The 455499-nt window shown below is 47.5% G+C and overlaps 21 protein-coding genes, 1 long non-coding RNA gene and 1 other non-coding gene across 32 annotated transcripts; 12 read left to right on the top strand and 11 right to left on the bottom strand.

The window, feature by feature from the left end:
- The first annotated feature begins 11983 nt into the window (after positions 1 to 11983).
- On the top strand, positions 11984 to 16789 carry LOC111858339 (uncharacterized). The gene is made up of 3 exons (XR_002841566.1): positions 11984 to 12136; positions 15853 to 15925; positions 16704 to 16789. It is a non-coding gene; the product is annotated as an uncharacterized lncRNA (long non-coding RNA).
- A 22971-nt stretch (positions 16790 to 39760) lies between these two features.
- LOC111858398 (UPF0524 protein C3orf70 homolog A) lies at positions 39761 to 52817 on the bottom strand. 2 transcript variants are annotated; one of them, XM_023840151.2, is made up of 3 exons: positions 52140 to 52817; positions 51643 to 51937; positions 39761 to 42029 (listed from the first exon to the last, which is right to left on the bottom strand). In XM_023840151.2, exons 2-3 carry the CDS (start codon positions 51824 to 51826, stop codon positions 41431 to 41433), a joined length of 783 nt encoding a protein of 260 aa, XP_023695919.1. In that variant the 5' UTR covers positions 51827 to 51937; positions 52140 to 52817; the 3' UTR covers positions 39761 to 41430. The 2 variants fall into 2 exon arrangements, with proteins under 2 accessions (XP_023695919.1, XP_023695918.1); XM_023840150.2 differs by having other exon boundaries at positions 51643 to 51890; positions 52140 to 52816.
- Positions 52818 to 66436: 13619 nt separating this feature from the next.
- tmem41aa (transmembrane protein 41aa) lies at positions 66437 to 76471 on the top strand. The gene is made up of 5 exons (XM_023840089.2): positions 66437 to 66706; positions 71516 to 71666; positions 72466 to 72627; positions 72979 to 73117; positions 74130 to 76471. The coding sequence occupies exons 1-5, from the start codon at positions 66546 to 66548 to the stop codon at positions 74348 to 74350; spliced, it is 834 nt and encodes a 277-aa protein (XP_023695857.1). The 5' UTR covers positions 66437 to 66545; the 3' UTR covers positions 74351 to 76471.
- A 4729-nt stretch (positions 76472 to 81200) lies between these two features.
- On the bottom strand, positions 81201 to 113864 carry igf2bp2a (insulin-like growth factor 2 mRNA binding protein 2a). The gene is given in 17 exon segments (XM_023840130.2): positions 81201 to 82672; positions 84157 to 84270; positions 84376 to 84507; positions 84615 to 84689; positions 85280 to 85396; positions 85689 to 85757; positions 85941 to 86075; positions 86609 to 86744; positions 87589 to 87711; positions 87809 to 87943; positions 88418 to 88541; positions 88544 to 88722; positions 88954 to 89017; positions 89851 to 89902; positions 90628 to 90676; positions 111928 to 111988; positions 113184 to 113864. Coding segments are annotated over 17 exon segments (1836 nt in total). The 5' UTR covers positions 113359 to 113864; the 3' UTR covers positions 81201 to 82576.
- Positions 113865 to 117672: 3808 nt separating this feature from the next.
- On the bottom strand, positions 117673 to 124370 carry tra2b (transformer 2 beta homolog). Its single transcript, XM_023840093.2, has 8 exons — positions 124208 to 124370; positions 121811 to 121956; positions 121182 to 121347; positions 119413 to 119601; positions 118779 to 118894; positions 118557 to 118670; positions 118236 to 118309; positions 117673 to 118094 (listed from the first exon to the last, which is right to left on the bottom strand). The coding sequence occupies exons 1-8, from the start codon at positions 124238 to 124240 to the stop codon at positions 118084 to 118086; spliced, it is 849 nt and encodes a 282-aa protein (XP_023695861.1). The 5' UTR covers positions 124241 to 124370; the 3' UTR covers positions 117673 to 118083.
- A 1964-nt stretch (positions 124371 to 126334) lies between these two features.
- On the bottom strand, positions 126335 to 134321 carry senp2 (SUMO specific peptidase 2). Of its 2 annotated transcripts, none has more exons than XM_023840154.2 (18): positions 134002 to 134321; positions 133667 to 133722; positions 133224 to 133336; positions 132823 to 132907; positions 132649 to 132706; positions 132369 to 132534; positions 132073 to 132179; positions 131788 to 131873; positions 131570 to 131621; positions 131438 to 131480; positions 131201 to 131314; positions 129700 to 129846; positions 129405 to 129536; positions 128159 to 128362; positions 127975 to 128054; positions 127783 to 127867; positions 127586 to 127681; positions 126335 to 127475 (listed from the first exon to the last, which is right to left on the bottom strand). In XM_023840154.2, exons 1-18 carry the CDS (start codon positions 134166 to 134168, stop codon positions 127413 to 127415), a joined length of 1854 nt encoding a protein of 617 aa, XP_023695922.2. In that variant the 5' UTR covers positions 134169 to 134321; the 3' UTR covers positions 126335 to 127412. The 2 variants fall into 2 exon arrangements, with proteins under 2 accessions (XP_023695922.2, XP_023695921.2); XM_023840153.2 differs by having other exon boundaries at positions 129700 to 129849.
- Positions 134322 to 139611: 5290 nt separating this feature from the next.
- c16h21orf58 (chromosome 16 C21orf58 homolog) lies at positions 139612 to 143369 on the bottom strand. The gene is made up of 8 exons (XM_072700503.1): positions 143313 to 143369; positions 142952 to 143009; positions 142433 to 142506; positions 141826 to 141999; positions 141366 to 141480; positions 140921 to 141072; positions 140159 to 140254; positions 139612 to 139656 (listed from the first exon to the last, which is right to left on the bottom strand). Exons 1-8 carry the CDS (start codon positions 143367 to 143369, stop codon positions 139612 to 139614), a joined length of 771 nt encoding a protein of 256 aa, XP_072556604.1.
- Positions 143370 to 150228: 6859 nt separating this feature from the next.
- On the bottom strand, positions 150229 to 155305 carry LOC111858391 (hatching enzyme 1.2-like). The gene is made up of 9 exons (XM_023840141.2): positions 153593 to 155305; positions 153443 to 153494; positions 153260 to 153325; positions 152987 to 153127; positions 152730 to 152847; positions 152371 to 152549; positions 150943 to 151024; positions 150689 to 150813; positions 150229 to 150358 (listed from the first exon to the last, which is right to left on the bottom strand). Exons 1-9 carry the CDS (start codon positions 153656 to 153658, stop codon positions 150351 to 150353), a joined length of 837 nt encoding a protein of 278 aa, XP_023695909.1. The 5' UTR covers positions 153659 to 155305; the 3' UTR covers positions 150229 to 150350.
- trnak-uuu (transfer RNA lysine (anticodon UUU)) lies at positions 154295 to 154367 on the bottom strand. The gene has a single exon. It is a non-coding gene; the product is annotated as a tRNA-Lys (tRNA).
- Positions 155306 to 156995: 1690 nt separating the features above from the next.
- Positions 156996 to 167651, bottom strand: atg9a (ATG9 autophagy related 9 homolog A (S. cerevisiae)). 2 transcript variants are annotated; one of them, XM_072700464.1, is made up of 15 exons: positions 167535 to 167651; positions 166258 to 166438; positions 165675 to 165722; positions 165412 to 165472; positions 165046 to 165195; positions 164810 to 164951; positions 163718 to 164466; positions 162301 to 162454; positions 161830 to 162009; positions 161311 to 161541; positions 160850 to 161091; positions 160427 to 160544; positions 160112 to 160316; positions 159486 to 159622; positions 156996 to 159120 (listed from the first exon to the last, which is right to left on the bottom strand). In XM_072700464.1, exons 2-15 carry the CDS (start codon positions 166358 to 166360, stop codon positions 159112 to 159114), a joined length of 2529 nt encoding a protein of 842 aa, XP_072556565.1. In that variant the 5' UTR covers positions 166361 to 166438; positions 167535 to 167651; the 3' UTR covers positions 156996 to 159111. The 2 variants fall into 2 exon arrangements, with proteins under 2 accessions (XP_072556565.1, XP_023695913.2); XM_023840145.2 differs by lacking the exons at positions 165412 to 165472; positions 165675 to 165722; positions 167535 to 167651 and having other exon boundaries at positions 166258 to 166396.
- Positions 167652 to 168309: 658 nt separating this feature from the next.
- ankzf1 (ankyrin repeat and zinc finger peptidyl tRNA hydrolase 1) lies at positions 168310 to 177574 on the top strand. 2 transcript variants are annotated; one of them, XM_023839929.2, is made up of 16 exons: positions 168310 to 168389; positions 170061 to 170210; positions 170373 to 170470; positions 170801 to 170903; positions 171029 to 171240; positions 171515 to 171627; positions 171703 to 171856; positions 172075 to 172297; positions 173684 to 173782; positions 173993 to 174160; positions 174579 to 174713; positions 175122 to 175434; positions 176024 to 176135; positions 176212 to 176379; positions 176470 to 176540; positions 176850 to 177574. In XM_023839929.2, the coding sequence occupies exons 1-16, from the start codon at positions 168344 to 168346 to the stop codon at positions 176974 to 176976; spliced, it is 2292 nt and encodes a 763-aa protein (XP_023695697.2). In that variant the 5' UTR covers positions 168310 to 168343; the 3' UTR covers positions 176977 to 177574. The 2 variants fall into 2 exon arrangements, with proteins under 2 accessions (XP_023695697.2, XP_023695698.2); XM_023839930.2 differs by having other exon boundaries at positions 170376 to 170470.
- Positions 177575 to 189753: 12179 nt separating this feature from the next.
- LOC111858366 (unconventional myosin-X-like) lies at positions 189754 to 264694 on the top strand. Of its 2 annotated transcripts, XM_023840108.2 has the most exons (41): positions 189754 to 190148; positions 208658 to 208756; positions 224127 to 224285; positions 226286 to 226473; positions 227562 to 227696; positions 227796 to 227920; positions 228125 to 228138; positions 228416 to 228500; positions 229268 to 229371; positions 229842 to 229971; positions 230329 to 230447; positions 232579 to 232725; positions 233507 to 233607; positions 234285 to 234351; positions 234541 to 234633; positions 235675 to 235743; positions 238545 to 238627; positions 238728 to 238836; positions 239536 to 239616; positions 241607 to 241731; positions 241886 to 241997; positions 247508 to 247614; positions 249267 to 249548; positions 249930 to 249963; positions 250134 to 250961; positions 252909 to 253032; positions 253786 to 254029; positions 254623 to 254718; positions 254981 to 255074; positions 255182 to 255237; positions 255353 to 255495; positions 256044 to 256238; positions 256747 to 256904; positions 257449 to 257572; positions 258605 to 258902; positions 259317 to 259524; positions 259636 to 259772; positions 260011 to 260134; positions 260655 to 261152; positions 262295 to 262486; positions 262622 to 264694. In XM_023840108.2, the coding sequence occupies exons 1-41, from the start codon at positions 190128 to 190130 to the stop codon at positions 262724 to 262726; spliced, it is 6213 nt and encodes a 2070-aa protein (XP_023695876.2). In that variant the 5' UTR covers positions 189754 to 190127; the 3' UTR covers positions 262727 to 264694. The 2 variants fall into 2 exon arrangements, with proteins under 2 accessions (XP_023695876.2, XP_072556330.1); XM_072700229.1 differs by lacking the exons at positions 189754 to 190148; positions 208658 to 208756; positions 224127 to 224285; ... (3 more) ...; positions 228125 to 228138; positions 228416 to 228500 and adding an exon at positions 228936 to 228952.
- Positions 264695 to 268009: 3315 nt separating this feature from the next.
- LOC111858367 (pituitary tumor-transforming gene 1 protein-interacting protein-like) lies at positions 268010 to 273851 on the top strand. 2 transcript variants are annotated; one of them, XM_023840111.2, is made up of 8 exons: positions 268010 to 268411; positions 269404 to 269453; positions 269701 to 269809; positions 270254 to 270359; positions 271019 to 271084; positions 272418 to 272464; positions 273102 to 273146; positions 273542 to 273851. In XM_023840111.2, the coding sequence occupies exons 1-7, from the start codon at positions 268336 to 268338 to the stop codon at positions 273143 to 273145; spliced, it is 498 nt and encodes a 165-aa protein (XP_023695879.2). In that variant the 5' UTR covers positions 268010 to 268335; the 3' UTR covers position 273146; positions 273542 to 273851. The 2 variants fall into 2 exon arrangements, with proteins under 2 accessions (XP_023695879.2, XP_023695878.2); XM_023840110.2 differs by having other exon boundaries at positions 268012 to 268411; positions 273504 to 273851.
- Positions 273852 to 274910: 1059 nt separating this feature from the next.
- LOC111858369 (small ubiquitin-related modifier 3-like) lies at positions 274911 to 277567 on the top strand. Its single transcript, XM_023840113.2, has 4 exons — positions 274911 to 275068; positions 276061 to 276189; positions 276541 to 276612; positions 276971 to 277567. Exons 1-4 carry the CDS (start codon positions 275048 to 275050, stop codon positions 277031 to 277033), a joined length of 285 nt encoding a protein of 94 aa, XP_023695881.1. The 5' UTR covers positions 274911 to 275047; the 3' UTR covers positions 277034 to 277567.
- A 411-nt stretch (positions 277568 to 277978) lies between these two features.
- Positions 277979 to 285481, top strand: ube2g2 (ubiquitin-conjugating enzyme E2G 2 (UBC7 homolog, yeast)). Its single transcript, XM_023840112.2, has 6 exons — positions 277979 to 278202; positions 278780 to 278815; positions 279782 to 279827; positions 282583 to 282701; positions 283864 to 284004; positions 284601 to 285481. Exons 1-6 carry the CDS (start codon positions 278160 to 278162, stop codon positions 284711 to 284713), a joined length of 498 nt encoding a protein of 165 aa, XP_023695880.1. The 5' UTR covers positions 277979 to 278159; the 3' UTR covers positions 284714 to 285481.
- Positions 285482 to 287234: 1753 nt separating this feature from the next.
- LOC111858365 (thrombospondin-type laminin G domain and EAR repeat-containing protein-like) lies at positions 287235 to 300561 on the top strand. The gene is made up of 13 exons (XM_023840106.2): positions 287235 to 287726; positions 289421 to 289647; positions 290596 to 290822; positions 291265 to 291355; positions 291425 to 291581; positions 293514 to 293645; positions 294369 to 294601; positions 295263 to 295452; positions 295683 to 295915; positions 296308 to 296377; positions 299658 to 299766; positions 299922 to 300023; positions 300240 to 300561. Exons 1-13 carry the CDS (start codon positions 287645 to 287647, stop codon positions 300391 to 300393), a joined length of 2007 nt encoding a protein of 668 aa, XP_023695874.2. The 5' UTR covers positions 287235 to 287644; the 3' UTR covers positions 300394 to 300561.
- A 576-nt stretch (positions 300562 to 301137) lies between these two features.
- usp40 (ubiquitin specific peptidase 40) lies at positions 301138 to 314483 on the top strand. Of its 2 annotated transcripts, XM_072700461.1 has the most exons (31): positions 301138 to 301817; positions 302053 to 302120; positions 302583 to 302696; positions 303011 to 303175; positions 303292 to 303438; positions 304521 to 304664; positions 305306 to 305434; positions 305544 to 305648; positions 305744 to 305851; positions 305978 to 306254; positions 306614 to 306695; positions 307038 to 307206; positions 307286 to 307370; positions 307444 to 307514; positions 307607 to 307953; positions 308447 to 308609; positions 308690 to 308750; positions 308835 to 308888; positions 308991 to 309079; positions 309190 to 309276; positions 309539 to 309575; positions 309679 to 309743; positions 309839 to 309913; positions 309999 to 310107; positions 310179 to 310258; positions 310503 to 310621; positions 310856 to 310921; positions 311179 to 311389; positions 311629 to 311724; positions 311811 to 311905; positions 313023 to 314483. In XM_072700461.1, the coding sequence occupies exons 1-31, from the start codon at positions 301622 to 301624 to the stop codon at positions 313135 to 313137; spliced, it is 3729 nt and encodes a 1242-aa protein (XP_072556562.1). In that variant the 5' UTR covers positions 301138 to 301621; the 3' UTR covers positions 313138 to 314483. The 2 variants fall into 2 exon arrangements, with proteins under 2 accessions (XP_072556562.1, XP_072556563.1); XM_072700462.1 differs by lacking the exons at positions 311179 to 311389; positions 311629 to 311724; positions 311811 to 311905; positions 313023 to 314483 and having other exon boundaries at positions 310766 to 310879.
- A 2540-nt stretch (positions 314484 to 317023) lies between these two features.
- Positions 317024 to 354127, top strand: LOC111858338 (bone morphogenetic protein receptor type-2). Its single transcript, XM_023840009.2, has 13 exons — positions 317024 to 317779; positions 337539 to 337721; positions 339013 to 339192; positions 345003 to 345110; positions 345196 to 345287; positions 345424 to 345654; positions 346483 to 346597; positions 348301 to 348461; positions 348551 to 348698; positions 348797 to 348933; positions 349035 to 349231; positions 350383 to 351737; positions 352655 to 354127. Exons 1-13 carry the CDS (start codon positions 317431 to 317433, stop codon positions 352954 to 352956), a joined length of 3558 nt encoding a protein of 1185 aa, XP_023695777.2. The 5' UTR covers positions 317024 to 317430; the 3' UTR covers positions 352957 to 354127.
- Positions 354128 to 357782: 3655 nt separating this feature from the next.
- LOC111858382 (protein FAM117B) lies at positions 357783 to 383605 on the top strand. The gene is made up of 8 exons (XM_023840129.2): positions 357783 to 358821; positions 364783 to 364952; positions 371506 to 371598; positions 372969 to 373082; positions 380001 to 380144; positions 380238 to 380490; positions 381113 to 381233; positions 381322 to 383605. Exons 1-8 carry the CDS (start codon positions 358035 to 358037, stop codon positions 381593 to 381595), a joined length of 1956 nt encoding a protein of 651 aa, XP_023695897.2. The 5' UTR covers positions 357783 to 358034; the 3' UTR covers positions 381596 to 383605.
- An 11689-nt stretch (positions 383606 to 395294) lies between these two features.
- wdr12 (WD repeat domain 12) lies at positions 395295 to 400847 on the bottom strand. The gene is made up of 13 exons (XM_023840171.2): positions 400386 to 400847; positions 399839 to 399933; positions 399631 to 399725; positions 399235 to 399341; positions 398143 to 398258; positions 397867 to 398021; positions 397468 to 397513; positions 397245 to 397330; positions 396667 to 396807; positions 396322 to 396427; positions 396073 to 396205; positions 395830 to 395902; positions 395295 to 395534 (listed from the first exon to the last, which is right to left on the bottom strand). The coding sequence occupies exons 1-13, from the start codon at positions 400424 to 400426 to the stop codon at positions 395457 to 395459; spliced, it is 1272 nt and encodes a 423-aa protein (XP_023695939.2). The 5' UTR covers positions 400427 to 400847; the 3' UTR covers positions 395295 to 395456.
- A 1669-nt stretch (positions 400848 to 402516) lies between these two features.
- On the bottom strand, positions 402517 to 406462 carry LOC111858410 (nucleolar protein 58-like). 2 transcript variants are annotated; one of them, XM_072700539.1, is made up of 8 exons: positions 406376 to 406462; positions 405463 to 405603; positions 405004 to 405134; positions 404770 to 404807; positions 404283 to 404400; positions 403888 to 403943; positions 403422 to 403504; positions 402517 to 402917 (listed from the first exon to the last, which is right to left on the bottom strand). In XM_072700539.1, the coding sequence occupies exons 2-8, from the start codon at positions 405520 to 405522 to the stop codon at positions 402897 to 402899; spliced, it is 507 nt and encodes a 168-aa protein (XP_072556640.1). In that variant the 5' UTR covers positions 405523 to 405603; positions 406376 to 406462; the 3' UTR covers positions 402517 to 402896. The 2 variants fall into 2 exon arrangements, with proteins under 2 accessions (XP_072556640.1, XP_023695940.2); XM_023840172.2 differs by lacking the exons at positions 403888 to 403943; positions 404283 to 404400.
- Positions 406463 to 406586: 124 nt separating this feature from the next.
- LOC111858299 (small ubiquitin-related modifier 1-like) lies at positions 406587 to 410043 on the top strand. 2 transcript variants are annotated; one of them, XM_023839951.2, is made up of 6 exons: positions 406587 to 406734; positions 407441 to 407658; positions 408164 to 408238; positions 408393 to 408470; positions 408559 to 408630; positions 408759 to 410043. In XM_023839951.2, the coding sequence occupies exons 2-6, from the start codon at positions 407572 to 407574 to the stop codon at positions 408825 to 408827; spliced, it is 381 nt and encodes a 126-aa protein (XP_023695719.2). In that variant the 5' UTR covers positions 406587 to 406734; positions 407441 to 407571; the 3' UTR covers positions 408828 to 410043. The 2 variants fall into 2 exon arrangements, with proteins under 2 accessions (XP_023695719.2, XP_023695720.1); XM_023839952.2 differs by lacking the exon at positions 407441 to 407658.
- Positions 410044 to 424580: 14537 nt separating this feature from the next.
- fzd7b (frizzled class receptor 7b) lies at positions 424581 to 428226 on the bottom strand. The gene has a single exon (XM_023839915.2). The coding sequence runs from the start codon at positions 427340 to 427342 to the stop codon at positions 425666 to 425668; it is 1677 nt and encodes a 558-aa protein (XP_023695683.1). The 5' UTR covers positions 427343 to 428226; the 3' UTR covers positions 424581 to 425665.
- Positions 428227 to 455499: the final 27273 nt, after the last annotated feature.

The following is a 455499-nucleotide window of genomic DNA, read 5'->3' on the forward strand; positions in this document are numbered from 1 at the left end:
TGGGCTTCAGGATGTGTGTCTGTCTTGCATACAAATTCTCAGACATCTTCACTGCTCTGTGATTGATTTTTCCCCCCTAACAGATTTTCTCAATGTTTCCGTCTCCTGGGTGGCCTTGGCATTTTGGGAAATCCAAAGCGGACAGCAAGCTACCCTCAGCTTCTCATGCTAGCAAAGATGCTATTTAAGGCATGGTGTTAACGGCGGTTCCTGTATATTACTGGGTGAATTTGGCGCCGCCCTACTGTTGTGACTGGGTATAGGCTCAAGGTGGCTGTTACATTCTTGACTTTTCAGACATAGAGGCTGGGTGGATTTACTTCCCGTCATGAGCGTGTGTCCGTGTGAAAACATGCACACCGCTATGCCTCTGTATAAACCAAGATATATTAGACCTTGTTGGATGGCCGCTGTCATTGTTTCCATGGACCAACAGGGTGCTTGCAGCCTCTAATGAGGCCATTATCAGGTGTATCTGGAGGTGGTCATGGGAGTGTCAAATGGGGGGGGGGGGGTTAACCAGCTGTGGGTCACCTAAGTGGTGTCTGCACTCTCAGGAGATTTTTGTTTGAACATTGTTGCCATGACAGGAATAAATTATTCAGGGGTTTCTGAGTCGATCCGTCCCAGTCCTCCGGCATAAGGGTCAGAGGGAGGCCTTGACGGGTCTTGATTTGACAGCTAATTCTGACCTGTCCAGGGGCATGAAGTGAGGGACTGGGCCCAGTGATGCAGCTCTGCGCTTAGCACATGCCAGCACTTGGTGACAAATACGGTGACGGGGGCGCCCCAGTAGACAGCCCCCGGAAGAGTACACCGGGCATGGATGGACGGTGCGGCCGAAGGAGCAGATCAGGAGACTCCTGACCTGGGGTCTGTGGTGGCCCACCGTTTGTCTTCTTGTCGATTCTGCAAGCCGTCTACAAGCTCAGTGCAGCACACGGTGCAAACATGCGAATGGCGAGGAACTAGGGCAGCCCTTGTTATGAGGCGCGTGCGGGCAGAGGGCCGCAACCCCAGCGTGTGGCCAAAAGCTTTCAGGATGGCCCCTCTGAGCTGCCTTCAGGCGAAATCAGCCGGCGTGAAGCCGGATAGCGGCCCTGGGCTTTCTGAGCCTGCGGAGCGGCCCACTTGGCCATCCAGCCACAGTGTGTCAGTATGCCTGTTGGCAGGACAGGCCTCTCCGAAGAGGGAAGCACCTCATACGCGAGACGTGCCCGTGCCGCTTTCCACTGGGACCCGTTACAACCTTGGCCGATAATGTCTTTTTAATTTCATTTCTCAGGGAAGGAATTTTCTGCCTGGGGGGGGGGGGCATAACATCCGGCAGCGTCTGTCCTCCAGTCCTCCATATGGAGTTGCGTTCTGTGTGCGACAGCTTGAGCTCTCCAAAGACCAGCGCCTCCGACACGTTTGTGCCCCGCCAGGCCATGCAGGCTTTGAGCCGGGCCGCCTGATCGAGCTGGGAGTCCCGCTCTCCTCGCCCACCTCCTGTGTGCCAGCAGAGGCCCAGATGTGACAGTCTTCCTCTCACCAATTCTCTCTCTCCCTCCCTTCCCATCAGTGTCCATCTCCCACTCCCTCTCTACGCAGTTTATTATGAATTTTTGTTTTTTACAGATGGTGGGCAATTGTGCCCCCCCTACCTCTCTCTCCCTCTCCCTCTCCCCTTCTCTCTCTCTCTCTCCCTCCCTCGCTATCTGTCCGTCTCCCCTTCTCGCTCTCCCTCTTTCTCTGTCTCCCTCTCGCTCCCCCTCTCTCTTTTCCTCTTACTCCCTCCGTCTCTCTTCTTCCTCTCTCCCTCTTATTCCTTCCATTTCTCCCTCTCTCTCTGTCCTTCCTCTCTCCCTCTCATTCCTTCCATTTCTCCCTCTCTCTCTCTCCTTCCTCTCTCCCTCTCATTCCTTCCATCTCTCCCTCTCTCCTCTCTCTCCTTCTTATTCCTTCCATCTCTCCCTGTCTCTCTCTCTCTCTCTCTCTTTCCCTCTCTCTCCCTCTGTATTGTGCCCTTAGCTCTCCTCCTGCACCCCTCCCCACCTCTAAGTGCGATAAGCATTACAGCCAGGGTTGGCTGGGGCCCCCATGCCGTTTCGGTGAGTGTGTCTGACCGGAAAATTGGCTGTTAGCAGAGCTCTGTGGGTTCGGCTGGGCTCTGACGGGGGGAGATCAATCGCGCGCGGAGATTCATGCAGATGCTCATGGCGATGCACACACACCGAAACACGCTCTCTAAGGCGTGAAACAGAGACACAAAAGCACACCTGCATAAACACACACTGCCACTCAGTTTAGATAGTAGCATAACATTCATTTTTCTTTTCATTTTTCATGTCACAATCGAGTGCTGGTCGAATGGAAGCCTCTTTTGGCCGCTGCAGTTTTCAGGTCACCAAACACAACATATGTGGTGGAGCTCGCTGACCTGCGGCGAATTTAGCCGTGGCAGAAAGCTGATTGGTTCCCGGCGCTGGGGCTCACAGGTCATTAATCTCGGCTAATCCGACCCCTTTACCAGAAGGTTTTGGGTCGGTTTCCCTGCAGGTCACACCTGTTACTCTTTGGATCTTGAAACCCTGATCGACAGAGACAATCCCAAGAGACGTATGGCACCTATGCTGGAGGTACACCGAGAACATCAGAAGGGATGAATCTGTCCTTTCCACTGAATGCGAAGCTTAAGGGAAATGGTGATGACCAAACCAACCATTACATGGACTCCGGGTTCCAATTGGCAGACGAACAACAATAATCATGGTGGGGCAGCTCTCAACACGGTGCACTTTGTGTCTGGCATCACCTACAGGACTGCCTTTCATTCCAGCTCCAGCGAAAGGTCGTTTGGAGGACAGCAGGACTATCTACAGGACGTCCAGCAGTGGCAGCACCGGAGAAGCTTGGAATGTTGAAAGGAACCGCCTGGGTTATTTGCTAAAAAATAGCTAAATTCAGGAACATATGCTACGTCCGTCTGTTCCTGATCAGGCATCGAAGGGCCTACTTGGTGTCACAACTGCTTCCACTACTGCTTAAAGTACATGGAGAACTCAACACTAGATTAGACATATTCGATAAACATGGCAGCACAGCCTCTCAGTGGATGGCACTGTCATCTCCCACCTCCAGGGTCGGGGGTTCGAATACTGCCCCCTGCTGTGTGTTTGTGGAGAATGCAAGTTCTCTCTGTGTAAAGCACCTTTTCAGAGTATGATGCCAAAGAATATTGAGCTACCTCACCGTTCCCCCAGTCTTCGCCAGGGGATGTACGTCTCAGTCATCTGCATTTTCACTACCCTGGCTAACAAAAATAATTCTTTTACAATTATTTAACATTTCAGTTTAGTTCCTCAGATGCCACCGATATGCTCTTGATCTATATTTTCCTGGGCGAATAAAGCCTAAGCACCTTCCTTTTGGGTGCGATAGTGGGGTCACCCCTGGGAGCCTTTAACTGCCATGCCACCTGCTGTACACATTAAGCATTTCATCAGAATGGCCCCAGTACAGTATAAATGGGCTCAGTTAGCAGCACTGATCCAGTGGCCTAAATTAGCATGCTACCCAGGGAATATGCCCCACAATGCTTCACTCCCCTTTTTGCTGCTTGGGATGTGGTTCTGAGTCAGCAAACTGTCACTAAAATCGTCAGGTACGTGGCATTCGTCGTTCCCCTGGTTCATTTTGTCCTGCCGGCCATATTTACACCCCAAACGCCCCGCATCTACAGCACCGGCCGCAAGTCTTCCCGTCCGGGCACCATTGCTACTGTGCTGCCAGATACAGCGGATGTTAATCTCAGTCATAAATGAATTTGGGCAAAATTGGCTTCCTTCCTTGGAGACGTCGAAATTTATCTGGAATTGCTAAAAGTCAGTAAATACGTAACGCTCTCCGGGAAGATTCTCCCCGTAATTGCTTTTTCGGATGGAAAATGCGGCACCGATTGGATGTGGCGCTAATTGAGACAGAGCCCCGCACCCTTCCTGCGCTCGAAAAACCATTGTGACTTGAGTCCAATTAAAACGAATTACACTGTGCATTACTGGGGAGAATGGGCGGCGGCAGGATTAGCCAGATCGCTGCCTTCCGTTAATGGCGTGGAGTCTTTGGGGCAGCCTCTCGTCGGACTCGTTTATCCTCTGTCAGCTCTGACACATCTCCTCCGGGGATGAGGTGGCGGATATCGGGGAGCCAGAGTGACGGTGAGTGACAGTAAGTGGCACCTTTCCTGAGAGAGGCAGCAAGGACACTGGGGGTTCCAGTTAAACGCAGTGGGGCATAATTTATGCTGTGCTGCGGGTGTGCGAGGCGGACTCATAAACCGCAGTGGGGTGTAATCTGTGCTGTGTCGTGGGTGTGCGAGGCGGACTCATAAACCGCAGTGGGGCGTAATCTGTGCTGTGTCGTGGGTGTGCGAGGCGGACTCATAAACCGCAGTGGGGCGTAATCTGTGCTGTGCTGCGGGTGTGCAAGACGGACTCATAAACCGCAGTAGGGCGTAATCTGTGCTGTGTCGTGGGTGTGCGAGGCGAACTCATAAACCGCAGTGGGGCGTAATCTGTGCTGTGTCGCGGGTGTGCGAGGCGGACTCATAAACCGCAGTGGGGCGTAATCTGTGCTGTGCTGCGGGTGTGCGAGGCGGACTCATAAACCGCAGTGGGGCGTAATCTGTGCTGTGTCGCGGGTGTGCGAGGCGGACTCATAAACCGCAGTGGGGCGTAATCTGTGCTGTGCTGCGGGTGTGCGAGGCGGACTCATAAACCGCAGTGGGGCGTAATCTGTGCTGTGCTGCGGGTGTGCGAGGCGGACTCATAAACCGCAGTGGGGCGTAATCTGTGCTGTGCTGCGGGTGTGCGAGGCGGACTCATAAACCGCAGTGGGGCGTAATCTGTGCTGTGCTGCGGGTGTGCGAGGCGGACTCATAAACCGCAGTGGGGCGTAATCTGTGCTGTGCTGCGGGTGTGCGAGGCGGACTCATAAACCGCAGTGGGGCGTAATCTGTGCTGTGCTGCGGGTGTGCAAGACGGACTCATAAACTGCAGTAGGGCGTAATCTGTGCTGTGTCGTGGGTGTGCGAGGCGGACTCATAAACCGCAGTGGGGCGTAATCTGTGCTGTGTCGTGGGTGTGCGAGGCAGACTCATAAACCGCAGTGGGGCGTAATCTGTGCTGTGCTGCGGGTGTGCAAGGCAGACTAATGAATCACAGTGGGGCGTAATCTGTGCTGTGCTGCGGGTGTGCAAGGCAGACTAATGAATCACAGTGGGGCGTAATCTGTGCTGTGCTGCGGGTGTGCAAGGCGGACTAATGATCCACAGTGGGGCGTAATCTGTGCTGTGCTGCGGGTGTGCAAGGCAGACTAATGAATCACAGTGGGGCGTAATCTGTGCTGTGCTGCGGGTGTGCGAGGCGGACTCATGAAATGCAGTGGGGCGTGATCTGTGTTGTGGGTGTGCGAGGCGGACTCATGAACCGCAGTGGGGCGTGATCTGTGCTGTGCTGCGGGTGTGCGAGGCGGACTCATGAACCGCAGTGGGGCATGATCTGCGCTGTGGATGTGCGAGGCGGACTCATGAATCGCAGTGGGGTGTGATCTGTGCTGTGCTGCGGGTGTATGAGGCAGACTCATGAAATGCAGTGGACTCATGACCCTCATTCGCCCTGCCTGTGGCACCCTGCAGCTCAGTTACACTTCACTTTTCATTTATCTTTTGGGGGTTGGGGGGGGGGGCTGCTCAGGATAGGTCATGTCACGGTATGTCACTGGAACACGGGAAAATAAAATGAACCAATCATGAGGAGAAACACAGCCTTCTGATTTTGAAGCAGATTTTACCCAAAAACTGGGAGATACCTGGCAAACGCACCCCCCCCCCCCCCCCAGCATAACCATCATTATTTTCTGGAAGCGCAGTAGCGCTGGCAATATTTTGTTTCATTGGCTCACACACACAGAAATAATCTCAGTATTCAGTCTAGGCAGAATCCCCAAGAACACATCATCGACCGCTAATGCGATCAAGTGCCCAGTGTTTACCTGTTTTTTAAAAGTTTCTGTGTGAGGTACCCATCACACACACACACACACGCACACACACACACACACACGCACTCCATCTCTGTGCCCTCATTCCTCTACATCCTCCCCCCCTCCCGAAGCTTCTCTGCAATTCTCATTATCTCACCACTGGCGCTTACCAGAATCCCAGGCAAGCTCCACATCCCCCCTCCCCCCCCCCCATTAATTATGTGGGGGGGGGCATCCTGACCCCCACCAAGGTCGCCCAGTTCAACTTTTGACACTGCATTTTTGAAGACCTGTGGGCATCGCAGGGAAAAGTTGTGGACGTGTCAAAAAAAAAAAAAACAATTTTCTGTATGCAGGCCCACTGTTTCCGGCGCTCTCATGGAATACTAACCCCCAGCCCTGAACACTGTAGCCTAAGCGTGAAGTGAATGAGGATCAGTCACCATGGAAGCCTGGAGACTGAGTAATGCTGAGATCAGTCGGAGGCACCTTCACTACCCAAATATGAATCCCAATTATCGATTCCGCAGATAGTGAGACAAAAACAGCCTTTTCCTCGACCAAAAGAACATCAGTGGGATGATGCACCTGACGCTCCTGAAACTTTCAAAGGAGACAAACCTGAGGTTAAAGCAGCCGTACGGGATTACATCATTACGGGAAGAGTTCCTTCATTATTCATCTCAGGGCCTAGAGTTACCTAGGAGGGGGATCACACATCTCAAATAAGGGGCAGTATCTTTCAGAGACTGAGAAAGGAACCTTAAGCAACTGCATGAAAAACTACAATTGAAAGTTAAACTGGAATGGATGAAAAAAGTGGATATTGGGAGGGGCTAAAAGCAGAGCCCCATAGCAGGACGGGAGCCGGACAACATCAGGGTTATTTACATTCTCGACGGGGGCTTCGCACCTGCGTACTTCTGCAGAGGCGGCTGTTTCTAAGCCAAATGGATCACGAGCCAGGCTGCGGCATCACGCTGCCAGCATGGCACCAGCGTTACGCGTTCACGTCGGCTCCTGCAGGCAATGCCAGGTCCCCGTGCCCCCTGCCAGCCTGACGGGGGGGCAGCCATCGCCAAGCGTGACATCGCATCTGCCGTGAGCGGGACACGTTTTTGCTTCTCCCTCCAAGTTCCCTCCGGCAGCACCTCGCATTGCTATGTCAGATAAACGATCTGGCACCTGTGACATTAATCCCCTCGCTGCTCCCATTCGGGCCATGGGGTTACCCGTACCCACACACATACACGCAGATACAGACAAACATGCCCATGTATCTACCTAGTCTGTTATTCCACCCTCTGTATGCCATGAATCATGTAGGACAGATAGCACCAGTGTGAAAAGCAATCAATCTCACCTCAGGCAACTGACAAGCCACAGTTGCCTTATATAGTCATGGGCGGGGCTTATGAAGTGACCAACAAGGACATCCCTGGCTATGTTAAGCCCCACCCACCTCCTACAATTGGAGATTACAGTTACTATTAAGCATTAAGTATTAAATAATTCATATTCATTTTACCAGTAACATCCCACAACAAACTGGAGTTATATTAAAGTTTTACAAAGAAACAACTAAAATTATTAAACTAATTGTTGTGTATAGCTTTCATTAAGAAGAGGGTTTTGTACCATAGTTTCCTGGGTATAATATTAGAGAATTATGTAGAAAACAATGACCTGATATCAGAATGAATATTTAGGTGTCAGTGGAAGTGCACAACCTCACAAGCGCAGAAGTAAATATAAGCCATAGCTGTGATGGGTGATGGCAGAGGGGCCGTGAGCACAGAGAAAGGGTGTGTGTGTGTGTGTGTGTGTGTGTGTGTGTGCGCGCGGGGGAAAGAGTGTATGACTGCCTAAGCACAAATGCATGTGTAGACGAATGTTGCCTGTCAGAAAATAGACCACAGAGCTGGGGGGGGGGGGGTTATATGCTTGCCTACATGCTCTGCTCTCTTTTTTTGGTTATTTTTCAGAATATGTTCCCACAGACACACTATGGCCTTCTAAGAGATAAACAGTACGGAAGATGGATGGATGGAGTCTGAAGATCGAAGCCCTCCTTGTTAAGTTCATCTGATATTTTTTTTAAAAGCAGAGGCTCGTTAGCCTGTTTGCGTATGTGCGTATGGACGTCCGCGCGTGTGTCTTCCTGCACCCATCTCCCAGCTCACATGACATGCCCAGTGCTGACCGAGCAGCCCTTTGCAGTGCAGAGCCCAGTGTGACAATGTCAGTGCCAGACAGTCAGAGACAGTGTGACCGGTGGGTGGCGAGGAAACACTGCGAAAAGCTTCTTTAAGGGAGGCAAAACCTGCAGCTCATTACCCTGACGAAACAGCTGCACATACACTGCACATCTAAAATAGCCTCCAGCACTGAGGAGACCCATTCACACACACACACATCCTACCCGGCACCTCCTGGGTTAAACTCCATCACACACACTTAACAATGGCTGAAATGACCTATTTACGGAAACTCATAGCGTCACTCTCTCATGAGCGCCATGACATCTAATGAAAAAGGAGTAAAGCACAGAAGAGCGGTCAGAGCATCCAGGCTGAGAAACGCCTCAGATTCTGCATTATTTCCAGCGGCGTCGCTTAAATAATGCATCTCGCATCTGGCTTTCAGTGGCAGGCGGCAGACTTTACTTCTCAGAGAGGAGTGACTGGACCCTAAGAGCACTGAGGATTTTGCCTGCCATCCGCTGCTGCCGGACCGGGCCCCCGACTGCAGGAAATCCCAGGATTGGGCGGCCCAAGGTGACTCGTGAAAAATAGCACCTGGTCCCCGAGCAAGTTAGCCTTGCCTCATGCTTCGTCGGATGACATTAAGTCTCCCAAAGCCGTGACAAACAGGGAATCGGGAGACACTGTGCGCCCTGATGCGTGTGATGAGCTGAATTAGCCAGAAGGGGGCACTTTGCCTGCTGGAGGAGGTATAACAGTGGTGAAGAGTAAAGTAAGGAGGTAGATCAGTATAACTCTTCATTCCTCATGTATATGTCTTTAATAGACCCCCTTGTGCTTACCAGCTACCAGCTGAAACATTAAGGCTGCCCATGGTCAGTTCCCTAGGGGCTCTGCTGTTGTACCTTCACTCCACATCCTAAACATGACTTGCTTCAATAAACATCCACCTGTTATTGCTGCAGGTTGCCCTGGAAGTGTGGATGAGCAGATATGGAACGTGAGATGGGATGTTGGCAGGGTGTTCTGCAAACCAAATCTGTGGCTAGGCTCCGTTTCAGAGCCACACACAAGACGCAAGAAAAGTACACAGGCACAGATGCTAATGATCTTGAAACTTCATGTAACTATTATACAGTCAAACACGTCCAGCTAACCTTGCTTACTGCCGCTGAGGTGCGAGTCGTGAATGTCAAGGTGTGACAGTTAGCGGTAGAAGATGGGAATGACGAGAGGATGGGTTAGGGGATTAAGAGATGATGTAGGAAGCTCACTCTTTGGCCACATTACCCTGACCGAAGGTTTACTGCAAGTCCCACAATGTACTATTCACAGTCAATCTATGCACGTTATTGGTTGACTGCTTGCATTTTTTACAAAATGGTGGGTAGGCACATGCACACAACTCAGGAAGCGTGTGGTTCTGATCCCGCTCAGCAGGCCTGGCTCTCCACACCATCTTCCCTGCCCCATCTTCCTCAGAAACATTCCACTGATGACTGTGGGGGGGGGGGGGGGGGGGCACTCGTTCTGGTCTTTTTTTCCTGTGCATGAATTAACAGTATTTTCCCGCAGGACAACAACATTTGAAAGCAGGAGCCCTATGTTCAAAAACAAGTACAAGAAGCCAGACCCCCCCCCACAAACACAGCTATTTAATTACTACTTTGCTTTGAGGTCGAATCTGATCATTGGCCCGGTACCTAATCTCAAATGACAACCTCAAAGCCAACAGCAGGTCCCAAAAATAACCAGAAAAAACACATGGATGGTCTTCAAAAATCATACTTCCCTCAAGAGCTGAGGATCTGATCTGTAGCATTATTAGCTGTGGTTTGTTTCTCTGTGTGTGTGGGTCATGTATATGTTATATTGGGGGACCAAATGTCCCCACAATGTAATAAAAACCAGTTATTTTGACGTTGCAGGGACTTTTTGTGTGTGTGTGTGTGTGTGTGTGTGGATTAGGTTTATATTACATTTTTCAGGTCCTGAAAAAGATCTTTGAATGCAATCAAAAACTAAAAATGCCAAGTCTCGTATTTAGTTTGGTTACTTATGGTTAGGGTTATGGCTGGGTAGGGGTTACGGCCATCATGTTGGGATTAGTTTTCCTTGTAGAAATGAATGAAGAGTCTCTACAAAGATATAATTACAAACCTCTGTGTGGAGGGGCGGGTAATGCAGGAGATGGGATGATGGCCATATAACATACAATCTTTCCACACAAGACATTTCCAAGGCATACCTGTGACGTATCTGGTGGGCGGGACTATGAGCTGTGGTGTGCGGTGAGACATTAATTCCACCCTTTTGTTTCATCCTCCCTATTTTCCGTGTCAGTTGGTCCGTTCCTAGAGCCAAAATGGCCGCTCTAGCGGCTTTGCCTATCCAGCCTGTTACATTGGAATAGTCTTAATGAATTCCCCTTTTCCATCTGCTCAGTCCCCTGGCGCTGCAGGTCTGCTCATGATCCCAGCAGATGACTGCCATATCTGGACCTGAGGCCCACACATATGGGCTCTTCACTGTGCATCTGCAGGATGCAGGGGGGGCGTTATGGAGGCAGAGGAAGCGCCTGAACGCTCCTAATCACAGCGTCCTCTGCAGGAAGGAGGAGAAACCAGACCCCATGGTGCTTGACAGCAGCTCAGCAGCCAGGGGACCATCTCACAGGATCCAGCAGCCTGCGAGGACACGCAGAGTCACCACGCGCTTAGTGATGCGTTTCGGGGGTCGTCACGGTGGGACTGACCCCATAGATATTAGCCTGCACCACGCGCTGAGATATGAGACGTCTGCGTTACATTACGAGGTGGGGGGGCCCCCAGCGGTTGGCATGATGCAGTGACGGTCCCTCATTTCATTTATGAGGTTTTCATTACCTGGAAAAACGATGCTGTTGATAAGCTGTGGTCCGAACTCTCCTTAGTCTGCTAAAAAAAAACAAAGTAATCCATGTCAATATATAAATATAAATAATAATAATAAATATAAATATAAATCCATGTCATAAAATTATCATATTATTACATTGTGGGCATATTTATTGCAAGGAATTTTTGTTCATTGTAGTCCTCTGTCATATTTCAGTTATGGGGGGGTATGTACAGGATGGTGGCTCACACATCTTGGGCTGGGGTTCAAATTATCTGTGTGGGGTCAGGTTCATCATCCCGTGTCTTGCAGTTTCCGTCTGTGGTCCAAAAACCCAGCCACAGTCTGCGAGAATGTGCCCTGTGATGGACTGGCGTCCCAGAGTTTGATTGGCTCCCGGCTCCCTACAGTAGTGTTTCAGTGTTTCCCAACCCGGGCCCTGGGGACCCACAGACGGTCCACATTTTTGCTCCCAGCCAGACATTCCACATTTTTGCTCCCGGTAGGAGCTGGGAAGAAACAAAATCATGGACCGTCTGTTCGTCCCGGAGGACCGGGTTGGGAAACACTGCCTTAACTGGTTGTACCGCACACTGAGAGCAAGGCAAAAATCTGCCAGCAGAGCAGCAAACATTTTATGCTGCCTGTTAGCCTGAAGGCCTGTCTGAAATGTTGTGCACAGTATGAGCCAATAGGTTGCGTGCGCTGTCAATCGATCAAGGGAAAACATCGAACAATCGACACAAATAATTAAAACAAAAGAAGGAACTAGGAAGCAGGAAAATAAACAAGCTGGTGGAAATGAGATTAGTGGGGAAATGGACACTGCCTGTGCGACAGCCTTGAAGAGAAGCCGCTGGAGCAGGATTCCTGTTAAATAATAGCTGTAATTGTACAGCTCTGATTATAATTGTAAAGGACTAGCGGTGCTACATGGAAAGGCTTTGTGCCTCCGTGGTAAAACGAAGCCCATGGGAGACCGTGGCCAAGAGCTTCTCCCAGGATTCTGTAGGACTCAGCCAGGCTTCAAGGTGAGAGAACGTGTCCAGAGTGGCTCTGAATCTGGCAGACAGTCAGAGGAGGGAAGGTGAGATACAGGAGGAAGACGGTGACGTGTTTGGGTTGGAGTCACCGTCAGCGGGACGCTGTGCTGTTTGGAGAGGCTCCAGGGAGCAGGTCGACAGCTGAGTGATACGGGAACCTAAAGGGGAGACGAGTAGCACACAGAGCAGAGCCTCCGCATTCAGCCAAGCGAACAGCACCAGCTCAGCTTCTGTAAGCAAGGAGCACCTCACCTGTAATGCCGGCATTAAATGGCAGATCCCCGTCAACAATACTTTATTTCAGCATCAGAACTACTGTAACTAGTTCTGTGATGTACTGGAATTGTAGGCCAGGGTGTCTCCTGTCTCATGCCCTATGCTTCTGTGGAGGAGCTGGATGGATGGATGGATGGATGGATGGATTACATACAGCCTCTCCTCAGGTTACGATGGGGTTACGTTCTGAGAAACCTATTATAAGGCAAAAATGCATTTTAAGCAGGACACCTAACCTAACAAACATCGTAGCCTAGCCTAGCCGACCTTAAACATGCTTAGAACACTTACATTAGCCTACAGTTGCGCAAAAGCATTAACACAAAGCCTATTTTATAATAAAGTGTTGAATATCTTGTGTAATTTATTTAATAATGTACTGAAAGTGAAAAACATTTCCCCATTGTAAAGTCAAAATATCGTAATAGGCACCATCGTAACCTGAAGAGCGCCTGTACTGGGATCACTATAACGTGAATTCCTGTGCAGTATAATATTTTGTTGATTCGTTGTCAATTTTGCAACTTTACTCAAGTAAAAAATATATATTGTTGTTTTTCCACCCAGAATGGATTGTCTGAGCATCTCCGAGGACTGGACTGAGAAACACTGGTTTAAGCTATAGATGTTGAATTTTTAAGGAGACCTTTGCTATTTCCAAAATACGTTAAGTGCTTTTTCTTTCCACATCTTCCAGAGGTTTGCTTTATGCCTGAGTTTCGCTCATTATAAGAACAGGCGTGGTGAAAAATCGATCGAATTTTACCACCGAGGGCCAGGAAATCCATCAAGTCGGTTGACTGTTTCAGCCGCAGGAAGAAGTGTGGGAGTATGTTTAGAGAGTCTGCGAGCTGGTGGCAGGAGCCGCGTGTCCGAAGCGGTAATGTTTCGACAAGATAGGATTATTAGGGGGGACAGAAACATCAATAAAGTGTAGGCCTTAATACATTTCGGACAAAACGGAGATCAGGATGCGATTTCAGTAGCACTATGCCGGGCCGTCGTCCCACACCTGACCTTAATCTCACACCTGCTCTCTGCTGTGTCACACCAGCCCTTTGAAGATGAAGGTGAAAAGGCTTTTAGAGCACTTAAACTGAGCAATGCAACGTCATATCACCCCCTCCCCAGGGGTTAAGCTGTACTGGACCTTGAAACACTCTTTCTCTGTTATTTTCCCTGCTTTGATGGATAGTTTCCCAAATGCTGTCCTTCTTCAAAAGCCTGCGCTGAATCAGTGCCCATCCTGCCATAATGGGCAGAGAGCAGAGCCTGTCCTCCATGTTGTCTCGCCTGCCATAGTGTCTTAAGAAATACAGCTCTAGGAAAAATTAAGAGACCACTCCACATTTTTTTTAAAATTCTGCATTTTTAAATCTTGGTTTAATCCTGGTTCTGCCGGCAGAAGGCTACACTGTGAGGCAGAGGCTACACTGCGAGGCAGAGGCTACACTGCGAGGCAGAGGCTACACTGCGAGGCAGAGGCTACAATGTGAGGCAGGCTGCTTCCAGGCTCAAAGGTTCTGAAACAGCAGTGGACAAGAACAAGGTGAAGCAGGAAACCTGCCAGGCAGAGGGCAGCAGCAACTTTCTAACGCCGGAGATGACTGTCAGCTTATACAACAGTGCCTCATAAATCGGAGGATGACCTCAAATGGGAAACATTGATTGGTGTGAAGTGCACTGCTGGGACAATTCATAACAGTCTCCTAGAAGCAGGACTGAAATGCCAATGGTGGCTATATCCTGGACAGCTGGATACACAGTAAAAATCCAGACTCACCCTATTCAGTCACATTTTGGCCACGGCCTCAGGACGGGAAGATAAATTGCATAAATTGCCCCCCTTATGTATATGATACCATAATTCCTTAACTACAAGCCATTTTCAGTTTCTGGTCTGAGTTCTAGCTGCATGTTTTCAGGTTTTTGCTAATTCAGCTTTTTATTAATGAAATGTGTGCATTGAAGTGCTTTCATGTTCAAACACATTATTTCAAACGTGCTTTTCAGTTCATGCTCACTTTAAAATGAACTTATTTTACTCTATTTGGGAATGAATTCTGTATTATTTTTATTTTATGTCACAATCTCCTCCATCATATTCAGATCTCGACCGTATGCTTCAGATCATCTCCAGCTTCCGGTTTGTCTAATCAGTCTGTGCTCTTTGCATCCAGAAGGAGAAAAAAATGTCGCTAACGTTCCTCCGGCTTGTTTGTATTGCGATGTTTCCATGACCGAAAGGGCAAAAATCCAACAAATTCACCGGTACCAAGGGTCCATAATCCAGGAGAGTTTTTCTGTAGACATTGTGTCAGCTTGCAGCTGTCTACACCAGCCCGGCAATCAGCAGAGGTACACACAAACACGCCAATTACCCGCTATGGGGTAAGGCGTTTCCACAGCGACGCTGCAGAAACAGCCAGACCCCCCTCCCCCCCCCAACCGGGGCCCGTCCTGAGTGACTGCGACTCTGATGCCACAGGCAGAACACGCCAGCTACATCTATTAAGCCAAATATTTTGCTTTTTAATTAGCTGGGGTCTTATTAAAATTACAGACAAGATCACTTTTTTGTAGGAATACCAATCCACCCCCCAAAACCCCATCAAAGGACAGGGATGAGACTCCGTCTTGTGTCAATCTGCAGTAGATTCCTGAAATTGCGGCCCCCGAACACTCGTGCTCCCAGAGAGCCCTCCTATTTTACAAACGTACCTTAGCACGCGCTGAACGGCGCCCCTAGTGACCACAGTGCAGCCGTGCGCTCCCATGTGCAAAGGCCTCTACAACAAGCCTAATTACGTGATTTAAGTGCTGCACAAAATAACTTATCTGCCTCCGCAGCTCTATCAGTGCGGGGCCAGTGGAAAAACCCTGATACACGATCTGCAGGCCTTTCTCGTACTTTTATACTTTTAGGGAGAATTAAAAATGCTGAATTATGCTCTGGTTTTTTTTTATCTGTGATTCTTAGTTATAGCCAGAGTTGTGCTGAATCATCCCTATTCCACAATAGGTGGTAAATCTATTAGTTCTTTATTTGCTTGCACACAGAGGCTCTTGGGGGGCAAACATTTAAGATAATCCACTTTTGTAGAAGAAATAGTAATTATACTATGCCAGCCTGATACACCAGCCGCAGGTCTCCCCTTGATCTCAAGGTCCCCGCGCCTAACCGACCCCCCCCCCCCCCCCCGTGTCCTTTTTGCTCGTGTGCCCAGGCTTCAGACATGGGCTGATCCAGTGTGTCTAACTGCCCCCTATTGGTTGAGCAGTTGGCCTTCTGGGTGATGGAATGAACCGCTAAGCGAATCACGCGTCGAGATTCCGTCCAAATTGCCAGAGGGAGGGGAGGGCGGGGCACAATAATCTGTAAATGCATTCGCACTAAGTTTCTAATGAAGAGCCTCTCCACACATCAGCCCCCAGATCTCCTGGAAACGCAGACCGCACGTCTGAAGATAGCACGAGGATTCCTCCCAGCTCCATCCCAAGGTGAACCCAATATCACGCCGGTTCATGTAAACAACTCCACAGGACACAAGTCAGTGCAGGGGATCTCATTACATCATTACCATCAAAATATATGCAGAATGTTGGTGAAATTCACCTGTCGTTATTATGCAACCCTCAGCTCATCCATCCATCATTAGTCTTTATCACGCTGGTTTTGCTTGTGGAAGCACAGGGACACATTACAGACGTATATTGCAGCGGGAAGCCTGTTTGTCATCATTAAAATGCCTTATCATTGCTATAGTTACAGTTATTATGATAGTAATTGCCCTACAGTGGGCTGGCATCCCATCCAGAGTGTTTTCTGCCTTGTTCCCAGTGCTGCCTAGGATAGACCCCAGGCCACTCCTAAAGTCCTGTACTGGAGAAGTGGCTGGAAGATGGATTAATGGATGGATGGATGGATGGATGGATGGATGGACGGATGGGTGGATGGACAATAATTATTTCAGTAATTGTTTTAGATATTCTGTTATGAAATGCAGTTTTTTTGGTGGGGGTCACTGCTTGGGGATTATATTACAATATGAGAGGCAGATGGAGATGCTCGGTTTAACTGCCCTGTTTGAAATCACTCATGGAAATAGGCACTGTGTATTTAATTTATGGATGTTGCCACAAGAGCCCCACTGTTTTACACCACAGGGACACCAGCTGTCTTTCTGGGAGAGTCAAGCATGATTTAGCATCCAACTCCCTCAAAGTTAGGCCTTAAATTGTGAATTTTTAATTTGACGTCTGTTTGTTTGGCCTGCAGGTTTCGCAAACAAACCATCTCCGATCTCACCTGATGCTGGATACCTCAGTAACATGGCTGTGCAGAATCTCAGCTTCAGCTGCACGGACGTTTTTCATTGGCCAAGCACTGGCTTCCTTTGCTGGTGTCCAGCTCCTCTTCCCGTCGGTTTCCTTCATCTTCTCCATCTCTGGCAGCAGCGTCCTTCTGCTGGCATGTTGATTCAAGCATGATAAGAATTTTACAATTAAAGCGAAGCACAGAAACTATCCAGTGGTTTAAAGACATATGTTTTCAGAGACTTATCGTACTAAAAAATGATGCGAGGGAAATGACAGCCTTGTCAGACAGCGCTCAGTACAGCTTCTAGAAGGAGTCGGGTTATTGCTAAAGTACACAGTAATTTTTACTAAAACCGCAACACTCCCTGCCACTTTGCAGTTCACATCTGGGACATTTCACTGCACTACAATTATATTTTCCAAGATGGCTGAACGATGACCTGCAAAAGGGTCTGGTGAACAATAAACTATCTGGATTCTGCACCTGTTTGGGATTTAAAGGCTGTCCAGCTGAGCTAATGAGCTTTTTGCCCAAACTGACGCACGACGGGGGGGGGGGGCGCGTCTTGCCATTACAGCCCCTGAACACCATCACCCTCTTTTCAACACACAAAATCATTTTAAGAGCCGTAATTCCCAGCAATTAGCAGCTGAGCCATTACTAATGAGGAACTAATAACCATTATTGCCCCGTTGCCAAAGAAAGCCTTTTGGGCAGAACATTCACTCTGAGAGGGCTTTGGATGACATACCGCTGATGTCACTGATCATGTGACACTTTCACTTCTTTACATCACACATGTTATACAGTGATGACTTCTCACCGTGGTTGCCACGGGTTTCATTCACATGGATGGCACACTGACAATTCCAAACACGATTTCAAGAGACCGGGCTCCCATGTTTACCTTTTTACTGGTTACATCCCAAAACAAGTACCCTCTGCAAATCCTCTACGTGAAAAAGGATTCACTCCCTCCGCATAATGTCTTTTGGGCATTTGAGCCAATTTTTTGTGTTGCTAACCCTTTTCCAGTAGTGTGTGTGTGTGTGTGTGTGTGTGTGTGTGTGTCTTGAACTGCCATTTGAGAGCAGCCCTAGCAGGAATCACTGAACGTTGTGTACCAGACAGGGTCTCAGCAACTTTCCACATCCTTAAAGGTACAAAAAAATGGCTTTTCTCTCTGGGCATCCCTCTTACAGCCTCCCCCTGCAGATGGGGACCGGAGCACCTCCGTGTTTCTTAAACGGCAGGTTTTTTCTTCTGAGTTACTTTACTGCCGCCCTGAAGATGAATTATAGCGTGGAGTCTCAGTGAGTAACACAATTTACAGCTTCTGGCAGTAATTACTGCCATACAATAGGTCTGCTGTATACTACGGCTGAAATTCAAAACAGAAATAGCACATAAGCTTATGAGCTTATAAGTGTATAAGTGACAAATGGCTCGCCTGATTTTATTTCTGTTGCTCCTTAAAACTGGGCATTATCTCGTTAAATACAAGTCCAGCTGTTACTGCTGCTGTCTGCCATTTTAGCAGCTGTTTTCTCTGATACGTTCCGGTCCCTGTGAAACCAAAAACCAGAGTCATCCGGTGCTGATGTGGGAAACGAAATAATTGATGCTTGCCACAAATGCAGGGATGGCTCTTGGGAGTTTTACTTACACACAAAATGTTCCGAGGGCAGAAGGAAAAATGATTGGTTCAGAGAGATAACCAATGAAATTGTAGAGGAGGTGGGTCCAAGCAACTAAAGGAGGCAGGACCAAGACATCTGATTGGACCCACCTCCTCTACTATCTGATAGGTTATCTCTCTGAACCAATTATTTTTCCATATTCCCTCAGAACACGTTTGTGTAAGTAAAACTCCCATGAGTGATGGGATGTGGGCTTTGAAACACAGTGGGCGGGGCCGTCACAAGCTACCGACAAAATAGCCAACAGAAAATGGACTAAGCTATTCTGTTACTGACAGCCTACAATAACATCGCCCATTGTGCTGATCAAAACCATTTGCAATAGCTGCACACAGCAATCAATCTCTCACCCTTACAACACCCATAAAGTACTCTTCTAAGGTGCTACACCAGGTTATGCAAATTTTCAGTGAAGCTTGGCATTTTTCATGAAAGAAACGCTGAATCTTAATAAACCTGGGAAAATCATTAAATACGAGTGTCAGACTTTTACTAAAGAGACATAGCTGGACACGTTTCTCCATCCATCACCAAAGTTTCGAGTCTAAGAAAACCACAGCTAATGCGTTAGCCGCCTGTCAAAATGGCATGTAATTGGTTTATTTAAATCAGCCACCGAATAAATAAACGCATGAATTAATAAAGCTGCCTGTCCTTCTTTACCGAATTAACCCAGCACTCTGTGGTTCTGAAATGTTAATGGTTAGGGGCCGGGGGCATCGAAACCTGCCAGTCGATGTTTTGACAGCATTAATTTTCCCGCTGCTTTATGGGCGGTGAAATTACCGTGTTCATTTTTATACAATGGGAAAATAGGAGGAAAAAAAGCACGGGTGAAAGCACTGACCTCACAGTACCGCAGAAGTACATTAATGAGTCTTGTGGGTATACTCTTTGTGTTTTTGCCTGTTGGAAGTTCTTCACGCAGAATCGGCTAACTTTGTATGGATGTTGCGATGGACCCTAGAGTTAGGAGTGAAATGCAAGACTGGGAGCCTAAATAAATCTGAGAGGGAGCATTTTCTGACAGCCCTGAATCTTAGGAGGCACCCTTGATGGTTAGGGAAGTCACACAAGTCCCCAAGCACACGCCACCACGTTACGTCACCATAATGTAGATCGGCAACAGCCCTCCTGCACCCGAGAACTGTGTCCCCGGCGCGAAGCCCCCCCCCCCCGTGCCATGCTGAAGCTCTTGCCAGGTATGGGTGATCCATCACTCGGCTGTTGCTGCCAAGATTAACGACAAACAGCGGCCCCTGTCACTCCCACCTGCTGTCCCTAGGGGGCGCCCCTGATTGTTCATTAGGGCCAGCTGGGCACAGGTGCAGCAGACTGGAACGACTATTAAAAATGGATCCACTCAGCGGGGAGGGAGGCGGGAGACGGGAGGCGGTTAGCTGAAAAGGTGCTTTGATGCTTATTTGCCTCTGCTTCCAGGATTGCAGTCATTGAAACACCATATAAAAGTCTCAAAAAACAAGCAGCACCCCGATTCAGAGTGCCTGAGCCGACACGACTTGACACCACGGTCCCACAGCACATCAGTCACCCTCGGGAAGAATCGATAACGGATGACCTCATCAGGCCGAGTTCGGTTCAGCCTGGACAAACCACTGCCAGTGTAGCTGAGATGCCATCAAATTCTGAAGCCTAGGGCCACGTCACGCTCCTCTGCCCCGCGACAGCGGCCTCTGCGTGTCACGGAGGCTGCCGAACTTTGAGCAGACAGACCCTGCCCCCTGCGTGCAGAAAATGAAGGGTTTTGGGGTCCCACGGTCCGATGGTAGGAGAGTTAGAGAGACAGGCACATGGGCAGAGAGGCGAAGCCCACAATCAGTGCTGTGCAAAGCCGCACGCTGAGCCAGTCATCCAGCGTCACCCGCTCGCTGCCCTTCTATGCCTAATTACAGGGCTGCGGTTGGCATTAAGTTACAGTCAGTCAAACATGTGTTCACAATGTTGGCAGCATCACAGCCTAAGTCAGCAAGATCACAGAACCGATATCGAAGTATGAATTAGCCCGCGTTTATTCTTGCGCTGTAGTCGGCCATCTTGGCAGCCATTTTGCCTGGCCTGTATGTAGGCCACGACAGCTTTGCTTTGTTCTTCCTGCTCATCCCTAGCCAGCTCCCCCGTACATCCAGGAGAGCCATGTCTGCGACAAGATTAGTCACGCAACCATAGTTCCCCCACCCCTCCGGGGTAATGTGCTGCAGCCCCAGTGCTGGGCTCTACTGGCTCAAACCACTGTGACCGGAGCTGCCTGACCTGGGGGGTTTCAGATCTTCTCTTTAATGCTTTTACATTCTACTCCCCCTGAGAAACAACACAGATTATGTACTTAACTTTTTCCCTTTCTTGCACCAGCGTTAAAAATGCATCCACTGTGTGTGGCATTAAAAGCATATTGCATAAGCTGCTAAATATACCTCACCTGGGCACTGACTGTTCCCGTTCCAGCTTCTCACACGAGCTGCCACCGTCCTCGCCTCATCGCCCGGGTTACGCACACAGCAGTCCGCAATCGCACCGCCGCCATGTGGTGGCCTTTGTAAGGAGGCGCTGTGGGACACCATGATGACAGGCAGGATGATGAGAGATTAAATGAATAATAGATCAAATAAATTAATGGATCGATGAATGACTTATTGATTGTTTGACTGGTTGGTCAATTATTTGGTTGGTAGGTTGATTGATTGATTGGTCAGTTAGTTGGTAGGTTGGTTGATTGATTGATTGATTGGTCAGTTAGTAGATTGGTAGGTTGATTGGTTGATTGACTGATTGATTGATTGGTTAATACAGCATCTTCTGCTTCTCTCATCACAAAGATTGTTTCAGCATCTCACTTGTACCTCGCCATCATGTCGCATGCCTTTATTTCCGAAAAGTAAAAGCACTCTCCAGCAAATCCCTAAAATACCTCGTTCAGTGGTGCTGGTCGCCCCCTCACTTCTCACGCCCCATTGTCTTGGCTTTCAGTGGTATCTTATGGATACAGTGGCATGGGGTGCAGATTAAACAGAACCAAAGTGGGCACAACGTTTTTTTTAATCTACGTTTGGAGAATTAACCACAAGAGGGTGAAGGGCATGCTGTTGTGTGTGTGTGTGTGTGTGTGTGTGGTTGTGTGCTCACCCCCCTCCCAGCCCAACCATTAGTTAAGACTCCATAGACTATGGACCCCCCCCACAGAAGACTCCTGTTGGGTTGAAACATCTCTGAACAGCTGGTCCATTGTTTTCTACTCTGATTCAGTGGCCATTTTAATGAGCGCCAGCCTGCTTTGCTTTCATCTTCAGCCTGAAAATTGTCTGCTGGCATCCAGGAGTCAGGTACTAAAGCTCGATGAAAGAAAAGCTTCAGTGAACAGGAGGAGGATGGACCTACATTATGGGTCTCGTGGACCGTGAACAGATTCCACATGGGGCAGCACAGAAGTACAGACCACGGATGCTGGGAGGACTTCCTATAGGGGGCAGTAGAGAAAGTGGTGCCACAGAGTGGCACCATTGGTGAAAGAGAGACAGCACACACAGAGTGCAGGGTGCAAATAACAGGAAGTCCTTAAGGTGGAATTGCAGAGAACGAGGACCGGAAGCTCCATCAGTGCTACAAAGACCAGGAAGTGAAATGGGAAATGTAGGAGTACTAGTACATGTTTAGGTGGAAATACCCACCATTGACAGGAACTGGTCAGGGGCTTCCTCAGCCTGTGTCAGGAAAACACCTGCTTTAACTCTGGGGGCTGTTGTGTCATTTATAACCATCATTAGTTCCTGGGTCCTGCATCCATGCGACTGGTGTTTATATTGAAATGGCTGCTAGCTTTACATCCTTTGGCCTGTTTGGACATGTGTGTCAGTCTTTAACTTGATATTTTCATATCAGGATTTAAGTCAACAGCTTTCAATCAGGCACTTTCCTGATTCTTCATCTTTTATTTTCTGCTGTTTTTCACATTTTTCTGCATCACACACATAAATCAATGCTAGTCAAGCATTACTGCAATTATGCATTTTATATCTTGGCACCTTGTTGCTTAATTGGATCCATCAGTTAAATAAATGTAATTTTAAAATTAAACATCGCCTTCCCTGGTGGGAGGGCACCGAAATTAGCCCAAATCAGAAATGACCAGGTCCTATTATAACAACTTATCAAAAAGGTCATTGAGTGGTTCTAACTCACTGAAAGACCATTAGGCAATTGAATAAATTAACCTTAAATTAACGACTCATTAATTATCAGCTCGATAGTTCTTGAACTGCTGAGGTATAGGCTTATAAATCTGCAGTGAGCGACGGCAGCAGACTGTCACGGAGCTCTGTGGCTGGGCGATGATGAGGTAGGTCAGCTCTCTGACACCGAAATGTCAGGAAAATGCAAATTTTCAGCATGATTACAGCAGGTGGTTAAAAAAAAAGTCACAACAACAGGCTTGCGGCTCCTGCAGTCTCTTCTCTGAGACGTAGGGGGCACCGCAGAGGACACGGAAGTGGGACCGTGGACGACCCACCAAAGTGCTCGGCGCTATCTACGCGTCTGCTCACCCAACGGCTCCCTCAGCTCATCTCCCTGTGCCCTCATTGCCGAATCAGCTGCTTAGCTCATCTAAGCTCCTTCCCATAATGACTTACCAGCTCACACTTTTCAAAATGACCCATTTTTCCTGCTATGTTCTTATTCTCAAGGATTGAGCACCTTGGTTACAGTTCTAGTGCCTTAATTACTGTGCGGTAGGCCGCCCCAGCTGAGAGTCTGCTTTTTCAGAAGGTCCCACTGCTGTCACCCGTGGCACGTCACCGCTGGGTGACTGCGCTGAGCACAGGGGGAAAGGTGCTGTCTGGGTTAACAGGAGCAGGAACATTAACAGAGACTTACTCTTAGACTGTGGATCAGCCTAATTTTTCTGTTGAAAGAGGACCGTGTTGCCAGTAAAGGATAACTTTTCTATACAGGAGACATGCTTTTGCGCATTTCCCTGCCTCTCAGCCAGCTGGGATGAGAGGTCGTGAGTATTGTGGAATGCAAGATGGCTGCCAGAGAAGAAGGGGGGCGGGGTTTAAAGCACCCAGCCAATCACATGGTGCCCAGGCTCCAGACAGTGGGGAGGATTCAGCACACGCTCTCACTCTACAACGGGGGCACGGGTGGGTCAGCGGCAAAGGCAGGGAGCCGCTCTGTAAAGCAGCACGTGGAATGCTTTCATGCCCCCCCCCCCCCCCAAACATCCACCTACATAAATTCATTATACTTTGCAAGCCTTTTACAGAATATTTCAAAATCTTTCGGGCACATGGGCCAGTTCGGCAGCATTGAATGCTGGGCCTGTGTCTTCCCAGTGGGCCTCATTTGCGTGTGAGGAGATTGAAAAACACAGGAAGAAAGCGAGCGGAGCCGGAGGAGCCACTGCCTTCCGCGTCTTATGTCCGACGCCAGGGAAAACAGAGCCTCCCGCACACATCTTTCGGCACTTTCCTCTCGCTTCCACGCTAACAGGCGGCCGCATTGACTTTCGTGGCTGTGGAATAACGTGCTTCGGCAGCCGCGTGTCTCATTTAGCCCTTCCTGGGACGGCCGCACACAATAACGTAGCGTGTCACACGGAAAGGGGGAAACGGGAAGTGAGATCTCTGGCTTTAGGACAGCGCTTACTCGTTCCTTAGTTTAATTTCTCTCCTTCATATGCTTATAAAAGAGGGCTTGAGGACCAAAATTCAGGCAACGCAGCTACTGTAGGATTAGGAAGAAAACTGAATCGCATCCTTAAATATCCATGTTTTTAAGAAGTTTTAAAAAGCCAGAGAACCAGCCATTTCAATGAAGTTGGGAGGGGGCGACCCTGCCCTCCGCAGTATAAATAAGTATGTAAATCTTTGCAGTCAAAATGGGATGGGAGGAGTTATAGCCCCTCTAATACTAGCTACTCGTCTTAGAAACTGTTATCAGAACAGACTTTTATTTACAAATGAGGTATGAAACGCAGGTGGTGTGGGGCCCGGTCCCTTGGCATCTCGAGCCGTCAGGTGTCACAGAGCCGTGTTTCGGAGCCCCAGCTGGCGGGGGGGGGGGGCTGTTTCCTGAGCTGCGGGGATGCAATCCCCCCCCCCCCCCCTCCACCAACACACAATGCAGGGAGGAAGTGTAGGGGGTAGAGAGTGTGAGAGAGGAAATGAAGGTGGGGGGTGAGTCTCAGGAGGGCGAGTGGGGGGGTTTGGGGTGTTCATTACAGCCACCTGTCTCTCGTCCCCTGCTGTGCGAACAAACCGGCGTTTTCTGCATTTCTGGGCACTCGTTAGCCAGACGGAATCTCAAAGTCGTGACCCAAATCACCACACAAGTGTAACGATTTTCCTGCTAGATGGTCCTGTTGTATTTTTTCCCTACATTTCAGTCACACCTGAATAGGACACATCCCCCCCCCCCCCCCACTAAGCTGTTTCCTGCCCAGACTTGAATCACGGTTCATGTCACCATCTTGACAGTTTCTGAGCCACATTAAGGTACGTTTAAGTCCTGCTAAAACATCTCAGACACCATTGTAATTATGAGTAACCAGAGCTGTTGTATGAAGTATGGTTTAGGATAGTAATATTTTTAATGAGAGCTGAATAATAAAGTTGATAAATGATAATTGCCACTTTGCTGGAGTGTATTTGACCTTGAAGGTGCTGACTTTCGACAAATGCTGACCTTTAGACAAATGTAACGACCCTGTGACATGAGGCCATATGCCAGCCGCGAGGCGCTAAGCTCAGTATCCCGCCCCCAAGATGGCCGCCGTCAGTGGTGCTGTCGCTGTGATCTGTGAGCACAGTCTGCCAGCCCCGGCACTGGACCTCGTCGCTCTCCACAGGAAGTCAAACTTGAGCGGCGGACAGCTGCGCCCGGCGGACAGTTCACACGGGCTTCCTGCCGCGGAGGAGTCGCCAGGATGACGAACGAGCTCTGCTGCCGGCCTCGCTTCCAGGGGGCGACCCTGCCCTCCGCCAGCCAGAGCCGCTCCATCACCGCGTCAGGAAAACCGCTACCAAAATAGCCACGATCCGGCAGCCCCGGGGGGGACTCGGGTCAATAAGACCCGCCCACAGCAGCCTCACAGGCCCTCCCAAATGACGGCAGCTCTCACTGGTGACATGGCTCGTGATTCACAGAGCTCACCCCAAAAATAGGAAATCCAAAGAGACACCTTCCGTGGACATGGTGGGGGGAGTGGAAAAAAAACACAGGAGAATGGGATTATGGGATATCACTCACCTTAATGTTTCTCCCAAAAGCGGTAATAAATTAAATCAAATATGAGTGAGTGCGTAATAAGTCCCCAGAAGAGTCTGGCAGCCTGTCTGCCAGTGGCGGCCAGACGGAAGGAAAAATGAGCTGATGTGCAAATAAATTGAGAGCGTAGATCTACTGCTGAGAGCTGAGCTAGATCTGCCCTGTTTGTTCTCCAGGCTACATTACGGCAGAACACATGTTTTTTTTTTTCCTTAATCCTAGGAGACTTGTCCTTTTAGGTCCTTTCAGGCCACCGTTGACAGTTCTGTGCTTTTCTGCTTTTTTAATGAGGATAATCTGCCCGCCAAAATTATGGCACGTGCAAATGCTTAGGGATGGATGAGAGAGACAAACCGCTTCAGCCCAAGACATATAGAGCACCATGAAGCCGGCAGAGGCCGGCTTAATCTTTGCTGCAGGATGGACATAGGTGGAGGGGTAGTGTGTTGAGGGCAGGGATTTAATAAGGTTCATAGGGCACGAGCGAAGCAGCTGAACCAGCCAATCCCGTTGGGTCTCCCTCAGTTAATTAACATGTTGTAATGTTAGGAAAACGGGGGGTTTGGCCACCATCTTTATTAATTAAAATGTAACTGGACGCTGACAGAAAGGAGGAGGGGGCTGGGAACCAGCGGGCTGCCGACACAGGGAGCCGCTTCCACGCAAGCCGCCCTGCATCCCTGCCCAATGGCGGGGAGGGGGGGGGGCTGCTGCATTGAGCTCAGCTGGCACACCATTCACATCTTGGAGGGAGGGGGAAAGAGGAGCAGTTTTGTCTTTATTAGGGTTACAGGCCGGGGGCCATTTTCTGTCAATATAAGCTGTTTGGCTTTCTGGCGATAACCTGTGGAGATCAGGTGGGGAGGGGGGGTAATGTGTCGAGGAGGGGAAGGATGGGTTGCAGAAGAGGAGATGTTGGGGGGGAGACTCTGGGATTTGAGTAACTAGTTTTTGTAGCGATCTCAAAGGTGCCTCCACTGTCCCCAGCAAGATCAGCACCACCCAGCCACCAAGGGTCTGTGAGATCGAGGCGCCCAGAACCAGCTGCTCAACTTCCAGCTGGACCGCCGGCAAACCCCCCCCCCCCCCCCAGAGAAGGGGCCATCTGCAGGAGCAGAGCGGAGGAGGCGGAGACAGGGATTGGGAAAAAGGTGGCCAGGGAGAAACCCTCATATTCTGGGCTTATCAGTGCCCGAGTGAACGTGTGAGGATGGGGGAGCAGAGGAACGGGGGAGGGGGGGCACTGACTTCACAAAGAGGCGCCTTCCTCCTGTTCAGACTGCCTCAGGCAGGAGATAGCTAGCCGTGCATGGGAGGCCAGCGGCCATAGCAGGCACCCCTGAAGACATCACCATGAGGACCAGCGGGCTGAGGCAGGAGCCACCCCACCAAGATGGCCTGTTTTCCGTGAGGGGGGTGGGTTTGTCCGCATGGCGGGGGTGAAATTTATTAATGTGAGATTTTCATTTGCATTAATAAGTGAGCAATTAATTTGGTGACATCGTGTGATTTGAAGCAGGCTGTTTTAAAAATATTGTTGGAAAAGAACAGGATGTGTGTCAGAAGACAAGAAGGTCGAAGAGGCTGTTTGGACAAAAGGAGGTCAGAAGCGTGTAGACGGGCTTGTAAAAGACTATGGCTCTGTACAAGCACGAGGTCCCCCTCCTGTGCCGACTGGGGAGCCCCCCCTGCAAGAAGAAGGTGCCTTATAAAATTATTCAGGGTTGCCAAAGCTCATGCATATGGCGTGACACTCCCGCTTTCAGACCCTGAGTAATTTGTCTGTCCAAAATCTAACTTCTACACTGCCCCCCCCACCCCAAAGAGTGAGGGAGCTACCCCACATCCCTCCATCCATCACCATAACCACTGCGCCACTGCACCGCCCGCTACCCCACAATATTTTGCAAATAGGGCCCTGTTGCACCTCCAAGTCAGCACTGTGTGTAGGGAGAGTCTTTCTCCCATCCTGCCTATTGCTCCATTCCTCTTTTCATCCCTTTTTTTCTGAGCCAAGCCAACATAGCACGATGTCAGCTTGGATCCACACATGTGTCACCCCAGGGCTGGAAACGAGGTGGAGGGAAGCTTGGTGGCCTTTTTCTCTTCTGAAGTCCGATTCCTCCACGAGTCGCTTAATCTGACATGTCGAGCTCATGGCCAGGAGATTGTCCCACCGCAACAGGAGAGCACCACCTCTTCCCTCTTCTGCCGGACCTGGAACTAGACCTGGACCTAGACCTGGACCTGGACCTGGACCTGGACTTGCACGAAACCATGAACCAGGAGCCTCACCAACACGTCTGGTTCAGCACCAATAGAAGCCTTGTTCCTCGGTTGTCTCCTTTGAAGTGAGAGCTTCTGTTCCCGTTGACATAGGAACTGAAATATTTATATCTGGCACACAAATGAATGAGCATAAAGATTAAAGGATGATTCAATAAATTCAGTTCAGTAAGTTCATTTTTCCTAATATTAACCTTGGCGATACTCTGTGGCTGATACGGAGAAGCCTTTGTGTTTGACATCCAGTTGCCAGTTTCAGAACATCCACGAAATCTGTTGTTTTAAGCAATACGTGTTTATAGGAAATTGAACATCATAGCTCCGAAATCTGACTGACAGAAGACTGACAATTTGCACGGCGTATAGTATAAACTGACATTTGGCATCATAGTGCACTGATTAGCCTGTAAACCTCATGCCTACAGGGCCGTGAATCCAGTTCCAGCCCCTCGACTGTATGTGTTGAGTTTACTCATTACCCCTGTGTTTCAGTGGGTTTTGGCTGGATTCTGGATGTCCAAACATATGTGGTTAACAGAATGAGGTTCCACATTGTCCCTAGTGTGTGTGATTGTATGTGTGAATCCCATCCAGGATGCCGCCCCTTGCTTACTGGGATACGGTCCAGGCTGACCAAGACTCCTAAAGGGATTCAGGGCTACAGATGATGGATGGCTGGATAAAATTTACTTAAAGTAGAACTGGAGAAGTCCCTGGTGAAGTCCCTGGTGAAGTCCCTGGTGAAGTCACAAGGTAAACACAGCACCGGTTTTCTGTAAGCTGTGTATTTAACACATTTTACTGTAGACATTTAATTCACTGGCAATAAACAAAACACACTTTAAATAAATTTTAAAATGAAATCCTCCCCACCCTGGGATTAAAGAATTAAAGAGGGACCTTCCTCTGCTTCTCCTCTTTGTGGTCGTCTTTGATGAAACCATCTAGCAAAAGGGAAGACAAACGTTTAAAAAACGGGAAGTGAAAGAGACTGAAAGACAAAGCGAGACATTGGCAGCTGTGGGTTGCGGGTGGCGTGCAGGCAGCGAGAGATGGAAGGAGGAATGGCTTCAATTTAAAGACGAAGACAATGACTGAGAGGAAGGGGTGAGGAAAGACACTATCTCAAAAACACCCATTATTCTTTAAACTAGTGTATCTGTTAAAGGAAATGATAGAGGAAATTTGATATATAGGGGCATATTTGGCGTAAGAGTCTGAAAGAGGTCAACAGCACCCTCGCTGGGGCTTGAGTACAAGTCCTGTGTCCCAGGAGATGGAGAGAAGGCCGTTCGGCCCTGAAACAGTCACTCTGACGCTGGTAGTACGCCCCCCCACTCCCCACACCCCCTCCAAATGAAGTCCGTCACGCTTCCTGTAATGTGGCTGAAACCAGCATGTCAATCAAAGATACAACCTGAGTTTGACAGCAACAGCTTTGTCCTTCTTCTTTATCGATGTGCGTTACATGGCAGAAAATAAACGTGGAAAGGTTTCTCTGGCCATGTAATGTTTTGGGGGGGGGGGGGGGGAGGTAAAATTTAATTAGTTTTTTTGTGCTCTTGGCTGTGTTGCATTGACAGAAAGGAGAAGCACCGTTAGCCATTTTCATGGAGAGAGTGCAAATGAAGGGAGAGCAGCAGGCTTTTTGCTAACTGCTCAGACAATGCTGGGGGGCTCGGAGGGGGGGGGGGGGGGGGAATCTTGTGCATGATATTACATGACAATAGGTGCAGAGAAGAGACACGGCGGATAAACACATGGCCGCTTGTTACAGGCCATGAGAGACACCGCTGATGCCCCAAACACAGCGCTTAAGCCGGACTGCCCCAGCGATTTAACCAACTGTGTAAATCTGTAGGTTTCTTTAGACAAAAGCATCCGGCAGGCATCCAAAAATGTAAATGGAGACAGATTTACTGCGCAGTCATGTTGTCTTGGAGCTGCTAGTTTTTGGGCCGTCGATCGTGCCTCACTGGCTTTAAGATATTTCAGTCATAAGACGTCCTCTCCTGTCTCGCGGTAAATAAAAATGAACTCTGGTTTCTCTATCGATCATCGATCTGAATGCCGGCTTCCAGAGTAATGCTAACAAAAGATTCACTTCTTGCTGTACAGAGTAACTGAAGCTGAAGAAATCATGCCGCGCTGCCACTGGGCAGCCGCAGGGGACGGTGGCCCGAGACTCTTATTTTGGCAGGAGAGCGTACATGATTTCAAGTGTTAACTAGTGCCATGTGTCAAAATGTTGTTGAGGATGATGCCGCCAAGGATAGCGATTGGTGAATATGAGCAGCAGAATGGAGTAGATCAGGGGTATTCTAACCGGGTCCTCGGGGACCCCCAGACAGTACACGTACACCTTCTTGAGGAAAGGGGGGGGGGGATAATATCCAGAATAATCTTCCCTTTGGATTAGATCCAAATTTATTGTCATTGTGCTGAGTACAGGTACCGAGCCAATTAAATGTTTTCAGCATTTAACTAGGTGCAAATAAAACATATACAAACACAATGTATATACAATAAATACATTATATTTTTATATACATAAATTACAATTAATTATTTCTGCATGGTTCTGTGCAGAAAATCTTATGGTGCAGACAGGAAGTACAGAGGGAATGCTGGGAAATATGACAAGATGCAATGATACAAGAGCTTTGCACATCCTTCTGGCGTCATACACAATTTAAGAGCATCCACACCCCTACCTACAGTGCTGAACGCACAGCTGATGGCAGCGTATGCTGGCTCATTACCATTCCTGACCAGCTCTCCCAACACAAGGCTGTCCTGTTCCCCGTGATAACGGGAGTGCTGTAAGGGAGAGCTGGGACTGCCTCACCCTTGTACACAACCCCCCCCCACCCCGCCCCGCTACCTCGCTCTGTCTCCCTCCCTGAATACTCTGAAACCAACACCCAGCCCCCACAGAACTCAATTCCATGCATTTTCCAGGCCTTGTGAGGGAAGGGGGAGGGGCCACAATGAAGCAGCAATGTTTTAACCAGTCTTTGTTTCCTGTTCTGGTCTGGGGTATTGTTCTCTCTGTAAATGGACAATTAGGTAGGGGAGCACAGGCTGCTGGGATGCCCTTCCTCCCAACAATGGCCCTTCAGTCGTCGATTTGTGCAGGACGGTCACGGCGTTACCATGCGCGTCCAGAGGGTCTCCGTTTGGCGAACCGCAAACTGGACGGTGGGAGACCAGATGGGCGCAGGCCCACGTTTTCGAAATTGCTGGCGACGGAACACTGGCGGCGGTCTTCCAGCGAGTCGTGGAGCCGTTAGGGGGGGGGGCTCCCCTGACCCCATTGCGGGCAGATTCGGCCACATTAAACGCAAGGACGACACAAACAGGGAGAATGTCAAACTGTGAATCCACGCTGTGCCACGAGGAATTCCTAGTCAGCTAGCGGACGGCTTTCTCCAAAAACAGCTTGCTCCCCCCCCCCCCCCCTTTTTTTAACACATATCGCTCTTTTGCACAGCGGTATATTTTCAATAGAGCTAATCAAGTGTCTTCCCAAATGCTACAGCAGCAGGACCCATATTAATCCACTGTGCTACCAGCTGTTGCTGTTTTGGAAAATATTACCCACACAGAGAGCTGTTACCTCGCGAGTTGCTAAACTTTGCCTCCACTGTGTCTTGCAAATTGCACATCACCCTATTAGCTCTCCGGCTCCCCTTGGCTGCTCCACACACAGCAATGAGACGGATACGTGGACTTTGCCGACATTCTTCTGGGCTCACATCAGAGGTGAGGTTCCCCAGGGTGCTGTGCTGAAGCTCCCATGTCATGCAGGAAGCTAAGGAACCAGGATCTCTTCGTAGTGGAGTCCACCACATCCCGGCCCACCACCCAGCCTGGCCATGAAGGCTATGGATGTTTTCAGTGATTTCATGCTCATGTCTGTTTGCTCAGCTCGTTTTTGGGTCTTGTTTAGATAGTCGGCTATGTCTGCCAGTCCTGCATCTACACACTGTGATGATTAGATGATTGCTCTAGCATGCGCTCTAAATGTGACACCGTGAAGCTTTTTATATAAGTGTGAGGCGGTGGGAGGTAGAGCGGTGGTACAGGGCTGGGTTTGGGGTGAGTTTGCGTTTCCATGGCAATTGATCACCAGCCCTGTGCCCATAGACTCATTAGTGTATGTAACCCAGATGGTGCGAATTAATCAGAACAACCTGTTGAGCATGAGTAGGGTTAGCAGAGTGGTGGCGGGGAGGATCTGGGTAGCTTAAGGCAATGTTCCCGTTGACATGGTAATGTTTGCCATGGAAGAGTTTGGCAAAAACTTTGTGTAAGCTGATCCGGCTGAATGGCTGAAATGAGTTGATGATATTTTGGTGACGTTGGTGAGATCGTACTGCCGCACCATTACTTCTCTGCCCATTTTTTCCACTCGAGTCATCACGCCCCTTGGCTTTTTTGCCCATTTGATTTCAGATCAGTAAATTGAAGCAGCCAGCACAGGGTGTGGGGGAGAGGACTTTCCATTACCGTGACCCTTGGAAACCTTCTAAAGAAGAACTCCAGTTTCATCTTTATTACTGGAGGGGCAGCATTAAGGGGCTTTTCTGTTTCAGATGCTTCTGAGATGCTGGGCGGTCACTACCCATCGGTGGGGGTCAAAGGGCCATCATTGGACATCCCAAACTCTGCAGTCCACTGTTCTCACATTGTTTTGAAGGGCAACTTGGCTACACCTGATCCCAAATCAGTCCCTCTAAAATATCCCAACTTGGGCAAATCGTCTTTTTTATTCAAAGCTGGACCTAAATACCTGCAAGTGTGACAGCTTTTAACACTGGAGGGACCACTAAACCGACTTTGTTATCTATACCAGGGATGGGTGACTTTAGTTAACTCTCATGTGCAAATGATCCCAAACCTGCAACAGCAAATGAGGCACAAAGGTTTGAGTAAACAATTGGCTCTTATTTAGAGTTACAAAGGGGACCAGAAGACAACTGATCATGTGACCTCAAGGCCCAGGATTGTCTCCATAAGAGCATTTGAGATCTGAGCGATGTTTTGGAGTTATAAGGGAAATGCTTATTGTGCATTAGAAAGCCTGGGGCAGCTACTGAAGCCACTTGCGGTGTTTTGCTCTCGTAAAATGAGATATTTCATGCCTACGCAGTGGCCTTGGAACTGGATTGAATTTAAGTCTGTCAGCTTTTATTTTTTTTTGGTGATTGATGTGGCACTTACCGATTTATCAGTATATATGCCTGTAAGTTTTGCTCCACGAGACAGAGTGAATGGAATGGGGACGTTATTGGGGGGGGGGTTAGGGGAGGTTTCAGTTAAGGAGGTTTCAGCAAAACAGCAGGGGAGAGCAAAAGACCACCGTTTAACAACAAACAACAGGGGTGTGATATTTAGGAATCGGGGCGTGTGTTCTAGGGGACCCGGGGGGGAAAACAGGAGCTAATTTAGTATCATCTACAATCTGGCACAGGTACGGCAAGTGAACATTCTGACTTTTACTTGCCCCTCATTACACCTCAAACTGAATATGTTTTATCATACATAAATATGACCAGTGTTGTACGGCTGCAATCATTTACTGTTCAATAGCTAAGCTAATGCTAGCCAATTCAAACTGTAAAACAGAATAATCAAATGTTCCAAAATTTAATGAAATAGAATATGTTGAGTACAGAATAGAAATATGGCACATAAATAGCAATGTGCCTCTGCTTTTTTTACAGGGCAGAATCACTGCTTTGCAAATTACCTTTCATGGGCCTTCAAGCAGTGGAAGAAATAGGCAAGTCTACTGTGGCATTTCAGACCAAACACAATCGATTTTCCTTGCCGGTGCAGGACACATTTAAACATCGCCTCTCGCTGTTTTCATTTGGGCGTGAGACAGCTGCAGGCCACAAAAGACGCCCATCCTAAGGACCGTGGACGGCCTCAAAAGTCAGTGTGTTTGGTACAGAACGGCACTTGGAAACATTCTGGAAAATGCATTTTCCCTCAGTCTAAATGTTCAAATTTGTGTTTTTATAATTCTTGACTGGTTCCAAAGCACTGAATGGATGAACACTTTCCACTGGTGGCAATGCCCGTAACAAGGTATTTTATAAGTACTCTATTTGAGAGAGCTTCCTGTAGTGTCACCTGCCTGTGATTGAAGCGCTAGAGCTTTCCAGATGGATTCAGCAGTTGTGAGAGGAGGAAATTTAAATGGATTCATTAATGGATTAATTAAGTGTTGTCAAAATCGGGCCCTGGAGCACTTAAGTCCCCGTTGGCCTTTTTGTCAAAGTCTTCATCTTCACGATGAACATCAAGCTATCAATAACCCTGATAATTTTGCCCTTATTAACGCCGATGGAGGTCCCTGCATTCCTCCGTTGATGACCTGTGTTTCGGGTCTCTTGAGTTTGGGCGATTTTGGACAGATTCCGGAATTCCCAGGCACAAGCCGCATGGTTCCTTGTGAGAATTCTAAGCCTCACGGCAACAGTGATGTTTCAACACAGCCAATAACTGCCTAAAATGAGTCTCAACTCAGAAATCAATTCCGCATTCAGGAAAAAATCCATCTTCTAAAGTTTATTTCGCATCATTTATTTTTGAAGGATCATTAGTATATGTCAATATATTAAAATGAGTATTACACAACAGTCGATAACTATTTTGCCCAAAGGCCTTTGTGGAATCCGTTAATTCTTTACCGTTTTTGTAAAACAGCTGACTTGCCTGAGGGAGGGTTATGATAAATCCCCCACAGACAAACTATTCAAATTTAATTAATAACTGCTTGTTGTTCGGAACTGCAAACCGATGTTACCCTCTTTAGGGGCAACCCTGGTGCCCTGCATTCGGCCTGCACTCATCTCCAGATTTGTGCAGTGCTTGTTCGTAGATGATTTCACATAATAGACCGGCAAGTTCTTCTGTAGAAGCTTATAAACATCTTTTGAGAAATTCCACCAAAGGCAAAGGACAAAAGAATCCTTGAGCCAGAAGTGTTGCGGTCTTCATTTCCAGGAGACCACCTGATAACTCATTTTTTTTCTATTTTATGATGAAAACAATTTTACTTTTTACAGGTGAAAGGTTTTCTTTTGAAGGGTAAGTAGGACGAGAGTGTTAAAATGATCAGAGCAGGTCTTTTCACTGAATGTTTTGATACAGAGTCAGAAGGAGGGGTGATGGTCTTCTGCCCTCAGTCCACGTAGGTGATGGTCTTCTGCCCTCAGTCCACGTAGGTGATGGTCTTCTGCCCTCAGTCCACGTAGGTGATGGTCTTCTGCCCTCAGTCCACGTAGGTGATGGTCTTCTGCCCTCAGTCCACGTAGGTGATGGTCTTCTGCCCTCAGTCCATGTAGGTGATGGTCTTCTGCCCTCAGTCCACGTAGGTGATGGTCTTCTGCCCTCAGTCCACGTAGGTGATTGTGCCGCATGGTGGTGGTGAAACAGCGTCAAACTGACAGAGAATGACGACGAATGCCGCTTATCCCAGATGCTAAGTGCTAACCGATATCAACGACTGCCGCCCGGCCATAAGTACCGCTCTCGAATAATTACTTTCAGATAACTCCAATAACCTCCTATAATTACTAGCCTCAAATACCAGCCAAATACTACTCCTCGATAAATACTGCTTTCTGCTTTAAGGATGTGGGATTTGTGTGACAGCTATTAAAAAAACCACGACCTCCCCACACACTCGAATCCACAGTGACTTCATAATTTTAATTTATTTGTTTATTTTTTGACGGCACTGTTGGCATGACTCAAAGTGCAGGGGGCCTGTCCATCATGTTATCAGTCCTGTGTGTTTCTTTAAAAACGACTGTGACAAATGGACCCTCTCTACCCTCCTCCTCCCTATCGCTGTCCTCCCACGTTATGAGTTATTCAGCTCAGACGGCCAAGCGGGCATGGGGTTCGCACCAGAGCGTATGGTTACCAAACAAAACAATAAGCTGTCAGCGCCCAGGCCACATGGACGTGACAGCTTCCTGTGCGAGAGGAAGTACGCGCGGAATATGTGGCTCCACGCTCCCCCACTATCGCTGGTCGCTAAATTGGGAAAAATACAAGGTTTGAATAATTTCCTTCCAAGCTAGTTATTCTCTGCATATATTCCCACCAAGGACGACCCAGCGGCGATCCAGGAAAATCTCTCACCGGCCACAAACCGTAGACCTGATTCCAGCAGCTGATCAAACGCTTAATGCTGATTCCCCCTCCCCGCCCGCCACAACCTCATTGTGATGATCCCACGCAGACTTCCTGTCCTTACCTGCGGTAGGCGGGTCGTTACACGTCCCGAAGCTGCGAGTGAATGATTTTTTCACAGAGGCCAGTGACAGTGGCGCCTGCGCAGACCCTGTAGCCAAAACTGCCTTTGGAAGGACACAGCTCTCTCACAGAGAAGCGGCAGGTTGGAAAAGAAAAAGCAATGAATATTTGACTGGGGGGTGGCGGGATGCTCACAGAGGCTGTGGTGCGTTTCAGCCTTATTAAAAACACACCCTCTGTACCCCCTCCTCTCACGCAGACACATTCCAGCTGCTTGAGCATCAGTCTGTGTTTTTTCCCTCTTTTTTTTTGTTTAATCACTTACTTATAGCTGATTTTCAGCCCCTGTCCCCTGGGCTCCGTGGTACAGCCGTGACAAAACAGGAAAATAAGTGTCGGCAATCCACCGTGAAGGTCTGTGCCGGCGGAATGGCTGTCAGGTCTGATGTGACATGTGACCCCCCCCCCCCCCACACACACTGCCCCCCAGTCTGTAAATATCCTGGTACACACAAAAAATAAGATACCATCCAGGCAGCTGAGCAGTCTGGGACCCTGAGGGACAAAATGGACTCTGTTAATCCTGCCTGTTTCCCTAATAAACTCTCGCTCTGATATGAGTAAATGTTGCCTCTTCTGAAGTCTGGTGTTGATTGCTGCAAAGCTGGTCCACACACCATCTTAAGTCCCAGTCCTCTCTCCAGTACTTCAGGCCTCCTTTGTGTTAAATATTTTAAAAAGGGGGGGGGGGGCTTTTATGTTTATAGTGTACCAATGGGCAAAAATTCCCGACTCAGGGGCAGATTAAATTAAAACCCTAACCTCGAGCTGTTATCTGTTTCCACACATTGGATTCCCCCCCCCCCCAAGACCCCCAACCCTACATCGCATTTATTGCTAAATAGATTTCAATTCCAGAATCTCCTATTAATGCTGCGTTAATCACATCAGCTTTTACATCTACAGAAAATAAGAATAATCCGCCTTTTATTCAAGAGTCTCAGCAATTAGTCGACATCAGAACATGTAAACAGAATAATAAAGTCTTACGGTGGCTGGTTACACTAAGCGTGGAGACGCACCTGCTCCAGTCCGCACGTTATGCCTGATATTATGCTTCATTTTTATCAATCTAAAAGAACAGCCTCATCAGGAAAAAAAAAAAACGTAATTAAACATCAGAGGCCTTTCCGGAAGCCCCTGTGTGAAACGCGCTTTATTTGCCTTTTATCAGAATGGATAAAAGCTAAATGGAACAGAACTGGGTCGCCTTTCTTTCATGTCGTGGGCTCCACCCTCCTGCAAGGTTACAGCCAGCAGCGTCCACCTGTAAAGTGCATTTATAGGTCACGTTTTGCAGGGATGTCTTCCCTCCTCAGTTTGAAGGTCATTAATTTATAAGGACATTCACCTGTCTGGTTTATTAGCTACTATCGCATCCCATAATACACACGATCCCAGTCTGTAATATCGTAAAATACTAGATATATAACCTAATGGGTCATTCGGTGACTGGTGTCAAACAGACATAGAAATTCACACACTTTCGTCACTATATCATTGTGCTTGATTAAAATCCTTTCCATGGACAAAAATTATGCCCATTCCATCCATCCATCTTTTTATAATTACTTACCAAGGAAGCACAGGGTACAAAAAATATATATTTATGAGATTGTAGGGATACTTGGTCCCCACAATGTAATATACATGTGACCACACACATAATCATCAGCAATTAAGAGAGGCCAATGTTTTAAGGTAAGATAAACAAGATATCCTCAAGGAACCCACACAGAGTGACCCCAGCAATTTCAGTATGTCCATCTGTAGATTAATCGCTTGGTTTTTATAATTCAGCTGAGATGAACCCAGGCCTAGACCAGACCATTTCAGACATTTTAACCGCTCCATTTAACATTTTCACCCTCTTGAGCAATCTTTTCACTGTCTGAGATTCTCTCTTCGTAACTCTGACTTCACATGTCAGTGATGTGAATCCCGGTCACACAGATTCCTGCTAATATTCGCCAGAAATATTCCGAGGCTTAAATGGCATTTTCCGTCACTCACCATGTTCCATCTCCAAATTCTTCTGCTCCCCGCTCACCTTGAAGCCAGGGCAGCAGCCCAAAGCAGGGGCTTAAATCCACCGGAAACAGCTCAGCATGTTTGCAAGTAAATTTGTTTTGCCTGGGGGAGGCCCAAATTAAATGTGAAACTGACAAAATCATTTCATTTTTGAAACCTGACTGACTCCGTGAAAACATTGCAGCACTCATTGAGAAATGTCATTTAAATTAAACTGGCGACCCTTGTCACCAGAGAACATGACTGATTAGTGAGTTTCTGTATTCTAACAGCAACTTCATGACTAAAACCATTAGAGCAGAGAGTATTAAACTGACACTTTTATTATTTATAATAATAATAATAATAATAATAATAATAATAATAATAATAATAAAAGGCTTCATTTATTTTTTCAGTCATGGGAATCATGGAACAGTACCGCAATACCGCAGAATATCTATTAGTGTCAGCAGTGTCTGCATATAAATGAATCGGGAAGCTACAGTTGATCTAGAATTCATTTTGACATCTTTTGAGTCTTTATATATGGAAAACCACAAGGAAGACAAGATGCTCAGAAGATTACAGCTGAGCCCCACAGCAAAGGCGCTTTATGATCTAGAGTGGATGTTTGTGTATGTTTCCATGTGTGAGATATTAGCAAGGGCTTCTGTGCTTCAAGGGTGTCAAGGTCACAGTGTCTGTTCAGTGTCTGCCCAGTGTCTGTCCAGTGTCTGCGCAGTGTCTGCACAGTAGCTGCCCAGTGGCTGACATACACTAAAGGCTCTCCAAGCCTCAGTTCCTGCCATCCAAAATTCCTCTGACTTGAAGGGTCCTTCAATCTGACAAACACGTTGTCTGCCTGTTAGATGGCTCCTACCTCCGACCTGACTCGCCTTCTACCTGGGTGGTCTCTGGTCGTCATGGCTACTCTCGTTTCACGGTACAGGTGGAGACTCTCCATGGAGTCTTTAGCGTGAGTGTGTACAGCACTGAGGAGCGCAAGGGATCGATGGTGAGCTTGCTGGGCAGGGAAGAGGCAGAAGGAAATTGATCCCCCTCCCGGTCCCCCAAAGGTGAGGTTCCTCTTGAAGTAAAGATCAAAGGGGGGGCTGTTTGCAGAGAGCCGAGGTTTTGGTGGAGGCGGGGCACATGGGTCCTCGGTCCGCACCTGAACGTGAGGCTGCTTCATGCCTCACCGCCTCCACCTCAGCAACAAATTCAGCGACAAACCGTGTAAAGCTGGGACTTGATTTAGTCTGGTTGCTCTTTCTGCCGTAATCGAGGACCACAGCTGGGGTCATGTTGGACATCTCACCAATGTGGCTGCCCCCCCCCCCCCCCCCAAGAAAGTTACCGTCAGACACACGGCATTGCCATTTGGAGCGCATAACCTTCATTCTACATCCACCGTACAAATTTTATTTACCTGATTAGATGTATCACAGATTAAGGGGATTTCACCTTGGCAGAATGCGTACTTCGCCGTAGCGCTACAATGCAATTTGGCATCAAACGTAATGTTACAACAGTTTAACGGGAGCAGTTATTAGTCTTATTATAATGCCAGATAATTAATTTGGTGGAAAGGCTGAGTCGTACATTGATAATGAATTAGCATGGTATCATATAGGATCTGCAGACTAAAAGGTTCATTAAAAGTACACAGCCTGCCAGTGTTTTCATGAGGACGGAAGCAGCAGAACATTTTCACACACGTACACCAGACAGTGAACTTCTGTAATATATTTCTTTATAAGAAAATAAGAGTACGAACAATAAGGATCATAAGAAAACTGGCTTTAGTAAAACCAATGCTGAGATGTGATGTATGTGTGCGTCTGTTAGCTTTGTATTTCTTTATATTATCCTGGAAAATGTTGTCCTCCTCTTTGTCCCACCAAGCAGGACAAGGAGATTGAGCTGAATGTGTTCCCCGGTCTCCTGCGGTCGGAGTTCTCAGTGTTCCTAGAGATCGGCCGTTCCAGAACACCCCTGAAGCTTTCTAGAACTCTGGGGACCAAGGTGCAAGTTGTGTGCTTGTGGATGTGAGGGTTTTGTGCTAAAACAGTAAGAAGAGACACTTCTCGGCCTCAATGGGCAGCGCTGGAGTAAACAGATTGCTTGCCTAAGAGCCTCACTGGGTTCCTTTCAACAGCCTCCTTCTTTGAATGACTCAGTCTTTTCAAAGAGGCTGCAGATGTTCCGGCTAGGATCCGGTAATGGCCACAAGGTGTGGAAGAACAACACAGCCCTCAAGCTGAAAAGACAGCACTGTGCTCGCACCACAGTGGTATAGAGTGTGCTTAAACAGGAAGGCATGTTCGCCGGCCTCGTGCCTGTGCTTGCGCTTGCGCTGTGCACTGGGCATTGACCTAGCCAGCGCTGAGATTGACCTGCAAAGGCGGGTGTTCTTAGGCTTCATTATTCTTTGATTGTCAAAAAAAAGGAATTCTTTTGTTCATCATTAAAAAGCTAATTTTGTCCAGATAATTATAAGTAAAGCAGGAATGATGTGCAGGTCACATCCAGATGAATTCAGATGTGAGTCTTTTGCAGGGATGTGGACGTCACACACTTCCGTTTTCTTGGTTCATCCAAAGAGCTCCCAGCTAGCGTACCATATACTGAAGGCAGGCTACTGAGGGGCTCACGGACTGTATGCTGGGCCCGTGTGCGCATGCGTGCGCGAGTGTGCATGCGTGCATGAGGGCGCTCTCTGTCAAGCGTAAAGCCCAACCACTGCTTGGGATGTGAGACCATGCTACAGGGTCTCTGTCGGAGAACCATGCTGGGGACTTTGGGTGGAGGGGCCAGGGGACACAGTGAAGCCCTCGGGTGGATGCCATGAGGCATTATTATGTAATACGGTGGGTGGAGGGACGGCCTACCAAAGCCAAGAGGTGCTGCTTCAATGCCAACGTGTAGTAATTATTTGTGCTCAGATTCTGCAGTCTCAGTCCCAAAACTATTGGTTCCAATAAATGAAAAGCGAAACCACAGTCAGACACGAGCCAGAGGGACACGGACCGTGACTGAGTTTCGGGGGGCAGGGGCGGGGTCTGTCACACAGTTGTTTCGATCTTTTCGATGATCTCCACCATGGACTTGGAAGGAGACAGCAGACTGCACTGGTCTTGGTCCCACAGGCTGCCGGGGTAGGAGTCTCCATCAGTGCTCAGCTCATCTTCCTCCTCTTCCTCCTCCTCTTCTGTGTCGTCGTCACACGACTCCATGTAGTGCAGGCCAAGCGCATTGATGCCAGAGTCCTCTGAGCTGGAAGGGGAAGAACAGTGGTCCATTTTGGGCCCGCTGACCTCGTCACCAGGGGCGGGCTTGGGTTCTCTAGCGGCTCGCTCTGGGGGTTGCTGGGGGGGCTCCTGTGGTGGGGGAGGGGCCGGTGTCGGAGGCGGGGGGCGCTGCACGTAACACATCTTGCCGTTGATGCGTTTGACCACATAGTCATCGATGAAGAGGTCAGCGATGATGCAGTACTTGGGTGACTCGGGGCAAGGCGGGACAGGGAAGAAGGGAGCGGTCCTGAGGAAGCGCTCGGCCAGGGAGACGGAGAGATTGATGGTGTCAGTGTAGTCAGAGGGAGTCGGGGGCACCGCCGTACTGGGCAGCTGGCACACACTGGTCATAGGCTGGTACACATATTTACCTGTAGGAGTAGAGAGAATTTACCATGCAGAATTCTGGCTGTATGCTACACAGTAATGATAAAACACAGCATAATGCTACACTGTATGTTTCTGTTTACAAAGATTCCTTTGTTCAGCCATCAGGATTTCAACCCTACAGCTATGCATCTGGACGCTTCCCCAAAAACGCGGAATCGATGGAACGTGACGAGAAACTTTTGGGCTTTGTGCCCATTAACCCAAAATCTCTGGGATTTTCCAGGAATCCCTGACATACCTGCAAGCCCCAACACTGTTGCAGTAGTACCCATGTTTTTGGAGGTACGCATTTTTGCAAGCGGATGTACATTTATCTCTGCTTTGGAAACTGATTGAGAGATCTGGGAGAACTGAAAACAAGGCCTGGATTTGGAATGGAGGTCCAGATTTTAGGAGCCTTTCTTTATTGCAATGTCACAATCAGAAAAGGACGGGATGTGAACAGGGCAAAACGGGACGCCATGAAAATTAGACACAAGACTGCAAGGGTTTGTGGGGCTGCTTATGTTTCCAGAATGAACTGTTTAGCCTGGTTTGACTGGTTGTGGTCTGACTGGTTCATTCACTCTGTGGTCTTTAAAGGAGATCTACAGGAGGTCGGATTTACCATATTTCCAATATGAACCACCTGTCTTTTCCACATTCTTCAAAAAAAATCCTATAAACCACATTGCTAGTTGAATTACAACTGCAGTATTTGTGTTTAATGGAGTCATGGCATGTTCCCATGTTGTGCCAGTGTGGTGACACAGGCCTTGCAGAAAACAAAAGATGGCTGCTGGACATGAGCTTGGCTACGTTTATCCTTCACCTGGACTCTGTGGGGGGGGGGGGGCACAGCTGGTCATCAGGAAGGGACGCTGACCCTCTTCCTCATCTGGCCCTCGCAGATGTGGAGGGCTGCCGGAACAGCTGCCACTCCGAGTGAGAACAGAGCCCGCGTTAGTCAATAAAAGCTTATTTGGCATCGCCGTTGCCAAAACCCTCCCCACCTGATTTTTAAACCTGTAAATAATCTTCCAGTCGATTTTCCAGGACAGGGTCGCGGGCAAAAACCCAAAAATATCTTACAGTGCCAGTGGGTCCATTTCTGTTTAGTTTTCTGAAGCAGAAAACTAAACTTTAGGAATGTGTGGCACAGGGGGTCTCTGGGTAACCCTGTCCCCTCCTCCTCTGGGCTTTGAATCGCACTCCTCTTCTCTGCGTGGGGCTTGCATGTATTGTCCATATCATGTGGGTTTTGGCCAACAATTCACAGATAAGTTAACTGGTGTCTCTAAATCAGCTGGAGTGTGTGTGTGTGCCCTGGACTGGCATCCTCTGCTGGCCGTGCCCCTGCCTTCGCCCTGTGCTGCCCACAACAGGCACCAGGGCTCTGACTCACGACCCCCAACTATTAGGTGACATGAATGAGGGTGCCAATCCTCCCAGGGTTCCTCAGGACACAACCACGGGTCATTTTCTGTTTCCTGTCCCTTTCCTTATTTAACAAATCCACGTAAATCACGCACGCACGCACCGTGAAGCGTCCTGCTACCGGCATCCCTGGTCGGCTGATGCCAGTCAGACTTTGAAAGCCCAGAAGGGGGCGCCGTGGCAGCGGGGAGGCGGCGAATCCGGCGGTGCAGCAAAGCCAGTGGCCGTCATGTGATCGTGAGTCTCTGTGGCACAGCCAATTAGCTCGGCGCGGCCGGAAGGACTGTGATAATTGCCGCCGTGCAGCTGCATGTGCATCTCATTAGTGCCTGAATTTCACATATAAATGTATGTATAAACAGCCCTTCACAATCCTGCAAGGTTAAGGCAAATGAACACGGTCGCCGGGCAGCTCATCGGCAAAAAGCCCTACCGCACAATGGCATCATTTTTTAAATGACCCAGTAACTACGGTGATGCCCTTCTCACAAACGACTTCTAATAATTAAAACAGACCACATGACTCGAACACAGACCGGGTGCCCTATTTGACAAGCAGATGCCAAAAGACTGACTGGGTTTGCTTGAGATGAAACAGCAGATATCCCAAGATCTGAATGGTATTCCTCTTTACGAAATACTTTCAGAATAGTCCATCCATACATCCATCATCTAAGCACTTAGGCTGAGCCGGGTCATGGTATCCTGAGTAGATTGTGCTTTTTAAATGGTTAATCCTCAGAATAACAATTAAATTAAATCCAGCAAACAATTAAATCCTGCAAAGACTTAAAATTTGTTACTTACTTCTTAAAATTTGTTACGCTGGCGATTATTTCCGACTGCTTATTTAATATTTAATAATAAAGCATAATATTCATTCATCATTACATGTTATGAAAGCATTAAAATTTAAATTCTCCATTATTATTTTTGTAAACAGTTGCGAAAAGAGTATTCAAAGGAAGTGATTTTTAAGACGCGTAAGATTTTTAAGATTGTGTCTAATTTTAGATTTTGCAGTTTTATTTTGCAATTATCTGGGTAGGTGTCAGTGGGTTTGTGGGTGTGTGACTTTGTGATTTAGCTTGGAAAAAAGGGACAGCTATTGCTGGGAGACACTTAACGCAGGGCTGGATGAGAGACCATCTCGGGGACAGCTATCACTGGGAGACACTTAACGCAGGGCTGGATGAGAGACCATCTCGGGGACAGCTATCACTGGGAGACACTTAACGTGGGGCTGGATGAGAGACCATCTTGGGGACAGCTATCACTGGGAGACACTTAACGTGGGGCTGGATGAGAGACCATCTCGGGGACAGCTATCACTGGGAGACACTTAACATGGGGCTGGATGAGAGACCATCTCAGGGACAGCTATCACTGGGAGACACTTAACGTGGGGCTGGATGAGAGACCATCTTGGGGACAGCTATCACTGGGAGACACTTAATGCGTGGCTGGATGAGAGACCATCTCGGGGACAGCTATCACTGGGAGACACTTAACGCAGGGCTGGATGAGAGACCATCTCAGGGACAGCTATTGCTGGGAGACACTTAACGCAGGGCTGGATGAGAGACCATCTCAGGGACAGCTATTGCTGGGAGACACTTAACGCGTGGCTGGATGAGAGACCATCTCGGGGATAGTTGCACTGGCTTCCAGCAGCCACTCAGAATGCAGTGACCTTCTCTGAGGTACGATGTGCAATTCATTCAGTCAATGGAAGCAGCACAACTGAAATTCTTTAAAAAATCAAACTACAGACCCCTGTGCTTTTTAGCAAAAAGGTTTTTCCTTGGTGCTCCAGCCAACTTGTCAAGTTGTAGCAGTAAAAGCCAGTGATAATGGAATCTGATTTTTAAAATATTACAGTGATTTCAAGCACCATAAGGTGAGACCATAAATTCAGGGCTTGTTTTGTTTATATGAGTCCAAATGTCCTGTAGCTGCTGCGACATCATGTTATAAACGTCTGTACTTTCAGTTCCACCGACAGCTTAAATGCTAGAGTTTTTCCCGATGATGCTACAACATTCGGATCTCTGCCAAATGATAGCTTAGCCATCTGAGTTCTACCCAATGATAGCCTAGAAGTCTGATTGCTTCCCAATGACAGCTTATAAGTAAAAGTCCTTAGCCAAAAGCATCATGGGAGATTTAGCAAAGAGCCTGAGAACCCTCCGCTCTGCCATTAGGAATCATTACTTGCTATTTCTCCATTTAATTACTTAATGAGAAGCAGCATGTTCCAACCCTCTGGACTCCACTGAGTTGCTGTATGTGAACATTGGCTAAACTTCTCCCCGAAAAGAGCACCAATTGGGCCACCAATTCCTGCCACCTGTGAGGAGCGGGGAAGAACAGAAGTCTTCGTTCAGGGCCACACACATCTCTAGAGTCAACGCCAAGTCAATGTCTGAAGGTCATGGATTCAAGTCTCATAAGATGTACAGGTGTTGTACCCTAGAGTGACGTGTATATCTTGGCTACTCCCTGAAATGAAAAAATAAAGCTGCAGGTTGCTTTAGAGAACGTTTCCTTGTGAAATGGTACGTGCTAAGATCTGATCCCTCATGCCACACATTTCAGGCAGTACCTTCTGAAGCAGCCAGTTCACTGCAAAGAAGGACAAATAAAGAAAGAGCCAGGTGTGATTATTCATTGGCCCGGTGCATTCTGGGGCCTTGAGGAGGCATAGGCCTTGCTCGTGAACATCCATGTCCACGACCATCTCGCCCTTTGCTCATTGGCCCTTCGGCGGGAGGTGCCATGCTGCAGCTCTCTCCCCTCTTCACTTACTTATCGGCGACCAAAAGAAACCGCGAGCATCCCAAACAGGTGGACACCCACTGACGCCACAGGACGAGCCTGTCACCAGACACGGCATATTGCCGGTGGCATTAAACACAGCTAATTATCTGTAACGAGCAGCTCTGGCTCGTCTCTCTCACCAGCTGTGCACGAGGGCACTAAATAAATCTCCCGTTTTTTCAGTTTCAATTCCTCCCTGCTCCCTACAATCCTCGGGGACCCTGAACAAAACAGGCACGACTTCACAGTGCCCCCCTCCCTCACCTCCCGAACACAGCTGTGGTCTAATCCACACTGCTGGCCTCTAATCGCCCCCCCACCCCTTATGATTTAAAGATGGCATCGCTCCAGTGCTCCCGGAAAGCAAACATGGCAGCCTTTGTTAGTGTGCACTGCACACAGCCTCATGCCCCCCTGACAACCTCCTAGACATGTCTCAAAAAAGCACAGAATTCAGATACTTCTTGCCCATTAAACTGAAGGCTGTTCCAATCCTATACAGATTAATTGGAAAACAAAGACATTTCTACTTGATGAGAATCTACTGAGAATCTTTCACAAGCGTGCTTGCTGCCTGGCAGAAGCCTGAGGGATCGGCTTTGCTGGGATGTAAAACCACATTGTTTGCAGTTGATTAACACAGACAGTGTTCTTTGGTGAATTACGACTTTCCGATCCGTTCATTCCGTCTCGGTCCTGGACAGGATTGGCGTGTAGGGGAACTGTGGGATTATACGCAGGGCTGCGACTCAGCCAGGGCATGAACTGCGAAACCCAGTGCTGTGAAACGTCTTCACCGAAATGCCGATGGAACCGAGAGACTAAAATCAAACAACCTTTACACATCTGACGGTTTCTGACTCTGACATAAACACATTCAGACTTAAAGCGACAGCACATGCAAATTTCACTGCTCCACGTCCATCCCCTGTACCTATGCCTGTATTTCAATGTCGATGGAGAAAAGGTGTACTGATGTCAATCTTTCAGAGCTCAGGACAGACTCTGGCCCCGCAGTGGTTCCACAGCTAGACCAGAAGAGACTGCACCAGGCCCGACTGGAAGCTGCTGTAAGTTCCTAGGGTTGTTGGGCCAGTCTTAGTGAGCTCAATGCCAATTTAATCATTTATATCCCACAATGCATCAGTTGACTTCAGGAGCCTGGCATGTGAAGCTTGCACTACTTCAAATTAACAGTAGTCTGAGGAAGTGAGATACACAAAAATACACACATATGCAAATCGAATCAGATTCCTGCCTGCATTGACTAATTCACCAGTGCATTTCCTGTTCCCCTTTAAAAGTTTTGAACACGATCCCTCCATTTTCCTGTGTCTGATGCAAACTGATTGTCTTCAAGCCGAGCTATAGCCAATTCCTTTTCGCGACGAGAAAGTGAATGTATTTACAATCCAAGGTAAACCGGCAAAAAAAACAGGACGGTTTGTCAATATCCAAATGGCTTGTGTCCAAACCATTTCCAACACTCATTCAGTGGGAAGGGACCTCATTCCAGGCATGAAGAAACTCTCCCCACTGATGTCAACATGCAGACGCTTGAGACAGAATAAATAACAGCATAATTAGCCTTGTGCCCCTGATTTGCATATGTCATGCTGAGTGTATTAATTATCTTCTAGAGTGGAACATTTCCACGGGTGGGGGCAATATTACCCAGCATTCCCAGCCCGGCATGTCCTACTGGTGACTGTTGGTCCAGGATTCACATTGTCTACCTCACCAGATTATCAGACACTGTAAATTTTAGAATGCCTGTTGTTACTCTCTCACTCTGCACGGCGGTGAAGGAGATGGAAGGGGTGAGGTCAGGGTAGGGGCGAAGGTGAGTGAGGGGACAGCTTTGTGAATGAGCCAGACATGGGCAATAAGATTCTCAGCTCCTGTTCGCAGAAAACTGAATTCCACCCATGACCCCTTGTGTTCAGAAGGGGACCCCATCCCAGCGACAGTAACCAGCACCTAAACGGCAGGGAGTGACGATGCATAATTTTATGATGGTCATTTTCAGAGTTTCCCCAACAATCATCAGGCAGTAATAACACTGAATCAACCACTTTGCCACAGAGTGATCTAAGCTGACCGCGATTTCATTTCAGAACTCGGTGAAACCCTAAAAATACACCAGCAGTGATTGATCATAAAACTTTAATACTTTGACTGAAAATACCAAGATTATACAGACAGTCAAGGTTATACAGCTTCTCTGCTGCCTGGCAGACAGTGCTCGAGAGCACCAAAGCCGCAAAGAGGATTTTTACGTCGTCACCCAGAGCATTAGCACATGAATATCAGCCAAATCTCAGCCGAGTCTGTCTCGTCAGACAGAGGCAGCGCTTTATGCGTGCTGCTTTCTAACACTCTGCCGTTCCGAAAGCCCAACGTCGGCTGAGCCGTGTCAAAGCTGCGTGTGGGGGGCGGCACACAGGATCGACAGGGTAATCACGCCAAGTGCTGCAGGGCCTGATTGGTTTAGCGCGAGAGGCTGAGATTAAGCTTGATGTGCTCTCATTGTGGGAGGCTGCACATCCTGCCCGTTCCAGTGGAAGTGAAAGCGTCGTCTGCATCTGCACGGAAATCACCAGCCCATGGAACGCTAACTTAACCGCCGGTTCCCCGTGACCGCCACACACACAGTCACGTGCCGTCAGATTTACCACAGGGGTCAAAAGGTGGTCTGTCACAGAATTAAAAAGCTCCAGACCCCCTTTGGTGACGCGTCCGACGATAACACGCATTTGACCTTTTCGGCCGTCACTACGGCGATCCAATCAGGCGCGCCAGCTGCGTCCGGCGGCTTCACGCGATTCGGTCCGCGTGACACGGCGTGACAGCGACTGTATAATCCGCTGTGATTCCACCCGTGTTTATGTGCTGCCTACACAGCACGGAATATTTCACCCTAACAATCACAGATACCTCCAGTTTGAGAGACCAAATACGAAGTTTTGGGCAAAGGCGCCAATATCCATCTCATAGCACCAGGGACTTTCATGTCAGGAGGCTATATCGGATTAATTCTGGGTGCTCTCCCTGAGCCCCCAGCTTCCTTGTTTTAAATTATGCTTCCCCAGTTGCATAATCACGCTTTCATGCCTTGTCTTGCAAAACACCCCCCCCCACCCCACAATCCCCTTGTGATCATGTGACCACAGCACAAGCCGCTATGGTGACTATGGATTTTGCATTGCAGAGCCCAGAGACGAGATGTGGAAGCCAGACCTGATAGATCAATACGATGTGAAGGACAGCTGGACAAGGGCAGGCGAGCATGTAACCTAGCAGGCCAAAAAAGCTGTGGGTTCGAATCAGTAGAGAAGATCCACCAACTTAAGTGAACCCTTGAGTCACTCTACCTTAATATCATCCTTAAATGTATAAGGAAAAAATGCTTAAGATTCTACAAAATGTTATTATCTTCTAATGATGTTCTGCTCAGTTATCAGCAAAAGTTTCAGCTTGCATCAGGCAGCAGGTGAACCTGAAATCAAGCACGTTCCCCCCCGGATGTGAAGCGAAAGTCGACGCGCGATGCGAGGCTCACGCCGCAGCCGCCCCCGAGAGTCATGCACACCTTTGCCATCTCCTCAGGAGCGGCACATGACTAAAGGCTCATGTTCTACAAAGAGATAGTCTCCCACTTTTGCGTCTGAGCTGATGCTCAAAACCAGCCCATTAATACGACTTAAACATTCAGCTTCGGCGAAGACGACCGAAGGGGGTGTCAAGCCCCCGTCAGAATGTTGAAGCACAGCAGGGCAAATTCCTGCCAACATTCCTAAACCTGTTCTATGCAGACCTTTGCAGTTCTTCTTTATAAAGCCAAGAGTGACGTATATATATATTACAGACCTCTCTGTTTCACCCCTCCCCCACTTCACAGGACACATAGCATATGAGACTGGACACTCGGGCAGAGAAAAAGACAGCTCACCCTGAACGGAGTCCTGCTTCTTGTTAAAGGTCTCCTATGCAGGAAATGACTGGGCATATCAGTTACAGACCCTCATGTGAAAGGCATGTCAGTCTGCAAAAAGCATCAGTTTCCCCAGCACTGAAATGCTGCTCACAGATGTCACACACACACAGCTCACGGCTCACGTGAGCAGGCCTAACGGCATGTATGATAAAGAATGAAATGGGGCTATGGGGAAAAAAAAAACATACGCCCTCTAGTGGTCCAAAGGGGGATTAAGTACTACATCCAAAATCACACACTGTCAAAAACACTAGAGCAAGCCTGTACCAGGGCTATCAACAAATACTGTATAGGTTGATAAATACGTGAAACTGAACCACTCTTTCGCAAGTATAATAAATGCTCGTTTTTCCTTCTGGGCTAGAACAACTAGTCTAGTAGCAAAAGTAAATGGTGCATAGAATACTCTGATAAGTATAGTCCGATCAAAGCGGATTCAGATTTGCTCGATTTTCCCAGATCGTCTGAAATTACTTAGAAATGCAGTACACAAGATAGATGATATTTAATTATTAGATAGACGAAATACTTATTAGAAGTCAGCATTACAATAAGCGGGAAAGAATGGCGTGAATATTGGGCAATTAAACTGAGTCGAATAAACTACTTTTCAGAGAAATTTCAGGCATTTTACGTTCCAGACAATGTCCTGTTCAAATTACACAGGACATAGCGGCCATCGCCATATCTAATATCGTCAGTAAGTTAATAGAGTTGTGTTTTGGAAAAGAAGATGTCAGGGCCTGAAAAGATGCACCCCCACCTCCATGCAATGCCGATCACTTCTGCTTTTACGGGAAGAGAGTCCGACGCCGGTAAAGTCCAGACACATGGGAATTTACCGTGGTATTTTTGTCCATGTATTATATCATTAGTCGATAATGCATACATACATAACTTTATAAGCGGACACAACACAAACAAAAATAAACCACCTATCTGCTCATAACCTGAGCTCACATTCCAACCAAAATGACCAATAAAGCCGGATTTAGCTATGCACGTTTTAGTAATGCTTCTGTAAATTATTATTCTCTCTCGTGGTGATGTGTAGCGATGCTGTTACTTTATCTATTATTATAATAATTGCTATAGTTGTTGTTATTGTTGTTGTTCCGTTGTTGATGGTAGAACTTCTTAAGATATATGTTTATATTTATAAGTAACATAAATACAGTCTAAAGCCAGTGTCCCCTTGATATCTGCATGTAATTCAGTTAGTTTAACGCCCCAATTCCTCGCTCGTTCGTGCTTTTATGAAAACAGCCAAGCTAAAGCGTATAACAATCCCGAATGACAGGTTACATTGGAGTGTTTCTTAGAAATCCGAGATTAGGAGCAGCTCGGTTAGCGGCACTTACAGTGGCACCAGCCCAAGTGGCAGCACCAGTGCAGCTTGAAGCACTTTCCGTGGCTGTGCGTGGCGCAGATAGACAGCCCGTCGCACGGCAGAAAGTCTGGTCTGCCGGCGCAGTTCTTGGCCAGCGCCTGCGCCTCGTCCAACTTATCGCTCTTTGGTGCCTTCGGTCCCCCAGACGCGGCCATCGCATGTAAATGCCGAAGAAGAAACCGCTCCAGAAGAGCGCATCCGCAAGTGGCCGGCGATCGCCTGGATGACGGACAACGAAAGGAATGCAGGCGTCAGCTCTGATGTCTCTGTGCATAACAAGACAGACGGGTTTTATGGTGAAAAGATCCCCAAGCAACTGCTGTTATGCCAAGAACGAAATATTTAACGTTCATATAAAACATGCAATCGACGCCAAATCATAAATATATGCTATACACACCATATACTAGCGCAAATTAAACATCTAACGTGCACCCTGTGAACTTTAAACATTTGATTATAATTCACCCTTTCCACGACGATGTCCTTTCTGATGTTGTCGATGCTTTTGTCTGTCGCTGCCCTTTCCGATCAACTTTATTATAACTCAGAGGAAGTCCCCGTGTCCGGTTACTCTGGAGGTCCTGCCCAGTCGCATAGGCGTGTGTCCATCAAGTAAATCGCAGCGATGCCCAGGCGCATATAGCGATGCTGGCGAGACGGACCGCACTCTTCTTCGCAAAAGTGTTTCCGCGCAAGAAATAATCGTCCGGCCTTAGAAACCTCGGGAAAAAATGGGATGGAGGGCTGGAGACAAAAGAGGAAAAACGTTCTGTTGCAATTCCAAGACGCCGAACGGCGAGGTTTTAGAAAACCGTGGAATCGCAGGAATTAAACACCAAAGAATCTGGATGAGATTTCAGATGTTTTGTAGTTACAGTACCGGCCACACCGTCTCCTTCACTTTCTGCTCCCCGTCTCTGGCTCGCGGAGAGATATACAGTCAGGGGTACTATTGCAGATGACGTTTTAAGTGTCTACAAGTTCACCGCCCCCCCCTCTCCCTTTGTCAGGCGCCGAGGGTTATTTACTAACGCCGCTGCAATGAGTGCATCTGCTCTTTCGGTCGATCGGTGAAATTGCAAAGCTGATGCAATATTAACGATCATCTGTTGGCACAAAGCAATATAACAGCTGTAATGACCCTCGGCTCCTCCGTGAGATGGAGGTTGCATGCACTCGCCCACTGAGGGCGTTGTTTTTACAGCAAAGCCTCTTCACCTTCCTGGATTTCAGGTTGGCATCCACCAAGTTGATGTAGATTATTATATTGGTCACATTTCGCGCGATTGGTGCGATCGTATTAGGTAGTGATTTTAAAGATGACTATGCTTAAAATAAAAGGGATTGCTGGAATATCTTGGCTACTGTAATTCTTGAGTTTATGAATAAACATCGTTTATAAACTGGAAATTTTGTTCAAAAGACATCAAAGTATTGAATATTTATTAACGGTGCCTAGAATAAAAATGACAGAAAATACCCTTTTTCTAAGCAGAAAAACAGTGGCTCCAAAACAATTCACCACTAAATTAACGTTGTATGTTAACGCCGACTTAATGAAATTTCCCATTTGTGACGGGAAAAGTAAGGGTGATTTCTAATCTGGAAGTGACTGCACCGGCTTCGTATCAGAAGGGACCCATATTTGGGAAACTTTTATTTAAAAAAATCTTTAATGACTAATCGTGAAAATAACCGTCAGCGTGTAAAGTGCACCGTTATGAATGGTAATCACAGGCCAAACAGTTCTGAGTAATATCCGGAACATCCCTATTGTCACTGATAACGAGCAGGCCATTCACAGGAAAACGGTTTAATCCTCAATAAAAATAATAATAACATGCACACTTTATGCAGATTATAGTGCAGAAATAATAGTGGTACACAGATAATTCTACTAATTATGTTCAGTCTTAAGGATTTTTATTGTAGTTATTTTTAGTTTTAATTTAACTGAAGTGTAGTTATCCTGGTCTTACGGTAGGCTTAGTCTAGCCCTGTAAACAACATTTTTAATCGTTTCACTTGTAATTAAGTTTGCGAAAGGAAAATGAGCCAGGCCTAGATAAATACGCAGCTCATTTGGTACTGAAGGTATCCGGAAAAAAAATCGAGGGTGATTAATGATTATCAGGAGAAATCATGGGTAGAATAATGATACGTTTGCTTCCATTAATTTAGCAGATGGCTATGTCCAAATCAACTTATACTGTTTAGGAGTACACATATAAAAATGCATTGAAACAAATTGATGTTCACTTAAACTATAACTCCTGGCAAGTTACACACAAACATATTGTGTCACGTGTTTTGCAGATTTCTGCTGTTTTCCTGATTCCATTTGTTTCTTCCCCTGGGCAAGAGATGGAGGCAAATGTCACAAGCACCGGAGCCGGGGTCTTCACTGAAGGTGACAATCTCCCTCAGCCAACACAGGCTGCCGACCTGTCTAGCCGGTGCCCTCTCGCTGTCCTGCATCGGGATGAAGCGCCGTCCGATCTCAAGGTCAGAACCTCCATCCCCTCGTTACACGTCCTGATGCTGAACTGACGCAACCGCGAGCCACGTCGGCTTTAGTCAAAGCACGGAGATACGTCACCTGAAGTGGGATGAGAACCGAAACGGGAAAGATGGTTATGTTATACGGATTGAATGCGACCAATTTGTCACAGTTGACATTTTACTGCCACTACGTCAGTATTTCAGGTCAAATAGAATAAAATCTATTGCATAAAATTTAATAGTAACACTTTACTCGAGGGGCCACAAGTCACCTAGTAACTCAGGGACTACTACTTCATGGCGAACGAACATGGAATCAGCATGTAACATTTAGTTTCTGGTTAATTAATACATTAAGTAAGAGTGTACTACTACATTATTTGTGCCTCGAAGTGTTGCTGAATTTATTAATTTTCACCAGGTATAGGCCTATGTGTTTTCAGGCATGTTTACCTTGTGTTGGATTGGAGTAACATCTTCCTCCAAGGTACTACATATTTATATATATATATATGTGTGTGTGTGTGTGTGTGTGTGTGTCTGTGTATCAATCCATTTTATGAAACCGCCTGTCCTATTCAGCATTGCAGGGGGGGACGGAACCTATCCCAGAGGCTACGGGTACCAACCCATCGCAGGGCACACTCACACACCATACACTCACACACCACACACTCACACACCACACACTCACACACCATACACTCCATACACTCACACACCACACACTCACACACCACACACTCACACACCATACACTCACACACCACACACTCACACACCATACACTCCATACACTCACACACCACACACTCACACACCACACACTCACACACCATACACTCACACACCACACACTCCATACACTCACACACCACACACTCACACACCACACACTCACACACCACACACTCACACACCATACACTCCATACACTCACACACCACACACTCACACACCACACACTCACACACCATACACTCACACACCACACACTCACACACCATACACTCCATACACTCACACACCACACACTCACACACCACACACTCACACACCATACACTCACACACCACACACTCCATACACTCACACACCACACACTCACACACCACACACTCACACACCACACACTCACACACCATACACTCCATACACTCACACACCACACACTCACACACCACACACTCACACACCACACACTCACACACTATACACTCACACATAATAAATAAAGCAGTGGTTCTCAACTCCAGTCCTGGGGACCTTCTGTTATTGGCTGATTGAGAGGCCATCCCAAAAACCTGCCCTCCATGGATCAGGTTCCCCATCCCTGACCTAGACTGTGGGAGGACACCCCATGATGGCACGGGGAGAGCATGTGAACGTCACACACATGGAACCGTGGTGAAGACTCGAACCTTATATATACACACACTGTATTATATAATATACAGTTGCCTTGCCATCCTATGCAGGGTGTTTTCATACCTTCTGCCCTGCGCATGTACACTATATGGACTAAAGTATTGCACCACCTGGTCATTACACTTACAGGAACCATTAATGAGGTCAGGCACTGATTTTGGATATAAAGGCCTGGCTTACAATCTCTGTTCTAGTTCATCCCAAAGGTGCTCCATGGGGTGGAGGTCATGGTCTGTGTGGGCCAGTCAAGTTTTTCTACACCAGACTCACCCAAGCATGTCTTTATGGACTTTGCTTTGTGTACTGGGGCACAGTCATGCTGGAACAGAAAAGGCCTGCCCTCAAATTGTTCCCACAAAGTTCTTCACTAGAACTAAGGGGTCTAACCCAACCCCTGACAAACAACCCCATACCCTTATCCATCCTCCACCAAATTTTAGTCGGCACAATGCAGTCAGGGAAGCATAATTTGTCACCCTACAGAACACATTTGCACTGCTCCAGAGTCCAGTGGCAGTGTGCTTTAGATCACTCCATCTGATGCTTGGCATTGTGCTTGGTGATGTGAGGCTTGCATGCAGCTGCTCAGCCATGGATGCCCATTCCATGAAGCTCCCGGCTCACGGTTTCGGCGACTTTTACGCTTTATGCGCCTCAGCACTCGGTGACCCCCGCTCCGTTACTTTCCGTGGTCTGTCACTTCGTGGCTGAGTTTCTGTTGTTCCTAAATGGTCCACTTTGCAATAATATCACTTACAGTTGACTGTGGAATATCTAGCAGGAAAGAAATATCACTAACTGTTTGTAAACTTGACTGCATGGCTGGGTGCTTGATTTTATACACCTGTGGCAGTGGGTCTGAATGGAACACCTGAATTCCATGGTAAGTGCATCACAGTGGCACATCCAGTAGCACTGTTGGTACACACCCTTAGGATTGTGGGTTTGAAGCCCCTCCCTTTCTGAGTGTCTTCAGAATTTCTGCAGGCGAATGATGAATGCATTATAGTGGCACAACCAGTAACACTGTTGGTACACACCCTGAGGGTTGTGGGTTCGATTCCCCTCCCTTTGTAAGTGTTTTCACTTACCCATTTTCGTGTGGAATTATCCTGGGTGCTTTTGGTGTCCTTCAGGGGAAATTCTAGGATTCGACCCATTCAATCTGAAGTAATACAGGATGCCACCCCAAATACTTGATGAGCAGGGGTGGGGGGGTCCCTTAGTACTTAGTATTCTTCAGGGGCACTGAGATAAAAAATAGGCTAGTTAAAGCCCCCATAAATAGGGTCTAGAACCACCTACGGTTTCTTTCCATAGTCCAAAGACAGCAGTTCAGGTTAAGTGGCGTCCCCCCTAGTGACTGCGAGTGCGCTCTGTGTCATAATGGTGCCCCGTCCAGCGTGTTGCCCGCCTTTCGTCCAGTCCTCCTCAGCAGGAGCTTCAAGCTCAGTAAAACCCTGCACCAGATAATCTGCTATGGAAGATAGATGGATGCATATAGATTATTGAAGCTATTAATTTAATAATGAATGTCCCCAAATTATTAAAATAATTAATAAAGCAGAAGATTAATTAATTTAGTGGGTTGGGCATATTTATTACAGCGATGCACTTTGCTGAATGATGGCGCGTATGAATGAGGCGTGGATTACAGAGACGGCTGTTTCCTGTACCGTAAAGGTGGGTGTTAAATTTAAAAGGCCTTTAATATTCTTGGACAAAGTCCCACAGAGCGCCTCCTAAAGCATGCCATTTCCCCAGAGACTGAGCAGCGATTGTTACGTCAGACACCATCTGGCCACCTGGTCAAAGTTTAAATGTTAAACGTAAGGGATGTCGAGAGACTACAGCACCCTAGGTGAGTGACTACCCATGGTGAGGATACTAACCCCCCGCTGAGCGCCACTGTTACTTGGGGGAGGGGTTAACGACAGCCCTCGGAGTCTGTCGCAAACACAGCTGCAGCTCTGCAGGGATTTATGCATTAAATGCATTGCTGTTCCCTGTAAATGAAAGAAGAAAACATCTGTCTGCTTATCCCCGTATTTAACAGCTTCTCTCACTATTTGTTGTTCGAGTTGCAAGTCATCACGAAATATTTATATTCATCACCTTTTTCTTTTTATTACAGGACTATGCTACCCATGGAGCGTTCAAGGATGTCAGCGACACACTCGCGGGACTCAATGGGCCTTTATTTCAGCCTCTGATTCTTTATACCGGTGCTGACAAAATACAATCCGGCCGAGCGGCCGTTCGGCTTTAACAGCGCTTCATTAAATCGCCGACATCAATAAGAGCGGCACAGCCTAGGATAAAGGCCGTGCCTCGTAACAGCCGTGCACAAATTTCAGGCCATAAAATGCAGTCGTCCGGGCACATGTGTCTAATGCATCATCCCAACAAGAAAATAAGGTTTGAGAGTGATGGTAGCCCTGATGCCAGAATAGTTAGGCCTCCTGTAAGAGCGAGATCTCAGGGTTTTTTCCAGGAATGGCCGGAAAATCCCACAATCCCCTGCTCAGGACAACAGTGGCAGAATCTCACACCGCGATGCTTCCTCTCATGGAACGACACGGACCTCATGCCTGAATGGATGGCAAAACCTCCGCCCTCGTTTGAGGGGCTTGTGTAATTGACCGTTTGTGATTACCGCTCGCCTGTGAGGAGCGAGGACCTGTGGCTGCCCCCTCATCTCTTCCCTGCTGGTTAGTATCGTATCAAAGCTATACATGAACAACAACATTATGTTTTCTCACTTAAAACATACAGATTTTGGCACAGGCCTGATTTTGTTTCCCACAAAAATGACTTGGAGAAACCTTGGGCACTCTCCCTCAGTATTTTTCATGAGGTATCTTTCAAACAGGAGTCTCGAAAACAGGGGTTCTAGATTTCAGTTACCCGGGAAACTCATGTCCTCCATCGCTTGAGTTGTCAAGGTAACGCACCCTGCATGGTGGCCCCAGCAGGAATCTGCCCCCCCCCCCCCCCCCCGTGCGCAGTAAATACGCCCTGCGTCAGGAGCGCATGCAGGTGGAGTGTGACAGAGTGTCCCCCTAGATGAACGACCTGCGTGGAGAACAGCCAGCCAAAAAAGTCGACCTTGTGCTTTGTCTGTGGATGGAGACGCTGCATGAGTCACCCTGATTGCTGTCCAGGTCACCTGCCGCTGGCCGACTCCTCCCTGCTTCACCTACTTCAGCCAAACTGTGGGAAACGCTGCAGGACAGACGAGTGAGGCAGCGACAAGGACGGCAGAGACGGCATCACCTTACGACGTGGACCAAAACCAGTTATAATCAATAATATAGAGCAGGGGTGTGAGTCCTAATCCAGGCAGGACAGAGAACAGGATCAAGCGGCACCAAGATGGGAGGAAGAGAAGAGGATTTTATGCAGGGTATAAAAAAATGGTGGAGAGGAATAAAATGAAAGACAGCCGTCTGCACGAAAGAAACACACAGGTGTGGGAAGGATTTCAGCTGGGTGAGCGCTTCACGCACTCCAGCCAGGCCGATTCCAGTCAAATAGCAAAATACTGCAAGGTCATTTTCCATGTGGGGTCGAAGAACCTTGTAATAACATTTACTGGACATGTTCCACTGGACCTGCTCTACAGAACACATTCACTGGACAGGTTCCACTGCACCTGCTCTACAGAGCACATTCACTGGACAGATTTCACTTGGCCTGCTCTATGGAGTACATTCACTGGACAGGTTCCGCTGGATCTACTCTACAGAGCGCATTCACTGGACATATTCCACTGGACCTGATCTGCAGAGCACATTCACTGGACATGTTCCACTGGACCTGCTCTGCAGAACACATTCACTGGATACGTTCCACTGGACCTGCTCTACAAAGCACATTCACTAGACACGATTCACTGCACCTACTCTAGAGAGCACATTCACTGGATATGTTCCACTGGACCTGCTCTACAAAGCACATTCACATTCCCCGGGTGCACCAGAACCATCCCTACCCCATCCCGTGTTCATGAACACAATAGTGCTGTGTAAAATTAAACATGTCCGTATTTGCTTTTAAACTTAATTATTAAATTACTCACTTGGCAAATTCCCCCAAACCTATTTATTTTGCATTATTCAGACCAAATTATTCAAACATTTTTATTCTGAAAAAGAAAATAACTTAGAATTCACCCAACATTATTGAAAGACTTTGCTTATGTCTTTTCCCTGTTTGACAGTGGGGCATATAGCAGCTGGTTTTACACCAGCCCTGTACAACCCAGGGTACACTGCCCCCTGTTGGTTTTGGGGTGAGAGCACTTCTAATTAATATAGCAGACAGGCCTATAAGAATATATAAGCCTATACAAACAATTTCATTAGTGTTAGCATGGTGTTACCATACATTTTATTACCATCCCCACGCGAATATTGAAAAGATCAGCTCCATTCCCACTTTTACCATGTGAATATTTTTTTTTTTTCCCCCATTCCCACAGATCTCGCGCAATCCTCTACTATAGAGCCCATTCACTGGACAGGTTCCACTGCACCTACTCTACAGAGTACATTCACTGAATACGTTCTACCAGACCTGTTCTAAAGAGCACACTGTATTAGAATCCAGCTCGTTCCGCCAAGCACACTCAACCGGTCGTGCTTTACTGTGATGATACTTCATCTGGACACGGTATGTTGGGCTTACCCCCAGGTCTGCTGCACAAAACATGTTTAACTGTTCATGTCACTTATGCTCAGCTGAACAAGATGCATTCTGGGATTTCTACCTTAGGCATTCCTTTCTGAGCCTACCCCCTGGATGTACCAATCGAATATTCATCCTCTGAGCATGGCGCACTGAGTTTGCACTGCTGAGGTTCTTCCCATAGCTGTTCCCTTCAGGAGATGTATGGGCAAGCCTGGGCAAAGAGGGGGCGCTTGTTAAACTCTCTCCCATTGGGCCTAAAGCAGATGGACACCATCACCCCTGAGAGAGCTGGGGGTCTGGATGGGGACAGATATCTTAATGTGGAGGAAATGGGACTTTGATGCTTGTGGTGGTCAAGGGAGAAGGGTAATTACGCCCACTGCAGGTCTCCGGCACTTATTTCTTCGGTCATTAGTGAAAACATTCAGATGCTCCTGCAGGATCAGATGACATCAGTGTCACAGAGCCCAGGTGGGTGGGGGGGAGGGTCCAGGCAGGTTTCAGCCAGTAACGCAGGTGGAGGTCCAATGAAACACTGAGGTGATGCTGGCAGTAAGGACCTCCACAGCTCTGCTGTTTTATTCATACAGGGTGAATCACGAGGCTGCACTCAATCACAAATGCAAATTGGCCAGCGTCCAGCGCAGAATGTGTTTACTGAAAACAATATGGACATCTAGACATCGATATTTCACGATGTTAAAATGTTGCTTGAAGATCCATCAGGTCCAGCTTTAGCTGTTTGATGTGAGCTCTCTTTCTGGAGTGATTCTTTTTTCCTGTTTAGGGTCTCTCCTCTTCAGGGGGCTCCTTGTGAGCCTTGTTTTCCTGGAAAAGTCCTCATTTCAGCTCATGTCCTCTATCTGAAAGGACAGGTCTTTTCAGATTCCATCCGGGGGTTTCCCTGGGTTATTCTCGGACTGCTTTTCTGGAGAATGGAAATCTCTGTTAGGCAGATTAATGGCCAGAGTTGTCTGGTTCATCACCAGTGGGCAGACACAGGTATGTGACACAAAGTGACATTTTTCCAAGATGAGGGATGCTTGTGTTGAAAACTGGTCAGTCTCCTTGATGCATTAACCATTCTGAACCCTCTGGGAAACATACCCAAGTCTCAGTTTCAAGTGTCAGTGTACAGCACTTCATCCTTTATGACTTAATAGCCTCTTAAAGCCGCAAAAACCAATTTCATGCAGTGGGATATTTTCACTGATGAACTTTGGGTGAACTCTCTTACAAGCACAACAGCGTTAGCAGAAACCGATGTCTCTCACCTGCTGTGTTTTTATGCACATTCAGTGGGTCCTTCTATTAAATATCTTCCAAGGACCCTGGAATCAGAATAACAGAAGAGGTAACCCAGGCTTGATTGGACTGGGGCTGTGGTGTTTTGGTTATGCAGAACTTGGAGTCACACACAAGGGTGACTGGATAGATGTCTCCGTAAACCTGTTCTAAAGTCCCTAATTTGACTCGCTGTCCGCCACTGACAAGATTACGGGGGACATCACTGACAGGCCGCTGCAGCCTTATGGAATTAGATCCATCGCTTAGCCTTGGGGACACAAAATTGGGTCATGGAGATGAGTCTTAAGGGGCCGTCGTCGTCAAAGGACGTTTTTTCAGTGATGTTGCCGCATTATTCTGTGCACGCGACCTCTTGCTGCAGCATGTCAGCTTCAGCCTATCGATGTCCAGGAGCTACAGCCTTCTCTCAGATACACTGACATCCAGCAGAGTCAGCCAGATTTAGATCGAAGGCGTCAAGCGGCCACATTAATTTCCCAAAGCCAGAGTGACTGATGTGCTGTAAACCCGGAAAGGATGGTTCTGGACCTGACACATGTGTTCCAGATATTGTGGCCCCTGGAAGAGAAAATAAATCTTAGATGGGACAAACGTGCTGTGCGTGTGTGTGTGTGTGTGTGTGTGTGTGCGTGTGTGTGTGTGTGTGTGTGTGGAGGCATGTACATGTGTATCTGGCTACGCGTTTGTGTGCCTCACCTATAAGGACCTGATAGGAAGATGCTATAGTCTTGGCCTCATTTTTGACATCAGGTCTACTTCAGCCATGTGGACAAGGACATATCAGAGCATGTCACAGGCTCTTTTTCTCCTATAAGGCCACTGCACCCATCAGATGTGCTACAATCAAGCAGCTCCATAAAAGGGGGATATACTTCCTGTCTCCTTGGGGATGCAGGCTTTTGCTTTGCTCGGTACACACTCCCACTTGTCATGTTCGGGCAGACCCATTTTTGTACAACAACATCCTTTGGGGGGAGGGGGAGGTCCTCCATCTTCCCAGGAGACCAATTACTTCATGTTTATCACGTAGGATGAACAGGCAGCCATCTCCCAACATCAGTGAAGGACGTGGTCCAGTGTTAGTGGTGGACTACAACTGGGACAAGCGACAACATAAATGAACCACACAAAGGAGATGCACAAATGAACACAGCGTAGTCCGTACCTCTCCACACACCCCCCCCCCTCACCCCCCCCACGCCTGGCACGGCAATGGGGGAGAGGTTTCTGCAAATCTCTCCGGCTCCTCACAGCTCGGATGTAGCCCTCGGAGTGCATTAGTTTTTTTATCCAGCCAGAAATCTCCCCCACCACCCCCTCCTCGTTGTCGCCTCTGCCGATGAGCCCTTATCTCTCATGTGAACGCTTTCATCACCCAGAATTCCACGGTGCAGCCGCCTTCAGGAGTATCACGTTGTTTATTGTAGCTTATGCTCTCTCTCTCTCTCTCTCTCTCTCTGTTTTGTTTCCCCTCCTTCCTTCACCTGAGATCAGCAGCTAAACTGCTAATGATGGAAGAACAAGAGCTGCTGGTGAAGAACAGCTGGGATTTCACTCTTAATTTGTATCGTATTACCAAGAATTTGAGACGTCTTCATTCTAGTTGATGCGCCAACAAGTAAACATGTAGCAAACTGGCACACTGGCTGCCTTTTTATTTCAGTCAAGTAACAGCTTACACGTTAACAGCGGACTATGTGGTGTGCACCCTTCGGAATATGCCACAGGCGCATTAGCGTTGACACATAAAGATGTTGACAGTGAGCGCTGTGGTAGGGTTTGACGTAAGGGCTCCTGGAAGCCCAAGAAGAAAATAATTCTGGCGGTAGCTGGGTAGAATCTTTTTCCACTGACGAAATGTACATCCGTTTATTTTTATTTTTGTGTCTGCCGTAACGACGGAGACACAGCTGCTTAAATGTGCGGAGAGGGTCCCATGAGATCTGTTGGTGTGTTGAGCTCAGCAGGGAGTGACATGAAGGACAGGGACAGGAACCGTGGGTGGGGCTGTATGTGTCCCCACCTTTCCCATCCCACACATCTCAAATTTCATTATTTCAGGGTGGAGGTGGTTGAAAGAGCAGAAAGGAGTATTCCAGCTTGTATGCATCATACACCCACTACCACCCAGTACCTCAGTACCAGCATCCCATCCTAAGTCAACATACTCTTCTTTGAGGGCCTTTGAGGGTGTATTTTCCAAAGAGATGCACTGCAAGGTCAGGAATCATGAGCATAGTATGGGATCACATAAGCTGTAGGCTAAGCTACTCTCCCAATCTGGCCAGACATGGTGCATTCCTTTAACAACCGCTGGACACCACCTGGTTAGTGAGAAATAACGGAAAGACCAATTGAGCCGTAGCGGCACATCCCCCTCCGCAGCACGGGCTTCTGCGGGGAGCTGGCGGCAGCCTCTTGATGAATCCCCATCTTTGATGATGAAGTGCGCTCTCGCTCTGCACTCTTCCTCATTAAAGATTAAACCCACAACCAGGAGGGAACAGCTTGTGCCCTTAAATGCTCCGAGATAATGAGCATCTCCAGGACGATCAGAGTCCAGTGCGCAGATGCCGTCTGCGGGTTCAAGGGAGGACTCGAGGTCTGTGCTGAGCGCGCTCGGGGAAAGGTCGACTGCAACAAAGGTGCAACCATAATTTTGCATCCCCTTCTATCTGTGAGGTCAGGCATCAGTCCTATTATACACGAACGACTAAACCAAGAACACAAACACTTCCTGTCAGATAAAAGCAGACGGGAAGCTGCCTCATTCTCCCAACATCCCGCTGGGTATATGAATGGCCCAATTAATACCGCCCCTTCACCACGCAGTACCATATACCACAGATTCAAGGAATCTAACGCTTACAGCGATTATAGTCTAAAGGAGGAGTTGCGTCATACGTAAGAACATCTCTGTCCCTATTCATGCTTTTAAATGCACTCAAAGTGATACAGTAGGAATGATGTTGACGGCAGCCTTGCACTTCTCCATACCAACGCCTCCCCGTCAATCAGGAAGCAGCACTTATCGTTATCATCTTTTTTCCCCATGCTTCCAGCTCAGAGCCGTCTTACTTCACTTCCCCACCTTCAGCCCCACCATTTTCCTTGTCTTCCCCCCACCTCTCTCTCCTCTTTATCCTCCCTTCCACCACCAGCTCCACTCCCTCCATACCCTCTCTGCCATCAGCTCTCCTGCATCCTTGATTTCTCCACCATCTACTTCACCTATAACTACTTCATTCCCTTACCATCCGCTCCCCTACCCTACTTCTTGTGACTTGACCACCACAACGATTTTCTCAATCATCTTACACGTGACGCTCAGTTTAACCACCATCGCTCATACTAATTGTTCAGGTTAGGGAGGGAAGGACTATTCATTTTTAGCAAGATCATGTATAATATATGTCACGTAAACCCCCCCCCCCCCCAATATATACTGTTCAATTTATTTTTAAATAATTGTTAAAACAACCACAAAAGCATTATGTATGTGTATGTGTATACCGAGAAGTCTTTAATGTGCAGGTCGTTTTTTTTTATTATTTTTATTTTACTTGCCAGATACGTATTTGTTTCAAGTGATGCAATGCGGACCCCTGGTGGTAAGATGTGGAAATTAAACTTTTTTTTAAAGTACTAACCACCAATGGCATTTGCAATCAGGAAACATGCGCGTGAAGTCTCACGTTTTACCCGTAAGATTCATGGTTTTCTGTCATTGCTGGGATCTTGCCGTATCGAGAAATCAAAACTAGTCGAAAGTTACGCGTTTTGTAAGGTGTGTCGGCGAGTCTGTTTACCTGAACGCGTTATTTTATAGTAGTAGTAATAATAACAAAAGTAATTGATGTGCACATAAGGAGTCTTTTGGTGACTTAGTTTTCACCGAAATGTGCGAGTTTCCGCCACCCAATTCCCCGTTTTCACTGCAATTAAGATGACATGTATGCAGGGTTGTCAACTTAAGTCAGCTGGCTGGCGTGAGATTTTCAATTCGAGAGAAGTCTGCACACACATTTCATGTATGTTTGAGTTATATTACCTTATAAATAGTCTGTAGGGTTTGCAAACTACCCCAATACTTTTGATGTAGCTAGTTTTATGTTTATAATGGAATAATATAGATTTGTCCTAAGATTTCTTTCGTGAGAGTGACAGTCTGAACGCGTGAGTTGGCAACCCCGTGTATAGAACCTTCTGGTACTCCGATTTGCTCTCACAGTCCAAAGACATGCAGTAGATTAGCTGGCGTCACAAAATTGCCCGCAACGTGCGTGCATCCTGTGACTAGTATGCCGTCCCTTAAAAAAGCCAAGTTTCTTAAAGGATAATGGCATAACCATGACAGAAACAATTCTGCCACATTATGATAACGTATAGTGAAATAAACATGAAATGTAATTTAGTATCTGATGCATTACTTTAGTTTCTAAATGTCTGGCTCCTGAGATTTTTTTTACTAGCTGTTGTATAATATCTTCTGATTTGTTTTTCTCCCACTGCTGTATTTCTCTTTATCTTCAAACTGTTGTAGCAAGTAAATTTCACCGGTGTGTGATCAATATGGTCTTATCGTATTTCAATCCGGAAAATTTAATCCAGTTTCTAAAACAAATAAAATGTTTTGCCGGTATAAATGTACAAATACTGTTTATATCTGTAAAGCATTAACAAACTCCCTATTAGCCCCTCCCAAAAAATGAATGCAAACGATAAAATATAAACCTTACAAACTTAAGCGTAACATTATTAGAAGGAGATACTGCAGATGCGCTTGGCGTGAAACCAGTTGGCCGGTTTCAGTCCAGCACTTATTTCTGTCCGCTCGCTCTGCGTCCTTGTTACATTAGTTCCGCCCGCACACCAACGAAATAACGACAGTGTTTTGGCCACCGGGCGCCAGCCCCCCGTTTGCATTTGGGAACGGGGACCATGCGCTCCGTTTTTGGTTTAGTTGCTGTGGTCGCGGCGGCTACTTTTTATCTTTATCTCCTGTCTAAGTTTCTTCCACCGGCACCAAGACACCTTCCAGGGGCAAATGAGGCAGAAGTGCCCGGGCAAACGGAGAAAGACGTAGAACCCGAAGAATACAGGTAGATACAGGCAATTATATATGAATTTCTGAGTGACGAATCCCACCTGACTAGCTTCTATTTGGTGTATAGTTAGATTATTTCAAACTGAGTGTGTAACTATGTATATACCTGCGTGTATAATGTATTGTAGATGCATTGGTCAACTTGGTATTACGTAAATATGTGTAGTTCATATTTTTTTTACTAAGTAATTTTATGAAACTGATATTGTTGCCCAAAAACATTAAGCAAATACTAGTCGCGTCCTTATTGGCTAATGTACCATGTGCGTTGGTACATTTTTTGTTAAGGTACGTGTCACAGTACTTAAGACCTCCGGCTGTGAGAAGGAAACGGAAGAATGGCGAATGGGCGTGGCTTGTGAAGAGCGTGAGCTAAGGGGCGGTGCTCTGGGGAGTGTGCTCTAGGAGGGCGTGGTTTGGGAAGAGCATCCTTAAGACGTCATCCATTGGAGTGGCGTTTTCGCCGATGACCCTAACAGGCGCCAGCTTAAAGCATTACTGTCCTCCTAATATCGACAGGAGGCAGTATGGTGTTATTTTACAATCGATCTGATATGACTCAAGACGTTTAGTCAGAATATTAATCTAGTTAATGATTGTTTTAAACTTTTTTCTTACACATTTCTAATTAAAATTATCTAGAAAGTATTTAAATATGAGTTGAGCTTATCTGTTTTTGTGTGGGGCCGTCATTAAATGCAGACGCAAACTTTGCCCTAATGAATCCATCCTGATGTTTGCTTTCGTATCTTAGCGTTGCTTTTATTTTAAAATGGTAGATTGTTGCCAACTCCTTCCCTGAGTGAATTCAGCCAGCTGCCCTTTGGGACAGGTCAAGGTTCATAGTGATGTGGCAGTGCGGTTATCTCCTGCCAGAGTGTTCCACATAAGGGCGTTCCACATGTTTCTGATTGGCACTTGGTGTATTAAGTGTGAATTGTATGCAGATATTTTATTTCTCTCTCTCTCTTTCTGGTATTTGAATCTACCCCAAATGCAAACAAATAGAATTAGAATTTAGTGATCAGTGGTCATTGTCAACACACCACAGCACACAGTGCGCAACAACGAAATGTGTCCTCTGCATTTGACCCATATGTGACTTTCGTGACATAGCAGGGGGCAGCTAATTCAGCACCCGGGGAGCAGTGCTTGGGGACGGTACCTTGCTCAGGGTACCTCAGTGGTGACTTGCTGGTGGGGGATTCGAACCTGCAATCTTTCAATTACAAGTGCGCTACCCTAACCATCAAGCCACCACTGCCCTTAATAACTGTCCTTAATGATACACTATATGGACAAACATATTGGGACACTTGGCCATTACACCTACAGGAACTTCTATGACATCCGATCCTAAATCCATAGGCATCAGTATGGAGTTGGTCCCCCTTTGCAGCTATAACAGCTGCCACTCTTCTGGGGAGGCTTCCCACAAGATTTTGGAGTGTGTCTGTGGGGAATATTTGCCCATTCATCCAGAAAAGCATTTATGAGGTCAGGCACTGATACTGGACCTAAAGGCCTTGCTTGGAATCTCTATTATAGTTCTTCCAAAGATGTTTGATGGGGTTGAGATCTGGGCTCTGTGCAGGCCAGTCAAGTTCTTCCACACCAAACTCACCCTACTATGTAATTATGGACCTTGCTTTGTGCACTGGGGCGCAGTCATGCTGGAACAGAAAGGGCCTTCCCCAAACTCTTTCTACAAAGTTGGAAGCATACAGTTGTCCAAAATGTCTTTATGCACGTCCCAATAATTTTGTCCATATAGTGTATATTAATTTCTATGATTTATTTTCCGTGGGCGGTGTGCAGCTCATTAATTTGGAGATCTGTACCTATGCCCAGATGGTCATGGCTGCCAGATGTCTCTGTTGGGGTCAGACCCATTATAGTAAGGCTTTTTGGGTGCTGGGTCGTCTGATGTGTGTATATAACACACACACACATACAGGTGCCCGTCGACTTGCGTGCTATTGCATAACATCCTATTGCATTTACGTCCGACATCCGTAGTAAATAATATACACTGAGGCCTGAAAGCAGACATAGTAGGACGAATTGGGTGTGTCGCTTAGTGAAACAGATGCAGGAGAGTGGGCAGCATCATCAGCCGTGTAACGACCCACTGTCGATATCTAACTAGTTAATGCACTATGCATATGGTAATGTATATATGAGGGATAGCTACAGTTGTGATCTAGCATCTAGCAGATATGCGACATACTGTACAATAAAATATTTCGGTGCAGCTTCAGGTTCCGTCTTCTTTCTCAGCTCCCATTGTTTGCTTCTGTCTGCGATTTTCGATCTCGTAGTGCAACATATATAGCATGCTCCAAGGATTGGCATTGCAACAATAAACATTTGACAGTGAGCTTGCACAGTAAAACAAAGTAATGTCTGACTTTCTTGTTTTTGCAAACATATATCCTGTTAAGGTTTAGTTATGACAGCCAGCATGGTTGACAGCCTGCATGTTTCCTGCATAACAGTTATGTGTGTTTATGATGCCATTCTTTTGTTTTGGGGCAGCTATGATGGGGAGGGAGCTATATAATATACATTTCCTTTTGTAAGTCAGTCCCCCACCAGTGCCAAAAGAAGAAATATATGCTTAGTATAGCAGGAAGCAGCGAAGGGATACTTTGAGATGTTCTGGGGCTGCAGCCAAATGCTCTCTGTTTACAGACGCGGGGAGGCTTCCAAGAAATAATTTATATAGACACGATTATATTCCCCATCACGGATCTTGTCATATTGCAGAAAGTGTAGCAGATCAGTGTACAATTTTCCTGCCTCGTGGTTGTGTGGCCTCTTGTTATCATTTCGGAGGGATGGATTGCAGGATCGGCACTGGTGCGAGGTCCCCAGGAGCAGGGCACCAAACATGGAGGTCAGGAAACGCAGCTCTACTGGAATCGAACGCCTGATGTTTATGTTGCATTGGGTCTGTGTATGTGTGACACACTTTAGGTTTCACCTGAATGCACAGCACTTGTTTTTTTTTTTTATTTTATTTTCTCTGCAGTTTCCTGTTAAGTGGCACTTTTCAGGAGACAGGTTAGCCTGGCCTTTTGCAGGGCCTCCTGGAGTATTTACTTTTATGACTGAACGGGAGTGTTTTCCCTGGTGTCGTCATCGCCGGCCCGAGAGCTGGGCTTTTTAGAATGTGACGTTTATCGGATTACAGTTTAACGAGGAGCCGCGAGTCGACATCTTCTCCAGCAAGAGAGCAGAAAATCCGGAGCCCAGCTAAGAAGCTGTGGTGTATGGCTCTCTCTCTCTCTCTCTCTCCTCTCTCTCCTCTCTCTCTCTCTCTCTCTCTCGCACACACAGCCTTTGTTGTTCCTGTGAGCCTGACTAAGGCGCAGAGTGACTGTCAATTTCACTGCTGTCTCGACACACAAAAAAAAAAATCCATGCTGAATAAAAATGCCACCAAATGAAATACGTTTTTCCCTCTGAGGGCTTTTGGAAAACCTCTCCACGCCTTGGATTCCTCTGTAATAAAGCAGTAAAATTCAAGCTAAATGAAAGTTATGGTTCTGTAATATTTATTTACTAGCTTAAGGGTTATGGTCTAGATCCGTGTGCTTTGCTTGCTTAGCTTCTGCGTGTCAGACCACATGGAGCAATTCAGCCTCGTGGGGAGAGGCTGAAGCTTTGTAGCCTTATCCCTGCTACTGGGTATTAGGGTTCCGTCCTGCTAATGAGGAAGTGGTGCGGTTACTTCCCAGCATGCCCTTCTTCCTGTCATCCCCAAACCAAGCTCAAGTGGGCCACCTCGGCGACGGGTGTCTGTTCAAACTGCCCAAATGAAAACGTTGCAAGCTTGTTGCTTTTTTGGGTTGGGTTTACTGTGCATACGAGGAACAGTTTCGGGAAATTAGATTGTTGGAGTTATCCTGAAGGATTATATTGTGATGGACCTCACTGACCATCTCGGGGGCGCGGGGTGCTCTGTCGCTCTGCTTTGTAGGTGAGGGAGAAGGACACTCTGTAGGACACAGCATGGGTAGGGGTTGTGTTGATTGACTGAAGTCATGTATAGTTTAGTCACTGCTGTTGTTGAAACTCTGGGTGTCTGGAATTTCCAAATTGCAGCCTGGATCCAGGAGAAACTCAACTGTACCGATTTATTTTATTTATTTTTTTCCCTGGTTGAATTGACCATGACAATTTGCCATCTCTCACTACCTGGCTTTGACATTCTTTCCACCAAATTCCCTAGTTCCCTCCCCGGGATTAAACTGTGCTGTGATTGACGCTTCATGTTAACCGTGAAGCAGCCCTGAAGTTAGCCTGCCATCTGCTGGACAGGAGTAGAATCACATAGAGTGAGATCCCATAATCGTACTCGCCTGCCCTGCCAGGTTTAGGAACATTGCTCCCGTCTGTCTGCTTTTAATGGGGAGACTGAATCTAATCAGGTTAAAACCATAAATTCAGCTTGTAATTTCTTACAATAATTATTCTCACACATATTAAGCAGCAGCATCACCTAAAATCTTTTTGAGAAAGTGATTCAAAATCATTAAGAACATAAGAATTAAATATTTTTCTTGTGGCTTTTTACACATTTATTTTGAATCTGCTGCAGCTGTGCAAAGCAGAAATATACCCATCTTAATGCCAGCTTTCCATCTGTACTTTGACACCAATTATATGACTAGAAATTTCTTTTGTTGCTTAGCAACTTACATCCCTACACCTTTTATGCAATTTAACACTGTTGCATAGTGACTAACGCCGGCCTCGCTCCCCCTCCCCGACCCTGCCCCACCCCGCATTCCCACAGCCTGCGGTTCCCCTCAGACTTGGATGAGCTGCGGGTGCAGGCAGGCCTCCTACGGTTCTACCGGACGGAGCACGCCGGCTATGTGTGGCTGCTCTTCTGCAGCGCCTACCTCTACAAGCAGGCCTTCGCCATCCCCGGCTCCTCCTTCCTGGTGAGTGTCTGTGGTGCCCCGCACCCCCTGGAGTGCCCAGCAGGCGGCCTACTGGCTAAGGAGCACAAAATGTTTCTAAACCTCAGACTTCGTTTTCCTCCAGTATCTAGGGGTGTGTGCCCATCCTGATATAAATACACAGCCTGCGTCGCCAGGAGATAAAGATTCCACTGTGGTCTTATTACGTTTTAACTGTGAACCGTCAGACTGATGTACAGAAACATCACGATGTGCTCTGCGGTGCGTTCTCAATTAACCTGAGTATGAAATGTTGATTTTAAAGTAGCACCACATATCCTCAGGTATAAAAAAAACATTGCACAAAAATTAACACAAATCACTTAGATGTGCTGTTATATGCATATACAGCATCTCCCCAGGTTACGATGGGGTTAGGTTCCGATAAACCTGTCATAAGGTGAAAATGCATTATAATACAGGACACCTAACCTAACCTAACATCATAGCCTAGCCTAGCCGACCTTAAACATGCTTGGAACACTTACATTATCCTACAATTGGGGAAAAGCATTAACACAAAGCCTATTTTCTAATAAAGCTGTTGAATATTTTGTGTAATTTATTGAATAATGTACTAAAAGTGAAAAAGCATTTATCTATCGTAACATGGAGCATCGTAACCCAGGGAGTGTCTTTATATATATTTTTTAATCGAGCGGCAGTTGTTTAGAATATACTACATTTGAAATGTGTGTAAACCGCAGAGGGTCATTGCTTTAGTGTGATTGGTGTGAGTGCTCAGGAGCATCCGTCGTCATGGTAACCATGCTGCCCCCAGAATATCCTGGCGGGGGCTCTGTTCGGACCATGGGAGGGCCTCCTCCTGGCGTGTGTGCTCACCACCTTCGGCTCCGCACTCTGCTTCCTCCTGTCCCGTGTCTTTGGGAGGCGTCACGTCGTACGGCTGTTCCCGGACAAGGTGGCCCTACTGCAGGCCAAGGTTGGTCAGAGCACAGTGCTCTCAGTGTCTGCTGGGTGCAGTGTGTTTATGTACCTTTCCGTTTTCAGTTTAATAGTTGTTTGGACTTGGAACTGCTGTACCAGGTTTGCCCACTGGGCGGCAGTATTGCAGCAGCTTAGTGTCTCATGTATCCTTAATTCTTTCCTGTGAAATATTTATGAATGACGTTGTAGGGCTTAGGATAATGAACCCCTGGGTGAGGTGTCTATCTGAATGAACTGAAGATAGAAAAGTCCCTGTAAATGGAACAGCTGTAAAATATATTTTAAGGTTTTTTTTTTTTAAATGGAATTATAATTCATGATGTAAATACGTCGTTTCTGTTTCGAGGTGGAGGAGAACCGGAGCAGCTTGCTCTTTTTCCTGCTTTTCCTAAGGTTTTTCCCCATGACTCCCAATTGGTTCCTCAATATGGCATCCCCGGTCCTCAACATTCCTATTGGCTTGTTCATTCTCTCCGTCTTCATCGGTGAGTGTAGCATCCCGGTCCTCAACATTCCTATTGGCTTGTTCATTCTCTCCATCTTCATTGGTGAGTGTAGCATGACGACACAGACGGGTCACAGGAGCCTTTCCCCGATTTGTCTCCTTCTCACCCTAATGAACCCCAAGCACATTCGCCCTTTGCTGGAACCTCTATGACGGAGCAGGATTACTTGCTTAGTCGGATAACTCGTCAGATTTAAGGTACACAACTGGTCAAACATTTGTGAACACCGCAAGTTTTTATCACTTTTCCGTTTATTTCAGAAACTGCAGATTTTTTTTCTTGTTAAGCATTGGAAAGTTGAGAAAACAACTTTAAATGAAAAGATAAGTCAAATAAAACAAGTGTGCTTTGTAACATGGAAAGGTTATGTAACTGCATGTCTGACATCCTATTAACTGGTTGTGTGGTGATGGCAGAGTCATCTTGTTTCATCCCATGAAATAGAGCAGTATTTAATGTCCCCAAAAGAATGCCTTGAATTTTCTCTGCTGTTATAACAGATTACTTTGATAAATCAAAGGTATGACATTTTCTTGCTAATAAAGATACTCAAATGGTAAACATACTGCAAATTAATTTTTAGCAAAGAATATTGAGTGTATTTTTAGTAAATGCCAAGTGAGCAAATGTAGAAAATCTCAGTGTGTGGAAAAACGTTTGGTAGTGTAGTCTGGGCTAAGTGAACAAAGATAAAGTCCATTTAAACTGGGGTACCGTAAATCTGTCAAGTTATCCAGTTAAGCAAGAAATCCTGCTTCCTGATACAGCCCCCTGGTGCTATGTTTTGATTTTTAATGTGTTTTGATGAATATTGATGTCTTTGGTCAGAGATCAATCCCAGTTTTCTTCTGGATCTGGTTTGCTATGCCCTCCAGCCAGCAGAGGGCAGTGTATGCACTGCAATGACTTGATGACTTATCCATATGCTCTAAAGCAGCCTTTTGGTCCTGTGTAGAGTCCCTCAACTTATACCCCCTCCTGCCCCCCACAGGTCTTCTCCCCTACAACTTCATCTGTGTACGCACAGGTTCTATCCTCTCCGAGATCTCCTCTCTGGACCACATCTTCACCTGGACCACGGCGCTGCAGCTGCTCGCTCTGGCCTGTGTGGCTCTGCTCCCGGGCGCCCTGCTCCGCCGCTGGGGCCCCCGCCGCCTGGCACTCGAGGGCCTTGAACGCAACGGCACGGGCACCCGCCAGAAGAGCGAGTGACCGGCGTGTTTCCAGCGGTCGCGCATGGCACTGGCCGGCTACGGTTTGCATCCCTCCCGGAACAGTCGGGCCCAAAGATGTATGTGCATGCAGACTGCTGGCATTTCACGAACAGCTGCGAGGGAGTGGATTTGTGTTTTTGTCCTGACTTGTTAATTTTATCATCTTTTTATTGGTCAGTAGGGGGGGAGGTATTCTTGATGGGGGTGCTGGCTGCATCCCATTCTCAGGAGGGGGAGGGTGGTGTCCCTGGGGGACCATGGAGATGAGGGATTAAGAAGAGCTGTGGTGACTGCAAGGCTGGAATGGGCCTGAGGCATTAAGTCCCAGCGGGGGACATGCTGTTATACCCTTGGTGGATTTGGTACATGTCGTGCTTGATTAAGGTCCTGCTTCTCACAGCTTCACTGAGCAAAGATGCACTAGAGCTGTTGTATACCAAAGGAGAGTCACTGTGCATGACGGGGATGAACCGTGTGTGTGTGTGTGCGTGTGTGTGTGCGCGTGCGTGCGTGCGTGCGCGTGCGTGCGTGCGTGCGTGTGTGTGTGTGTGTGTGTGTGTGTGCGTGTGTGCGTGCATGCAGTTTTTGGGGGGGGGGGGTCAGTTACACAGTCTAAATCCAGATTCAGTCCAGATTCCCAGTCACTTCCTGTCTACTGAAAGCGCTGTCAGAATCCATCGTTTTTTTAAAGAGCATTTTTGTGTTTGGTGTTAAATCCCTCACATGGTCAACGTTTGGCCCCCAGTTTAAGGCCTGCAATACTGCTTTTTTAGAAAGTATGTGAGGATGTCGAGAGCAAACCTCAACAGGTCCCATGTCTGTAGTTTTCAGTCTGCTGGCCTTTGCACAGCTAGGTTCAGGACCAGTGTGTAAGACCATGTGTGTCGTGGGCACCAACGCAAAGCAGGGCATTTCGTGTGTCGTGTGTGTTTGCTTGTGCTGTACAGGGGTTTGAGGAATTTCCTATATCTGGACACTTCCTGTGTTGGATATTTGCTGTGGTTCCCCATGACTTTCCAGTAGCGGCCCATGTTTTCCGGATTGTTCTGAAGGCCAGTGATGAAGTGCCTTAATAATCTTCCTGGCTTCTCCAGCCACCCCCCCCCCAAAGACAGGCAATATTCCATCATTATAAATAAAAGCCTTTTGTTTGAGTGGATTGGAGGTTTATTGCTGGTCAGAGGATGTGGCCTCCTGCCCGCCCCACCCTCTGTGGGTTGGTGGTGCTGTCCGTCAGTCAAACTATGGTAATGGTTCTGGTACCATGTGACCAGCTGCAGTACTTGAGCCCATGCCTGCTCTGCTGCCAGTGGCAAACTGGGCCAAACTTGGACCTGCAGCACCTGGAATGCTTCCAGCTACATTTCTGGACCAGGCCGTCTCCCAGCACCACATCCCATCCAGCTGCATTTCTGGACCAGGCCGCCTCCTGGCACCACATCCCATCACACGCTTACTGGTCCGCATTCCGGAACCAATGAACTATCCAATCAGGGTGCAGAACTGCCGGCGTGTTCAGATCACTGGCTCAGATGCGACGGCATCCCGTGAGGGTGCCCCCGCTCGCTGCAGAGGTCTTCTTGTGTGGACGGATGGGGAGGAGCCTGATCTTCAGATTTATCACAGAGAGATTTATCACACATGGGTGTTCATTACAATTCATGTAGCCCTGAGTGGTGGGGGCTCTATGGAGGGGGCTCTTGTTACCTATTCCCTATCCACTTCTCATAAGCGCTGATGGAGGCCACAGGTGTTTGCTAATAGCAACGTGGAGCAGAAGGACTGTGGGGTAACGAGGCCGCTTCTCACACACCTTCGCCCCCAAATGCGTCTTCGTCAGCTTCTGGCCAGGAACACTGATCATTAGTCTTCCTGTGTCACTCGTAACTCTGGACGTAATTCTGGGTAAATTGTGGGCTGGAGCGGTTTATTGGTTATTTAAGCAGCGACACAGGTGCCATTCGCTTGTAAACTGGCCCTTTTGTGGGGAGTTATCATTTAGCAGTTTGTCCAACGTGAATCATCAGACAGGCCTTTTGCTGTTCAAGCTGTCTTACTGGGATTGTTTTTGGCTGAGAATGGTTCTTTTTTTTCCAGAAAGATTAAAAATGAAACAGTTTGGGTGCATTTTCTTGCTTTTTTTGAACTAACCAAAACTGTGAAATCAATATAAAGGAGAATAGTACTTACTTTAATCAACTCCACCTAAAATACACTGTTACATTATGAATGTCACCTGGTCAGACACCCCTATCACCAGGTGAAACACTTATTTACACTTTAGCGTTGTCACAGCTGCCACTGAGCTGGGTCACATGATCACGGTCACATGATCACGGCCCCTCTCAGCGGCTGCGTTTGAGGGCAGCGCCGCACTCGTGACTAATCAAAGAAGAGTGTTTCTCCATCATCCACCAGGCCTGAACCGAGGGGTGGCGGGTAACATACTTAGTGACCACACACCCCACCCCCAACCCACGTTATTCTGGCTCAAACTGTGCCGTTTACTTTGTGTATTATAATTAAGGAGAGAACCTGATTCAAAATTCATGTGGGGAAAATCAGGGAAAGAAATTCCAAATTTTTTTAATACAGAAACAAGAGGCATGGTGGTGTGGTTAGTACTGTGGCCTCACACCTCTGGGACCAGGGTTCGAGTCTCTGCTATGACCCTGTATGCCCCCCCCCCCCCGTCCAAAAACATGCGGAGGTTAATTGATGTTACCCAATTGCCCATAGGTGTGAGAGTGTGCCCTGCTTTGGGTTGGTGCCCCAGCCGGGGTTGTTCCCTGCCTTGCGCCCGTCTTCTCTGGGATCGGCTCTGGACCCTGGTGACTGTGAAATAGGATAAGTGGTTTTAGGAAATGATGGATGAAAATCACACCAGCAAGGAAAAACTCAGCAGGTCACACAAATGAATCTTTTTGAAGACTTTCTTTATTGCTCATGTCCAGGTTGGTCGGCAGTACAGTTCACCCAGTTTAAAAAAAAAAAAAAAAAAAAGTGTGACTTGTCATGGATCAACTGTCAATACAGCACTAACTCATCTAATTTTAGCCCAGGCGGCACTTAAAAGTGGTAAACTGGGAGATTCTGATTTTTAAAGATTAATGAAATAAAACCGAACGAACGACTAAAACCCCAGTGGTGAAATCGCCCCTTGGCAGATGAAGCGGCCTAATCTAGGGTGATGCGTGTGGAAGGAGATACGTCATTTACAACCGGACACTTCATGCAGCTTCAATTCTCCTCACTTCATTTTCATAGTAAAACAGGGGAAAACATGATTGGGCGGCCTCATGCTTGGACAGTCGGGGGAGGTAACCTCCAGCCCCAATTACCGCCCCCCCCCCAGTAAGAACATGTCTACACTTGGCCCCCATGCTTAACAGCCACAGCCCTCCACGACACCAAACGAACACAGGACAGCTTCCCATCACAGCGACCGGGACACGCTCAGGTCAGCTCAGGCCCCATGGCCGCATCATGGCTACTGGTGTCTGAGGGGGGAGGGGGGGGGCTGACATACAAGAATTCGTGCATTTTCAGGACCCAACCCCCACTTTTGTCTGTGGTGAAGTGACTGACCAAGAAACCTCTAAGCGGTCAGTAACGAGGTGTGGGTGTTGGTCACATGCATATGGGGCGGGGGGGGGGGGGGGGGGGTCTTCAGTGTACAGGCTCTTACACAAGGAAGGAAGATCAAATGCATACGGCCACCTGACCTCAAATCTTCCTTGACCATGTGCCTCTTGTTCTGACAAGTCATCTCAGTCTCAACTCCAACTCCAATCCACACACACACCCGTTACCCACGGGCACACTCGCATTAGAGACTCTATCTGCTACGACTTTCAAACACTGCAAATCCACCCCCTCTCCCCACAGCCTGGACACTTCTTCAGGTGTTCAAATGAAATACTTTGGGGAAATAAAAACAGAGAGAGAGAACTGCTACTTTCCCTTCATGCTACAATATATGAGTACCAAAGACATAAATGATTTTGCTTAACCAGGAACCCAACACACTACCCAAAGGGTTCCACATGTATCCAAGATGGCATCTCAGATACTCTTGGTGGAAAGCCTGTACTGAGAAAAAAAATATTTATTTTAAACAATAATCAGAAACTGTGGAAAGGGTTAAAAAAATCACAAGAGAAAAGTCAATCGCAATGCTTGTTCATAGTGTCGACAATTTTGTCTTAAAAGGACAAATCGCCCCGGTACGATTTCTCAGGAGTGCCACGTTGAACCACGAGCCCTCTTACTCACACTGGAATGAGCCCCAAAACAGCTACGCAACTGTCTGCAAGAAGTCAGACATCTTCAGCCGATGTCGGCCCATGGGGGCACGTGACACTCTGCTCCGAGTCTCACGATGAAACAGCACCAACTCCCCTCTCCGAACGCCGCTGGAGGAGGTCACTGGCCCCGAGGCTGCCCCTCCATGCTATCTGGTTTTAGAACCAGCAGGGAAAACTGTACAGAATTTCTGTAACCAAAGGAGAGGAGCCACAGCGACCCGGAAATGTTGGCATCAGAAGGTTGAGCCTGCTGGAGCCCCCCCCCCCCCTCCAGCCAGGTGGCCTTGATACACAAAAGCAGCTTTAACAGAGTTTTTGTCCCCAAAACTCTGACATTTCTAGAGGTGGGAGAGTCTTACAGCCAATGTGTCCAATTCAGGGTCAAAAGACACTAATGTTAAGTGCTCACGTCCATCTGAAAGGAGAGCAGCATCAGGGTTGTGGTAAGAGACAAACGATGCCCTGTCCTTTGGTGCACCGTGGTTCACCCCTGCTTTGGGATGATGGTCTTCAGAGATCCTCCCCAATCATCCCTGATCGTCCCTGACCTCCCCCCCCCCCAACCCCGAACATTTTGAATGGAAAACCAGAACTAACGAGAAAGCTTGCATAGCCAATGAGGTTTCTCGTATGAAACCGAAATGCTAAATCGGCGAGGAGTGATTGATCAGAAGTGAGAGCCTTTATTCACCATGTCTCCTCCCCCCACCCCCCCCCCCCCCCCCGTTCGAAATGCTTCTTCTTAAAAAGCAGAGGGACCCGAGATTTAGAGAAGGCAGATTCTGACTCAGGATGGAGGCAAATCCCCACCATTGCAGACAACTGACCAGAGCATCACTTGGTTTACCTATTTACAACAGAGTGGACTCCACAGAGTGGGACACCAGGAAAATCAGATCCCACCTCCTTCTTTTCTAAACTTGGCATTTCGCCCTACAATTGGTTAAGTCACTTAAGTAAAGCCAGCTGTGGATTCTGAGAGGTTGGTGGAACAGTGTGGGAGGTCGAGAGTGACACCTGTGTCAGAGGTCCAGAAATCAACATCTCCGGCACAGAAGAGGGTCACTGGAAAGATCCCGGTCACTGGAAAGATCCCACTCTCTCTCCCCAGAAAGCTGGCACAAAACAGCAGTAGCTGGGCTACAGACAAAACAGATCGACGCGTTAGTGAGTCTATTGTACAAGTTTACAGAGATAAAGGTCATTTCCTCATACACATTGACAGCCAACGGATCAGCCGAAAAAGAAACTAAAAATGCAATGAAGGCAAGAGCATCACACTGTTTAGGGTCCTACCTGTGTGCTTAGGTACCGTTTTCATACATTAATCCTATCATAAGTACATAGCATCTGAAACGTAACTAGGAAGAGCAGGATGGCTCTTGCTCACACTGGTTTGCACCTACGTTTAGCACTGCTTGCAGGAAAGGCCAGGTGTTTGCAGTCTAGTGGTACAAATGCATGTTATACATGGTTCTTAAAGCAGAGTTTCCTGGGATTATGACATCGGCGCAGTCTTTTAGAACCACTTCTGGCGGGTATGTACCCTTCAATCCCAATTATTCCAGTCTACAAGCGTCTTTCTTTGATGACAACTGTAACGGATGTACGAGTAAGACGGGGTGGGGCCGCCGGGGAGAATCACACGTTCAATCCAACCCCCCCCCCCCCCCAACTGTGGAATTAGATTTGAAAGTTTTAGACTTTTTTTTTTCCCCCCAACGTTCTTTGTTTATTTAGAAAAATAAAAAATGCTTAAAATTATCAGCATTCAAAGGCATACAAATTCTGGTGGGGGGGGGGGGGGGGGGATCATAGAATGGGCTGAGGTACCAGGTGCCTGAGGTAGATCACAAATACTGACGTGCGAACGATCCACATACTGCTTTAGAAGAACCCCGCCACTCGCTTGAGGCTACCCTTGTTCTCAATTCATTGCTTACTTTAGCATTTTTCATAGTTTTCAGGAAAAAACAAAACAAAATAAAAACAACGTCCCTTCAATATAATATGGCAGTGTTCTACCACACATCATAAAAAAAAATTACTTGTTCTCTTCTCAAACTTCGAAAAAATAGATTCATAAATATCTCTCTCTCTCTCTTATATATATGTATGTATATACATATACATATACACACACACAGAGGCCAGAGGGCCTGCGCGATCTGGGGAGACTGAAGCTTCAGTGATGAAGGAGATGAGCAAAGTTCCCCAGGACAGGTTTACAATTAAGGCCGCAGGGTTACCAGACATCAGCGAGAGCACAAAAAGAAAAATTAAAAGTATAATCCATTAACCTGGGTGTCCAGCAAGACACCGAGCCAGCTGATTGGGCAAAACGAAGCTAAGAGCAAGAGCGCCGCCCCCCCCCCCCCCCCCCCCGCTGGCCAATCAGATCACCGGACATGGCAGGCAGGGACCGCTCCGAAAAGGCTGCATATTATACATTCACAGCTGTCACACCCTCACCCCAACCCCGATTTTAAAGCCGGACGCCTTCACTTGCGCCCCAACCATTTCCCCACCCCACCCCCCTCCCCCCCCCCACGTACATGGCGCTCCAACGCTGAATCACACTACGCAGCAAAGGCAGTAAGGTGGAAGATGTGGCACAATCAGTTCAGGACTATCTTTTGAGACAAAGGTTCAGCGAACAAATTGAAATGTATAACTTTCAGGGGTGAGGGGGTCGGTACGATTACATTCCGTCCCCTTCAGGGAGCCAGTCTGGAATCTACTTCCAACAAACTGCTTTCACTGGACAACAAATATAATGATATATACGTACATATATACATACATATATATATAAATATGTGTGTGTGTGTGTGTATATACACACATACAAGCATAACATTACATATTATATATACGTACATACATATACATATATATGTGTGACTGGTACCGTCTAATTTTTTAAAAGATCTTTTTGAAATTCTAATAATTCTCACGGAATTAGTCGAACTGATTGCTTTTGAAATCATTAAGCTTGTCTGAGAACAAAACAGCGACACTAAAGGAGCAAGCAGGGTGACTGGGGCACAGCGTCCATGCACTGGTTTGAGTGTTTGTTAGGGATGCTGTCCCCTGTGTTGGCACACACGTGCACACACACACACACACACGCACACGCACACGCGCACAGACACGCGCACGGACACGCACACGCAGGCTGAGTCACATACTCCGGACGACCCGCTGTGACGTCCCGCTTCACCTGCTAGTCGATTTCGTTCTTCCTCCTCTTCCTCCTCCGACAGACGGACAGCCCATCGAGTGCCCCCGTTCACGCAAACAAGCTGCACGTCGAGTCTACACAGCCGAACTCCAGCTACTCAAAGGTAACTCCTGTTATCCTCATAGCTCACATTTTATTGTGACTAATACACTAGTAATACTGCTAAGGATACGGACACTTGCGATCTCAATGCCGAAACTGCAGAAATGTGCTCCTTAACCACGACCCAACTCCGCCCGTGCCACAAAACGACAGCCTCGGCCACTACATGTCAATGTACGTGTTCATTAATACCGCTTCTTCGCTAGGTTTACTGTATGTTAGTCCAACTACAGGGATGCCGTTACTACAGGGCAACTATTTTTTTCATATTTAACCAGAAAGACTGATGGTGCCCTTGACTCTGCCATAAAAAAAATTAAAAACCTCTCTCTTCCCTATGTGTTTTAGAAATGCAATATTCAGTTTAACATGTTCGTCATAGTATCCTAGTATCCGCTCCGCTCTGTGCTGGATTTGCTTTGGGTTACATTTCCCCCAGTGAAGTTCTTTGGTTTGGTTCCCCATGCTGCTGGTCTGCCTCATCCGTCCCCATCTGCCTCGCCTCCTCTGTCTCTCTCAGGTTGGAAGGGCTACATTCGTTGGCTGATGCTCGCTGGCGCCGCCCTGGTGGTCACTTGGAGGGGTTCGGTGTGGGCGCTCCCTGCTGGTGCTTTTGCTCCTGTTGTTTCACCTGCTGTATAATCTCCCTGATCTTTCGCTGTGCAGTCTGGGGACGAGAGGCAAGGGTGTGAGACCAGGAACTCGCATAGGGATAGCCAAGTCCCCAACCACTCCATTAAGTAGCACCACAATTTTCCCTTTGACTGGAATAACTACTCTAATTACTTAAGAATGGATTTTTGCAGAAGACTTCATTTAAGAACATCTAAGGTTCTCCTGACACCTATGCTGGAAAAATTCATGCTGATAAATACTATTAAAATCCTGTTCAGTCACCACATCATTTCAAATATACAGCTCTGGAAAAAATTAAGACACCAAGAGGTAGCAAACTGCTGCTCAGTGTAGCCTTCTGCCAGCAGAACCAGAATTAAACCAGGATTTAAACATGCAGATTAAAAAAAAAAATCCAGAGCTGTATATTATACACGGTAATAGAGTAATGATGAATCACTATGATAATTAAAAAACTAATAATAATTTTAGCAACTCACTTCTGAAATGAATGAAGACGACAGAAATGTGTATATGTTTAGGATTGTGGGGTCCTGTGGCCTGTACTACGAAGCGGGGTTACTGGCTTATCGGGGTAACTTGTCGGATTTAAGGTACCACGGTTTAAATGGACTTCATATTCGTTCACTTACATTTTGCCCAGACTACCTTAAATCTGACAACTTACCCTGATAAGCCAGTAACCCCGCTTTGTAGTACAGGCCACTGGTGTTATTCTTAATCAATTTCCACCAAGATAATAAAAATATTCTGATTCTGATATGCAGTTATACAAACAAAAATACATATTTTCTTTGTCATCACCATACCTGCACCAAGACCTGTCATAAATAGATTCAGACATAAAAAAACACCTGTATCACACCCCCATGAGCGAAGCTCGACAGTATCTTCCAGCCAACATCAGAATAGACATTCTGACTGAAAACATTATCAACAGATGATCACTGTTCCTGTTTTCCGCAGAAGAGCAGAACCCGATGAGGCAGTACAAACCATCTACATGCACGCATCTAACCATAATCAAATAAAACGTGCTCGTATGTGAACTCTCCCAAAATGCACAAAATGTTGGCAATGGGATCCTGCTGAGATGAGAGATTTGGCGTATGGAGTCACATAATCCGTTCACTAGCATGATAAGTCAGACAGCCCCAAAACAACAACAAAAACAAAAGCAGAGGCAGGCTTGGGTCTACTCCATAGCATCCTGAGCTTCAGAAGTAAGCAGTAATCTTGTCACATTTTACACAGCAAATGTCTGATGTTTCTACGACCAGAGGGCATTTTTAAATGTGAAATGTGTCTGTGTTGTCATGGGAGATGAAAGCAAAAACAGGAGAGATTGCAGACTTTCTGTAACCAGGTCTTCCTCTGGCTTTGCATCTATTGGACACTTGAGTATCAGGTGAGCTAAGCTACACTACTAGCTTGTCACCATCATTTACAACTTGAGATCCGATAAAAGCGGACTGACAAGGTCAGATCTGATCGTCGAGGCTGAGTGCGGCATACCTGGCTGGCAAAGAAGTGCCCAATAATTTTCACGAAGACCTCATCGTTCTCATCAGGAGTTTGGTCCCGTGGCACTATGACCTCGGCGCTCGTGAGATTCTGTAGCTCGTTGACCTGTAAGGGGCGACAGAGAGCACTCAAAAGGCTGCCGGCACATACTGGACAGAGAGGCCGGCGCCCCAGCGGGCCCTGTGGCCGTACTGGGTCTTTCTAACACACCGTTTTGCCACCCTTGCCGATGACCCGTCCTGCAGCGGATGAGGGAACCTTAATATGAGTCTCCAGTTTGACCTCTTCTTTCGCCGTGAAGAAGTTTTCCTCCTTCAGTTTCCCGAATATCCTACCTTGAGCCTGCGGATGAAGAAATCAAAAAACAAGATCAGGACACCCTGACAGTCCGCCAAGACACCCTGAGTCTGGAAACATGCAAACGCTGAGGCGAGAGGGACGGGCTTCACCTTGAACTGAGCTTCAGGCGGCCCAGTTATGATGACCATTCGCTCCGTGACATCAGGACTCTCTGCTGGCGCAATCTGGAAGGAGAGATCCACGACATCAACCAAAGTCTGATCATGGGCCGTGGATGCGCTGACAGGCTACCATACTGCAAACCCGCCCCCCGGGCCTCGAAGGGACAGTTTGGTGATGGGGATGCCAACTGGATTCCTGGACTCTTAGTCACTTGTCAACAGAGAAGGTTCACGAGGCTCCCGTTGAAATGGCTGACTGTGAGTCGATGACGGCCCTAGACTACGGTCACAGATGTCCTTGTGACTCAGCGTTGGTCACGCCACTGGACGGTCTGGAAACTACCCATGAGCCACGGAGCACAATTCAGCTGAGAGGGGGGTAAATTGATTCTTTGAACCAGAGTGGCATGAGCAGGTGCCACCGCGAGGCCACGGGGCGCCCAGTTCCAACACCACGCTCACGGCTAAACATCCGTAATGGCATCAGCACAGAAAGTCCCCGACAGAACGATGATGTAAGACCTCAGAACGACGCAGGCTGGCCAGAACCATCTGAGGCGCAGACACCATCTGTGCGGCGGAACTGGCAATAGGGCCAGGGGCCTCCACCCCCCGGACAGGAACGGGCAGAGGGGCCGGCGGGGGCTGTTCACCTTGATGGAGGCACCGGCAAAGCGCGCCAGCTGCTTGATGTGCTGGCCTTTCTTGCCGATGAGTGCGCCGACGGCCTGAGTTGGAATAAAGAGGTAGACCACCTCCTGTTCAGGAGCCTGTGGGGAGAAGGGGCAGTTGGTCAAGGGTCACAAGGGCAGAGGTCAACCAATCAAGGCAGACTGTCGCAGGCACATGACTAATATGGGCCAATCACTGGGAAGATGTTCATAAATATGAACATGTAGGTAAACCTGGGACAAAGAAGTCCATTTTTGGCTTGTGTTGCTGAACCTATTTATTAAAAGTGAAAAAAACAAACTTATAATAAAAAGGGCTGCTGAGGGGATTGCTTAGAAGTCGCTTGGGAGGTGTATGAACCTGGCCGGCCCTGACCGCGCTTAAACTTACTAAGTGCTGGTGGGATATGGTGCTGCCAGGAGGGACCCCATATAGACCACCCAGGTGTGACGAGTGACTCTGCAGGCACAGAGAGCACATGGTCAGGTGGGAGACCGGCCAGCCTCCCGGCGAATCACAGCTCAGCTTTCCAGCAAGGGGGGGGGGGGCAGCAAGTAGGTAAAGAACAAAGTGTGAAGTGCACCCAGTCCAGGTGCAGGGGCCCTATGGCGCAGCCACCTGCAGCATGCAGACGGTACTCACTAAAAAGGGGCTGTAGCCAGTAGGGGGCAGCGGCGCCGCTCCACGAGGGCTGGCCGCCGACGGGAGCACCGACAGGCCTGAGGAGAAGATGCCCAAGGCGTTCAGGTTGAGCCCGGGGATCAGGCTGGCTTGTTGCTGCGGCGGAAGGAGAAGAGCCACTTATCTATGGAGGCCTGCCTACCCATCACTGTTGACTTCACAACATGGGCAGATCCAACCTCTTTCGTTGTCTTTGACGGTCATTCCGGGATCATGTAACACCCCATCCCGACCACTAGGGGGCGACATCTGCTCGTTTAACTGTCCAAGGTAAAAGGACGAGACACTCTACCCCCCCCATCCCCCCATCCCAAAATAATTTAGCTCGACTGAAATGTCAACAGATTTGACAGGTCCTTAACTTCACTCCCTGAAACAACTTTACGAAACAGGTGCTTCATAGAAGAGTGATTCAGGTTGTTCGGGGGTGGGGTTATTCAACGCAATGAGGACTCGAATGCAGGCTATCGGAGGACCGGGCGAGACGAGTCACCACATTCCTACCGACTCATTCACAGCATTTCACGGCAATACAAAGTGGGAAGAGGAATGTTACAGACTCGGCAAAGCAGGTCGCCGTGAACGTTCACTGCAGCGCGCGGGCCACAGGAAATGGAAGCGGGACGTACGTTTACAGCAGCAATGTCGTTGTCATAGGCCTCCCTCAGCTTCTTCATGATGTCCGCCTCGGCCTTGCAGCACGCCTCTATGTCACCCTTCACCGTAATGGTCCGCTCTGGGTTGTAGATGGTCAGATCCTGTAAACTGCGAGGCGGGAGTCCATTAGCGGCAAAGACTGGACCTCAAGAGCCAATGGTCCTGAGGAAGAAGGCCATTCGAAGAAGGTGAATAACTGATTATGAGCGTGAGAACATGGGATGGTGTCACGCTCACAAAGGGACCCAGATGTAGTACATGTTTAAGTCCCATCTGATAAAAACATGGATGACTAAACATGAGCGTAAAACTAGATTCACAGAGATAAAGAGCCGCTTTCCGAGTCCATCAGCACCTACCCACTGGACCCCAACTGGAACATCCTAATTCCCAGCTGCCTCAAAATAAACGAGGAACATGACTCACAGGACACCGGAAACAAACGCGGGCCTTGAAAGAACAAACACCCCCCCCTCCCCAATTTAGCAGAAAACTGAGTCACTGTGGGAATGGAGCAGCATCACGTTACGGGGGCGGGGGCAGGAAGAGGGGGGAGGTCGTTAGTCACAGGAGTCCCGTTAAACAGACATCGCGGAGAAGCGCGAGTAAACACAAGGGGGCTGACGGAGGGGGCAGTCGAATGGCATGTGTGTCACAAGTAACACAGCTAATGAGAGCGAGACCTACCGGCTGCAATAGTACCGCGTGAGAAATTAATCCAGCGTGGGGGGGTTGAGTTAAAAGGGACTGAATGTCGCTGAAAATTTAAATACTCCAAGACCCATTACTATAAAATATAGCTGCCTGTTAATGAAGCAATGCAAGCTGTCATTACAGGGCTTATAACGGTCAAACCCCTAGCGTACACGACTACCTGGGGAGGGGCACGCAATGCTCCTAGCGGCCACACGGAGGCAGGCTTCTGCGAGAGGCGCCCAGCCGGGACACTTACGAGGAGATGGTGATTTTGGTCCCTGTCTCCTGCTCGATCTTCTTCAGATGCCGGCCCTCTTTGCCAATCAGCCTCCCCACCAGGCTGTTGTGGGCCAGGATCTTCAGAGGGATCTCTTCAGCTCTGTTGAGGGACACAATATTTAAGCGCACGAAAGCAGGAGCGACCAGGAGCGTGTGCAGCGCCGTGTGTGTGGTGGAGGCGGGGCTCCGACACTCACGCCTTGGTTTCATTGGCTTCTTTCTGCATGATGTCCAGGATCATTTGGCAGGCGGAGGAACAGCCTTCTGGGGTCGAGTGTATGGTAATGGGCTTCTCTGCAGCCCCAGCATTCTCCTTCCGGTGGATGTCCACCCTGTTGTGGGGAGGCGGGGGTGACACTCAGTCAAAACTGCCGGCCCCAGGGCCCCGAGAACAGGTGGCTCTGTTTCATTGCTGCGGCTCCCAGAGGTTCAGCGAGGTCCCTAATGGCCTAAGGACTAATGACAGTCCTCCACATCATCGCACCTAGTGGGAGTTTTGAGAGCAGGACGAAAAATGATTGGTTCAGAGAGATAACCAATCAGATTGTAGAGGAGGCGGGACATCGGAATGGTTCTGCCTCCTCTAGTTGCTTGGACCCACCTCCTCCACAATCTGAGTGGTTATCCCTGAGCCAATCATTATTTGTTCTGCCCTCAGAACATTTGTGTGAAAGTAAAATTCCCATAAGCAACACTGCACTACATGTGTGTGGGGAGATGGCTGGAGCTGCCCACTCATTCAGGAGGCGGGATTATCAAGGAGCCAGCCAATGGGAACGCGAGACCTGGAGGCCACACCCACTCACTTGGACTGCGTCTGCTTGGTGACGTTCTTAATGGTGAGGCCCTCCTTGCCAATGATGGCGCCAACGTACTGCGTGGGCACCAGAATGCGAAGTGGAAAGTCATGCTGCTTGAGCCGGGCCCCCCGGATCCGCCCGACGGGCTCGGCTGCTGGGCATTCTGGTCCCGCGACGAGCGGCCGCCACTGCGTGTGCGCGAGCCTCGGGGGGCCGCCGCTGGCGGGGGGGGCACCGCATCCGCGTCCAGGATATACGACACCCGGAAGGAGTAGTCCTCAAACTGGTGGCCCGTCAGCTTCTCGATAGCCCTGATGACACACACACACACACACACACACACACACACACATACACAGGGCAGGTCACACGCACAGGGCAGGTCACACGCATGGCGACACATACAGACAAAAACCCAAACGCAAAACCTCGACCAATAGAACGGGTGAATCTGTCACATGATGTGAGAAACACATCTGCAGGAAGGACCCAGATGGGGGCGTCCCTGGTCCCAAGCAGCCAGCAGGTGGCGGGTGACTTACGCCTTGGCCTCGTCCCTGGTGGAGTAGGTGACGTTCACAACGGCGGTCTCCGTGTCAGTGTTAACTGAGAGGAGGGTTTAAAGAACAGGAAGAACACGGGTCAGTCCCCCACCCTCAGGGACGCGGCGGGCGGGTTTCCGACGGGACCGCAGGCGGGCAGACAGGCAGTCCCACAAAAAAGGCAGACTCTTGTGGGGGGGGGGGGGGGGGGGGGGGGGACACACTTACGGGAATCCAGACAGAACAGACAACAGCTTTCCACAGATCACTGCGTGGCTTGGGACAGGGGGTGGAAGCTGATGGATGTGCATCATTCATTCACGGTAAGCCCCCCCCCCCCCCTTCATCCAAGGATGAGCTAAAATGATTTTCTTACCTATACTTTTCCTAAAACATGCAATAATGCCGAAAGCACTAAAATCAGAGACTCAGCTGTCAGCGAAGAACAGTGAAGCAGCATGATGCATGTCACAGACGGACAGACCTCACACACAGACCTCACGCGCACACAGGGAGGTGTCTTCTCAGACATCTGCATTCTCCCTTTAATTACCCCCCCAACCCCCCAGAAATAACGTGCCACATTTTTCTGGAAGGTGGCCACCCACCCCCCCACCCCACTTCAATCCCCCCCGTCTCCCTACATGGGCTCCCAGGATGCAGGCTGCCGCACCCTCCCGCTTCCGAGGTTGAGGATGACAGCACTCTCCTACAGACGGAAGGCCTTCCCTCAATCATCCCCCCCACCCCACCCACACACATACACACACACACACACAGGCTGATACGGCAAGCAGGAAATCATTAAGGGCCATCAGGCAAACATTAAGACCACACGCAGACACACACACACACACACACACACACCGGGTTAGAGTCACAGGGTTCACACATTACCTTGTTCCACGTTCTCCACTGATCCGTACTGCGCTAACAGGCTGTCCAAGACCTGCAGAGCGGAGAGAGCACGAGTCAACACACACAAACACACACACACGTACACGTACACGTACACATACACGTACACATACACGTACACGTGCTTCCTGTTCACACGACAGTGATCCCAAAATCCCCTTTTCTGCACGTTCCATATTTCACGGAGAAGATAAGCTGACTACCCCCCCCCACCCCACCCTGGCGTTTAAAAGTCTCGAGAGCGTGTTTACATCTATTAAGAGCTCCGGTTACTACAAAACTCTTAACCTTGTGTTCTGAAAAATAACAACAACAACGATAACAAAAGAGCAGTTAGCGCAGCAGTGAGCCTTCCGGGAAAAGGAGCCGCGGTGCGGGCGGCAAGCTCTGCCAGCAATGCCACAACTGCATCCTGGGAAGGGGGGCCACAATCACCTCCAGGGTTGCTTGGTAGCCCCCCCCCCAGCAAACTCCATTTTGAGCCATTTAAATAGCACTTCGTGGACCAGCGAGCCTCAGCTTATGCCACAGCATGAGGACTAGAAGCTACACATCTGGAGGAGCTAAGTGTTAGGCTCTTTGCTTCTTGTACCCCCCCCAACCCCCCCGCCCCCCCCCCCCCCAGGATGGTCATGGGCTGAATCCTGCAGGCACACACTTCCAAACTCCAGGGCGTAACTTGCAGCACGCTCCGCTAACAAGACACACAGAAGCCAACACGCAAGCATTCAGCCCGACAGCCGCTCAAACACCTACCTCCCACTGCAGGTGAGGGGGAATGTTCCGGATCTGGATCTTCCGGCTCCTGTAAAGTCGAGAAAGGCGGTGAGCGTTAACCAAGCTTTTCCCTGTGTGATCCCCAAAAGATCGAGAGGAAAAAAAAAATACAGATAAAAAAAATCGGTGCTGTAAAAATCAGCTTTAACAAGAGTGGAGCACAAGGTCATATTCACTCTCGTGATCGGTACCTGTCATTATAACATTACCTACAAGGTAACCATCCCTCAAACATGGTCAACAGCATCTACAGAAACACCTACAGCACTGTCAGTGAGGTTTGTCTCTGAAACATTAGCCTCACTCTCCCCACAACAATGTCCCTCCCATCCATGGTGGTCAGTGTTTGGACCAGGTGAGGAGATGAAGGCAACATGCTCTGCTGTTCTTCTAACCACTGTCCAACGGGGGCGCCGTCTAGCCAATAGACGGGAGCTTTGAAATGATAATCCCTATTATTTGTGAAGACGACCCAGCTATTGTGCCCAGTGTGTATGTGTGTGTGTGTATGTGTGTGCGCGCGTGCGAGCAAATGATCGTTTGTTTGGTTAAGCCTCTTTGAGACACTGGGAAGGCCCCGGCTGTTCCCCAGCCAATCAGGACACTCAGCAAGCAAAGGGGCGGGGCTGGCACGTGCGTGCCCCTTCTTCACCGGACCGGCTCCCAGGACGCTGTTATCAGGACATGGGACTGCTAGCACCTTAGAGTTGTGTCACCGTGAGCGACGGTGGGTGTTACTGGGGATGCTAACTGCTAAACTCATTTTAGTGCCGATATGGGGGGGGGGGGGGGGGGGCACGCCACACACTCATCCGCAGTCTCTACCCCACGTCAGACGCATCGGTTCACCACCTGAGGAAGAAGCGTCTGCGGCTGCCGCTTTAATCCCCTAATCAGCCGGTCCCTCCACACGCGGCGCCGTCTGGTCACGCTTGTTATACAGTAGTTACAGCAACACTAAATTTCCATGTAAACAATTTCACACACAGGAACTTGCCAGGCAGAACATTTCGGAACAAATATATATATATATATATATATATATATATATATATATATATATATATATATATATATATATATATATATATATATATATATATATAAATCAACCCACAAAAAACACGGCTCCACCTCAGACAACGCAACACCTTTTGCGAGGTGAGTATCAGTAGAGTCCCCCCCCCCCCGCTGTCATAATTCCTGGCAGGAGATGCACTGATTGCAAACACTGTATGGTAACACCCTTATTTGAATAACCCAAACCCTCAATCCCTCAAACGATGTGACATTGCCTCCATTATTTCCCTAGTTCCACCACCCTTAAGGACAAAGCCTGTAATCCCCCCCCACCAGTCACCCTGGGGCATTCCGCCTCCCCCACCCTGCTTCCTACGGGCCATTCATACGCAATGTTTTCCCTAAAATTCAGCAAGAGCCTCCACTCTCCTATCACGCTAAAAAACGTCATGTCATGCTTCATTCTGTAAGGCCTGACCTCCCTCCCTGCACACAGACTCAGTATAGTGCGCTAAGTGAGTAACTGTAATCGGCGTCGGACTACCAAATCAGATCACTGCATGCTCTATGCTCACTGTCACACTGGGCATTTTGGCGTAGCTGCGTTGGGCGAGGTCGCCGGCCCCCACCCCAGCGGACATCAGACGGGTCGGACGGCATCCGGGAATAAATAAGCAATATTCAGGCCGCTCGTTTTCGACAACGACCCCTTAAGCTCTTTGTGTGTTGACCACTATGGTCATTAGCACCAGTAGGACTAGGGTGTGAGTCTCAGTGGCCAGGTGACCTTGGCTTGGGTCTTACGGCCCTGGACCAGCGTATGATACCAGAAGCACACAGACGCACTCAGACTCCATCAATGTGTGTCGGAAGTGTGTAAAAAATCAAGCTGGTTCTGTGTTTGTGTGTGTGTGTGTCTGCATAACCAGTGTTACACACTTACAAACTATCCTGCCTCATTTTCACCAACACAGCAGCACACCACGAGATTCCACAGTGACATCACCTGGAAGGCCATCTGAGGGGCCTTTGGGAAGACAGACGCACCGTACAGCGGGGAGACTCGTGCTGGCGGGATGCGTTAAGCTCCGGGGGCAGCGCAGGATAAAATCCGAAAATTTTTGACCGATTCGAATCTGGCACCGGAGCCTGGAGGTGCAATTAAAAGCCAATCAGACAAAGCAGTACGAAGCAGTAGGCCTCTGGAAGAGCCTCCCACATCCCGCGCAGCAGAGGCCTGCTGAGCTGAAGGCCTGATTCGTTACAAAGCGCTGAACCTGACACTTTAAACGCAAAAAAGATCGCAGCAATCAGGGCCCTGCCTGCGTCCCGTTTTGTCTGACTGAGTCTTGAGAGAAACCCGGTTCTTCGAGTGGTTGAACGCCAAGCCACAAGCAACGATTCTGTCAGTGACAGGTAATCTGGGACCAAACCCGCCCGCCCAGGATTAGCGACACCCTTCGGCATGTTGACATTCTCATACTGCAGCCATGACACATGTTTTCTAGAAGCATCTATGGATTCACACAAGAGTGACAATACTAACCCCAACCGTCTGGGATTGCTGTACAGGTAACACCGGCTCGGCCACATCGAATCGATCGGGCCTCAGTTTTGGGCCGAACCAGCAATACATCTAAGCTATAGAGTGAGTCCATCAACCCCTCCAGGGGAATAAAAGGGAGGATCCATTTCAGGGGTGTGTGCAGAGACACACAGGGGGTGTCTGCAAAAAAAGCACATGTGTAGGGAGTATCAGTGCCAAAAAAGGATACTTTAGCACCTGAGAAGACCCCAATAGAAATTGAAATTCAACTAGGGCACCTCCCTGAGCCTTTGTACAAACGGCTCCACCGGCCTCTGCCCGTTTCACAAAAGGCGGGGGGCCGAGGCGGCAGCGGGGGCCGAGGCGGCAGCGGGGACCGAGGCGGCAGCGGGGACCGAGGCGGCAGCGGGGACCGAGGCGGCAGCGGGGCCAGAACCTACCCATCTACCCCCAAACAGGACACAAGGACACCGCTCAGCTAACCTTCAACAGAGGATCCTGCAATCTGTAATGCATATAGGTAGTAGAACTTCTTTACTAATGCTGGGCTGCAGAATTTCTTTAAGTACCGAAGGGCCATAAAAAAAGGACACCTAAGCTTTGCATGTGACAAATGAAACGCGGGGTAAAACCCGCTGTAGTTACAATGGCAGGAAGACAAAAACACGGGGACAACTGGAGAGGTGACGGTGTCAGCGAAGCTCATTCCCACATTCGTGACGTAAAAGGACACAGGGACAGGCACAAGGATAGAGAAAAGCAGGGATGTGAAACACAGCAATATGCCACCTGACTCTATGATGGCGAGAATGGAGACCGACCAGTAGGAAGCGTGACTGGCAGCGACGCTCGTGCCATCACCCGCGCCGAGTCAGTCAGGGCCGGTCCGAACTGGCAGGGCGCGCTATGCTCGAGGGTGGAGATGCCAGGGGCATCGGTAATCTGAATTTACCCTGATCCTCGCTAAGCCCTTAAGCCCCATGAGATCTCCAGGAGAGAGAGAGCCCCACACAGCACACAGGGAGCCGCGCCGGGTGCCGACTGGGAAGGACACGTCGTGCCCACATGCGAGACTCGACCCGTCAAGGGGATACCATCCAGGATAAGCAGAAGATGGATGGATTTTCAAGATCTCCAGCTCTCCAAATACCCATGCGGGTCTCTCTCATACACACACACACCTCACACCACTGCTCCCCCTTTTGGCCAGGAGTGCTCATCTCCCTCAGTGTAACCATATGAATTTAACTAGCGGGGAGAATCAGGCACCTCATTGGCTAAGAGTCCCGCCCATGATGCACATCCCATTAATTCTGAATGAGAGCCTTCCCGGCCTGCTGAGATTTATTTATTTAAACCGGGCACAATTAAAAGCTACAAAATGGTGCCTGTGCCTCGGACGAGGGAGTACGCATCCAGAGATCGTGCCGCAACTTGTATTCAGGTCCTCGGGGGGGAGGTTTAAGCGTTACCTATTTATCAGCTAAACCAATGTCCTGCGGAGACCGCCTGTGAGGCACCGGCCTCATCTCAGCATCTCCCTGCGCTGACTTCACTAACCACTGCCAGCTCCGAGCTGCCATTTCTGTGGGTCATGCTTCACTCCTGGAGGTCTTTCTTCCATGGGAAGCGTGTCAGACTGCAGGGGGTCCCCACCCAAAAGTAAGCCCCCCTTCTGTAAGGTGTATCGAGGCTGCCCTCAGCGCCTGGCCTCCCCATCTCCGCTCGGGTAGGGGGGAATTTCAAAGGCAGCAGCAGTGTTCCAGAGAAGGGGCGAGAGAGGCGAGGGGCTGAACAGTCAGGAGCGTGAGGCTGCAGTACAGTTTGCTGTCACCTGGAGGCGCTGTGGATTTATAGCGCGCAGTCAGGACGCGAGCTCTGTCACAATAAAAAAAGGGGATTTTCCTGGCTCGCTCCTGACCCGGCTAAAGGGCGGGGCAGGGTGCGTACCGATCAGCGCAGACCCGCCCTAGGGACCCGGCTCAAACCGCAGCGATCGCAAAACCCAAACATGCCACACACAGCACCCTCCACGGGGAAGCAGCAGCCCAGCTCTGGGGGAATCCCTTGTGTAGATGGGGACACCCTTTTTGGGTGGGGGGGGGGGACAGAAGAAAAACAAAGCGACATGCAACACAGCACTGACGTGTGTTTCATACCATATAACAGGGTCAAGGGAGTACACTCGTATACAAACAGAAAATCCGATAGACGACCGCTGCCTGCAAGACTGACATCAGCAGCCCCCGCCAATCCTTCCTTAATAAAAAGTATGAATGAACCGTCCCCCGCTTGTCCAGGTCAGGAGGTGGGGGCCAGAGAAGGTTCCACATAAAAACCCAAACAATCTCCCGCTACTGGAATCCCCAGCTGGGCTGCGAGAGTGACGCGGGGACACCCCCCCCCCTCCCCGTGGCACGGGATGAGGAGGTGGAGGTGGAGGCCGACCCGCGTGTCACACACTCTCCGGCCAGGTAGAGCAGCTCCCCTCGAACGAGGCACAAGCCAGCCACCGGCGGAGGTAGCGCACAACACAGGGCGAGGCAGCCAGCCGAAAAGCCCCAGCCGTCGATTCACCTCGGCAAAAAACCAAGCGGGAGGGACTTCGGGGAGCACGCGGACGCTGGGACCGTCCCCTAACAAGCGGGCGACCACCCACTAGCCGCTAAACCCCGAATGGGGAACCCGCGCCGAGCGCCAGAGTCTGAGCCGCCGCCTGAGAGCGGCACTGCGCTGGCAGTGCTCAAACACCAGCACTGCACTGGCACTGCTCCTCCCCTCAGCTGACCCAGCCAATCACAGCCCAGCTGTGTCGCAGCCAATGGGAAAGAACTAAAGTTGTGCGTTATAGGCACAAAACATAATCTCATGTCGATGAACACAGAGGGGAAATAAACAGCTGTTTTAGCTATTATTATATGAAGCCCAATGTGAGACAAAACAAGCTTTGTACTGTCTAGTAAATTGACCTGTGTATTCTGTAATTAGACAATCAAGAAAATAAATCTGTTAATAATAAGAATAATAGGAGACTCAGTAAAAGCTTAATTACTGCTGCATTAAGGCATGATTAGCAACAGTAAGGCAGACAGGCTGAAATGGTCAGGAGTGAGGATGTGGACTGGAACCATCTACTCCAGCTGACACACAACCAGCAACCGCAAAGACAATTGGAGACATCAGATACTCGACAGGTATTAACTGTACTCACTCACTGGAATGACTTAAAGGAAGCAAAGAAGCAGCCAATGGAAGAGAGCTAAACCTGACTGACAGGTGAGAAAGACCGCCCCCCCCCCACGGGGTTCAGACCCATCACTGTCCACCATTGAACCTCCTCTGCAGAGAGTTCTTTGGAAAGACATGACGAGCTTTCTGAACTGGTAAAAAAAAATAAAAAACAGAACAGGAACCGAAACCTTATCATAGATGTGAAATGCTAACTGCGTCACCAATTCAGGGTGATGTTGAGGCGCAGGCACCCTGCTAACAACGGCCCCTCACCCCCCCGCAGCCCCGACAGGAACGCAGGGCTCTGGACCCCCCAGGAAAGGGCGGCAGGCCGCAGTGACACGACCTTATCCAGCTTCTGGGCAAAAGCTCCTACGCCTTTAAGTGTGTTTCCAAGCCCCTTAGCTCAGGACTACATGCGAGTGCAACGGAAAGGCACAAGTGTGCTGCTAATCTGGTGCCGCACGCATGCTCATGACGCCCTCGTGGACCCGCCGGGGCTGGATATGAATGGATATGATGATATAAGCACATGACAGGGGGGCTAGCAGGGGCAGGGGGATTCTTAGCTTACCGCCGTGCCGACAGCAGGCGGGGTAGGGGGAGCAGGGTCACCCATACACCCCCACCCACCTCAATTTGTGTACAAAAAGTCCAGTATTCAGCAACACGACCCGAAAGGGGCTAATCACTTTACTGAGAAGATTAGGCCAATAAGAGAGCCCCGCCCCCAAAAATCCCAGCATCCCTTTGTCCACGTGACGCCCATGCAGCTGAGGCGGCTTTATCTCTAGCAGGACTTTGTCCTCGGCCCGACGGCGTAAATCCCTCCCCCCGCAGCTGGAAGGGAAGCCGTGCCTTGGGCTCCAAGGAAGACACCCAGGCCTCCGCAAGCACACGCACACAGCAACCAGGCGAGACACCCCCTTCCTGAGCGTGCTCAGTGTGGGACGTGCGGTAAAGGGCATGGCAGCACACACACGAGATAAACACAGAGGGTCGCAATGGGACAGAGGGGACTGGGGCGCCCCCATGTGGCAGCACATGGAAGAGCAATGGCCCACCCACCCACTGGCTAACACTGACAGGTCCGCCGTCTGCAACCAAAGCATTATTTCCACGTCACAAAAAAATAAAAAATTCGGCCAATCGGGGAGACAGAGAGGCCTGAAAACACTCCCTGGCTCAGTACCTCCCACACAGTAACCTCTGCACCACTACCACGTCTACTTACACGATAGCAACCGTGGCAACAGTAATAATGAGCCAGCAGGCCGAGAGTGGCGCGATAGCGTGACTGAGCCGCGGCCCCGACCCCAGGTGCGAGTGGGAGACGCCGCCTTTGTTTCCAGGGGCCTTGAGTCCCGTCTCCTCAGAACAAAAGCCGCAAGCCGAGTGGTGACGATTCACCGAGAGAGGCAGCACACGGAGCCTCACGGCGCGTCCGGAAAACCTCGCCTGCGAGGGTCACGGGACATTCCAGCCGTGGACACATCAGTGGCACTGACCACACACTGATGGGGGGGGGGGGGGGGAATGAGGCTTTACACATCTAACGAATGTGCAAAGGGGTCCAGGCATTCTGTCAGCAGCGCACATGTGTCACAGAGCATGACAGTGAGTGAGCGCGCCGTTGAGGTGTCCAGTTTCATTGCCCCGCCCCCCCCCGCCCCCACACTGCATCGCAGGCAGGGCGGCAGGGCCTAACCTCCAACTGGCGACCCATAACACTAGTCTCAGTGTCGAGTGACTACAGGGGGCGCCACTGATGGACACGGTGACGGGTGACACGCATACTCACATATATGCACACAGATGTGGGGGGGGGGGGGGCACAGGGCTGAGGATCTCCAAAATAGTGTGACGGATTGGACACCATAGAACAGGAAAGCCCAAGATAGACAGAACGGAGAAGGAGAGGAGGGAAGAGAAGGGGAGTCAGAAGAGAGGGAATGAGAGAGTCATGAGGCAGCAGAGTGGCACGGGATCCCATGCTGGCGCCGTGGCCAGACCTTGGCAGCGCCACTGCTTGGCACAGGACTGGCACTGGTGTCCTTTGGCTGAGCGTGCCCCCCCCCCCGACAGCGACGCTGCCGCCAGCTGTGCGCTGCAGGTGTGTTTGTTGTGTGTGTGGGGGGGGGGGGGGTGGCAAAACGCCACCCATGGTGCACAGCTACCGTGCCAAACCCTAGTGAACACCCGATGCCTCAAGATCGTTCAGATACAGACAGCTAATCTCCCCCCCCCAGCCATCCACCCGGAGCCGTGGCCCTGCCCTGCTATGCCGTGAGAGGCACCCCGTGCCCCAGAGCAGGCCGGGCTCACTGTGCTTCCCGTCATTCCAGTTCTGACATCCCGCTGATGTCACCAGCACCGCCGTCAGTCCTCTACGCTCCTGTGACAACTCAAGGCTCTTCCAGAAAGGCAGGGCCCCAGCCACCCGGCAGAGGCTCCCCCAGCCAACTCCACAGCTGCCCCACCCCCAGCCAGGGCGCCGCACGGCCGCCATCAAATATTTAAGATGCGGAAAGGAGTGGGAGAGAGGGGCGGAGGCTGAGCCAGCCCGCCACGTCACATGACACCGCCAACGGCCATTTGCAGCACTGCGTTCCACTGTGGTAACCAGGCACGCTCTGTCACTGTAGCGATGCGGCCAGATGCCTGTTCACACGACACGCCTGTACAAATACCTGTTCTTCTATGCTGTAAAAACATAGCATTTTTTTGTGAATAAAGAGACTTGCTTTTAATTCTTCTGGCTGCAGACACTTCCAGTGTAAGTCTCTTACAGACCTGTGAGAAGAATGTAACAGTTGCAGAGGTCAAAAGGCCATCGCCCCAATCCCCACTCATTCAAAAGGCCTTCCCACCTGTCCATCACCCAAAAAGACCTCCCGCCAACACCTAATTGGCCCTCCCCCAAAACAACCTCCCTCCAATCACCTAATAGGCCCTACCCCAGTCACCCAAAAGACCCTCCCTCCCACCCATCAACCAGAAGGCCCTCCCTCCCCCACAACCATCCGAAAGACCCTCCCGTCCTTGGTGTCTGCGGGACTTCAACATTAAAAAGAAAGAAAAACAAAACAAAAAAATGGAATAACAGGTATCCTAGCAACACTCCTGAAGCACCAGTGCGTCTCAGGACCGGGCGAGAGGCTCACCAAGGCGGACGGGTATGCAGGGACCACGCAGAGGCTCACCAAGGCGGACGGGTATGCAGGGACCACGCAGAGGCTCACCAAGGCGGACGGGTATGCAGGGACCACGCAGAGGCTCACCAAGGCGGACAGGTATGCAGGGACCACGCAGAGGTCAGAGCGCAAGGAGTAAACGCAGGGAAGCCCGAGGCAGCGAACACAGGGCTCACAGACAGAACCCTGGCTTGCAAACCCGACAATCCTCCCCCCAGGTCCACGGGGCACCATGGCAACCTCTATTACCCGAAAACGGCGCTTAATCACATAGGTCCGGCATGAAGAAGAGCGGTTTGCTGCTTAGGGGCCCCCGACAGATTAACCTCACGAGTCAGCATATGCCGACACGAGGGCACCTCACAAACAAATAACCGTCAACATAAACAAGAAACAGTCAGAACCACAGTGAAACGCAAAGGAAACATAAACGGCTGCATTCTGCCTGCACATCTCCTATGCCGCCTTACTGTAAGACACGTGACTTAAAGGGAAATTTAAAAAAATGAAAGAAAAAAAACAGGCGGGTCAGGGCGATGCTATCGCGGCACATACTCGTCAGCCGGGTTTCCTCTTTTTGGGTTTGTGAGGCGTTTGTGTGTAGGGGCGGGGGGAGGGGGGTGACTTCCACCTTCCACACATTTCTAAATGCCTAAAATGGCTATGAATGAACCCCCCCTCGCGCCACACACAGAGTGACTCAGTGACGACACAGCGGACGTCTGACGTGTGTGTCAGCATTTGCACGCTGCCCAGCCCTTGTGTCGCCACCAGCCTTGGTGAAAACAGACAGTGTTTGCAGCTCCTGCTACTTCATACCATGTTACGTTTCATATTTCACCAAAATGCCATAATTTACCCCTAATCTGTCGTCTTCATTAAACAGTTATAATCTTACTGGCCCAAATCTGAGTTATCACAGAAATTAGCGGACTGTGATCAGCAATACAATTGGGCCAGTGTTCCCCAATCAGATCTGTGGGTCCGCAATTAATGGGAGTGGCCCCCACCTCCCCGCATCGCCTCCTGCCATTTTATCTTTTTATTTTCCCCGCTTTCCGGGCTGGGCAGGTTGCGTTGAAGAAAGGAGATGTTTAGCTGAAGCCCATCGTTTTCTGAAGGCACCGATTGGCCGGCCCTCATAACGTGAGCAGTGAGGCCTGCATGGGGGGGGGGGAGGGCAGGGGGCCTAGCCGTGTGAAAGACGCGCCCGGAGATCGGCTCCAGCGCCCTCGCTTTTCAGCCCCAACAATGAACAATTGGCGGGTGGGAACCAATGTTTGTGAGCAATGGGAGCAGGGGGGAAGGCACTGGAGGATGAACGGACTTCCTGCCGGAGGCCGCACAGCTTGCAGTGTCCCCGCCCTCCAAATGCAGGCTGCAGGTGACCTCCCCCAACCCATGTAAGACACAAATAGGATTAATTAGAGTGGATCCCTCCCTCAGCCCGTCACTAAAGCTTTATTTTCCCCAGTTAGTGACTTCGGAGACACGAGGCTGCATAGATGACACCGGCATCTCTGCATTCAGGCCGCTCTCTCCCAGAAACAGAGCCGTCATTATGGAAGGAGCGTCAACCCTACTCATGAATCAAATCGCATCCATTTACTTAAAGAGAATACACCCCCAAGTCCCTCAAACGGACAAAATCAGTATTTTTCTGTTTCCAACACACAAAATGAGGATTTTTGTTTCAAACATACAAAAAATTAGAATTTTTCTGTTGAACACTTTCACTTACTCTGCTGTACCTTACAGACTGTAGCAGCAATCCAGCAAATTCACCAAAGGCTTGGAACAAACCACTGAAAATTACTTTAGGGGGGTACATTTTTGTCATAGATGTAGGCTCCCTCACGCTTCTGGGAATACTTCAGATTTACTCATTGGTATTAAAAGCCACAAGTTCTCCAGCCAAAACAAGGCAGCCCCTCTACTCCCATGTGAGTGTCAGAAACTGCAAGCCCAAGACCCACTGCGGCAAACATATCCATCTGCATGGAAATGGAACATCGCACCGCTGAGCTTGTTGCAGTGTGTGGGGGTGTGCTGGAGAGGCACCTCTGGGCTTCAAGGTACAGAACCAAATTGAACCACACTGGACCTGAGCAGAACCTGGAAGAAGATGGGAGCAGCCACACCTGAAATTCACTATGCTACCCATGCATTTATGCTGTCGACACATTCACACTACGCGTCTTTTATTCCTGCACTAAATAAAGACACAATCGTTTAATGAAGACAGCGATACACAAAGAAGGACAAAAGCCAAACAAAGACCACCGCTTTTAAAAAGCGAGACCGCTGACAGCATGAGTGGACAGTTCGGCCGACGAAGAGTAGACCAGCGACGAGCAGTGACTGGCATCGCCGCTGCTTATCCTGCAGCATCACGGCGACGGGAAACCACAGGCAGCCCTTAGCTGTGACAGCGTGGCGGAGAACGGCCACTCCTCGTGAAATATTCACGCCTTTGATAAGTGTCACGGGCACGAGGCGCGGCGTGCGAGCGTGACACAGTGAATGTCAACACGGCCTAATGATAATGAGAGCCGGGGAGACGGAGTAAGCAGCAGAGGATCTCGCTCGACGCTGAACACGGGGGAGGGGGGACTCAGTCAACAACACGAGTCAAAAGGGAAGTGAAACTCTGTGCCCCCCCCCCTCCGTCTTCACATGGGAATCCCGCCGTGCCCGTGTGGCCCCTCCCACTGCCTGTGGCATGTGGCGACTCGTCACGGCAGTGTCACCGACGGCCATTAAGCCTGAAACACCGGTTCTGTGACGCTGACGCCGTTCACACCCTAACCTCGTGCAGCGTTACGATTCGGACGTTTTTCGGCTCTTTCAGAGGCAGCTGTACGAGGCGCTGAGGCCCAAGCATCATGCAAACATGCTGCTTTTTTATTCTTTGCCTTAAAAATAATGGTTTGAGTGTCAGCACAGGTCTGACCCCCCAGGCTCACTCCCCTCTGTGACGGGGCCTAGCTCCCCGGCGTCTACGGCTCCCCGTTTCACCGGGAGCACATGATGTTCCCGCACTATTCACTCCCCCCCCCCCGCTCCACCCAAAGGCTTCGGTGGGGTTGCCACAGCAACCGGTCAAATCCCTAACTTGAGCGATGGAGAGCGATGAAAAGCCTCTCTACCTGGTCACCGGGTAGCGGAAGGGTGGGGGGGGGGCTCTTTCGGCAGCCCAGCAGGAATCAGATCCAGGGACGTGTCTGAATCTAATGGAGCTCAGGCATGTTAGCCCCGGGGGGGGGGAGGGGGGTGGGGGTCTGTCCTGGAGATGGTACTGCTAGGGGTTACACATCTCACACGTACCCTATAAACGACAGGCAGGTTGCAGGGAAAGCGAAACTGGGATTGACCTGGAAGGGTGACAGATTCCTCACGCTCTGGAGTGCTCTTGGGGGGGGGGGGCATATATGACCATGGAAGAAGCAGTACCGCCAAGCCCCCCAGCGATGACAGGAACACCCACTTGTACCCGGTTTCCGCAGCAATGTCTGAGATGTAATTACGACACACGCAAACAAGCACAAACACATGCGTCGGTGTGCGGATGCACTGCAGCCACCTAGCAACCAAACAGCAGACACATGGGTGAGCCAGACGCCCGGAGCCGCTGGCCCGTGCGTCCCTCGCATACTTCTAACGTTATGCACGTGTGGCCCCAGGACACCCCGCCTCCAGCTCCTCACGCCGGCACGGGGTGGGGATGTGACCACGGCGAGCCCCGGCGCAGGGCTGCTGCGCTGAACCGCCACCACGATGGAACGGACGACCCTGCTCTGAAAGACCGAACGATCCCACATCCCGCACGCCCAAAAGATCACGTCACTTCCTAAAGTCAACAGCTAGGAAAAGTATTTAACAGGACAAACACGCTGCACCTGACTCACCGACGCAAACAAAAACACTGTTTTGTACAGACACACGCAAAGAAAATAAAAAATTAAGTTACACAATGTCATGGCCCGAAACAATCTGATGGGAGGCAACATGTACAAACAAAGGAAAATCTGCTTTACCGCCTTATTACCTGAGAAACAAACAGGAGGGGATGAGAAGGTGAGAAGGATTCGTCCTCAGGACGTCTGAGAGGGCGGGATTTACCCTTCCAGCAGATCGGAGCGTGGATTTCAGGTGGGCTTTGAGCAGGGACACCCTCACTGTGGGCTCATGCCTTGGAGTGTCCCAAAGCAGTGGTTCGATACCCCCGCCCCCCTCAACAGCCCCACCCCTCAAGCCAGCTCACCGTCGCCAACAAAACCAAACTAAGGCACCTAACAGCCATAGACTCCAGGTCGCCGGATTACACCACCCTCGCCGTTAATCTCCACGGCGACCACGTACACCCGCGCCACAGAACGGCCCTGTTAAACGGAACCGGGCCCAACGGCGGCAAGAACCAGGAAGACAGGTTTCATGCATCAAGCAGCGTGCGGCAAAAACCACACACATCCCTCCCATGCAACTCAAACCCAGGGTCCTTCAGGTCAAGAGGCAACATGCCTCTCGTCTTTATGGCAGGAGGGGGCCCCCTGCTGGGCCCCCCCCCACAGGTGAATACTGACATACAGCAAAGAACAGCCTCACTCACACACAAATATAGAGAAGTGTGGCCAGAGTGAGGGAGCAGCAGACCGCTGATACAGTAACCTGCAGAGCTGTGGTCCATACAGGCCCCTGCGGTCCTTCAGGGGGTCCGCCCCCCCACACCAGGGACACACAGTAACTCCACTACAATATCTATACTAATATAAAGGCTACTGGCTTCACAAGCTAAAATAAAGGCAGAATAGCCGAGCCAAGCCAATCCTCCTAACAGCAGCAATACGGACATGTCCTTTGTCATGTTAACTAGACAAAGGGACACGGCGAAATAAACATTTTCTTAAAAAGCTTGGGGTTTTGGTGTTCGGAAGGTCAGCCATTCACGCGCCACGTCACTGTTAAATGCAGCTAGTATTCGTTTAGGAATTTCAACAATCGCAGATCGTGCCCCACACATGGCAGGTGATGACGGCCGGTCTGCCCTGTTGCCAGAGCTCTCCTTACTGGTCAGCGATCAACCAGCAAGCTTTAGCATCCACACAAGAACGTCCGCCCCATAAGGCAGCACTGGGGAGAGCCTCGATTTGTCGCCCACGGCGGTGGGGGGGCCGGGGGGGCACAGGCCATTGGAATCCTCCCGGAACGGCTCCTGAATCTCTTACATGCCTTGCATTTCTAGGCGCGTGCAGTCGCCGTTTACCCAAGCTGCACGCCTGACGTGAGGGGAGCGGCTCGCATTCCGAGTGCGGCGGTGTCACTTCCGTCACCACGACGCAGCTCGGTGTAGCTCTGACATCATCCTGACGTCTCAATGCCACGTAGAACAGAAAAGATCAAAATCGACAGCCTGGGCCAACTTTAAAGACCCGCGGCTTCGGCCTCAGAGCTCGATCAGCATGGGGGGGGGGGGTCACGGCAGACTGGGACTCCACGTGGATGTCGGAGAGCAGGCGGGTCACACTGCGCTCACCGGGGGGGGGGGGGAACAAGAGGCCCAGAACCTGATGGGATCCTTCTGCCATGGAACAGACAGCTCATCTGTGATCAAGCTCCAGTGTAAAAAAAAAAATAATAATTTAAAAAAAGCTCATGTCATAGGACTGTTTTTTAAAAGGACAGTTAATGAGCAAAAACTAGAATAATCATTAAAGCTAACTCAGATAGGCCCACCAGACTCTGAGCGGGCTCCGATTTAAAGGGACCCCCACGTTCGCCGTGCCGACTCGCCTCCTGCTGGAGGACAGAGACCCTGCAGCTCTGCAGATCACTTCCTGGCCGCCAAGCCATCGCAACTCCAGCAGAACCGAGCTCCATGTCCAACATCCACCGTCAGCCGTGCCGTGCCGCGCCAGAGGCCGCGGCAAGGCTCACAGCGCCCATGCCGGCAAGGGCCCGGGTACAAATCATTCAAAAATGAAACTACATGCAGTTACTGCTCAGGGGCCCCGGCTGTGTCAGGAACAGCAGTAGGACGCTGCATTCAGACTAGTGTCTTACGGCGTTACTGCTACAGACCGGCATTGATGGATGCTATGCTGCACAGGTCTATATGAGTGTCCACGATCGGATAAGGACCCCCCCCCGCCATCAACACGACTCAAACAGAGATCGTCTGGTATTCTGCTCCCCCCTCCACCCAGCTGCATTCTGGGAAAGGGGGAGGGAACGGAAGAAGATTCCCCATTTCCTAAAGTCAAAGTTTTCACTTTCATTGTTCCAATCACCTTGAGGTCTCCTTCCCAAACACAGAACACCTCCGCCAGTCTCCGTGTCCCTCACAATGCCTGCATTTCCCACCTCCTTTTCCTAATCAAATACAGGATATTCTTAAATCCTCGTCAAATATTAAAAAACTAAATACCTGACACTAACAAGGACTGAATCCCCATGGCTTCAAATTTAAAATGATAAAAAGGAAAGCTCACTTGAAGAAAATGCAAACATTAAATCAACGTCTGACAAATCATTAGGGTATCCGCATTTAAAAGAAATCAATTATGGCTTAGGAAACTGACAAAAACCAAGCTTCAAGCAAAAGAATATGGATTTTACATCTCGACAAGAGAATAAAAAAAAAATCAAACAAGTGGTGCCACAAAGAAACATCACAACAGCGACTCAGCAAACTTCATCTGATGAATCTCCTCTGGTTTAATCACCCCAAAAGTAAGTCTTTCTGGAAGCAGAAAAATTTGTTAAGCTAAATTCCAGAAATGCAAATAGCATTATGGACACTAGCAGGTATTTCTGAGATGGAAAATGTTAGTTTAATTCAACTGTTAATCAAATAACAGACTGATGTTTCATATATTTTCAAAAAAATGGCACTGATGATCAATCTTTTGCCTTCAGAATCTACCTTTGATGAAACGGCTCCATTTAAGTTTTCAGAAACACCAATGGAAGCGTTTCCACGCCACAAATAACATTTCCACAGAATAACTGTACGAGTGAAGGGTTTCAAAACAAAGAGAGAAATAAATCAATTTAAGAGATTTAATCTACAATTAGGATCATAACATTTGTTTCTCTTTAAACCTGCATTTAAGCTGACAGCAATTAAATTATGTAATTTAATCACAAATCTATAAAAACCAAACTCAAATGTGGTGACTGAGGAGTGACACATGGTAAACTCTTATCAGAACTTATTACACTAGTTCAGAGCAAAAAACCACTATCTATTTCGCATTTCTCCTGCAAAATAATATTTTAAACTAAATATTCACATACATTCATTGTTCAGAACATTATTTGCAGCATACTAATGATCTAAAGTTTCACAAAGCATTTATTTTTTGTAATAGCAGATGTTTGTAAATGATCACTTGTTTCAAGTAAATGATTAAAGGTAAAAAGTAATTATAAATATTTAAAATGTCACAAGTCATATTTAAACACGAACTTTCCATACATACGATCTTGTAGGTTTATTTTGTAAACTTTTAATAGTAATTATTCAAGCATGCTATTAAACAAAATAATAAACTAATGTACTAATAAACAAAAAAGCGACACTGTATGAACCAGTCCACTACAATTTTACTACACACATCTATTCATATTTTAATACTCCAACATTCTGGAAAAGTAAATAAATTTGTTTGTACACAGTTTTTTTAATTTTTTTATGGTCAAAGAAATCGAAAATGACACTGCTTTATAAAATTAAAAATTGTGCTACTAAAAAAAATGTGAAAATAAATAAAAATCTCAGACAATGAAAATGGGGGGGGGGCTGAAATGGTGTGCCCCACCACTGCTGGCAGCTTTAGTGTTTTTCCCCCCCCCCCACTAATCCAGTGTCAGCTCTTTCACCAAATGTCACTATTAACAGTCTCAGAATATAAAAACAACCACAAAATGATAATATGCAACAATTTTTATCTGAGAAAATTGTAAAAATAAACCACATCAGACCCAGTAATAAGCTCACAATTAACAGGCATGTCATGACGAAACTATCACAGGAGTTAAAAATAAACTAAAGAACCTTCCTTAGGACCTTTTAAGGCTAATTCACCAGCTTTTACAGAAATCTCTCTTGTTTAACAAATTAATTTTGCATTTCCAGATACTTTTCTGACATGCAAAGCACTATGCAACAGAAAACATCTCCTTTTCCAAAAACCCTAATGGGCAATTTTACATGATTTCACTCCTGTTAGACTCCTGTCACAGTCATACACAAAACATGGTGAAAAAGTAACAATGAAAACTACAATTAAACACACAGAGATGTAAAAGCAGGGGAAAGCCGAGCATTTCTGACGTTTTCATGATGCTTAATCCTGGATGAATCTTGTACCTCCACCAAACCAACCACCACCCTCGAGATACTTCACTCCATTAGCCTTTTCTATTCTAGTCTTTACTCCGGTCTTGAAAGTACTTCATTCAGCGCTAAATCTAGCTAGTCATTATTTTTTGACTCAGACCCCCCTGTTGTAAACACTCAGGAGAGCATCACAAAGACACGGGACCACAACACAGTTCTGCTTATCTGCAACCCCCCCCCCCCCCCCCCCCCGCCCCAACCATCTCCTCAAACAATCCAAGTTGAGCAGTAGGCTACACATCCAAATAAATCAGAGGAGGTTGTTTTCCTAACTAGAGCAGCAAAACATTAAAACCAAAGTGCATCATGGCTGCAGTTTTAATAACAAAACATCTTTTGGTCAGAATAAGACTAAACACTTTATAAAACATTTTTTAAGTACTTTAAAGGGACATCACACATTAAGTACATATGCAGTACAACTTTTTCAAAGCTATAAACTGCACCTATGTCTACGTTCTGCGTCATGTTTCCAAACTTTTATTAAACTTAATCCTTCATGTGTGTGCAAATAGCACCTCAAGGCACACAAGGTATATTGGGTAGGTCACCTTGCTAATTTATATGAAAGGTGTGTTATTAAAATCTACCTAATTACCACAAGACAACATACATGTTATTTTGCCTTCTTAAATCATGCAAAGCAAACACAACTGTCATGATTACAGTGTCACACACAGTCACTTCAAGAAGAGCAATAATTACTAAAAAATTATGGCAACATTACAGTATTCCATCGTATCTTCCTTCTTCAAACAATTTACCTTATTTTTAGTAGTAATATTTTTATACAATATTTTAAAACTCATTTACAACAATGCAGCTAACATTATGCAATTTATTTAAAATTTCATATTGTTCCATATGTGCAACCTGGCCACTGCCATACTAAAATCTGAAATATCTTCACTAGAGGAACACATAACAGAAATAACCTGGATTGCTGAATTAGTGGTGTTTCTCGGCTGATTCTAAGAACATTTTGTTCACAAGAAGCTAAAACTCTAATATGTTTCTAAATAGGGGAAAATATTTTACTTTCAGGGTGGAACATTATGGAATCTTCCTAAAAGGTAGCAAACAAACACTTCAATAATTCCTCCAACTCAAAAAATATACTAAGAATCCATAAAATCAAATATATATATAAACAAAAAGTGAATTATTTTCTACATCTTCCACTGAAGTGTCTTAAGATGCAAGTGCATTAAAAGGCACATTAATAAATGTGGACACCCAAACATTTCAGAATACCTGGATTAAATGTATAAATTATGTTTAATCAAACAATATAATTTGTGTAAAACACCTCAGCATTCAAAAGAAACACTCCCAATTTCATTATGAAAAGTAAATAACCAATTCTATAACCAGGGGACCACATCTGCACAATTTAACTGAATACCTGTGAATTTGCAGACACTTTATAACTGTCCTTTAAAAGCTTCATACCCTGAACTTAAATGGATTACAGATGACTGGTTTAAAACATGTTTAACTATATGTAAATTTACTGCAAACAGTTCAGGACAATGCAAACGTCTTTTCAGGAAAGTTACTGCGAGAGAAGAATGGAAAAAGAACCACATTTTGTAATAAACAGCACAAATTACACAAGCAGTTTTACCTAATCAAGGTACACAAATAAATGTCAATGAACTGCACACAACTGACACCTGCATACCTCTATATAGAAATACAGAAATTAATTTCATATAATTATATTAAATATTTTATATTACACAGTATTTTATAAAACATAGATAAATGTTTAAGTATACCTTAAAATATCTAAATTACTACCTAACTGCCATCACAAAAACGTTCACTGATCATTACTGCCACGATCATGACGCAGTGTCCTGCTAATTAATAATTGCCCATGTTTTTTTTTAACCTAACAGTAAATTTGGAAATTTAACACGCGTCCACTCTTTAAACGTCGTGACGCTGAATTTAAAATATTTCTAAAGGAATTCGTTATATGCTGCTTTTGCTCGACAAAAAAAAATGTGTAATCAAGGGGAGCAATTTTATTCAGTTAGTTAACTTTCTGGAATTCTTTTTTTGTCAATCATCAAAATTGCCAATTGCCAGAAGACTCGTTTGCTCTTTCGCGCCCGTTGCCATTGTAACTTGAATTTTTTTGGGAGGTGTATGAAACGGAATTCCATGCACGCCAGTGAATGTACATACGACAGCTTCCTTGTTCCAAACGTAATGTAGACCACCTCCTTAAGCTGTATGGACCACGCATCACCAATGAGAGAGCCCCACGCACACGTTCTGCATGCTTACTGCGGAGGTCCGTCTCCATGTCAGGGGGCGACTGTACTACTACGGCTGCCATGCTTTATTTGAAATCTGGGCTCTGCCCATTTCAAAAAGCATTACGATACACACACCGAATATATACAATCAGACAATCACTGTTAATCGGGAATCGAATCTTTTATAATAGCAATATCCCGAATATCTTTGTTGGCTGCTCGTTTCGCATTAATGCAGAATGCTTTCCTGTGAAGTATTCCGCCATTCGGTTTCATTTTAAAGGGTCGTGTGGATGAGGCCTAGTTTTGCAGCGCTCTCTCAGCGTTCCCATTAAACGCTCGGTATTTCTTTATGTGACATTATAGATTGCGGAAGCGTGGCTAGTTGACGGAATTGGGCGACGTGGAGCCCCCGCACCGCCGACCCTCCCCTCGTACTACTCGAACGTGGCTGAAACACATGTAGACTATATAGCGGCGGTCACGTGCTCGCAGGCCCCGCATTTTCACTGCGGGGTCACGCAGCCTTAAGCTTAAAGCGGATATCCTTCTTCCCCGCGTGCCCGCCTTTTTGTAATGGACAAAACAACTGCAATGCTTATACTTGGAAACAATGTGGATGTTCACGGTGGGAATTAAAATCGTATTTAAACACTTACATATTTTCAACCATCTACTATTTTACCGTCAACAGACAGCTCGAACAACGCCTATTCTGCAGTGCAATCCCATAATCCTTTATCAGCAAAGCTACTAATATGGTAAACATCTCGTATTTCAATCCTTTACATTTCTTACATTGTAACTCCTAATCATTCAGGCACACACGTATTTGCGTTCCGCGAGCCATTCTAACGGTTAATGCATTTTCTTGTCTGTTAACCTAGTTAATGCAGAACTATAAATTAGGCCTTCTCACGCAAAGGGCCTACAATCGTTGGAAAAGCTATCTAAAAATAATAATATGGGAAATAGAGGGTACAAACAGTTTATAAAGGAAGGTCATGGTGATTGTAGCGGAATCAAATTTCTATACGTATACCAATATAGCCTGCACGTTAAACTAAGTCAAGCACTTTACAGTGTGCTTTATTATTGTAGATGCATTCGTCATGAGTAATCTTTAGATCTCCCAAATTAAAGAGACATATTAATGAGTTTCTTACACCACAAACGGACAAAAAAATAAGGAAGTAACTTAGAACAAACGAGTCACACTCCCTTTGTATTCCAAAACATATTCTCTATTAGTAAAATAACAGTAACAATTATGTAAATATGCACGAGACGTTAAAGCAGGAAGTATTTGTTTTAGTTTGGACTCATTCTAAAATGTAATTGTTTACCATAGCATAAATGTACATAAACATGTAGAACGTTAAAAACAGTCAAGTCTGTTTTAATAGCGACAATTTTCGACATTGTAGATAAATAAAGGTGAGAAAACCGTGGGCTTTGTACACCACACGTTGCTGTTTTAAAATGATAGCATTATTCACAAAACCACAAAAACGTGCCCATCACAACAGCGTGCCCCCCGTCTTCCATCGCCATTGAGTTTTGGGGCATACGTAGAGTGACATGATATAGATATTTTAAAACGAAATACAGAATTACCTTTGTTTTTTCGGAACAGAGTAGTCTACCTCAATCACCTTGCCGTGTAATTCAACTTTTCCTGTGAAGAGGAAAAATAAATATGTGATTACCTAGCCAAGAATATCAATATTACAACTCAGCGTGGGAACGCTATAAAACGATGTGCCCGTAAGATATTTTAATATTATTATTTACATTTCTATTGACACGTTTTAATCAATCTGTTTAAGAACACTGGACAATTTAAAGAGATTTTCTGGAACATTTTAAAATTTAAAAATAACCATAAACGAGTTTCCGGGTTTTTAATGGCCATGGAAGAACAATGGATTGCCCTCAATTAATGGACACGTTTATGTTATTTCTTTTATTAATTACACTTTAGAAAATCGGCGCCAAAAGAGCTTGATGAGCTCATATTTAAAAACTCACAATGATGAAGAGGCAGCCATGCTCTCCACTCCCACAAACCACTTAGCGAGCTGAGGGGACAGTATTATTTTAACACTAAATATTGTGAGGAAGACCTAAGGTAAGACTTCCTAAAAAGGATATGCTTTTATTTATCTCGGAGGTACGGCTTCCCCGCCTGTTGATAAGGCTGAGCTTTAATTGAACAGCGTGCGAGAGGCTACACTGCATTTTGCCTTTACGCTGCGATTGAGTTGAAGTGGCCTGGTGCAGCTCGGAACTGGAGTATCACCTCGTTCCCCCTGCTACCTGTTTATCAGCACTTTCCTCCGGACCCCCATCACCTACCCTCAGGACACCTCGTAAAAACCTACCCGGGCATCTTAGGAACATGGATTTGACACATTCTTTACGGTTACTTTCGTCGGCTCTTTTCAATAAAATCAAAACAAAAAATAACTGAAAAATAATTATGTCTACCCGGGCATCAGACCATCCCATAAATGTCTACGGGTGATTGCGAAGTAGACCTTTCAGCAGATACAAATAGCATTATACCTCCGGGTTTTGACCGTTAAATGCATTGCATGCGCTCTTCTTGTCCGTTGTATTACCGAAGAGTATTCTGGTGAGTGGATGTGATCTTTAATTTGCTCCATTTTAGATGACCGTATGGGAGTTACTATCTCAACTCGGGCACTGATGTAACACTGCGCGCTCGGCGTCCCAAGCGAAATCCTGCGAAGATCTCCACACTGTTACTTGAATTTCCTTTTCAAAGAAATGTTTTGATGATTTCATCTTTTGATACCATGTGCTACGTACCAAGACTGAGTGATCTCTGAAGTGTACAGTACACTTACCTGACAAAGTCTCGATGGCTTTAATGGCCCAGTTTTGGTCGGGGAAATCAACGAAGGCATAGCCGGATTTTAGCAGAACCTGGTCGGCTAAGGGAAGCTTTCTTTCACCAAAGAGCTGCTTCAAGTCCTCAACGGTGACCGAAGGGCTCAGATTCCCGATGTATAGTTTGTTCATGATCCAAAAGGGAATCCCGATATGAAATAAGACGGGAAGAAAAATCTAGAGGACGAAATAGAAAAAAAAATACAAAATAAAAGAAAAAAATAAAAGAGGAAAAACCCTGCAAAAAGCAGTTATCACCCCCCAAGTCCAGTCCACCCCCGGTTCCAACTCTGCTCCTGGTCAAACACTTTTGACTGGGGTAGAAAAAAAGTGTCGTTACGACGCTACCCTGAAGCCAGCAAGCACCGCCTCTAAATAAAATCTGCCTTTAAAATATCAGAAATTTTGTTTGTAGCCTGGATGTGCTGTGCACGACAGCATCTGTGCTCCGAACGAACTGGCGTGTAGGTGCCAAGTGGCACCAAGATCACCCTCCGGGTAAATTAATCAAAGAGAGGGGGGGTTGTCGGAGTCAGCGAGGTCGTTCATTCAGCCCCCTTAAATAGTACCAGTAGTGTTGTGTTATTGGTAAGCTGCGTTAAAGCGCACGGTGGTCATAATATTTAGTAAATGAAAACAAACCATAATGACACCTCTCTCCCCTCCCACGAAAGACGTGCTTTCAATATTGCCTACATAGAAGCAGGTCATTTGTTGAGGGAGGGGGGTTGGGTGGGGGGCGTGGAATTATAGCCTTTAATCCAAAATTTATTTTACTCAACGATTGCAGGTACTCGTGAATGACAACCTGAATCTCGTACTCGTCTAAGAAAGCGCAGGCGTTTCATTTCAGTAATTGATACAGCGGGACCCAAAAACGACAAACGCGCACCGGGGTCGCGCTACACCGGCGATGGCCTCTCGTTTGTTATCGCTGCGTCTATCTCGCTTTCTCAGTAGTTTGGAAGGCTGGATTGATTGAAGGGTAAAGAGGTTGGATTTCCCGTATGACTGAGTCTTCGGACATCCACTCCCAGAAGCCGAATACGGCCGAATTTACCCGAAAGGGGGGCGGGAACACGCCCCCACACATGGCAGTAGACCTGGCAAGCGGCAGGAGGAACTTCAACGCTTGCGAAGAGTCCATTTAGAGTGTGTAACAAAATGGACAAGGATCTGATCATGGTAAACATGGGAACTGCCTAACCCCAACATTTGTCCTTCATTTATTTGCTCTAAATTAAATTTTCGAAATTACAGACCGCATTTAGGTATATATGGGATTTATTTTCTTATAAAACAAAAAAGTAAGCTTTTAACGTCGACGGCGCAGCAAATGGCACGTAACATCAATTGTTTAGGTTATAAACGTTGCATTATTCTAAGAAAATCCTACATATAAATATTATAGAGGGGTTACACCCAGGCACACAATACTGCCCTTAATCGAAGTTATTGCGTAAGCGATTTGCCAGCAGTTGTTCGTCTACCTGCACGATAAATATAAAGATTTAATTTCAAGCAGCGCTTAAAGTAAACAGTTCGCGCTCACGTTTATTTCTCAAGGAAGAAGTATGATGCAGCTGAATATCATGTTCCGCAAAACCACCAGCGTAATACAAAAACACGCGTCGTGGGCCTACACTGCGAATTCCTTTGTTAGGCACTAAGCAGCCGTCGGACATGGTATCAACTTAACAGCGTTGCCCTCGACGCAACCATTACAGGAAGCGATCGTCGGCGTGACGGGGTTTTACGAAGCCCTGTTTTAAACATGGTAGTGAAACCAGGTTTAATTTGCCGCCACATTACAGTTCATATGACAGACCTTGTTATTCTAGTCCGATCTACACTTACCGATGGAATGTCTAAACTTTACAGACTGAAGGCATTTAATTTCTCGGGGAGATTTCGGGATAAACTGAATTAATTGAATTATGTAAATTGTTAAAGTGTAGCTGCGACCTTGTACGTAGAAAAGCTAAACAATTTCTCGTCGAGAGCCCAAATTTACTATTGCGTACGTAGATAGGTTAATACATGTTTTGAAAACCCTGCACCGCTGACAAACGTGTTATTGTCTACGTTTTCAGCGGACATAAAAACATAAAACACAATACCATATGAAATCTAAAATAGGTATGAAACACTGCTTCATGGACCCTTACTTAGACCTGCCCTTGCTCCTTACACAAATCAACAACAAACGCACAGTTGCAACAACGCCATGTTCAGAATACAGTCGTCACACTGCATATCAGTTTCCACTTTTAAAATCTCACCGCTCGCTCACATTTTGAACAAAACGTGTTTGTTCAAGGAGAACCTTGTATTCAAGTAACAATTTTCAAATATTGAACCACAATTAATTTGCATTAAGACATGAAGAGCTGGTCATATGGTCACGGGACATTATATAAGTAAGATACAATGTAATTTGTACATAATATTTTTTAATTAAAAAATGAACCTAAAATAATGCCACATAATTTATCAAGTCAGCATTACGTTAAATGTAAAAGTGGAAAATTAAATAGATGAGAAAAAATGATTGAAAATTTAAAAATCAAATATTGTCAAGTATATGTGGTCTTGTTTCGCCACGATCTGCTTAGCATCAGAACGCGGTAGACATTACCTGTATGTTTTCAATAATAACGTTCTGGTGCCGAGGGATATTTGCCGTCTAAATAGAGCGAAATCGTAAAACCTCTATATTCTTTGTTTCGTCGCTTGTAAACTTAATTTTTCATTTGTGTTATGGACATCTTCCCATTGTGATGTGCCGCACAGAAGAGAAAGAATATTAACAAAAGTATCACTTTTTAATTAAAAGTTTAATTTTGTCAATTAAGTTCTGTTTCTGCGAGTTTTGAATTGTAAACACCATCTCACAAAAGGGTTGATATACAGACCTTCTAAAAATGAAATATCTAACTATATTGTCATGCACATTACCAATCTATAGTAATTATATTTTAGCAGGGTGGAATATAAGATGGGGAATATCCTGATATCCACAATGAACTCTCGGAACCTCGAGTATCTCCCGAGCATATTTGAAAATAGATTGCAGTATAAAGGAACGAACTGTGCTGGAGTGAAAACTTAAAAAGTGCGACACCTGCTGTTGATCAGGAGCTACAACACCGTTTTAAATCAAAGCCGAGTGATAATCTTTTGACTTGTATGTGATAATGCCTTGGTAATGTTTCACAAACGATCTTACGAAATGCAACGAGTAAGAAGGGGACAAAAACTCCCATAGTGTTATTTGTCCTTGGCTGTTTTCATAAACCATCTCATGTTTTAGTGCGGTGGCGCAGATTAGGAGACATAAAAACGGCCCCACCCAACAGGCTTCCACGCGCCTAACAATTGAAATTGTTGCGCGCTGCCGAGTCCATGAACTGCGGACCATTTTTGGTGATAGCTAAACTTCACTACCTTGTAAAACTAAAGCATTTTAGCCCGGAAGAATAAAAACCAAAATCTAAAAATAAAAATACCAATGAGTTGTCATTTAGTAATTTGGTGGCGCCATGTCCCGATGCATGTGGTTTTACAATTGCATTAGTGCGAGGAAAAGAAAAAAAAAAAAAAAGTGAAACAGCTTACGACAATAAAATAAACTTGATTTAACAACTAAACTGTAAACATCTTCGGGAGGGAAGGTTACACCCCTCCCCTCAGTACAGTTAACACACTTAAACGTTTAATTTATCGTTTTATGCTCATAACATTTGATTCTACCGTCTACCGCATTTAGCGCTCTTCAACTAGATTACGGTTTTCTCCGCTTCTTTCCCTTTCAGAAAACGGAACACAAAATGCACCAATGGTTTGTGCCAGGTTTGTACAGCGAAGTATGTAGCAGTTGTCAGGCAAACGGTTTGCTCGCTTTGCAACCGCCACTCGGCCACCGAACTAACCTCGACACACGCCACCAATGAAGACGTAGAGATGGCAGAGCAGGGTGTGCGTATTCCCACACAACAGTGTTGCCTTTTATGGTCGGAAGACTTCCTCACCTAGCTGATTCTTACACCCAGAGCTTACAGCAAAGCAGGACTTTGATGGGACTCAACATTTCAAAATGGTGGCCGTAACAGTTGCCTCTGCTCAATAGGTTGCATACATCATACTTCAGTCAAGGTGATGTTACTTTCCAGCTTCAGGTCCCAGTTGAACCAGGGCAACAAAACGGTGATCTGACATGGCTGCTTGCGACAAACCCTTAACTGTTAAATGATCAGACTTACATTGAGGAGAGAATATTGGGCATTTAGAATCTTCCAGCAAGTTCATCCCCAGCGTGCACAAAAGAAAACTGCCTTGTGAGCTGTGCAGGTAAGCCATAACAAACGTACACCACACAGCATTCACCAGAATGACAGGCAAAGCTGGGGGTGAGGGGGGGTGGAGAGACCGATCAAGGACAAGGCATTGTGTGAATAGGCAGTTTATTGCTCGAATACTGCCGAATTAAAAGCAGAACACACAGTACAGAATCAGAGCTGTGGAAATGTACCCCAGCCCAAAGGAACCACTTCCTATATACAAACCTGGTTTGTGTACATCTACAAATAAATGAGAAAGAAAAAAAAAAACAAACATGGAAGCAGTCAACACGACGCGTTCAAAATGCACAAAGGGGAAAAAAAAAAGCACGCACACACACACACACACACACACAACACAATCTCATCTACAATTTGGGGCATCAGTGGCAGCCAGAACTTCTGATAGGGACAAACAGACTATGACAAAACGTATAGCCCCCCCTCCCCTTCCCAAACCAAAACGTCTGTGACCGCTGTCAGGACAAACAAGGGCTGCTTGTGATGTGAACTCTTTTCAGTAATGACCTGTGGAAAGAAAGAAAGCTATGAGGACTGCGACACAGGCTGACGTCCACACAGTCAACACTTCACGAGCAGAACCTCAACATCTTATTCGCATTCAGTATTGGCATATGGTGGCAATCTGGGGTGTTAGGAGGCACTTACGGGGCGAGTAGGAGCGCGACCTCGACCGGGACCTGTACGCCCCACGACTGTAGTATGGAGACGGGGACCTGCGTCTGAAAAGAGACTAAGCTTCAGGTCTTGGCTTACTAAATAGCATAAACAGGCATGTTTAAGCAGATTAGCCCCTGTACCACAACAGCTGAACAGCAAAGGCCGCTTTAAATGGAAAGGCAATGCTAATACACAAAATACTACAAAAAGTAAACAGTAGTCCCAAGTAAAAAGTCATTAGCATCGCACTGCCTACAGGACAAATCAGATTCGAAACACAACTGGATAGGATAGGTCATGGGCACACACCTGTACGACCTGTAGTAGTCCCGGTCCTCGTAGCGATCATAGCCCCGTTCGTACCCTCTGTCATAGTAATCACGTGAAGAACGACGGAAGCTGGGTCCGCCTCCAGCCCCACCACTACAGAGAGCACAACCACGTCAAAGCGATGGGGGTGACACAAGAGGTCAGCGTGCCAAGAATCCCGTACGCTGCAGAAGCACTATTTTAGAGTCCGGGATCACTCACTAGGTTGGCCGTCCCATGTAGATCCCAGGGGTTGGAGTGTGAGGCCTCTTTGTAATGGAGTAGTCGACTCTGATCCGACGGCCATCCAGCTCCATTCCGTTTGCACGCTCCTTGGCCTGACGGCACACAGACCATAAGAAACTCATCCCCAGAAACCCTCAGCTAAACAGCAGCCTGAAGAATCAGCCTCGTAAAACCAAGAAACGTATGTGGCAGGGGAACAGCATGTTGCACAAAGTGATCCTAAGCCTATGGGGACTTGGGTCTTGAAATGTTTGCCAGCCATGGAAAGAGAGACAACATTCTAATCAGTGAGCTAGAGAAGCAGGAAGTACTTCTACGGAGAGCTATTTCGAGATTGTCTGGTGTTGTTCCCCAGACAGACAAGCATGAATCAGGGAAACTTGCCCTGTATCCTGAACACAGACTTAACCACACTGTTTGTAAACAAAACATATTCAGAATGCTGACATTAACAACTTAGGCTTTTTTTTTATTTTATTAAATGACCAAGTCACTAAAACATTTTACATGCACAATTTATCTCCAGGTTGTAGTCCTCATATGTTCCAGAGTAGACAAAGTGTCCGCAGCAGACTACAATACCCAAGCACCCTTCCAGCTGAGCTCTTACCTCTTTGGAGTCGTCCTTGTTTTCAAAGTAAACGAAGGCGAAGCCCCTGGAGCGGCGAGACTGCTGATCATACACGATGCTGACGCTGGCCAGGGGGCCGTACTTGGAGAACACCTCCCTCAGGTCTCGCTCGGTGGTGTACAGGCTGAGACCAAACACACCCAAGCAGCAGTTCGGGTCCGGATTGGCCTGAAGACAGAGCAGAACAAGGCCCAATTCCTTCAGCATGGACACAGCCACAGGGCGGAACAGAAAAGCTCCAAACGCTGACCAACTACCTCCCATAGACCAAAAATTGGCTGCTTCTACCTTGTCCGCCATTCAAACAAAAGCAGCCATATCACAGGGGGAGCCCCGTCAAACATTTGACCCCACAAATCTGTCATGCTGACGAAACCACAGACACTCTTAGGTCACTCTGCACACTAAGAGCCTTTTCCAGCAACATCAACCATGAGGGGTGTTTGCTCAGTGTAAGTCGGTACAGTCTAAACACACTGTTCACAACAATCAAACAAATCCATCACAGTAGATACTAATAATGTGTTTTAAGTCATTCTAACAGCACTGACTGGCTGCTCAGTGAAGAGGCCAAAAAAAAATCCAGAGCAGATAAAGGACTAGGGACAGGTGTGGGAAATTATTCCAACTAAGACTTCAGGTTCGCAACACAGCCCAGCAGAATAATCATACAGTAATGCTTGTTTTGTAACCATGGCTATAGAACAAACAACAGATTGTTAGACATTTGGGTCAGCGCAATGCCACCATTTTCTTGCAACAGCAAATGAGATTAAGGATTTGGTTTCTCCCCATTTTGAATTAATAAATTTTTGCAATTTTAAATTTTAAAAACATATTAATAAAATCTAGATAGTTGCCTTCTGGGTTTGTAGGCAAGATCTGAGTACTTTACATCTCACAGCATAATGACAAACTCCCCTCACTTGTTACATAATACTATGCATCATGCTGCTGGTAATGTGCAACGCCAATAAAGCCAGCAGCGCAGTAAAAGCTAAGCGACGTTTCCATTACCAAAGCTATATCCCGATGTCATCAGCCCTCATTAACCCAGAGATGCACTCTGATGCTGCTCGCTAATGGGGATGAGCCCCTTTGACCTCCACTCCTGTACTTCCTAAAAACATCAGGGTGAAGACCAGCTTTGCCTCTCAAAGTTCACGACTCACGGCCAAGCCTAAGCTTCCAGCCGTGGCCCCCTGTGAATTCGGAATCAAGAATTACGGCGTTAACGGTGAGGTTTTTAGTATAGGAAGTTCTGCATACCACTTCCTACAGTGTTAAGCACCAGGTCAGAGACCACAGAAATCTGAAGATCATCCACACCAAGAATACAGCAGGGAGAAAAAATAATTCAAAGGCACTGCACAACCATAACTTTGCATAGATCTGAAACAGCCTTAGAGAAATAGATGAAACGGATTTCTCCCTGGAATCAATAAAGTTTCTCATAACACGGGACTGGTGCATAAACTGACAGGTGGAAACTCTGGAGGATTTTAATCAAGAATCATAGATTTTCAGTCATGTATCTTTATTCAAACTTATCTCCTGGTGAAAGCCAGCAATTGGAGTTAAACTTCAACAGTATATAATATTTAGTGTAAAAAAAAAAATAACCTAAGTTTACACAAAGTGTACAGCAGCCATATTTAGCTCCCCAGTAAGACCAAGCAGAGTGCAACTCCCACTCTTAGCCAGAGCACCCCACAGCAGAACTCGCACCCAAGGCGTCGGGGCCCTACCCTATTGCCAATGTGCCGCCGGCGGTTGGACATGGGCGAGCGGCTGTGGCTTCGGCGCCGGCGGTAGTCGCCGCTGCGGGAGCGGCTCCTTGAGCGGTGCCGGCGGGAACGCGAGCGGGACCGGGAGTGCGTATAATGCCTGCGGGAGCTCCGGTAAGAGCGGGACCTGCGGCAGGCGAGAGAGAGCGAGGTCTCACTATAGAGAGAATGAGTAAACACCACAGACCTGAGAACTATCATGCTCTATTAACATTACAGATGCAAATTCAAGCAGATCTAGAATTTCATCCACTTACCAAGCTGACCATGGCAGGTAAGTACCGTGCACATTCCCAAAATCAAGGAGAACATCCCCCCATTTCAGCATGGCTAAGAGATAAGCCCCTAAGACAGTGTGCCTGTAAGTGATCACTGCAAGTAGCCAGGAAATAATTATCCTCCCATCCCCCGCCATCCTAACTAATAAGACAGCAAATACCCAATTTTAGGCATTAAACCCTGTGCCTGGCCGCTTGTATAGACACCCGGATCTTTAGAACAATCCCAAAACAGTTACATCCCAAATATACATTAATCCAAATTAAGGTCTTGGACGAAAAAAAAAGGGGGGGGGGGGGGGGGGCACGCACCTGGATTTGGACCTGGAGCGGGAACGGGACTTGGACCTGGAGTGATGGGAGCCCTCTTTGGACGGTGCCGGAGACTGGGCGGGAGACCGACTGGCCGACTTACCCGACCCACGTGGACTTGCACTCCGAGAAGCCGAGCGAGATTCCTAGATCAATCACAGCCAGGTTATCATGGCGGGAAGAGACTGGATCGAGCAAGGCTAGCTGCAAAGTAAAACTACTTCAACACATCGCTGTCGATCTGATTCAGGTTTATCCCAAACAGCTAATAAAAAAAACCAACCAAGTACATGTGGTTTTCAAATAAAAAATATATGCAATTAAAGAAGATATACTCTGGGTAAAAAGATTATCTCTTCAAAAAAAAAACACCATGAGAATCTATGTAGAAAAAAAAGTTCAATTTAAAAAGGTAGATTAATTTACAAGTGGGATTCACTCAACCACTAGCTTAGTACAGAGCAATCCTCCATAAAAAAAAATCTGGACAATACAGATAAATGCATGCACGCTTATGAATGGAAATCATACTATGACATAAACAGACTAGTAGTTACTTAGCGCAGTGATCTTATCCCCGATTACTTCTGATCTTAACTTCATAACTTCATAACTTCATAACACATCTCTTCTTCTTTCTTCAGTTTCAAATTTCTGACTTCTTTCCTCTTCCCCCATCTCACACTGCCAATACACTCTACATGTGGAGACTTCTTTGCTCCTCAATTAGCATGCATTCTTAAAATTCAGCTTCACACATCTGAGCTCCAAATTATTCTTATTAAACTTGACATTTGACTTCTTCCGCATTTTCCTTCTTCCAACCTTAACCTTAACAAAAAAGAAAAGGATGAAGAATATATAAAAACTACAGTCAGAAAACAAAACAAGAGGCAGTTGTCCTTAAACCCCTGTACATCCTTGAATTAAAAAGTAGAACTAGAAAATTGGCAGATGTGATATTATGCAAATCCCATATAACACTGCAATAAGCTAGAGGTTTTATGTCAAACTTTGAAGCGTGATGTAGTCTTGCATCTAAATGTGAGCCATTTGTGTCATGCCAAAATCGACAGTATTAGTCCAGAAGTTTAAACATACCGACATATTCCCTAGCATGACGCTACTAAATGCTGGACCAAGGCACTGCTATAGTCAGTTAAGGAAAGTTGAAAGGGAATATCTGAGATCTATGAAAGATCGACTGAGGATGGAGAGGCCATGAAGCAAAGTACAGGCCTTCATCTACGTTGGGTTATCAGGACTTTCTGGTCTGCCAGCTTCCAGATGACGTTACAGTAAGCGAACAGCGTTAATGGGGTGGTGGGGGGATCAGGGGAATGTCTAAGGTATTTGTGGGCGTCGCCTACATCAAAAAAAAAGCAAACCGACCTAAATGGTGCTCATGCATTGATGCAGCTGTTTGCAGAGTTCTACCGGACCAGTGAGATTGATTTTAGCTGAAACAGCAGATTTAAGCCTTAAATCTGAGCGGCTTCAATGAAAGCACCAAGTGCTGAATACACTGGGAATCCATCGGATCATTAATAACCCAGAAGATCCGGCAGAGGCGGTGGCACTCAGCATGGTGGTGCAGTACCTCGCTGAAGGACTCCACGGTGGCCATTACACAGTTCCTTGCTCCCGCTCGCAAACCTCCACCTCAAGACCGCATAACTACGCCCCAAGATTTCAAGATGCAAGATTATTTAAGAATGTGTTTACATCTGCAGCCACCTACGCAAACTAGACGTAGAAGGATGTTACCTATGAAGCCATTCGGACTAGTAGTTATAATGGGTCGCCTTACCGCTTCTACCTACTGCTTGTTTGGAACTTCGGCCTATACACCTTCAGATTGATTGTCGTTATTTACATAGCATGGTCCTTCAGCTAGTTCATTTCAGTGATTTATATCACTTAAATCAAATGCTATGATTACGCCTCAAAACAGATAACCAACACATACGATACTTGAATTGTAAAAACGTTCGACTTGCACGGTTTAAGGCAAAAACTGTGCCACTAGCGCAGCCCCCCGCAATGCTAACAGTTAGCTTTCTTTCATTACCGACATGAGGCAGAAAACGTGATCGCTTCTGCAAAGCGGATCGCTAAAAGTGGAGCAAAAACATAGATAAACACATCAAAAATTATCATGACCTATCTATTTGCCGCAAACTACCAATACAAATCTGAGATACAAACGACACCCAAACAAACGGCGTTTTAGCAAAGCGGCTTCGCTTCGGAGACGCTGGTGTTGAACGAGACCGACATGGCAGCCGAAAAGACGACGGCCAAAGGAAAAAAAATCTCACGCACTGGTCACATTCCTCACAGACATCCTCCATAAATATAGTGCTTAAGAGCAGTTAAATATTTCGCCTTACGTACTCGTTCGACAAAATCCTTCTCGTTGTCGCTCATGTCTTCGGTTGCCGTTAATTTCTTAACTACCTAGTAAAATAAAAGCAGACGAGTGCGGCTAAACGCGTCTCCTCGCCTTTTTCCCTACCACTGGCGGCAAACGGAGACGGAAATGACGTGTATGAATTGGTCGGATACAGCGATTGAGAGCGGGCCTTCGTGCTGTTTGTACGGTGCCGTTATGTCTTGCACCTCTTAATTGTTCAGTACGGTATATTAAAATGCTTATAGAGGGTGCATCACCTCTGAAACATTATCAGCAAAAGCAAATAAACGAGTGCGATATTCACTATATCCAGTTCAATTAGTACAGCCTGCATTTGCTCCATGGTAAAGAAAGAGTTTAGCTTTAACAAATGAAAACGCATTTTCATTTACACGTGACAAGAATGAGAAGTACAACAAATGTAACTAAATATAGCTTTTGAATGTTATATTTGAATAAACCGATGACACTTATTTTGCCGTTATTGAAATCATTCCGTCGCCAATCCGATACCCTTTTTTTCTAAACGAAATAACTGGAAATTGATGCAGTAATTACAGGGAAAATAGAGTGGAATAGAAGTGGAAAGACAGAACGAAGTACAACAATAAAATATAATACGTCTACAACCATTTCTTTTTTATTATGTCAATAATAGTAATCCAGCAGCTGTACCACCTGCAGTTCAGAGAGGGTAATCCACCTGAAGCTAACTAGCTTTGGATCTTGCGTGTACTTGGATGGGAGACCAGCTATAAAAACAGGGTTGCTGCTGGATGAGGTGTGGAAATGGCCAACAGGCTAGCCCATCCTGTGGCCATTGTGGATCCCAATGCCCCAGTTCAGTGATGGGGACACTGTGCTGTGAAAAGGGTGTCATCCTTCATATGAGATGTAAAAGTCCTGACTCTCTGATGTCATAAAAGATCCATGGGCATCTTTTGAAAGAGTAGGGGTGGTACCCCGATGCCCCAGCTAAAGCTACCCCCTGTGGCCATTTCAGATCTGGCCTCCTAATTATCCCCTATATCTAACTGAATTATATCTAGTCCCTTAACCACCTTAGCTACTGTGTGGTGAGTGTATTGGTGCAGAATGGCTGCTGTTGCATCATCCAGCTGGGTATTACATAGTGGTGGTAGTTGAAGTGGCTCCCCATTGGTTCTGTAATGCACTTTGGGTGTTTGAAAAAGTGCTATATAATTGTAACTTTCATTCATTCAATCAACTGATATGTTCAAGATAACAATTCAAGTGATCACAATCCTTATTTATAACATACGACTATGCTGTAGTCGTCAAATCGTTGCATTTGGTGTTTTGGCTGGAGAGCCGATAATCACCTTACACAAGCCTAGGAGTACTGGTCAGGATAAGAAGTGCCATCAGTTTTACTATAGCCTTTAAAGTCAATTTATGCTAAGGGGAACAACTGATCATGAAGCAGACATATCTATTTCGGAGGCTGAACTGTTGGGTGCCAATGCGTGCAGGCTACAATCTGTACAATCTTTCTGTCAACCTTTATGCAAGGCCAAGCCAAATTTTCCCACTGCAGAAAACAATCCCCATGTGCTTCAAACTCTTTTTGGTTCTCTTTCAGCATATGGCTTATTGCAGATTAACAAATCCCTCTTTCCTGGTCAGGACACCATCAGCATGTGAGATTATTGTGCAAAGCCCTTTCCTGTTTATTTATTTTTTCTACAGTTGCATTTAACATAGTCTGTGCTGAATACCCCTGCTGGAGCCATAATTATGAATAATGAAAGGTACTCAGTGGTGCTTTTACATTGCTAGATGCACTCTGACTCCAGACGGCTGCAGCTCTGGATCTGTGCCATTTAACTGAAGGACTAGCCATCCCTCTACCCAATCAAGACCTAAACATTTATAATTAATTTGTGCAGTATAAATATACTATATCATGGAAGAGTCTCATAAATTTAAAACGTTTGTTTTTGCCTGTCTCAACTGTACACATTGTATGTGAAATTTGAACTCCCAATAACACATAAAATTAAACTTAAAATAAAAATTAAAAGTATCATTAAGAACAAAAAAATTCACAAACTACCATCCACACACAAATCCCCCTAGAATTCAACTGCTGATTGCTTCGTGGCATTTATTGCAATTTCTCAGTCAAATCAAAATACAGCAGAGGTGGACAAATGCAAAATTTATGTAACAAAGTATGAATGTATTTGTATAAAAATAACTTAGTTTAATGATATTCTTGCACAAATCCATAGGTTGCTGACAACATAACGGCAGGCTGAACTGCTCAGTGTTAGGTGAAAGGAAATTAAATGGAAAACACAATATTCAAAAAATATAAAATAAATAATTTACTACCTCTAAGGAAAAAAATATCAAATGTCAACTAATTGTTGACTGCTGTTAACTGCACATAATCAAGAGCTCCAGAGAGATGATGGCGAATACTGAGCCCTACTGACATGCAGCCATGACAACGGGCAAAAAGGGCAGTTTGAACACATAGGTTGGTAATCAAGAGGCATTTATATCCACATTGAGTCAAATACAAAAAGTGTTTCATTTCAAAGTAATAACTACAACTACACAGTACTGAAAAATAAACTATATACATGTAGTACATGTGGATATCTATGTGCAGTTAAGTTAAGGCACATTAACCCAAGAAGGGGACAAAGCACAAAGATTCATTTCTACTGCCCAATGGCTTAACCAAAAGCATTTCCAAATTTCCAGCGCTGTTGAGTGCATTTGTCCTAGTATGTCAGGTACCATTATACAGCACAGTGCCATTAACTCATTTCACATTTGGGAACTTTGATGGGGGAAAAACTAAAACTGTGCAAAGACTTCAAGCTGTTGGCCGACAAGGGCATACAATCCCAATGTCCAGTGTAGGAGACAGACTAGAAAATCATAGGCTCCATCTGTTTTATACATCTTTGCAAGATTCCTGTCACCTCCAGAAGAACCCAAACTGTATAATGGTGACTAAATTTATTAAAACTTGCAACAAACTTAACCTCCCAAAATAAATGATAGCTTATGTACTGCCAAATGTTCACAAAGTTCATGTGCAATTTTAAAGAGGACACTAAGCAAGCAGCCAGTCTGGCGAGCTTTGGTCACTTTAAACGGTGTCACAACTGACACTTAGCCAGAAGCAGTTTCCATGGAGACAGCTCTTCACAACAGCCTCTTGTTCAGGATCTCCCAGATCATCTTCCTTCGGAAGTATGGCATGTGACTCTGAAGGACATTTAGAAGAGATTAACTCAAGTCGGAAGGGGAAAAAAAAAAAGTACATTCACCAAAACAAAGGTGCTGAATAAACATTAAAATGGGGCACAAAATAATACCTGAGTAAAAGTTAAAGGCCTGCCCTGAGCAATATAATCAGCATATTTACAGGCAAAGACTCCACAGTCACTACCATTGTTCTGCTGAGGAATCTCCTGCAGACAAAATAGGAACATGTGAGCACCACAGAAGACAATCAGCAAAGACAGCCAAAACAAAGGCAATCACCTGTCTCACGTTAAAGCACCACACTAACCTTGGCTTTTAAGCTGGCTACCACCCATCTGGGGACGTCAAGGTCTTTGTTCTTCCTGGTTTTATATTCCTCCTTCAAATAAAGTCTAAGGAAGAAAACCAGACCCACTGATTACTGAGCAAAGCGACAGGACAGCAAACTGAGTCTACGTTTAACTCATCACCCGTTTCACCAAAAACATTGTACACTTACAGCAAAAGGTTACAGATGTCATCATGTCTCTGGCCCATAGAGTCATAATATTTCACAGACCTTGCTTTGAGGTCCATCACCTAGATATTGCAGACAAAAACCCCAAAACAGACAATGGCTTCTCTCAATTTGTAACTGTGCTATGAACATTTTTCCTCATTTATGTAAAGCAACATTCACTCACGGCAAGAGACCAGTGGACTCCCAGGTGCAATGGCACAATTATGACCTCATACTGGAAGAGGTCCACAGCCTTGGTCCATCGGTGCACTGCAGCATGACCCCCTCCGTGTAGTTTTTGAAAGAAGAACGTGCTGAAGGCATAAACTTTCCTACAATTTCCCTGCTCATTGCGGCACATCAACAGGTTCATGTAGAAGTTGATTATCTGGAAGAAATATATTCAGTTTGGTTCAAAGCAGCAAATGACTTGTTGAGGAATGATACCATAGGTTGCAGTTGATTTTGGGGAAAGTATAACCTTCTGAAATAACTTACTCGTTTTTTAAGCATGCCAGCAAGGTAGTGGACATTAAAAACAAACATTAAGTAATATACAGATTTATACAGTTACAGAAAAGAAAAAAAATTAGGATGTACGAGATGACTTGGCTGCATTTTTTGCTAGGCTTCAGGTTGACTGTGCTTTCATATTACCTTTATAATGCATACGTAGAACATTAAGTGCATCTTACATCTATAAGCGGCTTGGAAGCATACTTTACCATAACATACCTTAACATTAATAACAAACATTACATGAAAACAACAAACATAATGGCTCAATGTTGGGTATTAATGTTGAGCTCCATCGGCACTACATGCTGAGACTGAAATGCCAGTCCCAAGAAGAGACCATATTATGATCGTGCTGCAGTATAATGTCTTCTGATGGTATTTTTCAGATGTAATGCTAATCGGGTAAAGTTTACAATACAATTTGCCAGCTGGGGGGGGGGTTGGTCCTTCATGAGATATTTGAGATATATAATGACATTTTTGTTGCTAAGATTTCAAAATACTGCAGTGTACCAAATTACGGTAATTTCGCCACATCACAATATTAAGTTCTGCAAAGACCAATAAGACCCGAGTTCTTGGGGCAAGTTTTCGTATTTATGAAAATCGTAGAAAATATTAAAAGTCAGGTAAATACAACAATAACTACAAAATCAGAAACAAGGTCAATAATAGATTTATTAATTCCTGATCAACCACCAGAAACCAGTCTTGGGGCAATCCGCATCTGAGCAAGACAGCATCTCTTTGGGAAATAAAGTCCCAATGATCAAGGTATTACGGTATTTAACTTCATTCTAATTAGCCAAAGATTAAAATAATTAACATGAGAGAGTTAGAGAGAGAGAGAGGAGAGATAGAGAGGAGAGAGAGAGAAAGAGAGAGAGGAGAGAGAGAGAGAGAGACTTTACCTCGTCATTAAGCCAACTGCCTTCCTGCAGAGTGGCCAGGTCCCTCTGAGTGATTCTGAGTTTAAAAGCACTGCTAAGAACCAAATTGGGGTCACGCTGCTCCAGAGCCCAACTCACGTCCTGTTGCATTTCCTGGTCAGTAAGACAGAGCTCCATAATTAATCACTTACACAAATTTCTGAAGGCACTGAAATTCCTGTTTGGAACACAGGCATAGAATTTATGTCTGACAGTTCACTACACCAACAGGTAATGCTTTAGAGGACCTGGACTGTCTGAAGACCCCAGAACACACCTTGGTCAGCCTAGGGAACTCCTCCTGCCCACAACAGCTGTCGTGAGCTGGCTGCACGGCCTTGATGGCCGAACATGTGGGAGCTACAGACTCTACAATGTTCAGCCGAGCCGCAACCTCATCGGACAGGTCCACATCCACTGGCTTCTTCTGACAAGAAAACGCAGCAGTGTGAAACAGTACCCACATACAGCAACACCATGACCAAAATTTTAATTTAAATATTTGGATTTTAAGATATATGCTGATGGTTTTTCAAGTCCAGAGAAATGAAACAGTAATTGAACTGATTACCACATGCAGCTAAGGATGAGCTACCTATAAGCAATATTATTAGGAAAGAACAGTTCTCAACGTGTTGTGCAGATATATTCTCACAAACTGGTTGGTAATTAGTCTAATTCTTCTGCTGGAATCACAATGTGACGCCACAGGATTGGTTGTTTGGACCAGCCATGATATGCAAGTTTACCCCCATTCTTTCGGCCTCACCAACAACCTCAGCACCATGACACAAGATTAAACTGGTTTATTCAACAAAATAATTAGTGCAGCTTATTAGACAAATCAAGTTATGGGTCACTTCAGTTTGTCAGTATCGGCAAAAATCTAATTTTACCATCTAGAGGTAAACCTAGATCATCTGTTTATCCAAATGGACAGTACACAATGCAACAGTTCATAAATCTGAGAAGTTTAAAATAAACACTGCACAGTAACTTAGACTAAAGTTCAAACAGTGCAGGTGGGTGTCCTTTATACCACGGTGCAATGTGTTTGAACGGGAAAAACACTTATAGTTCTGAATGACGTTTTTGAAACCCACAGCCAACTGGGAAACCTTTCTTGACATCACCACTATTAACTAGGACACCTTTTGCCATCCAGCAGAGGTGAGGTAATGAAGTGATTTTGCATGCACTGGTATGCAAGTTACAGCTGAGCCAGTTAGTGACGTGGGCAGTAGTTAGGCAAACCATTTTCAGATTTGGCACATACCAGCTATGAGATCTTTTTTTAATCCATTACCTCATGACTGATAAGAAGATAGCAGCAGAAATGAAATCAACAATAAAACTGGTCTGAAACTAATGCATGTACATTGCTGCAATACAAGACATTTTACAGTAGTTGGGATTGACCTGCCACCAGCTTCATCGGGGGATCAGTTGGCTGGACAGACATTCTAAATACAGCCATCTGGGTGAATTATCTTCAGTAAAAGGACATTTCTTTGAGGTTAATGTACTGCAGCTTCTGCAAATCCCTTATGCATCCATTTCCATGACTAGCGACACATGAAGCACAATAACATAATAAAACCTTATTTTGCTACTTGAACAACATTAAACGTGAAATATGTTGAATACCAAATGTTCTTTGGGGTACTAGAATCCACATGTCTGCTTTCATAGTTATTAGTCCATGATGCCAAGCTCCCTGAGAATCGGCCTTCACGCTAGCCAGCAAGCACAGCTTGTGTGGACTGGGACGTGCTTACCGCTTCCTGCTTTACTGCTGTTGTGAGCACGGATGGAGCGCCGAACGGCTTCTCACGCTGCCTGAGTATCGTATCTTCAGCTTGCACACGGATTGGGATGTGGCTGCCTTTGCTCTGCGGTGGGGAACAAAAAACAGGCAGGAGAAAACCCACCACATGACAATAATACTGGATATGTATCTTGGCAAACAAAACCTGTATAGAACCCCTTAATAAGGACTCCTATGAATTCCTTACCATCTCTTTCATGGGCTGGGGTTCTGTGATCCTATTTTCCTTTCTGGAAGCACAAAAACTTTTGTGAGCAACTTACACACTGAAGGGAAAATGTTGCATTGGTGGAGTCCAAATGAAGAAAAAGTGAATTACGCATTTGGTCCTGTGGAGTGGGCATCTCTCCATATTGATATATTAGTGTTCACTGTAAGTAAAAAAAAAAAAAAAAAAAAAGTATCAATTTTCCTACAGTTTTGAGATTTTGCAATCTTTATTACTGAACAATGGTAAAATGATCTGTGTTTGACGTAGATAACTATTACAGCCATTTCCGTTAACCGGCATTAAAGCTGTATAATGGCTTAATTTACCTCTCATTGAGCCAGGCCTGGAAGGAATGGTGTCACGGGTCTTGCTGAAAACAGCTGGTTTGTGAGTCTCTTTTAAGAAAGGTTTTCTGACGACCAAACAAAATTATGAAAACTTAACTAGAGACAGCAAATTCATTCATTTCTCAGTAAAGGGCACTAACTGTCTGTTCTATGGTGTATTGCACAAGGCTGCCCCAACATTAAAACTTAAATGGGCATGCACATCCAGCAGACTTGGGTACTGTAGGAATTATGCAGAAAAACACTGCATTAGCCTATACTCACACTGGTGGTCTCATTCGTGCAAAGGGCAGGGGTTTATTCCATGCATTTTCCTCTGAAGCCATCTCCACAAGAAGTCTGTAGTGCTCTTTGTCACTTGCTTTCCAAGACTGAAAAGAAAAACAAAGACAGATTACAGGGAAGGATATATTTGAACAAATACTTCCATTAATGGTTTTCCCAGTGTGACTTTATCACTGAGAAAAACTGAAAACACGATTTTAAAAAAGCCTCTTAAGATCATTATAAAAAAAGCACAAAAGTTGCCACTTCAGACACAATAAGACACCCAACCCCACCTCCTCTACAGTAAGACAATGCCTGTGGTTATGACTTTGTGGGACAGTGGCAGGAACATTCAAGTTTGATGATGTCATGCTGCTGTGGACCGGCCGGGGGGGCAGGAGCTGAAGAGACCGCTGGCGGTCTTTGTCTTTGATCCTCTCTGAATGTAGCCCAGTCCCACTGCAGAAAGAGATGTTATTATCTTAAGCTAGAAAAAAATTGTATAAAAGTGTATAAGCTTGTACTAAAGTATTAGTAGTACCAAAATGGTTCAGCACACTCGTAAAATCTTACTTGTGTTTCCTGACCAAAGGTGGAGGGAGGCCACTGTATCCCACTTCACTGGGTTTCTCTGGGTAAAAATACAGCATTTTAAGAGACAATTTAAAACCATAATATTTATTTATGCTAGAATAACATAAGCAATGGCTGATCAAATCAAACACGAGGCACTGATGTATTCTTTACCCATATCAATCTCCATATAGCTTATCCATGTGCCCAAACTGTGGCTTTGGATTTCATCGACTCCCAAAGGCTCATCAGGAGGAACCTGCGAAATATGAAATCTCGCATTTCACATGGTTTTCGCCAAAAGACTTTCCCTAAATAATATGTTGACACAAAGATTTTCTGGTAACAAAATAAGAAAACCAGCAAAAAGAGGTCTGTTAGAAAGTGCATCTATTCCCTAGTCTTAGGATGACAATCACACTTTTCTAATCTTACAGACAACCTTAATGCCCACAAACCTGCTTTGGAATTCTTATTCAAAAAAGCATAATCCACAACAAAATAACCTCGGATATACTGACTTATCCGTGAACACATGCAGAACAAAAATTAGAAAGTCAGCCAACCAAACATGCCTGGTCTCCAGCATAGGCAGTAGTGTTCTCACGGGGAATCATAAATGGGTTTTGCAACCGCATTAGTCCAGCAACTCCTGAGATGGTCTTCTTCACAATGCTGACCACTACATCTGAAGCAAGACAGAAAGGACAGTTTAATGCAATCCACAGTTCCATCTCTCTTTCACAGAATAAAAAACCTCCGATGGGATTTCCCTCGCACCAGCCTGAAATCCTTTTACCAACCAAATGATCAATAAGTAATTTAAAAACTCGGCATGCAACGTAGTTCCAACATGAATTAAACTAACAGATATACCAACATTCCACAGGAGTGCCTACAAGCCACACCGTAGAAGCAGAAAGTATTTCCCCTACCCAACGTGCTGTAAAAAGTGACAGAACTATAGCTGAACACTGAATTAGCCAAGTTATTAAACAGAGACAAGCCTTCTGAATACCTCGTCTCGCCCTTTTTATCTCGCCGTACTCGGTTCTGGCATCAGCTGAGTGCACACTGCAAATAAAAAAAGAGATGGCAAATGAATAAAAAATTAACGTAGCCTTAACAGGTTGCATTTACGTCGCCTGGACAGTAAGCAAAAGAAAGAGCCTAAACGTAAACGCGCAATAAATACTTCCATCAATCCCCCATTAAAGTATATATATTTCGTAACTTTTCATAGACGGGTGAATATTTGAAGCAGCCAGCGAACTTCAGAAACAAACGTCACAACTATCAACAACGTTAGCTAACTACACAGCAGCGTTTCGGCGAAGGCGGCGGCACACCGACCTCTGGTAGTTCCGCTTAGCCGGTCTTATGTGCTTCCCCGGGCGTCGGGAGTCAGGAGTGTCCGCCGCCGACAGCTGCGAGCTGCCGTTCCTAGGCCAGCCGGCGGACTTCTGCCCAGTACGCGGCACAAACAGCGACGATATGCCGTCAACTATCCATTCGTACATCCCAGACAGCCAGGAGAAAAGAGGTGCCGGTTGGTATGTCAGGGCCAGCTCTGTGTGACGTTCCGACAGAGAAGCTTCGCGACGGACGTACAGAAAAAGCAACGGACGACAACACCAGAGCTCGAGGGCGTACGTCACGTATGCAAATGAGCCGTGCGGCCTCCGTACAGCCGCCGTAGGTGGCGGGCCGCGCATGTCTGTTGTTGCACAACAACAATAACCCGAACGGAACGTCATGGGAACGTGTTAAAAGAACCCTTATAAAACCAAACTTGAAATGCGTTCACAGAACACGACAGTTAAACAGTTAGGTTAAGTTACACACATTAATGAAACCAAGCACGAGAAACTGTCAGGGAACCTTCCAAGAAATTTAAGCGCACTTTAAAAGTACTTTTGCATATTTTTAAAATGGTACATTATGTTTGAAAATGTTTAGTGTGCTTAAGCATACTTGAACTAATTAGTATACTTGTTTGCAAGTACAGTGTGGTATGTTTTGTATACAGTGGACCCTCGAGTTACAATCGGCCTGACATACAAACAAGTTAGGTTACGACCAAAAGTTTAGTTTCAACCAAAGTCTTGAGTTACGACCCGAATGCCGGTCAAGGCCAAAAGGTGTATCCGCTTGTGCAGTTATAAACACAGAGCCAAGATGCCCGAGAGGCGTCTATAAGCGACCGACTTGAGTTACAACCAGCCCTCATGAATGAATTGAGTTCATAAGTCAAGGGTCCACTGTACTTAAAAAAAAAACACATTAAATGTAAATATGGTTTAGTGTACTTAATCATACTCAAACTGAACTATAATTGTTTGCAAGTACAACTTGGTGTATTTTTTTCAAAAGTACATTTTAAACAAACTTTATTTTGAATGTACACTATATTGCCAAAAGTACTGGGACACCCCTCCAAATCATTGGATTCAGGTGTTCCAATCACTTCCATAGGCACATGTGTGTAAAATCGTGCACCTAGGCATGCAGACTGCTTCTACAAAAAAGAATGGGTCACTTTCAGGAACTCAGTGAATTCAAACATGGTACCATGATATGATGCCACCTGTGCAATAAGTCCATTTGTGAAATTTCCTCGTTACTAAATATTCCACAGTCATCTGTTAGTGGTATTATAACAAATTGGGAACAACAGTGACTCAGCCACGAAGTGGTAGGCCACGTAAAATCACAGAGCAGGGACAACGCAGGCTGAGTCGCACAGTGTGAAGAAGTCGCCAAGTGTCTGCAGAGTCAATATTTACAGACTTCCAGACTTCATGTGACCTTCAGATTAGCTCAAGAACTGTGCATAGAAAACTTCATGGAATGGGTTTCCATGGCCAAGCAGTTGCATCCAAGCCTTACATCACCAAGTGCAATGCAAAGCGTCAGATGCAGTGGTGTAAAGCACAGCGCCACTGGACTCTAGAGCAGTGGAGATGTGTTCTCTGAAGTGAAGAATCACGCTTCTCTGTCTGGCAGTCCGATGGACGAGTCTGGGTTTGCCGGTTGCCAGGCGAATGGTACCTGTCTGACTGCATTGTGCCAAGTGTAAAGTTTGGTGGAGGGGAATTATGGTGTGGGGTCGTTTTTCAGGGGTTGGGCTTGGCCCCATAGTACCAGTGAAAGGAACTCTTAATGCTGCAGCACTCAAAGCCATTTTGGACAGTTTCATTCTCCCAACTTTGTGGGAACAGTTGGGGATGGTCCCTTCCTGTTCTAACATGACTGCGCACCAGTGTACAAAGCAAGGTCCATAAGGACATGGATGAGCGAGTCTGGTGTGGAGGAACTTGACTGGTCTGCACAGAGCCCTGACCTCAACCTAATCAAACACCTTTGGGATGAATTAGAGCAGAGACTGCGAGCCAGGCCTTCCTGTCCAATATCAGTGCCTGACCTCACAAATGCTCTCCTGGAAGAATGGTCAAAAATTCCCATAAACACACTCCTAAACCTTGTGGACAACCTTCCCAGAAGAGTTGAAGCTGCTATAGCTGCAATGGGTGGATCAATTCCATATTAAAGTCTATGTATAAAGAATGGGATGTCATTAAAGTTTATGTGTGTGTAACGACAGGTGTCCCGATACTTTTGGCAATATAGTGTATTAAATGTTTACGGCACGAAGAACATGGGTCTGTTACTCCAGCAGTATTTTGGTTTAAACATAACATTTTATGGGTTTTTTATTGTTGATGATGATGTAAATGATTGGCCTAATGGAGTTAAGTTTGGAGTATGTAGAAACAATATTCTTACAAAGTGGTGTTATTGTTGTCTTACAAACAATTTCACATCTGCGCACTGCTCCCAGCAACAGTGAAATGTAAATATGTTGGGGGGGAAGGGGGGTATGGTGACCAAGAAAGCCAAATGCATTTTCAAATAAAGAAATGCACATCTAATTAAAAAACTTACTGCAAAACAGCAAAGGATATTATTCAGGATCATAAAGCATGTGCATAAAATATAACTTATCGTAGTTTTGCTACTGCATCTTGGTGGCTCGTTTTTTGGCAGTTTATCATAAGCTTTGATAAATCTATATTTGTCATTGAGAGAAAATGACTTTCCTTTTCCCGCCATGTTTTCTGTGAACGCAGCATTAGCCTCTGGTAGCAGATGGGCTACAGCAAGGCAAAGTATGGCGATCAAAGTAAAGTAAAAAAAATACTGTAGTTTTAATTTTTCCCATATGTTGTCATGTTTAAAAAGACCCAAAATGAATACTATAAGCAGGCTACTTGATTACTTTAAGCGAATTATTGAAAAAGCATTTGTACAGGAATGATTCTGTCCCAAGCTTTTTGATCCATATTAGCGGTTGATCATATAACCGGTTTCCACTGTAACTTTACTTTTCACCTGTAAGTTATCGCCATTGGCTCCATTGAAAAGTACGTCTGAAAAAGTGTCCTCCGGAAACACTTCCTTTGTGTTGTGGTATTTGTAGTGTGTTTGCAGGTTCGTTATGAACTTGAATAATATGCTTTGTTGCTTCGCAGCGCATTTTCCTGTTAGACGTGCCTTTCTTAATTTTGAATTGCATTGGGCTTTCTTGCCCCCGCAGTGGGGTGGGGGCACGACATGGACTCGACAAAAAAAAATTGTCTCTTTAATTGACATGCTCTTTAAAGAAAATGAGGCCAGGACAAATGACTCTGTCAGGATCAGCACCCATCCAACCCTGACCTTCACGTCTCCTCCCTGTTTGGCCAGCAGGTGTCGCTGGTCATCCTGTTCTCCACCCTGTCTCTTGCCCTCCAACCCCAGTGTGCTCTCCTGATTCCCTGGCCCACTGCAATGGGTCAATGGGTTGAGGGTGTGGATTTGGGACTGCAATCCCCCAGTTGTGGGTTTAATGTTGGCTAATGATCAGCCTTATCTCTTTCTTTGTATTTGAGTTTCTGTTCCCCTGTGTTTTGTTTCCCTTGGAGTTTCCTGTTCTAGGTTTGCCCTCCTTGTGTTCTGTTCCGGTTTTATGTTGTACTTTGTTTTCTTGTCTATTTTCCTAGTGTAGTATTTCCCTTTGTTTCCTTAGTTTCAGGTCTCTAGTTCCCAGAGATGGGCATAAATACATAGAAATGTATTTAAAATAAAAATACAAAATACTGAGTGGAAAAATGTATTTAAATACAAATACAAAATACTGTGTAAAAAAATGTATTTAAATACAAATACAGTATTTTGTATTTTTAAAGTACACAAAATACATGTGAAATTGGCCATCAAGTGCAGGCATCCCTATTTAGGCTGAAATATATCTGGACATATTCTGAAACAAAAACATTTAGATGTGTACTACCGATTTACAGAATTATATAACGAGGCACATTGTCGGCATTCCTATGGAAGCCCGTTTCCGCCACCGGAGAAAAAAATTATATAAAATTAAAGTCGAAATTTCGACTTAGTTATCTCGTTATTTCGAGTGTTACGCTTCTCGTTACTCCGGTGGCGGAAACGGGCTTCCATACATTCCACTCTGTCACGGAGTGTGCGCACAAAAAAAAAAAAACTTTACCTGGCAACGTGCAAGTGTAAATATGAATCTCCTTTCGCGCTTCAAACAGCAAAGTACAACTGAACCAAGTACATCACACTATATTATTCATTCATTCATGCTTCTTCATCCACCCCAACGTTCCAATAATTCCTGCTGCCCCACTAAACACTGCAAGGATTTATTTGCTCTAAATGACCTAGGCCTATGTAAACGATTTTGAAAAGTTTAATCAATTCACACTTTATATCATCGCTGCCTAAGATATATAAAGTTCTGTCATATCACCCAGCCCTAACATGCAGTAATGTTTTAAACACATTTCACTAGCTAGTTGATAGATTTTTTTAAAAAAAACTATCAAAACTGATTGGCTAACAGGCAGCTAACGCTATTTTCCTCCTACACGTGTCGGTGCTTTTTTATTCTTCCATGTTTACTGAAGGCAAATCTGAATGATGCACCATTTTAACTTTAATCAACACGGAATTGATCAGGATGACACCCTAACCTTATGCAGAATACTGAGTAAAGTCGCTGATCCAATGCTGACTCTGCTGCAGGCAGCTCACGTGCATGAGTGTTAAGGTTGGGGGAGGGGTGTGTCTGAACTAAATCAGCACCCAGATAAAGAGGTTGATTGGCACAAAGTATTTTATGTATTTTGAAAGTACAAAATGCTCATCTTAAATGTATTTAAATACAAATTACATTAGATTTTTCCCAAAGGCTTTACAATACAAAATACAAAATAGTATTTTGTATTTCAAATACGTATTTTAAATACATTTATCTAAAATACTGCCCATCCCTGCTAGTTCCTTAGTTCTGTGTTCATTAGTGTTAGTCTTGAGCCGCTAGGTGGATCGTCACCTTTTCCCGTGTCTGTGGTAAGACAACTTTCATGCAGAGAGTAAATTAAAAGCAGTATGTTTGTGATAAAATGGGAGGGGGGAGGCAATATGAATAATTTAGTGCCGCTAAACCTGCTCCACACATGAGAAATGAAATTATATTGTGGGCTAAGTCTGAATCTGATTAAAATCTCACCCTGTTATTATCTTAGTGGTTATTTCGCAGATAAACCTAGTAACCCCGCCCCCTAAGAGAAGACGGATAAAGAACGACGGCTGTATGAATGGAATGGAGCCCCAGGATGCAGCTCCCTGCAAGCCTTTATTCCCATCACTAACTTAAATAACTTTCAATGATTATGAATAAAGTCAAACAGTAAAAATACTGAGTGCGAAAGCCCCAAAAAATACCGCGGTATAACATCTGGATGGTAAGACAGTATTCAAAGTCGGATACTGCCCAAGTGGATGGTGCTGCAGCGGAAAAACTCCTTCATGGTCAATTTTACTGCAGCCGAATAGCGGAACAACAGATTTCCGGGACATTATGCATCATTTGCGGGTGTCAGGGGGCTGCTGTCAATTTGTGGGAGACTCAGGAAACTTCCAGAAGTGGTGGGACGTCTGCATCCACAGTCACAGATCCAGACACATGTGAGTGACATTTGCTGAGTGGTCGGTGTCTATTTTCTGTCGTCTTCGTCTCACTTTTCACATCAGAGGCCCAGAGGGAATGTGTGATGTTAACTGTGCACACCTGCGCTTAAAAAGAAACGCACAAAAGGAGAAACATGTAACATTCTGCAGTTTGTGAAGTGTGTGTGTTTTAGCAGTCAGATAATGCACAGTTACTGTTCTTCTTGTTAGCAACTAAAAGAGATGTTGGCTTATATATCGATATAGTGTTAAGGTACAAAGACAGTAGTCTGAATGGAAAAACCAACTCCAATCGCCAACTCACCAACACATAACAAATAACCAGACACTACTCTTTGGGTTATAGTTAACAAAATTTTTCCAACCAGTACTACGGGGACTTACGTATTTAGAGGTGACAGCATGAAGGACCAGTCATGTGATGCAATGTTGGATGAAAGGTCCCTCCCTGTCCTGCCGGTGACATCACTGGAGAGGCCAGGGGACAGCCAATGGGAGGTAACGGTACTGCAGGAATGCTGTAGTGATGGTGGTGATGAACTGAATCTCCTCTGGGCTTCTCTGTCTTTACAATGACAGAGGACCTCAAGCTATTATATAAATTTGTGTAGTGGGGCATTTGGCACGATGTTACCATTTCTTACTTACCAAGGGCAGTCATTGTGTAATTCAGTGGTTTATAATCTAACAAAGACAGCTTGCCTCTCCCAAGAAATGCAGAACTTTGTCAGAAATGGGTACTGACTCCCTGAATGCTTAGAAATCATCTAGTGAAACAGCAGGCACTCAGACACTACCAGCCACGCTGAAGAAGCTGAAAATTTCATGAACATGTTGCAAGTGCTTTTAAGTAAACTCAGTCTGAAGCTCAGTTCTCAGCCAGCAAATACCTGGATACCATATAACTCAATGCATGATTTCAGAATGCAGTTGAGGAGGTTGATGATTATTATTTAATATCATCAAGTCGGTGTTGACTACTAGTGACCATATACTCAGAATATATCCGGAATGTTCTGTCTTCTTCGAAGTCCACCAGGCTTCCAAATGGCATTTTGATTTCGTGATGTGATGAATGTTACCATTACTAAAATGCACGTCACTGTCTTTTAAAAGAAAATATTCTTTTTGCATATTAAACATTTCTTTATTGGGAAAAGAGTCATATCACCGTGCTTTTTAAATAGACACCAGTTCCGAGTTTACCCAAAAAAAAACAGGATTTACTGACCTGGCCCGGATGAGTGAGGTGTTGGCGAGCTGGCGCTTGACCAGCGCCCCCTGGAGGTGGGAGTGCTCCAAGAGGGATGGCCTTCAGCATCATGTTGTGCATAATGATCTGGTGCATCTGTGCATTCTGCATGAGCATCAGCTCCATCATGTCTGAAAGAGACGGCGCACTTTCAAATCACTCGTACACCCAAAACGCCATCCATCACCTCTGACAGGTATGTGGAAAAAAAACACATAAAGTTTGAATTCAGCATATTAAAAACATAATATAGGTATTTATAATATAAGTATTATACAGTTTGGAGCATCGATGCAAAAATATAGGGGAAAAAGAGGGGGAAAGGGGTAGGTCCAGAATGAACGGAAGGCAGTGTAGAAATTTGAGTATATCTGCTATAGAAGTGCTATAGAAGTTGCTACTCTGGATATAGAGCCAGAATTACCTTCTTTGATGCTTCCTGACTTGCTGGATGAAAATGGCAGCGGGGGTGGCACTTGTGCGATGATAGGCTGCTGTTGTGGGAGCTGCTGAATTATGGTTGTCGGCTGCTGTGGAATCTGTAAGAGGGACCAGGGAGCCTAAAAGGTTATTTACAGATATTACTGGTGTCTTCAGAATGCTGTAATTAATGCCACAGTATGATGGAGAAGCAGCAGGTGGTTAAACAGACCATTCAAGGTGGGCAGAACCCATTAATTATGGGTTACTCAGAATCTATGGAGGTGATGAATGATTTGGATGACATTTTTCTGAATGAATAATGGTTAATGTGTGTGCTTTGCTACTTTCAAGCATCTATAGCTTTCAGAAGAATCAATAGTTCACTCTGATTTGTGTTGATTTCCATAAATAAAGCCAAACAAGGTCACGCTTCCCTAATAAGCATGCCAATCGCTCGCTACCTGCTGAAGGACCCGGGGCAGCTGAGCAGTATGGGATGGTTGCGTGACTGCGGCTGGCGGGGGGAGACACACGTGGCTGTGTGGCGGCAGGGGGGGCAGGGCATTCTGCCTGGACCACCCACGTGTCCCGCCCCAGGTGTGGGGGCGCCGCAGGTCTTCTGATATGTGCTCCTCCTGCCGGACACGTGCACAGGCGCACAAGAAGAGTCACACGCAAAGAAAAACCCACAAGCACATGTCGAGGTTTCAACAGCCAGTCGGGGTTAATTCATGAGATACTGCGACACACAAAAAGTAAACGTGATGCTTGAAATAGTTCAGAAGGCAAACAGGACTTGTTTCTAATCAGTGTCTTTTGTTCGATTGTTTGATTGCTTAACGTATTTTGTATACATGTATTCTCTTTGTCAAGCTAAAGTTTAATTCGTGTAAAAAAAAATAAAGAAGAATGCAATAACGTTGTTGTGGCATGTTGCTTAGCAATGTCTGTCAGGAAAGCCTTTTCTTCTGCGGGCATGTGACTCAGGTGCCATAAAGACATTGAGTGTAAAATAACAAAAGCTCTTCCGTCTGGAGTGACTTCATCTTGCGGTGTCTATTAGAGTACCCTCATCCTCTGCAGTAAGTTCCTCTTTCTCTTTAATGCCCTGTGCAGTGCGAGATCCTGATCCTCACAGCTCCCTGTGCCAAAACGAGAAAGTGCTCGCATTTAGATAGGCTTCGAAGTATTCTGATATCATCTGTATTCATCTCTGCATTCAACCATGTTTAGAAAAACACCCTGTCATTCATCAAGAGCTATTCCAATTCAGGAGGGATATGAAAGGTGACTCAGCATTGGCTCACAGATCAATGAGGTCAGTTCTGTCCAGCTAAAGTTACAACCAGAGGTTCACTTTCAATAATGGGTTGGAATATTTCCACATTGACTGGACATTGAATGTATACGTATGTCTAGAAAAGCTGTTTACAAAGGTTCAACTCACTGCACTTAATTTGCACAAAACATACCGTGGCTGTAAAAGGACAATGTAGTATATAAAAAATGTATTTATGAGACCAAACATGAATAAATATACTTCCAAATAATGTCGACTTAGAGGTTTGAAACTCTGCAATCTCTTACGTGTGGAGAGGGGTGACTCTGCTCTTCTATCAATATGGTTCCTTTCATTTTGCAGCTTCTGTGAAAGACAACGGACTAGGGGCTGAAAATGTCAAAGCATTACAAAGAATTACGAGGAATCTGTTTTTAAAAAGAGGCTCAGTAACCGTAGCAACCCAGGCAAAATTGATAATTTTATATTTCTCTGTAGCCCAGAACCACATCAATATTGGGACACTTATCTACGTTTTTTTTACTAGAAAGTGGACAATTTTCTTAAAATCAATTTAATCTATTTTATTTTGCTTTTCTTATTTTTACAGATATGACTTAACATCCTGACCACTATGCATCTTGTCCTCTGTCTCAGAGACACACTCACTCTCTCCATGAGTCTCAGTCTTAGCTTGGTCATCTGATCCAGCATGGGGTCGTCCATGGCGCTGGTCAAGATGGAATCAGGCTGCAGTCCCAGTGTGGTTTGAAACCAAGTAGACTTTGGTCCAAATCCTTCTGGAGCGTTGGGTCACCTGTGACACATCTGCTGGCTTTTTCCTTTACCTGTAACGTGTGTGAGAGTGGAGCACAGGGGCTGGGACCATAGTCCAGAGCCACCCGTTGCTCTCTGTCTGATTTGGTGTCACTCTGCTTGTGTTTCAATCATTGTTTCCAGGCCAAGCCTAGTCATGCCACGCCCACTCGTTACTATAGCCACGAGGCCCACAAACAACCAATCTCTGAGCAAGACAAAGTTACCAGTGAATACCTGTTGTACTTAGGCAAGCTCAAAGTAAGATTTATTCCTCTTTACATAATTGCGCTTGAGTTTTTTAGGCTCCACAAACATAGATACATATCGTGGCCTACAGAGGGCGCTAAAGCCCAGTTTAATGGACAGCAGCTGCTTAGGGAATTTTAGCTGTTCAGGTGCCATACAGAACTACTGCCCCTTATTGGATGCAAGGTTATAGGGAATGCATGGCCGGATGGTTTTATACAATAATAGTAAATTTACATATATTTCTATATAGTCCATAATCCAGTATTTCAAAATGTCCATTGGTATGGTCAATATTTTGCCGCATTTTAACACATATTGCACAGCTTTGCAACCTTGTTCAGTTGTACAGCATCAAGCTCCCTCTTATAAACCTTCATGTCCATGTCTTTAACCACCACACTCTCTAAACGTGACATAATCATTGTTTAAGATAGCCTACCCTTATTAAATCTCAAACTTTTTATATAGAATATCAGTCACAATGCATCACCGTATAATAGGTGAATATGTGTAGAAACCATGTTATTAACATCACTGCTATTGTAATTAATTGTATTGTATTTATTTGGAGAAAATCTGCATTTTACTTTGTACAGATTTTTTTTTAACCGTGATTCTGTATACAGAGATCGAGACAGAGCAGTAACAAAGCCTATTAACCTTAGGTGGTTTCATTGATTTTTATTAACAATATTTGTTACCATCTCCATTTAACGCCCCTAAAATCTGCATCAAGTGAAAACACAAACACAGTTGCATTGTGCACATGCAAGGGAAATTATTAGGTAAGTTATTTCTGGTCATTGCTCGCTAGAGGTTCCCTTCATTTTTTCCCATTTAACTTGTATGAAAGAGGAGAAAATAACAACCGCCTTGATGAATAGTCACTATGACAACGTCTCTCTGAGAGTGGAGGGTCTCTGGTCCAGCCCAAGATATGTAGCAGTTGAAGCTTGGCTGCATGTTGGTTTCACTTGACTGGCGAACGCAAACCCTGAACCTTTCTCCTCGGGCTGCAAGTGCTTGACTCCTGGCTGTCTTTTTGTAACATGGGTGGGGAGTATTAGTATGCACTTGCCTGTCTGTCTGTGGGAATGGGAATCCCAGAGAGGGCCAAAGATTCACCCACGGAGGCGGCTTTCAAGAGAGATGCGTATAACGGGCTGTGCTGCAAACCTACTAATCTGCTTCTGAGAAGTGATACCTAGGAAGCGGAATTAAACATGGCCGCCAACCGTACCGTAAGTCCTGGACTACAAGACACCAGAAAAGTGCCTGGCGACCTCAGCTCTCATGCCCTTGGACCCTGGGAAGAAGCCCTCAAAAGATGTGCACCCGAAAGCCGCTGAGGATGGTGGGAAATTGTAGCAGCAACAACAAGTGATGACTGGCTAGGAGAAGGAGAAGTTTTGGATATAGTCCTTGTGGAGAATCTTTTGAGAATATTAGGGATGATAACTTTATTGTGTTTAGGGAAAAGTCTGCGCTACAGTTTATGCTGGGCTGGGATTCCTTCTGCGTCATAAAAACCTTAATTATCAGCTGTGGATTTTGTTGGGATGCATTGTGGTTCCACACTCTTCTCCTTATAGATTGTACACATGGTACCTGTAAATTTTTAACGTCTTGGGAGTATTGTTTTCCTGATACTCTTTCAGGTATCCTATGAGCCTTTGTCCCCTCCCTCCTTCACGCACCCTGGGTGACATGCTGCTTCTCTGGGCTTGCTATTTGTTCCTGTTGTATCTTTCCCTCTACCTCTCCTTCAGCTTTCTGTTCTGCTTGCTGACGTTAGACAGCGAAAGGCAGAAAGTGACAGCGAGAATCCGCCGGAAAAGACGGCGCAGGGGAAGAACACGGCTCTCCATGCGAATGACCTTCCAGCACAAGAGCGCCAGCTAGAGGTCTAGGTGTATCTAGAATATGTAGCTTTTTTTTTAAGAGCAGAGCATTCACAAAGGTACTTTTTAGTATTTTTTTTAGCATTTTTTTTAGTAATGTATCATTCATTTTATTTTTATGCAATGACTGTTTTCAGTCCATTGAAGGGAATTCTGTTTTCTGTCTGTTTTTCTGACATTTTACATATACAGCACAAACAGTCAAGTCTTTATTATTGGTCTGGTTAGCATACTATTGATTAAGTTCAGGTTTCTTCAGATTGCTCCCTGTGTGGCTGAATGTTCTATTATCCAAATATTGATTTTAAAATCATGCTGTCAAATCACTCCAGCAAAGGAGAAATTGCAATTTGAAATACAATCATGTATGACATCTTCTCTAACGGTTACTGTTTTTAACCTGGTCTGCTTGTATTTTATGGTGAACCGAAAGCTGGATCAGTGACTCAGTCCTCTAGAACACTGTGTGTACGGTGAATTATAGAGAATGATAGTTTAGCTGTTTGGCAAAATTCAAACCTTTTGAACTATTATTTCCATCCGTAGGAGCAGATGAATGTGACTGTGACCCTTTTATTTTAATTGGGTAATGTCACTAATTTCAAGGCACTTAAAAATCCAGACGCTTGAGTCTAAGTGCTTGTATTAAAAGGCAACAACTTTACATTATTCTTACCATGAAAGCAGTGTGAGATTGCTGACTTCTGTAGATCTGGAGTCCAGTGATCCTTTCAGAGGATCTCTGAAGAATATCAGCCTGGTAAACATCCCTGAGTGTGATCAGTAGTGGAGTGTGTCAGATGCTGTGGAGCGTGTTTAAAAGGCTGAAGCTATCAGTCTCAGTTAAATTCAGTCTAGATAAATCATGTTTTGTTTTAGATAGTACCAGCTCATACTTTAGTGTGTGGACACTGTTCTGTGGTCCAACATGCAAGCTGAACGTTAGGAGCACCAGCTGCTTCTGCTCAGGATGCCTTCAAACTTAGCAAACTGTCGCCGCCATGGCGATATGCCCAGAAGCTGATCTTTTTATATTACCTAAAAGATACAGGTTTACAGGCATAAATGTTAACCATAGTTACAATAAAGAAGAAAAGCAAATCACTATACACACAAGTACGTAGTGTCACCAGAAAAAGGGAAGAAAATAAAGGTTGCTGTTTTTACTCAAGATCAATCCAGATACTCTTCCTGAAAAGAAGAGATGGTCTTCACAGCATTATTGTTGGATTTCAGCCTTAATAATGAATCATATACAAATTTTAAATCAATGTAGAGCAGCCTAAAATTGGGCCTGGTTGACATGATCTTTGATTTATGCATATGGAATTTTGCTAAAAGAGTTTGTACCTTAAGGACATTTAGTGAAGAAGAACCAGTATTCCAAGCCAGGACTAATATTGTTACATCAGTAAAACTCACAAATTTATGATATGTCATAAGTATTAGCAGAGCTTTCCATACATAATTCCCTTGAATGCAAAATGAATGAGTAATTGTTTCTGGTTCCAGATTACAAAAAGAACACTTCACAGAAATATCACATTTAAATTTATTAAGCATGGTGTTGCAAGGGTAGTATTCATGTACGATTTTAAGATGGATTTCTGTTATAATCCAATTCCAGTGTCTGAAACTGCTTTTCCTGTTCAGGGTTGGGGGGGTCCAGAGCCTATCCCAGAGCCTATGGGTGAAAGGTGGGGAACGACCCAGGATGGGGCGCTAACCCATCTCACGGCACACTCACACACCATTCACTCACACCTATGGGCAATTTGGTAACTCCAATAAAGCTCAGCATGTTTTTGGACATGGGGGGGAACCAGAATACCCCGAGGAAACCCCATGACGGCACTATTAAGTCCAGAATAAACATTATGCTTAGATGCCAATTTCCAGGCTTCCATTGCAAGCTCGACAGGTAGTTTGCTGAATTTAAAATCACAAGAATGTACAAATTTTAACCCTCCATATATTTCAAATATAAGACGTGGGATATAAAACCATATAATATTTTCTCCAGGTAAACAATGCTTTATCCAGTTGGACCTTTGATTATATCATGTCCTGCCTAATCCCTGGCCTGGCTTTAACTAGCCATGCCTGGTGCTCATTTAGTCTTGTGTATGGTTCCTGCCAGGTGCCTCCTCTTTGTTCCCTCATTAGTCCTGTATTTAAGTCCAGTCTTCCCCAGGTCTGTCATTGATGTTCCCCTGCTTCCCCCCCCTCCCCCCCACGCAGTCCTGTTTATTTTCTGTTATTGTTACTTTTGTTAGAATAAATCCCTTTTATTTTCAATCTCGTTTGCTCATGCCTCCTCTGTTCCCTTCAATATGACAGATTAAAGTCTAATGCATTGAAGTGTCCCTCTGATTTACCTCTATGATCTCTCTCTTGACATATTCTGCTTTGTTTTTCCTTATAAATTTGAATAAAAGAGAGTCAATTGTTGGACATGTCTTGGAATCAACATAGAGAAACAATGCTGGATACACCAGTATGGATACGCCCTCAGTCTTGGAAAGCCGAATGCAGCCTTCTATTGTTAGGGCTCTTTGAAGTCAACAATGAAATATATTCCTAAATGGTTTTTTTTTTTTTGTGAAAAGTTTTCCACTTCCCATGACCCTGAAAAGGATAAGCAGTTTCAGAAATTGGATGGATGGATGGATGGAAGTTTTCCACTGTTCTATCAGAGCATGTCTTACTTGTCAAAGTGCCGAGGTATCGAGCTGTCTGTTTAACCCTTATTCCACATGTTTGGGAAACATCCAAGTCATGTACAGTCATAATCTCACTCTAAGCCTGATAGACTGAAAGTGCAGATGCGGCCGAAAATGTAAAACTTTCACTAGAATGGGAACCTGCTCAATATTTTTAAAAACAGTCATCGGCTAACTAATGATGATGGAACACTCTGTTATTTGCATCCCACTAGTATTAGACCAGATACACAACCTAAAGATTAAGAACCTCAGCTGCTAATAAAAACAAATGGGGAAAGAGGACAGCCTTGTCTAATGGGGAAAGAGGACAGCCTTGTCTAATGGGGAAAGAGGACAGCCTTGTCTTATGCATGTTAATTACAAATCTTAGAGAAGTACCCTTGTACAAGCCTACATTACTATTTGTACTCTTATAAAAAAGCCTGCATAATATTTAAGAAATTATATAAAAAACCATGAACTCGTGTTCTGTGTCAAAGGCTTTAAAAATCTAAAAATAATATAATAGCCACTTTGTTGACCAGTTCTGGGAAATCTGAAATATCTAATATAAGACGTATGATATTACAGGTATTTCTCCCTTTCATAAACCCAGACTGAGAACAGGAATGGAAGCTGATTGTCTGTGTGTTTCCAGCCAATCGCCTTATTTCTCTTTCTCTTTTGGTGTGTAATTGGTTTTTAGTCATGTACTGTAGTCTATAGGTTTTGTCTATAGGTCTTGTATAGTCCAATAATTAACCTTAGTTTTCTAACGAAACCCTTGCTCTCTTCATTAGACAGTTCCAGAAATGGGTCATGCTAACATGTCATTGCATGTTGGACTTGCATAACTGTGTACATAAGAAATAAAATCTTCCATCAAGAGAGTCATAGATACAGGGAAAAAGATCATTCTTCTAATCCTTCCACTGAGCAATGCTTTTCTTTTACTGATATTATTTTGGTTCATTTTTATATTTAAATATCAAGTTTAATGTAATTTATGTTTTGATTTATCCTTCAATTTGTTAATCACTGGATCCTTCACACCAAGGCAAAAGAATGACACGTTTCCCTGAAGGCTCTGATGCTTTCGGTCTTCCAACGCTGCCCCTTGAATTTGCACATAGACAAAGTCCATTTAAACTGCAGGACCTTACATCTGACTAAGTTATCCGGCTAAGCAAGAACCCCTGCTTCATGATACAGGCCCCAGACCATGAAGACGTCACAAAACAGTACAGAACATACACACACAAGTATCTATTCACCAACATGATGGATGACAGCCTTCGCTTGGTGTGGATGCTACAGTTTGATGTCATCTACGACCCTCCTTTTCTTGGTTGGGGGGGGGCGTGGCATTTGTTAGTTTGACAGCCCAGTCATTTCAGTATTATGGCTATTGCATGTCCCTTGTTTTAGCAAGTCTCAATACCAACAGACAGGTTACTGCGTTGTGGGGCAGCGAAATGTCATTCATGACTGCCCTGCTCACCTCTCATTGGTTGATACAATGCTTGTGTGTTCTTCTGGTGTGACCTTCTGGTTTGTTACATCAAGAAGAGCAGGAAAAGAATTTATAAATGGGTATGGTAGGTTGTGACAGGGGATTTAAAGCAGAGTCCCAATACCACCTATCCATCCATCAAATTTATTTATGATTATTTGTCATTGTTGACACACCACAGCACACAGTGCACAACAACGAAATGTGTCCTCTGCATTTAACCCATATGTGACTTTCGTGACATAGCAGGGGGCATTATTTTTTTAAATAATCTTGGTAGTTTTAGGTAGTTCTTGGTCTTCACTTTTTAAGTGGGTTACTTTTAGCCAGAATGAAACTGAATGAAATGTAAATGTTGTTTTGTAACAGAACAGACAGGAACAAGAAGGGAAGGGTAATGGAGGGTTTTATTGACTGACACCATGTCTTAACATTGCTCTACATCTAATGATTGGAACCTCAGCTTTGACCCTCACTCTCCATGGTCACCATGACCTAGGATGCCTTCTGAACCCCCTGCTCACAAATCTGTAGGGAAACAGAGAGAAATTGCAAACTAGTGAAAACCTTACAAATGACTCATTCTCAGACTTAATGGCTGGAGTTGCAGGATGGAACACCGAATGCCTTGTGATCTCCCAAGAATCATAAATTCTTCTAGACATTTTCCACCTAAATCTGAGCCTATAATAATCATACATGGATTTTTTTATTAATGACCTGACAATAGAATTTTCCAAAATAAAATAAAACATAATCAACAGCAAGTTTGATCTTGGCTTGATTTTTCAGGGAACATGCCGGAACGATGAAGACACATTGTCACTGATCCATGTCTACGTGACACACAACACTCACCGCATTTGTAGAGTTTGTTGATCTTGAACTTGTCCAGTTCGCTGGGGGCGAACCTTTGGCCGAGCTGGGCACCTAGGTTGCCCTTTGCAATGATGGTGGGGTCTCCATCCTCAGAGTAGGCATACCTTCATCAACAGATAACCTTCATCAAAATTCTGCTCCAATTAATGCATCCAAAAAGCACCAATAGATTATAATCCATTTTACAATAGGCATTCCATTCCCTTAACCCAAAAACCTACATCTCTACTTACTTTCCAAAGTGCATGATGGAAGCATAGTCATATGGGGTGTCCAGATTGTTCGTTTTGTACTTCTCAAATTTCTGCACATGCTCTGTTGGAAATTCACGAGATAGGTGCTTGAAAGTACTGTATGAGTACATAAGAACATAAGAACATAAGAACTATACAAACGAGAGGAGGCCATTCGGCCCATCGAGCTCGCTTGGGGAGAACTTAACTAATAGCTCAGAGTTGTTAAAATCTTATCTAGCTCTGATTTAAAGGAACCCAAGGATTCAGCTTGCACTACGTTATCAGGAAGACTATTCCATACTCTGACTACACGCTGTGTAAAGAAGTGCTTCCTTAAATCCAATTTGAAATGTTCTCCCGCTAATTTCCACCTATGGCCACGAGTTCTTGTATTTGAACTAATGCTGAAGTAACTATTCGGTTGAACAGCATCCAAACCTGTTAGAATCTTATAGACCTGGATCATGTCCCCCCTCAGTCTCCTTTGCTTGAGGCTGAACAGATTTAGCTCAAATAACCTTTCCTCGTATGACATTCCTCTAAGACCAGGAATCATTCTTGTGGCCCTACGCTGCACCTTTTCTAAGGCCGCTATGTCCTTTTTAAGATATGGTGACCAAACCTGCACACAATATTCAAGGTGAGGTCTCACCAAGGAATTGTATAATCTTAGCATTACCTCCCTTGACTTTAACTCCACACACCTGGAGATATACCCCAACATCCTATTAGCCTTTTTTATTGCTTCCCCGTACTGGCGAGAATGAGACATGGAAGCATCAACATACACACCAAGGTCTTTCTCATAATCAGCTACCTTTATTTCATTAGGTCCCAAAAAATACTTATACTTATTATTTCTGCTCCCTTCATGGAGTACCTTACATTTGTCTATGTTAAATTTCATCTGCCAGGTGTCAGCCCAGTCACTAATTAAATTAAGATCCCGCTGTAGCTGCTGAGCCGCTAGTTCAGTATCTGCTACGCCACCCACCTTGGTGTCATCTGCAAATTTCACCAGTTTACTGTATATATTGGTGTCTATATCATTTATGTAAATTAGGAACAATAGTGGTCCTAAAATTGAACCCTGCGGTACCCCACTATGAACGCAGGCCCACTGTGACATTGAGCCTCTTATAACTACTCGCTGCTTCCTATCCGTTAACCAGTTATCAATCCAGGTCACTACAGTTCCTAAAATACCTGTCGCTTTGAGTTTAAGTGAGAGCCTCTTGTGGGGGACAACATCAAAAGCCTTTTGGAAATCTAAGTAGATGACATCATAGGCCTTCTTATCATCAACTTCCTGAGTAGCTTCCTCAAAAAACTCCAACAGATTTGTTAAACAGGATCTACCTCTCCTAAATCCATGCTGGATTAATCAGATGTAGGTCTGTGAATGGTGATTGTTTTCTTCCTTACCTTTCCAGATGTTACCCCACAGGATAGTGACGTACTTGTCACGGTCGGCGCGTGACTGCTCGTGCACAAAGCCCAGGGCGTGCATGAGCTCGTGACTCGTCACCCCCGTTGTAACACATTCCGGGGCCTGTAAGGAGACAATCTGTGGCCCACCGTGAAATCCCAGGTACGACCAGCATCTGTAACACACAACACACACACATGCACAGTCAAGGCATATTGGGTATAGTTCACCATTGCACATGAAACTTTTTGAAGGTTCTTGAATTTCTTTCTTTGAAAAAACAGCCACAATTATCCTCGGAGGAAAATATTGGCATCTCAGTTCCAGAATGCAATAGCATTATTTGGTAACTGACCCTGACTTGGGCTGGATATCCAGATAGTCGTTCTGGTGTGTCTGGGGCACAAAGCGAATACAGGTGCCATTCTCAATGGCCTCCATTCCTTCCTGGATTGTCATAAGGTCCAGGTCATCTGTGGTGAGGGGATGGAGGAACATGGAAGATTAAGGAACTAAACATTCACATTTCACTATGTGAATTTCTGCACAAAGACCCAAGGAGAACCAGAAGACACTGCTGATTCCAGTTGGAAAGCTGGCAGTGACACTCACTGTACTCTGGGGACAGTGTGTAAGCGATGTACACGTTCCCGTCCACTGACTTGGGCCACAAGCAGCTCCGGGCAAAGCAGCTCCTGGAGCCTCTCTTGTTGGACACAGCAATGTCACCCTCCCTGAAGCCACTGCCCTCTGCTGGGGTGGATGTGCGGTGCAGGACAGGGGACACACATTAATATACTGAGATGCTACCTGCCTGAGTTAAATTTATAAGGAACATCTCATTTTAGGTGTAGATGTAATGCAAGACATTCAAACTGTTCTTACCTTGATATTCATTTGCCCTCATGATTTTGTCCATCGCTGTCATCTCATTTTGAGGCATGAACTCTTCTATAAAAGTAAAAACAATTAATTTCACACACACACACGCCCATATATTCATATAATGCTTGAACGTGGTGACCTTATTCATATGAAATGTGCATTGATTGCACACATTTGACAAACCTGACAGTTCCCGTTGGAACCTCTTCTTGCTGCTGTTTGTCCCCGGAATATTCTTTAAGGATAAGGAAACAAACCATGCATATAACATAGTGCCACAAACATACATATTTAAGGTGAAGTGTAAGCTAGTTAAGCACTGATCAGACTTACCTGAAGAGGAACGGCCCAGGTGTGAGCCACCACACACAGGATAAGGACGATCAATGTCGGGGTCATTTCGGATCTCCAGCCAGGTATCTGTCTCACCCTGCTGCAGTTCTCCCATCCCTTTTATTCTCTACCCAGCACTCCATGTAAACGGTCATCAATAGTCAAATGGGTAGGTAGAAATGGCCAACCCAGTACTTGACAGCATCCAACACTTTGCCAGATTAGCTATTGCTGCAAATGACGTTGACCAGTGTAGAAAGCAGCGCCCTCAGCTATCCTCTGCACCATGCTAACAGACTGTGACAACAAGCTGCAGCGGTGGCCGTAGGGTACACTACAATCTATGGCTTATGTTGGTACCTTCAATGTCACAACCTGGTTTTATGGTACTCTAATGGTCATAGCGCTGCACTCCAGGATCTCTGCTTTTTTTCCTCTAATAATGGTTGTGTCCAGTTCGAATAATATTTGTTTTCACATTGTATATATTTTCAATAAATCGTAAGTGAGGTTCACCATGGCAAATACAAACAAATTCTGTGCACATCAACTGTAATTAGGGAATTTGACGCTTTAAAGGTAATACTAGAGTCTAGTGTCTCATTCAGGCAATTGACGCTGTGTTATTACATATTTTTCTATAATTTCGTCAGTTGGGAAGAAAAAAAAATCGGTGATACATGCAAAGCGGAAAACGAGAACCGCCCGAACAGGGACTTGAACCCTGGACCCTCAGATTAAAAGTCTGATGCTCTACCGACTGAGCTATCCGGGCTCTGACACAAGCGTTGGATTTCCTTCTTATCAAACTAATTTATATATATAAAAACAACATAATTTTTATTGTATAACTATAATACTTCATTCAGAAATCATTATTTGTCATAACATAACACAATTCTAATAACAATGGTAGTAATACTGTAACGATTACTTAGCTTTATAAACCACGCGAATTTGTGTATTTTTACAATAGCTTTAATTATTTGCAAGCCGTTGAAGACTTATATTCAGAAACGTATTATTTGATGACGACATTGTTAATTTATGTTGCCCGCACTGAGGAGTAGCTCGCTAATTTAGTAACCGATAATCATTCGTATGCATCGTGTTCAGGGGTCAACATCACGGCAAATTCTGGCGGACATTGTCATCAAAATGCTTTTTTTATACCATGGCCATCGTATTTAAAAACGTACCCTACATAGCTTTTCTCTAACCTTTTTTTGTCTTGCCATGGGCACATTTTTCCGTGTACAAATAGGTTGACCATCCATGATCATTTTCCTAAAGCACATTTTAGCTATTTGCTGATAAATATGCGACATTCTCTACGCCAGAGCTAAGCATCATCGAGCAGCACCGCAAATGCAGCTTGAACTACAGTAGCGTAACCAATTCATTCCATACGAATCTGTCAAATAAAATATGTAATTATATATTCCATTATACATATTCTATATAACAAAACTGTCTCGCACTTTTGGATACAGACTCTTTCATACATGTCTGCCTATCTGCATTATACACAATGACGTTGGTGGAAAAAGCTGGTAATGAAAACAACGAGCCATCAAAAGAGTTGGGGTCTCCTAAAACTTGCCGAGCGGGGACTGGGGATCGAGTCCTTTGAAATAAATGATGCCGACAGAATACAGAACGGCACATCGTCATGAGGTTTCAGGGCATGCCATTCCGAGAAACTGTGACGTGACACCTATATACTACTTTCAACATGCGTATAAAGGAGAGCCCCCCCCCCACCCCCACCCCGAATTAAAATAAAGTTTCTAATTAAAAAAGTAACGCAGATCCCGTCGTCCCAGAGTAGGATTGTTGTTTATTATTTTTATTTTTTATGTATGTATTTTTTATTTTAACTAGGAATACAAGTACACGACACTAAGCATAATCATATAAGAGTAGGATTGTTAATTCTATACGAAGCGTGAACGCGCAAAATAATGACGTTCGTGTAACAACTCATTCTTAAATGTAATTCAAAGTATGCGCGTTTATATTTCACTTTAAAATATATAGATTGTTAACAGAAGCTTTATTCTGCCTTATGTCTAATGAATGTGTAGTTGAAATTATGTTGTTGTTTCAGGGACGGATTACTGACCGGGCCAGCGGGGCCGCTGCCCAGGGGCCCTTGGGGTGCAGGGGGCCCGTGGGGTCCCCAGCCCAAAACAATTTGCAACTCTTATCAACAATGTATTTTCGTTTGTCTATTTTAGAGGGCCTACATTCTTTGATCCTCTGCCTACAAGGGCCCCTGACCCTATAGGGCCTCTGGTGGAAACATGGAGGGAGGGCGTTTGGCTGCCAAGGGCCCTTGAATTGTGGTGGTTGTGGTGCTGGTGGTGGTGGTTGGGGGCCTCGCGAACGTTTTGCCTAGGGGTCCACACAACCCATAATCCGTCCCTGGTTGTTTACACTTTGTAGAAGAAAAATAAAAATAGAAACACACCACAGTGAATATCGACATGACCGTTTCCTTCGTCGCCAGTCCCTGCTTGGATGACGTAGAGATAATTAAATACTTTGCATTATTACATCGTAACTGCTCCCGTCTTATGTAGGGTACGGGACCTAGAAGACTCAGCTGCCGAGGATGGAGGAGATCGGAAGTGAAGCACTGCGTGAGCACTAAGGAGGGGCTCCAGGGCCAAATGCCCAGCAATCACAGGGGACGCCTGGAAGTACATCCGACAAAACAGCACAGGATGAGGCCATGCGAGTCACCTTCTCACCCGAACCCGCCGTACAGACAAGGAAGCCAGGAAGCAAGTGGTACGAAAGATGTTTCCGGTCATCCTGGGCGCATGAGGCCAGCAAAGAAAAGTAAAACTCATTTCAAAAAAGGAAAATATAGTACTATGAAATATATAAAGTATTTTGCTGTCAAGTTAATAAAAATATAAATATTCAGCCATCCATCATAATTCTGGAGCCTAGCACCAGTTAGAAGTCCGTTGTAGGGAAATAAAGGTAGCAGTAAATATTTATTATAGAAATATGTATTCATGGCAACACTAACACTATATAATATTAATTTGTATTAAATAGGATGTCATCATCTGACTGAGGGTCACCCTGGACACAAGGGCCAGTCTTTAGCTTGGAGGGGGGGGGGCAGATGCCCAGTCCAGGGGTTTCCCAAAACAGGTGCAAGATATAATCCATACAGTGTTCCTGGTCTGGGCCTATTTGAAAGTTACCCAGGAGTAACCAGACTACTCTGCCTGGAACAAGTGTACTGGGACTCACGGAACCCAGCTGGGCGCAAAATGGCTACATGTCGCCATCTTCTGGACTTAAGGTAGAGGTCAAGTGCATAGCCATTTAGGGTAATGCGCAGACACGTCACACTTTAATAAAGACAAAGTAATTAAAAGGGTCTGCTTAGTAAACTTACAATTTATTAATGGATTTACAGCTGTACAAAACGAGTAATATAAATAATTCAAATCTATAAAAAAACAACAAATGCATATATGCGCAGTTCTGTTGGAACTGACATTTGATGCCTTAAAAGCGTATTTGAATCAGGCTGATGGGAATCACTAACTGCCAAGGTTGCAGCCGCGCGTTTCATCTGGAAAATAAATGGGTTTCGCCACAACGGGAACCTTAAAAAGCGGGGGTTTTCACAGAAAGGCCTTTGAACACTCATTTTAAGCAGTTTAGGAAAAGCATGAAAAAACACAAACCTAAGAGTAGTCCAGATAGTCGTAAGCCTACAAGACGACAGTATTTTTCGAACAGTTCCCATATACACAACTCATGAAATTATTTAATTGTTCCCATTTTCCCATAATTCCTTGTAACTTTGTAGAATATTTATTACTTTGTGTGCTTATGCTTCTCGTTGTATTTGCTCGGTTCTCTCCACACAATAGCTATACCACAGAACTTCTTTAGGTATTTTAAATGTCCTAATTAAATACCCCAGATATCATGACAAGTAGGCTGGGCTTAATGTGCCGCACAACAGCTTCTTGTTATCTATCTAAATTACATGAAGTACATTTTTATTGAAATGTGGCAAACAGAAAATATAAAGTCTGTTTTTAGGGATGACCTTATGCACTTTTTTACCACGATGCATTATGATCATATGGTTTGATTGCAACAATTATGGCTAATCTGGGTTTGCCAGTTTTTGTTTTATATGTGAAAATGTGTTGGGGTGGATTCATACAATTCAGTTTAGCTCAGTGACTTGAGTTTGCAGTGAGCATTTTGTATTTTTGTGTTTGTTTCTCTGGAATATATTTTTGTTACTTGTATAAATACTTGCACACCCTCTATAAATGTTGTTTCTTACAATGAAAAACCTGAAAGATATTTAGAGAAAAATGAGCGAATGTGCATTCTGCTAGCAACATGTGTCTCCATAAAACACCATGACCTGCCTGACAGTCTTAGTATTTTAAATAGAGATGCAAACAAAGCTATCAATATGAAACAACTTTAAGTTGAATAAATAACTGTAGTGGTTTTCAAATCAGCACTATCTTTAAAATTTGGAGAAATAATGACACAGGCCCACAAACAACAGCAAAATCAGTCTAAGATCAGCGGACTAATATGAACAGTACATGCTGAATTCACAAGGTTTTTTATGAACATTATATATTTTTACAATTATTTGCCATTGGCAAAGTTTGTCTTCATGTCATTCCTGACCTTCCCTGCTGTCCTTTTTTGAAAATAAAAATCTTTCCAGAGATATTTCATCAAAGTGCAAAAAAGCGGGACAAACACACCAGTCAGTGAGAATAACTAGTAGTAAGGAGTTTCGTCAGTGTGACAGAGCGCCAGCTGGTAAAATGCACACACGCACACACACGTGCACACACGCAAACACAGACACGCACACACACACGGACACGCGCACACAGACACACACACAAACGCACACACACACACACACACAGACACACACACACATACCTCCACATAAACCTCCCCTGCACCTGACTCTCCATCATGTCAAAGGTAAAGGTCCCATCCTACATTACTGACAGTATTTAAATCCTACATTCACCAGAATCTGCAGTCTACTGTGCTGTTTCTTTAAATATTTATGTTATATGTTTTTTTTGTAATGTTTTCAGGACATCCGGTCAAAGCTCCTTCACTAAAGAGGGCAGCATTAAAAATTGCACAGCCGTTCGTGTGGGAGAAGTTTCTGGGTTGCAGGTTAACAGATCTCATTGCGCTCTCCTCTGACCCTTTCCAAGGTCTTAAAAAAAATGGTCAGTTTCCTCTTCCTCTTGGCTAAAACGGCCGGGCATTAATCCAGGTAGGTGTGGTACTGGCCTTCTGCTTCTCCACAGGATGTTTTATTATGATGTAAAGTCTGTCTCATGAGGCTAGAGAATGTCGCACACAGAGAGGCACTGCGACATCCTTGGTTCAGTGCAAGCGTTTGTCTCAGGTGAAGCTCCATGTGTCAGTTCTGGGGAAGGGCGCAGAACCCATGAGCAACAATCAGTGATGTATATGGGTTATGTCACCTGTAATGACAGAGGGACAACCAAGGCTTACAAAACCGAGCTTAAATTAACGTTATTTTGGTATTTACCTGTCCTTGTGGTAAATAGTCCAGTATAAAAGTCACAGATATAAAATTCAGAAGCTCACGATGGGTGGTGTTGGGTTTAACTGCCTGGTTTAAGCTATTGTCAATCAATAAGGTAACCAATAGGAACTAGTTTAATGCACATGGTGATGACGAAGCTCAATAACCCCACCCACTGAAGCGTTCCCATTCTGTAAGCATATTCCATGGTTTGAACTAGAACTGGTGACCATTGCTAGATCTGATTTAAGTGTCACCTTGGGCCCATTTTCCCAGTCCCCCCCCCCCTGCGGCACAGACCTTCTGGATGTGTGGTGGCAGCTCATCCTCCTCCGGTACCGGGTCGTGGTGCCGGCCTGCTTGGGCCTCCTCGGCCCAGCCGCCCATGGGTATCCGGGGAAGCCTCGGCGCCGACCGGAGGCCCCCGCTCACAGACTCTGAGGGACGAGACAGCAGGGCTATCGCACTTCTGAGGCAAGATTCCTCTCCAAGGATCCAAAATGCAATCAATTCCCTTTGAAACATCTACTGTCTACAGCCCCTGGCCCCAAATACCTGCTTGGTTCACTGATTTTAATAACAGCTGTTAATTAATTAGGCTTCAGCAAGCTTTTGGATGGTTCTGGATGCCACCACCACAATGAACTGTCTAAGCAGTTGTACTTGTGGGAAAAGCATCCAAACTCCACACACAGAGCCGGTCATGATGATGCCACTAAACGAAAGTGACGCCCAAACACTTTTTTAAAAGAGCCATGAAAAAGTAAGAACTAATTAATGAGGAAGCGGGAATGACAACTAGCATAACTTGCATGGCTGAGGACTGCTATCCTGGAGTCGTTTCAAGATAGGTGATTGCCAGATCAATTAATTATATCACTATTCGCTGCCTTTTATCTACAAGAAGGGGAAGGAGGGGGCCATACCAGTGGTTCCACCATAGCGGCGCTGACCGGTGTTGTGCAGCATCGCCCCCTCTTGGTGGGGTGTGGTAGCACAAGGGAAGGTGTTGGACCGGGGAAAGTTGCGCAGTCCTTCATTGTCGTCGGGAGCACCCTCGCTGCTCTCGTCGCTGTCCCGCCTGTGCCACGTGTGACGGGACAGCTGCCCCCGTGACTGCTGCTTGTGGAGCTGCGTGTCACAGCAGAGGGAACGTACATACGTGGCACAGCTTCAGGTACGGTTCGTCTGGGCGATCGGTGCAGCTCTTGAGCAAAGCAGTGCATTGTGGGAGTCCATACCTCATGGATGTAGAGGGCGTGGATGCTCATTTCAGTGGATGCATATTCTGATAGGACCATGCTGTTCAGCTGGCCCTCCCAGGCGCTGCTGCCAGAGCTTGCAGTGCGGGCATCAGCTCTGTGCAACCAAGAGAAGATGAGAGAAATCAAAATGGGAAACAAAATAATTCCTCTACTGGGGCACAAAGTAATTAAGTATCTGCAGTGATAACTAAAAACTCCATACTGACAACTATTGTACTGGCTAAAGCTTTCTGTCTTTCCCTGCCCCACAGATCAAGGTAGATGGTTAAAAGATGCAGGGATGGATGGATAGATGTATGGATGGATGTCTTTGATAGAAATAGAGGAAAAGTCCCTAAACTCATAGCATTAAAATCAAATGAGACATTTTGCTGTGTGTCAGGAATGCAAAGCTCTCACCCGGACCCGGCCATGGCCCTGCCCCCCACCAGGCCGGCGCCGTCACCACGGGGCAGGCGGGTGGAGGCGAAGCTGCCTCGCAGGTGCTGGCTGCCACTGAGAGGAGAGAAAGAGCGCAGGGCGGAGGTCCCCTCCATGAGGCCCACGTCCACCGCGTGGTTGCTCACCGAAGCGTCCCGGCCCAGATGGAGAGACCCCAGAGGGGGGGGGCCGGCGAGGAGGTTGGCGATCAGGCTGTGGGGCTGAAGCAAGATGTAAGAGGCGTGGTTACCATCAGGGAGAGCCTGACAGCTTATTGCAGGAATAGCTGCGACAGAGCTTGTGTTTAAACAGAGGGTGGATACTACTATATATATGGCATAACAGTGACCAATAGCCTAAAGCGGGAGGCATCATCAGCCAATCAAGAGACAGCAGCGACCTCCACCCGCCACCCCCCAAAAGCACCCCACCCTCCGCACCTCCGACTCAGACTGCGTGGAGGTGAGGATGTGGTTCTCGTGGAGGACGCCCTGCTGGCCACAGGCAGCCTCCCGCTGCACCTTCTCCTTCAGCTGGCTGATGAAGGTCGTGCTCTCGCGGGGCGGCTGCCAGCGAGGGTTGGTGATGGCAAAGTGCATGAGCGACAGCTCGGTCTTGCCGTCCTCTGCCTGCTGGTAGATGGAGGCCTCCGTTCTCCCCGCCGACATCCACTGCCAGGCGGAATGAGACTCTCTCAATAGGGTAACCATGGCAACCAGCAAAAATAGACACTTTGATTGTACCTTAATGGATCTGAACTATTAGGTCGATGTTGAGCACCCAATTTAAGTGCATTCTGAAGACTGTAAAAAAAATACACCTCTTAGGAAGTGATTATTAATTACAGTACAGCATAAGTCAAGTGCTGAAAGTAGTGCAGCAGAGCTGTGTAAGGAAACGTAGTTTATAGTTCATAATTTACAGCTGAGTCTGAGTAAAGCGTGCCGCCGTGGCCTCACCGCGGGGTGCCCATGTTGACGGACGTCCATCTGGGCGAAGGAGCACGTGTCGCCCACGCCCACCACCTCCACGGTGAAGTTGCGGAAGAAGTCGATGATCTCCAGGGACTTGCGGCGGAGGCAGAAGATGAGGATGAAGGGTGTGATCACAGGACTTAGAAGCTCCTCCAGGATGAACACCTGCATGGGCGAAAGTGCTAAGTGCCAAACTCTAGACGCTAAATTCAGAGAAAATGATAATTCCAGCGCTAACAATCTCATATGAATGTGAGATCACATCCATAAGTAACAAATAAGGAGTGGCCTGAACCTGCTTTAATATTTTTTTTTCTTTGCTTTAATCAGATGGTAATTCCAGAATTGTGACTTTATAAAACATCTCTGATATCTCCAGGAGGGCTGTGGACCTCAGGTTAAAAACTCCTGCTCAAATTGTTGGAATTTTCTTGGCATATTGAATGAGTGACTCACAGCCTTGTACTGGAAGAGCTGGGCAAACTCATCCCTGGTCTCATAGCGGTGGGCGTTGCCTTGCCAGTGGTCCGGCATGTAGTGGATGTGTGCCAGAATGACTTTGAGCAGCTGCTCTGGGCAGAAGACCAGATGTTTGTCTGGGATGAAGGAGCTACAGAGGAGGGCGAGAGGCTGGACATGAAACAAAGGGCTCCCACACACCTGAACATCTCAGCAGATCAAGAACAACACAGAGCAGGAAAGAAAATAAGCATTTATGAAGGCACCTATTGTGACGCTTGGCCACACCTATAGTACCAGTCAAAAGTCTGGACACACCTACCCATAGAAAGGTTTATTTGTACTATTGTCTACATTTTAGAATAATTATAAAGACATAAAAACTATAGAATAACATATATGGAATTATGCATTAACCAACAAAAGTGTTAAAAAAATGTTGGGGGGGGGGGCTCTGTGGGTTCGGATTCAGAAGGTTGTTGGTTCAAATCCCGGAGTCGGCAGAGTGATCCCAGCATTGGGCCCCTGAGCAAGGCCCTTAACCCCAATTGCTCCAGACTGGCTGACCCTACTATCTCCTCTACACCAGTTCCATGAGGTGGCCTCCTGGGATGCTTTTCCAGCTGTCCTGAAGGAGGTCCCACATATACTGATGCTTTCTTGGTCAGAAATTTCAACTGGAACGCCCCCTGAAGTCGGAGGATTCTACACAACCCTGACCTCAGAATTCAAGATGGTTGCGCCCTTCATCAACAGAAGCTAAAGCTGTAGTTATATACTGTTTATTAATGCTTAAGTCTTATATGTGGCTCATTAAATCGGTCGTACACACAGTACTGTCCAGCCTCTATCTGTGGACATGTTGCTACAGTGTTTTTATGAGTGAAATACCGCACAATGTGTTGTTATCAGCTGATATTGCTACCAATGGCTAATGGCTAGAACTGGAGCAGGTTTCAGAAAACAGGATTTCTTGCTTAGCCAGATAATTTAAGGTAGTTTGGGCTAAACGGAAGTGAATAAAGATAAATGCCATTTATACTGGGGTACCTTAAATCTGACAAGTTATCCGGCTCAGCAAGAAATCCTGTTTTTCGAAACAGGTCCCTGGTATTGCTAAATGGCTTTCCGAATTGCTGTACTGGAACGTGGTTAACTCATATGTGTGACATCATTCCCAGTTCCAACTTCCGACCTCCAAGAATAATGGAACAACAGCACAAGCACTCACTGGCCGCTTTTCCTTCACCCTCTGGTCAAACTCCTCCAAAACCATTTATACTCTGCTTAGGTCAGGTGGTCTGGTCATATCATGTGACACTATCACTCTCCTTTATAGGTAACTTGGCATGTCCAAACTTTTGACTGGCATCGTACATTTCCTAAACCACTTTTGGCCAGTTGCGGTCCTCACCGGCAGACAGTGATGCAGACCCCCAGGAGGGTGATGCTGGTGAGGACGTGCTCTACAGCCAGAACGTCCTCGTCGTAGATGGTGAGGGCGATGAGCACCGCCAGGATGGAGCCGGCGAAGAAGACGACGTTCTTGGCGACCACCGTGAGCAGCGGCGACATGAAGCAGTTCATGTACTTGGAAGAGGCCTTGTAGCCCTTGCTGAGGCGGGACATGAGCTCGTGGTCCAGCTCGTTGAAGTGCCGCAAGTAGAAGCGGCCGTAGAGCGACCAGCAGCGGGCTCCCAGGCTGCCCGGCTCTCGCTTGATCACCTCCGTGTAGCTGAAGAAGGCGTAGAGGATCTGCCAGATGAGGATTACGGGGCACAGCAGCAGGTTGGCGATGCCGATCCACAGGATGCGTGAGCTCAGTCTGTCGGCCAGCTCCAGCCGGCTGCCGCCCCGCTTGTACTCCGTCTTCAGGCTCCACTCGTTCTCGAAAAGCGAGCTGGGGCCCCAAAAGAAGATCAGCTCAAAGTTGTACTTGAGCCCACGTGTGTAAAAGACGACGTCACCTAGGAAGGGCAGGCGGGAGCGGATGGGCAGCAGGGACTTGTTGATCATGGCCACCATGTAGTTCTTGAACCGCAGTATGCGATGGTAGATGTCCAACTCCGTTAGCTCCTTCTTGTGGATGCAGATCTGGTGCTCCTTCTGGATCTCCACGATGCGTGCCTGCACCTCCTGCCATGTAAAGTACGGGAGGTCGGCCTGTGGTGGGAGAGTAAATCAGATCATTCATGTCCCAGTAGTTCATGTTTTGTTGCTCATTGTTGACAAAAACTTTGCCAACGGTAAGAACATCTGAGAATGACCACATGGGTAATTTGCGGGGACGTATGTGTGTACGGCCCTTTTTCCTCTTGTATGAGATGCTGAGTCCTTTTCGATCCCCCCACCCGCCTACAATTCGCAAATTTAACCAAGGGGGATCACCCCCCAAGTCGAACGTCTGCCCTTCTCTGCAAGTCCTTGGTTATTTGAAACAAAATGAAAGGTGGGAGAAAAAAATGTGACATGGGACGCCGGAGAGGCGAAGAGAGACATCTCTCACCATAGACAACTTCAGAGCGTTGATGTAGAAGGAGCGGATCTCCCAATAGCAGCAGATGTTGTATATGAATTTGACAAGTCGGTGGAGCCAGAAGACTCCGGAGATGACGAGGATGAAGATGACAAACACGTTGTCGCGAATCCTGGGAGAGCGAAATTTAAATATATGAGGAGTTTGAGGTATAAAAAGAAAGAACAAAGATAGGAGAGACTTTCTCTGGGATTGCGTGAGCTCACCTGGCACTACAGACGTCCACAGGCAGAAAAGCATCTGGAAGTGTCACCTTCGCCGAGTCAGTGTGGTTCACCAATTTGTTGGCAAACAAGATGTCGTAGTCCACGCAATTTGCCAAAAACACAGTGAAAGCAACGACAAATACCAATTGCCTGCAGAATGAGAATAAAAAGGCCCAAATTTAGGGTTATTACTTCCTCCCAGAGAGGTTGTAAAGTCACACTAACATTCTACAAGAAGAAAACAAAGGACCCCAAAATGGAAGTCAGCGTTCTATATTTACACAGAAAAAGGACTGGATCACTTCCACAGAGCATTACCATCTTCTTCATGAGCTGGACTTAGCGTCAAATATCTGCCATACTTACACAAGCTCAAATATTTCCCCCAGCAGCATACATGTGAAGCCATTTTTCTGATGCAAATTATATATGTGAGGAAGGTTAAGTCAAGAACACTTGTCAGCCAGTTACAGTCATCGCGACATAACTAGCTACTCCCTTTCACTGATATAGTCTGAGCCAAAAATGTATACTGCAGTTTCATATCTACCAAACAGACATGCAGACAACCTTAATAATTAATTAGTAAAAAAATGTTTTGGATAAGACGGTCTTTGACAACTGAAAGGATATTCTCTGGAAGAAAAGGTCCAGATTCTCTATATGATGCCACTGGGCTGAAGAATTGAAACACAGGATAAAAGCAGAAGTTAGCAGAGGAGAGGCATTATACAAAATGTGGAAAAAATACGTTAATTATATTCTAGTGCTTTAATTGGGAAAAACAGGTGCTGGTACCCCCTTGTTATTCAGTACCAGCAGATACTAAGAGGTGCCAGCGCTCTGAGGAGAAAAGCAATGAGGTGCTGGCACCGCATACCGCTGAGTACTGGCCCACTTCAAGCACTGTAATAATCTAATTAATTACAGTATTTGAACGTACTACGCCTAGATAACGTCGAAGTCCCAAACAGCACCACCTACCGTCAGAAGCTGAGTAAAGCATAACTTAGGAAAGAAAATTACGGCGATGTAGCCGCGACCTGGACGGGAAAAGCGGGTATGGAAAATGGATGGATGGATGGAAAAGCCAAACCACTATGCACTGTTGTAGCTCTTTCCAGCGAAACTGGGTAACTTTACAAAAATAGGAAAACCACAGGAGGTTAAGATGGGGGTGAATGGGGGGTGCGGTTAAAAAAGGAGTCTCACATTTAGATCCCTCTGGCACATGTACCAGCAGGTTCTCCTCTCCGGGCGGGGAGTCATTGTAGGAGGCCTCCAGACGTTGGTATTCTGTGTCAAAGTGAGCCATGCCGTAGCACCCTCCAGCATCCTCCGTCACACGATCCCGGCAGATGACCGCACAAATCAGACGGCAGTGAAGGATGAGCTTTGGAAACGGAAACAAGTGGGCGGAGGGTCGCTTTCCAAACACCGGTGAGGCATGCCCAGAAAGCAAAAGCAAAAAACTCCAACTTCCAATAATAAGTCTGCGCTGTCAGCTTTCATCGCCTATTGCCTTTAATCAGCGAAGAATATTAGTAAGGCCTTACAAATCCGTGCAGAAGTAAGCACGTACACGCGATCATCAAAAGTCAGACATTTAGTCCAGCAGATCAGCAATAAGATCTCTTGTGTGGAGAATGTGGTTTCCTTTCTTAGCAGCTTATGCGAGCACTGTTTACGCTGTATACAGATGCGTACATTTTGAATGGGGTCAAAGAGGAGACTCGTCGTTTTACCTGCTCGCGTTTCTTTACATGCAAAAGTGGCGCAACGTATAGGCTGATAACGAGCAGCATAAACCGCAGCGGGTCGACTACCAAGCACTACGCTGCATTCACGTGAAATATATATAAAATTCATGGCTATGAGAACTACCTGTTTTGCGCAGCAAGTTCTTGCGTAATGCTTGGGACAGCGGATTTGTATTAATATGTCATATTCCTATAAGCCAAGGGTTCACACTGAAGATAAAATGACGTACAGAAACCTTTTACAAATTTTAAAGGAACACGGCCTCCAACAGATATATACTCACACCGAATAAAGATGGAATTCAAAGACTTATTTCTCGTTCATCGCTTACAAAGATTATTTTAAGGCTCATACTACATCTTACTCTCCTCTGTTAGCTATTTCGATCGCAAATCTTACCTATATATGTGCAAATCTTACACATACAACTACTGTCCGTCTATACACATGAAAACTGCGTCGACGTTAAAATATAGCTAATTTGCTGTATCAATTGTTATATTTAACGCCTGAATCTAATGCATTAAAGTGTATTTGGGACATTCAGGCGTATGCTTTGGAAGACATTCACAGCGCTTGAAACTTACGCGGGGTAATGCGTTTAGTTTTGCAAATCCATTGTAAATAGTATGGTGCAGCGATCATTTCCCTCAACATAAATCAAATACTTTGATACAATATTCGGCGTTATAAGAAAATGTGAACTGGCTCAACCATAATGTTCTTACCTTGGCGATCACTGCAAATGGAGATAATTCAGATATGGTAAGTTAACTAGCTTGTTTTGCTTTTGTCACCCATCTTGGAGTCTCGTTTTGCTTTCATTTCTGTACATTCACTAGACTGTCATCGGTGTAAATGACATCTCATTTGGCCAATCATAAGCGGCCCGATTTACAAAAAAATATGTGGACGACCAATCAGAAAGGGACGTTGGTTCTGTTTTTATAGCTGTCAGTAGCACAGCGCAAAACGCATTTACTGTCAAAATTTCTAACCCTTTGTCTTCGGACGTCACCATTATTATTAACGATGTCATAATGCATAAAATGTATATGTTGCATGAAAAAATGTGTGTTTACATGTGTGGGCCTCAAACCTTGGAAGTTTGTTTGTCTATCCAAGAACTCTTAAAGTCAGGGGAATATGATTCATAACAGATACCATACAGCAAATAGCAAAATATATAACTATTAAATAAAACTACAGATATAATTAGTATGAGAAGAAGCTCTTTTAAAAGAAGTAAATTAGATATATATCACAAAATACATAAATAATTGTAGATATAAAATAATCGATTTAAAATAATTTATTTTACAAAGGGCTGATGGCACAAGAATAGGAATGAATAAATGTGTTATGCCGATTTTATATTTATGTCAAGAAGACATCAAATTATAACAATTTATAATAGTTCTGATAGGAGACTAGTCGGAAGATGTGTTTAAAAATAGATTTTTTTGTATATGATTTTGCGCCAAATACTGCAACGCTTTATGAGTACTGCAGGCTTCCGTAGCGGATCAGCGTTCTCATGCTCATTTTTCTGAAGGCGAAGAATTTACTTCAACTGGAACACAGTAAGTGCAATATGGCAGGGTTGTGCTTACTGTTCTTTGACAAAACGTTTTAAAAGCTATACTTATTTTGGCTTTGTCGTGCTAGGCAGCAACATAGTAAATTCATCTGATTGCCATGATTATGGGTATAGTGGTGTTGAAGCATGGGTTTGACTATTTCCGATACGTTCTTTTGAGTTTAATTTGATAGCAAACAGTCATTATTGTTGACAATGTAACTACATCACAACAAAAATATAGACGGCTTTATCCTTGAGAAGCTATCTTAGCTAACTAGGTGGCATACACGTGGCATTAATTTATGCTGATTAGAGCACTTTGGAATCCATACTTTCAGTCATGCTCTTTGTAGTTGTTATAAGACAATAATGAAAGTTTTAAGCCTAACTGCATAACCCGTTGATCGCGATCGACTGGTCGATCTCGAGATGGTTAATGGATAATTCAGTATTTCATTGGTGGCCAGCCGGTCGATCGCGATCGGCAAAATGTTCCAAGGGGACCTCCGCCCCCTCTGTCGGGGCAAAATACAGCTTTGGAAAAGATTAAGAGACCACTCCATATTTTTAAGAATCTGCATTGTTAAATCCTGATTTAATCCTGGTTCTGCTGACAGAACGCTACACTGGGCAGCAGGTTCCTTCCAGGCTCAAAGTTTCTATGACATCAGTACGCATGAACAAAACGAAGCAGGAGACACTGGGAACGACCAGAAACCAGCCAGGTAGAGGGTAGAGATGACTGTCAGCCAGAGATGACTGTCCATCCATCCATCCATTATCTACCGCTTGTCCGGGGTTCGGGTCGCGGGGGTAGCAGCTTCAGGAGAGACACCCAGACCTCCCTCTCCCCAGCTACCTCTACCAGCTCCTCGGGGAGGACACCGAGGCGTTCCCAGGCTAGCCGAGAGATATAATCCCTCCAGCGAGTCCTGGGTCTGCCCCGGGGCCTCCTCCCTGTAGGACATGCACGGAAAACCTCTCCGGGTAGCCGCCCAGGAGGCATCCGCACCAGATGTCCAAACGACCTCAACTGGCTCCTTTCGACGTGAAGAAGCAGCGGTTCTACTCTGAGGCCCTCCCGGATATCCGAACTTCTCACCCTATCTCTAAGGGAGAGCCCAGACACCCTGCGGAGAAACCTCATTTCGGCCGCTTGTATTCGTGATCTCGTTCTTTCGGTCATTACCCATAGCTGATGACCATAGGTGAGGGTATGACTGTCAGCTTATCCAATTGTGCCTCATTAATTGGAGGATGACCTCAAGTGACCTTCAAAAAGAATGAGAAACATTAAGTGGTGTTAAGTGCACTGCTAGGACAGTTCATAACAGGCTTCTAGAAGCGGGACTGAAGACCCATAAGGCAAGGAAGAAGACCTGTATCAGTAAGAGGAGTTTACAAAAAAAATCTATATTTTACCCAGAAGCATACCTATAAATTGTGAAATTGAAAAAAAATTCTGTGGTCTCTTAATTTTTTCCAGAGCTGAATATCGTCACCATTCTGTAGCTCGTTGGGGAATTTTCTATGTAAAAGTAGCTCTCACTTTAAAAAAAAGGTTGTGTACCCCTGGTCTAATTGCTGAAAATCACAGTAACGGCAGCACGCCGAGGCGAAAAGCGATGCCGTAATATCCAGCCTTGTGGTTTGTATTTTTCTGTTTTCTAAGGTGCGTCGATCTACACAATGACGGCACTTCCAGAGCACCGCTCTGTGTTTGACTGCTTTCAGGACACGACTCTCCTTCAGGGTTTGGAGGAGGTGACGACAGTTCAGGTCGTTACCCCTCTGCCCACCGGAACGGGGTCTCACCGGCAAGGTGCGAGTTGGGCTACTTGGAGCTGATCCCAATCGCCGCTTTCTTTTACGCCTTTTCACATTTCCGCTCCTGCTGTGCCATGGGAAATGTTAGATGTCTCTTGAAGCAGGACTCCATTAGCAGCGGTCACAGTAACCTGTTTATAAATTTTGTCTCACTCAGCAGGGGTAAGCTCCTTAGACAGAAGCCCTCATGGAGAGGTGTCCGACAAAATGTTCTGCTCTGCTTGTCAGTGTCCCTTTGACAGTCGGGAGGAACAGGTGAGGGTCTGCACCGGGATGGCTTACGGCAAGCCGCAAAATATCCAGAAGCAATATTGTTATATATTTATATGTTCTCAAATCTTTGTGCAAAGTGATAGTTGCAGTTGTACTCTGTGTATGAAGCAGGATATTTTGACGGAAGCTGTTCAGTTGAGTACCTGCCTTGTTTGAAGGGTGCATTTGTTTTTATTAAGTTGTTTCCTACTTTGTGATTATTTGTGATAAAATATTAGGTAATGCATTCCACTGCATAGCTGTAGTTGCTTTTTTGACGAAGGTACTACGGAGATTGTGTTTCACTGTGAAGGTTTGTGTTCTGATTGGCAGACGGAGCACTATAAGCTGGACTGGCACCGTTTTAACCTGAGACAGAGACTGGCGGGCCGCAGCCCCGTCACAGTGGAGGACTTTGAGAGGAAGACGGGGACAGGTGAGGGACAGGACGGGGGGGGCCCATGAGGGGCAGTATAGTTACGCAGTAGCTCTATCTGGGACGGCCACCCCATTGGCTGCTGGCAGGCGGCTTCCCAGTGTCTACCTCTGCTGTCCCCACAGGCGATGTGTCCAGCATCTCTGGCTCAGACTCTGAGGAAGATGCTTCTGACAGTGACTGGGGTCTCCGTGGCGACGAGGACTCAGCCCCGGCGGAGGCAGAGAGCCCATCCGAGACTGAGGCCCGCTGTGGCCGCCTGGCCTGCAAGGCGCTTTTCCGGAACTTGCACGGACAGTATCTGTCGGTGTTTCGCTGCGTGCTGTGCAGCAAAAAGGTGCGTTTCCAGTGGGTCCTGGGGGGCTTCGATTAGGGCAGGGGTGGCCAATCTTATCCGCAAAGGGCCGGTGTGTATGAGGGTTTTCGCTGCAACTCCATAATCAAATTACTAATTAGAGGACTGATTGGCTGAAGAGTCCTCACACCTGGGTTTGAACAGCTGACCTACAGGTTATCCCAAAAACCTGCCTATACACCGGCCCTTTGCGGGTAAGATTGGCCACCCCTGGTTTAGGGCATATGGAGGGTCAGCTCTGGCCTTTGTGTTCCAGACGGACTCGAGCGAGGTAGACCTCACAGCCTCCCTTCTGAACATCAGCTGCAAGTCAGTCTGGGTCATTCTCATGACGGGAGGGGGGCACTTTGCTGGGGCCGTTTTTCAAGGGTGAGTTAAGCCTGTCGGTGTTCATCTTCCCTTATCTCGTGTGCGAGCCCTCACGCTTGCTATCCTCTGGTAAAGGAAGGAGATCCTGCAGCACAAGACCTTCCACCGGTACACGGTTCGAGCCAAGCGGGGCACGGCCCAGGGGCTGCGGGATTCTCAGAACCACAGCCACGCGCCCAGGTCGGCTGGCGCGGCTCTGCGGCGGTACAATGAGGCTGCGCTCGTGAAGGTAGAAATAATCTTGGAACTGTCCCACACAGACCACTGTCCATGCAGTTCAGGAGATGTTGAACTATCCACTGGTCAAGTCCTATTGCTTGAGAGAGAGCAGCCAGCCATCTTATTATGGGAAAATGTTAGTTTCATTTGACTGCATGATGTTAGCACTGGGCTTTCATGACAGGATGTCCCGTTTAACCTTTGACCTTTGTGACCTCCGCTTCCCAGGATGTGCAGGACCTACTAGAGGGCTGGTCCGAGCATCTCCGCGAGGCCAGTGTCATCTTCCTGCGCGTTCCCAGCTACAGCAGGACGATGTTCTTTGGAGGTCGTCAGGCCCCCCTGGACAAGAGCGACCCTCGTGTCCGCACGGTTCCGTTTGCTACCCGTCGGGCCACCTTCTGCGAGATCAGGCGGGTGCATGACTGCCTTTCCACGCTGCACATCTACGGTAAGGCTGCATGCTCCTCTGGCCCAACGGTCTTAAGGTAGAGACGAACGATGATCTTGGGCAGCACTGATGACCAATATTTAAACTTGGCAACTATACTAAGAAGAGATCTATACTATACTATACTATACTATACTAAGAAGAGATCTCAAATATTGGCCCTTGAGACGGTTTTAATTAATTTTTTTTTATTAATTTAAAAGCTTCTCCCCTGGAAGAGTTTAGCTGGTTATCAATTTCAATGTTATGAAAAAATATTTCCAATATTTGTATCAAAATTTCCATGTTGGTGTCACTGCTCTGCTCTCGTACATGAGAGGCGTTACTGAGACATGCCACTAAACCAAGCGCTCACCTCTAACCTTTTGGTTATTGTATTAATAATTATTAAGAATTAATTTTTACATTTTTATGTGTAATAACTGCAACATTAGGAGCGGTAGATGTGGTCTCTCACTGCTGCTAAACAGCGATGTAGCAAACATCATGATAATCTCCCATTTCAAACACTCTAGCAATTTACAAACCTGGCACCCAGCCAAGCTGCCGCCTGTATTCCTAGATTGTGGTCTGATTTTAAAGTTCTGTCATAAGGCTCAAGAAGCTGTTCCACACAAGCCATCTTTCCCATTCTATGCTGTTGTGTCACTTCGGCTCACCTCACATGCAGCTGTTCTCTCATTGGCTGCGCATCAGAGAGGTCGGCGGCTGAATCTGGTGCAGTGGTGTGTGTTACGTCAAACTTTGAGTGTGGTGTCAAAATGGAAAGTCTGAGTGGAATATGTCGCTCAGTGTAGCGTGACGCGAGGTTACATGTCAACACTCAGCTCCCTATAGAGCAGTGTTTCCCAATTTGGCCCTCGGGGACCCCCAGACAGTCCACATTTTTGCTCCCTCCCAGCTCCCTGCCAGACAGTCCACATTTTTGCTCCCTCCCAGCTCCCTGCCAGACAGTCCACATTTTTGCTCCCTCCCAGCTCCCTGCCAGACAGTCCACATTTTTGCTCCCTCCCAGCTCCCTGCCAGACAGTCCACATTTTTGCTCCCTCCCAGCTCACTGCCAGACAGTCCACATTTTTGCTCCCTCCCAGCTCCCTGCCAGACAGTCCACATTTTTGCTCCCTCCCAGCTCCCTGCCAGACAGTCCACATTTTTGCTCCCTCCCAGCTCTCAGCTGCCACTAGGAGGCAGTTTAGCTTAGCTCCGTGGTTCTCAAACTAGGGCATGCGGAGGGATCTCCTTGCTTGATTGTTTATTTCAGTTGTGCTGGGAGCAGACGGTCTGGGGGTCCCCGAGGACTGGGTCGCAAAATTCTGCCATAGACAATAACGGAACTTGGCGAGCCACTTGAAGCCCTCTCTTATGACATGTTGTTTTCTGACACAGGGAAAGACACTAAAGTCTCCACCATATTCAGTCCTCAGAAGAAGGTGAAGAAGACCCCCAGACCAGTCCCTCAGACAGATCTGGAGATACAGGTCGCAGGTCAGCCCCCCAGGCATCTTGGTGCTGGTTTCACATGCTCTGCACTCTGTGAATTCCTATATGTTTCCCAGGATTGCATAACACTCTCGGCACAATTCTGTACATTTTTTCTGGAAGTGTGCAGAATGTGAATATTGATCGCTGTATTTACACACCGGTCTCTCACTCTACCAGAATTACTCGCCTTGTAACGCCCCGGGTGTCTTACAGCGCCCCCAGTGACGGACGAGGAGGACACCTCGGGAGAGGGGAGCTCTGAGGTGGCTCTAGAGATGGTGGAGGAGACCCTGGGGACCCTGGACCTCAGGGAGAGCGAGATGTACCCCTGCAGGAGGCGTCGGAGGAGGAAAAAGGAGACTCACAAACCCCAGGGGCTAGGTGACTGAGCTGGGGCACAGCAGGGCGCCCCCTTCTGTCGGCTTTAATTCGAGATCAGTTTTATTTAACTTTTCAGCGTTTTACATCCAACGAGCTTCTTAAGCATAAACCAATTTGTGCATTTTTATACATTTCAGTGGCACACTAAAGAGATTTTAAAAAGTCTTAAGAAGTATTAAGAAATATAATTGATTTTCTTTATCTAGATCATTGTCTCCTAATCCTGTCCTCGGGAACCACCAGACAGTCCATGATTTTGCTCCCTCCCAGCTCCCTGCCAGACAGTATACATTTTTGCTCCCTTCCAGCTCCTGGTAGGAGCAAAAACATTGCCTGTCCTGGGGTCCCCTAGGACCAGATTGGGAAGCACTGATCTAGGGCATTGAATGTCCTGCCCAATGAATGATTCTGTGTCCAGATTTGGGGAGCGGGGAGCCTGAGGGGCAGCGTGAGGATTGTGTTCAGGACCACGCTGACAGCCAGGAGGCGGGCGAGGTGGAGGCGTGCAGGAGGAGGCCCAGGAGGACCAAGAAGGCACAGCCCGTAGAGGAAGGTGAGCCATTAGCCTGTCTGCTAATAGGTGGCCAGTAGGTAATGCATGCATTTTTCAACAGATTGTCAGGTTAACCGGACATCCCCTCTGTGACCTGGGGGCATGTTTACAGGCCATTAGCCTGCTTCCACAAGGACAAAACATCCACTGACACATGCACCAAGGGCAACTTATACATGGGTCCAAAAAGATGTTCAAATATCTGGAGGAAACCCAGAGATTATGGACAGAATGAACAGGTTTGGATTTGAATCTGCAACCTTGGAGTTGTGAGCCAGAGATGCTCCCTGCCAATTGGGAGAGAGCAAAAACGTGGACCGTCTGGTGGTCCCCGAGGACTGGGTTGAGAAACCTTGATCTAAAGTTTGGATTAATGGCTGTGCCCTTGCTCTCTGTTGCCCACCGTAGACGCACGAGGTGGGCTGCAGGGGAGCTGGGAATACAGCCTGAGGGACACCCTCTTCACGGCCTGTAAGGTGGGGGACCTGGACACCCTGCGGCGCCTCCTGCAGCCCACACGTGGGAGCGGCCAGGAGCAGGATGACCGCTGGCTGCCGAAAGGCTTGTCTCCAGTAGGGGGTGCTCTCATCCCAGTCCAGCCCGCATTCCTCAACATGGAGATTGACGACACTGGGTTCACGCTGCTGCACGTGGCCTCTGCGGCCGGCCAGAGGGGGGCGATCAAGCTGCTGATGGATGCCGGCAGTGACCCAGCGTGCAGGTACCCCCCCTCCTCCCGATAGAGAAATATAAAGGTAATTTTTATAGCTGTAAAGCTTGCTAGGGACTTTTGGCAGCCACCTGGCTTCCCCAGCTAATGGTAGGAGATATACGGCTCTGAAAGTCACTGTGCGATTAGCACGCCATGTCAGCGGCCATCTGCTTCAGCTCCCGGGAAACGGAACGCCGGATGGTTGGCGGGTCGAGGCCGACAGCGGATCTGTAAGACCATCCTGTGGGCTCGAGTCAGGGTCGCCCCCCCCTCCCATCTATCTTCTGACTTCATCTGTACTCGGACAACGTGAATCACTGTCGGCGATCTCTGACGTTACCGAGGTCATGCTGATCTGGGATCGTGTCCCTGGATGATTTTTTTTTTTTAGGTCTGCAGTGCTTAGGAATAACGCCTCACACGTTCAGGGTTGCTGGTTTGAATCCCAGTCCTGGGTGTGTTGTGTGGTACTCTGGTTTCCTTCCTCAGTCAAAGAGACATGCAGCTATGCTGATGCACGTATGTGTGTGTGTGTGCGCGTGTGCGCGTGCGTGCGTGTGCCCTACATCCTGTCCTTTACTGTCTCCTTTTCACACAGAGACATAAAGGGACGGACACCATACAATGTGGCACCTGAGAAGGACACCCGAAACGCGTTTCGCAAGTACATGGCGGAGAACCCCGACAAGTACGACTACGACAAGGCGCAGGTAGGCCGTCGCTGGGGTCACGCCGGAAGCACACGTGGCCGATAGCGGATGCGATTGGCGTGTGCGTCTATCCAAGATCCCAGGGCCGCTGACGGCGGAGATCGAGACGAAGAAGGCTGAGAAGAAGCGGGCGCAGAAGGCAGCGAGGAAGCAACGCGAGAAGGACCAGAAGGAGGAGAAGAGGAGGGAGGAGGCAGAGCAGGAGGAGAAGAGGAGGTTTGCGGCGCTGAGTGACCGGGAGAAGGTAGCGTTACGGGGGAACCGGCCGTGCCTGGGTGGGCCAGCTAGTGCCCTCCCCCCAGCCTGACCTTTGACCTCTCTCTCCATGATGCAGAGGGCCCTCGCGGCAGAGAAGAGGCTGCAGCAGCAGATGGCCACGATGGGGAGCAGTTTCTCCACTATCCGGTAAGGCGGCCCCGAATCCTGCTCCTTCTTTCTTCATTCGTCTTCCTTTTTTTTAAAAAAAAATCTATCTTCATTTTCATCCTCATCTCATTATTCAGCTTCATCTCTCCTTTTCCCGGAGTGGTTTCCAGCGCCTCCCCCGGCTTATCTGACTGGTCCCTCCCTGCTTGCTCTCTACTTTCTAGCCGGTTTCTTTTCATCTTTCTCGCTCCCCGTTCCCTGAATGGTTTCTCCCACCTCCCCCTGCTTTATGATTGGTCTCTCCCTGCTCCCTCTCCGCCCTCTGACGGTGCTTTTCCTATGCGGCAGGCGCTGCTGGCAGTGTGGTGAATCTCTGATGGGGAAGGTCCCTTTCCAGTACCTGGATTTCTCCTTCTGCACTCCTCGCTGCGTCCAAGAACACCGGAAGGCCCAGGCGTTAAACCCCAAGCCTTAACCTCTGACCTTTATCCACTCAGCTGTCAGCTCATCACACCTTCCTCAGTGGCTACTCCACCAGAGAGAACCGCTTGACCAGCAGGTGGCGCCATATTTTATGGTCTTGGAAATATGCTGCTCATGGAGATAATTTATAGATGATTGGATCTGATTATTACACAGACATGAACAGAGCTGTGATTAGCTGCCATGTTTCAGTGGCTTATTTTAATCCCTGTTCATTGAATTGGAATAAACTTCTTGAGAGATCTGTCTTAATTATGTCAGCCCAGAGATGTCCATGAAGTGTCTATATTTGCATTTGAAATTTAAAAAAAATCCTTCTAACCTTGTGTATTAATATAATATTCAGACCTGGAATCACTGAATCTCAAAAAAACAAAGGAGTCGTAACTGGCTCAGTGGCTCCACCTTGAGGTGGATGCGGAACTACAATGAGGAATCAGTCATTACATAACCACTCTTGGATTTTCACACCAGTCCATATGACCTTAGGGATCATGTGAAGTCTGTGCCAGATATATCTGTGTATCTGTGATTTTTTTTGTGACGGTTTTCATTCTTTGTTGCACTGCTGATTAAAACGTTCCATGGTACGTACTGTGTGATCGCATGAAGTGTGCATGGAGCCTCGCTTCCCGTTCTGACACGCTGAAGGGTCTGAATGATGTGCAGGTTCAAAGCCGCCTTTCTGTCATTAGCAGCCGCAGTGTGACACGCTGTAATAATCATGCTAAGTGCTTTCTGCTTTTATGCAGTGTTTCCTGGAAATGCCACATTTAAATACTTATGCATAGAATACACTGGTCCTGGTGGTACAGATGACAAAGGTCATAGGTCAAAAGTCCCTCTTCACTCACTTCTGCTTCTTTTGCAGAAATGCTACCTTGATTCTCATCCAGAAATCACACTTTTAATTCCCTATTAAGGACAGCCTTGTAGTTTGAGGTTAGGCATGGAAAAAAAGCTTGTTTACCACTGACTTACTTCCATGTCTGAACTCGGATGTTTTGTTCTGTTTAAAAAGTAGTTTGTCAGTAATTGATGAGAGTAGATAACACTCCAAGAAAAAGTCGTAGGAGGTTATTGAAATGCAGTTGGACAGGCTCTCTAGTGGTGAACTGGTAAAAAAAATAATTATTAAGTTTTAACTACAATAGTGTGTAGCATCACATTTTAGAGGCTACAAGTCAATACAAAATAATCTGGATTCAGGCTGTATTCATGTGGGGAAATTCTCTGCCTTTTGGTGAGATTGTTGCCAGGGATACAGGGGAGTCTGCGATTGATTAGATATTCCTGTCATGTAGACAGAAAACTTAAGAAAGATAAACAAATGTACTGGAAAGTGGAATATCAGATGAGTCTTCCAATGTGTCTTTTAGGTTTGGGGTGGGGCTCGCTTGCTACTGATTGGCTTTCACACCTACACATGTCCCACAACGATTTTTCATGTCCTTCAGCAAATGGCAGCTGGGAGCTGTGGAGGCAGTGATCAGATGGTTGGAGTCAGGACATGGAGCATGCATTTTTAGTCTTTGTTTTTAATATTTAATTATCAATATTTTAAATATGAGTATGACTCGGTGTGTGCATATGTTTGCCCTAAAATGAACTGGCATCCTTTCCAGATTAATCCCGAATGTGTACACAGTGCTGCCAAAGACAATTGTTTGGAAGATGGTTGGATATACTAGAGGAAATTTTTAATCTCTTAATGTGGTTTTAAATGAATTCACTTCTATCATAACCAAGAGCCTCCATGTTTAGAATATTGATGAACCAAATCTGACGTTGTGAAATCAAAGGCTGGGGTTGGTCCTTTCCCGGTATTGATCTGCAGAAATAATACTTGCTGTTGAGATAACCTGCAAGGAATGCGACCATTGAGGGGATTGCTTCACCTAGTGGAATAATGGGGAATTACAACATGTAGACCTGTCAGAACTCAGAACCTTTTTTCACTAGAAACCGCATCTTTTCCGGTACCCTGTGCAGATGTTTAAACACACGGGTCTCTCGCACTTTGTTCCACTGAGGTCTTCTACACAGATTATCCAAGCTCAGTTCTATCTCTTGGACAGCATACTTTCCCAAAGTGCACTGTTTTCTAGATCCATGTCCTCCTGCTGTCCATAATGTGTGACATTTGGTATCCTGCACTTGGGGGCCTCCATGATGTAACTTGCCTTCTGAATACAGACCAACGTCAGTCTAATTCTAGGAACCATAAATAAAGATGGACGCTTGGCTTGATACCGTATATCCTCAAATACTCTCAATAGAAATGCACAAGCTACCACCTTGTGGCGAGTGGTGGTATTGCATGACTCAAACATGTTAAGCCACTTCAGTATTTATAGTCATTTGCTTCGAATACTTAGTCAAAATGCATAAAAAATACAAACAATATATTTTTAAAAATTCAGAGATCTTGAATATTCAGAGAAGCTGGTCTTTACCAAAAGCTTTTATCCAAATCATCCTTAAATGCAATAAGTTAAAATGTATGCATTTTACCCTGTAGAATATATTTTTGCTCCAGGGATTTGAGCATCCATCCATCCATCCATCTTCCAAAGTCTCTAATCCAAATCCAAATCTGTATCTTGGTGCGCTTCTTTATATCATATATCAATACAACTGATGAAAAGTGTACACAGTTTTATATTTAGAGTCCCATTGTGCAGACAGGCAGTTTTCCTACCATCAAAGTTCTAACAGACTAAAAGGAGTTCATGTGATCTCCCTATAATGCCCAAAATCACCCCCCTACCAGAGCTCACCCCGAGCCCTGGGCTGGAGATTAGCACTTGATCAGAATCCAGAGCCATGCAGGAGATTATTAATCAGCATTCTCTACTGGAAAACTGGCTTCTTTTTTTCTGGTGCTGCTTCACCATAAGACACTAACCGTGTAAAGTGAGCCACTTAGGAATACCCATACAGTCTACAATCTTACAGAGCTCCGGTGTTCAGAATGCGTAAAGTTTGATGAGTAAAGTATAAATAAGCTTACAGATGAAACGGTGTGTTCTGGAAAACAGATATAGCAAATGATGTGTAGTTTGGAAAGGATTTATGCAGAACTACAGATTTCTTTGATACAATACTGAACAAATTGAACATCAAAGAAATCACAGCATCCCGTACTGGTTATCGCTGTTTTCATGGATTAGTGGATTTCATGGATTATCTGTTTAGACCTGAGCGAGTCGGCGGTACAGTCAGCGGCACATTTCAGCGCCAAGTCGGGCGTTTTGGTGACATTGTGGTGACAGTAACGGAACTACTACCAGCAAGCATGTAATGGCGACGATGATGTCACAGCAATCAAGGACACGGGGCTGATTGCCCAGGGTCGCGATGAGTGGACAGATTGTGATAATCCCATGCTGAAAAAATGGCCGTTGAGATCCGACTGAGGCGAGAGCCGCGTGACGGTAAATCGGTTCACCGGATTCTGTGAGCAAGCCGGCTACTGGAAACGAGAATTTGGGTTCGTTCGGCTTAATCGGCTAATAAATATCAGCAGAAATGAGGTATGCTAATTACACAATTTCGCAGATCTTATTTGCGGGATGAAAGGCACACTTAGTCCTTTTTCTCAAAAGTATGAAAAGTACAACTCTGTGCATAATTCATAATAAAAAGAGACCACTTTCAAATACAGATTAAGCCATATTATGAGCAACAACAGTTGATTGATTCAACAGGGATTCCAGAAAGTTCTGGCACCCATTGGTGGCTGGTTTAGCTGCCAGCAGTCAATCATGTCAGGTTGCTACCATGGCAGCTATACACTGTCTAGAGATCTGTCATCTCCATGACGGGGAGGAGGGCACAGGCGAATCAAGTCCTCCCCCCTGAGTGTCTAATTAAATTGGCAGCCCTCTGCCCCTGCTGCCCCCCTAGGGCTTCCCTTGAGCTCCCCCCCACCCCCTAATATTTTAGCCTCTGGAATGAGATCAAAAGCACCACAGAATCTGGAGTTCCGTCTGTAACTGGAGGAGCTGAGCTACCGGTGCCTGGGCGACATGGGGCCGATCGGCGGCCACAGGTGCGAGTCTCGGGTGCATCCCATCATGCAGCAGGATCCATACATGAGTTCCCAGCTGTGAGGAACATGCCGGCCTCTTCCACACACACGCTATCCAAACCACAACTGTAGAACATATCAGGCTTTGAGCTTCTGTTCGCTTCTCAGATACTCTCTTATCACAAAGGGAGGGCTCCAGATCTGTGTCAGCGCATGATACTAACTCATTAATCCCCATTGATGTGTGACTAATTAGATTCCAGCAGAACAATATGGTGTCGCAGGGTCTAGGTGAACTTTAGCCAGAGCCGTGAGAGGAGTCTCAGGTGCTCAGGAGCTCAGTGTCAGCTGCTATGTGTTGTTGCCATTGTTGTGGGGGGAGCTGCTTTCCCTCCCCAGTCAGTCCCCCAACCCCTTACTCCAGCCTGCAACCCCCCCCCCCCACCCACCCGCCTTCTCTGAGGGTCTCCTGCCAGGAAGAGGCTCCCTCACTCGTAAATAATTAATAGAACCCAAGTTTACCACACAATTACCTCTCTCCCATTGGTGTGTTTTTATCTAGCAGACGTAATTAAGACACCCTCCAGATAAGGCTGCTTACTTACAGGCCCTTTTGTCTTTTCGTTCCTTCTTCTCAAATTCACTTTATAGTGCCACAGAGCACATTTTTAATACACTATTCTCTTTAATCGTGATAAAAGCACCTTTGTCATTCCTTTCTTTCTGATTCTGATGGTGAATTTTGCATTCCAGGAGCAGAAATCTATAGTTCTTCCATTTCATTTCTTATAGTTACCCTTGTGTCTAATTTCATGAAATAGTCAGGAAGGCTCTCATCCTGATTTGAAAGGGAATATGTGTAAAATAATTGGGTCTGTGTGGGTGTGTCTTTCTATCAGGCTCTTTTAGTCTGAGAAAGGTTTCTTTTCTTATTCATTACGGTAGGATTACAAGTCCTACAGACCACACAGGTGAGGTTCTATACCAGTCAGGACTCAGCAAACCCCTCTTGAATACCCAACATTCCCAATTTGTCTCAGCAACAACAACTAAGTTAATATTCACAAGGTTTGTGAAGCTGGTGTCACTTGTCTTTCATGTCATGAACAAACAGAAGCGTCGTTCTCTGGACACGCTAACTGTGGATTTTGGTCCCAACTCATTAACAGTCACTCTGCTCTAAGTTGCTTACAATGTACTTCAATAAATGAAATTTGATTACTAGATAAATGACGATCCACTCGTTTTTCATAACCGCGCATCCAGTGCAAGGTCACAGTTAGCTTGGACCCCACCCAAGAAGTGCAGGATGGGAGCGAGGATGTACCTTGGAAAAGATGCCAAGCCTTTGCAGGGCAAATGTTATTATTAGCATTGTGTTTAATGGCATGGAGTTAGCAAAAAAGCTTTTGGAGTTCGCAGACTAGACACAAAACCTGCCAAATGTAGAGAAAACAGACACGCACTCTGACAATGCAGGCTGAAACACAAACGCCTTTACATGCTTTGTTGTTGCAGTTATTGTGGAAAATACATTTCCTGTAGTGCCATGTCATTTCATATGGTAAGGGTGGCTACATAAGAGCAGGCCTCAATGAACTCAGCATCCGTTCCTCTTTCCCCTAAAAAAAATCCTGCGCGACTCACAAAGGAGACCCAAGTCAGGACGAAAACAGATCAAAAGTAAACAGATTGCAAACGAACTTCTCCTGGAAGGTTTTCCTGTGACACCCTTAAAGGGAAATTCCTCACTGCATTGTTTGTTTTTTCAATAAACAACCATGGAAAAGAAAATGATGTGGAACGAGGGGAAGAACGACATGCTGAGGAATGTACAAAGCTGCTTGGGGTCCATCAAACTCCAACTTCCATCCAATAGCTGCCTGCCACATGTGGGTAGACTGTGGCACCTGTTTTCTTCTCTGCATGCCCATTCAGACCCCCCCCCCAGCACCACCCTCAAGCATCAGGGCTGAAAATGTCCACAAACACTGGCCAACAGGTCGTGCACCTTAAATGGCTGTTAGTGATGGCTATTTCGGTCGAGGATGGAAAATTGTTCAAATGATATAAATGTGTACAGGAAATCCAGATTTTTCTTGGTGGCCACAGTCTGCCCGTGGAGCTGGTGGCACAATTAATATCAAGTAAAGTTAAATCAATCAGAATTTATTTACAGAGCACATTTAACACAACAGAGGTAGACCAAAGTGGTGCATGAAATCGGACAAATCTAAGACAAATAGGAATTAAGAACAAAAACACAATAAAAGCTGAAAAAAGTTCATGAAGCATGAGAAATCGATCAGTAAGAATAAGATACAAAAAAATTCCAGGAATGTTATTAGGAATGTGCTTCTCCCCCGATTAGGCTGACAGGATGATGGATGGCGTTTTGGACAAAGCACCTGTACCACAAGAATAAGCAAATACACAGGCTGACGGGACAGTCGAAGATCTTTGTTTTCTCAGGAGGTGAGTGTGCTCTGGCAGCCCCAGGGGATGTGGATGCACGAGGGTCTTAAGGTGAAATAAAGTCTTTGCTCCGAACTAAAATTAATATATTATTGCTGAATGCTTATGACTGCCGAAATGAAATGTACATTTGTTTTTATGCAGCGTTAATTTCAACCAGTATAACAGAAGGGTGTCCTTTCGTTCTTATATGCTTTAAACTGATGTTAATGAGTTCACAGATAGATCTGAGCTTAAGTCCCGTCAGCTGCACACTCGGACACTTGTGCGTTCATCCCATCAGACAGAAAGATGGAGCTCAGAACTCAGGTAAACATCGATGCAGCTCACGAAGAACCTTCCGCAATCTCCCCCGGCTCCCCGGTCCCAAAAGAGGCCATCCCGCATGGGTATCCCATTCAGGTTGCCATGCTGAGAGGTGATATAGTATTTGGCTGAGTGCATATTGTGTATATCACCACCACTGCTTTGATTATTACATTTCATGTCAAGCTCTGCAAAGATAAGGATTTATGACAGCTTATTGAATAGGGTCTGGCAGTGTGGCCTGTTCAGGGAGTGAGGTAATCCCCCTGGTTTGTGCATCAGCAGCTGGGGGGCAGGTGATGAGCGTTTTTCATGCCTTTGGGGTACTGTATGCTAGTGATGAGGGAGAATGACGTTTCAAACGCCATGTGTACCTTCACTCGCCGCCTGGTTTAACAATGGCTCCAACAAAGCCATGGGGAGTGGATTACTGACGGACAGCTTGCAATAGTCTCACCTAACTTTTACCATGACCACCCCAACATTTGAATGGCCCTAACGATCATTAGCATGGCATTATGTGAAGACGGGCCTGGTTCGGTCTCGTTCTCCTCTTTGACTGAATGCGTGTACTTAAAACAGCAGAGACATAGAGGCCTGACTGATTGGTTGGTCTCGACACCTTGCCACTCAAAATATGTGCGTCCTTGACAGCAAAGCCAGCTCTGACGACTAATGAGTCCTGGGCGCTTTGTCTCCCAGTCTCCCGAGTCTCCTGAAAGGGAGAATTTTGCCTGATATTCCGCTGACCCTAAATTTAATTGCTGTCTCATTGCCAAGAGCATGAGACGACACGTCTACCAGCCATGAACAAAGTGTGTCGCGTTATCTGCGTTGCTATGCTGACAAATAGTGGAGATATACTGGGGTTCAGCTGCGGCCACCCGGCACCCTCTCTGTCACTGATTACCCAGAGGCACTAGCTTTTCCAGTGCTTGTCGCGTTCCTTTGTTCCTGTAGGGTGAGAGAGCTGAGGGCTGGGACTGATACGTGTGAATGGGGATCCGTCATTGAAACAGGCATATTAAACGGCCTATCGAGAAATCAGATCTTCGACAACACTTTTGTTCCTCTAGCACAATCTGAAGGAAGACACTGCCCCAGGACCCACCACCTGCATTAATACCATCCAGGGTCAGCTACTGGTTTACCTTTTTATTTAATTAGCTGATGCTATTTCCAAAGCAAGTATGGGTTAAGGGTCTGGCTCAAAGGCCCAGCAGTGATATGATCCCCCAGCTGATTAGGGGTCTCAATCCGCTGATCTTTCGGTCACTGGCACAGAGTTCGAATCCGCTGAGCTGCACACCAACCACACAAAGGAGGGCTGTGTTGATTGTGTGAGGCAACATATGACCAAGATAGGGCGCTCAAACCGCAATGCTAAAATATCTCTAACCAGAGTCGCACAATGAACTTCTGAGCTGCAGTATCTCTACGCCGCACTGAGCCCAAAGGCCACCAGCTACTGGAAACATAGCATCCTTAAAAAACTCACTCACCTGCTCTTTAACATCTTCATCAAGCCATCAAGGATCAGCTGGTTATTCAACTCAGAGCAGAGGTGGAAAGTTCAGGTCTGCAATGTATAAATCCAGACCAAGATTTAGTTTTCTCTTTGGATTTGCTGGTTGTCCGTTAGCATGTTAGGGATGAGAGACTGCATCCCTTACAGGGGACAAGAAAACCATAGATTTCAGTCTTCTAACTTTAAAGCTTATATTACATTTCCTAAAATATTCAGATGGTGAAAAAGGCGAAAAGCAGTTTGTCATTATTCAGGGCACTTAACAATCAATAAACATCTCGGATAAACCATCTGCAAGCACCTGGTCCTCAGAAAGGAAAGTATATTGATGGTGGGGGGGGGGGGGGGGGTCAATGATCCAACATGGATTATGGTCCATAGAGATATGAACCAAGTAGGTTGCAGGTTTCAGATTATGGGATGTTTTTTGAGGACTTTTATTGTTTTAACTAAAAAAGGTGATGCAATTATGTCACTATCTGTCAAAATGAAAAGAATATGTAACATTTACAAATGTATTTATCTGTTTGCTTACGATAGAGGATGAGTAGGTCCTAATGAGCAACTCGGTGTAGAACAGTGGGTTTTTTTTGGTGTGAAGGATATTTTCATTGTGTTCTGTAAAGGTTTCCTTCAAACGTACTGTGGTTTTTAAATATTCTCTCTAAATTGCCCTGTGATCCTGTCCAGTGTGTCCACTGCGTGGCTTCATAGATGTTGAAGATGGATGGATTATTTGTACACTGATCTCTGTGGATCCCCACTTCATTGATTTATTGGGGCTTTCCAGTGAACAGAGAATCGGTAGTTTTGTTGTTTGATTCTGGAGGCCTCTCTGATGGACGTTGAGTTTCTGATGGTCTTGAGTGTGGGGAGGTCTGGCCACCTGCTGGCTGTGGCGGGTCGGCACAGAGCTGCCGGTCTCTGGGCACTGGGGAGAGGAGGTTCGCCTTCTCCACACGCTTGTGCATTCAGGGCCAGCCCCCGTGCTGCTGTGCAGAGAAGAGGGCAGAGTCTCTAAGCGCTCATTACCGCCTCCTCAGTCGCAGGCGCATTTATCTTATTTCTGCTGTCTTATCTATTGTGGTCGGGATTAAAAATCTAATCTTGGCTGCTGAATTGTCCTCTGTGGTACTGATGACGTCGTCTGCAGGCCAGCCGGCGCCGGGATGCTTCGGGATGCTTCTGATGCCCATGTCAGGGTATTGCACTTTTCTGCCGCGTTTTCCTGTTCATGAATGTTTGTCAGATGCAGGATTACACTGACGTTTGGGAAATCCCCCAGTTATGAATATGAGAATGCCCAGAGGCCTCCCGCGAATCCTGTTTCACCGCAGACAGAACAACTGGTCTTTTAATCCCTGGTGGATACTTGAGGAGTATGAGGAGATTGAGAGTTTATCCCAAATACTTGACCATCCTTGTTAGTAGAGTGTCAGTTTCTAAAGCTTTTCCTGGAAAATAACCCGAGCAAATTTATTATCGAGCCAAAGTGACAAATAATATAAAAATTAAGCAATTAAGATGATGCACCTGAAAAAAAATATTAGGAGTTCCAGAAGAACGCTCCAATCATTTTTATGCTGGTCCAGAGCCTATACTGAGATGTACAGGGTGCCACACCACGCCAATTTGTCTCTCTCATGCATTCAGTATTGCTGCATTAACAGGAATCACCTACTGAAGGCTGATGTGGTGATATCTATTGCCCACCTAGTAAAGTAGCTTATTTGCAGCAATGGATAGGCTGGTTGCAGAATGTAAAAATCCAAACCAAGATTTTGTTCCAACCAACCACTTGAGTACTCTGAGACAGTGACTCTTTATACTCAACTGGATGGTTGAAACTAAATCTTGGTCTGGATTTTTACTTTCTGGACCTGAACTATCCACCTCTGTCCATTTACCACCTATTAACCACTTTAGCATTTACAGTCATGGTAATCCAGAACAAATTCTCATCCCATCCTTGATGAAGGTCACCTAAGAGTGGTTAGGAATTCTACTGCATGTGTCAGGGCACCTCTTCCTAAAGACCTACTGAAGCCTTTTGTACAGGTTTTTCTTGGGAACATGTCCTGAGCACTATGACCAACTGTGGGATACAGAGGACCAGGGAAACGGAATCATGGGTACATCACCTCAGTGACAGCACCACATAAATCATCCCGTTATTAGATTTGCATCCTCCGGAGTGAATCGTACCATTGATCCAGAGGACTCAGAAGCCTCTAATGTCTCCTAATGGGATGGCCTGGGGTCTGGGGACAGATTAAATGGTGTATTGTGTGTTTAAGCCACAACGAAATTTGAAATTCATGGGGGGGTGGGGTTGTTCTTTATTCATGTTAATTTTGTTTTTTTGGAATTTATTATTTTTAGTATCAATTTTATTACACTCTTGTATACTTCAGATTCATTAGATATCTAGTATAATATATTCCCTATCTAAACAGCACTGTCTCTGCTATACTCGTGGGCATCGTTATCCCTGAGTATTTTAATCCGAGCCCCGAGTATTTTTGCCCAGATGCTAATCTCCTTGAAAAAAAAAAAGTCAAGCCTCAGGTAAACTTGACTTAGCCTCTGATCTTTTCAATGGCTAGAAAGATTCCCTTTGGGGGGGTTAGGGCTGAAGGTGCCTGGGTGGCCCCCCCTTTCGCCCGAACGATTGAAACTGCCCCCGTTTTGAGGTTCTGGGTGCCTCAGCATCTGCTGACCATCTCAGCATCTGCTGGCAGTCCAAGCCTGTTTTTATAACACCTGCTGTCCCAACGCAGACAGAAGTTACTGGGGGGGGCAAGAAGATAATTGCTGACGTATCCAAGGTATTTTTGGTGGATTAAATCAAATATATAAATTGCTTTAAACCTGATATTCCAGGGATTTAAATCCTTTTCCCTGTGACTTTGGACCTTCCAACGCAGTTATATTGGGATCCTACCTTTAATCTCTCAAGAGCCAGGGCCTTCAGAAAGATTGAAAGTAACTGGGTCAAAGTCTGCCACTGCCTGAGGTGGAGGGTGTCCAAGAACGGGAATGATGGGTAATTCTGTCACATCCTGCCGGTTCAGTGAGACAGCCCCCGGCACGTGTTCCATTGTTACCCTGCCTCAGATTTTGCTCCCTGCTGACCAGCCTTCACTTGCCATTGCTGTCCTACCCCTCCCACATCAGCTCTCTCGCTTCAGAAACCTCTGCGTCTGCCCCCTCCATTCCTGCACAGATGATCTACTGATATTCACCATGTGCCCTGTAATGGACTGGCATCCCCTCCATGGTGAAGCCCAGCCTACTTCCCTAGACTGCGTAAGATAGGCTCCAGCCCCCCTGCAGCCCTGACCAGGATACTGTAAGTGGTTAGAATAGGAGTAGGGAACCTGATCCATGGGAAGCCGGTGCGGGTTTTTGGTATGACCTCTCAATCAGCCAGTAACAGTGGGTCCCCAGGACTTGAGAACCACTGCTTTATTATTGGCTGATTGAGAGGTCATCCCAAAAACCCACACCCACAGCTGGCCCTCCATGGATCAGGCCCGCCACCATTGGGTTAGGAGATGGATGGATGGATGGATGTACTTAATTTATTGGGGGCATAATGCACTTAGCCTCTTCACTTTCCCTTAAATTACATCAAGTCTTCAAATCAAACAAAATTCTTCACTGTTTTTTATTGTGGTTATTTTCTGACCTGATGGGGAACATAAAAATATGAATAATCCGAATCATTAGTGAGCAGTGAGTGTTTATGCTGAGCCACTACCAATAAGACACCCTGTCCTGGAAGTGAGGTGGCTGTCTGTCTGTTTCTTTTTGACACATGGGTACGATCGTTTTTTTTTCTTAATAGAATAAGGCAGTCCCTCCGTCACGCTTACCTTATTTTTCCTTGCTAAAGTGCCTTCTACACGCAAATGTGGGCTGATTGCCTACTCCATCCATTTATCGTTTTTTCATGTCCTTCAGGAGTGACATTTCTGCTGCCATGGAAACGCCGTTGGAGTCTTACGCCTTTTCTCAAACCGAGCAAGTGAGCCGCAGAACTGAATATTTCCTTATATAACACTTTTCTCTAATGCTGGAGCGTGAAATCCGACTGAATTATATTCGGCGTTGAAAACAAAGTCGATACTGTTGCGGAAGATATTTGAAATGATTGATGTAGTGCATTTTAAGTAAATTATTCTCTAAATTGTCTTAACATACCTGGAAACTCTTCTATTAGCCTACTTGTAGGGACTAGTGTGCTAAGAACGAAACATGAACGTCATAGCTATAAAAAAAAAACAGCATTACTAAAATGTTGCTAAAATTGTGTAAAGAAATATACATAATCCTGTCATAAGATGATGTTAATGTTGCGTGGGGGGCGGTGGGAGCGGCCGGGGCGGGGTTTTTACGTGAATCTCCGCCCTTTTATACTAAACCTTCAGTGAACCGGTTCTAAGTAATACACGCTGGATCTACAGTGGTGCACTGTTAATGAAAAGGTGCGGGAAAGGAGGTTTGCTGTGGACTAACGAATGTGTTCATTTTTCTTCGGTCGCCACAGGGATAAGAAGACAGCGGTCACGCAAATTGCGGTTGTCCTCTTATAAAGTGCAGCGTTCTGCAACTCGCCCTATTTCTTAGGCTGCCGATCCAACTGAAGGGAATGCGGATGGCAAGCCGTCTGTGTTAGGGTCGTGAATGGAAAGCGCCTGCAAGCTGCACTGTAATATCACCATTCAGCGCAAAAACCTTGGTATTGTTACCGTGTGATTACCGGAGCGACAGCCCTTTGGAAGCGGAACAGCTGGGAATGGATGCCTTCTTTGCTGAGGTACAGTATGGTTTATATTTTATATAATTTATTTATTCCGTGTACAGCAAACCGTGACAATCGTGCATTCAAATCAAGAAGCACAAACTCAGTTCTAACACAAGTGGTTAACGATTTGCAGCTGGTTAACGTGTGTTCCGAAAACGTGGGGCTAAAAATTTAAGTATTGATTGGTTTCTATCACACGCATTTTCGTGCTACCTTCCGTTTTTAAGAAGTGAGAATGTGAAGTCACACCTTGGGCGACAGTTGTCGTCTGTGTCTAACGGTCACCGGATCAGCTGGATCGGATAAACGCGTGTATATGAAAACGCACCCGGCTTGCTTATAGAAATATGCGCTAGATCTGTCGTTTTGGGTGACTGGGATTGGGGGGTATCGGCGGTCCCATCCGTGCGCTATCGCTCCAGTAGCCCCCTGTAAGGCGTACGTTATGCATCTTGGCGTGGCCAGGTGATCTGGATTGTCCGCATAGTTGGTAGCATGCAGGAGCATGCGGATCTCTGGGTGACAGGCTGTGGGATGCCAGCATCCGTGATCGAGGATCTGCAAACATGTATCATGCGTGTGCCCGCTTAGCGATGGATGAGCAGCACGCGCCTTACGGAAAGGACGCGGCTGTTTTCCTCCCAGCAAAATGCATGCAATCGTGTCTTATAATAAAAAATCAGCAGAGCACACATAGCCGCCCAAGGTGACTTTTTCTTGGCGCCAAGTTTATAACATTTATGGTTTAGAATAGCCAGCAGCGATTAATATTTGCATTAGATTATAGCAAAAGCTGACAGCATTTCTTTACTCGCAAATTCAATATTTTTCCCGTATCAGCCGAGAATTTTGATGACACTGGTATGGGCCGTTTATTCCCCTGAGGAAAGGAGAGAAAACAAAGCCACACGTAGCGCCAGGTCGTCATTTTACTGATTCTGCACACACGGGATTGGGCCTCACCAGACATCACACCAACATTATTTTGATCATTAACATGATTTTAAAAATGGCACACCTTGTTTGCCACTATCCATGCAAGGGAACTTCATGATTCTGGCTGGTAAGGGCGGGTCCTGTCATGATGTCAGATGAAGGTGCACCTAAACGTTTTGAGGCTCAAGTTCAAGATGGTTGTTCACTTGAATGCAGTCCAGTCTCCAACCCCCCCCCCCCCCCCCCCCCCCCCCGCCAGGGCACTGATGGGTCCCTATTTAATCACCTCCCTTAGACACCCTCCTTTGCCTGGAGGGCTCTCTGCCACTTTCTGGGGAGGGCTGAGGAGTTGGTTAGGGTCAGTCTTCGTACTACTCACAAAATTAAACCCTCTAACTGGGGTAGCTTACACTGAACCATGTGTGATGTAAGATGTTTGGCAGTAATAATTTATGTTAGGGGCTCTAATCCATTCACGTATAGCGAGTCGGTGAATTAATTTATTTGGGTGACAGTTAATCCACGCTGCTTGCAGAGAGCAGTGTGTAACTGTCAGTTCCTTGACTGGTCTGTGATCAGTGATATGTTTCCTCAGTTTTTATTAACGTCCTCCTTGACAGAGTACCTGTTTGTCCAGCTCCCGCCCCTGGACACGGTGGGAATTCTGGGGTCCGCATTATGGCCATTGCTATGCTATGGTCGTTTCATGCCAGCATTGGTTTCCTGCCAGTACTGGTTTCCTGCCGTCGCTCCCCCGACACCTCCACGACCCACCTTGGTGACGGAGGTGCAGGGATTTGTGTCTTGGCTGAGCTCACACACCCTAAAAAAAACACCCCGTCTGCGCGATTGCGGAATGTCAGCCTCGAGGACAGCCTGCAGGTTTCCCCGTTCACCTGGGTCCTAGTGTCCACCAATGTGAACTTACTGCGTACGGATCCACTGGCCACCAGTGCCAGACGGGGCGTAGACGTTGAGGTGGCAATCGATCAATATGTTTTATTATCACTTTCACTCGCGGCAGTGCTATGCATTTCATTACGCTTCTTCTTTAATCAAGTGCAAGGTATCTTAAGCAGAAAGAAAGGCATCTACAAAGCTAATAGGCTTCCTGGGAGAATCTTTAGAAGCTTTACCTTTTAGTGCCTGTGCAGCAGACTTAATGAGGATTAAATTATATAATCTAAGTGACTGATGTTTTGGGGGCATATGTAAGCAGGTGGTGAGTTCACAGCTCTAGTGAATATTCAGACGTTATAATTCAGATGCAACTTCCAGTAAAAGTGAAGCGACAGTAAGATTGGATGCTCTGAGGAGGCAGTGAAACTCGGAGGCAGGGTCACTGCTTGTGGAAACGAAAAGGAGTTTGTATCTTTCTGGTTTTGCAGCTTTTTTTTTTAGTTTTGCCTCTGAAGAGGCAGCCAGGCCCATTGTCCCGTGAGGACATCTGTGGTCGGGGAGGAACAGGGGGGCTTCAGTCTGTGACCCTGGCAGGCGTGTGGTCTGGCAGCACAGGTCCAAAGCTGCATGGTGCTGAACAGAGAGAGGATGGCCGTTACTTTGGACCCTGCCTCCCCAAACCCGCCCAGCCTTCTTCAGAGGCGAGGAGGCACAGCCTGCACTTTGTGTGGATGCCCGGAGTTGGAGAGACGGCGGGGGGACAGTTATGAGTTGGTGGGGACTGGGGGGGGGGTGGGGAAGTGGCCGAGTGGATGTTTAGCTTTAGGTCTCTGACTGTCTTAATCCTACCTAAACAGTCTCGCCGTGTGGCCTTTGAAAGGCAGGTGTGAAATGATGTGAAACCACTGGAAAGCCACACCCACCTCTTGAAAGCCACGCCCACCCCATGGAAAGCCACGCCCACCCAAACTCATCCGTTCATTGGGACATGGATGCCTATGATATCATCCTCTGATCAAGAGTCCCCTCCCCTAATCATGCTAGAAGGCTTGAAAACATATGCTGGGTGGGACTACTACATGCTGCCAATGACCAACATCTTAAACCAACGGCAACCAATAAAGTTCAAGTTCAAAGGTTAATTCCACCCTCCATGGGTTTCAAATCCTTGTTTTATTTTTTCAGACCTTGGCTCCATTTTCTGATCATTTGGGGGGAGCAGACTGCTGGCATAGAAGAAGGTACCCAAAGCCATGTGTCCACACTGACTGATCTGCTCCTGCCCGTCTGGGCATTTTTCTGTCACTAGAGGGCAGCAGGCAGTTTAGGGCAAGGTCATAAGTTATGTTCACTCCAGCTGGTTGCCTGTTGCCTCTCCCCATCAGGGACACTGCTATTTTATGCTTGGGCAGGCCGATTACACGGTGAAATCCAATTAAACCTTCCACATTGGGCTGTTTCACAGCTGTGGGGTAGATTTAGGGTAGATTGTGGTCTCTCTATTGACCTCTATTATGCTTTATGCTACATACTGTGTTAGACGCTATTACACAAGCTATACTTTTGGAGTTCCCAGTCACAGGTTGGTAGTCGGTTTGATTCACTGCTTTGGCTTTTTACACCAGTCTTCCTTCTTGGGGGTACATTCTTTGCCGTTTAATTAAAAATAGCTTAATTTGGCTGGAATGTGTGTGGGTGGTGCAGTGTCCTGCCCTCCAGTTGTCCTTTTGACGTTGGGTAGTGTATGTGGCTTCCACCCAAGGTGCAAATGAATAAACCGAATGTAAAACCAAGCAAACGAAAGGCCATTGTAGTACCTCTTTACTCTCACCTTGAACTCCATCTTTCCTCAAAACTGGAATTGAAAAAGTTAGCCAAATATAGCCACTATTTGCTTCCCCTGCTTCCAGGGATCCCTATTCTGGTACTTAGCATAGTAGTATGACTTTTTATCACTTCTAGGAGCAAAGCGCTTTTAATGTCCTCTGCTCGCTGGAATGATGTCAGGAAGAAAGAGCCTCTTTAGGTCTGTCAGCAGGTAACTGGGATTAAGAAAATGCCGGAAAGGGAAGAGAGGATGTGCGAGTTGGACGTAAAGCTCACCCTCTCTGATGTGCAGTGCCAGTCAACGTGTTAGATGACACAGGCAACTGCCTAGAACACCAATTTCTGAGGGGGCGCTGACTTAGCAATGGTCCCTCTATGCCCTGCAACTGGAAGGTTGCTTGTTCAAGCCTCAACCTTAGCAGAATAGTTACATCTCCTTTGGACCCTTGAGCAAGGCCTTTAATCTGCCCGTAATGCTCTAGGGTGCCGGGTAAATGAGCTGACCCTTGCACTTGGACCCCAAGCTGTATGTGTCAAAGGAGAGCATGCTGGGATATATGCAAAGAAGCACTCCAATGTTCTTGTGCAAATGGTAAATGGTAAATAAAGCATCATTTAATGTCAGGTGTGTAGACTTCAGTGTGTCTGGGGCTTCGCTCTATTGTCTGTGCTGACTTGCTGGGTGAATCAGCTCAGTGCTGGTCTCTGAGGACCTGCTTTCCCTTCCAAAGGTTGCTTGCCTCAGCTGGATTAAAGTAGCCCTTGGATGGCAGAGTGCTGCTTGCACCCTGGTCAGCAGGCTGTGACCCCCCCCCCAGGAGAACAATGCAGCACCGTCATAATTATGCTGCAGAGAGAAATGCAGCAATGTTTGCCCCCCCTGTGTCCAAGCTGCTTCTTCCTGCAGTCCGAACGTGCAATTTTGGCACCTGCAAGATCGCCTGTTTTGAGTAAATGCACTATGCTGGCTGGAGTAAATGATTTTTATCCAAAGTGATACACAAACCATATGGATTCAATCGTCTTTAAGTTTAAATGCTTTTGTCACAACAGAAACCTGGATCTTACCTTAACCACTATTCCACCTGCTGCTCTATATCCCGATCGCATGCCTTCTGGGACTTTTCCAGCTAATCCATCCAGAATAGCTGTTATTGTGTCCTGCTCTGCCGGCTCGGGGATTGATGGGTTCCTGGCTGAAGAGAGTGGGCTTGCACAGTGAAGAGTGAAGATAATCCTCTTCTCCACAGCACTCTGTCAGTGAGTTATTGAGGGACCCAAAAAAAACACCCGAATCCCATGTTACCACTTTGCAATATATGTGGTTCGGTCATTTGCTGAGAAATGGCTTTTATTTCCATAGTGTCGAGTTTAAACATCACCCTGACAACTCTGCCATTTCCCACCATTTCTGATGGTCAATATTCTTTGTTTAATTCAGAATCAGCACAGGAGGCCCGTCTTTGTGCACCTGCATTTGTAGCTGATATTTGAGGTTTTATTTACCTCTTTACCTGCCCAACACTAGAAAAACCGTGACTGACCGTATTTGCAGCTGAGAATTGACTTCCACTCCTCATGCTTTCTGGGGTAAAATAGGACCCCCCCCCCCACTGGAGTTTTCTGGAATGTGATATGAAGTTTATGGCTTTCGAAAAACAATATGGAAGGTCGGGCTAGGCAATTCATCAAATTTTTATTTCAATTACGATCTTGGTTTCCAGTGGTTATCAAAATTAATCGAGAGAAGACAATTATTGTGCCGCATTTTGTCTCGCACTGATGCTTGATTATAAGTCCAGCGCATAAATCCATCCACTTTTTATTTGTTTCTCAGCTGAATTATTTTTAGAGTCCAAGTACATCCACTGTTTAAAACTCAAGATTTTTTTTAAGTTAATTAAATGCATGATATTTCCAAAGTCCATGAGTAATCGTGTTTTATCACTGTGATCGCAATATTGACCAAAATAGTCATGATTTTGTTTTTTGCCATAATAGAGCAGCCCTAATGGAAGGTGCACAGACTAAACCATCATTCATAACTGCATTTCTAAAGTGTGGTTGGTGTGAATGCAAAGCATATGCCTGGAAGCCCAAAGAATTTGTCTAGTACAGGGCACTCACACATGGGCAGTTTGGAGTTGTGAGCCCTCCTACGTCACAGGTCTTTGGACTGCAGGACTCATAGGAGAAATATACACATAAATTATAAACCTGGAGGAAGAGACAATAGCTTTATTCACTGAGCCACCAATCAAACTTGAAAGCCCTTTTCAAAGTACAGACATCGGTCCCTTGACTTGTTGACTTTCGCTAATAAGATTGCAGACAACTGACTTGCTTTGTATGCATCACCATCCCTCCAAACAGCCTCAATACTTTTTCAGAGGCGCAATTCCTCAGTTCCTGGTCAAAGGTAGGGCAGATGTCTACTCACAAATGGACTGCAGGCCATTCGTCACCTAGGAGTGTCCCCCAGCCTCTTACACAGTGAAAGATGGATCACCCGTACTGGCCTATTATTGAAGGCAGTGCAGTCACGTTTATTCCTTTCTGTGAGATGCCAAAAAATCCTGCTTGTCTCATCAAGATTTAGGTTCGCCTGGCTGCTTTAGGGAGGGACGATTTATCATCTTGCGCTGTGTTAATGAGCTGGTGCCCAACAGGAATCCTGGATTACTGCAAAGGGCTATGACCGCTGAATGTTTTCAGGAGGAGCCTTTGTACCATCAGGGGTTAGTTTCATGGACCACAACCATAGGGAGTGCATGGCTGTTTCAGACATGGCTGATTATGCTTGGCACAGGCCATTGTTTTTCTTGGGATAATAGACGAATCGCCAGTAAATCACAGCTGAACCTAGCATTAGCTTAGCGGATGTCCAGAGTTTGTGCTGTTGTAGTTTATCAAGGGCGTAGCACTAAAAGGGCGACGTTTGCGAATCCCACTAATTAGAGGAAAGGGACAGACCTCTCAGAGTGAACAATGGGAGGTGTCAGGCAGTCAGTGTCCATATTTTCTTTTATATCTTTGGGTTGAAATGACAGCAACATGTTAGCACGCGCTCAACAGGAAGTGGGACTGAAAGATGCCTGTTTGTCAGGCTAAAATGCTGTTGATGGAACCTCAAAAGGTTTTTTTACACAGACGGGGAGAGCTCACCTTGGGTCCTCTTTTATTTGACCTACTTAGCACACAACTTCTTTTGTGTGTGAATAATTGATTTGAACAAATCACATCAGGGAGGTTTGTACTCTGAAGGAACTCAGTCCGGATGTTTTACCCGATGCTTCTTCAAGTCGACTTTTTTTTTTCTTTCTAAAACAGATGAGCACAATTATTTTGTGCTTATCCTTCCAGTAAAGAGTGAAACTCTCTGGGAACCTCCTTGGTACCATTTCTAGTTATTTTATGTGAGAAACTGTCCCTGTTGGCCAACTCTGTGGGGCCATCTGTAGCTAGTTGGATGAGCGCCTGATCTACGAGTCGGAGAGTTGGCTTTGAAAACGGCATCGGAACTGTTTGGGAAGGTGATGAGCGGAAGAAAAGATCTTAGTGAGCCCGCAACACAAAGCAGGTGACAGAACTGGGTTATGGGAGACATTTTGAGGTACGATTGTTCTGGGGTTGGTGGCAGAGTAGGTAGTACTGATGCTGGGAGATATTTAAGTCTTGAAGATATGAAAGGCAGTGACATAAAAAGCATGAACTAGCAGAAAGTTCCTCTGCTCTTACTGCGCAACTGCAAGGTGAGGGAAGAAGGTTTTTTTTTCTAGAGAATTCTTGCTATGTTGCTGAGCACTGCTGGGGTGTCCTGGTTCCGGAGGTTTCTAACTGAATTGGAGCAAGAGCTCATATACAAAGCTGGGCTGGAGGTTCTATGTTTAAATTACTGGAGGCAAATTTGTGTGAAAGACTGGAGGCATGAAAATCTGGTAAAACTCTTAGTGCATAATGCTTAGGTCAGCGATTGTCAAGCTCCTCAGGGAGAGGAATGGGGATTTTTGACAGTTAGGTAGATTGGATCCGGTGATGTAAATCTTCAGTGGAGCCATAACATGGTTCTGTGAATTTAGGGACGCGTGCTTTATTCCTGAAGCTGACGGGGTTTTTTTCAAAGGAGCATGATTCATATTTCACTGCATAGTAAGTCTGTGGTTTAAAGGCATTCAAGGGGTTGTCATAAAGAGTTTTGAGATCGTATGAGTGGTTTGAGAGTGATGCCCTGATGAGGAAATTTCGGCTGATATATTTGTGGCTAATATTACAGATAGCGATATTCGGCAGCAGTGAAGCTCACCGATCGGGATCGGGCGGCTTTGCCTGCAGTGAAACATGCTGATGTTGCTGGTGCTGATTACTGGAATGTTGATACATTGTTTTTTATCCCCAGTGGAAAATGAAAGATCGATCTGCAGGCCAGATTTCAGAATGAAATAAAAACGTGTCACGTGCCCTGTGAAGCCATCTTGTGGGCCGTATCTAGCTGGCAGGCCAGTACTTTGAGACCTTTGAGACCTCGTCTAAGTGGTGAACGACCCGACAAAATCCCTCGTTCTCCGCTATGGAAAATACCTACAGAGATTATTTGCTGCAGAGGGGGGTCAGAGTGTATCATTGTCAAAAATACTGACCAGTACAGTCATTTTGAGAGTTTTGCAGAGGTGTCAGAATCACTGGCTTTCCATACCTCTCAGTAACAATGATCTCATCCTCATGATTCACCAGCTCCTGTGTGTGTCTGGACCCTTCTGTGTAATGAGGAGGTACAGGATGGTGTAGCCCTGTGACCCTCATCGGATGGGCCCTTTGTTGGAGTTAGATGGTGCTGAAAACACAAATTGCGGCCTGTAGCGACATTAAAAATAAACACCTGCATGCACGCATTGCAAGAGTGGGAGCTGCAGTGGCGCATGCCTTCTATTCATGGCGATAAATGGTCTAATTACAAGTTACTCTAATGACATGTTTGAAAGAAACAACATAAAGTTGCCTTTGTGCGTCATAGCAATGAGATTCATCCTAAAAAATACATGTGCTCATTACAATTGTGGCCCCTGGATAATCTGTCAGTTTCATTAAGATCTCATTTGCTCTGAATACCTGTGATTTTTCACATGCTTTCCTGTTTCCATGGTAGCAACAGCAACAGACCCATTTATCTGGTGGTGTCACTGATGGATTATGGTTGGTTCCCTGGTTCTGAAGCCTCTTTTTTCCCTTATATTTACTGTGGTAACTACAGTTCCTCAGCCAAATACACAGAGCATTAAAATATCATCTGCTCTGTTTATGTCCTGGTGCTGGTCCTTACTTTCCATCCCCGCATCCATTCATCTCCTAACCGCTTCTCCTGGTCATGGGGGGGTCTGGAGACTGTGTGACATCGGGCACAGGGCTGGGGTACCTGGACTCATTTTTGTCTCAGTATGGATCTTTCACTCTTTAAGCAGAATAAAAAGGTGTTATTCACCCTGCCGTTTATTCAATTCAGTAACACAAATGATAATAATTATTTCATTTTTGTGGTTAATGCACATAGTGCTTATGTGATTCATTTTCTGGCATTCATTTAAGGGCTTTGAGCAACCCACCCCACCCCCCCACTCCCTCTCCCCCAGGAGCACTAGATAAATGGTTGACCTTGCACTCGCACCACAAGCTTCACTCTCACCTGAACATCTCAAAGTAGAGAAGATGGGATATGCAAGAACACAAGCTTTTCCAGTGTACAAATGGTGTGTAAAGTTACATTCCTTGACATGAATCGGAATTCATGGAAAACTGCTGAGTTAAAGATTTTAATTTAAATATCTCAATGTACTAATGTTGGTGTGAAACGTGGGGGAGGCATGGTGGTGCATTGGCTAGCATTCTTGCCTTATTCCTCTGGGACATGGGTTCAGGTCTCTGCCAGGGATCTGTGGAGTTTGCATGTTCTCCCCATGGGTTGTTCCCTGTCTTGTGCCTGTAGCTTCCTGGATAGGCTGTGGACCTCCTGTGACCCTGAATGAGGCAAGCGGTTTCAGAAGATGGATGGTATTAAAAGCAGAACATGCTAATTACTAGAGGATATTGGGTGATTAGAAAAACCTCATTGTAAACATCACTTGATGGACAAGTGAAGTCTTTTAGAAAAACCAGTGGGGGCATGTCCCTGTATTCCAGTTGATAAATATTGTGTATGCAATTAAGTGCAGATTGAAACGGGCACCATTTTGGGGTGGAACTCCAAGGCATCTTCTCGACATTCCACCTCTCCCCTGGCTCTGTTCGGTCCGCCTGATCCTGCAGAGGTGGCAGTAAATCCCAGAGGTTTAGTCACAGGTTTAGTGGGTGTTTGCTGATTTAACTTGGGTGCTGCTCCTTCAGCTGTGCTGCCCTCCTTGAGTCTCTTCAGACCCCTAATGACAGCCTGCAATGCACACGGCTGTCAATTATGGGTCAACAAAGTGTGTAGAGCAGTGTCTCCCAATCTGGTCCTCGGGGACCCGCAGACAGTCCATGTTTTTGCTCCCTCCCAGCTCCCTGCCAGATAGTATCTATTTTTGCTTCCTATCTCGTTCCTCCCACAAATTCCTGAATGAGTTCCCATCTCCAAAGGATGACACAAGGAACCAAACCAAAGCCAACTCCTTCAGGATGGCAGGAAAAAAATCTGGAAGTAGAACTGGCTGGAATCAGCCTTAGTTTCATTATCTCGTTTGTTCCTTAGATAACTATGCAAACCGTGAATGCATGTGTGCCACATGGGACCTTCTGAGATCCTCCAAGACCATGATCAGGAAGCATGGGAGGATGGGTTAAAGACCACAAGATGGGAGAGGGCAGCCTGCCCTGTTGACCTTTCCCTCCCAGGATTCCCGAACTTAGCGACACCAACGCATCCTCATTGATACTTTGGCTGGTCCTTTGATGCCTGGGAGTTAGTCTGGTACTGTAACATAACACTGGGACAGTGTTCTTAGCCTTTGGCTGCCTGCGATATTATGGCTGATTGTACCTGTTTCTGATTGTTTAATTGTGTTAGAGAGATGCTGGCATTGAGCAGTAAATGAGTCCAATCCTGGGGGATTTTTTCTTCTAAATTTCACTGCCAGCCATGGAGTTCAGTGTAATTCCAGTGCCACTGGGCTGGGCTCTTCCCCTGGGATCTGCAGTGTGGAATGATTAGCAGTCATTCCATTTTGTGGGAAAAAAAATGTATTATTTAGTGAGGTTTTTGAAGTTGGGATTGTGAGTGTTGATTGCTTCCCAGATGCTCAAAGTGTCTCTGTGTTTCAGGAACTGTGTGTCCATCTGCATTTAGCTCGTGTCATTTAACAGGCACTTACCCATAGTAACTCTACGTATTCGTACAGATGGACATTTTATTGCCTGCAGTTCGGCTTTAGTCTCAGGCTGCAGCACCAGATCCCTCTCGTGCAACTTGAACCGAAATCATTTTTGGTTCCAGCTGCTGAAGCTGTTATCCCGAGCAGCTTGCATGACCATGAGCATCAGGAAATGTGAGTGCATTTTAGTTTCAACTGACACCTCCCCGCCCCCCATCCGCCCCTGCCCCCCATCCGCCCCCCCCTGCCCCCGCGAGGTCGGTCTTTACTGCTGGATGGTGTATATCTCCTTCCAAGGCTTGCTAGCCCTTATTCCGCTGAGGTTCGCTTGCAGAGTTTAGCCCGCTTGCCAGATAATTTCCGCAGCTAGGCTTTGTTGATGGCCATCTGCTAGCCACTCTGAAGAAAAGGTCACAGGAACCAGGAGCTGAGATGGGGAGCTGTGAGTTATGGCCTCACTGGCTGTGGGACTCTGTGTGATTCTGTCTGACCCTCAGTTTAATTTGCACATTCAGATGCGTGGCTCTGATGTGATTGACCTCTGTGGAGATTAAGAAACCTGCTAGTCACAATATATCCAGGCAGTGGGAATTTATTTAATGAATGCTGGTGTGTGTGTGTGTGTGTGTGTGTGTGTGTGTGTGTGTGAGTTATGTATACATAACACTGTGGGGAAAAAATGTCCCCACAATGTGATAAACCAATTGTGACTGCAATCAAAAAACTAAAAATGAAAAAAAGACTTGTTTTGTTTGGTTACCTATGGTTAAGGTTAGGGCTGGGTGGGGGTTAAGGTTGTCATTACCAGGATTAGAGTTTTTTCCCATAGAAATGAATGGATGGTGTGTGTGTGTGTGTGTGTGTGCGAGCGGGTTTACCTATCCTTATGGAGACATAATGTCCCCATAACGTGATAAATATCCGTTTTTTTCCCCTTATGGGGACCGGTTTCCTGGTCCCCATAAGGGAAAACTCTATTTTATAAAAATCGGTGACTGCTATGAAAAAACTAAAAATGCAAAAACTCTTGTATTTTGTTAGGTTACTTATGGTTATGGTTAGGGCAGGGTAGGGGTTAAGGTTGTCATAGTTAGCGTTAGCATTTTTCCCATTGAAATGAATGAGCGGTCCCCATAAGGATATGTTTACCCTACATGTGCGTGTGTGTGTGTGTGTGAATAGGCAGAATGGGCCCCATGGAGAGACAGCTCGCAGTCCACGTGCCAACATCGCTGAGCCCCCCCCTGCACGCTTACCCCCCCAACCCCGCACGCTGACCCCCCCCCCCACTCTGACCCCTCCCCCCCCGTGCAGGCTGACCCCCACCGCAGGCTGAGAGGTGGGCTAATGCACCATCCTCCTTCTTGTTTTTGTTTTTTTTTTGCGCCTAGGATTTTTTATTTCCCCCCTGGGACTGCCATCCATTAGCTAATTTCTCATCATGGCTTCTCCATCACTAATTCATCCATGTATCCACCAAAATGTCCCAGCAATCATGTGACATGATGACTCCACCTAACAACGGACATGCACGCCGTGGGGGGTGTATCACCACCGCGCTGCCGCTCTGTCCAGTAGCTAATATGCTAAAATCATGGACATTTCATAGCTGCATTCAGTCAGCTGCAGAGCCGCCCCAGTCACCCTGTCCTGGGTGGGATTTGTGGGATGGAGGGACAGTCCGGGGCTTTTGGGTTACTGCATTCTCAGGAAATGAGTGAGCAGTGGGATGTTCTCGGTGCCGCACAGAGCGCAGTTAACTGGCGACAGGGGAAATGACTTTACTGAGGGCTTGTTATGGGGGCCCTGATCTGGCGTAGAGGTGAACTGACCTCCAAGGCATAAAATATTCAACAACCCAAAGGGAACAGGGAAGTTTATTTGAAAAGAAGGAGAAAAAAATGAAATCTGGACTGACAGGCCTTTCTGCTGAATCACACTCACCTGTATTTAAACAAATCATTTAAACAGGTACACTCTCTAGGCATTCAAAAACCAACAATCTGACAACGAGAAATGACATTAATGAGAGGTTGACATGCTTTATGTGCCATTTGCACAAGTACATTGGAATGCTTCTTTTTTGAAACCCTATCGTGCTCTGCTTTGACACACACAGACACACACACAGACACACACACACACATAGAGACACACACACACACGCACGCACACACACACATATACAGAGTAGGGTCAGGCCACTTATCCATCACCTGGAGAATTTCAGAGGATTTGTTTCATGCTTAAGGGCCCAACAGGGATGCGAACCAGCAACCTTCTGATCAGAGGCACAGAGGAGTTACCAACCTTCCCAAGTCACACACTCTACGTTTAGCCAGTATGGGTGGCAGTTTGTTTGACCTCATACCACTAGTGCTTGGTTTGGAGTAACATAAGATAACAGCCGATTGCTCAGACGTCGCCTCTGGTGAAAACAGTACCGGAGGACTTTGTCGCATAGAATGACGGCCATCAGAGGAATGGCATGCCGTCGGGTGAAATTTCGTGTTGTAGAGCTGTATATGGGGATTGGATTTCAAAGCTGATGGTCTTTGTGGGTCAGACACAAGGGGACCAGCCCACACCTGGACGGCACTGAGATGGGGGTCACTGTGGTCACGGCCCAGCCTCAGCTACGCTACACCACAGCAGGTCCGCCTGGCCTTACCTCCCTCACCACGCTGCCTTCTGGTGTCGTAAGCCAAGCCGAGAGATGGGATCACAGGGGCTTTGATCTGCAGCCTCTCTATCAACATGACTCGACTGCTCCCCTCCCCTCCAAGGTCTCTCCAGATGTTTTCAGAAGACTCAGGATTAGTTGTGATACCTCCCACACCCTGCATGAATGGTAATCTGTGGTGTCCTGGGTCCAGGGGTCAACAACCTTTTTCACAGTGAGGGCTACTTCTACAAAAAAATACCCTGGGCAACTACCAGTGGGGGGGGGGGGGGGGGGGGGGGCTGGGAACAGTAAAATTAATTATTCTTTCATGGCCACTGTACAGCACATATAGAAATACATGTTTGTACTCAACATACAAAAACATGAAATACACCAGATTCCTGGTAAGTGGGTTACTAACCATTGTCAGACATTCTGCATCAGGCGTATTCATTTCAGAGAGGAAGATAACAGACAGCCGGGATGGGCTGGGATGCTGGCTAGGCTTGGGTGGTATGGTGGTATTATGGTATTACCGCGGTATTTTTATTCAGTTCATCCCCCCCCCCCACCTGGACTGTGTTATAATGTCTGGAAGGTGGTTTACCGCCACTGAATACCGCTGACAATTTCAGACCCCCAGAAATTTTGGGAGGGACGATATATCTGTAATTTTTATCAGTGTCGAATGTAATCCAAGCAAAAAAACAAAAAAATAACGCAACTCATACTGACGCAACGTCCGTGTGCTAAGATAGCTAGTGACTTGAGAACGCAGAGTGAAGCGTGCAGAGTGAAGCGTGCAGAGTGAAGCGTGCAGAGTGAAGGGGACGGTCTGACTGGCTGGCGGCCACTGCTGCAGTCCTGGGAGACATCCCTCTGTTTGTAATCGCGTGGGAGAACTCGGGATGGGGGGGCTTCTGTTCGTCGGTGGGTGTGGCCTGATGTGAGCAGGGGTGCGTGGGAATGATGTCATCGTGGTAACTATGGAGAATATTCCCATACAGCATAATGCTGAGACTGGTGTGTAATGCACGTGGTAAATAATCCTTGCTGGGGGGGGGGGGGTTAGCATTTTCACAAAGCTGAAAATAAGAATAAATGAATAAAATAGCTGCCAGTCACATAAGCTTGTAAGCAAAATTGTTGTTGGTCATAGGATAGGAGATAGATACCTCAACCCAAATGCTTGTCCAGCATAAGAAGTCTTCAACATGTTATTGTTGGGGTTGAATCAGAAGGGTGGTTCTTTAGTAACACCTCTACTCCTGGAGGGGTGACATTGGTGATCACCTGTGTTTGAGTTCTTTGCGTGGTCATTGTAATGTGATTAGCCGTGGGTGCCTTAGCCGCAGACAGAGTTCAGGAAACGAGTTTCTGTGAAAACGGAGCAGGGAAAGTTGACGGCACAGCAATCCAGGACTCTGCCCCCTCACGTTGGACAACCCCGGGTCCGTCCTTCGGCTGCTGCTGGTCGGTCTTTCCAGCGTTGTGCCCCGAAGCCCGAGAGCGTGGAGATGGGTCACCAGTCTAATTGGATCAAGTAATGCGATGACAGACTCTGTCGATTAGCTTCCGCTTGTTCAGGGCATTTCGAAGGCTCAAGTGGCCCGGGGACATAGAGGGCAGTGCGGAAAAGACACCTGAATATTTAGGAGAGGCATTTTTTAGCAAGGTGATGGTAATTCAAGACAGCTTCTCCAGCTTTCTGGGTGTGCCACATAGTGTCAGTGGCCAGGAAACGCTCTTCAGATACCCTCAGTCCTTTTATTTCACGCAAGGTCCTTTCTGAAGGGATCACCTTCAGCCGGCTTTGACAGCGACTCCCCCGAAGCGGGCGTGCTCGTGGCAGCCATTATTACCAGCGTAGCCCCTGCTCTCCCTCCCCCAGAACACAGGGGACAGGGACAAGGAGCTGTTCCCTTGGGGCAGAACAGCGCTGGTCAGATGTCACATTTAGTGACAGGGAGCCCTGGAGGTGCCAGCTCAAGGCGCTTTTTCAGCAATGGAGATGGGGGTGATTTTAACGTGGTTATCTCTTTGTAGCATGGCAGCGTTGGATCTGCTTGAGGGTTTAAGGGGGTCGGGGTGAAGTCATGAGTGAGGGCTTTCATCTCCCAGCAGGTCTCAGCATTTTCCTTCCCACAATCCCCTGCAGCCACTGGCTTCTACTTACGGGCCTGTGTCGTACTTCACAGTCACAAGTTCAAAAAATCCCACAGAAAAAGGGTGCAAATACGCTGTTAAAATTAGTTTCCTGAACCCCCCCCCCCCACTCCACTGCCTACGTGTTCCACTTCCTTATTCCACACAGCTTCAGACACTGGCTGTGTGGGTCTTGGTTCCCCGTCTGTTATTCTTTGCATGGAATTTTGGGCAGAGATCTCTCCAATGGGCCATGTGAGACGGACATGCAGGGTCTGCAAATCGCAGCTAACCCATGTGTCCATGTGTAGAGGTGAAGGCCACATCTTTAAAAGCAAGGGGCTCTGGGTAAGATTTACCTTTTTTTTAGCTGATGCCTTATAGTCATTTTACTGGCGAAGGAATTGAAACTCAAGAGTACAAAACCCTTATAATACAAGTCTGTGTCCTTAATTACTAGGCTACCTGCCATTCCGTTCTGTGAAATGCTCACCTTTAATTTAGGTCACCTCAAATCCAAAACCAGAGGATCTGCCGCTGTCTTGTTACAGGAACTGAGACTGGACAAGTACAAGTTTGAGGCTAATTTTAATTAACCACCAAACCCGCAAACACCCAAAACTCCCTCTTGGGGAAGCATCCCAGATGTTCTGCCCTGAGTACATCTGAGGATCTCAAGAAGAGCACGTGGTGCTGTAGAAAGCTATGCCAGCACATGAGAAGATAAAAGGCAAAGTCCCTTGTTCAAACAGAGGGATTTGAACCTGCAACCTTCTGGTCACAATGGTTTTTAACCTTCACAGAGTCCCACATAGACAATTGTCACATTTTCATCTGCTTTTTCATGACTAAACAGCTTACCGGTTTAGTCATTCAAAATCTCCTCCACGAAATTCCTTCCTTGTGTCAATCAGCTGTATAACTGATAATGCAATTGTGAGTCTCAAGTTAGCTCGACAGCGGCAGCAACCGATTGCATTAATAAAATACGTTTCTAAATACTGCTGGAATGTGGATCTTTTCAGGGAAGCCCTGCATTTCCTTATTTGAACTGTTTCTTCGGTAGATTCTGGCCCAACTTAACACACTGTGGTAACATCAGTTTGTCGTCTAGTATGAAGTCAGAAACACTTCAACAGAAGCTGGACTGAAATGGTAACTTCCTTCCTGGGTCAGGCCAACTCGGGAAGTCTAAGCAGAATGTGCCTGAACCTGAAAGACCACTTTGTTACTGTTTCTGACCAAAAGCCTAAGCCTAATGGATTTGTTGTACGTCCTTTCACATGATGTCCACAGTCAATATTCCTTCATCAACACTCAGTTCTGATGCTGCAGAATGACTTCAACGGGACAGAGAATTCTGTGAGTTGAGTATTTATGCTTTTCTGGCAGCAGCTGAGGTCCCTGGATCCATGAAGGGCAAATTCAGAATTATGATTACTGTGCTCGCTGTCTACTTGCATTACAATAACATACGGGTATGGCCCTCATTTCAGTTCATTTTTGCGCAGGTGTTTAAATTTGTGCGAGTGGGTGTCCTTACTCTGTTGTGCCTTGAGTTGGCAAGGAGTGGGAAACCTTGTGTTTTCACTAAGAGGGGCAGAAGGATGGAGCAGACCTGACCCTGATCTCACCCTCATGTTTAAATCGCTGCTTTTCCTCGCCGTCTTTCCATTCCACTGCAGCCTGATTAACCCACGAGAAGCAGCCACTGGCTGCAGCGGCTCACGGGGGTGGATTACACTTCAAAGTGAGCCCTCTTAAAGAAATGAAGGCACTGGGTTTTGCCCCCACTACAGCTCTGAAGCACTGCCCATCCCACTACTGTAAAGCTAGAAAAATATTCGACCCCCACGACCATTTGTCCAAGCCTGCAATAGAGAAACCCTTCGGCGAGAATGATGGATAAGATATCATTTGATTGTCTGGCTTCTCATCATTACTGATGTGTTAAGCGAACTACAGAATATAGCTTGTAGTGTTTGCCATACCCCTCCCCGTGGCCCCCCCCCGTGCCGTTTAATAATGAGGATCGTTCTCCATGAGCTCTGACCTTGCATTGGGTTTCCTCATCATATTGATCCCCCCATTCTAATGTTCTGAGTGGGTGAAAAATTTGGGCAACATTTTCGCTTTCCTGCTATGGGGGATGGGAGGTTGCCAAATGTAGCGGATGGCCCAAGTCATGCCTCACTCGTGGCAGCTAGGTGGCATCGGCGAGCCCCATTAAGAATCAGCCACTGATTTCTGTTGTTCTATAGCGGTGCAGCTGGGCAGTTTGTTGTCATGCAGTCACACAGCATTTATAATACCAGACAGCAACAGGACAGGGAACGGGAACCACAGCGGTAGTTACAAGCAGCGGCAGATTAACGAGTTCAGGGGCAATCAGGCTCATAACTCGGCAATCGGGCTAGTAAAATCGTATATATATAGGAAATAGTCTGCGCATACGCATACCAAAAAATACACAATGGTATAAAATCCCGCAAAAACAGGTGCATGTGGGATTGGTCTCCCCATTCAGTTTTAACCAATCACCAACTCCAAACAAATAAACAACCAATAAAGGATCACTTAAATAAATAAATATATAATAACAATAATAAAAACAAAACTAGATGACCAATGTGCCCCCCCCTGATCACTCTGACCCCATGGCTGCTGAAGCCTATTCATTAATCATTGGTTCCTCTGCCTCTTTGCTGCAGGGAGCTCGCGTCTGGGTGCGGGACAAGGATCAGCTCCTGGCCTCCACGGTCAATTCCTGCGACGATGGCTCGCTCGTCCTCACCACGGACTACGGGGAGGTAAGATCTTGCGTCTTCCTTGCTCTCCACAGCTGTCAGATATTTCCTGTCGATTGTTGACAGCCAAGGGTTTCCATATGATACGCAAATGAGTTCTTCAGTAAGGAGTCAATCTGACATAATAGCATGAGACTGGATGGTCAGCGGATAGCATGAGGCTGGATGGTCAGCGGATAGCATGAGACGGATGGTCAGCGGATAGCATGAGACGGATGGTCAGCGGATAGCATGAGACTGGATGGTCAGCGGATAGCATGAGGCTGGATGGTCAGCGGATAGCATGAGACTGGATGGTCAGCGGATAGCATGAGACGGATGGTCAGCGGATAGCATGAGACTGGATGGTCAGCGGATAGCATGAGACTGGATGGTCAGCGGATAGCATGAGGCTGGATGGTCAGCGGATAGCATGAGGCTGGATGGTCAGCGGATAGCATGAGACGGATGGTCAGCGGATAGCATGAGGCTGGATGGTCAGCGGATAGCATGAGACTGGATGGTCAGCGGATAGCATGAGGCTGGATGGTCAGCGGATAGCATGAGGCTGGATGGTCAGCGGATAGCATGAGACGGATGGTCAGCGGATAGCATGAGGCTGGATGGTCAGCGGATAGCATGAGACTGGATGGTCAGCGGATAGCATGAGACGGATGGTCAGCGGATAGCATGAGACGGATGGTCAGCGGATAGCATGAGGCTGGATGGTCAGCGGATAGCATGAGGCTGGATGGTCAGCGGATAGCATGAGACGGATGGTCAGCGGATAGCATGAGGCTGGATGGTCAGCGGATAGCATGAGGCTGGATGGTCAGCGGATAGCATGAGGCTGGATGGTCAGCGGATAGCATGAGACTGGATGGTCAGCGGATAGCATGAGGCTGGATGGTCAGCGGATAGCATGAGACGGATGGTCAGCGGATAGCATGAGGCTGGATGGTCAGCGGATAGCATGAGGCTGGATGGTCAGCGGATAGCATGAGGCTGGATGGTCAGCGGATAGCATGAGACTGGATGGTCAGCAGATAGCATGAGACGGATGGTCAGCGGATAGCATGAGACGGATGGTCAGCGGATAGCATGAGGCTGGATGGTCAGCGGATAGCATGAGGCTGGATGGTCAGCGGATAGCATGAGACGGATGGTCAGCGGATAGCATGAGACGGATGGTCAGCGGATAGCATGAGGCTGGATGGTCAGCGGATAGCATGAGGCTGGATGGTCAGCGGATAGCATGAGACGGATGGTCAGCGGATAGCATGAGGCTGGATGGTCAGCGGATAGCATGAGGCTGGATGGTCAGCGGATAGCATGAGGCTGGATGGTCAGCGGATAGCATGAGGCTGGATGGTCAGCGGATAGCATGAGGCTGGATGGTCAGCGGATAGCATGAGGCTGGATGGTCAGCGGATAGCATGAGACTGGATGGTCAGCGGATAGCATGAGGCTGGATGGTCAGCGGATAGCATGAGGCTGGATGGTCAGCGGATAGCATGAGACTGGATGGTCAGCGGATAGCATGAGGCTGGATGGTCAGCGTGGCCGGTGAGGGGTACGTGTGGCATTAGTAGTTGGGTTTGTACAGTAACTGTGTGTCTGTGGGGGTGAATACAGTCTCCTCTTTCTTCTACCCTCCCTTGCCGCCTGGGACATACAGGCCCCATGAGAAGCACAGAACCAGGGTGTTGAATGAGCCAAATGCTGTGGCCTTGCTTATCTCTCTGACATTGAGCAAGACCTTTGTGTCTGGAGGAAATCCCGAGCCAAGCACACAGGCGGGGGACAAAGATGGCCATGGGAGAGAGGAAACAGAGAGACATAGAGTGAGGAAGAAAGGGAGGGAAATAGAAGGAAAGAGACTGAGCGATAAAGGGAGGGAGAAGAGGACATAGGAGCCAGGAAGGAGAGAAAGACGGGACAGATTTTTAATTGTGTAAATCGATCAATAGAGCAACAAAAGAAAGCATCTCGCTCAGAGATGACTGTCGCATTGCCAAATAATTTTTAAAAACGGAAGCGGTCGGAAATGACTTTCTTGTCAAGATTTGCTTTGATTTTTCAAACTGCAGGGAGTCTAACTGTAACTCGATTCAAAGGACTGTCTTTGGAAATTGATGCTCAGTACTGACAGATTTTCGCCAGTTACTTTTATTTCCATTTTGATCACTATCTCACTTGCATCAGTCTAATGACTTACTGCTAATGATGAGAGTGCTGTCTTACATGATGAGTGATCGGGGAGAGGGCTTCAGAGAGCTTTATGTAGCTATTTTGTATGTTCATCTGCCCAGTTGACGCTTTTTAAACCCTTAATAAACATTACCAAAGGATTCTTCATACATCGGGTTATCAGTTGCCATGGAAACACATAAAATCATTAAAACTAAACTGCCCATCATTTCCTGGTGTTTCTTCTTGCTCTTGCATTGATCACAGCAATGCATTCCTGCATCTCTCTCTCGCTGTCTGTCAAATGCCGTTATGTCTGTAGTGTGCGCAGGTGTTTAAACCGTGTGATCTGAGCCCCATACACATTTGTAGAGCTTTCTGTGGAATTACCCCCCGCCTCCATGTCTGTTCACGGACATTTATTGGAGATATATGGCTCCTAGACCTTTAAACCATGGCTTTGAACTTGGTGCAGGGCCATATCTTACACAAGACAACTGCGTACCGCACCTGCCCCCTGTTGTGTCTGGGCCGTTTGGCCTAAAACTCCTCCATCCCATCTCGCTTTCTCACACTCAGTTGGTTGTTCTGCTTCTGCAGAGTGCTTTCTTTCTCTGCCAGATTCTTCTTCTGTCCTCTGATTCAACTGTGGATCGTGGACTTATCATGTCATTTCCAGGGCAGCGTGGGTTGTGGAAAACAAACCTCTGCCACAGATGGGGCTGGATACTTTAACCCTCAATGGGTCCTTGTCAGAAAGTTACGTTCCAGGTCCTTGGGGTTCAAGTTGCACCCCTATCCATTGGCATATATAATTCAATGGTACCAAGCTCAAATTCAATTAACTAAAGTTAAGATACATTTATTAGTTAACTGCATGATGCTTGCACAGCTTACGCAGTGAGATAGTGCAGTTAAAGGGGTTGCGGCAGTGTGGGGGGGGGGGGGGGCAGCAGAGGGGACTGGTCATATAATGCACATTCCGACTGTATCCTCTTGCAGAATGTGTCGAAGAGCTTCAGCTGTGGAATACCTAGCCATGGTGTTATATCTTTTCTAACAGTTGAAATGCAAACAAAACAAAATGGCTGACTTTTTTTTATATCCGAAAATGTTCTAGAATATAATAACATAAAAAATTATAGTAGCAATTATCACTAATTAACTGAATTTGTCGATCATATCAATGTCATAAATTAACCCTAAAAAGGGTTATGTAATAGCAACTGGACTTTGTTTTTCATAGAAGACGTTTTGCACTCCATCCAGAGTGCTTTCTCAATTCTGACTGACTGGCATAGCAGGTTGATGAACCCTGTGGAATCCTCAAGTTGTTAGCACTAGATGGTCACTTGTGGGTTGTTGTTGTTCCTCCTGGCTTTCATGTGTTTCACTGATACCACCTGAGGCCGAGCGTGAACGACTTTGGAAGCGTCTTGGCAAAGTTGAAAGAACTGCATTGTAGGTGGACCGGGAGGACAACTGCTTCAAATGAACGACCGTCGTTGAACAGAGGAGGTGGCCTAAGACGTCTATCACCTACCTACAATGCAGTTCTTTCAACTTTGCCCAGACGCTTCCACAGTCGTTCACGCTCAGCCTCAGGTGGTATCAGTGAAACACATGAAAGCCAGGGGGAACAACAACAACCCACAGGTGACCATCTAGTGCTAACGACTTGAGGATTCTACAGGGTTCATCAACCTGCTATGCCAACCAGTCAGTCAGAATTGAGAAAGCACTCTGGATGGAGTGCAACACTTCTTCTATGAAAAACAAAGTCCAGTTGCTATTGCATAACCCTTTTTTAGGATAACCATGACCTGGATAACTGAGAATCTCCACAGACATCTGTCATAAATTAAGTTTTTTTTGGGGTGCATTTTGCACCCCCGAAGAAAGTATGCCAGCGATAATTGACGTCAACACTTTTTCTATCATTTTCTGCATGACGGTATGTAAAACTGGTGCACTTACAATGTCCTAGAGGATAACTGCTGTAATTTTAATAACAACATGGTAGTAGCCATAGAAATGGGCAGGGGGTGCAGAACGCACCCCAAGGAACCATTGAGGGTTAAGCCTCAGGCTAATATTAGTTTCCCTGATGTGCTTCACTGTCATGGGCAAGGACCTGCTGCACCCATTTCAGTGTATTGTGATGTAGCCGCCACACTCAGGAAACTCCCAGGTTCGATTTCCTGATGAAGGCCTGAAGGTGGTACAGGGGCAGGTTTGTGCCTTTGTGTTTCAGTGGCAGGGCGACCAAGCACCTGAATCCCTAATACTGGCACTGTGAGTCATGTGACCCCTGTCACCATAGCTCATGTGTCATCATCAGCATCATTGTCATCATCATTATCATTGCCATCTTTACAATGACTTAGATATAATATTTACCAAGAACACACCTCGGTGTACATATCTGTTTAGTGCTTTTCATGTTTTGATGGAAATTGCTTTGAATTATGACTAAATAAAACTTTTGATGATAGGGAAGCCTGCCGACATCCTGCTATTTTGATATAAATCTTTGTCTCTATGTTTTGCTTATTTACCAGATTCTTTAGCCAAAGGGACATGCAGGGTCCAACAGTCCCTGGAGCAATTGGGGATTACAGGCCTTGCTCTGAGGCCCGATGGTGAAATCACACTGCCAAGTCTGGGATTTGATCCAGCGACCTTCTGATCACTGACAGAGCATCCTACCCTGCTCAGCCGCACGTTTGCAAGCTGCAATGCCTTTGGGGTAGAATGGATGTATTCCACCACTGTTTCTTCCCCAGTGTTTGCAGTTTGAGGTGTGACACATTCACTGTATGGTCACATGTTGTGCCTTGGCATCTGTTTGATATTCAGCTCCTACTGGATAGGCTTGTTATGAAGGATGGGAGTTACGATGGTGCTCTTGCTTCTGTCTTGCTGTCTGCTCTCCGCTGGCCCTCTGGTCACGGCCAGCCTCCTTTGCCGCTAGACTGTGCCACCCCTCAGCCCTGCTACGAGCTAGTGTGGTGCGGTGTTGCCATGGAAACGGCTGCGGTGTTGCCGCAGCAGCGGAGACAAGTGTCTCTCATTAATCCACAGCCGCATGGACGTGTGAGCAGCGTATGGCCGGCTGCTAGCGCGCCAGCCTGGAATCTGCCTCCTCTAGGTGCAGTGGTGCACCGCGGAAGCATGGGGGGGGGGTGCCAAAGAAGGAGGATTTGGGATGGCTTTCCAGACTGGCAGGTTTGCAAAGGGATGTCTGCTGGGGGCACGATGGGTGTGGATGTTCGGGGCCCACAGGTGTGGCTCTAACTGAGCTCTAATCAAGCACGCAGCCGGTGTGTGGGGTGGTGCTGAGTCATGTGACAAGAGCAGCATTGACATCTCGCGACCCCTTTGACCCTGAGCACGATATGTGATCACCACATTGATTATTCTGAGGTCTAATTAGAGACGAGGAGAACAATCACGGCTGGGTTGACACTGTATCTATCATGAGAATGAATTCATTTTGGTCCCAAAGGTCAGGACCATATAAAATATCCATAGCATGTAGCTATAAATGATAGGGCACCAGTTAAAGTGCCTCAGACGTGGCCTGGAGCTTATTGTCCTCCAGCGAAAGCCTCAGCCTGTGACCTGCACACTTGCTCTGTGGCTCCTGAGGCGATTTACAGTCTCATGTTACAAAATGGTGGCGAAGAAGCCATGACATCTTGCTATATCCTTCAGAACACTCTCAGCTATGCATTCCTCTGTCTCTCTCTCTCTCTCGTTCTTTTGTTGTGCAGAGAGTGAGGCTGCACTGGAAATATAGGGAATGATGGAAGCAAACTCTGCACCCCAGCCGGTTGATATAGAGATGGCTTTTGGTGGGAACGGGTTGCCTTCATGGAATCCTACTGCCACACATGAAGAGGCTAATTAGCAATTTTCCCAGAAACCTTGGGGAGTCAACAAGTGGCTCTAGGCTGGGTGGCGGCCTTTGGCCCAGGAGTGGAATTCTGCAAGTCTTCAGCGTGCCCTTGGTGCTCAGAGGCAGTGGTCACACGGGAGGTCACATGATATGAGAATTGTGGATGTAGCCCCGGGGCCTTGGGCACTGCAGCAGGAGAAACCGGGGGGAGATCTGAGAGCCTTGGCAGTGTGAGGCAGCACTGATGGAGCTCTCATGGAGGAGCTTCTGCAGCAGGAGAAACCTGGGGGAGATCTGAGAGCCTTGGCAGTGTGAGGCAGCACTGATGGAGCTCTCATGGAGGAGCTTCTGCGTGCATCTGTGCTGAAGGAGGGTACAAGTCAGTTCACCGTCCCCCTAAACCAGTGTTTCCCAATCCCAATGGGGGGGGGGCAATCTTATGCAAAAAGGGCCACTGCATATGTGGGTTTACATCACTAATTAGAGGACTGATTGGCTGAAGAGTCCTCACACCTGGCTTTGAACAGCTGGTCTACAGGTGATCCCAAAAACCTGCACACACACCAGCCCTTTGCAGATAAGATTGCCCCCCACCCCTGATTTACCAGCTTACATAGAGACCTTTACAGCAGTATTTCTGGGCATTTCATACTGAGGTTATCTAGACTGAGCTTCCATTGAACGCCCAGGTACCATTGTAAGCAGTATAGGAGCAGGAGATGCACAATAACTTCTAATAAAGCAAGAACCTAAAAAGACTATTCAAGGACTATATGTGCAACATACTGTAAGAACATTTAAGACATCCATCCCATCCATCCATCCACCTATCCATCCATACATCCACCCATCTATCCATCCATCTCCCATCCATCCCATCCATCCACCCATCCATTCGCCCATCTATCCATCCATCTCCCATCCATCCATCCATCTGCCTATCCATCCATACATCCATCTATCCGCCATCCATCTATCCATCCATCCGCCATCCATCCATCCATCTTTCAATCATTTATCCTGCTTAGGTTCGTGGGCGTCCTAAAGCTTATCCAATTCTGCATAGGGCTCAAGACCAGGCTACAGCCTGGACAGGATTCTGATGTGGTCACTACCAGAAAATAGAGAAATAGGGAACTGGTTTCCACAGGATTCCCAAACATATTTACACATGTACATATATTCAGTGAACAGCTGCTGATACTGGTGTGAACATTTAGGTGATATTCTCTGCTGGTTCTGTGTACTTAGGGGTATGAGTCACCAAGACTCCTCCCCTTTACCATGCTTTTGGTGAATCTCCATATCTCGGCTGCTCCTGTCTCTGTTTTCATATTCACTAATGTGACATCAGCTGCTCCAGTTCAGTGTCTTCAGTAAACCTTGAGATGTGAGCCAGGAGATGCCCGGACCCCTTATGCTGGCCTAACACCAAACGGCCCAAGACATTTCACCAGTGTCTACAATTTCCCAGTGTCAGAAGAAAATCATGAAATTTTTGCTAGAGTTGTGGCACTCTCCTGTCTTCTTGATTGCTCGGTGTAAGGTGGTCGGGAAAGTTGTCATTTTCACGTCTTGAAGTTTGGATAAAATCAATCATATTTAATATTATCATAGGTTTTCGCTTTTGGCTCATGCAAATAGTGACGTGGACATTGTCAACATCCAGACAGGAAGCAGGAAAGTGGGAAGAGGATGTCAGGTAGGGTAGACAGACACGGAGGATAGACAGACTTTGCTGTCCTTGCTCATGCAACAAGGGTTGTGTCCACATTCTATGGTGTCTCCTCTTTTTACTGTTTTATCACAGCAAACCACTGCTCACACGAACAGCTGTGGCCAAGCGTTGGTTCTGTTTCTACTCCATTCTTCTGCGGTTTTTCTCTTCCTGTAAATTTCCACCAGAAGCATGATGGGAAATAATCTCAAATGGAATCTAGCTGCAAATAGTAACCCTGCAAGATCCTCAAAATCATAATCCGTGACAAAAAAACTCTGTGACTAATGACGCATTGTCTTTAGAAGTAAGAGGTTGTCAGACTTTGACAAGTCATTTCAGAGTCTTTTCAAAGTCTTGTAGTGTATTGTTAGCATTAGCAGAGAGATCAGTGACTAATTTATATGGGAGCACAAATCCCAGTTGCATTGCCTCCCATCCTGGAAATTGATTCTTCATGGAAGGGTTTCTGAAATCCCCCTACAAGATTGAATTTGCCGTACATGATGATGTCTCCAGTGAAATGTTCAAAGAATGTACTCTCTTTTGATTTAAATTATGCTGAGTGACTTCCTACATCAAAGGTCTGATTTCTGATAGTAATTATCTGGTTGTGTGCATCTGCATTTGCATGTGTGGGTGTGCACATATGCATACATCTGGATACACAATGGCATCACACAGGCCCAGACCGTTATGACTTATACACTAGAATCCATAAGTATATTACCTGCAAAATACCAGTTTATTGGTTTGCAGGTTCAGGCTCTAGGAAGACTTCAGCATGTTTTTATATTATTCTGTATCTACGCTCCCCCAGTATTTATAGTTTGGTATTTGTTGTTTCTCTACTGTTCCTTGTGTGCCGCTCCATGACAGTGAGGCGGCAATAAAGTGACTCGACTTTACTCGGTCCATCGACTCATCTCCAGTCTTCAGTTTCTTCATTATTAAAATATTATGCCATGTTTCTTATGCTTGGCTATTATCCAAAGCAAATTGTGCAACCAGATGTTCTTGCCAAAGCATTCTATATTATACTGATGGTTATAAACAAAGCCCCTGAGATTTCTACCCACAGCATTTCATCTAAAAGTCCTTAATCCCTTTGCTGCTATTGTCACACATTTGTGCTCATCACTGTTTATGAGACCACTTAAAGGACCTCGTTTTGGGGTGACTGATGGTCATGCTCTGCCTGCAGAATGAGATAATTGCATGAAACTAGCCGTTACTTTGTACTCGGTCTTCTTACTGTGAGCTATGCGTCTTGTACAAATCAAATGAAGCTTTCTGCTTCATTTGATTTTGCTTTGAGGAAATGTCATTTACCTAAATTGACCTTTAGTGCGTCAGTGACCTTTGTGATTCAGAAAACACTGGCATATTTCGAGGAGCTTTTTAATGATGATTTGAAGTAGATTGTCTGAAAGTGTGTGCGATTATTTGAGCGTTAGTTCACAAACACTGTTAGAACTTTGCAACTCTTGTGGAATTTAATTGGTGATTGTGAGGAGACACAAAAGATAGACGCTGGTGCAGATCAGTAAGGAAAGCATGATCTTTACTTCCAAAAGTTTCACACAGCCGGTATCACAGTTGCCGAAGCTTTCAAAAGAGGGCGAAGGTGATACATGGTGATTGGGGTAGAGGCGGCAATTGTGATCCGTGATCCATACAAAAGGTGGGTGATCGGCATCGGTCAGCAGCGGGCAGAGGCAGTAATCGAAATCCAGGGTGCAGGCACAAGTTGGGCAAACGGCGTCGGTCGGAGGTGATGGGCTAGGCATAGCTCGGGGGCTATGGAACGAAACCGAGGTCAGTACACGAGGAGACAGGCGCGGGTATGAATGCTCAAACTCAGGTAGAACCATGAAGATCTGGCAATGGTGAGTCAGACCTCACAGAAGATAGCGGACAGCTGGGAGAGGCGTGGCTCTGAGAAGGAGCCACTGGGCCGATCGTGGAAAAGAGCGAGTCCTGACGATGGGACGTCCTCGAAGGGGAGTGAGGAAGGCGAGGAACGTCTGGGGTGATCTGTGACAGGTGATGACTAAAGTGAACAGAACAGAGTGTGAAATGTAAAAGATTTGGGAGATGAGGTGTGGTTCTGAGATACAGTACCAAATCCAAAGGTTTATTCCAAGAATATATTCCATATTGTTTGTGAACATATCATGAAATTATCTGACTTTATTATCTGACTATATATTTATCTACTTAACTGAAGTATTAATTCTACAACTAAATTTGTTCTTGATATGAATCAGAGCAGGAAAAGTCAGTCACTGTATTTTTGATAGAATGTAGAAGAAAGAATGCAGAGTTTGGAACACAAAATTTGAAATGTAGATTTTGGCATGTAGAGAATGAAACAGAAGATTGAATCAAATATGATGGATATAATACAGGAATGTAAGGAAAGGGGAGAGAGAGGAGCATTATGAGTGAGCGATTTAAGATGTATGGCTTTCATTTGAGGCCGGGTGCATGTGTGGGCTGGACAATGCTGGGCCTTTTTGCAAATCTCCACGCACAGTCAACTGGTATTGGGTGGGAAGACCACAACCTCCGTTTGTTCAGTGCAGTATTGATTCTTGTGCTTAATTGCCAGAGAATCAATGTAACGATGGATGTCCGCTGATAAATTTGCATGTCCTGGTGTAAGGGAATGTGTTGGGGAATGTCCTGGAAGTTAATGTGAATGTCAGGGACTGATGGAATGATCTCGATGTAATAAGTGTATTTGTATTTTAGTATCGATTCGTTCCTGGCTATTCTGTGTGGTTGACAATCTTATGATTGAGTATAGACCTCCCCTAATTCACTTTTTGGTGACATTACTACAGTAAACAGCGACTTCTCATTGTGCAGTCTTTTTGATCTGTGAGGGTGTAATGGCTGATTTCATTATCATCAGTTAGCAAAAATGTTAGTAGAAGATTGAAGAGGAACTTGGACTAGAACCACATGACCCAAGCATTCCTGTCTGTGTCCCTCACATTCAGATGAAGATGAAGATGGCCCATCACTTAGCAACCAGGGGTGGCAGCACAATTGTTTAGCTCAACACCAGACTGTTTTGAGATTAATGGTTCGGAAGGGGTTATGTTTTCATGTGACTGAGACATGCTTCTCAAACCTGATTAATTCTGGGAGAATCCAGCAGTTAATTCATTTGACATTTAACACAATGTTAGGTGCACTTGATTAAGTTATTTTATTACATTTAAGTTCCTTCAAAGCACAATGTGTTACTTGTCAGTGTAGTATCTTGGTGTACATTGTTATTATGTTGCTTTTATGGATATAATTTTTCCTTTGGCAACTCCAAGAGGCCTTTTCAGAAGCTTTTTCAAGTTTTGCACATGACAAAATATCATAATGGCTGGAAAAAGATAGGGAATGAAATCACTGTTAGAAGAGGTAGCATGGAATAAGTAAGTTCTAAATCGAAGTCCAGTGCTGACCTACATGTGGAAAATGAGGCCTGTATTTATTCCTGGGGTCTTGAAATTGGGACACTCTTTTCGGTTCCAAGTTGAGATCTGCTCTAAACTTGGAGAGACTCCACAGACTTATGGATACATGTAAACATTTTATATTTCCCACTTACCTCCCTAACAGATTTTTCCAGAGCTTTTGCATAGCTGTAAAGGTATCGGAGTTTGGCTGTAGGATCTTAGTTGAAGAGTATGAACTCAATCCCTCTTCTCGCTTTAAAAGCAGGGGAGGGAGCATCATGCCACGTGTGTGACTTGAAAGTATTGTGCTGATACACAAAGGTAAATAATATTTAATTATACGAAAAATTTTGCGGAAATGTAGAGGAATTGTACAATTGCTTGCAATTCCCAGTGTGAGCTCTGGTTGAGGATGTCAGCTGGGCTTCATTAATTACAACTGCTGTCACTGAGGTATCTATAAAAAGAAACGACACGTGTAATGAATGCAGAGCCTAGTGCCTTCACAGGAAGAAAAAGTGTTTTTTTAGATTGTTCTTCTCTGATCTTAACCACACAGTGCACCAGTTACCTCCGTCATAGTTGCATGCTTTGTGCCAGAAAAAAACCGTTGAAGAAGGATCAAGGTTTTTTATCATCAAATGTACATAACCCATAAATAACTCTATCGTAAACAAACACTCAGCATATACATGTGCAAGAGGAGAATCTGGACAATAAAGTTTCAGTTGAGGTGTATGGTGTTAACCACACAGTGTACTAGTTACCTAGATCACAATTACAGTTTAATGAATGCACAGCCTAGTACAGTACATCAGTAGAATAAATGGTGTGTTGTAGAATGTTCTCCTCTGGTCTTCCCTGCGGTGCCCTTTTTATCTCCATCATGGTCACAAACGATGAAGTGCTGCAGGGTGAGGTGAAGGAGCTGTCTCATATAATCTGGCAGCTGGAGAAGAACCGCAATGGCCAGTATGAAATCTCACATGCTCATCATCTCAGCGTCCGTCTTATGGTGTGAAGAGCCCTTTGATTCCACTGAATTTGCCGCCTTTTTTTGTGACCCCGTTAAGTCAGGTGTAACTTATTGGGGTGTCATGAGTGGGGCCCTGACCACTACAGAGGTGGGTCTCACTGTGTGGTGTCCCAAGCAGCTCTCACGCAAACACACTATCACACACAGACACTGACAGGAATGCGTAATATACATGATCGTTAGCTGTAAATGAGCGCACAAGCCAAAAAAAGCCAGCACAAAGCCACTAGATGCACAACTGCACAAATAAAAGTGAGCTTACAGACACAACCAGGGAATGCAAACACGCGCAGAAGCTCAGAAAGCGATAGACATACAGTATGCACACACAAACGCGAATGAATGTATGCACATGGGCGTGTACATATAACAGCCAGATGGGACTGGTGGTAAATTCATTGCATGGAATCATTTAAAAACCTGTTACTGGAGCTAGACATTCTGGGGCCAGTAGTGGGCTGTTTATCTGTCTCTCTGTAATGGGTCCACTCGCAGTGTAATGGGGAAAATCAATGTTCTGGCATCCCTCTGCATCCCAGCCGAAAACCTCTGGGTCCTAGTGCCCCCATGTGCACGGGTTAACTGACACCTACTCTTCACGCATGCTGCATCCAACCTAGACAGGTCACCATTCATGCACCCCGTCCAACATGCAACCCTTCCTGGAGGCCTTCATGCACACACAAAAGCAGAGAATGGTCTTTGGATATATTCACCTGGAGACTAGGGAGCTGCTCAGTGACTGGCATGAGTCACGATCCCCATGTTTGGCGTGTTGGGGGGGGGGGGGTGCAGAGACATGCACTGGCGTATAATGGGAGGAAAGCTGCGGGGGGGGGGGGGGATGGGCTACTGTCTCACGCCTTCATCTCAGCGGCTTTAAGTCTGAGAGGCAGCACTGGAAGCACTGGAAGGCAGTTGGCAGGTGCCTTAGGTGAGAGCTCCCCCAGCAGGGCAAATAAGCAACTCCCCCAGGGAAAAGAACCTTTTAGCTTGACGACCACACATGGCCTGTAGACATAACATACTTATCCTCTTGCTGCCTTTCACTTTGGCGGCATGGGAATGGAGTTACTGGCCAGGCGTGAGGGTCTCGTCTTCACTGCATTTGTTTGAACCTACTTCCCAGTAAATCTGTGGCCTGACGGTCTGTTTCGCACATAACACTGCAGCACAGGGGTCTGACGTATGTGGACGGCAGCTTTTGACATTTGTAGGCGGCACATTCTTACAGGTATTTCCAGGGAACATGGGCTGTACATGTGTTTAAGTCAAACCGAGGGCAAAGGAGCGTGTTCTGTTTCCAGATGGTAAACAAACATATGCTACCTGGCCCCCTGGGGAACCGGCAAATCAGTGCCTTGATACTACAGGGCCAACATGGGTTAGGGGATACACAGACCCACTGACCGACGTCCCACTGAAATCCCCAGCTCCTGTTGTCTTTCTGACAGCACCAAAAACGCTCAGGAACATGAATCGTTAGCTCACGTGAATTTGACATCTGCACCATTGCAGCCTTGCAACTGAAAGGGGACTGGATGGCATCGCGGCTAACAGAGAACTTGTCGCTAACATAGTAGCAGCTTAGCGGCTAACTTTAGCCGTCCTCTCAGATCTTTAGAAGGCCTGCTGTTCTAACATAGTAGCAGCGTAACGGCAAACCGGAGCTCGTACTCCATCTCATCGGAAGTGGACTGCCGTTAAAGTCGAAGTAGCATTGAGGTTAATGGCTGCTGTCACTTCAGGTCCTTAGAAGGGATCTGCTGTTAATGCAGTTATAACGTATACAACAACCATCCTTGTACTTCAGTGGATTAAAACCAGCTTCCTGATAAGACAAGCTAGGTGAATGACTGCATAAAGGAATCAACTAAGGAAGTAAATAATCAAATAAAATGCAGTGAGAGACTCATGCCCAGTACTGGCTGTCCTGTGTGCTCCTCTTTGTTTTTTGTGTGTTCTTGTGTGTTCCCCTTTCGTGTGAATGTGTTTAGCTATCTTCTGTGGACAGTACAGACATTGGGGACCTTTCTCACAAGACAAACACTTAGCTTTTTAGTTTAAAAAGCAAAATTATGTGTTTCAGTGGTAATAATAATAATTGATACTTTATTAATCCCCTTGTTGTCTGTATGCCACCCTCAGCTTGCTCTTTGTAGAGTGAGTTGTCTGTAAGGGGCAACCACCCGTAGCGGTGCCCAGGGAGCTGGGGGTTACGGGCCTTGCTGAAGGACCCGCAGACATGCTGAGGCTGGATTTGAATCAGTGACTTTGTGATTACAGACATGCTGGCTTAGCCCACTGAGCCACACGCTGTCCCCAGAGTTTGGGAATTTGGGAATTTGAGTTTGCAAAAGCTAATGTACAGCATTATGTTGGCTATGCGTGTGCCGGTAGCATTCATTGGTCCGTCCCACAGCAATATGTCGGCTATGCGTGTGCCGGTAGCATTCATTGGTCCGTCCCACAGCAATATGTCGGCTATGCGTGTGCCGGTAGCATTCATTGGTCCGTCCCACTTATGTTTGTATAGTCATGGACATTCTGATTTTGCTGAGTTCGACGCGTCCCTTGGTCAACAAGGGAGGGGCCTGTGTTTCACTTCTTTACCCAATCACAGTTTTCATCGTATGACATCACTGCATTAATTAAAACCAGTGTTTTCTGTGAGGTGGGAAGGTGCAGAGATTTCTAAAGTACTTGTTTTATGGTGCATGCCTTTTGTTAAGGGGCATGTCATGGATCAATGTAGACAAAACATGGGAATATGCTCGCCTGCATGGGCTGTATGGAGCAGTGTAAGGGTATGAACTTATTTAATAATGATGATAGGGTCAATAACAATATTAATAATAATAATAATAGTAGCAAGAGTTGAACCCGCAACCCTGTGATCACAAGCACAGAGGTCTACCCTGCTGAGCCATACCCTACCACAGGCCTGATAGTTGAACGGCTGTAAGCCTTGCATTTGAAAATGAAAAAGAAAATGACCAGTGTAGTGATGTCATACAGTGAAGACTGTGATTGGCCATGCTGGCTCTCCACACCACTGAGTCATGGTCCTCCTCTGTGCATCCCAGGTGCTCTACCTGCCGCTGGGGGAGGTCAGCAGGGAGAAGGTCTACCCCATGCACCAGAGCAGCGTAGACGGGGTGGAGGACATGTCCGCCTTGGCGGAGCTGCACGAGGCCGCCATCATGCACAACCTCCATCTGCGCTACCGCAAGGACTGCATCTACGTAAGGTCCCGCCCCCTCCGCCCTGCCCCCACCCACACCAACACCAATACTGACTGAATGAATGTTACATTTGTATAGCGCTTTTCGAAATGCCCAAAGCGCTTTACAGAACCAATGGGGAGCGACTTCAGCCACCACCACTGTGTAGCTCCCACCTGGATGATGAGACGGCAGCCGTTCTGCACCAGTACACTGACCACACAGTAGCTAAGGTGGTGGAGGGGCAGGAGAGAATCCATCAGTTAGCAGGGGATGATTAGGAGGCCACATCTGTAAGGGCCACAGTGGGCAATTTAGGCAGGGCATCAGGGTGCCACCCCTACTCTTTCAAAGGATGCCCAAGGATCTTTTATGACCTCAGAGAGTCAAAGGATGGTGCTATTTATGCAGCACTGTTTCCCCGTCACTGCACTGGGGCTTTGGGCTCCCCTAGTTGGCCACAGCAACACCTCATCCAGCAGGTTATATTCCTGGGGGGGTTTATTTAGGAGTCAGTCGTAGGAAATATTCCACACAAACTCCATGTGTACAGTCCCTGACTGTAGAGAGTGTGTCCTGAATGAATGCGGGGGGGGGGGGGGGAGCGAGGGCAGGAGCCTAAAACTGGCCCAAACTTTAATCCGAATGCTGCTCAATGGGGGGCTACTGACTCAGTTCCACCTCAGCATGTGTGGAGTTTAACACCCCCTCAAATATATTTATGTGCACGAATACACCCTTGGATCAGCAGAGACCAGCTACAACAATACCAGTTGTCTTCTGGAACCTTCTATAGCGACCTACCGGTAACCTCTTTATGTGCGCCTTCCTCTTCTATGTTAACAGTGAAGCTCTCCCGTTAGTGGGCATTTAAGAGCTTGAAAGAAGGCTCTAGAATGAATAACGTGCATATTCATGATACAGACATTGTTCATTCTGAAAGCTTGTGCGTTACATGTGTGTGACATCGCTAACCGCTAACAGGCTGCTATCCTGTTGTTATTTCCACATGAATGCCCACACCCAGATCGAGCCGTGTGTCGTGTCATTGGGGTGGGGCTATAAACTGTGACTCTGCCTTTCAGGGTGTCTGTCAGTGTAATACATTCTGACATCAGCCGCTTACACCTGCACCGTTGATTGGTTTTTACTGCAGGAGCCGCCGCTGAATAGGTGCTGCTCTGTCTGCGTAATGAACCACAATACCTGCTAATTTCATTCCATGGTAAAACATCTGAGCTACACATTAGTGGTTACCGGAGATTCGAATGAATGTATCAGTTGCAGCCGAACACTGAGCAGAGTTCAACATGCGGCTACATAGTGGCTCTACTGCCCTCCTGTGGCTAAATGTAAAACTACAGTATTTGGTCCATCCCAGAGGACTGCAGTAGCTAAGAGGTCTATGTGAAAGCGTTTGCGAACACAGACTGACAGAAGTACCACTCATTTTCCTTGGAGTCTATACGCTCCTCCAGACATTATAGGATCAGGTTTCTTCACAGTCATGTGATTGTATAACACAATCCCCAGAAACATAAACCAGCCCACTGTCTAGGAGATGAGCGAGAGGCAACAGAGATGTTGCATAGGGAAAATAATTAAGAAATGAAGTATTCAAAGTGACAGAAAGGGGTAAAAAAAAATGATGTGTTATCAGTTGGTGGTGATGATTTTAAATACGGTCTGATTGATGTGCGTGCATGTAGAGTCTCTGATTGGTTAATGTAGATAATATATGTATGAGTCATGTTTACAAACCACATGCACGTGCAGGTTTCTAGTTAAGGCTGTCAGTTCTTTGTGCCAGTCTGTTATACCTTTAGAGACAGTATTTCCTCAATTTTCCATTAAAACAGCATTTTTACCTTATCAACAAAACAATGAATTCAGGAGTCCAAAAGCTTTTAATTTGACTTTTTCATGGGTCCAAGAACTGGTCCTGGTCTTTCACTTCACACCCTTGAGGTTACAGTCATAAAAATGAAACAAACTGTCTCCTATTCCTGCCCTGACCCCAGACCAACATCGGCTCCATCCTGGCAGCAGTGAACCCCTACAAGCAGATCAGCGGGCTGTATGCCCCAGCCGCCGTGGACCTTTACAGCCGGCACCACTTGGGGGAGCTCCCGCCTCACATCTTCGCCGTGGCCAATGAGTGCTACCGCTGCTTGTGGAAGAGGCACGACAGCCAATGTGTGCTCATCAGGTGAGCCGGCCACTAGGCGGCCACACCTTTTATGGACGTCCCATGTCCATAGAGCAGAGCTATTCAAATCACAGCCCTCACGGTGCGAGCACTGCCTTCCTTTACATGTGACCCAGGTGTAAAGCCTCTGTAGCCAATCAGAATCAGTCATCATAAGGCCTGGATTTGTAATCAAGGTCCAGATTTCTAGAGCCCTGCCACAGAGGGTCTGTTGCATATGAAGGATGATGAAGGAGGTGGAGCTTATTGAACCACATGGGGTCAGATCTTCCAGGTTCTTTTGACAGACATATTTTGTTCATGTGTTTTAAATACAGGAAGATCGCTGGGATCGCGAAACTGGAGGTCTTGATGTCCCCGCGGAGGAGGGGACTGTTGTTATGTCTTATATGGCTTCTGTGGAATAACCACACCTATAAAGAAAACAGAGAAAAAGAGCCACAAAGGCAATTAATAATGTGAAGTTTTGCCAGGTGGAGTGTTGGATCCATATTCCCCGCTCGTACCCATGTGCCTGAACCTAGCAGGCCTACCTGTCCACCTCACTGCGGTTTCCGTCAGCTCTCTCTCGCCGGTCAGTCTGAAGGACGTTTGAGGGGCGCTCCTTGGGTGTGGGTGCCCGCCCCTGTCTGTCATGCTGACAGATGCCTGGCGAGTGCTTGATTGGACAAGATGCCCCGGTGCCTGGGCAGCCCGCCAAACCAGCTCCCTCCAAGAGTAAACTTGCAACTATTTAATATTTCCCAAATGATAAATGAGTAATAAAACTGCCCAGGGTGCCTTTGGTCCGGAGCTGGAGGAGCGAGAAGGTCTGTGAGAGCAGCTGGTAAGGTGTTGGTGAAGGACATGCAATTATCCGAAATGTTGCAAGGCTCTGGAGGCTTCTGCTGATGTAACATTGTTAATATTATAATAACAACATTGTTATAAGAATATTCTACTGTATGTGAGACAAGTTAAGGTGGTTTTGGAAAAAGTATCATCTAAGCAAACAGTAGTAAACCAATGTAGCGTCAGTGCTGGGAGTGTGTTTTGAATGCTTGTGGGGGTGTCGTCCTTCACCCCTGTACCCCCCCCCCCCCCCCCAGCGGAGAGAGCGGCGCTGGCAAGACCGAGAGCACCAAACTCATCCTGCAGTTCCTGTCCGTCATGAGCCAGAACTCGACCGGGACGCCGGACTCCGAGAGGTCCACCCGCGTGGAAGAGGCCATCGTGCAGAGCAGGTGGGCGTCTGCAAACACACACACACACACACACACACACACACACACACACACACACACCACATCTCCGGTTACCATCTGCCTCATGTTTACCCGCAGCCCCATCATGGAGGCCTTCGGCAACGCCAAGACCGTCTACAACAATAACTCCAGCCGCTTCGGCAAGTTCATACAGCTGCACTTTGGGCAGAGCGGGGACATCCAGGGCGGCAGCATCGTGGACTGTATCCTAAGGAGCCCCTTTGCTTTGAGCCTGTCTGCATCGGAGGCGCTGGTCCCTCCGTGGATGTCGGCGTAGCCCCTGCTCCTCCTTGGGACTCCCTCATTACCAGCACCTCCCCGGTACCTGCCAGGCGGTGTTCTAAGATGTAGGGTGGCTTTCTGTGACCTCCTCCTTTTCTAGTGTTTCCTTGACTTCCTTCTTACAGATTTGCTTGAAAAGGTAACCTTGCCTGCTCCCCCCGTCCCCAGTTGCTTTTTTAACTCATCTACCTTGAGTTTGTCCCATCGTTCCTGTGATGTTGAAAATGACTGTGCTGAAAATGGCCCGGCACACTAAGAGCTATGACATGCTGCTGGTCCAGCACACACACAGACACACACAGACACTCACACACAGACACTCACGCACACAGAGACACACACAGAGACACACACACAGACACCAGGAGACCAGCAGGCTCTGTGTTGTTCTGGTAACCGTTTGATGTAAATCGTAGAACCGCGTGGTGCGGCAGAACCCCGGGGAGAGGAACTATCATATCTTCTATGCCCTGCTTGCCGGCACTAACAAGAATCAGAGGGGTGAGTGATAGGCACAGTGCCCTCTGCTGGAATATATTTTTAATTAATCAGATTGTTCATAGGGTTCAAGTCCTTTCAGAATGTTGTCAGAATGTTTGCCACATACTGAATAATAAACCATCTATCTGTCATATGAATATGAATCATATGAGTGCATACAGACAAAATTCTTTCATCATTCATTCAAAGATGCAAGCTAAGATGTTTTATTGGCCATTTGTAACAAGCGCATTGGAACAATGAAACATAAATCAATACCGAATAAACAAATGGTCTTGGTATAGTTATATATGTGCATGGGAATGCAGAGTAATTACAGCGAGCACCCAGCCTGTAGAGTTTAAACCAGAAGCACAGGTGTCTATCATCTGTGTCTTCTCCATCCAGAGGACACCATACCTCCTCCTGGCATTCTGATGATGACAGATGCTTTTGAGGCTGCCAGGAAGCAGGTATAAATGTGGAGAGGGTGGCAATGTATTGCTCATGGGAGTCTTGCTTATACAATAATGTTCTGAGGGCAGAACAGAAAATGATTGGTTCAGAGAGATAATCAATCAGATGTAACCAATCAGATGTAAGCAATCAGATATCTTGGTCCCACCTCCTCTGCAATCTGATTTGTTATCTCTCTGAACTAATCATTTTTCATTCTGCCCTCAGAACATTTTTGTGTAAGTAAAACTCCCACAAGCCAACATACTGCCCCTCTGTTAACCAAGCCCTGCGGTGACCCACGTCTCTACTTGTGTGTTTCCCTCGACCAGAACTGTACTTCCTGGAGGATCCTGAGTGCTACTACTACCTAAGCCAGGCGGGATGCCTGAAGGACAAGAGCCTGGACGATAAGCAGCTGTTCGACAGCGTCATGGTGAGGGTGGCACTCGGGAGCCAAAATGGTGCCCATCTGTGGCCCGTGCTCTCAATGCGAGGGTCATATATTCACGCCCACTGTGGTTCCTTTCCCCCATTGGTTGTAGAAAGGACCAAGGAAGACACATCTCTTTTTTTCTATGTGCCGGGCACCACTGTGTTCCTCCACCAGAGGGCGTCGCTTAATGAAGGACAAAATGTTGCTTCATGAATCATTCATGAGTCATATTTTTGACCCCACTAGATGAAGCTCTCTGCTTAGAAAAGGGGACAAAGCATGCCCCAAAGCAAGCGAAGAGCACCATCTAGTGGGGTCAGAAAATATAGCAAATGGTTCTTGAGGTGTCATTTTGTCCATCACTAGTGTCGGTAGCTGATGATAGTCAGAAGTTGATATACGAAATAACAGAGGTGAAGCTAACAGGAAGATGTGTTTGGGCTGTGTGGTCCCTCACTGTGCCGCTGTAGGAGGCCTTGAAGGTTATGGAATTCACGGAGGAGGAGATACGGGATGTCTTCAAACTGCTGTCGGGCGTGCTGCAGATGGGAAACATAGAGTTCATGACAGCAGGAGGGGCTCAGATCACGACCATGGGAGGTAAGGAGCCTGCTGGTTCTTCACTGACCCAAGTGCTCTTACTCAGGGACGTCCAGATGTCCAGAGATCTCTGCACTCAGACCATGTCCATCTCTGTCATTTTACAGTCATTTCTAATGATGGCCATTATGTATTTTCTGATCCCCCCTGGTTGGTTGTCTCTGTTCAAAGAAGGGCTCAAGATATGCCCCCCAAAACAAACCAAGGGCACCATCTCTTGAGGTCTAAAGATACAGCAAATGCTTCATGAAGCTTTGTTTGGCCATCACTACTCATATCTACAGATGTACTGTATTTTGCCGTGTATTTGACTCTACAGCAAGCGTTCCAATGCCTCGCATTTCCATTTGTCCCCAGTGATCGACATCGTGAGTGACCTGCTGGGTCTGGACTCTTTCCAGCTGTCGGAGGTCCTGACCCAACGCTCCATAATCCTGCGCGGGGAGGAGATCTGCTCGCCCCTGACCATAGAGCAGGTACAGGCCACCATCGACAGCGTGTCAAGTCCCAGCAGAGCCTCATATTCTCCGGCCTTGGCGTTTCCCAAATGCTTTTTTCATTTTCTCATGCCAAACAGAACAGAGAACAGAGTACCTGATATTTCTGTGCATGACTATGCACTGTTTCCATTTTCTGTTATCTCATCTTTCTGTGGTAATGAATTACAGCAATAATGGTGGTCACCTATGGGGGAACTGTAAAGAATGTTCACTGTTCACCACTAGAGGGAGTCTAACACTGAAAATCAGACAGATGGCGATCTTGTTCTGTTTTTATAAAACCTCACAGTCTATTCACAGTAATTTTCCTGGGGTGAATCATCATCCTTCGTCTTACCTTTGTCTCATTCACAAGGGCAGCGTGAAAAGATTTGGTGTCATGCTGACACTAAACCATCCACCTACAGAATTTTGATATTCTGCCCCTTCATTGTGTAAATTACTGGAAGAGCGCAGAACTCACCCCAAGAACGTTTGCATCACACACGCGCACACACACGCGCACACACACACACATTTGAATTCATATCTTTGTGTCGACCATCCATTCATTTCTATAGGAAAAACCATAATCCCAACAATGACAACCTTAACCCCCACCCAGCCCTAACCTTAACCATAAGTAGCCAAACTAAATACAAGACTTTTGCAATCAAAAAACTAAACATGCCACAGATTTTTCTAAAATTGAGATTTATATTGTGGAGACCTGAAAAATGTCCCCACAAACTAAAAAGTAACATTACATTTGGTTGCCACAATGCGGTAAATACACTCCCCGCCACAGACACACAAACCCATACACATACACACACACACACATGGTAATAAGAACACCCTCTCTGGCCAGCTCTCCCTTAACAGAGTACATTATTCCAGTCGGGCTCCCTCGTAAAGCAGCCCCAGGCCGCTCTGACTCAGCCTGGGGACAGGCAGGCATCCCCCCCAGCCTCTCCTCAAGCTCCTGAGGCCACGCAAACCCAGCACACAATGCCCTGTGCTCTGACTCAGCCTGGGGACAGGCAGGCATCCCCCCCAGCCTCTCCTCAGGCGCCTAAGGCCACGCAAACCCAGCACACAATGCCCTGTGCTCTGACTCAGCCTGGGGACAGGCAGGCATCCCCCCCAGCCTCTCCTCAGGCGCCTAAGGCCACGCAAACCCAGCACACAATGCCCTGTGCTCTGACTCAGCCTGGGGACAGGCAGGCATCCCCCCCAGCCTCTCCTCAAGCTCCTGAGGCCACGCAAACCCAGCACACAATGCCCTGTGCTCTGACTCAGCCTGGGGACAGGCAGGCATCCCCCCCAGCCTCTCCTCAAGCTCCTGAGGCCACGCAAACCCAGCACACAATGCCCTGTGCTCTGACTCAGCCTGGGGACAGGCAGGCATCCCCCCCCAGCCTCTCCTCAAGCTCCTGAGGCCACGCAAATCCAGCACACAATGCCCTGTGCTCTGACTCAGCCTGGGGACAGGCAGGCATCCCCCCCAGCCTCTCCTCAAGCTCCTGAGGCCACGCAAACCCAGCACACAATGCCCTGTGCTCTGACTCAGCCTGGGGACAGGCAGGCATCCCCCCCAGCCTCTCCTCAGGCGCCTAAGGCCACGCAAACCCAGCACACAATGCCCTATGCTCTGACTCAGCCTGGGGACAGGCAGGCATCCCCCCCAGCCTCTCCTCAGGCGCCTAAGGCCACGCAAACCCAGCACACAATGCCCTGTGCTCTGAATGACTCTGCAGCTTTATTCTACTTCCTCCTTCCCAGTAACAATGGCCTGAATCTCTCGAGTCCGACGGCCATTTCCTGTCACCATAAATGCATTTTTAACTAATCTGTATTTTATCTTTGCAAAGTTACAATCAGGCTGTCGTCCTTGACAAAGCGCTGAAGGTTGACTCCTGTCCATTGCATCTCCCAGCCTCTCCTCCTGTTCTAAAACATCCCTCTCATAGCGGCACAATCTTACAGCACCCAGAGCGACGGGCGGGTGGGACACTGATACCGTACACTAAGTAAACATCAGAGGGTGCAGCGAGGGGGGGGGTCATGGTACAGGCACACACCTGGTTTATCTGCCTAATTCCAGCCACACTCTTGTGATTGGCAGGCTGTGGACTCACGCGACTCTGTCGCCATGGCGCTATACTCCCAATGCTTCTCCTGGATCATCATGAAGATCAATCAGAAGATCAGGGGGAAGGACAACTTCAAGTCCATTGGAATCCTGGACATCTTTGGCTTTGAGAACTTCAAGGTGTGGATCTTCATCTGGGAACAAAGTTATGAACTGAGAAGATATTACAGCTGATGAGCTTTGAAATAAGCTTAAAATGATTTGTTTTGGTGGTCTTCTGGGAAACCATCTACTGAGACCGTAGATAATGTAAAGATTTACAGATTTACAATGCTCATAAACAGTCTTGGGACATTGGCTTAACTCAATAAAAATATTGCCAATATATTGGTTTTATAACAAAATCATTACTTTATTTGTTTAAAAAAAAATACAGAAACAATCAGTAGTTTTAAGTAAAACTTTCATTTCAAGTACTAATGCATCAATATCCAAGTAATAGTTCTTAAAGAGCTGTTCTGAGTTAAAAAGTTCATGGACACGCAGCGTCATTGCCTGCATTTTAATTAGTAACGCCTTCGCAATAATGTTTAATGTCCCTTTGGGAGTCAGTGACTACAGCTGCAATTAATGGCAAAATGGCAAGAACAGAACTGAATGAGTCAGTCAAAAAAATTACGACAATAAAAAGAAAATGTCTGTGCGGAATATATGTGCAGATATGTTAAACATTACTTGTCAGTGGAGTGCAATAAATATGTAACATTTTTACAGAATTAAGCAAGCGCCCCAAGACTTTCTGTGAGCCCTGTAGAGTATAGAAATAAGCAGTACTCTATACTGTAGAGTATAGAAATAAGCAGTACTCTATACTGTAGAGTATAGAAATAAGCAGTACTCTATACTGTAGAGTATAGAAAACCAGCACCTGTAAGGTCCCGAATCTGCTACCCCATTGTAGGTGAACCGCTTTGAGCAATTCAACATCAACTATGCCAATGAGAAGTTGCAGGAGTACTTCAACAAGCACATCTTCTCCTTGGAGCAACTGGAATACAACAGGTAGGCCCACGGCCACCATATCGGGAGTGAATTTTACTTCCTGTTTTTACATCGGTTAGACCTGCATTTTCGATGTGACTGGAGTTTCCTTGTATTGAACAAGAAAACGAAAAGCCTGCTGTTTTGTACTGTTTGCGCTGTGACATTTTCTGAAGTCCACTGAAGGACTAGATATGTGACGGTCTGAACTGAAGCGTTCCTGCGGTGTGTCCGCACGGGTCAGGGCGTGACCCCCAGGGCTCTAATGCACTGGGGGGTGAGGAGATGGGAGCCCCCCCCTCCCCGGGGGTTTGCCCCGGAGCATGGAGCCTCAGCCTGAATGGGACATTTCTTTTCCAGACAGTTGTTTTCTTGTCTTTTGAGTCTGCTTGCTTGAACCCCTAGCAAGCTGGTCACGGCTCATTTAGTCACATGAATTGCGAAACAAGACCGGCCTTGTGAACCTTCCCCATTGTCTGTGCGTCTGTGCATGTGTGTGTCGGTAGCGGGGGCGCCGTGGGTGCGTGTGCGTGCGAGTGCGTGCGGTGATTATGTTTTGGGCATGACCCTGTATGTGGTTGCGTGTGTAATTGCACTCTTGCGTGTGCAACTGTGCAGTGTGTGTTGGCATGTGCATCTTGTGCATATGTGCGCGTCACCTCATCTAAGCAAAGGACTCTCATACTTCCCCGAAACAGGGAGGGGATCCATTGGGATGCCATAGACTGGATGGACAATGCAGAGTGTCTGGACCTCATAGAGAAGGTAATAGTCTGGGCATCTTGAACCAGCTCTGACTGTAGCACCAACCATAGTACTAACATGGAGATGCAGACAGGAATTCACAAGAGATCAGATGAATGACAGGCGACCTTGGATGACCTGCATGTCGCTCTGCTCTGTTTATGTGGCTGGTGGTGATCCAGGCTCCTGTATCTCTGCTTTGGCCTTCAGAAACTGGGCATGCTGGCTCTGATCAACGAGGAGAGTCGCTTCCCCAAAGGAACCGACTACACGCTGTTGGAGAAGCTGCATAGCCGGCATGCTGTAAGTCTGTGTGAACGCGGCACACAGTGCGGGCAGCGAAACCCAGGGGCCGACGCACATATCATGGACACGCCATAAAGCAGGACACACACGTCATGGACACGCCATAAAGCAGGACACACACGTCATGGACACGCCATAAAGCAGGACACACACGTCATGGACACGCCATAAAGCAGGACACACACGTCATGAACACGCCATAAAGCAGGACACACACGTCATGAACACGCCATAAAGCAGGACACACACATCATGAACACGTCACAAATTATGTTAGGTTTAGTCTCAGGTGGGTTTTTTCCTCATGAGCCCCTGAGTGAATCTCTTGCGCCACACGGAGCAGCTGTTTGGTGCCCAGCCTACGCCCCCCGCCCCCCCCGCTGCTGGCACACAGATACACCATGAGACACCCTATGCTCCTTCCCCTCTGTTCAAGAGCAGTGTCCATGCAACACCTACAGAGAGATGAAGGCACCAAGTTGACATATGTGACCTTTAGCCTGAGCTTTAGCATGATCATTAGCGTAGCTGTTAGCGTGAGCTTTGGGTTGCCCGTTAGCGTGAGCCTTAGCATGACCATTAGTATAACTGTTAGTGTGAGCCTTAGCATGACCATTAGCTGTTAGCGTGAGCTTTGGGTTGCCCGTTAGCGTGAGCCTTAGCCTTAGTGTGAGCCTTAGTATTTTTCTTAGCATGACCCTTACCGTGAGCCTTAGCCTGGATAGCAGTTAAGGCTTCTGCCCTGAGCTGTTTTTGTAATCATTTCTTTTCTTTCGCACCATCCCCAATTCAGTCAGTTACCACCTCCCCCTTTTTGCAAATTGTACCATGATTGCAAAGGTGGGGGGCACAGGAGATACGTTAGATATAAAGGGCCGGGCTGATACATGAGGTGCGTGATGTAAACAGGCCGTGACCCAGCCTGCAGTGCTGTCAGCAGTGAGGCCGCACTGCACCGTACCTCTGAGCATCCCAGCACAAAATGGCGGCAGTCTGTATGTACTTCTGTGTGAGGCAGTGTGTTCGATGTCTTTGCAGACTAACCCCTACTATGTCAAGCCCAGAGTGACGGATCACCAGTTTGGCATCAAACACTACGCTGGAGAGGTAAGTGTGTTTAACTGTATTCTGGTCTTCCACTCAGTACCTGTTAATCTCAGTGTATTAGTCTATAAATATCTAATACTTTTATTACATTATCACAAATGACGCGGTTGAAGCTGTATTATTTTGGGCATATTATGAGACGACCCAGTTGGCCACAATTAGGTGGATGGACTCGATTACAATGAAGAAGCCATCAGGAAACCTGAAGACAGAATGTTCTGGAGAAATGCTGTGCATGGACACCAGGAATCAGCATTATTTGCACCTAAACATTATTTAGCACCAAATCGTAATAACAAAAGATACAGATGATGTTGCCTTTTCTTTGATGGCTTAGCCTAGCGTGCTGTGTGGTGCTCATCCTGAAGGACTGGAAAGCTGCCTTTGCTTGGTAACGTGACCCTCCATCCTATCAGTGCAGCAAGGCCCTCGGTGGGGAGTCGCAGACACAGCTCAGAATGAAATTTTAGCTCGGCAGACGTCCAGACAGAGTAGGAGGGGAGATTTGATACGACCTGGTCACATCGGCCGGGATGAGGAACGGGGGGCAGTGACCAGAGGGCAGCTGCAGACAGCAGGGGTGGGAGTGCGGGGCCACAGACAGGGCTGAGTCACTGCTCTGTTATGTGGATGGTCCCTCGAACCCGTTAATGGTGGTGAGTCACTGACACGCACACAGGCATTGGTTTCCTGAGCATTGTTCCCACGTCGGTGATAGGAGAGCACCTGTAACTGATCCCTGCTCTCGCCCACTGCTGGGAAGGGGGGCAGGTGGAGCTCCTGTGGGGTCACTAGGCCTCAGGGTCACTTCAGAGGGCGGGGAGCAGGGGCCCGGAAACAGGGGCAGGGAGCAGGGGCCCGGAAACAGGGGCAGGGAGCTGGGGCCTGGGAGCAGGAGCGGGGAGCAGGGGCCCGGAAACAGGGGCAGGGAGCAGGAGCAGGGAGCAGGGGCCCGGAAACAGGGGCAGGGAGCAGGAGCAGGGAGCAGGGGCCCGGAAACAGGGGCAGGGAGCTGGGGCCTGGGAGCAGGAGTGGGGAGCAGGGGCCCGGAAACAGGGGCAGGGGCTTGGGAGCTGGAATGGGGAGCAGGGGCCCGGAAACAGGGGCAGGGAGCAGGAGCGGGGAGCAGGGGCCCGGAAACAGGGGCAGGGGCTTGGGAGCAGGAATGGGGAGCAGGGGCCCGGAAACAGGGGCAGGGAGCAGGAGCGGGGAGCAGGGGCCCGGAAACAGGGGCAGGGAGCTGGGGCCTGGGAGCAGGAGCGGGGAGCAGGGGCCCGGAAACAGGGATGGGGCACTTGACACCACCTGGAGCATCGCCCACTCACCTGCTACGTAAAGGAGACAAGAAATTAAAGGTCAGCAGAGGACAAGACGTCTGCGGTGTGATGAAATGCCTCATTCACCTCTTCAGGGGTCCCTGAAGCTGCCAGGAATGTCCTTATTCGTGAAGATCTGTGTTCTGTGTTCTGAAGGTGACCCTGTGTGACCTCCAGTCTCATGCTCACAGTCTTTAAGCTGGATGAGCTCAGCGACATAGAGTGGATCTATGTGTGTGCGATGGACCCTGAGGGCCAAGGCTCCCCCAGCCAGTGTGAACTGAATACAATGAGAACATACTGAGTACTGTCAGAATATACTGAGTACTGTCAGAACATACTGATACTGTTAGAGTATACTGAGTACTGTTAGAATATACTGATACTGTTAGAACATACTGATACTGTTAGAGTATACTGAGTACTGTTAGAATATACTGAGTACTGTCAGAACATACTGAGTACTGTCAGAACATACTGAGTACTGTCAGAATATACTGAGTACTGTTAGAATATACTGAGTACTGTTAGAATATAGCCAGTACACCTGCGATTAACCTTGTCAGGGTATAAATGTCACTGTCCCCTACACCCCACAGCCAGTGACCCCAGCGCTAGATTAACAAGCTCTTTGTCTCACTGGACACTTCCTTGTTCCAGCTGGTGCCGGATCAGTCATTCCACGCACGGCGGGCCACAGCCGACCGTGCTTTTAATTAGCAGCAGCGAGCTTTAGAAGTCGGTGGGGGTCGTTAATGATTGCTTTCATCTGCAGCCGAGTAGCTTGGTGTTCTCCCACACGCAGAAACACCTACTGTATATCACATCTGCCCTCCACTCTCCTCCTGGCCACAGAGTTACAGTTAACAGGCCAGTCATCCAGTTGATTCTTCACAGTCCAGTAAACCGGTCTTGACCCACAGAGGCCTCTGCGAAGTCCCCCACAGGGTTGACCCTGGAGAACACTAGGAGAGCTAGAGCTGAAAAGTATGAGTCTGAAAGCCTGCATCGCAGTAACCAGAGGGTCAGGGTCAGAAAGTATAAATCCAGACCAAGATTTTATTTCAACCAATCGGTTGAGAATAAAGAGTCACAGTCACAGGGTACTCAACTGGTTGGTTGAAACAAAACTTTGGTCTGGATTTGTACTTTCCGGACCTGAACTTCCCACCTCTGGCAGTAATAATGGAGTTGATCTTACCCTGTGAAAGCTGTGTGCCAGAGTCTGTGATGAGACAGCTGATGTCATGGTGACGTCTCAGAAGGTTCAGCTGCTTCCATTGCTGAATTCAAGCCAGCTGAAAACACGCAGCATGAAGAACCTTTGCCCGTGTCCAGGGAGCCCATACTGTAGCATAGAGCTGATCTCCACCTGACACTGAGCTGGTTTGGCTCAGGGAAGGACTGAGTCAGTGCAACATTTGCTGTGCTGGTGAGTGGCGATGATAAACTAGCCCCCCCCCCCCCCCCCCATCCCCTGGACAGGTCCTGTATGATGCGCGTGGGATCCTGGAGAAGAACAGGGACACCTTCAGGGATGACATCTTAACTATGCTGAAGGACAGTAGGTGAGTCCCTCTGTCCTCTCTGAACCCCCCCCCCCCCCACCATCACGTAAAACATGCACGTGTGTGCGTGTTCTTGTGAACCTGCACTTGTGTCTTTCAGGCTGGACTTTATCTATGACCTCTTTGAGCGAGTTGGCAGCCGAAACGCCGATGAGACTCTGAAGATGGGAACCGCCAGGCGCAAGCCAACCGTCAGCTCCCAGTTCAGGGTGAGTGCTGCAGAGGATTGTGGGAAGGCATGCCCCGGTACACTTCGCGGGATTGAAACCCGTAATGGGTGGGATGTACCATGTGCAGTCAATCGCTGTCGGGTTAAACCTAAATGGAAGTAATTAAGTACACAGATGTGGGCTGAACCTGCCTGAGAGTCCCAGGCGGCACATGGTTGAAAGCCTAATTTCTACGTTCCTCTGCCGGGAAAAATATTCAGCTTTGCCTTGATACCGAGAAACAGCCTGAATGCTGCAGCCTTCGCAGCAGTTGGAGCTTAACTGGTCTCTGCTAGATCAGCCGAATCGTTCGTTTGGACTTCAGAGGCTGTCGTGGATCAGAGAGCGATTGATTACACGGTGGGGGTGGGACAGTGCACTCCAAGCTATCCTCCTCGTGTGCCTGCCTGCTTTCTGGGGGCTGCATCTCTCTCGCTGCCGTGTGAAGGACTCGGCTCAACACCCCGTCCTGCTTCCCATAATCCCCCGGAGCTGCCCCCAGGGCCAGGCGTACCAGGATAAAGGGAGCTGGTGACAGGCGGTCTGGGGCTGAGTGTCAGGCCGCTACACCCCCCCCCCCCCCCCGCCCTCTAGCTGCCTCGGGAGGGTGGGGGGCGGCATCCAGCTCTCCAAATGTAAAGCTCGTACCCTGACTCTGCGTGCCGCCAGCGACACTTGACTCTGTTGTTTGTTTCCCAGGATTCCCTGCACTCCCTGATGGGGACCCTCAGTGCCTCCAACCCCTTCTTTGTCCGCTGCATCAAACCCAACATGGAGAAGGTGGGTGTAATCAGTCAATAAGAGGCCCTCAAGCATCTCTGGCTGCTTGGACCATTTTAATGAAATACAAATTGGGCATGTGAGGCGGCACGGTGATCTCACACATGCAGGGTTGGTGGTTCCTCTCTCACCTCGGATCTCTGGAGTTTGTATGATCTCCCCGTCTTGTGGAGGCAATGTACCAAAAACGTGCAATTAGGTGAACTGGCGTCACTAATTTACTCATAGTGTGTGATTGTTTATGTGTGAGTGCATGTGCCCTGCGATGGACTGGCGTCCTGTCCAGTGAGTTTAATTTTTAAAGATGAGGCCCCCCGGTGATGCTCCCCCGATCTCTGAAGCACTGCCTTTGTGAAGAGAAAGGATTGTGGCCCAGGGCGCAGAGAAACATCGAGAGGCTGTATTTTATCCCATTTCCAAAAAGGCCGCAATAATGCTGGGAAGGACAGAATGTTCCAGATTCCGTGAAAGGAACCTCTTTGTGCCCCCGCTCCCCTCCACCCCCGTGCGGCCTGATTTCCACCACATTCCTGCCGCCTGCACTGCAGTTCGGAGGTCATGGCTGCCCGCTGCTGCCGCAGAAAAGCCAGCGTTTTGCCCTCAGAGCTGCGGGGGGGGAATGTTAAGATAACACACAAGCGACACGGACACAGTCTCATAAGCCCCTCCCGCAACCCTCTGGCCCGGCGCTGATGTCCGTCGCCGTCTTTTGTGCACGTCGTCCCATTCTGTGACACATTCATGCGGCTCAGAGTTTGCGTGGGCGACAGGACGTTAACAAAATTACGGTATTTCTCTCAGGCTGGGACTCCACTTTGCATGCCGAGTGCATTTGTCCAGAGCGAACCGAACTCTTATGTGAAGTAGACAGCATTTGTCATTTGTGAAAAGTTTGGCAAATGTGCGCAGGACTGCCTTAAAAACACACCAGCATCCAGGCTTGCGGCTTTAAGGCAGACTGTGGCTTGACTAGGTAGAGATTCCTGGTCTGGGTTCCTTTCACACACACACAAACACACACACACACAGGCATTAACAGTTAAACAATGACTGCAGTGTAGTTGGGACTTTACTGCTCCATTCTACAGACTGAATCACTGGACCTACCAAACACTAATTAAACAAATCCAATTAAAGGAAACAATGAGGCTCATTAGCTCAGTGCTGCCTGTGTAACAGCCCCCTCACACGTTGTCTCTCAGCATGGTGCTCCAGCGCTGGGTGTTTGGGTCCTGGACCTCGACCTTAAATGGGGGGCTCCGGTTTCTGCCGTCACCCGCAGACCTTCGGCACGCCAGACTGGCGTTAATCCCTGGGAATGAGACTCATCCTTCTGTGTCGCTACCCAGCTGTGCTGCCCAGCCACCCCCCCGTCATCACCCCCATCACCACCCCCCCGTCACCACCCCCCGTCCCGCCGACCCCCACGGAGCTGAGAATAGCCTCATCTGAAATGTTACCCACCTCAGGGCACTGTGGTATCAGACACTGGGACATTTGGTACCTGGACCACAGAGACACACACACACACACACCCACTCACACACACACAAACGCACACACACCGGGTGATTAATTCTGATGGGATGGGCTTTCAGCCACACTTGTGATCTTTGGAAGTAGCACAGTCAGAGACTTTGGCCCCCAGGAAAGCATCATATTGGGCTCCCAACCCAGACCAATGCTCTAAATTGTTTAGGGCCCCTGTCACTGAGGGGCCCTTGGAATCGTCTTAATGCCCCCTTTACTATGCCTTTTCACTGATCTGATCTGATGCGACCTCTTTGTAGGATGTTAAAGTCTCTCTTCATGATACAGCAGTTCACCCAAACAAAAAGGCTCTTTAACATGGAGTCCTGCACCCATTTGGTTGAACCTCCATTAAGCCTTAATAATGCAGTGCGTCTCTTGCAGTACATGTGCTAATCGTACAGATATCTGTTGGATTTTTCTAGTCAATTTGTGTAAAATTATCTGGTTTCCGCTTTAGAACCCAAATAAATTTGACCCGGAAGTGGTTCTGAATCAGCTGCGGTATTCTGGGATGTTGGAAACGGTGAAGATCCGTCGCGCTGGATTCCCGGTGCGCCGCACCTTTAAGGATTTCTTCGGCAGGTGAGAGACTGTGGCGTTTCCCCCAAAACCACCACACGGTCACTGGTTCGTTATTTATGCATGTGGACAGCTACACTGAACATCGAAGCTGCCTGCTTCGTGCTTCATGTGGGAATGCCAAATTGTCTGTGCTGCCCCCCCCCCCCCCCACCAGGTATAAGATCATCTGGATGAAGCCAGCGACGGGCGACAACAAAAAGAAGTGCACAGATCTGCTGATGTCACATGACAGCGCCAAGAAGGAGTGGCAGCTGGGGAAGACGAAGGTGAGGCTTCGTATGGATCACCTGCCCATCCACCTCCTTTTTATCCAATGGAACACAGAGCACTTACTCTAAAGGTACTATGATGCCTTCAGCGAGTTACCCTCAGCTGCGGTTCGGTTTTGGAAAGGATCTCTTTGACAGGGAAAGTACAATTTGGAACATCTGATATCCTTCCGATGTCATGTTCAAGCTAGTATAGTGTTGGAATAATGTTATCGGAATTGTATGGATCTCTTCCAGATCATTTTGGTATATAAGCACATTTAAAGCTGTGTTATCCTGTGACAGCTTAGTGGAAAAAGGCTCCACGAAACATCGCCTCTTTTGCTTTGGACTCCTTCCTTTTTCCTAATACAATGTGGTTTTGTGACATTAAAACAATAATTATGATTCATTTTTGGCCCCCCAAGACCGACCGGAAGGGGAAATTAATGACTCTGGAAATTAGATTTCTGAGAGGCCTTCTGACAAGTTCAGAGCCTCGTGGTCTTGGTCTTACTGTTTACTTCGCTCTGGCTAAGAGCAGCAGAATCCTGGGTGCTGGGTAACATATCGACACTACAGCGAATGTCAGGAAACTTTCGGCATTCGTTATATTGAAACCACAACTTGTTCTGACTATTTACCTTCTTAAATCCTTGGAGTAACCTCATGCCCTTGCAAAGGGACTCTCCAAAATTGGGGTCTCCATGACCCTTCCTTGGATTCAGACCTAACTCCACACTGGGAATGTCTTAGAGATGCACCCGTTGCTCAGGAGCGGCATCAAACCAGACCCGCCCTGCCGGACAGACGCAGGACTCATGTCGGTAAGACGTGAGGGGGCGGTTTTGGCGAGACACAGCGCTGCAACACTCCCTGAGTTGTTAGGGGCCTAACGAGGTTCAGCTGCAGACGGTGGGTCAGCGGCATCAATGGGCTGTAAGCCTCTGGCCTGTGGCCCTGGGAGCCGCTGGCTGACACACATCCGCTCGTTCGCCCCCCCCCCCCCCCGTTTCCAGTGCATTGTCTTCATGCCGTTTCGTGTTTTTTTTTTTTTTTCTTAGTGCTGCAGGCATTGATCAAGCCTCGTAACAATTTAATAGGGGTCATGGCGGTGAGTAAGACTGGCAGTGAAATTTCTCCTGGTCCATTCAGCACGCATCTCACCATGTGTCAGCGAGGAGCCGGAGCTGAGGCACTGAGGGCCTTTTGTGTGGGATTGGCTGGGGGGGGGGGGCTCTCTCCATGGCAGCCAGGGGAGGAACCTGTTTGCCCCATTCCTGTTCGTTTCTTTGCCTTTCTCCCTGCGGTGTCCTTCTCACGCGACATGCTGTCCAATGTGCCTCCAGGAGAGGGGAAGTGTTGCTGGGAGGGGGGTCACAGAACCATCCTATTTTACAGCCGCTCTCTGTCCTCGGTGACCGACCCCCCTGTTTAAAAAGAACGCTCAGAAATCATTCGTCGTCTTGGAGACGGCAATGTGGAAATAAAGCGTAAATGACTAACCGCGGACACGCCCCCTCTGTGGCACACCGCGTTACAGATTAGCTGGTGGCCTTCAGGGGATCAGCTCTGCAAACGGCCAGCTCAAGGCCGTAAGGTGGCTCAACACTCCAGACGAAATTGACGCCGTTTTAGCAATACGAGATTATATGAGCGCTAATCACCACGGTGATCGCCGTTTCGACTCAGGATCACCAAGGCAAACTTTTTCGTTTGTCCTGCTCACAGCCGCTGTCCACGATCGCCTGGTATAAATGTGATGCCATGGGGCTGGTCAGCAGGACTAATCAAGCAGCTCCCAGCATGCTTTGCACTGCACTGCACTTTAAAGGGTGTAAAATAATGTGCGTTTTCATGTATTTCTGTTAATAGTAAATTTCGTGCACTACTAGTCATGTTTTTGCATGCACTGAGATTTTCTACATTTGCATGCTACTCACTTAATATTACTAAAAATGCACTCAATATTCTTTGTTAACAAATTTGTAGTATGTTCACCATTTGAGTACCTTTGTTAGTAAGAAAATGTCATAACTTTGATTAATCAAAGTAACCTCCTCTAGTAGTTAACAGCAGAGAAGAGTCCAGTGATTGTTTCTACAAGGAACATTAATTACTGCTCTGCAACTAGTATATTTATAGATACTTTTTATCAATTGTCTTTTACACCTCCCTCATCTTCCTCTTTGTAGATGAAGCCGTCTGTGAAGGGCAGCTATGTACTCCAGCACCCCAGGAGCTGGGGGTTAAGGGCCTTACTCAAGGACCCGCAAACGTGCTGAGGCTGGGTTTAAACCGGTGACCTTCTGATTACAGACACACAGGCTTAGCCCACTGAGCCACACGTTGCCCCTTTAATAATCCTGTAATCCAGCACAGCCTAGAATTTGACTCTGCCATCACCACACAACCAGTGAATAGGATGTCAGACATGCACTGCTACATACTCTTTCTGTGTTATAAGGGATTTTTTTTTTTACTTACATTTTCATTGATAGTTGTTCACTCAACTTTCCAGTGCTTAACAGGAATAAAAAATCTGCAGTTTATGAAATGGAATGGAAAAGTCTTAAGTGGCGTGCAAAAACTTCTGACTGGTATTGTAACCATGTAAAATTTGCCATGGAATGCATGTGTTTCATTAGATTGTAACCGTGATTAGTTTGTTGGCTTCCTGGTCTGTGTCGCTGCTAGTATTAAACCAAAAATGGCTGTAAATAAGGAGAGCAGCTTCCAATTTAAACGAGCTGCCTGTTCCTTTATTAAAACGACTCGCCACAGTACGTTTATTTGCACTCCGTTTGCGGGTCGGCTCCCCCCTCTAGAGTTGTGGCGTGACACGGAGGGAAGTTGCTGGTGGTGTCGTTTTATGTATGCGACAGATCGTTCTCACCGATGTGTTCCATTTCGTTTTGTGCAGATGTCATTTGAGGTATACGGGCACATTTAAGGTCTGCAAACGAGGCCGTGTCTCCTGTCTCTAGGTCCTGGGAGCTAGATGAGCCCAGACGTCCTGTATTCGGTGAGCAGCTTCTAGACATGGTTGTTGGGAGTGCCCCCAAGCGTACCCCACCCCCCTAAGATTACCCCAACCGTGTGCCCGTTAAACAGTGGTGATGGATAAAGGGTGATGGATGGGTGGATGAACAGCTGATTAGGTCCTTTAAAAGCTGCTCAACAATGTAATAATCTACTGGTAATAAAAAAGATGAAACCTCAGCCAACAGTAGACATAAGCAGGAATGGTTAACCAAACGCATGCGCACATACAGGCATGGCTAAGCAGGTAAACACCGGCAGTCCCTAAGCCTAACCCTAACCCTAACCCTAAGCCTAACCCTAACCCACATATGAAAGAAAACTCAGACCCACAGGCGCAGAACGTCTCACAAATCTGCGAAACTGCATCAAAGACACAAACGCAAACCTCTAGTGTGTTCATAGACAGGTGTGAGTCAAAACAAAAAGGCAGATTCACAAATCACACAAAAGCAAACACTCACACATACACTGTCGCACATTGACTAGGTCACACGCGGGCGCACAAACACTCACACACACACAGATTTGTAATTATATATTTGTGGGGAATCCCCGTTCGTTTCTATGGGGAAAACTCTAATCCCAACATGACGAGCTTAACCCCTACCCAGCCCTAACCTTAACCATGATTGCATTCACAGGTCTTTGTGGGGACCTGAAAAATGGTCCCTACAACGTCAAAATAACATGTTTTTATTACATTGTGGGGGACATTTGGTCCCCACAATGTAATATAAACATAATCCACACACACCCACGCACACACACGGACGCTCACTCCCAGTGCAGATCATGCTCTGCCGATATCTCAGCAGTAAAATAGCCCCATTGTTCTGCTCTGGGGTCAGTGCCCCATGGCCGTCCTTTGTTTCCAGCCCCCGGCAGCTCGCAGGGAAGCACAAGGTCAGCAGATTTAACCCTTTTGCCGACAGGGTGGACGCTGGACCGCCGGTCATGCCCCCCCCCCCCCCCTCACATGACCCGCTGCCAGAGGGCAGCTCCGCATTATTAAAGAGCAAGTCGTCACGGTCACACCTGCAGTGGAACCAGCTGTATTGCTGTCCTCCCGTCTAATTGCTCTACTTCCTCTTCCTATGTTCCCACTTCCTGTTCCTATGTTCCCACTTCCTGTCGGAACCCGAACACCCCGAACATCCGAGTCTCAAACTCCATGGCGCTAGTCAAGAAGCAGCCGCTAAGAACCAGAAGCTCCTGGTTTCTCTCGAAATGGAAGAACCGACCCCCTTTGATACTGAGGGAGTTCCATTATTTATTTTCTGGAATTTGCTTGTGGATTGCGATAAAAAGCTGAGAAACGTTAATTATGTGGACATTTTGGCCGCAAGGCTCACGGAGGAACTGATATGAACTTTTTTGTTTATCTAGGACGGGTTCCACGCTCGGTTTGATTTGAAATAGTATCGTTTATCCTGCTGGACCCCCTCATGACGCAGGAGTGACCTCATGGTGTGACCGTGGACCTCTGTCAGGATGTAATGTGACGTTAAGGTGATCTCAGAATGTCACCCCCTCCCCCCCCATGAGTGTCCTGCCTGTGTCTCTGCACGTATGTGTGACTGATTAAGTGGGACATGCAGAACTGAGGAAGGGAGGTAGGGTTGAGGTGTGTGTTGTGGGGGGTGGGGGGATGTTATCCTTTTGTCGAAGCAGTCTGTATGTAATTATATCCACAGCGATTGTGTACAGAGGAAGCACAGTCCCAGGACGGGGAGGTGGGGTCGCGTGGGATGGGGGCCCTGCAGTGGATGGGGGGGGGGGGTACACGTCAGCGCTTACGGGAACATCTGGGCCGGCTGTGGGGGGGGGGGGATTGGGCAGCCCAGACGATAAGTGGCCCTGAAAGCATTACCCCGGCGAGAGAGAGCAGCTGGATGGGGACGTGGCGGCGAGGCGCTGTCGCTGAGGGCCGGGTTCTTGTCGCGGTGCGTGCAGTCTGCCCCGTGAGGGGCGTGTCTGTCTTTACAGCACCTCGTCGCACTTTCAGAGATCCCTGCGGATCCCAGTCCACAGGGATTGTGCTGGAGAGTCAGGCAGGTCAGAGTTAATGAGGAAGCCTGTGTGTGCATGTGTGTGTGTGTGTGTGCGTGTGTGTGTGTGTGTGTGTGCGTGTGAGAGCCCGCGAGAGAGTGTGGATCCGCTCTGGCACTCCCATCTCCCTGAGAGCGAGGGGGGGGCGTGGCCTGCCATTTGGACTGAGGCCAGCCCTGCCCCCTCCCGCCCAGCCCGCTGCATGTGTCTCCTGGCCCAGCCTCACCCCCAGCGCTCAGAGAGGCAGCGCCGCAGCGGCACCAGAGGTGGTCAGACGAGGCTGTAGCGCCATGACGCTGGGCGGCCGCGCTCTCACCTGCGCGCCCCCAAGTGTCGGGGAGGAAACGGCCAGCGACGCTGACCCCCCTTCCACTGTCGCCCCCCACCCCTCTCCCCGACCCCCTCCCCTCCCGGCACGGACTGGTGTGCTGCAGGTGTTCCTGAAGGAGGTGCTGGAGCAGAGGCTGGAGAAGGAGCGGGAGGAGGTACGGCGGAGAGCGGGCATGGTGATCCGAGCCCACATACTCAGCTATGTGGCGAGGTGAGTGCGGCAATGTGTGTGTGTGTGTGTGTGTGTGTGTCTGCATGGCTCAGAATCTGCATGTCTCTGTGTGTTTAGATATGTGTGTGTATGTACGTGTATAAGTGTGTGTGCATGTGTGTATTTCTGTCCACATTTCGGTCAGTAGACCTCTTTAGTGTGTTCAGGTGCCTTCATGGCTGTTTGTGTTCCTGAGCGAGCGCATGTGAACCCATACTCTCAGGTGTGTGTTTGTGTTGTGTGTGTCCCTGTATGTGACCGTCAGTGTGCTTTCGAGCTCTGGGTGCATTAGACTTTTCCCAAGTGGGCGTTTCGTAGCGCGTGTCTGTGAGCGTGTTACGTATCTCTTGTGAGCATGTGCAGAAGTGTCAGTGTATCTTTGTGACCTGTGAGCGTTTCTGCGCGTGTGTGGTTAATGAGGTCATCTCGTGAGCCATCATCGTGTGCCTGTGCCAGAGTGCCGCTTGAGAGCATTCATGGCTCCTAGGGGGGGGGGGGGGGGCTTTCACAAATACCTGTTAGTCCTGTTGGGCTTCCCAGATGGCCGTCCTGAGTGTTGCCTGCACAGCTCTGTGGGTCAGATGGGTCGCAGCACATGGGGGGGGGGGCAACACTGCCAATGGCTCAAGCGCCGAGTGATAATGGTTACCCCTGGTTGGGGGTGGGGGGGGGGTGTTATGTGTGGAGACCCTTGAATTTTACACTGGGACAGTGTTCTTTTTCTGTTTACTTTGTTACTTATTTTGTTTCAAAATTTCTGCCTGCAATACCAATATTAATGTAAAAAAAATTAGTATCATATTGCAGCCAAATAATTCTTAAGCACTTTGAGGATGCCTTGTTTGGAAAAACTTTACGCAGAAAGCATTTAGATTGCATGAAATGACATTAGAGGCATGAACTGCCGGGGGGGGGGGGTGCTGCTGGAAGTTCACCCCTCATCAGCGAGGGAATGGTCAGCACACATGGCCCCCCCAGATCTGCTTTATTCTCGGGCAGCCGGGTTCCAGTCAGAGACAGGGCATCTAGCACAGTTACTTCCCCAAGAGGCTACGCACCATCACTGGGCGGGGTCCTCTGGAGGTGGGAGGGCAGAGGGGCGGGGTCATGTGTGAATGTTAATGAGGTGCCGGCCAATCAGGAGCGACAAATTCTGATTTCGAGCCCAATGAGGCGGGGCCTACAGCGCTGCAGGGGTTGCATGTTTTTTTTTCTTAAACCAGAAAAAGGGAAATAAATGCCATATCAGATCAGAGATTACAACATTTGTTAAGAAGACGTGGCCTCCAGGTGGCCTTCATAACCTTAGCTTAGCTGGAGTGGGAGCTGGTCCCGCTTCCACCGCCCGGGTTTGACCTCTGGACCTTTATCTGTAATGTAACAAAATCCTTATCTTAATGTAAAAAATTATTAAACAGCAATTAAAAAGCAAAGCTGACTTATGATGCCCATAATCCTGGATACTGGAGTTTGCTTGAAGTTGAGGGTCATAATGCGATATTTTAAGCCCTTCTCCAAGTTTCAGTAGTGCCAATGGGTGAAATTATATGCCGTTCTGGATAAAAATGGCCTAATCAACGGCGAACAATGATAAATTAATAATAGAAATGTTATGACTCTCCCAGTTACCTTAACCAATGCACCCTCTGCAGGAAGCACTACAGGAAGGTCCTGTCCAGCATCGTCACCATCCAGAAGAACTACCGTGCGCACTTCTGGCAGCGCGTCTTCCTGCGGCTGCGTTGGGCTGCGCTCGTCTTCCAGAAGCACCGGCGAGGGCAGCTGGCCCGGGGGCTGTGCCGTCGCCTGCGCCAGGAAAAGGAGGAGGCGGAGAGGAGGAGGCGCGCAGAGGCGGAGAAGCTGCAGCAGGAGGAGCAGGCCCTGAAAAGGGCGCAGGAGGCCAGCCAGGGGCTCCAGAGTGCCGGAGACAGCGGGTGGGCTGGAGGCTTCACTGAATACTGCATGTCTGCATTGTCTTATTCCCCACGTGACGGGTAGCATTAAACCCCATGGAGAACCTCTCCGAGCTGGAAGTTTGTGAGAAGTCGCGATTAACTTTGCTTTGATTAACGTGGCTGTGAGTTTAACTTTCACTTCAGTTTAACCTTCGCCATCAACTGAAAAATTGATTCCACCTGGTCAATCCCGCTGTTCTGGGTCTTGTAACGGCCATCCTATTCCGCTCCCGGCTGGCGGTCCACCCTCCCACTCCAAGTTTTTCCACAGCCTTGCGATTTTCCTTCAGAGAGTCTGTGACACCTTTCCGCTCGCGTCCCGTCTTCTGAAAGTGTTTTTTTTTTTTTTTTCCCTCTCAGCCCTGAAGCGGACAAAGGCCCCCTCTGTCCCCAGGTAACGTCACTGTGCCTTTTCATGTTTAGTCAGCTGAATTATCACACCGAGCTGGCTGGCCTCACCAGTCACCTGCCCACACGCCCCTGACAGACTGCTGTGGATGGGTTAGGATACACTGTGATTCTAACCAGTTTGATCTGGGTTTCCTCCCCTCCCCACACCCGCAGGTGGAGGTGCGCTCATTCTATAGCCGGATCCCCTCCGGCACCTCTGACGAGGAGCGCCGCCAGATGGAGGAGATCCTCGACCTGGAGCGAGAGATCGCGCGGCTGCAGAGGCAGCGGGAGGACGGCATGTCGCAGCTGTGCGCCACCTCCCGGGCCGAGCTGGAACAGCGACGGGACGCAGAGCTGCGCCGGCTGCGCAGGGAGGCCTCACGGGCTGCCACCCAGTTCCTAGAGATGCTGGACTTCGGAAGCCTGGGTCTGGCCGCCTGCAGTGAGGAGGACCACACATCTGGTCCGATCCCTGGAGCAAAGACGGACGAGGCTCCCAATGCCGGGGATGTGCGTGTCTCTCTTCCCGATTTACCGGCCCCCATCGACAGCCTCGTGGATCAGGACATGTTGTTCAACTTGCCCCCTCCCCCACCCGACTTTGCAGAGGGACTCGTACCCGTTCCTCCTGCTGCCCCCTCGGAACTCCCCGACATTGCCCCCGGCCCTGCAGGTGCCTCGGACTTCCCGCCTCCCCCAGCCCCGCCCTTGCCTCCCCCAGCCCCGCCCTTGCCTCCCCCAGTGTCCAGTGAGTCCCCCAAGGAGGAAGACGACGGGGGTGACTACGAGACCATCGACCAGGCCTCAACAGAGGAACCGATCTACCACAACCCACCAGACGCGGAGTCCGACTATGACCACGATGAGTTTGAGGAGGCCCAGGGCAGCTCCGGGGATGCTGGCAGCACCAACGACGGTCACCTGACGGACGAGGAAGTGCTTCGCAAGTCCACCTGCACCAACCACAGCCAGGACTCCTATCGCGGCAGCTCGGACTCTGTGAGTTCAACCGCTGTTTGATTAGCAGCCAGTAATGCGGGTTGTGCATTTTGAGCAAAGCATGACTACCTGGTGAGATTTCACTGTAACGTGAGAGACCGTGTGCCCGAGTGACCCGGGTGACAGGCGTCTCCACTGTAATCCTCCTGCCTCAAGCTGCCAGTTATTCTTTCTGTTCACCTCACTGCCTGACACACTGGTTTGGTCTGGCATACCATTTCTCCTCCCCCCCCCAAAAAAAGCCCAATATGTTATAACTTTGGGCATGTCCAGAACACTCAGTCTTCTAGAAGCAGGAACCACTGTCGTTGTTAATGCCATCATCTGTAGCCACTGGGTCTGTCGGCACGTCGGCCCGTCAGAATGGTGCCAGTATGTAGGCAGTGAGAGTGTGGGGGAGTCTTCTGGGTCTCTGTCTGTCACTCTGTGACAGGGATTAGGAGAAAAATTGTTGATTTAGCACAAAATGATAGATGCTGAGACAATGGTACGCCCCCCCATTCTATCTCCACCCACTTAAAACCCCCCCCAACGAAAGAATCCGGTTCACTCACCGCCCCTCTCAGAGAATGTGTGCCCCTTCCCGAATGCCTGGAATGCCTGTTGCTGCGAGGGGCACAGAGGCAGCCAAGGTGGGTGGGTCAGGCTGTTACTGACATTCTGGGCGCAGTGCAGGGAGGCCTGCAGTGCAGGGAGGCCTGCAGTGCAGGGAGTGCAGACACAGCCAAAGTAGACTACTGCCCCTCATCCCTGACCACAGAGTGACCAGGGGCCAGCTGGGCTGTATAGTATAGGGGGGAGGTGGGCTGTGTAGTATATGGGCCGGCTGGGCTGTGTAGTATAGGGGCAGGCTGGGCTGTGTAGTATAGGGGGGAGGTGGGCTGTGTAGTATAGGGGCCGGCTGGGCTGTGTAGTATAGGGGGGAGGTGGGCTGTGTAGTATAGGGGCCGGCTGGGCTGTGTAGTATAGGGGCAGGCTGGGCTGTGTAGTATAGGGGGGAGGTGGGCTGTGTAGTATAGGGGCCGGCTGGGCTGTGTAGTATAGGGGCCGGCTGGGCTGTGTAGTATAGGGGCAGGCTGGGCTGTGTAGTATAGGGGCCGGCTGGGCTGTGTAGTATAGGGGCAGGCTGGGCTGTGTAGTATATGGGTTGGCTGGGCTGTGTAGTATATGGGCCGGCTGGGCTGTATAGTATATGGGCCGGCTGGGCTGTATAGTATATGGGCCGGCTGGGCTGTGTAGTATAGGGGCCGGCTGGGCTGTGTAGTATAGGGGCAGGCTGGGCTGTGTAGTATAGGGGCCGGCTGGGCTGTGTAGTATAGGGGCCGGCTGGGCTGTGTAGTATAGGGGCCGGCTGGGCTGTGTAGTATAGGGGCAGGCTGGGCTGTGTAGTATATGGGTCGGCTGGGCTGTGTAGTATATGGGCCGGCTGGGCTGTGTAGTATATGGGCCGGCTGGGCTGTGTAGTATATGGGTCGGCTGGGCTGTGTAGTATATGGGCTGGCTGGGCTGTATAGTATATGGTTCACCAGCACTTTGCAGCAACAATGAACAGCAGCTGACCTGTTGTTTTTTTCACGTTCATTTGTTAATTTAATTAATTAACTTGTTGCTGTTCCTCTGTTGAAATAGTTACTTCCTTTAAAGTTCCTTTCAGTATTTAAAGAATATTTTAACTCTATACTGCTTAACAGGCAGAGAATCCTTATTTATACAGATTGAATGTATTTGCTGAAGCATCCATTTTCCCGCTCATTGCTGTGTTTCTATGTGATCCAGTATCTGAGATCGGCAGATTTATGTTGGACACAGACATGAATGTTCGGAGCAGGCAATTCAACATGTGGAACCAGCCACTGTGTCGTGTGCATTTCAGACCTCAGGGTTTCTTCGTGGCCCTCAGAGCCACCTGCTGGGGTTTAATATCATCATCTATTGCTTTATTGACAGTTTATTGACAGCGACGATGACAATGACGGGGGTGTGGACACGGACGAGGAGGTGTCCAACGGGAGGGTGAACCTGCTGAACGGAAACGGGCCCCCGTACTTCCACAGCTACCTGTACATGAAGGGTGAGAATGGTCGGCCCCCTCAAACGCCCGGACCTCCTTCGTTACCATGGAAACGAGGGAGTCACATTCCAGGCTTACAGGCATTGCAGAATCACACATAGTAACACATATCATTTTAACTGCATTGCAATCTCAGGTACGTTAGAAACAGTCTATAATTGGTGTTCAGTATATATGTATTTAAATAGCAATTTATGTTTCAGACTATCTGTTATCAAATAATATTAATATTGTAATATTGTTGTTCCTACCCGCATGACCTTGCTGGGTTATCACAGTCGTTCTATTTAGAAGGCGGCTATTTTGATGGAGAGAGGCCTGTGTCTGTGCTGTCTGTGCCACGCTGTGCCCCCCCCCCCCCCCAGGAATTCTTCCAAAGTGTTAAAAAAAAAAGCCAGTGAATGTTGTCAGTAGCAGGTTTGGTATCAGCACTGTTGTCCATTAACTCATTATGTCAACAGTGAGAGACTGAACCCCATGACTGGATGGATTGCTAAAGGAAGGTTAGGCACAGTCACATACAGAGTCATAGTCATACACTGCCATACGGAGTCATATACAGAGTCATGCATGTCCCAGCTTATGTGACGTACAGCTACACAAGCGACATACAAGCAGTGACCGGGAACAGCCACTAGACCATGTGTCACTCAGCCAGGTTTGTTGAGAGCTCTCTCCAGCCTGACCACATGACGCATGGCCACGATTCGTCAGCCGCAGGTGGGTCTGACCAACGCAACATCCCCTCCTCAGGCGGCCTGATGAACCCATGGAGACGCCGCTGGTGCGTGCTGAAGGACGAGACGTTCATGTGGTTCCGAGCCAAGCAGGAGTCCCTCAAGTCCGGCTGGCTGTATAAGAAGGGCGGCGGCCTGTCCACCTTGTCTCGGCGCAACTGGAAGATGCGCTGGTTCGTGCTGCGAGAGTCCAAGCTCATGTACTTCGAGAACGACAGCGAAGAGAAGCTGAAGGGGACCATTGATGTCCGCACAGCCAAGTAGGAACTGGCCGTGTGTGTGTGTGTGTGTGTGTGGGGGGGGGGGGGGTTCCCATCTCGTGGAACAGCTCTATTGTATTAAAAGAAAGAGACATTGTGGGGACATCGTCACAGGGCAACTTCTTTTTAGCCAAATGTCTACTTGTTGTGTCTGGCCTGTGACTGGGAATCCCCCAGAAACACAACTATAAACTGCATTCATTGTGTGTGTGTGTGTGTGTGTATTATGTATAGTTATATTACATTGTGGGGACCAAATGTACCCCCCAATGTGATAACCTGTTTTTTGACATTGTGGGGGACCATTTTTCAGGTCCCCACAAAGATCTGTGAATGCAATAAAAAAACTAAAAATGCCAACAGTCTCATATTTTGTTTGGTTACTTATGGTTAGGGCTGGGTAGGGGTTAAGGTCGTCATGTTGGGATTAAAGTTTTCATCATAGAAATGGATGGAGAGTCCCCACAGATATATAATTACAAAACTGTGTGTGTGTGTGTGTGTGTGTGTGTGTGTGCAAATGTCCACTTATGCTGCATACATGAGGCAATGTTTTGTCGGGGGCTGTGGCCTGACCCTGAGGGCCTTTGCAGGGAAATTGTGGATAACCACGAAAAGGAGAATGCTCTGAATATCGTGACGGAGGAGAGAACTTACCAAGTGTTCGCCGAGTCTCCGGAGGACGCCAGGTGGGTCCTCACTGCTACGTCTCTTATGTCTTATGTTTACCAACCAATCACTGTGCGCTTTATTTTTGAGAAAGATTGGCTAGTTGGGGTCATGACATTGAATGAATTCGGGGATGAAAAAAAAGGTTTTACTAAAAAGTAGATGTTTGCGCCACCTGGTGGAAGATTCTGATAATACACAGTACAGCCAATAAATAAGAGAAGCATATTTATCACAGACATGTTGGATTTACTTTGCTTGCTCCTGTTACACACAACACAGTGGCTGGTTCCACATGCTGAGTCGGGTCCGCAGCGCAACGCCGGAGCAACTTCTGGAGATGCAGCACGAACAGGCCAACCCCAAAAACGCTGTGGTCAGTGTCGCTTCCCACTCAGTCCGTCATGGCTGCCCAGTAAGCAGTAGCGCTGTCACTCTGTCTGGCACAACCTTGAATCATTCTTCTCCCTCATCTGTCTCCAGGGAACACTGGATGTTGGGCTGATAGATTCAGTCTGTGCCTCAGACAACCCTGACAGGTAAAAGTGCCTCTAGTGGTGAATTAGGCGAACTGCATGTCTAGTTGTTTTGCGGTATAGTGAGTGCTGTTTCTCTATGGTTTAGCTGTATTCCCTGAGACCAATGTGCCTGCAGGCCCAACTCCTTCGTGATCATCACAGCCAACCGGGTCATCCATTGCAACACGGACACACCGGAGGAGATGCACCACTGGATCAGCCTGCTGCAGAAGCCCAAGGGAGACTCCAAGGTCGACGGGCAGGAGTTCCTGGTCAGAGGTGAGAGTTTGGGTCAGCACCACAAGATGATGGGGGTGGGGATGGTTGGTGTGGCTCACACGCATGGAAAGCTAACAATAGAGAAGCTCTAGGTACCTACAAGACCCTCCCACATATTACAGGCTTTTTACTGTTTCCTGATGTGGACCTTTTTATTCACAGATGCGCTCACCTACTTACAACCCATCCTGACTTGCTTCTTAATGGCAATTCATTGCACTGATAGCAATTCAAGGCCCTCTTGCTCTGCTCCAAACTCTGCAAGAGGTTCTTACTAAACATGTCACTGTTTTTGCGTTACTGTACTTGCATTACTGTGTACAAACCAGATATCTTAAAGTCACATGCATTTGCCTGCGATTAGAGATGTAGGTCTGGATGAATTTCGGAGATAATAACATATTTCAAGGTTTGCTGGCTTTACCTTCCTAATAAACGTCTTAGACTTTGTGGACAAGATCTACTATAAGGCAAGGAGCTTTAAAGGTGATCCCTTTGGATGTGAGAGTCTCCTTCACAAAGATCTCTCTGGGATTTGATGTTCTCAGGTTGGCTGCACAAGGAGATGAAGTCTGGGGGCAAGAGCACCTCCCTCAAGCTGAAGAAGCGCTGGTTCGTGCTGAACAACAACTCCCTGGATTACTACAAGTCCTCTGAGAAGAGTGCCTCCAAGCTGGGCACACTGGTGCTGAACAGCCTCTGCTCCGTGGTGCAGCCAGAGGAGAAGGTCTTCAAGGAGACTGGTGAGCGCTCACTCGCGGAAGTTCTCAAGGAGGACCATGGACCTTCAGTGTGCAGAGGCTGCAAAGCTTCTGCATCTGTTTCAGAGGCAGTTTCTCAATAACTGCAATAATGGTGGTTATCCCTGGCCGACTAAAGTCATCATCCTGTGGGTTTTATAAAACCCTTTTAAAGTGCACTAAACATTTTCTTCCATTACATATTTTTTTAAGTTAAGGATTGACTGATTATCACCCAGTAGATCACTTGCTATAGGATGACTTTGATGCCTTTAGGGCAGTGTTTCCCAAACCAGTCCTCGGGGATCCACAGATAGCCGATGTTTTTGCTCCCATTCAGCAGCTGGGAGCGAGCAAAAATGTGTACTGTCTGACAGGGAGCTCAAACAGAGTGTTAACATGGACTGACTGTGAGTCCCCGAGGACCAAATTGGGAAACACTGCTTTAGAGGCTTCTAGAGTCCATCTAGAACCTGGTGTGGAATCTGACCATCCCCACTGTTTGTTCCAGGTTACTGGAATATTATTGTCCACGGGCGCAAGCACTCCTACCGTCTGTACAACAAGATGCTAAACGAAGCCATGAGGTGGGCTTCAGCCATACAGGGCGTCATTGACAGCAAGGTCCCCATCGAGACCCCCACGCAGCAGCTCATCCGGGACATCAAGGTACGGGTGGCCTCCTACCCAAGGCATCTTCTCGTTGCCATGCGAAATGACCAAATGTGGGAAAAATGTGACCTCTGCTCATGCGCTACGCGTCTCTGTTTCAGCCATGGAGGGACGTACCGCTGCATACACTGTTCTTGGATAGGGACACGTACGGTAGTTAAGTGAGGTATCCCAGAGTACACCTGGCCTACACTTGTTGTTTCTGGCCTGTGAAAGTGAACCCACATGTGCTCCTGCATAATTCAAGACTCGGGCTGCCTTATGCTCCGCCCACATCTCGCATCTGAGTGGCTGTCGAAGGATTCAGTTTTACTACAGCGCTGCGTCTTGTCGTGGATCAGTGGTGCCATGACTCAAGGCTACACAGCTGCCACAGTCATATCACTGATTTCCTGGGATTTTACTTACCTTTCCGCCTTTGAATCTTAAAACTGTTTCTGTCTAGGTTAAGTGTTGTGCGTTGTGTGTGTGTGAAGACCTCAGTGGTTCACCTGAAATGACATATGAAAACTCAGCCTTGCTTCCACATTCCCTCCCCCAGGAGACCAGCCTGAACCCGGAGGTGGTGGAGCAGACGTACAGGAGGAACCCAATCCTGAGATACACCCAGCACCCCCTGCACTCGCCACTGCTACCCCTGCCCTACGGGGAGGTCAACGTCACCCGTGAGTCTCCTCTCCTCTGTTCTCTGGGTGACAGGGTTCCTCAGCACCCCTGCAGAACTGACCCAGTGCTGTAGGAACCCTACACTGTCTATCAACAGCATGCCTCTGTAACACAACCCTGATCTGTAACGCCAAGCTCTACAGTCAGTCCTCCTACAACACAACTAATACGTTGCTGAAAAACCTCAATAAAATTGGGTACTTAAAATGCACACATCCAATGGGAAAAATAGTTATGGGACTGCAAGTGCAAATCTCTGGAACTTCCACCAAACAAAATGAATTAGTGATACCAGAGGCCAATAATGTAATTATATGCATTTTAAATAAGAAACGATAACAATAATTTAATAATTTATATCATATGGGTCTTATGAGTCTCGCAAGAATTTCTTAGTAATCACTCCAACCGAACATGTCAAACTCACTAAACTTGTTGTTTGCCACGAGTCAGTGATGCTACTGTATGTGATTGCAAAAAAGACACTTCATGAACCTTTTGCTGTATTTTTTGCCCCCACTAGATGGTGCTGTCTGTTCTAAAATGAGCGCAAAATATGCCCCCAAGCAAGTCAAGAGCGCCATCTAGTGGGGTCAAAAAATACCACAAATGGTGTCGTATTGGCCATCATTAGCTAGGAGTAGTGAGCCGCAGCCGGCTTGCGGCGGGACATGCACACAGCAGCAGCATAATGGATTACATATACAGTTGTTTTTGTGTGCTGTGTGTCTCAGTAAGACCATGTCACATTGTAGTTTGCAAAGTGCTTTTTTCTCCAACTGAAAATCACACAACTACAAATATTCCTCATTGTGCTGGACTTGGGTACAAATATATCAATCGCGTTAGAACAGATTCACAGCATGATACGCATTGCAGCAGTGCTGACTATGTATGTTTACAAAGTGTTTCTACAAGACAAATAACCATTTTTACAATTTGAATTTTTCAGTGGTTTAGCTTTTCAATAAACTCTCTCACCCTATCAATTAGTTATTCATACATACAATTTTTCCTTCTTCGTCTCCCAGTCCACAAGTCAAAGGGCTATGCCAGTCTACAGGACGAGGCCGTGAAGATCTTCAATTCCCTGCAGGAAATGGAGATCATGTCTGACCCCGTGCCCATCATCCAGGGTATCCTGCAGACCTGCCAGGACCTGCGAGAACTGCGTGACGAGGTCTACTGTCAGCTGATCAAACAGACCAATCACGTCCCCCAGCCCAACAGCCCCGGAAACCGTGCCCACTGGCACCTGCTCACGTGCATGAGCTGCACGTTCCTGCCCAACCGCGCCATCCTGCGCTACCTCAAGTTCCACCTGAAGAGGTAGGCGCCCATTCCCACTCACCGCCTCTGTCTGATAGGGCATTTTCCTCAGTTTGGAGTTCCTCTGTCTACATCTATGCCTTGGATCAGCAGTTCTCTTTTGAGGAATTCCAGACATCTCATGCCTTGCGTGATACACTGGGAACAGAAACCAGCCTGGGAAATGACATCTTCAGAATTATTTTTTTCTCTGGGGGGGAAGGGTATAAGGGTCACCATGAATCATTGCCTGATATATTGAGTCTACAAATTATCCAGCCCTTCATTAGTTAAATCAGATATTCTGTGGTAGTGGAATTCGTGGAATGAATGAGGATCCCCAAGGAGTGGTTTGGGAAGATCTGTTTTTTGGACTACCTTCCTCATCCACAGTAGGTGATCACAGTGTCTACATCCATGTGTGTTATTTCACAGGATCAGGGAACAGTTCCCAGGGACTGAGATTGAGAAGTACGCCCACTTTACTGGAGAGTCGCTGAAGAAGACCAAGTCCAGAGAATATGTGCCCTCTCAGGAGGAGGTCAGTGCACTGCAGACGCGGCAGGAGATGACCACCACGGTGTACTGCCACGGGGGAGGGTCCTGCAAGATCTCCATCAACTCCCACACCACTGCTGGAGAGGTGCTACTTCATCTCACACTAACACGCTTTCATCACATTTTTATTTGTTTGTTTGTTTATTGACATAAATTATTTATCATCATCCTGACGTCGCTCCTTCGGCGCCTCCAGGTGGTGGAGAAGCTCATCCGTGGTCTTGCCATGGAAGACAGCAGGAACATGTTCGCCCTGTTCGAGCACAGCAGCGTCACCGATAGGGCCGTGGAGAGTCGCGTCATAGTGGCTGACGTGCTGGCCAAGTTCGAGAGGTAGAGGGGCTGCACTTGGGGTGTTTCTACAGAGCCCTCGACGGCGACACTGAATCTGAACCAGCTCAAACAGTCCATTTGCATGTTCTGGACACACAGTTTCCATAAGGCAGTATGCAGCTCACAGCCTGCAGTCTGTCTGCTTATAAAAGTTGATATTTACCACGTTTTAAACCAGCAGTGGAAGCTGATCCTTCTGTCAACTGGTTGTAATCGGCTGAATCTGTGTTTCCTCAAGGCTGGCAGGGAGTGAGGAGGGGGAAGAGGTAGGCCAGTGCCGCCTTTATTTCAAACTCTACTGCTTCCTGGATGTGGAGAGCATGCCCAAGGAGGGAGTGGAGTTTGCCTTCATGTTTGAGCAGGTGAGCCCCCCCCCCCCCAGTCGTGTCTGATGGCAGCTAGTAGGCTGCTACACCAGCCCAGCAATGGGACAATAAGTATTTATTAATTACTATGGTTATCAAATATATATATATATGTTGTGTCTCTCTGTCATCACATTTGCGTTGTGAAACTCTTTCTTTTTTCTTTCTCTCTCTCTCTATCCCTCTCTGCCCTCCCTTTGGCCCCATCACCTTCTTCCTGTCTTTCTTTGTCCCTCTCTTTGTCCCCTATCTCTCTCTGCCCTCCTGTCCCTCTCCCCTCCTCATCCCCCATCTCTCTCCTCCTCCCTGATTCTCTGTCCCCCCTCCTTGTCTCCCCCTTTCTCTCTCTCTATCTCTCTTCCCTCTTGTCCCCCCTCCCTCCCTGATTCTCTGTCCCCCCTCCTTGACCCCATACCTCTTGACCCCCTCATTGTTCCCCATCTCTCTCTCCCCCTCCCTGTTTCTCTGTCCCCCCTCCTTGACACCTGTCCCTCTGCACTCCTCTTCCTCTGTCTAGGCCCATGAGAGCCTGATCAGTGGCCATTTCCCTGCGTCAGAGGAGACCCTGCAGCACCTGGCCGCCCTGCGCCTGCAGTACCTTCACGGCGACGTGGGTCGCGGCGGCTGGAGCCTGGAAACCATCTACCCCGTGGGGCGCCTGCGGGCCCGCATCCTGCAGTCAACCAAGGCGGGTGCGGGCAGCGGGGCGGCCGGGGCGGGGGCGGGAGCGCCCGGCGCGGCGGGGGCAGGCAGCCACACACTGGAGCGGCGGCGCACCAGCTTCCTGGATGGTACCCTGCGACGCAGCTTCAAGACGGGCTCGCTGCGTAAGCAGCGCATGGAGGACGAGCAGATGCTGGAGATGTGGGTGCGCGAGGAGACATCGGCCACGCGCGCCAGCATCGTGGAGAAGTGGGGGCGCCTGCAGGGGCTCCCCCAGCACCAGGCCATGCTGAAGTACATGGCCGTCGTCAAGGAGTGGCCCGGCTACGGCTCCACGCTCTTCGACGTGGAGGTGAGGGGCATGCAGCCAGTGATGGGGAGCAGCTAACTAAAATTAGCCACGCTACTAACTTAGCTACTTCTTTCAGTAGCTTATCAGTAGCACAGCTACTATTAAAACGCAATACCTTTTCTAGTACCTTAATAGCAATATAGCGTTGTTTAAAAATAAATAAATAAATAGATCACGACCTATGCGACTTATGACTGCTCGACTTAGCGACCGATACGAGGCTACAGATATGTGGCACCGTTTGCACCATGTCTGGTTGTGCGAGAGCTGCCCTGTGTGAGCGTATGACAGCTTCCACCACGACTGCCGGCAGCACGAGTGTCTCCGCGTGACACTCATTCATTCATCTCGTGCTCAGGATACTGTTCGCAGCGCTCACAGAACAGAATTCATTCATATCTGTTTGTGTAACAATAATGAACTAAGAAAATCATGATAGAAAGACTAAAAAACACCGAATACAGTGTGTGACTCAGTGGGCTAAGCCTGTGTGTCTGTAATCCAAAGGTCGGTGGTTCAAATCCCACTTCAGCATGTCTTTGGGTCCTTGAGCAAGGCTCTTAACCCCTAGCTCCCTGGGCGCAGCTATGGGTGGCTGCCCTTTGCAGACAACTCACTCTGCAACAAGCAAGTTGAGGGAGACATAAAAAGAGATTTTCCCCACAGGGATCAATGAAGTATAAATTATTATTATGACTTGAAGATAATATAGTTTTATTATGCAGTATTCTGTACCTATGATAATTTTTGCATATAAAATTAAGGGCAGTTGTCAAGTACTGTTGGTTTACACCAAACACAGAAGCTGTTTTTTTGAAGTCGTATGGTGATCTGACATTACATTGTTAAAAAATATAGATTTTCATTTCAACTTTTAACATCATGTTTCACATTTTTTTAATTAATTTATTCTAAGAGTATCCAACAGCACAAATATCAAGTATTACTCGATGATAACGCTTCGATGTAGTTAACTACTTTTTCTCTGTAGCTTGTAGTGTAGCCAACTACTATATTAAAACAGTAGCTTGGCTGTATCTTAGCTAATTTAATCATAATTAGCCTGTAGCTTGAAAAGCCACCGTTTACAAGTAGCTTCCCCAGCACTGATCAGTACCTGTTCTTGTGTGAAATTCCCCCAGTGTAAAGAAGGAGGATTCCCCCACGACCTGTGGCTGGGCGTGAGTGCAGAGAACGTGTCCGTGTACAAACGGGGGGAGCCCAAGCCTCTGGAGACGTTCCAGTACGAGCACATAGTTTTCTTCGGGGCACCGCAGCCCAGCACCTACAAGATCACTGTGGACGAGAGGGAGATGTTCTTCGAAACGCCACAGGTGAGGACCGGGTGTCACGTTCCCATTCCTGATCTTACACATTTTAGATACCCGTGCCGCAAGCGGCGTGTCAGGCATAGAAACGGAAGCCTAACTTTGTTTTTCCGGTGACACTCTTCTTTTGGGCCACGGCAGGTCGGAGAAATCGCCAAGATAATGAAGGCCTACATCAACATGATCGTGAAGAAGCGCTGCAGCGTCAGGTCCGTGACGAGCTGCGGCAGCACCTGGATCAGGTGATCCGTCAGGCCCAATCGGCGTCCGGCGTCCTCGCGGCGTGAGAACCCATGTACCAGCGGCTGGTGGGTCCAGGATGCTGACGTGTGTAAGCTGATGGGGAAGCTGACCCAAATACATAGAAGAGCCATTTCGTCTACTGTGAGCAAAACCCTATGGGGGAGCCGTGCTAGCCGTGTTAGCCGTGTTAGCCGTGCCACAGCGCACAGACTGCGGCAGGCCGTGAGCACTGTCCCTCATACAGATCGCTGTTGCTGTTTTTCAAAGTGAGCAAACTGAAATATCAAACAAATGGAGCACAAAAGCTTAACTAGTACACTCATTACCCAACTACTGCCAAAACTCAACGATGAGATACTGAAGCCATCTGCTCCTACTGGTCACCTGCACATTAATCAAGATGCCTCACTTGCCAGCCAGTCTTGGAAGCACAGTCATGTTTACAGTTGTACAGACTGAGCCCTGACTGTGACCCAACGGCCTTCGGTTCCCAGGGACAGCCCCAGGTTCCCCTTCCCGTGCTGCATGATCACATGTCCTTCCAGGGTTCTGGTATCAGGAGCTCACGTCCACTTGTGTCAATATATGCATCACCACTGCTGAGCCTCCATACGAATTTGTTTCGGGTTCAGCGCAGCGTGTGGCTGTTTCGTTAATGTTGACTTAAGTACAATTCCCACAGAACAGATCAAATAGGTTCAGCTGTACCTGCTTGTGTCGTGTGAAGAACGTGGTGTTTTTAGACTGTTACTTCTGCAAGGATATAATTGTACGTCAATGTCATAAGGAAAAAATGATGCGAGTCCGTTTCTCAGCTGTTACAAATACAACGAGCTTCTTTATGAGCGGGATGTGCGTGGTGGAGAAGCCCGATACCCTGTATGTGAAAAGCTGGAGTCAGCATCCCTGAAATCTCGATGCCTTAAACAGTCGTACTGTTTATCTCCCGTAAGTGACATTCCCTCAATGGGTTTGTTACTGCTTTAGTGAGCACAGAACACACGACCATGACAAGCAAGGCCCCAGACTTGTCCCTACCAATATTGTGGGTGTCCTGTGTGTTTTTATTGGGACGGGGGGTTTGGGCCTGATTAGGTCCCTACCAATGCTGAAACCAAACCTACACCCTTGGTGAAAAGCACATCTTGCCAGACAACTAATCTACAGTGACCATGCAGTAGGAACAGTTGTCCCTCCTCATTTCACTCTTCCTGGGCTATTCCACGCTGGCAAAGTGGCAGCCAACCTTTGCCACTTTGAACAAATTTGAGTAAAGACATTATAATCATACAGTATTGTTGCATTGCATAATTCACGATACGTATTTTAAAAAAAAAAACAAAAAAAAAAAAAACAAATATGTTTATAAAACATTTAAATATCTGCCATCTGATGAGTAGCGTATGCTTTCCTGTTAAGAAGTTTAAATTGTTCTGTTAGTGTGATGCAAGTTTTGTTTGGGAATTGGAAAAAAAATGGGGGGAAATGTGTTGTTAAAAGTCAAACAGACATAATGAGGATGTTTAAAATGTGTTTTAGAGTGTCTGGTGGTTTAGGGAAGATTGATTGGATGTAATGATGGGGATGGATATTTATTCTATATCTAAAGTGAATTGTATAAAGAAAGAAATGAGGGGGGGGGGGGGGTAAAATGGGCAGAGCATCCACCCTCACAGTAAAGATGGAGATTTTAGTGGGATCAGGAGCACCCCCTTGTGGCTCGTAGTGCCATTACCTGAGGATCCGGAGAAAGGTGCCCGGACCTGATGGACAGCACCTGCAGTCCTGCATCTTACTGCTGTTACACTACGGGCACCAGGCAGCTGCTGGCAGCCACGCCTGGACTGGAATGTATGCATTTACTATTGTTATTATCACCAATAATGTGCTTGTTAAAAAAAGAGAGCGAGAGAGTACGTAATTTTTTTGTAACTGGCTTTACAAAATGCTTTAATAAATTATTGGATTTAATCACCTTTCTGTCATCTGTGCTCATATTGTGTGAGAGAGTGTGTCGACCTAAGATGGCCTGGAATCCTATTCAGAGTTCATGATTGCTGAGAAAAGCTCAACCCAGTACGGTATCCTCCCCTCTCCATGGGTGACACGTTCCAAGACCTTCCGCAGACAGCTGAAATTACGGATAATAGCAACCCACCCACGCACCCTGTATGTACAGTGATTTTCCTGTACTTATATAGGGTAATTACGCAAAGCATCACCAACATTAAACACAGCAATAATAAAGTACATTGTACACTATTATATAGTACTAAACAGCATTGTATTCTCTTTGGAATGACAGATTATGGTGTTTTAGCCTAATTCTCAAGAGATGCAATGGAAAAATATCATGTATCTAGGGATGAAGGAACAATGAAAAAACATACTGTTACACATTTTACTATTTTTTTTTGGACCGCGAGGAACCATGGCTAACTGAAATCGTAGTTACTAAAACTGCGGATTGGGGGGGCGGGGGGGGGTATTAATGTATAGGAAGGTGTACCCAGTTGTGGAATATAGATAGATGGATAGATTGTTGTGGGCCTATATATTGTAACAACTTGAGTTAAGTTTGTAGTTGATGTTCAATTCTTATTATTGAGTAGGGTTACCATACATCCAGGTTTCCTCAGACACGTCCTCCATTTGGGCTCCTGTCCAGGCGTCTGGGCGGTTTTTCAAAAATCTGTGGTTTGTCTGGGTTTAGCGCTGCAACCCACACGAGCCAGTGTTGCAAGTTACAGTGGCGTACCAAACGAAGGAAAATGCGCTGATTTCCAGTATAAGGCAGCCACTCAGTATCATCACACAGTATTTGCAAGGCTCTACGTGTCACGCTGCTCACCAGTGACATCAACTTAATCATTGTCACTTGGACACTTTATTGTTTTCATGTGAAAAGTGAATCGCGTCATTTGCTTGAAATTTAACAAACTTTAGCTTTAGTTTTGTAACTTTTGTTGAAAAAGACTTTTATGCATGTATATTGTGTCAGTTGTCTGTAGATTGTAAAATGAGAGTTAACTGTAAGGTTAGCATACACCTGGGTTTCCCTGGATGTGAATTTTCTGTTTTACAGGGTGGTTAAGGAAAACTCATTAATATTCATGAGAAGTGCTACCTGATTGATCTTGATCCCCAAACACATCCTCTTTTCCTTCTCACCAAATGTGGAACTGTTATTGGGCATTTGGTTTAATGTAAATGGTGAATGGGGTTGTTTGCTGTTGCACTGTGGTGGGGCCCGAGTGGAGGTTTTAAAAAGAGGATGTACCATGGGTAAGGTGTGAGTTGAGTTGGAGTAGTGTGGTTTGTGGCCCTAACAGCAGCCCTTACGCAGTTAAATAAAGAATCCGGTGTTATAACCTCTGGTGTTGGCGGTTATCTTGACTGCGGGTCTTTACACTGCCGTCAGAAGCCTGCTTTTCGAGCCAACACAGTGCAAAACCCTGACGGAGGTCACGGCGAACTTTGCGATGGACGGAGACAGGCAGACATCTGCACGGAGGTGAAGCAGGAGTCTCCTGACTGTGTAATTGGCATGCCGGAGGCGTTTTGTGCTGTTCGCATGACAGGTACCCGTTGTACGTCATCTTCCTTTGACGAAGACCAGTTCCTATACTGAAAAAAGTATAGAGGACGGTAATAAATCCCCGGGTGTCGTTCTTGCCCCGCCCCAAATATCATGGATATATCAGTTATATCCTCGCCATACAGGACCAATCCCATGATTCATTGCGCCCCAAGTTTTTTCTTAGGAGGCAAGTTAGCAAGACCGCTCTTGCCAAGACCACAAGTATGATCCCTGTGTTGTTGGTATTGAGGAACACCCTCAAACGCATCGGCATCAGCGTCATGTCACTGCCCAAGTGGAGGTAAACAAAGATGGCAGCACCCAGTGCTTAGAATCGCTGGGCATTAAGGCAAGGGTAGCTGAGAGGCATAACTGGCTCAATTTGACATTTTAGCTTCTGCAGTTCATTGTTTGGAGGCAACAGAAGCTTTACAGCTGGCTCTTTCACTGATCGAGGGTGCGTTAGCATGCTTGCTGCCACTGAACCTGGACGAGAGGAGTGACTCCAGGACTCCGTTTGGTGCTTTACAGAGGCACTTCAGAGAATTTAATCGGAGAGACTCCATACACATTGAGTTTAAACATCACGCCAAGCAGGCAGGTCACTCCCTCTGCATCCTGGCTGACGAGATGGTGCCGACCCCATGACTTTGGGTGAGATGATGGAGTTGGCCATAGACAGCTGTATGTGTTACTTCTCCCTGGGTGCTGCAACAAGTAGTAGCCATTTCAGCCAGGTGTCCAACAAGAGCAAGCGGTGCTTCTGTGTGACCAGGGGCGAGCTGCCTGTTGTGGCGGCTGCTTCAGGTGATACTAGTGCTTGGACTTCAGGACCGAACATGCAGCCCTGCAGTAGCTGACGTCATTCCGAGAGCCAGAGCAGCAGGTGGTCCGGTGGCTAGAAGAGCTGCAAGCATTCAACTTTACTGCGGTTAATAAAACTGTTACATACATGTAAATGCGTGTGCAGGTTTGTCTCAAATTGAAAATCTCACTCCAGTCAATGAGACCGAAGTTGACAACCAGTAAACATTCAGGGGGCATGTTGTCAAATGTGTAATGCTTTTCCATTGTTCCTACGTCCTTTGAGGAGTATAAAAAGCATGATTTTCATTGCTCCGTCTTCCCTTTTTACATTTTTTTTTCGTTGCTCCGTCGTCTCTTGAGAAAAAGGCTAAAACGTAAGGATCCCTTTCATTCCAGAGTACAGTACTGTCCTGTAAAACATTATAAAATGTGCTTTATTATTACTGAATTTAATGTTGGTAATGTCTTACTGTGCGTAGAATATGAATTATCACATGTAAGCACATGAAAATCACGTTATATGTGGAGGCCGCGGATGGGTCGCCTATACCGTCCGCGATGAGACGTATGAAACGTATCACCCGATAAGACTTATATTCGCATATAATGTGTATTTATTTATCTGTTGGATAATTATTCTTTGCAAACTCATGTCTCATAGGGTATACGTGCCTCGGCTGAAGTGTAAGATATAAGCTCTGACCTTTAGCAACGTCACACTTACAAAGCCGAATGCTGTAATTTGTGTATACCGGGATTAATTTATATGATCCTTATATGTTACATACCATATAGTTTTCACATATTTCTGTTACTACTATTACTCCGTATAATGCACATGCATTTGGAATGCCTTATAAGTTTTGCGTTTTATGAATTTTTATAACGTTTCAAAAAGTATCTGGTAACTGATCGAGAGCAGCATCAAACTGCTCTGAGGGACGTGATTTTCCTTGCTTTTGCTTGACACGCCCTTGCTTGCAACACTGGCGTTTTATCCCACATTTTCAGTATATTACATATGCAATATTGCATGAGGTCACATGTTAAAATGCAGAAAGGCTGCATCCGTTTGGGCGCAGCTCAGCAGAAGTAGGGAAACGAGACTAGTTACAGTAACCGCTTGCAAACTGTACCGTCGAAGGAAAATCAGCCAAAGGTAGTGCAGAAAGTACTGCCATCTGATCCCCAACTGAACTATAAAAAGCCGGCTGTTTGTATAAACATGGTGGAGTTACGTATATTCGTCCCATTTGCGATTATGATTTTCTCTATGGTGATTTCACAGACATCAGCGAAATGTGAGTAATTTTCCTCCTTTTTTCAGTTTTTTTTCCATGATCCACGAAACGACCAAAATAAATAATTGAAACTGTTCCAGTTTGTCCCTTTGATTAACGAGTTCAACAAAACGGATACCGATTTCTTTCTTGTTGGCGATATACGTGTATGGCGTCGCCAGTGTTTTTCTTAATTTCATTATACCACGGCTAGGGCTTTTTTGCAGTTATCGTTTTTCTGGTGGAGCTGAATCGAGTTCCTGTTATGCTCCGATGTTACAGCTAATGCTTTCTGCCTTTAAGAAAAAGTTGATCAGTGCAAACTTCAACGCATCAGAACCGGCAATGCCGTGTTGTTGTTTTCGAATAAGAGATTATTAAAGGCCACACCTAGGTTTGGTTTTATTGAAACCCCATTGTGTAGTGACATTAGAATTGAAAGCACTTTATATGGTGTATAAACATAGCCAAGCGTGTTGATCGAATGTACGGAAGACGGAAAATAAGGATTGTACTGCTAAGACGGTACTATTTTCAGATAGGATTGATTAATGTTTTTTTGTTAATGAGCTTTGTGTAGCAGTCCATATGTCCATGTGTATATTAAATGTACCGTGACCTTGGCAACTAGCAGTCCTGGGAGCTTCCCTGATCTCACAGAAGGAACATGGATGGATCCGCTTATTCCCAAGTTATTTAACTCCTTCTACCCAGTTTCTTTTCGTTGGTAGGAAAGGAGACCATGTCAAGAACAAACATCTCATACATTACTAGTTCCTCTAATGTTGATGCGCATGTATTACAGTGGTTACCTGCTTAAAAAAACCCCACAGATTTTAATAGATACATCCATGACTCTTGGGATAATTTCCACGTGGTATAGTTATTCTTTTTTTTGTCATGTTTTTGAATGTGGTGTATATAGTATAATTGCATAATAAACCGGTATAAATGTAGTGTTATCCGAGATTGCCACATCGCCGACCTCCTAACGGCTCGCTTTTTGTTGTCAGCCTGTGAAATGTCCAACTCAACCTGTGAGGATTGTCTGAGGAATGTATCGGTGAGTGAGGAACATCAGCCGTCTTCATTGCTCCTGATCCACAGCAGAATCCACAAAGTTAAGGCGTCTCCCAGGACAACGGCACTGGATAGTCATGTGACCATTTCTGTTGTCGTTCATAAGGGACCAGAACGCTAATAAGCTGTTCCTCAGCTGTAAATATTTACATGATATTAAGAAAGTTCAGCGTAGAAACGCTGACGTATTCAGAAGTTGTTGAATGTTCAGGGCGTGTGTTTTGTTGTAGTGCCTTTGGTGCAGAACGACCATGACATGTGTCGTCTACCCAGTGAGGAGTGTCCTTCCACCTTCTAGCCTGTGTCCCCTGGCTCAGGCCCGATGGGGGCGCTGCTGGGGTAATGTATTTAAATGCTGCTCACCGGATTCACATGTGGGGTGGGTGCAAACTGACAGAGCGGTAGAATGATTAGCTCTTCCCTGAAATGTCACACACAAAACTCACTAGGAAGTTCAGCTGATTCTCTTTCCCTGGCAAATAATAAGTTATCAGAGACTGTTCTCACCATCTCCTGCAGCCATTCTGTGGTTCACATTTTTTTGTTTGTTTCTGTGTTACTATCAATCACTCTGAAAGTGTGTTTCGAATAGTGTACTGTATTTTAAAGCATGTACCTAATTTTGCAGGGAAATCCCCAAATAAATATAGATTATGCCGATTTTCACTTAGGGTGTGTGTAAAATTTGAGCACTACGCCCACACTGTTGTGAATTTGTGACTTTAATCAATGTATGACAGTATGTATGAAAGCCTTTCTGTTTTCCGCTTTCTTTCATTTTAGTCAACTTCCAAGCGCTGATCATCACTCTATCTGTGTTTGGTGGAATCATCCTGATTGGCATATTCGTCTGCTGCTGCTGCTGCTACTGCCGGTGTAAGAAGAGCAGGTGAGTATTAAACTCGACAGAGAGGAGAAGGGGACCTGAATCCCCCTAACTTGCCATCATGTGGGATCATGGCTAGAGGCGGTCAGGTGTGTTTTTGATTTTTTATTTTTTTCCCCTTCAGCATTTTTGGAGCATAGCTGTTGTTTCACATTTCATTTATTAGAGAGCTTTATTCAAAGTTTGCTATGCAAGGTATGGTTCTCATTGTCAGCTTGGATACACTTTCTATTAAACCCCATTACGAATTATAGAAGGAACTCATCATACCCGTATCCCATATCAGTGGTAGAATTCTCACCTGCTATGCAGGAGGCTCAGGTTCGATTCCCGGCCAATGCAATGAGGGGGACAGCATGGGGCTCAGAGGGCTGTGCCTGTAATCAGAAGGTCGCTGGTTCAAACCCAGCCTCGGCACGTCTGCAGGTCCTTGAGCGAGGCCCTTAACCCCCAGCTCCCTGGGTGCTGCTACGGGTGGCTGCCCTTTGCGGACAGCTTACTCTACGGAGAGCAAATTGAGGGAGGCGTAAAGACCATTACCCCACGGGGATCGATAAAGTATCTATTATTAATATCCTGTAACCAAGACCTCACTGGGTACTACAAGACCCCAAAGCTAGACCTTCCCCTGCTGATGTTCGGGCCTTTTTGGGTTCCTTCAGAACAATGGAGCCAGACCCTAAGGAGCAGCAGGAGGAGGAAAGGCGGAAGGCACGTCACGAGGAGAGGTGAGCCTCCTCTGGTCGCCATGGTAACTCAGAGATCTCCGGCCTCATACATGAGGATTATAAAACTTGCTGACCTTGAGTAGGTTTATCTTGGCAGATGTCCAGCTGACAGCCATTTTGTTCTGGAATTGAATGTGCTGCCAGTAATACCAGCAACTCTCATGGAAATCTGAATATGGGCGTATATTCAAACAATGTCTAGACAAAACAAAAACAAACATGTCGGCGAGAACAATGTCGCATACCTAGAACGACGCCGCCACTCTGTTCATTATGTGTAATACCACAAACGCAGAGCGCAGGATGTTTTTGATGCAGCAGGCACACATGCAAAGCGCAGATAAATGTATTGTGCCGAGTGCATGAGCCAAATTACTCTATTGGTTTAATACTAGCAGCAGCACAGACAGGGAAGCCAACAACTTACACGACATATTTGCAGTTTCAGTAACTGTGGATAGGAAAAAAAAATTGTAAGATGTGTAACAATGTGTTTTTTCATTGTTCATTTTCATTGCTCGATCATTCCTTGATGCATGATGTTTTTTCATTGCATCTGTTGAGAATTAGGCTAAAACACCAGAATGCCTTTATTTCGAGACAGCACTGTGCTGTATAATTTACAATGTACTTTATTATTACTTGTATTTAATGTTGGTAATGTCTTACTATGCATGACGTATCAATTACTATATGTAAATACATAAAAATCACGTTATATATGGGGTCTGCAGATGGTTTGCTTTTATCCATGGTTTCGGCTATCTGTGGTCGGTTTCGGAACGCATCACCGGACACTATTTAAAGTGTGTTGCGGTGCAAAGCATGCTGGTAGCTGCATAATTAGTCCTGCAGCATCACATTATATCAGCCAATCATGGACAGTGGGTGGCATCGGAATAAATGATAAGGTTCTCCTCAGGGCCTCTGCACAGGTGGTATGCCGAAACGGTGATCTCCACAGCGATCACTGCTCGTATGAAGTCATATTGTTAAAACGACATCGATTTCATCTGACGTCTACAGCTACACATACCTTTAGGCTGCAGAGCACTGATTGCATTTGAAACCCTCAAAGAAGAGTGGGGGTAGTCTGTTTTTTTTTTTAGGGATCTGTTTCACGTAACCATACAGATTTACAGTCCCCCAAATTACACAGCACAAAATATGAGATGCATCGCCGCTGGCGATTTAACCACCACTGCGACAGGGGAGTCCATCCATGCACTGATAATCCAGAACAAACACTGTAACAAACCAATAAGAGAAAAATGTTTGTGTAACAGATTAAGATTTCACTTGAGATTCTGACCAGTTGATTGTGTGACTGCAGGAAGGCGGAAATGAAGATGAGGCACGATGAGATCAGGATGAAATATGGTGAGTGGGATATTCTCCCCTTTTTAAGAACAAGGCCTCTATGTATCCCTATGTTTGAGGCACACCCTTCCTGTGCCACTGTCCTGTGTGTTTTCAGACCAACTTCGCCATGTTTACTGTATTACTAAACACCCGTAATGAATGGCTATAATACTGAATATGATAGGCTGATATCACCGTTATTGTGCATTCTGTATCTGAATTCACCAGGAAATATGACCGCTGCAGTACCTCCAGCTGTTTAGGATCCCAGTTTTCCAGAAAATATAAAATATAGTGATATTTCAAGCAGTTTTTATTTTCTTTTCATAATTCTCACACAATGCAAATTTGCTATCATTTAGACTGCTTCACATCTCCATAGCACTGAGGTTTCATGGAAAAAATATTATAAATTAAAAACTGTTTAAGGGGTACTGTTTTAATATATAGATATCAGAACATGGGAATGCCATAATTTAAACAAACTAATGGACAGTGTTCAACTGGGAAGTGAGCAGTTAGCCTTTAAGTTGGAAATCTCTTCAGAAAACTACAGTATATTCACAATAGATAGACCTGCAGATAGTCTGTTTAATGTGTATAATTGATATACCAACCAATCCATTGTGTTCAAAATATTTTTTATTTCTTTCAGGTCTGACGAAGGAAAACCCATATGCCCGGTTTGAGGACAATTAAGGTGCGTTGTATCTGTATCTGGCAGTGTGATTAAAAAGGCCTTGCATTTCCCTGACATCTGAATGTTGTTCCGGGTCTTTCACAGCCATTGAAGGAGCAGGAAAAAGATTGTGGCAGATTAAACATGTGTAACATCAGAATAATGCTGTTATCGAGAGAGAGAGAGAGAGAGAGATAGTTAGTTAGTTAGTTAGTTAGTTAGTTAGTTAGTAAATTACTTAGTAAATTACTTTAAGTACAGACAAAACAACTTTCCCAGAAATTTAGTTACAGCTGTAAAAATACCACCCTACTTTCTCAGAATTCCATGTATGATCTTTTTGTGAAAAACATAGATTTCATCATCTCTTTGAATTAGTTTTTTCAAACGGACACTCCACTGTGATGAATGTACAGAGTACTTTCTGGAAGAAGTGCTGACTAGTCTCCTGCCTCCACACTTCTGGTGAAGTGCCTCAAACCTACGATGACATCATTTTACGTCTGCCGCCACAAGTGCTGAATTTCTGCGGGATATGAATGTAAAGTGTAACTCATCATCAATTCCAGTCGTCGTATGGCTGATTCACAGGACTGGAAAATGGAAACAGAATGCTAAAGTGAAAAGCACAAATTCTGTCTCAGATGATTCTTTTTGCAGTTGTATATTTACACCAAGTAGTACAAGCAGATTTTTTTGTCACATTAATTACAGATTTAAACTATACTTCCTACTTCCTATCGTTATTATTCCCCAAATGATCAATGTGTCTGCCACCCCCAGTGGACATTGTAAGTTTATGTACTTTAGTTAATTGTTCGTTAATTTACTGTTTATTGTAATGAGGAAGTCATAACGCCAGGTCATAACTGTATCCTTACCAAGAACTCTTCATTGTTTACAAGAATTGTCAAAGCTGGGTGGTGTGGTGGTGAAGTGGTTCGCAGTTTAGTCTCTGGAGTTGGGGGGGGTGTTGTGTGTGTGTGTGTGTGTGTGTGTGTGTGTATGTATATATATATTCTGCCCCCAAAATCCACATAAACAAATTCTTCCTTTGTAACCACAAGTTTGTTTCAAATAGTTTGAACTATTTTAGAAACGTCTATATTTTAAAGGCTTTGTAATAAATTATATGATTTTAGAAGTAAATTGTATGTGTAAAAATGTATCAATGTCTTAATTTCCTTTCTTCGGATATTAGTATTCGTAATGTAGTAAATGTAGTATAATCCTCAAAACAAACTACATGTCTTAAGTATATATTTTTTCTTGTAATATGTTTTTTGCTTATAATAAGTATAATAGTGGCATTTGTTTCACATATACAGTCATCCTCTATAATTCATAAGACCTGACTGTCTTAATGTCAACATATATGTTTGTACTAATTTGCAGGGATCTAATAGCCGAACTGGTTTGTTTGTCTTTTGGTCTTACAGTTTACACATTGTCACAACTGAACGAAAAATTATATAAATAACGTATAATATTTTAAATAAATTATTTTATCTGTACACCCGGTGATATATGGATTATGTAACGCTCCATGTTTAGAGAACCAGAAAACTAAAACACGACGTATCGACTAAAACAAAGTTTGATACGATGTCAAATCATTAACAGTAATTTGTAGTAGTTATATCCTGCGCTTCCAAAATTCCGGGTGTACCATTCTCCTATTCACAACGCCATTTACCTGTTTTCAAGACGCTTGGATTCCGATTCCGCGCGACCAATTTATTGTGCGCGTTCACAAATCCACGCTCCCGAGAAAAACATACCACCTGACCCCGTAAAGGCCAATCAAATTGTGGGGAGCAGGCGCGTTCCCGATAGCTGCGAAGGAGACTAGGAGAGGTGGAAAGGTGCTTATCTTTATAAATTTGTTGCCTTCTCGCATCTAAATATCGTCACTCAGCGACATGTCTGAGGAGAAGCCAAAGGTAAGATATAAGTTTGCGTAAGGAGCGTGGGTAGTATTTTATTAGGTGAATTACATAACTGCCCGCAAGGGACTATATGTGCAAGCGCGGTGTTCGGCGATGGTCGTATTCCGCATTTGAGCGGCTGGAAGGAGAAGCGAAAGGTTCATCGGAATGCGAGTCTGCCGGCCGCTGACGGCGACGGCTGCGCCTTTTTAAACGCCGGATGAATGTTTCTAGCATCCCCTACGAGCGTGGGCGGATGAAGACTCCCGCGGAAACTGCGCCATTGTTTCTTTTTCCCGACGCGCCGTTTCCCCGGGATGCCGTTCGGCCGCCACCGTTGTGGGGCTTCTCTTTGTGGGCAGCGCGGCCCGCGCGCGCCGCCCGCGTCGACCGTACGCCGCGAGCGTAGCGAGCAGCCGCGCGGGAGGGGGGCCGCTGGGGCTGCCGCCATTTGGAAGGGAGGTGCGGAGCTGTCCCGATCGGTGGACATGGTGCACATAAACCGGCTGCTGATGTGTGGTGGAGCATTTACCTGTGCGTCGTGCTGGACGCGCCGATTTCCCCGGGCCATTAACCCTCACCCTGCTGTGATCTGTCAAACTCGGGGCTTGGCTGCCGCTTGTTGCCGCTACTGCGAGTATAGTGGCAATATGTTGCTTTCCCTTCGGGCTTAATTATTCCAAAACGGAACCGTTAGTTCAGTAAGAAATGGGTGCAGATTGCAAGCATCGAGCATCCAGTTAGTTTTCGTACAATTACGCATACAGGCGACGTTTTTTTTTATTTAAAATATAAAAGGAATATTAGTCTAGGTGGTGGCCAGTGATCTTCCGTTCACACTGCCTGCTGACATGACAGGTATACAGAAAGCAAATAAGTTACGTAACAGTTGGGTTACTGAACCAAAAATAATCCTCAAAAACGAAACAGCAATTTGGTTTCAGTTTCGTAAGCATCGTACCTCGTGTTGTCTACAGAAATACTGAATTTGCACGGTCTTTTTTTAGGAGGGTGTGAAGACTGAGAATGACCACATCAATCTGAAGGTGGCTGGCCAAGATGGATCAGTGGTCCAGTTCAAAATTAAACGGCACACCCCCCTCAGCAAACTAATGAAAGCTTACTGCGAAAGGCAGGTGAGTCCTCTACTGATATTTCGAGTCACACTACAGGTGTCCTGTATTGAATTCAGTGGCATGTAAGTGCTACCCAGGGGCTGTCATCTTTTAGGAATTTAAAGCCACAGAGAGGTGAAATTTTAACCTATAATGTGTTTCAGACTGACCCTTGTTGATCTTGTTTTGAAATCTGTCATCAAAGCTTACTGTTGCTGAATGTGATCCTTGAACACGGTTACATCATTAATATGGCCATTTTCAAATGGTATTTGTAATTATTATAACGGTGAATGTATGTAGATGCCTTCCTGCATTCTGAATTGTGCATTTTAATTGGTGAGTTTCATGTTTTTGTGTTTTTTTTTTCAGGGTTTGTCAATTAGGCAGATTAGGTTTAGGTTTGACGGGCAGCCAATCAATGAGACGGACACACCTGCACAGGTTAGTATGTGGTAAATGTTGATCACCAAAAAGTTGCTTTTTTTTAAAGATTTGGTATCAGATCAATGTTAACAAACACTAGTTTCAAATTTCTCTAAAACTAGTTTAATCAGTATAAATGTCATTTTTACAAATTGTAGTTGTGCTGTCGCTCCTTGTGTTTAAACACCTCTTTACAAAGATTAATTTTTAAAAATTTAATACTTGTGATACTGAAAAACTAATCAGCTTGATAACATTTTAACTAGGTTTAACTAGGTTTGTTTGGTAAATGTTTGCCCCAGCACTAAGGGAGAAGTAGTCTCTTTTTTTCTCTTTGTACCTCCTGTGTTTGACCTCAATGTGTGCTTGTTTTCAGCTGGAAATGGAGGACGAGGACACTATTGATGTATTTCAACAACAGACTGGGGGCTTCTGCTAAAAGCAAGGCTGCCATCCAGGAGAGCATCCACTCAGCTTTTATTTTATTATTATTGTTATTATTGTTATTATATATTTCCCCTTCAAATCCTGGGATTGTGTCCGGACCAAATATGAATCAGGCAGTATTCTTGATTATCGCAAGAGTAGAGCTTACTTCTGTTTTTAAATGTCTTCATGAAGAAAGGCTTATGCTTCCCTTGTTTTCCTGAACACAGGCGAGGATGATCTCAAATGTTTAAATACAAAACAATTTCTTGTGTGTTAATTTTTCAAATCAGCCTCTTGAAGGGCGGGAAAGGGGCAGTGAGGTGAATCCCTGACTGCAAAAATAGAGAATTCCCCCCTCCCCCCCCCCCTTGTTTTCTTTCTCAAATCAGAGGAGCTGTATTTCTGATCTGCATCACGTGTCTCTTTTCTGCTTTTTTCCTTTGGGGGGGGAAACCCGCCCATTGATCTTGTCATGTTTCTCTACTGATTTGTACATTGTTGTCATTTACTACTGTATACAATAAATATAGTTTGGTATGCAGGTTTTATGTTTCGGCCAATGACTTTTTGTTCAATGTTAAGCATGAAAGTGAGCTGGTAATAAATATGCTGAGTACCTCTGACCATGGGGAAAAAGCACTGTTACGTTTATAATTAAAAATAAATATTTATCATTACTTATAAAAAGCTCATGCAGTCTTGGTTTTGGTAATATGGTCATAGGACTGTGCTATTTTTAGCACGGAAAAGACTATTATTTATAAATGTCACGCTCTAACGTCGTAAGAAAGAATACATCACATAGAGGACGGATTTTTCTTGCCAAATGGATGGGTTTTAATGACAAACTATGCAAAATGAATGCAGGTTATGTTTTAAACAGCGAGAAAAGTACCCTGTCAGCCGCTGGCGGTGAAGTGACACGAAGTGCCTGCAGGTGGCGCGCTCGCTTTTCGCTACAGGTTTTATATAACCGGAAGAGGATCTTCCACCACGTTTGTGTTGTTAAACATTCGGATCTTTAGGTAGCTGGTTCTGGGAAGCCCTACCTACTCGTTAACCTGGGTTAAACTACTCAAGCGCATAGATAGTCTTTTATTTCGTTTCAGCCTCTCGTAGTTTTACGTTCATCACAGATGGCAGGTACAGCGTTAAAAAGACTGATGGCGGAATACAAGCGTGAGTGTTGCACCGCTGGCTGATCTCCCTGCCGTCCACCTGGGTCTGCTGGCTGCACAGGGCTGGCTTCCCGTCTGCTCTGCATGCTTATGAAACCCTTCGTATGCGACGCGTCGCAGCCTTAATCTCCCATGGACTCCCGTTATTTCTGAGTGTTTTAAGAGCTCCGTTTATTACAAGCAGGAGACTCGTTTTCGTAGGTTAATTTAAAAGCAGGGCGACACAAGTGGGAGCTGGTTTAGCTAACAGGTAGCTGCGTGGCCGTCTCTACTTACCTGCCTTATGAAGCATCTGGCTTACTTTACGTGACCATTCACACTGTAAAGCTGAAAATTCTGCCTCTGAATATTAAGAGCATGTAGCTCTTACATAAATCCTGTCCGCCAGGTCATCTTACCCCACGCCATTAGACTTAGTACCCTAGTTTTTGCCCAGCGAACCCACTTCACTGCCTGCTGTCCCCATGAAAGTGTTTTTTTTTTTTGTACGTTTAAGTGGTTCGTAGTGAAATGTGCTTTAATATACAATTTATGTAAGTAATATACAGTTATTTTAACAGTACTTCTCTCACACACAGAGCTGACCCTAAACCCACCCGAGGGCATTGTGGCAGGTAAGAAATTTAACATACTGTCACACCTTTGTCAGCAACCAGATTACTGACCATTTGAGTTGGTTGCCATAAGCGCTTTGAATGATATTTGAACATGAGGCCTTTCAAAAGTTAATAAGTTATAAATACACACACGTACAAGTTGTCCGACCTAATCATTGTAAGGGAAGAAATAGTTCAACTTGAATACACTTTACAGGGTAAATATGACTTGGGGTTTATACACAATGATGTATCCAGCCAATCACTATGCAGTGTCCCTCTGAAGCACAGTTCCCAGCCATCATAGTCCCCTCTGTCTTAATGTTTTAACCAAGCTCATATGTAACTTCTGTTGTGCAGGGGGGGTTAGATGAATTTCACAATGTTCAGTGAAATTTGTGTTGATAGAAGCAAACAAAACAATCTGCATTTAATTGTATCTAATCAGTCATTGTTTAATCCAATTCAGGTTGTTTGGGTGTTTTTTTTTTTTTTTAGATAATTTCTCCTTTCATGTTACAATTTATGAAACAAAAGAACTCAGTATCTAACTTGTTAGCCATTTAGTCTTTTTGTTTCAGTGCGAGATTTAAGCAAGAATGAAAATATTAGGGGCTCTTCAACTGACGTGCAGAGGAAAAAGCTGCTTGAACCATCATTTGTGCCAAGGATTATCAGTAATTGATGTTTAGCTGCTTTTTATAAACCCACAATACCCTTTTATGAATAAATAAGTGCACCTTACTTTGATTAAAAAAAGAAAAAAAAACATCTTTGGTTGACTAGTAATATTTTGATTTGAGGGGTATATTAGCCATATGCTAATTAGAAATATACTCGCGTATCTCTGTCAGGATTTTATGAGAGCTTTTGTTAGTTTGTTTACTGAAATATTTCAAATCTCCAAAGACGTGACCGTCATTTGGGTGGCTGCCTTCAGCCTGTTTAATCTGATGTGGCCTGTTCCCCCCCCCCCCCCCCCAGGGCCCATCAATGAAGAGAATTTCTTTGAATGGGAGGCTTTGATCATGTGAGTCCTGCTGATTTCTTTTCCTGGCTGAATACATGTTTTTTTTTTTTTTTTTTTTTTTAAACATTTGTTGTGATTTCCATCAAAGCTGGGTGTAACTCGCTGATCGGAGCTGGGTGTAACTCGCTGATCGGAGCTGGGTGTAACTCGCTGATCGGAGCTGGGTGTAACTCGCTGTCTCAGCTGACCTGTGCTGTGTGCTGTTGCCTTGTGGTCCTGTGGAAAAATTATGGCCACTCATTCAGTCGGTGCCTGCTCTGATGTGAGTGAGGGGAGCAGCTGGCATGCAATATGAGTGTGTTAGAGAAACATACAAGGAGGCCACGCCCATGACCTTGCAGAAGTCTTGCTGGGCGTTTCACATAGAAACAAAAAATATCAAAGTTGGATGGTATGGAGGACATTAACTCAGAGTATCCTTATGCTTAGTTGCACTGTAAAATGTGCCACTACACCACTGTTGTCTTTTACCTTGTTTAACCACAATATCTCCTCTTTCAAAATAATGTTGTGGTTGCTGAGCTGTCCCTGTCTTCACCGCCACTTCAGTCTTCATGGCTTCCGTTAACCAAATCTAATACACATAAGGATTTGCCAAATGTATACAGATTACCAACTTTTGAGTGTCACAGTACGTCTGTCATTAATACTTTAGGCATAGTACTAATCTGCTTATCAAATTGTGGGCGGAAGTAAAGATCCATACTGTACAGTGTGAAAAGATGGCATTCAGAGAGATTGGCATGTCTGTTATCTAAAGCCATTTGGTGGTAAGGCATGCCGGAGGGTAACTACTGTTTTGCATATTTCATTGTTTAAAAAAAAAAACAAAAACTGATACATGATGAACATATGGGGGGCTAGATGTAAAACGAAGTATCAGACAAAGTTACAGAAGGTAAATGTAACAGAAAAATAGCCTCAGGTCTTGTGGAATTAGTTTCTTCTGCTTATCAGTGTTTGCATTGTGCAGTTTGGATGCTGGTTTTTGCTTGTACATTTCGTTATTAATTGGGCCTTATTATCATCTGAATGAAACTAGCTGTGGTTTTACGTTGTTGGGCGCTATGATCAAAAATGATTATTTTTAAAAATTTCTTGTTTTATGGTATATCAGTTTTTTTTTTTTTGTTTAGTTCACCCTTTCCGTGGCAACCAGTGTTTACGTCAATGAAATATGTTTATGAATGTTTTAAAAAAGGTGTGCTTTTATTAATAAAAAGATACATTTAGCCTGATGGTGTAATTGATATGTTTTAGTAGATTATTAATGTATATTCTGCTCTATAGCAACATGTTTTGATTTATGCCTGTGTACTCATCTCTGTAAGAATTGTGACTAACATATTTTATTTGATTAATAATGTACATTTAGCTAAATAGTGACATGTTTTATTGATTATAACCGTATATTTAGCTTGGTAACAACATGTTTGCTTATCCAGTGCGATTTTAATAATTATTACCATAATAAATCGATATTAAGGATTTTGCTTTGCCGATATGCATTTCATTGCAGAGCTAATTATATTATACATAACCCAAATTTTCATGGACAGACTGAAGCAGTAGCTATTTATAGTATCAAGTATGAATGGTTATATATGGAGAATTGCTATTATACATTTATAGCTGTTACCTCTGCTTACCCTTCTTACTGTTGGGTGTTCAGTACACTCTGCACTGCGATCCCTAGTGCTTCTAGCAGCGAAGACTATTTTTTAATTTGCTGCTTATTGAAGCGTTATTGCCGATGTTAGACTTTGTGTTACGGCATGGCGGAATGTGAGAAATTCATACTGTACGGGTGATTAAACTCGGTATACCGGATGAATCGGGATGCTACCCAGGGGTAGCTCTACATTTCGGTATTTCTGAAACCCTTCAGAATGTATGAGAAAGGTGTGTTTCTCTTTTTAATTCCCATGAATGCTGCTTTCCGGCTTGTTACTGCCCTTGCCGTCTTGCTCGTTAGAAATAGAGGGTGTCATCGGGTCCTTGTGGTTGACTTGTCTTTTGGATGTGATGCACAGTCAGCTGACTGCTACAGTGCTCCCATTGCATAGCCTGAAATCTGCAGTATGAGGGGTCGGGTTGCCCGGGAAACAGTCTCCATGTCGGGATGATGTCATATGTCCAGCCGGAATCCTGCATCGTTGGGTTAACCCTTATGTAGCTGCGACCTGCTTCTTCCTCTTACACGTCCCCAGACTCTCTGCATTTCCTGTTGGTGCAGACTGGACCCCAGATGGCATAGTAGTGAAGATACTTCATTGGGTCCATTTTTAAACCTTATAAACAACCAACTACAGGGTATATTTGTGTCTGGTGGCAACAATTGATTACAGAGTAAATGACTGTAATAATAATTTTGTAATTAACCTCGTTGACAGAGTACAGATTAACGTTTGGGTGTCTGTTGGTAATCAGTAAGATGAGTATGTCTCTGTATGCACACATCTGCTCAGTGTTAATAATATTAAATGATGTCTTGTCCTCCTCCTCCTCAGCCCTGCCCTCATTCTGCGTTCTAGTTCATCGCTGCTGTGTTCTGTTGGGGGTGACTGAGGCCCAGAGCCTGATACCGAGCTTATTTTCTGTAAATTCGCTTCCTGGACGGACATGCTGTTTTCCTGCAGTATAGCAGGCTGATTTTGAGCACGGCTTCTGTCGTTGCATTCTCTGATGGTGTCTGTGACTCACGCCTAAGACACATCAAACTGACGTGGGCCCTGTCCTCCCTCCCCTCTGCCAGGGGCCCCGAGGACACATGCTTCGAGGGGGGGGTGTTCCCAGCCGTCCTCAGTTTCCCGTCGGATTACCCGCTGAGCCCCCCCAAGATGAGGTTCACCTGTGAGATGTTTCACCCCAATAGTGAGTACCCCCCCCCCCCCCCCAGGTCTCTCCCGGACTGCAGCTCTTGGTGCGGCACGCCTCTGGGTCTGTCCGTTCCACTTCACCAGCATGCCGATCTGAACCACACCCTGGTACTGTGAAAGAGGCACAATGTCATCAAGCTTCCCGCCGTCCCCCCCCCCCCCCCCCAGTGTCCTGCCGCCTCATTGGCTAATGAAGCGTCCAGGTTTCCTGTAAGCCTCCTAGCTCAGAATCCCGCGAAGACTCGACCATGGTTAGATTTAGAGATGTCGGGGGTGGGCTCCTTAATGTTTAGTGGCCCTTCTCCAGGCTCTGTATAGCTCCCCCTCCCCCCATGTTTTGTGCACTGACTGGGGCCTTAAATGGAATATGAGTGTTGGCTGCCAGCCCCCGGGGGCGCCTGTTTGTTTCTCTGTCGAATAGAGGCCGCCGTGTTCCCTGCCTTTCTCTCTGTCCTCGTACGGTGTCCTGGGGTTGCCTTGTTTGTCCCCGTTTCCCCCTCACTGGTTGGACAGGATTCCAATGCCTCAGTACCCCTGCCCACCCCTCCCCCAGCAGAGTAAAGGCCGCCATAGTAATAATGTGCATCACCAAGGTATTTGTGAATGAGGACAAAAGGGTGACTGGTTATTTTTTGTCAATTGAGGTGCACTGCTACCGGTCCCTTAAGAGGCTACATGTTCAGGCCGCACAGATATAGAGCATATCCTGTACGGAATGTTCTGGGCTTACACAGGTGAACTGTTATTGGTTCAGAGGTCTCATGCTTACCCCTGTGCTAAAAGAGACACCTTCCACCACAGCCGATGACGGAAGGCAGTCGGATGCCCCCTGCTGGTGGACCCCTGTCATTAATAGCATCTGTATGTATTGTGCACGGTGCATTGATTCTGCTGCTTTGATTATTTAAACAAGGAAAATCAATATTTCAAGGTGCAGCAACATATATACATGCAAAGTAGTGGGATTTTACAGCAGCTGATACCAGGACACAGATGCATCGTGGGTAATCCTGTCTCAGTCTTATAAACCCATAAACTTAAAGAAAAAGAAAATGTGGTGTTTTATTCTAGTCTAGAGGTTTTTTTGTGACGCTTAGACTTTAAGGTGTGTTGTGATCAGTGTTTCTAAGCCAGTCTGGCCTCACCCCCCCCCCCAGTCTACCCAGATGGCCGTGTGTGCATCTCCATCCTTCACGCCCCCGGAGATGACCCCATGGGCTACGAGAGCAGCGCCGAGCGCTGGAGCCCCGTGCAGAGCGTGGAGAAGATCCTGCTGTCTGTGGTCAGCATGCTGGCCGGTGAGTGGCTCTCGCTCCTGGCTGCCGCGTACAAACCAGGCCACGTGGTGTCAAGGGATCACGGCTGTCCAGACAGCTGCCCGTATCTCAACCTGACGTCCACCTAAAGGTCCTATTGCTGTATTGAACTTACCAGAAAATTATCATTCTGTTTAAATCCTGTCCACGTTTTCCTTCATTCGCAGCTCCCTGCCAGACAGTCCACATTTTTGCTCCCTTTCACCTTCAAGCAAAAACATGTACTGTCTGCGGGTCCTCGAGGACCAGATCGGGAAACACTGGTCTAGATAATTGTTTATTGGCTTTGATTTAAGGTGACATTTAAAATGATTTAAACACTTGGATTTTTTAGCAGAGCACTTCAGGTTCCGTGTACAGCAGCAGTGCCCCCTGGTGACTTGAACCATAACTGCCATTAATTAATATTATCCATACTTCATAAATACTGCCAGACTGTATTGGTTCATTAGATTCCTTTATCCAGAGTTGGTTATATGGGTGACCTCCTAACCCTCAGGTTATTATGAAGGGGGCATCTTTCCAGGGCTCGTTCACAGGCTGATCTGCTCTGCTTTGGGGTTCCACTCTGCTTTTAGAGCCCAACGACGAGAGCGGGGCCAACGTGGACGCTTCCAAGATGTGGCGTGAGGACCGAGCCCAGTTCTATGTCCTTGCCCAGCAAATCGTCCGCAAGTCCCTGGGCCTCTAACTGACCAAGCACCGTCTGCGTGGCTGTCATCTGTGGTCCTGGAGAGAAGGAAAGGAGAGAAGCCTGCAGAGATCCACCCCATTTCAGCAAAGCCCTCTCGTCTCTCATAGTCCTAATTCAGTGCTGGTCGTTGACCACCCGGGCGTGTTCCTGCAGCTCGTCGAAAATATAGATATACTGCCTTGCGTGTGTTCGCGTGACGTTTTGCCTCAAGCGTTTCGTTTTGGATGTTCTTCAACGTCTCTTTTCCTCTTCGTCGCCCTTTGAAGCACTTTAATTTCTCCAAAGGATGATTCGTAGCAATACCGGTGTCCAGAAAAGTCCTCAAGTACCAGCCGATTCCTGTCTCCGTTGCCCACTTGTCAGTTTTGAAGTTAGAGCGTTTGACAGGTAGACCCTCGTGTGTGTGTGTGTGTGTGTGTGTGTGTGTGTGTGTGTGTGTGTGTGTGTGTGTGTGTGTGTGTGTGTGTGTGTGTGTGTGTGTGTGTGTGTGTGTGTGTGTGTGTGTGTGTGGAAAGCGGACTCTGCTCCGCAGTTTGCTGTTCCTTCTGTCTGTTGCCTATCGGCACTGATGAGGTTCTTCCTCTCCTGGAAGCTGGGACTCCATAGTATACTCACCATACTCTTCTGTCCAAGTTGCTATGTTTTGGTGGGGAACAATTGATATATATATTTTTGTTTTAAAGATGAGAAAATATAGCTGATAAGATCTACTTCTATGTATTGTATATGGAAATGTGAAATAAAACTGTTACTTTTTAAAGACAAGGTATTCATTTTTGTCCCCTTCTAAATGGTCAGATATCTATGGCATAAAGTTCATTTAGCACCTCATGTCTAGATTGCAGTTTGCGTGGCATCAGGACCATAAGAGCTGCCCCCTCACCCACATGCTGGCTGCCTTCTTTACACACCAACTCCCTGTTAGAGCCTGTAATTATGGTACCGCTGCGTCTCTCTTCTGTGATGAAGGGGATCTGATTGGAATTTAACAGTAGGGATAATTTTGCAATGTTAATCCCATGAATCGCTGTGTGGGAGAATCACTGTCTTATTTGAATGAATTTCACATTTACTTGTAGAATTACCCTGTGTTTTGATTGCTTAAGCCCAAGACACTTTGATAGCACTTTTTTGTGGTTTGTGTGGCTCGAGGCTTCGTCACACAGTTGGGCTTTTGTCAGGCGTACAAACAGAAGCAACAAGAGATCCTCTGTGCTCCTTTGACGGTGCAAACTCACGGTCTTTATCCGTGCTGAACATCTTAAAAATTCATATTTGGGGCACAAGGCAGGAGCTGGTGAGCTGTGATGTTCAGGCAGACCACTGTACAAACACGCATATCTGCAACCTGAGCCATTTTAGGCAGGTGTGCCTGGGGGGGTGACAGAGGTATCTATAGGATCACAATGATAGTGGTGTACGTCAGCCTGGTAGGCAAAGCGTTATCGTTTATGAAAAGGCTGTTCCATTTCCCTCAAAATAAGTGGAGGTAGAGTAGAACATGAGATTAATCCGCTCGCATTTCAAGCCCTCTGGAATTTTGGGGTGTTTCTTGTTAAGGGGGGAAGGTATGTCCATCAAGCTTGTAGACATGAAGGGCTGGAGCTATGGACTGTGCTCCAGGCTTCGTCTTCTCGAGCTCCACAGCCCCATATCTGATTCCATGCTCCCTGGATGTCTCCATTTGCCGTCTCCTCTATGAGGTTCACATGACCCTTAGGGATGGATCATTTGTACATTTCTCTGGATTGGCCAGTTTTATTTCAGGTTTGGACCCTGAATGAGGAGACTGGGAGAGGTGGCATGGACTTGCTTGTGCTCACGTACACTCTGGTGATGGGTCCTAGGGAAGGTCTGAACTGAGGGGCTGGCAGTGAGGGCCGTCCAGGTCTTGCCTGACTAAAATGTGGTAGAGACGATTGATTCTGCGTTGTCCATCTTTCTCCATAATCTGCCCAGTGTTCAGTAAATGGTCACTTGTTGGGGTTTGAGCCCACCTGCTACCTGATACAGCGGCAGCATCTCTACTGTGTCACACCCCTGCGGTTACGTCATTAAGTGTGTCAACTATGCACCCTCAGCCAGTGATTTTCACCATTTTTGCACACTAATGATCAAATTACATACTGCCAAAAAAAAAGATAGTTTGTTCACAGTGCGAGAGACTCATGTAAGCTACACCTGTAAAGGTGGGTGCCAAAACACGGATCAGAGGAATTGCAGAGGAGTATTGGATTTGATAGTGAGGCACCCATTTCTGGCACGGCTTCAAAGTGAAGTGCACTACATTTTCCCAGCCTATAAGGAATAAAACTTCCTCATGAAGTTCATTTATCTCTCTCTCTCTCTCTCTCTCTCTCTTTCTTACTTGGGTTCAACTCCTCCTCCCCACAGCCAACTTGATCCCATTTAAATCTCATGGCGCCACTGCCTTTACAATACTTTGGGGGGAGACATCACAGGGACACTCACACTCAGACTCTGGAAGGGGGGGGGGGGGGTGCAGTGACCACAGGGCTACTGCAGGCCCCCGGCAGGACACAGCATTGGATTGTGGGATTGAAATTGAGCCAGGTGTTCCACCTTATCTGACAGAAGAAGAGGGTTATTCTTTGGAAAAAAGAGGCAAGGCAAACTGAACTCCATCTGATTTAGATTTATGCTTCACAGGTAGTTTAGATAATGAGTGTTGAAGGTCTGTCTGAATGAGAAACCTTGAGGAGTGAAGATGACCGCGGTCTCCTTGCTGCATCCCGTCTGTGGATGACACGGCCGCCAGTGTAAGTGTGACCTCTATTTTTCCTGCCTTCTGAGACTTTTTCATCTGTAGAAGGTTTCTGAAGGCGTGATGGTGACTTTGAGAGATGTTGCGCAACCTGTGGACGGTTTGAGGTTCCTGTGAACGGGGCAGCCTGAGAGGGATCTCTGATGTCGACTTCCCTGCTGGTCGCGCTGCTGCTCCTGGTGGGGATCGCCGAGGGCCGGGACGGGCCCCGGAGCCCATGTACAGGTACACCTGTCTCCCGTCGTGTCGTTCACCCGTGTCCGACGTGCACACCCGTCGTTACACACCTGCTCAGCTCTGATTGCCACACACGTACATGCAAGACGAAAGGCAGCATTCCAAACTGTCTCAGTGACTTTTACAAAACCATCCAGCAATATAAGAACAGCCAACAAAATTTAAAATAACGCTGTATAAAGCACATTATTTTACAGACAAGTCACAACCTGCAGGATTTGCTTTAACTGTTCACAAGTTACGATTAGGGCAGTTTGTTGGCACAGTAGTTATCACTGTTGCCTCACACTGGTTCTACGTCCCCGGCTGCCTGGGATAGGCTCCTGTCTCCCGGTCTCCCCGCTTAGGGTGCATGAAAGCGGGGCAAGACTTTCTTTGAAACTGCATTTGCTAACAAGCCAGACGAATCGAATTATGCGGAAGCTTCACCCCCACAAGAAATCTGGATCTCGGTGCTGTTTGTTTTTTTCAGACATCATTAGTCAGCAAAACAACAGGATATGGGGGGGGGGGGGGGGTAGCTAAACCTGCATTTCAGACTGGCAGCAGCTCCGTGCTCTAGAAGGATTCCAGGGGTGCAACCATTATCATCCATCAATCTGCTTTGTGACTGCCTCTCCTGGACAGGATCTCAGACACCTCAAGACCCGCGCCGATGAATGAATGCAGACAGGGCAGGTCCGCGGAGCCCCGAGACTCAGAGCTCAGCCATGGCGAACGCGGGTTTTAGTGACGAGAGCATCAGGCCCAGGATGAGGGTGACCACATCTCGGTGGACAAGAGCTCATGCCGACAGGCAATCTCTGCGGATGTCCTTTAATCTTTTTATTCCAGCCACTTTACATGAAAATGTATTTGCAGTGCATTTGCATTTTCAGAATAGATACTGTATCATTCCAGCATCAAAAACAGATGAATGAGACCCTCTATCTGAGGATCGCTTACTTTTCGCTTTGATGTTGCTTTCAGGTTCAAGGCATATAGGGAGCTTATTAATCTTTCCTCACTGACCTCATTAGACATCCATCCATCCATCCATCCATCTTCCAACCATTTACCTTAGTCAGAGCCTGGAATCTGTCGCGGTCAGCATAGGATACTGGCAGGGGTCCCTGCTGGACATGTACACGCGCCAGATGCCGATCCGTGGGAGCAAACGCACGCGACACAGAGAGAACATGCAAACCCCCAACCCTGTCACCATATTGCCCTGGTTAGCAGTCTGAAATGTCTCCCATAGCATCACATTTTAAAACTGAGCCTTGAATCATACTGCTGATGATGTATCTGCAAACCTGTGCTTTAATGCATTGAAATCTGAATTAATTGTGTTTGTTCATTGTGTTCGTTTACTTTATCTGGGAGACCGTACTGGCCACAACAGTATGACAGATGCATGGGTGGATCAATGTTCATTTTTATTTATTAGTTTAGACTGGTTTTGAAATAGGTAATTACTTTTGGTAAAGTGATACTTTAATTTTTCAGTTCATTACCTTCTCATTAAAAAAGTGGCATATTAATTTTTTATAGCATAAATCAAATCACATAATGTGCAATTAATCATACAAATCATTACATTAAATGATGTACAGAACTTTCTTCATTTGTCCAGTTTCGCTGTGCTTCCAGACTTTGCTAACCTGTGATTCCCTTCTGACACTGGGGCTGCACCCCTGAAGATCTGCTGCCTCTCGACTTGCTGTCCCGGGCCCTTCCTACTGCGGGTGGGGCCCTCCAGGGACTGTGCATCGTCCAGGATCAAGGGACCCGGGGCCTCCGGCTGCTGGCTCCGGCAGGTCACCGAGCCCTGAGCTTTCCTGCCTCACAGCTCTTCGTGAACTGTGACCTCTTCCCAGCAGAGTTCTCCATCGTGGTCACACTCAAGGTCTCCCATCCAGCTGCTCAGGTGAGACCTTAGAGCAGATGCAGGCCCTCACACCTTTTTCTGAGACACCAGATGTCCTTATGAAACATATTGAATTAAGCAGATGAACAGGTGTATTTCTGCTTTAAAAGTTCATATAATATGATGTTGAGGAGCAGATTGGATACAATCCTGCCTTCACACCAATAGGCAGTTTGAAAGGTCCAATTAACGTTAGCATTTTAGTACTTTTGAGGGGAAATCCCACAATGACATGAGTAGATTGTGCGTTCAGTAAAACACTGTACTTTTACTAAGTAACACATTCACATATAATTATTGTAGGAGCCTTTTTTCCTTGTGAGTCACTGGTCTTTTGTCATGTTATCGCACTGTTGGTCTCATAATCGCACTGTTGGCTTCGTAATTGCGCTGTTGGTCTTATATTCATGCTGTTGATCTCGTAATTAAGCTGTTGGCCTCGTAACCTCTTTTTTTTGGTCTCATAATCGCACTGTTGGTCTCGTAATCGCACTGTTGGTCTCGGAATCTCACTGTTGGTCTCATAATTGCACTGTTGGCTTCGTTATTCGGCTGTTGGCCTCGTAACCTCTCTTTTGGTTTCGTAATTGCTCTGTTGGTCTCGTAATCACACTGTTGGTCTTGTAATCGCACTCTTGGTCTCGGAATCGCACTCTTGTCTCGGAATCGCACTGTTGGTGTCATAATTGCACTGTTGGCTTCGTAATTGTGCTGTTAGTCTTGTATTCATGCTGTTGGCCTCATAACCTCTCTTTTGGTTTCGTAATTGCAGTGTTGGTTTCGTAATCACACTGTTGGTCTCGGAATCGCACTGTTGGATGTATGTTGTTTCCATTGTTTGCATCTTAATTATCCCATGGATGCTGATAGCATATGCCTGTCTGCATACCTATAAGCATTCAAAGACAACGTGGCCCAGGGCTGTCTGCATCTTGCGTTTGCTTCCAGAGAGGCGAGTACATCTTCTCACTGGTGGAGGAGGAGCTGGACCTGCTGCTGCTGGGTTTGCAAGTTGGGCAGGAGAAGCTCCAGTTGCTGGTCCAGGACGGTTCGGGCCAGCGTCGGATCACCGTGAGGGGTGTGCCGCTGGCGGACGGCCGCTGGCACACGCTCGTGCTGTCCGTGACAGGCCGCCATGCCACCGTCACCATGGATTGTGACACCCTCTTTGAGACGTGGGTGACTGCAGATGCACCAAAGTGGGGGTGGCGGGGGAGGTGGTGCAATACTGGGTCAATTTACTTTGAATTGATGTATGACGTCCTGCAGCATCAATGATGAGATCAGCAGCAGAGATTAGACAGGAGGCTGATATTTAGCGTGAAGATGCTGAGTGCTTTGAATACATCAGTAGCAGTGAGAGCTGGAGAGGACTGATGGGTGCGATGGCAGATCCCACAGAAAGAATGTCAGCTGTACCTTGGAAGTAGGTAGCTGGGCCAGTCGAGCACTTGGGCTAAAAATCCTCATAGTGTCTCTTTACTGGTGCCCTGGGATAAGCTTCTGATTCTGCAAGACCCAATGCTGGAGAAGCAGTTATGAAAGTGGATGGATGGATGGATGGATGAGTGTATATGAATACTGAATACATTTCTCTCTTCTTTTCATCACCCCCAGGTCTTACGACAGGCCGTTTCCCGTTGCTCTACGTACCACGGGTTCCATGTTCTACATTGGCAGCCGCAGAGCTCAGAGAGGGCTCTTCTCGGTAAGGCTCCGCTCTCCTGCCCCAGTCAGGGTGTCCAGGCTTGCTGGCTCACTCCCCACCCCCCCTCAGGGATTATTGCGCCAGCTGGTCCTGCTGCCCGGGTTGGATGCCGCGTCCCGGATATGCCCCGCGTCAGACCCCAGGCTGGCCGTCCTCTCAGTCCCACCCGCCCTGCTGGAGATCCCCGGTATTCCTCTAGGCGACGAAGCCTTGACGCATCCACATGGTAAGAAGGGGTCTGGACACAAAACTCCTCTCATAATATTAATGTAAAATCCTCTCAACCTTAAAGCCTCCTGTGCTGAGTTTAGCAGTTTCTTTTGAGCCGGACACAGTTGGGTTTGACATTTGGGCCGCTGATGTGCAGCGGTAATGATGCTTCTCTTTTGGGTGTCGTGTTTGAGCAGAAAGCATGCAGTGGTCTGGAGGGTGGGCCAGCATGACTCGGGGTCCTGTGGGGGGTGTACCTGTTAAAGTGCGGCCTCACCTAACTGCAGATTTAATGAATGAATTAGAACATAAAACATAAATGATTTGTCTGCCTGTTTGGGCAGCAGGTGACCTGCAGGTTAAAGCTCAGGGTGATATGCACCTGTGTTCTGGTTCATCCCTTTGAATGCTGGTTTTTATATCTTAACTTTTGCAGTCTATGAAGGCATATATATTGGAATAAAAGAATTATGCATGAGTAAAAAAATATAAACACAAGCTTAACTTTTTTTCTGTGAAATAAATTGATTTGTATATCAGTGTCAGATTATAATACTGAGACTGTATGACAGGAAAGAAACAGGAAACAGGAAATGGGCCAACTGCCCACATCCACTGGAGGAACTGGCACAGCTTGGGTGAGCTGCTTGCTGAGCAGCACAGTCAGGCGTAAACATCCCGGATAGGAGAACCTATTCTGGGGCTGGGCTGCTAAGATATTGCTGCTATGGAAATGTGGAGGTAGCTATAGCACTGTTTCCCAGTCCGGTCCTTGGGGACCTGAAGACGGTGCACGTTTTCTCTACTGTCTGGCTGGGAGGGAGCAAAAACGTGGACCGTCTGTGGGTCCCCAAGGACCGGATTGGGAAACACTGAGCTAGAGCAAACAGCTGGTGGGCAGTATGATCGCAGCTGACTGCTCTGCCAGCATGGCTTGGCTCAGGTCTCCCAGCCTGTTCACATTCGATTCACACTCATTCACATTCACTGAGCTTTTAGTTTTGGGGTTCATTACATAATCAGTAGCAAAGGTACAGATCGCTAACCTAAGTACCATGAGATATTAGCTAAGCAGAGCAGAAAAAAATAGCTTGTTTCAGTGATCTTGTATGTTTAAAGCCTTTAAAACCAAGTAACAAACAATTATTATATGTTATTGACTAAGTGAAACGAACAATTATTTGTTTTATTATGTTTCATCCGAATGTTCCCTTATCTGGCAGCAGGGTATCTGTGTATGCTGGTATTTGATCACAGATGTGCCTTGCAGATACGTGCACATCACAGACCTGCCTTACAGATACGTGCACATCACAGACCTGCCTTACAGACACATGCACATCACAGACCTGCCTTACAGACACATGCACATCACAGACGTGCCTTACAGACACATCACAGACGTGCCTTACAGACACATGCACATCACAGATGTGCCTTGCAGATATCTGCACTTATTTGCTTATCATTCAAAGCAGCTTATATATCTTACAGTTTGATATGTCCTGATAGGAGACAGAGCAGAAGTGAAGCTCATTTCAGGTGACTAGTTGGCTGTGTGCAGACCTCATCTGTAAAAAAAATACTGTTGTAGAAGATCCAGATGGAATACAGGGTATTCTGATGCATCGCCACCTGCTGGCACTTAATAAGAATAACGTGCTGTCATGCTGAGATTGTTTTTTTAGTTTTGTAATCCCCAGTTTCCCATAATTCCCTGGTGCTTTGAAAAGGTACCCTGTGAGAAGGCAGTTCAGATGATGATGATGAAACGTACAGAGGGAATTGTCTAAAACTGGCAGTGGTCCTAATTCAGTTATTATGAAATTATTATTCAGTTAAATTACTAAGTTCATTCCTCTAAATGTTTAAGTACCTTTATCAGGAGTGAGGAGCAGATGGGAGAAATTTCTGTCCATTCTCCACTATCCATTCTGCCCTTTCTCAGGTGCAGGAGCCCGTCTGACCCAGGGGTCGCGCCCCCCCTGCGCTGAATCAAAGCAGGCTCAGCTGTGGTTTGACACGGTGGATAACGGTCTCTTCCTGTGCGACGGACTAACCTGGGTGGACATGCTGCAGAGTGAGCAATCGTTACCTCAGTTCCCAGGCCCTAGGGCTCCGCCCACTGTCTGGATCCAATGAGCAGTTGTTACCTCTCTTCTGTGGCTGTACAGCTCTGTGCACCAGCAGAGTTGGATAGTTTAGGTCCAGATTGTAAAAATCCAGGCCAAGATGTTGTTTCAACCGACCACATGAGTATAAAGAGTCACAGTCACAGAGTACTCAACTCAACTGGTCTGGATTTTCACTTTTTGAACCTGAACTCTCCGCCCCTGCCCACCATCGTGCACCATCACAATGCACCCCAATTTGACTCTGTTGACTGTGTGCACCTCCATTCCTATTCCAATACCTACTATCCTAAACTAAAACAGTCCAATGACATACCATGATTTGTATGACTCTGCCACATGGTCCAGTGATTCCCTTTTCTCGCGGTCTTTCTCTGTATGGTCACCATTGGTTTTTTCATAATATTGGCCTGTTGATAAGAATTAAATGTCTTCTGGACTTCATCTGCTATTGATGGACCACTAGGCCCCTTGCTTTGAAGTTCTCGTCTAGACTCCATATCAGTAGCACATTACCACACGCCACACGAACACTGCAGCGTGACATAGGAGCTGCAGAAGAAAATCAGCAAGGCAGAATTCAATAAACAGCCAGAAAAAAAACACAATTCTGTAAGAAAACAAACATCAAACTCATTTGCTTGAGACTTCACTTTGTGTTTTGTGCTCAGAAAGGGAAAAGCTGGACTACCTGGAGGATCACCAGGACCTGCACACGCTCTCCGAGACGCTGGACATCGAGCTGTTCCACGTCCCCTCCCTGGGGCTTTTTGCTGCCATGGCTAACTGGGAGTCCAGCTTCGGCTCCCGTATATACAAGTGGACGGACGGGAAATTCCAGCTGTACCAGAACATCAGCACCTCAGAAGCACTGGCCTGGAAATTCTTCACCGTGGATGACAAGGTGAGACACTTTGGGGACATTTGTATGAAAAGTCCCTAAAAGGCTGGGATAAACCTAGAACACGAACACGACATCCCTCTGCTGTTAGAAAGCAGGGACACTCCAAGGCTTTGAGACGCAGCGGTGCAATGGGGCTTAATAACTGCAGAAGATATAAAAATTGTTCACTTGGATTGGAACATCCGGTTCAATACTTGGACCCTTGGGTTATATGATTTTTCAGTCTTTCTGTTGGCACCTATATTGCCTCTCTAACAAATGAAACATCCCTGCGGCTCCATTGTCACCAAGAGGCCTCTAAAAGCACTAGGCATTCCTGATTGAATTACGCAGGAAGCTCTGCAAAAATACTTACCCGAGAAGAATTCATTTTGCCAGGGAGGGCTAGCAGACACGAACCTGCTTATGGACACAGGTACCAAAGCTAGAGGCTGCTGCCTCAAGACTTGGTAGAGCTACCACACGAGGACTTTGAGGCGAGGCTAATTAGTCTAATAAATATCTGCTACCTTGGATACAACTGTCAGCTAAGTCACTACCGATGTAAGGAATTCACACATGCAGGATTACACTGGAAGATATCTGAGCCCTGAGCTCGTTGTCAAGTGAGGCACGCACATATGAATTTCCATTTAAAGAGGCTGACTCATTCCTGCCTCAGATGTTCCTGGCAGCGGCCATTTCCAAAGAACGGGACCAGGGGGGGCGAGAGCTCTCTGTCATCTACAAGTGGAGCCCACAGAGGCTCCAGTTTCTGCTGTACCAGTCCCTGGAGACACACAGCGCCCGCGACTGGGAGGCCTTCCACATCGGGGGAGAGGTCTTCCTCGCGGTGGCCAATCTCAGACAAGGTACAGATGCACAGACAACATTTGAAAAAGTGAACTTCCTTCCAGGCCATTAAGAGATGATCTTTTAACAGTCTGGTGTGTTCATACCTTTAAAATGTATGCCAGAGCTATTCAGAATGATATTGTGTGACCAAAAAGTAATCATGCTTTCAAATATATTCTCCCTGCCCACAGGGATCAATTATTATTATTATTATTATTTATTATTCATTATTATCATTTTTTTTCAGGGAACAACAACCACAACATTGACAGCGTGATCTACAAGTGGAACCCGAGTACAGAGGCGTTTGAGGTCAACCAGACCATCCAGACTTCCGGGGCCTATGACTGGGAATTCTTCACTGTAGGACCCTACCACTTCCTGGTGGTGGCCAACACCTTCAATGGTGTGTCTACACACATTGAGTCCATGATCTACATCTGGCTGGGCGGCATCTTTCAACCCTTTCAGGCCATTACGGTGAGATCTATCACATGACCCATGTTTTTGCTACCAGGAAGCTGAAGTACTGGAAAAAGAGAAATTCAAAGAATGCAAAGACCATTATGGTGTCATTATAGTCCTTATCCAGGTTCCATCACATAGGTGAACATAATAGGTTGTGCAAGTAATGAGGAACAAGCATATCTGTCCAAGAATTGTGAACCATGCCATGTAGAACATTATGGGGTTTCCCAATAAATTTGGGGCTACACTGATTGCTTGGTGTTACATATGAACAATTCTCAGTTTGTTTTTGTCTAGATTTGAGTTACAGAAATATAATTTTTACTCATGCCTACAATGTGCATGGAACTTATATGTTATGTCATGGAAGTAAATTCAACCACATGTCCTGACCTTTTGTGCAGACTCTGGGCGCAACAGACTGGGAGATGTTCCGGATTGGAAGCCGGGTCTTCCTGGCAGTGGCCAACAGTCAGAAACTGTGTCACTTATAACATTGAGAAAAACAAATACTTAGAATATCTTCAACTTAAATCAATAATACACAATAGATGGTGCCGTAAGCAATTAGATCTGGAGCTTTCACCTAAAATAGCAAACTTCTTAATAACTCCAACTAAAAAACTACTGTCTAGGATTTACGTGCATCTAGCAGAATCTGATACAACGCTCTCACTCCCTACCCACAAATGGGAAAGGGATTTACTTATCAATCAAGACACTAACTTCTGGAGGCAAATTTGCTTGAATACCTTTCGAATGAATCGGAACTCCAACCTGCAGCTTTTACAATACAAAATTTTACACAGAACACACTACACAGGGCAGAGGATGTTCCAGATGGGTATCAGAGATACTGACATATGCCTAACTTGTAAGACGGATGCACCAGATAATTACCTGCATGCTTTCTGGTATTGCACACCGGTCAACGAATTCTGGCAAAGGATTTGTGAAGACTTATCGACACACCTAGGGCATCCCATCCCACCCTCCCCCTCACTCTGCCTGCTTGGGGACCTCACTGACACTAATATGGACATGAATAAATCTTGCATGCTTCTCACAGTACTAACCATTGCTAAGAAAACAATCCTTCTGAACTGGAAGTCAAAAGAGAATTTAAACATAAATCTGTTCAAAAATCTACTCTGGGATTATGTTTCCATGGAGAGGATGTCTGCCTGTAAGAAAAATCAATGGATCGATTTTGAAGACAGTTGGACTCCAATAATGAATTTTTTAACGTAATGTCGTCAGGGGTGGTGGGGCCTTGCCGTCACCGTCCCGGGTTGGGGGCTGGGGGTGGGGGGGCTGGGTTGTTGGGGTCCTCTGGTGTTTCTCTTGGCTGAGGGCGCGTGGTCAGTGTCTCTGGGTGGCCGCTGGCCTGGCCTGGTGGGGGCGGTGCGGGGGGTGGGGGGGTTCTGCCCCCGCGGGGTGGGTGGCGCGCTGGGGGGGGATCGGGGGGTGGGGCCTCTTGGTTCCGCCTGGGCCGCTGCGCTGGGGTGCGTGGGTTTGGGGGCGTGGGCTCTATCTGCTGGGGCCGCTGCTCCGGCTCCCGGGCGGGTGGTCGCCCGCATGCTGGGGGGCCTGGTCTGCCCGGGCCCGTTGCCTGGTGGGGACGGGTCGTTGTCTGCCGTTGGCGATTCCGGCGCGGGGCCCTCGGGCGCTGTGGGGTGGTTTGGGGGGGGCGGTGGGGGGAGCCTCTGCCTCGCCTGGGGGGGGGCCTGGGGTGGCCGGGGGGCGGGGGTCACCCCGCCTGGCTGGTCCGGCTCCCCGTTTGCCGGGGGGGTCTGGGGTTGTCCCGTCCTTGGCCGCTAGCTGGGGTCTCATCGGGCGTGGTGGGGTGGGTCTCTCCCGGTCTGCGCCTGGGGGGGGGGGGGGCGTTCCCTGCTGCTGGGCTGCCTGTGCCGCCCCTGAACACCTCGGTTGGCCGTCCCTGCCGGCTGTGCGGGGTCAGGGATGGGGACTAATCGGGGCCAGTCGGGGATCTGGCCCCGGTGCCGGGGGGGGCCCACTCCTGGCACGCCCTTATTGCTCCCCTGGGTCCAACACCACATTTCACACAACACTAGGGCCTGGAGGGGCGGTGGGGAGGTGCGCCGAGACACTGCCCCTCAATTTTTACTTACATGTTAGACACCACATGACACTAGGGCTGAGGAGGTGGGTTGAGGCAGGTGGGGCTCTGCCGTCTGCCAGCGGTGGGGTGCCCATGCCTCAACTGCTCGCCCACTTTTTGCACCTTAGTCATATACGCAGTCCATATTACATTAGGGCCTTGGGGGTGCGGGGAGGGGGATGGGGGACTCTGCCATCTGCCAGTGGTGGGGCCCTCATACCCGAACTGCACCCACTAATTTTAATGCATAGTAGACATAAACACACAACTCTCTCACACATGTACATGCACACTTCACACCAACATGGGTCAGGGAGGGGATGGGGGCTGAGGGGCCCCCCCTAACTCTCTGTCTCTGGCCTTGTGCTGGTGGGGTGGCCCGCCGGGGGGAAGACCCATCATGGGGGGGTTCGGGTGGCCCTGGCGGGTATGGGAGGCCTCCTCTCTTGGGCCGCAGGCCGGGTGGTGCTTGGCTCTGCTGCGCCGTGGTGGGGCCCTGGCGGGCGGTCCGGGGAATCTTGGGACGCTCTGGGCCCTGCTAGGCGGATTGGGGGGTTCGGTCTGGGCTGGGCGTGGTGTCTGCCGCTCCCCGGTCGCCGCGGGTCCGCTCCCGGGTCGGGGGGGGGCTCTTTGTATGGGCCCCCCTTGGATCATCCTGCAGTGTTGGGGGGGGGGCGTGCCGGGTCGCTGCGGTGGGCGGCGGCCCGTCCTCCCGGGGGACGGGCTGGGGGGGCTGGGGCTCCCCCGGTGTGTGCGGGGCCGTCCGCCGGGGGGTGGGGGGGGTGGTCCCGGTGGGTGGGGCCCTTCGGCCCTGGACCCGCCTGCCCCGGTGGGTTGGTTGCGGGTGGGGCTGGGGGGCTCGCCGCCCGTCCTCCCTCTGCGGGCCTCCCTGTGCGGGGGTTGGCGCCCCCTTAGTCCCTCGCGGGCTCCCTCTCGGGTTGGGCGGGTGGTTGTCTCTGGGATGCGTGGCTGTGGGCCCTTGTGCCGGGGGGGCAGTAGGGTGGCTTCGGTTGCCTGGTTCTCCTGCCTTCGCCTTGGGCCTGGGGGGGGGGGGGGTGCTGCCGCCTCCCCTGACGGCATTAAATGCCAGCACATCCAATGACAAATCAGGTCACACCTACACTTGCACATGCATACAAGACTGGTTGAGCGTATGTTTTTTAGGGTATGTTATAGATTTAGGAATTGAAATATACATATATAACGGTACGATTACGTGTGTGTATGCTACATATATATAATACCGATTTGTATTAATTATTATTAGTATCACTGATGTTGTTATAATTCTTGTTGTTTGATGAGTGTTATGTTTCTTATGGTTGTTTGTATTCTGTATTCCCCTATACTTCATCTTTTTTCCATCCCGCCTACATTATTAGTGTTATTATTTCTGTATACCTTTTTTTTTTTTTTTTTTCTTTTCTCTCTCCCCCTCTCCCCATGGTGATTGATGTCTGTTATTGTTACGCTGTTGTTTTTGTACCCCCCCTGTTTTTCTCCTTTTCCACGGTACTGGTGAGTTCGGAGCGGCCACAATCTTTACTCTTGAATGTAATGTAAAATAAAGTTGTCCTCCGAAGAGGGGGGGTGGTGGTGGGCAATAAAAAAAAAAAAAAAAAAAAAAAAAAAAGAAACTGTGTCAGGAAGGTCCAAGTGTGTATGCCCTCAACTCCACCATCTATGAGCTTGACATGACCATGAAAATGTTCCTCAGGTTTCAGGACATAGGAACCTACAGGTGAGCTACCAGAGGAAATGGAAATCTATTTTCACCTGTTAAAACATGTGGCTGCTATTAAACCATTAGCAGGTCCAGTATTCTTTGAAACTGCACTATATTTGTTTTGAGAAATATGTTTTAACACCCAAATGCCCCGGGTTGCCGCACATTAGTGCAGTGGACTGGGAATTCTTTACAGTGGGAGATGAAAAATTCTTAGTTGTGGCCAATTCCTTCAATGGACAATTCCATTCCCTGAACAGTGTAATATACAGGTAGGGGCCATGGTTAATTTTTCTATTAAAAATACAGTATTTGATATTCAACCATCCATCTTTTGTAAGCACACATTCGGTATAACATGGTAGTGAGCCTGGAACCTATCCCAGGAAGCTTTGGGCACCAGGCAGAAGGCACTCTGGAAAAATGGCAGTCTATTATTTGATATCGAAGAAGTTTTTTTTTTGTGGGATAATATATTATGTTGGCAGGTGGCAAGGTTATGAGGGCTTTGTTCCCGTTCACCGACTTCCAACCATCGGCTGCAAGGACTGGGAATTCTTCAAGTCCACAGAGGACTCCTATCTCATCTACTCCAGCGCCACGGAGCCCCTCTCCAAGGTCCTCAGGCTGAAGACCTTCTGATAGCCCGTGCCGCCAGGGAGTCCTGATCACGAAATTAAACCGAATGTAGGATACGTCTGATTTCTGGGCCTCTTATTATATAATTACCTTAAAAAATGTTTATTGTGGTAATAAAAAACATATACTGTATACAGTGATTTCAATCAAATAAAAGAATCGTACCTATTACACCATGCCTTCATGTGCCTCTTTCTCTTTATAAAACCAGGTATGCTTAGTCCTAGCTTTCAGAGGTTCACGCTAAGCTAACCTATTGGCAGATATTGTGTGTACAAGAAGTGACAACTAATAAAAATTGGTTACAACTCGATAATCTTAAATTATGCCATCACAGGCAAAGATACAAAACTGCGATTAAAACATCGATTAAACGTCACTCGACATTTCTGCCTGCGCTCCAACTAAACACGCCACCCTCTGGCGAGAATATGTAACTGACAATGCCAAGCGAATGGAAGTTGAATTGATGACATTTATTTTGTTTTCCTTTATTCTGGATGCCTGGTGCAGACTATGAATATGATATATTATACATTGTAGCTACTGGCGTAGTAACATGTTGTAGTACAGTTTATACATCGTGCCTTTTATACAGACAGGCTTTTAAGAACTACCAGTACCGTCATACACGAAGTAGTGCGACGTCATGTGGTAAATGTAGTTTTTATATACGATCCGGATGGCGAAACATACATGAAGCTGTGGAAAGTAAACTTCACGTACCACAATGCACCAGGCATCGACATGACTTGTAAAAACATGGCCACCTACTGTACAGCGTTGTTAAGTCTATTTATGTTTCGTATTTAGATAGCTAACGACTGCTGTGACAGAAACGAAAGTATAAAGTACGCTCGGTTGAAATAAAAGTTGCATGCCAGACGATGATAAGGTAGCAAACTACATTTATTTTGGGTTGGGTGGCATTAGATTGATAATTACTTGGCCACCTGGTTAGATGGCAATCTGTATTTTGTTTTATAGTGACGTGGTAGACAACTTACAGTAGTTTTATTTTAAAAACCTGGCCAGCACTAAAGATGCTTTCTCCCATTAAACCAATATATTCAGGGTTGAGCCAGAGGGCTACGAACCGAGAGCTGGGGAAGACAAAGATGAGATAGCAAGAGGAAAAGGTTCACTTCCTATTCGTCAGTTGTATTTCAGTTAGTGGCTTCCACTTCATATTTCTCCGCGAAAAGAAGAACCGCGATTAAAGCGAGACAGCATGTTTGGAAATCTTTTTGAAGAAGACGAGGAAGGTTTTAGTCCTGTCACTGTCGATAAGAGGGTTGACAAAGGGAAAGACGCCGAGCCCCCACCGGCCAGAGGGACCGTAAATCTCAGCGGTATCAGGAACCAGGGTGGTACCTGTTATCTTAACTCTTTGCTGCAGACTCTCCTTTTCACTCCGGAGTTCAGAGGTGAGGATACGGCCATATGTGCTGAGCAGGTCTGACAATGGTGAAAATCAGCCCGATTGTTGTCGGTTTTTTTATTTTTATTTTATTTTTTTAAAAGAAAATTTCACTAAGACATTTAAAGAAGAACTGACAGTTTAATTGTAAGAAAACATCGCAGAAAGCCATTGCATTTAATTCATTTAAATATTAACAAATCCTTGGATTTATTTTGTAATTTGTATGTTAATATCTTTAGAGGAGCTGTTCAGATTGGGACCAGATGAACTAGGCTGCCTGGAGGATAAGGACAAACCAGAAGCCAAGGTAGGGTCCGAACCCGAAGGAAGGTTATGATACACGGGGCAAATTTTTGACCAGTGTTGCTGACCAGTGTTGCTTGGGGACTGTCCCATTGTGCAACAAATTTTTATTTGAAAAACTTGGCAGTTAAAATAAATTGGCAGTGGGCAACTTTTTGCGATCATCAAGGGGTGAGTTTCTTGAAACCTTCTTAACACTACGTCTTTCGTACGTTCTATCTTTTAATATCTATCTTTTTAATTTAAGAAGGCTTCGGGAAACTCACCCCAGATCCAGATGATCGAGTTGCACTTCGTCACACCTGGCTGGCAATTGCCCAGCAACATTGCTCAAAAATGTGCCCTGTGAATCATCACCTGGACAGTTGTTCCCATCCCACACTGCGCGGTGGGAGTTTGCATAGAATGTGAACAATAAAACGTGAAGCTGTCTGTGGTGGCATTAGGTGGGTACGTCTGTCCCTAGGTGCGGGTCATTCCGCTGGAGCTGCAGAGGTTGTTTGCTGAGCTGCTGCTATTGGACCAGCAGACGGCCTCCACGGCCCAGCTGACCGATAGCTTCGGATGGACCAGTAGAGAGGTACTGGACCGCTGCGCTGTGCCCGCTAACGAGATGCGCCTTTGCAGGCCACTGTGGGTGGGATTTACCAACATGCTCAAAGACTGCCATGTTTAGCACAGTGATCACTGGAAGGGAAGTCAGTTAATTCTATCAGCAGCTGTTAGCGTGCAGTAATTCCACCCCTGCCTGTGGGTGGCTTGAAAGCGGTCAGGGCAGTCATCGGCTGAGTGATTAGGGACCTGGCAGTGATACGGTGTGATAAAGAGCAACCATGGGACTAGGAAACCAGATCATGTGACATACCAGAGACCCCACAACATTCCCCTCCCCAGGAGAGCAGTCAGCACGATGTGCAGGAGCTCAACCGCATCCTGTTCAGTGCCCTGGAGAGCTCCCTGGTGGGAACGTCTGGGAGCGACCTCATTCACCGTCTGTACCACGGCGTTGTGGTCAACCAGATTGTGTGCAAGGAATGTGGCAACGTCAGTGAGAGAGAGGTATGTGCACGTGTGGCACGAGGGGTACGGCAAGTGTGACGTCTCTCATACTTTGCTTTGGAAAAAAGCATCTGATGGGGCCAGATAAATAACTCTAAATGAAAATGTTTTGTTAGGAGGACTATCTGGACCTGACAGTGTCAGTTTCGGGGCTGGGTGGCCTGGAGGAGGCGCTGTGGAGCATGTTTGTCGAAGAGGAGGTCTTTGATGGAAACAACCTGTACCGTTGCAGTCGCTGCAATGTCCTGGTCAAGGCTACCAAGGTTAGTCATCTCAGAAGCTCTTTTGATGTGCTGCTCAGGGTGTAGGTACCACTGGAGTATACTTTCAGCCGCTGACCTGGTGACAGGAAGACGTATTTAACCTGGACTCTTCAGTTATGTAACAGGATTAATTAAGAACACAGTTAACAGCGCTTTTCCACTGGAATACCGGAACCGAGCCGCACCCGAGCCGCACCGCAAAGAGAGACTAGCTACAGCGCGGTTCCAGCTCACTTTGGTTTTCCACTGCAGAAGGGCCCGGCTCGGTAAAGGCGTCGCCGGGTTTGGAGAGTGACAGAGACGCTTATTTACTGTTCGCACGGTGTACGTCATGATTTACTGTGCGCTGATTTCCTAATTTTCTACCACATCTATGAGAATCGCTGTGTTATGTTAGCATCAAACGCTAGCAGAATTACCAATCGCTTGCATGAATTTGCATTACAAATCCATTCCAATCAGCTATTCTATAACTACTTTTTTAATTAGGAGTCGGGAAATTTTCAAGTTTTGAGTTTTTGCGAATGCCTTGCGATGTGTGATATTACTAACAAAGAATAATATACAGTATAGAGCAGGGCTCTTCAAATCTGGACCTCAATTCCAAATCCAGGCCTTGTTTTCAGTTCTCCCAGGTAGTTAGTTTAATAATTACTGATTCTGATTGGTCAGAGGCTTCACACCTGGCTCACAGGTAAAAGAAAGCTGGAAAACCAGCAGTGCTCGGACGTCGAGGACCGTGATTTGAATAATAGGGGTATAGAATATACCCTTTTTTCCTTTAGACAATCCACACGTAGAACACTGGTATCTTGGTGCATTTCAACCAATCAGGTGGTGGTGACGCAAATGGCTTGGTTTGGTCACTCTTTCTAGCAGGGCCGTGTTAGCTTGGGTACGGCTCGGGTACGGCCCGGTTACGGCTCTGGGTATGGCTCAGTTCTTGGTGGCAGTGGAAAAGCGCCAATAGTGAACTATTGAAGCTGTAGGTTGCAGGCTAACGCTGTGCCAGTGGTTCAGGCCTCTAGCTAAGCAGGATGTTCTACAAGCCCGATCCCCACCTCAGCCCTGTCCGTCCGCAGTCCGCCAAGCTACGGAAGCTGCCCCCTTTCCTGACCGTGTCCCTGCTGAGGTTCAGCTTCGACTTCGCCAAGTGCGAGCGCTTCAAGGAGACCGGCCGCTACACCTTTCCCCTCAGCGCCAACCTGAAGCCCTTCTGTGAACAGGTGCCCGTCTCGACCTCCCAGTGAGCCCCCTGCACTTCCCACGCCAGCCTGGCCGTGCACAGGGTGCCCTCATGTACCGCTGAAATGGGCCACTGGATTAAACAGCATTTCCCATATGGTTGATGTCATCACTAATGCAGCTATGATATTGTTTTTGTGTCAGTCGTCCCCCTGATAAAGGGAATGACAGAGCAAGGTTTTCAACTGTGGACACCTGGCTGGTGTGAGATTTTCAGTTCGAGACAAGTCTGCTCACACATGCACTTACATTCATATGTATGTAGCAGTTTTATGATCCCTGTAAATATTCTGTAGAGTTTGCAAACTACCCCCCAACACTTTTGATGTAGCTAATTTTAGGTTTATAATGGAATAATATCGATTTGCCGTAAGGCCTCTTGCATGAGCGTGAGAGTCGGAGAGCGTGAGTGTGAGCTGGCGAATCTGCACGTGTCGCACGTAACCGGCCAGCAAGGAGTGCGACTCACCTTCGATTTTGAGGCTCTGTCGTTCTTGCCGATGCTTAAAAGATTATTATCAGTAAACGCCATGAGCTGTTTCATGAGGTAGATGTGATTTGACCCCAGGGAGGGCTGTTGCTGTTGCAGTGGGTAAAGCGTCATTCTGGTCTCCTCACACAGGCAGAGCAGCCAGACTCTGAATACACATACGAGCTCTTCTCCGTGATCATACACAAGGGCGGCTGCCATGGGGGTCACTACCACGTCTACATCAAGGACATCGACGAGCTGGGCCACTGGGAGATGCCGGTGAGGCTCTGCGCGGTGGGAAGGGGAACGCTTCCCCAGGGATTTCTGGGATGGCGTCCTTTTAATAGTTTATAATTCCTTGCTTGTATGTGAACCCCATGGGATTTAGGAGGAGGAGCCCAAACCCAAGTTTCCAAAGGCTCAGGCGAAGGTGTCAGAACCGGTGCTGGTCCACGAGGACCCCTTATCAGTCCTTACCACTATACTGTCTCAGGTAGGACCAGAGTGTGCCCACGCCACTTCTGTCTGCAGGTCAACACCAACATCGCCGTGCTTGTTGAGATTTACAGAAACATCCTTTCTGGACAGGAAGCATCCCGGACTGTCCTTGTGGACCAGCTAGGCCAGAAACTTCTGGACAAAATCGGGATTTCTTGGAACAAGAAGTTCCGCAAACAGCATGGTCCCATTGGGAAGGTCAGTGGGAGGACTGGTGTATTTTTTTTCCAGAAAATTCCCTATGCATCTTTTGTTTTTTTTACATTAATTCTTCCTTCCCAGATACCCCAGCTCTCTCCCAGTGCTGTGCTTTCTCTCTCCCAGTTTCTGCAGAGCCAGTCGGATGTGTTCTTACTGGTCTCTAATGGCACACGGGTTACCCTCAAAGCCACCACCCCCACCGTGGCAGGGGGGGACGCAGCCCCAGAGAGCCAGGCTGCGGAGGAAGGGCCTGGGGCCAGCGATGGCCCCCACTGGTTTGACCTGAATGACTCCACTGTGACACCCATCCATGAGAGGGACATCCAGAAGCAGTTCCAGGGCAAAGAGAGTGCCTATATGCTGTTTTACCGGAAGGCGGGGCTTCTGCGGCCTCAGGAAGGTGTGGGGGGTTTGTGTGACTGTGACTGTCAGTCCTACACTGTGATGTGGCTCCTTGCTTATAACGGGATGTAAATTATGTTATGGTACAGAATCATTATGAAATCTGTTAGCCCAGTATTTTTCTCAGTACTTATCCACGGTCGTCACCGATATTGTCCCCATGTAGGTAAACCCTTCCTTTCCAGTTGATAAAAAAAAAGTCCCAGTTTTGTTTCCAGCACCTCCCTGTCACTGCTTTGTGTCTTAAACCGTAAATCCGACCGGCTTCCTGTCACATTCGGCGTGTCTGAAACGTGGCCTGAGGGCATCGGGATGTGGCTGTTTGATTTGCGGGTCGTTTCTCTCGTTGCCGAGCAGCCAAGCAGAACCGTGGTTACACGGTGCCCCCCCACCTGCTCCAGATGGCCCAGGAGGAGAACGTCACGCTGCAGCAGCGGCGGTGGGTCTGTGCGGCTGCCGTATACGCTGACGAGGATGCGTGCGTACACCTGAGAGACGAGCTTAGAGGAAGAATCGTCTTCATTATGATAAAAAATGGACGTATCTGCTTTGGTCTTTTCGTAAGATAATAGACAATATCTTTGGATAAAATGGTATTGCAGCTTTTTTAGTGAGTATAAAAAAGCTACTTTAATGGCAAAATGTGAAATCGAAATGCATCAGATTGAGAATCTGTGTCCCTGGGTGGGTCCTGCTTTTAGGGGACACTCACAGATGTGCGTTTCTCCTTCCCATCATTAAACTTACACGGCTGCTGCCCCCCCCCCGTCCTTTCCCTCAGGGAGGAGTACGACGCCTCCGCCAATACCGTCCAGGTGCGGCTACACCTGGCGCCACAATACCGTTTGGAGAACGGGGCCCTGCAGCCCAAAGCAGCGGCCGAGGACACGGTCACCCTCAGCTTCGACCGCCGCCGGACCGTGGGCGACTTCCGGCTGGCTGTCTACCAGGTGAGGCACGACCCGTCCGGCCGCTGCCGGCTTCAGCCGGGCCGCCGCGTTTCTGACGCACGACCCGCATGATGTTCAGATGCAGGACCTCTGGGAGGGGGACATGGCCCTGACTGTGGCCCGGAAGCTTCCAGCCGGCCTGCACCTCTACAACACCCTCACAGGTAGGCCGAGGTTTCCGGAGCGTTCCAGCTGTGTGGTCTTTGTCTCCCAGTGAGGATGTTACCTGCCTTGCAGATGACGCTCAGTCTCTGTACGCTGTGGGCGTGTCCGATGGCTCCGACCTCTTCGTCTGGAACGGCAGGGAGGTGAGCGGCTCTCACATTTCTGTGCCGTCAATGGCGTCGTCCGGTGTCACGTGGGGGGGCGGGTCCTAATGTGATGGGCGTGGCTTCCCCAGGTGAGCGGCGCGCCCCTGCGGATGGGCTGCGAGTGGGAGCCCGTGCTGCTCACTCTGCTGCGCGCCTGCGACGAGGCAGCCGGAGACGGGGGGGTCGCCGGCAGCTCGGCGCTGATGCCAGAGCCGCGGGGCTTTCCCGGCGGGGCCACGCTGGGGGCACTTCGCCAAGCCGTGGGGCCCGAGGACACCCTGCTGTGCAGGGAGGAGAGCCGGCCAGGCTGCGAGGGCGGGGGAGGGAGTGGCTGGAGAGTGTTCCCCCCCGCCGACATGCAGCGGACGCTGAAGGAGCTGGCGCTGAAGGATGGGGACTCGCTGCTGGTGCTGGAGCCACAGGTGTTTGACACGAGGTAATGGGGGGGGGCTGGTCTGCCTGATTCAGGGACTTATACAAGAACCACACTGGAGGCAGGATGATGGACTACTGTCAATCACTGATTGGTTTAACCCAGGAAAGTTAACCAATAGGACGCATGTCAAGTCACTTCTTTTCATGAAAATGTTCATTCAGCTCTAAATAAAGAGTGTTATGTAACACTGTGTCTCGCTGAGGTTTCCCTTAATCCCAGGTTCTGAATGACTCAATATTTTATCGTATGTAACAGCTCTCCTGCTTTTTAACATTTTAATGGTCTCTGACGCGACTTTTTGATGTCGCTATTAGGTCAGTGGTAGATGGGCTCAAAAACATGTAAATGCTTGACTACATGTATTTTTTGTCTGGAAGGCAGACATTAGTGAATATCAGGGACTCCTGAAGGCTGCTCTAAGCTGTGTGTGTGTGTGTGTGTGTGTGTCTGTCTGTCCTTCTCTGTGTGTCTGTGTGACCCCGCCCTTCTACAGCCTCTTCAGCCTCACTGGTGACACTGTAACCGTGACGACCCCCTCGGACTGCCGCTGGCTGCAGGTGGAGTCCCATCTTTGTGCGGCGAGGGGGGCGCAGGGCGAGGGCGGCGAGGATGAGGGGGCGAGGAAGCAGGCGAAGATCTCAGCCTCTGGAAGCACGGTGAGTCCTGGGGACACCTGGCCGGGCTCGGGGGGGCGCCACTGCATCGCGATGCCATCTGCCGCTCTCGTTGCCCCCAGCTCCTGTCAGAAGTCAAGCTGAGTGCCATCGAGGAGCTGAAGCTGCAGGATCAGTTTAAAGGTGAGACCACCCCCTCCCCGTGTGCTGTGACGTGACGTGACGCTTCTGTTAACCCTGTGCCTGAGCCCGTGTGCCTCCCCCCAGGAGTGCCGTGCTGCCTACGACAGGCAGACCGAACTGGGAAACTGCTGCCCCCAGGTACAGTCGCATGCCAGCATGCTGTTTCTGTCATGTGATACGTGCCCCCCCCCCCATGCTCTGCCCCGCTGGCATGTCACACGCTGATCTCTCCCCCCGCAGTGCGGGAGGACATGACCGTGCGTGAGGCCGGCATCAAGCTCATGACCTCGCTGGTCCTCTGCCCCGGAGCCGCGCCGGGACCCCACCAGGTCAGCGGTGCTGCTCTGGCGCGGGTGTGGGGGACCGTCTCCGGCCGGCAGTCTGCTCTGTGGATTTCAGCCGAACCCCTCCCCCATTCCTATCTCTCTCTGTTTTTCAGCTGTTCCTTTATTTCACCGTCAGTCCTCCCGTCGGCACCGAGGCTGAGATGGAGATTATTGTGGAAGAAACGATCACCGTGAAGGAGGTCAGCAGGGCTTGTGTGTGCGCACGTGTGTGAGTGTGTGTGTGTGCGTGCACGTGTGTGCGTGTCTGCATGCATGTGTGTGAGTGTCTGTGTGTGTGCATGCACGTGTGTGCATGTCTGTGTGTGTGCATGCACGTGTGAGCTAGTCTGTGTGTGCGTGCATGTGTCTGTGTGTCTGCATGCACTTTTGGTTTGAAAGCGGTTGATATTACATTGCTTAAACGTTGAGACGGACACTAAAGGGCTTCTTCTCTGGTTGCAGTGCCTGAGGCTGATGTTGAACGCTGCTGGTCTGGAAGGTGAAGGTCATTTTGTTTTAAAGCCAATTGCTCACAGCACTTTAGTGGCGCCCTCTTGTGGCCGGTACCCCCCCCCCGCTGACCACTCTGGCCCTCTGCCCAGGCGAATGCTGGCACCTGAGGAAGATGGACTGGTGCGAGGAGCTGGGGGATGCGCTCACGGACGAGGTGAGGCGGCGCACCGGTTCTGGACCTTTCCTGCTTCCTGTCATGTTCGGCGCCATCTGCTCACCTCCCCTCTGAACTGTTCTCTCTCCTCTTAGGACTCCTCTCTCGGCGAACTCAGCGTCGCTGGCGGCGACACCCTAGTGGTGACAGAGGGCCGGTTGCCGCCCAAGGTAAACGACACACGGATGCTGAATTTTCCAGGTCATTGTACCTATAGTTTTTAAAGGGGTCTGATCTTGCTGGTGTCTCACACAGGGGTTTCTGAAGATGCCAGTATGGTTACTGATGGAGCAGGGCGACCAGGGCAACCACATAGGCAACGATCTGGACAACCACCAGGGGGAGCCCTCCACCACCGGTGAAGGTAGGGGAGGGGGGGAGCGGGAGGGGGGTCCCGCCAGCAACGGCGTTGACCGGCACCTGTGTGTCTGTTAGGTGGTTGTGGAGCTGCCATGCAGTTTGTGGGCCACGTAGAAATTTCGGTGGAAGCAGCTCTGGACGACTTGAAGATCCAGGTAGGGAGACTAACCAGCAGCTACGTGGAATGTGTACGTCTGCTTAACCGCCGGTTTGGCAGTTAAGTACAGGGATAAAGTCCCAAGAAGGACTCTGCTCTTCCGGCGGAATCTCCATCCTGAGCTGCTCTGTAAAGACGTAGCGTTTGGGCCGTACGCTGGGAACCGTCCTGCGCTGGCTTGGCGCTTTAGCGCCGTTTGGGTTAGCTTAGCCATGGAGCTAATCTCTCCTGGCCCGCGGCAGGTGCTGACCCTCCCCCCCCTGCACGACCTGTGCGTGCCCAGCCCCGCCTTCCTGCGCGTCTGGCTGCTGGAAAGCCGGAGACCCGGCAGGATCCTCAGGGGGAACCTGCAGCCCCTACAGTGAGTGAGCCAGCAGGACTGAAACCCCACAGCCTGCATGTTAACCCTCCATTCTGTTTCCACTTTGTTCTATACAAGATTTTTATTGCTTCAATATTTACATGGCATAGAATTTTCACTCTTTTTCTTTTTCCCCCCCTGTAGATAAATTTGTCTTTTGGTAAATTTTGGCAAATGTTCTACACACCGACTCGGATGTGAGCAAAACCTCATTTCAGATAAATGTTGCCACAGGAAGTTGAAACTGGCCAGCGGGACGGAGCTCTGTGTACAGCGTCTGCAGAAGGAGGAGAATCTTGGGTAAGAGGAGCTCTGATTGGCTGCCTTCTAGTGGAGCTGCGGTGGTGAGCCCTCTCCTCCTCAGAGTGGCTGTTGTAGTGTGCTGTTAGATCGGGCTCCAGTGACGTAACCAGATCACATGACCTGTGCTGTGATTGGATGATTGGACAGACCTGTACTGTGATTGGTCAGATCTTGGATGGTGGGGGAATGAGCGTATTATGTGCATTTTCCCTTCCTCTGTACACCTCCTCCCCCTGCCCCCCCCCCTCCCCAAGGCCAAAGGAGCTGCTGCTGAACGTGCAGATCGGAATCCCCGGAGAACGGAGCTACTACCCGTCCCAGGAGGTGGTGTGGGACACCGGGCGGGACGGCTCTGCCCGCGGCCTTCGCCAGGCCATTGCCGCCCACTGCAGCCTGTGCCCAGACAGCCTGATCATAGCCAAATATTGTCCTGAGAAGTATTCCTGGATGGTCATCTCCAGCTGGGTGAGGTGCCTGCCGGAATATTGAGGGTGGGGGTACGGCCCCCAGGTTCTGTGGATAGGGGGCAAAAAGCAGTAGGGATTGTCCTGGACTGACTACGTCCAGTGTGAACGGAGGCAGGAGGGATTCCGGGCTTCATGCTACGCGTATGAATGATGGTAACGGTAGCCATCTTCAGTTTGGTGTGTGACAAGTCTTTTGCGGCTTGTGTCGTTTTTGAAGATGGATTTTTGTCATCACAGACCCAGCAGGTGTCAAAGCGCAAGAAGAAGAAAAAGACGGAGAGCCTGCTGGGGGCGCCGTTTCACCTGAGGGACGGCGACGTTATCGGCGGCAAGGTAACCATGCGGGCAATCTGTAGAGACGGTTGGGTTTCTGGGGCTGTCACTTCACGGTGCCACTCTCTGCGCCCCCCCCCCCTCAGAACCTGCTGATTGACAGCAACCGGGAGTTCAGCACCCCTGAGGACGAGCTGGGCCAGCAGAGACTGCAAGAGGAGGCTGGGACTTGGGCCAAAGGGTACGCATGTCCCTCTCCCAGACGTGGTGGGCGGGATTACCTATGCACTGTCAATCACTGGCTTAACTCACTCCTCATTGGTTGATTTGGCTTCCTTTGGGTTACTCTGACAGAGCGCTATATTCCCACCTGACCAGTGTTTACTGGTTTATGGTTTGCATGTCCCTTTGAGTTCCGATCTGCTAAGTCTTCATGCACATAAGCTCCCGAAGTTTATGTGCTCTGCTGCTAATTGCCATTAGCACAAATATGGCGTAAAGCAGATTGCGGTGACGTTCACATTTAACTGCTGACCTGACACTTTATCTAAAACAGTGTCGTCTTGGACACAAGGGCTGAGCAATTCTGCACTGCCAGAAAGAGTGCCAGTTTGTACCTTTGCTTGTCACTGGGGCTGTACCCTCAAGGGTCTGCCAATTGTACCATTAGCTATAGGTAATTATACCTTTTAAGGTACAGAAATGGACTCTGTGGAACATTTCTGTACCATTCATGGTACATTAATGCTGTTTATACCTTGGGGATGATCCTCAGAGTCCATTTCTGTACCTAAAAACAGGGGTGTCAAACTGCAGTCCTGGGGGGCCGGAACCCTGCACAGTTTTTGATTTACCCTCGTTTAACACACCTGATTCAACTCCTTGTGCTAATTACCACACAGCTCTTGAGCTGAATCATTTGTGGTGGAACAGGGAAAGAACTAAGCTACACAGGGCTCCGGCCCCCCAGGACTGCAGTTTGACACCCCTGCCTTGAAAGGTACATTTACCTTCAGCTATAGGGTACAATTGGCCTTTGAGGGACCCATGAGAGTCACTACATGTTGTACTTGTGTTGTTTATGTGACAAATAAAGAATTTTTAGGGTATAGCCCCAGTGACAAGCAAAGGTACAAATTGGCACTCTTCTTTTTTTCTGACATTTTCATACATTCTGCGAAGAATGCCACCTGTTATGCAGTACAATTTGATAGCTGGGATACAACAACAGAGAACTAATGGTATTTCAAGCAAAACAAGTCAGTTCTTTTTAAACTGTAGCAAGACTCCATTGTAATTCCATTGCCATAAAACTAGCCTGCTACACTATAACCTGTTTTTCTGTTTGTGTCCACCAGGGGGCAAAGTGGGATCGTCGGGCCCCACCTAGAGGTGGCCCTGGAGTGTAAGGGGTCAAGGAAGAACAGGAAACCAGAAGTGGCCTTGTCCATCAACGTGGGGATGTTCAGATAGCACAGGACACGCGTGTATGTGCAGACACACTTTATGTAGTATGCCAAGCATAAATGCCTACTCATGTACTGTCAGCAGACCGGCTCATTGTCTCAGGTCAAGTCACCAGGAAACAGGTGCCCAGTGTTTCATGTGGTCTGGAGCAAGGGGGGGGGCAGCAATTTTGTCTTTTTATTTAAAATTGATGTAAAGCACAGGTGAAATGAGGGATATGAAAACAGCTGTTTGTACCTTTACCTTTGAGCTGGCTATAGCCCTCCCTCACTAAAACCGTATGTCTCCTTTTCATTTTGTAACTATGCAAACAGCCCCTCCCTCCGATTCCTTCCCAAATCTGTGGAGGTAGGACACTAACGCTGACCATAACTGCTGCTGTTTGGGTGGCAGTGGGGCGTTTTGGACGCCGCTGCTCTGTCGGTGGTCTGCTGTCGGTGGTCTGCTGTCGGTGGACTGCTGTCGGTGGACTGCTGTCGGTGGACTGCTGTCGGTGGTCTATCTTTCTCCACATGCCCTCGCTGGAACTGGCAGCGGGTTCTGCTTAAGTCCTCGGCCTTCTATTAGGAACAGAAACCTCTAGAAGCACTTCTCCCGCTGCCCTTTTCTCCTGCAACTAAGTTGCAAACTTTTATTGGGTAAAGAGAAGTAAATAGAATGGTTAATAATGTGCAGTTTCAAATGTAATGAGCTGATCCAGATATACTTCTGGGGAAGTTCGGGTATCACTGTATGGATCAAACAAAGACGCTGCAGATACGGCTTGGAAGCTGACGGCAACTGCTCACCGGAAGAAAATCACTTCAGGATAATTGTTAATCTGACTGTTTGGTTGTTAATCCTAAAACTGATTTATACTGCTTGTGACTAAGTAATCATATAATTTGATTTTTGTTTATGCTTAATATATTTTTGTTGATGGCTTAAAATTAATGTACGCCATGAAATTGTCAGGGCGATGTTTTGAAACTGAATCGCCTCATTACACAACACGAGAGAAGAATATAGATTCTGCCTTAAGCACAGAGGCCTGCATTTAGCTGCTTAGACTTCAGAGTCTCACTTCCTCCATCTGTTTCCATAGAATCTGATCTTTCTTCAAGGACATTCAGAAAGAGGAAGGGGGACCGTTGTAAAGCCACGTGCATGGACAAAAAAAAAATCCAATTACCCGCTGCATTCTAAGTGGGCTTTAACCCCTTTGACATTTCTTTATAAATCTGGGAAAACATAAGGTTGTCAAAGACTCTGTCGACAAATTCTTGCTGCCGCACTCCTCCCCATTGTGTCTCTTTCCAGTGACTTGTTTTTTTAATGAATCTTTTCATAAATATGATGTAAATCATGGGAAATTTGTATGTTAATTGATTCTGACTACCGGAGTAATAGACCTCTTACTATTTATTTGTGCTGGGTGAGTTATCACAGTAATGAATTGCACAGTGCAGGGGTGGGGGCGTGGTCTGTACCCATATATAATATATATTTATTTTCTTTTTAGAAAACAAACTGCTTCCTGATTGTAGTCACTGGCCGGTATAGGTGACAAACGTTCAGAGGATGTGTGTGACATTGTCATAGGATGAGAGCTACATAAGGACAGAAGATGAGCCAAGTTTCCATTTCTGTTGACTCGGGTTCGCAGTGCTCACAGATAAACATCGTAAATTCTTAATGGCCGCTCTGCTCTTGCCAGAATGAGTGCCCCCACCTGGCACAACCCGCCTGAATTCACCAGTGATGACTTATGAAATATGACCATATCACTGTTACCCCTCACTTCTGAGAAAAGGCGGCAGATTGAAAACCACTCCACTTATGATATCTCCTTCCACTTCCTGCGGATTACTGGTACCTCCTCTGTCCAGTACCACGGCATCTGACATCACACGGATGGTAAAGATTATCTCGTCTCACGATCGAAGCAGGCGGCGGGGCCTGCGCGATCTGGGAGGAATCTACCCGGCGCCATTAACAAAATGGCACGCGGGAGTATTTCCTGACATCTACATCAAATATTGATTATATTGCTGTGCAGGGGGAAAATCAATCCAGATTAGTCTCACATGTGTTGAGCCTGAGAAGAGATGGCCACCGATTTGGGAACATGACGTTATGGAAGAACAGAAGGGAAAAAATATCGCCGTCTGTCTGGCCCCTTGACTTCCAACTGACATAAAAGATCACAGCATTCAATACTTTTCAGTCCACGCTAAACGTGTTTTTAGTTTTGTAGACATTTTGGAGGAGGTAGAGTCTTCTGGTTGTGGAATTTGCATATCTCCATGGTAACAAAAGCTGCAAGCTCACTTCAGCACCCTCCTGAAAAGTGTCCTTTAAGCCATCTGCTGAACAAGTCCATAGTCCTTTTGCACAGTGACAATTTAAGGTCGTGCTGGTCACAATGGTAATGCCCAAGTGTATCTGCAGTGGAGCTAGACCCTGACAAGAGGAGACGGCGGCAGTGGGTAACTCAGGGATATGTATTGCGACCTAAAAATGTGCCACTCAAGAGATGGGGGGAGATGTGGGTGTAAGGTACGTAGGTCTGATGAAAGGGAAAAGGAACTTAACATAAATCCCAGCAGTGAAAATATCCATCTGCAAATTGCTGTGGCGTGTCTAAATTAGAACCTTCCATTCATTTATGTGGGCAAATCCTAATCTCAATCAAGACACCCTTATCCCCTACCCAGCCCTAACCTTAGACTTTTGGCATTTTTACTTTTTTGATTGCATTCATAGATTTTTAGGTTATCCAAATGGGGACCTGAAAAAGTGCATACAGAGCTGGGTGCTGGAAAATGCAAGGCTACAGTGATAAGCTATGAGCCACTGTCTCGCTCCGTGTTCGTTCATTTGAGCACGTGCTTTCCATAACCACTAATCCAGTGCTCTGTAGTAGTGAGTAGGAAAGGCGCATACACTCACGTTACAAGTAATTTGGGGACACCTACACAGCATGCCTTTCGGGAGAAACCGGAATAACCATTCTCCTGACACATCACTTAAGTTCGGGATTCGAACCGTGAAGCCCCGCAGGTGCGAGACCACCTCGCTTTACTGCGCCGGCGCGCCGCCCTCGTTTCGAACAGCGTTCGCGAGACATGCGGGGACGCAACCGCGAGCAGCAGGCGCATGTGGGTGTGTGACACTAGAGGGCGCTGCCTTCGTTTCCCCTGCTGACAAAGCGCGAGGAGAGCAGCGTTTTCCCTTTTATGTGAGCGCCGGCGTCCCGGAGACAGTGTAAGGTCGGGCGAGGCGTTTCCAGTCGTCCCGTCTGTCTCTCTGGCGCGGCTGCCGCTGCCAAATCTCTGCGCTAAACAGGAACGGCGGAAGAGGAGCTTATCTCAGCCCTCCTCTTCCAAAAGCCGTTCTCCGGTCCCCCCCCCATCTAGTGCTAGATACGCAGGTTAAACTGACGATGGGCAATCTCGCTTGTTATCTACGAAGCATTTTCTGTAGACTTCGAGTTTTTTTTTGTTAGCCAGCTACATTAGCTAAACATTTTAACCATATTTAATTTCGTCCTGCACTTAGTCGCCTGTTTTTTTCTCCTTCAAGATCTTAAGTCCGTCGCTTCGGAATTTCGAAACGCGTCTTGTGGACAGAAAAACCGACGCGTGTTTTGTAGGATATTAGAAATCACTAAAAAAAAAAAACCTTCCACGGAGCCCTTGGAAGAGACGATCGGCAGTAGTTTCGGTGCAGACGGGAGCAAAAAAAGGAAAAGGAGAGAGCGAGAGAAAGGGGGATAATATGCCTCCTAGTTATTAGGTACGGGAGCGAAGTTCCCGAGTCGGTAGGCAGCAAACGGTGCCGTTTAAAGGGAACCGGGAGCATCTGCGCTTCTCCGTAGGACCCCATTAGAGCTCGGCTGAAGCAAGATGAATAATTAATAATCTACATTTTATATCCGGAGGCCTTTCCTTGGATTGAAGTCAAATATACGTTTTCCAGACTGACCCAGTGTCGCTGACTGCGCTGCTCACAGATTGATCGGCGTTTCCATATCCATGTGGATGTACTTTATTTTAATTTTTTTTAAGTACTGATTCGAGTAACCTGCTCGGTAGCACTTCTCTTGGCGAAGCGCTGTTTGATTTTTCCAGCTGCTCCAAAATACTCTGCGCGCCTAAGCGGACTTGCTGTGCCAGACGGTCCATCATGGTGACCAGTCAGAGCTTATTTGTGTTATTGGGACATTAAAACACCCGACATGGACTGTTGGGCATTTTGGAAAATGTAGGCGTATAGTTACTTTTTTCTCGACTGCCGACTTGACTTAGTAATAATGTAATGAGAGAGGGGAGGGCGAAGAGAGCTGCCGATAAACAGAAGGATTTGAGTAATACTGCAGTTTGCTGGGGATTCACACGGATACGCGGATTACAGCGTTTCTCCGCGGAGGCCGATCGCCTAGCTCTGCCATGCGCTTACATGGGGCTCGTTTCTCCGCCCGGAGCTCGGCTGGACGTTACGGCGTCAGTGAATGATCTCGGATCGCCCGGCTTGAGCGAGGGGCGACTGGGGAAAGCGAGAACTTCACGGGGAAGCCGCACGTCGCCGCGGAGCCGGAGCGCGGCCATGGCCACGGCGGTGCTGGCGCTGGGGATCTGCGCCGTCCTGCTGCTCAGCCCCGTCGCGGGTAAGTCGAGCTGCTCGGCCGCGTCTTTTTGCTTTTGTGAGATAAAGGGCTGTCAGCTTAGTGCCATTTAGCGGCAGAGCCGAGAAACGGGCGTGTGTCAGGCTGTCTGTTCCTAAATACCCGTTTCCACAAGACGGGCCGTCAAGACTGCCCCGAAATCAGCATATTAAAGGCGGAAAAACCGCTCGTCCGGCAGGTGTCCAGTAAGTTGTCGCGCCTGATTTAGCCGTGCGATGAGCTGGGGGCCGTCGGGCTCGCCGTGTGTGGTTCGGATGCGGGAACGCGCGTCGGGGACGCAGGCGGACACGCGCACAGCGGTCTGCCCGGACGGGCTGTCTTAACCCTAATGGGCTCTGGTAATGAAGAATTGTGCAATATCAGATGTATAAGGTTCACATCAATACTCCCTGTCCAGGTTCATTGTTCTACCTAAGGGGTAATTCCGCTGCCAAGAGAAGAATGTAATAAAACGTGTTTTATGTATCCTGTCTGGAGAGTTACGATGTAGCTGGAACGAGCCTGGAAAGAAGAAACAGTCCGTTTTCTTTGAAATAATCAGTCTGATCGAGCTTATTTTATGTATTTTAGTGCATTGTCTTGCTATATAGTTGTGTTTAATGTATCATTGGAAAGTGACTTTTATCTTGGTGGTTTCCGCGATGCACCGCGTCTTATTTTTTGAGTAAAGAAAATGGTGCAATGTTACGCCTGGTCCTCTGCGTTTTCCGAATTATTCAAACAATGTCGTCATGTGGCGTCTGCCCGCGACTGTGTGCACAAAATCTCCAGGATTCGTGCAGTAAATGGCCATCATTTTGCCAAAAGTGATTTGTGTGCCGATTGCATTTGCTAACCCATACACCCAGCATGCACGCTTTCATATTGACTATGAACCATTGGATTGGGATGTAATTCACGCACTAAAGTTATGCTTTTGCATTTTACATTAAGCTGCCGTTTTGCGCAAGAAATGTAGCTCGCTAATGAATCTTTCGTCGTATTAGAGAAAAAATGTTATATTTACATGGCTGGCCGGTGTTAACGCTGTTTTTTTTGTCTGTACTGTAACACTAACCAAAATAAATGTTTTGTTGCAACTGTTTACGTTTCCTAGGCACTCGTGGTTATTTTAAGGCTTTGCCTACTATAGTATGGTTGGAGTACTATTGTGGCTCTGCGGAGTTCTACACAGTGGTTCTCACACTAGATCATGAGAACTGGTTCATAGAATTGAAAATAGTGTCCTTAATGGTGGCTTGGTGATGGTTTGGGTGGTTGTTGATAATTTGTGTACTGGTTAGCCAGACTCTTGACTCGTGTTACTAATGTACTTCGGCAGTGGGAGAAATAATGATTTTAATGCCTTGGTGGGTGGGGTCATTGCATGCTGTCCGCCACTGCTTGCTGCATCTCAATCCCCATTACTTTACAGGTATGGATTGGGTTAAACCAGTCAGTGATTAAGCGAACCTTCTGACTTTAACAGTCTTCACACTCTGTGATGGTGTTCATTTAGGGCTGGTCATTTTAGGAAGCCTAGCAAACAGCACATCTTTGTAGAAAATGTTGAGAGGGGCTCAGGCAGCAAGGTGGCAGGGGATGTGGATGGGGAGGAGGAGGAGGGGGGGTCTGTAAAACACACACGAGGTCATGCTGTGAGCTTTGGGCCTGGAGGCTCAACATGACTTCTGTTCAGCCTTGAGGAAGATAAGATATTCGCGCTCGAAGGGGCCGACGGTGCGTGAGAGGTGAGGATGCCGATAGAAAGTTGAGGACTGAAATGTAAGGGGTGAGAAGACGATGATATGAAGAGCCGTTCTTTGTGCGTGGACACGCTGGCTGGACCGCGGGAGGGACGACGGCTGGGGCGTTTTTCTGCTCATAATAAACTAGGCGAGAACAGATGTCTGGGAACAGCTTCTCCCCACGGAGTCTAGCTGAACAAAGATACGTCGCTGCTTTTCTCCTGAAGATATGTATCATATGTGTGACCTGAAATTTACTGCCCCCCCCCCCCCCCATACTGGGCACTTATCAGCTGCTAAGTGTTTGAAAACAAACCTTGCCACAATCTTCTACAACCGGTAACAGAAATTCTTGAGTTTTGACTCACGGTCGCTGATTGGAGCCAGCACTGGGCCTGGCCCTGGAGCTGCTGCTTGTGTATGCAGAACCCCTCCTCTGAGTTCTGCTTCAGGTGGGTTAGCCCATTACAGCATTTTGACGTGTGGTTCTGATGAATTGTGGTGAGCTGCATTCCGATGACCTTTCTGGCAAGAGGGCGTCGCAGGCCCCCCCACGCACTGGTGCAGCTGAGGAACCACACGCACAGCCTGCAGAAATCCACCCGACGGTGCCATCGACCTGCTCCCACCTCCGGCGCTTAACCTCAGAGCACGATGGCTGATTTCTGCTAGCAAAGCAGGCGAATGCTTGTGTAAGATGTAAAATGCTGCAGGCATCTTCTGTCTATGAGAAAATAGATGCATGTAATTTGTTTATTTAAACAATTAAGTGCCTTTAGGTTAAATTGTGTTCATTTGATGTTTCTTTTATTGTATGCTTGTGGTATGAAATTCTGGCCATTCTTGTTTGAAATGTACCCAATTAGTAGTGCATCACCCAGCTTGAGTATGTGTGTTAAATAATTGTAATTTTTAGAGCGATGCTTTTTTTTTTCTCTCCCTTTTTTTTACGGTCCCTGATTAAAAATCTGACGCAAGATGTTTCCCCGTTTTTTTGAGGACGGTGCAGTCTATCTTCCACACGTGACATGTAATTCCCAGGAAGGGAGCTTGGCCCTGCTCCCTCTACAACCACCCATGTGAAACTTCATCAAAAGGGGTTTTGTTGATAGAATCCGTCATGTTGTGGGCCGTGCATCATTCACCTGCACCCGAAAAACAGAAGCAGCCCCTCATTGGCTAGACTCTCCAGTTAAACAAATAAAAGGGAGAATATTATTGGTACTAAAACTATTGCAACATTTTGTGATGTGTCACTTTTGGAAAGGGTCACTGTATCACTTTTACCTACAAGAGACACCCGAGAGTCTATCTAGACATCTGAGAGTCTGAGCAGTTGTAATTCTGGACTTGGGCTTGTGAACATGGGCTCCAGCCTGTTGACATTAGACTTATGCAGTCTACAATTTAAGGAGAATAGTGGGTGGTCTGGCTTTTACCTGCAGGCAGTGAGTGTTATGGGGCTATGCTTATTTTGTTTTTAACATTGTTTTCAAACCACAGCACCATATTGCTTGTCTCGTACGTAACCAGTGAGTCACTGCCATTTGCTAGTGACCTGTGTGTGCAGTTGTTTTGCTTGTTAGCTTAAGTGTTTTGCGTTATTAAAAATTATGATTGGCCGTTAAGCTTACACGTATGTCAGCCATTTTATTTTTCTGAAGTCTGTTGTTGTCATTTTCGTTGCGCGTTTGTTTTGTTCTCGTGAGGGATAGTGTGTCCTGCCCAGGAAATGAAATGGATTTTCAGTTTTCAGTAGAACCGTCAGAGAGGGAAAGGATGGACAGCTGTGTGCAGACACACCCTATATGTCCGCTGCACATATGCGCATGACTTGCGCGCATACCATACGCAGCCTGACGGCATGCTTTCTCAGAGTGCTGAATCTTAGCCGGCCGGCTGTTGACGTGGCTTCAGAGATCCATGTGTAAAATTGGACCCTGGCTCATTCAGGATTGAAAGTGCATGATTGCTCAAAACGCCTTGCTATCGCGCTTGGCTTTCAGCATAAGAGATGCTTGGCTGAGATGGGTCTGGATCAGCCAGGTAAATCATTTGCACGCGGCTTTTTATTTAAAAGTAGTGTTATATCTGCAGACCGGGTCCCTGTCAGGGAAAGGTGCATTGAAAACGCTCAGAAGAATCTCTCTCGTGTATCTAGGCTTATCTTCGAGTTGCTGGTGTCATACTCCTGTAGGATTGGTAAAGTGAGTTTATTAGGATGACGATCATGAAGCCTCACTGGCGTAATCCAAACCAGTCCGTGTATGGGGGGGGGGGGACAGGCCAGTTGTTTTCCTGCACTCGGGCAGCTGTGCTGCTGGGACAGGTCCCCAGGTACCGGATGGATGATGTCAGATTTTTTTTTTTTTGGCTTCCTGAACGGACAGGAGTAGCAGCTTGAGAGGGAAGTCAGACGCAGTGAAGCTGATGTGCTTCTCTGTCAGCTGTGTCCTCTCCTTTCTGTGGGATTGGGGATCGCAGTGTAGAGTTCGTTCTGCTCCGACTGCAAATTAACACACTATCCAGTTTGCAAATGTCCTTCCTCAAAAACAAAACAATCCATCTATTATCCAACCACTTACCCAGATCAGGGTCACGGAGGCCCTGCCATGTACCCGGGACCCTGTTTTGATTTTCAATTTCATGTGTTCGCATGCTTTTGGGAGTTATGTTGCTCCCAAGTGGATGTGTGGATTTTATTGGGATTGAACTCTGGGTTAGTTTACCAGTTTTTTTCATTGCAGGTTAAAGTTAATTTAACACGCATTCGTTCTGGGAGCTGCTTTTTTTGCGGATAACTTTTTCATTCCATTCTGCTAAATTGAAGCCCCTGTGGTAATCGCCCATTTAAGGTGTACGTGATGATTGTCCCAGCGAGGGAGGCAGACCGTTTAATGTCTCCCCAGTGGAGTTTTACTGCAGGTTCGTCGTCATTCCCGTGCTCTTACTCGAGCTGCCGGTACCTACGGCTGATCGCTGGCTCGCTTTTAAGCAGACGGTGTAAAGGGAGGAGAATAGATCAGTGTGGCAGGTTATTAAAGACATGAAATTGTTACATGGAATTGAAGGAGGAAACCCATTGAGAGTGTGTGCGTGTGCATGTCTGCATTTATTAATGAAAAGCTGTATGGTGTGAGGTTAATGGGTGTTGGGGCAGTATCCTCCTCTTCCTCGCTGCCCTCTGTCCCTGTCCCCTCTTCTCTCCCGTGCCCGTCCTTTTGGGACAGAAGGACAATCTGTAGCAGGCTTTAGACTAAACAATAAGCCTCTTCCTGGCTTCACAGGCCTGGAAGGGGGGAGTGGGGGTTTGTGTCTGCAAGGGAAGAGACATTCCCTAGCGGTGACGCCCGGCCACCCCTCTCCCCTCCTCCATCTCTTCTGAGCCCCTCCCCATCCTTTTTCCCTTCCCTTTCCAGCCACTGATGGACCCCCCCCCCCAAAAACATCTCACACACAAATTGAAAAATTGTTTCACCAAGGGAATGTGGCCGTCTGCGAGTGTTCTGGAGAGAAGCCCCCCACCCCCGCACCCCCCCCCCTCCCCCCCCACCACCTTCTGCCCGGCCGTTCCTCACCAGCAGTCCACTGGGGACGTGGCTGCACACTTCCCTGCATTCCGTTTCCTGATTTTACATTTCAGCTGCCCCCTGCTAGTTTTGCTCTTACCCCTGAATTTTCTTTTTTTTTTTTGGTAGAAATTCAGTTGAAATGCTTGAGTGGGTACAGCCACACTGCCCACGTCTTCCAGGATTTAAAGATTACATCTCATTGGTCCCTGGCTTTAATCACTGGCCTGATCACAGCCTTTCTTAATGTCTATTTTTCTTCCTCCTCCCATGTCCTGTAAATTGGTTAGTATGGTAAAGCACATGTCTTTTTTTCGCTAAAAGGTTACTCAGCATCTTCAGAAGGTAGTTTCCATTGTACTGTTGGGTGGATTGTGTAGGGGAAATGATCAATAATGTTTTTGTCGTGCCCTTCTGTGGAAGTCCCTTGAATGATGAAACTGGTTTTCCCATCTGCACTCCACCTAGTGTTCCTCTCTGCCCCCCCCCCCCCCCCCCCCTCCATCACGGAAGCAGACTGATGAATAAAACATGATCTCACTGGTCTTAGCGCCTGATAATGGGGAACATGGCATAACCCTTCGTTCTTATGGATGCTCCTGTTAGTCTTTATAGGGGTCAGGGTGATGTTTTTTTTTTTTTTGGGAGGGGTGGTGGCTTCTAAAGGAGACTGGATATTCAACATGGGGGAGGAGGTGCATTAGACAGGATCTGCTTATGTGGCAGCTTGAGCCAAACAGACAGCAGCCTGAAAAAAAAAACAACGTCCATTTTACCTCTGGGAGTAGACACTGTGCCATGGCAACACCGCGAGAGAGAGCCGGGAACACGGTGTCTGCTCTCTGGTGGGCCGTGATTCCTGAGAATATGCTGGTCATGGCTCGTGTGCCGGGAAGGATGTGATGCCTGGAACAAGGGCAGTCGACACCGCTTTGGCAAACGTGCAGCTGCGTCTGGGTGGCAGGAGAGCAAGCGGTGCTGCAGAATTAAGGATGTGTGTCTCAGAAGGCAAGCAGGAGGCTCTGTGGATATAGGATCGTTTGGCCGGTGGAGGGGGGATGAGGTCGGCCGGCCACCCAGCAAGTATTTCCCACATATTCCAGTGGAGCTGGATGTTGGGCCTGCCCCCGGAGCGCCTTCGCGGGTGGACCAGTCAATTGACTGTTTCTTTTTAAAATACCAGTTAACAGCTGGAAATCTAGAAATACCATCTCTGCTGCAGCTGAAGAACATGCCCTGTTTTACTGGCCGTCATGGGTGACACTCTAGCCTTCGCTTACAGTTAAGTTTTCATTGTGACCTGCCCTATGATGGTCAGCCATAACCAGTAACCCATAGCGCGTGGTCTTGCCTGATTAGCGTAGCATCTCAGAGTGCAGTTTTCGGTGTTTGTCAAGGCCTGTCTTAAAATGAACATGACCTGAGCACTTCTGTCATAGCCCAGTAATACACATTTAAAACTGCATAACTCTATGCCCTGAATGGGTTTATGCACATTTCACTGATAATGTTAAAACTATTATAGACTTTTGCTGTTAGTTCAATTCATAAATAGGCCTGTTCATTTCAATGCAAGATTTGATTTGGTAGAGTCAAAATTTAGTTTGACTCTTCCACGTGTTCATGCTTTCCCTTGCACACTGCTGCTGAATTGGGGGTGTCTAGCACTATGGGGATGGAATAATCATCTGTTTAATAATAAACTGACACTAAGAACATAACTTGCATGAAAGAGGAGCAAATGGGGAACGAAAGGGGTGAAAGTGATGGTTGTTCTGCTAAAATGAAATTCCTGGTGAAAATGATTTATGAGGGAACCTGAGTTTCCACTGAAAATGAGGACGTCTGTGGTGGGAAAAACCAGCTTGTCTGGTGAGTCTGAATCCATTGAAACATTCAGAGCCAGAGCCGTCTTCTGGTTAGGGTGAGGGAGGGTTCAGAGCCAGAGCCGTCTTCTGGTTAGGGTGAGGGAGGGTTCAGAGCCAGAGCCGTCTTCTGGTTAGGGTGAGGGAGGGTTCAGAGCCAAAATATCAAACCTAGATGCAGATCAGTGGTCTGCAGCCTTTTTTTGTAATGAAAGCTACTTTTGCAAAGAGAACAATCTGGGGAACTACTGAGTCGTGACAGTATGTTTTCCTGTTTGGGGGGGGGGTCGACTATAAATATCTTAAAGATCGACCTGTTGATCGTGATCGACCACTTGGTGACTACTGATGTGAGATTGTTCTGAAATGGAAAGGTGGACAAAGTCTGCCTGGATGCTCGGACTTATGGGTAATGTAGGCAGATTAGGCAGAAGTGTGTGTCATTAGGCAAGGTTGAGGGTGCTGGTGTATGAATGGGCTCTAAGCTGGCTCTTGTTTTGAGCTTAATTATTTTTTATTTTTTTACCAACCTGAATGTTGCGACACCTGAGTGTGTTGCGGCCATAACAGGCACTTGCTCAGTGACAGTGTTTTTACTTCCACGGTGTGAATGGGTGCCGTAACACCAGCAACCCTTCACAGGTTACCATAGCGATGATAAACAAGCCCGTAAGTGGTGCTGGGGAGGGTGTATCCGGTAATGAGCCTGTTGTTGATTGCTGATCCAAAGTCTGCACACCCCTCACCCCTCACCCCTCCGAATATCCGTAATCTCGGGCTTCTGACCCCTGGGACCATACGGTAGAAATAAACAAGTCTGAAAACCGCTAATCTGGGCCCGCTGGGTGGGTCATGGGAGATCTGCGAGGCCATCTGGCTGGGCGCAGTGCCGAGCCGCCCATCTGACTGGTCAGGATGAATCCAGGCCTGAAGCACGGCCAGCTGGGCCGCATCCCCACAACCTCGCTCGGGTCTCTGGGTCCGGTTCTGTTCCCGTTCCGGCCTGGTTCCCCCAAACTCTGCGTGGAATCTCCCTTGTGTAATGTGCTCCAGAGCTCCCTCTTCTCAAAGCTTCCTTTCATTCCCGCATGCAGTTTGGCCCAAACCCTACAATCGAGTCAAATTTGAGCAAGCAAAATGGTCACTTATACAGATTTTAAACACCTTGTCTACTTCAGATATCAATGCCCAGAGTACGGAAGAGCGAGTCGTGTACATCGTTTACATACTTTAACAGGCATGATATGACATGCATTCAGACAGGAGTCTGAGGGATAAGCGCTTTAGATGTGATAAAATGAAAGGCTTCATGTGTGGCAATTCTCTTTGGGTGGGTCATGCGGGTAGCGTGAGTACGGTGACAGAAACTGTAAGCGGCTTTACGTTCTACGGAAAATTGAATAGTCTGATTTGTGATTTCAGAATAAACCGAGATGGCAGTCAGATTCAGTCTCACTCCCCAGAACCCACGTTTATTGCATCTGAGCTTTGGGGGTTATTTTCATTAAGACGTTAATTGAATAAGGCTCTGGATTTACTGCGTCTCAGTCGCTGTTCCGTGGTGGATCTTTCTTGGAGGAAGTGAGGTGACACGTTTGTGGCAATAAAAAGGTAACTAACCGTTGCTTTAAGTTTCTCCTGCAACAGTGTGTCACTTGATGTGTGACAGAGTTTCAACAACATGCAAGTTACGTGATCTACTAGTTTTTCAAGCTTTATATTTACTGATCATGATGGACGGACGAGCAAAATCCATTTTGAAATGTTTGCCTGTCACTTATGCTGATCCTCTTTTGTTAGATTGGCTGTTGGATCCACACCACCATCAGATTTCTTCAGATGACTGTCATTTCAGATCCAGCCAGTATAGGAGATGTAAAAAAAAATATCTGGGAGGCAACTTTTGGCAGCACTGTCTAAAAATGGGGGCATTTACAAAATTTTGGGGGCACATTTTAAAAATAGCTATTAATCCATAATGTTTTGTTCTTAATGTGAAATTAGCCCAGATTAACATGCATACAGTAATCAACACCTTGTGCCAATATGAGTGAAATAAAAAAACATACTAATGCTGATTCAAAGAGAAGTGTATGTACAGAATACCGTCTGTATGTGAGAGAAAGCAGGAGACATTTCAAAGCTTTTATTTTGCTCTTAATCGCCTTTCTCTGTGTGTGTGTGTGTGTGTGTGTATATTATATAATATAATGTGTGTGTGTGTGTGATGCGTTAGTTTATAGATAAAGTGAGAACTTCATCACAGTCTTTCAAATGAACTAATTTACATCATTTTTTAACATCTTCTTTAGAAACTGTTGAAGGTCTTAAATATTTGGGAAAACCAAAGTGCGTAAATGCTGTAGCTTAGTCCCTTCAACAAAATAAAACAAATATTGCAAATTACTATATTTTGAACCTGTAAGCCGTTCGGCCATGTTTTAAAATAAAATGAAACCAAGTACCAATTATTCTTTGCCTTTATCAAAAACCCGGTGAGACGCTTACTGAACGTTTTGATTTTAGCTGTGAATTCTGGGAGTTTATGCAATGTCACGACCGAAGCTTTTGCGTCATGCAACCGGGAAGGATATAAAAATCCCTCATTTCAACACACAGTAAAAGCATATCAGTATAAACAGCATTGTATTATCCTATATCTCATTATTAAAATATATTGATATATTGCAAAAAGTCGATATCCTGCCCAGCCCAGGGCGACTGTAATAGTTGTTGATGGGGGTGTGGCCACACCCCTAACAGAGATCGGTTTGTTTTTTGGATGAGCGCCTTTAATTAAAAAATATAATTGACCTCTGCCGTATATTATAACAGCACTACATAGTAGTGTGTAGTTACAGCTGTATGAAGTTACATGTAGGTAGTGTGAACAGCAGCGATGTTTGTATGAGTGCATGTTCAAGCTGGAAATGGAAATTAAATTAAATCAATAAAAAGACAATAATGGCTTAATGTGGGATTAAGATATTGGCCTAAACTGGTAAACTATTCTTTTTTTGAGGCAATTTTTGACCCCTCGATCACGGTTTTTAGATTTCTTGGGGCATTTTTACCTTTTGCCCCCCCCCCCCTTAGTTTCTGATGCTGGGTCCAGCATCAACTAGCAAAAAAGCACTGGATCCAGTTCTTGCTTAAGCCAGTTCTGAGCAAGGAGTGATGATATAGCGCTGGTTCAGGAAGGAAGACAGCAGCTTGACCATGCATGGTCTTCATGCTGGGTCTCTACAGATGTGCGCAGTGCACCATCTCCATGGTTACACCCAATAACCAGTGCTGCTTTCAAGAGGTACACCATATTTGCTGTTGGAGTTCAGCACCCGAGGGGCGGTGCTGCAGGGTTGTGTATTGAAGAGGATTCTGTTTGTCCTCTTTGTGCTTTGAGGCCTTGGGCCTCAGCTGTTACCTTAGAGACAACTGTGCTGTCAATTCAGCCTGTATTTCCATCAAAATGCAAGTTTATGTAACTCAGTTGTATGGACTATGTACAGCTTGGTGGCCTGTCTGTGCCAGAAAGGTTTGTGTAGTAGAGATTTTGCTGGGGGTGGGCAGGGGTATGAACATGTGCCATTGAACAACTATTTTACCCTCTTGGATGTCCGTGTGCCTCCACCCCCCCACCCCCCCCCCTCCCCCCCTCCCCGTCGTCTGGCTGTTGGCCTCTCCCCTGAGCTGTCGGCCTGTGGGATGACAGCGAGCCCCCCCACAGTGCCCTCTGCTCCCCCACTGATGCTGCGTGCGCCTCTTAGCTTGTCGTCTGGCTGTCGGCTGTCACGGCATCTGCTTGCCCCACGGGTGACTGCACACCCTGCATCCCTAACCCCCCACCCCCCCCCCTAGCCCCTAGTGGCCTTCTTGGTCAGACTGTGCTGCTAATTGTTTAATTGGATGCTGGATTGTAGCACCCACCCCCTCGTGAATTCGTATCTGCTCATGAAACGTTTGTCAGATGCGTCTCCCTGGATTCAGCTCCCCCGCAGATGTTGATCGGGCCGCGGTTTCTGCTCCGTCTTAAGCATCGTTTAATCACCGCACGGCTTCTCCTCGCCCTGTCGCCGCCATCTGCTCCACGCCCTGGCCCTCCGGCCTGCCCACAGCCAGCGTTAGTGTCGGCGACGATGCTAACGACGGAAACGCGCGGGAAGCCCGGGGGGTGGGGCGCTTGGAAGTGGCACGGCGGTTTGAGGAGCGGAGGGTCTCCATGGGAACGAGTGGGCCGACCACGCTGCCAGGCGGGCACCAGGAGGCAGGGAGCTCTGATGCATCGCAACGCCAGGAAGCATCGATCGTGTGCCAGGGCCGATCTCGGGTTCCTTCCAGAGAGTATAACCCCGTCCCCTCAGACCCTGCTCTGCATCACGGATACACGTCAGGCTGGCTCAACTTTTTTGTTTTGTTCTGTCCGACCCTTTTGTTGACTGTCGAGACGCGTGGTAAACGGTAGCGTTATGGCTAACTACGCCTGCTCGTTAGGGGCGAAATGCAGCAGCGAGAGTCACGCAGCGAGCGAGTCATGCCTCTGTGAGAGCTCCCCGGGAGCCAGGCTGCCGTCTGTCTGCGGCGCCTTCAGGCTGAGTAGCTTTTGTGGCGTCGCCTCAGATGTTCTCGGGTTTTATTTTGGTTCCGCGCAGGACCGGCCGCGAGCGTGGTGCCTGTCAGCCGCATGGTAGGCGCAGGCCGGCTGCCGCGGCTCCACATCCCCCTCCCCCGGCTCCGCATCCCCCTCCCCGCCCGCCGTCACTTGGGGAGGGGAGCCTCTGAAAGCTCATTACCGCATTTCTGAAGTCTGGGCCACTGTTGGCAGACACTCTCCCCCCCCCGAATAATCCATCCAGCCGGAATGGTGGGAGGAGGGGCACAGAGAAAGGACTTTGCTGAAAGCTATTTCTCAGTGCCGAATGTGAGCATGTATGGGTGGGGGGGTGACAGCCCTCTGACCCTCTTCATCCTTGTTCTTGGAGGATTCGGGTGGCAGAGCTGCGCCGCATCGCTGCCTGAGCACCGGGTGTCTCTCCCTGAACCCGCTGATTCTCCTTCATCTTGGCGTAGGTGGGGAGACGCAGCCCATCCATTCACCCCACCCTGTATCTCAGCTTCATGTTCCTGCGATGCTGCTGCTGTGGGGAAGACCCCGGCTGAAGGCGGCTCAGGGGCAGTGACGCACCCGAGCAAGGCTCGCCGACGCCTTTTGCTGGCCCTCGCTCTGTCACGTCCTGCCTCTCACCTTCATCGTCTTGTTGGGATCCCAGCCTTCCTGCAGTGTTTAGTGGGTTGCACTTGCAGGAAGCTCACTTGTAGGCCCTGACCATTTTGACTTGGACTCTGAGTAGGATACTCAGAAATATACATGAAATTGGCAGCAGATGGCAAAATGGCGGGATTAGTGCCCCCTGCAGGCTAGTGGGAGCAGCGCAGTGCCCCGCTGACTAGATTTGGCTCTTCCCTCTGTGCCACCCATGCCATGCGGCTCTCCTGGTGGCTGGGCTATGGACACATGCCACAATCATGAGGTTTCAGAACCACCTGGAACCTGGGCTTCATTTGGGGGGCTTGGGGAGCGTTTGCGGGGAGATGGGTCTGGGATGGGCAGACGGAGCAGCAGGCTATTCAGCCAGACACCTGACCGCTCAGAGCCTGAGCCTGTGGCTGCAGAGTTTTACCAGCAGGTGGCACAGCAGCTAAGGCACTGGTACGTGTTCACTTGCGCTGCTTAACCAGAAGTGTGAAGCTGCGGAGAGTACAAATTAGAAAAACTGTGGGCTCAGGAGCTTGGTTTGAATGGAAAATGAATGCAAAATAACCCCCCACACACACTGTCCGGGTGGAAGTGGGAAGGCGTATCTGGAGAGGAAGCTCACAGCCACCTTGTCACAATTTAGGTGGCTTGTTTGCAGAATTTCGGTATCTTCTGTGGTTACCTCTATCTTCTACTTTCTGCAAAACTGCTGGTGAATTTGGTTCTTTAGCGTCAGCCCCCCTCCCACCCTCCGTTACTGTCAGTGTGTGACTTGTACAGGCAAGCCTGTTTACTCACACGCGCTGTATCAGCGACGTCGTGTCTCTCCTTTTGTGGTCGCCTCCCTTAAGTCTCATGTCCCAAAAACGTGCTACAGCCCAACGTGTGAGACGCCCCTAGATAGTCTTTGATTCTTGCGGAATGTTGACGTGGATGGTTGGGCCAGCGGCCGGCAGGTGGGCGACCGTGCCCACGCCCTCCCGGAGAAGCCGGTGGGGTGACTCCTGGGCCCGGGTGTCGTCACGGTGACTCGGTGCAGGGCGTGCCGGCAGCAGATGGTGTCTCGTCCTGCCTGCCCCTGATTCAGCGGCTCCCCGGGAGACGATACGGGAATGTTAATTGGGGAGACGAAGCAGCTGTTCAGGTGGACTGGTGACCACGTCGCTTGAGGCGACGGGGCCGTCAGCCGTGGTTTAGTCCCTCCGAGGCGTGGAAGAGGTTTGGGGGGGAGGGGTAGGTGGGCGGCTGGTCTCGTCTTGAGCGCCCCTTTCGTGGTTCTCGCTGGTCTGGCGCTTTGAAGATAACGTTGAACTTCCTCTCTATTCCTCTGGTCTTCGCATGTGTCTGAGTTAATTTAAGCCCATCAAGCTGTTTATGGCTGGCTGGCTCAGACTAGGCTTGAGCAACGTCTAAATTTTCATACTGTCGTACTCTCCAGACCAGTGCCGGCCTGATTTGGGGGTGCAAATGAGCGCGGGGGAACAAGTCAGAAGAAATACCTCTGTGTGCATTCTCTGTCCTAGTAATCTACAGTAGTTTTAATATTTTGCTTTATTTTTTAATATAAATGAACTGATTCCCAGTTCCGCCATGTAGCCTGGGCAGACCTCCTCAGATCACAACCTGCCTGCTATGATGCCTGTAATCATGTGACAGCCAGGGAGACCCCCCCCATCCTCTTTCTGTCAGTCACATGTTTTCACAGGCATATCAAGCATGTTGCCTGTTGACCGTCGTACAGCGTAGGAACTGCCCCCCCATGATTGTGCAGGGAAGTTCTGCTGCTTTTCCTGAACTGATGTCCGTCCCCAGGGCCACCCCAAGGCAGTCAGTGACTGGCTGCCCCCTCGTCTCACGCTGTATGTTTAACCTGTCGGGTAACGGAATATCGCCCCGCGCCTCAGTCCTCTGCCCAGGTTAATCCGGTGTCACGATGGCGCTGTTACCGGGCTGTCAGGGTGATCAGCAGCCTGGGGGAAATCGATGAAGACTGCAAAAAAAAAAAACCTTCCATACAGACCAGAGATGTCTGCCATATCCGCTGTATAAGGCATTTAAATGACTGATATGTGGCAGACCGTAATTCTGGGTACATGTTTTTTGATTAACACGAGAGGCATGACCTTCAGCTCCTGGAAACGCGGGTTGAAGTTCGGCCCTGGTTAACGAGTGACTGGCGCGCGGAGCGTGTAGCGCGGAGCGTGTAACTCCAGACCCCGTGTAAGCAGCCTCTCTGATCCTCAGTCCAGCTCCGTCAATAGTGTGAGTGCTGGCTCCTTTGTGTTCCTAATCTCCGTGCTTCTGGCAGCTTTCCGCAGACGTGCCAAACAAGCTGTGGACATTTTGCAATTGATTTTTTTTTTCTTCTTTTTTTCTTGGTGAGGTGGATGTAGAAAATGTCTTAGTTCTGGGGGTGGGGGCAGCTTCTGGTAGAGCCCTCTGACACACCCCCTCCGTCCTGGCCTGAGGGCTGTCTGGAGTCCCCTGTCTGTGTTGAGGTGTGCTGGGGGAGGGGCAAGTCTGTTCCCAGTATGGCAGGCGACGTATGCGTCCTGCGGAGGGCCGGCGTTGGGCATGCGCGCGTCTGCACGTTTACCCCGCGCTGCAGCCGGTGCAGACGGATACACTTGGCCCTCAGGACACCGGGGCTCACCCATCTGCCAGGGAGATGGGGGCCGCTGGCCCAGTCACATTCATGAGGGGGGGGGTTCACAGTGTGCTGCCAAGCTCTCTGCGTGGCCCAGAGCCCTCTAAGAGCTCAGCTGAATCTGAATTCTCTGAGAAGTGGGCTGGATATGGACACCATACCAGTGAGGTGTGGGTTTCCTAAGCTGCTCCAGCATGTGCTTGGACTGAGTCGGATGGGGTTACACATCGACCTCATAAATGTCGCAGAAAGACATCGGGGGGGCATTTCCGCTTGGTGCCTGTGTTTATGAGAGAGAACCCAGAGGTGTGTGTGGGCCTCTGCTTTATCCAAGTGTTTGTAAAGTACAAATAAAAATTGGTGTTTGGGTTCTTGGCAAAGTGCTTCCTGATGGCAAATCGAGAGCAGTTGGGGCTCTACCTGACAGCGCCGCGGGCCTGAGTGGCAAGACCCGAAATGGCTTTCCTTCTGTCCGGTGCACCGGTGGTCCCTCACAGCGCGGCCGTCCCCGGTCTCTCAGTGACCCCTGATTGGTGAAGAGCGTAAAGCCTCCCTTTTGATTCCCTTCCTTTGTCCCCGCTGTGTCTGTGTGCTTCCGCTCGCGCTCACTCTGATAACTCCTGATGTCAGTGGCCCAGTAGCTGGCATGTCTTTGAGGTCACCGAGAAGCGGCACGTTCACCGCGGCTCATCTCAAGGACATAACAGCGGCGTAGCACGGTGCATCCGCGCTAATCGGCCCTTTAAAAACATCTGCTGCCTGTTTTGTTTTTCGCTTAATCTTTCTGTCCTGCCTCATGCTGTCCAAGGTTGCTCCAGCTGAACTGTGTACTCTTTTCGAGGGTCCCAAACGGCCCAAACCCTCATCAGCCCAGGAACAAGAGCACGGGGCATGCGGACTTTTACACAATCTCTCCCCAAATGGGAGTGCCTCACTGATTGTTTGCTTTATCACTCTCTGCCCACCCCGGTCACTCAGTCTCTGGTGCAAACACTGTGGTGTGACTTGGAAGGCTGCCGCTGGGGGTGTGGCAGAAGCCTGCAGGCGTGTCTGTGTTGCAGCTTGACCAATAGCCGGACGGGGGGGGGCAGTTATTTTCTCAGGATGGTCCAGTTCACTGCTGGGAGACTGAGCAGGTTGGTTTCAGTCCGGTGAAATACTTAACACTTTGCACAGTGACCAGAAATTTGTAAACTTTGTGCTAGTTTAGGGAGCTGGATGTTTTTGCAGTGCACTGTCCATAAAACAGGCACTGGAAATCTGGGAGGGCCGGTGGGTGGCCTGGCTGATTGAGCTCAAGGCCCACGGTAGGGCTGAGCCGAGCCTTTATCAGTGCATGTGCTGACGAGCCTCCAAGTGACAACGCTGCTGAGACTTCCTGACCTTGAGCGTGCTCACAGTGCATGACTGGCTGTAATGGCCATGTGGCAGCGCCCCCTTGTGGCAGTGACCATGTCATCTGTTTTGCTGTCTATGGACTTTGGCTAAGAGGGAGTCACCCGGCTGGCGGTGGGGTGGGGGGCAGTTTATTAGGATTAAAGGCTGCTGTAAAAGCTGTCTGGCTCCGCCTGTCCAAAACACTGCGAAACGTGATCAACGCGGGCAGTGGAGTCGCCGTGATGGCAGGGGGAGGATCGGGAGTGCAGCTCAGCACTGGCCGTCGTTTGACCCCGCGACTCGCACGAAGCGCTCCTCACGTTTTCGCTTGGGTCAGCCTTCTGCCTCAAGCTGGTGGTCCTTCAGCTGGATTATTTAGCCACCCCCCCCCCCCCCCGTCACCGTACTCGGCTCTTCGTCGTAGCTGCCCTGGGCGGGACAGCTCAGTGCCCCTCACCAGGAACATGCTGGCGTTTCAGCGTCGGGAGGCTGCATTGTCGTTGGAGTCCGGTTTTGCCTGACTGGAGCTCTGTGCTTTGCTCGCTGTTGGAGAGACTTGTTCCCCCCCCCCACCCTCCCATGCCTGAGGCGTTTGGTTTGCCCCAGTCAGACGTCTGTGTTTTGCTTCCAAATTACAGGAAACCGTAGCAACTAATGATCCTCCTCTGCTTTCGCCAAATGAGATCTACGCGGTACATGCATGCGCTGCTACAATCCGAGCACGAGCAGAGCAGTGCAAAGCAGAGCAGTGCAAAGCAGAGCAGTGCAAAGCAGGGCAGGGCAGAGCAGTGCAAAGCAGAGCAGTGCAAAGCAGGGCAGAGCAGTGCAAAGCAGAGCAGTGCAAAGCAGAGCAGTGCAAAGCAGAGCAGTGCAAAGCAGGGCAGTGCAGAGCAGAGCAGTACACTGCCGCACACACACTGACTCGCACTGCTCTAACCCTGTGAGATGATGGGTCTCAGGTTCACCGTGTTGTATTCAGATGCAGTGGCATGTTCTGAGTGTCTGTCCACATAGAGGTCTAAATACCGACAGCAGTCATCTGAGCCCAGGTGAAAGCAGCAGTTATTATGTCGTTTGGAGCACCTTATTCTGGCAGGTGTGTGTGTGTGAGAGTGCCATAAGGATATGTTTACCCTACATGTGAGCGTGTGTGTGCTTGCATGTGTGTGAGCGTGTGTGTGTGCTTGCATGTGTGTGCGTGTGTGTGTGCTTGCATGTGTGTGAGCGTGTGTGTGTGCTTGCATGTGTGTGCGTGTGTGTGTGCTTGCATGTGTGTGCGTGTGTGTGTGCTTGCATGTGTCTGCATGTGTGTGTGCTTGCATGTGTCTGCATGTGTGTGTGCTTGCATGTGTGTGCGTGTGTGCATACACATGAGAGTTATAGCCTCTGTCGCTGGAATTTAGCCCAGGCTGGTTTTGTCACAAACAGCAGTATGGACCTCTGTGCCTTGATGCACTGTCTGCCTCTTGCCAACTGCATCCTTCAGACTGCATGCTTTATCCCACCTTTAATGTACAACAACACTCTCCCCATGTACCCGAATAAGGAGGCGGTGCACTGACCCCCCCCCCCCCCGCTCACCCCTGACATTGCACCAGGCCTCCGCTCTCGGCTCCCCGGACCGTGGCTGTTAAACAAACTGGTGAGGGTTTGGGTCCGAGTGGGAGGCCGCCAGTGCCAGGCTGTCTGCCCTGACATGAAAGGGATGAGGACAGGGCCCCCTCCGGAGGTGCAGTGACCATGGCGAGGCAAGAGTCCCAGAGAGAGACGGAAAGACTTGGGGCATGGAGGAGCACAGATGGGATGGGGGGAGAGCCGATGGCTGGTGGCCATATCGTGAGGGAGAGGTGTCAGCTGACCTAGCGGACTGTCATGTGCTGACAGGCTGGGCGGGGGGCCAGTCACCGGGTCACTCAGGCGGGGGGGAGAATTAGTTATGGCTGTGCTTTTGTGTGTGTGTGTGTGTGTGTGTGTGTGTGTGTGCAGTGAGGCAGGTGTCTGATCTTCTGTAGTGGTCTGTGTGTGTGTGTGTGCAGTGAGGCAGGTGTCTGATCTTCTGTACTGGTCTGTGTGTGTGTGTGTGTGTGCAGTGAGGCAGGTGTCTGATCTTCTGTACTGGTCTGTGTGTGTGTGTGTGCAGTGAGGCAGGTGTCTGATCTTCTGTACTGGTCTGTGTGTGTGTGTGTGTGTGTGTGTGTGTGTGTGCAGTGAGGCAGGTGTCTGATCTTCTGTACTGGTCTGTGTGTGTGTGTGTGTGTGTGTGCGTGTGTGCAGTGAGGCAGGTGTCTGATCTTCTGTACTGGTCTGTGTGTGCGTGTGTGTGTGTGTGTGTGTGTGTGCAGTGAGGCAGGTGTCTGATCTTCTGTACTGGTCTGTGTGTGTGTGTGTGTGTGTGTGTGTGCAGTGAGGCAGGTGTCTGATCTTCTGTACTGGTCTGTGTGTGTGTGTGTGTGTGTGTGTGTCCACCTGCTGGTGAGACGTGTGCAGTCAGCTCACAGAGAGTACGTGACCGGTCCTTTACGGCACTGTGGGCTGTGCTTTGCTCACTGCCCCTCTCTCATGCCCCTCTCTCATGCCCCTCTCTCATGCCCCTCTCTCATGCCCCTCTCTCTTGCCCCTCTCTCATGCCCCTCTCTCACTGCCCCTCTCTCGTGCCCCTCTCTCGTGCCCCTCTCTCGTGCCCCTCTGTCTTGCCCCTCTCTCATGCCCCTCTCTCATGCCCCTCTCTCATGCCCCTCTGTCTTGCCCCTCTCTCATGCCCCTCTCTCATGCCCCTCTCTCATGCCCCTCTCTCTTGCCCCTCTCTCATGCCCCTCTCTCATGCCCCTCTCTCATGCCCCTCTCTCATGCCCCTCTGTCTTGCCCCTCTCTCATGCCCCTCTCTCATGCCCCTCTCTCATGCCCCTCTCTCTTGCCCCTCTCTCATGCCCCTCTCTCATGCCCCTCTCTCTTGCCCCTCTCTCATGCCCCTCTCTCATGCCCCTCTCTCGTGCCCCTCTCTCGTGCCCCTCTCTCATGCCCCTCTCTCATGCCCCTCTCTCGTGCCCCTCTCTCGTGCCCCTCTCTCGTGCCCCTCTCTCGTGCCCCTCTCTCATGCCCCTCTCTCTTGCCCCTCTCTCATGCCCCTCTCTCATGCCCCTCTCTCATGCCCCTCTCTCACTGCCCCTCTCTCATGCCCCTCTCTCGTGCCCCTCTCTCGTGCCCCTCTCTCATGCCCCTCTCTCCTGCCCCTCTCTCATGCCCTCTCTCTTGCCCCTCTCTCATGCCCCTCTCTCTTGCCCCTCTCTCATGCCCCATCCCAGCCGCTCAGAGTGAAGAGCGCGAGTGTGCCTACTACGACCCGCAGCAGCAGCTGGACGAGCAGCACGTTGGCGGGGACATCCAGGCCTGGAGGGAGAACACCACGGTGCGCTGTGCCAAGGGCAGCCACTGCTACGGCCTCTGGGGGAAGGCCCGCGATGGAGACATTCGATTGGTCAAGCAAGGTAGGCGGCGGCCTCCAGGAGCCATCTGATTGGGGGGCTGTGGTGACATCGCTGTCTCTGTGACGACGTGAACTGTGAACACCACCATTGGGGATCCCATGAAGCCGCGCTATTGTATTTTAAGAAATTACAAATACCAGAACACAAATCACTGTGATCTCAGTTTGTTTTATCTGGGCTGGGGTAGGAATTGACAAATAAGGCCTTGTCCACACTTACACGGGTATTATTAACAAAACGGAGCTTTTGTAAAACCCCATCCAGGGTGAAGATCTTCAGAAACTCCGTCTTCAGTGTTGACATGTAGACAGTTTTTGACGTCAAATTGTGTGCCGTTGTCCGCTCTGTTTGACGTCATAGTGTGCGGCGTTCGCCGTTTACTAGGGGTGTAACGATATACTCAGCCCCCGAGATGAGACACCATAATGGGTTCACGAGAACGAGACGATATTTTAACAATATTTTAAAGGAAACTTCAAAGAGGAAATATATTTCTGGAAAGCAGCCTTTTATTTGATTAATTTGAAAGACAAAAAATGCTAAATATTGAACACGCAGCTTCTCTGTGAAATGTTTCAAATAATCACCATCATCATATGCAGTAAAGAACAGAACAAATATCTAGCACCATAAAATATTTCACCACAAACTCAAATGACTCCTGTTTGACTTCTCAATTGAACATAAAATAGAATATAAATAAAACAATATAAATAACAAACATAAAACTTATTTTTAATGTTTTCTTCACCGGTGCAGTGGATTTAAGTAAAGAGCGATGATGGTTCTGCAAATGGCTTTGCATAGCATTAGCATTAGCATTAGCCGCTGTGTACGGCATTATTTTCCTACAATGCTTACAGATGCTTCGTGTTTTGTCTGTCACCCTTTCGCCGTTTATATTTTCCGCCGGGTCCCCAAAATGCTGCCACACAAAAGATATAAAAGTGTCTGGGGCGTCTGCTATGGTCATTTCGTCAGACACCGACATGCTTACAACAGCCAAGTTGCAGCGCCTTCGCGAGAAATTTCGTCATGTTGTGATATCGCGTTACACCCCTACTGTTTACGTTAGCCGTTTTTAGCCTAGCAGACCTGGTAATAAGGCTTCTGATTGGCCAACAGGCCTAAGTAAAAGGAGTGTGGGATAGAAATGCAGTTTTGCTTGTGTGTCGGCGGAGGGGATCGCGGGGCAGATACAGAGCATCCACGTGTCTGACAGGCCAGGACCCGATCCCAGGCCCCCCCCCCCCCCCCCCCCTCCTGCTCACCCCCACACTGTGGTCCGCAGGCTGCTGGACCCACATCGGCGACCAGCGGGAATGCCACAACCACCGCTGTGTGGTGACAGCCACGCCCCCCGCCATGCAGAACGGCACCTACCGCTTCTGCTGCTGCAGTGGAAACATGTGCAACATCAACTTCACGGAGAACTTCCCTCTGCCCAGCCCGACCAGCGCCCAGCCGCTCTGTGAGTGCCGTCCCGTCAGGCGCTGCTGCTTGATCATTGTGGTTTCTGCTCATGTGTTGTGATGTTTGGTCACATTGCGGGAAAGGACACAGGCTGTCCCGGCTCTGGCTGCGCTGCGCTTGGAGACCTGACTGTTCTCGCCCCCCCCCCGGAGGAGTGTGATCTTCCTCTGGGGGGGGGGGGGGGAAATGGGCCAGATGGATGTCTTACACCCCCGGAATGATGCTTCTCTGTCCTGGCTGCCGCTGTCCTGTGCAGCCTCACCGATTCATCTGTCCCCATCAAAGGGAGTGAGGCATGGAGGAGCTGCAGGAGGAGGCTGAAAAATCACTCGCCTGGAGACAAAACACACTCTGCTACCCACCTCCTTCACTCCTCCATCCCTCCCTCCCTCTCCCCCTCCCTCCCTCCCTCCCTCCCTCTCCTCTCTCCTTTTTCTCCCGTTATGTGGTTCGCTGGCTCTGAAACACTTCGCTTCAGTCGCAGGGGAAAATAGCATCAGGCAGGCAGCAAAGAAAAAAAATGGAGGGAATAATGAAGGGGTGGGACTTGCCTAAAGGGGTGTGGCCTGCTGGCTGATAGGCTCAGAGTGGATTGTCTCTCTGTGATTGAGACCTTATCACCAGTAAACAACCACGTATTGATTTTGACGTGTCGGGGGTAGACATCGATTGTTTAGAAGTCGAGTGGGCAGCGTGGATTATGGGTAACTCCCCTGAAATGGATTTTTGATTAAATAATGTGTGAACATGTTCGTGTGAGACAGCCCCTCTGCTCTGGGGCAGTGTGCAGGATGCGGGGATCCACTGCATCAGTGGGGTCAGGCAGTATGTACACACACATAGTATACGGGCGAGTGAGTGGATATGGGCTTTCACAGAGGCATGCTCTCACTGCCGCTCAGACAATGGGCTCCCCCCACCCCCAGAGGCAGGTTCGAGCCGCCCCCCCCCCCCCTTCCTGAAGATAAACAGCTCATTAACCGCTTTGTCTTCCTCCCCCGCCGTCGAGCAGGAATGGCAGCCTCCAGATGTGATGAGGTCTAATGCTGGGCATGTTCTTGCTGGAGGGAATGGAGTCGGGCCTGGAATTAGGAGGCGTCTCGGTGGGGTGCTGGGCACCCTCTGCACTGGAATGTATCCAGTGTGGGGCTGGGCTGTGATTTATAGGCAGTTTATGTTGGAAGGGTAATCCATCATGGGGCAGTTGGTGCACGGTGTGTGTGTGTCTGTGTGTGTCTGTCTGTGTGTCTGTCTGTGTGTGTGTCTGTCTGTCCATGTGTGTCTGTCTGTCCATGTGTGTCTGTCCGTCCGTCCGTGTTTGTGTCTGTCTGTCTGTCTGTGTCTGTCCGTGTGTGCGTGTGTCTGTCTGTCTGTTTGTGTGTGTGTGTGTGTGTGGATAGTACCTACCAGAACCTGCACAGTCCTCCTCAACACCCATCATTACACCTAGCAGCTCAGCGGGGTTACAGGCAGGTCGCTGACTGATACACTAACTTTGAACCTCACCCTGTTAAGCAGGGTCTGTCCTTTGCTTGAAATGTAGGGGGCAGCATTGGAGCCTCTTACTCACGTCCTTCCAGGCTCTGCACATGAATCCATTTTAGATGAGGCAGTAAATAAGGATGGGGTCCTTTGCTCTGGTTTTGTCTGACTGCCACCCCCAAAGTTGATTTTTATACTGTAGCCTTAACAGTAGTCTGGGGGGGGGAGGGGGGGAATCTTGTGTGTAATGTTAAATTACGAAAGCTGGGTGTTGTTCATGGGAGAAAGAGGTACACAGCCTGGTATAATGTCCCCGCCCCCCCGCAGTTACGCTGTCGTTTGTTTTGCTCACAGAGGTGTTGACCGCGTGGGCAGGGCTGCGAGTTACAGCATCACAGCCGCCCGCTCTGCTGCTGCCCCCCCCCCCCCCCCCCCCTTCTGGCTGGCTGCCTCCCCGCTGGCAGTCGACCAGCGAGACGTGCAGTGAACACGCACGCGAATGCCATGGCCACCTTAAACGCCCGTTTACGCTCACGTGTACACGCTGCTCCAGCTCTGTGGATGGTCTCTAATGCCTCTCCGCAGGTGGAGGGGGCGGTCTGCTGGTGAAGGAGGCAGGGCTACAGAACAGTGCTCCATTCATTCGCAGAAGCAGGTCATGGCTGCATGCCTTCCTGGAAAAGCAGCCTCTCGTGCGCCGTCACCTGAGTCGCCGTGCGAGGCAGCGAGCCACCCACCGGGGCTAAGGTGTCCCGGCCTGCGTCTGGAGCCTGCCCGCACCCCCACAGCCTCGCACTCTAGGGGGCGCCGCTGTCTCCAAGGCGTGGCGGGGCGTGTGCAGACGAACACCCCCGCACGCACACGCCTCCCAGACGAGACGGGATAGCCCGCCCCCGCGTCTCCTGCCGCTGATCGAGATGAGCGTGTGACAGAGCCACGGCGCCTCCCAGAGGGCGTCAGAGCGAGAAGCTGGGCTCCGGGATGTGGGCTGCTTCTGCAGTAACCCATATACCCTTATTACCCGCTTCTGCAGTAACCCATATACCCTTATTACCCGCTTCTGCAGTAACCCATATACCCTTATTACCCGCTTCTGCAGTAACCCATATACCCTTATTACCCGCTTCTGCAGTAACCCATATACCCTTATTACCCACTTCTGCTTCTGCAGTAACCCATATACCCTTATTACTTGCTTCTGCAGTAACCCATATACCCTTATTACCCGCTTCTGCAGTAACCCATATACCCTTATTACCCGCTTCTGCAGTAACCCATATACCCTTATTACCCGCTTCTGCAGTAACCCATATACCCTTATTACCCACTTCTGCTTCTGCAGTAACCCATATACCCTTATTACCCGCTTCTGCAGTAACCCATATACCCTTATTACCCACTTCTGCTTCTGCAGTAACCCATATACCCTTATTACTTGCTTCTGCTTCTGCAGTAACCCATATACCCTTATTACTTGCTTCTGCTTCTGCAGTAACCCATATACCCTTATTACCCGCTTCTGCAGTAACCCATATACCCTTATTACCCGCTTCTGCAGTAACCCATATACCCTTATTACCCGCTTCTGCAGTAACCCATATACCCTTATTACCCGCTTCTGCAGTAACCCATATACCCTTATTACCCGCTTCTGCAGTAACCCATATACCCTTATTACCCGCTTCTGCAGTAACCCATATACCCTTATTACCCGCTTCTGCTTCTGCTAGGCAGACAGTTACTTAAACTTTTAATCTCTTCCCTGACTGGCATGAGGAAACGCTGTGCAGCAGTTGACTCCGGCACGGGTGTCTGTGCGAAATGGAGCTATTTAAGCGTATAGGCAGGCGTGCAGCCCTGCTAACGCTAATCCAGCCGGCGCCTTATTTTAGCCTCCCAACTGCACCAGCCCCTTGATGCATCGGCTCAGGCTGACCCTCCGCTCAACCCAAATGAGAGGAGTGGCTGCGGTTTGTGAACGCGGCCTGGAGGGGGTAGGGATCCACAGCGGGGACAGACGCCGCAGAGGTGCATGTGTCACATGGCAGGGGGGGGGGGGGGATGTCAAGGTGGCCCCTGGGGATACTGATGGTAGGTGGCTCTCTGGCAGAGTGACAGTGACATGCCTTGGGGGGGTCGAGGTGCAGACACACACTGACACATCGTGGGAGGGGGGCAGCTGCTGAGGCGTTTCTCTCAGTATGCAGCCCTGCCCCTCCCCTCATCTGTCTCCATCTGCCCCTGCCCCACCCTGCGCTGTAGCAATCGGGGGGTCCCGTCCCCCCCGCCCACCGCAGCCATGTTCTGGGGCACTGTGGGGGCTCTCGCTGCCCGCCGCCAAACGCCACGCCCTCTGTAGGAAGCGCTCGGCCGGAAGACGCTGCGTAATGAAGTGAGCTGTGCAGAAATGGCTACCGCTCCAGTTACAGCATAATTCATTTCAAACCACAAAACAGCGGAACTAATGGGAAATTAATAATGCTGCTGCGAGAGCCGTAGATCATGCCTAACTCCTGACGGACGTCTCTGACGCACTCGCGATGCCTCCGCGGGCGTCGCGGTCCCGCTGGGCCGGCGTGGGCGTCCGTCAGGCATAGGCAGCGCGGCGCGACCTTGACACGGCGCTCTAACTCTGACCCGCTTAGAGCCCCGTCTGCTGGGTGTGACTGCGGCTCAGGTAGCGGGGCGCGGCGCTCTCCTGCCGCTCTCCTGCCGGCCTCCCGTCGATAGCGGCCGCCTCAGGCACAGGGCTCCGGTTGCCGTCTGGTGTCGGATGCTGCCTCCGGCCCTCTACGGTTTCTTCCTGGCAGCCGGTGGTCTGGTTCTTCCTGGTCATCTATTCTGGGGGAGGAGGGGGCCACAGGGGAGGTGGAAACATTGAGTTATTTATTAAAATACTCCCTGGTGATTGAAAAACAAAAAACAGAGTGTAATATACATATTAATCACGTTGCGTGAAAGAAATTATGCCCTAGAGTAAAACCGTTTACAGGTCAGCCGGACAACAGCAGCAGCCTTCAGCAGGTGATGAACGGTCAGCTGGAGTGCTGTACCTTAGGGGTGGGGGGGGGGGGGTGCAGAGCCCCACCCAGAGTGCCCAGTGTCCCCCATCGCCCTCTCCTTACCTCTGCACATCATCTCTCATGGGCAGGGTTAGCGCTGCTGCTCATGGAGGCTGCTAAAGTGTTGCCATTGGTAACAGAGGCTGCTGTGGGTAATAACCACCACTGGCACCGATGGCTCCTCCCACCGTGGTCATTGCTCCGCCTGAAGGGGGCGGAGATCTGTCCTTATGACTTAAGATTGGCCAATCGGGGGCATTCCAGAGTTACTGGAATATGGAAAATGTTTGTTAGATACGGTCGTTAGGCTTCTTCAGTGAGTGAAAATATGGGAGGTGGGGTGCAGATGACGGGAGGGAATATAAAGTCCAGGGCCTGGGGAGGGGGGGGGGGGAGATGTAATGTGACAGACGATGCGAAGGTGTGTGTGTGTGTTTGTGTGTTAGAGAGAGTGAGTTTGAGTCTAATATGGAGGAAAAATCTATAATGAACTGCAGTGGAGGTCATGGTCTGTTTATCATCAAAGTTCTGCTGGCGCTGGGTTATTTGTGGTGCTCTCAGTGGATTGTGGGAGTTTTCTGTAATTATGAAGTATGCTGCTGAGGTTGGGGAGCTTATCTTTTATCCGAGAGAGCTTCCATCTCCTCTTCTGTAGTCATGGTGTCAGTTTGTACACGGAGCTGCCATCAGGGGCTTTAAAATGGCAGCAGGGCGTGTAAAAGGTTGTAGCTCTGCTGATGTGGAACTGCAATCCTGAAGCTTATTCTGCTGATGTTCCACAGTGAGAATCTTTGCTCATGTCACCGCAAGATGAACTGGGTAAAAGGGGCAGCAGTAAAATGTTTATATAAAAAGTGGCGTTTTGTAAGTTTATGTTACAAGCTCCTCTTTATAGGACCCGTAGGACAGGCCACTGCGTAAATACTGCTCCCCCTGCTGACTACTACAGGAATAATGTAGCCCCACTGAAGCCATTCCACACATGTGGCACACTAGGCAAGCTTTACCACGCCCCCCTCCTCCGCCATTAACAGATGGCCGATTTAAAAAAAAAAAAAAAAAAAGATGAGATGGTGGCGAATGCAGAAGTTATCATCTGGGGGCCCCCTTCAGAAGATGCCGTCCTGCGCAGTTGCCCATGTTGCCCTTGCAGGGATCTAGGGCAGACGTGGAGCTTTCTGGCTGTGAGACCAGCCTGAGTCCCTGGCTCTGGAACACGGCAGGAGCTTTGCTGAGTGACCTTCTTCCCTCTCCGCCCCCGCAGACCCTAAGCCGCTGTACCGGGAGGAGGCCATCGTCATCGCCCTGGCGTGCGTCTCCGTCGTGGCGGTCCTCATCGTGGCGCTCTTCTTCGGGTATCGCATGCTGACAGGCAGGTTTCTCTGTTCCTCTCTGGACACGGGCCCCCTTTCCGAGCGCCTGTCACCTGACCGTCACCTGTGTGTGTTTGTGTCCAGGAGACCGGAAACAGGGTCTGCACAACATGGATGAGATGGAGGCAGCCGCATCAGAGCCCTCGTTGGACCTGGACAGCCTGAAGCTTCTTGAGGCAAGCTCTGGGCGACTGAGGGGCCGTGCGTTTCCTATCCGCTTATTGGATGTTTCGACCCCCCGCTTTGGTTCCTGCATTTCTGTTTATTTCCTGCTTCCTCTGCTTAATCTCTCCTTTTTCTGTTTCCCTGCAGCTGATTGGCCGAGGCCGGTATGGCTCGGTCTACAAGGGCTCTCTGGACGAGCACCCCGTGGCAGTCAAAGTGTTTACCTACGCCAATCGGCAGAACTTTGTCAATGAGCGCACCATATACCGGCTCCCCCTGATGGAGCAAGACAATATTGCACGCTTCATTGTGGCTGACGAGCGGCTGACCACGGATGGGCGGATGGAGTACCTGCTGGTGATGGAGTATTATCCCCATGTGAGTACTTCTCCCCAAGATAATATTCAGTATTTCCGCCACATGATTAATGATGGAGTCCTACCCTTTGTGAGTACTGGAGTACTTCTGTCCATGTTAATATTCAGTACTGCCATCATGTAAGTAGTGATGGAGTCCTACCCTTTGAGAGTACTGGAGTACTTTTTCCAGAACACTTTCCCTTGGTTGCCGCTCGACATTCTAGCCAAATGAAAGTAGCCGTGATCTCCGGGCCTGCCCCCCCCCCGGTTCAGCAGGCATATGCTTGCAGGCTGTGTCCGAAAGGCTCCCCCTGGCATACGGAGCTGGACGCCCGGCCCTCTGCTCTCGGTGCCCCGGCTGGCTTTCAATGGCAGGGGGGTCTGCAGGCCTTGTGGAGTTAAAGCTGGAGAGCTTTAGTAATAGTAGCTGGTGGGCTGAGAGGGAGGCATTAGTGCCAAAGGCTGATAAGGCGGCCGGAGGTGGCTGGCAGGACCCGCAGAGCGCTGTGGGAAACGTGGAGAGCAAGGTTACACCGGCATGCCGCTCCAGTGGAATGTGCTGCTGGTGGCGGGGATGGGGGGGCTCGCTGATAAGCCTGGCCCACATCTTCTGCTCCCGTCCTCTTCATGCCTGCCTGCCCCCACTGGCTGCCTGCCCCCACTGGCCGTTGCTGCTGTTTAAATTGAATCTGTTATGTTTTTATTTCACTCAACCTTTACCTTTCCCGTACACTAAGTCAGTTTCCACTCGACTGCTGGATCAGCTGACCCCTGTCTTTCTTTCACTCTCTTCTCTCCTACGCCCCCGCCCCCATCTATCACTATACTCTCGGCACTCCTCCCCCAGGGCTCTCTGTGCCGATACCTGAGTCTGCAGACAGGGGACTGGGTGAGCTGCTGCCGCGTGGCCCACTCAGTGACGCGGGGTCTGGCCTACCTGCACACGGAGCTGCTGCGCACAGGTGAGCCTCAGCCCACAGTGCCCCCTACTGACAATAACAATGAATTGTCAAACATTCAGATCATGCACTCTGACACCGTTATAACATGTAGAACTTTGGTAACACTTTACATTAACGACACCTTCATAATGCATTCATAGAACATTCATAAGCAGCATGTAAGTATTCCTTAACATAACGTAACAGCTATAAAATACATTAATAACAAACATATGATAACAACAAACATTATAATTGTTTAATGTTTGCTATTAATGTCCATTAAAGCTGTTTAAGTATGTCAGGATGTTAAGGTATACTTATGAATGTTCTATGAATGCATTATGAAGGTGCAGTTAATGTAAAGTGTTACCAAATCTTCCGTCACTAGAGGAGAACAGTGCTTCCTTGATCAGAAACGGTCAGTCCTGAGGATGCCACAGTTTGTTCAAATACATGCCAGCAGTTGTACGATGGCTGCCAGGCCATGTGCTCCACCAAACCACACGCTGTCCTTCCTGCCTCCATGACTCGTAACCAAAGCCAAGCCGTCACTTAATTCCCCTTCTGTGTGTCACTCGCGTGTCGTCGCTACGAAACGGCCGCGGAGAAGGCATGGAGCCAGATGAACTGCCTGGTTAATGTCTGTGGTCAGTATTTACCTGCGCGATGGCTCGCTCGGCACGCAGTGACACCCAAAAGCCGTGGCGTCGCGAGCCGCGGCGGAAAGGTCTGGAACTCGGCCCGGCCGACTTCCGAGGGCCTCGGTGGTGATCTGTGAAGGCGGCGATCAGACGTAAAACCGGGTAGAGTAATGCATGCAAGCAAGAGTCTACGACTGCAGGAAATTCCTTTGTGGATACTTTTTAGTATCCGGTGAACAATCCCCTCCGTCACTGACTCAGCCCCTATTTATTTTTCTCAGTTTTTGTTTATTTTACAGCCCCCCCCCCCTTAAGTGAGGCTGGCCACCAGCTGACTAGAGAGGATGTAGCCTTGACCTTCACCGACGTGTGTGCGAGCGCTGTCTTGGGGGTGATGTCGGGAGTGGGGGGGGAGGGGGGGTGTCCGGGGGAGTCCAAATAAGGCTTCATAATAGCATCTATCCTTTTTTTTCCCCCCATGCATTTGTATTTTAGTTGCCATGGTAACAATCCTCACCCGAAGGCTCTGGCTCCTGTGTGCTCAGCGTGATGCACGCGTGTTTATGCGGCACAGCAGTCGGCATAAGAGTGAGAGATCCACACGGGGGGGGGGGGCACTGAGGGAACCTCGGGGAAGAGAGACAGACGGAGGCCGGTGTGGAGGCCTCTCGCTCCGAAACCGCATCTCGCCCAGGCAGTCTGTTTGCCGTGCCTCATGGGGGGGCACGATGAATAAGCTTGAACTTTACATTCTGAAGCAGAAGGGTGGTGGGGAGAGAGGGGGTGCCCCACGGTTGTAGATGCATTGTTCTTACATGGCGACCCCTAGTGGATGTTTGCTGGTGGCAGGAATTCTGAGCTCTCGGGCTTTTCAGGTATTAGGATAAGAGTTTCTGCTGCTGGAAGCCAAAACAGCTTCTGTGAAATAATACACTTCAAAAATGGGTAAAAATAATTTAGCTGTCTTAACAACATACAACAGAGTAACCATTTCTTAGCCCTGGGCTGAGTGAGTCTGCCGGCCTCCAGGGGACTCCTGGGGTGTTGATGGCTCTGCTGTCCGTGTCTCTGACTCGTCAGACCTGTACAAGCCGGCGGTGTCCCACCGTGACCTCAACAGCAGGAACGTCCTGGTGAAGAGCGACGGCACATGCGTCATCAGCGACTTCGGCCTGTCCATGAAGCTGACGGGGAACCGGCTGGTGCGTCCCGGCGAGGAGGAGAACGCCGCCATCAGCGAGGTGAGCGCTCGGTTCTGGGGAGAGCCCAAACCCCGCCCCGCCATCGCCAGCTGCACCTCGCTCCCTCTGACGTCCGGCCTCCTCCCCAGGTGGGCACCATCCGCTACATGGCCCCCGAGGTCCTGGAGGGAGCGGTGAACCTGCGCGACTGCGAGTCAGCCCTCAAGCAGGTGGACATGTACGCCCTCGGCCTTATTTACTGGGAGACCTTCATGCGCTGCACCGACCTCTTCCCCGGTGAGCCCCCCCAACCCGCAGCCCCCCCCACCTGGGTGTGCCCTGGCCCCCGCGTGCGTGTCCGCGCGTGACCCCGTCGTTCTCCCCCCCGCATGCAGGTGAGGCGGTCCCGGAGTACCAGATGGCCTTTCAGGCCGAGGCAGGAAACCACCCGTCCTTTGAGGACATGCAGGTGCTGGTGTCCCGCGAGAAGCAGCGGCCGAAGTTCCCTGAGGCCTGGAAGGAGAACAGCCTGGTGAGGCAGCACATACAGGCCGGCTCCAAGACTCCACGTCTCCCCCTAGTGGTTCAGGGCTGGGCGGACTGTCCTCACCCCTCACCCTTTTGCTCCCGCAGGCGGTGCGCTCCCTGAAGGAGACGATGGAGGACTGCTGGGACCAGGACGCGGAGGCGCGTCTCACGGCCCAGTGCGCCGAGGAGCGCATGGCGGAGCTGCTGCTCATCTGGGACCGGAACAAGTCCGTCAGCCCCACCGTGAACCCCGCGGTCAATCCGGCAGTGAACCCCACCAGCACGGCGCTGCAGAATGAGAGGTGAGTGTCCGGGGAAGCTAGTTTCTCTGCAGTCCTCAGTGCAGATGGTCTGCAATGACTCAGGTTACCAGCAGAGTCTGGGATACATTTACATTTAACCCAGACTACCTTAAATCTCCCAAGTTACCTGGCAAAGCAAGAAATCCTGCTTTCTTAAAAAGGCTGCAGTCCTAGTCCGGTTAATTGTTAACCATTGTTAGCAATATCCAACAACACATTTCGCTGTATTTTGCAGCAATAAGTCCACAGATAGAGGCTGGACAGAACTGTGTGTACGACCAATTTAATGAGCCACAAATAAGACTAATAACCAGTACGTAACTGCAGCTTGAGCCTCTGTACCATCTTGAATTCTGAGGTCAGGGTTGTGTAGATTCCTCCGACTTTCCGGGTCGGAGCGACGTCACGAGGGGACGTTCCAGTTGAAATTTCCGACTAAGAACTCGGAATTTCCGAGTTACGAGTTCAAACGGAATGCAGCATTAATCCTGGGCGGCCCTGCCGCTTGGCTTCCCGTGTGTGGAGGGGCAGCTCGTCGATGTGGGGACCTAGACCAGGGCTCCAGATGCCGACTAAAATACCCACCAGCGGGACTACACTTTTTTATTTAGCGACTAGTTTTTTATTTTTCAAATAAAAAGTTAAGACAAATAAAGTGGCGACTTTTAATTATGTGCAGACATTTACTCCGGCAAAGTGGGAGGAACTTCTGCGAGATTTTGCAATACTTTCCCATCATTATTAATAACTGGATTGTATTCGTTTAAGGTATAAAAGATAGAATTTATTTATAGATTAATAAGTATACACGTGTCCAGTTAGATGTGTTTTTATACCTATTTATTAACACAGTTCTGTGTCCGTTTCATTTATTTTTCTTTTGTATAAGACAATGCAGAAGACGATAGCAGGCAGGTCAGATAGCTCAGATAGGAGAAATTAGGGGCAGTGTGAGGTAGACTGGAGACAAAATGTGTCATGTAAGTATTTTTTATTTATTTTACATTTAACATGTGATTATGGCTCCTAAAAAGCAATTGGCTCTTAAATATTTTGGGTTTAGGAGCCAGTGGCTCCCAAAGTTTTTTTTTTTGTTGTTTTTTTGTCTGCGCTAACTGTCCTGTCCGGGCCTGCTCTCTGTCGACTTGCAGGAACTTGTCTCACAGCCGGCGGGCACCCAAGATGGGGCCCTACCCCGAATACTCATCCTCCTCCTACATCGAGGACCACGAGGGCGGCGTGGTGAAGACCCTCCCAGGCGAGGGGTCCACTGTGGGCAGCGGCTCCGTCGGTGGCTCGGCCGGCCTGCCGGGTGGCGGCGAGAAGAACCGCAACTCCATCAATTACGAGCGGCAGCAGGCACAGGCCCGGCTGCCCAGCCCCGAGACCAGCGGTACCAGCCTGTCCAACGCGACGGGCAGCAGCACCACAGCGATGGGGCTCACACCCAGTACCGTCATGACGACCATCTCGGAATCGGGGTACCCTGAAGAGGGGTCAGCCGCGATGACAGGGACGACTGTGGTCCCTGTGTGCCTGCAGCTTACAGAGGAAGACCTGAAGACCACCAAGCTGGACCCAAAGGAGGTGGACAAGAACCTGAAGGAGAGTTCGGATGAGAACCTGATGGAGCACTCGCTGAAGCAGTTCTGTGCCCCCGACCCGCTCAGCTCGGGGAGTTCCAGCCTCCTGTACCCTCTCATCAAGCTGGCTGCCGAGGTCACCGGGGGTGCGGGGTCGGGGGCCATGGGACAGGCGGAGTTTGGGATGGGAGTGGGTGAAGCTCAGCCCCCCGTGTTCCCCCTGCCCAAGCAGCAGAACCTCCCCAAGAGGCCCAGCAGCCTGCCTCTGGGCTCCAAAACCCCCAGCAAGGAGCCGTCCTCACTGCGGCTGAAGTTCGGCAAGCACAGCAAGTCCAACCTGAAGCAGGTGGAAACGGGAGTGGCCAAGATGAACGCCGTCACTGCCGGAGAGCCCCACCTGGCAACCGTCGCCATCAACGGGCCGGCTTCCCGCGTGGGCGGCATGGCCGACGGGTACACAGGCCCGGCCTCATCGCCTGTCGGTGGCTCCTACGGGAACGCCAGCCTGGCTGGGCCCAAGATGGACGGCCAGGTGCCGCTGCTGCAGACCCAGCTGAGCGGAGAAGATGGCCGCCTGAACTCTAGCCCGGACGAGCACGAGCCCCTGCTCCGGAGGGAGCAGCCAGCCGCTCGGGAGCAACGCATCCTGGACCGGCTTGCGGACCACCACCATCTGGCGGGCCGCACCAACTCCAACAACAACAACAGCAACAACAACACCCACAACGGTGACGGAAACGGCAACAGGACCGTCGCTGCGGCCTGTCCCCCCGCCGAGCTGCCCGCGGTACCGCAGGTTTCCGCCCCTGCAGCCCCAGGGCCCCCGGAGCAGGCCCCGTTACGCCCGGAGCGGCCCAGGAGAGCCGAGCGGCCCAACTCCCTAGACCTGTCTGCCTCCCCCCTCGAGTGCTACTCCCTGACAGGTGAGTCCAGTAGGTGGACTCTCTCTGAACCCGACCGGAGCCCCTCGGGTCGCCCCAGTCTTCCTGGCCCAGGAAGTCGAGCGCACTTCCCGCCCGGCGCCGTTACACCATGCTGGCTGCCTCGCCAATGGTTTTTGTGCTTAGAACTTTAGCGCTTTGTGGGAGAGAACATTCCAGAATGCTGATAAGAGTCCCTAGGACGCTGTGCTTGGGTGCAAGCCAGAGGGGAGATGGCCAGATACCCAGGGATAGGAGGCTCTGCATCGCTTCTGACGGACCCGCATTAGGAATGCGAACACATAGCTATGGGGTCTTGTTGGAAAGCAAACAATGCATTCGTTTGACTTTTTGATGCCTCGCAATGAATAGTGATAAATTTAGCAATAGATTAAATTTAGTTTATATGATGGATATAGAGAGCAGAGGTGGGAGGGGATGCAGGATTTCCTGTCTCTTAGATGCTCTCTGTAATTTCCCTTGCAGAAGGCTGGGTTTATCACCCTGAACAGTTTGCTATTCTCTTCTTTAGCCGATGCTTTTATTTATAACAACGTTTGTTTTTTACGTAAATCAAGATCAAGTGCTTACAAAACATCGATAACGTCTCTCCCGCCACTCCAGCTGGCTTTTGTCAGCCCATGTCCTTACACTACGCTACCTACTGCTTGGGTAAAACGTGAACTTTCAGTATTTCCACACATGTTATAGTACTATTGCATTAGTCATTGTAACATAAATAGAGCCTCACTATTTGTGTCCTCGGACCAGGTAGCAATACTGATTATAGCCAGTAGAGGGACCTTTAGAATGATTTATGAGACCCTGCACAATCTGCAGATGCACGGACTGGATAAAGCGTTCTTTTTGAAGAGGTTTACACTTTCCCAATCTGTTTGCATCTCACCCAACCCTTCCAGGCGACGGGGTGCCACAGGACGGGAGAGCTGGATCAGGAGAGAAGATTAAGAGACGCGTGAAGACACCTTACTCGCTGAAAAGCTGGCGGCCGTCCAGCTGGGCGGTCTCCAGCAGCACCCTGGACGGGGAGGTCAACACCAACGGTGGAAGCGTGCAGTGCGACCACATCCAGCAGCAGAATAGGAGCCGGCCCGGCACCGGCCGGTCTAAATCGAGCACCGCTGTTTTCCTTGTAGGTGGGGGCACTGCCACCTCCACTGCGGCCCTGGCCTCCGACCCAACCAGCATGACCTGCCTGTGAACTATGGCCGACCGGGGGTGGGGCTCAAGGAGCTGGGGCTCGTTGAAGAAGATTCGTCCTTTTCCCCAAAACCGACGTGGTTCAATTTGTGTTTCGAAAAGTTGTTTATTGAAAAGAAGAACAGACTTAAAAGCAGCAGACAAGCGCTTCATTTCGTATTTTCCCTTCTCGTCGTTCTCCAACTGCTTTAAACAGAACCAAGCTATGCAGCAGAGTTGGCGTCAGAGGCTGTTCCTTGTATACGTCATTTCACGTCCATCTTTCTGTGTCTGTGTACGTCTGAAAAATGTATTTTTGTTGCACTTTTCTGAAAGTTCTTAATCGCACGGTTAAATCTGTCTCTCCTTTCACCACACAAAAAAGTGGTCTTAAAAAAAAATATTGGGGGGGGGGGGGGGAGTACAATCGTAACCATGTGTTGATTTTACAATCAGTCAGCCACCCATTTTAATCGCAGTTCATGTGTGAAACAATCTAACAGGAAGAGTGGTGGACTATAAGACAGGGTTGCCTGCTATGACTTACCCCCACTGATTTGTTAATTTTATGCAAAGTAGATTTATTTGTATGTTTTAATATACGTTTACTTGTCCCGTTTAATGTCTCTGTATCCATTTTGTATATTTTATGATGTGCAATAGGCTTTAGCTTTGAGCTACAGTTTTATTTTAAATGCTTTTTTTAAATATTTGCAGCTTTTTTGATATCGTAAGCGGTGCACTTGTAGCCAGCACTTGGCCTGCGTTTAGTCATATCCGCGTTCTATTCTTTTGAGAGACAATCGTCCATCTCCTCAGTCGGCTCGCAGCTGGAAGGAACGGAAACAAAATGGTCTCTGTGATGGAGGGAGCCGCTTCTCTGTTACGTTTCACCTCCTAGACTGAAGCGGAAGGTGAACGGCAAGAGGTGAAGCCAACGACCACAGTGGAGACGAAATGCTTGAGGTTGTGGGAAAAACTGGATCTTTGTCATGGAAAAAGTACGACACCAGAACCTTGTTACTTCAGTCAAACTTGTATAGCACTTTTATTTTATTTTTTAATGTTTTCCTGAGAGAATGTCTGGACACAGCTCCACCACGTGATTTGCCCTGCAGCTCCTCCTGTCTCCTTTCTGTGCAGCTTGTACCCTTGAACCCTGGGCTCTGTCTGTGCTGGGGTGGGGGGGGGGGGGTACAATAGAATGAGGCTCCATGGGGAGTGATGAGAAGTGGGTCACACTGGGTGATGATTTCCTAGTGACCCTTTCACAGAACCCTGAACACTATGTGTATTGAATTGAATTTACACTGTGGTCATGCACACTTACATATAAGATTTGTTAGCGCATATATATATATATATATGTATATTTATATATATATGTATGTGTATATATATATATATGTATGTGTATATATATATATATATATATATATGTATGTGTATATATATATATATGTATGTATGTATATATATATATACAGTATATATGTATGTGTATATATATATATATATATATGTGTGTGTGTGTATATATATATATATATATATATATACATATATATATATGTATGTATATATATATGTGTGTGTGTGTGTATATATATATGCGTACAGTATACATATACAGCCTGACCGTTCATTTTGTGATTATCCGAAATACAGCTCTTTCTTGGAACAACAAGAGCTTGGTACTATGTGAAGAAAATATGCATTTTCTCCATCAGATTTAAGCAGCTATATTTCCTTTAGCTACTGGGAAGGAATTCAGCCCTCATAACTGTTCTGTGTAGCACATGTGAGTCTACAGAGAGACGGTTTGGAAATGACTAGGGGGTGAAGCCAGGGCCAAAATGTATGATGTCATTATTGCTATAGTCTCTTTTTTTTTTTTTTTGCTGGTTATCGATTTCAGTTTTCCAAATGAACTTTTTAAGTGAATGCTGTCTTCGGTGAATGGTGTTCCATGTAACCTGTATATTTTATTACAGTGTAATGTTATGCTGTCATTTTGTCTTTTCATTTTTGAAGTTCTCGAATGCGTTACTTGGACCTGGAAGCTATAGGTTTCCATGTGGCAGATTTGAGAGACCTTACTTTTATTTTAATACTGAAGTTGACATTGCAGAGATTTCTGCTGTTCTCCATCAGAATTTCTCAGTTACGTCCCTTTGGTGTCTCACAGAGGTAATCGGGACACGGTTTGTGTTGTTCCGCGATCAAGGATAGCACTTTTGCGCACCTGCAGTTTTCACTGGAGAGGCGTGATTGCTGTTGGGTGTGGCCGCACTCGGTGTGACGTGCCCGGTTGGTCCCCGACGCGTTGAGAAGTTGCGAGGAGTGTTACCAAACTATGGCACAGCCAGAGGTGGAAAGTTCAGGTCCAGAAAGTACAAAACCCAGCCCTGATTTAGTTTCAACCAACCCTTTGTGTATGAAGAGTCAGTCACAGACTGCTCAACTGGTTGGCGAATGCGAAGCCTTGGTCTGGATTTGTACTTGCTGGAAATGAACTTTCCGCTCATGGGCACAGTGGAAACCCTACTGTACTAATACCAGTGCTAGTCACAAGCCTGAGGAACTGCCAGAAGCTGCCTCGCTTTACCTGTCCGCACGTTTTATCGTAACCATTTCTGTAGGATGTAGTATATTTAATTAATTGAAAGACGAAAAAGTTGAATTCGACAAGCTTCTAAAGATGTAGCTTTGCACAAGTTAACTTTGCTAGTTAAAGCTTGTGTTCACCCCGCTCCTAAAAGGTACACACTCTTTCATCTCTGTACGTATGTAAAATACATTCACCTTCTTTATGTAAATATTGTTTGTACATAACTTTTTCCATATATGCATATATAGATGAACAATCCTTCAGCTATATATTCGGCATGAAATTACTGATGAGGTACTGATATGGGGCCACTAAGGACGTCGGTACCGTGACATTTGACTTGAGATTAGAATCATACAGTGGTGCAGTTCAGTAAGGACATATTCATTTGCCAGTTTTTGCTGTCAAAAGTATAAGCTAAGAAGAAATTGTAGATATCCTGTCATTTGTGAATGGTCGGGCTGGAAATGAACTAAAACATAGTGTCCTGTTACAAGCTGAAGCGAGGGCCTTAACCTGACAAAAAGGACCAGTTCTTTCTGCTACCCATACCGAAACCATGCTGTTCATTTGTAACGAAAATTGACCTATTTTTACAACTACAACTGTGTTACACTTCAGGAGGGTGGGTTTATGTTACAATGGAAAGCTTTGTTCAAGTTCCAATCGTAAATCTACTCATAAATCTCGGATCTTTTATTTTTACATGCAATACATGCATATAAAAATTCAATAACTATTTGCTATTACTTGTCAATAGATCACAACTCGCTCTTAAAATTTAACATCGGCACACAACGTATTAGAGGTCCGCTAAGACCACGTGATGATACTCTAAAACTTAAAAAAAAAAAAACAATAACAATCAGATTAGGTTAATTGCGTTTTTTTTTTTTATTAAATAAAAGCACACGATGCCGTACGTGTATTTCTGTGTGGAGAGTGTGAAAAACCCAGCTGCAGTTACTTTGCAATTCTTGTTGAAACTTGAAGGTGACATGTGACATCTGGCGCTACATCGGAGTTGCTCAAAACAGAAATGCCACTGAAATGTTTTTTTTTTTCTTCATTATTATTAAAGCTTGTATGAAATAAGACGAGGATGAACAAATGACGACATGCGATTATTCTGCTCAGAAGTATACTTGTTTAAAATGACATTTACATGAGACTGCTTGCTGTAAACCCATGTGCATTAATCAGTTGATTAAAGATACTGCTGGAAAAAAAAACTTTACGTTTGCGTCTGTTAATCCTGGAAGTTTTCCTTTGATTTGTATATGGGTCACAAAACTGCTGACGATTAACTGGGCGGCCACAGGAGGGTGATATTACGCACAAATAAAATCACAGTTCGATACACGTGTCTCCGATAACAAAGCGGATAATAAGCTGACGCCTTATGCTATCAAACGTGTCGGAGAGAAATATATATTTCAGTGTAATAAATTCCAACTGTGATTGGCTGTAACCCAACTTGAGCATTACATCAAGATTTCTTTTTAAATTGAAGTGAAGCACAATTTTGGAACCTGGTCCAGCAAAATGGTTTGAGTTCATATGCCAGTTGTGAGCTTGAAAAGAGATTAATTAAAGGAAATATGCAGAAAATTGATAAGTTTCATCGTACATGTACAACGATAACGGAGATATTCTATTCCATGATCTATTGTCAACAATATATACCTGCATTAAACCGTGCGAGATAAAGTTTCACGGCTACAATTTAAACATGCAAGTTAGCAAGTATGAAAAAGTAGTATGGTTTTCTAAAACGAGTATTTAAACCTCATTTGATACAGAAACGCAACAGATAATGTACATGAAGTAACAGAGACTTCTGAAACTGTAATCATTGGGGAATGACATGTCAAGAATATGTTCACACGATTAATGGTATCGACAAAACGAAAAGCTCTAGCTACCTCCTAACTGTAATAATCTAGGAAATGCTGTTTTTGGTGTTGTCTAAAATTATCTGCTATGTGTCCATTTCTTGAAGTTCAGTTTTTAATATATAAATAACCGGACATATTTCGGATCGGATATCTAAATGAAAAATGTATCATGTATGGCTTCCGTGATTTTGATACAACAAAAATCTTTTTACTTGTTTTTCATTGTAACGGGACGTGGTACCTTTAAGAAAAAAAAAGTTGGACATATTTGACTGTCCAATTAAAAGTTTCCATAAGTATGGATGTAGCCAATGAGAAGCGGGAGAGCTCTGTGTCTGGGGTTGGCACGGGCTCGCGGTGTGTGTCTAGGGACTGACTCGTTTTAGTATAGTGTCGCACAGTGTGTGTACTAGGAACAGTGCAACGTTGAGGAAAGTGGAGGCAAGACGTTAAATGGAGTCTACAGAAAATGGACCAAAGTAAACTCGATAGCCAAGTCATCATGAAGTCAGTTTAAGTAGTTAAGTGGGGAAAGTTTATATTGTTGTTTTTCTTTTTGGCTATATGACGCTGCTGGATTAAAACATAAAAATGTCTCAAAGAGTTCGAAGAAACGAGTCACCGACTTCCAACACTGGCACTGCAGGCAGTGCAACCGGTGGAGGTTCCGGCGGCGGTGGTGGTGGAGCAGGAGGTGCGGGAGTGGGTAACTCAAGCATGAGTCTGATAAGTCGCCTGCTGCCCATGAAGGCTACCGTTCCGTTTCAGCTAAGAGCTCAGGTTCAGTCACAGCCCCCCCTGCAGGCGAGGTCGTCGCATGGCGCCGACGGCGGATGCGGCGCAGCCACGCGCAGCGACGGCTGTAATGGCAAAGGAGGCGAAGCCGGCGCGCGAGCGCCTGCCTCGCTCAGCCGGAGCCCGACACGGGCCGCCGCCTCTACCAGCGCCGCGGCGCCGGTCTTTCCATCAGTTCCACCCCATTCCTCTCCGCCGTCCTCCACGGGCACCCAGATAGGGCCGTCCGCCGCGCCACAGCTGAAGGCTAGCCCCATTATTACGCCAGGCGCCGCCGGCAGACCCCCCCAGCCGACATCGTCGTTTTCGGGTGCAGCCTCCCAGCAGCTCGCTTTACCCCCGACGAACGGCAGAGTCCCCGGCTACGGCGGCTCCCCGTGTCCCTCCCCCACGCAGCAGCAGCCCTGGCTTGCCGAATGCTCTCCGCCGACACCTCCCCTGCAGGCACCGCCGCCGCCTTCCGAGTTACCATCGTCGGCTGGCCACCGGGGCAGACTGCAGCAGTCCCCGGCCCAGCGCCGGTCCCCGGAACATGGCAGACAGTCCCCGGAGAGGAGGAGTCCCAGCTCGCCTCTCTCCAAAGGTATGTGGCTTCGGTAACGAGACGCTGGTGGCCGGCCGAGAGGTCAGGTCAGCTGACCGGGTAACTGCTGCGGTAAGTCGGAGAGGGAGCCGGACACTTCGGGAGAAAGCCCCAGCATGATTTACAGGCAGTGGAAGCGGCAGATGAAAAACACCCTGAACTTATTATTATTATTATGTATTTATTTACCTCTTTTCTGAAGCTGACAGTTCACCTGAGCGCAAAGGCTCCTGTTTGCTTTTTATGAAGTGGTTCACCGGCTGTTTTTGAAGCGCCTTCTCCAGCTAAGGACCTTAGCGCTTAGCAGCTGATTGGACGCCAGGTGTCTAGGATGGCAGTTTTCTCAAGTCGTGTTAATTTTCGAAAAGGTGCCCCACTAAAACCCAGAAGTCCTTCATCCGATTACTGGCCATCTCCCCTGTCATTGTTGCTTGAGCCCGATACTGGTATTGCACCCATACTGCGGTGTGGGGAGGCCCCTGAGTGCACAAAGCCTATTAGCCACAGGCCTACCATGTGCTGTGCAGTACAGGAAACTTTCCTTGAGAGGATGGGGATCGAGCCCAAAAGCACCTGCATCTTTTAGAGTTGGGGGTTCCTGGGCCTTATCATCGACAGGAACCAGCTGTGTTTACTATAGAGCAAAGTGCTGAATCCATGACTTTAGACATTAGACATTTTACATATTGGCGTTGGTTGATCCAACCATTGATTTCCAATCACTTGGCCAACTCATGGTTGTAGATGTGGGCTGGAATCTATCCCAGTTAGTATAGTGAATAGGGCAGGGGTACACCCTGAAAGGGATGCCAGTGTACTGGAGTTCATTTATACAACTATTATCTGTCTACATCTGAGGATTCCCGTGTGGAGAACAGTATGCCGTCCAGGGTTGGGATGTGTGACCTTGCAGTGACATGTTGTTTTACACTGTAGGAATGCACACTGCAGTTATGTAGACCCTCCTCCATTACTACAGTGGTTTCATGGCAAATCTTTCATTGATATTGCTGTAAATTGGCTGTAGCTACAGATGTTAAGGCTCTGAGTCTGGATGACTTTCTCTCCAGTTGTAGTGGAGGAACTGCCATCTGTGTGGTCCTTCTTTGACTGATCCTCTTTAATGAATGTTTTTGTGTGCTTTATATGTGAAACAGAAGCAGAAACAGAAGCAGCTTTCACATTAAAAAAACATAAATATGGAAGAATTAACAAATAGTGCAGGTGACAGGGAGCGTGTATGGTCTGTCCTAGTAGTGTATGGAAATCATATTTACTGTGGATGGAGATGAGGTGTTCTCCCAGGGAAAAGTTTGCCCAGTGATCATAGCTTAAGCTCTGGTGGTTGACTCCCACAAGAAAACCACAGAAGTACTGTACCCCCGCCCCCCCCCAGCTTGCATGCACATTAGATGCAGTGTTTTTATAGTTTAACAATGACCATTTAGCCTGGATCGTGAGTCTGGACAGCAGGAGTATTGGTAGTAAATCATGCTTGTTTCCTTGGGTCTGAAATTTCAGTGGTGCATCAAGCAAATGTCGAATTTTGCTAATTTTTAGAATAGTACTTTTTGTTTGCAACTAAGAGGAGGCCATGGGGTAAACTCCTAAGCCAAACTTTTTGGTGGGTGGGGAGGAGTCGGCCCCAAACATCCAAGGCTGTCCTTTCGCCCCCTGAGAAATCGGCTACCCTGTATGCCCTGTGTTGATGAGAGCAGTTGGGACACCCTTCACTTTGGCTGAGATTGCCCTGCCAGTCACTCGGCCAGCAAGATCCCAGAGAAGAGAAAACAAACCATGGCATAGTCTGAATTTTCTGCCTTCCCTGTTCAGGCATGTCCCTCCCCCTCCTTTCCATTGTGAGCCAGTGGTTTTATTCATATCCTCGGAAAATACTGTTATTTTCCAGATGAGCATGCATCCCTTGAATACTGAGGGGAGGGAGGGAGAAGAGGGCATAGACAAGCAGGGAAAGGGTGGCGGAGCTATGGGAACCTGCAGGGAAGGGAGGAATCAAAGGGGGGGGGGGGGGTGCCAAAGGACACAGGCGTCCGCCACAAACAACATAATGGACCTGACCCAGTGATAAATGTCAGTTTTCCGGATTATGGGACTTGTGGGCGTGTTCCTTTATTTTTGCCTGAATTGAATCACTTTAGTGGTTTTGAACGCTTCCGTTCATTGAAATATTTCATCGATGAAAACACGTTTGTTGAGATTTTGTTTTTATCTTTTGAAATGGCCACCTCACTCTCCCTAAACTGCTCTCTTCCTCCTCCTGCCGCCCTGAGAATGGGGGTAGGCACCCAAAACCGAGTACTGCACACACTGTACCTCTTAGCCAGGTATTTATCCCAAATTCCTCCAGGCTCTAGCTGCTCAAGTCAAACGGTAAATTATAGTTGTTTTATGTGAAATACTGCAAGTGATTAAGTCTGTGAACAATAACTGGTGTGGTGAAATCATAGGAAGTAAGACAGTTCTGTGGTGGGGTAGTGACGGGATGGATCAGGGCAGGGCACGCTGGGGGCAGGGTGAGACCAGAGTCAGGCTTCCTGCCCCGTTGGCTTCTGAGTGAAAGCACAGTTCCTGCCAGCGATGTGCTCCGGGACCCGTCCAGCCAGCCTCTCAGGAGAGTGGAGGTGGCTGCTGTTTGCTGCTGTGTCTCCACATTGGCAAAGTACCGATGATGTACTAAACGTGCAGAGTCATTGGCGGGCATGTGGGCCACGCTGACTGTTTCCTTTGAACAGGCTGTCAGTTCCCTGTCTCTTAACAGGCAGTCTTGATGACATCATAACATAATGGACCCATTCAGATGAGATTTGGTTTGTTGTTCTGGGAATGCTTGTTTTTGTAATATTGTGGGTTTAAACTTGTTTATTCACTTTCATGTTTTTCAGTATTGATGTGGAATTAGTAATTACCTCTCAGTTGGATGTAATATGCGTAATATGAAGCACCCACAGTGCCAGACAAACAGGTTGTGTATGTGAGAGGGGGAGAGAGAGAGCACGGTGTCTTCTCTTGTTCTATCAGGTTTGCTGTCCCCCACTGTGGTCTACTCAACCCCCTTTTAAACCCATTTGGATTTTGCTTGTGGTTCCGCCTTGTTTAATTTCGGAAATAAAAATAATCTGTTGACAATAACTCTCCACATAAAGTGATTCATAGGTTCTTTTCCCAGCTTTCTTGATTAGGTCTTTAACAATGTAAACCTTATTCCAGTAATGTTTACTTCTGGGTATTTGAATGGTTAAGCACCATTTTGTGCTTGACTCTAGAATTCCATGCTGGGATATTCTTAACCACTGTCCCACATGCTTCTCCAAAACACAACATATATGTATATATCTCAAAAGACCAGATCAGAATTGGCTTTTATTAATATTGAAAGGATCAGATTGGGCTACCAAAAATGTGGATCGGGACATCCCTAGGAAAAAACACGAATCACAAATATTATTAAATATTACTATATTACCCAATTCTTTGAGAGTTCTTTCAAACTCTGCCCGCCTCTGTTGCTGTACTGTGAAATAGCTTTCTCCATTCCTCCTATACTCTTCTGTTATTGCCATAGTAAATAATAGTATTTTCTTTATAACTGCTGACTACACACGAATGCGGTGTGGGTTTAAAAATGTCATTTATTTCTGTGGTTAGAACATTAAACAGAAGAAACATGAGCATAACATTGACACTTGGGGAAATAAGAATCAGTTTGAGTAATACTTTGTATTTTATTTCAACCTTTACCTTTGAAATGAGAGAGAGAACTGGAGTGTAAAGCACAGGACTGTAGACCAAACAGTCTCCGCCGTGGGAGAAGTAGAGCAGATAAAACAGCTCTTGTCATAAAAGTGCTTAAGCTGGTCTGTGATCAGCAGACTGTTGCTCCTAGGTCCCATGTGTTGTTTTTCACGGATACGTTTCGAAGGGACTGTGTTCTGTTTGTAGCGTGGTCCTCTGAATTGTCTCAAGTATCTATTTCTTTTCCCTTCATTGATTTGTAGAAGTTGTTGGCACCAGATCAAAATCAGCACTGTGCCAGAACATGTTAACACTTCAAATGGACAGAGATGCTATGTATTGATAAGTCTGGCAAAATTATGCAGTCCTGAGATAAAGAATGTACACGATCCCCTATGAAGGCAAGACTTCGTCAGTTTCAGCAATGCAATATTGAAAGTTGAACTTTTATATGATTTAGATTTTATAGTGCTTTATACAATTTATGCTAGTTAGTGCCATTTATTTAGTTGAAAGAGATGTCCCAGCAGTGTGACTACATCTGACCTCATGTAATGCGTTTTCTGTTAGTAAGCCATGAGCGCTGCTTTATTCTCTGGTATTATGTAGCAGGAACCAAGGACGTCCTCAGATCAGCGTGGGCCGTTAAATAACGAACACCTGTTACCTCTGGGTGAGGCCACCCCCTTTTATTCTGTGAAATGTTTGCACATGGAAGTGATTGCTCTGCTAAGTTTTACACCAGGCAAAACTGAAGTGTTTAATTAGTAAACGGCCTAGAGGAAAAGCAGGGATTCCTGTGGCGTTAATTACACACGGCGGATTATATAGTGTACATGCTATCAGTGGTTGCGCTATCATCATGGGCGTTGAGCGTGGCAGCTTGGCAGGAGTGGACCCTGTCACATGGTCCCGTACCGCTGCCTTGTGGTGAATGTCCTGGGAGGGTCTGGGTTAACTCGCATGCCCGTGTGATGAAGGTCACAGCCGCCATCACCTTCCCGCCTGCGCTTCCTGAGCTCAGGTGTACCCAGCTGTGAAGGGGAATCTGCTTGAGTAACCTGCTTGTTCAGCAAGTGCCCCGTTACCCCAGCCTGGGAGAAGGCGCAAGACCCTCCCCACATGCCACAGGACTCAGCCATGCTGTAAACCTGTTCTGCAGAGAGGCATGATTTAGTCCCATAAATGCCTCCTCAGAACAGGCAGTCCTGCTATACTTTCACAGTGGTGGTGTTTTTGGGGCATTTTTCCTTCCTAAACCCACTCACGGAAACTTGAGTTTGGAGGACTTGTTGGTCCTCCTGCCACCCATGGTGTGTGTACAGTATGCTTCATCTGCGCAGATTTGTTTAGCTTCTCTTCCGCTTGCAGACATTCCTGATTCCCAGATGGTCCATCTAAAAGTGGTGTGATCTCTGTGTCTGTGTTCGCTGTGCAGTCAGCTAATGGAAAAAAAAAAAAAAAAGTCGGGGGTGGAGGTCTGGAAGGAAGCTGATGGGCAGCGGGCCGGTTGGGAGGTGCAGTGTTGTCTTTGTGCACGGAGCGAGCCACGGAGTTACTGTGCTGTTTCTGCACGTCTGTCAGTGGGCCACCAGGGTGACGAATAAAATAGCAGGGTTTGTGGTTTTCCTTCGGAGGGAAGGCTTTAAGTGGAGCATGTGATAGAAACGGAGAAGAGGAGCTTGGTGGACTTGTGGAACCAATGGGACAGGAATAGGGGGGAGGTGTGGGAAGATGAGGGGGGAATAGGGAGGGGTGATGGGGGTAATTACCCTTGGAGTTTAAAAAAAAAATGTAGGTCACGACGAGCGAGTTTCTCCCTGAAAGCCCGGCCCGGCCCCTGCTGATCTTTAAATGTGGGCGGTTGGCATGTTATACTACAGGCCCAAGACCAGACCTGCCGACTGCGCCTTTCTGAATGGGTAACGGTAACTGAGCAGATTAGGCTCCGATTGAGCGCTTTAATCCCGAGCGGTTGACGTCAGGAGAGATGTTATATGAGTCATACACCCAAGGATACAATAGCAGGGCCCTTCTTGCGTCTAGAGCCAGCAGACGCTCCTGCAGTAGTATGGTAGGGCTCTGAATATATTTCAATGTTACAAATTCTGCAAGATACAAATTCTGCACATACAACTGTGTGAATTCTAATAAAATGCTCTCCTTCTCTTGCTCTCCTCTCTTTCATGCCATCCCCTCCACGTGCAGAGAAGGCACGGATCCTGCCAGCATCTCCTCTGTACAGCTCCTGCTGCTCCTCCAGCATCCGACGAACCTCCTCCCTGGACACGCTCACGGGGCCCTACCTGTCAGGACATTGGCCTCGGGATGGGAGTCACGCCCAGTGTGCACCCTGCATGGTGGACCAGACCACTCAGGTGAGCCTGAGCCTGCCGACCCACACGTGCTGGGATGAGGAAGCGTCTGGCAGTAATGCAAAGGGTGTGGGCCGCCGTTACCATGCTGTCTGAGCGGCCATCTCAGGGTCCGTCTGTCATTGTTTACAGTGTTTTAGTGAGTGACCCAAAGGGCTGGTAGAATCTGTTAGACTCTGCAACATAAAAACTGTGAAACTTAACAGACGCAATCAGGCTTAGTGGGTATGTATACTCAGCCGACGGGCTACCTGTTTGACTCCTAAACCCCGTGGAAAACAAACATTTCCAAACTCGGAGTGTTCCTCTTGTCAGGGAGATTTAATATACTTGTGGTGTTTACATCAGAGTTCCTCAACCCAGTCCTCGGGGAGCCTCAGACGGTGCATGTTTTTGCTCCCTCCCAGCTCCCTGCCAGAACTAAAACGTGGACTGTCCGCGGGTCCCCAAGGACCGGGCTGAGAAACACTGGATCTACGTGTATGAAATGTACAACAGCAAGAGAGAGAGAGAGAGAGAGAGACCAGTGTGCACTCCGCTAGGGACGCTCTTTGGAGGTTATGGACCCCCGAGAGGTGTTCAGAGTATGGGACTGAAAGAGAGATGGACAGAAATGAAACATGAGAGAGGCTCTGGACAGATGGAAAGGAAGGGTGGAGGAGGCCCAGTGCGCTGAGAGACGGACGGATGTCGGGGCGTTTTTCTGGCAAGGCTGGTCCTGAGCCAGACTGATAGCTACATTCTTTCCCAGAGCGTTTTCCCTCTGTCCCCTTTTGGTCAAAGCGAAGGCGTACCCCCACCGCCCCCAAACCATTGCCTAAAGCATTGTTAAGTTTTAAAAGGCAGATCGTTCTCCGTCTTCTCTCATGGTTATCCCCTCTCTTGGTCTCCTGGGAGGCTGTGAGCTGTTTGTGTTTCTGTTTGCTCTCTCTTGTTTTGCCAGCAGGACTGTGGCTTTTCAGCCTTCCTCTCTCCTCTCCTGTCTTGCTTTCACCTCTTTGCTTTATCCTTCTGTTCCTCCTCCTGTTCTTTGTCTCACCCTTTTTTTGTTGCGCTTATGGGCCCTGTGTGTGTGTGTGTGTGTGTGTGTGTGTGTGTGAGCCAGGATTTACCATCAGATAGAAACTCAGATGAACACTTGAATCATTTTAAGAAACTAAAACCTTGATCAGTGGTCCTCGGAGTTTCTGAGAGTGGGATTAGAACTGATTCGTGGCATTAAATGCACACTGAATGACAGGTTTCCACAATGACTGTGGTGAGTGTGTGCATGCCAGTAGACCTTTGATCTTCTTCACTGTCTCGGCCTTTTGTGCATTTGCGTTGACGTGGTCCGTTGTGGTCGCGATCAAGCTTTCTGTCATATACCCCATTCAGACACGGCTGTCTGTTTTGATGTCGCCCACTGCCTGGGCGCAGTGCCTCTTCCCAGGGGGCCGTTGTCATGAACGCTACGTCCTCAGATGGCCTGGGGCTGCTGCCGTGGATCCCATTCCTCCATCTTCCCTCAAATGCCCTGCACAGGGGGCCATAAAGAAAAATGATCGCGACCAAGAATGTGGTATTTGGAAGACATCCGCTGGGTTTGGTCCTGGGAGCCTCCTGCCAAAAACAACTAGACCAGCGTGATGTGCTAGTTGCCATGGCGGTGCACTGGTGCGCCTGGCGACCACACAAATAACCCTGATAAAGTAGCTCGCACAGTGAAGCCCTTCACGGCCCCTTAGCTCAGCACTTTTTATGTGTGCACACGCATATGCAAAAACACAACAGGTTCACTTCAGCTTTAACAGGGATATTTTGCTTAATGCAGTTTGTTGGAAGGTAATTAGCCCAGGGCTGATCAACACCAGTGAGTCTTATTCGTTGTCAAGGAAAAAAAAAAAAGTAATGTTTATATACATCATTGACATGCTCTAGACTTCATATCCTTTTCAGTCTTCCATAAGAGATCTTCTGCAGTCTCACTAATGAAAGTAAGCCAAAATGTGATCAGACCCTCAAACTAATTTAGAGAACTGTGATTTGATGATGATGATGAAAACCCTTTATTGCTGTTGCAATACACCATGTCACCAGTCACAAGTACCAGTGAAAAACTGGCCATCAACCTGACCATACATACACAAACATCACATTATAGGGGGTAGACAGGTCAGGAAGACAGGGGATATACGAAGAACAGAGAAAACAGAATTACATGAGGAGAGAGGAGGAGAATAAACAAACAGCCCCCAGACTGTACTCCAGTAGGGAGTACAATGTAGGAACAGAAAAAAAAACACCTTGGCAACATAAACACATAGTCACTACACCTTACAACATAAAACTTGCAACAGGGGAGGGGAATGGGGAGGTGGAGGTAGCCCAGCATAGACACACAGCCATCCAGTCCTGCAGCCAGAGGCGCTGGTCACAGACCCACCTGTTCACACTGGGGGTATGAAGCGGTGGTGATTTAAAGTTAGAATAAATGTTATGCCTTTGGAGCACCCCCCCCCAGCCCTGGTCAGCCTTGAAATAGTCTGAAATTGAAGCAGAGCTTCACTCACGGGGAGTGGTGGAGCAGAGCTGGGAAACGGAGGTGGCTGTGCACGGCCTTTTCATGAGCTGTCAGCTGTCCCCGAACGATCTCTCCCAGGGGACGTGAGACTGTGTGTGTGTGTGAGCACACGCACACACACACGCTCGCGCGCAGCAAGCTGTACAGCAGTGTTATTTAACCCCATGCAGAAGAGGGAGGGTTTAGGATGTCTGGGGGAGAAAACTGCCATCCACGCTAATGCAGGTGCTGCTCAGCTGATCCTCTGCTCATCCGGCTCCTTCCCCGGAGAGGAGTGTAGGGGAGAGAGAGAGAAAGAGAGAGCATGGTGTCATCGCAGCAGCACTAAAGAGCCGGGTGGTTTTGTGAAGTCATCTGCCATTGGCAGGTGCCACCTGAAGAGACCCTTTTATGGTAATGACCAACAATGGGGGCCCCGGGCCCTCAATGGCAGCCTTCAGAAGGAAGGGCCCCACTGAACGGCACGAACAAAGGTCCTTTGAAGACTTTAAGTAGATGGGTACTAAAATCAAGGGTTACTTGAGTTATGCAGGAACATGGGTCCTGGCGCCATCATGGCCGCCAGTTCAACCCTCGCAGTTCGAAACACAATCGCTCATCAGAAATGAAGAGCCTGCGTCATGAAATTGTAACTAGGCCTTTGTGTAACCGTTAAACAGATCACCTGTGATGAAGTGGACCTTTTATTAATGTGTATACACACACACACCATGTGACATTCACCCGGATAAGATAACACAGTGGCTCAGTAGGTGGTGTCTTTTAACCAAGAGTGATTTACGGTTCATGCGGAAGTTTAGTTTGGCACTGAACGGTGCTTTTACACAACGGGGCAGTTTGGGTAATGTGCTGGGCTGATGGGTACAAAGCCGGGGTGCTCTGGGAAACCAGGCCAGAACGCTGTTCCTCTATCTGCAGGCCCACATCCTTATCTGCTGACCCTTCCTGTTGGATGCTAAATGCTAAAAGCCAACAGCGGCAATGTATCATTATCAGTGATTGTGTGGAATAAGGATCGCCCCCCCCCCCCCCCCCCAAAAAAAAAAACATTCCCTTTTAAAAGGGGGCTGTGAAACTTAGCTGGTAAAAATCTCTACTATTTCCAGCCATAAACCTTTCGTTGGTGTTGAAGATTTCATAGGTTTGAGTGTTCACAGATGACACGTGATGTCACGGGCTTGCAAGTCTTTTCTGTTCACCACCACCACCGCCCCCCCGCCCTGTCCTCACAATGGGCTGTTTGTGTTCAGGGCTAATTTGCACTGATGTAGCCACGTACCTGGATAGGCTGCTAAATGGACACCCCGCAAAGCAGCCATCTTTCACCAAGGCTCTGAGAAACCCCTGTTCCCTCAATGGAGACTTCAGGAGTCCCCTAATATCTAAATGACCCTTTTTTATTTGTCTGGTTTGCTTTATGGTATATTTCAGTATGTGTCATGTACTATGCGATGGGCTGTCTCCCTCCTATTCCCTCTGCTTAAGACACCACAAACTGTGGGTATCCTGATGGAAATACTGCCAGATCTTTAATAGCGGGGCATGTTCCTGTTATGCGGCACATGGAAAGAGAGGTTCTGGGTATGAATGGTCAGCAGGCTGTCCCTCTTCAGTTAGCCCAAATCTTACCCGGCCCAGCAGCAACCCCCCACCATCCACACAGCTGGTGAACAGAGCACCGTTTGTGCCTGGGACCGTGGTGCTTGACTGGAAACCTTAAACCGGTGGGAAGGAGGAAGCGATGCACGGCTGTGTCCCAGGCCTCCGACGGGACCTGCACCGCTGCTCCCAGCGCCTCGTTCCCCTTTCCTACCTCGACTGCGAGTGCGGTGTTCAGGCGGCATGTGGCAGGCTGTGTTTGCCTGCTCTGCAGAGGAGCGGCGCAGATAAGCTTAACTGTAGGTTCTTATATCCACCTGCCTCTGTCAGTCTGTTACTCTGAATGCAGCTGCGGGAAATGGAGCAGCCAGAGCAGAAGCGCGCTTCCCCAGCTGTGATATGAGGGGACGTGGATAAAAGGGCCTGAACCAAGCCCAGCCTCGCATGATCTCTATGTACGGACAGGAGGAGTCAGGAGCTGTTCCCAGGGCGATCCTCGAGGAGGAAGTAGCTGGTACCATGCTGTTATGGGGGAGAGATGCTGGGAGTCAGTCTGCCGCAGCAACTGGAAGAAAGAGCACTTTTCATGGGCTGCACCGCCACGCAGCCTGCAGTCCAGAGCTACTGCTGGGCTTCCGCTGTCAGACTGCTGTATGGCAACGGGAAGTATTAATATCACGCTTTAACTCCCCCCCCCCAAAGAATTAGTGACATGCACAGGCATGTCTGGAGGCGAGCGAGAGAGGGTAAGGCCAGACAAGCCCAGTGTTGTCCCTTGTACCCTTGTAGTCTTTAATGGCAGTTTAGCGTGTGCAGTTTATGAGGAATATTTGACGGTGCTGGGAATGCAATTAGCATGGCTCAGGTGGATCAATCCCGAGAGGCACAGCAACGTCAAACAGATCCCCGTTTGGAGCCGGGCCTGTTTGCCCGTCGGCCTCTCATGCCTGTTCCCGTGTTAGTGGCCTGTTTCAGCGGCCGGCCCTGCCCTGTTTTCCCAGCTGTGATAACGAACTCTGCCTGACATCCCCCAGGCCTTAGGCTTCCTCCCCGCTCCGCGTTCAGGATGCTTCTCCCCTGACCCGCTCATCGGAAGCCCTTTATCTCCGCAGGCTTTTAAAATAAAGAATAGAAACCCGGAAGACAGACTAGTACTCCTAAACTCCCGAGCGTGCAGAGCGAGACTCTCTGGACAGACACTATGCTGAGGGGCAGGAGGGGGGTCCGTGCTGTGCCCTGCTGACCACCCAGCCTGCCCCCCTGTAGGACGCCAGTCTGAGTGCCAGCGTCGGGCTCTCTCGCTTCTGTGAACCCCACTAATCCCCCCCCCCCCCCCTAGGCTTGTGCCCCTCTTCACTGCGATGGTGATCACGGCTCCCCCGTGCCTGTCACTCACGCATCTCCCAGGCTGCCTGCCACACAGACGCCCTGATCTCCCAGCACCTCCCTGGCTTGCTCCTTTGGGACTTGCCAAAGCGTGGAGGCGGAGCGATGGGGATGAGCACGGGGTCACAGCCTCCCCCCGATTCCCTGGGAATCAGGGTCACGGTCTCCAGAAAGCTTCACTCCCATGAGGACCCCCCGCCATGCCGAGCTCTGCATCCGCCCCGCCCTCCGTCCTCTTCAGACGCCTACACAGCAGCGGTGCTCTGGCTACCGTGGCGACCCATGCTTACTAAGCATGACAGCTTTGTGGGGGGGGGGGGGCAGGGCGTCGTGTCTCAGCTTCCTTCCTAGCCCAGGGGGCCCCGTGGCTGGAGCTCTCGCACGCAGCGCCAGGAGACATCCACACCGGCCGCCGGTATTCTGTCTGCCCCATTCCATTGTTTGCTGGCTTTAAAGATTCCCCTTACAGTTACCTTTCTATGCAGCATCTGCCAGAGGAAGAATATTCTGGGTGTTTGTTTTTTTTTTATTGTGTTGTGCCCCCCCACCCCCAAACCCCCACTGGGCTTTCAATGACACTCTAGTTAGCCCCAACCCCAGGGGGTCACGCTGGAGATGTTTTGTGATGGCCTGTCTACGCTCATCTCCAGCCTGCTGTCCAGCTCGCCGTCCCCAGTCTCGCAGGGCCCAGCCACCGTGTGTGACTCCCGCTGCCGTGTTTGTGTGTTGGGGGGGGGGGGTTGGGGGGGGGCTGGGAAGCTGACATGAATGGGCTGACGAATGTTCACAGGCCAAATCCATTAGCAAGGTGTTTAGAAGCAGAGACGGGAGATGGCCCCGCCCCCGCGGCCCCCACACTCCGCGGCCCCACGCCGCCACCGCCGCACATGCTCTGTTTGCACTTATTTGCGATCCTGAGCTAACACACTCACTTGTGAACAGTGCTGTGCTCATTTCTCTCTCATGGATGAATGTTTTCAGCTCACCCCCTATACCCCCTCCTTCCAGACTCCCAGTGCCTGGGCAGATGACCCTTCGGAGAAGAGGAGGGGCTCCCATAAGCGCTCTGCCTCCTGGGGGAGCACCGACCAGCTTAAAGAGGTCAGGGAGACGCTCCCCCCCCCCCTACAGCCTGCCTTTGTGTCGCATTCAGAGAGGCCACAGCAGTGTTATCCCACAATCCCACACTTGCCCTGCTCTGTGTGATCGTGGCTGGGGGCGGCCTGGGGGGGTCATTGTCATATTAATCTGCAGTGGACTGAAAGCTGCTTCCCCAGTGTCATCTCTCATTTCATGCCCCCCAAGTCACATCCTTACTGCATGTTTCCTCACTTCTTACTTTATATGTTTTCTTCCGTCCTCATACTTATGTAGCCAGTAAACCGTTTCCATGACGTTCCACTGCATTTCCAGTCTGTCCCAAGACCTGGCCTCTCTCTCCAGTCCGGATGTCCACTGTTTATTTTCCCTTTTTGGAAGGGGGGGTATATCAGATGAGGGCTTTTCCACAGTTTCACCCCCCCCTATTCTTTAATTCATGTTGTTCTCTCCTCCCTGTTTTTTAATCCATCCGTCCCTGCATACTGCCTCCCCCCCCCAGTCTGTCCGCCCCGCTGTCCCTGAAGCCGGCTGTATAATGAGCAGGGGAAGAATGTGGGAAGAATGTGTCTTTCATCTGGGGCGTTTGATGAAAACAAAAGCGAGGGGTGAGAGACGGTGCCGTGCCCCCCCTCGCCCACTGGCCTGCCCCCAGGGCACGCCCCTGTATCTGCTCCTCGGGTCGCTGGAGGCCGCCCTCGTAGGGATTCCTGAACCGGGGCCTTAACCTCACGCATCCGTCACCCTCTTCACAGCTCGGAGATAAGGAGCTCAGCTCTGCAGTCCGTGGCCCAGAGGCAGCATGGCTCTTAAATATATTTTCCATTAATGAGCGTTAAAAAGGCTTAATTCCTCACATCACCAGTGGAGTCGAGCAGCACACTTCTGGGAACCTATAAAATAAATATATGCTGCGTTACAATTTAATTACCCGGCAGTGTCCCTCACTAAAACCAAGCATCATTCATCACAGAGGGAAGTTAAGTCCAGTGCCTTTTCTGTGAAACGCATTTACCTACAGAGGATTGGGGGGTGGTCAGCGTGCACAGAGACCCCTCCCCCAGGTGCCTCGTGTTAACATCTGTAAACGTTTAAAGGTGCCGGTCAGTTTGGGCACGGCTCTTTGCCCGAGTTCCACAGGTGGTGTTTTCAGTGGAGCGGATAATGGAAGCATGGCTGCAGACGCCAGTGGGGCCCGGCTGAGCGACTTTAATTAAAGATAAACACCCTGAGGCAGGGGGGGCCGCAGGAGTGGGGGCCGTCATGCGGGACTCTGGCTGCGGTGCTGTCAGCTGTCTGTACACCGTTACTTATGCTTGTCTACCGCTTGGCCTCTGTCCTTAATACTATGTCATCCCCCCCCCCCCCCTCAGATCGCCAAGTTACGGCAGCAGCTACAGCGCAGCAAACACAGCAGCCGGCACCACCGGGACAAGGACCGCAAGTCTCCCTTCAATGGCAGCCATGCCGCCATCAGCCAATCACAGGTCAGAATTCGTAGGACTCTACATGCTCCTTTAATTTACTTAATATATGTAGGATATGTTTTTTTGCTATATATTTTCATTACCTTTTGTCTCACTCTTTTTATATTTCTCTATAATTTGCACGTTTCAATCTTGCAAGCCTCATCAGAGGCTTGCAATCACAGGCAAGAATACATAGGACTGTACATGCTCCTTTATTGATGGCCACTCTATCATCAGCCAATCACAGGCGAGAATACATAGGACTGTACATGCTCCTTTATTGATGGCCACTCTATCATCAGCCAATCACAGGTGAGAATACATAGGACTGTACATGCTCCTTTATTGATGGCCACTCTATCATCAGCCAATCACAGGTGAGAATACATAGGACTGTACATGCTCCTTTATTGATGGCCACTCTATCATCAGCCAATCACAGGTGAGAATACATAGGACTGTACATGCTCCTTTATTTTGATGGCCACTCTACTATCAGCCAATCATAGTTAAGAATGCACACAATGCACTCTTCTTGTTGGATCCTGTGACACCCATAAATATTCTCTTAGGCATATCAAGGTATGTGACTGTGAAAATAATACCTCTTACCTTTTTTAAGTTTATGTATCGGGTTTGTAAATCATCTGACTGCTGGCAACATGGTGATTCGTCAAGAGATGGGTGAGTTTTTGCCAGTGGGTGGACAGCGGCAGGTAATGTTGGCAGAACCAGTGCTAACTTCAGAAGCCACGGTGCCTTGCGCCATTGGGCTCCTCACTGGGGCCGTGATTTAGTCAGACGGCAAGTCATGGTTGATGTGTGACACTTAGAGCACCATTTAGCCTGCACAATGACGGTTGAATTCAGTGCTATACATGGATACATCACCATGTTCAGAGCAGGTTCAGGATCGCTTGTAAATGTGCAGGTTTGAGGGCGGAGTCTCTGTGTGCTTGTGAACGTGTATATCAGGGCACCTGGACATTCACTTTTCTGTGCAAATGTGTGTGATTTGTACACTGGTTCATTTCACCAAAGCTTGTTGCTGTATTTGTTTGATTTGTACGTGTGTGTTGCCCCTTTGGAGCCCATGTGCGTCCTTCCCCTCTCTCCGCGTCCGTATGACAGGGCCGCCCGCGCTGGCCAGGTGCGGCTTTATTCACCCCCCTGAAAGGCGCCTCCTTGTCAGCGCATTCAATGGCCCAGACACTGGGCCCTGGCCTTCAGCTGCTAGCCAGTCTTTGTGTTTGCCCACAAATCAATTCGCCATTTGGTCAGCGGGCCCCACCAACGGCCCCGGCTGAGCTTGGCGCTGCCAGCAGCTCAATTCATAGCGTCCTGTGTGTGTGTGTGTGTGTGTGTGTGTGTGTGTGTGTGTGTGTGTGTGTGTGTGTGTGTGTGTGTGTGTGTGGGGTGTGGGGGGGGGGAGATCTCTAGGTGGTTGTGATAGTCTGGGCCCTTCTGTCACAGCTGCCTCTGGCTTGGAAATGATGTTCATTGTGCCTCTGGATCATCCACACAACTGCGGTGGTTTCCAGTGTGTCTCTGAACGGACCATAGGGTTCTGTCGAGTCCCGGCTTTTGTTTGATGTGTGATCACCCCTGGGTGATCCAGGCTGTGTCATGCCAAGATGGACACAGTGTCCCCTCCGGTTGGCCCTCCGGTGTGTCTGGTGCTGAGAGAGTGCCCCCCCATAGACAGGCAGTCCCGTTAACATGCAATGATTTAAAAAAAATTGCAGAAAATTTGCAGATACTCTGCAGCAGGGACAGTAATCAATCGACAGTCACGTTACTGATTGTTGTGAGCAGTTAGCGTCGGAGCCGATGACGGATTCAGGCCTTGTCCAGACCTGGCATGTTGCATATACGTAGGTGTGTGTGTGTGCACACGCTGTACACCATGGTCTTCTGAGCCGTAATTAAAGGGGTGGCGTGTCTGTCTCCTCCCACTTTCTCTGGGGTCGCTCTGCTTTGCATTAGCCATGATGGTAAGCAGCTGGTTCTGAGCGCTGCTGAGTTGCCCGTTGATCACGGCATTGTGTGTTTGTGGGGAATGTTCATTCGCCAAGCCGGTCCGGGAATTAAACGTGTCTTCCCAGAAAATGCCCCGGCATAGCATATGCACCAGGACAGGCAGCTGGTGGGGTTAAACCACATTCTTCAGCTGACAAACCCTAGAGAGGAGGGAGAAGAATACAACTGTTGATTCTCAGCATTCATGCGGCAGCACTGTGCCTGCACGCCTGCCCCCTTCAGTTAGCTCTCATTTTAACCCCAGTCTCACCACCCCCCCCCAATCGAGGCTAATGACATTGATGTAAAACCAGGCTGGGTGTTAGCATGAGCGTGACCTCTGTTGGGAACCTGGGGCAGGGGGGATTGGAGTGGGGGGAGGAGAGAAGGCGTAGGCTGGGGGTTGGGGGTGGAGATGAAGCAGCAGTCCGTGTTACAGTGCTGTTAGGCTGCAGTGCTGTTAGGCTGCAGTGCTGTTAGGCTGCAGTGCTGTTAGGCTGCAGTGCTGTTAGGCTGCAGTGCTGTTAGGCTGCAGTGTGGGGAACAGGCAAGTGAGAGAAACATTCATTGGGTTAACGGACGTGATTTACAGGAAGTAAATTCCATCTGACCAGGTGCCGCTGCAGCTGTGAAGCACATGGATAGCTGTTGGTTTAGGTCTGATGAAGGACTCGTGTGAATCTCTGAAAAGCCGGCAGATGTTTAGCGTATAAAATGCTGAAAAGTATTATTAAGTGCCAGTGAAGTAAACGCAGGTCAGTTTTGTGCAGGTAAGGAGAAGCGGTGGGATGTGCAGGTGGTGTCTGTGGTGACCCCTGTGAGGCCATGTTGGAAAGATCCCAGATAAGAAACTGCATATACAGGGGACACAATTCCCAGGGCGGAGTAATTCGTCCAAACCCTGGTGCCGCATGGAGTGTTGGGTGAGTGGTTGGTGAGCCAAACTTACCAGTGCTCCTGTAACTCTTTCAGTGGCCAAGGTCGGGAGGCAGGCATCGGCTGAGTATTTCAGAGGGGGGCAGTGTGTTTGCACATGGCTGCCTGGTTAGAAGTCAGTTTCACTTGTCTTTATTCCAAATTGCATTTCTTGTCTCATTGCTTCTCACCAGTAAATCATCTGGGCTTATTCAGGTCTGTCATAGTTTTGTCCAGAACCTGAGGTTGGTTTCCAAAGCAGTCTGGGTGGCAATGCTGCCCACTGGTGGGGAAAATGGGAAACAATCTAGGAATTACTTATCTAATTTCTTGAGGCTTTGCACATTTATTTGCAGAAAATTTGCACCAACATGTGGTCTACTATTTTCCTTAGAGCGATCAGCCTTCCTCATTTGCCCTAGCCTATGCAAGATGTGACCCAAGACCGTGTGACCATTTTGGAAGCCAATTATCGGTGCTTCCTGTTATTCAGGATCTGAAAGTTACCAAGCATTCAAAGACATGACAGGACGTCTCCCTGTGTGCTGGAGGAGAAACTATTAGCACGCGATCTCTAATTAAAGTCAACTGTAGGTTGAGCAGACTCCATCTGTGCAGTCTGTTCAGTGGAGATGATGGGGGGGGGGCTGCGGAGCTGGTCTCGGGCTGACACTGTGGACCGGCCAGACAGACAGTGCAGGCTATGGCCTTCCCTGATTGGCCTACCTACCCCAATCCCCCACCCATGTGAACTGTGAGCATGTTGAGTGCTCAGACTCAAACTAGAGGGTTGCTGGTTGGGTCTGCCTGTGCTACCCCCTCCCTGGGTGTCCTGTTGGTGCTGATTAATTAAATCCCAGCAGGGAGCAAAATCTCCAATTCAGTTGGAGGAGTCTCAGCTGATTTTAAACACGAGTTCCTCACATGTGCTTCAGATTGGTAGTAAATATCTTGTTCCCACCCAGCTGGTCACTCTCTCCTAAATCCATAATTCACAGATGTAAACAGACACTGCAGTGGCTCTGCAGACAGCCGGCATTCTGTTGTTGGTTTCGGAAGCAAACATTCGCTGACAGACCTGACAAAGGGGATGCTTCATTTGGTGCAGCACGCTATCCTGTGAGAGTCAGTCAGGCTTCCTGGCGTTCTCTGACAGCATGACATTCTATCACTACTCCAAATGTCCAGAAAGTTCACTGGAGGAATGGAGGAGTGCGTTCCTTGAATGCACGTGTGCGCTTGTCTTTGTGTTTGGGGCCCATCTCACTCCACGCAGACAAATTAGGCCAGCCTGTCACATGGCAGCCAAGTTTTGAAACGCCCCACTTTTTTTCCCAGCCCTGCCCCAGTTCGGCACCGCCTTGTGAAACTGGGAGACGTGGAAGGGCCTGTCCCAGCTGACGACAGACTGGTTTAAAATAGACGGCGCTGTGGCCCCAAATGGCGTCCGGGGGACGAGGGCACCGGCCCGGTCCTGCTCTTTGTACGGACCCGGCCTGCGGACGATGGTTACCGGTAGATCTAGACGCAGCCTGACAGCTGCCCCGCGAGAGACCGTCACGCTCTCAGCCACGTCGTGGCTCTGCAGCACGCTTCTGTCCAGAACCTTCCGTGCTTCGGCTTCCTGTTTCCGAAACGTTCCATAGCTGCTTCTCAGATGACAGGGAGTCATTTTCCTGAAAGTCACAGATGTAACAGGAGCATTCCGCCTCGTGTGTTATGTGGAACTGTGGCAGGTATTGGCTACAGGGGAACAAGGACTGCGGCCACTGCTGTTGTACCCTTATGCTGTACCTGAAATGACTCGTTTTACTGCTGCATGTGTAAATAGATGTGAAGTTAATACTAGTATTTTGTGACCGGCTATTGGTGTGTGTGTGTATGTGACTCTGTTCCCAAGGATGCCAGCGCTCATCACATTTACAGCTTTGTTTGCTGCTGATCTGCTCTATCGCCTGCCAGCTGTTCCAGGTCTAGTTGCTCCTAAAGTCCCTCCTGCTGAATCCGGGCTACCAGACACTCTGGTCCAGCACTGTCAAGAGGATGAGTCGTCCTGGACGGGCTTGTGGGAAAGGGGGGGTGAGCAGGTCGGCAGAGTCTGGGGGGGGGGGGACATGGCCCACTGGGGTTTTGTTAGCCTCTCAGCGCTGAGAGTTGAGTGCCCAGTTCGGTTGTCATGTTACAGGGAAAAGTGAGTCAGGGAGGGAGGGAGGGGGGGAGTAAATAGGAGAGGAGGAGAGAGTGAGTGAGACAGAAGGAAGCAGAAGGAAGGATAAAATTTAAGGACTTTTCAGGATGACTGGAAGCGGGCATCGCGGAAAGGTGAGGGGAGGCTTTCCTGAAAGCTGCTTGTTTATGCCTGAGTCTCTGCGTTAGTGGTGCTGGACTGTGGAATGAAACGGCGGATCGGCACCCGACATGCAGCAGGATGGAGGTTCACAGCTTGGTTCATCCTCCCTGCTCCCTTTCCCATCTGGGCTGTCCGGGAGGGTGATGTTCCCGTCGGGTGCTTTGTGACTCCCTACGGGAGTCGGCTGTCTCCTAGCGGTGCCACATCTCTGCCGCATGGAGATTCGGTCACCTGCTGGCACTGGCAGCCAGAGGGGTCATCCATGTGCGGGCTGGACACGGGGCTCTCGGGCCGTCTGCGTGAGGCTCCAGGAGGCAGCCAGTCTCAGGCTGGGAGCAGAGATCTGCCAGGGAAACCGAGTTATGTAACAGCGTGAGGCACAGCGGGGTGAGGGGGAGCAGTACAGTGTGTGTGTGTGTGTGTGTGTGTGTGTGTGTGTGGGGCTATGTGATGTTCTCATGGGTCAATGTTTGTGTCAGTATGTAGCTGTGTAACACTGTTTGGGTCAGAGTGTGTAGCTGTGTAATGCTATCTGTGTCAGTATGTAACCCAAACTGAGTCTGTGTGTAGCTGTGTACTGCTGTTTGGGTCTGCATGTGCCCAGTGCTGTATAACGCTGTTTGGGTCTGCATGTGCCCAGTGCTGTGTATCTGTGTTTGGGTTTGCATGTGCCCAGTGCTGTGTATCTGTGTTTGGGTTTGCATGTGCCCAGTGCTGTGTATCTGTGTTTGGGTTTGCATGTGCCCAGTGCTGTGTATCTGTGTTTGGGTTTGCATGTGCCCAGTGCTGTGTATCTGTGTTTGGGTTTGCATGTGCCCAGTGCTGTGTATCTGTGTTTGGGTTTGCATGTGCCCAGTGCTGTGTATCTGTGTTTGGGTCTGCATGTGCCCAGTGCTGTATAACGCTGTTTGGGTCTGCATGTGCGCAGTGCTGTGTAACGCTGTTTGGGTCTGCATGTGCGCAGTGCTGTGTAACGCTGTTTGGGTCTGCGTGTGCCCAGTGCTGTGTAACAAACTTTGGGTCTGATTGTGTGCATCTGTGTTTGGGTTTGCATGTGCCCAGTGCTGTGTATCTGTGTTTGGGTTTGCATGTGCCCAGTGCTGTGTATCTGTGTTTGGGTTTGCATGTGCCCAGTGCTGTGTATCTGTGTTTGGGTTTGCATGTGCCCAGTGCTGTGTATCTGTGTTTGGGTCTGCATGTGCCCAGTGCTGTGTATCTGTGTTTGGGTCTGCATGTGCCCAGTGCTGTGTAGCTGTGTTTGGGTCTGCATGTGCCCAGTGCTGTGTAGCTGTGTTTGGGTCTGCATGTGCCCAGTGCTGTGTAGCTGTGTTTGGGTCTGCATGTGCCCAGTGCTGTGTAACACTGTTTGGGTCTGCGTGTGCCCAGTGCTGTGTAGCTGTGTTTGGGTCTGCGTGTGCCCAGTGCTGTGTAACGCTGTGTTTGGGTCTGCGTGTGCGCAGTGCTGTGTAACGCTGTGTTTGGGTCTGCATATGCGCAGTGCTGAGTAACTCTGTGTTTGGGTCTGCATATGCGCAGTGCTGCGTAATGCCATGCTCCCTGCTGGTGGTACTGTGGTGAATAGCTCCTGTGAATCCCCACTGCTGCTCCCTCTGTGGTCTGAACCGGTGCTGTGCCCTTTCCCCTCTGTCCAGGTACCCATTCCCAAGAGCATCCTGGTGCCCATCCCCATCTCCAAGTCGACGGTGTCCCGATTCCGGAACAGCGTGGAGGGGCTGAACCAGGAGATTGAGCGCATCATCATCCACGAGCCAGGAGATCGTGATGAGCAGCTCATGGTGAGACCCCCCCCCCCTGTGGCCACCCCTGTTTCTTCTCCATGTCACATTGGCGCTATGTAACCTGCATATCTGTGTCACGCTCTCTCCCAGCCTCAGGACGTCCCCGATGGCCACCGAGCCCCCCCGCCCCTGCCCCACCGCAGCAGCAGCACCCGCAGCATCGACACCCAGACGCCCTCGGGAGGTAGAGGAGGCCTCACGGCTGGTGGGGGAGGTGGTAACCACAGCAACAACAGCAGCCGCTCCCAGTCCACGTCCCCCACCTTCCTGACGGTGACCAGCGACGCAGGGCCGGAGAGCCCCTGCTCCAGCGAAGAGCTTCTGAATGACGGGCGAGAGAAAGGTGACCTCCCCCCACAGAGCTGGATAATATTTATATAAAATTATAATTGTCATGAACTTAAAGTGCAGGCTGTCATGGGTAATTAAATTGAAGGTTGACAGTATTTTCATGGACTGCTTGTATGTGTAACCAAATGCTCTTGCTTTAAGATGGTTCCATTTAAGGTATTTTGACTTTACAATGGTGCGATAACAATGCACATTCAGTAGTCATCAAACGTTGAATTTTAATCTGTTCCCAGGCTAGGGATATACCATACGATACTTTCTACTGATGCAAGCATCCATGCAGCCACGCGTTTCTGTAGCGATTGCAAATGTAAACATGCCATACAGTGTTTAACAGCGTATCATACAGTGTTTTTTCTGTATTTAACTAAAACTTGTATTCATTTATTTACTTTTCAATTACTGGTATTTAGTTACAGTAATTATTTAGTGACAGTAGTTAGCTGGTATATCGCATACATATTCAACGTACGATATATTCCATTTATGGTCCATCGGAAAGTAACGCCATTTTAAATCGAGGAGCAGCTGTGTATTATTTCCTGGTTGGCTTGTATTTGCTTCTGAATCATGCTCTGACAAGCACATGTGACAGGAGATCCTTCTGCCCACAGATCCGTATCCCAGTTCCCCCCTCCCCAAATACGCCTCGTCCCCCAAGCCCAACAACAGCTACATGTTTAAGAGGGAGCCGCCAGAGGGCTGCGAGAGGGTCAAGGCCTTCGAGGAGACACCGTGAGTCGCATCTGCACCCGCCGCTGGGCACCATAAACCGCCGGTGTGTTTCATCATGTCACGCTGGTACTTCCCCGCCCCATTTCAGCTCCCGGCTGCCGCATGAGATCCCACAATTCCTGTGCCCGGACAGGAACAAGGTCAACTTCATCCCCAAGAGCGGCTCTGCCTTCTGCCTGGTCAGCATCCTCAAGCCCCTCCTTCCCACACAGGAGCTCACCTTTAAGGGCGGGCATGGGCCACCCCCCTCCGTGGGCCCCTCCCCGCTCTACCCTGAGCCAGACCAGCGTGTGTCTCGGGGCACCAGCACTTCCAGCCAGCAGTCCTGCCTCCCATGGCACCTGGAGGAGCCTGACAGCTAAGAGGCGCTACACCACACATGAACACTGCCCCCACTAGGCCAAGCACGTGTACTACAGTGTCTCCCTCATGAATGTGGTTCCACCCCCCCACCACTGCCAGCTCTTTCCAAAACAGAAAAGGCCTGATAGGTTTCTTAGGTACTTTTCAGCTGGGTTACCGTGAGGCATAGGTGGCCCCTTCTGACCCCGAAACCACAGAACAGCGCTCAGGAACAGGCACGCCACACCATGCCGATTTCAAAACTCCGCTTGTGTCCTTGATGGGTTTTTTTGTTTTTACTTTTTTTTGTTTTTGGCCTAGAGACACTTTGATGGGAAAATGATTTCTAAAAATGTACCGGTGAGCTTTCCTGGAGGAGCATAGACAGGACTCAGCTTTATGGGGACCAAGCTGGCCTGCTTCACCGCAAAAGTCTCATGTTGTATGTGAGTGAGAGGTGCGTGAGCGCGTTTGGTAAGGGAGCGCAGAGGCGAGTGTATCCTGACTCTGGTTGTGTGGGTGGATATCTGGGCGGCTCCTGTGTGTGGTGTGTGTGTGTGGTTTTTACATTTTATGTGCTTTTTATTTGTGGTTTAAACATGATGGAAATAGGGTTAGCGGAAAAAAATCAGGAAAGTGTGTCACAGGACGGCAGCCTCTGGCCAGATAAATCACCTGAACTGGTCACCACAGTGATCTGTTGGTCCTCCACCCCCATAAGGCAGTCTGCAATCTGCATGACCGGCTCAGTAGCTGATAGTTAGTAGAAACAAGTGTGCAGGTGGTGAAACTGGACAAAAAATGTGGGTGGATGGCTGTCCAGGGGCCACTGAGACGACCAGGCTGTACATCTAGCAGAAGGGAGATCCGACCGGAGCCAGACTCAGAACCGTAACTGGACCACAGTGAAGCCAGGCCTAGTCTGAGAGATGATTCCAAACTAGCCGCAGGTAACTGGCATGGGAACATTGTCTGGGTAAAACACCCTACGTCTTCAAGATGTTCTTTTCAGTGTTTATAGTAGCTAAGGTTAAGGTGCAATGAACGAGCGAGTGGTGTTCCATTTGTCTGAAATGTGCACACGTTCAAAGCTGAGGTGTTCTGCCTCACTGATCTGCGACCTGTTTTACCCAGAATGGCTCATATTCCACTCCCTCTTTATTGGTATTTAATGGCGACCTGCTACAGTGAGTGAGTACAGTGTTTATGTTGAAGCCCAGTGAAGCCTCTACCTTCGTTTTAAACTGTCAGCTGAAATTGAGATGACCTTAACGGTGCGAGTATGTGGACCTCGTGAAAGCAGATGCTTAGTCAGCTTGCGGGACTCCGGCCTGTACGCACACATCGCCACGTCAGAGTCATCTCTGTTCTTTTCAGGGTCGAGGGCTTGGTCCAAAAAAGCAGAACCTTCCTGTGTGTTTCTTTTGGTCACTTTCCATCACCCTCATTATCAGTTATCACTTTTAGTACCATTTTAATATGTTGTGCTTTAAGGAAACGATGTTACTTGAATATTCCAGCACTTTTCCCTGCATTGCGTCAGTCAGTTATATACGGCTGTCTGATAAAACAGATATTTAAAAAGGCCTGTTTGTTTCTTACAACTTATGACTGCTTGCGTAGTTCTGCCCTCAGGAATGTAACAAAACAATGCAGCATTTCTATTAAATGCAAATATAGACTATATCAACATCAATACCTTCTTTTCAGTAGTTAATGTATCATATTCAGACAGAACACCTTTCTGTGTGTGTGTCATTTCTAGATAGTCCTACCTGTTGACAGACCTAATCGTAAAGTAACTGACTAAAAGATCAGGAATGTGTAGGTGTGAGTGAAGGTCTTTACCAAGGCATTCAGAGATAGTGCTTTGATTCAGTTATTGCAGGAGACGTATATTTTATTACTGCATATCGGTTTCCCGTCCCTTCTCTACTATGTTTGTATTTAATTTGGGCTTTTCTCCCAGTCCCCATTTCCTCCCCGAGGTCCATCTATCTGACGATCAATAAAACTGCACTTGTTGTAAACGTCGCCTTTGTGGTCACTGCCTCACAGACAGCCCACGATGTAATCAGATTTAAACAGTGACGCATCATACTGCTCAAGGTACACAATTCAAAATGTAATCCTTCTACACTGGTCTTTTAAACAGGTGGGGGGGTGGGATCTGTACCTCAAAGCCTGGGAAACGCACTTGTGAAGTCATACCTGTCAGTATCCATATGGCATAAAAGCATTTTACATTTAAAAACAAAACCCTGATTGGATTTCTAAGGGTTGCACAACAACCCACCAGACACCATCCGTCTGCTGAGATGGAGTGTTACAGAATAAATTAGCTGAAGTGGCCATTTAAACGGCTAGAGGTGTTGCTGGATATATCAGGGTAAAGGCCCTCTTGTACCCTATCTACTTTCGGACCAGACTGATAGATTAACACGCAGAACAGCCTTGCCAGGATCTGCTGTGAATGTTGCCGTCTCTCACCTCAGCATGCCTGCTGTTCATCCATCCATCTTCCGACCCTTCATCCTCGTCTAGGTCACAGGGATCTTGCAGCCTGTCCCATGAGGTACAGGACACCAAGCAGGGCACGTCCTGGAGACGAGGGCTAGTATACAGATTTTAGAAAAACACTAACTAACATCTAACAAACATCCTTATGACATAAACCACACTCGGGTCACGTTGGGGAGCATACACTGATACAGCGCGTTGCTGCATCCACCACACAGCAAAATTCCTCAGGATCTTGGCCGCCGACCCCCCAGGGAGATACACGGTCCAGTACCACCCTCTGGAGATGGGCGTCCCCTTAGCCTGGTCCAGCCACTTGAGTCAGCAATGAGGATCCTGTGAGCCGGATCACCCTCAGGGAAACGCGCCACATGGCCGTAGTGCCGTAACTGACGCTCCCTCACAATGCAGGTAATGTGCCTCATTCAGGACTACTCTAGCAACCGCTCGTTCAACACAAAGTCAAACCAGCGCTACCCAAGGATTCTCTGAAGAGACACAGTACTGAAGGAGTCCACTCTTTGTCTCAGCTTACTGGATGGGGTCTATGTCTCACAGCCATACAGCAAGACATAGAGCACCAGGACTCTAAAGACTTGGACCTTCATCCTCTTACGAAGATATCGGGAATGCCACACACCACATTCCAGTGACCTCATGACCCCCCATACTCTTCCAGTCCGTTTGCTGACTTCATAGTAAGAGTCACAAGAGACAAGAATGTCACTGCCAAGGTAGGTAAATCTCTCGAAAAGATCGACATTATCCGCGCAGACAGAAACACTACTAATGGCTGTGTCTAAGAAGTCATTAAATCCCTGGATCTTGGTCTTTATCCAGGACACCCGCAATCCCAAACATTCAGACTCCTCGCTCAGTCTCCCGAGAGCCCCAATCAGAGCCTCCACTGGCTCTGCTAAGATCACGGCATCCATGGCAGTAAATCTTTCTTCACCAACAGATGCCCCACAGCTACTGGAGCCCACGACCCTGCCCACAACCAGTCTATACAAGCATTAAACAGAATAGGAGCAAGAACACACCCCTGGTGAACCCCAGAGTCAACTGGGAAGAACGCAGTGGTTGTCCCTCCACCTTGCACAGCACTCACAGTACCAGTGTACAGGCCGGCCATGTCATCCAGAAGCTTTGGGGGGATCCCACAAAGTCTCAGAATATCCCACAGGGCAACTCAATGAGTCAAATGCATTAAGAAAATCGACAAAGGCTGCAAAGAACCTCTGCCGATATTCGCACTTGCACTGGATGAGAACCCTCAGTGCAAGGATACGGTCGATGGTAGACTTCTTAGGCATAGAACCAGACTGCTCCGGTCGCTGACAGCCAAGCAAGTGATCACGGATCCCCTTAAGGATGACCCTAGCAAGGACCTTAGCCGACACTGGAGGCAGTGTTACCCCCTGTAGTTGCCGCTACAACTCCTGTTTTTCCATCCCCATCAGGGATGATGCCTGACTCCCAAATGGAAGCAAAGATTGCCTGCAATGTCTGGAGAAGTTCAGCCTGGATAGCACAGATCCCTGTGGCCTTCCCTGCCCCCAGCTGACTCACCACCCGTGCAATCTCAGTGAGATTGGGTGGTTCACAATTGATCGGAGGATCAGCTTTGAGAACAATAGACCCAGAGATGTCCAACATCCTAGCTGGAGGGTCAGCTTTAAACAACTGTTCAAAGTAGCTGGCCCAGCGGGTCACAACTGCAGTGTCATCTGTAAGGGCCGTTCCATCACCCGCCCGTACTGCAAATCTCAGAGGAAGAGATTCAAGATGTGCATAATGCTTCGATTCCTTTGTAGGCAGGATGTGAGTCACAAAACCACAGATGGTGTGTCACCTGCTCACAAATTCGTCTAATAAATGCCTCCTTACCTGCCCTCAGAGCCCTCACAGCCGTCCTTCTCAGTTCCCATTACATACTGGAGTTGCCACCCAGTCGTGCACTACGACTCCTCCCGATAATCTCCAGGGTGGCCTGTGAGATGAAACACCTCCTTCTGGGAACACTGGCAACACCAACACAGCCTTCTGCAACCTTCAGGCTCTTATCACGGAAGGTCTCCCGCATCACATTAGAGTCAGCAGTCCCACCCAAGTCTGCAAGTTCCTCACACAAACTGTGTGCAAACTCATCAGAAAGATTCAAGAGGGATTTATTGTCAATACAGCAATATACATGGTATATCGTGCATCGAAATGCCGTTTCACCCAGCCATCCCCATGATGCATAGAATATAAAATATAGAAAAATATAAACAGATTACACACTTAAGTACCTTGAGAGCTAAAAAAAAAAAAAGAAACAGCTTGATCTTGGAGTCTGGCTAAGTACAGCCTCATTCTCCCACTAGGTGGTAGCCTACTAGATCAAAGCTGAATCTTCAGAGTAGCAACAAGAAGTCTGTAGTCAGAATTCACAAACTGGACACTTCTGTAGACCCTGCAGTTCTGCAGGAGCCTCCAGTGTCTGCCCACAAGGATAAGCTCGATCTCCTTCAAGTCCAACGATGTGGCTGCAGGGCATTGGAACCAGGATCCAGAGACCTGCAGCCACTCTCACCACAGTCTCCAGACCCATGGGGACTGACACAATCCTCATAGCTAGCCCTGTCAGTGCCAGTGGTCGCACTGAAGTTACCCATGACCAGAGGAGTGTCACCTTGTGGGCACCCTTCAACCACTGAATGAAGTTGCGAGTAAAATGTCTCCCTCAACAAGATATCACTCACCATGGTCAGAGCATACACTGCGACAACAGACAATACACCCAAGAAGTGCCTTAGCCTGAGTCTCATAATACGCTAATTGAAAGGAGTGACGTCAGACACCATCGGAAGGAGCCGATCCGCTACAGCAACAGCTACTCCCTGAGTATGGCAGCCGTCAGACCGACCAGACCAAAAGTAGGTGTACCCACCTACAGAGATCTGGCCACTCCCCGGGCTGCGTACCTCAGAGTGTGCTGCCACCGATATGCAGAGTTTACGAAGCTCCCCCGACAGCAGAGGGAGATGGTCATCTTGCCGGAGAGACAAGAAGTTCCATGCGCCTACCTAGATGGGTCGCTTCGAACTGGAACCCGAGTGCCGCCATGTAGCAGGCGACGCCTCAGCACCACACCAGCCCCGATCCCCAACACGCCCGACCCTATTAGCTCTCCGACACGTCCAGGGATGGGGCTCCAGAAGGCTTCTCCCCCATCCCCTTCATAGTGTGTGCAGCCTTCCTGTGGGCAGCTGCAGCAGAGTATCTAGCTCGTTTTAATCGAGAAATTGTGAGTTGTGTTATGGTGGCTAATCCCGCCACCAACCCACAAAAGATTCCTGCAAGTTGGAGGACCGCTTGCAGGGCGGCCGGATGCAGTTTAACGTCACTGATCACCAATTATCATTTGCTCCCCAAATAGCTTTGAAATCAGATTTAAGTGCATTACGTTCTGCTACATAATCTAACTTTACTGTTTTTGTCCCCTTTTTGGCAAAACTGTTTCTGTATATTACACAGACAACAGGAAATAATAGCGCTGCTTATATTGTCCCATTACGGAAAGTCTCATGATCTCAGCACATTCCAGTGCAAAGTTATCTTGCCATTTACCCAGCTAGCCAAGGAGGGTTGCCATGACGATGTATTTCAGAAAATCCTGCAAAATCATTACAGTGCACACACAGAAAGCCTGGTAGATTCATTCGCCGTAAGTCAAACTCATTCATCAGTTTTTTTTTTTTTAAACTGAAACCTAAGCATCAGAACAGACCAGCTCACATGTTTGGAGGTGGCCGAGTTCGCCCCAAATCCAGGCCCGGGGTGTCGATCCTAGTACGTTCCGCAATTCTAAACCGGAGTGGTCGATGGCATCTGGGTTGGACTGCAAATTCCGACCTTAAGCTAGGAGTTAGCATGGCCAGTCAATACCTATGGCACATACAGAACTTTTCCACTAATTATGGGCTATTTAATTAGCTTTGCTCACCATTGTTGAGTGTAACTGCATGCTATATTTTTGAACCCACAAAATAGTAATGGGTTGGATAAAAGGGCTCACATGCGCCACCCAGTGGTGCAAAACATATAGGCCACCAGGGGCAATGAGAGAAGCCTGAATGCCAGGCTGGGGCGTGGAAGGCATTTGAAAAGATAGTCATGCGGGGGTGGGGGGGGTGGCGGCTACGGATTCTTCTGGCGACCTCTGAATGGCAGAGCAGCACCGTTCACACGAGAGGGACAGCATGGAGGCCTTATCCAAACATGGGCACAGCTGGCCAGGGGTTCTGCCACAACCTCACCAAGCTGGGGCGTTTGTCCCATAATAAAGGGACAAAGCACCCCTGCTTCACCTCCACCTTTTCCCTGAAGACAGTCGAGATAGTTGTTTCTTTTAGGGTTGACCTTCGTGTTCATTAAGGGTAATGTAAATATTTGACGTAGTGATTCCACTTCCCCATTACCCTCCCCTCCTGGCCTGTGGTCACCATGGGCAACAGCAGCAGGCTGCCTATCGCGGCATCACAGCGGCCTGGGTAAGGTGACACGAGGACGGCCGGCACCGAGGAGACCGCACGTCTGACGCAGGCTCTGGCAGCTTCACGCACACACAGACAGAGTTGGCGGCAGCGCTTCAAAAAACAAACCGTGGGTAGGGCTATTCCACACTATGGGAACCAGCAAAATAACCAATGGGAAGCAAGTTAAACAATTTGGTAATCAACAGGGCATGATAATCCCATTTAACGTGGGCTTGGAAACCCCTTTTCTCCCATGGATGCATGGCGCACACGCACACACACACACACACACACACACACACCTCATGAGGAATGCGCGGCGCGCATGCACACACACACACCTCACGAGGAAGCCGACCACACACACACACACACACACACACCTCATGAGGAAGCCAACCACACACACGAGGAAGCCAACCACACACACACACACACACACCTCACGAGGAAGCCAACCACACACACACGAGGAAACCAACCACACACACACACACACACACACCTCACGAGGAAGCCAACCACACACACACACACACACACACACACACCTCACGAGGAAGCCAACCACACACACACACCTCACGAGGAAGCCAACCACACACACAGTCGCCATTCACCATGTGAAGCCGTGAGAGGCCTGCAAAGATGGAACAATTACAGATAACTACATAATAGCCCATATTTCCCCAATCGATAACAGCACCTGGCAAACCAAGGTCATCTTCACAGTACAGTTTATCCAGGGAATTCTCACACCCACAGATCTGCTCTGTCAAAGCAGCACACGGAAAAACATACTGAGCCAGCTGAAGGTCTTCTGGCATTTACACCTCATACAGCTGCAAAGATCTGGTATTCGTTTGTGTAAACAACCCACACTCTTAGTATTTTGTAATCAGAGCACAGCAACAGTAAAGTGACAGATTTAAAAACCATTAGCCTGAGAGGGATGATGAAAGCTAAGTGGACAAAGAAGGCTTAGAGCTCATGGTGGACTGTGGCACGGGTTCGAGACTACCAGAGAAGCTGGCGGCACTGTGAGCATCACCCTTACCATAGCAGAGCTCTTCTGTGACTGCAGTCCAGGTGCCACATGGAAGATGGACGAGCAAAGCAGTGAGATCAGGACAAAGAGCAGGAAGTGATTCCCAGCTGAATGTCTGTTCTGGAAGAGTGACACCGATTCCCTGGAATCAGGATTATTTATTATCGTTTATCTAATGTATGTCATTTAATCTCATATAGATACAATCTTACACTCCTATGAACACTGTGTAAACGTACATCAGCTGAAACATTTTCTCCAGAGTACATTAGCTTAAACACTGACCTTTACACCACTAGTATAGTTCCTGTTCCACCACTGCCCCCTATTGATCAAATCCAGTATGTGCACAGAGTGGCCTTCTGCAATGGCACTTCTGACTGGAGGCACAGAGCCACGAACCCCAAACCGAGAGAGAGACTGGGAGGCGCAACACTTTCCAGCTCAGGAGCTTCAATGCTGTCGTCCAAAAGGTGGGCAGGCCAAGTTTTTCAGGAAAACTTTTTCAGATATTTGAAAGAGTCGCACAAACATTCATCTGGATATTTGGACTTGAGTTTTTGGTTTCGGAGACTTGGATGTCTGACACGGCCTCTCGTTTAAGTGGACTTGGCATCTGTAGCTGAACACACGCCGAGTCAGATGCAGAGTGAGCGGATTCCTTCAGGCCAGATTGTATGATCCCCATCCTACCAAACACACAAGGCCTGGGCATGGAGGGGGCAATGGGGCCGGGGGGGGGGGGGGGAGGGAGGGGGTCAGCAAAGACCTTTAGACTGCTGTTACTGCTACTGTTGTTAGAATACTGGCTTTATAGGCCTCATGCTCCCTCCCCCCCCCCCCCCCACCCCACACACACACACCAGCTGCAGCTAGAAGACTCTGCCCGTTTCTTGACCAGAAATTCATCTAAGCCAACTGCAACAGTTCTCTGATCCCAGATCAGCTGTAAGGCCGGAAACGTGGCCTTTAGCCCCAGAAATAGGCCGTCCCAGACCTCTCTCTGTAGCCCTTCAGCCTAATCTTCTGGCTGGTGGAATTCTTCCAGGGTAGGGGGCTGCCTTTTACCCTAAGCTGCGTAGGACGGGCCCCAGGCCCCCCATGACCCTGACCAGGATAGGTATTCAGAAGACGGATGGAGGCTCACCATGCCCCCCCCCCAGTTACGCCCACAGGATTCCTCTGGCTCTGATGGGTGGATGGGCCTCATTGTTCACAGTGAGGGTCCATCTCAGGCCTGTTGTTCTGCGACCTCACATAGGAAGAGCTCTCAGCACCTCCACACCACAATTCCCCTCCTGAGCCTGTAAGTTCTCCTCTCTGCCCCTTTGGAGAAGCAGAAAGGTTTTTACTGCAGGACGGAGAATCAGGTGCTCTGAAAGAGAAGGGATTCTCACTGTACTTCAGCTCAGAGCAAACCTGTCCTACAAACTCTATTCCTGCACCCTAGGATGAGGCTGGTATGCCTCAGCTAATAAGAAGTGCGACTTAATGGAAGGGCTCAGAGTGACAGAGATCGATGCCTGTGTCATGGGTTTGAATCCCACAGACGGCAGAGAAGTGGTACTGCTGTCCCGGCTCTGTGTCTGCTGCTTTGGACAAAAGGATCTGCCAGATAAATAAATAAATGTTAAAAACAATGCAAATTTGACTGCAAAATCAGCTATTCAATAAAATTCAACCGAAACGTATCTTTTCTGTGGGGAATAAGTAAGTACAGCCTTACATTTAATACCTGGTATTGACCCCTTTGGCAGATACGTATTGAAAACATTTTATAACTTTTTTTTATTTTTTTATATACATCAGCCTGGAGAAATTGTTGCCTATTCTTCCATGCAGAATCCCTTTAACCGTGTGATGTTGGCGGGATCTCTCATACGACCCTCTTCAAGTCCTCCGGCAACATTTCAGTTGGATTCATTTGACTAGGCTATTCCTAAGCCCCCACCCCCCCATTTCAGTGTTTTGAGCCACTCCTTTGTTGATTTGCCTGTATGTTTGGGGTCATTATCACGTCAAAAGGCCCAATGAAGCCTGAGCTTCATGTTTCTGACAGACTGCCTCTCATTCTCCGGCATGATGTTGATTCACTGTAGGCACCATGATGGCAGGTGGGTCCAACCCTGAGGCAATAAAACAGCCCCAACCCAAAACACTCCCAGCTTCACAGCTGAAGTAAGGTTCTTTTTTCCTAGTTCCGTGTTTTATCCCCAAATACAACACCTGGAACTCTGCCCAAACAATTCCACCGTTGACTCATCTGCCCAGAGCACATTGTCCCAGGAGTGATCTCCCTCATGCTGGTGTTTAATGGTAAATAACAATCTTGAGTTGATATATATTCTTAATCATTTGGTGCATCTAATATTACTTTTTAGGTTAACTGTGGTGATAAATGTAGGGCTACACTAACCTTTTCCTCACAAGAAATTCATATTCTTCTTCATTTTCATTGTATAAAAGAGTAAATTATGAAAAATCGAAGTGTAACTTTTACAATGTTATCACATTTTTCTATCATGATTTAAAATCCAAGTTGAAAAAGACAACATTTTTCATGGGATGTACTTACTTTTTCACGTGACTGTGTATCCATCCATTCTGGTGGGGGTCCGGAGTCTATGAGTGCGAGGGAGGAAACAACCCAGGATGGGGCGCCAACCCATCACAGGGTGCACTCACACACACACCTTCAGGCAATCTGCTAACTGGGGGAAACTGGAGCACCCAGAGAAAACCTCACGACCCCACATGGAGTCAAGGTGGAGACCTGAATCGTGGTCCCAGATGTGTGAAGCATCGTTGCTAACCACTGCACCAGCATGGCACCCCCATGACTGTACAATCTATTACCACGGAATTTGTCAACAAAAGAGTAGCTGAAAGTTTTAAAAAAATAAAGAAATAACCAGCAGTGCCACCAAGTGGAAGAAATGCTAACAGCATAAACATTTCAAGGCAAATTTAAAAAAATGTAATCCTTTAATCTCTATTTCCACAAAATCTGTACTGTCTTATAGTGATATTAGTATAAATAAAATACACAAATAAATATTTGCTTTCACCTGCCCACTCATATTCTACAGCCATTCACAGGGTCTCTGGACCCTATTCCGAGAAAACAAAGGAAGGACATAAGAAGCCAGTCTGACACCTAAACGCAACTCAGACACACCAATTCAGGTTAAACACACACAGCACAGCCTGCCACTTATTCGCCTGAACAGCCTGTGTCCGTATAGGAACTTCAATCTGTTATAACCTCAAAGACTTACCACTATCTAATTATCAAAGCTATTGCATGACACAGCTAAAGACGCAGTCTGTCTTTTCTCACACACCTTCACTAGTCAGGAATAGCCCCTCCCTGCTGGTATTTAGCCTTCATTCGATTCAGTTCAGAGCTAAACTGGGCTGTGTTGTCATACATTTGTAGAGGGTACATAAAATATCAAGGCCCCTAACAGTATGCAATGTAATGTAGTATAAAAGGATTTTCATGGATTTATGTATGACAGTGGAGGGAAAGAGAGAAACTTGTGAAGAGAGACTGTTGAAAAGGGGACGTGGCTCTCGCCACTAAAATGAAACCACAGACTGATCTATGCAGATCCACAGTACTGTGTCAGCAGAGCCTTTTCCAGGATAGTCAGACATTCAGCCGCAATGAATCGTGTCAAAATGCCGCCCTTTGATGCCCTCAAAGGAGGACTGACGGAGCCTTGAGGGACACGCACCATTATCGCACCATTACTGCACCAGTGGCTGTCAAACGGAAGCCCCCAGCCACAAAGCCGCCCTGACAGATGAAGACAACGCTGAACATGAAATGGCTTTTGGAAGAAGAAACTGAAAAAAAATCAACAGAAAACGGGTGCAGCTGAATCAGAGCCGCTGTCAGGAAAATCCCAGCCAGCGCAAAGCCTAAAACCATCTGAGCAAAATCTGTAGCAGCTTCAACATTCATCAGACATTCACACACGTGGTCCATGTGCCCGATTAGGGACGACGAAAACATCAAATCCACATTCACAAAATGAAAGATTCAGAATGCATTACGGATATCTAATCCATTACAAACTCTACTCAGGTTAACATTACACTCAATGTGAAACTGGCAAAATACACGTATAAAGGAGGCCATGCAGACCGTAAGAAACAGACCCTGAGCAAAGCATCGGGGTAATCAGACAGCAGCACACTCCCCCCTCAGCGGTCATTTAAAAGCCGAAGCCGGAGTATAGCGGGGATTTACCTGTCAATGCTGCTACAGGTCAAAGCAGAGGGTGCAAAGTGCAGCCATACTCTGTTACTGAGCCTAACACATATGAAAAGGAAACACAGAACATGCTACAGGAACACGTTACGGATATAAATAAAAATATATAAAGCACATTAAAAACACTCAAAGGGGTATTAAAGAAATGGGACATTTTTTTAAAATAAAAAAAGCTGAAATTCATGAATTCATGACATTTACAATGTTGCATAGATTATGTTTAACTACTATTATGTAACGGTTATGTAACACCATTAAGCCTAAAAAGGAAGCAGGAATCAATTATGAACATAAGGAGTCCGACTGTGTCAGATGGCGTTTCCAAGTTGGATGAAGGATATTATGAAGGTTATTATGAAGGATATTATGCTCATTGTGTGCCATCCAGCAGAGCTGGCTGTAAAACCCAGCTTAATTCTACCCCCTATTGGTATTAGGGTAAAATTACTATGCCATTTGTCACATTACTCACCATGCACATTTATACGTAAGCATTCATTTGCATGAATCAACTCAGTAAGCCTCACCTAAGAGTAAGGGGTTGCATATATTAACTTGGCACACACTGCATATTATCCATACACTGTTCTTTAAAAATTTATCGTAATGCTTGTTAATATTCAACTAAATGTGAGGTCATGCGTTATTTGAGCAGAACGACATTGCCTAGGCTTTTAGGAAAAAGATGTATACAATTTCAAACATGGAAAAAAGTGCATACCTGCACATTTCTTTGGTGGTGCTCATATGAATCGCAGTGCAAGGAGAAATCATCTTGGTCTTCGTTTATGTGAAAGTATTTGCCTGGTAGGGCTGCAAAAGTCTAGGAAATTTCTGTTAATTCCAAAATATTCCTGACTATTCCCTTGGAAAGTTTCCAACTTGGAATATTTCCAAAATCCCTCAGCTTAACTTCCCATGGCACGGAAAGTTTCCAGAAATTTACTACCCCTTTGCAACCCTATTGCCTTTTAGCTTGAAATAGCTCATTAAAATTTAACAAAAATGTTTTAAAGGACTCCATAAAGCAAGAATTGCGAAAAAGGGGAATCTATGAATGAAACAGTGATAAAACTCAAAAGAATCCATCCATCCAGGGGATGGGGAGGCGTCTTTCCCGGAAAGCACAGATCAAATTGTTCCAATTAGTCTTCATAAAATATTATGTATCCATGTCACTACAACAACATCTCAGAAAAACAACTTCTGTCTTTCACAAAGACCGGCTGCTGGCCCACTCTCCACATGTAATGGTAACGATGTGCCGTCTGACGTCTGCTCAGCAGTCAAAGTGGACGCCGAGTCCCGAGGTCACCGAACCCAGCATGAAACGAGCCAGCCGAATCAACCTTTTTAACATTTTTAATTCTTTCATCATACAATCAGTAACAATATTCAGCGAATCATTACGAGTTAAAATGACCATAAAAATAACACTTTCATTTATAGTTGGATCCCCCAGTATCCCACGCACCCCGTTTGGCCGAGCGGCCCGTTGTGGAGCCCAGTTATGCCCCAGCACCAGACACATAGGACGAGTATCTGTAGGTGTAGAGCTTGTTGTCCGCCCCCCCGCTCAGCAGAAGCTAGAGGCGCAGAAAAAAAAGAGCAACATCAGACTGGGAAGTTCAGGTCCACCTCCACACCAGCACACACTTGCTGTAAAGGTCCTACTCAGCTTCGTGTCTCTCTCACACACTCACTCACTCACTCACTCACACACACACACACACACACGTCAAGACCCCCTTAAAGGGCCAGATGCCTAATTTAAATGCACTTCTAATTAAACCACAGAATTGGGGTATTTTACATGTCATGCCCATTAACTGCTCTCTCGGCCCTGCTATTACACACCCCCCCCCCCCCAAAGTGACTCACCCCATCTTCCCTCCAGTCCACACAGAACACTTTATCTTCATGAGCTGCCAGGTCATACAAGGGAGCCTTACAGCTGTGTGCACAAGTCAGATCTTACAATGAGTTCCAGCATCACATGACCTGTCACCCACGGCAACACATCACCGTAGCGATCACTATGACCACTGAGGGAGAATTCCAAAGGCATCTTTTGAGTCGTGTTGGAACGGTTTGCTTTCTTTGACAGAGGGGAGACTCACGAACCTCCGAGTGTCCCAGAGTTTGACCATGCAGTCCAGGGACCCGGACACTAGCTGCTGCTCGTGCGTAGGAGACCACTGCACCGCTGTCACCCAGCCCGTGTGCGACGTGAGGGAGAGCAGCACCAGGGATCCATCTGCAGAGAGCAAACGGGTCACCCAGGCTAGGACGGAGCCACCAGCGTCTGCCAACGGCCCTTCGGGAAGGAGCCCAGCACGGACCCGCTCAGAGACGGGTGACACGGTCGCTGACCTTTGGAACGAGGGTCCCACAGCCGGACGTGGCGGTCAGCGCTCCCGGAGGCCAGCCGCCGGCACAGCGGGGAGTACGAAATGCAGTTGAACACCTTGCTGCCAGTCTAAATATCGCAATAACAAGACACAGAGTAGAAAGACAGAAGAGAGATCAGACATGGACTCTGACAGGTACACGCTCCCCTGCCGGGTCAGTTACCAACCTACTCAACAGCCGTCTGGGGAAACTTAAAATCGTAAACTGTAAGCCTACAGCTCATTATATGAACAATAATACCAAAATGGCAAGTGAGTAGCGCCCCCATGTGTTGATCTGGGAAAAGTGCACCCCTGAATCACTAACCAGAGTGGACTTCAGGCTCCCGGTCTCTGGGTCCCACAGCCGGATGGTGTGATCCCAGGATGCACTGCAGACCTGCTCGCTGTCACACCACAGCACGGACGAGACCGCCTCAGTGTGTCCAGACAGAGTCATCAGGGGGGTCTACAAAGGGAAAGAGCCCTAAATTAAACTATGATACAGTTTTGAGTTGGGAGTCTTTATTAGGGCTAGACACGCGGACAGCGTGTGGCTCTGCAGGTTAGGGTGCTGTGCCTGTAATCAGAAGGTCATCAGGTCAAATCCCAGGGCTGGTACAGTGCCTTCCCCATTGGGCCCTTAACCCCAATGGCTGCCAAGGAGCCACAATCATCAGCTGTACAGGCAGCTCTCTGCATCCAGCTGCTGCTATTTGCGAGGGAAGTTTGACTCTTCTCTCCGAGTCGAGTTTAAACGGCAGCTTTTGTTTGCCCTCAATGTGTGCCTGTGCATGCACGTCCTGTCATGAAGACACAGCCCGTCCAAGGTGCCCCCCCTGAAGCGAGCCCCCGCGTTGGGATGGAGAGGCCCCCCTCCCCCAACCCCTCGGCCACGCTCCGTACTCGAGTCAGACCCAGCGTCTCGGTTTTCTGCTTTTTCCGTGGTCTGTCCGGCATCTCCTGGTACTCGTCCTCTTTGTCTGTGGGGACTGAAGTCCAAGACAGAAGTCATTAGAATGAAGTTCACACACAGATGTCTTTTCTTACGCAAGCTAACAAAAGTTTAGCCATGTAGAGAAAGAGATAAAGAGAGACAGCTGAAAACCTGCAGAACACACACACATACCTGCAGACCAGATCTTGAGCATTTTATCCCAGGAGCCACTGCAGAACTTGGGAAATGGAAAGGGGGACAAATATTTAAATTTTTCATTATTATTATCATTATTATTATTAATAAAAGTCTGAGTGCCGGAGATGAGTGACTGAAGTCTAAGCCCAAATGAGAAGCTGCTGTAGATGGCAGAGAGACGGGTCACAAGACTGGATTGGATCCTGCCATGTTCTACCTGGTCATCAGAACAACACCATGCCTGCGTTTCATTACCGGCCGCCATGATGCGGACCAGGAGGAGTGGCTGGATCAGCTCAGCTCAGGCCCTCCTCTCCATACTGGGGTGGGTCAATTCTTAATGAACCTGGGTGGGTTATTAATAGTGACTGTGGGACCGCCCCCCCACCTCACCTTGGTCTGCGTGGGGTCGACAGCGACGGAGTCCACACTGCCGGCGTGCCCCCGACAGCAATGGCGGGCTTTGAGTTTGTTTGGCTCCGAGCTCCACTCCCACAGCACCACTGTCTGGTCCAGGGAGGCGGTGAGCAGCAGGGAAGTCAGCCCGTCTATGGAGGGGGGGGGACACAGCACCCATCAGGCAGGAGACACACAGCCTTGGGGGGCCCCTCACACACCCAGATTTCCATCCCAATGAGCAAAAAAAAAAAAAAAAAAAAAAAACGTCACCTCTCTTCACCCAGGCCACGTCCTTCACCACGTCCCCGTGACCCGCCAAGGTCATTACAGCGTTCCCCTCCGGCGACCAGATCCGCGCAGTCTTATCGTAGGAGCCGGTCAGGATCCTGAAGGAGGTGCCAAGTCAATGACAGGCTACATTCCACCTGCAGAGTGGACCCTGTCGTTGTCGCCCTTCCCAGTGGCCCTCGGAGGTCACAGTGCCCCCTGCCGTTACCTAGAGCTGTGCTGACTCCCAGGAATCTGCATTTTCTGCAGCAGGCCAGGCAGCGTTCTGCAGTTTGACCGAATTTCACCAGTTTCTGATTCCTTACAGCCACACAACTCAGCCACGAAGTGGCAGAGCGTGTAAAGTAACAGAGTGGGGTCGCCGAGTGCTGAGGTGCACAGAGCGTAAAAGTCACCAATGCCCTGTTCCCTCAATAGCTACAGAGTTCCATACTTCCTCTGGCATTAACCTCAGCACAAAAACTGTGCTCCAGGAGTTTCATGGGATGGGCTTCCATGGCCGAGAGGCTGCATGCAAGCCTCACATCACCAAGCGCGATGCCAATTGTCGGATGGATTGGTGTAAAGCATGGTGACACTGGACTCTGGAGCAGTGGATATGTGTTGTGTAGAGCGACGAATCACGCTTCTCTGTCTGGCAGTCTGGTGGACGGGTCTGGGTTTGGCAGATGCCAGGAGAACATTACATCGAGTTGTTTGGGCTAGGACCATTAGCTCCAGGGAAGGGAACTCTTAATGCTTCAGCATACCAAGACATTTTGGACAATTCCATGCTTCCAGATTTGTAGGAACAGTTTGGGGAAGGCCCGTTTCCCCAGTGCACAAAGCAAGGTCCATAAAGGGAAGGTTGGGTGAGTTTGGTGCAGAAGAACTTGACTGGCCCTCACAGAGGCCTGACCTGAAACCCTCTGAAAACCTTTTGGATGAACTAGATCAGAGATTGTGAGCCAGGCCTTTATGTCCAACATCAGTACCTGACCTAAGAAATGCTCTTCTGGATGAATGGGCAAAAATTCCCACAGAGACACTGCAAAGTCTTGTGGGCGGCAGCTCCATGGTGATGCGGTCACTTACCACTCCATGTCGGCCTCCACGGAGCTGATCCAGTCGTCGTGCATAATGCACTCCTCAGGCTCAGGCGCCGTGAATCTCTGCACATACTCAATCTCCACCACCTCTTCCTGGAGGCAAAAACGCAGGTTTGGCGGGGGCAAAAAAACCCATCCCCCTCACATGCTTCAATCAATTAACCAACAAACAAATGAATAGCAAGAAGAGTCATTATATTGTAGTTGACTGGTTAGAATCTCTTGAATAAGGAACATGTTTATTTAATAATGTAGTAACTGTTTGTGGCCAACAGGGGGCACCAGGCAATCACATGGTCAGACTGGGGGTAAACATTGCCACCCTGATTGAGCCTTATGTCAATATGCCAGTGCGCCTGGCTGCCCCAGCAAATATCCTTACTGTTGTGATGCCCTCGGCTTCCATGTGGTCAACCAACGGCATGCGAAGGAACTGTCCTCTGACCAAGAAGTCAAAGTCAACATGGCTGTGGGCAGCTAGAATAAACAGGGAGAATGCAAAGGTAAACCCCCACACACACAGTGCACTGGGTCTATCTGAACCCAAGGCTGGCAATGGCTTATGCCTGACCAGCGTACCACGGCCTTACCGTATTTCCCTTCGAGCAGCTTGTTAATGATGTCACTAAGATCCTTTACCTCCGACGATGCTGGGATGGAGAACGGGACGTCATCGATTTTATACCTAAAGTAGTGAAAAAGGCGATAACGTGATCGTGCACGCCTTCAGCGTGATCCAAAACGCACCTTCTGGACTAAAGAAACGACAGCCATCTATTCATCAATGGTATACTGGTTACGGAGCGACGTGACCTGGAGCCTATCCACGGCAGCACAGGGCACAAGGCTGGGATATATCCTGAACAAGACGCCAATCCATCGCATCATACGACCACAGGCCATGGGCAGCTGGGACACCAATTAACTGAACCGCATGGCGGCGTGAATCCCAGAGTACCTCCAGCGCGATATTCAAATCAATAAAAGACGAATAAATGGGACACATTTGTGCGTAGTTACACTAGGTACCTCATTTATAAAGCAGATACTTGTTAGACACAAAACACTGAAAACTTGTTAGACTAACAGTAACGAACACGCCGAGCCGAAGTTAACAGGGGCGTCAAATCGACTTACTTTTCATTTTCTGTGAAGAATCTCGCTTGTAGCTGAGACATTTTTCCTGTTATTTAAAGCTGCTATTCTATTAATTATTTTGATTTTTGGTCCCTGGAAAAAATAGGGTCTACCCACGTAGAACGAAAACACGCCGATCAGTAGCGACTACTAGAAACATGTGCGCCACCAGAACCATGTGTGTCTAAACGATCATCACTCGAACTACCGTAAAAAAAACACACATCAGACGTTGTTATATCGTAGTTCGCAAGTAAGGCAGTTAGTCGTACACAAAATTAATGTCTTCGTTCGATAGTTTCTATAGATATTTCTTTCCGACTCTCAAATTTACCGATACGCTGTAGACCAACGGTAGCCGAGGAGCATCAAATAAAAACGCGTTTTCAAATATTTCACGTAAATTGCCAATGTGAATCGATTCTCTTCTGTAGTCACACCATTGATCATTTGTCCGACGTCCTGTTACTAAATGTTTGTCCTATGTCTTTTTAACCTGTGTTGAATTATAAAAAAAAGGCATCACTTCATCTATCCAACAATCTGATGTGTGATGGTTTGGGGCTGGGGGGGGGGGGTCCCAGTCACCTAGCTTTGCTGCATCCTCATCAGGTGGTTCAAGTCAAGTCAAGAAGTTTATTGTCATGTACACAGTAAAAAACATGTACACGTTAAAACCATGTAATGAAATTCTTCCTTTGCTTGCTCTTCGAAAAAGAATCACTCAAAGTGCAGAGTACTGAGTGACATACAGTAAGAGTTGGATATGAATATGGGGTCAGATTAGCCTGAGCTTTTCGCATTGTTCCATTGTTCAGGGAAAAAGATATTTGTCAGTCTTGTGGTGCGTGACTTTATGCTCCTGTAGCGTCTTCCTGAGGGGGGCGGTGTGAACACGATGTGTTGGGGGTCTTTAATTATGTCGTGGGCCCCTCTTAATGACCCTACTGTTATAGATGTCCTGCGGAAAGGGGAAGGTTGTTCCAGAAATGTACTGTGCAGTTTTAATTACACACTGGAGAGCCTTCCTCTCCTGCACAGTGCAGTTACCATACGGTGATGGAACTGGTGATGACACTCTCTACTGTACCTCTGTAGAAATTGGTTAGGGTTTTGGTTGGCATACCAAATTTGCTCAGCTTCCTCAGGAAGTACAGTCTTTTGTGCGCCTGGTTGATGAGCTGTTGTGTATTATGAGTCCAGGTCAGATCCTCACTGATGCAAGTTCCAAGGAATTTGAAGATTTCCACTCTCTCCACTTCGGCCTCACAGATATGAATAGGAGTGTTCTGCAGCTTCTTTTTCCTTGGGTCGATGATCATCTCCTTGGTTTTATCTGTGTTCAAAGTGAGGTTGTTTTTCTTCTCTTAGGGGCTTCCTACCTTCGATTGTCTTTTTGTGGTGCTGCTGGAATATGGTTACTTAATGGTGCATTTAAAGTTAACTAGCAGGTAGAGAAGGCATCCTCTAAATAAGGAGCACATTTATTTAATATTTAGTATAGCCACTATTTGTGACCAAAACAGATACATTGTTTCGGGGGGGTGTACATCACAGTCTTCCCATATGACGTATTTCAGCAGTGAAAGTGGAATAAAGTATTTGACAGTGTAGCTTTCCTCTAAACTGGGATATGAATGGAATGCAAAACACTGGAGGTATGAAATTAATACATAATAAAATTAATAACAATTAGTACCCTTTTGTGTAAAGAAATTCTACAGGTAACCCACCCCATACATAGAATGAGCTGGTTACAATAAGATTCAGCTGAATTTTATTATCTAAAAACTGTTTCTACAAACATCATTACAGAAAGTGACTTACAAGTCAGTTGTTCAGTGAAGTGGGAGGCAAGGCAAACCAAATTTTCACTGGGATAATATTTTTTTTACCACTCCCCTAATCACACCTCTGACTTTAATTAGAAGCTTTCCATCGTAGAAACAGGCAGGACTCTGAACCACTGGAGGGTCCAACCACAGGTCATACTCAGGCTGTATTTGCAAGATATTTCAGCTGGGGGTGGGATTTGTCCTCCCCAACACCGACTGCTAATTGTCACACTACTCTTTTCGCATTTCACAAGGATAAACTAGTTCAAAAACACAGAGAATAAAGACAAAATAGGTCAAGTGAAACAAAGAGGGCTTTATGTATCAGGTCAGCCTTCTTTCATATTATTGAAACACAACTCATGAATACCTTCATATAACTTTCATTTGCTTAAAAAAATATATGGGGGGGGGGGGGTTATACCAAATACATGCCTGTCAAACAAGTTTTCCTAACTGGGAAATGATTAACGGTAAAGAAAATATACATTTGACTAATTAGGAATGTGCTAGTAACCGGAACTAACAGCTTGGTTATTTCTGTTCTCAGAAGTCTTCTAAATTCCATATTGCTAATGGAGAAAAATTAAATGCAGATTAAACCTTCCTCATTCACTTGCTTCTGTCATTTTTCCCCCTTCTTGACATTTTTCCTCTTTATTCCAATTGTCGGAAATTAATGAAATTCAGGGAAACTCTGAAATTATATCAGAGAACAACAGCAGTGAGATATACATACGGTGGTCACTTCATGTACACCTAGCTAGTGCCAGATAGTTAGTACCAGTTAGCACCCATCTTAATTTAGTTTTGGTATTTATTGTCTCAGAATAAAACAGGTTCCAGAACACCTATGAAATGATCAAGAGAAGTTCCATTAAAAACAAGATCCATTAAATTTTTTTCAGAGTTACTGTGTTTACGAGATCAAGTGCCTTCTGCAGCTGCCCTATCCTTCCACTGCTATCGTCATGGGGTGGGATTTGTCTTAAAATCTGACCATTTCCAGACTGTCATGCATTTAATGAGTAAGTGAGATCCATCAAATACTTTTCAAGTTATCAGGCTAACGAGAAATGCCTGTGGCAGCAGCGGACTGGGCTCAAAACCATAGGTATTCCCGGTCTGGGGAATACAGTTACTAATTGCTTAAAACAAAGCAATTTTCCTTTAGATATGGATTCTGTGGCTTTTTTTTTACTTTCTTGGCTTTAGTTATTGGTGATTTTTCTTTCTCTTTCTCCTCCCCCTCTTCTAGTTTCTCTAACTTCTTCTTCCTGGAACCTGAGGAGAGCGTGGTATCAACAGAGGGGTTATAGACTATTACCTCACTGTAATGGAACAGGATATGATAATATCAACTGACACCATGATACTGTGATCTAGAGGGCCAGCTGATAGAATGGTTACGTACTTGGACACCAGAAGCAAAATCCAAGATGAGGCGTTACCATTTGACTTTTGGGAATGGAACTTAACATTATCAGTTATGCAAACCAAGATTCATGACATACTGAACTAGGTAAACAGACCCATTTATTTGGAAACACAAAAAAATCTGGCCAAAAGACTCAACGTTGCCAGCTCACTTGTGCTGATTTTCATTAATTCATTCCCCGAGTGGAATCTGAGGTTTGTAAAATTCAAAAACCGGGGTCAAAGTTCACCTCTTTTGCTGATACATTCCGCCTTTGCCAGAGCGTTACCTGATTCACTGATGCATCTGATTTAAGGTGAGACAGGCAGATTAGCACGTAAGGCTATGAGACAGAGTGAGACTTCAAGGATCTTTAGGCCCTCTGGAGCATTGCTTGCACCTTCCTATTTACTTGTGTGTTACTCATGTTAATCATGTGTGTTACTCATGTGTGTTACTCGTTAAAAAAGCTGTACAGGTGTCATGCCCCCCAGAATATGAACCACACATGAATTATGGTTGTTAAGCTGTTGTTCAAACATGGATTATTCTTCCTGAATCTTTTTTCTATTCAAATTTTTCAAATATATGAATATAAAATATGAGTATTTCAAAGAGAACAATCAGTCGCATCTGTGATTATACCGATCTCTCGTATGCTCTTGCAGTAGGCCAGGTTGTCTGTGATGATTTTTCCTAACTCTGGGGGACTCCAAGGAATTCAACTCCAACTGGCAAACTGGCATGCTTATACTTTTAAATGCTATTAATAAAAACATTTGGCATTACATGTGACTCACGGACGCAAACAAATGCGTACGGTGCATTACAAGAGCACAACTAAACGGGGCAGGAGGAAATGGTTGATGTACCATCCATCCATCCTCACATTAGACAGAGCTCTAATTAAATGAGCAAAAACATTCACAATGGCCAAAAGGCTATATTCAGGAAACCAAACAAACATGTCAAATACAGACACTCTGATATATTCAATGTACTTCATTTTCAGCATCAGTCTATAGCACTGGTAACTCTTACTCACTACTCCCAAACTGGTCATCAATTGTTTAATGCCCTCACCCCTTTAACAAAGGCGACCGCCCTCAGATCTGTCTTTGGTAGTACTCACAGATGGCTTGAACAATCATGATGTCCACTTTGTCAGGGCTGAAGTTGAGCGTGTATCAAGAAAAAGTAATTAAAAAATAAATAATTTTCCATTGTAGCTACAGAAGCCGCCCTAAACATTGTATCTGTCTTTTGGTATAAATGTGTTGCAATGAGTATTACTGGCACTTCTAGTACTGCAGATGCAACACAAAGCAGAGGATGTGTGAAACATGGCTCCAGAGGCACGTCTCACCTGTGAGTCAGGCCTAATGACATGACGGCTGCCTCCCACTGGGGGGGCCCTGTGCTCCGAGCCTCCATCAGACTCCTGATTCCCCTCAACAGCTCAGCCACAGCCGGACCGTGAAAGCAGTTCAAGTTGAACTTGTCCCGTAAGGGATGGAAAAGTTATACAAAATAAGATGGGAGGTACAAATACAGAACCGCCTCCAAATGAGCAATGAAACCCCACATTTTTCCATTGCCTTTAACAAAAACTAAAATGCTTCCAAAAAGAGTGCTAAATGTAAGTGCCAGGTTTTTAAAAAATGTTTTTTTTTACATTATTTGAAAAGCTGCTACTTTATGTCCCCAAGTGAGCCAGATCAGGCACTTATCATGCAACGGTTTAGCGAATGTAAAGGCGGCGACAACACTGCATATAAGAGGAAACGCGGGGGCTGCCTCTTAAAGGTGCTGCTTAGTAGCCTACGCTGATGACGCCCCCAAGCTTGGCATCGCTGACTGGCATCGCTGACGGCGAGCGCTTCATGCACTTCCGTAAGAATGTGGCTTTTTTCCAGAACCCTTCTTGATACTCATCCCAAGCTTCCCCCCACGAGTACAGAGGCAGCTATGAAACAGCAAGGGGAAGAGAAGGCGGGGGGGTTATGATATTACCAAAGAAATGCCACGGCGCACTTTAGATTACAGCACTACCAAGTAACTGCCCTTACGTACTCCGTCTCACATTTCGATTACTCAAAGGAACTTGTTTGTAATATTTATTGCCACAATACTGCAGAAATTGCTTGGAAAACATTTCCTGGTGTTATATTAGATCTCATTTGCAATACACAAATGCATGTATTCGCAAAAGGACAAGGGAAATAAGAGGCCTTCCTATAAGCTCTTAATAGGCACTGCCATTAAACCAGACAGGAATCCTTAGATATTAATAACAACCTTTAATTAGTCAAACTTTATCTTTACTATCATATACGTAAACCCAAATTATTTAGTTCGCATTGTTTTGGTAATTTAATGACTATCAACAGAAGTACTCACTTCAAAAACTGCAAGTTCGCTTGCTGTCTGAAACAGCACCAACATTTTAATCAGTAATTATTTTCTGTATTTTATTTAACAGTGATCCATCAAATCAAATAATTAACTTTTCTTTTCAAAACCAGTAAATGATTAAAATCTAAAGAACACTCATGAGTCACGTAAAATTTAAATCAAACTGTTGCCGACGGACGGAGATACAACCAAAGGATGCTGAAATATTCTAAGCCCACGATCTGTCTAAACTGATCTTTTCTCTTACTGTGCAATAATGTGATGCTCCACTTAATGTTCAACATTTACCGTGATTACTGCTACGCGATTTCTGAATATTGTACCTCTTTCACATTCTGTCAATTTTTTTTCATCTACCTCAGCTTTTAGTCAGCGACCCAAAAGCTCTATCAGTCTATCCCATGTGAACTACAGCAGTCAGTCAAGCGTCGTCACGCATCGTCAGAGCACATCGTACCTTTAATTGGTTAGAGGTTCGTTCCTCTCTTTTATTTTTTTCTGTATATGGCGAGCAAGCTGGCCAATGCGGTAACGTAAGACTCCGGAAGTCCCGCCCCATACCAATGAGGTCAGAGCCTGTTTTTGCTTAGTGTAGACTCAGAAAGAATACACAATACATCTATATTGAAACAAAAGTGATTCGAAACGTTTTACATCCGAACTAAATACCATGTCAGATACGGTAAGTGTGATCTACTTCAAAACGGTCAGGAAACGATAGCTGAGGGGCCTCAGGATCGAGGCCGAGCCGAGATTGCACTTGCCAGTCTGGCTCGCTGTTTGTGTTTGTGAAATCCGGAGCATGTTTGGAGTGCTAAGTGGTAATGATGCTTTCTTGCTTTGTACTAGTTTGCACTCTATTAATCACTGCTGGTTGGCGAAATACCGATGCACCGCTGTCATGCGCCGTGTAATTCCTCAGACTGGCTGCCCGGTTCTGAGTAGCTTGTAACACACATCCTGTCTGGTTAGTCCGTAGCAGGGTCTGTGTCGATGGAGTATCACTGTACTGATCTTTATCTTGTCTAGAAGACAGATGCACATGGAAGCGGTGCTTTTCTGTGTAGCGCCGTTCAGAAGTTTAACCAGCCCAGCTTGCTCCGGTACAGCCTCTAATGTCGCGCACAGCACATTGATGAGCACATCTGTGTTAATTTTCTGCTGTTATGTACCGTTAAAGTGGCCGGGAATGTCCTCCAATAGTATGTGTAGGGGTAGAGAAACGCAGCATTGTGGGTTAATTTTAACCCCAGTTTCGCTGGATGTGGAATGTACTAAGGAGGCCTGTAGATGCATACTTGGGGAAAAATACAAGGTAGATGGTCGTGCGTACAAAGGCTTCATTCTCAGATGCGGGTGTTTTTCCCCTGCCCTATTTCCCGTTTCAGGTATACTACGTGACGTGTGTTCGTGAATATTAAAATATAAGTGAAACCGCAGATGTAATAGATTTGGATGGAATTAGATAAATTGAGATGTTATAGCATTTTAAAAACGGCGAAACGGAGATTAGGACCGGATGAGGAGTTCCTCCGTGTCCAAACTGGAGATGCAGACAGGAGGCAAAAACAGGCCGGATCCCCCGTTTGGAGGCAGCAGGGCTGAGGTGATGGAGGAGCTATAGAAACGCCTGATTAAATAACGTCCACCAGCTTTCACATTCATAATGTGTCATTGGAAACGTGTGATTATTGTTGATTTTTACATAAATAGGTCCAGAAGTTATGTAGGAGGACCTGTGCATGTTAGTCTTCTCCATTTTAATTTTATGCTGGTATGATGAAGGAGCCAATATGGATTACCCCCACACATGCCACCACAGGGTGCTTAGATGGTGATGTGTGGAACATCAGTTAAGCTGCAGTAAGTGTTTGTGTATGACTAAGTAGGAAATTGAGGGTCATGCTGTCTGGAACATACTATAGACGCTGTAGGCTTCAAAGCCTTTTACGTAATAGATAATAGCAAAATTAGAAGTTCCTTGTCAGCTTTGCAGGGTGTTCTGGCAGTTCAGTGCATATGCAAGTCTTAGGATTGGTGACCATGGTTCTGAAAGCACAGCCTTTAATATGTGATGCTTCCACATGCGAATAACTCCTTCATCATTGCAGGAGACAAAACCATCAAGCCAGGATGCGGGGGACAGAAAGGATGGGGAGTACATCAAGCTGAAGGTGATTGGTCAGGTAAGATGGGGGTGGGGCGAGGGGGCGGAGCACAGACTGAATGTAAGGATAATGTTCTGCTTCAGTATGAAGGTGTGGGTTGGTCTGGCAGGAACAGAGTGATCAGGGCTTGTTCACATGCGACCCCGTGTTTGCGTTTTCTTCCATTCCTCAGGATAACAGCGAAATTCACTTCAAGGTGAAGATGACGACGCACCTGAAGAAGTTAAAGGAATCATACAGCCAGAGACAGGTAAACGTGACCAGGGTCCTTTTCACCATTACTCCCAGTTAGCCCAGAATTCATCACTCATCTGAATATAATTTTGTTTTCTTTCTAGGGTGTTCCCATGAATTCTCTAAGGTTTTTATTCGAAGGACAGAGAATTGCAGACAACCAAACCCCAAAAGAGGTGCCTAGTCTTATCTCAACCTGCCAATTCATTTGAAATCTTGTGATCTTTTTTTCTGAGTTTTATAGCAAAATAAGAATATTAAGCGAATATGATGTTCATAACCCGCTCTTTGTCTTTGCTCTCAGCTGGGAATGGAGGACGAGGATGTCATTGAAGTGTATCAGGAACAGACTGGTGGACTCTGCAATATCTAGGCTTTCGATATTTCCTCCCTCTTTTTGTTTTTTTTTTAATATATTTTTTTGTTGTCGTTGTTGCTTTTTTGTGACCCTCTTGCTAGAAAGCGGCTGAAAGCATCCAACTTCAAATCAACTTGGTTCCTGCGAGCAGATGCCCGTGTGGAGGTGTCGAACAAACACCAGGAAGTTCTGAATTCCCCTCTAGTGCTCTCTCTCTCTCTCTCTCCTGCTCTCTCTCTCTCTTTCTGTCTTGCTCTCTCACTCGCTCTCACTCGCTCTCTCTCCCTCCTTCCCCTTCCTTCCCCCAGAATACAGTATACTGAAAACAAAAGTGGCCAACGGTTTGCTAGGAGACACATCGGCAGCAAAGTACGGGGATGTTATTCCTTGAAAGGGGGGAATCAGATCGTCTCCCGCTGGGTCACTGCTGCGTTCTAAGATGTCCAGAATGGCTGATGAGCTGAGCTCCGGCCCCAGACTGTGATTCAGGGGAAGCTCCCCCACACTAAAATGGCAAAGACCCTCTTCAGACCAATCCAGCATCTTAGCATCTCGTTCAGGAAGGACACAGCACAGGTCTGTAATGCCACTTCCTGCGGGGAACCCCTCCATCCTTCATTATACAAGCTGTGCTTCACACATTCCCATTATTGAACAGCTCCCCTCCAGTCCGATTTAAAACCTTTGATCACAGAATGAGTTTCCCTGCTATATGGGAATATGACTGAACATATGCGATCTTGCAAATGTGTAGAGAAGGTAAATTGAGTAAAATGAAGGCAAAAAGCTAAATTACTGTCCCAGTAAATATTTTTAGGAAAATGTTTATATTTATACTGGTACACTATCCCCAAGTTCATTACTTAGCAAACTTAATTTTCTTGAAGGAGCGACTTACATCCCATATTATGTGTTTGTAATACGGTTCATACACACTTGGCTCTGTTTAATTAAAGGACTTGACTCATCTCTCTGCTTCCGGTCTTCTGAGATAATCGACGTTGTGCTGGAAATCCTCTTTTTGCTGTACCGAGTCAGGGACGGCAGCACCCCACTGTCTTAGCATATATCGCCTTGCCGACGTGCCGGTGATGGTGCACAGTGATGATGTCATTGTACACAACTTCTCTTGCAGTGAGGAGGAGTTTCTCTGGATGGCTTGAGGCTGTATAACAGCTTTTTTTTGTTTAATTTTATTTGTTTTTCCAATAAAACATGGTACAAAAAAGGTCTCCTTGCTTTCTCTATTTTATTATTGTTGTTTTTTTTTTAATAATCCCTTCTAATGTTGAGGTGTGCCATTTGCAGTATGTACAGTATATTCGTCTTGGTCACTCAAAGGTGAAAATTTAAGTTATGTGGTTTCTGTTATCTACAAGTGCATGTTAGATAGCCAGTGACTGGTTAAACGCTGTGATGTACGTGGTGTTTGCTTGAGTATTGCAGAAACGCCCATCAGCGTAATGAGCTACATGTGGACCAGTTTATATGTACAGTGAGGCATTCCTCTGGAGATAATCGCTGCTGAACTACCTGCTGACCGCAGCCATGGGAGGTGGCTTGCTGTGCCTGCGGCGTGGGGGGAGTAGTGGTACCAAGAGACACACTTCAATACTCATCCATCCATCCATTCACTTTCACCGCTTGTCCTATTTAGGATGACAGGGGGTCCAGAGGCTTGGGGGCCCAAGGCAGGGAATGACCCAGGATGGGGCACCAACCCATCGCAGGGCACATTCATACATGCACACCTACGGGCAATTTGGCTACTCCAATTAACCTCAGTGTGTTTTTGGACTGTGGGGGGGAGCCGGAGTACCCGGAGGAAAACCCCTCAATGACACGGGGAGAACATGCAAACACATGGAATCCTGGTGGATACGCGAGCCCAGGTCCCAGAGGTATGAGGCAACAGTGCTAGCCACTGCACCGCCATGCCACCCATGAGGAAAACCATTAAGCGGAAACTCACAGCTCATGATTACCTAACAGATCTGACTGAATCACTTCCTATTTCCTTCCAGGCCCGAGTGCTGCTTGCCAGGGTCACCGGCTGTGTCAGTATCCAGCCTTCGCCTCCACTGCCTGTTGCTCTGGCTCACTGCCGTCCTGCTGTCTGATTTTAAAGATTAGCACAGAGATGCAAACAGAAGTTCTGTGCTGCCTGCTGCAGTGTATCTCAGAACGGGTGAAACGCTGGAGGGACCGAGGGGTGGAGATGCAGGGGTAACTAATGAAACAGACGGAGGAAAAGTGAAACTCCATTCATCCGGCCGATCTCTGCTTTCGTTTCCCACGTGAGTGGGGAGTGGACAGGAGGCCAGGCTGAAACGTGAGCCGCCATCAAAGCGGAGTGAGAGATGGTGTAGAGGGTGGAATGCTGGCGGTAATTAGGCAGGATGTTAATTAAGTCAGGGAGTCCCTGAAGCCTTATATCCCGGCCTCGCCCCCCTGACCTGTTCATGGGACTGAAAATCAACCCCATCTTTGGAATCAGAGTCACATGAGAAGGAAGGTAGAAAGAGGGGGAGAGAGATTACATTATCAGTGTCCCTTTTCTAGGGGGTGGGACAGGTGAGCCCAGGCGTGGAGGAGTCAGATTATACACACTGCAACATCTGCTCCCGTCGTATTTGACTTTCCTATATCTTCTCTTTAACTTTCCAACTGTGGTACACAATGATGAAAGATGGACGGCTCACCAAATGTCACCTATTTCATTTGTCCATTTTACATTCCGATGTAGATCTTTCATTAACTCAAAATCAACACTAAGGTGTATGTACCCTGCAAAACGTTGGGCTGAATTCCCCAAGAGTTAAATTTTCTAAAAAAGAAGATATATATTAGAGAATAAACATTCCCGCCCTTATTTCATCTGTACGTTCTTTAAAGATGGCACAATTCCAACCTCATGCTCCACACCCCATCGCAGGCGAGTACGCTGACGTTCACTGAGTCACCCGATCGAGTCCCTGCTCCACACAGTTGGCACTTTGCTCTGACCTTTGACCCCACAGTGGCTCTTGACAATGAGGGTGTTGTGTCACTGGGAGAAGACACTTAGCCGAGAGAGGGAGAGTGTCACGGTGAGTGGATTTTAAGTACTTTTTAAATGACAATAAAAGTCTAGTCTGACAGGGCCCATTGCATGATGGGAAATGACTCTCCTGTAGGGTACGGTAGCTCTTTGCTATGAGATTTCAAGAGAGTCATGGGTGATGCGGAGGTTTAGTGCAGAGGAAGTAAGTAATGGGATGCGTATCTCAGCAAACTAGCTCACATCAAAATATCTTCTGCTTAAAAATGCCATGAATTTGATCCTTTTCCAGAGAGTAAAGGAGTTTCCTGCTAACCAGTTTTACACGTGCATTATGGAGTCCGTTCACCCTGTTTAATGTCCCAATTTATTTACATTTCATTCATTTAGCAGATACTTTTATCCAAAGTGACATTTTTGAGAAAACAAGGTAAGACAATCCCAGGTGCAATTAGGGATTAAGGGCCTTGCTTAGATGCCCCACTGTGAAATTACTTTTCTGGCCCCAGGATTTGATCCAGCAAGCTTCTGATCACACACAGTTGAGCCGTACACAGCCCCCCCCCATATCTGAGAGCAAGACATCGGACTCAGAGGTGAGTCAGCAAACCAGGCGGGGAGCTGAAGCCCAATGTCATTCTTCCCTGAATCTGAATCTGCTCATTTGTCTAGTCTAGTCCTGATGGATCCACTGGACCCCAAATTCTGTTAATCAGATGCTTTTATCCAAAGTGACATGTTAGTGACGAAAGCCTGAGATATGCCACTGTCCCTAAAACAGTCAATGTTTAGGGCAGGGAGATTGGTACAGATCCTTATTAATCTGGCATTGTTACTTAAATACTTTGGTCTGCGGGAAGCAGCAGGTAAGAATTTTGTTATACTACATACGTCCATCCATCCATTTCTGTAACTGCTTACCCTGCTCAGAGTTGCAGGGGGTCCGGAGCTTGTCCCATAGGCTACGGGCACAAGGCAGGGAAGAATCCAGCTACAGGGGTGCCAACCCATCACAGGGCACACTCACACACCATTCACTCACACACTCACACACCATTCACTCACACACTCACACACCATTCACTCACACATGCACACACCATTCACTCACACACTCACACACCATTCACTCACACTTCATTCACTCACAGACTCACACACCATTCACTCACACATGCACACACCATTCACTCACACTTCATTCACTCACACACTCACACTTCATTCACTCACACACCATTCACTCACACACCATTCACTCACACACTCACACTTCATTCACTCACACACCATTCACTCACACACCATTCACTCACACATGCACACCTGTGCATGGTTGTCAACTTTGCTTAGCTGGCTGGCGTGAGATTTTCAGTTTGAGAGAAGTCTGCACACTAATTTACATGTATGTAAGACTTTTATTACCTTGTAAATAGTTTGTAAGGTTTGTAAATTACCCCAGTGCTTGTGAGGTAACTAATTTTAGGTTCATAATGGAATTATAGATTTGCTATAGTCAGATTTGTGAGTGTCAGAAAGCACGAGTGTCATTCCAGATGTGTGAGAGTTGGCAACTCTGCCTATGAGGAAATTGGTAACTCCCGTTAATCTCAGCATGCTTTTGGACTGTGGGGGGAAACTACAGGAAACCCCACAAAAATACAGGGAGTACATGCATACTCCACACACACAGGTGGGAGACAACAGTGCTAACCACTGCACCGCCATGCTAGCCCCCTACTCTGCCACTGGGTGCAGTACAGCTTTCTTCCACCAGAGGTCACTATCAGCACACATCTGATATTTGAACTTTCACTAACCGGCCTTTTTCAGAAGCACAGTCCTGTGCATCTGGAAACCATTGTGATGAAACAACACAAAACAAACATGCAGGTGAAATAAGTTTTCTACTGTTATCTTAAAGTTTCTCAGCCAAATGTTGGCCTATGCTAAGTGGGAGACCGGAAGAAGCGGAGCGGCTGGACTCGGTGACTGTTGTAACAGATGTGCTTGGATATATAACATCCTCTGCAGGTATTTCATGTTTTCATTACCATGGAAGGAAATAATGCATTTTGGCGCACACATGCACGCCCATGCCCTGACATCTCCAGGTCGGCTGAACATTGTGGCCGATGTTTTTCCATGATGAAACGGCGCCGTGTCAGTGACCGCAGTGTCTCCTGAGAGCCCGGGGGCCGGGGGTCTGGGGAGCGTCTTTACGAGACAGGGGCCGGCAGTGGGAGCAAGGTGGGCCCCTGTGGGGGCCCCTGTGAGGGCCCCTATGCTGGTCCCTGTGCTTTTATGAGCATCCGCTGCACGGATCAGGGCCCAAGCCGGAACAAAGTCCCAGCCTGTTTGGGTCGAGGTGGGGGAGTGTGTGTGGGGGGGGGGGGGGCACATTCCTCTGCATCTTCTACAGGAATGGTGCATAGTTTATTTTCTGGCGGGTCTGTCCGTTTTAATGGCTTCCAGGACCCCTTTGAAGTTGCACAGGGTCGATAGAAGGGATTCGTAAGCCCCCCCTCCATTCCGAGCTTGGGGATCCCATTTCTCTATGGCGGTGGCCGTCTCTGGAGGACTGAGCGGGTCTGCGTTCAACATTCTTTAGGAAATGCGCTCACTCCGGGCGAAACCTCCCCCCCTACTCCTCTGATCCCCCCCCAAAATGCCCCCACCCCCACTGGGCATTACATTCCCATATGATGGGAGCTGAATTATTTCACAGCCAAGACACAACAACGGCGACCGCAAGGATATCACCTTTTGTTTGGCCAAGGACAATTTATGAAGTCGGGCTCATTCTTTAATTTGTCCCGTGCCCAGCCGGGGTTACATGCGCGCACGGCTGCATGTGGACCCGACCGTGGCCGGGACGTCCCGCTCAGCCCAGTGGCGGCCACACGCTCCCAGCTCTCAAGCTCCCTGTCAGAAACCATAATTCTTCATGTTGTAATGCCTCAGATTAAGTGGAACAAAATCTCATTTTTGTCTTTTTATGCTCTGTACTTTAGTACATTATAAATTCATTCCAGACTGAGTAAAGGGAAAAAGAAAAAAGCACTTCCTTTACGGATTTATCCGTCCAGAGTCCTCACCTTCTGTTATAGTACATATATCAACCCTGCTTTCAGCCCGCTCCGCTGAATTTGTCCACCAGAGGGAAAATTACCATTCATTCAATCACAGGCAGATTTTAAATGTAAACAGGACGTTTCTTGGGCTGTATGTGTACAATACATTTTTTTAAATGGATAAACTAAATTTAACAGAGATCCAGACAAACATAAGATTGATTTCTCAAGGTTCACAGTGGCTTACTGTAAGAACGCAACTGATTCTTACATTGGAGATCCATAGACCTTCTCCACACTGACATAAATCTCTTCTGAGCGAAATACATTTAATGAAAAAATAAATTCCTGTATCTTTTGAGCCAGTGTGGAATAGGCTCTGAAGCAGACAGATTCACGATGACGGAGAAGAGAGGTTTTGATTCGGGGATAACTCGGAGTCAGGCCTTGAGAGATGGCTGGAGCCCCGTGCCGAAGGAATCTTTGTGCAAAAAGCACGGCTTCCAAAGGCCTGTGACTGGGGACAAAAGGACGGATGCAGAGGGCAGCTGGCGGAGCTGGGCTCGGGTTCGGGGCTGGTGCGAGGGTAAAGGAAACAAAGCAGATGGAGGGGTCAGGCTGAGAAAACACAGTCCCTGTCAGTCCTAAACTCCTGGGTCCGGATCAGCTCCCAGCCCGTGGGATCGGGTTTCTCTGTCTGTGATACCTCAGTACAGTAAAACGCAACCAGATGTGCGGGGGGGGTGGTGGGGGTGTGGCCGGCAGACTGCGTGAGGGAAAGGGAGAGTGTTTAATGTGAGTGAAAAGGTCTCTGAATGTGTGTGTGTGTGTGTGTGTGTGTGTTTGCATAGATCACATTTGAGGACCAAATTGTCCCCAAAGTGTAGTAAAACCTGAAATTTCCTTACTTTTGGGGACACTTCTTCAGGTCCCCATTTGGATAACCTCAATTTTATAAATATCTGAAAATCAAAAAAGTAAAACTGCCCAAAGTCTTATATTTTGGTTGGTTACTTATGGTTAAGGTTAGGGCTGGGTAGGGGTTAAGGGTGTCGTGATTGAGATTAGGTTTGTGTGTGTGTGTGTGTATGTGTGTGTAATTGTTGGTGTCTTTATGCGACAGTGAATAGGACAAGAAGCTAGTCTCAGCAAATGCCACACACACACACACACACACACACACACACATGTGTTTAAGGGGATTCTCCACTCATTTCTATGGGCATAACCCTAATCCCAACAACCCTAACCCTAACCCTAACCCCCACCCAGCCATAACCTTAACCATAAGTAACCAAACAAAATACAAGACTTTTAGCCTTTTTGATTTTTTGATTGCATTCACAGATTTTCATGAAGTTGAGTTTCCCCTCGTGGGGACTGAAAAAATGTCCCCAAAATGTCGAAATAACAGGTTTTATCGGGGACATTTGGTTCCCACAATGTAACCTGCACATGACCCACACACACAGTGCTGCTGTTATAAATCAAGCTGCACTCTTTAAACATGTTACATCACTTGATAAAAATGCATAATGAAGCCCCCTCGTGCTAAACTGGCTGCTGAAACAGTCACCTAAAAGCACTTTAAACACACTTGCACACGCACGGTTCACACCGATCAAAAAAAATACACATATAAACCAGATTAACAGGTAAATCAGACGTATGCCGTACGGTTAGCTGGCCTTCTGGGACATAAACACATGCACCGCGTCTCAGTCTCTCACGTTTATTCGTTTTTTCTTTATCGTAGATGATGCTGTAATTTCTCCCATTTAAATAGATGGACATTTTCATGGAGAAATTCTGCATACAGACAATTAAACCATTTGTCTTTGAATTAAAAGCTCTTACGTTTTATGCTACATCCTAGCCGACATCCTTACTACACTGACGCTAAACTGATACTATATTTGATCTTAACCTAAGGAAGGGATGGGCTGTTTTGGTGAGACGGGCAGTCATGATGCTCTCCTGGTCCTACAGTCCTATTGGTTGACAGCCTTCAGGGCATCCCCATGCCTGCTCAGTGACACAGTTGTTCTCCTCATATATCCTCCTCCCCCTCGCTGCTGATCCCGTCTCCCCAGAGCCGTTACCTAAGCCAAAGAGCCCCCTTTCACCTGTGTCGGAATCCCTGAAATCTCTCACCCTTCAGAAGCTGCTTCCCAACCGACCTATGGCTGTAAGGATCATGTGACGGGGGTAAGAGTGACCTGTGCAGAGGTGATAAGCATCTTTCTGTGAAGGAGAAATGCCCTCGCATGAAGGTCACAGTGGTCCTGGGGACAGTAAAGGAGCCCTATGTCCTGGAACAGCCTCCTTGCTGCCATATGGGGGCGCTAGGCCACGCTGTGGTCTGCACCTGCATACCGTGGTTGAGGGCGGCCGACCGACCAAGGTATCAGGTGAGGTTTCCATTGCTGTTCCGCTTCCTGATTGACACTGAACAGGACATATGGGGTGAAGGGAGGTGGGGGTCATAAGCTCCAGCGGAGCATTATATAGCCTTCCATCCCCAGCACAGACCCCCCCCCCTACTATCACATTACCATTCACTGTAACATGTTGAAAAGGCCCATTCAACCCCAGGGATCCTGTTGGATGATGATGGGGGGGGGGGGGGTGTCCTGTGCACTCAGAGGCTTCTTCCGCTCCTCGTAAGGGGGGTACCGATGGTGACCCCCCCCCAGCAGGTGTGACCTCGGTTGCCTCAGGGCCCAGAAGGGGCCAGTCCACCTGCCCGGGAGCGGCCGGCCCACGCTACCTGCCCCACCTCGCCGCTGGCTCCCCCCACTGTGGGCGTGGGGGCCAAAGCTGCCCCCAGAAGCTTTACCTGCCTGAAATAAACACAAACACAGTAAGGCTCCAGAGCCCCAGGCATGTCGGCTGCTCTCTACACTCAGTGTCACATATTTTCATAAGTAAACATTTCAAAGTTGGGAATGAACCTTCTCTTTAATATATCCTCCTGAGACCCCACCCATTCATTTATGTCCATTGTAGTGGACATTTTATTTTTGCATCTTTTCACTGATGTAAGGAAACATATTTATTCCTGTTGTACACTAAAGAGGACATTCTGTGAAATCAAAAATAAAAATAAATTTGAAAAAATCAAAATTGCAAGATGTCTTATTTCCCCCAAAGACAAATAACCTAAAATTGACGGACACTTCTTTCCTTGGGTCTCAGGAGGATATAATTGGAATCTAGCAGATAGCACTGTTCTATTGAGAAACATACACACACACTTTCCATCCAGCCAGGAATATGTGAGGCACAGGCCAGCTGTACTGTGCTGTTCCCCAGTGCCTGCTCCCCCCTCACCGTTGGCTGTGTCCTGGGGACCAGGTTTCCACTGGCTCCCGATGCCTCCACCCTGCCTCATCTCACAGCTTAATCTTTTCAGGGCCCTGGGTGCTTTACCCGCACTCTACGGCCAAACCACTTGTCTGAGATATTGTTCCGCTTCTCCAAGAAATGCAAGCAGAACTGACAGCCCCTGCGAGACAGCGACGCGGTGTTGTGGTTGCAGCATTAACGCATTGGACTGTACTAAATCACGCCTGTCTCTTCCATGGCAAACAGATTTCGGACTCCCTGGGACTGAGCGAGAACATGACCGCATTTGACCATGTAAACCTAGGAGATATTAATCACGGTTGGCTTTGATGTATGTATGAGGGACACATTTCTCATAGTTTCAATGTCTTTGACTTTTCCTGGCTGTCGCTAACTAAGTGATGATTCACCGCACAGAACTCTGAGTGACCTATTCGCTCAGCATATGACTGAGACCAAAGAAATGTGTCGGGTCTGTGGTCCAGGACCGCTAGATGATCGAGGCCTGCTAGATGTCCCCTTACTGATTGGAGCAGCCAAGGTTTCGCCTGGAGTGCAGAATCCCCAGGGTTTTTAACATCCAGTGTTTGGTGGTGATTCCAATCTCTTAAATTACTGGGGTTATAAACACAAAACATTAAAGCTGACCGTGACCTGGGACACAAATAACTTGAATAGGTATCCATCTTGACAAAAGAAAACCCTGTAAACTTAGTGAAGACTGATTTGTTGTTTACTTTTCCATTTCTGAACGTGAGCATACTGAAATGTTTGTGCCAACAAAAGGATTTCCGACAAATAGATCATCCTTTGTCTGGGCAGGAAGTTCAGCAGATCCTTCAGAAAGCAGCAGCTTCATGTCTGAATGGAGCTTCTGTGAGCCTTAGGACACCACAGGGAAGGACCTCTTTGTTTGAGCTGACAGGGTTGGATAAAGATGCCCCCCCAACTCCCTGTCCGAAAGGAAGGTGACAGGGCACCTCAGGCTATGCTGTATGATCTGGGGGTGGGGGGGTGGGAGGTCATCACGGAAATCTGCTTCTATTCCCAGGAGAGGGATCTGAAGTTCTCACCTGTGGAAAGGTCAATGGTAAAGGATCCTTATGGAAACACTTTTTTCAGGATTTTAAAATAGAGATGAATTGACGAGGTCAGGGGCATCAGAAGCATTTTGAATGTGGGGGGGACACACTGGTATAAAACTAATATTTCATGTTAAATGTGGGGGGGTCCAAAAGAATAATTATGAAATGTGAGGGGGACATGTCCCCCTCAGATTTAATGGCCGTGACACCCATGGATGAGAAGCATAATCAGAAGGGAACTCACTGAAACACTTAAAGGAACAGCATCCATCCATCCATTGAGCCATCCATCCATCCATCTACTTGTGGGAGTGTTACACAAAAATGTTCTGAGGGCAGAACGAAAAATGTGTTCACATCTGATTGATTAGTCTCCACCTCCTTTAGTTGCTTGGACGCACCTCCTCTACAATCTGATTGGTTATCTCTCTGAACCAATCAGTTTTTGTTCTGCCCTCTGAACATTTTTGTATAAGTAAAATTCCTATGATCCATCCATCCATTCATCCATCTAACCACTCAAAATGAGGCACATGCAGCTAAATGAAACTGGTCCCGTATTTACTGCAGGTTGTAATAGTACAGCATCCAAAATCTTTAACAATTTCTATGCCTTTTTATAGCCTTGTTACTGAAGCAGCTCCAGTCAGATATCTTGCTCAAGTGTACAACAGCAAAGTGTCTTGATCCCTAACTGTGACACCTCCTGCTGCCCCATGGAAGCTTCTGTCCTTTGGAGCAGCAGCGCAGGAAGACTGCGTGCTGCTGTGGCGCCGTGGCGTGCTGCTGTGGCGTCGTGGCGTGCTGCCACAGGTTTTATCCACAGGTGCACCTGGGGGGGTGAGGGGAACCTTAAGTGTTCATGTACGTATCTGATGCACACATAACCTATATTTTGTCTGCCTATAAGGTATTAATGCACCAGCATGGAACACAGCACAACACTGGTCCTGCCAATTAACTGCAATTTCAATTTCAAATCAGGCGACTGTGGGGGCACTGCCCCCCCATGGTTTTATTTATCCATCTGGATATCTCACTGTGAAGATCCACCTGTACAGAGACGGCATGCTGTTCACTGTTTGGAGCACATTTTAAAAAAATAAAACAAAAACATAAAGTGAGCTGGTATTTTCATTTTCTTTTTATTCTGATATTTATGACATCCTGTCATCCCCACTATTACTGTCATCAGCACAATGGCACCCGAACAATCACAGCTCTCCTTAAGTAGACCAGCTGGGACTCCCTGCTAATCAGCCTCACCCTCTCTTACCACAACAGCAACAATGCGAGCTCAAGCTCACACTCCAGAAAGGGGGAATTAAAAGTATTTATTTATGTATGGATTTATTTATTTATTAAGTGTTTATTCATAATGTTTATTTGCGAGTCGCAAATCCTACAGGGGAGGCAGAAAGAGGTCGGGGGAAAGTTTTATTCACGTTTTAATTTGATTACCTGAGAATGCTATTCTTCGGCCCATTTCACATGTTTTGTCATTAATTAAGCAGTGTGTGTCCACTGCTTTACTCAGAGTGTAAGACAATCTGTCTAAGAAACCCTCAGGCCTGCAGGTGAACTGACTGACCCTGGATCTCCAATCCCCCAAGCATCCCACGTCCCTAAGGCACAGGGCAGGGCCAAACAGGACTGCTTAGGGTGGGGGAGGGGGGGTCATATTTCCGGGCATTTGGAGGGTACCTTCAGCGTCGGGCCGGGGGGGAGGCGTACAACAATGAGGTGCCTTTATTTCCTCTGAAAGGCCACAGTAGTTGGGAGGAAGACAGAGACTTAAAAGTAACGATGCAAAATAAAAAGCGACCTTCATGAAAGTCAATAACGTCAATAAAGTACATATATGTTTATTCCCATCGAGACGCACCCAACCGCAGACTCCCCCTCCCCCCCCACCCCCGAGTGTGTGCCCCAGAAAAACCACTCATCCGAAACACAGACTCACTTCATCAAATTTCAGCAAGCACTCTGCTTCACAGATGGGCAGAAACCCATCTAATTGAATTCTTGACTGGGAAGCATTTAAATAGCTTCTGGTCCCCATGAAGCTAATACTGTACGTCTGATTCCCCTCTCGACAGCCTCAGGAACAAGACAAATTAAATATTCTGAAGAAGCCACATTCCAGTTGCCGAAGTTTACCGCAGAAAACTCAAGCAGCATTACGATTACGTTACTGCTCGTGTGTTTTTGTGGAGGAACATACACGTCATAGAGAAATGCAACCTGGCCAAACCTCGCGAGGAGCTGAGAAACCAACAGCAGCCCCATAGCGAAGTGAAAACAACAAATGATTTGTCTGTTTATCCAAACTGACCCCTCAATGACAGTTTCCCTGTTTATTTAATTAATCTGTTTATACAGTTCGTTTCAGCTTATCACCGTTGTCTCCCATCCGGTCTCTGATGGATCCAGATTCAAGATTTGTTATTATTTTTGTTTGACTTTTTTTTTTTTTAAATTGCAGATAGTAAAAGGGATGTGGGAATAAGGGATGTGGGAATGAGGGATGTGGGAATAAGGGATGTGGGAATAAGGGTAACGGTGGAAGGTCGTGATGAAGGCACAGAGTCTGTCGGTGATGCTGGGGGATTGGTCACATGACCACGCCAGGCTCTTTGTTGACATTCTGAAACCACTGGAACATGACTGCCAGAATATTCCAAACACAAGTCGCCCGTAGCGACGGGGAGCTGCCGAGGCCTGTATCGTCCATGAGACCCGCATGGAGCAGTGAACAATGCACTGATCAAGGCACTGAGTGGATGTTTTTGGCAAGTGAAGCCCCCAGTTAAAGATCTTTGCTGACGACGTGTATTCACTGGCCTATTGTGTGCGTATCGCTTTCGGATCTTGGTGCACATGGCCTCGAAACCTATTCGCCTGCCACCTGAAAAAAGATCACTCTGTTAGTCCTTCAAGAAGAATGATAGCCATGCTTTAAATATATACACCAAATGGGTGTTCATGTGCCACCTCATTATCATTCATATAATTGAAAATGGGGGGAATTGGCAAAACAGTGCAAAACTGAGCGTGTTTGCTGATGTCATACAACCTGTAGTGCAGGGGTCTCCAACTCCAGTCCTGGAGAGATACCTGGCTTCTGATGAGCCACACCTGTTCTCAGGTAAATACCAGGAACAAGTGTGGCTCATCAGAAGCCAAGTGGGACAGAAAACCTACTGGATAGTAGCTCTCCAGGACCGGAGTTGGAGACCCCTGCTGTAGTGACTCCAGAAAATCGAAAAGATGGGTGCCAGACATTTCAGAAAAGTCTGAGATACAGAATTATGACTGAAGGATGTGGTAGAGGGTTAGGTGACCCCAGGGCATCGCGGTTTGATCGCCTCGCAGCAGGAGGAGGCCTGTGCTCACATTGCCGGCTGCAGGCTTATCTTCACCAGCCGGGTGCTGGGAAACGCCTGGCTGTCATTTGCACTGAGATTACATACAGCACAGCAGTAAACTCAGCCACGGCCTACTCTCTACTACGGTAAACACAGTGAGTGAGTATGTGTGTGTATTACACTAAAACTTGACAAGACTGACAGACCACTTTTCGCAAGTTCTCCCATTTTACAATAAAAGTTACACCAATACAGGCAACCTTCGATTTGTTCTAAATTGAAACTGGTGTGATTTACCCCAAGACTGTTACATATAACAGTATAATTTCAACCAAATACACTTTCAGCTCACTGTAGCCCATCGCTTGTAGACAGTGCCACGCGTGAGTTTATGATTCCTCTCACCTAGTCCCTTTATAAGGCCCGGTTCAGATAGGGGCCCGGTTCAGTCCAGAAGTTCTTCAAGGATTCACTGGTTATATGCTCAGTTTGCCTGGTTGTTTTCTGCCCACTGTAGAAAGGCAAGAACATCAGCTGAATTCTGTAGGTTTTCCTGATTGATGTACTACAATTTAAAGATATGAGACTCCCCCTTGAGTATTATTGTATTTGCGCCATCCGATGGACATGCATCTCGGCCTGTGTGTACCTCAGCTTTATGCACTTTACCCATCGAGCCCTTGAGGACGGCCCTTAATCCCGAGTGGTCAAAATGTTCCGGAAAATTGATGGATCAAAACTAATAAGAATATAAATAATTATACCTGAAGGTGGCGCCAGAGGACCACTAGCATACTTGCCGGCTGGAATGTCTGACAAAGTGGATGCAAAGGGGGGATCGGCCCAAAGCAAATTATGTGAGAAAGAAAAGAGGGTAAAACCAGCATTACTGCTGTTTACAGCGCAAGATTTATATGAGACGCGCGCGGTGGATCCTCTAGGCCTTATCAACATTGGCCCCTTTTAACTAAATGTTTAAGTAATTTGGATTACCACGATGTACGACATTAGCTAGATAGATAGACAGACGGAAATTTAGGCATCCAGTAGCTCGAAAAATACAAGGGTACAAATTAATTAAGAAAATATTTTCGAAACAGTATGTTATATGAAATAGAAACTTCTATGTGGAACGACAGAATATATTTTCCTAAAGAAAATCAGTTTAATAGTTTCCTGCAGCACCGAAATATTAACACTTTGTTTATTTTGACATCTAACATAATTTTTCATGTAAAAGGCTAATTCTGTTGCTCTAAACACAGGGATCAACAACATAATGTTAACTTAATATTGTAAAAAATAATTCGTCGAGTTATGCTGATAGTACTCTGATTTTAACGCGCTTCCGTTTGTTCCGGAGATAATATTTGTAGGCCTTAGATAGAACCCAAAAATAAATTAACATTTTCTTAATATATGAAAATGTTTTAAAAGCCGCGTCTTATTAAGACTTTCTATATATATATAAAAGCACGACAGGAAATTATCCGACACTTTAAAACGTTAATGCCCCGGACCTACAAGGTGTGTTCAACACGTCAGCTCCGATGTAGCGCGTGTTTTTTCCTTTGAATTGCGCTTTATTTTAATCCATAGTGGCGTCTCCTATTTAAAACATGTCAGCACACCCATAGTCAAAAGTGAAATATACTAGCCCTATCAATTGTAACATCACCAGAGGTAATATTTACAATAAACACTTAAAAGCCCAGGATAACGTGGGCTTTAATGTACTGTAAATATATTTCAGAATTGCGTCTCCTTCTTTTACGAGTACGTCTACAAATCCATTTCAAGCAATGTACACAGATCAAAGAAGCTTCACAAATGAAGCCAGATGCCACAAACACTTGAAAAGTAAAAATCTAATTACTTTATTCGGTGAAACTGTACATATACAAATGAGGTCTTTTATCATATTTTAAAAATCAAGTAAAAAACACCAAGATTATTTTTATAAATACATATATTCTTTAAAAAAAGGTGACGACTATTTACAAAATGTGTATGTAGCAATTTGCATAATTTAACAGATGTACACATGCATATAATTGATATCCAATTCGAACGCAAATCCGCCCTTCTGGAAGAATATGTGATTGTCTGAAGATGGGTATGGAGAACATACCAAAGAATGATTAAACAGAATTAAGTGTTTTATGAGTGGCAAGGCGGACACTTCTTGCGAACGAAAGTCATATTCGTTTCAAATAAATCTCTAATAGCACAAAAAAACAAAAATGAACATTCCACCCTCCCCTTGAATTATGATCTAGGAGGCAATCCTACACTTTGAGAAACGGGGAAAAAAAATGTTAATCTCTGCCTTTTCTGGTGTTATAACGCATAACACTACAGCGGGGTGATTTAAATGATGTGTCATTTTGTCGGAAGCTGGGCAGATGAACGGGATAATGCGACCCTTGAGCAAATACACCCACAAAGGGAAACGGGGGGCGGGGAGGGGGTTCTGCAAAGTTTTAAAGCATATTGAACATCTTAAACATTCCGGAGCAGCAACAAGTGTTCTCATAATCTGGTGGCACGTTTAGACAATGATCTAAAATATGGCACATTAGAAAAACTAATTTTAAAAAACAGAAGCGTTAAAAGAATCTCCACAAGCAAAAAGGGAAAAAAAACGATCTGGTAATCTTCGGCCGAAGGGCTGTTCACACAGAAATGAGACATAAGAAAATACAAACGTGAACATTAGCTAAGCTGAAACCCAGCATACAGAGGGCATGAAAACAAACTTCTGGAGTATAATTAACCTGCTGAACGATTTCATGTCGAGCAAAGGGGGGTTTGGGGGGTGGGGGGCACTGAGCTCAATACGGATTCGAGTCTTTTTAGCTCAGATACAGTCTGCTAAGCGATGGCTTTCTTCAAACCCCGTTTAGATCCGTTGTTCCTCAACCGTGTCTCCAAAAGTTCATACCGTCGTTTCGCCTTGGTTGCTGTTACTAAGCCTTTTGTAAAACCTGCGCCATGACTGTAACGTCTTCCCCGACCATATCCAGAATCCCGAGGTGATGCCAACAATCATGGTCATTAAATACTTGATCATGAAAACCGTAAAGTCCGGGGTCATCGGAGCAAAGTTGTAGGCTGGGCACGGCACGGCAAAGCGCTTGCAAGTCTGCATGTGCCAGGTCTTCTCCCACTGCTCACGGAAAGCCTGCTCGTAGAAATAACAGGCGATCACGATGGTGGCCGGAACCGTGTACAGGACGCTGAACACTCCGATCCGGACCATCAGCTTCTCCAGCTTCTCGGTTTTGGTGCCGTCGTGCTTCATGATCGTCCGGATCCGAAACAGGGAGACGAAGCCGGCGAGGAGAAAAGACGTGCCTATAAAGAGGTAGACAAAGAGGGGAGCAAGGACGAAACCCCGCAGCGAATCGACGCTGAATATGCCCACATAGCACACCCCTGTGAGAAGGTCGCCATCCACTTGCCCCATGGCGAGGATAGTTATTGTTTTAGCGGCCGGGACCGCCCAGGCCGCCAGATGAAAGTACTGTGAGTTTGCCTCGATGGCTTCGTGACCCCACTTCATCCCTGCTGAGAGGAACCAGGTGAGAGACAATATGACCCACCAAATAGAGCTAGCCATCCCAAAAAAGTACAGGATCATGAACAGGATAGTGCAGCCCTCTTTTTTGGTGCCCTGCGCCACAGTCTTGTAGCCGTCCTCCTTAAACTTATCGATGCAGACCACTTTATCCTCTAGGAAGAAGCCGGCGGCGTAGGCCACTGCCACCATGAAGTAGCAGCCAGACAGGAAGATGATGGGGCGCTCTGGGTATCTAAATCGCCGCATATCTATTAGGTACGTGAGCACGGTGAACAGGGTGCTCACGCAGCACAATATGGACCAAATCCCGACCCAGAGTCGGCCAAACTTCACCTCCTCCTCGCGGAAATACATCAGTCCATTGGGCTTGGTAGGTTCGCAAGGAGCCCCACAGTCTTTTACACCCAAAAAGTAGTAATTGAGATAAGTGGGAACTTCAAGCTGCAGAGGGCAAGTGAAGGGCTGATTCGACCGGGGCACATTGGGAAGCAGCGTGATCTGCTCGGGGACGTACGGCGTGGGGTACGAGGTGGGGCTGCCCGTGTCCGAGGTGTTCTGCCCGACGCAGATCTCTCCCGCTCCGTGCACGGGGAAATTCTCACAGCGGAGCCGCTCCGGCCACTGGAAGCCGAACTTGTTCATGAGCGCCTCGCAGCCCTGCCGTGCCCGCTCGCAGAGAGAGCGACACGGCGGGATAGCCTGCTCCAGCACCGTGCACACGGGCGCATACATGGAGCACAGGAAGAATTTCAGGTCCGTGGAGCACTGCACTTTCACCAGGGGGTAGAACTGGTGCACCTCCAATCCGGCGTCCTCCTGATTCGTGTGCCCCAAAAGATTCGGCATGATCGTTTGATTGTAGGCAATATCCGTGCAGAGGGGAATAGAAATGGGCTGACAGAAGCCGTGTTCTGGAACGGAGATACCCTTCTCTCCGTGATACTGACCGAAACACGGCTTAACCATTAAACATACAGTCACCAGAACACACCAGGCAATCCCAGTCCGATCTCCAATCTCTGACGCTGCCATAGTAAAGTGAAAAATGAAGACAGCAGGCGACTTTTAAAAAAAAAAAGTTAGGCCAATTGCTTTTACCTTGTTTGGGTGCCTTTACTATGCAGATGTTGCGATTATACTTTGTTTGAATAAAACTCTCCTCCGCTGCTTCTCACAGAGCCGAAATTCCGTTCAAAATATTTCGTCCAAACGTCCTTGACGCGATCCTCATTCAAAGCGCTTTACCTCTGGCTTACATGAGTGAAACAGCTGCATATACGGACACAAGCCTGGGTCGCTTTTTATGGAGCAGCGGTGCACAGTTCTTGTAGATTACGTGCGATGTTGTCTCCACTTTAAAAGCACTATCATTTGCCCAGCCTACGATGCGTATGCGAAAAATGATCTGAACACAATTAAAAGTTCTCACTAAGATTTTAGAGGAAATCGAATGATTCTACTCAGCAATTCGTGTCCTTTTGAAGATGGCAATTTTTAAGGTTTCAAAACATATTTTAGTAATCAAAGTTCAGTATATCAAACCTGTGTTTTATATGAAGCTTTCTTTAGTCCATTCCTGTGCTCAAAGCCGTATTTTTAATCCCTTTGAGTTTCTTCTCTTCGTAGAACCAGCTATTCCTCCTACTGTTCCCTACCACTTAATACGTGTTACGGTGGTACGGTGACAGCTTTTGTAAAGAATTTCTTGCTTAATACATAAAATCCTCGGAGTTGCAACAGACAGATTTTACAGTGTCCTCAGTTAGTACTACAATTGACTGTATTTCGCTTCTCTCAACAACGTTACAGCTCTGCCTGGAACATCGACTCGCTTCTTTAGAAAGTTTCGCTAAAGATACTGAACACGCACAATAATGTTAGGGCGGTTTCCAGGTACCCCTCATTCACAACCTAGAGTATCTCGCCACGGGGCGCCTAGAAACCACAATTTCCTGACCAATCATATGATTTGTTTTCCTTAGCGCCTTCTTCTTGATTGGATATTATGAGTTAAGAGTAAAGTAGGTGGGGTTATCGGAACTTTTCTTTAAATGTTACTTTTCATCCTTTGCAATTTTATTGTTTGATTTATAAGCGAAGGATGTGGTCATTTTCGGAATCGTTGTTTCCGATGCGTATGCGAAAAATGTTCTGAACACAATTATAAGAGCTCTTGCATATTTATAAGATTCCCGGATTTCAGTGACATGAATGTCACGGAACGAAATATTAATTACAAGAAAACGAATACACGCAGCCTACTTTGTTAAAATGACCGAAATTTAAGGATAAGTATACTGTAATTTTTGGCTGTCAAATCGCTAATCGAGTAAGATGTTTCTCTTATGTACAACTAAGGAATTCAAAACATAGCCTAGACGAAGGGTTGGTGAAGCTGTTTTATCCTTACGTTTCAGGAAACATGAATAACAAGTTATATTCACATTTACTGCGCCGAACAGATTTTATTTTCACAGGTGGAAATTGAGTATTTCAACTCAATAAACCAAGAAGGGTATACAATATTTTTGGAAGGATATAACAAATAGCTTATGGTATAATTGTAATAATATGGAGACTATAACGAAGAGCTTCTTAAACATCTAGGCCTTAATGTTTAATACAATGTTATCGTGATGACAACCTTTTCTCGTACGGGAATTCATCTTACACACGTTACGTTATATGTTTGAATTGCAGAGTCGAGAACAACCATTAGCAGTACTGTTTATAGAGGCAATTGGAATAAACCAATAAAACAACAATGCTATGTAATCTTAGTACTGAGTAGGAATGTAAAACGATAACTGCATACGCATATAAGCAATAGATAGATAGAAAAGGCGGCGGTCCTATCTATTTGTTGAAAACGGAGTATCGGTGAAGTCCACATGCAATTGAACTAAACAGAAAAAAGTTTGAACGTAATCCAGATGAACCGCTTAAGAAGACGTAGCACTAGTTGGCTTATTCTCCAAATTTATGGCCGTCGGAATACTCCTTCTGCCACTGTATATAAGTACCTACAGTCAAAAATAGTAAGAGGTCCCTTAGAGAACTGCAATAATGGTGATATTTATTACAGTGTTTATGAATGGAAATGTGGAGTGTCCTTTGTAAATCTCTTTTGGCTTCTTGGAAGAGCGATTCTACAAAAAAAACGACGATTCACCTTCATGACCTGAACGAAGGGCAAACCATAATTCAGATAAAAGCCGGTAGTTCCCTCTTCGAAAAGTAGCACTAGTCGCTCAGTGACAACGTCGTGGTTTCCCGAAGATCTGTTAGTACGGTTAAGGTGAAATCCAGGGAAATCGCAGGCTTTAAATCAATATTCAGCACTGCATTCAGTTTAAGTCACCAGACATGCATATCAAGTGGACCCCGGACCTGAGGTGTAGTTTAGCGTTTCAACCTAGTCGACTCCTCGACAGCACGTATGTAGGTGACGCTGGCCTACTATTTGCCTCACTTGTACGTTGCTTTGGACAAAAGTCTCTGCTAAATAAAAATTAATGTAAATTAACATTTTCTCAGTATGTCCAGTGAAATTTCCTATGGTTATTGACGATTACTGAATTGCAGTGGAAAAAGTACACTTGCGTTTATTTACGATCAAAGCTGATTTTAAAGCGACCAGAAAATAACCCAAGTATTTTGATTGAATTTAAATAGAGGTACTTTAATAACTGTCTTGGAGTCCTCATAAGACCACGTGAACGTTAGACTAACGGCTTTGTTCTATCGCCATGCATGCACCGAATAGCGTGAAAACAAATTCTGATGTCAGTCTTCTGTCTCTTCCTGAAGATTTCAGAAGGTTCATAGCCTGGAGGCGATGAAAAGTCATACCTGACGTTTCTCTGATTCTGGCCGCCACACGCACACAACTCAGGAAAAATTACTACAGGCCATGACAACGTCGTTTAAATTTAAACCAAAGTTAACAGTTGTAATAAGTAATTACTACTAATCTTAGTCTTGTTTTACGTACTTTTAAGTATTTATTTCAGATTTTTAATTTTTTTTGCATTGCTTTGGGTAAGATCCAGATGTGGTAAATTAATATTTACATAAATATTCAGCGTCGTCCTGTTCTTTGATCATGCCGGCTTTGTATTTTAAGACGCTGCTTCTATTCTATAGGAACCATGCTTGTGTCCTATTACTGCTCTTTCTGTTGAAGACCTGGCCGTAAATGCTGGACTTCTAACCAACCGCAGTCATTCACAATGAAGTCACCAGTACGTAGGTATATAGGCTGCGTCTACAATCCCGCAGAACTACACATGCATGGGCGGACATCGCTGTCCTGCTTACGCCACGTGAAGGGCGATTTTCTGTGGAGTGTTATTTACTGTACAGACTGACGTGTTCAGAAACACGCGTATAATTCCTCTCTCGATTCTGGAGTGCGCTTTTTAAAAACGAATCAGAGTTGAGCCGTAACTCGTCACATGTTCCCTTCCTATGCAAATAGCAATAGGTAGCAGAAGATGGGCTCCGCTGCGGACTAGCCACAGATCAGTCACGGCGAGACCGCAATGTTCCGCCTGGCGTACTCATTCCGATGCTCTCTACATCTCGGACCGACTCCCACAGGTTTTCTTGCATACCCGCTTAAAAATTCTCCTCTCTCTTTCTGAAGACGGCTTGAAGTCTAATTCACGGCCAATACATTTTACATGTGTTCCGTTCATTAAAAACAGATTAGAAATAACTTTGCATCATCTGAAATGTCCCCTCTTCCCTTGTCTGCTAACAGTGCTTGCGCACCCTTCTCGGTGCAATCACACTTGTGCTCTTCCTTCTGGCATGAACGTTAAACACGACCATCACACATGGTAAGGCAAATCCTATAGGCCTACATCTGCAGAAAACACCGTCTCCCTGCGTTCATTGCCGCAGATGAATGGTCTTTAAATTGTGCATCTTCCTCCCATTTCCCCTAATTCGATCGTTTTCTGTAATTTTCAGATCTGACATCTGGGCAGAGATTAACGCAGAATGTGTTTTCCAAGATGATTGTGGGTGGTTCAACGGGAGATATGACATATAAATGAAGCAGCAATCGTTACAATAACAAGCAAAGCGAGGCAGGCATGGCGAACCCTGTAGTTTACGTCTGCGCAGAGGAAAGTTTTTGTTTTAGTCAGCGCTTAATTTGAACTCATTAATTATCCCAGATAACTTTGCCAAAGCCGGTCAAAAGTTTGCAAACAACAAAGCTTTTTAAAACTTCCAGAAGTCTACTAAAAGTACTAAAAATAAAACACTTGGAGGGAAAAAAATGGGTTAATCCACAACCTGCAGGTCGCGTTTGTTGTTTTTTTTAATCCCCTGTCTCGTTTTAAGAAACGAGTTTATTCGTCCTTATCAATATTCAGGCCGGTAACCAATTAAGATGGAATTGAATATATCTGATTAATGTCTAGCCGTAATTTTACACTGAGAGTAGCGATAACGAGTTAATTAATAATGAGAAGTAATTGAAATAAAACTAACAATGAGGTCTTAATTAAATAGCGCAAACAATTGTGCATTTTAAACCTGATTAACCACAATTTCCACACTTTCATTTACAGGTAGGAATTTGCATGAATGAGGATCCTAATGGATCCCTCACATTATCCTAAAAATGTCTCCCCCCAGATCTCATTAAGAATGGAAGCTGAGCTGCGCTGAGACATTAAACGGATGAATATTAGAGGAGAGAGATGTGTAAGGGCGGAGTATGAGACTTAATTATTTAAAGAAAGACAACTACTTTCTTGTTTTTTACCCCTGAGGTCAGCGCAGGAAAAGCATTTGTAGACGTCTGTCATCTTCATCCTCCTTGTTTTTCATTACGGAAGACTCATTAACCAGGAGGTGAAATTCTATATTTTGTCAGCCGATTGACCTCTACTGTCAAATCATTTGTCAGAGTCGAAAGGTTTTCCAATTTATAGGAATGAAAGTTGTCGATATTCATTGTTTCGACCAGCTAAAAGTCAGTTTACTCGATTAGTGTGATTTGCGTGATGAAACCGTTTTATTACTGGATCATTTAATTTAGTTTCATTTGTATGTCGATGGCAGCACAAAGCGTCGTAACCGCGACGTGACGCTGCTTTTCCTCAGCGATTCCTGACAGTGCGGTGCCATCAAACCCACCTTTTAATGAGCGGTACCTTTCCCGTTATTGCATGGCAGTTACGAAAAAATATATTACAGATGTCTGAAGTCTGCATGTCCTGCATCGTCTACGGCGGTCTCAGTCCCGCAGAGAGGTGCATTGTGGGCAGTTTAATCAGACTGACTTTGAAAAACTGCTCTTCAACGCCCAGAACCAAAACACTCATCGGATTGAACGGTTTAGTAATGGGGAGTGCATGCTGTGTGGGTTAGTGTTTTACGACAGAGAGGGTCGATGACTATTTAGTTATTGCCTCAGACGTGAGGCGCGTCATTTCAAACACATTCTGATTTCCTCTGGGTCTGTGCAGGAATGAGAGGAGCTCACTGCCATCTTTGATTTTTTTTTTTTTATCTTGGACACGTCTTCTCAGTATCCCGAAACCATGACTCTGTTAAGGCAAGAGGTTTTAAAAAAAGATTTTTTAAAGAAATATTTTGACTTTTGCTTTGCTTTTTAGACGGACGTGATCTATAATTCGTTTGAGCCGGGGTTGTAAGTGTATATGAGTAATTTGTAAAGGAAATGTTTCGGTAATTCATGAATAACGGCTGTGGTGCAGTGGGCATGGACACAGGATATGGAAGGTGAGAGCTGGAATCACGGACCGAGGAGTGTTGGATGGACTCTGAAGCCAGGACTTAGTTGGGGCTCAGTAACATCCCCCCCCCCCCCTTTATTTTTTGGGAACCCAGAACCTTCCGATAAACAGCATATGTTCTGTTACCGGTAGTGTCATCGCTGGGTGTTTTCTTTTCGGTCACTCTGATTAATTTCAGGTTTTCCACATAAAGCCGTGGTCACTGAGCCCAAGTGTTTCTCTGGGCCGGTTCCAATCGGGTTCTGACTCAAAAAGTGATCATGTCCCACGAACAGCTTGGTTTGGACCTTCTATTTCATGGCAAGGTCTACAGACAGGGAAGTTGCCGATATAATGGCATGTTTTGGAGCCATGCAAGCAAGGTGGGGACCATCTAGTACCGAAGGATACATGGCAGTAGAACCAATCACTGCTCTGCACTGTCGCAGCCCCCGGGGCTCAACACCGGGATCTTCAAGGCAAGCTGGATGTTAGCGCCTTTTCCCGGGACCCGGAGGTGAATGGGGAACGCCTGCCTTGGGTGACATCATGGCCTTCGGAGAGTAGTGCTGTGTGTGGGCATGTACAGTACCAGTCAAAAGTCTGCACCCACCCACCCATAGAAAGGTTTATTTATACTATTCTCTACATTTTAGAATAATTATAAAGACATAAAAACTATAGAATAACATATATGGAATTATGCATTAACCAACAAAAGTGTTAAAAAAAAATGTTGGGGGGGGGGGGCGGCTCTGTGGGTTCGGATTCAGAAGGTTGTTGGTTCAAATCCCAGAGTTGGCAGAGTGATCCCACCATTGGGCCCTTGAGCAAGGCCCAATTGCTCCAGACTGGCTGACCCTACTGTCTCCTCTACACCAGTTCCATGAGGTGGCCTCCTGGGATGCTTTTCCAGCTGTCCTGAAGGAGGTCCCACAAATGCTGAGCCCTCATTGGCTGCTTTTCCTTCACTCTCTGGTCAAACTCCTCCAAAGATATCTCTACTGTTCTTTAAAAAAAAAAAATCTAAAAAAGTCTAGTATTTTGTTTGGTTACTTATGGTTACGATCAGGGCTGGGTGGGGGTTAAGGTTAAGATTGTCATAATTGGGATTACGGTTATACCTGTAGAAATGAATGGAGAGTCCCCACAAAGATACAGATACCTCATCTGTGTGTGTGAGTGAGAGTGTTTGGTCTCAGCTCAATATGGTTAATAGTAGGTAGTGTAATAATTAAAGTTCCTAATGATCTTCACCTGTCTACAGCCGGAATGCCGCTTTGGTCAGTAATGACCCCCCAACCCACTGAGTCTTTAGGCTCAGAGGCAGTGCTGCCCAGCAGAGATGCGAGATCATTATTATCACTGATGAACACAGAGTGAGGACCAGTGAAGGACATTGATTGTTCCTCTTTCCACAGTGTGTTGGACTTTCAAGGGGGAACCTCTGTCTGTCTGTCTGTCTCTCTCTCTCTCTCTCTCTCTCAGATGTGTCCACTCTCTGAACTCGCATGACCTGGTTTTTAGTCAGTTTGAAGTTCTTCATACTAAATTGTAAACGTTCTTCCCTGCTTGTCCTTTTTTCCTGTCCTTCTCTATATTTTCTGCTCCTTTGAGCTTCTCTCGATCTCCTCTATTCCCCCTCAGCCTTTGAAGGACAGAGAGAGATTCCACTTTAGCGAGTAATGTATATTAATATTTTGAAGCCAAAATTTTTTAGGTCTATATTTTTAAATAATAACGACGCTTATGAGTTATGTCCTGAGACTTATGAAAACCATATCCCTTTCATTTCTGGATATTATATTTCGACATGGAGGCATCTTTCGTCTGGATGCTGGACTGGGAATGAGGTTGTCTGCTCGTTCATCAGACCCCGTGAGCAGCTGTCAGAGGATGCGTCCGATCCTGATAATCCGCTAATTCATCCCGCCTGCCTCACCCCCAACCCACCCACCCCTCTGGCAGATCTACTTGGACTATAAACATGCCAGACCGCTAACCCAAACAGTGCGGGGCGCCAAGAAACATTTTAGGGGAAACGGTTTAGAAAATCACCAGCGCATCCAAGGTACGGTGCCTGGTGGGTCTGCGTGTGTCACACACACACACACACACACGCACGCACGCACACACTGGGCGTACAGCTGGTCTGTAAATCTCGCACCTCTGGTTGTAAAAAAAAAAAAAACAATATCAGCAACAACAACATTTGTGGTCATGGTATGTTGGGAGTGACGTGTTACTGGGGCAAACAGGGAGCGCACCAGTTAGGGTATTGGTCCTGTGGGGGCTTTCTGTAGATATCCATGTGGGTCTGCAGTTTGGTGATAATAAAAATTTGGGAGGGGGTGCATACAGAGGTGCAGTGTGTCAGAGATGCAGTGTGTCAGAGAGGCAGTGAGGCAAAGCAGCTTCACTGGCTGCATGACTGTTGCCTTTCATTTAGTGTGTGACATGACTCAGGCCCTGTCTCTGGGTCAGGAGGATCAGTGACGGGGGGGAGGGGGGCGGGGGGTGAGGCTGGCTGCTTGGGCTGCTGTGAGCCGTGTGTTTTCTTAGCTTTGGACTTTATTAGGTAAAATATGGCAGCTCACCTGGGCAGCTGAGCAAGATGGCGGATGGAAGAGCTGGAAGAGCGTTCTGAATGTGAATGTATGGGGTGGAGTGGACGCCGGGGCAGCCCCCACGAAGGCCGGAGCGGGGCGGGAGCATGGCGGCCAGCTGGCTTGGATCTGTCCACGGTTTATAGAGCGCCCACGGTCTGGGGGCAGCGGCCGGGCCTCCCCTCGCAGACGGGGAAAGCCGAAAGGAGGTGCAGGAAAGGAGGTGCTGAAAGAATGATTTATGCTGCATAAATATGCCGCATGTACGGCCGGCCGCGAACGAGCGGGAAGCTGTGTCTGCGCTCCTTGCGGCTGCTTTGGAAATGTGGTGGGGGACTGGCGGGCAGAGGAAGGGGGCGAGGGACGGCGGTGGATGTTAAACAGCCTTGTGTAAACTAGGCAGTGTGTGGGCGGCCATCTTGGGAGTATCTGGGGGGAGGTGGGGGGCTGGGGGGGAGCGCAGCCAAACCAGGGCACTTGAGGGGATTATTTTTGGTGTTTAAACTGGGGGTCCTAGATGGAAGATTAATAAACAGAATGACTCTGCAGGCAGCTGGAGGGGGGGGGCACTGTGCTGGGTTTAGGGTGTTGGATGTGACTGTTTTGTGCGTGTGTGCACGTTCAGTGCTGATCTCCTCACACTGGGGGGGGGGGGGGGGGCTTAGGTGAAGCCCCGGCTGGCTACCTAATACCCCCCCCCCCCATATGCAGTGCCCAGCCAGACCAGAGGCTGTACAAACAGTCCCTGAACACTTCTCGAAGCTAAGAGCAGGTCGCAGTGAAGCTGGACTTGGCGTGCGATTCCCCGTGTGGCGGTCAGACGAACCAAGTGTATCGAATGTGGGGGGGGATCACTAATGAATCGTCAGACTCTGAAGCCCATCACCAGGGATAGAAGGTCACCCCAATGTGTTTGTATGTACCTGTCAGTCGCACACCATGGATTTCCGCTGAGCTGTGCTCCGCGATCCTGTGTCCCGGCCGCAGCCTGTGTGGATTCTGCTGCACATGGCTCGCGGAGCTCTGATGGCATAGTCCCGGTGTTTTGGTGCAGATGTGAAGAGCTAAGCATGCCACCTGGATGGCGGATGAATGGCGGGAGAGCGATGCTCACTGCTGCCTCTGGGGGGGGGGGGGGGGGGGTTGGTGTATGTTTATCTCCTGCAGGAAGTGCCTGTGGTGGTCAGCCTCAGGGGAGATAAGCAGATGTTGAGGCAAATTGAAAGACCTTCCAGCTACATTGTGTGTGTGTGTGTGTCTGTGTGTGTGTGTGTGTCTGTGTGTGCATATGTGTGTGTGTGTGCATGTGTGTGTCTGTGTGTGTGTCTGTGTGTGCATGTGTGTGTGTGTCTGTGTGCGTGTTTGTGTGTGTCTGTATGTGTGTGCACGTGTGTGTGTGTGTGTGTGTGTGTGTGTGTGTGTGTGCGTGTGTGTGTGTGTGCGTGTGTGTGTGTGTGTGTCTGTGTGTGCGTGTGTGTGCGTGTTTGTGTGTGTCTGTGTGTCCGTGTTTGTGTGTGTGTTTGTGTGTGTCTGTGTCTGTGTGTGTGTGTCTGTGTGTGCATGTGTGTGTGTGTGCATGTGTGTGTCTGTGTGTGCATGTGTGTGTGTGTGTGTGTCTGTGTGTGCGTGTGTGTACACTCACCCTCAGCTCTCCAATACCCATCCAGCCCTTAACCCTGACTCGCTTTCCCGGACACCCGGTCCGATCTGGAACCACAGGATGGATGAAATTAGAGAGGAGGAAGCAGGGGAGAGGAAGGCTCTGCGGCGGAGGGAGAAGATGGAGGGAGCGGGGAGAAGAGAAAGAGGAGGCCCGGAGAGGGTCAGGGGCCTGAGGAGAGGAGCGGCGTGTCGGCTTAATAAGCTCCCAAGTCTCAAAGACGGCGGATGAAAGGCAATGGAAGACATTTATATTCTGAGTCAGCCCCCCCCCTCCCCAGCTCATGTTTTATTTATCTGGGTCTCTTCCCTCTCTCCCTTCACCCTGTCGCTCTCTCTCTGTTCCCCATTTATCCGTCCCATAGCTGCCTACCATGTTCAACGAGAATCTCCGTCTCCCTCCACTTGAGCGAAAGTGAACGAATTCCTTTGTTTATTTCTGCTCATCATGTGACTCAGTGCGATTCGGAGGCCCCCCCCCCGTAAACACGCTGACTTCCCGGGGAATTCGGCCCGATCTTACAGAGCCCCTGGGCAAACCTGTGTTTAATTTTAGAAACAGGCACCATTCTGTGTCAAAACCAGCCGAATACGTCCCAAACACTGTGCAGGCATGCGCGCGGTTCGGGCCGGCCGGCCGGCCAGGCGGGTCCAGCCCAGTCCAGCAGGAAACCTTGAGGTAGCTTTCACTCAACACTGGCCAATTAACAACTGACCGAAAACAGAACAAAATACTCCCCTCGTGGGCCCTGAGGGTTGGACTAGCCCACTGCTGGTGTTGTGGGTCTGTGTTTTGTGTTCGGGCCGATATGTAAGTGGGGGGGGGGGGGGGGGGGTGCAGTCTGGCCAGTCTGTGAGCTCCTGCAGTAGATGCCTAGAGCATAGCTCCACCGTTTCCATGACAACAGTCACAGAACTCTGACAGGAATTCATAGCAATGCTTTTTCTACAGATTTTTTTTTCCCTCTTCCCTTCGACTGTCCCAGCCTGCCCGCGTCCCTTTAGTATCCTTTCTCATTTTTGTCTTTGACTTTCTCCCTCCATATTTCTCTCGTTTATTTAGCTCCCTTTCTTAACTGGACTCAGCTACAAGCAGTGAAATGCCGTTTAAGGAGTCCAGACAGCGGAGGATCACCCAGATCCCTGATTGTTTAATTTTTTTGCCCAATACTGAGTAATTATCTTTTGTCTGGCGACTCACTGAAAGTCACAGATACGATCTGAAACCCCATCGCGCTGCCAAGTCTGGAATTTTACAAGCTGAAGCCGAACGTGGTATAATCTACTGTGTGATTTCTGTGACTTTTGTCAGGGTGTGATGCATAGTCCTGTTTTTTTTTTGTCTCCACTTTTTTTTGTGATCACCAACAGGACAGCTATAGAGTAATTTTAACTAGTGACAGAGTGAGCCGGAAATAGAGCAATAGATTTTCAAGTGGAAATTAACACATAAACGCTTCTGTTGATGTCTTTTGTTGGGTGTTGGACAGGGTTGATATTCTGTAGAATAGCACGGACTTAACACCTCTGAATGTTCTGGAGAGTCCTGGCACTCCGTTAGTAATCAGACGGCATTCCTAAGCCCTGCTCAGGGTGGCCTTCAAATCTCCTCAGACACATTCCTGGGATTTTCGGAGAGATAGCGGTCTGGGTGCCGTGGGCCTGCTGTTGTCACTGATGGTGGGCAGGCGGCTCTTCGTTTTGCCAAATTGTGGCTGACACCTTAGGCACCCGAGCGCGAGAGCCGGCTACTTTAAAGCCATGAACCGCGCTCCTGTCGGGTCAGAGACCTCCTCGACACAAGTCGTTTATGTTTCGGACAGGGGGGCCACGGATTTTAAGGGACGTCCTGCAGCCAGCTCTGTAGGATCCCATGGGTGCTTGGGTCCAGACTTCTACCTTAAATGGGGGAGGGGGTTAGATCTCTTCCCCTTTTGTTAACTTTTACTAAACATGAATAAATACATGTAAATGAGTCATGAGAAAAATCTAATGAAGGTGGGGTGAGGTGTGGGTTATTCGGAGAACAACCTGAGGTGATTTATTTGAAAACCGGCACATTAAAAGCGCGCAGCAACCTGGCCAGTGGAGAAAATGTGGCTTGAATGTGAATGTCTGGTAAAGAACTTACTGCAGATGATGTCAGGGCTTGTCTGGACTGCAAGCATTCTTATATATTCATGTTTAAAAAATGGAACCTGAAATTCACTTTCATCACGCCCTTATACCTAATATGTCTTTACCTTATATAAAGAGCAAGGTGAAATTTCCTAGGCTGGGGCAGTGGGATTACCTGATGTCTGGGATCAGCTAACTTGAAGGGGATGGATATTGAAATTAAATGTGGATCCTCCCCCCCCCACCCGCTCCCTGAGCATGGGATTAGTATTGTGTGCCCCGTGAAGTCCTTCATTGTTTTCCGGATCGGTTCCGAGTTTCTGGCGGGCCTCGGAATGTGTTTGTCATTGAACGCGGCCGCTGATAACTTCTCCCTCTGTCTTCAAGGCCTTTCCCCGTCACCCGATAGCCTTTAGCACTCAGGACTGATGAGGTGCTCACTGAGAAGGGGGGGGGGGGCGGTTAACCGTTATCTTGAGTTGCTCTCAGAGGCTTCCAATATCGAATGGGCTTAAGCGTCTGTTAAGCTCTGCGGAAAGAAGATAGAAATGGATCTTGGAGGGCGATCTGAATACAATTGACTGCTTTTCCTGGGGGGGTTTGTTACAGTGGGGGGAGGGGGGGGGGGGGTCAGCAGGTAGGCAGGAAGGAGGCTGATGCATTGGACAGCAGTGTAGTGTAGTAATTATAACTGTAAGTGACACATGATTCAAATCCTTCATGAAACGGTCGTATTCCCATGGGAAGGAAAGAAGATGCTCTTCATTTTGTCTACAGTTTTCCAGTCTGATTGACCTACTTACTAACTTTGCCCAAAATTTTATTTATGGATGGATCCTTCCTTTATTTTAAAATGTTAAATCTTGCTATGATTGTATACAGTTATTAGAGATGACATCCAAGCGCTCCCATTGCAGAAATAACTTCATTAAAAAGAGCCATTTCGCTCCTTCAGTGTGAGCTGATGCTGGTGCTTCACCTCACATCACGTGGTCTTTGCCGCTCTGGGCACCAGACCAGAAGCTTCCATCTCGTCCTGAAACCAAGTGTCACCAAAAGCGGCCCTTTCACTGTCAGATGCGGATGTCCCTAATTAGGACCAGCGGGAGTCAAAGCAGGAGTCAAAGCAGGATGGGCGCGGAATTCGTTTTTCTCAGGACACTTTAGCTTTCGCCTCTGTTGGGCTGTCTTGCAGTGAAGAAATAATTATGCAAATCCTTCTTCTTTGTATGGGGGATTTGTTTGTTGCAGCGCTTGGCAGCTTTTTGGTGGCTGGTTATGTTGTCGTCTTGTGGGTTTAGTGCGAGTTTTAAGAGGGACCGGAGATTCCATCCAATCCTGGCAACCCTGTCCCAAGATAACACATGTCCAAAGGATGTATCCCAAATTGGCAACCCAGGCTGAAGATAACATGTACCCAACAGCTTTAACCCTTAGCCTAACTACAATGTCCCAAGATAAAACACACCCAATAGATGTATCTCAGCCTAGCTAGCAAACCTGGCCCAAGATAACACAAGTTCTGTTCTTTGACAGCCTAACAATCCTGTCTCAAGATAGCATGGTTCCAACAGATCCCAACCTGGCAACCGTGACTGAAAAACACTGACTGCCGAACAACTCGATCCTAACTTGGCAACCCGGGCTCAAGATAACGCAAGCCAACAGAAGCTATGTAGAAACCAAGAAACAGCACTTAAGCAGACACAAGTCTTCTGTGAAACACTTGAGGTCAAACACGACCCCCCACCCTCTCGCAAACCTCTTTGCCCTTTTCACCGCAAGCCAACACAAGCAAACACTGGTGTCCGTGCAACTGATAACATGGTGTATGTTTATGTTGTGGGGGGTGGGGGTGTGAATTTCAGAACAGTTGTACAGACATTACTGAGCAACCATGCTATGAGCTGCAGAGATTGTTTGTCAGATGTCACATACAGAGGATTACAGCAAGTTGGCATGAAGACGTTGGTTTGCGGCTTTAGTAACTACATTTGCTTTTTATTGACATCATTTATAGATGGACGTATTCCTTGGTTTTTGAAGTATGATGAGAAATTGCATCTTTATTTTCCATATTTGCTGCCTTACTTTGTTTGTTTGCCTGTCTGCGTGATTTAGCCCAAAGTCACCAAACATTTCATGAAACATGTCAGGGTCTGTCGTAGTGTTCTGTCCCCCCTCTTCACTTTTTATAGAAAAGGCAGAGAGAAAAGTTATCAGAGGGTTAATGATGTAGTAGTAAACGCACTCCCCAGCAGTGACCGTGCTCCTCCGTATCAAAGGCTGCATACACAGTAGCCTGTATTTTAAAAGAAATGTGTCCTTCTCTCCCATTTGGGCCGGATTGTCCCAGGACAGGAAGTCAGGATGAAGACTGGCCGCGTGACCCTCCCCAAAATCCCTGCACTAATATCCACGTTATGTGCTCACACCGTGCAAATGGGGCCTTTTGTTTGGGCAGGGCTATAGACCAGACCTGGGGGGGTCGGGGGGGTCGGGGGAGGGGGGGGGGGTGCTCCACGGTTATTCTGTCACTTAAAAGTGCCGAAGTAGAGCGCAAGACTCACTGGAGCGAGTGATGGGCAGACAGGGAACGTAAAACCGACTCGTTCGTTTGGATTTTTTTTTCCATGGTGCCCTGTGTGAGAAGAACAAGAGCTTCAGGTGTAGCAGGGGGGGAAAGATTGACGGTCAGAGTCTCAGGGGGACCCTAACGATGCAGCCTAGAGCAAGACCTGAATAACTTCAACAAAAATATCCCACAGTTACAGACATGTCAAAATGGTTATCCGTGTGTGCCAGATAAAAGCATCTGTTAAGCCCAAAGAAACTGCTGTCCTTTGGCCATTTTGTGGTGTTTTATGTTTGTGGCTCGTGTTGGGCATTTGAGTCTCTTGGTGGAGCGACGTCAAATGCATTCCATGCTTCAGAAAATGTAATTTGCTTTCCTCTGTGGTTGTTTCGGCTGACTTCCTGTTGAACTCAGGTATTTGCCTGTGGGCCCTTCTGATTGGTCCACTGGCCTGCCGTCGGGATAGATAGGTGTCTTGTGCTCCGCTCTGATTCGCCGCCTGCTCAATCACCTTGGCTTCCCCCTGATGCAACAGTTTCACCCCAACAACAAGGAGCATGTCATACCTTGAGAGTTATAAGGGTTTTTTTTTGCACATTGTTCTTTATGTTTTAAATTTTATATGAAGTTTGCTGATTTAAAAGCTGTCTAGCACACCTAGGCAGTTAGTTGCTTTGACAATTCGTTTGATGAGTTTTGAGTTTTCTTTGAAATCTTTAAGAAATGCTTCCTCTTTAGCCTGCCGTTTATAGTTTGAATGGCAGATGGAATGTTCACAGAATATTCCAGAAAGCATAATGCCCCTATGGAAGAAGGTATGGTTCCCTGTTGTTTCGCTATAGGATACACAGCGATGATGGATTTCTGTTCTAGTGGCCACCTGGTGGACAATGGATCAGGCTCTGATCTTAAGCTCTGGAATCCTTCATCTCTTGCACTCTCGGGTTCCGCTGAGGACCCGGTCTAGTTAATGCTTTGAATGTGCAGCAGGGGTAGGGCATGAGGGAACCCAAAGATGGTGCTGGGCTCTTCGACACGACACTGTAAATGAGCCTTATCACTACTGCTACATAAGCAGCAAAAGGGGGGCACTATTTTTACTGCTGTGATGTAAGGAAAATGATGCATGGGGGGGGGGGGGGGGGTGCAGTGGCACAGGGACTTCAAACAGAGTGTCAGTGACATAAGGTGTGTCAAAGATGGGTGTCGGGGCTAGACTTCCTGCCGGGGATTTCACTAGCAACCACCTAGATACATACCCATGTCCTTAACGGTCTAGATGCTTCTATGGATGCTCAGCCGAGAGCTGGCTTCTACAGCAGGGTTCCCCAGTTTCGGTCCTGGGGGGCCAGTCTGCACCACAGAGTGCAGATGTCTCTGCTCAGACACACCTTACTCAGCCAATAAGCCAATTGCCAGGCTTAGTGGGCGTGCTTGACCCGGGACACTGTGTCTCAGACGAGCCCTCCGGGACAAGAACCAGGAACCCTGCTGTAGAGGTTAATTTCTTAGGGGTGTATGAAGCAAAAGGGGAAGAAGGTGGTGGTGCTGGGGGGGGACGTGGAAGTAGGCAGCTCCTCCACAAACATGCATCCCATTTCCCTTCATCTGCTATCTGTCCCTTCATCCTGAATCCCTCCATCTGTTGTTTCACACAGTTTCTCTATCTCCTCCGCCCCCTGCCCTCCCCTTCCTCTCCTTATCTCTCCTTCCTCTCCCCAGTGCCTGGTGCCCAGGTCGTGACGAAGACCATGCCCCCCCCCCCCCTCCAGGGCTGCCTACATCGCGGAACCGGGTCCGAGCGGAAGCTGCAACCGCTGACATGCTGGGTTCGACCGGAGACTCCCAATCCCCACGGGCTGCCTAGGGAAACCGGCTTATTCCCATGATTTAAATTCCCTTCTGTGGAGATTAAAGGGCTGACAGGCTGGCTGCCCGCTGCCACGTGTCAGTAGGCCTGAGACCCACACTGGAAACACCGTTTACCAAAGGTCCCTCATTAACCAATGACAGCCGATAGCCAAAGATGCTAACAACATTAGCTTTCTTTGTAGGGCTTTCTTACAGACATTAGCATGTCTAAAAATACATATCTTCCATATCTTCCTGAACACCTGAAACATTAGGCGTCGATGTGTTATTTTTATACTAGGATGGGGATTACAGATGTATTTCCACGTGGCAGAGTGCGAGGTATTCGAAGACGGTCAGGACGCGGCCTGCTCCATTCTCCAGCTCAAACTGCCCCTGACACAGTGACCGGAACAAGCCCTGCCCCATTAGCAACCCCCCCCCTCACCCCCACGGCCAGCGGTTTGCATTTTAAACAGCTGCTCTCCCCCACTCATTTTGAGATGATAACCTATTTTGGCCTCAATTTGAAAGAGAGCAGAATTTCAAATAAAGATCCCTGGGACTTCTGTATGTTGGTGGTATGTTAAAGAGCATGCGATATTTCCATCCCATTACCACCTCATTCGGGCCTATTAACATGACAATCTGGCCTGGGGGGCCCCGTGGCATGCTGGGATAGCGGCAACAATGAGCCTCCTCCCACAGGTCAGTCAGTGGGACGGGACAAGAGTGGGGGGGGGGGGGAGTGGTTCAGAAGAAAGGAGGACAGGACATAAGTGAAAGAAAAGTGAACCACAAAGAGAGGCATGTGAGAGGCTTTCAGCACCGCACACACGCCACTGCACTGGGCCACTGCACTGGGCCACTGCACTGGGCCACTGTGTGTTCACGAGCAGTTTCCAACCCCCCCCCCCCCAGTCCACTTTAATGAAACGGATCATTTCAGCCTGTGCCCCATCCCCCACCCCCAGATAATTAAAGGGGAGCTCCAAGAAGCATGGAAGGAGACGGCAGAATGTGCTGGACCCCCCTGCATAGCCCAGACCCCTAGGCGTAGGCAGGCGTGTTGGAACCTATGGGGGAAGGGGGGGGGGTGCATCCCCCAATATATAATTTGGATTCAATCATCCCCCCAATGAATAGACCTTTGTTTTTACATCGTTAAGTTGTGTTGTCCCCAATTTCAAACTCCCTCCTACGTCATTGAGCACGGGCTTCATGCACAGAGCCAGTTTGACCACTATGGGGCGCGGCAGCAAGCCTCACCAGGCACCCAGCCATGTAAAAACTTCACCGTGTTCACTGGGATCCCGCCAGTCCTCTCTGCAGTGTCCAGCCAGTGCTCTTCTTGCTGCTCATTTGGCCATAAACACTCTTGTCCAGAATCACTCGCAACTGTTTATGCAGCCCTCTGTGGGGCCCTCTATGCAGCTCTCCATGGGGCCCTCTATGCAGCTCTCCACGGGGCCCTCTATGTGTTCCTATTACAGTGCCTTCTGTGGGGCCCTCTATGTAGCCCTCTGTGGGGCCCTCTACGCGGCCCTCTGTGGGGCCCTCTATGTAGCCCTCTACGCGGCCCTCTGTGGGGCCCTCTACGCGGCCCTCTACGCGGCCCTCTGTGGGGCCCTCTACGCGGCCCTCTATGGGGCCCTCTATGTAGCCCTCTGTGGGGCCCTCTACGCGGCCCTCTATGGGGCCCTCTGTGGGGCTTGCACATGTTCCAAAGCAGTACACAAACCTGCTGACTTACAGCCTGCCCCAGTAAAGAATTTTGCTGCCTCCTCCCAGAAGCCTCCATTCCTGATTTAATTATCAAGATAAGGATCTGCAGACACCCCCGTTTTGCTTCAGCAAGACTACTGTGTGCTTCTTGTATAAACTTACTTTTTTTTTTAAAGCGCTAATTTGTTGATGATTTAATTTCAAATAAAATGATAGGTGTATCACTGTATGTCTGACAGTAATGTCTGCTGTGTGTTCATTGATTTCCTGACTGGTTTGAAAACATTTGAAAGTGTTGGGCCGATACTCTCTGATGTAGCTCAACGTTTGCCCGTGGAATCTAACCCATAAGTCTCAAGAGGTCCCTCAAGCACTGGAGAGCTTCTGCACAATGAGGAAAACACCGTCTGATATCAACCAGCCCGTTATGGGGGGAAAAAGTCTTTCCCTGCTCTCCTTTTATCGATTTGACTGAGAAGGAGAGCCACTCTGTTCTGTCTCCTCCCACCCGCCCCCGCCACAGCACCCCCTCGTTCCTTTGTCCGTCTCTTGGCTTTCAGCGTTCCACCATCCGCTGTTTTTTTTCCCCCCTCCGCAGCCTTTGCTTTGTTAATTCATCCCTCCCTCTGGCCGACCCACCTTGCGTGAGAAAACCACAGTTTTGCACAAAAACCAAACTGTTCTCAAATTCATAAATATTAATCAGTCAACACTCCATTTAGGCTCCGCTGCTATGCTGCTAACCGGCTCTGTGCCCCTCCACCATTTGGGCAGCTGCTAAAGTGGCCAGTCACCATCCCCCCCCCCCCCCCCATACACACACGCACACACAGTCACTAGTGTCCGCACCCCATGCGCTGAGCACTCAGCTCTGGTACTTGTCCATTGGTGGGGTCAAGGCTCATCCATCCATCCGTCTTACAACGGAATGAAACAGGTATATACATACAACCGTACATTATGGGCAATATGGCGTCACTTATTAGCCGGACTTCATGCCTTTGGGGCGGCTGCTGGAGGTGGGAATGTGCAAACTCCATGCACATAAAGTAGAGACAGGATTCGAACCCGCCACCCTGGGGGTGAAAATTCAGAATCATTGCAGAGCACTTTATTGAGGGCAGGCTGGTGAAAGTCTCCCTTGTTCCCTTTCCCTCCTTATTTTCCCTCCCTGAATTTGGAGGGGACTGTAAAGCCAGTGACGGTTCTCTTTGTATCTGCCTCTCAGTTCCATTCAGCAGCACTTGCACACATGTTAGCTGAACATGCCTGATTGACTGATTGCATGATATGAAGCAGTAATGTAGCCCTTCAAAGCAGAAGAGACAAAATATGGTCATTAAAACAAGATTTTTATTGGCCGTTATTCCTCTCTGTTTCTGTGCTCTGGGGTCATTCTGTGTAGTTATTCTCAGAATGTTTAGATTTATTATTTGTCACTAAAGTTAATTATGGCAATAAAATATCTTTAATACTTGCATATTATGTGATGATATAAACATTTGTATGCTAGTATTGATATATGGAATGCAGACAACACTGTATGTCATTGCACAGGTTGTTAGTGTCATACATATTTAGTATTAGATTAATTATGGTTATGATTACCTTTCTGGATCACTGTTTTCTATCCCTTCTTTTCTATAAAATTTTCCTATGTCCCTCCAAGTCACTCTGAATAAACAAGTATGTTCGTGAATCAGTTGAATTAATCTCCTCTGAGCATGTATGTCATTTATGCTGTATGATCTGGATGTATGTCGTGCTGTATACACTCTGTCCCACAAATGGGTCTTTAGCTCATTGACACTCATTGTTTGTTTGGCAGACCTCTTTGTACCTGTTTGATATACCTTTTCCCTTTTCTGTTTTCTTAAGTGTGCCACTGAGTGCTGAAGCTTGGATCTTTTGCAATAAAGAGTCTCAGTCTCCAGAACAGCAAAGAGCAGATGTACGTCTTGCACCACTTTCCACTGTCAGGCTCTTTGAATGCTGACTGATGCCCGAACCAGTGACTCTCCTGGTGACAGATGCAATTTAGAGCCTCCATTCTTCAGATGATGAATAACTCATACTGCAATCAGTATGGGAAAAAATGAAGTTATCACTGGTCACTCTGAAGACGGTGAGTGATCATTATCAGTCATCATCCAGTGCAATCTGAATGACACAGTTATCAGTCATCGTGCAGTGTAACCTGAATAACACAGTTAACAGTCACTGTGCAGTATATCCTGAATGACACGGTTATCAGTCATCATCCAGTGTATCTTGAATGAAACAGATATCAGTCATCATCCAGTGTATTCTGAATTACATGGTTATCAGTCATCATGCATTGTATCCAAAATGACACGGTTATCAGTCATCATCCAGTGCATCCTGAATGACATAGTTGTCTGTCATTGTGCACTGTATCCTGAATGACATGGTTGTCAATCATCATACAGTGTTTTCTGAATGACACTGTTATCAGACATCACCTAATGCAATCTGAATGACACAGTTATCAGTCATCATGCAGCGTATGAGTTACCAGCACCTATCATGCAAACACCACTTCCCATAATTCCTGCTCATCATTGCCCAATCACCTGCTGCCCTCTGAACCTGGACAAACCCAAATACTTTCTGGGATCCGATTCTGTGCAATCAGAAGTCTCCACATGTGTTTCTAAAAGGGAATTTGCCTCTTGGGGGGTGGTACGGGGAGCAAAGAGAGCAGGGAATCCAGTCCAGATAGTGTGATCCCTCTGCAGTATTGGGAGCTGCCATCCAGTGTCACAGCAGTAGGTATGGAGGGAGGCATTGGGGAGAGGAGGATGAGAAGGGAGGGAGAGACGAAGGGCAAAAAAGAGGGGGTTCAAACTGAGTGACTACTCTAGGGATACATCTGGAGAATGAGACAAAGATGGAGGAGCAAGGTGAAGAATATGGAGGATATACCATTGTCTGGAGAGGGGTGGAGGCTGAGCCAGTTTCTTCCACCTGATCCTTATTTTCACTTGTTATTTTTTGATTGTGTTTTTTGTTTCTCCTTCAGTGATACCAGACATAACTGTTTTGTGTCTTTCCCATTTTTGGTTGTCTACCGTCCTCCCCAAATTAAAAGGGGGAAACACCAATTATAATGGCAGGTTAGTATTTCCTAAGTTCCCCCCTTGGCCTGAGCCCAGCTGGCTTTTCCTCGAATGTTTATATGCCGTATGGTGTTAATTGTTTTTGTGTCTGGGTTTTTATTTAAAGATCGAGATTGTTTGTAGCTTGCTTCAGATGCTGTTTTCACTGCTCTGGGACCACTGCCCTGGAAAGGCTACAGCACTCAAATAAACAAGATTGAGCTGGATCACTCGTTAACCCAGGAGGTAACTGTTAGTCAGAAGGTTGTCAGTTCTGTTCCCAGGAGAGGCTTCATCACCGAACCTTTGAGAAAGGTGCAGGTAATTTATCCAGCCGGGGTAATTTGTTGGAGAAACATATCCTGTTGCATTAATGGGCAAAAACTTAGGATAAAAAAATGTCAGTAAACTAGATTCATTGTGAAATAGATAAACTGGTAGAGCGGCTGAAATGGAAGGAATAGGGTTGGGGGGTTTGGTATGTCCTACAGACACGGGTTTCTAATGAGAATACAGGGAGGAAAGACAGAGCTGGGCATAGCAAGGCGTGCCGCTCTCTCCAGCCGCTCCGGGATTGGCCAGGCTGAGGCGGGGAATAAAGCGAGGAGGGGCAGGCGGGGAGCAAAGGGAGAGGTGGATGCGGTGTCACTTTGATGTGGGGCGAATTAGAGGTGCGAGCGGGTGAGCTTAAACCTCAGAAGCCGGGGGGAGAGGTGTAGTTTATTAAAGACAGGAGGAGCGGAGCACGGTGCTGGAGCAGCTGAAAGGAAGAGCGAATGGCGAGACCAAAGAGAGGCGCGGTGGAGCTGACAAACCTCGGCGGAGCCCTCGCTGCCTCGCGGCGACTCCACGCCCTCTCCTCTCCCCCCTTCCCTCTGCCTCGCTCCAGCGCTTACGCCTCACTGTCCCCCCCCCCCGGCCCCTGCTGGCTGACTGCGGCACTTTGTTTGCCCGCTCGGCCTTTCCTGCCAATTAATGTCTCCTAAAGAATCACTGTGTCTGCTGTGTTTCTCAAGATGATCTATCTATCTATCTATCTATCTATCTATCTATCTATCTATCTATCTATCTATCTATCTATCTTCCATACGTGTAGGGCATGGGGCAGGGACTCGGAGTCATCCTGAATGGGATGTAAATCCCAATGGGAATGCCACACTGTTTTTTTTTTTAATGTAGTCCCATGAGCCATTGTTAACACTGCGGTGGCAAAGATGACATGCAGACTATTGTTACCGGAAAGTAAGGCTCTGGGAACTTGCAACTGGAGACCTTTAGGTCCACAGCCACCACACCCATCTCTGGCCTGACCTGACCCCTTAGTGTGAGCAGGCAGCTGTACCTAATGTAGGTGGCTGGGAGATCCAGGGTCCAGAAAAGGCTTCGTGTTTGAAGAGCGCTTTGAGCACACGCCACACGGGAGCACCTTCCCCTTAAACAGGTCTGTGCCGCCAGGAGAGGTGGGGGTCGGGCCCCCACGTGACTACTGTTCAGAGGTTCTTCCAGTTCATTAGCAAGGCTTTGAGAGTTGCATTAAATTTTTAATTAAAGGTTTGGCAGGGAAAGTATGAGAGTCAGTGGAAGTCTCAGGCCAGCTCAATGTTTATTTATACCTGGTCAGCCCCTGGCGACGGGGACCGAGACCCACCTGGCAGCCGCCACTGGAGAGCGCATGTCGCTCCTCGCAATCAGCCACGTGGGGCTTAAAATGGGACGCTGGTGAAACAGAACCAGAGGAGATCAAATTCTGCTGGGTCACTCCCCCCCCCAAACAACGCCATGCATTTGGGGTGTCAGCTGGCTGAGTGTGAGGGGGCAGTGTAGGTCCTGTGATAGGTGCGTGGGGGTGGGGGGGTGGGGGCGGGGTTTAACACGTGACCACATGGCTAGGGAGGCCACGATAACTTTGGCAGTGGGACCACGGACGGAGACAGATGTTGGTTTCTACAGAAGGACTTTGATACAAAGGGGTGTTTCTGTCTCAGATTAGCCCCCCCAGCTATCTGTAAATATATCAATCCTGATGAAACAGACTCTTGCAGGTTTGCCCAGCGCCTTGACAATGAGAATGGGAAGTGGGGGGCGGGGGTTACCATCTCAGTATGAGAGACACGTTTGCAGGCCTCAGGCTGTGGGGGCTCCATTGCACCTCGACAAATGGTGTTTATTTTTGGAAAGGCCCGTTTCCTCGGGCGGTGTGACGCGCAGTCGGGGTGTCCTCGAGACGTAGCCGCTCGTGTGTCACGTGTGACCACCGTGTGACCCAGGTCCGTCTGGCCAGCAGCTACGATCTAAGATATGAGGACCCAGCCTGAACGCGGAGTGACAGCCTGAATATTCACCCAGGACCCTTTCAGTCAAAAAAAGGGGACAAGGACTGAAACATTGATTTTGAATCCATTAAAAACTGGTCATAAAATCTATGAATGCATCTCCCATTGGCACCATTAACAAAGAATCTGTAGTAGCTCTTCTAGTTTAAACCCACGAGTGAAACCTCTGTTTTAAACGCCAGGTCTGACTACAAAGCCCCGGTGAAGCTTGGCAGGTCCGCTGGTGGTGTGTGACACCAGCCCACCCCTAGGGGGCCCTCTGGGGTGCTCACAGCAGCTGGATAAACAGATCTGTATCTTGGGCAGCATCTCTGCCCAGGTGGTAGCTGCCCCCAGAGCACCCCCCCCCCCCAAAACACATACCACCCCTTCTATCTGTGTTATTTGTGTGATGAGAGTGAAGTCTATCACGCACATGCATACAAACCACCAAAGTGCCTTCAAGTGGCCCCCGAAGCCCCTGCATGATATGTGCGTGTTTTTCATTTAGGCAGGAAATGACTGTTTTTCAGTTTTATAGAACATGGGGCCTTGAGCAAATGATTCAAGGCAAATAAACCGAAAGTAGAGTGATGCACGCAGGGCCCTTCGCTGCCTTCCACACATGCAGAGAAGCATGATGAGAATCTGGGCTTCCTCCTTGAATGGACGCACGGAAAGGCAGCGTTTACCCCGGCAGCAGCTGTGGACGGCGGGTATAACTCCCCCTCTGCGCTTCACTTTGCATCGTAGCTATGGAAATGACCTCTTTTCGCCTTAAATTTTTATTCTCAGACAGGAAAGTCCACCTCCACTAGATCAAAATGGCTCCCTACCACTCAGACTCAATTTCCACCCTTATGGGGTTGCTAATGGCTACAAGTGTGAGATGGGGACAGACCGGCTCGTGATCAATCTTCCGATATCTGCTTTTCTTCTGATGGACATAACTGACCTTAATGTGCGGCTTCCTCATTTGGTGCCTCTTGGACCTGCTGGTCTGACCGGTGACAGCTTGTGTCTGGCGATCTCCACCCAAGGCTTATTTCTGTTTCTGCTTGACTTCATGTAGCTTCTCTGCCATGCTGCTCCCCCCACCCCCCCTCACCTTACCTCCACATGGTCTCAGAGGGGTGACACCTTGCAGAGTGCCTCCACGTGCTCTCAGAGGGGTGACACCTTGCAGAGTCCCTCCACATACTCTCGGAGGGGTGACACCTTGCAGAGTCCCTCCACGTGGTCTCAGAGGGGTGACACCTTGCAGAGTCCCTCCACATACTCTCGGAGGGGTGACACCTTGCAGAGTGCCTCCACGTACTCTCAGAGGGGTGACACCTTGCAGAGTGCCTCCACGTACTCTTGGAGGGGTGACACCTTGCAGAGTGCCTCCACATGGTCTCAGAGGGGTGACACCTTGCAGAGTGCCTCCACGTGCTCTCGGAGGGGTGACACCTTGCAGAGTGCCTCCACGTGCTCTCGGAGGGGTGACACCTTGCAGAGTCCCTCCACATGATCCCAGAAGCAGGCATTTATTTAGTGGAGGCCTTATGGTCCTGAATGTACTTTCCATCTGAACATCTCTGATGCTGTTTTCCCCTTTAGATCTTGGAATTTTATAGTATCCAGTTCATGTAACCGAGTGTAAATGCTTAATGCAATGAAACTCTAAGTATTTGGTGAAACCCCTCGCTGTGTAACTCCCTCGATGCCTAATCATCATCGCTTCCCAGTGCTGAGCCGCATGAACTGATTGGGGTGAGTGTTTGTGGATTGTGTTTGGGGGTAGAGATGGCCAGCAGACATGTATCTGCACGCATGTGCGACAATGATGTGTTTGCTAAGGAAAATAAACGGGGTGGAGAGATATCAGCGGGAAGATCCAGGCAATAAGCCACCTTCCGCCGACAAGAGTCTTTTAATTTCTTGTCGAAATCGGAGTACATTAAAGCCGCCCCCAGGGCTCACAGCTACCCCCCCATACCCTCCATGGACCCCCAGGTGGGTCCACAACCCCAATTCTCATTGTACCTTGAATGACCCCCCCTCTGCATCTCAAAGAGATTTTCCTGCTGGCTTTCTAAGGAGTGCTAACCTCCCTCCTGCCCCACCCAGCTCCCCCGCCCTCCTTTGCCCCTCTTTGTCCCCCCTTTGGCCCTTGGGCTCTGAACTTCCAGCGCCCCTCCTTACATTCCCGTTCTCTGTCCCATAATGCATTCCGGCCCTCCAGCATGTCCTCACTCATATACGGAATCAAAACAGCATAAATATTAAATCAGATCGCAAGGCATTTGTGACAAATGTGCTCGGAGTCCCTGAGTGATATGCCCCCCCGCCCCCCCCCATCAAAACAAGCCATCCTTGTGCAGGTGTCAAGAGCCGAGCGTGGTACCGTTGTTCTTCCACACCCAATGCTTATTTGTGTTTGTTTCCATGGCGATGACAGGGGTCAAGGGAAGACTTGAAAAATATACATGGCAAACGTTAGATGTGCCAGGCCTGATGGAAACACACACATCTACTCTCCATCTACACACCTCACACTCTTCCGTGATCAAAGCACTCCCTGAAGGTCAAATGCAAGTCTACAAACTCACCCTCAAAAATCAGAAATCTACCCCCTACCATATTGCATGTTTGCATCTTTATTTATTTACTTGAGCTTCATTAAATCCACGTGTGAGCAGCGGGGGGGGGGGGGGTACAGGCTAGCATGTGTGGCTACACGGGCCCCGCTGTTGAGGTTGGCCTTGACGTGTCACCATATCTGCGGGGAGCAGATTTACAGCTCCGGGGGCGGTTAGCAGGCCGCTCCAAAAGACATGGACAACACATCTGTCACCCAGCTCCGGTCACCGACAGGCAGCCATTTCCACACATGTGGTCTGTTATCGGAACCACCTTGGCCATGTGTGTTGGATCTACCATACGTATATCCTCGAATCTGCCGATCCCACCCCAGCCCACTCAGCAGAAGCTGCACTGAACATTCCTTCAGGGAGAGAAGAGAAGTGAGGATACAGTAAGGGGCAGACGAACAGGCACTAAATTCCCAGGCAGGGATAACGAGCTCAACTAATTACAAAGAACTCATGGAGTCAGGCCACCAAGCACTGACTTTTTGGAGACATGTCAAGACACGGGGGCACAGTTTCTGTTCTGTCACACACCGCCCCTACCAAAGCCGAAAGGTGGGCCATCTTAGGGCAATAGCCTCACCAATCCTGGAGGCCTGCCGCCACATCACCCCGTACCAAAGCAGGAAGGTGGGCCAGCTTAGGGCAATAGCATCACAGGTCCTGGAGGCCTGCTGCCACATCACCCCCCTACCAAAGCAGGAAGGTGGGCCAGCTTAGGGCAATAGCATCACAGGTCCTGGAGGCCTGCCGCCACATCACCCCCTACCAAAGCAGGAAGGTGGGCCAGCTTAGGGCAATAGCATCACAGGTCCTGGAGGCCTGCCGCCACATCACCCCCCTACCAAAGCAGGAAGGTGGGCCAGCTTAGGGCAATAGCATCACAGGTCCTGGAGGCCTGCCGCCACATCACCCCCCTACCAAAGCAGGAAGGTGGGCCAGCTTAGGGCAATAGCATCACAGGTCCTGGAGGCCTGCCGCCACATCACCCCCTACCAAAGCAGGAAGGTGTGCCGACTTAGGGCAATAGCATCACAGGTCCTGGAGGCCTGCCGCCACATCACCCCCTACCAAAGCAGGAAGGTGTGCCGGCTTAGGGCAATAGCATCACAGGTCCTGGAGGCCTGCCGTCATATCACCCCGAACGCTTTTGCTCAGCTGTGTCTGAGTCGGGGCCTCCGGCAGAGGACATTCCTGGGAGGCTTGTGCAAAGCAGGAGTATTGTAAAGAGGTCCTCAGGAATGCCCCCTGTGGTGGGTGGGGCAGCCCCTCACTGTTCTGCTAATCCCTCACCCCAGAACAGGCTCCACGTGCCTGGCTCCATCCCCCCTTCCTCCTTTACCTTCTTCATAAGCTCCTACCTTTAATTTGCATCCCACTTTGGACAGAATGGATTTTTCCATCTATCCATCCACCCATCCATCCATCCATCCTTCTTCCATCCACGTATCCTGGTTAGGCTCACAGACAGTATAAATCATTCATATTGTGCAGATTAAGCTAAACATCATGGTCCCTTTGACTGCTGAACCTGTAGCCTTTACGCTGCAGTCCCATGTCCCATTATTTCCTCTTCCTCTTGTTTTCCTTGTGACTTAGGGTTCCTTCTCTCCTCTTGGAGTCAGTGGTCATTAGTGGGGAATGATGCCACATAATTATATTATTGTAGAAACTGAAGGTTCATGACCTGCAAAAGCCACCGTATTCTGTACCATGCACACGGGCCCTGATGGACTCTCTAGATTAGCGACTCCTTTGCCTTAATGAGATTGCTCATGGTAGGTGGCGGGTGCCGGCGCTGTGGGGAGGGACACGGGACCCCCCGGTGGTATT

The sequence above is a fragment of the Paramormyrops kingsleyae genome, chromosome 16 (assembly GCF_048594095.1).
Source record: "Paramormyrops kingsleyae isolate MSU_618 chromosome 16, PKINGS_0.4, whole genome shotgun sequence".
NCBI lineage: Eukaryota > Metazoa > Chordata > Actinopteri > Osteoglossiformes > Mormyridae > Paramormyrops > Paramormyrops kingsleyae.

Bases quoted from the DNA above. Each gene is read 5' to 3' on its own strand.
- LOC111858398 (XM_023840151.2), bottom strand. From the start codon at position 51,826: ATGGCCGCGTCTGGGGGACCGAAGGCACCAAAGAGCGATAAGTTGGAC. The intron at 42,030-51,642 runs GTAAGTGCCGCT...CTACTCCTACAG, and splicing joins CCACTTGGGCTGGTGCCACT to GTAAATATGTGTACCAGCCT.
- tmem41aa (XM_023840089.2), top strand. From the start codon at position 66,546: ATGCGCTCCGTTTTTGGTTTAGTTGCTGTGGTCGCGGCGGCTACTTTT. The intron at 71,667-72,465 runs GTGAGTGTCTGT...TGCTGCCCCCAG, and splicing joins TCCCCGGCTCCTCCTTCCTG to AATATCCTGGCGGGGGCTCT. The intron at 73,118-74,129 runs GTGAGTGTAGCA...TGCCCCCCACAG, and splicing joins CATTCTCTCCGTCTTCATCG to GTCTTCTCCCCTACAACTTC.
- tra2b (XM_023840093.2), bottom strand. From the start codon at position 124,240: ATGAGCGACAACGAGAAGGATTTTGTCGAACGA. The intron at 121,348-121,810 runs GTGCGTGCCCCC...CGCCTGCCGCAG, and splicing joins CGCTCCAGGTCCAAATCCAG to GTCCCGCTCTTACCGGAGCT. The intron at 118,310-118,556 runs GTGTGTGCCCAT...GTCTCTTTTCAG, and splicing joins GACTACTACAGGTCGTACAG to ACGCAGGTCCCCGTCTCCAT.
- senp2 (XM_023840153.2), bottom strand. From the start codon at position 134,168: ATGTACGAATGGATAGTTGACGGCATATCGTCGCTGTTTGTGCCGCGT. The intron at 132,707-132,822 runs GTAAAGAATACA...ATTTTTACCCAG, and splicing joins CTATATGGAGATTGATATGG to AGAAACCCAGTGAAGTGGGA. The intron at 132,180-132,368 runs GTGGGGTTGGGT...TTTTCTTTTCAG, and splicing joins ATTGTCTTACTGTAGAGGAG to TCTTGGAAAGCAAGTGACAA.
- c16h21orf58 (XM_072700503.1), bottom strand. From the start codon at position 143,369: ATGGACGACCCCATGCTGGATCAGATGACCAAGCTAAGACTGAGACTC. The intron at 143,010-143,312 runs GTGAGTGTGTCT...TGTCTTTCACAG, and splicing joins GACTGAGACTCATGGAGAGA to AAGCTGCAAAATGAAAGGAA. The intron at 142,000-142,432 runs GTACTCTAATAG...CGTGTCCGGCAG, and splicing joins ACTTACTGCAGAGGATGAGG to GAGGAGCACATATCAGAAGA.
- LOC111858391 (XM_023840141.2), bottom strand. From the start codon at position 153,658: ATGACCCCGACATTGATCGTCCTTATCCTGTGTGTGGTGGCTCACACC. The intron at 153,495-153,592 runs GTAAGTCTGATC...TTATCCTTAAAG, and splicing joins CCTGGGCCGTTCCTCTTCAG to AATATTCCGGGGACAAACAG. The intron at 150,814-150,942 runs GTAAGTAGAGAT...CTGTTGATGAAG, and splicing joins TCCATCATGCACTTTGGAAA to GTATGCCTACTCTGAGGATG.
- atg9a (XM_072700464.1), bottom strand. From the start codon at position 166,360: ATGGCTCACTTTGACACAGAATACCAACGTCTGGAGGCCTCCTACAAT. The intron at 165,723-166,257 runs GTGAGACTCCTT...TCAATTCTTCAG, and splicing joins TGTGCCAGAGGGATCTAAAT to CCCAGTGGCATCATATAGAG. The intron at 161,092-161,310 runs GTGCGGAGGGTG...ATCTTGCTTCAG, and splicing joins CCACGCAGTCTGAGTCGGAG to CCCCACAGCCTGATCGCCAA.
- ankzf1 (XM_023839929.2), top strand. From the start codon at position 168,344: ATGCTCATTTTTCTGAAGGCGAAGAATTTACTTCAACTGGAACACA. The intron at 168,390-170,060 runs GTAAGTGCAATA...CTGTTTTCTAAG, and splicing joins TTTACTTCAACTGGAACACA to GTGCGTCGATCTACACAATG. The intron at 172,298-173,683 runs GTAAGGCTGCAT...TTTCTGACACAG, and splicing joins TTCCACGCTGCACATCTACG to GGAAAGACACTAAAGTCTCC.
- LOC111858366 (XM_023840108.2), top strand. From the start codon at position 190,128: ATGGATGCCTTCTTTGCTGAG. The intron at 229,972-230,328 runs GTAAGGAGCCTG...ATTTGTCCCCAG, and splicing joins TCAGATCACGACCATGGGAG to TGATCGACATCGTGAGTGAC. The intron at 255,238-255,352 runs GTAAAAGTGCCT...ATGTGCCTGCAG, and splicing joins GCCTCAGACAACCCTGACAG to GCCCAACTCCTTCGTGATCA.
- LOC111858367 (XM_023840111.2), top strand. From the start codon at position 268,336: ATGGTGGAGTTACGTATATTCGTCCCATTTGCGATTATGATTTTCTCT. The intron at 270,360-271,018 runs GTGAGTATTAAA...GGGTTCCTTCAG, and splicing joins TGCCGGTGTAAGAAGAGCAG to AACAATGGAGCCAGACCCTA. The intron at 271,085-272,417 runs GTGAGCCTCCTC...GTGTGACTGCAG, and splicing joins AAGGCACGTCACGAGGAGAG to GAAGGCGGAAATGAAGATGA.
- LOC111858369 (XM_023840113.2), top strand. From the start codon at position 275,048: ATGTCTGAGGAGAAGCCAAAG. The intron at 275,069-276,060 runs GTAAGATATAAG...GTCTTTTTTTAG, and splicing joins TGTCTGAGGAGAAGCCAAAG to GAGGGTGTGAAGACTGAGAA. The intron at 276,190-276,540 runs GTGAGTCCTCTA...TTTTTTTTTCAG, and splicing joins AAGCTTACTGCGAAAGGCAG to GGTTTGTCAATTAGGCAGAT.
- ube2g2 (XM_023840112.2), top strand. From the start codon at position 278,160: ATGGCAGGTACAGCGTTAAAAAGACTGATGGCGGAATACAAGC. The intron at 282,702-283,863 runs GTGAGTACCCCC...CCCCCCCCCCAG, and splicing joins TGAGATGTTTCACCCCAATA to TCTACCCAGATGGCCGTGTG. The intron at 284,005-284,600 runs GTGAGTGGCTCT...CTCTGCTTTTAG, and splicing joins TGTGGTCAGCATGCTGGCCG to AGCCCAACGACGAGAGCGGG.
- LOC111858365 (XM_023840106.2), top strand. From the start codon at position 287,645: ATGTCGACTTCCCTGCTGGTCGCGCTGCTGCTCCTGGTGGGGATCGCC. The intron at 289,648-290,595 runs GTGAGACCTTAG...GTTTGCTTCCAG, and splicing joins TCTCCCATCCAGCTGCTCAG to AGAGGCGAGTACATCTTCTC. The intron at 293,646-294,368 runs GTGAGCAATCGT...TTTTGTGCTCAG, and splicing joins CTGGGTGGACATGCTGCAGA to AAAGGGAAAAGCTGGACTAC.
- usp40 (XM_072700461.1), top strand. From the start codon at position 301,622: ATGTTTGGAAATCTTTTTGAAGAAGACGAGGAAGGTTTTAGTCCTGTC. The intron at 305,649-305,743 runs GTAGGACCAGAG...CTTTCTGGACAG, and splicing joins TTACCACTATACTGTCTCAG to GAAGCATCCCGGACTGTCCT. The intron at 308,889-308,990 runs GTACAGTCGCAT...CTCCCCCCGCAG, and splicing joins TGGGAAACTGCTGCCCCCAG to TGCGGGAGGACATGACCGTG.
- LOC111858338 (XM_023840009.2), top strand. From the start codon at position 317,431: ATGAGAGAGGGGAGGGCGAAGAGAGCTGCCGATAAACAGAAGGATTTG. The intron at 345,288-345,423 runs GCAAGCTCTGGG...GTTTCCCTGCAG, and splicing joins ACAGCCTGAAGCTTCTTGAG to CTGATTGGCCGAGGCCGGTA. The intron at 348,699-348,796 runs GTGAGCCCCCCC...CCCCGCATGCAG, and splicing joins CTGCACCGACCTCTTCCCCG to GTGAGGCGGTCCCGGAGTAC.
- LOC111858382 (XM_023840129.2), top strand. From the start codon at position 358,035: ATGTCTCAAAGAGTTCGAAGAAACGAGTCACCGACTTCCAACACTGGC. The intron at 358,822-364,782 runs GTATGTGGCTTC...CTCCACGTGCAG, and splicing joins CAGCTCGCCTCTCTCCAAAG to AGAAGGCACGGATCCTGCCA. The intron at 364,953-371,505 runs GTGAGCCTGAGC...CCCTCCTTCCAG, and splicing joins TGGTGGACCAGACCACTCAG to ACTCCCAGTGCCTGGGCAGA.
- wdr12 (XM_023840171.2), bottom strand. From the start codon at position 400,426: ATGTCTCAGCTACAAGCGAGATTCTTCACAGAAAATGAAAA. The intron at 397,514-397,866 runs GTGAGGTGGGGG...CCATTTCCCAAG, and splicing joins TCGACCCCACGCAGACCAAG to TTCTGCAGTGGCTCCTGGGA. The intron at 395,535-395,829 runs GTGAGTCACTTT...CTGCGCCTCTAG, and splicing joins TGGACTGGAGGGAAGATGGG to CTTCTGCTGAGCGGGGGGGC.
- LOC111858410 (XM_072700539.1), bottom strand. From the start codon at position 405,522: ATGAAGCGCTCGCCGTCAGCGATGCCAGTCAGCGATGCCAAGCTTGGG. The intron at 403,944-404,282 runs GTATAATCACAG...ACCTTAAATCAG, and splicing joins CAAGAGCATACGAGAGATCG to ATGCATCAGTGAATCAGGTA. The intron at 402,918-403,421 runs GTAAAAAAAAAG...ATATAATTTCAG, and splicing joins CAATAACTAAAGCCAAGAAA to AGTTTCCCTGAATTTCATTA.
- LOC111858299 (XM_023839951.2), top strand. From the start codon at position 407,572: ATGAGGAGTTCCTCCGTGTCCAAACTGGAGATGCAGACAGGAGGCAAA. The intron at 408,239-408,392 runs GTAAGATGGGGG...TCCATTCCTCAG, and splicing joins AGCTGAAGGTGATTGGTCAG to GATAACAGCGAAATTCACTT. The intron at 408,471-408,558 runs GTAAACGTGACC...TTTTCTTTCTAG, and splicing joins AATCATACAGCCAGAGACAG to GGTGTTCCCATGAATTCTCT.
- fzd7b (XM_023839915.2), bottom strand. From the start codon at position 427,342: ATGGCAGCGTCAGAGATTGGAGATCGGACTGGGATTGCCTGGTGTGTT.